Raw genomic sequence first — 576,515 nt, 5'->3', positions numbered from 1 at the left:
AACAGTGTGATTCCTGTTTAAATACTTCAGTGGAATTCTTTGTTCTTATCAGATACTTGATAGCACACCATTCTGCGATATTGTTTCTCCTCATGACAGCTGCTTGAGACCTCTTTGAAGAAAAGTGTATTACAAAACCTATAAATAAATCAATGGATCTGTTACATTCCAATGCTCCACATATCTGTGAATTTTGTCTACCATCTCCTCCTGAATGGCTTTGATAGCATAGGCAAGCGGGTTCCTGTCAAAACAGAATGCAACAGACATGTTTGAAGAATGTGAATCTTTTTGTGCAGGGCCCCCAAAGGAGAGATGTCTCATCAAGTGAGTCAGCTAGCACCCCGATATCTACTCCCATCCTGCCTAAGGAAGCTAGAGCTCTCCCTAAGATTGTCTGTGAAGGGAGAAGTGGGCACACAAACTGATGATGAGGTAAAATATCTTTTGTAGTCAAGGCTAACTGATAAAGAAGAGGGAGATGTACAGCCCATTTTCTAGGATCCAGCAACCAATGACACCATCTTGTTCACTTCCTTGGAAGCAAGGGTGTTTCTAATTAGTTATATCCCAGCCTTTCTTCAAGGAATTCAGAGTAGCTATTTAGCTTCACAACAGTTTGGTGAAATAAGTTTGGCTGAGAGATAAGTGCTACCGTATGTTGGGACACACCCTGCCGAGGTTTAGGGACGAAACTTCAACCCACAAATTACTGAAAAGCTTTACCCTGGCATAGGTCTCATTTACTAGTTTGCTGCGCTGTTTGTTCTCTTGAAGCTGCCCCGAAAGGAAAACTGTCTGTTCAGCAACATAAAACATTTTAAAATTTTATACCCTTGGAAATAGCATTATATTTTGGAAGAGGGTGCATTTCAGTGGGTGTCACTTTTGTGGAAAGATGCACAGTATTGGGGTAGCACATATCATTAGGTAATTATGATTCTGGCAGTGGTACAAAAACAGTATTATTACTGTTGACAATATTGCCCTCCATTAAAAATCACAAGAGTGGCTCAGAACATAAAACAAAACACATAAATAATAAGTAATATTATCAGATACATTAAAAGTCTTCCAACCCCCCCCCCTCCATCAATCTTGAAAACTGCAGTAGGATCCTGCTTCCATAATTATCCTACAGCACCTCTTTTTCTATAAAAAAAAATAGCACTATGTGTGGGGAGCCTTTTGCAGTCAAGATGTTGCTGAACTACAACCCCCATCACCCCTGGCCATTGACCATATGCTTGCTGGGGCTGTTGGGAGTTGTAGTTCAGCAACATATAAAAAGCCAAAGGTTCCCTACACCTGTCCTATAGCAACAGATATACCACCGACTGCTCTACCAAACATTGGGAAGTTCCAAAGGTCTTGCTGTGTATGGTACTCTAAGACGATAATGTATTATTTTTCCGTTTACTTCAAAATGTGATAAGCCAGCCCTGCTGCGTTTGAGGGCCTTCATATTCATTCTGAGTGGGACCCTGAACTTCTTTTGCCTGAAAGTCCTGGCTTGATACCACCAACTGGACCAGACAGGACTTTGATCCGATACTGCAGGGGCTCTTACTTTTTGTGACCAAACCAGAAGGAGAAAAGAGTGATCTTATTGAATGAAGGGTATCTGGCACCAAACATGGCTTCTGTTTCAAAGTTTAAAACGATTTTAGAACTACCGGTATCTTGAGCCGGTATTCTCAAATTTCCCCCTAATTGGTGGTGTGTAAAATGTCAAAGACTATCTGACTATTCAGGTTTAGCAATGGAAGTGCACAGGCTAACTGTGAGTGCTGTCAGTGTGTGTGCTGGAAACTTGCTTCTACAGAAATGACTCTGTTGAGAGGCAGATTAGCAAGATCTGATTTTTCTCTTTGCAGCAATGATTAATATCTAAAGAAAAAACAGCCCCACCCCACACTCCACTTCAGCACTTGAATTACTTGGTCAAAACTTGACACAGGCACTCCTCTGCATTTTTAGGGATTTGGCTTCTTGCTTTCAAGGACATGGAATCAGCACTGGAGGGGTGGGGAGCAGGGCAGGGATTGGCATCAGCAGGTATCCACCAAGGTCCACATCCCAGGAAGATGATCTCCCTCCCAGTCCCTGCTGCTGTTCATTATTTGCTGTTGCTGCTCACTCAGAGTGGGAGAGAAAGTCTGAGAGAACAGTGTCAAGGGCAACAAGGTGGAACAGCAGGAACCTTCTGGAAGGAGACCTTGACAAGGGAAGCGAGTGGCAAACACTGTTCTTCCTCCTCATTGCTGCTGTCACTCACCCATCTTGGTGAATGAGCAAGGCGGAGCAGCAGCTGCCACGGCTTGCTCCTTGATACTTTGATTCTGGCTCCCAGCAAGTGAGTAAACAAGCGTGCAGCAACTCCTCCTTGCCAGCCTGCTCTTCCCAGAGTGGTTAAGTGGGTCAACGTCCCACCTGCTTGCCTGCCTACTCTTGCTTGAACCCAGAAGGTCCAGATAAAGCTGAAAGGGACCCCGGTCTGAAACCCTGGAGAGCTGCTGCTGGTCAGTGTAGACAATATTGATGCAGGCTTCTGGGCCTCTTCATTTGACTCTCAGGATTCTTCCCCAGACCACCCCTTCCTTGAGTATTTTTGCCTGTCTGGAAGGCAAAAAAATAGGTGTTGTGTGTCACGCTCTGATTATATATATATATATATATATATATATATATATATATATATAGTTTTATAACAGAAAAACAAAAACACAAAATAACAAACCACATGGGGAGCACCCCATGGGGATACAACAAATGTACAAAATACAAACAAACAAAAAGAATAACATACAAAAATGAAAAACAATATTACAAAGAAACAAAAAATAATATAGTCTTGTTTATATATCTAAATCCCTGACATTGTTGACTTCCTCATGTCCCCCCTAACTGTGTTTCATTGTATATCATCTTTAGTAATTTCTAAATAATGGTTCAAATCTTGTTATAACTTACTTAACCTATTTTAACCTTTATTTCACATTTCATAATTCATTCAAAACTTAATTAACACTTATATCTAAAACTTAATATATTAACAAAAAGAAAAAGAAAAAAATACCAACAAATCCTTTTCTACAACCTCTATATGCTTCCAAATCTTAAACATTCTCAATATTGCAATTATTTTTCAAATAAATTTTAAATTTCTTCCAATCTTCTTCCACCAACTCTTCCCTCTGGTCACAGAGTCTCCCGGTCAATTCAGCCAGTTCCATAAATTTGATCATCTTCGACTGCCACTCATCCACTGTAGGTAGATCTTCATTCTTCCAATTCCTAGCCAATAAAATTATCGCTGCTGTTGTGGCATACAGAAAAAATGTAACATCTTTCTTTTCCTCTCTAACTATCCCAAGTAAAAAAAAGTTTCTGGTTTCTTAATAAATGTGTTTTTCAACACTTTTTTTCATTTCATTATAAATCTTTTCCCAGAAGATCTTTACTTGGGGGCACGTCATGCTCTGATTATTGCATGGCTTAAATGTAAACTTGAAGCACATCCATTGCTCTGCCTACTGTTGCATCTGGCTGTTTGCAGCCCCTGTTAAGTTGCCCACAAACAAATGTGGCCCTCAGCCTGAAAGGGGTTCTCCACACCTGAGCTGGAAGAACCAATTTTGTTATAAGGCAGTTTCCTGTGCCTCTGTGAGGTGTGCATTGAAATAGCTGGATGCTCTGAGGGCATCTTGCCTTAAGGGTGCCCCTCTGCAATTTGGAGTTGGCACTGCATGGCAGCAGAAACTTTCTGCCCCAAGGGATTTTCTAACCCTTTCTCTTGCAGCAGCTGTCACCACAGCCCAATCCTATATCAATGTCAATGGAGTTCATTCTAAATCAGTATGACTAAAGTCACTGACATTTTAAAACCTGGAATTAAATAGTAAATGTGCCATCTTGCTTTGCTTCCCACCCTTTTTTTTGACACACAGATATGAGAAATGTGACACTAGACACAATGGCACCCTCTACATCTCATGGTAAAGTTGGCCTTGGGCCTATTTGCATGTGCGCTCGTGATGCTCACCATCATTTGCATAGCAAGAAGCCCAACTTTGAATCTGTCAATTAACTACTTTTTACAAAGTTATTACACTACACCTCACTGCGGGTATTCCTGTGTTCCGTCTTACACGCCTGTGATGGATTTCTAAAATGCTGCATGTTTAGAGGGTAGGAAGTTGCGAATGCCATTTCTTGCCAGGATGTGAACATGTGATTCCGCACAAATGTGTGATACCTTTCTTCGTTCCTTCGTTCCTTGAGGCTTCCTCGCATTAGTCACCACAGCACACCGTAGGGGACTGTTGCTGGTAGCCCATAATCCCTGCATAGTTGTCAAGTTCCCTTTTTTGAGGGAAATTCCCTTATGCTGAATAGGCTTCCTCGCGAGAAAAGGGAAAACTTGACAGTTATGAATCCCTGACTATATGACATGCAGGCTGAAGCTTATGGGAGAGGAATCCAGCACGAGGGGAAGGGCCACTGCTTCTCCCTAACGCTTTATTACCTGCCAGTAAATTTACTTATGCGTCGAATCACTGGCACAATACTCTCCCTATAAAACGCCCTGAGCCTCGAGGTAAGAGTCGACTAGCTCTAGCTTGGCGCCAGGCGCTCAGATGTTGTCCATCACAAACGTTGCCATGGCAAAACGCGGGGCATTATGTTAGGGCAGAGCCGGCCTCCCCTTCCACCACCCATTGTTTCCTTAAACAGCTGCTGCTCCTTTAAATGCCGCGGCACGTTCCAGCGCCTCCCTCGCTCCACCGGACAAGCCCCGCCCACTCCTCTCGCCTCGCCCCCTTCCCCGCATCGCAGAACTCTCTCGCGCTTAGAGCGGTCCCGCGCACGCGCGGCGAGCGCGAGCTCTCCCACCTTCCCCGCGCGCTGATTGGCTCATCGCCTTTCTGCCGGAAAGTCAACATGTCCCGCGTGTGGAGCAGCGGCCGCCGCTAACCCTGGGCCAATCCGAACGGCTCTTACTGCGCGCGGCGCTGTCGCGTCGGCCAATGGGAGGCGGCCTTCTTTAGGGCGGCGCAGCCCCGAGTGAGTCGGAGTGAGAGGATCAGCCTGGGCGCTGCTATTGCGGGCGTGAGGAGACGCAAGGGCCGGGCCAGGTGAGTTGGGGATAGCGGGGGCTGGGCCGCGGTGAGGCGGGGCGCAGCGCGGAGTGGGCCTGTTGTGCTGCTGCTGCTGCACACCCGGGCTGAAGGGCGGAGAGGAAGGCGAGCAGGCCCCGTTGTGCTGCCGAGGCCCGGCTGACGGGGGGAAACAGGCAGGGGAGCGGGTGGGGCAGTCCGGTCCCAGCACGGGCACCATTTTAAGGAGCGGCCTCGGCTCTGGGCGCGGCGGAGCGGCTATTAAGGCTCCGGGATGCGGCGCTTCAGCGAAGGGGCGGGCGAGGCGCTTCCTCGCTCTGTGGCGGCGATTCCTCACACGGGTTGCCGCAGGCGGATGGGAGGAGAGGCGCTTTTTCCGCCTCAGGGCGGACCCCGGGCTCATCCACACACGCGCGTGTCGCTTCCTCCCTCCCCCGTACCTGTTCTCGGCCATGTGCTCGAAGATTTCTCTTCCCGTCCAGCTGGCTAAGCCACGCCGCTTTAAAAATGACTATCCAGGAAGGTGTGCCGTGGGAAACGGGGGCGGGAGTTGCGGTGCGGGGAAGTCAGTTGGCGTCGTGTGTGCGCGCTTGTCGTATAGATAGACACCGTGAAAAGCGCCCCCCCTCCCGATGTAGGCCCTGCAGTATGTAACCTGGCGGGCCCTTGTTTTCCCTGCCAGCGCCCTCTAGTCACGGCTCCTCTCTTCCTCCCAGCCTCCCCCCCCCCGGGTCGCTGTATAGAGAACACATAGTTTTGTTCCTGCCGGAGGGTTTCTGACTGCAAGTTCTGTAACGGAAGCCATAATTTTCCTTTGTGGTTTGGCATCGCTACGTGTAGCTCTTATTGCAGGGGCCGCTCCATCTTCCAGGCTTAGAAAGATAATTGACTCGCACTTGATGCAAGTTTTGAAAGAGTCTGATAAATGCAAGACCTTGGGAACGCAAGTTTCATCATGCTGGATTGGTCAGTCTGCTCGGAGAAACTTTTAAATGTAACACTTAGCTGATCAAGATGTATTTCACATCAGTGGAAGTGGTTTCTGAGCACTACTGTGAAACAGTCAAGTTCTTAAAATAGGTGGCATTGTGGAAGATAATATTCAGTAATGAATTGTGTGCACAATAACGTCATATGGGTTTAAATCTTCCTGTAGTAGAATCTCAGCATGTCTACTGTTTACAGTATGTTCTATAGCATACAGATTCTTTCCCCTGTTGGTTTTCAAACGTTTGCTCCCATTTACCATTGCTTCATCTTGATTCCTCCCATTTGAGTACCCATGTGATTGATAGAGTTGAAGTCAACTGCAGCTGGATAGCCATGAGCTCCTATACATTATAAGAATTAAATCCCACTTCATGACAGATGTTCTCCAATAAGTGTGCACAAGCCCCATTAAATATACTGGAATTATATCTGAGTAAACTTAGGCAGCTATCTTAGATCTTAAACCAATTTGAGGGGTTTTGGGATACAGTCAAGCAGTATATATATGTTATGAAATGAAATAAAATATGGAGTCAGGCCATTCAGTTTGTTTTACACAGTTTTATCTAACTAATTGACAGTAGCTCTTCAGGGTTTCAGATGGGATATTCCCAGCTCCACCTGGAAATGCTGAAAATTGAATTTGGGACCTTCAGGGTGCAAAGCAGATGTTCTACAACTGAACTCTGGTTCATATGAATAGTAATAATTACTAGTACATAGTTGTATGTATGTATTCAATGTATATCCCGCCCTTCCTCCCAGAGGAGCCTACTTTACAAGACTTGATGAAACTGCAAATCTTGTAGTTTAATTGTGGTTGCATTAATTATAACAAATAATCCACTTTTGGAAGGCTCCCAAAATATAGACACTTACCAGCCATTTTGTTTAATTCTTTTCGACTGACAGTGCAGACGGTCTCTTAAAATGCTCTTGCTGCTTAGGTGTAATTCTTTGCATACTTGACTGACTTTTTAATAAGTATGTACTATTGTAACTGATGGGGCAAGGAAGAAGAGAAATAACTGTTAGTCCTTTGTTGAAAACCAAATTAATATTGGTTGAAAACTAAATTATATTTTGCTTACAACTTGCTGTCAGTTACTCTTTCAGATAAAGTGACTACTGTAATTTTGTTGCATAGCAATAAAGACAGATGTAAGTTTACATCTTCCTCTAAACATGTGCATATGATCCTTAAAATGCCTAATTCAAACAAGCCTTTGTTGGCTACAAATTCCACTAGGAACATTGCAGAAAATCTGTCTCAGTTCTACACATTTACAAAATTAATTCTGAAATGAGTAAGCATTTATTAGTAGATTTCAGGAATCTTGTTGGCTGGTGGCATTCAGGACAGTTACTGTGAAGGACTGTGCCACTTACTTACATAACATTAAGTACAACTTGATTCCCTCTGAGGACCGCGTTGTGTTCAGGATTTCCAAAAGTAGAACTCTCACCATAAGATGATCCCACCAGAGAAGGGAGTGGAGGCAATTCCTGTCAATACTTCCTTTCCTTTGTACCACCTGAATATTCTGCAGAAGGTTGGGGGCCCCTCCAAAACATTGTGGGAAGTGTTGTGAGGAGCTGCAGGAAGAAGGTCCCATCTGCAAATGGAAGGAGCCCTTCCATTCACAGTAGGACAATTCACTACACAACATGTTTTGTTTGTGGGTCTGCTTTATAAAAGGTTTGAAATATGGTCATGTTGACTGATATCTAATTTTTATTTAATATACATTATAACCATAATCCTACAGGTTTCTGGCAATTCACCTTGCTGAAATACTTCTGCAAGTGTTTTTGGAATTTGTTGATTGTTACTGTTGGTGAAAACATGCTTATGAAAGCATTGTGTTCTACCTCACAAGACTGAGAATTTGGTGTTAATACATGTTGTCACTTACATTTTTCTTTAAAGTACTTTGTGTAGTTTTAATGTTATTCTATGGATATTTTATTTATTTATTTATTTATTATTGCATTTTATGTCCCACCTTTTTGTCCAAAGAGCTCAAGGTGGCCTACATGGTTCTCCCCACTCCTTAAATAATTCCTGCAACATCCCACTGAGAGGCAGTGACTAGCCCACAGTCACCCAGTGAGCTTCATGACCTAGTGGGGATTTGAACCCTAGACTTCTGGATCCTAGTCCAACACTCTATAATCACCATAACACACTGGCTGTCAGTGTGGATAATGATGGGGGAAAGTCAAAGTAGAATTTAGCATTTCATCTATGAAACAATCTATTGCTGACTTAATTGGTCAAACTTTGTCTTATTACTTGATAGCAACTTCACGTAAAGTGCCTTTATTTTTAATTATGTCCCATATATTGGCCATTCAGCAAACTTTAATTCAACTACCTTTGCAGGCTACATATCTTTAGAGGTTGCTTATAAATTGTGATTATGGTTAAATATTCTGATGTTTGTCTTCTGGGCTTCTAAGCAGTACTTCTAATATTTTATATCTTTGAAGTAGGTGTTTTGCTCAGTTACAGAGGTCATAACTACGTGTTGCACATGACACAGGACTGCTGCCAAAAATTGCAGCCCCATATCTAGTTATTCTCTCCCCGCCACCCTTCATCCATACCCCATTTAATGCAGTCATTACATTGTCTGTGTCTCCTCCCCACCCTCCCAGCTAATGCCAATAACATGCAAGGCAGAAACTCGCAGTATTATATTGTCACTCACAACATGGAATGAATTATCCTAAATGGGAGGACAGGGAGAACTTGAGAGAGATGACTCTTTCAGCAGCCTCATATTGGGTGTAGTTTTAGTATTGTTGCAGTAACTGTTGCTCTTATCACTCCTGCATGTTTAGCTGTTTTCTTAAACTTTCTGACCATAAGTCAGAAATGCTTCATCTTAAACTCATGAAACGGTGAGCTGACCCATATTTGTGATGAATAGCCTTTTCCCAAATGAACGGTTCCTTCAGATTTTTGCTCTTACCTGCTTTTCAGTTTGTCATGTGCTCTTGTGGGCAGAAGTAGGTAAGAATCTACAAGTAGTAATCTGGGTGATTTGCAGTAGATTTTTAAGGGCTGCTTTGTCAACAACAGTAACAATTTAAATCTCCACCATATCTATCATTGTAAAACCTTGCTAAAATGTAACCAGAATATATTTTGGAGAGTTTTGACATTGTGTATCAGAGGTGGAGAAACTCTTTTTTTCTCATGGGACATTGATTCACAGGAAAGAAACAAAAAAGAGCCAGAGTCCAGGGTGTCTCCTCCCTGCAGGCTCCCTTCCCCTGCAGCACCACCAAGGCTTCAGCAGAATCACTTTCCAGCCATCTCTCTTAAAATGGGTGGGTGCTATGCCACTGTCCAGCACCAACCAATTGCTCCCCTTTCAGAGTTTTCCCTTGGGATGAGCTGTTTTGTATCTCTCTCTCTCTCGTGTGTGTGTGTGTGTGTAAAATGATAATATTATTGCCTGATAATGAACAAGCAAGAGACAATGGTTTTCCATTTCTGCTGTAGAAAATCAGCCGTGAGAAGAGGAAGCCTCCCTCCCTCCCTGTAGGCTCCTCACCCTAGCTCAACAAAGCAGTGGACCTCTCTCCTGTAGATTGTCTTCCTGCACTTGAACAAGCTGGCAACAGCTCTTGTGAGGCCTTTTTGGTCCTTTCTCTTACTTTGACCAGCATCATGCCAGTCTGTCTTCTTTCTCCGAGCAAGTCTGCTGCAGCTCCATGTGGGCTTTTAGTTCCTTTACATCCACTTCACCTGTCATGATTCTGAGTATTCTCCCTCTGGGGTAACTGCTTCCCCTGGCAAGATGACAGTTGCACTGTATGGGCTTTCCAGCCCTTTCCCCCTTGCTCTGGCCTACATGCATTCTTTGCCAGAGCCATATATTATGGCTGCTGCAAAGATAATTGCCATAAGTTCTGGTCCTTAGTGTCCTCTTCACCCCCCCCCCCAACCCCACATTTTTTTCAGTAAACACATAATTTAGATGAAATTGCACACTGGTTTGTTTAAGTTCAGAGTGGAGCAAAGGAAAGAGCATGAGTCTGATACTCATGCTTGTAATGCCAAAATATGGTTTGATGCTGACCTCGTTCAATCTGACATCCAAGTCACTTAACTGTAGTCATATAGACAATTGTCTAAGAGCACGCTCCAGAGTATATATGAATCTATTTTCTGGGTATATATGAATTGACCACCCACTTGTCAGTTCTGATGTCATGACATCTTCAGCTGATGAACAGTTCAATTCTGCTGTCTACAGGGAATTCTGCCATTGCATAACAGAATCCCTGCCTATCAGCTGCCGTCACCGACCCAATAGGGCAGAGCTTTCCAAACTGTGTCACAACACATTAGTGTGTTGGCTGCAGTGTGTAGGTGTGTCAAGCAAACACTCTTCAAAGGGCTTAGTTTAACCTCTGGTTTGCAAGTAAAACTGAATTACTGTGTCACGAAATTATGGTTGTCCGAAAAGTTTGGAAAAAACTGCAATAGGGTGATGCCAGTTGATTGACAGGTGGGTGTGGTTTTGGGGAAATAGCCCCTCAAACCAAGATTGACTTGCATGCCAGAGGTTCCCCACTCATGCCCGTGACATAGGTCATGACCCTCAAATGCATAACAATATGACAATAGTGCTTCCTTGCCAGGATGGAGGCGTGTGTTTGTGTAGAAACCCCCAATTTCTATGTGGTTGGAATGTATCCCTACTGTACAAAGGCAAGAGTTACATCCATTTTTTCACTAATTTCTGCTTCTGATCCTGCCCACAGGAGTAATTTCTTCACCACTCGCAAATGATTTGTTTTATTTATTTATTTACAGCATTTATACCTTCTATAGCCAAAAAGGTTCTCAGAGCTTACAGATACATCAGTATTAAGACAGTCCTTTCCCTCAGACTTACAATTTTAAAAGATTAGATGCACAAGGAAAAAATTGGAGGGAGGAATGAAAACCATGCTCAAGCACAAATTCTTAAAGTTAAATTTATTAGAATGCAGTTAAGAGTAGCAACTCCTTGCAGATGTCAGTATAGATCTTTGATCTGTATACATTACAAAAGTCATAGAGAATAGAGAGTAACTGCTACGATATGTACAATGATGTGTTTATTCAAGCTCTGTTCATTTAATCTTTTTTCAAAAATTGTGTGATTGGCTAAATAAATTCTACCTCTAGTATTGCGAAAATGAAATATATGCACTAGAATGTAGGGATTTTAGTTTATGCTTCTGTTGTTTGGATGTTTGTTAACAAAGGGAGAAAACCATATATCTTACACATTCTAGGATTGGCTTTTAGTCTGCTAAGCCCAATGCAATAGTCTGCTAAGCCCAATGCAATAGTGGAAAATAACAGAGAGAAATGTATCTCAACTTCTAAAAGCAATTATTCCATAATACAGGATTGTTGAAACCATTTGTAAATATGATTCAGAAGTGGTTTATGCTGTAAAAATAATATGCAAAAATAATACTACTGTATTCTGTGAAAGTTGCTTTGGAAACATATCGGCATACTTTTAAATTCTGTGTTTGTATTGTCTTACAGGTGGATAAAAGATCTCGCAGATGGCAGATAACAGGTATGTTCTGAAAAGTCCTGAAAATTATGCATGTTTAAGAATTAGTGGTGAACATTTTGCGCTTGTCTGATTGATGTGTGAGATCATTGACGCATGTGACATTTTCGGCACAGCCACCATGCAAATGGGGAGTTGCCTGTACTTGAGAAAATCTTTCACTGGTCTTAATAAAACATATTTTCTACACAGATTTTCTTCTGTTAAGATGTAGTCCCTCTATTGTGTCAGGAGATGATGGCCATTTATTAAGCTTACGGTAAATCCTGCCTTTCTTCCCAAAGGAAGCACTGCAAACGACAAAACAGCAAAAGAACACAATGGAAAAGCATTAAACATTTCTGAAAATATATAATTAAAAATGTGTGTGCTTCTGTTCTTCTAATCTGTGTGAAATTGGTAGGTCTGTGTAGCCCCATTACTGGGTCATGTTGTGCCAAGGAGTGATGGTCAGTTTATGGTGCATTGTACGTCCTTGAGACCCTTAAAACATAGAACTTGTGGGTCCTTCCTACTAACTTGTTGTTGTTCTTAGTTACCCATGGGAAGCTTACTGGGAATTTTAGAACCTGTGCTTCAAATTGTTTACTAGCTTTATAGCAAAACTACTGTTCACAAGGCAAGAGAGGAGGAATATGTCCTGAAACAGTAGTGGTCCAACTTCTTGGCAGGTGTATAAAAATCCAACTGAAAATATAAGAGTGCAACTGCAGGGTACAGTACAGTTAAATATGCAATTCCTCACGTTTTATGATGTGTTTTCTTCTGGTCTTAATTAGAAATGTGAAGGCCGGTGGGAAGGGGTATGGCTTTGAGCTATGGAATGGAATGCAGTCCTGCACTGGAGTGGCAGGCGGAGCTCATTCTGTCTTAGGTAGGCACACTAGATTTTGTTGCTCCTGCCCTGGCATGCCACAAACTCCTGATTTGTCTGTCTCTTGTGGCATCCATACTGCGTGCCATAGGAACCAACTCCTAGGGACCAAGGTCCCTTCGGCCCCCTCAGCAAAATTTTTGAGGGGGCCACCCCCCTCCCAGTAGAGGGCATTGCTATTCAAATGATGTATGTGAGGCACATCCAGTTTTAGAAACTTTGATATATAGGCTAGGTGCCAAATAGCACCTTAAACCAGGGTTACAGTTTAATTTTCTCCAATTGCCTTTTCAAGTTGGAAATTTAGAAATTGTGATTCCTAACCAATGAAGTTCTCCTGGCAAGCTGTTTGGAAATATGCGTCATGGGAATCTTTCCACACACACCTAGAATGCAGTATAATTGACCTAACAGCATCTTTTATCCTGTGTACAATCTTGGCAAAAGTCCCTGTTGTACAAGTTCATTTGAGTGTCAAAACTGCCAACAAAAAATTGATATCTTTACTAATTTTTTTAATACCAGTTTACATTGGGTTGGATCCAGAACTTGTCCTATCATGAATAGAAGGGCAACCCTTTGGAACAATGGACTACAGAGGAAAGGAGGAATCATTCAAAGTTCTGCTTTTTAGTCCTTCTCCCAACCACTCAGTGTGAATGGCATTCCAGGGAGCATTACCCAGGATCCTCCCCATTTACCAAAGCTTTCTTGAATTAAGTTATAGTCTATTATGCAAATATCTCTCAAATATGTTTTTGCAGTAAAACAGAAGATGCTGCCTCAGATTCTGTGGAAGCTGCTAAAGGTACCGGTGATAAAAAAGGTAACTGATTAAAATACAGTGTTTCAAAAGTATGTTAAAATGCAGAATGAGTGTGTGGTTAGGGTTTCCAGACATTGTTTTTATCCCTTTAAAAGCTCTGAAGGTGTGAGAAATTATGCTGCTGTGTACATCCTATCCTGGTTTTTGTGTATAGCTCCTTCCTGCACCTCTTCCTGATTGAGTAAAAATTATGTTTGTTATAGCAATGTAGAAGGCAGAGGGATGGGTTAGTGGACAGAGATGGCAGAGCAGCAGGAGCCATGGCCACTCTCTTAAAGGGTATGCCAAGAACTTTCTTGTGCCTTCTGTTATGTTGCATATACATCAAAAGTCTAAATCAGAGGGTTCTTGAAGACTGCTCGCCAGGTTTGCACATTTTCTTTGGCGTTCATATCTTTTCAGGAACTGAGATAATATCTTCATATTTGGGCAACTAGTTGATGCTGGGTATGAATAGGGATGGTTCTTTAATCCTGGCCCCAGAGTAATAAATCTGTTTTGATTACATGTTCTGTTTTGTGCACTGGGCCTTCAGGGATAGAATTGCTTAAAATTCCAAAGAAATGCAGTTTAAGTTGCTAGGGATAATAAGGGAACTTGAATGAATGGATAGCTTTTTGACCTGTACTTTGTACCTCTGAAGAACTTTCCTTCAATGTCATCTTATTTTAATCATCCACAGCTTTTGTAATTTGAACGTCTTATATTGCCAGATAGATTCATTGTTCCATTGGGAGCACAATACCCCCTAAGAATTCCCTGGTTTGAATTTTATGTGGAAATGATGCCAGAATAAATGCCTAATAAAATTATACAGTTATAGTGAGATTTGTTTAAACTCTTATTTTACAGAAAAGTTAGCAGACCAGGTAATGCAGAATCCACAAGTCTTGGCAGCTTTACAGGAGCGACTTGATAATGCACCTCATACTCCTTCCAGCTACATTGAAACGTAAGAATGAGAAACACCACTTGTCACAAGTAAAAGATTCACAAATCCAAAAACTCATTTGCCACTGTTAGGTACATACAGTGGTCCCTTGACTTACGAAGTACTCAACTTACGAAAGTTCGAGTTACGAATGAAAAAAAATGGCTGCACGCTTACATTTTTTCCGACATCTGAAAGGAAAACCGTTGCGATTTATATGGGGTTTTCTTGACTTACGAATTTTAGATGCGGTTTACTTGACTTGCGAATTTTTCCGTTTCCAATGCATTCCTATGGGAAACCGCTTTTTCCGACTTACAAACTTTTCGACCTACGAATGTGCATTCGGAACGGATTAAGTTCGTAAGTCGAGGGACCACTGTATGTTAATTTGATGTGGCAAGCTCAGCCTGAGGTTAAGGAAAGCCTCCAGCCTTAGAGAGGGACAGGAAATTTCTCTGAATTGTGGAGATACCTGGAAAGTAGTGAAAATCTTATTAGATGGAGGAAGCTAGCTGCTGCTGCTATGTAAATTCTAAATAATTTTGTTTCTAGCTTACCAAAAGCAGTAAAAAGAAGAATTGATGCCTTGAAACAGCTTCAGGTGAAATGTGCCCATATAGAAGCTAAATTTTATGAAGAAGTTCATGATTTAGAGCGAAAATATGCAGCCCTGTACCAGCCTCTCTTTGATAAGGTAAGGCATGTAAATTTCCTTGCAGTCTTAACTAATATTAGTGGAACTATGCTTCATCTTCCTGTTATTGTAACAACTCCTATCACTGTGAGGGGGCTAAAACTGGGTTGTTGTTTGCACTGTGTGGTTGCTATTTTATTTGTGTTACGTATACCATGAGAACTTGCATAAACCGTGTTTCTCCGAAAATAAATCACAGTCATATTTATTTTTCCTCATAAAAACACACTATGGCTTATTTTCAGGGGATGTCCTTTTTCCCCCTCCTCCTCATGCTGCGGCAGGCATGGCTGATGTGCCTATCACTATGTCTTATTTTCGGGGTATGGCTTATATTCCTTGAATGCTTAAAAATCCTGCTATGGCTTATTTTATGGCTATGTCTTATTTTCGGAGAAACAGGTTAGCTATCCGAAGTGTTCTCAAAGCCTGACTACTTGGGTGTGTTTAGCATGTGTTGACAAAAGGGAGGTGAGAACAATAAGCAGAGTGGTCCCTCTCAGACAGTTGCTAGATGTATAAAACTAATGTCCCTGCTGTTAGTTGTTGTTGTTGTTTAGTCGTTTAGTCGTGCCCGACTCTTCGTGACCCCATGGACCATAGCACGCCAGGCACTCCTGTCTTGCACTGCCTCCCGCAGTTTGGTCAAACTCATGTTCGTAGCTTCGAGAACACTGTCCAACCATCTTGTCCTCTGTCGTCCCCTTCTCCTAGTGCCCTCAATCTTTCCCAACATCAGGGTCTTTTCCAAGGATTCTTCTCTTCTCATGAGGTGGCCAAAGTATTGGAGCCTCAGCTTCACGATCTGTCCTTCCAGGGAGCACTTTCCTAAAGCAATAACTATATTAGGCCTTTCCTGTTAAGTCTTAATTCTATAATTGATTATTTTGGCATTTAGAATACTGGTATTCATTTATGGTATAGTTATTCAGTATTCCTCTGATCCTGGTCAATTTCATGTTTGAGTTGTTCAGCAGCTACACAGCTGTAATCTGCACTTCATTTTCTCTTTTTAGGCATTATAATGTATTTAGTTTTTGTTCAACTAAAGTAACTGTTTTCTTTTCTTTTTACTTTAATTTACAACGTTCAAAGGATATTTGTTTCCCTGTACCTTGGTTAGAGTATCTAAAATACCAGAAAACCTAAGTCACTCTCAGATATTGTTTGATGATAAAGTCGTTTGGGGGTGTTAGATTAAATAAAATGAAGCACATTCCCAATACTTCTGAGATAGTAGTTTATACAGTTCCTTAACTTATATGAGCAGACAATGGGAACCACCATTGTGGATCCATTTTCCACAGCACTCTCCAGTGCTCTTGGATAACCTTAGTATGTTCTAACTTGTCTACATTTTTTATACTAATTACACAGAGAAGGGATTTTATCACTGGTGGTGCTGAACCTACAGAGGCAGAAGCAGAATGGCACAGTGAAAATGAGGAGGAAGAAAAACTTGCTGTAAGTAGAATTTGCTTCTGAATACATTTACTAAAATAATTTAAGCTGTGATGTGTAATATTTCTAGTAAACTCTTCAGAAAACCTAATGAAGTGATCTCATTAAAATAATACCTGTCCTGGCAGAGCATATTATGAGATTGAGTTACCAAGGTATTTAGCAGTTTTTCTCTTTCTATAGCTTCATATAATAGCTGCATGCCTAATGAAATTGGCTAGGAAACTGCTTTGATCTAGTCATTTGCACTGTTCGTAACCTGTTGACAGCCTCTTCTGCTAATGGGTTCCATTCCAGTGCTACAGTAACACCCAAGTTGAGAAAAAGCAGGTATTTTTTGCATGTCTGTTATCTCTGTTTTGGGGACACATAATTATTGATCTATTTTATTTTTGTCTTTCCTGCCTGCTTTTCAGCAGAAGGTTCAGGATGGGTTATAGCATATAAAAACACATACGATTAAAACAATAGAGAACCCAAACTCCACCTATAACTCTAAAACAATAGTTTTATTCAACACATTTTAGGGAGGATACAAAACCCCTTTTTTTTAAAAAAAATACATAGGTCAGGGTAAAGAGGATTTTATTCAGAAGCTATAAAGATAGGGTGCTTGATGCACCTGTGTTGTAAGGAAGCTTCACATTCTTAGGGTCATCACTGGGAAGGCCCTCTCACAAGCTCCTGCTGCCGGAACCTGTGAGATTGGTGGACCCACCAGAGGGCCTTCTCCAGTGATCTTAATCTCTGAACTGCTCTAAAAGGGAAACATTCCCCTATTTTTTATTAGTGTGTATGCATGCCTCCTGAAATTCTCCCAGTTGAGTTTACAAAGTATGAAAGGGTTCAGGTTTTGAAACCTTAGTGCTTTATTACTGTATAGTGCAGGGGTCCCCAGACTACGGTCCGGGGGCTCTTTTATGCGGCCCCCGAGGTCCCCCGCCGCCCGCTCTTACCGGCGCGGTGTGGCGCAGCTGCCAACTTCCGACCCGGAAAAGCGACGGAAATAGGTTGTGCGCACGCACAAGCGTCATTTCCGGTGTACTTCTGGGTTGGAGGAGGCTTCTGCACATGCACACAAGCTATTTCCAGCGCTTTCCAGGTCGGGAGTGTGCCAGAAATAGTGTTTGCGCATGCACAGCCGCGTGCCCCCACGCAATCGGCGCGGCGGGCATCCAGCCCAAATCTGGGTAAGTTTGGGGACCCCTGGTATAGTCGGTAGGGGGCATTCTGGAGAGTAAGAAAATGAAAATGTGTCCTTGTTAAAACTATTTTTAGATGCTTTTTTTTTGAAAAAAATTAGAGACTAATTTTCTTTTGCATACCCTGGAACGCTCCAGAAGAAGAAACAGTTGCCTTACAGTGGTACCTCTGGATGCGAACGGGATCTGTTCCGGAGCCCCGTTCGCAACCTGAGCAGTGCACGACCTGAAGTGCCGAATCTGAGCATGCTTGCTGTGCGATTCGGCGCTTCTGCGCATGCGCATGACGTCATTTGGCACTTCTGCGCATGTGCGAATCGGCGAACCTGGAAGTAACCCGTTCCAGAACTTCCAGGTTTGGCGTGTTTGTATCCCGTGATGTACGCAACCCGCGGCGAACGTAACCAGAGATATGACTATCTTTTTAGGGCAAATGTTCCGGGGGTGGGGGTGTCATTTTGTTTCCATACTGGTAGGCACAAAACCACCCAAGGTTATATTCCCCCCCATCATAGCATTTAACAAATAATAATAAACAAGATACACAGTCACAGTACATACATTTCATTGTTACATATTGAGAAGTTATTCAAATTTACTTAAATCAGCTCACCATAAATCACCATGTGTCAATGAGACATAATGTATGATCCAAGTTGTTTACTTGTGTAATAAAGCAATACCAATCTGTGTTAAAATTGCTATTTTTGCCCTTTATAGCCCTTAGCCTCACAACTACCCACGTTTTGTTTTAGATGCAAATACTTTTTATAATGACAATGCTTCTGCATTAAGAACGTTAAAAGAACACCTAAGAAATGGGGCATTTGCATTTTACAAACAACTTTGAATATATTTATTGACTAGCTTCTGGCCAAAACCTTTAAAGAAGTTTCTCTCTTTTCTGTTATTAGGGAGATGTGAAAAATAAAGTAGTAATAGAAGAAAAAGAAGCAGGAGCAGCTGAAGAGACAAATCCCAAAGGAATCCCAGATTTTTGGTTCACAATATTTAGAAATGTAGATATGCTGAGTGAATTAGTACAGGTAATGCCTATAAAAAGGCTGTTTGTTAATTTGTTTTTACATGTCATGGCATCTCAATTCAAATACCAACCTGATAATGATAAATGTGAACAGGAGAGGGATCTGTGACAGATTTTCCTGGAAATAAGTATTAATGAACATGTGTTGTTCTGCTTCACTCATCACATTAAAATAGTATTGCTCATGCTGCTCAGAAGCCCTCACTTCACTTGTCTCCCGCTTTTCGCTGCAACATACCATAAGCTTTGACTTGTAATGTTGTTCAAACCTGCTTTCATGGGTTTGGACTACAAAACAAGTCTAGGCTTCTTCCAGCATGTCAAGAGTCAGGAAGCAGAAAAACGGACTTTGGGACAGCCTGCATCAGAACATGTATGTGTGAGCCAGGCCACTATCATGCTGTTTGTTAGAATTTTGCTGGGCTTTTCTAATTACTTTACAACTTGCAGATTTCAGTAAGCTACTTCTGTCCCTGTTTTGGCCTTTTCTTGATTTACCTTCTGCTTACTTGCTATCTCAGTGTTGTCCAAAAATTGGGGTCTCTCATCTCTCCTTCTCTTTCATTAGTGCACACCTAATCGCATATCCCTCTTGACCTTCTGAGATACATTTATTTTTGATTCAACTATATTGGGAGCGTGGGGTTGACCGTTAGTGTATTAGTTAATATATAGAGTTGGCTGAAGAACTAACTGAGGCAGAAACAGTTAACTTGAAATTGAAGATGGTCTAAGTAAACTTGAGAACTTGCATTGGAGGCGTTTGACTCTTTATGAGATGCCAGCCATTTCTTTCATCTTAATCATAGCTTTACCATTTCTGTTTAGGAATATGATGAGCCAATTTTGAAGCACCTGCAGGATATCAAAGTAAAATTTTCTGAGCCAGGACAGCCTATGGTTAGTATGATTTAACTTCTAAGGATTTAGTATGATTTAACTTGAGAGGGGCATGGTAGCCATTAATAGTTTGAGTGCGGAGGATTTCCATTTTTATCTTATTGTATCAAGTTTCACCTTAGAAGATGAACTTCTCAGCTGTATATCCCACTGGGGACTTCTTTATTAGATCAGTCATTAAAAACTACAGTTAGAATAGCACCACCTCCTGACAATTACTGTAATGAAATAATGTCTTAAAATAATATGAGCTTGTACTTGAATTAGGTCTTTTATTAATACTTTACTGAAGCATGTTTGTTATATTGATATAAACTAAAACCAAAACTTTACCAGTAAAGAAATAAAATAAACAAAAATGGAACAAGGAAGGAAAGTAGGGAGAGATTTTGGTCAGTGTTCATAGGTTTTGCTCATTTTCAATCTATGGGAGTATCATAAGCAAAATAACTGAACTTGGCAAGGGATAGAGTTCAGTATAGGTTTGGTAATCATTTATTTATGTAAACTTAAGATGTGTCGCTAATTCATGTATGGTGAGTGAGTATAGGTTTCTTCTGCCATTGGTGGGTTGCTGGGACTATATTTTATTTTTCCTTTGTTGTGAAATGTTGCATGCAACAACCAACAAGGTGAAACTAATCCCCTGTCCTAGGGAAAGGTTCCATAAAATAGGAGCATCCTATCAGTACATTGGGACGCGGGTGGCGCTGTGGGTTAAACCTAGGCCTAGGGCTTGCCAATCAGAAAGTCAGCGGTTCGAATCCCCGCGACGGGGTGAGCTCCCGTTGCTCGGTCCCAGCTCTTGCCAACCTAGCAGTTCGAAAGCATGTCAAAGTGCAAGTAGATAAATAGGTACCGCTACAGTGGGAAGGTAAACGGCATTTCCGTGTGCTGCTCTGATTCACCAGAAGTGGCTTTGTCATGCTGGCCACATGACCTGGAAGCTGCACGCCGGCTCCCTCGGCCAATAACGCAAGATGAGCGCCGCAACTCCAGAGTCGGTCACGACTGGACCTAATGGTCGGGAGTTCCCTTTACCCTTTATCAATACGTTGTAAAGTTTGGTTCTGCTTCAAGGACCAAGTTAATACAATGGCTAAAGAATTGAAAAACTATGTAGTACCACTTAATGTGTGTTAAGAAGTCTTCTGTATCATTGCTTCACCACCAAGGAAGATATTCTTAACATATTTGAACTAGTTTTAAGCAACTTCCACAGAACAAGGGAAGATGTAGATCTTTCCTAGTACCTCATTTAAAATTTTAATAGTATTAATTAGTGAATTAGGTTCTCTGGGAGCTGTTTCTGTTGGGCTGCATGCAGTGAAAGTAGCTAAATATATATATTGCTTAGTGGGCCACTTCAGAGAAACTATTCAGTGGTTCATTGCTATTAGTAAAAGGTTTTGCCCAGTAAATAGAGTTTTATACTGTATTGTATATAACCGCAGCGTACACGGCTTCAGTTTTGCAAAACAAAACACATAGATATAGAACAGACACCCCCAAACTGCGGCCCTCCAGATGTTTTGGCCTACAACTCCCATGATCCCTAGCTGACAGGACCAGTGGTCGGGGAAGATGGGAATTGTAGTCCAAAACATCTGGAGGGCCGAAGTTTGGGGATGCCTGATCTAATAGAAGCACTCAGAGGAAGTTGTGCTCAGTAGCATTACATGGCTTCACCTTCAGAGAGTTGATCCCACATTATTAACAACCTCAGCTTTGATTTTTCTTGGAAAAGTTTTAAGTTGGTTACACTGCTCAATCTTCTGTTAGTATCTTACATGCTGGGTTTGCATTTTACTTCTATTTATATGTTAAAGTATTAGAATTACCTTTTTAAGAGGGTGAGAGAAGCTTTTATCTGCTCTCTAGTGAGAGCTGACTCTAGTAATATAAACAGAAATCAGTGGCTGGAATAACTGTTCATATGGCATCCTGTTGTTCCTGGAAGTACTCCAAGCTCTTGACTTCACTTGGCACACAAGAGCAGTTTGCCATTAGAAAACTAAGCAATATGTGAGAGTTCTGTTAGAACATATTTAAGCTTCTGTTCTTTGAATGCACTGTAGTGAAGCTTTGATCCATATTGACTATTGTGGTTACTTAAGTCAGGGGTTCCCAACAAATTTTTCTCGAGGACCCCTCATCGAGCCGCTATTGTGACAAGGACCCCCATTAATTCCTAATCCTAAAATTAAAAAGTGAGAGCCAAATTAAGGGTCTTTTTATATTTTATATTTATACGTTTTTTACAGTTCTTCCTCTTCATCTGTAGGCCTTTGTCGTTTTAACGAACCACTTTTTAACCAACGGTCCATTTTTAACTACGCGAACTGTAGCTTCCGCGAAAAACAACGCTTTGTTTACAAACATTCCTGTTTTGCAAAGAGGCAGCGCACGCCAGGGAGGAGGGAGGGGAATGGAGAAGACACGGTACCTGCGCAGTAGCGCGCAAATGAAGCCGACGCGCGCAAAGCATCTTGGGGAGGCGAGCGTTAGTAGAATGCGCGCGCTGCCTCTTTGCAAAACAGTAGTGTTTGTAAAGCGCCACCTAACGGCATACAGCAGAACTACTGCCTCTATCTAATTCTAGTTTTGCGCTAGACTCTGCTCATGCAGGAAGCGGCCAAAACAAAAAAATATGTTATCATACGAAATATATTTAATATATTTTTTATTCTAATAGCATCTTGCGGACCCCTCTGGCATAGCTCGCGGACCCCTGGGGGTCCCCGGACCACCTGTTGGGAACCACTGACTTAAGTAAAGTTGCAATTCTCTCCTGGTTGTCAGACCTGAAATAAGATAATTGATTTTGGATTATTTTTCACCAAAGGTTTTGCAGTTTCATGCTTTTCTTGAACAAGTTAGCAGTTAACTGCTCCTTGTGAATGAGCACCTGCAAGCAAACTGCCTTTGGCTCACATGGGGGTGTTTGCCCTCCATTTTTCTTGTAGCTTGGAAATGTTAGCTGATTATTATGACAGTGGCAAGAAGGTGGAATAGGTAGCAACAATACAAGGAAATGGGGGAAATGCCTGGTGACTAGTTCTGAACTATTTCTTCAGCTGAGGAAAACAAATAATTCATGTGATGATGATCTCAAATGCTTTGACTCATTCTCTAAACCATTTTTTTTTGGGGGGGGGGAGAATCTGATACTCTCCTATTCTCACCTGACCTGCCATTGTTGCTGACTAAAACAATAGATAACACTTGTACTTTTAGATATGAACCTAGGATGTTTATGCTGTTGTCCCCCAACCAAAGTTAAGGGTTGTATCCAATTGGTGTTCCTCCACTGACTGAAGCCTGGTGGAGTGAGCAATGTGACCTTCGGCAATTCCCTTTATCCTATCCCCCCTTCCCCCAAAAAACCTGGAGTCTGGGGAGGTAGCACAGGGGAATGGTTAAAGATGGCATTAATCCCTATTCCACTCACAGAAGGCTCTTTGGTCCAGCAGAGGCTTTTATCAGCTGAGGAACATCCTTTGCTGGTGCTTGTTTGCCCTTTATTTGTGCATATATCTGCTTGTGAATTAAGTGTGCACTGTATTAAGATTAACCTTTAAGCTTTGTTTGAAAAGCAAAATGAAAATAAAATAAAAAGCAGAACTTTGTACTATGAATAGCTGTAATACAAAACCTGTCAAGAAAACATATAGCACACTAATTGTTCCATATTATTTATTTTGTGTGTTTATCTTATTCATGTTTTATTACATTTTAATAGAGCAGTGTAAAATGAGACTGTTACAAAGTAGGATCTGAACTTTTATTTTTGTAAAGGGTGCATTGCCAATACAAATATTGTTTACTAATAACACTTTATCACCTTCTGTCTGCCAAAAATAGTTGAGAGCTTTACAACAATAATGGATCTCTTTTAGTCTTTCACATTAGAGTTCTACTTTGAGCCCAATGACTATTTTACTAATTCGATTCTGACAAAAACATACAAGATGAAGTCGGAGCCAGATAAGACGGATCCCTTTTCATTTGAAGGCCCTGAAATTGTTGACTGTGAGGGGTAAGAAAATATTCTTAAACATTTTTGAGCTTCTAGTCTGAAGTTTAAGGTACCATTATAAATATATGTGGCCAAAATATAAAATCACTCTGAAAGCACTTCTGGTGTTATGAATGAATGTAGTATATTGGATCAACGATCACAGAACTATTGCCAGTAGTACAAGTGAAAAGGATCAGGGGGCGGGGGTCTTAGTGGACCACAAGCTTAACATGAGTCAGCAGTGTGATGCAGCAGCAAAAACAAGCTGTTCTTCTAGCTGCTCTTTTCTGCCTTGGTCAGACCACACCTGGAGTCCTGTGTCCAGTTCTGGATCCCACAGTTTAAGATGGATGTTAACAAGGTGGAATATGTACAGAGGGGGGTGGTCAGGATGATAAAGGGTATAGAAACCAAACCTTACAAGGAACAGTTGAGGGAACTGGGTATGTTTAGCCTGGTAAAGAGGATACTGAGAAGAGATGTGATAGCCAATATCTTCAGATATCTAAAGGGCTGTCACATAGAGGATGGAGCAAGCTTGTTTTCTCCTGCTCCAAACCAATGGATTTAAGGTAAAGGCCGGAATGGATTTACAGCTGTTTGAGTGGTGCGCATGGACTGGGTGCTGAACCGAGGGGTCACCTTCTCATAGGGAGGTGCAAGGTTTTGGGAAGTATGTGCGAGGCTCTGACAACATCCTAGAGTCCTTCCTCCTCCTTTCCCCTTCCCAAAGTTCCATAAGCGCCTGTCCAGCTTTGAGGTGGAGGTAGCAGGGCTCTAGGACCAGGCCAGAGCCTCATGCCCCCCTCCCAAAGCCTTGGGCCTCTCTTACCTGGCTTTGAGAATGCAGTGCGAGGGCTGGGGGGGGTATCACATTTTGGCCTTGCATAGGGGGCCATAGTACACAAGTCCGTCATTGAGAAAAGATATTCCGACTAAACATCAGGAAGAACCTTCTTGACTAAGAACTGTTTAACAGTGGAACAGACTGTCTCAGGAGCTGGTGGACTCTCATTCCTTGGAGAGTTTCAAGCAGAGGTTGGATGGCCATTGCTCATATATCTCATAGTTGAGATTCCTGCATCACAGGAGGTTGGACTAGATGGGGTACCTTCCAACTCTACAGTCCTATGGTTCTTTGATTAAAGGATTAAATTAAACCTGGATCCTTGGTTGTCTTAGATGAGAAGAAAGGCATTTCTCCCCTCACTCCAGTGTCCCTGTTGGTAGGGGGAGGGACTCGGAAAACCCCATCGTGGGTAACAGATTTCCCCTCATCTGTCTCTGGATCCACCAAGCTAGCTTTAATTTTGGGGATTCTGACCATTTTTTAAAAAATCCATCGACTACTAGAGTTTACAAGCAGGGCACAATGCAGTGAAAAATCACAATTCCACATGCCTTATCTTCTTGTTCTAGTTGCAGACTTTAGGGAAAGTAGAACTTTAGGAGCTATTGCACTCAAATAGGTTTATGTATTGGAATATTATGTCACACAATATAGACTAACTCTAGCAGCAGTGCTAAAGAAAACTGCCATTATCCTTACAAGACTTGACCACTGGCTTGAAAAGCTACCAAATGTTCAATGTGACACTCTCCTTTTTAAATGTCATTGATATATAAATTCTTCATCTTCAGATGTACTATTGATTGGAAGAAAGGAAAGAATGTTACAGTTAAAACAATAAAGAAGAAACAAAAACACAAGGGGCGAGGCACAGTTAGAACAATTACTAAACAAGTACCCAATGACTCATTTTTTAACTTCTTCAGTCCAATAAAAGGTAAGTTTGGTTAAATTTAATCTGTTCCTTTTTAGGAATACTCATATTTATTTTAGCAAGCTATTTCCATATAACAAGCATGAAGAAAATAAACAAAGAATAGCAATCTGTTAAGGCTGTAATTATTTTGTAAAAACTTTAGTATCAGGAGCCTTCTAAGACAGCTTGTGGTTTACATCCCTTTAAAAGTGGATGTACAACAAAATGTGCCCCCTCTGTGTCCTCCAGCTCTAGCCAGCCCCTAGCAGGAGCTCTGTAGGTCTGTTTGGGTTTCATAGAGGATGCCATTTCTCTTTTTTATATGAAAGCTGAATCAAAATGGCTATTGCCATTAAGATACCACAGATTATACTTTTTGAACACTTATTTGCAAGAGGTTTTTCTGGGAGTGGATGGTTTATCCATACAGTTGGCGATCAAGACTAAGTAATTTGAAAATCCTCCCTTACCTACATTTCGTGGGTTGGCTTTTTAAAATAAGGAATTGGGCTCTTGACTTTGCATTAGGTTCTAAAAGAGATGAAGATAAAGGGGTTCTCTTCCTGCCTTACAGCCTCTTCCAGTTACAGTCGTACCTCGGCTCCCAAACGCCTTGGGAGTCAAATGTTCCCGCTCCCGAATGATTGAAAACTGGAAGTGAGTGTTCTGGTTTTTGAACCTTTTTTGGAAGCCAAACGTCCAGCATGGCTATTGTTTCCGGTGCACCTGCACAGTTGGAAACCAATCAAAAGCCACGCCTTGGTTTCCAAACGTTTTGGAAGTTGAATGGATTCCGTTTGACTTACGAGGTACGACTGTACTTTGAATCAGGTTTGCAGGGAAGGAGTTAACCGGGCATTGCATACTCAACTTTCTTGATAGGCAGTGATATTTAAAGGAAAAAAGGCCTTTCGTTGTTGAGACTTTTTGTAGGTAACTGATGGCCAAGATGTTAGAGATCCGAAACCTTCCTGCTGTCACCTATATATCAGCAACATACATCTAAAGTAGCTTAGGCTTCCAGCACATCTTATCTTGTAACATGTTACACACCACAAATTCAGCTACAATTATGAGCTCCCTTATTTTAGCTGCCTGAAAAAGGTATAAAGTTGTTAAAAACTAATTATTGCATACCTGTTCCACTTTTTACCACATGAGGGCTGTAGAGTTCTAAATCCAAATAACTGCATGGAAGATTAGAATTGATTTAATAGTCTGTGGTGATTAGGCTGCAGAGTTGACAACAGGGCATTCTGTGACTTAAAAAAGCAATTATTATTAAAAATGCATCAAGATAGCATTGCTCATAATGGCTTCAAGGGGATCTTACAGGTTTCTTTCTTGCTAGGAGGGCCCATCTTTCTTTAGCAAACAAAAACTGAAATATATTAACTTTTGCACTGCTCTTTTCTTGACAACCCGTGTGTCAGTGTTCAATTTTTTAAAACCAAACCACGACATGATGCCAACTTTTTCTTGCATATGCTGCTCATCAAAATATTAAAATCATCTCTGCCTTTGCATATCACAAAGTTCTGATTAGAAGGCTTGTGCATCCGTTCTGTGGGTGGGCATAGAGAGAAAGCCAATTGTATGCAGCAGCATAAGAGCCAACAGGATCATACTACTGTCTCATGCAGCCTTTCTCAATCTCAGGTCCCCAGATATTGTTGGACTACAACTCCTATGATTCCTAGCCATTCTGTCTAGCAGTCAGGGACAGTGAGAGTTGTAGTTCAAGAACATCTGAGGGCCCACGGTTAAGAAAGCCTGGTCTAGTAACTATTCATACAAGCACAGGAGGCTTTAAAAGAAGTGGGGAAGTATATGGTGGCTTATCATAGGGACAAGGCTTAGATTTGAAATTCAGTTTTTATCTCCTGGATCAATGTGTTACTATGTGGCTGGATCAGAATGGTGATGCTTGCATTTTAACTTTTGTATTATAGAAAGTATTTTGAATTCCCATTATTTGAGCTAAATGTGGGCTTGGGGTGAATAGCTTTCCCTTCTGATGTTGTAAACATTCATCCTGTGTGGGTTTCAGTTCCAAAGCTGCATCTTTTGTGTTGAAACGTGGCAGGGTGTGTTTTGCAAACTTCATTTTTACCTGCCCAATTTTTCTCACATGCTGTTTTGGCCCTAACCTAAGCTGTTGACCCAAGAGACAAATAAAAGGACCTAGTTGAAAGGATAAGCTTTGAAAATGGAGTCCTAGTTGTCCTAGCAAAAACACCCAGAGAAAGCTAAGGATATTTCTTGCTCCATCTACAGGTGAAACTCAGGAAATTAGAGTATTGTCGAAAAGTGCATTTATTTCAGTGCTTTCTTTTGGAAATTCCACAGTAATAAAACAAATAGTTACAATAATACAAAAATAAACATCGCTATTACATTTCATTAATTACATTCCATTTATAATCGACCCCCCCTAACGACAAATAATTACAATTACAACAAATAAAGGCTTGACATAATCTTGATTTGCATGTCATGCATCTATCTCATATATTGGTTTCACCTTTTAAGTTGTGTTACTGAAATAAATGCACTTTTCGATGATATTCTAATTTTCCAAGTTTCACCTGTACATGCAACAATAGTTTTCACCCTAGAACCTGCAGCAGGGTTGGGTTTTTAAACAGTTTAGACTGACTTCTTGTCTTTTTGTAGTTTCAGGAGATGGAGAATCACTGGTAAGTTAATTTTAATATTTTTATAGTCTGTTCCAGCCTTACCATTAAACATGTTGAGGTAGACTCTTTTCTGGCAACAGACTTCAAAGGATAGCAAATAATCAGTTACTTAATATGGGTTGGATCCCGAGATAGAGTTGTGAATTTCTGCTCAAAACAGGTCTTCCCAGCCTCCTGTCTCTCCTTCAAAAACTCCTCCTCAGTGTTGAGGGACCTTCCAGCATGGAGTCTGGTAGGAAAACTGGGAGAAATTGCAACAAGACTGGAAAACTGGGAAAAATCTGTGGGGCTTTCTTGCATATGCAGGAAGTGCTCGTGTATCACTTTTATCACTTGTGACAGTGTAATTTTATCGGCATCAGGTGTGGTCTTGAGCCATCTTGTGTTTTGTTGAGTCCTGTACTTAAACTCTAGTTTAATTGCTGTTTTTGGACTGCAAGTATCACCCCAGATGTGGAACTGCATACCCAATTCTTTTATTAGTAGGGCAAAAGGTTTTCAGTAATAAACAGGAATAAATTTCATTCATTTATTTATTTTATATTTCCTTTTCTTCTCTGCTGTTTTTCTCCTAAACAGTATTTTATCTTCCCACCTGTCCTCTGGAGTTGATTGCAGATTGTTTCAGTACAGGGAGTTAGTATTTTTCCTGTATGTCAGTTGATTATTACAGGATAGACTAGCATCTAAAGGTCTATCTGGTTCCTTAAAAAACTGTTCTGACATTGCCTGATGTTCTATTGAAAATTGTCACACTGTTATAATTCATTGTTTGACTTCTAGCGATGTTAAATAAGCGGTAGAAGTACAAACTAATAACCTAATAAATACTTTGACCAAAAAAAATCAGTTGTGGTTGTATATTTTACCTACATTTTCCTCTTAACTTTTCCAGGATGAAGATTCAGAGTGTACTTTAGCTATAGATTTTGAAGTTGGACACTTTTTCCGTGAAAGAATAGTTCCCCGTGCTGTACTCTATTTCACTGGGGAAGCTATAGAGGATGACGATAATGTATGTATACTTTTAAGATTATCTTAATATGTGAATATTCCATGTATAGAGTGTGTGTGTGCGTGTGCGTGTGCGCTTTAAGGGAAAGTTAACTTTATTCATAAATGGTCAGCTTTTGGCTGGAGAACTGATTGTGTCCTTATCACTCCCTCAAATAGCCAAGTGATGTGGTAAATTCCAACAAAACTGGAGTTATAATGGGGCCTCTGAGTATGAAAAGGGAAGTATCTGCATGCTCAGAGAAACCAAAAAGCTACCCTTCACACACGTTTTCGATGCAAAAAATGACCAAAAAACAACCCGATTAAGATTGAGGATACTCAGTAGACATGGAATGCTGAGTGTCTGCTGAAAAAGAGCTGCTTACACATTTTTAGTATCTGGGTGGGGTGATGTCTGCTTGGCTGGAACCCTGGCAAGAACATTCTTGCTAGCAGGTGAGAATACTGCAACATTTTGTTGCAGGGCCCCTCTTCTAATTTCCTGCTTCTGGAAAAGCATAATCTTGCTGCAGAAATACTTGCTACAGAAATACATTTTAATAGCTAATAGCATGATGGCATGGTATTACAGTAACCATTAGAACAGTTCTGTACAGTACAGGTATGTTGATTTTATCCCTATAGTGCAGGTGGAGGCTGAGGCTGAAAGGATAGCAGCTTGCCTAGCACTAGCCATTGAACTTGTAGCTGAGGTGAAATTTGACTGGGATGTCTCAGCACAATATCCTAAGCACTGCACTACCCCACCTTTAAGACTGACCTGCTGGCCTTTTCCTTACTGATGTAATTGCTCTCTAATTTTTCTTAACTAGTCTTAAACAATAAACAGATCACTGGAGATGAAGCTGGTTATGTTAGTGAAAATTGATAAGCTTTCTTAATACTGTGACCTCATAGCAATTCAATTTTGCATTTAGCTTAAAAGACTACATTCCGTCCTCCATTAGGATATAAATGAAAGTGTTAGTGTATGGACTTGAGATGAAAATATTATGTACTTATATACCCAAGTGCTGGGGATCTGATCTGGAATGCATATCTTCAAATATTGTGTTTCATCTGCTAATGGTTTAAATTGGGATCTAAACAAGTTTCCTCCCTTTTTAGTTTGAAGAAGGAGAGGAAGGAGAAGAGGAGGTGAGTGAAATACTGTTTAATCTACTTGTCACATTTTCCCTAGGGGAGAAAAATGTAATATTTAGCTTTCTATGAGATAATCCAAGGATGCACATGTTTGAGTCTTGTATGTTCCATAAGTCAGTGTGAATACTTTATAAAAACTACTGAACTTTGTACCGGTTTGAGAGCTAGCCTGTCTCGGTGCTTGGGGAACTACAGCCATGTTAAGAAGCATTTGCCAAGCCCTATTTTGTCAAGTAAGTCTGGTGAAAGAGAATGGTTTTCTGATAGTTTTGTTAGACATGTTGGGGGTAAATGCAGCAGGGTGGGGGCAGTGAAACTGACTGTAGCAGCACTGCAATTGATGGGTTGCAGGGAGACAGGGAATAGGTTTTAACAGTTCGACTGGGCATCTTTTCACTATCTGTAGATGGACAACAGGCCTACCCATTGAGAAACAATGGAGGGAAGAGCTGGAATACAAGTTTCCCAAAAGCCAAATCTGCCTTGGGTTTGTCACTGCTAAGTCACCAGATCTTACCTTTTCTCTGATGCTTAGCATGTGTGTGTTTGTTTGTTTGGAGTATTTACTCCACCCTATCCCACCCTGCCTTGGAAAAATTACTGGGAAGGTTGCTTAATGTCAAGAGCCATGAGAATATACTCTAAGAAGGTTAAGGGAATCCTGTAACTAAATACTTCTGCTTTGATCTAGTCATTTGCACTGTTCGTAACCTGTTGACAGCCTCTTCTGCTAATGGGTTCCATTCCAGTGCTACAGTAACACCCAAGTTGAGAAAAAGCAGGCATTTTTTGCATGTCTGTTATCTCTGTTTTGGGGACACATAATTATTGATCTATTTTATTTTTGTCTTTCCTGCCTGCTTTTCAGCAGAAGGTTCAGGATGGGTTATAGCATATAAAAACACATACGATTAAAACAATAGAGAACCCAAACTCCACCTATAACTCTAAAACAATAGTTTTATTCAACAAATTTTAGGGAGGATACAAAACCCCTTTTTTTAAAAAAAATACATAGGTCAGGGTAAAGAGGATTTTATTCAGAAGCTATAAAGATAGGGTGCTTGATGCACCTGTGTTGTAAGGAAGCTTCACATTCTTAGGGTCATCACTGAGAAGGCCCTCTCACAAGCTCCTGCTGCCGGAACCTGTGAGATTGGTGGACCCACCAGAGGGCCTTCTCCAGTGATCTTAATCTCTGAACTGCTCTAAAAGGGAAACATTCCCCTATTTTTTATTAGTGTGTATGCATGCCTCCTGAAATTCTCCCAGTTGAGTTACAAAGTATGAAAGGGTTCAGGTTTTGAAACCTTAGTGCTTTATTACTGTATAGTGCAGGGGTCCCCAGACTACGGCCCGGGGGCTCTTTTATGCGGCCCCCGAGGTCCCCCGCCGCCCGCTCTTACCGGCGCGGTGTGGCGCAGCTGCCAACTTCCGACCCGGAAAAGCGACGAAAATAGGTTGTGTGCACGCACAAGCGTCATTTCCGGTGTACTTCTGGGTTGGAGGAGGCTTCTGCACATGCACACAAGTTTGGAGTATTTACTCCACCCTATCCCACCCTGCCTTGGAAAAATTACTGGGAAGGTTGCTTAATGTCAAGAGCCATGAGAATATACTCTAAGAAGGTTAAGGGAATCCTGTAACTAAATACTTCTACTTGCAAACAATTTCAATCTTAGCTGTAAAACATCATTGAGTTAAGTTTTGGACATGTTATTGTTGTCATCAGTAGAAAGTATTGCTCCTTTAAAAAAGCATTCTTATCCTACTTTTAAAAAACCAAAAACATAGGAATTGGAAGGTGAAGAAGAAGGAGAAGAGGACGAAGAAGCAGAAAGTGAACCTAAGGTTAGTTATATTAAAGCACTGTATGCCATGTAACCGTTAAATCGTAGGATCTTAATTTTATCATAACTAGCTTTTACAGTCGTACCTTGGATCCCGAATGCCCTAGTACTCAGACGTGTTGGCTCCCGAATGCCGCAAACGTTCTTTGGAAGCCGAAAGTCCGACGGGGCTTCTGATTGGCTGCAGGAGCTTTCTGCAGCCAATCATAAGCCATACCTTGGTTTCTGAACGTCTTGGAAGTTGAACGGACTTCCGGAATGGATTCCGTTCGACTTCCAAGGTACGACTGTATTTTTGTTGACATGAATTGGGGTTGAAGAATTTCTATGCTGCTACTTTTTAGTGACCAAGTTAACAGTATCCATTTCATTCTCTTTAACAATACCTGTTAATGCTCCTTCATTAAGGCACAGATGTAACTAACAACCTGGCTGTTGTCGCATAAACACTTGTAAACTACAGATAAACAAATAATACACAGTTTTATTGAATTTAAGTGTTACATATGCATATTTAACAAGCTTTGAAATCTTGTTGCAGAATGTTTGACTTTTTTGTTTTTTACTTTGGCTTTGTTTTCTGTATATTGGTATTGAGTCTTTTGTTGAAAATGCTAAGGCTGCTTTACGCATTACATTCCCTTACACGTGCAAAGGGCAAAAATCCTCAAATTGCAAATTGCATCTTCACTTGCAATGGGTAATTTGCAATGAAATGTACACTTGTCTGATTCTTGTATAACATTTTTCAGTGCCTCCCCAATTAATAATATTGCCATGTAGGAAAAGTGTCATGGGTGAAGTGGACCTGAAAAGATATGCAACTTGTCTATTTTTCTTTCTTCCCCCATAGTAGGCTTGTTTTAAAACCTCTGCATGGGCAAGACTCCCTCATGATCAGTTCTCAAACATATTGTGGCTACACTGATACTTAGAAATGTCCAGTATGTGTTGATTTGGGGACCTATATTAAAACAAAGAGCAAGTTATACATAAAATATATCAGCATGCAAAAATGGGATTTGTGTCATGATGAAAACATATACACTTGCATGACATCCTAACCAGCACATTCTGCACAATATACATAGCTTCCTAGTGGAAATAGTGTTTCTTTGGTTATCACAGAATAATTTTAGTGATAGGGTAGCAGTTATTGAGTTCACAAATGAAATACATCAATGGCTGTATCTAAGGTCTTGTGGGTGGGAAGATCGAGTTTTATGCTGATTATTTGAAACTAATTATTTTGAAGAGCAGCTGTATGTGACAAACCATTTCTTGAATCTTTTGGAACACTAGTTATTACTGTCTTTTTTCTTTGGTCCATTTCACTTTTCTTTCATGCTGACAGTTCCTTTCAATTTTTCCCCATTTAGGTGTAATTTAAGTCTCTTTATCATTCATTCATTTATAGGTAAGGTTGAATTCCATTAATACATAACTTCCAGGCTTCCAGTTTTTGTAGCCCATACAATGTGGTTCTTTTTGGTATATGTTTGGTTTCTTTTATTTAGTAAATAGAAAAATTCGGTTTCTAATGGCTACCCTCACGGACCTAGTTGCAATTTAGAAAAATATGTAGAACACCTTAACTGTAAAATCATGAATAATGTCAGTGTTTATAGGAATTTCCATTTCTTCCTGATGCACATTATGTTCTTCTTGCCTTAGTTATGTGCTCTTAAGATGGATGTGTTTTTGTTGTGATTGCACTGGCTGTTTGTGTTTCTTTGTGTAGGCTTTAATGTTTAAAATTAGGGGTTAGATTTCTATGTTTTCAAGGTGTTGTTAGGAGGCAACCTTTTTCCATTCTCTCTCAGCTAGATTGGACAACTTGGTTATCTTGCCAAATCAGTCACCCATATATCCCATTTAAATCTGCTTACTTGAATTTAAATTCTGAATTTTCCTCACTTCCTTCCTTCTTTCTTTGTGTTACAGTATAATTACATAATTTGTGGTCACTGATATGCCAGTACATCTTTTCTGCTTAATGAACACTTGCACTCATATATTTGAGATTATTTATTTCATTCAATAGGTGAGATTGCTGAAACAAGAAAATTGCATTCTTATTTAGTTATTCTAAACTTGAGTTTGTGACTTGCAACTCTTACAGTTAGGCTCTTGCCAATGTTGTCATGTTTTCTGATATAATGTTAAACGTCTTTCTCTTGCCCTGAGGCAAAAGCACATTCTCTTTCTCTCCTAGGACCCTCACATGCACTCATTCTCTTGTACTTTCACAGAGATGATGACTGTTATCCATAAAATATCAATGCTGTAGTCAGGGTTGTTGACTTTTCTCATTGTCAATAAGCCTCAGCAGTTTTGCTGCTTGCCTTCTATCACTGTGCCATACAGAGCGTGCTCACGTACGGTTTATGTGTGTGGTACGGAAGCTGTACTTCCCAGGACAGAGCAGGGCTGTGTAGAATTATTAAAACAGCAGAGAGCATTATTGGCTGCTCACTCACCACCTTAGAACAAATTTACACCACCAGGTGCCATAAAAAAGCACTAGATATATCAAGAGATACAACGCACCCTGGTCACCATTTCTTTCAGCTCCTGCCATCGGGACGGAGATATAGAACTATGCAGGCAAGAACGAGCCGTCTCAGGAACAGTTTCTTCTCTAGAGCGATTTTGGCCTTAAATGGAAAGCCTGGACTTTGAAGTCATCTTATTTTACTTGTTATTTTGTATTATATTTACTGTTTTTAATTAGGTTTTTATAATTTTGGATTATGCGGAATGCTTTATCGGAGTGGATGTAGCAACCGAGTAATTTCGTTGTTCCCGCAAGGGGACAATGACAATAAAGATATCTTATCTTATCTTTTTCAAAGCCATAAACTCAGGTTCTTCTCTTAAAAATCTAATATTCTATCCCAGCTTCTTTCTAAGCTGTTCATATTACCTCTACATGGGTTCTCTGCAGTGTTAAAAACTGTCATATGAAAGCTAGGAGCTAAATGGCACCTTAAACCTAGATTATGGGTGCAACAACGGAATGTCTAGTCGTTCTTTTTTAATAACAAAAATACAAAGCTGAAAATGAATGAACTGCAGCTAAAATATTATATTTATTTTTCACATGGTCTTAATATCTTTAAGAGGGTCTCTTCTCCAGTCTTCAGAGAGTAGCTGGAAGTGGGGAGGCAGAAAAGGGTCCTCCTTTCCTTCCACTCTGCAGCCAGTGTGGTGTAGTGGTTAAGAGCGGTGGACTCGTAATCTGGGGGACTGGGTTCGCGTCCTGGCTCCTCCACATGCAGCTGCTGGGTGACCTTGGGCTAGTCACACTTGTTTGAAGTCTCTCAGCCCCACTCACTCCACAGAGTGTTTGTTGTGGGGGAGGAAGGGAAAGGAGAATGTTAGCCGCTTCGAGACTCCTTAGAGTAGTGATAAAGCGGGGATCAAATCCAAACTCTTCTTCTTAATCTGAAAACTTAGGTGCAGTACCACACTAATGAAATTCCCTGTCACAAAACGCGCCTAGAATAATGAGAGTTTTGAACACTGGTTCTCTGTTCTTAAAAAGGTACCGTCTCTTCAGGTTAACAAGCGTTTCAAAAAATTATGGAGAGAGTTAAGCCAAATAGCTATTGTACATTGTACAAATTGCTTCTGCGCATCCGAGCACTGTGGAACCTGGATGTAAACACCTCCAGGTCCACGGTGGTTGGAAACCGAAGCAGTTGCAAACGAAGGCGGTCGCAAACTGAGGTTTGACTGTATAAATCTTCCATCTTGAAAATTAATGTGATTTCTAATACACATTGTTAAAAACCTGCAGGAATTTTGAATCTCTTTGTCTTAGTTATTTAAGACAGTGTGTAGAACTCTGGCCTCACTGCATAGAAATAGAAGATATTTGGATTTATAATGTGCTGGTCCAAAAGCTCCTTCTTGGTCCAAAAGCCATGTCTTGTACTCACAGCTGCTCTTGCATCTCTCTCTAAATGTGAAGATGTTCTGTTTCTCCAAGAACTTATGAAACATCTTTCAGTGTGAGGGCTGCTACAGAGCATAGCATGGTATGCATTCCTGTGCAAGTGTTTCTAGGACAGCTACTCTAGCCGCTGCTTTCTTATCACAGTAGTTTATCTCCAGCACACTGTCAATGAGTAGCAGCACATCTGGATATTTGTTTTGTTTTTTAATTAATACCTCTTCTTAATCACTGGTGGAAGCCTGAAATCCTGTGTACATTCATGTGAGTGAAAATCATATTGAGACATGTTGTACACAACTTTAAATAAAAATGCACAGGAGTCAATTGCAAGTGTCATCTGTAAAAGTTAGCTATTCTGACCCCATATTTTATTCCACTGCTTGGCAGACTCACAATTTACACTCCTGCAATATTTGAAGGGACTTTCCAACATCAAATTGAAGGCTGTTGCTTGTTTATAATCCAGACCTTTAGATTTTGGATCTAAGAGATGTGTAGCAGCATGAACTGATTGTACAAGTATTTTTAAAACAGTTTTGAAAAGTATTTCATTCACCTCAAAAGAGAGAACATTTCCCAAGGGTAAAAAAAAGAGATGTGTAGCAGCATGAACTGATTGTACAAGTATTTTCAAAACAGTTTTGAAAAGTATTTCATTCACCTCAAAAGAGAGAACATTTACCCAAGGGTAAAAGGTAAAGAGACCCCGACCATTAAGTCCAGTCGTGACCGACTCTGGGGTTACGGCGCTCATCTCGCGTTGTTGGCCAAGGGAGCCGGCGTACAGCTTCCAGGTCATGTGGCCAGCATGACAAAGCCGCTTCTGGCTAACCAGAGCAGCACACAGAAACGCCGTTTACTTTCCCGCTGTATCTACTTGTATTTATCTACTTGCACTTTGAGGTGCTTTCGAACTGCTAGGTTGGCAGGAGCTGGGACCGAACAACGGGAGCTCACCCCGTCGCGGGGATTCAAACCGCTGACCTTCTGATCAGCAAGCCCTAGGCTCAAATTTGACCACAGTTATACACTATTGTTCCGACTTGGGAGCTGTGAATGGTTCCATATTGTGCATGTTTGTGTGGCGCTGGCCTTCCTCTTCAGCTCTTGGCAGTGCAGAAAGTTTAAGGGGGAAACTATTTTAGTTTTTTTTCCGTATCTGCATTAGGATTTAGGGCCTATATGTTTGTCATTGCATTAGAACATTTCTACATATATTCTATGATTACATCTGTTGCCCTAACCTAACTGATGTAAAAGAGGAATTGTGGTCTTGAATACAGGGTGAAGACTAATCTAGTGTAGACCAGACCATAATACTAGTGCTCGAAAAAGCATTGCTGTTGGAGAACCTGTGCATTGTGTGTTGACTTATACTTGCGAAGCAGATTGGAATACTCAGTCTTCTCTTGCCTGTGCTTTTTTTCTTTCTTCCCAAAGCAGACTTAACGTGGAGCACTTTGGTAGAAATCGGAGTTGTTAGAGATGTTGGCATAAGAAAGCTGTTTTTAGGAGTGTTGGCTTTAATATCTGATAGTAACCTCAATCTGTTTAGTGTCTTGGTATATTCTGCATAACTTTTAAAACTAGGGATCCATTACATTGTGGTAGTGTTCTGTGACATATATTGAAGGCCTTTATTATAGAGGAAAATGTGGGTATTGAACACCTGTTTTTAAAGGAAGAATATAATTTCTCAACTGATTTTTTTTCTTATTAAAGTGCATATATTTCACTCATAAAACACAGCATATTATCACATATTCACATTACACTTGAAATTAGAAGGCAACATGATCTTTTAAGTCCTACTCTTTCACACTGTGTCTATATGTACGTAATGTTAAACCATGTGCATAGGCAGGAATGAATCTGAGTAAAACCTTGGGCTTGTACACTCCCTTCCTCCTGCAGAACTGCAACGAGGACTTAGTTGGTATCTGCTTCCATTTTCACAAAGTCCCAATTTAGCACAGGCCCCTTTTCCTAGCTACACACAGAAAGGGAGCTTGAAGTTTTGCTCAGGCTCGTTTCCCATTATATTTCATGGTGCCCTTTTCATTTTGATCATAAAATGCAAAATATGCAGAAAACTGCTTAGCTTGAAGCTCTGAAGACCACACAGTTTTGGGTTGCCTCTCTAGAATTAAAATTGAGGGAGGTGTTGGAAAAGCATTTCATTCTTAAGATCTAGAACTTGCTTCATACCTTTGGAAATGGTTGCTTCCTGTGCCTCTAGGAAATATGTTAACTGCTTGTTCATTTTTATGACATAGGATCAAGCACACATTTAACAAAGTAAACTAAAAAATATTAACAGCTTGTTTTGTGATAGAGTTGCAGACAGGTGGCCTGATAACTATCACCTACTGCATTGATAAGCCTATGCCACACAATAATGCAATATGGGACATTAGTTCTAGTGTCACTTGGAACAAGGAGTTGAATTAGCAAGACCAGCAATCCTCCTCACCACGTTTTCATTAGCATTGGCAGCGCTACACAGTATAGCCGTGGGATAATGGCAGCATATATCCTTGCCATGAACAAACATTCGGAAAACAGAGTTGTGGGACTGTTTTTAGTATAGGGAACTATATGCTGGAGGATCTCAAACCCTCATGAGTAACTTTTCAGGGTGCGGGGAGCTGGGGAAAAGCAGACTAGCTGAAAGTGCTTCCTGCTGGTACAAACTACCATCAGATACAATCCTATATTTCTTCTGCACCATATCCTTCAGCACTGTTGACCCATTCTTGTTCTTGTGGGTAGTCAGTGCCAAAATACCATCACTTCTAACATAGCCAAAAATAGTTTAAATATATAAAATCGGGAAAGCGGAATAGTTCGCCTTCCACATATGAAATAGCATCAGAAGCCTTTTATTTTAATTTAGGAAATTAGCTTTCATAGTACAATCAAATCTCGGTTGTAGAACATAATTAGCTTTCATAGTACAATCAAATCTCGGTTGTAGAACATAATCCGTTGAAGGCGCAGCTTCCAATTGGCTGCAGGAACTTCCTGCACTCAAGCAGAAGCCGTGTCAGATGTTTGGCTTCAGAAAAACATTCAAAAACCACAACACTTCTGGGTTTTCGGCGCTTGGGAGCCGAAACGTTCCAAAATGGAGGCATTTGGGAACTGAGGTTGGACTGTACCAGTTGTGTACAATGAGTAATATTCTGCCAAAAGAGTCCCGTCAGCCCAGGAATTTCTACCTGTGCAACAGGACTTTCACTTTTCACTCATCCCTCTTATGTGTTCTCTGTGCCCTCCCCAACCCTCTGTGCTCCAGAGTGTTGGGGGAACACCTGAAACAGATTTAGGGGGTGCTTGGAGGGAACAGTGCAGGGAGAATGTTCTGTTGCTCAAGGAGAAATCCTTCTGCTGATGGAATGTTTGCCTACATTAGCTCCCACACCATAGTTTTCCTGTTGCTTATGAATGTGGAATGAAACTTGGTGTCATGCTTGGGTACCTGTTGTGTAAACTTACTCTCTTTTTTCCTCTTCAAACAGAAAGATGCCAGCCAGCCTGCTGAATGCAAACAACAATAAGGAAATACCACTTCAGAGTGATATTTGAACAACCTGTAACAAATATTTGGATACCTGGCCTGCAGTTCAGGATATGCCATTGCTGCAGCACAATCTTATTAACAACGCTTAAAACTAAATTGTTTTCAAATGCATGATTTTCACTAACTTTTTTCTTATTTTTTGCTTAACTTGTACAGTGGCAACTTAATGCATTTGAGAAATATGAGGTTTAATTAAAGCACACACTCAACAGCCTTTGGTATACTGTAGCTCAACCTGTCTCAGTAGGCTTTCAAATTAAAATGGGGGGGGGGGACTAATTTGCCCTTCTGAAATACCTGCCCTCACTTCAGTGAATTTTTTTTATCTAAATATTGTGGAATAGTTCACATGAAAATATATTGAATTAATAAAATACTTGCAGTGAAAACAAATAAAGCAATATGATTTCTGCTAGCTCTTATTCCCTTTAAAATAACATTATTCCTGCAACCTACCAATCAGACTAGTGCTATAGAGCAGCTTAAAACATTGTCATCTCCAGTAAAAGCAATCTGAATTTGAAGTAACATTTCCTTTATCTTCTTTGAAGAAGGTGGTGGTTGACAGATACTTAGTTGTTCACCTTATTTATTCATGTTTGTAAGTACTTTGATGAACTAGTGCTTTTAATAGTTTTAAATATACTTGAAGAATATTTTTCCTGTTTATAAAATATGGGTACATGTACATGGAAAACATAGTCTGCTCACAGAATGATTGCTCATCAAACATTTCAAAACAAACTGGGAAAGAAGAGATCCTGAGACGAGCCTCATAGTTGATGGAAGTGGGTTGCAGCAGTAAAATGTATCACTGGTCTAGCTTAGCCTACATTACCAAACCTGGTTCAGATGGTCCTCCAAAACAAGGATTGGGAACGAGCTACAGCTTTGTGTGCTTCCTCACCTCTTGTGTGCAGCTTCACTTTTCAGTTTCTTTTTGAGTGTGAGCCATAAATTATTGTGAAGTCTGAACTGGCAAGCTGTGGTTTGCACTTCAAATCAGAATTGTTGGTTTCAAATTCTAGAGGTAAATAAAGATCAAAGCTTGCCTATTCAGACATGACAGCAAACTATGACATGCACAAAAGAGGAGTCTGAAAAGGATGCTACACTCCAGGCAAGAAGGGGAAGGAGCGTATGCTACTGATGGTTTAGGGGATCATCTGAACTGTGCTTATGAGAGTCATTTAATTGGGAAAATATAAATTAAATTATATGTGAGTGTACTTCTGATATTTAATTTGCAATACTCATATCGCACTGTTCGACACTCCAGTGGTTTTTAAAGCTCCAGAATCCTTCAAAAGATCTATTCAGAATTACAGTTCTCATTTCTTCAACATACAATGCCAGCTTTTGGCAACAGTTCATTAGCAACTGTATGAATGCTGTTACCAGGCATGTAGAGAGTGCTCCAGCCTTACCTTATACATTTGTAACTTAATACAGTGTTTTCAATTTGTACAGAATAGTTAGAATATTCTATTAAAGTTGTGAAACATGAAGCATATTGTCCTGACAGTTTCTTTGTTAATACTATACATGATACATGGTCTTTTGAATGACTTGGGGGTGGGCTGGGGGAATGAAAGCTATTAAGATTTCATTCTTGTGCCACTCAGACATTCTGTATGTTAGTATAGTAAATAGCTTGTGATATCAGTGTTCACTGGTTCAGCAGCTTGAGGATATTTCTGCAAGCAGCAGATTTAAAGATACAATTTCAAGATGCAGCAAAAATTTGAGGGCTGTATCCAACAACATTGTGTGAGTGGAAGTCATACAGCCTATTGATTACATGCTGGTACATCGAGGGGAGGGGGGATACATTAGGACCATGGACTACCAGGTAAAAATGATTTAATGACTCAGAAGAGTAGAGTCAGAACACCCATTCCCTGTGGTAGGATCAGGCCAGAAACCATTTTTCACACAGGCAGTTCTTAACCATGTTGGCAATAGCAATGAAGTTGTTACTACAGAAGCCTTTCTGCTGAAGGCTGGCCCTCCTTCTCGCCCTGAGGAGCTGAGAGTAAATAGTACATTCTCTTGTGAAGTGAAAACTATTCAAACAGTATAATAGATTGCAATTTGTCCACCAGTTTGCTGATAATATTTTTATTCTCCGGGGTTTTGCATCAGAATGATAGTTTCCTTATAGCTTTGTTTGGCAACCCAGTTGGAGAATTATTCCATTAAGGAACAACACAGCAAAAGGAAAGTTGTGGAACTGGACGGGCTTTGTGAGACCTTAAAGAGTGTAGAAGAATGCTTATGATGGTGAAGGTTGTTGATGGCTACTGGCACTGGTGGAGGAAGAGGGGGGTGGGGGAAGCGATCCCGGTGGGGTGCCATCAAGGCTGCCCCCCCCCCCGCGCTGGGTGCCACACCCACACCTGCTCTCTGGCCTGGTGCCGGAGCATGCAGCTCCGCTACCGGGCATTATGGCAATGTGCTAACTCTGGGATCACTGAGGCACAAGAGTGGGAATGGGCTGTTGCCTTCATGGTCTGCTTGTGGGCTTCCTGGAGTCTTTTACTGGCTATTGTGGAAAACTAGTTTAGAATTTCAGTCTGATTAGCATGGTTCTTATGAGCTGTCTGGAGGATGAGGCAGGGCAGCAGTGTTGCTATAACAATCCAAGAACTAGGGGAAATAGTAAGAATGGTGGCTGTATCAAGAGTCATGTGGATCAAAAGAAGAAGCTCTTTATACTTGTCCAGGTAAGACTGCTCTCTGTTTTGTAGAGACTACAAATGTGTGCCTAGCTGCTCATGTAACTCTTCCATCTTACTCCAATTAAATTAGCCAGCAAAAAATTGAGTTGCTGATTTCTGTTCCTGCTTTAAGTGGTCAGGGGGTTGCGGCGCTCATCTCGCTTTACTGGCTGAGGGAGCCAGCATACAGCTTCTGGGTCATGTGGCCAGTATGACTAAGCTGCTTTCTGGCGAACCGGAGCAGCGCACGGAAACGCCGTTTACCTTCCCGCTGGAGCAGTACCTATTTACTTACACTTGATGTGCTTTCAAACTGCTAGGTGGGCAGGAGCTGGGACCGAACAACGGGAGCTCACCCCATCACAGGGATTTGAACTGCCAACCTTCTAATCAGCAAGCCCTAGGCTCTGTGGTTTAACCCACAGTGCCACCTGCATCCCAGCTTGCCTGTATAGGCTCCCCTAAATCCCATCATTCTGCATCATTGTTGTTGTTGTTTTAAACATACCCCAAATGGAAGCCAGTTAAGTCCCAAGGAAACAAAGTTTTAAGAAGAGGTGGAGGAAAGAGAAATTAAAGCAAATCGCTGCCAAGTGGAATATCTGAGTCTAGTTCAGGCACAATGAAAGGCTTGATCTAGGCCACAGATTTCTGCATCAGGAATATTTCACTTGTCAGAATCCTGTCTGGTCTGGATGATCTAATGAATAAAAGACCTTTTCAGTTCACATAATCATAATATGGGACACCATATATCCTTTAAACTGATACTCCTAGCATATCTCTGATAAGAATCCCTGAATCTTTTCTTTCTTTTGTCTCTGTTTACCAGTATATCATAAAAGCAGGGAGGGAAAGAGCACTAGGAGTTGTAGTCCAGCAGCAACTGGAGAACTACAGCTCTCCCATCGTCGTCCTAGGTAGTTTGCCTAACACTTCAACACTGGTTTTTGAACAGGTAAAGCCAGTAAAGTAGTGCAAGTAGTATTTCAACAACTTTAGTCAATGGCTGAGGCTTTTAAATCAGCAAAGAGCCAATTCTGCCCTGCAAGATTTCAGATGCTGCCAGAGACTACAAGGCTTATTTGTTTCCAGCGTTCCTTATGTCACCACTTAGGGATGCAAATGTCAGCCCCATAGAAGGGCATAGAAGAAAGGCCCTTCACATTGTTGCTTCATTTTGGAGTCTTTTCTCCCAAATTGTTCATCGTTAGCCACAGACTCTCCCATATGTGCATGTCCCAACTGCCAAGCAATAGACTCATCGGAGGAGGTACTTTTAAAAAGAAAATAATCGCAGACGTATGTGTTACTGACCCTGGGTGTCTTAGGCATAGAAGGGTAAAAGCAAAAGGGAAGGCTGAAGGAAGTAGTTGGGCAAACACTTTAAAAAGTTGCATGTTGATCTCACACATTATCACCATGCAGTTTAGTGATGCTGGGTTATGGATGAACTATGCAGATCCATCAATACTTTGTGTTCAAGCATAACTGATACGCTTCTCTTCCTGTAATTACACTCATGTTTTTCAGGAAACGGCCTCTTTCAGCTCCAAGAGTGACATGGCTTTGCAATTTCATGCTGTTCACAGCTGCCTTGGGAAACCATGGTCTCAAAATCTTGCCAAAAATCTTTCCTTTATTCATCAGCAGGGGCTGTATTGTGCTTGGGCCGGTCTTATGGAAGAGGAAATGTAATTTGATTGCCTCCTAATTGTTTTGCTTTTCCCTCTGGCAAAATGAAGCCGGATTCCTTCTACAAGCATCCTAGTACAGTGGTACCTCAGTTTACAAACACAATTGGTTCCGGAAGTCTGTACTTAACCTGAAGCGAACTTTCCCATTGAAAGTAATGGAAAGTGGATTAATCTGTTCCAGACGGGTCCGCGGAGTACTCAACCTGAAGCGTACTTAACCCGAGGTATGATGATGATGATAATTATATTTATTTATTTATTTATTTATTTATTTATACATACCCCGCCCATCTGGCTGGGTTTCCTCAGCCACTCTGGGTGGCTTCCAACAGAAAAATAAAACACAGTAATCTATTAAACATTAAAAGCCTCCCTGAACAGGGCTGCCTTCAGATGTCTTCTAAAAGTCTGGTAGTTGTTTTCCTCTTTGACATCTGTTGGGAGGGTGTTCCACAGGGCAGGCGCCACCACCGAGAAGGCCCTCTGCCTAGTTCCCTGCAACTTGGCTTCTCGCAACGAGGGAACCGCCAGAAGGCCCTCGGTGCTGGACCTCAGTGTCTGGGCAGAATGATGGAGGTGGAGACGCTCCTTCAGGTATACTGGACCAAGGCCATTTAGGGCTTTAAAGGTCAGCACCAACACTTTGAATTGTGCTTGGAAACGTACTGGGAGCCAATGTAGATCTTTCAAGGCCAGTGTTATGTGGTCTTGGCAGCCGCTCCCAGTCACCAGTCTAGCTGCCGCATTCTGAATTAGTTAGTCACCTCGGTTCCGGAGTGAAATTGGTTCCAGAAGTCCGTACTTAACCTGAAGCGAACTTTCCCATTGAAAGTAATGGAAAGTGGATTAATCCGTTCCAGACAGGTCCGCGGAGTACTTAAACTGAAAATACTCAAAGCGAGGCGTACTTAAACCGAGGTATGACTGTAAAGCTGCTGGAGCCCTATCACTTTGCGCAGAGGATCATCCTCCAGTGTTGTGGCAGAAATAACTCAGTTGTTGCTAAATGGCTCCTCCAAACGGGATTGTCCGTTGAGGAGATAATGGTGGCATCATTCACAATTACAAAACTGATATTCCTGCACTGGAGAAGCGGGCAAGCAGCACTTCAAAGTTTGGTTTTGTTGGGAAAGGCATCAAGAGTAGACCTGTACAAAGAGAAAAAGGGGAGGTGGGCATGGAGAGAAAGATTGTTATAGGCATGGGGAAACAAGGCGAAAAGATGGCTGCAGGATTTCCTAGGCTTGCTACACTGTAGGTTGAGGCACCTGCAATTTATAAGCAATAACTGCTTATGTATGTACAGTGGTACCTTGGTTTACGAACTTAATCCATTCAGGAAGTCCGTTCTTAAACCAAAGAGTTCTTAAACCAAGGCGTGCTTTCCCATAGCAGTGGGGGACTCAATTTACAAATGGAACACACCTCAACAGAAGCGGAACATGTTCTGCTTCCAAGGCAAAGTTCACAAACCAAAACACCTACTTCCGGGTTTGCAGTGTTCCTAATCCAAGTTCATAAATTAAGCTGTTCTTAAACCGCTGTATTACTTAGCCTAACCTAGCTCACAGGGCTGTGGGGCCTTGAACTCCTGGAAGGAAAAACAGGATGCAAACATGTGGTGCTATAAATAAAAATATAAACATGCACAAAGCCAGAAAAGCGGCTCCTACCTCACTTTGACTGTAACATTTCCTAGTTCTGATATTTACAGCAAACCGCCAAAAGTGGTACTAGGCATGACTTTTTTGGCTTGTCATTAAATCAATTATTTGATGTTATAATTTAAGCCATCTTTTTAAAAGACAACTAGAGAGAGATTAATTCAGAACTCCGAACCACATGCACAGTGAGAAAAATTGGCAAGGCTGGACAATAATACCTTTATGGGAAACTCATTCATTCATTTTCATTTTCAAAGCATATAATCCACTTCCCTCCTTGCTTTTACACCTACAGCTGTCTTGTTTCCAAAGCCTTAAAATATTTGCACACAGAATCCTGGAAGCCAATCAAAGTGGTAGCTTGAAGGAATCGGGGGCTGCCATGAATACGAGCTTTATGCAACTTTGTTTTGAAGTAGGAGTGAGTCACAAAAATACAATTTCTACTTTCATTGCACTCAACTTTGACTTTACTGAGAAGGAAAATGGAAATCAGAAAAGCACAAGGCAGTTTTACTGGAGAAATACATCTTGGTAATTGAATTTGAATAGGATCACTGGACCCATGTAAGAAGCTAAAATTAGCAGAAAGTACAGAACTGCATACATCATTATTGTTTATAAGAAGTGTTTTTTGTCTCACAAAGTGCAAAAATAAGGAAAGACAGAACAAAAAAAGCTCTTACAAGAGATAAAGAAAAAAGAGAAAATATTATATAAAAGTTAGAATAAATTATTAGAACAAGAGGTTAAAATATTGAGAATGGAGTTTGAAAAATTAATTGACCAAGAGATTGAACAACAGGTACAATTTTGGAAATACAAGAATTTTGAATGGGCTAACAAACCCAGTAAACTGTTGATGTGGCAAATAAAAAAATGAAAAAATGAAAAAATAATCAATAGAGTAAAATCGGAAGGAAGATATTATAAAACTGAAGAAATTATGAAAGTTTTTTCAAAATTATATCAAAAGGAAGAAGTTCCCAATCAACAAATTGATGATTTTTTAATGAAATATCATTTACCAAGGATATCAATAGAAAAATTAGCCCTGCTAAATAAAGAAATAACAATCTCAGAAATATCAGATGCAATTAAAAGTATGTAAAAAGGGAAAGCCCCAGGCCCAGATGGGTTACCAATAGAATTCTATAAAGAACTACAAGAATAATTATTAAACCCTCTCAAAGATCTAATGAATATAATATTGAGAAGAAGAAACACACCTCAATCATGGACAGAAGCCCAGATAATATTAATACCTAAATCCCAAGTATATTCAGACATACCAGGCAATTTTAGGCCAATCTCGTTATTAAATAGCGATTATAAAATTTTTGCTAAAATTCTGGCCAAAAAATTAAGTAATATATTGGAAGAAATAATTCATAGAGATCAGGCGGGGTTTATAAAAGGGAGTTATGCGAAAGATAATATAAGGAATATCGTAAATATCCTGAAATGTTTAGAAAATCGAAGAGATAAGCGGGCAGCCCTCCTCTCTATCGACGCGGAGAAGGCCTTCGATAGGGTCTTGTGGCCCTTTATGATAAAAAAAATAGAAAATTTAAAATTAGGGGGGAAATGGAAAATGCAATTAAAGCAATTTATAAAATCCAGGAAGCTAGAATCTCTATAAATGGGAAATTAACAAATAAAATAAATATCATGAGAGGCACCAGGCAAGGTTGCCCCTATCCCCAATCCCATTCATAATCACTTTAGAAATATTGTTAAAAAACATTAGAGAAGAAGAAAATATCAAAGGAATTATTATTGGCAGGAAAAAATTCAAAATTAAAGCATTTGCTGATGATAAAATTATAACAACAGAAGACCCTATCGAAGGCATTCCCAGTGCAATTGAAAAGATAAAAGAATACGGAGACCTAGCAGGCCTGAAAATTAATTATGAGAAAACTAATATGTTAGTAAAGAATCTGGATATGGATGAAAAAATAGCACTTCAGGAAAAAACAGGCTTGGAAATAGTTAAGAAAATAAAATATTTAGGCATCCAAACCACAGTAAAGGGGATCGATCTAATACAAGAGAATTATAAGGTAATTTGGAAAAAAATAAAGAAAAAATTAGAAGTCTGGGATAAATTGAAATTGTCATTACTGGGGAGAATATCGTTAGCATAGCTGCCAAGTTTTCCCTTTTCTCGCGAGGAAGCCTATTCAGCATAAGGGAAAATCCCTGTAAAAAAAGGGATAACTTGGCAGCTATGATCATTAGTGAAAATGTGTGTAATCTCAAGGATGAACTACCTGTTCCAAAACCTACCTATATTGGGCAAAGAAAAAATATTTAAAGAATGGAAAAAAGACCTTGCTAATTCATTTGGAATGGAACGAGACCTAGAGTAAAATATAAGGTTATGATAGACCATAGGCAAAGAGGAGGATACGGGCTGCCTCATCTTGAAATTTATCACGACGCGGCGGCGTTATGGTGGATAAAGGAATGGATTGCATTGAAAGATACTGATTCATTAGATCTGGAAGGACAAGGGTTGGCATTTGGGTGGCACTACTACTTGATGAAGGAAAAATAGAAGAAAGGAATATTTTTATGTTTAATATCATTCGGAAATCTTTGTATTTAATATGGCAAAAATACAAAAGATATTTCGAGCCCAAGACACCTTGGTGGATTTCACCGCTAGAGATAGTAGTGGTAAAGAGGGAAAATATGGAAGCAAATTGGCCAACATATAAAGAATTATTAGAAGAAAAAAAGGGAAATTGGCAATTAAAAGAATATTCGGAAGTAAAAGGATATCTCAATACCTGGCTTCAATATTTTCAAGTAAATCAAAGATTACAAATTGATTAAAAAAATGGCTTTGAAAAAGAAATATCCAAATTAGAAGAGATATTATTGGTAAATAAAGATAAGTATATAAAAAAATTATATCAAATTATATTGAAATGGAAAACTGAGGAAGAATTGACTAAAAATTATATGATTAAATGGAGTCAGGACCTAGGAAAACCCATTTTAATGAAAGAATGGGAAAATCTATGGAAGAGAGATTTAGAATTTACACCAAATTATGATTTAAAGGAATATTTAATGAAAATGCAAAACAGATGGCACTTAACACCAGCCAAATTGGCCAAAATCTACCCAGGAATGAGTAATGTCTGCTGGAGATGTAACCAGGAAGTTGGAACACATATACATATGTGGTGGAATTGCAACAAAATCAAGGTGTTTTGGGAAACGATTTATAAAGAATTAAAGAAAATTTTGAAGTACTCATTTAAGAAATGCCCTAAATTATTCCTTTTAGGAATGTTAACAGAGGATGTTAAACCCAGGGATAGATGCTGTATAAGCTATGCTGTAACCGCCGCAAGAGTGTTAATTGCAAAAAATTGGAAGGCCACAAACGTTCCGACAAAAGAAGAATGGCAAGAGAAAGTATTTAATTATTATAATTTGGCTATAAAATATGAAGAAATTAAAGAAATAAAAAAGGAAGAATCAAAAAATAATTGGAAATCATTTATAGATTATGTACAAGTTAAAGTAGAGAAACCAAATCTCATCTCCAATATTTAAAGGTTCTATATTGAAATTGTAAATTGAAGTATTGCAAAGAATGGAGTGAACTAGGGATACTGATGGATGTTAAGAAAGGTATGAAATCATTGTAAATATTAGAGTAAGGTACAGTATGTAGATCACAGATGGGGGAAAAGGGACAAGTTCAGAAAAGGTTGAGAAGTCGTAGGGAAGGGAGGGGGAAAGGGGGTGGGTGGAGGTTGCTGAGGGAAGGGCATAAGACAACTGTAACACTGTTGTGGCTGTAATTTTTGTTTTTATTAATTGTAATAATTGCAATTATTGTGATAAATAATAAAGTTTATTTTATAAAAAAATATTAAATAAACTTAGTCTAGATTCAACTCAAATTAAAAAAAAGTTTTTTTTGTGGTTTCGTTTTTACATGACAGATGCCGTGGCGATTGCCCTCCAAGCTGTTCTTGCACTTTTGGAGCAGCGGGGGAGCTACGCCAGACTGCTTTTTGTAGATTTCAGCTCGGCATTCAATACCATTCTACCGCGACGTCTGATAACTAAATTGGGAAATCTGGGGCTCCCGCTATCACTCTGTGGGTGGATACTGGACTTTCTCTCAGATCGCTCCCAGAGGGTCCGGTTGGGCCCTTATATGTCTAACATGCTTAGGACTAACACAGGAACACCACAAGGATGCGTGCTTAGTCCGCTCCTTTATACGTATGATTGTGTCGCTGCCCACCCTAGAAATAGGGTCATCAAATTTGCAGATGACACAACCGTGATCGGGCTCATCTCTGATAAGGAGGGCGAAACTGAGTATAGAGATGAGGTGGAGCGACTGACAGAGTGGTGCAGAGTCAACAACTTGCTCATAAACACAAAGAAAACAAAGGAGCTGGTGGTGGACTTTAGGAGACAGAAGAACGAGGTCCAGCCACTTTTGATTGACGGAATTTGTGTGGAGAGGGTAACAACGTTTAGATTTCTAGGCATTGAGTTACAGGAGGATCTGTCCTGGAGTGTTAATACAAGGGGGCTTGTGAAGAAGGCGCAGCAGAGACTATTTTTTGAGAATTTTAAGGAAAAACCATCTTCCACAAAAGCTGCTGCTTGCCTTCTATCACTGTGCCATACAGAGCGTGCTCACGTACGGTTTATGTGTGTGGTACGGAAGCTGTACTTCCCAGGACAGAGCAGGGCTGTGTAGAATTATTAAAACAGCAGAGAGCATTATTGGCTGCTCACTCACCACCTTAGAACAAATTTACACCACCAGGTGCCATAAAAAAGCACTAGATATATCAAGAGATCCAACGCACCCTGGTCACCATTTCTTTCAGCTCCTGCCATCGGGACGGAGATATAGAACTATGCAGGCAAGAACGAGCCGTCTCAGGAACAGTTTCTTCTCTAGAGCGATTTTGGCCTTAAATGGAAAGCCTGGACTTTGAAGTCATCTTATTTTACTTGTTATTTTGTATTATATTTACTGTTTTTAATTAGGTTTTTATAATTTTGGATTATGTGGAATGCTTTATCGGAGTGGATGTAGCAACCGAGTAATTTCGTTGTTCCCGCAAGGGGACAATGACAATAAAGATATCTTATCTATCTTATCTTATCTTAAAATCCATTGAGGTTTTAGTATTGGCTGTAATTTACACGTTTCGATTCTCAAGAGTCTTCACAGTAAGACACCTATGATACAGCTGTAGCATACAATGTTTTTAATAATTCTAATCCTTTGTATGGTCCTTTTTTTGAGCGCCAGGCTTTACACATGAGGATTACACTCAGTAATCCTTGCAACGACCCTCTAAGTAGGTCAGTACTATGAGCCCCTTGTTTCAGATGGAGCAGAGAGAACAGTGCCTTGCCTAAGGCCATCTGCTTGATTTCCCCATGTAACTCTCCAAGAACACCATTACATAACGTATATTCACAATGAGAGGTGAATCCTCACATAACTGCTCCCAAACAAAATGCATATCCCGCCCTAGTGCTTTTTGCCAGGGATTCCTAGTATATCATTGTTACATGAGAGTAGCAACTCCAACAACCAAATACGTTTTTTGAGGGTTGCAATTTTAAATGACTTGTCAATAGTATGCCCAAGAGGTCTCCCAAATGTCTTCCTCTCACCGAAAACAGCTTTTCATAGTTGCTGCCGAGCATAGCTGCCAAGTATCCCGTTTCCACCGGGAAAACCCCTTTTTTCTTACCGTTTCCAGGCGGTCTCCCGTTTAGTGAAAAATCCCGGTATTGTCCCTTAAATCGGCTTCTGCCTGGCGGCCATTTTTCTGGTGCCGCTTTGCCCTTCTATGGGCACCAGAAAATGGCGGTGCCGGCGCAGGAAGTCGCTTCCGCGCATGACCGGAAGTTGCGTGACGCGACTTCCGGTGGCGCTTTGCCCTTCTATGGGCATCAGAAAATGGCGGTGCCGGCGCCGGAAGTCGCTTTTACGTGTTTCCGGTCATGTGCGGAAGCGACTTCCGGCGCCGCCATTTTCTGGTGCCCATAGAAGGGCGAAGCGCCACCGGAAGTTGCATGCGCGTGCTGCCAATCCCGGATCTTTACGTCCCGGACTTGGCAGGTATGCTGCCGAGAAATGTGAGTCCTATCCTGGCAGAAAGCAAAGGTAGTCTTGTCAGTCCATACCATAAGAGCAAGCAGAAAGCCACAGTTGGGCAAAAGCATTTATTTACTGGAACCAACCAAGATGTCACAAAACCAGCTAGATTTTTTAGTTCTCCAGAACTCTTCATCACGCAAAATGTCATACAAAGAAGTGGGGAGGGGGACAAGGGAAAACCCAAATGAGGGTGGATTTTGCAGCCATGGCTCCATGCAACCTTACTTTATTGCAAGGTAAGGAGACTGAGAGAACTGCTCCACCCAGCTGCTAAAACTGGAAGAGAACTACAGGAGCCCAATCAGGCCAAAAAGCAGGAACTTAATAATAATAATAATAATAATAATAATAATAATAATAATAATAATTTTTATTTATACCCCGCCCTTCCCAGTGAAGACCGGGCTCAGGGCGGCTAACAACAAATAATATCAACACAAATATAAAAGAAACAATTCAGTTAAAACAACAGAATAATACAATGTTAAAATTCAATTTTAAAATTTAAAATCTACGAATAAGATAAAACCATTATAAATAAAACCTTAGGGGAGGGTAACCGTGGGGTCAGACTGCGTCAGTCCGAAGGCCAAACGAAACAGCTCTGTCTTGCAGGCCCTACGAAAAGATGACAAATCCCGCAGGGCCCTAGTCTCCTGGGACAGAGCGTTCCACCAGGTCGGAGCCAGTACTGAGAAGGCCCTGGTCCTGGTCGAGGCCAGCCTAGCCACCTTGTGACTCGGGATCTCCAATATGTTATTATTTGTGGACCGTAATGTCCTCTGTGGGTCATACCGGGAGAGGCGGTCCCGTAGGTACGAGGGTCCTAAGCCGCATAAGGCTTTAAAGGTCAAAACCAGCACCTTGAACCTGATCCTGTACTCCACCGGGAGCCAGTGCAGTTGGTAAAGCACTGGATGAATATGATCCCGCAGCCGGGACCCCGTAAGGAGCCTCGCCGTGGCATTCTGCACCCGCTGGAGTTTCTGGGTCAGTTTCAAGGGCAGCCCCGCGTAGAGCGAATTACAATAATCAAGCCTAGAGGTGACCGTTGCATGGATCACTGTGGCTAGATCAGGTTGAGAGAGATAGGGGACCAACTGCTTAATGCGGCGGAGATGGAAAAATGCCACCTTGGCTGTGGTTGCAACCTGTGCCTCCATGGAAAGGGAGGCATCCAAGGTTACCCCCAAGCTCTTGACAGAAGGGGCTGACACTAATTGGGCCCCAGCGAAAGATGGAAGTTGGCCCCCCCGCCCCATGTCATCCCGACCCAGCCAGAGGACCTCTGTCTTCGAAGGATTTAGCTTCAGCCGACTCCCACGTAGCCATCCAGCAACAGCTTCCAGGCACTTGGTCAATGTGTCCGTGGCCGAGGCAGGACGGTCATCCATCAACAGATAAATCTGGGTGTCATCATCATATTGATGACAACCCAGCCCAAAACTCCGGACAATCTGGGCAAGGGGGCGCATGAAGATATTAAAAAGCATTGGGGAAAGGATTGCACCTTGCGGGACTCCACACACCAAGGAGTGCCGCGGTGACAACCCCCTCCCTAGCGCCACCCTCTGTCCCCGACCTGAGATAAAGGAACGCAGCCATTGTTGGACTGTACCCTGAATCCCCACGTCGGCAAGGCGGTGGTCTAAAAGCTCATAATCGACCATGTCAAAGGCGGCTGACAGATCTAGAAGAATCAGCAGCCCCGACCCGCCTTGATCCAGCTGTTTACGGAGGTCATCTGTTAGGGCGACCAGTGCTGTCTCGGTCCCGTGGCCGGGACGAAAGCCGGACTGGAATGGATCTAAAGCCAATGTTTCATCCAGAAACCTACCGAGCTGTTCGGCAACCGCTCTTTCAATTATCTTACCCAAGTATGGAAGATTTGAAACAGGGCGATAATTGGATAGATCTAGCGGATCTGACAACCCAATAGCATACACACAACTCTTGGTATCCTCCTTTTCTCTCTCTCTTTTTCTGACCCCTCTTCCTCACTTCCCAGTGCCCAGCAGGCTGCCAAGAAAAAGATAAAACACCCTACACGGAAATCAGAACTGACAGCTTTGTTATGTGTTTTTTTAATACAATTGCTACCCTCCAGCTGAACTATTTAAAATTTTAAATAAACTCAATATGCCAGCAAGTTTGGATAACTCAGCAGTGGCCAGAGGATTGGAGAAGATCAGTCTACATCCCAATCCCAAAGAAGGGCAGTGCCAAAGAATGCTCCAACTACCGCACAATTGCGCTCATTTCACACGCTAGCAAGGTTATGCTTAAAATTCTACAAGGCAGGCTTAGGCAGTATGTGGACCGAGAACTCCCAGAAGTGCAAGCTGGATTTTGAAGGGGCAGAGGAACCAGAGACCAAATAGCAAACATGCGCTGGATTATGGAGAAAGCTAGAGAGTTCCAGAAAAATGTCTACTTTCTGCTTCATTGACTATGCAAAAGCCTTTGACTGTGTCGACCACAGCAAACTATGGCAAGTTCTTAAAGAAATGGGAATGCCTGATCACCTCATCTGTCTCCTGAGAAATCTCTCTGTGGGACAAGAAGCTACAGTTAGAACTGGATATGGAACAACTGATTGGTTCAAAATTGGGAAAGGAGTACAACAAGGTTGTATATTGTCTCCCTGCTTATTTAACTTATATGCAGAATTCATCATGCGAAAGGCTGGACTAGATGAATCCCTAGCCGGAATTAAGATTGCCGGAAGAAATATCAACAACCTCAGATATGCAGATGACACAACATTGATGCAGAAAGTGAAGAAGAATTAAAGAACCTTTTAATGAGGGTGAAAGAGGAGAGCGCAAAATATGGTCTGAAGCTCAACATCAAAAAAAACCAAGATCATGGCCACTGGTCCCATCACCACCTGGCAAATAGAAGGGGAAGAAATGGAGGCAGTGAGAGATTTTACTTTCTTGGGCTCCTTGATCACTGCAGATGGTGACAGCAGTCACAAAATTAAAAGACGCCTGCTTCTTGGGAGAAAAGTGATGACAAACCTAGACAGCATCTTAAAAAGCAGAGACATCACCTTGCCGACAAAGGTCCGTATAGTTAAAGCTATGGTTTTCCCAGTAGTGCTGTATGGAAGTGAGAGCTGGACTATAAAGAAGGTTGATCGCCGAAGAATTGATGCTTTTGAATTATGGTGCTGGAGGAGACTCTTGAGAGTCCCATGGACTGCAAGAAGATCAAACCTATCCATTCTGAAGGAAATCAGCCCTGAGCGCTCACTGGAAGGACAGATCCTGAAGCTGAGGCTCCAATACTTTGGCCACGTCACGAGAAGAGAAGACTCCCTGGAAAAGACCCTGGTGTTGGGAAAGATGGAGGGCACTAGGAGAAGGGGACGACAGAGGACGAGATGGTTGGACAGTGTTCTCAAAGCTACGAACATGAGTTTGACCAAGCTGCAGGAGGCAGTGGAAGACAGGAGTGCCTGGCATGCTCTGGTCCATGGGGTCACAAAGAGTCGGACACGACTAAACGACTAAACGACTAAACAACAACAACAATAACAACTACATAACCCCCCCCCCACACACACATTTCTCGAAGATGCATAGCCACAAACTAACTAACCTCATTACAAAAAGAGTGAAAACAAATACATACTAGATTGAGCAAAATATTTGTGTGCATGGATCAAAATTCAAGTTGAAGCAGATTCAGCTCTGCTAGTTGCCAAAATATGAAAAGATGTGCAGTTGAGAACACCTAATCCCCAGTTTGAAATGCTCCACTGCTGAGTCAGTGCTGCTGAGCTCATGGTTAGGTAAGCAGGTGTGATTCAGGTGAGTTTGCTGGCCCAACCCAGCAATAACTAGCTTTGCTGAGGCCTGAAGGGCTGCTGTAGAAATGTGCAATGTGCTCATGATTGCTCAGTTTTAAATGCAGTTCAGCTTTCCCAATGAAGGGGGATGACCTGGCTGCTGCTGATGTCACTATGGTCTGAGGTTGCATTAGACTATTACAACCTCATTCTGAATGGTCATTAAGTTCCATGCTATGCAAATGACAATGGGTTTATCGGCAGTTCCCACACTTGGTTATTCCAGTACTGATTTGGGCTTTTTATAAATCCGTTCAGCTCTCAGCTGATCCTTTGTAGTTTTCGATCTGCTGGGTGAGGTTTTCTGCTTTTTTTATTAACAGCTGCTTCATTACTGGCCACCTAGCCAGACAAATTAATATTTTTTAAAATGAAAAAAATACATAGATGCTTTTGGTTAAAGAAGTCCTCTTCACATGGTAGGTTGGAGGGAACAGTTGCCGCTGTGGAGCATCAGTGGCAGCACTTTGAAATTTTCTGCTTATTTAATTTATTTGTTTATTGGAAGTTCTATACTGCCCTTCGTCCTCCTGAGAATCACAGGGCAGTTTACAAGATAAAAATGCAAAAATACATAACATAGTAACAAAGAAAAACAGTAACCCCCTCCCTCAGTTTAAAGGGCCTAGGGTTGTTTAATTAGCCAAAGACCTGGGAGAAGAGGAATGTATTTGCCTGGCACCTAAAGATATGTAGGGAAGGTGCCACACGAGCCTCCCTGAGGAGATCACGCCACAAATGGAATCCCTTGCCAGAGTCTGAGGAGAGTAGTGGCTCTGAATTGGAGCTTTCACTTGAGATGTCTTTGTTTCAAGTATTTCCCATCAGCCCCAGGTCAATATGGCCAAGGATGATGGAAGTTATAGCCAAGAGCATCTGGAGGGCACTGGCTGACCTAGAACCTGATCTGAAAATGTTAACTGGGCCTGAATTGGTTGGAATTTTCCCAGGTTGCCCCCCGTCTATTCGTCTCTATTAAGGCTAAACCCGAAATCAAGCTTCCTGCTTGTTAGATCTGATGCTGGTATAATATTTCCCTGGTCTAATCATGTCCAGCTTGATTTTAGGCCAGCCCCTAAAAATAGGTTTCTCACTCATGAGTGGTCTATGTAACAGCAAATCCCCTTCTTTGTAGAGCTGATGGAGAGAAAGCCACAGAAAACCTTATTTGCCCACCACCCATTTCCTCTGCTGCCATTGTTGAGGGAGGGAGGGAGGGCGGACAAGTCTGGGAACAATGCATTGTCATTGCCTACCATAATACTTTAATACAATAACAAACCATCACAGCATTAGTGAAGCTGATACGTCTTTTCCCCCGACCTTGTAAGGTTCATTGCAAAACAGCAGTGGGTGAAGGGGGAGACGAGAGGAGGGTTTGTGGTATTCCCATCAGAGTCTAGTCGAGTCTTAGGCTAGCACCCCAGTCCTGCACTGCTTACAGTTGTGTGGGGGGTGATATTTAAAGTGGGGAAAGCATAGTGTTAGTATGCACATTAGCCAAAGTGCTGGAAGATTGGTACTGTAAGTGATAATTAAAGTGCTTTAAGATGCATGTGTGATGTATCTGCACTTTGTTCTAAGGTAATTTATGTGTAATGAGCTGTGCTGAGACTTCAGAACTCAGCATTGTGCATAAATTACCTTAGAACAAAGTTTCTCTTTGGCGATCACTCGTAGCTGAGTAAGATTGTCTTCCATAAACACGATTTTAACAATGGGTCCGTAAGTGACTGTGGAGGCCAATTCTGGATCCACACATCCTTCCACAGTGGAGACATTGGTTTCCAGACGGTGTGGATTTGCCAAGCGTGCCTTCCCCTTAGCACGTTTCTCCCTTGCATCCTGAGATCGAGTTTCTTCAAAGCCCATGACACCTTCGGTAAAGGCTGTTCTCCAACTGGAGCGCTCGCAGGCCAGGGTTTCCCAGTTGTCAAAGTTTAACCTACATTAGACTCGAATATCTGCCAAACCAATGAATACTGGCTGGGATCAGCCGAGCTGGAATTACATAAGGATATTTGGAAGAAAGTAAATGACCCACATCGTTCAAGAAGCAAATTGAACACATACAAAGGGACTAGGCACTTTAGCATTTCTCAAGATGGATGTCTTTTCCAGCACACAAACCCATACACAGCCTGATGCCTGTACAAAGAAGGTTAAGTATCCTATGAGCCTCATATAAGTGGGTTGTGCATGAGAAATCTCATGCCTGGGATCGCCAACATGTAAAATGCAAAACCTTCATTTGAAGGATAACTAATTAAGAGATGAAGCTATTTGGGCTGGTGAAGCTACTTTGGGCTGCCATGTTGCCATACATTAATGCTAGCCTAGTTTTCACCATGCCTAGGCATCCATTGCAGTGTGAATGACTCAATTACAGTACATGGGTTCAGCTGACTGACTGATTTATTGATTTTCACCCTGCATTCCTCAAAGGACTTCGAAATAATTTACACATGGTCCTCAAGCAGTCTCCTGCCCAGCCAGTTATACAGGAAACATATTAAAATCAAACAGGCTATAAGCAGCACATATTTTAAAATGCACAGGTACAAGTGTCATGCTGACAGAGATACCATCTGGTCCTCTGGTCAGGATGTTAAGTGCAGGCACAATCTGGCAAAAGTCTTATTTTCCTGTACAACTTGCAATAAAGCATTTGGTGCCTACATAACTGGAAGGGTAGCATTTCCCTACTTCATAAGCATATTAGGAAATACTCTGACACTTGTGATGCAGAATTTTTGGGCATCTCTAAGACAGCTGCAACAGTATCTCTCCTTGTTGTTTAGTCGTGTCCAACTCTTCGTGACCCCGTGGACCAGAGCACGCCAGGCACTCCTGTCTTCCACTGCCTCCCGCAGTTTGGTCAGACTCATGTTCGTAGCTTTGAGAACACTGTCCAATCATCTCGTCCTCTGTCGTCCCCCTCTCCTTGTGCCCTCCATCTTTCCCAACATCAGGGTCTTTTCCAGATAGTCTTCTCTTCTCATGAGGTGGCCAAAGAAGCAGGCGTCTTTTAATTTCGTGACTGCTGTCTCCATCTGCAGTTATCATGGAGCCCAAGAAAGTAAAATCTCTCCAGAAGTGTGCAATTGCACTTGTTTTTCTTATTTATGATGGAGAGCTTTATACCTGTTTCACGTATTCGCTGTTTCCTGAAAAATCTCAATTTGACAGGCGGAATATGGAAATCTGGTTTGCTCCCCCCTCTTCTCTCCCAAGACTTTCTGGAACCACATATTTCCATGCTGCATCAACTATATTGGCCAAGTGTGCTGAAGGAAATGACCAGCGAAGATACTCCTCCCATGACTTCCTAATTCTGCAGTTCTAAGCAAAGAAGCAGGTCTGTGGTGCTGCTAACAGAAGCAAAGTTGCTGCTGGCTCTCTGCTCCTCCCAAATTATGCCTATTAGTTGCAGATTTAACCTTTGGGGAGACAGGGCAAATTTTATTAAGCTGGTGCAGACTTTTCTCCTGATCATAGGCACTGGGGTTTTGCTGAGTCAGGCATCTGTCGCACCTCACCTTTTTGAAGGCATCACTGAGATGCACAAACTACACGCTGGTGCTTAGCATGATCCTTCATTTCAAGCAAATCATTCAGTTTCAGTTCCTCTCCATTTCTCCTATCTCTCACCTTAACTCTGTTTCAAAAGCATTTTTTTTAAGTCCCCCTGAAAATTCAGCAGCATTTTAGTGCAAATTTCTCCCAACAAACACATTTTCTATGCCTTCTTGCTTAATATGCACAATTTTGCAAAGTGGCTTCCCCAAATATGAAGCATTTTAGTATATTCTGTCCGTGAATACATGTGTTCCTTGGCTGGAGAAGTTCAAAGGATGGCTATGTTTTGGTTCGCGCAGTGTTTCAGATCAGAAAGTGAAAATTAGGTAGGTCACCTGTAAATGTGGACAGAATCAATTCCCCCCCCTCCCTACGGTAGTTCCAACTTTGTGGGCAGGGCACTTAGTGGCAAGATCATATGCTTTGCATACAGAAGATTCTAGTTTCACTCTCTGGCATCTCCAGGGCCTCTCTGCAGAGGCTTTGCCGGTCAAAGACAAGAGCAGAGTGAAAGGGGGAGAACGCGAACACCCTCTCTTCCTGCATTATAGTTTGCAGGCAACTCTTGGAACAAACAGCAGCGCTTATTTGCAGCACCCAGAAAACTCGTTCTACTTAAGATCCCCAGGATAATTTTCTTGGTGTGTTATTTTGTTTTCAAAGGCTAATCCCGATGCCTTTCTACTGAAATTTTGTTCAGCAAACATCCACAATCCTAGTGAATTATGGTGTGGCTGAGCAGTGCCCAATTTAAAGCCAGGACAAGGCAACTAGGCCAACATTCATTTGCAAGTGGCCACACTGGAAGCTGAGCAGGCACCAATTTCCCTTATAAAAGCCCCTTTGAGATGGAGCCTTGATGAGTTCCAGATGCCATTCACCAGCCCTCCCCCTCAGTTCCATTGTTTTGGAGCCAGCTGTACTGAGCAGTCCAAGACTGTCCAGTCCTTAACTCATTGGTTGACCAAGCAAAAGAGCATCCAGCTGTGTTTTTAAATGCAATTCACAGGCACAGATTCTTCATAAGGATGACTGTGGAGAATTTTGGCCTGGAAATATGTGGGCTGGGGAAGGGGAATGATTCGTTTTTTTTCTTGATTGTCCTTCCGAGAAACTCATTAAAACAGGTAGTTACAAAATAATGATTATGTGGAATTTTCATCCAAGAAAATCATACAATACAGATAGCGGTGGTTGGTAAACGTTTTGACTTGGTAAGGCTGCAATTTTTAACCTTGCTGTTTTCATCACAGTAAGATGTGTACGTCATTTATTTAGGAAAGTGTGCCATTACAGATGTGCAGTGTGCCACTGTCTCCTCTCTAAGAAAAAAAATCACCATCAATTATTTGCTGCACATCTATGGACAGAGAAAGAGCTTCCATGTAAGAGGGCCCAAGTATGATTTTCAGACAAGATTGACTCCATCTTGCTTATTTAGAAATGAAGCCACATCACATTACTGTACACATTTCCAGGGCTAGCCCACCCATGAGGCAAGATGGGGCAATTGCCTCGGGTAGCAGGGTCCACTGGGGCAGCAGATCTCGATATTGATCTTTCTCTTCCCCCCCCCCCCACCAAGTGGGTCCTGAAGCAGATCTTCTTTGGCCCCTTCTTCCCTGAAAGAGAGGAGGAAGGGGTGGGGTCATTTTGGGGTCCGCCTCAGGTACCAAAATGTCTTGGGTAGGCCCTACACGTTACTATCACATGGCATGAGCTACATGCACCCTCTTGCCACCCTCTAGACTTCCTGCAGTGCTGTTGGGGCAGGAATGTTGTTATATGCCCAAACTCTCTTGCCCCAGTGAGCAACCTGGCCTCTGCACCAGCTAAAGTTTCCAAACCATCTTCAGAGGCAGCCCCATGCATAACACAATGCAGTAATCAAACCTAGAGGTTACCAGAACATAGATGACAGAAGTTATCTCTGTCCAGATAGGGGCGCAGCAGGGCTATCAACCAAAGCTGATGGAAGGCACACTGTGCCACTGAGGCCACCTGAGCTTCAAGTGACAACTGTGGATCCAGAAGTACCCGCAAGTTACATACCTGTTCCTTGAGAGGGAGTGTAACCCCATCAAGAGCAGGCAATCTCCCATCCATCTGGCCTAGGGACCCACCCACTAACAGTGCCCCACTGTTTCAATCTGGATTGAGCTTCGGTTTGTTAGGTCTCATCTAGCCTTTAAACAAGGCAAGGCAATGGATCCATCATATCCACTGCCACACCTGCAGGTGTAAAGAATTAGAGCTGGGTGTCATTGGGCATGTTGCTGACAATATACTGCAAAACTCCGGATGACCCCACTCAGCAGTTTCATGTAGAAGTTAAACAACAAAGGAGATAAAATTGAACCCGGGGGACCCAACATGGAAGCCTCCACAGGGCTGAAGAGCACTCCCCAAGCATCACCCTCTGGAAATGTCCATCCAAGTAGGACAGGAAGCACAGCAAAGTGGGGCCACCCACCTCTAACTTGGACAGCTGTTCCAAGAGGATACCATGGCTGATGGTACTGAAAGCCACTGAGAGATCAATGAAAATTAACAGGCTCCATTTCCCCTGCCTCTCTCCTGAAAGAGGTCATCACACATGCTTTCTAGGCATGAGGCAAGCGCAAGTCTGGATGAGCCTTTACTTGAGCTCTCCAGCAAATGACTTGTGTTCTGCTTAAAGGCATCTTCTTCTCTGGAATACAGTGGCAGTGCCTGCACTTGTCTTCCTGCAGACTCTGATCTGAAATCTATGGACTAGTCCTGTTCGGACGGAAGAATTCTATTTTGGGGCTCCCGCATAACCAAATATATTATTGGATAACAATTCATATATGTCAGTAAAGGTAAAGGTAAAGGGACCCCTGACCATTAGGTCCAGTCGTGACCGACTCTGGGGTTGCGCACTCATCTCGCATTATTGCCTGAGGGAGCCGGCGTATAGCTTCCAGGTCATGTGGCCAGCATGACAAAGCCGCTTCTGGCGAACCAGAGCAGCACATGGAAACGCTGTTTACCTTCCCGCTGTAGCGGTTCCTATTTATCTACTTGCATTTTGACGTGCTTTCGAACTGCTAGGTTGGCAGGAGCTGGGACCAAGCAACGGGAGCTCACCCCGTCACAGGGATTCGAACCACTGACCTTCTGATCAGCAAGCCCTAGGCTCAGTGGTTTAACCACAGCGCCACCTGGGTGCCTTATATGTCAGTAGGGTACTCAAATAATTTTATACCATCAAGTTGAAAGCTGTTGTTGTTGTTGGTAATAATTTAAACCTCAATTTAAGCTTGGGGCAACTGCTCTAGGAAACAGTGCAAGATGAACCGATGCCTAGCTTCTCTGCTCTGTAATATATTAAATTGCAACAACTTCCAGCTACTGAAACATGGTCTTCGTGACCCTATGGGTAAAGGTTAGTCATCCTAGCTTGCCATTCTAAATAAGACTTTAACTCCTTTTGTACAGGTGGAAGGGCAGGCATGCTGCTGGAAATCCAGTTCTCTTTGCAGATTTGATCAGTGCAATATCTATACAGTTATACCTTAGTTTTCAAATGGGAGTCGAATGTTTTGGCTCCCTAAAGATCAAAAACCGGAGGTGATTGTTCTGGTTTTCAAACATTCTTTGGAATCCAAACGTCTGGTGCGACTTCTGCGGCTTCCTGCAGCCAATTAGAAGCTGCGCCTTGGTTCCTGAACGTTTTGGAAGTCAAACGGATTTCCAGAATGGATTCCATTTGACTTCCAAGGTACCACTGTACTAATAATTTTACTGCCAACATCTTCTAGTCTAGAATTAACAAATCTAACTGCTAACAGCAATTACAAAGAGAGGCTCGTTTCAGATATGTGGTAAAATAAAGTGAACATATCACATCATTTATTTGGAATGGCTACATTAATGGAAAGAGCAACATTAAGACAGCTATTTGCTTAAAAAGCATTCATCAAAATAAATACAAAATATTGATACTACAAATAATTTAAACTATATCTTTCCTCCCCGTCAGGTGGTGTAGGATAGTCTTTGCATCTTATAAATATAAAACAAAATAGCAGTTTGCAAAGTGGGCCTCCTCTTCAGTTGGCCAGGCTTTGTGTTTGTCAAAAGTTTCTTTGGTTTGCAAAAGCCTTTCAGCAAAGATTTGGCTCTCCTGCTCAGATCTGAAGAGATCTAGTGGTCGCTGGCATCCTTCTTTGCTTTCCTTCATTGGTACCTTACTCCGGTGCACTTGAATCACAGTCAAAGACACTTGATCCTGTTGTCATCCAGAATAATATTCTATAGATGGGGAGGGAGAGAAAGGTAAGAGGAAGTCAGCAAAATGAAGAAGACCAAGTAGAAATCTCAAATTGGTTTTTAAAAGATTTGCCCAAATAAAAAATAATAGGAGCCTTGTGGCATCTAAAAGCAGGGGTGGCCAACTTACAGGCTATGTAAGAGGTCATCTGTGGTCTCCATAACCACACTATATATTTTTTGAAATTATATTGCTGGGTTTTTTGTTTTTTAAATGATTCTTTCTATAGGTCCTCTGTTGTAATATCATGATGACAAAAAGTCCCTACAACTTTTTTTCATATTTATAATAAACAAATATTTTTGACTGACTATTCCCATGGATCCTGACGTGATTTTTGGCTGCAGCCATTTTGACCTATGGGCAACACTTTGGGAGTCAGTGTGGTCCTTGGCCTCAAAGTGTCTAGTCACCCTTGCCTGAAGTTGATTTACAGCAAGGGTTTTTATGGACCAAAATTTGCAAATGCTTTTGCCATGATAAACCTATTAATTTTTAAAGCGTCACAAGACTATTTTTGCTGCAGCAGACTAAAATGACTACTCCTCTGGTAAATGCCTGGATAAAGATTTCTACAAAATGAAGCAGCAAGCTAATGCTGCATTTCTTAAGTTTCAGTGTAGGTTGCAGACCAGTCTTTCTTCCAAGTAATTAGTGGGATTAGGGTGAGAGGAGAACAATTGCTGTTGAATGTTTTAGGCAGAGTCCTCCAATCTGCAAAAACTAGAGTCAATGGAAATAGAAGCAGCACACTGAAAAAAAAATCCCCTCTTTTCAAATAGCATAGCAGGCAGCATTCAAAGTTGTCCAAAGGCACATTCACAATAAATCCCTGAGTCGACATTAGAGCACTAGGCAGTGGCTCTGAAACATTTACTACCACAGACCACATGAAACTGGCTGAGGGTGTTGGCAGACCACTTAATGATTTTTCTGCCTGTCATAGGAATTGTAAGTTGCTGTGTGCTAGATGCTATATGATACTTAAATGCATTTTTATTGCTTCTTTTATTTCTTATATTGTACTGTATTGCATATACAATGTTGAATATAAGAAATAAAAGAAGCATCAAAAGTAAATTTAAAAATTAGTACATTTAAAGTGATCAGTGTGCTGGCTCCTGCCTTCCGCCACACTCCCTGTGGACCACCTGAATGAAGCTCATGGACCACGGTTCGGGGACAGAGCATCTCAGCAATGCAATCCTAAACATATCTACGAAGTCACTAACAGTTCAGTTTTGTAGGAATTGTGATCAGGACTGCAAAAAAACTTGCTCTGGCATAATACGGTAAGCACTAAGAGCTTACAAGGCCATCAACCTTCAAATCTCATACTTTGAAGTATCCTTGCTGAAGCCCAACATGTTTTGCAGCTTCAAGAGCAACTGAGCACCCCTCCCAATACACCTCCATTATATGTAGTTTAATTACATTTTTACATGAAAGATTTCTGGTCAGTCAGAAGAGAAGCACACACTACATAGTCTGTGTGGGCCAGCCCTATGTGGCACCAATAGGGTGCATAGAATTTTGTGCAGAAAAGACCCTTTGAGTACATACATGCCACTTTCCAAGAATAATGGTTTCCCTGGAGAACATGGACTTTGGCCCGAAACACACATTCAAGACTTCTTGCTCACTTTTTTCCTGCCAAAAATTGCTCTCCCTGCAAAGCCAGTCCTCCCCCACCTCCAGCCTCCCCTTTTGGTTTGCAAAACAAAACACATGGATATAGAACAGACATCCCCAAACTTCGGCCCTCCAGATGTTTTGGACTACAATTCTCATCTTCCCCGACCACTGGTCCTCTTAGCTAGGGATCAAGGGAGTTGTAGACCAAAACATCTGGAGGGCCGCAGTTTGGGGATGCCTGATATAGAAGAATCATGGACCACCACATGTTCTGCCATTGTTCTGCCCTTAAAAGTCCAAGGGGTGGCTGCTTGCAGGTAGCGTCCCCCTCGGCTCCAGCTGAGTTAGCGCAAACTTCAGCTTTGTCTGCATGTTGCACAAACACATTTTGTGCATTCCGATAGCAATGGTTCTAAAAGGAAGCTGCATTATACAGAATCACCCATCTCAGGGCTGTCAGCAGCTCCCTCTGTTTCCAGAGGGGTTTTTCTCCCACTCCTATCTGGAGATGCCGGGGAGTGAACTGTGCCCAAAGCAGATGCTCTACTCCGGAGTGACTGCACTTATCCACCTCCCAAGTGCACTGGGCACTTTGGCTGACGCTGGTCCGCCAACAAGCGGCAAGAGGGACTTGAGGGGAGGAAGAGAAGAAGCAGTTCAGCAAGGGGCGCCCTAAGGCCTGTTCCGACTTGGCGGCAGCTGGTTCTTTGTGTCTGCAGCCCGGGAAGCTAGAAGATTTCCCCAACCCTGCACCTCCGGGGGAGTTTGCGGAGTCGATTTCCAGTGGGGATTTCGATCCAGTTCCTTGTCCCTTCAAATCCCTTCCGTTGGGAAATCTCGCTCACCTCCGCCTTTGCTACTAATCTTATTCTAACTGCAGCCTACATATGCAAAAAGTACTCGATCGGGATCCAGCCTACTTTGGTGCACAAAACGAAGAAGCCACCAGCTCACAATTGGCGATGGCCCTTTCCACCCTTGGCGAGCCCCCAGCCTCCCCCTCCATCCCGAGGCGCATCTCCTGCTCCCTCCTTCACCTTTGGTCTCTCGCTCGGGGGCGCGCCGGGATCAGGGCGCGCGCGCGAGGCGCCTGTCCCGAGTGGCGGCGGCCGCGTGCTCGGCGGCCTCCTGGCGGCTCTTGAAGTCCTCGATGGCGCGCTTGTTCTGGAAGTCGATGAGCGCCATGGTGATGGAGGCGTTCCAGCAGCTCTCGCCCGGGCACCGAAAGTCGATCTCCTTGCGGTCCGTCGTGACGATGGTGAAGTACACGTACTTGCCCGTCCGCTCCACGCAGTCCACTTTCTGGATGGAGCCGAAGCGCAGCTCCTTCCCGCCGCCGCCTCGGGCCTTGCCGGCCTCGGGCGAGAAGAGGCTCAGGCTGTCCTTGCTCAGCACCACCGCCTTCTTCTTCCACAGCTGGAAGAGGCTGTCGCTGCGCTTCTCCAGCTCGCCCTCGCGGATCACGTCCGACGGCGACGCGGCTGCCGGGCCCTTCATGCTGCCGCTGCTGCCCGCGCTCGTTAACAGAGCCGCCGCACCGAGATCGCCTCGAGGGACCAGCGCCAAGCCCACGCTCGCCCGCCTGCCTTTCTTGCCCTCCTTTCGACGGGGACGCTGGCCTCTCCCGCCGGCTCTGCGATGCTGCTGGGATTCGCTATGCGCTTTGGGGGCGAAGAGGACCATTTATGGCTTTGGAGAGACGTCCCGGGCCCCGCCCTGCGAGCCCCGCCCACGCCAGATGCCTCCCCGCCCCCGCGTTCTCCCTCTCAATTCCCCACGGTCTAACCCTGTTCAACTCTCCACTGACAATCTTCTTTTAGCCATCATCACCACTGCAAGTGTTGCCCTGCAATGGTAATTGCAGAAGTGGGGTGCAGAACCTGAGAATGACTTTCCCATCCCCACCCTCTTCCCAGCTAGGAGTGCTGGTATTTCACTGCATTCTCGATTATTATTGCACGCTCTATGGCTGGTAGCTGAACATGTGACCTGATGACACTGAAAAACATTGCATATACAGTATTTGTGATGACCATTCAGAGACACAAACCCTCACTTCAGCCCCTTTCAGGTGCATCCAGAGCTTGGCAGGCTTTGTTAGGTCCAGTAGATCCTATGCTGGTACCACTGAAGGTGCATAGGCTTGTGGACTGAGAGTCCTGCTTTTGGGAGAGAGGTAGACCCTGTCTCAGCCTTCATGAATTCATGGAGTGCTGGATCTTGTCTGCAAAGGGCTTTGATGTTGTAGCTAACACATACGGAACATGCATGTCTGAACCAGCCCCAAAGGGATGCTTCACAGATGACATCTTAAGGGGTAAACCTTAAACGTTTTGTGAGTTATATGCAAAAAAGTGAGTGCAGCAAAGCTGTGTTTGCAAAAGTGTATTATACACTTGCTAAGTGTACTCAAAAAAGCACTGGAATGAAGCATGGCTCCATAAACTGCAAAAAAGAAAAAGGGGGGGGGAAGGAAAAAGGAAAATGAGACGGGTCTGTGGCAGACAAAACTAGAAAAGCAAAACAGAGAAATCCAACTGAAAATGTACAAAAAGGAATCTGTAATTGAAATAGCCCACAAATAATGGGAAAAATTATTGGCACTATATTGCTGCAGATCGATACCATGCACAATAAAACATAACATAAACACATCAACCAATACACAGAATAAATATGAATGGACAAGGTGATTTTACAGACACAAGTGCTGGACTTGTGGGTATACATGTAAACAGAGCTCTTCCCACTAATTCCAAATGAGCTTAAGAGCAGCATAGCTGAATGTTAAAAACTGCAATTGCATGCCCACGTGTTTTGATAGGGATTAAGTGTCCCAGTCTCCTGAAGTCTTAATGTACACAGACAAAAAGTTGTCAATTCCATGCCTTGGAAATGACGATAGGGACAAAGAAAATGACGCAGAGTACTACAGCAAGGGGGAAGATTAACAGCCAGTTCTTTAGTCTGCCGTTTCTTCACCTTGTGTGGATATTTTATTTGGGATTGATTGTTCTCTGTGTTAAGAGAGTGAGCCACGAACCTGCAAGTCCCTGGTTTGAATTCTGACTTTTACTGACTTTTTATTTGCTGTTTTTCTGCAATCCTATCCATCAGCAGTGGGTTGGTTTCATCCCCCCCCCCCCCAGAAATAAAGGCTCTGTGCACTATACATTTAAAGCACATTTCCTCCCCCACTCCCCATGAAACCTGTGAACCATAGTTTGTGAAGGGTTCTGGGAACTGTAGTTCTGTAAGTGGTAAAATACAATTCCCAGGATTATTTGAAGGGTGTGGGGGGCACTTTGAATGAATGTATGGTGTGTATGCAGACAACCTCGCAAGTGCACCAAATGGCTCTCTACGCCTTCAGCTCACCTTCCTTTATAATGCGACAGTCTCTCTCCCTTCTGTTCCCCTCCTTCATTTTTCCTGCCAACGTATTGCATTGCCCACCCCTTTCCCCCTCATAGCCTTTACTTCAAGGCTGACCCAAGGCAATCTGCGGCCTGAGGCAAAGAACAAGATGGCATCCTCCACTTTCCCTTTCCATATTCAGAAACTGCCTAGAATGGCAGTTAATGCTTCTTACTTCAATACTGGCAAACAGCCACAAGGCTGCTTTCCCCCACCCCCAGCATTGACGCCTGAGGCAGCCACCTCACTTTGCCTAATGGCAGGCCAGGCCTTGATCTCCTTGCCTCTGTTCTCTTCAGACATGTCTTCCCGTTCCTTCTTTGGCTCACTTGTACCTCGCAGGATGACTCGCCTCAGGAATGCAGCTGTTGCCTAGCCCACTACCTATGAGTCAGCGGCAGCCTTGGAATTCTCTCTGCAGGTTTCATTCAGCTGTTGGGCTGGGCCCGGATAGTGGGAGAAGAAGAGGTAGGCCTTTTGAATGCAAATGCCACGGAAAGCCATTCTTTTCATGCAGGAAACGTGGAAGATGACTTCACTTTTGGATTCGGTAAGATTATCTGATCAACTTAGTCATGCTTTTCCATGCTTTTAGAGGAGGACTTGGTCACCCCGATGTTCGCCCGTTTGGGTTGGCTCCCTCACTGATGTGTTCTTTTCCAAAAAAAGCTGCTTCATAGGTTCATAGAGGTAATACATGTCACTTGTTTCAACGAGCCTCACCAATCCCAGGAGGAGATTGGTGTGGTAGCATGTAAGCATTCAGAAAGAGGTTTTGGGTGCCTATTTCAATGCACAAATGGGTTGATACGGAGAATGTATTTCATACGTTCATTGATTAATTTGAAACATACATATCCTTCTATTCTTCAGAATGGTGCCAAATATAGGCGCTGAGCTTGGTGTAGTTGTTGTACTTGGTAGACAGGGGTTCAAATCCCCTCTTAGCCATGCATCTCACTGGGGTGACCTTGAGCCAGGCACCGTCTCTCAGCCGAACGTACCTCACAGGGTTGTTGTGAGGATAACATGGAGCAGAGAGAAAACCATGTACGCCACCTTGAGTGCCTGAGGTGGGAGCTAAATGCCACAACATCAGTAATAATATGTTAGTGCTTTGGAACTATTTCTGTATTTGGACTATGTCTGTCCAAAGTTGTGTTCCCACCCTTTCCTGCTTTTGTGAGCTAGGAAGGTTACCAACAGCAGCCTTGGCATCAAACCAGTTAAAAACTCAGCTACTTTCGGTACTGGAATTACAAGAGCACAGCAGTATCACTTGCAGCCACTACTTTAGCTGACAGGGCTGCGATAGCAGGAGGCTGAGGAGTCATAAAATGGGAGAAGGGAAGGGTTCCCTTCCTCTGAAAGGAGAATCTGACAGCTCCAGGCATAGGAAAGGAGCAAGAAAGGCAGCAGGAACAATGCCAAGAGTGAGAGCATTCAGAAGTGAGATGAAACAAATGAAACAAATTGAGAGCTGCAGGAATGCACGTCTGCACATGCCCTGCCGTAGCTTGGAGGGTTAAATTATTAGATGTGTTTGTTCTAGGTGAGACACCCACTTGCTATTTCATTTGTGCATTCAAGAGTTTGGTTTCCAAACTTTTCACCTCATTGGTACTTTTTTTTTTATAGCTCCTGTCACTCATACGACCGTGTTTCTGGGGCTTTGAAAATAGCAAAATACCGTTTCAGTACTTTGGTTTTGGATTTTTATTGTAATGGTGACAGTATGTGTTTGTTTTGCACACTCATCCACCCAGATAGATATATGCGCACTGATTAAGATTAATTTATCTACCGACTGCTTAATATTGTTATGAGTCTTTTTGCAGGGGAAGTAGGCTGTATGCTGAGACCCTTCTAATTCTTGGATCCAGCATGGATTCAATTGCTGGAATAGCCAGGTGAGCCTGGTAATGGCCTGCTAAGTGCAGGTTGTTAAGAGAAGAAAGGGAGTGGCTCTGTTTCAGAGGGCAAGTGTGTAGGTTTCCCTCCCTGAACTTTCTGTTACCGGTAGTTAGAAAGACAAAAGACCAGAGTGGAGAGTAGGGTTGTGCGAGTCAGAAAATGAAAGAAAAGCTGCAGGCAGAGAGAGAGAGCCATGCTTGATTTCTGTTTGAATTCAAGGCTGCGGCTATGGGAGAAACAAGACCCACTTGTAGTGTTAATGTTGCAAACCCCTCCATCACAGGTTCAGGTTGTATATCTGTGTGAATAAACCATTTATCATAAAGACACCATAGTCTCCACTGTGCCCTGTGGAACGCCCTCCCATCAGATGTCAAAGAGAAAAACAGCTACCAGATTTTTAGAAGAAATCTGAAGGCAGCCCTGTTTAGGGAGGCTTTTAATCTTTAATCAATTATTTTATTCTTCTGTTGGACGCCGCCCAGAGTGGCTGGGGAAACCCGGCCAGATGGACGGGGTATAAATAATAAATTATTATAATTATTATTATTATTCCAAAAGGAGACACAAACACTGTGTTACTACCTATTGCTCTCAAATGTGTAACCTACACAACTGTGTGTATAATTTTGGAGTACCAAAATGCCAACAGTGATCCAATGCTGCAATACTATGCTTGTCAACTCAGAGGTCAATCCTATTGGGTTCAAGGAGGCTTATTTCCCAGGTAAGTGTGCATAGAATAGCCAGCCTAAATTCCCAAGTCTTTGTTGAACAGCTTGCCAGCGAAATTCAATTAAGTGAAATATGAAAAGCTACATAAAAATTAATGCGGCAACTAGGATGCATGGAAGTGAAAAGGGGCTTTGATTGAAGCAAAATGTCATGCCTACTTTGTAGCAATGAAGTAATATTGGAAAGTGTGCTTGCAACATTAAAGGTGAAGGGGCCCCTGACCATCAGGTCCAGTCGTGTCTGACTCTGGGGTTGCGGCGCTCATCTCGCTCTATAGGCCGAGGGAGCCAGCGTTTGTCCACAGACAGCTTCCGGGTCATGTGGCCAGCATGACAAAGCTGCTTCTGGCGAACCAGAGCAGCACACGGAAACGCTGTTTACCTTCCCGCTGGAGCGGTCCCTATTTATCTACTTGCACTTTGATGTGCTTTCGAACTGCTAGGTTGGCAGGAGCTGGGACCGAGCAACGGGAGCTCACCCCGTTGCAGGGATTCGAACCGCCGACCTTCTGATCAGCAAGCCCTAGACTCTGTGGTTTAACCCACAGCACCACCTGCAACAGTAGATATTGGGAAATAATTTCCATGACATCATTTTGATTCTTACTCTTACATTCGATGACTTGCATCTATTATAATACACCCCGTGTGGAGAGGCCTTTGGAGAGTTTTCAGAAACTCCAGCTGGTTCAGAATGCTGCAGCCAGTTATAGAAAGGATGTGATCCTCATGTTTCAACAACCCTATTGGCTACTAGTCTGTTTCTGAGCACCATTCAAAGTGTGGGATATGCCATACAAGACTTGGGACCCAGATTATCTAAAAGATTGCATTCTCCATATAAGTCTCCCTGGGTTTAAGGGTCCCACCAATGTCTATAGCTTAGTTTTTAATGCTTTTGTCCTTGTGTTTCACTACATTTTATTGTATTTCTGCTGTTGTTGTGAGCCACCTTGAACTTCATTTGGTAGAAAGGCAGGATGCAACATTTTTAAAAAATGCACACATAAATTGGAAGCCATTTCACAGTATCTTCTTATGGCACCAACATTTAAAGCTTTATAGGCAGACGAATGAGCTTCATAGTCTATGGGAAATCTGTCCTTAATGCATGTTAATGAATGGGTGGCAAAACCCTGCTATCATTTCCCAAGACCTTCTCCAGTTCAAATTATTTGTATTCATGTGTATTTGTATTCATGATTTGTATTCATGTATCCAAAGCAGAATACCACATGGACTATCAACAGTGTGTGTTTGTAAACGGAATACCTCCAGGATGAGTCCTTGGATATTTTATACATGGGAAAAGTTGCATTTTTGCAAGACTTAAACAAAGGAAATGGTGGTGTTTATTTGCCTGGACTGTGAGAACTTTGCTCCGCCTGAAGCCATCAACATTAAATAACCCAATCAGCCAGTATACTAATATTTATCTGATATGCATACTTTCCCCAAAGCAACCTTTAAGTCTTTCTCAATTACTGTTACATAACACTGCACTGTACAAAACTTTTAGTGAGAGGAAACTTGCCATTTCCCATAAAAAGGGATCATCTGCATGCTACGTATTCATGAGTTTGTTAATTGTGAAAATGAACATAGAGCTTCTTTCACAGGGCGTCCACTCAGAATCTCCAAAGACGAAAGAAAAGCCCTCATTACGTATTAAGTTTATTACTGGATTATGTCTTTATGTCAAGGGCAGCTTCAAACATAATGCATTTTGCACACACAAAGATTTCACAGCTGAAATAGATGCGTCTGCAGTGTATCGGATGTTGATATCAACACAGACCAGTACCAATGGTTATTCAGCCTCTTTCATACACACAACCGTTCCAAATTCCAGGGATATATATGGTTGTTCACATCTTGAGACGTGACACAGAACCAGCCAACAAATATGTCTAGGGATCTTTGCTTTAAAATGCATGACCAGGACGTGTCGATATTTGTCTTAACTTCCACTGGGGTTTGTTGTATGCTCACATAAACCATGAAGAGTTGTAGAGGTCTTTTATTCAGCAACAGTTTTGAATTTTTGTCACACCTGAGAAGTGCATTTTAATAATTTCTGTGCCAAATTTTTCTCCCACCTTCCAGCCATGGACCAAGATGGCCCATCAAGGTGTCCAATTTGACTTGTGAAGCCATTTACCCCAAACAATGTCCACCCACCAATCAGCTGACACCACTGATGGGCAGGAGAACAGGGTTTAACCCTGCATTGGCTGTGCATCCTGTTCCCTATAGAGGGATTCCCAGAGGAATCTGCCCCACTCCTACTCACTCCACTAGAGTTGCTTTCCACTCACTTGAAGTAGAAGCATGTCCTGCTTTACACAGTGCTTTTAAGGCAGGCTCCCCGCTCCCATTTCAGCCTTTGCAAATCTCCACGCAGTCCCCTTTTTAAACATCCCAGATCGGGGGGCTTAAAAGGGGAGTGTGGTGAGGCTTGCAAAGCCCTAAAGGGGGAGTGGGGGTGGGAACGCTCACCCCGTTTGGCTCACATGTCCAATCCCAATAGGTTACTTACTACTGCTGTAAACATATTGATTGTCTAAAACTAGAGATGCCCAGGTCTCTGCACCATATTTTTATGCTAAATGGGGCCACCTGATAGCAGTGGCAGGAGGGCAGGTACTGGCTCCCTCCCCAGTATAATTCAAGTTCACACACCCTACCTTGCAACTCTCTCCTTCCAATTAAAGGGTGTGGCTTAATTTTTCCTACTGACCCTGTGCTGTAATTATAGACATCTCTGAACCAGTACAGCAGAAAAAAAATGTTCAGGAGGAAAAGTAAACGCCTAAGTTGTCCTCATACCCTGTTTCTCATATTTTAAGACATACCCATAAAATAAGCCATAGCAGGATTTTTAAGCATTCAAGGAATATAAGCCATACCCCGAAAATAAGACATAGTGATAGGCGTAGCAGCAATGCCGGCCACGGCAGGAGGAGGAGGAAAAAAATAAGACATCCCTTGAAAATAAGCCATAGTGTGTTTTTTTGAGGAAAAAATAAATATAAGACATGTCTTATAATATGAGAAACACGGTAGTAGGGGTATTCAAATGGCACCCCCCCCAAACAGGTGAACTGGGTGGTGGGATCGAGCCTACTCACTCTGTTTTTGATGCTGTGCATCCACCATGAACAGGAAGGAGCCCTATGAGCACGTCTATGCATGTGTGTAGGGTTCAAAGAACCCTGGTCAACTGGGGTTCCCTACTGCACATCTTAGGTATATATGGACCCTTCACCCTGATACACAACATGCAGCTCAATCAAGGGTAGGGCCAGTGGGATATGCAACAATGTGGGGTGGGAGGGATTTGCAGTCCTATGGTCCCCTCTACACACTGAAGGTACACATGAAGGAGGCTCCAGCGACTGACCACAGTAGCAAAGACCACAAGTGTCCAGAAGTCAAAATACCTCAAATTCATTGTATGCGCTGTGGGGAGGAAGGGGTCCCATTGCATTTGATGTGGTGCTTTGTAAACGAGTCTCTACTGAAACTAGCATGGTTCTTTGTGTTCCTTGTTACTGCTTTACTACCAGAGACTGGTGGTGCCTCAGTTGTGGAACACTCACTTCAAAGGCTGGAACTTATGGTCATGTTGTCAGAAGGCAAAGTCTTTTTTTAAAAAAATTTTCTGAGCTGTTTAGAGTCAACATTAATCCTGCTGATTGTTGCATGCTGCTTTTTATGTAGCTTTTAATATAATATGTTAACAGCTTTTTCTTTTCTTTTTGCAAACTATCCTGGGAATATGACTGAAGCTTGATATAAACTAATAAACCTGATATAAACTAATAAACTAATGTTTTAAAATATTTGACTGATTGACAAAATTTGTTTTGACCAGTCAAGTGTTGCTCGTTTGTCCATAATCAAAAAGCCCACCCTAATTTACATGTTCATATTTTGCATGCATGCAATGTACTTAGCATATTTAAGATTAAGCATATTTCAGATTGATTTAAATTATTTCAAATGGGTTAACCTTTATTAAGTTATTACCTTGACTTCTTTTGTAATAATTGATTATAAATGGAAATGAATAAATATATGGTGATACCTATGGAACTGTCATTCAGTTAATATTTTTCCTTCAATAATGTTTGAAATTCCAGCCTCTCTCTTTAATATATTGGAAACTCACATTTGTTATCCTGTAGGTAGACAGCCCTTAGGAGGAATACTGATTCTCCGCAATTACTCTAGCAACAAAGATAGTGCACCCCAAATTTTAAGAGGCTATAGCAAAGGTAGTAAAGTGTGGGTGGTTTTAATATAGGGTGGATAATTACATCAGACAGACACTATTAAAATTAATACATAATATTCAGCACTTATGTCGTGCCTTTCATTTGAAGTGTGTGAACTCCAAATGCTGTTTATAATCCTTAAAGCAGCCAGAATGCAGTCTAAGATTTTGGCCAAAAACCCTTGACAAATCACGATCACCACACTCCTGGCTCCAGCCAGACCTCAAAACATATTGCAAAGTGCACTGTTTTCTTTGTATAGAATGTAAGGCTTGCATTGAAAAGATGCCGCCCATTGCAAGCATGACCACTAATGGGACAAATTAGCCCGCCAATAAAGTCTCATTGCTTTCAGTTGGATGTACACTGGAATCCTATGCATTTTTAGTCAGAGGTCCCGTTGTAAGAAAACACTTCCAAACACGCCAGCCATCTTTTGGTTGGGAGTTGTCATGCAGGAAGGATTTTTGTTTTTTAAGAAAAAATAAGAAAGAAACCAGTGTCTTTTTCTAGATTGGAAGGAGATTGGCCTGCTCCGAGGAGCTTACATGCTCTGGGGAAAAGAACACTAAGCAGTGTCTTAAATGTGTAAACGTAGTCTGAGACCAAATCCTCAGAAACCTGTCCTCCTCACGTGAGTAATTAAACAAGAAAAGAAACAGATTGCTTTGGCTGGTGACTGGAGTGGGACACACAGGTCAGACCTGAAAAACACAAAAGCAGTTGGGAAGCTCAGCCACAGTAATTGCGGCCTGACCACTGACTACCTTTCTGGCTTCCCAACATCCATCACTTGACTAGTGTTGCTGCCAGCAGCAAGGGTGTGGGTGTGTGGCAATGTGGTGGCCGGGTTAATGAATGGAGTGACAGCTGAGCCCAGGGTTGCCCAAGTCTGGGAGAGCAGACAGCCTCGCCCATCATTTCCCACACTTAGTTTGGGCTTTGCCATTAGGGTGGAGAGAGAGCGAGAAAGAGAGTCACCCGTCTCCTCCTTAACTTCAACCCAGCTCAACCAGTAGGTTGTGTTCTTTGGGAAAGGAGAAGCCTCCAACCCATTCCAAAGTGCTTTTAAACTGGGTGTCCAATTTCAGAAGCCAGCATTCATTGAGGAGTTGGATTAAGGGCAAAGGAATGCAGACACCTTTAATTGCTAGGAGCTCTTCTCTCACGTGTTGTTGCTGCTGTCCTCTCTTGTCGGACCCATGTCAATTTGTCTTTATGAAGATGCAATTGTACAATTTCAGGATTTATTCTTTAATAAAAGATAAAGAAGAATCTATGTGTGCAACTTGGACCAGGGGCAGGGATGGTGAATTCCTTCAAATTCAGGGATGGGGAAGCTGTGGCCATCAAGATGTTCTTGGACTCCAGCTTCCACCAGTCCAAGCTGGAATGGCCAATGGTCAGCAATGTTGTGAGATATAGCCCAATAACACATGCAGGGCCACAGAGTGCCCATTCCTGCTCCAGTTTCTACTGTAAGAAGGACCATAGCTCAGTGGTAGGGCATCTGCTTTGCATGGAGAAGGTCCCAGTTTTAATCCTCAGCATCTCCAAGTAGGGCTGGGAGACATTCCTGCCAGCAACCCTGGAGAGCTGCTACCAGTCAGTGTAGAATCTAGGGCTGCCCAAACTTTTTTCAAAGAGAGCCAGATTTGATGAAGTGAACATGCATGAGGGCTGGCCAAAGTTGTTGAGTAGGGTGATGACCTTTTCAACAATGGGGAGTGTTCTTAGCAACATAAGGTATACAAATGTCACACCTGCACAAGGTAAAAGCCCCCTTTTGGGACCTCAAAACTCAGCCAGAAGACCCTGAGCTTCTTTTAGGATTGAAGTTGTTGAGCTTTTTTTTTTTTTACTCCAATTTTAATTTTACTCCAAAGCTTTTTTTAAAGCATTTTACCCCAGGACATATACTGCCACTGGAGCCGGGTTAAATTGGATTAGGCCCCCGAAACAGACTTTAGACATGGTATAGAGACAATACTGAACTAGACGGACCATTTGACTGCCTTGGTATAGGCAACTTGCCATATTCTCAATATATTCCCTAAGGTGCTTCCTGTGGATTAGAGTGTTCAGTGCTGCTTCTGTAGAAAGCGTGAAATACTTGACCCCCAAGGGAGCTGGCTAATGGGCCAAGACTTATGCTCCCACACTCTCCAGTTGCATACCAGCAACACTCTTTGGCCTTCTCATCTCAAGCATTACCACTGCCCCTACTCTCCCTGCTCTGAGCTGTGGGCAGAAGGTTCCCCTGCCCCCTCCGGAACTGATTCCATGTGGGCTCCTCCAGATACCCTGTTCATTGAGCATTCATTCTGAGTTGCTTGTAGAAAGTTTATTTGGAGGGCATACAATGCCTGGTCTTTACTCAACATTTATCCTGCTTTGGTCACAGGTCTATGAATGGTCACAGGTCCATAGGTCTATGAATATTTGCCCTGGTGTGCTTGCATGGTGGTTATGCAACTTTCTGTTACTTATTCATTTATCCTGCACTTTTCAGTATCTTTCCCTATCCTTTTCCAAAAAGCAATTAAACACACAAACACAATTTCTAGCATGTGCTTGAATCCCTCCTGCAAAATAGTGAGAGTCTGGAGAGGAGTCTCCCTGTACTGAACTATGCAAACTCATGCTCCTGTCTTCTTAGAAGTCTCTCTCTCTCTCTCTCTCTCTCTCTCTCTCTCTCTCTCTCTCTCTCTCTCTCTCTCTCTCTCTCTCTCTCTCTCTCTCTCTCACACACACACACACACACACACACACACACAGTTTAGAAGAAGGGACATTTTAAACATTATGTCATATGAATCTAAGTAATCTTATGTAACTGATACTCTCTGCAATAATCAAACACGGCCTGCCTTATGTAACTTGTACTGCCAGCAGCACTCGTTTCACAATGACAAACTACTGCTCCCGTGCCCTCCTGTGAATACGAGGGCCCTGCCCCTTTCCATCGCTTCCCTTCTTGCGTGTGCAACCATGCTCTCCACCCTTGAAGGAGAAGCATGATGGAAAAAGCTCCCTTTTTAAAACCAGTCAGTTGCATCTCTTGATACTTGTATCCCCACAACGCCATTGGCTGAAGTGAATTCTGGAAACTCTCTTGCGCCTCAATGTTTATCTCCAGCTACATTGGTAAAGAAAAAATGCTTGATATGCATGATAACACTGTGACACCAGATGGCGCTGTGGAGTCCTATCTTTCACCAACAGGATTTCCCTTTATGAAGGTTACAACACGTTTAACTGAATCGCTTTTTTGATATGTCTAGATCCAGCCCAGATCTGCTGTTGCTGATTGTGCCAAGCTAATTACATTTCTACCCAACCTTTCCCTCCAACGAGTTCAAAGTGGCATACATGATTCTTCTCCTCCAACATTTTTATCCTCACAACGACCCTCTGAGGTAGGCTGAGAGGCAGTGACTGGCCCAAGATCACCCAGTGAGCTTCATGGCTGAGTAGGGATTTGAACCCTACTCTGCTTCATCCAAGTAAAGCATCTGGCTGGATGCAGAGGAGTGGGGCCAGCTGGGGAACCACCAGGGGAAGAAGGCTCAGAGCCAGGGGATTGGTGGTGGGATGACAATGAGTGGTCAGGGGGAGAAGAGGGAGCAGACTGAGAGGAGGTGTTGGAAGCTGAAGAGCTAACAGGGTTTAGTGAGCAGGAAGAGGCTGTGGCAGAGAGCAGCCCAGAATCAGAGGCGGAAGCGGAGGCTGGAGAGGGGGCAGCCAAGAGGCAGAGATGAGGCAGGCTGCTGAAGAAGCCAAGGCGTCTCCACCTCCTGCTGAAACCAGCTCCCCTCTCTCCATCTCTCCCAGAACATGCAGAGAAATGAAGAGGGCAGAGCAATGAGAGACAAGACGGCGGAGCCTTTGGCTGCTGCGGAAGGAACCAGGGGAGGATGAGACTTAGAGAGTGGTGGGAAGGTGGGGACCTTCAATCTTCACAGCTGCTTCATTGGGGCAAGACCTACTGGGAAAGGTTGCTGTGACCACTAGGACTGAGCTGTTTTGTTTCTTTGACTAAAGAGTTAATTTCACTGACACCGGGTCCTTTATTGTTTTATTGCTGCCCTCCACCTGACTCCTGGTCCAGACACTCATGCACATTTAAATACGGCTTCTTCAACGTGGAGCTAACACCAGCTGTTCTCAGGCTGACAGACACCTGGACAATGGGATTACCAATTGGCCAGAGGAAAAAAAGGAAAGGAAAACACAGCCAAGCTTCCTGTGCCCTTAAAATCAGCCTGATGTACAAGAATTAAAAGGTGAAGATTTCACAGTGCGACCATCTGTGCATAGTTGTAATTCAATTGGCTCTTCAAAGGGAGGCCAGCTGAAAAGCTGGCAACTGCATGCAATAAGCCTGCCAGGAAAGGGCCTTGTCTCTTTTGGCAGGCTTTTCCCGAGAAAATTAAGGATTTTGTTCATAGCTGTGATGGTCTGGACTTGAACATTGCCAAGGATTTGGCACCCTAATGACATGGGAAATGCTGATGGGGGTGGCATGGAATTGTATGACTAACCAGTCTCAGGGAGAGTATTGCAGCAAACTACTGTACAAATTATGTGATTCATTAAGCATACTCTGTTGCGGGTGTGGTATGTCTCCATGGCAACACAATAGTATTCCTTTCTGGGCTTCCCTGTACTCCACCCAAGTCTTCATGCTTTCCCTCTGTGAGTGGGACATGCATAGGGTTGTACAGAGGACTCTGTGTGAGAAAAAGAATGGGAAGATCAGCACTCGTCTTGTCTTAGCATGGTCCTGAGGGGGAACTTCACTGGTGCAATGTTGGTTCTCTCCCTACCACACTGAGTTGTTATACCTCAGCACTGTTTTAGCAGCAATGGAACTGCTTTCTGCTGCCGCCGCCGCAGAAGTTAGGTCACAATGCAGAAATCAGCATTGTATCCATAGACTCATGAAGATAGAAGGGATCTAGTCCAGGTGCAGGGCACCGTTGGCCCTCCTGATGTTGCCCCAGGAAGCATGGATGATAGCCAGGGATGATAAGAGTTGTAATTCAGAAACATCTTGGGGTTGGAGCAATGTCCCCCCACAGCTGAACTAGTCTAAAAGAGAAATAAAAAAATTCCTTCAGTAGCACCTTAAAGACCAACTAAGTTTTTATTTTGGTATGAGCTTTCGTGTGCATGCACACTTCCTCAGATACACTTGAAACAGAAGAGTCAGACCCTTACAGAGGGTGGTGGTGGTGGGGTGGGAATGGGTGTTGAGCTGATGGGCTGATGGGAGTGGTAAACCTCTGTATACCCACCACCCTCTGTATATACATAAGGGTCTGACTCCTCTGTTTCAAGTGTATCTGAAGAAGTGTGCATGCACACGAAAGCTCATACCAAAATAAAAACTTAGTTGGTCTTTAAGGTGCTACTTTAAGGTGCTACTGAAGGAATTTTTTTATTTTGCTTCGACTCAGACCAACACGGCTACCTACCTGTAACTAGTCTAAAAGAGGTAAAGACAACATATTTGTATCTTCTCCTAAAAGCCAGTCAAGGAACACAGCAATAAAGAACTTTGCCATGTAGGGGTTCTTCTTCTTCTTCTTCTTCTTCTTCTTCTTCTTCTTCTTCTTCTTCTTCTTCTTCTTCTTCTTCTTCTTCTTCTTCTTCTTCTTCTTCTTCTTCTTCTTCTTCTTCTTCTTCTTCTTCTTCTTCTTCTTCTTCTTCTTCTTCTTCTTCTTCTTCTTCTTCTTCTTCTTCTTCTTCTTCGCTTGCAATGTTACCAGTGTGTTGCAGAAAAAACAACAAAGTGTCTTATGACACTGTAAAGATGCTACAAGACTCTTTTCCTTATGTTTTTCAGGATCCACGGTTCTCTCTGTAACAATAGCTAAAGACTGGAGGAGAATACAGTGGAACCTCGGTTTATGAACACCTCGGTTTATGAATTTTCGGTTTATGAACACCGCAGACCCATCCGGAACGGATTAATCCACTTTCCATTACTTTCAATGGGAAAGTTCGCTTCAGTTTATGAACGGTTACTCTGCGGACCGTCTGGAACGGATTAATCCACTTTCCATTACTTTCAATGGGAAAGTTCGCTTCAGTTTATGAACGCTTCAGTTTATGAACAGACTTCCGGAACCAATTGTGTTCATAAACCGAGGTACCACTGTATCTCCATCACAAGATGCAATGGCTAGCAATTTGGATGTGAAACCCATATTTAAATCTCCATTTAGCCCTGAAACTCACTCAATGTTCTTTGGCAAGCTGCCATCTTTCAGACAAACCCAATTTAGAGGGTAGTTCTGGTGACCCACCGGGTGGCCAGGGCTCCTCAGAGGGAGGCCACGCTCACATTTTTTCCCAGGATGGACATCTGACTTATTCTACCAAACAGCACTTGACTTCCACCTCCCCTGATCATGTCCCTGCTGAAGGGAGAAATGCTCTTGGCTCAGCTGCTCCTGTTCCAAGCAGGAACGAGTTGCGAGGAGTTGCATCCCCACAGCCTAAGAGGTTGTGATTAGGGCCATCTTACGCCTATCTTAAGCGTGGTTCAAATATCCCTCTGGCACCCCCCCCCCCGTTTCCCAGAGTTGCTGACCCTTTTATAGCGCTGCTGGCAGCTTTGTGGGGCTGGAGGAGGTGGGCAGCGGCTGGAGGCTGGCTCCTCTGGCGGGGAAGAGGCGGAGGCTCCGGGCGCAGCGCTGCTTTAGCGCGGCGGGCAAAGGCGCCGTGCCCAGCCTCCTACTCTTCCCTGGTGCCCTCCAGAACTCGGCACAAACTTGGCGCCTTGGTGCCCCGCGCCACTTGCCTCTATGGGCAAGACACCCCTGGTTGTGATTTCTTTTTTCTTCCGTTCAACACTTGGAGATCTCGCATGGGCTCCCATTCATCTTAAAGCTCTTTCTAATCTCTGAATCAACTTTCATTCTCTTCCTTCCGAGCTTCCCTGCACTTGGGTAAATCAGTTGGTGTAAAGCCAGACAGGGACTTTGAGCACTTCCAAGTCTTTGCCCATCATTGAGCCTGAATTGTTGAGGCACCTGCCGTGGGCAATAGAATAGGTAGCTGAGATTAAAGTACAATTGAAGCAGAGGAAACAATGACTCACAAGAGATAAGGCTAGCATACTGGCTTCTTATCTGATTGACTGCAGGTAGATAAGGTGGGAAGTCCCTTCGGCATTCCAAGCCAATTTGCTCAGTCTGACATCACCCGCTTCTTTTAAATGCCTACCTTCCCTCTCAGCCATTTTAATTCTCAGCCTTGGTGACTGAATGGAGCTCGGCAGCCCCCCCCTTCCCTCCCTCGAATATCTAATCATACTGCAAATTGATTCATAAAAGGACTTTGGAGTTAAATAAACTGCCAGTGGGTAGAACTGATCTGCGGCCACATGAAGGCGATTTGGGCGTTGACAGATGATAGCTCTCTTGAAGTAGGGAAACCACATCCAGGAAGGGCAAGCCTGGCCATTCAAAGGAACTTATCTTAACTTTCCAAAGGTCTCAGAGTGTACTCAGGCGGCACACTAAAGCCTGTTGTGTGCACAGGCATAGCGCCACACCTGTGCAAGGACCATCTGCTGGCAAGTCTTGCCTTTCACCTGTTCTGCCCGTTTCATTTCAGTGATTTATTGGTGGCTTTACATCACCAATGTAAAGCAGTAACTTTTTTTTTAATTAAAAAAACCCACCATCTGGTGACTCTATGCACATGTAATCATCTGTAATCTCTGGTACTGAACCTATGGCTACCCCCCTTCTACACTGTCAGAGGTTGTTACGGCTACTCTTGAGTAACGACTTTCCACATACTTGTCTTTAAAAGAGTCTTTATTGGTGCACGTTATTTACAGTGTGGTGAGCTGTCGGTTTCATGTCCGCTTACTCCGTCTCAGAATCCGGCACTGCCACTTTTCACGACTTGGACCAACATAATAGTCTAGGGACAGCGAATCTCCTCCCCTTTCTCGTCCTCCTTAATTCCGGTGCCGGGGGACATGTCACAGTGCAAACCTTTTACATTTAGTTTCTTAACTGTGGATTCCTTTCTTCCCAGTCCCACATTTCTGAAACGTTCAGGGCCAAAATGTGACACAGGGCCGTCTTAAGTGCCCCTCGCGCCATGGTGCATCGGATCTCTCCGGCGCCCTCCCGCCCCGTTTCCCAGCGCGATGGGCGGGCAGGCACAGTGCGATCTCTCCGGCGCCCTCCCGCCCCGTTTCCCAGCGCTGTGACGGACCGGCTGGCCAGAGGGCGGGCGCAGCTCGTGGCGCCCTCCTGGCAGGCCGGCGCCATGGTGCCCTGCACCACCCAGCCTATACGTAGGGCCGGCCCTGATGTGACATGTAGCCACACCCTCCCTTCTGAGATCTCTGGTTCCAGGTGTCTGGGTGGGGACTCACTGCAGATCATGCTAAGCAATATCTGGTATTGGGTTCACACAGCAGACAACCAGATGCCTCTGGGGAGGCTACAGGGGAAGAAGAAGAAGAAGAAGAAGAAGAAGAAGAAGAAGAAGAAGGAGGAGGAGGAGGAGGAGGAGGAGGAGGAGGAGGAGGAGGAGGAGGAGGAGGAGGAGTTTGGATCTGATATCCTGCTTTATCACTACCCGAAGGACTCAAAGCAGCTAACATTCTCCTTTCCCTTCCTCCCCCACAACAAACACTCTGTGAGGTGAGTGGGGCTGAGAGACTTCAGAGAAGTATGACTTGCCCAAAGTCACCTAGCAGCTGCATGTGGAGGAGCAGAGACACGAACCCAGTTCCCCAGATTACAAGTCTACCGCTCTTAACCACTACACCACACTGGCTCTCCCACTGTTGTTCCACGGCAACAGCATATTCAAAAGCCTGCAGCCTTTGATCGTGGAGATCTCATATACCAGTAGCTGATCCTCCATGAATTTGTCTAACATAGTAGATTGAACCCAGCTGGAACCTTCTGTATGCTCCACCATTGAGCTATGATCTCTCTACAAAGGAGCAGAAAGCACTGAAGACACATTATGGCACATGATAATTATGAAGCTACACTTTATGAGTTGCTGTCAAACATCCTTATACCGGTATAAGGCTATGTATTGTGTTGGGCATAACTTTAGTTTGGAAAGGTGCCCCTTAAGCCACATTTGACTATATAGAGACAAATATATATAACACTGATAAATAACTATTCAATAGTTTGCAAACTCTGAAATCACAACGCAATCAAGGCAAAGTCCCAGGATTGCTTCATGTGATAGCTCAGTTCCACTAATTTACCCTTTCATTTTCTTAATAACTCATTACTGATGAGCAACATTTCTCCTGTGAAAGCAGTTTTCCCGATCAGCTAAAATATGAGTCAGGTTTTCAGTAAGTTGAGTTTCAACGTGCCTCAGGCAACAATTCATTGAAATTTTGTTTCAAGAAAAATAGTTGATGATAGCCACCATAGAGTGTGCAATCTTCATTTTTTTTCTTGGGAGCAAGCCCCACTGAACATAGTGGGACTCCCTTCTAAGGCTGTGCACACACCATACCTTTAAATCAGATTTGAAACACATTCTGCCCCCACAAATTCTGGGCTCCGTAGTTTAGCCCTCACAGAATGACAATTGCCAGAAACCCTTAACAAACTACAGTGCCCAAAATTAATTGAGGGGAAGAACATGTCAAATCTGATTTAAAGGTATAGTGTATACACAGCCTAAATAAACATGCACAGGATTGGATGGAATGACTGCTCATGTGAACCTAAGTAGATAGCATTAGCTGCTGCGGGAGGCATGCTTCACTTCTGTACTTTTCACCCACAAGGTTTGAAAAATACGCAATAGGGTTTGGCCTGTCCTCTTCCCCTCCATTTCCTGTGCATCGCATTTGCTGAAGTCACATGATGATATCCCAGAATTCCTCTAGTTTCTTTTCAACCAAAGAACACAAGAGGAGCCCATCTTGTCCAGCATTTTCCTCTCACATTGCCCAACCAGATGCCTATGGGAAGTTGATGAGCTAAATAGCTCTCTCCCACTCCTTATTCTCAGCAAACTGGTATTCAGAGGCATGCTGGAGGAAGTAGATAGCCAATGCCAGCCTTCTCGTCCACAAATTTGTCTACTCAAAATATACTCTTGCTGATTCTATATAAAGCATCTGCTTACAGAAGTCATCACCTGATACTTTTACGTTTGAATTTCTTGTCCTTTTTAACAGACACGTCACCTGCCTTTTTACAGCTCTTTTTTCTTAGTCATTAAAACTTTGCCGCAGCCCACATGCATAGCAGAACGTTGATGAGGCGCATCACATGCGCACCATTGGGAAAGCGCATAATCTCCTGCTCAGGTGATTGCTAATGCCTTTCCCGTTTCTTAAATTACTGAGGAGGCATTACACCAGGGCATTTCAAAACCCACAACGGAAGGAAGGAAAGTCTGTGACATGCCCCAGAGAAGCTTGTTAGCAAGGCGTGTTCAGAGGACCTGAATACCAGATGGAGGAGGAAGAAGAAAAAGTGCAACTCAACGAGATTGCTCCATCCACCAATATTGAATTAGCAAATGCCAAGGGGCCAAACCTGCTGTGCCATGCTTATCTCATCAACTTAAAAGGAAAAGCAGAGGTACCAACACGGAGCACTTGGGACCTGTAAATGCCTTGTGCTGTCAAGCTATTCTACTTGTTCTGCTCTGGTTTGTTTGGTGATAATAATAAATAATAAAAATAAAAATAAATAAAATACTAAATTACCCAAATTTATGCTTACTGGGGCATCTTTCAGGCAGGAGTGAATCCATAAACCATTGGCATACCAAGTGGATCAGACGATGCCTGCATTAGAACAATTTATCATATGTGAGAGGGTGTGTGCAATTTTCAGTTGCCAGCATGCATACTAATGTATTTACACTATGCGATTCACACAAGCAGATTTTCAGTCTAGAGAAGGCAAGAGAGAAGGAAGGAAAGGATTCCTTCCACTGAGAAATCCCATAGGAACAATTTCTCCCTTCAGCTACCTCCCACGCCCCTCTTCTTGTATACATACTGCTATAGTGTTGAGGCTGCAGCCTTACACACAATTCTTTCTAAGGAGCACCTAAATCTCTGGTCATAGCTCAGTGTCGCCGAGCATAGGCTTTGCATGAATATAGTCCCAGGGTCAAACCTTGCCATCTCCAGCTAAAAGAACCAAAAAGCAGTTGGAGGGAAATACATCTTCCTGAGAACCCCCCCCCCCCAAGAGCTGCTGCCAGTAACAGCAGGTGGGGCAGGGAAGAGACACCTTCCTGACATGGGCATTGCTGTGGCTCACCTGCCCTAGCCTTGTCCATGAAAGGGGGTCTGGAGGGAGGCAGCCTTAGTATAAAGCAATTTCCCATGTTCCTCTCCTGAGTGTCCATCGTAAAAATAAATAAATGAACGGCCTGTACACTAGGCATACAAACCAAACACAGAAATATATTAGCTTTGGTTGTTTTTTTTTAAAAAAGGATGACTTGTTGATCTGTGTTGATAGAATAACAAAATAATCACCTCACATGGTCTTAGAATACCCTTCCTTCCTTCCTTCCTTCCTTCCTTCCTTCCTTCCTTCCTTCCTTCCTTCCTTCCTTCCTTCCTTCCTTCCTTCCTTCCTTCCTTCCTTCCTTCCTTCCTTCCTTCCTTCCTTCCTTCCTTCCACAGTTTAAATGTAGAATGTATTCAGCAGCAGGTCTTTTTCAATCTTTTGCTCGCTGACATCTGAAATGGTACCCCTGCTCACATGTTGAAGTGCCTTTCAAAAGCTGACCATTGAGAGGCTGCCAGCAGGAGATTAACAGCTTCTGACACAGAGTGGGAGTTAAATCAACGATTGCAATGGAATCTTGGTGGCTTCCCTTGTGGCCATAGCACAAATGAAATCTCTGCCCTTAATGCTCCACAAACAACAACAGATATCTTCCCTCGTTGAAATCTGGAAGGAAGGGAAAGTTCCATTACATGGACATTATTATTATTATTATTATTATTATTATTATTATTATTATTATTAGTTTCTGCTTGGGTATTTTGCAACATAGAATTGTACCTTCAGTTGCACTGACCTCATTTGTCTATTCCAGTGAATACAGTACACAAATCTGGGGCTGAGGTCCAGCCCTCTCCCATTGACAATCACCCAGCTGCGGGTTGCGTACTTTCGGGTTAAGAACCACGCAGCCCCGGAAGTGTTTACTTCTGGGTTCCGCCGCGTGTGCAGAAGCGCTCTATCGGCGCTTCACGGGTGTGCGAAAGTGCTGCTCGCGCTGCGTACTTTTCTGGGTGCGAACAACACCCCAAAATGGATTGAGTACGCAACCCGAGGTACCACTGTAAACACAATATACTATATCTATACTGCCAAAATAACACATCTCTAAGGCCATAGATCAAACCTATCCAAAGAAGATCAAACCTATCCATTCTGAAGGAAATCAGCCCTGAGCGCTCACTGGAAGGACAGATCGTGAAGCTGAGGCTCCAATACTTTGGCCACCTCATGAGAAGAGAAGACTCCCTGGAAAAGACCCTGATGTTGGGAAATATTGAGGGCACTAGGAGAAGGGGACGACAGAGGACGAGATGGCTGGACAGTGTTCTTGAAGCTACCAACATGAGTTTGACCAAACTGTGGGAGGCAGTGCAAGACAGGAGTGCCTGGTGTGCTATGGTCCATGGGGTCAGGAAGAGTCGGACACGACTAAACGACTAAACAACAACAAGGCCATGGTCTTTCACAGCCATGATACTGTAGCGGTTTGCAGCTTGAGTGAATGTGATCCTTAACTTGGTAAACTGAAAGTGGTTTTGCTCCTTGAATTTTTCCTTCAGTGGGCTTTGCATCAAACACCAGCGTTTCTTTCCTTGCAGGAAATTTGCTCCCAGTATGTGGTGCAGGAGGCTTTCACCAGGGGAAACACACACTGTGTCATATTTAAAATAAGGAGAAATTATTCTCTAGCTGCCAGCCATATCACTCTTTGGAAAAGTGAACTGTGTGGAATAGTGCCGAGTGCCAATCATCCAAAACAGTTTGCAGGAAATGCTGCGAGCTGGTCATGCCATCATAATCAGGAGAGTTCACAGAACAGGAATTGCAGGCTAGCTTGCCAGGAATTTGAAGTCAATGCTAAGAATGTACATAGTGTGAGAGTGTATCAAGGATACAGCAGAGCTGAAGCTACAAATGTACAGTGCTCTTCATGCCCCTAACTATCCTATAGTCTTGGAATATAAACACAGTAAGGTAGGAACTTTATGTTTTTTTGGGTGGTGGTGGTGGTGGTGGTGGTTGTAGTTAAAGTATTTGACCCCCCCCCTAGTCTGGCAGCTGCTATTATTATGTAGCTCTGAATGTATTTTTTCTTAGAAGACTTGCAATGTGCTGGTTGCCTGCATTTGCAAGTAATCCAGTTCCCCAAGTACCAACCCAGGCAAGCTACATGGAAAGTAATGGAAGTTTTTAATGGCAGTGTCAGGTAGTGACAGTAATTGTCGCAATCCCTGGACTCCAGCTCCTCCCTTAATTAGGCGGAGGCAGCTCTGCAAATCCACTCTCCCAGTGAGCAAAGTATCATATAAATAGCACAGCCTTCCTGAACCTGGTGTTCTCCAAATGCTGTTGAACTACAATTCCCATCATGCCACCGTAACCAGAAGATTTGGCAGAGCAGGATTTTCCTGCAGCTGACACTCTGGTTTCTGTGTAGCCTACTGTATGAAGACAAGAATCGCATTTGTTACTCCACCCACATTTGTCTCTAGTCCCATGCACCCATAGCTGTCAACTTTCGGATTTGAAAATAAGGGATCAGCAGCAGCCTCACCTGTCCCGGGGACAGTCTACGGTATATCTAACAATCCAGGATAGCAGTGGGAAACGGCGCTGGAATAAGGGAATTTCCAGGGAAAAAAGGGAAGGCTGACAGCTGTGGCTTGGAATAAGGGAGTTTCCCGCAAAAAAAGGGAGGGTTGACAGCTATGTAAATACCTCCGACCCTACTGTTCACTAGCATGGAACATTTCCTGTCGGCAAAAGTCCTGTTGGCAAAAGTGATCCACAGGCCATAAAAAGTCCCCTACACCCGATCTATAGTGTAAACATTTTAGTACAGCCAGCATTATTTTTATTTTTATAAAATTTATTGGCTGCTTTTTTGCCACAGGCAACTTAAAAGAACTTACACACAGAAATCCACCGAAAGAGCTGCCAATCCTAGAATGCACTGGCCCAATCCAATTCCGGGCTGCAACCTTATGCCCAGTTCCCTGGGAGTAAGACCTACTGATTCTCTGAGTAGACGTGTGTAGGACTGCACTGTAGTCGTGCACAGTGATTAGTGGCCACAGATGGGAATCGATATCCCCACCCACAGCAAAAGACACAGGCAGCCACCCCAGGGGTGCCTAGATGCAAGGGCTGCATACTTGGAAGACAGCTTTTACAGATGCCTTTTCTTTGTTAGCATGACTGACTCTAGAAGGCACATAGTCTGCTCTCTGTATGAACACGGGTCACACACTCTCTCTCTCTCTCTCTCTCTCTCTCACACACACACACACACACACACCGTCCTGTTTGCTTTTCTGTATTATACCGGCTTGTCTTTCCAAAAGCCACAGTCCAAGTTTCTGCTCCCTCCCCCTCCCGTCTCCTCCACGATCTGCGTTGCCAGCCATAAAACAACCTCTTTCTCATGTCTGTAGGCACATCTCTCTCAATGCCACATTCCTGGCCTGGTGAACTGGGCAATAAATACCTCTCTTTCCGCAGTAATGAAAAACCTGCCATTCAGGATTTGTACTCGCACTTTGGACCTTTATTCCTTTGGCTCAGCAGATAATTCTGAATGGTCGGTCCTTTTAGCGTATCTTTGCTACTGCCATTAAACTGTTTAGATTAAATCTACATTTTGAGAGCGAAAGCAAAACCATCCTCAAGTGCCAATTCGCTTTGCACGGTGAAGTCTATGGACACCTACAGGGAGCCACCAAAATGTCACAAAACAGTGAGCAAGATTAAGGCTGGATTCTTTCTCCAAGAAGGCAGGGCTGATCCTTGACACTGGATGTAAAGGAAGGAGCTTTGACAAGGGCAGTCATGGGGGGAAACGATTACGAAACCACACCTTTCATCTGCTCATACTACCAACCAGGGAAGAAGCCTGTGTAACTAGGAATCTATCACACTGCACTATTGAATACTGCTTGATCTTAGCTAAAAGGCAAGCTGGTTAATGATAGGATATGTTGGTTTCTACTGTCCTAACAAAAACTTAAGTGAATTCATTGATGGGGCTGTGGCAAGACAAGGCGATCCCATGAGCTGGCCCCCTTCCACAGAGCTCACAAAGCACCTGCCACACCCAATAACTCCCCGCTGCTGTGAAAACAGTGCTTTGCCAGCCATGTACATGCCTTCGACTCTTTCACTGCTGCAATGCAGAAGCCACATTGGCTCTGTCTAATACAATTGGCCTAGTTACCACTTTCCAGCTGTCTAGCCAGCAGGCAATCGTAGGGTAAGGTCAACGAGAAGGCCACCCTTTAATAACCAGCCTTCACCTTCCTTCCAGGGGTGGGTTGGGCAGCAGGCAGATTATCCTGCAGTCAACACAGCCCTCTGTGATGGGCAGGGGTAGGGTTCCTCCTACAAGCTCCTGACTTGTTCTGCACTTTACTCATTTATTTGACTGCAATGGGCCAAAATTTGTAAAAAGGTGGGTTGATGGCCATTGTATGTTATCACCAGAATCTCTTATAGAAACCATCTTTTAAAAAACCCAGAAACCTAAATAACATCTGGCTCTGTAATTGCCAGCTACTCTTGTACCAGAGCAGCGAAGTGTACGCATGATTTTTTTTTTATAAAAAAAATCCAAGGTGAAAATTTGCTGTTTTAAATGTAAAATTGCTTTTTTTATATAATAGAAACCTGTGTTTTCAAGGCATTTAAGAAGCAGGAAAAGGAAAGATTCCTTAAGCTAAAAGCCTTTCATCCTGTCCAGCATGACATTTGCTCCTGCAGGACCTCCCCGCCCCTGCCCTGACACACCAAAAAAAGAGAGAATACAGTTCTAAGATTAATTTGTTTCAAGGCAGGCACCCCCAAACTGCGGCCCTCCAGATGTTTTGGCCTACAACTCCCATGATCCCTAGCTAACAGGACCAGTGGTCAGGGATGATGGAAATTGTAGCCCAAAACATCTGGAGGGCCGAAGTCTGAGGATGCCTGTTTTAAGGTGTTCCAAAATGCTGCCTGGGGACTCCCTGAATTCTAATCTTCTCAATTCCCTTTCCTGTCTTTGAAAAACTTACTCTCATCAGAATTGATGGGCTTCTTGATCAACTGGGCAGGGATTGAGAAACCAGCCAACTGTTAAAATGTAGGCAAATCCAGCTTTCAAAGCTCATGCAGGTGTACAGGATGGAAGTGACTTCTGCTTCTCTGCATGATAGGATGCCCTTGTGTGAGATAGGTTTTCAACACAGGAGATTCGACATTGAGTATACCAGCTGCTCATAATGGAGCTTTTGATTATGGAGGTGGTTTCAGGTTAAGCCGCCCAAACTTTAGAAACTGGACAATTTCTGACACACCAATTATTGCAGGACTCCTCCGTTTCTCAATAAGCATGTTGTTGCACGCCATCCCAATCTCCGAGCAATGCGAGACTTGAGGGATTCCAGATGGTGCTTACCCAGGGTTCCTTTGGAATGAGATATAGTGGAAATGGTTGCGTCTTTATGATATATGACTTAATTACACATATATACCACCTGAGCCTACGACAGAGGGGTTCACAGCGTTAACACCCCAAGAGGGTCTTGCTTCACCCATAGCCACAGTCCTGGATGTGAACAGAAATCAGGCATCATGTCTCTCCTTCACAGGCTTCAGTCTGCTTCTTCCTCCAGCTTCTAGCTCTCACACATGCAACTCAACTCTTGTCTTTGTCTTTTCTACCTACCTACCAGTGAGTTGAGGGAGGGAGGGTGGGCACCCATTTGTTGTCTGGCACATAGCCACTTCCTTTGTTACCTCAATGGCCCATATTCAGAGGGCCATTATCACACCAGAAAGCTAGCCTGGCTGTTTCAGGAATTTGAACCATTGCTTAGATTTTAACACTTGCTGTACCCAAGAATTAGAAGGGTCTTGGCATACAGCCTTCTCCACCACCAAACTCATAACAATATCCTCAATGTGATAGATAGGGATGGAGGAGATGTTCGATTTTGTCTGCATTTAAATGAGAACCTACCTAATTTGCACTTCTCAATCCAATATGTGAACTGAAACACAAGTATTCTTCAAAATCCACACTTCTCTGAATTTTGCAGTACAGTTCTCCTCTCCAACCAAATCCTGGGAACTGTAGTTTGTTAAAGGTGCTGGGAATTGTAGCTGTGTGGGGGGTAAACTAGTTTTAGGATACTTTTTTGTGTGTGTGCATGTGCATGTTTTAAATGTATAATGTGTACACAGCCTTAGAGCAGTGTTTCCCAACCTTGTGCCTCCAACTGTTTTGGGACTACAACTCCCATCATCCCTAGCTAGCAAGACCAGTGGTCAGGAATGATGGGAATTGTAGTCCGAAAACAGCTGGAGGCACAAGGTTGGGAAACACTGCCTTAGAGAACCAAAATGACAGATTTGTCCAGTGAAATACTATCAGTTCATCACCCCAGAAATGCTGCCACCTCTTGCTTCACAGCTGTGGATCCCCAAACAATTCACCAAAACCCTTATGCAGTCTGCTTTGTTCAGGACAACCCAACAACAAAAAATGCTACCCAGTGTAGGTAGATGTGTAGGCTAACTGGAGGAACAGCACTCACATCATTTGAATGACCAATATGTGCTAGTATGAATTGGGTGCGGCCTTGGAAAGCAGCACAATACCGAAAGTCAAGAATCTTATAGCAAACGCCTGGTTCCCAGGAAAGAAAACCCATTATTTCAAACAGGACATCTGGAGCAGGGCGTGTGCAAACATGTGCCTGCCTGCACACCTGACCTTTGCTCTGCCTTGATCTGGGTTTCATTCATGCCTTCTTTTTGTTGCCTTTCCAAGTACACAAAGTCAATTTAAACCCTGTCCAAGGGCTCTGACTGCAATGCAGCCCATTTGTACTAAAGGTAGCTGGATAAAAATATAAAAAGGGTAGGGAGGGAAGTGGAAACATTGATTAAAAAAAATAGTGAGATATTCAGGGACTCTCCTCCTCCAGGTGTGGGCACCATTTAGCAAACATTGGTTGCAATTAAATCCTACGGACAACAATGGGAAAGGAATGCACTTACGGTAGCTGTGTGGCTAATTTTTGCAAGATTGTGTGCCTTCCTTCCCCCTGTTCCTCATTTAGGGAGCTAAGGCTCATGGGTGGCTGCTGGTGACTAAAAGCTGTGCAAGAGGGGCACTGTGTTCTGCTCTCAAGCCAGAAGGTGATGGACACAAGGGTGGGGAACTTGGTCTTTACCACCACCTCTGGGTTGACAGGTGGGTGGAGCCACCCAGTGTGTCAGTCACCTGACATCGCTATGACACCAGCTGACTCAACTTTACCAACATGTGGGCAATGGCATGGTGCTCTGCACCAAGCGTCAGTTGAACCAGTAGGAGAACTGGGTGGCTGTCTAGGGTGGCAAACTTCCAGGGTAGCTAATCTGATGCCAAGTTTCTGTGTTCAGGTTTTTATTAAAGTTTTTTTCATGACACAATATAGATATAGAAAACGGATGTAAATTAGAACATGAAAACAAAAACAGCGACAAAAAGTAAAAATAAGGTATGATGTCCTCTCTTAAAGGTAGTTCTTAACATTCAGATCCCAGTTCTTATCTGGGATCTTTCCTTTCTCCTTCCAGCCTCTCACCCTGGGAGCCTGCCAGAAGTTTCTGGACTACAACTCACATCATCTCTGACCATTGGTTATGCTGGCAGGGGCTCTTGGGAATTGTAGCCCACAATATGTAAAAGGATGTCATATAGAAGAGGGTGAAAGGTTGTTTTCTGCTGCTCCAGAGAAGCGGACACTGGGCAATGGATTCAAGCTACAAGAAAGAAGATTCCACCTAAACATTAGGAAGAACTTCCTGACAGTAAGAGCTGTTCGACAGTGGAATTTGCTGCCAAGGAGTGTGGTGGAGTCTCCTTCTTTGGAGGTCTTTAAGCGGAGGCTTGACAGCCATCTGTCAGGAATGCTTTGATGGTGTTTCCTGCTTGGTAGGGGTTGGACTGGATGGCCCTTGTGGTCTCTTCCAACTCTATGATTCTATGATTCTAATTTTCTGGAGGGCACCATGTTGGTTACCTCTGCTCTCGCCTATCCCTCACTTTCCCTCCCTTCCTCTCTGGCTTGCCTGCACCTCACAGGATGACTAGCGGCAGGAATGCAGCTGTTGCCAAGCCCACTATCTATGTCTGAGTCAGCTGCCGCCTTGGAACACTCCCCAGATTTCATTCAGCTGCTGGGCTGGGTCTGGCTCATGGAGGAGGGGTAGGCCTCTTTATCTTAAGTGCCGTTCCTTCAGTTTCCTTTGCTTCAGGAAACCTCAACACAGAGACAGGCCACCTCTTATGTTCACACGCATAGAGCACAAATTAATTATTCTTTTCCACTCTCCATGAGGAATGTTAATTCCTCAAAAGTAGGGTTGACATATGTCCTCTTTTTCCAGGACAGGTCCTTTTTTGTGGGTAGAGTTGTCATAGCGATCCATAGTAAAAAGTAGAAATCGGCAAATGTGTCCTCTCTTTTGCTCTTCAAAATATGGTAACTCTACAAAAGTGGCTCCTGCATTTTACAACTGAGCCCTACCATTAGGCAAAATGAGACAGGTCCTACCTACCATTAGGCAAGGAAACATAGCTGGCTGCTGATGGGGGGGAAACGGGGGGGTCAGACTCAGAGCTGGTCCAGCCCTTAGGAAGTGTGAGGTTGCTGCCTCAGGTGGCAGAAGCTCCCCAGGTGGCACTTCCTACCTGGTCTGCTCCCTCTGCCAGTGGCAGAGAAGCAATGCCGCAATTGGGACCAATTTTGGGCAAGATACTCCAGGGATCCATGCGCTTACCTAAGGTTCTGCTTCCTTGGAAAGAGAGACAGCAGAGACTGTGGAGTCTTTGATATATGGGTTACTTACACATATACTCAACCTGATCCTACAATGGAAGGCTCATAGCATTAACATCACAGAAGGTTTGGCATCTCCCATAGTCATAGCCTTGGATTCAAGCAGAAATCAAGCATGGTCCTCATCCACTAGCTTCTGCCTGCTTCCAGCCCAGCTCTGCATTTTTGTCTTCTTCACTACCAGCCAGGTGAGGGTGGGTGGGACACCCATTTGCCCTCTGGCACAGAACAACCTCCGTTGTTATACTATGGACCCATACTTTGGTGGTGATAAGGACCATAGTTCAGCAATGGAGTCCTCCATTAGATTTTAAGCCTTGCTGGATCCAGGACCCCAGCGATTAGAAGAGACTCAGGCATCCTGCAGGCTAACACACGCTCCCCCCCCAAAGCCCTTAACTCAGCAGCCTAATTTAGGGGTGTGTGTGAATGCGCAGATCTCCTTGCTGATCTACTGCAAGGCACGCAAGATACCTATCAGCAGATCCTGCCCCACTGCCAACGGATGGAACAGGAAACCCCCTCGAAAGCTTTAATGGGAGCAGGGGAGCAAGAACAGAAGGCAAGTCCAACACGTCAGCAGATAGGAAACGAAATGCTCTCTAAGGCTAAGGGAAAGAGACCCGGGGGAGGGAAAGGGAGGGAGGATCTGCTTTGGCAGCCGCCAGTACCAGGCGCCTCCCGGCCCCGAGGGTGGGCTGAGGATCAATCCGCTTCCGCCGGGAGGCCGCGCGGGAAGGGGGGGGGCGGCGGCGGCGGGTTGTGTGTGAAGGGCTGAGCGAGCGAGTGGGCGGCAGGAAGAAGCGGCCAAGTCATCCCGGGTCGGTCGCCTCGCGAGGGCGGAGGTGCGCCGGCAGGGCGGGGCCTGGGGCGGCCCCAAAGCCATAAAGAGCTCAGCCAGTTCTTCGCCCGCGAGAGCGCACAGCAAACCAAGCAGCAAGCAACAGCGTTGCGGAGCCGGAGGCCAGCGTCCCCGTCGGAAGGAGGGCAAGCAAGGCGAGCGGGCGGGCGGGCGAGCGTGGCCTTGGCGCTGGTCCCTCGAGGCGATCTCGGTGCGGGCAGCAGCGGCAGCATGAAGGGCCCGGCAGCCGCGTCGCCGTCGGACGTGATCCGCGAGGGCGAGCTGGAGAAGCGCAGCGACAGCCTCTTCCAGCTGTGGAAGAAGAAGGCGGTGGTGCTGAGCAAGGACAGCCTGAGCCTCTTCTCGCCCGAGGCCGGCAAGGCCCGAGGCGGCGGCGGGAAGGAGCTGCGCTTCGGCTCCATCCAGAAGGTGGACTGCGTGGAGCGGACGGGCAAGTACGTGTACTTCACCATCGTCACGACGGACCGCAAGGAGATCGACTTTCGGTGCCCGGGCGAGAGCTGCTGGAACGCTTCCATCACCATGGCGCTCATCGACTTCCAGAACAAGCGCGCCATCGAGGACTTCAAGAGCCGCCAAGAGGCCGCCGAGCACGCGGCCGCCGCCACTCGGGACAGGCGCCTCGCGCGCGCGCCCTGAGCCGGACACGCGCGCCCCCGAGCGAGAGAGCGACCTAAGGTGAGCGAGCGCTGGCTGCCGTCTTAGTCTCGTTTGCCCCCTGACTTCGCCCCCAACCTGCCTCCCCATCTTCACTCATTGATCCTCCGAGTTGATTAATCTAAATCAAAACTCTAAGACCTGTTCCGTTTGATACGGCCTGCTGGATCACAACCACTCCGTCGATTACCAGCGCAACTTTGGGAAAGTTGTATGCAATTCAGTGGCCTTCCCCTTCTTACCCCATACAGGATTTATGGTTGGTTGAGAAGGTGATTCGGAGGAATCTATTGCTCTAACCTCCCATGTGAGCAGCAGAGCTTGGTTCCAGATGATGATTTTGCAGATTATTGACTAACAGTAGGTTAGCTTTAGTGAACAGTAACACACCACAGTGGTACCTTGGTTTAAGAACAGCTTAGTTTATGAACAACTTGGATTAAGAATTCTGCAAACCCAGAAGTAGGTGTTTTAGTTTGTGAACTTTGCCTTGGAAGCAGAACTTGTTCGCTTCCTGTTGAGTGTGTTGAGCCAGTGTGGTGTAGTAGTTAAGAGCAGTGGACTCTCAATCTGGTGAACTGGGTTCGATTCCCTGCTCCTCCACGTGCAGCTGCTGGGTGACCTTGGGCTAGTCACACTTTCACATGGTCTTAATATCCTTAAGAGGGTCTCTTCTCCAGTCTTCAGAGAGTAGCTGAAAGTGGGGAGGCAGAAAAGGGTCCTCCGTTGCTTCCACTCTGCAGCCAGTTAAGAGTGGTGGACTCATAATCTGGGGAACCGGGTTCGCGTCTCCGCTCCTCCACATGCAGCTGCTGGGTGACCTTGGGCTAGTCACACTTATCTGAAGTCTCTCAGCCCCACTCACCTCAGAGTGTTTGTTGTGGGGGAGGAGGGGAAAGGAGATTGTTAGCTGCTTTGAAACTCCTTCGGGTAGTGATAAAGCGGGATGTCAAATCCAAACTCTTCTTCTTCCATAAATTGAGTCCCCCCGCTGCTATGGGAAAGCACACCTTGGTTTAAGAACGCTTTGGTTTAAGAACGGACTTTCATCCGCTTTCAAGTAAAAGGAGAAAAAAGTTAGGATTAGGGTGTTGGGAGAGAGCAGCTGTTCAAACTTTTAGGAATTCCTGGGATTAGGAACACTGTACCCCTTTTAGTCCAACATAAATTGGAGGATACCATGTTCCTTGTCCCTGGTTTAGATAGTTTGGTTATTACAAGTCATCTGGGTGATAATAGATATTTGCAGGAGAGTTGGGATGTTGTGAGTTTTGCACTAAGAACTCATTGCAGAGAGTCTGTGCAGTAGAGTTTGGGGGGTGTCTATTTGTGTATTACTCAAATTATTATTTGACCCAAAATAACTTAACAGGAGGCAATAATTTGTATAGGAGTAGCTATGTTTAGTCTGTTGCAGGAAAACCAGCAGAGAGTCTTGTGGCAGCTTAGAGAGTAACATGTTTATTATAGCAAAGCTAATATGCCATAATATAACTTTTGCCAGCCTGGTACTGTCCCGGTGTTGAACTACAACTCCTTTTAGCCCCAGCTAGCACAGCTTTGCATGCAAAAGACCCTTAGATTCAGTTCCCAGCATCTCCCATTGGAATGGGGGAGAACTCTCTGCCTGAATCCTAGAGAGCTGTTGCCACGCAGTGTAGTGGTCTGACTCTTGTCTAAGGCAGCTTCTTATCTTCTCTGTATACATGGTAGTAGGATGCCTTGACCTCAGTAGGTTCCTGAGGCTGTAATCCTAACTACACTTTCTTGGGAATAAGCCCCATGGAATTCAGTAGGACTGCCTTCTGAAGAGACCGTATTTAGGATTGTGCTGTAAGTAAACAGTCAGAACTACTAAAGTCTAGCCTATGCTGGCAAAGCCCCAGAAAAGGATGACATTAGATGCTTCTTTATAGGATCTTTCTGTATTCCTGAGGTTTTTGCTATTAATTTATTATTATTATTATTATTATTATTATTATTATTATTATTATTATTATTATTGCTACTAGGTAGCTTGTCCTGCTGCATCACTAATAATTTGCTTTTCTCTTGTTTTCAGCAGACTGTACCTCTGGATGACAAAGAAGATCAGTTGTTTTAGACTGAACCGGGACATTAGGACACCAATGAAGGAAAGCAAAGGAGAATGCTAGGAGTGCCCAGCTTCTTCCTTCCCGGGTCCGATGAGGTGGCTGAGCAAAGAGGCTAGGCTGTTCTATGAGAGGCATTTGCAAACCAAAGACTTTTTTAAAGAATCAAAAAAGACTCATAAGGCAAAGCATGGCTGTGTGAACAGGATGCCTAGCTTTGCAAAAAATGCTATTGTTTTTTCTATTTATGAAATGCAAAGAATATTCAGCACCTGCTGATGCAAAACCAGTTTAAATTATTTGTAATATCTATATTTGTATTTATTTTGATAAAATATCCTTAAGCACATGTTTGTCTTAAAATTGCTTCCGGCATTTGAATATGTCCATTCCAAATTAAATGCTTTTTTTATTACTGTATATCTGAGGTGAAGTGTTTTATTTATCAGCAGATGTGGAAATGAGGCTCTCTGCTTGCAACCGTTACCTGACAATGGGATATGACTAAGGAAAGCCCTTGTATTAACAGAATTGCAAATGTGTGTTTAGGAGTCAAAATCTGCAGATATAAAGAGTGGGGGCTCAGCCTTGCCAGGGATAAGATAGGAATGCATGTAGAGTAGCCCCATTTGCCTGTCTTAAAAGAGAGCAGCCCAACTGAGTCAGACCAGCGGTCAGTTCACTGCATGCTTTCTCAGGCTGTAGTTTAGGATCATAAAAAGAAATCAAAAGGTTATCCAGACCAAGGCTTTACTGCAAGAAAAACCCTTTTGCTCTCATCCACAAAATACACCAGCCTACCTGGTTCACACTATAGCATGCAGAGAATCAGTGTGGTGCCTTAAGGTGGCTGCAGTTTAAGATCTTCTGATGACATAGCTCAGCAAAGCAACATAATGTGGTGGAAGGCAGTACCTTTTCACTGCTATGGAGAACTAGCTTTCTCAGCCCCATCTGAGCAATTTCCCTTTTCAGCCATCCATCAAGTTCTACACCAAAAGCATAGACAAGGGTAGAGCGCAGCAATGGAGGGGCACCTTGAGCTTGGAGGGCAGAGGCTATTTTCCTGTGTCATTTGCTAGACACTAGGATTGGATGCGGGTGGCGCTGTGGGTTAAACCACAGAGCCTAGGGCTTGCCGATCAGAAGGTCGGTTCGAATCCCCGCAACTGAGCTCCCGTTGCTCAGTCCCTGCTCCTGCCAACCTAGCCGTTCGAAAGCACGTCAAAGTGCAAGTAGATAAATAGGTACTGCTACAGCGGGAAAGTAAACGGCGTTTCCGTGAGCTGGTCTGGTTCGCCAGGAGCGGCTTTGTCATGCTGGCCACATGACCTGGAAGCTGTACTCCGGCTCCCTCGGCAATAACACGAGGTGAGTGCCGCAACCCCAGAGTCGGTCATGACTGGACCTAATGGTCAGGGGTCCCGTTACCTTTACCTAGGATAAAACAGTATGCTCACCAAGCATTTTTGGCAGGGCCCTGATGCATTTTTGGCAGGGCCCTGCTGCAAAGTGTTTCAGACCAGTTCCTGCATGACACCGGCACTGTTGCTGGGAGGAAGAATTTGAAACAGACATCAGAACAGCCACAGATCAGGGCTGTGGGGAGCAATTGTTTCAATGCCAGGTGTTGAAGGAGCACTACATGTTTATTTAGCCATGCTAAATGCCACTTTTTGTACCTTGTGGAACATGTTCCACTGTTTCAGCTCACCACAAACTACATTGACACTGCCTTAGTGTCATGCTAAAAGGATTACTGAAGATATGGGATGCAAATATCTTTGAACATTTACTTACCAGAAGTTTGAAACCTGCCTTCCCCAACCTGGTGCCCTCCTGATGTTTTGGACTACAAGCCCAATGCCTGCACACACAAGCGGAGTCCAAAACGTGGCATTGAAGGCACTTTCGGCTATGCAGAGCAGTTTAACCACTTTACAGCTGTGTAGCTTGCCAGCTTGGTAAGTGTGAGGTTAACTGAGGCGGCTGCATGACACCTCTGCTGACTTGAGGGAAGTCATGCTCTGTTTGAGAGGATATAGCTTTTCAAGTATTGCTGTCTGCTTGTCAGATTTGTAGGCTCAGAAAGGGGTGACTGCCAACTGGAATAGGTCTCTGCCCAGAAGCAGACTCTTCCATCTCTGACGCTCCTCCTGTCTACTTGTTCCAAATGATACAGCCATGCACTCTGGTAAGGAGTGACAATGCCACAGGGCAGAATCAAGGCAACTAATAGAACCTAGCATTTATATAGACCATGTGAGTGTTCAAAGTGCCATGAATGCACAATTTTTTAATCCTTAAAGACAATCTCATAAAGTAGCTCAGTATTCTCTTCATATTATAATGGGTGGGGATTAATCCAAGAGTGACTGGCTTATTTAGCTACAGGGGTGCAACAATAAAACTGCTAGTACAGTTGCAAAGCTAAGTAGGGTTTGGCTCAAATTGGATGTTGAGATTCCTTCATTACAGGGGGCTGGACCTGATGATTCTCAGGAGTCCCTTCCAACTCTACAATTATAGGATTCGGCAGTGAGCTTCTGGCAGGGATGAGATGTGGACAAGGGGCTTCTTAGAGACAAAATTGACATGACACATGTAACTTGAAATTGGTTTTCTTTTTAAAGGCAGCTACATTTCTGTTTTCCCTACCTTGTATTCCAAACTAGGCCTCTTTTTTTAACAATAGAAATTCTGCTGAGGCTCTGGCAGAAATACATGTTGCTATCTAAAGAAAGAACATTCCATCTGCAGAGCCTTCAGAGATCCCCAGTGTGATTTCAATCAAAGGTGCGGAATGCTTTGATAGAGCTTTTAGGCTTTGATAACAGTTCCAACTGTTAATGCCTTGTCGTGGCGAAGGGGCTTGAATAACTGTCAATGCCTTGTCAATGCCTTGTGCCCTGTCAATGCCTTGTCGTGGCGAAGGGGCTTGAATAACTCAGAGAAGCTATGAGCTATGCCATGCAGGGCCACCCAAGATGGACAGGTCATAGTGGAGAGTTTTGACTAAACGTGATCCACCTGGAGAAGGAACTGGCAAGCCACTCCAGTATCCCTGCCAAGAAAACTCCATGGACAAAGACAACAGGCATATAAAAGTTATGACGCTGGAAGATGAGCCCCTCAGGTCGGAAGGCGTCCAACATGCTACTGAGGAAGAGCGGAGGACAAGTACAAGTAGATTCAGAGCTGATGAAGCGGCTGGACCAAAGCCGAAAGGACGCTCAGTTGCGGATATGCCTGGAAGCGAAAGGAAAGTCCGATGCTGTAAAGAAAAATATTGCATAGGAACCTGGAATGTAAGAACCATGAGTGGAGGTAAGCTGGATGTGGTCAAAAATGAGATGACAAGAATAAATATCGACATCCTGGGCATCAGTGAACTAAAATGGAAGGGAATGGGCGAATTCAGTTCGGGTGACTATCATATCTACTACTGTGGGCAAGAATCCTGTAGCAGAAATGGAGTGGCCCTCATAGTCAACAAAAGAGTGGCAAAAGCTGTAATGGGATGCAATCTCAAAAATGACAGAATGATCTCGATACGAATCCAAGGCAGACCTTTTAACATCACAGTAATCCAAGTTTATGCACCAACTACTGGTGCTGAAGAAAGTGAAATTGACCAATTCTATGAAGACCTACAACAACTTCTAGAAATGACACCAAAGAAGGATGTTCTTCTCATTACAGGGGATTGGAATGCTAAAGTAGGGAATCAAGAGATAAAAGGAACAACTGGCAAGTTTGGCCTTGGAGTTCAAAATGAAGCAGGGCAAAGGCTAATAGAGTTCTGTCAAGAGAACAAGCTGGTCATCACAAACACTCTCTTCCAACAACACAAGAGACGACTCTACACATGGATATCACCAAATGGGCAGCATCGAAATCAGATTGATTATATTCTCTGCAGCCAAAGATGGAGAAGCTCTATACAGTCAGCAAAAACAAGACCTGGAGCTGACTGTAACTCAGATCATCAGCTTCTTATAGCAAAATTCCAGCTTAAACTGAAGAAAGTAGGAAAAACCACTGGGCCAGTAAGATACAATCTGAATCAAATCCCTTATGAATACACAGTGGAAGTGAGGAACAGGTTTAAGGATTTAGATTTGGTGGACAGAGTGCCTGAAGAACTATGGATGGAGGCTCGTAACATCATACAGGAGGCAGCAACGAAAACCATCCCAAGGAAAAGGAAATGCAAGAAAGCAAAATGGCTGTCCAACGAGGCCTTACAAATAGCGGAGGAGAGGAGGCAAGCAAAATGCAAGGGAGATAGGGAAAGATACAGGAAACTGAATGCAGATTTCCAAAAAACAGCAAGGAGAGACAAGAGGGTCTTCTTAAATGAGCAATGCAAAGAAATAGAGGAAAACAATAGAATGGGGAAAACCAGAGATCTGTTCAAGAAAATTGGAGATATGAAAGGAACATTTCGTACAAAGATTACCATAATCAAGGACAAAAGTGGTAAGGACCTAACAGAAGCAGAAGACATCAAGAAGAGGTGGCAAGAATACACAGAGGAATTATACCAGAAAGATATGGAGGTCTCATACACCCCAGGTAGTGTGGTTGCTGACCTTGAGCCAGACATCTTGGAGAGTGAAGTCAAATGGGCCTTAGAAAGCATTGCTAATAACAAGGCCAGTGGAAGTGATGATATTCCAGCTGAACTATTTAAAATTTTAAAAGATGATGCTGTTAAGGTGCTACACCCAATATGCCAGCAAGTTTGGAAAACTCAGCAATGGCCAGAGGATTGGAAAAGATCAGTCTACATCCCAATTCCAAAGAAGGGCAGTGCCAAAGAATGCTCTAACTACCGCACAATTGCGCTCATTTCACACGCTAGCAAGGTTATGCTTAAAATTCTACAAGGCAGGCTTAGGCAGTATGTGGACCGAGAACTCCCAGAAGTGCAAGCTGGATTTCGAAAGGGCAGAGGAACCAGAGACCAAATAGCAAACATGCGCTGGATTATGGAGAAAGCTAGAGAGTTCCAGAAAAACGTCTACTTCTGCTTCATTGACTATGCAAAAGCCTTTGACTGTGTCGACCACAGCAAACTATGGCAAGTTCTTAAAGAAATGGGAGTGCCTGATCACCTCATCTGTCTCCTGAGAAATCTCTATGTGGGACAAGAAGCTACAGTTAGAACTGGATATGGAACAACTGATTGGTTCAAAATTGGGAAAGGAGTACGACAAGGTTGTATATTGTCTCCCTGCTTATTTAACTTATATGCAGAATTCATCATGCGAAAGGCTGGACTAGATGAATCCCAAGCCGGAATTAAGATTGCCGGAAGAAATATCAACAACCTCAGATATGCAGATGACACAACCTTGATGGCAGAAAGCGAGGAGGAATTAAAGAACCTTTTAATGAGGGTGAAAGAGGAGAGCGCAAAATATGGTCTGAAGCTCAACATCAAAAAAACCAAGATCATGGCCACTGGTCCCATCACCTCCTGGCAAATAGAAGGGGAAGAAATGGAGGCAGTGAGAGATTTTACTTTCTTGGGCTCCTTGATCACTGCAGATGGTGACAGCAGTCACGAAATTAAAAGACGCCTGCTTCTTGGGAGAAAAGCAATGACAAACCTAGACAGCATCTTAAAAAGCAGAGACATCACTTTGCCGACAAAGGTCCGTATAGTTAAAGCTATGGTTTTCCCAGTAGCGATGTATGGAAGTGAGAGCTGGACCATAAAGAAGGCTGATCGTCGAAGAATTGACGCTTTTGAATTATGGTGCTGGAGGAGACTCTTGAGAGTCCCATGGACTGCTAGAAGATCAAACCTATCCATTCTTAAGGAAATCAGCCCTGAGTGCTCCCTGGAAGGACAGATCGTGAAGCTGAGGCTCCAATACTTTGGCCACCTCATGAGAAGAGAAGAATCCTTGGAAAAGACCCTGATGTTGGGAAAGATTGAGGGCACTAGGAGAAGGGGACGACAGAGGACAAGATGGTTGGACAGTGTTCTCGAAACTACGAACATGAGTTTGACCAAACTGCGGGAGGCAGTGCAAGACAGGAGTGCCTGGCGTGCTATGGTCCATGGGGTCACGAAGAGTCGGACACGACTAAACGACTAAACAACAACAACAACAGTTCCAACATCAACAGTTACCCAACCATATCTACAGTACATTGCAGTGCATCAAGGGATCTGGTTTAAATTAGTTTATTTCCTGTCAGATAGAGTTACAGCACATCTTGTCATCAGCACACCATCTAAGGAATTCATTACTGTACTTTCCCTTCATTGTGGGGGATCTTCTTCCTCAAGATGTAGAAAAACAGAGGTATATTAACCAGCAGCTGTAAATAACCAAAGGATGAGACCCCAAATCGTCTGTATAGAAATCCTCCTATAGTTGGGCCTATTGTCCTTGTCAGTGGTTGAACTGATGAACTAATTCCCAGCATGGCACCTAGGGAAGAAAATGTAAAGAAAATTAATTCTGCAGATCAAAATTAATGTCAGCATCTACTGCAACACCAATGTATTAGACCCGTATGTCTTCAGCATTTCTGCAATCAGGGATTTCCTATGCCAGTCCTAAACATAGTAAAGTGGCAGACCATAAACCTGATTTCACACAATTCACACAACTCTGCAATTGAAATAAGCCTAAGGAACGAAGAGAAGTCCATTTCCAAACATGGAACTTGGTACCTCACCAGCATTACAAGGGATGGGTGGGATGAAGCACTAGTAAATCCCACTGGCCCAGTTTGCATGTCACATGAAGCTAAACCATGGCCAGGGGCACCAACTGCAGGATGCACAGAGGGTGCATGATGTCATGCATATGATGTCATGTGACACCACACCCCTTCAATGTGAGGGGCAAGTCAGCACCCCAACCATGGCTTAGCATAAATGTGTGAGTGTGCCAGTTCCCAAGGAGATTGTGACCATTTTGCTCCTCTCTGCATGTTTCATTGGCAGACTGTGCTGAGCTAAGCCATGGTTTGGCTAAACACGTCATCTGAGCTGTGGCTTGTGGTTTAGTTCACTCCGGGCTAACCATGCGCTGCAACCAAAGTCTGTTCTTGGTTTACAGCTTGCGGTTAATCTGGAGAGTGCAACACCACCAAATTGGGACAAGGCACTAAGTCAAACCAATGCTTAGGTCAGCAGTAAAATGAGGAGCGAAGTAGCCACTATCACCTTCCCAGGAGATCACGCTATGCCACAGTTTGGTTTAGCATGATGCGCAAAAGCAGGCCACCAGTATCAATAGGAAATGTAAGCATATGTTTAGTTAATTGCATGATGAAATTCCCTTTTCTACACAGCTGCTAAAGGAGCCCTGCCCTCTTTTTGGACCTGGTCACCCTACCATGGGTGCTAACAAGTGACCTTAGCTTGGAACTTTGCTGACCTATTCCCTAACACCCAAACAGCTTGTTCTGGATGCTGAAGTGAAGGGCGGAGTGGCTCCTGGCCCAAAGAGAAACCCAGAAGACTGTAGACTGATGGAGGCAGCTGGCATTGCAGCAGGGAGCAGAAAGGGTAGGGCAGGAGAAACAGCAACCCGAAAAGAGTCGACTCCATAGATGGCTGACACGCCAACAGAATCTGACCGAGTGGATGGCTGGAGAAGAGGCCGTTTGAGCCAGCATTGAGCTTCACCTAACTGGAGCACACTGCATGGTGATTGGCACAGGGTGGCCAGGTGATAAAAAAGGGCAAGGCTGCTGCACCTTGACTGGTTGTGCAGAAGAGGGGATTTTAGCATGTGTAGCCTACATGACAAGGTGCAGTTTGCATGGCAACCAAAGGTGCAGAAATTCTATCTTTTCCCCCACACTGGCCCATAGCTGTCAAGCTCTCCCTTTTTTTAAAGGGAAATTCCCTTATGCTGAATAGGCTTCCTTGTGAGAAAAGGGAAAACTTGACAGCTATGCACTGGCCACCCAAGGCATGCATGCTCCTCCTGAAAGAGGACCTTGATTTATGTTCCTTAAGGTGTCTAGCAATTCTCCTCACCGGAAAAACCTCAGTTTGTTTAACAAGAAAAGCCATGAATGAAATAATTGCAACTGGTGAAGAAGCTGTCAAAAAGATTGAGGTTGTTGTTGGTTTTTTTTTTAATATATATATATATATATATTTTAAAGCCACAAATAAAAACATTTCAACTGGCAATGTATGATTGTAAAGCAGGGAGGTGTCTTTAAATGAATCGATGGGTGGGTCAGGTAACGTGCAGTTCCACCCACAGCCAGAAATGGGTGTTGAAGCACTTTTAATAGCTGCGCTGCTTTGGGAGTTGCCCACACTGCATTAATTGCCAGAAACGGCCTTAATAAGAGCAGTCGAAAGACTTTGCAAAATTTTCTCCAGTGATGCATGCTGTCCCTAATGTCCCTCTTTGGGGTCCCCCCCCCCGCACCTCACAGCATTAGCAACTTATTTTCCTCAGCTGAAAGCATATGGTTTTCTGACTGGGAAATGCAAGCTGTAGTCTTAAACTCATGATTGCTACACGCTTCAGTACAGACCCAAAACATCCCTTGTTAAATATAGCACAGATGCTAGACATGTCTCTGCCGGTAACCCAGCCCTGATCTTCTACGTGCTCATATTATTCTAGTACACACATCTACTTGAATGGAAATACAAAACCACCACCCCTTATATGCAGCTCCCTCTCCCCCTCTCCTCTCTCTCTCATATTCTCTGGGCCCCAGTACCCTGTTCCCCATGCATTTTGCTCCTAGGCTATATTACCAGTATTTTGCTGCTCCCAAGCAGACCCTGGCAAATTCTTCTGAACTGTGACCTAATAATCTATGCAAATTAGGTTTGGGATTAGGCCACTGAGGGAGCATTCATATGTGACTGAGGCTACCCCTCTGGGCTCAGGAAGCAAGCAGAGCAGGCTCCATTTCCCTTATAACAGCTCTTTTGAGAAGATCTCTGAACCCGTGCCAGCTGCTGCCTTTTTTAAACCTTCCCTCTCAACTTCTTCATTTTAAAAGCATAGGATTGCTTCCAGGGTTGACGATATCCACAGCTTACGCTGATCTAGCAACCACAAACGCCACTTTAGTTGTGTTTTAACGACACAAAGAGCTGGTGTGGCGGATTCAAATCCCCACTCAGCCATGAGGCTCACTGGGCGATCTTGGGCCAGTCACTGCATCTTAGCCCAACAGGGTTGTTGTGAGAATAAGGTGGTGAGGGGGGCAGAGCATGGAACATGCCCATTTATAGGTGGGCTATAAATGCAATAGTAAACAAAGGAATAATAAACCAATCATGTGATTCACAGGAAGTGTTCTCAGAATAATCATGCAGAGTGCATGTGGCATAAGGCTGGAGACATTTCACATTGGCACCAACATGCCACATTGGATACAATGCTGTTGTATCCTTACAACAAACCTGTGAGGTTAGGATGGGCTGAGGGAGATGATTGGCTCAACACCGTCCAGTGAACTTTAGGAATAAGTGGGAATTTGAACTTGGCTCTTCCCAATCCGAGTCTGAACACAGGCTGTAAGTGACTTGAGAGGGCCTTTGCTTGCCATTGCACATACACATTCCTTTGACCCTGCTACAATCCGGGATCAAACAAGTCTGCCATGATTTTCATAGAATCATAGCATTGTAGAGTTGGAAGCGACCATGAGACTCATCTGGTCCAACTGCCTGCAATGCAGGAATCTTTTGTGGGGCTCAAACCCACGACCCTGAGGTTAAGAGTCTCACGCTTTACCAACTGAGCTATTGCAGAAGTCTGTGTAAAAACCTGGAAAACCTCCACTCCCCACCCCCCACCCCCCCGAGCTGAAAGTTAGGTGATTGGCAGGCCATGAGCAGTAATCCCATTTTCAAACCACCTTCAACTCTCTGGAAAAACAACAACACTATGGCTTGTCTTCTGCTTAGGTAAAGTGATTGTTCCAAGGAGACACTGTGAAGCACCAGGATACAGCTTGCATATCGCCATCATGGAATTCTTCAGAAGAGAGAAGAATTACAAGAACTCCCATTCACCACTTGCAGTGGCCCTCAAGCAAGTGCCTTGAGAGTGCATGGGTGCCACCGCCAGGCTCCATTTTTGCAGAGTGACAGTGCATGAGCATGGATGCCACTCTAGGTGGGGTTGCTGGAATCAGACATACTGCAGGGGTGGACACACAAATAGCCCTGTTATGGAGGCACCAGTTCACAAACATTGCACCTATACATGAGTGCTGCTAGGCTGTAAGCCAAGAGGTGGGTCCCAAGGCGCAGGTGCGATAGGAGGCCACATGACACCTAGGTCCTACCTCCAAGCAGAGAGACACTGCACAGGTCTTTCCCAAGGACATCAATCCCAGGAAGCCCTGCAAGATTCTGTCTCTTTCTTCTGCAACCGGCTCATTAAGTCAATATGGGTCACCAGCTTCCTTGCAGGCATCCTTGCAGCTTCCAGCCCTACTGATCCTAACTAGCCTTCACCGGCTTGGCAAATAAACAAATCCCACTGAAGGCTACCCTTTGTTCCCCCCCCCCCAAAAAAAATATTGCATGTGAGATGTGCAGAGACTTTGGAACTGGGCATTCTTCCTGCTGGGCTCTCTGGCAGAGCACAAGACACACATTTGGCAGTGCACAGCATTTTCAGACAAGTGAACCGGAATCAAGCACTGCATCCAGCTGGTTTCATCAAGAAAGAGGAAGGAGGAAATCTATCCGGCGCAGGAGCCGGTCTTACCAGTATCAGAAGCAGGGACGGACTTGGTCAGGATGATGTCTGAAATGACGGCTATAGTACCGAAGGAGAATATCATGGGGGGCACAATGAGGCAATAATGGAAAATGTTGGTCATCAGGGCCTGGGAGATGGGACAAAGCAGGAAAGCCTGTTAGAATGCCAGCTTTAGAATACAACAAAAACAGCAAGGTGTGTGGGGTGTGTGTGTGAATCAGTATCCAGCATGACATGGATAAAGAAAAAACATTGCAAGACCTGAATGTGACATGGCCCACAGAGCCCAAACTTGCCAATACACCAGTCTACACCAGTCATGTTTGTCTGACAAAAAGTGACCGGTTCTTAAAAAAAAAAAAGAGCTGAAAGTCAGTTGATCAAAGGATGGAACCTTATTGAATAAAAGACAGTCACTGGGTTCCTTCGATCTGAAACAGGCAGCTACTGACTTGAATCTGTAGTTTAGTAGCCTTTTTTTTGTTAAGTAGCTTATTGTTAGGTTTTAATAAAAGGAACCTACGCGTTCTGATTAGTGCCAGTGTCACAACCAGACTCAGCCAGTGTCTGGAGGCATTTGGATTTCAGAAAGGAGAGAGGCCACCTGACTTTTAAAAAACTACTTGTCACAAGTTCACTTAATGAGGCAGCAAAGAACTTCCTTTATCTCCCATTTTAAGCTGTGGCAAGTCATATGGTGATTTCCTACAGAGAAACCTTTGGCAGACACTGCAATGCAATTTGAAAGGAGAGAGGAACTTCCATCCGTATCTTTAAGTATTGGAGGGCAGTGGGAAAGTAGTGGTGTGCATGTGTGAACACAGAGCGAGTGGCCGGCTTCACTTTGGGCAGGGGCGGAGCAAGCGGGGGGCGGGGGGCAGTACGCCCCGGGCACCGCCTTGGAGGGGGTGTCGCTCGGGGCCGTGCCCCGCCCCGCGATCAGCGCCTCCAAAGCCACGCGCCTTGCTTCAGCTACAAACTCCAGGTAAAAAGCCCGCTCAGTGTGGCGGGTGCACCGCGCTGAGCAGGCTTTTTACCTGGAGTTATGTAGCTGGAGGCGCGCGGCTTTGGAGGCGCAGGGGGCGCCGATACACTGCCACACATGCGTCGTTACATAGTGATGCATGCGTCGTTCCGTAGCGACACCGCGCCCACCCGGGTGCATGGCAATTTGCCGCTCTGGATGTCGCGGCGCCTCGCTACGCCCCTGACATTGGGTACTCTCTCTCATGGATGCAGGCTGCAGATGTCAGCAGGAATGACCACCTACTCAGCAATGGTATCTTTGCAAAGCAATGGTATCCTGCAACACCCACCTGCCAGCTCCCCCCATCACCTCCCCGTGCTTAAAGATACTGGCATGAAGTTCTCTCCCTTCTCAATCACCACTTAGTGGCTGCTAAAGGTTTCATCTAGTGAACCACCTCAAGAGCTATGGCTGTTTTAAAGATTCTTCTATGATGTGATGTGCAGCTGCAGTGCAATTTCCCCAAATGGTATACACATCACACACAAAAACACCCTCCAAAAGCGGGTTCCCAAGGCTTCAATTGGTTTTTAAACAATGTTGTGGGGAAGAAATATGCCAGCCATGTGTGACATCTAGCTCAGCCTTCGCAGGGGCGATTTAAACAGCAGAGAGAGCTGTAATGTGGTCTCATTCAAGTGCTCATTACTAACCCAAGACTGCCTGCACAATATTTACCAGCAATATATTAGCACAGATAATTAAAGTCAAACCGTGCTTGTCAAAACAAACGAGCAGCAGCGCATTACAGAGTGCAGAACTGGTGTGTGTGTGCGACCTGTCTGGCCTGCTCACTTGCTAATGAATCAATTGAACTTTTGTCAGCCGGAATGTCTCCCAAGCATAAATGCAAATTAGTGTGCCTAAGAAGTGAATGTAATTATTTTCTTATCGTGCAGCTGCTCAAAGATCCTTCCAGATCTTTATCACCAAAACAAAAGCACTGAAGACATGCTTAGGCAGAGACTCTGAATTTGGGAATGCACTTATAACCCACTTCCAGAACTCCAGGGACCATCACTCTGTATACTTTGCCTTCCAAAGGTCTCAAGTTCAACCCCTGGTTATTGAAGCTTATTGGATAGACCTCCAATCTGGGTTGAAGCTGATTGGATAGACCTCTTATTCCTGAGACAATGGGGAGCTGCTCTGCTCAGGAGATCCATCACTGGACTAGAACAGGCTTCCTTAACCTTGGCCCTCCAGATGTTTTTGGCCTACAACTCCCATGATCCCTAGCTAGCAGGACCAGTGGTCAGGAATGATGGGAATTGTAGTCTCAAAACATCTGGAGGGCCGAGGTTGAGGATGCCTGGGCTAGAAGGACAAATTGCCTGACCATACATTTAAAGCACTCCCCTAAAGAATCCTGGGAAATAAGATGCTGTGGATTATAACTCTTGTGAAGAGTAAACTACAGTTCCCAGGATTCTTTCAGGTGTGAGTATCCTTTACATGTGCTTTAAATGTATGGTGTGATAGCCAATTGACCTACCTTATTGGTGGTGTGTTTGCTAGGGTCTGCCCAGCAGGGTCTTTTCAGAGGTGGCTCCCTGGTTGTGGAATGTCCTCCCTAGTGAAGTGTGCCTGTCTCCATATTTATTAAGTTTCAGGAGGATTTTTGAAAACATTCCTGTTTATCCAGGCAATTGGTGGCTGAAGAATACTGTCCCTGGCAACCCCAAGATAATTGGGTGGAACTGCTTTTAGAATATTTTTTAACTGTAATTGTTTTTAGAATCTTTTCTTTCAGTTTGTGCATCTGTGTGCTGCCCTGGGGTCCTTGGGGAGGAAGGGCAGGATATAAGTTTGATAAATAAAATCAATAAGTAATAAGGCGGCTTCTTACATTCTTTGTTTAGTAGTCAACTTTCGATCTCTCAGGGAGTCTGGAAAGATATAGGTGTGTTTGCCCACACCCAGCTTTTCAAGTAGCTTTGGGAACAACCCTTTAAATCTATATCTCCTTTCAAAGTGTAGGTGGGTTGGTAGGAGTTTTTACTGTTAGACGCCTTATGTGCACACACTACCTGCCTTTTTACTTTTTAATATCCAGTGGGGGAGAGGGGGAGAAGCCCTCAAATATTGCTGTCACTTCCTGCAGATATTTTGACAAGGTATTGACCATGAATGGGTGGCCACAACAACTTAGAACCATAGCCTTGAGAAAGTGAAGAAAGGACACAGGTGAAAGATGTGGTGTCAAAGGCTAGGGAGGACCCTCAAATGATGGCTCTCAAAGCTCGGGGTTCAAGCTTCGCCTGCCCACCTGACCTGATCTGCCGCTGCATCTACCATTTGCCTGTGGCAAGAAGACTTTGTAAATCAATAGGAATTCTTTTGTAAGCGAAACAAAAACTGCTTCCTGCCTTCTTCATTGCAATTGCCCTTGAGATCTTGATATGGGGGGGAAATTGCAACAAGTCCCAAACTGCTTCAAACAAGATTGCTGGGTGACACCTGAGGACAAAAGGCATGCATAGTGTATCACAGGGGTGTCAAACTCAAATTCATCGGGGGCCACATCAGCAGTTTGGTCACCCTCAAAGGGCCGGTTGTATCTGTAGGACTATGTGTCCACTCTTTATTATCATAAATTATTGTCACTGCATTCAATTATTACTGTTTTTGTAATAATGTAAGTAATAACTAGCTCTGAAAGCAGAAACATAGTCAGAATAATGGCAAGTAGATATTTAAATGTACAATTATTGTACAATTTATTGAAAAATGATTTTTGGTAACTGCACTGGGTGGTGGAGGCTCGCTAGGGTTTCATGCAGGACCTTTGCAGAGCTACTAGTACCTGGAGATGCTGGGGTCCTTCTGCATGCAGGACAGATGTTCTGCCAGTGAGCCACCACCCTTCACCAAAGGGACTGGCTGAGGTTGACTCACTGGAGCTGCTCTCCTGGTTCCAGGGTTTAAGGGCCAGAAGTATGAAGCAGCATCCTATGTTTCTGAGGAGAGGGAGAGGGAGGGGAGGGGAGGGGAGGGGAGGGAGGAAGGAAGGAAGGAAGAAAAGAGGGAGTGGGAGGGAGAGAGGAAGGAAGGAAATAGGGGAGAGAAAGAAGAGTAGGAAATAAGGAAGGGAATAAAAAAGGAAAGAAAAAGAAAGAGGGAGAGAAGACGGAAAGGGAGAAAGAAGGAAGGAAGTAGAGGGAAAGAAAGAATAAGAATGAGGGAGAGGAAGAAAGATGGGAAGGACGGAAGGAAGAAAGGAAGGAAGGAAGGAAGGAAGGAAGGAAGAAAAGAGGGAGCAGGAGGGAGAGAGGAAGGAAAGAGGTGAGAGAAAGAAGAGTAGGAAAGAAGGAATAAAGAAGGAAAGAAAAAGAAAGAGGGAGAGAAGACAGAGATAAAGAAGGAAGGAAGGAGAGGGAAAGAAAGAATAAGAACGAGAGAGAGAGGAAAAAAGAAAGGGAAGGGGGGGGGGTCGACGCCTTGATTCAGCGCCAGAAAAGAGCACGAAGGGACCCAGGGGCAAAAAGGATTTCCCGTGCAGCGTGAGGCAGCGGGGGTCTGTTTTAGGAGAAGTGCGTAAAGCCTCAGAGTTGCACGTTCGTGAGGCTGAGCCGCTGCTGAGCTCACGTTCATGAGGCTGAGCCACGGCAGGAGGAGGAGGAGGTGAGGCAAGAGGAGGAGGAGGAGGCGGCTACCCTGGTTGGTGCCCGGCAGCGCCGTGCAGAGAGTCCCGAGCCTCTGGGACGCAGCTGTGCTCTGTAGCACTTTGAATCCTCCTCCTCCTCCACACGGCACTGCTGGGTGCTTTGTCTGTGCTTCAGCAGCAGCAGCAGCAGCAGCAGCAGCAGCAGCAGCAGCAGCAGCAGCAGCAGCCGTTTCCAGGCGCCGAGCCATGGTAGGAGGAGGAGGATTCAAAGTGCTACAGAGCACTGCTGCGTCGCAGAGGCTCGGGACCCTCCGTGCGGCGTTGCCGGGCGCTGACCCGGCAAGCTGCCTCCTCCTTCTCCTGCTGCTGTGGCTCGGGGCGCTCCACGCAGTGCTGCTCCGGCCGCCTTTCTATCCCCCCCAGCCCCAGCTGTTTGTCGGCGCTTTGTCGGCACGGCGCTTCAGCAGCAAGGTCCCACTGCTGGGTCCCACTGGCTGGGGCGCTCGGCAGGCCACATGACGAGGTCTGGCGGGCCGGATTTGGCCCCCGGGCCTTGTGTTTGACACCCGTGGTGTATCATATCTGAACAGCGCATGGTGGCTCCCCCCCCCCTTAACATCTTGACACGGCAGCGAAAATGTTGCTCAGGAGAAATTGATTCTGACTGCAAATATTTTAAAGAGATAAGCAGCACATGAACTTTAAGTATGATGCTTGAGGCTTGCATTTCATAACAAACGTTATACCGTCTCCCTAAACAGATCTGAGGGGGACATTCATTAATGATATTTAGGTGCAAGATTAAAACTCAAGTCTTTTATATGATTCTTTTGCTCTTTTTATTGGTTTTTATTGCTGCTTTATTGACTATTGCTGAAGCCTTTTGGAAGGCTTAATAAAAAGTATTAATGAGAAAAAACAATTATTGATGGTGAAATTGAAAATTATCATTGGGCTGTCCGTATAGTTGGCCAAATATTTGTCCATCTAGGCAAGCACTGTCTACTCTGACTGGCAGGGTCTCTCCAGGGTCTCAGTCAGAAGTCTTTCCTATTATCTGAAACTCATTCTTTTTACAGGAGGTGCCAGGGGTTGAACATGAGACGTTCTGCATGAACTATGTGACTGAGCTATAATGAGTACTTTCCCCAAACCATAGTTTCTTCCTAAGGAAACCATTGGATATGGGGTGGTTTGGAAGGCAATGAGGCTGAACTCTGGCTGATCATTACTGCTCTCCATTTCCCATTATTTTTTCCATTTGCTACCCTAAACCTTTGCTGGGATTCTTTTCAGTGCAGCTGACCTCTCTGTTAATTTCAACTCTACATATTTTGGAGGCCACTGAAAGGAAGTGATTAGTTTGGGTGGGGCTGGGGGTTGTAACTGGAGATCTTTGTTAAATGTCCTCCTCATAAAAGAGCTGCAGAGCTCATAACATTGTTTTTATGTCAGCAGATCTATAAACTGCACACTTAGTTCAGACAGGGATATTCCTGAAGCTCAGGCCAAGTTGCGTCAAGATCGTGTTTTCCTCATGAAGAAACCCAGCACATAAACCGCCCCCAGAGATGGGATATTTTCTTGGCAGCTCCTCGATTGTAAAGCTTTTTCGCCTTGCAAACAGCACTGCAGCTGTACTTTCCTATCAATAGTTGTCGCGGGGAGGTATTTCTGGGCCCTTTAAGGCCTCTGTGGCAGTGGGGTGTCCAAGAGCCTTGTGGAAAAAATGATTGTAATCTCTGAACCAAGTTGATAGCAGAGATCCTAGGTCAGGGGTCCCCAAACTAAGGCCCGGGGACCGGATGTGGCCCAATTGCATTCTAAATCCGGCCCGCGGACAGTCTGGGAATCAGCATGTTTTTACATGAGTAGAATGTGTCCTTTTATTTAAAATGCATCTCTGCGTTATCTGTGGGGCATAGGAATTCATTCATATTTTTCCCCCAAAATATAGTCTGGCCCCCCACAAGGTCTGAGGGACAGTGGACCGGCCCCCTGCTGAAAAAGTTTGCTGACCCCTGTCCTAGGTGCTGCAGGCAGAAACCAGTTTGGGCTCAGTTTGGGCGCTCCACCATAGAGGTAACATGCTGTGATTAGCATGACCAGTTGAAAATGAAGAGAGAGGTCCTGCCCCTTTAAAAGTTGCATAGAAAATGGCATTTCAGCAGGTATCACTTGCATGGCAACTGTTAAAAGCGCAGGAGCCCCCTCCTCTTTTGCATCCCAACTCTCTTTCCAAGTTGTGCAGCATCCAAATAGACTGCTGCAATAGCCAAATCAGCTAAGCTTCAAGGGTTAACATCTACTGCCTATCTGCAGTCATGGAACCAAAGAAAGCATGTGCCTGTTTCCCAGGTGGCTACCCATCCAGTCACTGACCAGAGCCTCATGAGTTTTCAAACACATGGCTAGTGGTAATATTCAAACCATGATTTGAAGCAGAGTTTGCAACCTTAGTTGCCAGGGTAACTGGTAATTTAGGTTTGATGAGGCCCTAAGCTACTGAAGGTAATGGGGCCCTTTATATGTCCAGCTGTCCTTCGTCAACAACAAATTGTCGCTGTTTTCTGTGTTGAATATATGCTATATGGTAATTTATGGACCTAATGGGTATCTGAAGCCATTTGCACATAACAAAATACGTATTTTATCAAAGTAATTGTTGAACTGAAATACAATTAAGGAGAAGTATATTAATAGTTAAATACAATTGAGAAGAAGTATATTCATAGTGAAATAATTATTAAGCTCTAACTGTATGTAGACTTTATTTTATTTGTTTTTTTTATCTTATATTTTGGAAATGTACATCCAGGTTTTTTTTTCCTTTAATTTTTTTTGCGGTCCCCCAAGAGAGTGGAGCCCTAAGCTATAGCTTGTTTAGCTTATACGTATGTAAATCCGGCACTGAGGGTAACCATAATTTTCTGCCACTATTGCACCTGGAAATGAAGTAGGAATCTGAAAGGGGAGCTCTCGAGTCTGCAGTACATTCCCATCTTCCAAATGATGGTATGGAGGATCAACCACATTGAATTAAAATAGTGTGGTTAGATGTATTTTTTGTCCTTCTGGACAACGTAATGCAAACAGTAGACGTTTGATGACACTTAAAAAAAAACCTAAATATTGTTGGCTTTTATATTTTCTCCCAACCCAGGACATTCTGGAAAGATTTGGGAAACTCCATTCCAAGCAAAGCATCCTTTAACTTGCAAACATTAAAAAAAATTCCAGGAGGAAGTAATGGCTTAAATAATTGCCCCTTGTTTGTCCTAGTTGGACCACGATAGGATGCAGACTGTTGATCTGGAAGCCTGGTAGAAATTTTGGTCATAACACAAACACCCGTGGGAGAAATTTGAAAAATTGTGTGAATGGACCACCACTAATATAACACAACAGACAAAACTCCCGGATTATGTCAAACATAATACTTTTCACATGTTCACTCGCACAGCACCAAGTGTAGAGTATTCAAAAGCACAGACTAATCAGGTAACATATGCACGTCTGGTACCTTACCATAGCAACACCCACTCCGCAGAAGACAAGGACGCACAACATGATCAGAGTCCACTCTGAATAACGACTTGTCAGTCTCCCAATTACTAGGCCCTGGACAACCTAGGGAGAGAGAGGGCAGAGACATAGACAATGTCAAGTTCTCAGATGCTTCTAGCCCAGAGTGAATGTTTATTTCTGCACACAAGTACAGAAGGCCCCGAAACTCAGCGTTGTATCTGTGAGTGTCATCTGTGAGAGCAGGTTGCTGGACTAGCTGGGTCATTGGCTTGATCTTCTTAAGTTCATGCGCATGTCTGTGTGCACATGGAACAACTCTACGCTGCAGATCAATGTGTATGGCCCTGAACACTGTCTGGACAGAGACCACCCGGGATCACTTTGAAGGAAGGGCAAGCTGCAAACGGAGGAAAAGAGGAAATGAGACAGTGCAACCTAATCCTGAAAATAGTTCTTAAATGCACAGATCTCCTGGGAGGTTCTCCCTCTAGGTGTGCCATTTCACTATATGAGTAATTATAGGGTTTGGGGTTTAATTATATTTCCCCCACCCTGCCCTAAGGGATGGTTCCCAAGATCCCTAGACATACTTTCTAATAAACTCAGTTCCACATTGACACTATGCCAATTCAGAGGGGAGAAGTTCTTGTTAATCAAGCCTTGTAGCTGGGGCCATGGGAAGCTTTCTGGTTTGTGTGGCCCCTTGAGCTTTATTGCACTTGGTGCATGGACCTGAGTTGCATGAGTGTTACAGGTCGCTGGAAATCTTTAGTAAGTTCACTTGTGACTGGTGGGAGACGCAGCTCCCATCTTGTCTGCCTACATCCTTCCATGTGTATTCATATTTTTGTCAAATTTCATTAGTTTCCATTAGTTTTGAAATGAAAAATAAATCCTTGCAGGTTGTGCACTCATCTACTACGAAACATCCAGGCTTATCCAATTATCCTCTTTTAAAACAATCACCACCACAGCAAAACCCAGGAACTAGCAAACTACAGCAGCCTAGCCTTGAATGCCTCGATATTGAATACTTCTTTGTTGTTGGAAGTGTAACAGCAGGGATCATTCAGTTTGTAATGGAAAGGGTTAATTTTAGTTCCAGTGTTAGTCACCTACCCAAGGGAGGTGGTGATGGTGTTGCTAAAGCAACCATTTAGAATGGTATGATCTTCACTGAGGTAACGTGCCCTGATTGGCTGCGGAGTTCTGAGGGAGAATTTCTCAGTGGTGTCCAAACTTTTTTCAAAGAGGGCCAGATTTGATGAAGTGAAGGGCCAACCAAAGTTGTTAACCTTTTTAAAGGATTGAAGTTGTTGTGCTTTTATAATGATTTTACCCCAAAGTTGTTGAGCTTTTTTTAGAATTGAAGTTGTTGAGGTTACTTTCCCAGGAAATAAACTGCCACAGGGGCCAGTTTAAACTGACCAGCAGGCCGAATTAGGCCCCCGATGCGGACTTTAGACATGCCTGCTTTAGATGGATACTTAACTCTGTTCTTATCAAGGCTTAACTTAAAAGACAAAACCTTTATGAATAAAAATTATATTTTTTAAAAATAACCTAAAAGACAAAACCTCCCTGTTCTTTTCTCCTCAAATTATATATTGTTTTTGTTCAGTTTGTTCAGTAAAATGTCATCAGGATTTGTTTTCTCTCTAGCTTCCATCTGTGGCTACCTTTATACATATATGTGTCTATAAATTGTTAGTGGGCTGTGCATTCACTGGCTGACCAAGGTGGGGGTGGGGGGGAGCAGCCCGCCCCGGGTGCGCCGCGCATGCCCCAAGATGTGCACAGCCCCGAAGTGTGCCACGCCCCCAGATGTAAGCTGCTTCCGGTGCCGGAGCAGGTAGCTCCGCCACTGTGCACATTCTTCCTTCTCCCGAAAAAGGATGCTGGTAAACAAAAGGAAGAACAGGAACAACAACAAAAGAAATGCTCAGTGATGTTCTGTACAGTCATACCTCGGTTTAAGTACGCCTCGGTTTGAGTATTTTCAGTTTAAGTACTCCACAGACCTGTCTGGAACGGATTAATCCACTTTCCATTACTTTCAATGGGAAAGTTCGCTTCAGGTTAAGTACGCTTCAGATTAAGTACAGACTTCCAGAACCAATTGTGTTTGTAAACCGAGGTACCACTGTAATTGTATCAGAGTTGTATCATAATGACAGGCAAAAATGACAGGGCAGTTATTCACCTGTAGCAAACCAATTCCCCTCCTTCACCAATCGTAAACTCAACAAGATACCGCCCTGCACTGAAAAGGAGGGTTGCAGGAGTATCAGTAATAAGGGCTCACGTACAGCTGAAAGGTCATTTTAAATGACTGAGCAGGAAAGGACTATCTATCCCCAAGAACAATTCAAACTGCCCGAGGCTGTGCCCCTATGCAAGGAAGAGGAGGAAAGCACACCAAACGGTCAGGTCATGAACTGAAAATTTTCCTACGCAGAGGTAATCTGCTCAATACAATTGCAGAAACAGGAACTGTTGTTCAAACAACATTCTTTGTCCAACAAAGATATTATCTACAAGACCAATAAATAAATATATATATATATATATATTAGGAAACAGCCCAGGAGCTCTGCTCTGGACAAATGGCTAGCAAATAAGGAAAATGGAGCCCTTGGTCAAGGACACCATTTCCTAATTATTGCCCAGTCAGGGTGGCTATGGATATGAGTGGATCAGCTTCAGGCAATGTGACAGGGGAGAAGAGGCTGTGAAGCAGATATGAGAGCACAGATGACGAAGGCCTGTCCTTTTTTTTTTTAATAGTTCTGACCTCAGATCAGAACTGAAGCTCCTGATAAGAGTTAGCTGTGGCAGGGGGGTGCCTTATGGCAGGCACAGAGTTCAGAGTACATACATGTCCAGAGTACATACATGGGTATGTAAAATGAGAGTCATCGTAGTGATCCATAGTTAAAAGTAAAGGTAAAGGTAAAGGTACCCCTGACTGTTAGGTCCAGCCGCAGATGACTCTGGGTTGCGGCGCTCATCTCACTTTACTGGCCGAGGGAGCCGGCGTACAGCTTCCGGGTCATGTGGCCAGCATGACTAAGCCGCTTCTGGTGAACCAGAGCAGCGCACGGAAACGCCGTTTACCTTCCTGCTGGAGCAGTATCTATTTATCTACTTGCACTTTGATGTGCTTTCGAACTGCTAGGTTGGCAGGAGCTGGGACCGAGCAACGGGAGCTCATCCCGTCATGGGGATTCGAACCGTTGACCTTCTGATCAGCAAGCCCTAGGCTCTGTGGTTTAATTCCCAGCACCACCCGCGTCCCTATAGTTAAAAGTAGAAGTCGGCAAATGTGTCCTCTTTTGTGCTCCTTAAAATATGGCAATCCTATGTGACCTAACTTATTCCAGAGAAGAATCAAGGTTTCCATTGCTGCATTTCACTTAATTGCATCATAGTTCTGATGCATATGTGTGACACATTATAATGGGGGTGGGGGTGGGGGGAGGATGACCTATTAATGTGTCAGTGCTGAAGTGTCAGTACCACACATGCCTGCCTTTATGACTGTAACAATGCTCATGGTAATAGGAAAGTGGGGAAATTCCAAGAATAAAGCTGCCACCTTTTATTTGGGCAGGGTCCTTGTGCCTTTAACAACTTGCCTGACAGGCAAGAGATTCAGCAGGTGAAGACATTTAAAGGTCCATATAAGCGTATAGCCTACTTTGCTACCACATGGTCCTAAAAGTGGTTTACAAAACTGTAAAATAAATCATAAATACACCCAAACCGAACACGTAAAATTCAGTTCCCCATCGCTGTATCTCATACGGCAATATGCTTGATCCACTGAATTCTGCTTGGTACGCCTCTGTTAAAGCCATAGAATCCTTGCCAAATCTAGGTAGCAACACGTCTACCACCAACCATGAACAGTCACATTCTCCTCTTCAGGAAGACAAATGGTGAACTTCCTCGCCCTCCTGTCTAGCCTGTGAAAAGGAACTCATTAATCGAAAGGATTGAGCAAACTCCCATTTTCACAACAGCTCAAAGGGAACTGGGTGTTGAACTCTTAAACAGATTACAGGTTCTTGTTCACATCGCTTGGCAGTAGCTGGGAAAAGGAAGGGAAAGAGGTGAGAGTGTTACAGAGGACTGCAGAATAATTGCCATGTTAACACCCAAGCTTTGGCCTTTGGCCATTTCAGCTTTAATTCTATGGCATTACATAGGGTGATACAGAATAATGGCAGTTCAGAATCAGGCTGGGCACGTTCTCATGCAACCCCAGGCTTCAAGCCATCATTAGCACAACATTACAAGTAATTTGCGGCTCCTTTCCATAGAGGGTGGATGTGCAGCATCACAGCTTCATGCTATAATCAAACACTTCCTTAAAAGTGAATCGTCACTAGAATTGTGCACGTTTCCACACCACAAGGAGAGACCTCAAAGCGCTGCTGTGAAGGCCAGCTCCCACTGGAATGAATGGACAAGTCACATGAATCATCATACCTGCTCATCCGCCAGGTATTGCATGAAGCGGCGGAGGTTACACCAGGCTCCAGGTGTTTTATGAGCTCATTGTCACTGACTCAGCAGTGGTACATTTCACAGACAGAGGATTAGATTTTCTGTGTTACCCAGACTTTCCTCTATGATCTGTACAAGGAAGACAACAGTGGAGTCTTTTCAGACTTCAGTGAACCTATCTTTGGGTTAAATGCAGTACATTTCTGAGCACAATTCAAAGTGCTGGTGCTGACCTTTAAAGCCCTAAATGCCCTCGGCCCAGTATACCTGAAGGAGCATCTCCAGCCCCATCGTTCAGCCCGGACACGGAGGTCCAGCTCCGAGGGCCTTCTGGTGGTTTCCTCACTGCGAGTAGTGAGGCTACAGGGAACCAGGCAAAGGGCCTTCTCGGTGGTGGCACCCACTCTGTGGAATGCCCTCCCATCAGGTGTCAAGGAAAAAACAACTATCTGACTTTTAGAAGACATGTGAAGGCAGCCCTGTTTAGGGAAGTTTTTAATGACTGATGTTTTAATGTATTTTAATATTTTGTTGGAAGCCGCCGAGCATGGCTGGGGTATAAATTATATTATTATTATTATTATTATTATTATTATTATTATTATTATTATTATTATTCCCTGAGCCGTAGCCCGTAGCTCAATGGTGTAACATCTGCTTTACATCCAGAAGGTCCATGCTACAACCCCCAGTAACACTAGACTGCAAACATCTCCTGTCTGAAACCCTGGAGAGCTGCTGCCAGCAAGTTTAGACAGTGCTGAGCTAGATGGACCAATGGCCTGATTCAGTAATAAGGCAGCTTCAGATGTTTCTATGGAAGGCAAGCTCACCCAATGGATCATTCCCTTCCTCTCCAGTCCCCCTTTACCCTTTGAAAAGTATCTCCGGAGGATCATAGAAATATAGAATTGGAAGGGACCCCAAGGGTCGAGTCCAAGCCAGGATCTGGGGGACCTACCAAACATAGATAGAAGACATTTATGAAAGATTCCTCTACCCTATTTTGGGCATTTCCTTCCACCCATTGCAGCCGCATATGACAAAGCCCACAATGTTTGGTAGGGTCCCCAGACTCTCTGGAGAGACTTTTAGGGAACAGGGGTACAGGGGGCTGCAGGGGAAAGGAAAAAAAGAGCTTGCCTTCTGCTCATACAACCCAAAAGGCTCCCTGGGGACTCAACTGTTGAGATTTTCTGCTAGTGAGCTTTGGCTATTTCCTGTTGAGAGATGATGTTGGGAGTTTTCTGTTAGTAATCTTTCGATTTCCTGTTTCATATGGCCCCTTCTTGTTCATTACACTTTGGGGATTAATGTTCTGGAAAAGTGAAAAGTAGAATAGAAATGTAACTGGTAAGAAATAACCCTACAGAAAATATATATTAAAAAGGCTGCATTCTGATGCGTTGACAGAGGAGTGGGTTCAGGTAATGGGACTCTAGGGGAGTTGTTTCCTCCTGTACTTAAATATCATGCATGCACCCTCTGAACTGAATGCTGAATGCCTCTTCCTCTATGCTTCTGATGGCTTGTCTGTCCAGTTTGTGAAGCCATCATGCATATTTACTTGATCAAACTTTTATTTAGACCTTAGGGGGAAAGGGCCCTAGTGTTGTTGTTTTACAGTAGAAAAACTGTTCTAAGAATGGGGAGGCAATTTTATGATTGACACAAGAACCACCAGCTCAGTGGGTTTCCCTCAAGCTCAACACAGGAGAGAGGACTGTACTTCTGCTGCAAACTTGCCGAATGCTCTTCCATTTGCAGACTTGCTGTTGCATCTGGATGCGTCCAAAAAGACCTTGCCTAATTGAAAACAGGATCTCACCAGTTTATTGTAAGAGATATTGGCACCTTATGCAGTAATTCATTTTGTAAATATTAGCAATAATGAGAGAATATACAAAAGATCTCCTGAGTGGGAAGAGAGAAAAAGAAGAAAACTGGAGAATGAAAAACATTTTACCACAAAGGGAGGAAGTATGAGAATTGTGCAGACTCTGGGTGTTCAGCGGAGGCTGCAAGCAGTGTTGTGGGGCTGCTACTACCTATGGTACACCTTAAAGATGGGCAACTTGTGGCCCTCCTAGTGTTGGGATTCCAACTCCCAGGAAGCATGGCTAATAGTAAAGGATGATGGGAGTTGTAGTCCAAGGCACCTGGAGAGCACGAGTTTGCAGAAGGCTGGTAAAGATATACATGCTCACTTATTGTGCCCTGTCGTCATTTCTGTCCAAATAAATTTTGCAGAGAAATCTCCAAAGGAGACATTCATGCAGACATTCTCACACTTGTACTTTGCCACCTAAGTAGTATGTGAACACTGTACCCCAAACAGTATTTTTTTCCATAGTTCTCAACTTTTCCAGCCTCTGGCAAGAGCTGCCATTAACCTCACCTGCTAACATGGTACTCACCTTTCACTATTTAGGGTGGATTGTACCAATGAACTTGTCCTGTTTGCACAAGCACGTCTGCTTATGTGATGGAATATACCCACTCTCTCTTCTCCCCATTCCCCTAAATCTGTTTAAGGGTTTTCGCCAATCCTCTGGAGCAAATTTGGAGAAGGAGTGGGGAGCGTGTGAGTAAAGGAGAGAGAGAAGGCATGTTGCACAAGTAGAAGTTTTTGGAGGAATAGAAAAACTTTGTTGGATACCACATAGGCTTTTTACTCCTTGTATTTATTTATCTATTTGCATGCCACTCAACAAATCAAATAAAAAACAAGATGTAGAACCACAACATCCAAAGCTACAGGAATGCAACAGAAATAAATCTGCATCCCCCTTACATTCTTTTTCTCCTTCTCTCTCCCTTCAGACCCCTCTTTTTCTGCTTAACTATGGATACCATACGTCCATAATTCTCTGCACATATGGCAGCATCAAAACAGCTTTGCCCCCTCCAAAAAGCTCAACAACGCTCAACAACTTTTCTGTCTGAATTTTCACTGTTTGGCAACCCTAGCTTAACCCTCTCTTGCCACCTTTTTTGCTTTTTGCCAAAAGAAATGGGTGTTGGCACCTCTGGTGAGCTCAAACCTAGACTGCCCCAAAGCACAGCTTGTGGGGTCCCAATAGGGTTGCCAGACTCAATAGAGGACAGGACTTCTGTGCCTTTAATTGCCCTGCTCTCTTTTGAGTCTGGAAACCTTAAAGAGAAACCAGCAGACCCTTTGTTTAATTTCCAAGCAAAGGGTCTGCTGGTTTCTCTTTAAGGTTTCCAGACTCAAAAGAGAGCAGGGCAATTAAAGGCACAGAAGTCCTGTCCTCTATTGAGTCTGGCAACCCTAGATCCCAACCCACCAAACAAAGATCAGTAGCATATATGCTGTGTGACTTCATGACACTCAGCTGAAACTGGTGAAGTGCAACATTAGCTTTGCCAGTGAAATCCACCTGCTTTCCAAGCAAATCCCTTCCTGCAACTTTGCCTATGCCCACAAGCGTTTCAGGATGGGCACTTGATACAGACAGTGGCTACAGGCAGATACAGAAAGAAAGAACTCCACAGGGAAGGGCCCTAAGTGATTCAGCAACAGAGCAGATGCATTGCATGCAAATGTTCCCAGGCTTAAGCCCCAATATGGCCAGCTAGGGCTGGGAGAAGCTCCTGCCTGAAATCCTCAACTGCTGCAGCCCAACTATGTAGAGCAAGGTGGGGAACTTCTGGCTTCCCATATATTGCAGGACCACAGCTCCCTTTGTTCCCTGATCCTGACCACTAGCCATTGCTGGCTGGGACTGATGGATTCTGAAGGGTCACAGGTCCCCCATCCTAGGTGCAGACTCAGCTAGATGCAGCAGTGGTTTAAGGCAGCTTTTATAAGCCTTATTTGCATTAGACATCAGCTGAGCTTTGCTTCCCTTACTGTGAATTTGTGGGAATGAGTTTGAAGGATCTTTGGTTTAGGCACCCAGCTCGCCTCCACTTTTCAATCTTCCATATTGATAAATGTTTCTGTCCCACAAGGCACACAGGGGGGCTGCCTGGACCTCTTCTCCCCCACCCCATCCAGCCCCATTGTGCTTGCCTTTGAAACATAACCTCCTTTGAAGTGGTGTGTGTGAACAGAAGGCTCAGTTTACCTTAACAGGAATCTGCCCTGTCATCATTACACAAAAGAGGAAGGAAATAGTTTGCAAGTGACATAACAAGAGCCGCCCATGGCTATGTACACAAGCTGCAGGTGAAACAACTCTGTCTTTGTCCTCTTTCAAAGACAGATAAGCCTCTGAACCTGCAGTGGAAATATTTAATTGGAAACTCCCAGCAAATATGGCCAAACAGTAAAATCTGTCTTTCCTCTCTTCATGTGCCATTAACAATGGCTACCGTGCCACATTTCCACCTGATCTTTTCAGATCTGAAGGGAGAAAAATACACAGTGGAGATAAAATTTAACCTCCTTTTGGGATGGAAGTCAGCCTAGGGAGGTGCCTTCGATACAATTATTAATACATAATATTCTATCAGGTCTCTCTCTCTCTCTCTCTCTCTCTCTCTCTCTCTCTCTCTCTCTCTTTCTCTTTCTCTTTCTCTTTCTCTTTCTCTTTCTCTTTCTCTCCCACCCACTCACCCACCATAAAATATATTCATAGAAACTTGAAAGGCGTGCAATAACCTGTATGTTGGAGAGGTTTCTGATGAATACGGAACTCAAAGGCCAGAACTGAAGTAATCAGCTTTCAGCTTCAGTTCCTTCTACTAGTATTTAAAAATATCAGCAGAATTTGTGCAGTGTTAATCCACAAAGCACAGCTAGGAAACCAGAACTGTTGGAGAAGGTTGGGCTCTTGCCCTTAGGCCCCTAACCCTCTCAGGGTACAAGCAGTCGTCGTTGCTCTGTAAAAATTCAGTGGCCAAGTATGGCAAGCAAGATCATCCATCTGGTTTTGAATCTGTCTGTAAAGAACCCAGAGGCAGTTAACTTGTGACCCATTGGGATTGGTAGGGTAGACAGAAGAGAGGCCAGTGGTCCATAGAGTCAGAGCCAGAGCCAAACCCAGGCAGAGCCACAGGAGCCGGGGCCAAGGGGTCTTCGCCCTCCCAATTAAATATTTGAGGGGACACTCCCCAAAAGTTGATGGGCATTGCCATTCAAATGGTGTGTGTGCACTGCATCATGTGATTGATTATCCAGGGTGGGGCTTACCTGCCCTCCCCCATATTTTATCCAAGTTGCCACCCCTGGGCAGAGCCAAACTACCGGTATTTCTCGTTTTGTCTCCAAACTATGTTATACATTTACAGCATTGCCATACCACTTTAAACAGTGAAGCCCCCCCCCCAAGCGAATCATGGGAAGTGTATTTTGTTAAGGTTGCTGACGAGTTGCTTGGAGATCCCTCTTCTACTCACAGGGGTTCAATTCCCAGAGTTCCCTGAAAAGAAGGATTGACTGAGAACAAGAATGCTTGTAAGCAAGAAGATAGGTAGGTTAAGCATAGACTGAAGTTTGTGGGGCAGTGCCCCATTTTCCCTTCTAGACCAACCTCCACTCAAAGAACAGCTTGACAAGAGATCTCTTTCATGACATACAAGAGCAGATTGCTACAACCAAGGACAACCATTAACAAGTCTCAAATGTGGTTTTACAAATAGCACTTTTTTTTAGTGTTAAGAGACTAAAAATAATCTGAAGGGTGTTGACATGAACACACACGTGTGTGTATACAGCAAGGTCCTAGCCAGATCAAAACCCTGCCCTAGCAAGATCATGGAAAGAACAAACACAGCTGTTCGCTCTGATTTCACTGATGACTTTTAGGATGTCGATATCCTGCCACTAGAAAACAGATCGCCAGTCCATATTCACTGCACATCCGCCGTGCTGTTAGCTGGCAAATGGCAGGGTGCTTTTGTCACAAGAACTTAGAGCTGACTCTTTAGAACCACTGGAGGGGTCCTTATATGTGAAGCCCTTGCTCAGTGTAGGAGTTGACCAGTTGAAGGTACAACTGCTCAGGTAACATCTATGAAATGGCTACGCCAACTCTATACAGCTCCACATGCCTGCAAGGGCTATGACCCAGATGGTCTACATGCTTGCAAATAAAAACTTCAGGGTGAAAAGCTCGCTGAGCTCCAAGAGCACCTCTATTATACAGCTACACTGGCTTCCAGTGCATTTCTAGGACAAAGTAGTTTCAACCATTGGACCTGGCCTATTTATTGGACCACCTGCATCTGTGCCATCCTGCCCACACCACAAGGTCTCAGTGGGAGGGCCTTCCTCTTGTGTCCACCCCTTGGGTCTGTGAGGTGGGTGGCCATCAGAGAGAGGGTCTTCGTCATGGTGCTCCCATGACTTTTGAACTCCCTCCCAGTAGATTTGTGACTGGTGTTTACACTTAAGGGTTTTTTAGAAAGTATTAAAGACCTATTCGTTTCAATTGGCCTTCTCTTGGGGAATTTGCTGGATCGAGGCTGGAGTGGATTATGTTACAGAGAATCTGAATGGGTTTTATTCTTTTTTATATCATATTGATTTTCCACCATTACAATTTTTTCCCCGCCATTGTAAGCTGCTTTGGATGGGCTTTGCTTGGAAAGAAAAAGCCTAGACATTAAAAAAGAAAGAAAGTGAGTGCATGGAGGTCACACAGCAGCCAGAGTGCTTGATGGGTTTGTTCCTTCAACTTGGAATTAAGTTTGATGTTCAGATGAAAACGCAGAGTCTTAATAAGAGTGCACACACTGCACCTTCCTTCCTCTCTGATCCATACAGTAATAGCTTTCCCCCTCCAGATGTTTTGCTGGAAGCCAGAGCTCTATGGCAAGAAAACAGACGATTGGCTCATATTTAATTAAGCCTCTGGGCCAAATCTCAGTTTTCATTTCATCCAGTTGTGGATTCAAAATAAAAGCTTAGCACCGGCTGAGGTTTTAGAGGCTTTAGGTTTCCCAATGATTCAAATTGCACCCAGGTGCTGGGAAAGGGAGGGTAGGGAAAAGCCGTGATTATTTTTGTCCCCTTTCTTTTTACAAAGGCTGGATACCGGTAGATATCCCTTTCAGCTCATGGTCTCCAAAGAAGTTGAAACCGTGGAGCACTGTGGGTTGTGCTCTTATTCATTATTCAAATGCAGCTAATGATCACTCCTGTACTGATGCAATGTCATAAGAGAGCACACAGCTCTGAAAGAATTATATGAAAATTATATATATATATATATATATAATAATAATAATTTTGGTAGGGGGAAATGCAGTCAAAACAGCAATGAATGAGTGCTATATTGGAAAACTCTTGAATTTCCCTTAGGTACAGAAATATTGCCATGGGAAATGCCTTGGACATATTTTTTTTAAAATGGAAAGGCATTGCATACATGTAACAAATAAATAACAAATCTACTTATACTGGTACTTATATTCAGAGGCGTAGCAAGCCCGGGTGGTACCTGGTGCAGATTTTTTTTTATCACCCTCTGAATATTTTATCACCCTCTGATAAAAAAAATCTGCACCAGGCTCCCATCTGCACTGCCTTGGCTCCCATCTGTCCCCCTCCCTCCCTGGCTCGCTGTAAAGCGGCAAAGGGTGGGAGGGAGCCTGGGAGGGACGGGATCCTCTGCTCGCAGCTGCAGCCACGAATGGAGGATCCTCTACATGCGGCTGCGGTGGCGTGATGGCTGCTTGTGTCGCTGTGGCGGGGCACCACCTTGTAACCCCCGGAGATATGCCACCGGAAGCACACCACCCCCCGCCCCCCATTGCAACGCCACTGCTTATATTGCACACTTTATATTGCTTATCCACACTTTACCTTTCCTCTGCTCTTTCCAGGCACTAGCCACACTTTAAAGCTGTGTCTGATCTCCCCCTTTTTTGACCTGGAGTTTCCTTACAAAAACCTGCTCTTTAAAGCCGAATCGGAGCAAATGTCAATCTGCGGAAAACCCGAATTGATGTTTGTTCCAATTGGGTGCTAAAGAGCGGGTAAGTGTGGCTAAGCCCTTATACTGGCTTAAGAGACATCTCTTTTCCATAGGAATACTAGGGTCGCCAACTTTGGGGGGGGGCAGAATTTTTAGGAAACACCCTTGATGCCAGTCAAAAATGGCTGTCATGGGGATGTGGCATAACACAAAATTGTTGCTGTGGTAGCGCAACATATGAAGTGTCTGCTGCACCTGAAAGAGCAGAAAAAGAGGCAGGGCCACAAAGAGACAGGAACCCACCAATGGGGGAAAGGCATCTACATCAGAGCCACCATCATGCCCACTCACAGTGAGAAGCTCTTTCTACCTCTTCTCTGTTCAGAACAGAAGGAAGTGTGGGTGTCTACTCTCGGCATCCAGTGAAATGTTTTGGGGAGGGGGGTGTTATTCAATGTAGGAGAGCCTGAGCCAGTGCAAACACAATATGACCAAGAGCAAATACATTGCTGAAATTTGAGAGGTTATCTAATGAGACCTTTCTTGGATGCCATAGAAAATACTGGTGGGCACTACATGGCCCTCATGCTAGACTCCTGCATCAGGCAATATCAGACAAACTCATTGAACTACAATTCACAGGGGAAATCAGGGTCAGAGACAGCGTTTGGGGGCATAGAGCTCTACAGTGGGACCCCTCCTGTGCCAATGTCCTTCAGTGGGCTCATCTAACGTAGACACTTCCGATCCACATTTTTATTCTCTACCATGCTCCAGAGTGATGCTATATTGGGAACATTGTGAGAAATTAAAATGGTGTCTGCTTAGTTGCCGAGTGCTGGGGGTGTCTATAAAGGGAGCCACAGCAGGCATTGCCTGAGGAGGTTGTGCAATGATGCCAGACCTGCATAAATCCCACGCGAGTACATACTGTAGATAGACCCTCAATATCCATGCATCATAAGGGGGGGGGGAAGGACACCAATACTATTTACAGCACATAAAGGTGGTTGTGCAAGAAGATCCCAAGCGTGGAATTATTTGACCAAAGTTTATTGATGAATGAGCAACATCACCTAAAGAGGGGCATATGAATTGGATATGGCACACGTTTGAGTGACTTAAAGAAAAAAAGTGTGACCTATGTGTTCTTGATATCACAGATAGTAGTGTTTTGTCTAAGGGCCAAACTAGACGTGATGTTTAATATATCTTTGTATTTCAAAAGAAAAATTCAAATAGAATCAGCTTTTTTTTTCTGAGGGGGGGGGGATGATAATTCTCAGGATTGTAGATGTGGAGGGTGAAATTAATCAATTCCCCACCCTTCTGAACTCCAGAAGAAAAAAAATTCCTCCTACCGTAAGTGGTTGCCAATAGGGAATTTCCCCCAATGCAAACTGCACCTGTAGGGGAGGGATTTTCCTCTGGATCACAGCAGGGTTAAATTCTCCCTTCCTGCTGATTCTATTTGCAGCTTTAAAAACATGCACATAAAAGGCTGGGCCCTAAGGAGACTTCTAGTCATTGATCTGGAAGATGCCTTTTAAATACTGTACCTCATATGGCTAATCCATTTCTGTAAAACCAAGGTCTCTTGGGAGGCAGAGGGGGGATTTTAACCCCATTTTATTACCTAGTTTTCTTTTGGTGTAGGGAGCTTCCTCCTGGATGTATACTGGCACAGCTCCAAATAATTACACATCATGATGGTTGAACATTTTCCTTATTAGATTCTGCTTCTGGATTCCTTCCATGAGACTGCCTACGCCACTGTCATTTATTGGTACGCCTTGAGCAATTCCAACTTTGGTCATGTTCCATATTCTGAATGTCAGCTTCAAGTCAGAGCACTTTTAAGAATTATCCTTTTAAAGGAAAACAATGTGCTCCACAAGCCTCTTATTGTATTTCTTTAATCTTATTCATGGTCCTAGATCTTGTCTCCTCTTGCCCCTTCATCGTTTTTTACCTGGTGATCAAGCCCCAGAAGCCTTGCCAAATATTTATGAAAAAGAGGGGTGGGGGAGAAAACACTCACGGATGAGAACAAAGATAGAAAGCTTATCCAAATAAAAGAAATGAAAATAAAACGTTGGTCCACTAAAAAGGCCAAGAGCCAGATATAATCTTGAGCAAGTAGACTCGCATAACTACTGGAGACATTAGACAGACTTGCACCAAAAGTCACTTCTCACTAGTTCATTAGGGCTTGGATGCATATCACAATGTGGGTGTTAATCTGAAACCAGATCAGCAATGCACAAAGACATTGACACTGGCAGCATAAAACAGCAGTGGTTTGAGAACTGGACTTTAGGTCTAGGCCAATGTAACAAGCCGTGCAAGCAAGAAGGTATTTGAAGAAGTTTCTTCTATTACAGAACAGGTGATACAGCCTGATCTGAGGCTAGCGTTATCAACTCTATTTACACATGGCCATAAGAATTTACCATCTTCTTCATGTCTGTAGCAGCTAGAAATATATTGACACAATTCTGGAAAACAGCTACTAAATTAACTCTGGAGGCATGATATGATAAGACCAGGGGTCAGCAACATTTTTCAGCCGTGGGCCGGTCACTGTCCCTCAGACCATGTGGGGGGCCGGGCTATATTTTTTGGGGGGGAAATGAACAACTTCCTATGCCCCACAAACAACCCAGAGATGCATTTTAAATAAAGGCACACATTCTACTCATGTAAAAACACCAGGCAGGTCCCACAAATAACCCAGAGATGCATTTAAATAAAAGGACACATTCTACTCATGTAAAAACATGCTGATTCCTGGACCGTCTGTGGGCTGGATTGGGAAGGCGATTGGGCCGCATCCGACCCACAAGCCTTAGGTTGCCTACCCCTGGATAAGACTATGGGACATAGCTCTTGTGGAGAAAGTAAGGAAGCATCCTGGAGCACTAAGGAACCCAAAGACCAAAGATGATTTTGAAACCGTACGGTGTTGTTACATGTTTATTTAGTACCCTGGGAGGGACAACAATTGTCCCATCATCACCAGCTACTCACAGCTCACTCTGGGACAATCCGTTAAGGCAGAGAATAGAAGATGCTTCACAGATATAATCAACTCTACCCTATTGTACAAACCTGCTTAATGTTTTCACTTAATCATTTACATTGTATATGCATGGATATTTTTTTTGGGGGGGGGTGTTATATGGGGATTGCTTAAGTACTTCCATAAGAATAAAGTTTTAAAAAGAAAAGAAAAAAGAGTGCATTGAGCTCAGGTGTAAGGCATGTTCTTTGCATGCAGGCGGTCACAGGTTTAATCCCTGGTACTTCCAGCTACAGCTTCTTGCCTGACACCCAGTGTCAACAACACCAAACTAGGTGTCTCAACAGTCTGACATGGGATAAGGGATTTTCCTATTTGCCTAAGTTTGTGCTGCTGCATGAATCCTTCCTGGAGGATAAGGCTAGCAGTGGCTACTAGCTATGACGACTATGTTCTACATCTACAGTTTGAAGCAGTGCGGTGCTGAACACCCATCACTGGGAACTGCAGATGGGGAGAGTGCTGTTGTGTTCAGGTTGCTTCCCCAGAGCACATGTCAAGCCACTTTGAGAAAAGGATGCTGGACTAGGTCTCCTTTGGCCTGATCCCGTAGGCTCTTATGTTCTCAGGAACCGAGAGAGAGAAATAATAGAAACCTTAGCCTCCTCCTGGTTGGGGTGTTGTACATTTATTATCCAAATCCTGGCTGACACCCTGGCCTACGGACTAGATTTTGCATTTACTGTCATTTAATTAGAACTGGGAGGAGTCCAGGAAAGTGAGTGACATATGATTAACTCCATGTTGAAAGCCAGAAAGGCGGCTGTACTTTTGCTGGATATTCTTATGTACATGAATGCAGATGAATTACACACTTAAGAATGTACATGGATGCAGAAGAGTTTCCCACACTAAGCAGTAGAGACTGGCAGGGCTGTGCGGATAGGGTTGCATTGGTTTCTGCCTGCCCACACTGCGCATCGCTGAAAGATGCCAAGAAGGAGCAGCAGGGGGTTGGGCACTTTATGGATGCCATGTCAGAAAGGTTGGGTTGGCTCTGCTGCTGTTCCTACACCATGCTGAGCTCCCCACCGCCCTCCCCCTCACCATCTCAGTAACAGGCGACATAGGGCATTGGAAACTCAGAACAGTGCAGCCCCACTGGCTGCTACAGGCATTATGCATAGGCAGCCCAGACTTCTCCCCACACGTGAAGTTTGTGCAAGTCTCTGAAACAAAGAATCTCAGAATCTTTTTTTTTATTTTAAGTTTCCAGCCCTTATAGTTGCAGAACTATTTCTGGAAGATATAATGCCATGTCACATACACACACTCCGACTTGGGCCCCAGGTTATGGGTGCCCAGCACGAGCGACATGACATCATGATGTAACATAACATCATGATGTCATGTGCCCCGCAGAAGTCAGATTGGACAGCTTCTCCAAGGCCTTGATGCTTTGCGAGGTACCAGAGGTTGCATCGGGGGCCCGGTGGTAGGGGTGCTGAGCACCCACAACAAAAAATGTGGGTGCTCAGGCCCCCAGGGCCCCCTAGAGATGGTGCCCCTGCACATATATATATATGAAGAGATTTCAGTGGTTGTCTCAAGTTCCTGCTGCCTCACCCCATTTATGTCCAATAAGAACACAGAACATAGGAAGCTGCCTTGTATTGAGTCAGACCATCTAGCCCAGCATTGTCTACACTGACTGGCAGCAGCTCTCTGGAATTATAGGCAGGAGGAGACAGATATTGAACTTGGGACTTTCGGCCTTCAAAGCAGGAGTTAACCACTGAAATATGGTGCTTCCCCCAAATAATGGCCTCATCATCAAAAAAAGAAAAAGTAGAATAAAGTGTTTGTCACCTCTCCTTTGGCATTCACCAAGGCTGGGGAAATGATATGAAAATTATGTTATAATTGCATGTAACCATGTATGGAAATAACTGGCAGCTCTCCAGTTTGTATCTCTGATGTGGTTCCCAGTCATGAACAAATCACCCACCACTGAAGCCAAGTTGTTTCCTCAGCATGTGTACATAATAAGTGTGGCAGTGCTAGATCTTGATCGACATAATTTGCCCACAGTTCCTTCCTTTAGGAAATGGCGAACCTCTTTCAAGTCCGAAGGGGCTGCTCATAAAAACTAAAAACGCTGGCAAACACATTAAAACACATGCTTTGAATAGACAAACAAGCTTCTCATGACCATTAAATCAGAATGGCAGTAGAGCGAAGGGGCAATGTTCTTAGGTGGGAAGGAAGATGAACAGAGAAGAAATGGCTTAAAACTCTTGGGTGGGGTGGGGGGCATATTTGATCTGCAGATCAGCCACTCCTGCTTTAGAAGATCACTTATTTCATGAACAGCAGCAAAAAAACAAAAAGCAAACCTTTGATATATTGAAGAGGCACTGGCTCTGGATTGGGGAATTTTCTTCAGCAGGAGCATAACCCGTCCCCCCACCCGCCCGATCCGTACCCCTCCCAATCTTGTTCTTAATGTGGAATGTGTGCTATGAGTACACATAAACAAATGGTCTTCTCTTCCCACTGCAGCAGATGCCTCACTGTTTCTGAAACACAATGGGTGTGTGTCTGTTTGAGTTTTCATATAACCAAGCCATTCTTTTCTGAATGTATACACACAAACACAAAGGGAGATTTAAAGCAAACAGGATACTGATAGAATTGCCTCCTTCCTTTCAGTGATAAGATCAGCCACTTTTCCATCCTGAAGCTTTAAAAGAAAGTAATTCAAAGGAAGTAATTCACACATTTGTGTATTTCAAAGAGGTTTCTCCTGTAAGGCCTGCTATCTTTCAATCTAAGCAAAACTGTTGAACTGACATTTGCTGGACAACAAAACAAAAGGCACACACTCAGCAGAAGCCCTGTACAAAGATGTCTGCTTGACCAATGGGGTTCTCCCCTTTCTCTCCCCCATATTTCCCCTGTACCCCTGAAATTGGCTTCAGGGTGGGGGTCAGGAGAACCCCAGAAGCGCTGCATGGGGAAAGGAGGGGGGGGGTTGGAAAAAAATTTCCACTGATGGAATGAGCAGAGGAGCATGATGTTGAATTCCTTCCAAAATCACATGTATTGCTATATAGTCCGTAAACAATCAGAGCTGTACATGTTTATGGGCATCCCCACATGCATCCAGTTGGCCACTGTGGGAACAGAATAGGATAGGTCAGGCATGGGGAACCTTCAGCACACAGCCCAAATGACTCTTGGCAGAGCTCGTAATTTGGCTTGCAAGGCCATTTGGCCCCAGCCAAGCTGACCTGTCACTCAACATCAGATGTTCAATGGAACATTTCAGAGCTTTAAAGTGCCCTCCTGATGGTTGCTTTGCAGTGGGAGTGACATCTGGTGCTGTTTAAATTTAGTGCCAAGTACAAGTCCTGCTATTTTGGAATAAATCTGCTCTGCTATATAGCTCTCAGTTGGGAGTTTCCATGTGCAACCCATTTCAGTGGATTTGCATTCGGCACAGAATTTAAAAAACACCAAAGGTGAACCCCACTGCACAGACACAACCACGAGTGCACAGCTTAAGAAGGATCCTTTGCAACAAAGCTGGCTTTCGGCAATATTTTAAATTCAGTGCTCCAAGCAAGGCCTGCTTTTGTCTGGAGGGTTTGGACCCACCTGATGTCATATAATGACAGGTGAATACAGGAAAGGTGAACCCCACCCACCTGTCAAAATTGCTGGGGGTTGGCCTAGATGACCCTCGGGGCACCTTCCTAATCTCAATGATTCTATGAAAAAGCGACCCATAGAGGGGTGGGCCACTTACTGATCCTGTCCACTAGATAAAAGTAATCCCACCCCCACCCCCAAGATCAGCCTTTGCTCTTTTATTTCTTTTTCTTCTTTCCATTGAAGTGAAAATTACATTGTGCTTATGTTAATAATTTATATGATGGAGAATGTCTTAAAGCCTATTAATTAGCACTCTATTATTTTAATTAGCTCTCTATAAAATCTGCTAAACAGGAACCATCCAATTATAGTCAGATGAAATTCACCGACTTGTTAGCTTCCATAACCCTCAACACAATGGAGAAGAAAATGGAGCTATATAATCCAAAGCCAAAAAGGGCTGCTTCCTGTAAATGGATTCAGCAGAAATGACAATTATCACAGCGTCTGCATCAGATACCTTTAGACAGTTTTACATACAGACTTGGCTTGAAGGCTGATCTGATAAACCTCATGACTCTTTGTAAGCCATGTGCCTTATGCCCTTTTAAAGTGTGGGTTTTTTTGGAGGGGTGTTATTGGGTTGTTATTATTATTATGTAGTTTGTGGTTTTATATTTCGATTTTATTCTGTGAACTGCCCTGAGACCTCCAGGTATAGGGTGGCATATAAATTCAACAACAACAACAACAATAATAAAAGGCACGCAATAAAAATATTATAATAACTCAGCCTAAAAAGAAAAGTTTCTAGCACTCATGGGCTGTGTCCCAGAGAGCAATACTTTAGACATGCCTGAGGATTTGCATGTATTACAGGAGGATATTTGACCTTTTTCTGGGAGCAGCAAACACCCATGAAATACTGTATCACAAACCTTCAAATATCACAAAAGTATTTGAAAGCCCCCTTGCTTTGCCATGTGACATGGGAGTCTGCCGTTGAAGAAACACAAGTCCAAACTGCTTCTTGGGATTCATGCTAACAAACATTTTATGTTAGCATTGTGCCATAAATATTCAGAACACACAACTACCATCAACATCCCCCACCAACATATTGCAAAGAGAGTACACAGAGAGGATTGTATTGGAGAACAAAATCGTTTTTTTGGGGGGGGGATAAAAATGAAAAATCCTTCCAGTAGCACCTTAGAGACCAACTAAGTTTGTCATAGGTATGAGCTTTCGTGTGCATGCACACTTCTTCAGATACACTGAAACAGAAGAAGTGTGCATGCACACGAAGTGTGTATCTGAAGAAGTGTGCATGCACACGAAAGCTCATACCTATGACAAACTTAGTTGGTCTCTAAGGTGCTACTGGAAGGATTTTTTTATTTTTATTTTGACTGCGTCAGACCAACACGGCTACCTACCTGTAACTAGTACTTTGGGGGGGAAACGGAGAGGTGACCAATAGGCCTAACAAGCCCTTTTCACGCTTTCTCCCCTTAGGGGACAACAGTTGCACAAGGGGAAGGGTGGTGTCACACTTGCTGCCCCTACTCTCACCACTGTTTTCCTTCCATCCCCTCCCCACCATGAGGGAGAAGGTTTGAAAGGGGGAGCCTGCTCCATGTGTATACCGGTAGCAGAACCCCGAAGGCTGATATACAGGTGAGGCGGCCTAGGAGAGACGGCCTGTGCTGCTGCAGCTTTTCCACAGCACCTAGAAATTCCCTGTTCAATCTGGTCTTGGCCATTCCCCATACAGTATACTCTGTTTTTCTTAGCCGCCCTAATGTATGCATCTTTGCTTCCTCAAAAATGTCCCAGTCCAACGGCGACGCATCCCATTTCACCACGAGCCACCCTACCACCTCCACTGGAGAAGCAGCACCAGTGGTGGGGCAGGGCACCCACAGAGACCCTGCCTGAGGCGGTGGCTTCACCCTGCCTAATGGGTGGGCCAGACCCAGTCAGTCCTCACCACAGTGAAGGTCCCCCTCCCCCTCTGCACTGAGTGATCGTTATTGAAACATAGTGTATCTTCAGGCTGCAGGCACCCAAACCCCTGGCTGGACTTTCTCGAAAAATTTCTGATATGGTAAAAGACTTTGGGAGATGAGAGATCACAGCAGCTCTCGGTGCCAACCTCCTTACCATTTGAAGGATTCCACAATATGCCATCACGTACCCAGACGCCGCTGCTTCCAGGCCAAAGAAATCGATAGATACGATAGAAAACATGATCAGGAACACACCTGAGGTTAAGGAAAAGACAGCCTCTTTTTAGAAGGCAGGCGGCAGTGCTCAGCACTGCTAACTAGAGATATCAAGAACTGAGCATGGGGCACAAGCCATGTAAACTATGAACTCTGTAGTGGCCTGCAAAGGTGCGGTGCTGCTGCTCTCCTGGGTCCCAAATGCAGCATGTTGCCAGTGCTTACCTGTGGGAGAAGGGGAGTGGTGAGGTGCAGAGGGCTTGGAGCTTTGCGGTGTGGCAGAGCCAATCTGATGCTCTCACCCTTAGGCACCTGCACAACCCTCAAGCTCCCCAGGCCTCAACCCTCCTCCTGCAGTGAGCACCAGCAACACACTGTGTGTGGAAGCCAGGAGAACATTGGTGCTTCGTTTTTGCCACTGCTACTATGTGCTTTATCACCACTGAGCTATACTCTTCCCCCTTAAATGCGGTATATTTTAAAACCTGTTCATTTGGCATGACTAAAATTGCAATGGCATGTACTTTTTCTGTGACATCCCTTGAAATGGACAAGTCACTAAGAAAAACAGAAATGATACAGGGGAAACTACCAAAGACATTTGAAACATTGGTAGAAAATAATGATATAGTAAAGTTGATATCTGGAGGGTGAAAAACCCGACAGCAAAAGAATTTACTTATTATTCAGAAACCCCACACAAGTTGGAGTAGAATTGATCACATTTGGATATCAAAACAGTGGGTCCCTAAAGTAACTAAGGCAGAAATCTTACCAAAAATCCTGTCAGACCACAATTCAGTAACAATAACTTGGAGAATAGAAGGTAAGCCTCCCTATAGATGGAGAGGATGAATGATTACCTACTGGACAATGAGGAAATCCTAGAAAGAGCTAAAGAACAACTAAACTCATACTTTAAATTAAATTTGGGTAAAGGGACTGACGTAAACCCTGTATGGGACGCCGTAAGGCGGTCGTTCTTTATCCAACAAAACTGTATTTTAAAAAGGAAAAGAGACAAAGGTAACGAAGAGATATAAGTTAACAATTGGAAGGTAAAATGTAATTGAATTACAAGATGTTATTTCTGTGTAAAAATTAATAAAGATTATAAAGGGGGGGAAATCTCTTTCACACAAAGACATCTGAAGCACAGTGTAGTGGTTGGGGTGTTGGGAAAGGACTGGGAAGGCCCAGGTTTCAAATCCCACAAAATCGCAAGTTTCACTTGTGTGATCTTGTGACATACTTCCTTAGCACAGCAACGGGGTTGTTGCAAGAACAAAATGGAGGACAGAGAACTATGTGTGCTACCTTGAGCTCTTTGCCAGAAAGGCAGGAGATGATAGATAGATGGATGGATGGATAGATAGATAGATAGATAGATAGGTGATAGATGTGCATATATATATGCAGTCAGTAAGTAAATGTTTATCTGCACTAAAACATATACCTCTCACTTGCAGAAAAGTATCAATTTATGTTCTTGCACAGCTAACTTATGGAGTTAAGCAGTGAACACTAGATCATGGTTAAGTCTAGCACAGATGAAGTTCACATCTACATTGCATGTGCAGGGTAGCCAATCCACAAGAGCTTTAAAGTAAGTCTTACTGAGTCCAATGGGGCTTACTCTCAGGAAAGTGTGCACAGGACTGTAATGTTCAGCAGAAGCATGCTTTCCAAAGTGAGTTTCCATAATTAAGTGGACTGTGCTTTGTCAGTTTCTCAAAAGTTTTCTTGCTTTGAAAAAGAGGCTTTCATTTCCCTGCATTATCTCTCAGGGAATGTTAAGAGTTCTTTAGAACTTTGGTGGGTGTGGGATTTTGAGCTCGCCTCATCATTAAATGGTGGCCAAGGGTGTGTGTTCTTCTTTTCAGTAAGCATTTCCACAGAAATCAGCAGCATACCTGGCTGCAATTCCTGCTGTGAAAACCCCCACAGGAAGGTAATGTCTTACCCAGAAGGGCTGCAGAATGCAGCCCACTAGTGCGGTGATGTGTAGGATGAAAGACAAGATATGTCCAAATACTCATGAGTCACCTCAGAAGTAAAGCAACTGTGACAAACCCCTTGGGAGTATTACTGAAATTTTCACTCCCCTTTGATATTTTTCAAATGCAATTTCTTTTCTTTTCTCTAATTGACGGAGAACGGGGCAGATGGAATTGTCAGCACAACATTAACCTGTGTACATCACAGCTCTGCTTATAATATAAATACAGGCAACACTATAATTTGGGCTCTACATATGTGTACATTACTAAAAATAATTATATGGTTGGAGCAGTGAGATGAAAATAAATGAGAACATTTATTGGAAGGTTATCCCTCCAGCACTGAGGTATGAATAAGTGGATAACAGCCAAATCTCCTTAAGATGTAATCTCAACCCTTCTCAGGGTCTCAGCAAGTTGGATCAGCAGCCACAGAGGACAGAGACAGGCTCAGAAAGAGCACCAGAGCACCGGGCAGCCCAATCCTGTGCATCTTTATTCAGAAGAAAGTCCCACCAAGTTCAGTGGAGATTAAGGACTGCAGAGGAGTGAAGCTTAAAAAAAGCAGTGGTGGTGCTCATACAATTTAATTGTAAAAATTGCGGGATGTGACATAGGATTAGACCCAGTTTCTTATTCAATTATATAGATGGCTTGCTGAAAAAAAAGAACACACAAGTCCTTGTTTCGTAGGTGTTGACAGCAGCAAAAATACTATACACAAGTAAATGGAGATTACAGGTTATGGCAACTCTAAATGAATGGATTGATAAAATCTGGGAACCCATGTTAATGGCAAGGTTGACGCATTAGATGAGGACAAAATAACCCATTCAGTTTAATGTGCACAGGATCAGATTGAGAAGGGAAGATACAGGTCTGAGATAACAGCTGGAGCCAGAAAATTTGCTCACATTTGGCTTACAAACCCAAATTCTTTTTAGTTCAGTCTTTCAAATGTAATCTCTTCAAACAATGGCAGAGTATCTTTGGGGGGGGGGATTGGCGCCCACTTATTCAATATTGTAAGAAAAACATTCCATGCTATAACTGGCAATTTAAAGGGTGTTTTGTGTTGTATTGAATTGCGAGAATTTCTCCTTTATTTAAGAAGTGACGTAATGGTATTTTAGTGATAAAAGCACAGAGATATTGAGTTTAAGATATTGAAGTATATGTAAGTGGTACAAGAGCTGTCTGCCTAGTGGGGTGAAGCTTCAGGAATAGTTTGCTGTCAGGGGTGTCACTGTCGCAGTGAGGCAGGGCTTACGTGAGAGTCCTGGCAGAGCCAATCCAAGCAGCCCTGACCTCACCCCTCCCACTAAGCAGCAAAGGGCTACTGACTTAGCTCCACCCCACTGGGCAAGTCACTTCTGAAGTGGTATGCAGCATCTCTAATAGTAAAAGGGTATGCTTGTGTAATTAAAAGTTACAATAATGAGTTTTAAATATAGACACAAACTGGGGCATTATGTTGATGGTGTGTTTAACTCCTGTGCTAAGGATTTCCCCAGGTCCTTTTCAACACAAAATGCTACACCTGTTGAAATTCTCTCTTCTGCACAAGTATTAAAGCAGTAAGAGCCCTGGCCTCATTTTAATCTGGCCACCTGCTAATGGCCTATGATGCTGAAGGCCAGGAGGACATGGTATGGTGGGGCAGAGGCTGACTTCCAAGCAGAGGAGTCACTGCTGTTTACGTGGAGTGGGAAGATCAAGAGGGTGGCTAGGTCAGTGTGGTGTAAACATACCAGCAGAGTCAATCCAGTGCTCCTGACAGTGTGTTTGCACCACACCACCCTTATCTCTGCCCCACCACTCCATCTGTTACAGGTGGGGGCTAAAAAAACAAACCCCAAATAATTTTTGCAGCAGAGATTCTGGTGGTAGCCCAATAGACTCTTAAACTTACCACAGGCTGGCTGCCACCAGGTATAAACCAACCTAGCTCATGAGTTATACTGGAGTATGCAACACTAAGCATTATATAATTTGCAACTAAAGGAATACATTTTTTTTTGCTGAGACAGAAATACAAAACATGCCAATAATCCCTGAGCAACAATCATATCTGACTGGAGATCTTACTTTTTTTATAAAAAAATCTCACAGCACTCACCTGAAGGAAGTCCGGAAAGTACTTTGATTAAAAAAACATCCATTACTCCTGGAAGTTTCATTAGGCGAACAGTTTCTTTAAAACTAAATACACTAGTGGATTGGGACACACCTAGAAAAATTTAAAAAGTAGGTTAAAGTCTGGGAAACCAGGTGGGCACCAGAAAGCAAGGAAGTCATATGTTATCTGAGCACAACAGTTTCTTTCTTTAGGAAGAAGAGTTTGGATTTGATTTGATACCCCGCTTTATCACTACCTGAAGGAGTCTCAAAGCAGCTAACATTCTCCTTTCCCTTCCTCCTCCACAACAAACACTCTGTGAGGTGAGTGGGGCTGAGAGACTTCAGAGAAGTGTGACTAGCCCAAGGTCACCCAGCAGCTGCATGTGGAGGAGCGGAGACAAGAACCCGGTTCCCCAGATTATGAGTCTACCGCTCTTAACCACTACACCACACAGGCTGCAGAGTGGAAGGAAAGGAGATGGAAAAGTTGCTCATGTTTGGCTTGCAAAGCTAAATCCTTTTTCGCTTACCGTAGTCTTTAAAGCGTAATCGGTCGTGCCAAAAGGTCAGAAATGGTAATCACTCACCCTGGCGTGGAGCATCTCCTTTCAACTGCGGCTTTGTCTGTGCAGGGAAAAAAACGAGGACTGTCAAAGCACATGCGAGGCATCCCGTTAGTGCAACGTAGCAAGGAAAGTAAACGCTGTCAATGGAAAACAAACAAACAAAAAGGTAAAAGTAACTATTATGAATGCCAAAGCCATTCATTCCCTCAAAATCTTGTATGCATAACATTCCATTATTTAAATTTTACATAATATCCTCTTAATTCAGCAGCACATATAGGCATTTAAATAGTCTTCCAAACCCTGCCTTCCAAGATGAAGGGCACTTTGAGATCATTTCATCGTTTTACATGATTCACAAAGCAGTCTGAATCCTTCCTGCACCCCACAAGGGGGTGGGAGGTTGGAGTGGGCAAAGGTGTCCTTCCAGCCAGCCCTGCTGGCCTGTGCCAACCTACCAGCAGCTGCCACTGTATGGAGCTCCCTCTTGCACCTGCAGCCACTTCCGGAAATCCAGGAAGGCTGGGTCTGTAGCAGGAGGGCTACAGATGCAGCATTGGCCCTGCTATACCGCAGAGCCCCATCAGGTTGTGGGGCAGGAATGGGGAGTTAGGGTTGCTCCCTCAGGCTACAGCTCTTCACCTGTTCGTCTGGCAAAAGTCCCATTGAACTCTATGGGACATAATTCTGAGCGGATATGTACAGGGTTTCTCTGTAGGCGACCAATACTTGTATCAAACATGCACCTGACTTCCTCGTAATGGGCAGTGGTGTTGCCGATGAAAACTTCAGGAAAGAAGCAAACACATTTTTCATTTTATGTTATCCCAGTCAGGACAAAGCAAACTATGAAATGGCAAACAAGAATTATAAAGAGGAAGAAGGGAATGGAGTCGACGGGGCTTGATAGAGGCCCTGCTGCTGAAACTTAAACAAGAGGCCATGGGAAACCAGTCTCCTTTGTGGTGGCCTCATGTCATATATACCAAATCATCTCTCTATTGAAAAATAATTGTGTTCTCTTCTGTATTCACTGAGGTTTATTACTATTCTCCTTCAAATGCAGATTAAAACTGTATAAAATACAAAGGGCTGAGTAAGGCTGTGGGCACAATGATTGCCCACGTCTTACAGGCAATGTTTCTGTTAGTGTAACTGTGCATGGCAAGTTAGGGAACCCTTTTTTCAGTAGTGGGACGTGGTCCCTGATGTGTGTGGGAGTGGGATAATCTCTTGGGGGTCACATGCTGGCAGGGAGGCAGAGTCCATGGTGGGCAAGGCACTCTCTCATTCTGTTACTACCCGTTTCTCTGTCGGCCCCCCAGTTTCCTCTCAATTTCTCCTCTCCTTGCCATCCACATGAAATTGGGAGGAGGGCTGGTTCCCACCCCTTCTGCAAGGGAATTTGCCTTGGAGGTGAGAGGCAAAGTGCGGCACATTATTCACATGTATTTGCATTGCAGTTCACCATATCCTTTAGGAGATTTTTAGGAGACTCAGATGTTTTCTCAAAACAGATGGAGGAGCTGTGGAATAGCAGTAAGATGCATCATGGTGCCATTTATCGCTAAAACTCAAAAGCAAGAGTCAAGTTTCTCAGTATGTGCAACTGAAGAGCTTCAAAGGGCAAAATATACAAAAGCACTGCTGGAGATAGGAATTTGAACAGTCCACAGCAAATTTCTGATTATTTGAGAACAAGATCAGACTCCTGAAAACCACCTCAAGCAAACAGAGATATTTCAACAAATTGCAATCTTCTTGGGTGGCGTCAGCCAAAGCAATTGTTAACTTAAACCACAAAATTAATCCATTTACTCAGTGTCAACACTTTAAGACCTGAACAGATTTTTATCAGCTTCAGTAGCTGTTTCTGCTTGCAGGATCCAAAATTGCATGGGTGGGGTAAGGTAAAAGGACCCCTGACCATTAGGTCCAGTCGTGACCGACTCTGGGGTTGCGGCGCTCATCTCACGTTATTGGCCGAGGGAGCCAGCGTACAGCTTCCAGGTCATGTGGCCAGCATGACAAAGCCGCTTCTGGCGAACCAGAGCAGCGCATGGAAACGCCGTTTACCTTCCCGCCGGAGCAGTACCTATTTATCAACTTGCACTTTGACATGCTTTCGAACTGCTAGGTTGGCAGGAGCTGTGACCGAGCAACGGGAGCTCACCCCATCGCAGGGATTCGAACCGCCAACCTTCCGATCAGCAAGCCCTAGGCTCTGTGGTTTAACCCACAGCGCCACCTACATCCCCCACAGCACCACCTGTGGGGTGGGGTAGTCAACTACAATTCAAGGTTTTCATTTTCATCTATATATATTGCAGATTTTATCCCTGGGATTTCATAGAGCTGTCAATCTGAAATTATAGGGTGAGCACAACCACCCGTATCACTGAAAGGCACTGAAAGGCTTTAAACTACCAAACTCTCAAGCAGGGATACTGCGTCCCATTTTGCCGCTTCAAGCAGGGTCGGCTCTAGGGGTAGTCTGGGTGGCACGGGGCGCCAGGGCGCCGGCCTGGTAGGGGGGTGCTGTGCTGCGCAGCCGTGTGGAACCCGTGCTGCACGCTGTGCCCACCCATCAGCCGCAGCAAGAAACGGAGCAGGGCGGGGGCGCTGGAGTGATCTCCGCACCACGGTGCCCGGGTGCCTGACGTGCTTGAGACGGCCCTGGCTTCAAGCTAACCAGGAAGTGCCACCTTGCCTTGCTGCCACTCTCCCACCACCACATACTTGCTCCTGCCACTGCCTGCTCAGCTGCCACTGCACTCCTTGCTGCAACTGCCGGTGGTGGAGAACCAGCATCACCATTGGTGCCTATTCCAAGCAAGATGATGCTGATTTGGTGTGAGGCCCGGTCTTGCCCAATATTGGTGGCAAAGCAAGCAGGGCAACCTCATGGCTGGGCCAGCTTTCCTCTGAAGGATCACACATAGGCTGCAATGCTGAAAAGGTCTTCCAGGCCAACCCAGGTCTTCATGAGGGCCATTCTTCATTCCTTATCAAGCACAAGCAGATGGAGCAAGGGGAACTACATGACACTGGAACCAGATAACCCTGGGGTGGCTGGTTCCTGGTCGGGTCAGGAATCAGTCCCTCTTCACAGAATACTCTAGGAGCTATAAGCATGCTTAACAGTTTCTGGAATTCTTTGGGAGGGAAGCCATGACTGTTTAACATGGTTTCATAGTGCTTTAAATATATGGTGTGAATGTGGCCTAGGAGAGACTAAAATTCCCTGTGGAACAGCAAAACAAACAAACAAACAAACCAGCCAAATTACTTTATTGGGTTATTCCCTTTTTCTGAATTTCTTTTGGGTATTTAGTAGGAGTTGGCGGGCGAGTTCCTGTCTGCACTGAAGCTTCTAACATTCCATCCACTTGATAACAAAGACAAAAGTGGTCTCATGTTGACACATATTTTGCTGTGTATATTCAGGGAAAGTTAATATTGACAGCTTCTCAGAGCTTCCCAAGTCACCTGGACCAGCTTTCATACCACTGGCAGATTCCATTCTCTGTCAGCTGTGCAGGGAAACCAACCATGATAACAGATTACTGTGTTTGCAGTCTTGTGATGATTTTTCTAGGGATTATGTAGGTAAAGATAGAAAAGCTTTAAGAGCAACAGAAGTGATTAGAGACATACCAGGGACTCGCCTTATTTCTGAAAACTTGGCACGCCACACAGCCTCATGGTCCTCTTCCCATATGTGTGTGCATGGCACACAGAGACTGTGGTCTATTCATGATGGTATTGGGACAGTCACATGCTATTCTGCTTTCAATGCTGTTGGTTCCTTCAAAAGTATTGGGGCAGTCACACTGCTTCATTTCCAATCTCTGCATATATTGTACCTTCCTGTTGAAATCCTGTAACTTCTTATACCACAAATGTACTGGGTTTGTGCCTTTTTTGTCCTACTTCTGATGCGCTATAGCCCCTCTGGACGTCTGAGAGAGATTGAATATTTTGATTCTGGTGGTTTACTCTAGGCAAGAGGGTTTGCAGCTTGAGAGACAGTGATGCCTGTCTCTCTCTATGCCATAGGTCTCTCAAATTTCCTCTACAATTTCCAGAGTTCCTTAGTTCCTGTTGGCATTTTCTATGTAAAGGTGGAAGAAGGTATCAGGGTGTGGAGATCAACTGGGGGACCACCACCCTAATAAACAGGGACCCTGAGATCCCAGGGACAACATGGGGCAGTGTTTCTGTTGGGATATACAGGCCCCAGAAATATATGTTGACTAAACGAGGGATAGCCTTAAGGGCTCAGGATAGATATCTATGCAAGTCTCCTCAGATGTAAGCCCTACAGAGTTCAAGGGGGTATCCTCCCAGGTAATTGTAGCCTTGGTAGCGAGATGTTCTGGACTACACCTCCCATAAACTCCAGCCACTTGTCAATAGGCAGGGGTGGTGGGAGCTGCACAGTTCAAAACATCTGGAGTATCCCTGGTGCATAAGACTGCTGCCTAAGCTTGCCAAACTTCTAAAACTGCAGGAGGAGTCACCCCGTTTCTGCCTCTAACAACAGGCCTCATCCCACTTGAGTCTAGACCTGCAGCCTGCCTCCCCAATGACCTGTTAATCTGCTGGAATGCTGTGTTTTTAGGGGCATTGTCTGCTTATGGCTAAATGTCTTCCTGTTTATGTATCCCTTGGGTGAGATCCTGCCTCATAATACAGACGGACATCTTTGAAGCCCTCTCAAAGGATAAACTGTGTTGTCTGAGTCACAAGTATACGTAAAACTGAACATGGTGTGTAAAGGCTTCAACCAAGGAAAGGGTTGACTGGAGTGGAAGTACACTCACACTTGAAGGAGGCACGTACAATTCCACTGTCTGCCATAAACATTTATACTGCAGAATTGGTTTTGCACTCTGCCAGCTATTCATGGTTTACCACCTGTCAGGGACAACACTATTTAATGTTTCCTTGGTGAATCTCAAACCAACCCAAACACAGAAATGGTAACTGCATTTGTACAGTAATCACTGTAGAGAGATAAAACGAAAACTGTCGCTGGATGGAATGTGCTTATTTTCCAAGCAATATCAAAGCCACATCTACAAACATTTTCAAATGTTTATGGATCTTAAACAGTACATCTTAAAATAGAAAATAGAAAACTGAGTTTTCTAGGAATTGCAGACAGGACAACAATGGCGTCATTTGAAGCATGACTAGCACCATCATTTTGGGGTTTAGACACCAGTTGAAGACCCATATATTTAATTTGACAAAGGTGCACAGGAAATGGATACGTGTCTGGCTCATATTGTTTTAAGTTAAACTGTTGGACTGAACGTTTGTGTTTTCAATGTTTTGGTGACTGTGTGGCAAAGCCATCCTCAGATCACAAACAATGACAGGTGGTTCAGAACTTGAATAAATAAAATAAAATAAAATTTGAAAAACTGTTAGATGAGGTTAGCTGCTTATTCCTGCTTCCTATTCTCAATGCAAATCAAATTGAATACTTCCCATATATCCATGGAAGTCCCCCCCCCCCTTGCTGTCTTCCTGGCCCTTCCAACCTACTTTTTCCCAATCAGCTCCCCAAATCACCATTGTCTTTTTCCTGGCTCTTTCTCATGCATCCATCACACATAAGAAGAGTCCTGCTGCATCAGGCAAAATGGGACCAATCTAGTCCAGCATCCTGTTTTCACAGCGGCCAACTAGATGCTTATGGGAAGCCCTGAGTGCGACATCACTCTCTCCACCAGTGATTCCCATCAGCTGGCACATACTGATATGACACTTCTCAATATACTTTAAGTCTTGGGTTCCCCATTTGTGTTGGATGGGATTACTATTATCCTATAGGAACATGATGACAGTAAGAGTCTACACATGTGGTGAATGTGCCCACGACTGCCTTATCAGCTAAATGAAGGCTGCACCAATTCTTAGATGAGAGGGATCTTACCACCCTCATGAAAATCTTTGTAACTTTGTGGACTGAGTATTCCACATTCCACATACTGCAACATGGTCCACTCTATGCAGGACTCCACTTGAAGTTAATTCAGAAGCTTCAGCTGGTGCAATATGTTGGACCTGTTGAAATTAATAGACCTAACTTAGTCACATTCATTAATTTCACTGGGTCTACCCTGAGTCAAACTTAGTTGAATGCCACCCAATTTTTTTATTGTTGGACAGTTCCTGTTGGTCCTATCCATATTCGTGAAACAGGACTTATTTCTCCCTTTAACAAATCTGAACCATTCTTTGCTTGTTTCCATTTCCTCCTTCAATAAGGTCACAGCTGAGATCTAAGAACGTACAAACTGAATTTCAATGATTCATGCCTACTTCAAAACCAAGCAACATAAAGCCTCCATTCATGGCAAATTCAGCTACTTTCAAGTACCGCTTTTGACTAACTACATGAGAGCTGTAGGTGCATGTGGCTCGAAGCTCAGTGTTGCTCCATCTAATCAAAAGAAACATAGATTGCTGAACAACATAGCAATGAATCGTTGCATGTTTCACAAGCACAAAGTTAACAGGATACCCTTGGGCTGTTACAAGACATCTTTTGTCAGCCAGCTACAAATCTCAGACTTTTGTCTCCTTCACTGGCTATGTTTCAAACACCACAGTCACATACCATGGGTAGAACACACCAAAGGTAGAAATTCCTTAGCACCCTACAGGTATAGGTAGGCATAGCCAACATTCCAGATTGGTCATCAGGTACAAAGGAAGCTGTCCTATACCATGGTCACTGGCCTACCTGGCTCAATATTATCTGTACTGCCTGGAAGAAGCTCTCCAAGGTTTCAGACAGAGACCTTTCCCAGCCTTGCTTGGAAATACCTGAGACTGAACAAGGGACCTTTTGCATGCAAACCACGTGCCCTGCTATTGAGCAACATTCTCTGTTGTTGAAGTCCCATTCAGCAAGCATCATCCTATACAAAAGCCTAAAGAAACAGTCATCTTGTCCAATTGACATACAACAAAACCCTTCCCTTCCCATGCCTCCACCATCTGCTATAAATTCCCATGGGAGCCAAATCACAAGCCTGGGTGGAATTGTCAAAATAGGTGTGGTGATGCTATCAATGCAACAGTCAGATTTTTCTATCGTTGCTACACCTTGCAGCAGGAAATCCTGCTTAGGGGGGTGTTCTGCTTCAAGATACTAATGAATTAAGAGGCCAAGGCCTAAGTGCTTTGAGACATTACATAAGTAAAAGCAGCCTGTGTGAACTCAGGAAGGGCTGACTACGTCAAACTTAGCCAGCAATGAAGTAGCGAGCCCTTTTCCAGAGAGGAAACTAAGACAATGGGAAGCTGTCTAGCTAAATGCTCTCTTCAGTAAAATCAGCCCAAGCATAACACATCCCCTATTAAATGAATGAAATATTTTTGGCATGCTTTCCCAAGGCAATGGGGAGCAGCATGACGTTGCCAGCCAATTTCACTGCGGGAACTGAGAGCAGCAATTTTCTAAAAAAACTCCGGTTTAATTACAGGAAGAGAAGCAGATCAGTTACGCTTGACCACAATGTGGGAGGATTTGCACATTTCATCCATAACAGCTCAGTATCATTAAATCTGAAGTGTCAATTACTTTCATATGGTCTGAGCAGGAAAAATGCAGAGTTCAAAAATATCTTTGTTGATGTAAACCAGGTTGCCTACTTTCCCCTGGCAGGTGGACCTTGGGACTCTTCTTTTTAAAAATGCAATAACACAATTTTTTGTTGGCAGTATTTAATGGATTTTTTTATCCAGCTGGCTGAAAAACAGGCTTTGCTTCAAGTGTGTCACGGTCTTAAGATGGTGATTCAGGAAGTTCTTTGCAGCCCACTTAGGTTAAGTGTGTCCTCAAATGAGCTCTATTACCAATTCTCCTATGCAATCCTGGTCTAGTTGTGGACTTCGAAACACTTGAAAATGCAGAGATGGGAACCCTTATTCCATGCCTTCACTACTCAGTAAAGTAGGAAAAATTCATTCTTGGGGAATTTTGAGTTGGCAAAACACAACAAACTTTTTCTGGAGGAGTCATTTCAATTTTTAATAATAATAATAATAATAATAATAATAATAATAATAATTTTAAAAAATATTTATACCCCACCCATCTGGCTGGGTTTCCCCAGCCACTCCAAGTGGCTTCCAACAAAATATTACAAATACATTAAAACATCAGTCATTAAAAACTTCCCTAAACAAGGCTGCCTTCAGATGTCTTCTAAACATCAGATACCGGTAGTTGTTTATTTCTTTGACATCTGATAGGAGGGCGTTCCACAGGATGGGCGCCACTACCGAGAAGGCTCTCTGCCTGGTTCCCTGTAACTTCGCTTCTCGCAGTGAGTGAGCCGCCAGAAGGCCTTTGGCGCTGGACCTCAGTGTCTGGATTGAACGATGGGGGTGGAGACGCCCCTTCAAGTATACTGGGCCGAGGCCATTTAGGGCTTTAAAGGTCAGTATTACATTGATCTAGATAATGTGGTTTCTGGGACAAAGTTCCTTGGCTCTAATGCCTCATAGCCATAGTATTATATTTATTGATGTTTGTAACATACCCTGAAGTCCACAGATGCTACAGAAATATAGCAGCTAAAGATATATCACACCTACCTAAATGATTCCCCTGCTCTGTTTGCAATCAGATGTTATCAGCTTCACAGTAAGTACAGTTCTGCAGGGGAGATAACATACAAAGAATCCTGCTGGATCAGATTGAAGACCTGTCTCCTATCTCCCACAGTGGCCAAACTGATGCCTTAGGGGGAAGCCTAGAAACAGGCCGTTCCACACTGCAGTTTCTACAAATGAAGCATAATCAGGGGTGTGGGAAGTATGGGAAATACCCTCTGAAAAAGTTGGTGTGCTTTCTGAAAAGGACACCCCCAAAGTGCATGTGAGAAGCCAGCTATATGTACTAAAGAGCTTGAGCTGGTCCTGTGCTAGAACCTATCAGCCACATGGACCACTTTGATCTAGAATGCTCAACACTGTAGATCCAGAACCCCGAGTGAGTGACTCCATCAGAAGAAAGAGAACTTGAGATTCAGTTCACAGGCACCGTAGTCATTTGCATACTTCGTGGGGTGAAAAAACAGCCAGAAACCAATCACAACATGCAGAACTTTCACATAATCTAATGTGAACACAAATACAACACTTTTCAATGGAGACAGTAGCAGTCAGCTGAGAATAATCAAGTCCTTGCTTGTACTTCTTGTATGGTCCCTTGACATATCTTCATCCAAGCAAGCGATGTTATTTGTTAAGCAGATATATTTCTTGAAACAGTAGTTCTCGAAGCTGGCAGCATGAATCACGTCATTTAAACCGGGCAGAAGCCGAAGCCTTTAATTAAGGCTTATAAGGTCTGCCTGAACAGACAGGCCCTTTTGTTACAGTCATTAGGAGGAATCTTCTGTTACTATTTTTACAGCACCTCCAATTGGTTGCTTCCTCTAATGCTGCACATACTACAGTTGCCTTATGTCAAGGAAATCAAAGCAATACAAAACTTGTGTGCAGTTATCGTGTTACATCTGAGATGAGGAACCTCTGGCCTTCCAAATGTTTCTGGACCACAATATCCATCACCTCTGGCCATTGGCCATATTGGATGGGGCTGATGGGAGTTGAAGCCTCAAACATCAGGAGGTTTACAATTTTCCTAGTTTTATATGGCTTACAAACTGCATCCAAGGAGGCTTGCCTAGTTATCAGGCAGAAAAAGGGTGAGAAGCTCAGCTCAATATGTAGGATTGCTGAAGGGTTTTGTCATTGCTTTAAAGGCTGCCTGTGCAAGCTAGATGGGCACAAAGAGTGGTAAATCTAGCGGGAAAATTCTCTTCACCATTGGCAGGATGAAATAGGCAACTGACTTAAGCTGCAATCCTTAACACACTTACACGGGAATAAGCACCATTGAATTAAACAGGACTTACATCTGAGGAGACAAGGTTAGAATTGCACTGTTAGGCCACCTTCAAACTGATTTGAATAACATTGTTTGAACACGGATTAAAAACCTAGCACTGGAAATGCAGAGAGTGCACAATAAATGGGAGCGTGAACAAAAAAGATGACCTTTTTATTGAGCATTCATCCTGATATGCTCACACAAAGCTTAGAGTTACAGGTAGGTCTGCCGTAGTTGAAACAAAATTAAAAAAAAATCCTTCCAGTAGCACCTTAGAGACCAACTAAGTTTGTCATTGGTATGAGCTTTCATGTTAGACTAAGTCTGGTCTTTACTGAGCACTCAATCTGATTTATTAGTGGGAAAGTTATATGACGGACCCCACATCATGATTCCGATGCCTTTCCATTCATCATTCACTCATCCCATGCTTTTCAGCACATTCCCCTGTCACTCTCCTAACAGTCTGGTTTGATTGTTTGTTTGTTTAATATAATGAATTTGTTGCTCCAGGGCTATAGAGCACTTAGATTCACTTTATTTGTGCAAACCTAAATTTCTGGTACATTCTTGAACCCCATGTGTAAAATAGTGACATTCTGGAGGCACCCTTCAAACCAGCACACTGCTAATTTTGTGGCTCTTTTGGTTTCCACAGGGTGGCAAAGTAGGTTGCCTTGTTCTAGGGGCAATCCACTCTCTCAGGATGATGAAGAAAGGAACAGATTGTCTCTGTGACAGGGAATGGTTTCCAGCAGTCATTGCTGACATAGGATCCCCTATCCCACTAAAAATTCCTGTCATTGTTGGGTCTTGGTGGAGAGGGGGGCCTATCAGCGACAGATTCCTCTCCAAACAAATCAGGCCAGGGCTGAATAAAGCAAGCCTGGGCATGTCCAGCTTCCTTTTTGCTGTCAGCCTAAATTGCACAGCAACAGGACAATCACATCCTCATTCCTCTCCATCTGAGATAAAGTTCAGAGTCAATGAAAGCCTTATGCCAAATGGCAATTACATTTGAAATGGTTCCAAATGATAAAGTGGGGAAGAAATGTGAATGAGGCGCACAGCTATTCATTACTCATGTCATCTATTTATTTGGGATTTATTTGATAAAAGGTGTCCTTAATTATGAGGTATATCTACCCCACAGCTCTCCATTAGTTTTACAATACTGGCTGCATATTATGCACTATGCATTTAAAGTACATTTCCCCCCCTCAAAGAATCCTGGGAAATGTAGTTTAACCCTCAGAGCAACAAATCCCAGGGCACTTAACAAATTGCCAGTTCCCAGGATTCTTGGGTAGGGGGCTGTTATTTAAATATGATTTAAATGTACAGTGTGTATGCAGCCTGTAGCTTCTTCTAAAAGTCATATTATCAGGGCACCTTTTCAGCTTTCAGTGTCAGCAATGAAAGATTCTAGAAGTCTTTAAAGGTCTCACTGTCCCTGTGGTCACCTAAAGGCCTTCCTCTCCTAGAAGGTCTGGTATTAACGAATAATTCAACCCACAGGGAGTCAACCTACCCCTAAGAAAAGTGCTGGCAATGTCCTTGATTCAAATAAAGTTCAACGTAACAAACCCACCTCTTATTCTTTTCGTATTACAACAGGGTCTGTATCTTCTGTTTAGAATAGGGTCTCAGGAGAAAGACCTGCTGTTTCTAATGCCAATCGGATACCGGTACTTCAACAGGTACAATGTTTACCATGGTGGCGCTGTGGTTAAACCACTGAGCCTAGGGCTTGCTGATCAGAAGGTCGGCGGTTCGAATCCCTGTGACGGGGTGAGCTCCCGTTGCTTGGTCCCAGCTCCTGCCAACCTAGCAGTTCGAAAGCACGTCAAAATGCAAGTAGATAAATAGGAACCGCTACAGCGGGAAGGTAAACGGTGTTTCCATGTGCTGCTCTGGTTCGACAGAAGCGGCTTTGTCATGCTGGCCACATGACCTGGAAGCTATACGCCGGCTCCCTCGGCTAATAATGCGAGATGAGCGCGCAACCCCAGAGTCGGTCACGACTGGACCTAATGGTCAGGGGTCCCTTTACCTTTACCTTTAATAAGTTTTTATGATACATTTTTACGAGAGGTCTTCTTCATATGTTTTGTTCTTCTGAGGCCACATGCACACTTTACATTTAAAGCACTCTTACACCACTTGAACAGCCATGACTTCCCACAAAGAATCTTGGGAACTTTAGTTTGTTATGGGTGCTGGGGAATTGTAACCATGTGTAAGGGGTTTCCTAACAACTCTCAGCACCTTTAACAAATGCATGGTGTGGCTGTGTGACTCAAGTCCTAGTCCTATAAAGGGGAAGGTTACTTGCCCTTGCCCTTCCCCACTTAGCTCATCAGGCAGGACATGCAGCTTCTGCATCACAGTGGGCCCCAGGAATGAAATAAACTGCATCATTTCCTGCTCTGCAATGAACCCATGAACTCTGACGTGAAATTTCCGGGGAAATGGGACAGCTGTCCCTGCCTGTGGTCAACGGAATAACAGTTTGGCAGTTGCCGGAACATATTGTCTGTATGAAACATTCGTCCTACGTTCTTTGGGGCTTTGTTTTGCTTTCGCGATGCCATAGAAATCCTCTTGTTCATTGGCAGCTAGGCCATGTCCGTGTAGATCAAAGAGCTGCTAGTCATGAACATCGGAGAGAGAATATTCCGGAACGAGTCGGGGATGTGAAAGGCTTTTCTTCTGTGCCCTTCCATGGGGCTGGCATTTGCATCACTGAGCAGTGACATAAGGAACAGGGCAAACAAAAAAACCTTTATATTCCTAAATCTCTCAAGGCTGGTTCTTTTGCATATCTATAAGAGTCAGCTGCTGGAGGAGGAAGTCGAAATGCCATTTATTAGCTTTCACTTTTAAAAATACCAACAGCTAAGGCACATCAAAGCATGATGCACAATCTAGGTGGCGGCTAATTTACAGGGATTTTAGCTTCATTTTGAGTTGATCTTATGCGGGTGGCGCTGTGGGTTAAACCACTGAGCCTAGGGCTTGCCGATCAGAAGGTCGGCGGTTCGAATCCCTGCAACGGGGTGAGCTCCCGTTGCTCGGTCCCACCTAGCAGTTCGAAAGCATGTCAAGGTGCAAGTAGATAAATAGGTACCGCTAGAGCGGGAAGGTAAACAGTGTTTCCGTGTGCTGCTCTGGTTCGCCAGAAGCGGCTTTGTCATTCTGGCCACATGACCTGGAAGCTGTACGCCGGCTCCATTCACCCTCCGGGACTTCCAGAAACGTAAGGTCCCTACAATGGGGGTGGGGACCTTCAGGGTGCAATATCGAGGGCGAAAGCAACAATTGGACTTGCTGGTAGTTAAGGGCCCCTACGTTAGCTTACTGGGACTGGCATGGTTTGGACCTCTGGGGCTAGCCGTTACCGGGGTGAACCGCACTAGCTTACAAGTGGACGTGGACGCCATATGCAAAGAGTTTCCAGGGGTTTTCGATGGGGCATTGGGACGATATACAGGACCCCCCATTGCCCTACAGCTAGACCCCGCTGTACGACCCATCAGGCACAAGGCCCGCCGGGTCCCGTTCGCCCTGAAACCCCGCATAGACGAGGAATTGGACCGGCTCGTGGAGCAAGGAGTGCTGGAGCCGGTGCCCAACGCCCCCTGGGAAACTCCAATTGTCACACCCGTCAAGCCTAACGGTTCGGTCCGCATCTGTGCAGACTACAAATGCACCATAAACAAGGCTCTCACGGCTCATGCATACCCAGTGCCAGTGGTCAGCCATGTCCTCGCCACCCTGGCTGGGTCAAAAATCTTTGGCAAACTGGACTTGGCCCAAGCGTATCAACAGTTGCCTGTGGACGAAGCCACAGCAGAGGCTCAGACGATTGTGACGCACAGAGGGGCATTCAGAGTAAAGCGGCTGCAATTTGGCGTTAGCGTGGCACCAGGCATATTCCAGAATCTAATGGACTCTCTCCTTAAAGGGATTCCTGGCGTCACCCCCTTCTTCGATGATGTACTGATCGCCGGGCCCACACCAGAGGAATTTGAGGACCGCCTCCGCTCCGTCCTGCACCGTTTCCAGACGGCGGGCCTCAAGGTGAAGCGGGAAAAGTGTTTACTGGGAGTGCCGCAGGTGGACTTTCTGGGATTTAAGGTGGACGCAGAAGGGGTCCATCCAACCGGTGACAAGGTACGGGCCATTTGTGAGGCCCCAGCGCCCAAGAGCAAGCCCGAACTTCAGTCATTCTTGGGACTATTGAACTTTTACCATGCCTTCCTTCCCCATAAGGCAGCGGTAGCGGAGCCCCTACACAGACTCCTAGATAAAAGGGCCCCTTGGGTGTGGGGCCAGCGACAAAGGGCCGCATTCCAGGCAGTCAAGGACTTGCTCGTCTCGAACTCGGTCTTGGCACACTTCGACGAGAGGCTGCCAGTGGTGCTGGCATGCGACGCCTCTCCCTATGGCATCGGCGCTGTCCTGGGACACCAACTCCCGGATGGAAGAGAGGTGCCGGTGGCATACTTCTCCCAGACGCTTGCTGCAGCCGAACGAAACTACTCACAGATTGACAAGGAGGGTCTGGCAATCGTGAAGGGCGTAAAAAAATTCCATGATTTCTTGTACGGGCGGCCCTTTACCATAGTGACTGACCACAAGCCGTTGCTTGGCCTGTTTGCCCCCGAGAAGCAGACCCCCCAAGTGTTGTCTCCACGTGTCCTCAGGTGGTCAATTTTCCTTGCCGGCTACCAGTATGCACTAATCCACCGCCCTGGGAAGGCGATGGGCCACGCAGACGCACTCAGCAGGCTACCACTACCAGAAACAGGCCCCGACCCAGCGCCTGCGCAAGAGGTTATGACCCTGGAGCTGCTTCCCGACCGACCCATTCAGGCACAAGAAGTTGCGCACCATTCCACAAAAGATAGGGTCATCTCCCGGGTCCTGGACTGGGTGTGGCGAGGATGGCCCAGCAGCAGCCCCGGGCCAGAATTCGCTGGCTACACAAACCGCAAACATGAACTGTCGGCCCACAAGGGGTGCCTGTTATGGGGAAGCAGGGTTGTTGTTCCCCAGCCCCTCCGCAAAAGGGTCCTCACAGCCCTACACGAGACACACCCAGGGGTAGTGAGGATGAAGGCCCTTGCCAGGAGTTATGTGTGGTGGCCGGGGATTGACAGAGAGATAGAGGCCTGGGTCCAACACTGCCAGACCTGCCAAGAATCCCGCCCGGATCCCCCAAGGGCCCCAGTCCAGCCCTGGGAGTCCGCCCGACATCCATGGTCACGCTTGCACGTGGACTTCGCTGGCCCCTTCCAGGGAAAAACATTCTTCATAGTGGTGGATTCCTACACCAAATGGCTGGAGGTCGCACTGGTACTGTCCACTTCTACGGCGGCAGCCATCCGGGTACTACGTAAGCTGTTTGCAACCCACGGGCTCCCTGGCACCCTCGTCTCGGACAATGGAACCGCATTCACGTCAGAGGAGTTCCAGACCTTCACAGCGCAGAACGCCATCCGCCACATCCGCTCAGCACCATTCCACCCTGCCACCAATGGCCAAGCGGAGCGCCTGGTGCGGACCACCAAGGACAGCCTCCGCCGCATAACACAAGGGGACTGGGAATACCGCCTTGCCGCATTTCTTCTAGCACAGCACAGCACCCCAAGCACAACGACGGGCCGGAGCCCAGCTGAACTACTCATGGGCCGGCGCCTTGCAACTAGACTGGACCGACTTCACCCCGACAGAGCTCAGGATGAGGTAGTGGTGGGGAAAGGCAGGAACCCCTGGACATTTGTGGCCCAGGACCCAGTGTATGCGAAGAATTTTGGGGCAGGCCCAGCATGGGTACCCGCCACAGTCACCAAGGTGACCGGTCCCGTGTCGTACGAGGTACTAACGGAAGGGGGGCAATGTTGGCGCCGCCACTGCGACCAGCTACGGCGACGATTCCCAGGAGGAACCCGGGAGGAGAGCGGGACAGAGGGGTCCCAAGGGGACAGCAGGGCAGTGAGGCCTGTAGAGCGAGAGGGGTGGGCAGGGGAAGCAGAAGCAGTAGGCACAGAGGGGCGCCCCGAGGCTGGAAGGACACCGGAACCAGAGTCACAACCTAGTGGTTCAGTGGCGCCAGACCAGACAGCCCCGGCACAGCCAGCAGCCTCGGAACACGAGCCAGAACCAGAACCCCTGACCAAGGAACACCCCAGGCCACAACGCACACGGAGGCGGCCAGCAGACCTTGGGGACTATGAATGCAACTTCCCAGGCAGGACTGGAACTTAGAGGGGAGGGGTGTTATGTACTGAGCGGAATCCTAGAACAATAGGATTCAGAATCAGCGGGAGCTACCCAATCCAACTCCAGGTGGAAGTGAATCCGCAACCTGATTGGCCTGCTGGAGCAGCCAATCAGGCGGCTGGCAGAAGTGAATCTGCTACCTGATTGGCCTGTAGGAGCAGCCAATCAGGCTGCAGGCAGAAGTCAATCCACAATATAATTGGCCCACAGGTGTAGCCCTGAAGTAGCCAATCACGCAAGGCCCATTGTGTAAATAATGTATATAAGCAGATGGTTTTGGGAAAAGAGCCATTCGTCTTCTCTTCTTCTCCTTGATGAATATGAGCTGAATAAAGAGCATGAAATTCACTCTCGACTCCGAGTATATTTCACCATCCTACCTCAGGACAAAGGGCTGACCACAGCCTGTCCAATTCTATGCATGTTTACTAGAAGTAAATCCCACTGTACTCAGTGGGTCTCACCCTCAGGTAATAGTGAAAAAGACTGCAGTCTAAAATAATTCAACAGAAGCAGCTCAAATATTCTGCCAAAGACATCCAGGTTGGCAACTGAATCTTAAGTCTCATCCACACCACACATTTGAAACACATTTATATCACTTTAACAATCATGGCTTCTTCTAAAGTATTCTGACGATGGTAGTTTACCCCTCACAGAACTACAATTCCCAGCACCCTTAACCCAATGCAGTTCCTTGGATTCTTGGGGGGAAGTGAAGGGCATTAAATGTACAGTGTGGATGGGACCTCACTTCAACAGTGATTTGGGGACAATATCTTCCACAATGCGTAAAAGGAATCAGGCTATCTTAGGAGGTGGAGAGTAGCTTAGGAGACCCGAGGGGTGTCTGCCACCCCGAGTATTTGCTGTGTGAGGCAGTTGCCTCATTCTGCTTAATGAAATGGATGGCCCTACAACTTCCATCAGTCTCCATCCAGCATAGCCAATGGTCGAGGATGATGGCAGCTGTAGTCCACAAAATCGGGAATACACCACGTTGGTTACCCCCAGCCGTAAGAAGATCATACTATATCTGAGAAGAAAATTATCTGGTTACGCCTGATGACTAGGAATGAACAGAGGTATGAAAGAGGAGAGAGCAAGTCTTCCTTTGGTTCAATTTTCCTACTATAATAATAATAATTTATTATTTATACCCTGCCCACCTGGCTGGGTTTCCCAAGCGTTTAACCCAAGGCAGAGTTTGGTTTGCCATGTGGAAATGACACTTCACACCACCTTTTCCTTCCTTGTTGCGGCAACACATCACTGCCCAGGTAAATAGCAAGTTTGGACATGAATCGCGTTTCCCCCTGGTGAGCATGGAGACAGCCATTTATAAAGCAAGCTGGGTCTCAGCTGTAAAGGAAATATTCAGACTCTGGATGCTTCACATACCTTGGCATACTCACACTCAAAAGCTGGCAAGGTAATTGATGGGAATTTTACATAAGACAATTGTGGTGAAACCGACACCTGCATTTAGCCACGGAAACAGTGTACACTTGATATTTGGACCACAGAGATCTGATTGTTTGTTTGTTTTTAAAATGTGGTTTTAACATGGCAAGAGGAGTTGCTGAGGGGCAGAGTGTCAGGAAGCATTGGACTGGGGTGGAATGAGACAGGGTTTGTTGGGTAGGATTTGTAAACAATCAAAAACTGATGTTTTTTTTAAAAAAAGAAGAAGAAGAAGAAGCATGAACTGCTTTATGATTTAAGATGGGAAAACCAGAAGAAAGCTTGAGACTCAGTTTAACTTTGTAAAGAATGTAGACAAGACAGTAAAACATAGCAGTAAAGCATAATAAGCACACAATAAATGTCATTCTCTACCTAATGAAGTAAAAGACATAGGAAATTATTATAAACCCTGCTATGCCCTGAGAAACAAAAGCCTTCAGAGGCTCTAAGGCAGGGGTTGCCCCCATGGGCTCACTCAAGTAAATATGGATAGATAGGACTGCAGCCTGAGTGTTTTATATACGAACGTTGAATAACAATTACAGTATACCTGAAAAATATATTTTGAAGGAACGTTAAAATTCAGAAATATTATGTTATAACCTATTGCTTTGCACAGGAGGTTATTGCTCAGAGCAGGGATGGAGAACTTGCGACCCTCCAGAATGTGTTTGGACTCCAACTCCCATCAGCCTGGCCCGTGGTGAGGGATGATGGGATTTGGAGTCCAACCACATCCAGAGGGCCACAGGCTCCCCACCCCCACAGGCTCAGAGGGTTAATGCAGAGGATGGCAGACAGAATCCTAAATATTTAGCTTGAGCACTGATCAGGACTCAGGGAAGAAGAAGAATATGTGCCAGCAGATTTATGTTGCGCGGTCTTTTATGGACTAAAGTCAGATACGTCTGGTGAAGTGGACTTTAATCTGTTAAGTCTTTCAGGGGCCACCAGATCCTTTGTTACTTTCCCCCCCACTCAGCTACTCCTCAGGATGTTCTTACCTGGGAAAAGGAGAAAGCGGTGTGCCCTTGTGCGACAACACATTTCTCCAGGGAAATTGCCGGGTGAGGTATGTGTGCTCTGTCAGAACCTAAACAAATAGCTCTCTCTTGCAATGAGAGGTGGGACCAGGGAACGGAATGTTTTGCTGAAACTGAGAAAAGCATCCAGGACCTGTGGTTTCAAGTGCTCTGACCCTACTCAATCCCCGAGAGGAAGTCAAACAGAAATATGCAAATCCATTCCTTTTACAGATCCAGTTTGAGACAGCCCTTAGGGCAGGTGATGGAAACTTCTGACCCTCCTGATGTTGCTACAGTTCTCATCAGAATAATAATATAATTTATTACTTATACCCTGCCCATCTGACTGGGTTGCCCCAGCCACTCTGAGCAGCCAATGGTCAGGGGTGATGGGAGTTGCAGTTCAACAATATCTGGAGGACAAAAGGCTCCCCACATGCAGGCTGTTTCTTTCTTCTTCTTCATTTGGCCGATCTCAGGGTCATGAGTCTGAGTCCCAGGTTGGGCAAAAGATTTCTGCATTCCAGGGGGCTGGACTAGATAACCCTCATGGTCCCTTCCAACTCTATGATTCTATAATCATTCTACCAGTTGTTATTGGTGGGGTTTATGCTTTGAATGTTTTCTTATCAGATAGCTGTATTAAGTATTTTGGTTTGATTTGATTGCAACCTGCTCTGCGGTTGCTTTAGTAATGAAGAGTAGGCTAGAAACGTTTTAAGTGCTGTTGCACTCAGGTTCTGCTAGCGGGCTACCCAGACCCAGAGGCATCTGCTTGGCCACTGTGAGAACAGAGTGCTGGATTTAAATGGGCCTGATCCAGCAGGCACTCTCTGTCTCTGTCTCTATGATGTTGAGTTTGGGGAGGGAGGTGCTCACCATAATCTCTAGAGACAGTAAAGAGATAAGAATTTGAGCACACTCATAAATTCATGACACAAGCAAAGTTTGGTCAATTAAGAACTAAGCCAAGGGCTCTTCCATTCCCACTTAGGATCTCAAGCCCAGGCAGCTTCACATAGCTACCGTAGCTGGGGATAAGCCAAGCTGTTAATAAAAGGGCAATCCTTGGGTCTGGAATCCTTGGGTCTGGGAAGACGTGAGGTTCTCAAAGGTGGCAGGGTGTGTGAGAGAGGTGACAGGGAAAGAGTGTCTTTAGCAAGGTGCGCCGAGAACAAGGGGGAGAAAAAAAGACAAGAGATCCATCTTTGGTCAGTCTGGATGAAGGGAAACTGGGAAAGATGCCCTTGAGTACAGCATAGCTGCCAAGTTATCCCTTTTTAAAAGGGATATTCCCTTATGCTGAATAGGCTTCCTCGCGAGAAAAGGGAAAACTTGGCAGCTATGGAGTACAGTGCTGAATTGCTGCTGTGAACAAGCCACTCGAGATGACCATGCTGTAAGATCTGGACTCCCTCCATCTAAATTCAGATGTAAATATGTGAATAAATAATATTTCTTAAAGCTATGACAGCCTCTGCCATGTCTTCAATTCGCCAAAGGAACACAGACCCTGGGTGAGCACTTGGAACCCTGAAATCTTGCCACAGCTTGACAGAGATTGGGGGTAGAACACAACTACACACACACACACACACACACACACACAGAGAGAGAGAGAGAGAGAGAGAGAGAGAGATGTACCAGGGTGCAGGTAGGCCTTCTAGGATAAATGATCCAGAGAAGGGTGTAATCTTTAGCAGGCAACAGTCATCTACCAAAATTCCACTCCAGTTTAAGAACAGCCTGGCCCCATCCCATGGGAACCAGAGCTTCCAAAATGCCTTGTCATCAAGAACAAAGGATTTTTTTGTGTCCTGGGTCACCCATGCAAACTGCTTGGCTAATCAGCATAACCATTCTAGGCTGAGAAATACCAGCATTTCTACAGTAAAACAGAGAGAAAGAACGATTTCTCAAGCCAGAATGGGTAAACTGTCTCGAAGCAGAGCAGAGAGCTCTAGCCTTTTGCCCTGTTCCAGCCGTGGTCCAAGCTTAACCCCTTTAAACACCCACAGATTTTCCATTCCACCAACGTGATGGAGAGAGAAGGAATTTCGTGATTATTCTCCGGAGCCGATACTGCTAAGTTACAAGCAATAAACATGGAGAAAGAACGGCCTTTTGTAAGCAAGTAAGAATGGCACCCCATTTCATCTAATTAATAACCAGTATCACACTGCCCTTGTAGGGTGGAAAACCTCTTAAACCTATTGGCCGAGCCAGTATGGTGGTGTAGAACATACCAGCTGCTCAGGGATCAAAGCTGCCAGCCGTAGAAGCCTCAAAGTCTAGCACCCATCTGTACCAAGATACCGGTAGTTGTCAGTTTGGCTGGGATTCAAACCTCTTATGAGTACCATGAAAGAAGCACCTGTGTGGGGCAGGCCAACGACACTTTACTTTGTCATTTGTTGCCCACCTCTCTCCATACATCTCCCATAAATACATGCTTGATGTTCTTAGAATTTTGATAAAGTGTCAGGCATAGCTCTAGCGGCTTTAGTCCAAACGTAGCAGAGTATCGCTGCACAACACGGAAGCTTCCAGAGGTTTCAATGACTAGACGTCTGGACGCAGAATAACTATATACAGGATTTATTAAATAAAAGAAAAACAGAGTTTCTATATACAAAGCAAAGCAAAATAAATCCTTACTCTCTCTCTCACACACAACCATCTGATACAGCACGTCTCCTTCTAACTCTCACCTACACCACCACACAGAACAAATGTGCTAGCATTCCTTAATAACAGAGTTCAGTGCTGACCTTCAACCAATGAGAGAGTAGTTGCTATGTCTCTGGCAGAACTTGGCTTTCTGCCCAGTCTTAATTGACTCCCAGAGTTATTAGTTTGAGAAGCAAGAGTCTGATTGTTTCTCAGAGAACCAATTAAGAGAAACCTGAACAGATGTTACATGGGTAAGGCAGAGGAGGAATGAACAAGAGTGCAGAGGTGGGTGCTGACGATGTGCCCAGAGGTTTGGGAGGTGATGGGGAGGGGTCTGCCTCAGTAATATTGGATACCCTGACTGCCATGGGAAAGCTGCCTGACTTGCCTCCACCGCCTCTGGAAAGGCACGAGGCTAAAATGAACAGTGAGCTGGCTGTGTTAACTCTACCTCCATTGCCAAGGATGCTGTGCTGGCATCAGCAGACCTTGCAGACCCAGTCTACTTGTTGCAGACCCAGTCTACTTGGTTGCCCAGTCCTGTGACTTGGGGAAGCAACCACACAAATTACTGTGCCTGCCCCATCCTTCAAAAAGGGGGCCTAGGAGGCACATCAAGTGTTGGGACAATGATTTAGCTTCTGCCTAGCTATACATCTTAGACCTCTGGTCACTTCTGAACCATGTAACCTGTAACTTGATCTAAGTTTGGGCACTGTGTGTGGGTTGGGGGAAGCAACAAGGACTTCTCTTAAGACAAGAGTGAGTGCACCAATCTCAGGTGCTTGGCAGCCAGCCTCCCTCGCTAGCCCGCTTCATAGCATTTGGAATTTAGTGCAAGTGCCATGAACGTCAGCCACAAAATGGCTGCCATGGGGTGAGTGGCAGGATGCAAAATGAATACGGGAACGGCACAACACAAAATGGCTGCCACATCTAAGAGAGCAGAAAAAGCAACAGGAATACAAAATGGTGTGTGCATGCCACCTACCCTGGGGTGCAGCGTGGATTTCTGAGGGGATATTTACTGAGATGTTTTGCAGGTGCCATAGTACTGGTGAGTACACCTCGCAACAACGAAGTGAGCTCAACTCTACACCCACCAATATTCTAAAGGGATTCAAGAGTCCTCAGAAAGAGGCAGAGAAATGGAAGCTTATTTCGCAGGAGGAAATATACTTCGAGAAATTAGAGGACAGGTTTTGCCAGTTCAGACTGTCCTAAAATTCACTACCACCGAAGGACCAAGGACATAGGTCCAAGAGCCAAACAACAATTTTATCCTCTTCTGCATTTAAAGCACAAGTACAGTATGTCAGTGCCACACACACTTGAATAATAGTGACAAGAAAACGCAAAGTGGGCAGAAAACCCGAGGGACATTCTTTCCCTATGGCATCACAGCAAACAAACAGAAAAACCATTCCAGGACAGTGAAGCATGAATGCATAAGAGAGATAGCTGGTGGGACTTTATAGGAAATTATGCAACAATTAACACAAATGGGCCCTTTTTAAAACAAAACTTTGGAATGTGTTAAGAGGAGGGCACGAAGTTTGGCCAATACCGTGGTTTCGTTCACAGGAACTACAGTCTCCTCCGCTAGAGTCCTGCCAACAGCAAGGCCATCCCCATTTGCGTGTGTGGATGGATCTGCTCCCCCTGCCACCACCAACAAAATGGGACACTCTGCAAATTAAATAACTCTGCATGCATACTGGAGCACTCAGAGAGCTTGTTCAGAAGACACTGCAGATCTGCCCTTTTAAGATAAGAAATGCAGGAGACTTCAAATGTGGCTAGCTACCTTTGGCAAAGCAAGGCTGCAATCCTATGCATTCTTCCTGGGAGGAAGCCCCATTCAATACAATGAGATTTATATCTGGCTGAGCATGTAGAGGACGGCAGTGTAACAGAACACTGTCACAGGAGCGGGTAGTCCAGGAAGAACATTTATTTGCAAGCTCCCATTTTTAAAGGCAGCAAATGCCATTCATAAAGTCCTTCTCAAGGCAATTTGCTTTTATGCAGTCAGTGGCTGAGGCCACGTTCACACCATATATTCAAAACACTGTGATTCCACTTTAACTTACCCCAAAGAATCCTGGGAACTCTATAGTTTGCTCAGGGTGCTGAGAGGTGTTAGGAGTTCCCCTCGCAGAGCTGCAATTCCCAGAGTTCCCTGTGAAGAGGGAGCGCTAGGAGACCCGGAAAGAGTGGTTTAGCTAACATCTCTCAGCACCCTTAAACAACTACAACTCCCAATATTCTTTGGGAGAAGCCATGACTGTTAAATTAGGGCTGCCATACATCCAGATTTTCCTGGACATTACTGGGATTTCAAAGGTGTAATTTATATCTGAGGGAATTTTTGAAAAGGTGTGCTTTGTCCTGGGTATTAGGCAATCGAAAAGTTGTGGGGTTTGTCTAAAAAAATGCTTTCGGGGTGTCCTGGTTTTTACTTTTTGAAATATGGCAACCTGAGTTAAATGTATGGTCTGAATGTGTCCCAATTGTGTTTCTGCATGCTTTCTTCTTGTGTTGCTTTGATTTGTTTGGTCTTGCAGAAAGGACACTTAATATACTTTTGGAGAGGGAGAAGCACCCCCCACCCTGATTCTGCCCATCTTTCTCTCTTCCTTTCAACCCTACATAAAACCAGTTCTTTTTTCTAAAAAAAATGTTTAGGGGTACTCTCATTTTGACACAAGAAAACCACCATTTTATAGTTCAAATCGAGGGAAATAAATAATGCAGTAAATGGACAAAAGTACAAAGATTCACAAAATGTTTAGGGGTATGTGTACCCCAGCGTCCCCCCAGAAAAAAGCACTGCATAAAACCATGGTTTTTCCATGAAACACAGCCAAAGTAAGAGCATTTGCACACGTGTCCTTTTTTGTTCTCATTACTGTGTAAAATACCACTGATTTTTTTTGGTGTGTGTGTGTGTCAAACTTCCAGAAATTTTTTGGTTCCTCCCCCCCCACCACTGACAAATCCCCACAACAAGCCTTGATGGCAAGATAAAGTATGGTTCCTCTCCTTCTTCCCAATACATTTGCACCATCTAGTGGACATTAACGCAAAGCATCCTAAATGGCATTTTAGTTGGTCTTCAGCTGTGGCTGTTTCTTGACAGTGAGAGTGGTAAAGGTACAGTGGAACCTCGGTTTATGAACACCTCGGTTTACGAATTTTCGGTTTACAAATGCCGCGGACCCATCTGGAACTGATAATTCACTTTCCATTACTTTCAATGGGAAAGTTCGCTTCAGTTTATGAACGCTTCAGTTTATGAACAGACTTCTGGAACCAATTACACCCATGCTTTGGGTTAAGTACGCTTCAGGTTGAGTACTCCGCGGACCCGTCTGGAACGGATTAATCCACTTTCCATTAGTTTCAATGGGAAAGTTCGCTTGAGTTTATGAACGCTTCAGTTTAAGTACTCCACGGACCGTCTGGAACAGATTAATCCACTTTCCATTACTTTCAATGGGAAAGTTTGCTTCAGTTTATGAACGCTTCAGTTTATGAACAGACTTCCGGAACCAATTGTGTTCATAAACCAAGGTACCACTGTATTCTCTTCAGGGTAGCCAGATGAAAAGGGAGATGGGGCTCTTTCTTGCTCCTTTAAAAGTTGTATGAAAGGGGGATTTTAGCAGATTTGGTTGGGATAAGGGTTGCAGCCTGTTGTCTTTGTCCATGGAGTTTTCTTGGCAGGGATACTGGAGTGGCTTGCCAGTTCCTTCTCCAGGAACTGTTGGGAAAGATTGAGGGCACTAGGAGAAGGGGACGACAGAGGACAAGATGGTTGGACAGTGTTCTCGAAGCTACGAACATGAGTTTGACCAAACTACGGGAGGCAGTGGAAGACAGGAGTGCCTGGCATGCTATGGTCCATGGGGTCACGAAGAGTCGGACACGACTAAACGACTAAACAACAAGGGTTGCAGCTCAGTGGGCAGAACACCTGCTTTGTATGCACAAAGTCCCAGGTTCAATCCCTAATGTCTCCAGGTAAGGCTGGAAGAAGTTCTTGCTTGACACACTGGGGAGCTGCTACCAGTCAGTTCATTGCTGAGCTAGATGAAGCAGCAGCCCGACTCACAAAGAGGCAGCTTCCTATGTTCCTGTCTAAAGCCCCATAGAGGGAATTTCAGCTGCAAGAAGGGTAGTGGAGGATGATCTCTTTTGAAGCAGAATGACTGAAAACTTGTGTGCTGTTCATTATTATTAATTATTATTTATTAAATTGTTATACTGCCCTGTGCCCCGTATGTCTCAGGGCGGTTCACAATATAAAATCACAACATATATATATAAAAGAAAATACATAAAAAAGCAAGATCAAGTTAACCCAATAATTATAAAAGAGTGCTATATCTTCCCCACTACCATGAACTTGCTATATAGATGGAAAGGTAGCAGTTTGAACTTCTCCTCCTTTCTAAAAGGAAAAGTACACATCCGGTCACAGGGAAGAAGGAACACACAGTCTTCACACATTTCTTTAAAGACACAAACAAACCTAAAGGCTCAAGAAACAGGACAGTGGGGTATTTTCTATTTCCAGCCCCCTAAAAATATAAGATGGATGTTAGCTGAAGCATCATTGATGCACAGCCAAAGAACATAGAACCAACAAGGGGTAAAATTATGGTCACAAGTGTTGGCTGTAAAACAGTGCCATCTAATGGACAAATATGCTCACACTTTGCCACCAGAGTTTTAAAGACAGACGAGCCCCATTTTGCCTGCTCTGGACTCGGGTTTAAGTTATTCCAAGATTTCTATTTCCAGACTCTCCATATACAGCAATATCTCTTTGTATACACCAGGCACCCCAAACTTCAGCCCTCCAGATGTTTTGGACTACAATTCCCATCATCCCTGACCACTGGTCCTGTTAGCTAGGGATCATGGGAGTTGTAGGCCAAAACATCTGGATGGTCACAGTTTGGGGATGCCAGGTCTACACTTATTTCAAACCAAGATTATTTCCCCATAAATTATACACATAGTCCAACAATATAAAATTATATGTTCAATTCTGCTTTTCAATTAATATTTGCGATGAGAGTGCATAGTTGTAACGTGTGTTGGGGTGAAATAAATTTGCTCAGTTGCCTTACACACTACAGTGGTATATCAGTTTACAAACTTAATCTATTCCTGAAGTCTTAAACTGAGACGCGCTTTTCCTAATGAGGCCTCCAGCCACTGGAGCCCTTCCACCATTCGGCTTCCATTCTTAGACTGAGGTAAAGTTCACAAACTGGGACACTACTTCTGGTTTTGCGGAGTTTGTAAACCAAATAGTTTGTAAACAGGGCTGTTCTTACACTGAGGTACCACTGTATTGGATTATAATGGGCACCAACCACATACACCTTAAATCTGTAGTGTAGAAAACCGTCATGAGATATGCAGAAATCTCTGATAATAATAGCCCTGCCATTGCACACTTACTCAGAAGTAAGTTCGACTGGCTTCAGTGGGACTCATTCCCAAATGAATGAGCATGGATTAAAAGCAGCACAACTGTGTTCTGGGTTGTGGACTTTGACCCTTTACAGCTTTGTGCATACTGCTACTTGAGATTACCTCAGAACCTCCATTTTTGGCCATTGTGAAGGAGAACAATTGATTCCTTTAAAAATAGGACATTATGGTCAACTGAAACAAGACATGACCACTCACCCAAATTTTGAGGTTAAGGTGCCACCCAAGGAAGCTCCAACGATCATTCCTACCCCAAAACATAGTCCAAGCTTTCCTAAAGCATCAACACGTTCGTCAGCGGTCGTCAAATCTGTTATCAACATTTGAGCACCTATTTAAAAAATGGAGGGGAAACCCAGGTTAATCGTGTACCATCTAAAATCTTTGCTCTTCCTTTTAAAAATATGATAATGAGCATTTCAGAGGCAGTGTTCTTGGGTGAATACCATGATGAACCATGGATTCGTTACACCCCCAAATCAATAGTTTGACAAGTTTTATGAATGTGGGTGCTTTAGTTCACAAGGGAGGTACTGCAAGAAGATTGGTCTGTGGCCATTTCGTAAGACGGCTTCTTACCACAGACATATGCCAACCTGCCTGAGAAGCGAAAAACTTCCTCTCATCCCCTGCCTTGGGAGATCAACTCCAGATTGCTCCCAGTATCGACCAGACCTTAACTCACATCGTCCCCATGCGCATGAGCAGCAGTTTCTTAGTTTGACTCTGGGAGCCAAAGCCCTGGAGTCGACCGATGCTAATGCTTGCATCATCTAATAGCATCACCTGGTAGTCCATGCATGAAGATGGAGGGGACCCTGGACAGAAAGAGCAGAGGGACACTGGTGGACACAGACAGGAGCAAGAAGAACAGAGATCCAGCCATGTATGAGATGGCCAAGGCAGTCTTGGCTCCAAACTGGTCAGCAAACCTGGCAGAGAAAGAGATGCAGCATCTTCAGAAACAGAACAGGGTGTGCAGCAATCAAAGCAGAACTCCACCAAACTGTAGATGTTCTTCTAGCCTTTCAAGATAAACACAGGTCCTAGGGAAGGTTGGCTGTTCAATAGGGCTGATGAGGAGTGCCTGGGTGGGGCTGGGTCCTCCACTACCTCCAACTCTCCCTCCCTCCCACCTCTGCTGCCTTGCCTCCTCTTCATGGCAATGGTGGCAGCAGTGTCCCCTCCTCCTCCCTCCTGGCTTCCTTTTTTGGTGAGCAGGTGTGTGTTCTGCTGCAGAGGCAGGAGAAACCTCTCCCCAACCCAGGTTACATTTCCCCCTTTTGCTGACGCTTTAGTGGCAGCACTGTTAGTGGAGCCCCATTCGATAGGCAGAAGTCAGCAGGTCCAGCCAGGAAGTGGGGCTGCTGGCTGTGGCCACTGGTGCCAGGCACAAGGGACCCCAAAGCACTGGGGAGGTCACCCCATTCGCTCACTTCCCAGGAAAAACTCTGCTAATTAGCATAAGGTTACCAGATCTTTTCCCAATGAATCCGGGGACACTTTTCAACTTCAATAGGAATGATAGGATTTTGTCAGGGGAATGATTTGTAAATCCGGGAACTGTCCCCGGGAAACGGGGACGTCTGGTAACCTTAAATTACCATCCACTCAAGGTAGGCTATCAGTTCCATAGGCATCCAGGCCCACCCCACCCCCCCAATGCAGGAATATGCAGCTGTCCCATACAGAGATGGAACCTGCAACCTTGGTATTATCAGCACTACACTCTAACTAACTGAGCTATCCAGCCTCCAAATTATAATCCTCCTAATCCGACATTACAGATATCATCCTTGTCCACGGATTGATGTACCGGTATTTTGAAAGGCAAGGTTTGCAATCATCTGAAGAAGTGTGCATGCACACGAAAGCTCATACCAATGACAAACTTAGTTGGTCTCTAAGGTGCTACTGGGAAGAATTTTTTTATTTTGCAATCATCTTGTCAGCATTCAAATCTATGACTTATTCCCCACATTCAACATCCAATTAAAAATACAAAAGAAATGGAAATGAATGCTGGCCTTGCTATGCAGCTTCCTCCCTCCCTTTTCTATCATTAACAGCTACTTGTGTGTAGACAGTCTTATTAACAGTTCCTGCATTGGCTAATATCCAGCGGCAATCAGAACATTAAAAAAAATAGGGGAATATAGAGTTGGTTAGTATACAATACAGTAGTAAAAGAGCCTTTCATTCCCCTGCTACCAGTATAGGAAATCCAGATGGCTATTTAAATTATTTCCCTGAGCTAAAAATAAAATGGTGTTATTAACTCCAAACAATTCTGACATTCCACAGGGTTCCCTGTGGTTGTTATATTTACCTCCCAAAAATGGGACCTCCCAGAAGCTGAAGAACACCAAAGACTGTTTGCAAGTAGCCAAATTCAACAGCATCCATACCCAGGCTGGTTGCCAAATACTGAAAGGGGGTGAAATGAAAGAAAAAGGTGTATGTTATACTGTATTTATGAATGACATGGAAGCTAATACTAAATCCTAAAATGTTGGTGAGACCATGGTGCAATCTCTTAAATTTGCATGAGCAGGACTTGTAAGGTCACCCTTCAAGCCAAAATAATGTCCTCTTAAGCCCCAAAGCAGATGGCCTCCTTCACTGGCTCAAAACATGCTGTCACCTAACAGAATTGCCCTCTGTGGCACAGAACCACATCATGTCTTCAATCTCACAAGCTGCTGTACAGCTTCCAGGTCATGTGGCCAGCATGACAAAGCCGCTTCTGGCAAACCAGAGCAGCGCACGGAAACACTGTTTACCTTTCTGCTGTAGCGGTACCTATTTATCTACTTGCACTTTGACGTGCTTTCGAACTGCTAGGTTGGCAGGCAAGGGCGTACCCACCATTCGGCAAGTTAGGGCAGCTGCCCTACTCTAGAAGCAGGGCTGGTGGGCAGAGGCGGAGCACAGCCCGGCGGAGCGCGAGTTCGCCATTCCCGCCGCACCGCGCCGCACCCTCCCTCCAGCTCCCCGGCGCGCCCTCAGGCAAGGCCAAGCGCGGCGGGGAACCAGGGAGCGCGGCGCGGCGGGCGGGAACGCAGAACTCGCGCTCCGCTGGGCTGGGCTCCGCCTCCGCCCACCAGCCCTGCTTCTAGGGAGGGGCACAGCCCGGCGGAGCGCGAGTTCGCTGTTCCCGCCTACTTTGTGGCCCCTCCCCTTCCGTGCCTTGGCCCCTCCCCTTGCCCCCCCCTAGTTTTGATCCTGGGTACGCCCATGTTGGCAGGAGCTGGGACCGAGCAACGGGAGCTCACCCCGTCGCAGGGATTCGAACCGGGAAGCCCTAGGCTCTGTGATTTAACCCACAGCACCACCCGCTGCCCCGCCTGCAGTAATACATGACCCACAATGAATATATGCCCATACTATAGATGGCCTCCTTTCTCTTCTCTGGTGGTACTTCTGGTGCAACTTCTTTTAGATTGGCTCCTGATCCAGTTGAAGACCAAGGTTGTATGATATGCAGATACCACAAACAGAATCTGTTAAGGGCTCAGCTTAGGTGTTCGTTACAAGTAATTAGTGAAAAGCATCAGTGCTTTCCTTGATCACCACCAGTTCCCACTAGCTACTTGGCATTCTCGCACACATTTTGAAGGTCCTGCTGGTTATATAACACAGTGTGGAAGTTGCACCACTCAGGCAACTTTAAAAATAAATAAATGAGTCCTATCCAATTAAGCCACACTAAATAATAAATCTGCTGCAATGAATTAAGTACATTGATTTCGACAGGTCTACTCTAACGTATTTTAGAATATCCCTCTCACACCTTGTAATGCAAAGTTTATGTCAGTATATCAACTGAATTAGATCAAGGAACCATCATCAAACTAAACACTCTTCCTGCACAAATCCTCTTCTATGGTAGATTCTGAAGTTAAGCATTTGATATATGTATGTCCCGCCTTTTCTCCAATGCACTTAAGGTGGTTCTCTCCCCAATCCCTTTTACCCTCACAACAACCTTGTGAGGTAGGCTAGGCTGAGAGACAAGGACACACACAGAGGTTCGTGTCCATGTGGAGATTTTAACCAGGTTCACTTACACTTTCTTATACTAAGTCAGGGAGCTGGAGTTAGATCAGGAAGTTGCTAAGGCATTTTTCCTTTAGAAAAAATAATAATGGGTGGAGCTAATAAAAATCTATACTCTATACTGTATACTCACTGGAACAATCCCCATCTGCATGAACATGCATGCCAGGTCCACAGCTGTAATCAGATAAGTGACTTGGATCAGCCTTTGCTTTGAGGTCATATTTATTCTGCTGTTATCATTATCATCCTTCTCCAAGGGCTCATCTCTCAATTTCCGTCTCTGTTGTTGCGCTCTCTCTGCAGGGATTCCTAGGTTCATGCTGCGCTGGGTAAACTGTCAGGCACACACCTTGGTCTGGAGGAATACAACAGAGAATGACCTTTCCACTGGGAAGGAACACAAGCTCATTAACAGAGAAGGTACAAAGGTCATGGTTTTCAGTGGAGGTGGAGGGTGACAGTCAAGTCAGGGAGCATTCCTGCTGATAGGTTTGCAGCACAGGGGTGACGCAACATTGCCAGCTAGTGGCTGTGATCTAGCACTTTCCAGTGCAATTTTCTGACACTTATCAGACTTTTTGTAGTTAGGAAAGTGATGGGACAATTGCACTAGGAAGCGTGGGGGTAACAACCAGTTTTGTGTGCGAATAAGCCAGTTGTCTGGAACCACTGTCACATTCTTTCACTAGCCTTTTATGATGTTCAGGATAGGTAACTGTCAAGCTGGCCTCTTTGAAAGGTTCTGCTTTAGTAAAAAAAGAAGAACTACAATTGGAACGACAGTGTAATTCTCATTCTGCGCAAGGAAGTATGTCCCTCTGCATTCTGTGGGGTTTGTTAATCTGGCACTGCCAAGCCCAAGGAATCACTGGATTCTGCAAGCCCCAGAGCAACCATGATGGACTAAAACAGATGGCAGCAGTGTAAAGTTCAGGCTCTGCGCAAGCTCTGAGAAACGCAACGCAACAAAACAAAAACCTGCTTGTGGGTCAAATTGACTTTCTGCTGGTGAGTGACCTTGGGACCCATTGATAAGCAGACTGCTTTGCTAAGAGGTGGAGGAACATCCATGGTGTGCAGATAAAAAGAGATGCCCAGAAGAGAGAGCTGCTAGGCATCCCTCTATTTATCTTTTATTTTGTTTTATTTTGTTTTCCTTTTCCCCCTCCTTGTTTCTTCCTTTCTATCTGCTGCTGTTGTGGCTCTGCTGGAGATAAAGGATGCTTGGACCTGCCTACCCACTGCACTGGATTGCTAGCTCTGGACTTGATGCTAAAATGCTTTGCAGCTCAGAATGGGTAAGAAACTTAAAATGGCTTAGGAAGCTCAATTGGCTGGAAGGTATTTTAGTACAGAGATGGAGTGTATATGTTGGTCATAGGGCCTGACTTCATTCCTATTCAAGTTGCTTCATTAGTTGTTCTGTCCATAATAATACTGTAATAATGTCCATTTAAAAATGGTTTCTGCAGGGAAAGTTGTGGGCCAGAAAACAACAACAACGCTTGGACATGGAGCTTTAAAGCATGGACCTGTGCCTGGAAAGAGCAGAGCAAAACGTAGTTGTGGATAAACCCTAACTCTCTCTGACCCTCCTGATTTCTCTCTGTCCTTTTTCTGCTGAGTCACTTCTGGGCAGCTGTTCCTTTTACCTGCACCTTCCCTCAGTGTCACTAAGTTTCTCTTCCTGACTGCTTTCCTCTCCCTCTTACTTAGTTCCACATATAACTGATACATATTTCCTTTCATAACTTTAAGTGAACGATTATTACAGTTAACTATATGGTTTCAAAAGTCCATATGCCCCCTTGAATTTAGACATAGGGGGGTTATCTGTGTTGCTTCAGGAGTTATAATTCTTTCTAGGTGGGAACCAAAAAATGTTGTATCCAAGCAGGATTGAGATGAGTGTGAGCTGGGTTGTCTCTCATTTGCTTGTGCAAGAGGAGGTGGGTATTCTCTACAGGGGGTGAGTCAACAATTGTACTGGCATCTTTCGGCTCCTGAAGTCGCCTCTCTTCCGTCTGTCCTGCTAGTCTGAGTGTACAGGTTGGTTGTTGCGCTGCAATTACCTTTGATTCCTTCTCAAAACTTAGTCCTCTTGAGTTACCATCTCAAACAAGTGTATGTCCAGTTGACTTTGGACCTCAGTTTTCTTCCACTCCTTATTGTGTCACTCCACTGGCCGTATCCAAAGTTTGAGTATCAGTAGGTCTTTAGTTGACTTCTCACAGTAGTATGCCTGTCTTAATTTCTGTTCTACAATCAGCTCAGCTCATCTGTTGGAGCTCTCTGGCTGTAGTAAGCCGCACTCATTGGTAACAAGGCATTTATCCTTCAACCCATCATTCCCTGTGCTGGACTCCCATCCAAACCTTATGAAGGTGTGTTCTGGTGGTCCAGGATATCTAGATATGCACCAGTCCTTGCTTTTCTGGCTTTGATCAAAATTCTCTGAGCCATTTTGACAGCTGATTCAGCTGTTCTATTGCTCTGGGGGATGTCTGATAATCAAATTCCCACTGCTTTTGGAATGTTCTGAAACTATGGTCCGTTATCAGAGCATATCATATCTGCTATTCCATAGTGGGCAAAATGGCACTTTAGTTTCTTTATCATTGTCTCAGATATAATACCTGGCAGTGGATCTCTCTCCCCAAAGTTGTAGTAGTAGTTTACCATGATGAGATAATCTTTCTATTCCACCCTTCTTCCGTAGATCTCAGGGTGGTTCACATGTGCTGAAGCCTGTTTGGGGCACTCAACCATGGCCCCTGCAGGATGGTTTCCAGTGGCTTAGGGTCCAGTTTGGGATGCACTCTCTGGCCAAATGTAAGTTGATGGAAGCATTTCATGCCAAAAACTACAGCCAACAGTTCCTTTTTTCAATCTGTGCATATCCTCTTTCGGTTTCTGATAGTGCTCCACTGGCAAATGCAACTGGCTGCTGTTTCTGTAACAGCACAGCTCTTGGCCCTGGCCCAGATGCATCGCATTGTGTAACTGTAACACTAACTGCTCCCCTGGGTTGTAATACCTTCATACAGGACTACTGGCTATGGTGCCCTTTATCTTCTCAAATGACTTTCTGACCATTCCCATTCTACCTCTTTGTGTGTCAGCTGTCGGAGTGGCTCACACTAATCTTCTAGCCAAGTAGTTTGCCATTCCCAAAAATCTTTGCATCCTTAGATCATGGTAACACCTGGATTGCTTTTACTTTTGCAGGGTCCACTTTCAGACCCTCTGTTGTCAACGGGTGGCCAATGTATGGCACTTCCTTTAGTTGTAACCTGACTTTATTTGGGTTTTATATTTCTTTCTCTGCACTTCTCCAAAAACATGCTTAATTTTTTTGTCACGATCTCTTGCTGCTTCCTTTCCAGTACCATCTTCTCCCACAATTAGAATCTCATAAGCAATGATTTTTGAGGCCTGGAACATTCTCTACTTTTTGATTTGGTCGATGCTGAAATACTTCAGAAGCAGGGCCCACAGCATCCACAGCCAAAGGTACCTGCCAAAAGGAGTTGCAAAAGTGGCAAGACAGCTTGACTCTGAGCTGAGTTCTGTATGCCAGAATCCATTTTTTTTTACTTCAAACACTGAGGAAACCTTGGCTTGGGGTCGGTCACTTCCTACACCATCAATGGATGTTAGTGTGTAAAGGCTGCATTTTAGTGCTCTGTTCAAAGGTTTAGGATCAATACAAATGTGCATCCTTCCTGAGGGTTTGCAGAAAATAATTAGACTGCTGATCCATGCTGTGCTATAATTTACTGAAGCAACCATGCCTTTAGCTTGTAGGCTGGCTAGTTCCTGCTTCAGTATTGGGACCCTTCTTTGGGGAGTTCTCAATGGCTCCACATTCTCCTTCCTTGCTAGATGCCCCACTCCCTGAAAAACACCACCAAACATCTGCAATATATTCACCATTGTCCAGGCAGTTGATTGGCTCTCTTCACTGGTCCATAGCACATGCACTCTACTCTGATGTTGTACCTGAATCAGTTGGATGGTTTGCACTGCTTTGCTCCCCATCGATGGTCTGCGGTCCTCTCTATTCACAATAACAAATTCTAAACAATTAAGCATATTGTACTTTGGGTTGCAAATCTTAAGTCTGCCCTTGCCCACAGATTTCAGGATACTCTTGTTGTACATTATAAGCGTGGCGACATGGTTCAATGTCTGTCTTTTCATTAACCATTGTCACCGGCAGCGCATTGCAGCTTGCTTCACAATCCAGCAGAGAGCAAACCATTTTTTTTGTTCAACAGCATATAAGCAAAGTGTGTCGTACGGTAGGTATTAGTCCCACCCCACCCCCACCCCAGTATTTCCCACTATGTGAACATCCTGATATGGTGATCCCAAAGTCAATCCTAGGATATCCTGGTTACAGGTAGGTAGCCGTGTTGGTCTGGGTCGAAGTAAAATAAAAAAATTCCTTCAGTAGCACCTTAAAGACCAACTAAGTTTTTGTTTTGGTATGAGCTGAAGAAGTGTGCATGCACACGAAAGCTCATACCAAAACAAAAACTTAGTTGGTCTTTAAGGTGCTACTGAAGGAATTTTTTTATTTTACTAGGATATCCTGACAGTGTTCAGACTCATCCCTGTCTTCCTGCACCACTTTCACTGTCTCGGAGGTTTCTTCACACACCTCTACAGGCTTTGAAAATTGTTTTATGGTACTCCTGCTTGACTCTTAGGTCAATGGTTTGGCTTGCCATGCGCTTTGCACCAGTGGCACAGCATATGCCCACGCCATCTGAGGGGCACGGGATGCTCCACGCAGCACAGTCCAGGCGAGGAGGGGGGTAGAGAAGCTGCCACCGACTCTCCAGTGTGGTGTAGTGGTTAAGAGCGGTAGACTCGTAATCTGGGGAACCGGGTTCGTGCCTCCACTCCTCCACATGCAGCTGCTGGGTGACCTTGGGCTAGTCACACTTCTTTGAAGTCTCTCAGCCCCACCCACCTCACAGGGTGTCTGTTGTGGGGGAGGAGGGGAAAGGCGATTGTTAGCCGCTTTGAGACTCCTTCGGGTAGTGTTAAAGAGGTATATCAAATCCAAACTCTTCTTCTTTTCCTCTCTCTGCCCCTCGGACAGACTTGACCTGGGGGTAGAGCTGCCACAGCTGGGCACAAAGCGCACTTCAGCTGAGGAGGGTGGGCAGCAGTGTTGCCGCTCACTCTCTTGCTGTCCACCCATGGGTCAGACCTGACCAAGGAACAGCTGTAACCAGGCATGAACACCACAGCCCAGACACAGCTCCTTCATGTGCCAGAGCCAGACTCCGATGAAGGAGCTTGTTGTGGAGGCACCTGGTGACGCCCCCTTAAAAAGCTGCACCCGGGACCAAGCCCCTCCCCCAGTCCCCCCCCCACTGCACTACTGCTGTCCATATATGCTAGGTATTATTATTTTTACTCTTTACGTGTTGTTTCCCACAATACAGGCATTGTATCCTGGGTGCCCCTTCACTAGGTTGCATCCCCCAGTGTCTTGCACCCGTGTCTCTTCTGTGCCTGCTAATATTTTAATTCTTGCTTCAGAAAGTTCTACTGCCCTGCCTTTCTCCAGGCAGCGATGCAGTGTTAAATCTGCTTCTCGCAACAGTTGCTCACGTAAATGCTGATCTCTTGTCCCACAGACCCATGCCTGGAAAGCATAGGAAAAAGTTTGGATGAACCCTAAGAGTCAAGCAGGAGTATCACAAAACAAATAACTTTATTTAAACAAGCTTTCTTTCAACTCCGAACTCTCTCTGGCCCTCCTGCTCTCTCGCTCTACTTTTTGTGCTGATTCACTTCTGGGTTATTCACTTCTTAACCTGTTTCTCTCCCTGACTGCTGTCCTATCTCTGACTTAGTTTTACATATTTTGATACAACCTCCTCCTCCTCTATCCCCTTTCCCTCTCTCCCCTTCCCATCCACTATCTCAGCCCTTGCCTCAACCACCCACTGCCAACAAAATGGGATCCTTCCTCAGAGTGAAGAATTGTGGGTGAACTTGCCCAGACCATAACTTGGCCTCAACAGCATCCAAGAACCATAGCTGCCAAGTTCTCCCTTTTTTTAAGGGATTTTCCATTATGCTGAATAGGCTTCCTCGCGAGAAAAGGGAAAACTTGGCAGCTATGCCAAGAACTATTTAAAACTATATAACAAACATGTCCAACAGGTAGATCGTGATCTACTGGTAGATCATGGATGTCTGCAGTAGATCACTGGTAGATCATTGGCTCCCTCCCCAAAGAAGCTGAACAACTGTGGCTCCCCTAAGAAAAGCTCAACATTTTACCTCCTCCCTAAAAAAACTCAACAACTTTGACCTGAACCCCAAAAAGGGGGGTAGATCACTGCCAGTTTTAACTCTGTGAGTAGATCGCAGTCTCTTGGGAGTTGGCCACCCCGGCTAGTATATAACAACTTTTAAATATTAGTTTGCCACTGCCACAACCCCCAATTCTTCCTATGTTTCTATGATGGTTTGGGAAATTAATGCAGAGTGATTTTCAATGCATATCTGATCACATTCTGGTTATTGTTTCCTTTCTTCCTTCAAAAGATGTAGCCTTGGTAGTTGGTGAACTCTAATTGCTCTAGCCCCAATGGCACCTACCGTAGTGACATTTCTAGCAATACAATTTGTGCAAAATGAATTACAAAATGAGTGAATGAAAACAATACTCTAGTTTGATGACCATGTTTGTTATTGAATAAAATAAAAATACTTACAGACTAACAACAGGTCGACTCGGCTGCAACATTCAGTTCAACTGAGCATAAACAGCCCTCCTCAGCTTGCATTTACTACCAAGTTACACAAGTGAAGAAAGAAAGCCTGACTTCCTGGTTTATACCTAATAGGGACTGTGTAAAAATTATCAACAGGGAGCAGAGCAGTAAAGCTATGAAAGGCTCCAGCAATGATGCAACAGCCACTCCTTTGCTATCGAAAGAGGCTATATTCTGTGCCAGGGAGATACAATGTCTGCCACAAGGGCAGTAAGACTTTCTGCAAATTACAGACTGTCCTCTGATCACAGAACATTGGCATCCTCCTCTCACCATTGGCATGCTGTTCTGCTGTTCCAAGGTTAACAGTGAAAGAGAGTGGGGACATGGGTGGCTCTGTGACTGTCCAGAAATCCATTCTTTTATGCAGTAAACACAGAGAACTGTTACTCCATTGCTTCATGGGATCCAAAGATCTCTTCCTTCACACTAGCAGATCCACTGAGAACTGTGATTTTTCCATATTGGAATTTCAAGGCACAGTTGCTTGAAGTCAGCAATTCCTCCTTTGCAACTGCAGCATGAATTTGACCGGGTTTTCTTTTTCATATGGTGCCCTTTTCATATTCAAAAAGTGCCCAAGGCAAGCCATGTTTGCACACTACCAAGGCAGTACTTTGGTCTCTCTGCTGCTTCACCTACCTAGATGATTGAGTGGTGTCCAAGACCATACAGAGTGAAAAATTAATATTATTATTGCAAATTTTAAGTTGAGAAGTTCCGTCCTTCTCCTCCCATTCCTCGCAGTCTCCTCCACTTCCCAAGTGGTGAACAGATCCAAGGCAGATCCACAGGATCACTTTTCTTTTGCTTTGGTCTGCTTTATTTCTACATCACTTTTGGCACAAAGGCCCCCAAAGGAGTGAACAACATTTGTAATGCGAATTACAAAAGAAATAGACAACTAGAGTATGTTACTTATAGCGGGCCAATTGAAACAATGTAAAACAGCATCCTTTGGAAGAGAAAGCTCTAGAGATTTGTAATGGGGACATGTTTTGCAATGTCTGTTCACAAAGTTCAAGTTGTAACAGGTAACAGGCAAGCTGGCAGGCAGACAAGTAGTTCTGTTTCCAAAGAAAAAGAAAACCCCACTATTGGCTCCCCAAATTAAAAATTGTTTTGCCTTTCTCTGGTGAAATTCAAACTGCACATGCCATTCCTGGCCAAGTAGAGACAATGGACACCCGGGGAGGATGGGAGGAGTTCACTTTCCTGGGTGCATCCCATCCTGTAGCCCCAAGGAGGCTCAAGCCCTCCTGCAACCCTCTCTCAAAACTCTTTTGCTGTTTGCAAAATGTAGCGTGCACTGAGAAAATTGACAGCGTTCCTCTGACAAACCACAAGAGGCTTTCGAGAACCCTGGCTCGTTCCAGTATCTTCCTAACGTCTTGGATGTTAATGGAATGATAGCCAGCTTTTGCATTCCCAACATTGCAACGATTCCAGAAATGAGCCGCCACAGTTTGAATTCAGTATTTATATTTCTAAATGAAGGATTAAGTGGTTTTATACAAGGATTTAATCTGCAGATGTAGATATAGCATGATTCATGTCCTAATCAGAGTTATTTGGAGGGGGAGAGCCCCAATCATTTCAACAGAATTTATTTTCAATGAAGTATATTTAGGATTGAAGTCGGGATTGTGTACTTAAGAGGCCCAATCCATCAGGAAGTTTGGCTGTGCAACGACCCCCCCCCCCACTGAAATGAATGAGAGCTGTTTTGTTTGCTCTTGCACGGTGCCTGCTCATTTCAAAGGAGCTGTATGTGAGTGTACCTTTCACATTTTGCATTGTGTCACACCAAAATTTGAACACAACACATGACAGGAACAAGTCCTTGGGGCCATGCTTTGAGGAGGAAATTGTCTATTATATGCTGCCCTGACTTATGCCAGCCTGTCACATTAGAATTTTATCTCCATTCCCCCCAAATGAAGAAGTCACATATCCTCTTGAATACAAAATACAAAAAATGCTTATCAAGCAACACATTGATACGGACAAGTCCTATCCAACCCATTAAATGATTTCTCTGCAGGATGAATGTCTTTTTTAAAAGAATTTCTCCAAGAGTGTTCCCACCCCTTCAAAGTGCTGAAGCAGCACCAACACCAGGAAGAAGTTGTACTTCTACACGACTTTTCAGTAGTGGAGCCTCCTTAGAATCTGGAGGCTGTTGACCCCCCCCCTATATTGGGGAGGGCCTGCTCCCTGTCTTGCAGGCCTTTTTTCACCTGGCTTGGGAGGGCAGGACACTGACTGACTCCAGCTTGCTGAACAGACTCTTGGGCTAGGGTTTATAGAATTTTGTTGTGGGTTTTCTTTTTTGCTATGGTTGCCGTTGGGGGTTTGTTTTTGTTTTTTGGTACCTTTTTTTTTATAGTGACGCGGGTGCCGCTGTGGATTAAACCACAGAGCCTAGGGCTTGCTGATCAGAAGGTTGGCGGTTCGAATCCCCGCAAGGGGGTGAGCTCCAGTTGCTCTGTCCGAGCTCCTGCCAACCTAGCAGATTGAAAGCATGTCAAAGTGCAAGTAGATAAACAGCGGGAAGGTAAACGCCATTTCCGTGTGCTGCTCTGATTCGCCAGAAGCGGCTTAGTCATGCTGGCCACATGACCTGGAAGCTGTACGCCGGCTCCCTCGGCCAATAATGCGAGATGAGCACGCAACCCCAGAGTCAGTCACGACTGGACCTATTGGTCAGGGGTCCCTTTACCTTTATTTTAGATCTTGCTGTGATTTATGTGGAAATTGTTCCGTTTGGCTGCGTATTTTTAAAAATGTTTTATTTATTGTTTATGACTACTTTTATGCTTTGGTTATGGGTTTTTGTTCATGCTGTAAGCCGCCTTGAACTGTGGAAAGGTGGAATACAGTACAGATAAAATTATGCATGTGTGTGTGTGTGTGTTTTGCTTTTCACATTGGCAATTAGTACTGAATATTGATTTTCATGGCTTTTTGAACATTAGAGGGCACCAAAGAACCACAAACAGTCACTTAGATCCAGAAGCTACTGTTAGCTAAGTACATTTCTCTTGAAATCTCTGCACAAAGATTGAAGCATAAAATCATAGAATTGTAGAGTTGGAAGGGGGCCACAAGGATGTGACACGAACATAAAGCCTTGCCATGGCCAGATCATAATCCATCAAATGACCAGAAGAACAGGAAAGTCTCAACCTGGCATGGAAAAGATGTCAGGTGAGTCTCACTTAGGAGACCATTCCACAGAGGGGGGGGGGGATGACAACACACAAAGGCAATTAGCAATGCCTTATGCACACATACCTGAGAGATTTAAGCTTGTTGGTGTCTCTGGTATGTCTCTCTCTTTCATTAAGGGTGTTTGCTTGTGTTATGGATGTTTATTCTGTATTGTTTTGTTGATACTGTTGTTGCAGTTTTGTCATGGCATTTACAATAGAACAATAAACTTGGGAACTAGAACATATATAGATGAGAGTTTCATTGAACTCAATGGTGCTTACTTATGAGTAAACATAAGATGGTGCTTCTAATTACTGTATTCATTCATAGATTCAGTGTTGGTGTATGTTAGGTCTTGTTGTTTAGTTGTTTAGTTGTGTCCGACTCTTCGTGACCCCATGGACCAGAGCACGCCAGGCACTCCTGTCTTCCACTGCCTCCCGCAGTTTGGTCAAACTCATGTTCGTAGCTTCAAGAACACCCTCAATGTTAGGTCTAGATATGGCTAATTCTGGAACTCAGAAAATTCTGCATGCAAATCATTTGAAATTTAACATGAGTGGGGTTTTTTTCTGCAGCAAGATTAAAAGGAGGAAAGTGTAGCGGAGACCAGGAGGAGGTGTCTCCTCTCTCTCTCTCTCTCTCTCTCTCTCTCTCTCTCTCTCTCTCTCTCTCTCTCTCTCTCTCTCATATGGAAAGAAGGGATTTCAAAAGCAGCATATAATTTTTCAACACTTTAAAGTACAGTGGTACCTCTGGTTAAGAACTTAATTCGATCTGGAGGTCTGTTCTTAACCTGAAACTGTTCTTAACCTGAGAAACTACTTTAGCTAATGGGGCCTCCTGCTGCCGCCGTGCAATTTCTGTTCTCATCCTGAAGTAAAGTTCTTAATCTGAGGTACTATTTCTGGGTTAGTGGAGTCTGTAACCTGAAGCATTTGTAACCCAAGGTACCACTGTATTGTAACATGAGAAACTATGGATTTCTTATAATATGCCAAATTTTCTATGCAATTTTGCCTAATATACACATTTTTGCAAAGCAATTTCCCTGAATAGAATGCTTCTTTGTACATTATTTTTGCTTATAGTCACATTTTTATGCACAATTTACTCTGGTGGCTGCATTTTTGCAAACATTACTTGGCTGAAGAGCTGCCTTTCAAAATTCCGCTACATGAATCTGGAAGGAGGACTACGTTTGGATATGCATAATGTTGCGGAAAGTGTGACTGAAGTCGGTTAATTTTTAAAAGATAAGTGACTCAAATTTCTTTCCCATCCCAACCTACCACCAACCCCTCTTTTTATATATCTAATAGAGCTACACCAAATTGTCTTCTGTTGCAATTAGTCATATAACAAAACATACACTGGCTACTTAAACCATGTACTCATAGCAAATAATAATAATAATAATAATAATAATAATAATAATAATAATAATAATCACACACCCAAAAAACAATTGTTCCATATTTAAACTGGTACAATATATGTGTATTTGCATTAGCGAAGTGATTATGTCCCCTAGATCCCACACAAACATTTGAAGGGGAAACTTTGGGGGATATTTCTGAGATTGGAGGGATGGTGAAAATATTCGCCCATTTTGGAAAATGGAAATTTTATGAGGTACAGCAGTGCTTTGTGATGTACATAGTAGTAAATCTTGAAGCGCAGGAGCTCATCGTGACAACCCTCATGAGTCCAACAAATGTATGCAGCTGTGTTGATCTATTGACACACACACAAAGAGTGCTGGAACGTAGCATAAAACTCTATTTATTAAGCTATCAGTGGACAGAGATAGAACTGTGAGCTGGTAAAAGGAGGCATAATGTTGGAATTTGGCTAGGGAAACATGGGGTCGTATCCCAGATCAGTCGACCATGTGGACTGCACTCCTATGCATCGTCGCCAGGGACTGGCATCAAGCTCAGCAGTGCATAGGTTCAAAACCACATTAGCTCAAAAATATTCAGCTTCCCAAAAGGTATCCTTTAAGCTTTTGATTAGAAATGCAAAGAATCTCACAAGGAGGCGTTATAATTTAAACCAGGCACCCCCAAACTGCGGCCCTCCAGATGTTTTAGCCTACAACTCCCATGATCCCTAGCTATCAGGACCAGTGGTCAGGGATGATTGGAATTGTAGTCCAAAACATCTGGAGGGCCAAAGTTTGGGGGTGCCTGATTTAAACTGATAGCATGAAATAGGACAGAAGCATTGAGCCTTTATTTTCCTCCTTCTGTGAATTCCTCCATGCTAAGGTAAAGGTAAAGGGACACCTGACCATTAGGTCCAGTCGTGACCGACTCTGGGGTTGCGCGCTCATCTCGCATTATTGGCCGAGGGAGCCGGCGTATAGCTTCCAGGTCATGTGGCCAGCATGACAAAGCTGCTTCTGGCAAACCAGAGCAGCACACGGAAACACTGTTTACCTTCCCACTGTAGCGGTTCCTATTTATCTACTTGCATTTTGACGTGCTTTTGAACTGCTAGGTTGGCAGGAGCTGGGACCAAGCAATGGTCCCTGTGACGGGGTGAGCTCCCATTGCTTGGTCCCAGCTCCTGCCAACCTAGCAGTTCGAAGGGACCCAGGTGGCGCTGTGGTTAAACCACTGAGCCTAGGGCTTGCTGATCAGAAGGTCGGCGGTTCGAATCCTCCATGCTAATCTTCCAAAAACAAGAGTAACTCTTGAAAGCCTCATTATCACCTCACTCGCCACAGCAAGGAGAATCCATCAGTTACCCCCTTTCTCCAGCAGATGACACCCTCGAGCCTGCTCTGAAAAACATCCCAGAGCTGCACTCCTTTCCTCCTCGCTCAAGTCATGCTCCATAATAAGACAGGCAAGGGTAGCAGCCTCTTCCCCCTTCTTTCCCTAAACACTTTTCTTGCAGGGGTGGAACACCTTTCCACAGGCCTTTCTGATGGCCAGTATCCCCCCCACAAAATTAGGCCACATCTTAATACAGTATAGTATCATTCTGGGAGCATTGTACAGGGGAGAGGGGCTGATGCCAGCAGGGGCTGCCTCTGCAATCCACAATGCCTTTGAAATAACATGGCATGTAGTGATTTGGTGTTGTTCCAAGGGAGCGTTGTAAGTTGTGGGAGAATGGAAACAAGGAGTTCCACTGCCACTGCCAAAAGTATGGTTAAGGAAAGGTGGGGAGGGGTGGGGTGGGGGGCAGGGATTTCTGTCCCCTCTGTTTTTATTCCAAGTCAGTCTCCACCCCAAAACTTTTGATAATTTAGCTTCTCCCAAAAAAACTCTGAATTTCACTCCCTCTGCCATCTGAAAATTAAATTCTCACTTAAGAACTTCTGCCTCTACATGGAGATAATGTCAACTGCAGAAAACACAATAATTTGAAATGGGCCTAAGAGGGTGGAGGCCAAGAATGTAACCATTATTATTATTATTATTATTATTATTATTATTATTATTATTAGCATTTCACCCTGTGTGCAAGTAGAGACAGCCTCAAGCAGACACAATATTGACAACCTAAATGTGGCTTTCACAGAATGCAAAGACATTTTAAAGATATATATATATATATATATATCTGAAAGGTGCTATTTATACTGGACCCCAGTTTTACTGGGCAACTACCTCTCCTGAGGAGGGTAGAAAAAATATCTCCAAGAGTGCACTTCAGGCTATACTGAGGCTGTACTTGGGGGCCAGTACTTAGGGGCCAGTCGCTAGGCTACCTCTCCAATTCTCTTGACAGAATCACAGATTTGTAGCATTGGAAGGGACCCCGAGAGTCATCTAGTCCAACCCTCTGCAATCTTGAGCCCAACGTGGGGCTCAAACCCACAACCTTGAGATTAAGAGTCCCGTGTTCTACGGACTAAGCTTTAAAACACAGACCTGTGCCTAAAAATGCAGAGCAAAGGTAAGTGTGGACGAGCCCTCAGTCTGAGTTTTCCACTTATTGGAGCAACATTCAAGCCTGCCCTGTCTGGAGTCCAGTTGGAGCTCTCCAGGGTGCTGCCCACATTCCTTGTCTGCCTTTTATTTTTACTTCGCATGACCCTGCTTACCCTAGGCTACTGAAAATGCAGACATGGGACATGGGCTTGCTGTGTACAATAAAAATGTTCTGAAAACGGTGGGCAAGCACACACTTAAGATTTGCAGCCCTCAGAACAATGGGTGTTATAGCTTCTAATTTATAATTGTGGAAAGGGGAGACCAATAGATCGCTTCTGGAGCAAAGCATTTCAAGCCATACAACTGATTTGTGTGCAGCAAGAGGGTATATTGAATGCAGCACAGAGCAGTGAGCCAGAACTTGCTATCTGAACGAAGGAAAAGATGCTGAAAATTTTCAGGTTGTTTTTTTTTTTTTAAGGAGAAGGAGAACTGGCAGGAAAATGGAAATTTGGGATAGAGTGTGGAACCATTGAAGACTCCCAAAAGTAGGAGGCCTGTAGGACTGACAGAACCACTAAAGCCGGAACCATCTTGCCTACAAGTCAAAGACATAACTATTAACCAGAGGATTAGTGGTTGAGGCCACCCAGGGACAGCTGTGGAAAGGATTCCTGCACTGAAGGGGGTTGGACTAGATGACCCTCGGGGTCCCTTCCAACTACAATTCTGTGATTCTATGGCTCAGCAGCCTGCTTAGCATAAGGCTAGGGAAGAGAGGAATGGAGTGGTTTCCATTTGGGAATTGTTTGGCTTCTAGAGGGTTATCAAAAACAACTACATACTTGTGACACAAGACTCTGCTGTAATTGTTCTGGGATTCCAACTGGATTCCACACCACCAAGTTGTGCATTGCATTGACCTGAAGCCAATGAACAGAGAACTAAAATACAGCAATCGTCCACTACTAACCATTCATTGGGTTGTATGGGATATATCCATAGCTGCCAAGTTTTCCCTTTTCTCGCGAGGAAGCCTATTCAGCATAAGGGAAAATCCCTTTAAAAAAGGGATAACTTGGCAGCTATGGATATATCCCAAGCCAAGGGCATCTTGGGGTTTTATGTAAAGAATGCATTCTGGCTTATAGAAATGGCCACAGAGTCAATCTATTTTACCACTTTGGCAACTCAGGAAGACCTTCTGTGGAAATCCAGCTGCTCCCTCATTATTCTCTCATAGACAATCCTTTGTAAATATTTTCATTTTAAAAGGCCTTGACTGTGTAATTTCTGCTGCTGTTTAAAAAGCAGCTGGCTTGATTGCCATTTCAGATTGCATTGTTTTCTTAACCTATATTGTTCATAATATGTGGCTTTGTGATTGTTGCATTGCATTTTCATTGATGAAAGCCACATACCGTAGGCACCGGCCCTTCTCCAGATGTGATCCAGCAGCACATACTGAATCAAGAGATCCAGGCCAGCCTTTGAGAATCTGGTGCCCTCAGATGTTTTGGATTACAACTCCCAGCAACACCTAACCCTAGCGTAAGTGTAAATTAAGAGGAAAAAGCAGAGGTGGGGACCCTTTGAGCCTCCAGTTGTTGCTGGAGTATAACGGCCATCATCCCTGGCTATTGGCCATTCTGGCCGAAGCTGATGGAAGTTTGAGAATCAGACAGGAATAATTCAGTGACACAGGTGGAAGGCATAAACTGAGGGAACCACAAACACGAAGTGACTCTGCACAAAAGCAAAGGGAGAGAGCAAGGTAGAGTTCAGCAGGTTTGATTAGGAAGAAAGAGGTTTTTTTAAGATAATGCTTGACACTGTGTTGGCAGCAAGCACTTGTAATAGTGACTGGCGTTCTCTCCATAGTGAACTAGATTAGGTAGAATATCATACTACTAATTTAAGATCTCATCGTAGCAAGAACTGGAGATTCCTCCTACAATTCTTTAGCAAATAGCCCTAACAATTCTGGTAACTATTATACAAGTATGCAGATGTTGACCATCAGGTTTATTTGTGTAATTAGATGTGTAAAAACCTTTTGACAGAGTCCTTCACCAAAGGCTCCTGAGCAATCTTAGCAGTCATGATAAGAAGATTGTTCGTCTTATGGCTTAGTAAGAAAGCAGAGAGTAGGAAGAAATGGAAAAGTCTTGCAGTAATAGGACCAGTGGTCGGGGAAGATGGGAATTGTAGTCCAAAACATCTGGAGGGCCGAAGTTTGGGGATGCCTGGTTTATTTGCTCATCAGTGATCTGTTAAAAAGGAACGTTGAATTGGCCAGGTGTTGGAATGACACCAAATTATTAAGGATGGTGAAAAGCCCATCAGACTGCAAATAGCTATAAAGGGTTCTCTCTAATCTAGATGAATGGACAAACAAGGTTCAACATAACGGTAAAGTGATGCACATATCTTCAAATATGCACCAAAAGGGTCAAAGCTGGTGGTGCCTAACCAGGAATATGATCTTAGGATCATGGTGAATAATTCAATGAAAACTTAAATTAGCATGCAACAGCTGTGAAAAAAGGCAAATTATATGCTAGGGATCATGAGGAAAGGGACTGAATGTGCCCCTATACACTTGTGGAATAAAGTTCTTACTTTTTCTTTTTTAAAAAAAATAGAATTTGTGCACCATTTTCCTAGTTACTGAAAAGCAATTAATGATTTGATAACAACAACAAAAACGGCTCTCCCTGCCCCATCTCAAAACAGCTACCAAAGTGCTGGAAATACTACACCCCAATAAAATACTACAACATGATGAAACTGACCGACAGCAGATTCCAGACAGAGAAAAGCAAGAACGTTGTCGTAATTAATGGCTGCACGTAATTAATGGCTGGAGTTTCCTGGCACCAGATGTGGTGACAGCCATGTGCTTTAATGGCTTTAAAAGGAGATCAGTTGGGGTGAGCTGACTAGTGCAATTGTCTCACTTGGTTGGAGCGGTGGTTGGAGCCAGTGCGAAAGGCTGCGTGGTCACATTTCCTGCCTTATTTGCCCCCAACGACTTCCTTCCTTGCCCCCCTCTCCACCCTCCTGCTGAAGCAAAATAGTTTTGCCCAGTTCTCTCATTTTTTTGTTTTTAAATTGAACTGTTACCACAAGCATCGGCACTAGCGTGCATACGTGACGTTGAGAGCAGAAACAATAGTGAGAGCAAGGAGAAAGGACTGGATATATGTACGGGAGGAAGAGGCCTGCCGGTCTGTCTGATCACACACACATTAGTCCCAGTTGTTGTTGTTTAGTCGTTTAGTCGTGTCCGACTCTTCGTGACCCCATGGACCATAGCACGCCAGGCACTCCTGTCTTCTACTGCCTCCCGCAGTTTGGTCAAACTCATGTTCGTAGCTTCGAGAACACTGTCCAACCATCTTGTCCTCTGACGTCCCCTTCTCCTAGTGCCCTCAATCTTTCCCAACATCAGGTAGTGGGGCATTACATAAGTGCAGTCTCAACCACGCAGCTCAAGGCCATGTTGCCACCAGCATCTCCTCACTGCCTGCCTGCCTTCCCTCCCTCGACTGCTTGCTGGCTTTCAGCCTCCAGACCCGACAAGCCAGCACCCAACACGTTCAATTCAGCCCTGGGGAGCAGTGAAGAGGCAGGCGTGATCCCTGCTGGAGCATTTTGATCCCTCAAATTTGCACATGCCTGGTTAGGCTCATCTAAATAAAAATGTTTTTAGCAGGCACCGAAAAGAGTACAGTGCCTGCCTCACACCCAAAGTGTGGGTGCTGCTAGAGTAGAATATCAATTTATTGCAAATGTGGAATGGGTATAATGTGGCACTTGGAAGAGTGCCCGTCCACAGAGCAAAGTGGTCAAATGGGCCTATATGAGGGAAGCTGATCTCACAGGTACACTGGTCCCCCCAAGTTGTTAAGGGCTTTATATATTATTAGTAACACATTGGACTTGGCCCAGAAGCAAACTGGCCACCAGGGCACAAGTGTTACATGCCAATAAGGTCTCCATCCTGTCTGCAGTCGTACTGCAGCATCCTGCACTAACTGCGGACAATTTGGACTTCAGTGTTGACATACAAATTCCATTTGGATGGTACAAGGCAGACCTTTTTTATGCTCGCTGTCAATTGTTTTTAAAAAAAATTACAGTGGTGCCTCGCTTAATGAATGCCCTGCTTAACGAAATTCCCACTTAACGAAAGGATTTTTTGAGCGGAAGTTGCCTCGCTAGACGAATTCGTTTTATGAAAAATTCGTCTAGCAAATCGCGGTTTCCCATAGGAATGCATTGAAATTCAATTAATGCGTTCCTATGGGCAAAAAAAAAAAAATTCAAAAAAATCCAATGCATTCCTATGGGATTCGCTAGACGAATTTTTCATTATAAGACCCGTGGAACGAATTAAATTTGTCTAGCGAGGCACCACTGTATTAAAAAAACAGACATCAGAGAACAACAAACAAACATACCCAAAAATAGACATACAAAAAAGAAAAAGAAACGTACACTGTACATAAATAAAAACCAATACCGTCTAATATGCACTCATGTGACTTCCCCACCACCACCACTCGACATCTTATTAACCTTGCGACTTTTAAATATGATTCCTTATATGTCCAATATATCTATTTCGTCTGACCTACTTTACAAACTTAGTCTATGCATATCAACATTTTATCCTCAGAACAGTGTTTTTTCATATAGTCCCCAAAGCACTGCCATTCCTTCCTTAATTTCAGATTTGTCTGATGTCTTATGGCTGCTGTTAACCTCACCAGTTTTATAAATTCACATAGTTTACTTATCCATTCATCTTTTTTTGGGATAACAACTCCTTTCCAATTTTAGCAAGTAATAATCTGGCTGCGGCTGTGGCATACAAAAATAGCCTTTTCCTATCCTGTGGGATGTCTTTCCCCAAAATACCTAATAAATATGCCTCTGGTTTCTTTTCAATAGAAGTTTTTTAGCTCTTCATGAATACACACCCAGTGTTTTTTTCTCACAGCCCCACCATACATGCATCATTGTCCCCTCACTGTTATTACATTTCTAACATAGATTGATTTTGGCAAGTTTGGAAGATATCAAATACCACCTGTAGAACATTTTCATTATACTGTATTCTCTTTAATAGTGTAACAGGCAGTAAAGCTAATGTCTGACCTCCAAAGCCTTTCCCACTGTTCCATATATATTGTGTGGCCGATATCTTGCGCCCATTTGACCATAACTTCTTTTAGTTCCTCATCTTTTAGATCCCTTTTCAATAAAAGGTCATAAGTTTTGAATATTAATATCTTATTATTTTAATAATACTTTTTGTAATTTAGATTCTTCTCTCCCAAACCCTTTTTTTTGGTCTGAATTAAATACATTATTTAATTGATGATATTGAAGCCAGCCGATGAGGTAATGTCTTATCTCCTCAAATGTTTTGAGCTTCAGTTGTCCCTGATCTTCTTTTAATAATTGACTATAATTTGCGCAATTACTTTCTTTATTTAATTTTTTTAATTGCAAATGCCTCTAGCGGGGACAGCCACCATGGCGTTTTTGGTTCTAATAATTGTTGATATCTGGTCCACACCTTGTATAGAGCATTCCTTACTATATGGTTAGTAAATCCTCTGTGAACTTTCACCTTGTTGTAGCCGAGGTAGGCATGCCACCCATATCTGTTATTAACACTCTCCAGATCATACCAAGATGGCCGCCGGGCATGCGTAGAAGCAACTTCCGATGCCGCTCTGCCCGATTTCCGGTTGCCCACACATGGGAAGAGCGGCACCCAAAATGGAGGCTCCCTGGCAGGTAGGAAATCCGGGGGATTTCTGGGATTTTTCTCCATTCGGGAGAACAGCGGGAAACTGATTAAAATCTGGGGGTTTCCCATGAGAAACAAGATACTTGGCAGCTAAGCTCCAGATCTAATATATCTGTGTTCTCTAGAGATATCATTTCGATCAATTATAACATTGCCATCTTTTTAACTGTTTTAGAATGCCTTTTTCTCAAAAAAAAATGCAGATGTGTTTGTCACCTTGGACAACTTTAGGTGGAAGGGCACAATATAACACAATAAAACTTATTGCAGAAAGCTACACTTTCCAGAGTGGCTTAACAATCAGTGCCTTTTCACAGGGGACTCTGAGAATCATTTCTGTGAGGGGAATCGGGGCCTCCTAACCACTGTCAGCACCCTTAATAAACTACAGCTCTTTTGGGGAAGTCATGACAGTTTGAAGTGGTATCATAGAGTTTTAATATTTGCTGTGAATTTGGCCTCAGTCTGGTTCCTTGTGCATAACCCTGGTTTGTCTTTGCATGCCTGTCTTGCCCTGCCATTGCCTAGCAATCTTGTGTGTGAGGTCTTGTACACTGTAGGCTTGTGTCCTAACCATGGCCTACACCTGCCAGACTAGGACAGCAACTGCTGTGCTAAGAAGACTGAAACTTTTCTACTAAGCTCAGTTGGGAAACTAAGTACAAGGCCTCAGATGCTTCTACCACATGAATATTTCCATGTTTGCCGTGGAGTAACATCAAGCTAGCAACAGAAGAGTCAGTAACACATATTTTCATTTTGCCACCGCTATTGAGTCTTCAGAGAGAACCTGAAATATCAGTACAGTATTCTTGGAAATCAATATTAAGCCTAACGCTACTGTCCACTTTATGTGAGGTTAATGGCTTAATGCTAAGTCAATAACATTAGCCTTGTTTCATTCCCTATCAGAAAACCAATTGTGGCAAAATCCTGTCACTTGGTTCTATGAATGACTCTGTTGGGAAGTGAATATTTACAGTACTGCACAACAATAGCTGAGCCCACACAATGGTCAAGTTCAAGCAACAACTCAAGGATTATGAAGCCAGGAACAAGCACTGGGACTAAACACTTCCCCCCTTGCATTGTGTATGAGCTTCGGCAATGAAGATTCTTTCTTGGGTTCAGTCAGTGTTTCCCCAGTACATTCAAAACAGGGAATTCTGGCTTAATACTAGTTAAAGAATCAGAAAAAATAGGAATGATGACCTGTCAGGAGCCACTGTGCTGATGCCATGTGTGGTTCAGGACACCACAGTCAAAGAACCTTAGGATGGCTAACTCACAACCACCAAAGTTCAGGAAAATTAGCTTGCAACTCAGGACATAGTTATGGCAACAGGCAATGATGGGCAGAGTGTGATGTACAAGAAAACAGGCCTCAGATTAGTTTGCCCTGAGTGCTCACTGGAAGGACAGATCCTGAAGCTGAGGCTCCAATACTTTGGCCACTTCATGAGAAGAGAAGACTCCCTGGAAAAGACCCTGATGTTGGGAAAGATTGAGGGCACAAGGAGAAGGGGACAACAGAGGACGAGATGGTTGGGCAGTGTTCTCGAAGCTACGAACATGAGTCTGACCAAATTGCGGGAGGCAGTGGAAGACAGGAGTGCCTGGCATGCTCTGGTCCATGGGGTCACGAAGAGTTGGACATGACTAAATGACTAAACAACAACAACAACAACAGGCACTTTGTTACAGACATTGCTTTTTTCAATAGAAAACAAGGTGCCGGTACTCACCATGAAGTTGTTACAGTACAGTAGTTTGAAAATGTGGGGGGGAGGAAGGTTCCCTTGAGTACCCCCAGGAAAAAAACCCACTGGTTACAGAGCTGGATAAGTGAAGGTGGCAGAGGTGGTGGCTGGATTCCATTACACAGAATTGGTCTTCAATGTCATTCATTTCTGCAAATGAAGGGAAAGCGGGGCAGTGATACCTCCTTACTCAGCTGACCTGTATGGATTAGTTGAGGGCTGTGTATGCATGCACATGAGCTTAAGTGTGTGTGAGCATTGGGAGACAACACCTAATGCTGCTATGCAGCCCCTGGAGAGTTGACCAATGGAAACGATGCCTTTTGAGGAACGGCTTAGGGAGCTGGGTATGTTTAGCCTGGAGAAGAGAAGGTTAAGGGGTGATATGATAGCCATGTTCAAATATATAAAAGGATGTCATATAGAGGAGGGAGAAAGGTTTTCTGCTGCTCCAGAGAAGCAGACATGGAGCAATGGATTCAAACTACAAGAAAGAAGATTCCACCTAAACATTAGGAAGAACTTCCTGACAGTAAGAGCTGTTCAACAGTGGAATTTGCTACAAAGGAGTGTGGTGCAGTCTCCTTCTTTGGAGGTATTTAAGCAGAGGCTTGACAGGCATATGTCAAGACTGCTTTGATGGTGTTTCCTGCTTGGCAGGGGGTTGGACTGGATGGCCCTTGTGGTCTCTTCCAACTCTATGATTCTATGATTCTATGAATATGGCCCTCAGGCCAAGAAAAGGTTAGCTACCCCTGGGGTAAATGGTTGGGACAGAGAGACAATAATCATAATCAGGAAACATATACTTTCTAAGTATAATATACTGTATGTTTCTGCATTCAAACAGTGTGCATTCGTGTTGCCTTTTCTAGATAGTAACAATCGCTACAATAAAAGCCAATTCAAAGTTTTGTTTGTTCAGGACAGAACATTAAATAATGGCATCACTAGCCTGACGTGGGCAACCCTAAGATGTGGCCAAGCAGCACCAAAAGAAGAGGCTGTGTGGCACAAACCGTGGGGATGACATAATGTGTGGGGACAAGATGGGGACCACTCACCTAGGTGCCTTCCATTTAAGCCATCTGCAGAGCCAAATATCTCAGCACAAGCTCTATGCCAAACATTCAAACAAGCTGTTTCACTTGGAGTGCAGCTGGCATGCAGCACAGTTGACTTCACGGGCTGCACTCGCCTTGCCCAGGGTGTTATCTGCTCCCGGATACATGGACACACATCTATAGGATAGGCAGGCTCACAGTGGACCAACACAAACTTTAAAGTGAACAAAGCTTAGTCTGTGGGGCTTATACTTTATTGGTTAATCATTACCAAGGTTTGAAAAGAAATTGAATTCTGCCTTCTTTTGGCAGGGTACCAATCGCTAAAAGGATAACTGTGTATACCATGATCATTTACTCTCTGAAGCAGGATTGGCTTTGGTCCCATCATCTCTTTTGTGGACTAGATCTGATAGGTTGTTAAATCAAAGGAATTAATATTTCATCACCTGTTTTCGCTTGAAGGTCTGATTGGATGACTGACCTTTTCTTCTTTCTGCCCCATCAAAAACCCTTCCAACAGGGGTTTACGTCTTGCCTAATGAGGTGTATTGTCAGTGTCACTGAACCATGATAGCCTTTTTATGAACTGTTCACTGAACAGCATCTTTCTGGACTGCAGGCCATCTTGCAAATCGCCATATGGTCCTCTTGGAAGTTTCATTTCAATGATAAAACCCCCAGGAACCAGGGCTGTAATGACATTCCCCCACCCACCAATGCTACTTCACGTCCTTCTGATTTAAGAGCCCAACACTACTCCCCTGGATTGCAGCACCTTTGGTGATCTCAAGTAATTTTACTTTTGGCTGTATCGTATCAAATCCATTCTGCTACTTCTTTAAAGGTATTTGTGATTTTTTTATATATCATGAGTAGATTGGAGCTGTTGTTCCTATTCCCCCGAAGAGGAAAAGTTTTGTCCACTCACAACTCAAGGAAATGCATTAGAATGGGAGTCTTTCTTTAAAAGACTTAAATACTTCTTGCATGCCCCTCCCAAACCACTCTTTAGCACTGAATCAGAGCAAATGGCAATTTGGATTTTCTTTGGACTGTAGCTTTGCTCCAATTTAGTTTTAAATTTAAAGAGCGGGTTTTCCCCGGGAAAGGAGCAGGGCAAGAGGAAAACCACTTGGACTCATGCGTTCTAAATGCGGGACAAGCAGAAGTGTATACAAGCCCTGAAATGCAGGATGTTCAAGCACAAAGCACCAAAACACCTTAAATACTAGCAGCATAAGAAAAATCTGCTGGATCAGGCCAATGGCTCATCTAGCCTAGCATCCGCTTCTCACAGTAGTCAACTAGATGTCAACCTGATGAAGAATGGTAGAGGGAATACCGGTATAAACTAAGCCTCGCTCCTGTGATTAAAGAACAGATATGGAGAACTGTGGGGTCCAGTATTTTTTAATCCAGGTGTTTTTTGCCAACCTGGTGCTCTCTAGATGTTTTGGACCACAACCCTCATTAGCCCCAGCTAGCATGGCTCTCTTGGATTGGGCTGAAGGAAACTTTAGTCCAAAACAGCTGGGAGGCACCAGGTTGATGAAAGCTGCCAAGATAAAAAAAAAACCCAAACAATTGAGAATAGGTTACTCTTTTGCTTCCTCACTCTTTTTCTTTTGTTGGGGTAGAGCATCAAAGGGAGGGGGGAATCCTCACTCTGATAAAGCTGGAAGCCCTGTATGAAACTCCCATCAGGATGCCTCAGACACTTGGTTGCAGATGTAGAGTTCGGCAACTCAACTCCCACTCCAGTAACCACAGATGGCAACATTTGCAATGACCTGCAAAGATGTATTACGCACAAGTCAGTTAATCTTTGGCAATTCAGTGTAGTTAAGACAGCAAGCTTAGATTAAGTGGTTTTCTTTTAATGAAAAAAGACCGAATGCTTTCATTTTCCTACATGTCCCAGTCCAGATGCAGTTTCAAAACCTATCAAGCAATTGACTTGTTACTAAGAATGCTAAACATATTAGGATTAATCCGTTCCCTTCGCTGCCTTTTGCAGTCCTCAACTCCTTGAAAGCATAGCTGCCAAGTTTTCCCTTTTCTCGCGAGGAAGCCTATTCAACATAAGGGAATTTCCCTTAAAAAAAGGGAGAACTTGGCAGCTATGCTTGAAAGTCGGTTAACGTTTGGAGTCCCACTGTACATATAACCTTTGTTTTCTACACAAAGCCGTTTGAATTTTTTACTTTCAGATGCTGGGTAGAAAAGTTGTTCAATCTTGCAAACACAAACAGAAACTTAAAACCCACCCAACCCTACAATCCTCTAGTAATTCTGTGGTTCCACTAGTTCTCGTGTTTTAAAAAAAGTGCAATGACAGTAACAAAACAAAAAAGTACTCGCAGAGAAGCAGCCGTCGCCGACTGCAAACAAAGGGAGCTGAGCCGTGGGCTGGGTGTCATGTTACTCAACCATCTCTTTAAATCGCATGATACTCGCCACCGCCTTCTCTCCTCTCCCTCTCTAACTCCCCCCTCCCCAATTTTCTAAACACAACAGTGACGGACAAGCCACACTATCCAATGGCAAGGAGAAGGACACTTTTGGCGCCTTGCCACACTTCGCCTTTCACCCAATAAGCGGCCGGGGGAGGCGGTCCGACGCCCTGGGTAGAATGGAGCGTCTACCAATGGCAAGAGTGTTATTGCAGAGAAATAGTATTATGTTAATCGATGTTTTGCTCGAACTCACTCGGTGAGAGCTTTAAAAAGCGAGGCAGCCCCAGGCAGGCTCCTAGAAGCGGAGCGAGGCGCGGAAGGTGGGCAGGTTAAGGCGGAGGGGATCGGGGTGCGCGCAGGTTATTCCGGGCCCCTGGCGAAGGGAGGCGGCGAAAGCCCAGCCCTGCACTCCGGGGTTGTGATTTGGATTTGCAAAGGCGATCGGACCCGCTACCTCGTCGGGCGGAGAAGGAACCTGCCCGCTCCCTCTTACTACTACTACTACTACTACTACTACTAGGCGCCGCCACCATCATGTCTAACGTGCACCTCTCGAGCGCCTCGGCTCTGGAGCGCCTGGCGGCTCGGCGGACTTTCCCGCTGCACGCTCGCACCGGGGTGTGCAGGAACCTCTTTGGCCCCGTGGATCACGACGAGCTGAACCGGGACCTGAAGAGCAAGCTGCGGGAGATCTGCGAGGACGGCCAGAAGCGCTGGGACTACAACTTCCAGAGCGAGACGCCGCTGGGCGGCCCGGGCAGGCTGGAGTGGGAAGAGATGGACGGAGGCGCCGTGCCCGCTTTCTACCGGGAGACGCTGCAGGTCGGCAAGTGCCGCTTCCCGGTACTGGTGATCCGCTCCAAAGCGCCTCCGCCTTCGCCGGGAAGCACAGAGGCGCCTCCGGAGGCAGAGCCCCAGGGGACGGGGTTGCCCTCGGCCCCCTCCCCGGGCAAGACGGCCCCCTTGGAAAGCACTAGGTCGGCGGGCGAGGAGCGCCTCAACCAGGAGAACCGGGCCGCTCAGCTCCACAGCTACTCAGGGATTATAATCAAGCCTGTCCCGTGCGCCGCGGCGGCGCTGAAAAGGGCGTCGTCGGCCAGTGTAGCGCACATCACAGGTAAGCAGCGCCGCCGTCGGATTGGGTTGCACTTGTGCCTGTTTTTTTTTGGGGGGGGGGTTGCTCCAACTCCCCCCCCGGCCCAAGTTATGGGGGCGCCCCCACTTTTTCTCATCTGCGCGGTGTCTTAAAACGTTGCCCGGAGGCGCTGCCTCTGCTTAAAATTCCGCGCAGGTACCCGGGGGTTGGTGGAGCGGGGAAGGAAAATGCTTACGCAGCACATCGCGCTCGCCAGGCGGCGGCGGCTGCCTCCCCTTTGCGACGTAAACAAACCCGAGCAGCTGCGGCGCCCCCCGCTCGCCGACAGGGGGAGCCCAGAGCCAGGCGCTCCGTGGCGGCGCCCAGGCGGGCGAGCCAAGCAGGGCGGGTCCCTAGTGTGCAACGCGATTGTTTTTCTCCCGTTCCTGACCGAGGGTGGGGTGTGTCCCTTTCGAACTCGAAGCTCTTGGCTCGAGTGACACCCCCCCCCCCAAAAATAACACACACGCACAGAATTCCTGTTAATTCCTCCCCTCTTTCTCCTGGGTCTGATCCGCAGATTTCTTCGCCAAGCGGAAAAGAGTCGTAGACTCGAAATTGCCCGGGGATCATCCCAGCGCCTTGCCAGCTTCGGTCTCTGCTGTGCCCGCCGAGCAGACCCCCCGGAAAAGGCTCCGATGAACGAGGTGAGCGAGCGGTGGGTGTACGTCAAGATCGGCTACTTTTTAATACTTAGAAACGGGTGCAAGTTTTTTTGGGGGTGCGGAGGGAGGGAGGTTTCGTTCGGCCTTGGGAAGCAGCTCGCACCTGGTCCGCCCTCCCTCTCGGAGAGGGGTGACCTCTCGTGCGTGACTGGTCATTTGCAGAACACTTGGGGCTGCTGGCAAAACTTGGCGGGGATTGCGAGGGAATGGGAAGGTAGCGGAGCATTGCAAAAGGAGCCTCTCTTGACTGGTCAGTTGGGTGTGTTCCCCATTCTTCTCCCCCGGGCCCCCGATCTGGAGTAACTTCCTGATGGTCAGATATTGCATGGGGCTTGCTTGCTTTTTTTCTTTATTTTTTAGCCATTCCGCCCCCCTCCTCCACCGCTTTTGCTGACTCATCAGTTGCTCCTCGGAGGAGGGGAGAGCGGGGCGGGGGCGGGCGGGGGAGTCTCTTTGTATCGGCCAACAACTCCGTCCAGTTGCGACGTCGCCCGGGAGTCCTCTGTGCAAGTTCGTGCTAAGTATGCGCTTGCTCTTCTCTTGCAGATTTTGCACTACAACACCGAAGTGATTGTTTCCTTGGAAACACAAGAGCTTGAGAGGCCCTTCCTCCTCCACACGTTAAAAGGGACTGGCAAGACAGAGAGACCCAGAGCAGGGAGGAAGAATCCCCTGGTTGTGCGTGTGTGCGTTTTTCTTCTTCCCTGTTTTGTTTTTTCGTTCCTCCTCTTCTACTCGTGCCCCAGAAGGAATTGCTTGTACCTCCATGTAGCAAAAGTGGCCCGACTACAAGCCACCTGACGGAGCAGTGTTAATTTACAACTGTGCAATGTATTATGTTTTATATATATTAAAAATGTATTATGCCTAATGTGAGTACACTGGCCAGAAGTGTAAAAGCTTTAAAGTCATTTATATAAATGTTTAATCTCTGCTGATCTCTCAGTGCAAAACAAACAAAAAAATGTATATTTGTAAAAAAACAAAAACAAAAAAACAACTTAAGAGTTATACTAACTTATATTTTCTATTTATGTCAAAAAAGCGGATAACTTTGGTTGACACCCAGTAGTCTGTTTTGTGTGTTTGGTTTTTGTTTTTCTTATTTGGTTAAGCCAAAGGGCACTATATATTTGCTTTTTTGTTATTTACAAAAATGTAAATTTATTTTTATAGTGGGTTTTTTTGCATTCACAAAATGTAGCTATGAATCAAAATTACTTTAGTTATTACTTGAAAATAAATCTGATACAATGGTTCCTGAGCCGGTCTGTACCACTGCCACTGCAAATTTATGCCACAATGTTAAAATAAAAAGGAATCAAATGTTGATAAGCCGCCTTGGTGTTTATAGCTTTTATTCTTATCACTCTGTGATTGGAACCCCCACCTCAGTGCACACAATTTTATTTTCTTTGGCTTCTTAAAATTCAGTGTAACATCACTGTTAATATTATGCAATAACGGTCATTGGTTCCTTATGTAAGAGCAGGATTGTCAGCCTCTGTGTACTTTGAGAGCACACCTGATGGATAGACTGGCATTAAAGTTGAGCATAAGAAAGTTTGGCTGCAGACATTGTACTGCACAAAAACCACACTCAAGGCAATTTGAGCCCTTTTCCATTGTCTCTCCCACACCCAGTGGGTACGTATCTTTGGCCCCTACCACACTGTTTCAGACCCACTGCCTGTCTACACCTTGGGATGGGAGATTTGAAGCAGGGAGCCTACTCGCATGGCCTATTTTTTTTTTCCACCACCACCTACCGGTAACATCAGAAGGTGTCATTATTAGCCTTATTAACTAGTGCAAGGAAAACATAAGCCATAAAACACAAGCATCCTTAAGTCACATTCAAATAAAAGTCACATTCAAATTTTCTGCCGTGAATGTCCCAGTACCACCAGTCTGGTATGGTTCACACTGGAGAGACGATCTATTCACCTGTTCATGCAAAACACAAATTTGCTGTATCACATTGACTACCAAAAAAAGTCCAGCACTGAATGTGAACTGCTAGCTGTGCCTTTCAAATTGTGATTTGCATAAAACTGACAAGTGATATTTTTCAAGGTACAGAGATACATCCATACATAATTTCACTTGTATGCTGCCTTTCCATAGTTAAAAAATTACAAATATAACAAAAGTCACAAACAATAAAACCTCGGAAGTACACAACTAAACTGAACAATTTCCCCATATAAAAGATCTTATGAGTAAAAAGAACTGTTAAGATATATAATAAATTTTGAAAAATGCAAAAATAAAATTGTTAAAAGATTAAAATAAAAATACAAAAAAATAATTCTCAATAACAGTGACAACAACAAAAACCCTAAACAGTACCCCAACACTGTAGTTACTGCATGGATGATGCGTACGGTATTACCTTTAATCCTACCTGCATCTTGAAACACAGATGTGCCATGCCTCCCTCTAGACATGATTATTGCCTGATTATTGGCAATGATGGCTGTGAGCTGGGGATCAAAGCAGCATCTAGAGGGTCATAGTTTTCCTAGCCATGCTTTGGAAGGAAGTATAATTTCATTTCAGTAGCACTGGCTTATACCTTATATTTAAGACTAGAGGTGCAAAGCTTCATGAAGCTAAACTGCTCAGCTGCAAAGGCACAGCATGACTGCAATTAATTCATTCCATAGGTGCCTCCTGAGGAACAGTGGGAAAGGGAGCAGCAAGTTAGAATACACTGTGAAATGCAGGGTGGTGGGCTGAAAGCCTGTTGGCTCTTTATAAGCTTGTAAAGGTGTACTCTAGGTGTTGTGTGTGTATTGGAGGCACATTGTTTTTGTCAATAGAAAAGCCATGAGGAAGGAATTTTGTATCGCCTTCATGTCTTTAAAAGGTATGTGTGAAGTGTAAACTGCCCTGTGATCTTCAAATGAAGGGTGGTATAGAAATTTAGTAACAATAACATTTGTTTTTAGGTGGGAGTCGAGAAATCAGTGTTAGTTTTGCATAAGATCTGACATCATCTTTTGAATGTATTTACTTCAAAAGAACCCCCATTCATTTCTACGAAAGCAAATGTGGTGATTGTAGCCCAAATGGGAAAAAAATATTGTAAGTATGGCTCAATGGGACATCTGCCATAATTCTGTACTCCAGCTCATGTCCAGCGATTGTGCACCCCATTGTTAAGATGTACCCATAAAACACAGTGCCCAATACAGCCTAGAAGCAATTGTGTTGATGTAACAAACACCTGCTTTCAGCAATGTGCATTGTAAGAGGTCCATGAGCCTGTAAGAGATGATTGGCTCCATCTCTTCTCTTGAGCTTAAAATGGCAAACGGGCACCCATCAGTATGCTACAAAAAGTATCACACTGTATGATGTCATTCCAAGTTTAGGACACCATTGTTGAGAGAAGTGTTTTGAATCAATGAACTCAGTAAATATTTTGCCAATGATCACAACAAAATGTGGGTTGCATTTCAGAGGGGTACTCCACATATTGTGATCCGGCCACCATCAATAAGACATAAAAAGATGTAATGGAAGGACCTCAACAACCAGTACCCTGTTTCAGTCTCTTTCTCTGCAGCCTCCAGTTCCCCTGACGTGTGCCATGCCTTGGCACACCCCTCATACACTACTGCAAAGATTTGAACTTGCCGATTAAATCTCCTAGTGACCCGTTATTTATGGATCATTGGCACGATAAACCACAGTGGCTCTTCTGCTATGTCAATGCACTCAGGGAGCCCTTAATCCTTAACTCAATAGCTGAGAGCCATCCTGGTCTTGTCCACAATAGCATATATCTTTACAAAATATTGCATCTGTTGTGCATGCTTCCAAAGGCCTTCCCAGCATAGCCATAAATTTTCCAGAATGTCAAAATCCTGGCCTTTAATTAAATGTGCCTTATCTCTCACTTACTCACTCACACATACAATATAGCCAGAAAGATTAAGGCTGTGAGCCTAAGGGACTTCAAAATAAGTGCCAAGGAAACCAATGGGACTTATTAAGTAAAAATTTATAGTATTCTTATTTACATGAACCATTTATTTCAATGGAACTTTACCTTTACATAAAATTGCAATCAAAAGTTTCCCCCATAACTTACTGAAGTCCAATTAAATAAAAAAATTCCTTCCAGTATTTTTATTATTATTATTTTTGTTTCGACTACGGCAGACCAACACTGCTACCTACCTGTAACTAGAACTATGAAGTCCAATTGCAACCCAAACTCAGAAGTAAACAGATACTATTACTATTTATTGAATATGTTAGACGTTTTATCTTGCAACCCAAAGCAACTTACAACCAAACAGATGGACAAATAAGGGGGCAGGGAACCCACATAGATATATTAAAACCAAGAGGTTAATTAAAAACATCCCACCCAGTTCTAAAAGGCCATAGTTACTTAAAGATCAGTGTCACCTAGAGGCCAGGTAAGCTTCCTTAGAGAGAACATTCAACAAATGGGGGGCCAGCAAAGAAAAAGCCCATTCTTGTGTTGCCACCCTCCAGACCTCTCATGAAGGGGGCCTCAGATGGTGATTGCAGGGTCTGGGTTGGTTCATTTGGGGAGAGGCGTTCCTTGAGGTATTGCGATCTTGAGCCATTTAAGGCTTTATAGGTCAAAAACAGCACTTTAATTTACTTTCCATAGTGTTTAGGATCAGCTAGCTTACTTGGGAATGAGCCTTTTATATGCAGTAGATGGTCCCTAAATTCAGTTGCAGGTACTCATAAAGAAAATAGGATGAAACCACTGAGATTTGCTCAAGTATAGGTCCATGTTTGGAAGCTTCAAAATAAGCCAGCATGCTAGCCTGCAGCAGCAAAACAAAGCCGGTATTTTAAAGACGAACAGATTCCTTAAGCTTTGGTGAACTAGAGTTCACTTCTGATGGGGGGATTGGAAAGACTATTTTCCATACAAAACAAAATCATGATGTCATGTTCAGTACCCAGATTATATCAACCTGTTAAAACTGATCACTGTTCAATGGTGCAGGTTGTAGTAGCAGCAAGCTGGACTAGATGGCCCTCAGGGTCCCTTCAAACTCTATGATTCTATTCTAAGCTCCCGTCAGCAGTAGTGCCTGTCCCTAAACAGGGATTTCTCAGGCGGTGAAACCCCATTTACTTACTGCGGAGTGTGCAGAGGCTTGCAATCCTGTGCACGGTTATCACAGAGTAAGTGTGAGTAAATATGCCTAGTATTGGGTTGTAGGCGTGCAACTTTACTTACTCAGGTTAACCCATTAAAAAGAATCCAACTCGATGGTCCTGCGGCGGCTCCTCCCTCCTTAGATGGCCACGTGTGTTATTTCACTTGCTTCAAAATGTGGTAAGCAACCAGCCCTACTAACTTCCCGCCCAGCCCTACTGCACTTCTGAGCCAAATTCCTGGCCTGACGGCACCGTCGATCCAACCCCAATTCGTGGGGCTTCCGAGTAAACAGGTCTAGAATTTAGGATCGCGCCATAAACGGGAAGATCTGGATTCTAGTAGCTTGAGCAAAGGAGATTGATTCTAAGGGAGAATTGGAGATTGATTCTAAGGGAAGCCTGTTAATCCGTCTCCCCAAGTTACCCGTCGAACAATAGGTAATTAGGAGCGGTAAAGTGAAACTGATCTGGAGTCTTTTGTGTGTGTGTGGACGAATATCTTCGGGGCTTTACGGTAACTTCTGCGTCTCGTTTACACGCCCCCGCCCCCGCCCCCCGTTACGCAGCGCTCTAATATTCATAAGTGGCACAGGAGTGACCCTGGTTACTCCGCCCCTTCGGAGCCCGGCGCTCTCTCGACCGCCTTCGCCCCGCCCTTCCTCCCGCCCCGCAGCTCCGAGTTCGGCGGAGTTTCTTTGATCTCGGGGCGCGCTTCCCGCTCAAAGAGGGCGCTTCCTTGCAAGTCAGTGGCACCCAAATGCAGGGAACCTCCTTCCCAGTAAAAGGGCGCTCAGAGAAAGGGGCTATTCGGAGCGGGGCCTGCTCCCGCCTGCTCCCCCCCCCGCCAAGTTACTTTTAACTATAGCTGTCAAGTTTTCCCTTTTCTCGCGAGGAAGCCTATTCAACATAAGGGAATTTCCCTTTACAAAAGGGAGAACTTGACAGCTATGTTTTAACTTATGGAGTCGCGTGAAAATAGTCGTCGTAAAGCGGCCTTTGGCGGCTGCAAGGGCTCCAGGGGAGGGGACCAAAGGCTGGAAATGCGCTATCGGAGCGTGTGTGTGTGTGTGTGTGTGTGTGTGTGTGTGTGTGTGTGTGTGTGTGTGTGTTTTGAAACTCCGGGAGCCGCCATTCCGGATTTGCACACAACGTGGAAGAAGCGGTCCTTCCAGGGACCACTCGCTTCCTTTCAATGGATGCTTGCTAGGACCTGAGTGTAGCGGGAAATGAAGCGGTGGGGGGGACGGCCACAGCGTTGAGGATGCAGAAGGAGATTCCGTGTGCAGTCAGTGCAGGAACCAGGCTCGATGTCAGCTCAGTCTGCAGAAAGGAGTGAGACTCCCGCTTGTGGGATCCTGGCTTTGATCTTGCCCTGCTTGGGCTGGGTCGGACCCAGCTGATAGAAAAGCCCTGCCTTGGGAGTGTGTGTGTGAACTCGTTCCTCTCGGGTTCTCCTCCTTTCTCCGCCCCCCTTCTCCAACTACAAAGCGATAGCCGACGGTATCTTCTTCCGACCGACAGGGTTGGTCTGTGGGGTTGTTTGGATCAGCTCCTTAGAGTTGGTTCCTTGAGATACTCCTCTTAGCAGTAGTACTGTATTAGTATTGAGAGGCCTTTTGACTCCTGCATGAATCAAACGGCCTCTGGATTCTGGATGTCTTCTCTCCCCTCCACCCGCTCCCCCGCTCCTTTTTTTAATATATTAAAAAGAGTAAGAGAAGTCCAATAGGACAGCACATATTCTAAGCCAGGGAAGCTTTTTAAGAATCCAGCCGGTTGTACTGATTTAAAACAAAATCGTCTCTCCCTCGAAGTTCTTCCCCGGGATTAAGCTCAGGAACCGCTCCCTCAGCATAAAAGTAACCTTGATTTACGTCCAAACTGTATGATCACTTAATCAAGAGAACTGGATGTTTTTCATAGGCCACTCTGCCTATGGCGCTGGTTGGAGGCGATTGTCCCTTTTGAAAGGTGAAAGTTGGGTGGGTGGGGGGGAAAGTAGACTCCCCCCTCCTTATTAAGCGCCAACAATACATGGAGGGAGGCAGCTGGATCCTCCAGGATTTATGGGCTTTTCTCTTGCTTTCATGCAAGCAGGTGTCTAGGGCTGCCATTGTCTAAGCCCACCCCACCCCCATGGCTAAGAATAGGAGCTTCTGAAATGAAAGATCCGCAGGCCTCAGCCTTCAAATGGCCCGGCTTCGGCTGCTGCAGCCCTCCGCTAAGGTGCAAGAAGCCACCCTCAGGCAGTTATTAAACTGATTTAGGAGTTTAGCTGCTTTTCAAAGCATCCTATTTTATCTGTACACAAAGAGCTTGGCGAGCGGCACAGCAGCTAACCTTGAATTCTGGATGCTCCCGCAAGGGTTTTAAGATCAAGAGATTAGCTCTCATAGAAGAGCAGCACTTCAGCTATCTTGGGGGGTTGGGGGTGTTTGTTTGCCTGATTTGCTTTTTATTTTGGCTTTTCCAGTATCTTACACTCTGTCAAAATAGGCCACAGTCCAGAGCTCAGGGAAATGAGTGAGCTTAAGCACACCTGACCCTTGGGGCGGTGGTCTGCCCTTAGTTTATCATCCATGTACACCAGTATGAATTTCAGCTGCCCTCTTGGGATGCTTCCAGATGGGAGCTTATTGTGGGATAAGAACACCTCATCCACGTATGCAACAATAGCACCTATGGGCAGATCCACGTCATCCAAAGAGAAAAACAGCTACCAGGTTTTTAGAAGACATCTGAAGGCAGCCCTGTTTAGGGAGGCTTTTAATGTTTAATAGATTATTTTATTTCATTTTCTGTTGGAAGCCGCCCAGAGTGGCTGGGGAAACCCAGCCAGTTGGGCGGGGTATAAATAATAAATTATTATTATTATATCCATTCAAAGCACATCCAGTGCACATTTAAAGCACACAATTTACCCCAAAAAATCATGGGAACTGTTGTTGCTCCCTCACAGAGCTCCAGGAACTGCAGTTCCCGTCCCAGGATTCCTTGGGGGAAGTAATGTGTCCTAAATATGCATTGAATGTGCTTTAAATGTATGGTTCAGATCTGCCCTATGTCATTGGCATCAAAATGCAAGTCTATATTCAGCCACCCTTTATTCTGGGTTTTATTAAAAAAAACAAATGGTTGCCAACTACCCATTTGCAGTATCTCAATGACTTGCTTGCAATATAAAGGTCCAGTCTGGAAGCACCTGTTTAGGTGCTTTTAATGTTTAATAAATTACAGTCATACCTCTGTTTAAGTACGCTTCGGTTTGAGTACTTTCAGTTTAAGTACTCCGCGGACCCATCTGGAACATATTAATCCACTTTCCATTACTTTCAATGGGAAAGTTCGCTTTAGGTTAAGTACGCTTCAGGTTAAATATGGACTTCCAGAACCAATTACAATCATACCTCAGGTTAAGTATGCTTCAGGTTGAGTATTCCGCGGACCCGTCTTTCCATTACTTTCAATGGGAAAGTTCGCTTCAGGTTAAGTACACTTCAGTTTAAGTACTCCGTGGACTGTCTGGAACGGATTAATCCACTTTCCATTACTTTCAATGGGAAAGTTCGCTTCAGGTTAAGTACGCTTCAGGTTAAGTACAGACTTCCGGAACCAATTGTGTACTTAAACCGAGGAACCACTGTATTGTATTTCATTTTTCTGTTGGAAGCCGCCCAGAGTGGCTGGGGGAAACCCAGCCAGATGGGCAGGGTATAAACAATAAATTATTATTATTATTATTATTATTATTATTATTATTATTATTATTATTATGCCTATGAAAGCTCCAAGCTGCAGCAAGCCAGTGGCTGAAATCTTGGGATGTTGAGAGGTGGAGATTATGTTTAGCATTAGACTAGTGGGTGTTCCAATCCGGGCTAGGATGCTGCAGGACATCCCCAAATTGGTTTTTGCAGCTGCTGCTGCTTTATAGAAATGTATGCTCCATCACGAGTGGAGAAGTCTTTGTAGACGTTAGAAACCAAGAAAATTGTAGACAGGACACCATTTATTCAGTATTCAAGAATCAAGAGATAAAAGGAATAACTGGCAAGTTTGGCCTTGGAGTTCAAAATGAAGCAGGGCAAAGTCTAATAGAGTTCTGTCAAGAGAACAAGCTGGTCATCACAAACACTCTCTTCCAACAACACAAGAGACGACTCTACACATGGATATCACCAAATGGGCAGCATCGAAATCAGATTGATTATATTCTCTGCAGCCAAAGATGGAGAAGCTCTATACAGTCAGCAAAAACAAGACCTGGAGCTGACTGTAACTCAGATCATCAGCTTCTTATAGCAAAATTCCAGCTTAAACTGAAGAAAGTAGGAAAAACCACTGGGCCAGTAAGATACAATCTGAATCAAATCCCTTATGAATACACAGTGGAAGTGAGGAACAGGTTTAAGGATTTAGATTTGGTGGACAGAGTGCCTGAAGAACTATGGATGGAGGCTCGTAACATTATACAGGAGGCAGCAACGAAAACCATCCCAAGGAAAAGGAAATGCAAGAAAGCAAAATGGCTGTCCAACGAGGCCTTACAAATAGCGGAGGAGAGGAGGCAAGCAAAATGCAAGGGAGATAGGGAAAGATACAGGAAACTGAATGCAGATTTCCAAAAAGCAGCAAGGAGAGACAAGAGGGTCTTCTTAAATGAGCAATGCAAAGAAATAGAGGAAAACAATAGAATGGGGAAAACCAGAGATCTGTTCAAGAAAATTGGAGATATGAAAGGAACATTTCGTACAAAGATTACCATAATCAAGGACAAAAGTGGTAAGGACCTAACAGAAGCAGAAGACATCAAGAAGAGGTGGCAAGAATACACAGAGGAATTATACCAGAAAGATATGGAGGTCTCGTACACCCCAGGTAGTGTGGTTGCTGACCTTGAGCCAGACATCTTGGAGAGTGAAGTCAAATGGGCCTTAGAAAGCACTGCTAATAACAAGGCCAGTGGAAGTGATGATATTCCAGCTGACCTATTTAAAATTTTAAAAGATGATGCTGTTAAGGTGCTACACCCAATATGCCAGCAAGTTTGGAAAACTCAGCAATGGCCAGAGGATTGGAGAAGATCAGTCTACATCCCAATTCCAAAGAAGGGCAGTGCCAAAGAATGCTCCAACTACCGCACAATTGCGCTCATTTCACACGCTAGCAAGGTTATGCTCAAAATTCTACAAGGCAGGCTTAGGCAGTATGTGGACCGAGAACTCCCAGAAGTGCAAGCTGGATTTCGAAAGGGCAGAGGAACCAGAGACCAAATAGCAAACATGCGCTGGATTATGGAGAAAGCTAGAGAGTTCCAGAAAAACGTCTACTTCTGCTTCATTGACTATGCAAAAGCCTTTGACTGTGTCGACCACAGCAAACTATGGCAAGTTCTTAAAGAAATGGGAGTGCCTGCATCACCTCATCTGTCTCCTGAGAAATCTCTATGTGGGACAAGAAGCTACAGTTAGAACTGGATATGGAACAACGGATTGGTTCAAAATTGGGAAAGGAGTACGACAAGGTTGTATATTGTCTCCCTGCTTATTTAACTTATATGCAGAATTCATCATGCGAAAGGCTGGACTAGATGAATCCCAAGCCGGAATTAAGATTGCCAGAAGAAATATCAACAACCTCAGATATGCAGATGACACAACCTTGATGGCAGAAAGCGAGGAGGAATTAAAGAACCTTTTAATGAGGGTGAAAGAGGAGAGCGCAAAATATGGTCTGAAGCTCAACATCAAAAAAACCAAGATCATGGCCACCGGTCCCATCACCTCCTGGCAAATAGAAGGGGAAGAAATGGAGGCAGTGAGAGATTTTACTTTCTTGGGCTCCTTGATCACTGCAGATGGTGACAGCAGTCACGAAATTAAAAGACGCCTGCTTCTTGGGAGAAAAGCAATGACAAACCTAGACAGCATCTTAAAAAGCAGAGACATCACCTTGCCGACAAAGGTCCGTATAGTTAAAGCTATGGTTTTCCCAGTAGTGATGTATGGAAGTGAGAGCTGGACCATAAAGAAGGCTGATCGCAGAAGAATTGATGCTTTTGAATTATGGTGCTGGAGGAGACTCTTGAGAGTCCCATGGACTGCTAGAAGATCAAACCTATCCATTCTTAAGGAAATCAGCCCTGAGTGCTCCCTGGAAGGACAGATCGTGAAGCTGAGGCTCCAGTACTTTGGCCACCTCATGAGAAGAGAAGAATCCTTGGAAAAGACCCTGATGTTGGGAAAGATTGAGGGCACTAGGAGAAGGGGACGACAGAGGACAAGATGGTTGGACAGTGTTCTCGAAGCTACGAACATGAGTTTGACCAAACTGCGGGAGGCAGTGGAAGACAGGAGTGCCTGGCGTGCTATGGTCCATGGGGTCACGAAGAGTCGGACACGACTAAACGACTAAACAACAACAACAACAAATGATGCTTAAATTGCTTTGCCTTTCTACTGCCCATTCACCCAGTTTGGGGAGAACCTTTTGGAGCTCCTCACAATCACTTTTTGTTTTGATCCTCCTGAACAATTTAGTATCATCAGCAAACCTGGCTACATTACTGCTCACAGGTCCCAACATTGATCCTCAGGGAACTCCCTCCAGGGAATTCCTTAGCAAGGAATTTGCTTTTTTCCACAGCTGCTTCATACTGAGAGGACATTTGCTATGAAAGATATTGTGGCCCCACAATATCTTATCTGGTGGGAAGATTTTCTGCTGTAGTGTGCATCACTTTAGGATGAAGCTCCTTGGCTATTTTGTGGCCCATTCTCTCAGTTCTTCCTTATGAAAGTCTTCACTGTCCACCTGGATTTTCACTACTCTGAATAATTTGGTGTTATCCTAAGAATTGGGCCTTTCACTGGCTCACTCCTAACTCCTGTTCATTTATGAAAAAGTTAAACAGCACTGGTTCCAGTACAGATCCTTGGGAGAACCCATTTCTGCATGCCACCTTTCCCTGTTGTGAGCTGTCCATCGATTCCCACTCTGTACATCTTTTTGTTTAACCAGATTCGGTCCCTGCTCCTGCCAACCTAGCAATTTGAAAGCACGTCAAAGTGCAAGTAGATAAATAGGTACCACTTTGGCGGGAAGGTAAACGGCGTTTCCATGCGCTGCTCTGGTTCGCCAGAAGCAGCTTAGTCATGCTGGCCACATGACCCAGAAGCTGTACGCTGGCTCCCTCAGCCAGTAAAGCAAGATGAGCGCCGCAACCCCAGAGTCATTTGCGACTGGACCTAACAGTCAGGGGTCCCTTTACCTTTACCTTTAATCTGTAAGAGGACCTGTCCTCTCATCCCGGGGCTGCAAAGTTTAGTCACAAGCCTTTGATGAGAGACACTCAAATGTATTTTAGATGGCCAATTTTTTTTATTATAAATTATTTGACAGTCTTATATTTCGGAGGGCATGTGGATGAATTATAGGTGCACTATGGCACAACCCACACAAAATTATCTCAACTGAAGTGCCAGCTGGAGAGCACAGTGCATTTTTCCATGGGTGAAATGTTGTGGTTTGAGTGCTAGATGAGCATAATTTCCCTGCTACTAAAAGAGGAGGTTTGCTTTGGCCACAACAAATGAGTAAGGGCTGTGAATTTATTTGACTCAAAATTATCCCTGAGGAAAGACCCCACCCCACCCCATCAGTCTCTAAAACGCTGTCACGTTTTTTTCCTGCTACAAAGTAACAGAGTTTGGGTTCCACAAGGTATGGAAAACCATTGGATTTTTAAAAATTTCCTTGGAGATGATTCAGGAACACTCAGGGAGCCATTTTACTCGGCCACTGAATTTGAGCCCAATTCTACTCCGCTTCTGCAGTCTCAATTCTTGCAATCTCAGTTGGCATGCCTTCTAGACTTGGTTAACAAATGCCCACCTTTCGGGTACCGAATATGTGAATATCCACTTGGAAACAATAGAAATAGTTTTCCAAGTCGCTTTGTCCTAGGAGAGGACAAGGGAGTATGATTTTTCATTTTCTATCTTTGGAAGGTGTGTTCTGTTCTGTTTTCCTTCTCGACTTTGACTGGCTACACCCTGCATAGCACTGCCTCCTCCTTATTCCCAGCACAAAGCACACTGCCCCTATTCTTCTGGCCTTTGTAGCCATATGGCAAATCCATGTAGACACAGCCAACATCCATTTATTCAGGCACATAATGTCCCGCAACAGGGAACAATTGGAACTTTGTTTGCTTCTATTATTGATGCGAATGGGCAAGAGAGAGAGAGAGAGAGAGGGAGGAATCATTTAACTATAAGAGATATCCAGCTAATTATGAGCCATATGTGCCTTTAGTGTCAAAGCAATCCTATGAAGTTCATTTTATACCTAGACCACTTTATTAGGTGCCGAAGACAGATGTCCCCCAAAAGTGCATGCATTAGAGGAAACTTGTGTAGCAGAGATCTTGAAATATTTAACTGAGGCTTCTTCATTTGTCAGGGGACTTTAAAGTGCCATTTGTCACAAGGATGAGTATGTGTGCATTACACACTGATTAGATGTAGAAGCTTTGCATTTTGGGGATGGCAGACTTTTAGTTTACAAGGAATATTACAGCATCAAGCATTTTCTATATAGGATTCATGTGACAATAGAAGAACGGGACCAATTAGAATAATATTAACCTCTGGAGTTAATGAGAACTAGAAATTCTCTTTGTCTTTGCTCATTCTTCCAAGAACAGAGGTTACAATGTTCCTTTTGAAACATTTTCCTCCTGTCCAGCAGCCGGAAAGTGAGTTTAGCATGTTGAAATCCTCCTTCCTTGGAATGGAAGGAGTGTCCTTAAGCGATAATCCTACAGCACTTTCCCAAAGGGTTAGGCACACTGCAGGGAAATTAAGGGAAAGCTGGGTAGGGGAAAAATCTTCATTCATTTTTCTATTGATGTGGCTGTCAGACTGTTCCCTCGCCAAATGCTCAGATGGAAACCGCTCTTTGCCTCCTCAGACCCAGCTAGAGAATATTTATTGGTGACTGCAACTCCTGTGTATAAATTAAACAATATCAACTTGACTAAATTGCCATTTAAAAAATCCTTTCCCTGTGCCCTTCCTTTAATTAATGCTTCTGTCACTGAAAGAAACCATTATCTATCCATTTATAGGTAATATTTGAAGGATAGCTCATGAACAGACTCACACTATTGTCATCTCTTCTTGGGTATATTTTAAAAATAAGGAATTGTACAAAGATTGTTGTTATTTCATTGATATCAGTTAATTAAGAGATGTACACAGATGTTTTTTTATATATAAAAAACATTGTTCCCCCACCTTACAGAGGACAGCTCCTATTAAAGTCCAGCTAAAAATTCCCCTTCTTAATTTGTGCAGCAAGAAGAGGTTAATAATATTAGTTCTTTTATTGAAACCTTGTTTTCAGCCATTTGCCTTAATTTCTTATAGGTCTCTTTCTTCACACCAGCATTTGTTATTTAGCAGAGAAATAATTTTGGATGAGACAAGGGGTAAATGTTGGGAATATCTTCATTTTCTTTTTAAAATTCATCTATCTTTTGTCACAGTGTATTCGGTGTAAATAATAACAATCGTGCATATTCATCACCCCTCATTCCTTCTTTTGTTTCCTAAATATACCTTCCTCAATTGTTGTTCAGGGAGTGAGTTCATAGCAAGTGTGTTGTATTTTTGGGTGGCGGGAGGACAGACTGCTGTATATGTTGTGCTACTTAATCAAAAGCCTCGCAAAGAGCCCATCTGGAGCCTCTTTGGAAACTGAATTGATTATGGGGAGGAAAATAGATATGGTGGGACACTTCTGCCAATATATACGGAACTAATCAGGTTACTGCAGCTGGGTGGCCAGCTCATAATAAAATAAACCCCATTTTGATTCAGCCTGACAACACAATGCAGAATTCACTCCACAGCTGTCTCTCCTGAAGTCTTGATTCCCCAAAGCCATTCCATAAAAACCCTGCCTGCCTTCCATCTTTAGAATTTAAATAAAAATATTCAACAGGACAATGTATTTGGTCTTCTCTACTCCTCTAATAGGGGGGTGAATGAATATATCCTGAGGCAGGTATGCTTCTGCCAGGTAAATACGGTTCTGGTTATAATCAGTAGGACCCTGACCCACAGCTTGTTAAAACTGCAGCCAGGCACTGGCACAGGACAGAGTTCTATTATTGCTGAAGCGATGTAGAATCTGTGCCCCTGAACCCTGCTTGAATGAGGGACCTCCTTCCTTAAAACCCTCATTTTCCAAAGCCCAGTTTCAAGTACTGCAAAACTCACTGTCTGGGGCTGCCTTGAAGGACAATTCAAAAGATCCCAAAGGTTAAGAATGTGGAAGCTATCTGGAATTTGGAGACTGGAGCACACTACTTTTGGCTTCCATCATTTACACTGGCTACCCCCATTTGTTTCCAAGTTCAGCTTAAAGTGCTGGTTTTAACATTTAAAGTCCTAAACAGCTCTCTCTGTGCTTGTGTCATTTGTTCCCTTGTGAACCCTGGCCACCAGTTAAGATGATGATAATAATAATAATAATAATAATAATAATAATAATAATAATAATAATATTTATACCCTGCCCATCTGGCTGGGTTTCCCCAGCCACTCTTGGGGGCTTCCAACAAAAGATTAAAAATACATTAAAACATTAAAAACTTCCCTAAACAGGGCTGCCTTCAGATATCTTCTAAAAGTCAGATAGTTGTTTATTTCCTTGACATCTGATGGGAGGGCATTCCACAGGGTGGGTGCCACTACTGAGAAGGCTCTCTGCCTGGTTCCCTCGCAAAGAGGGAACCACCAGAAGGCCCTTAGCACTGGACCTCCAGGTATACTGGACCGAGGCCATTTAGGGCTGTAAAGGGAAGCACCAACACTTTGAATTGTGCTCGGAAATGTACTGGCAGCCAATGTAGGTCTTTCAGGTCTCGGCGGCCGCTCCCAGTCACCAGTCCAGCTGCCGCATTCTGGATTAGTGGTAGTTTCCGGGTCACCTTCAAAGGTAGCCCCACATAGAGCGCACGTAGATTGGCACATCTGTGCCTCTGCTTATGGCCCCAAACTTAACTTGGTTTATTAATCATTTGTAAAGTATTTGTAAAATAATTCTGATTTCAGTAGAACTCATTTCCAAGTAAGTGTGTTAGGATTTGTTTTATAGGTAAAGGTAAAGGGGCCCCTGACCATCAGGTCCAGTTGTGTCTGACTCTGGGGTTGCGGCGCTCATCTCACTCTATAGGCCGAGGGAGCCGGCATTTGTCCGCAGACAGCTTCCGGGTCATGTGGCCAGCATGACAAAGCTGCTTCTGGAGAACCAGAGCAGCACACGGAAACGCCGTTTACCTTCCCGCCGGAGCGGTCCCTATTTATCTACTTGCACTTTGATGTGCTTTCAAATCAGCAAGCCCTAGACTCTGTGGTTTAACCCACAGCGCCACCTGGGTCCTGTTTTATATCCAAAATAATTAGGATGGGAGTTGGAAACAAAACAGAAAAAATATCAGATTATCTTATTTTTAGATGCCCACAGATACATGACTGTTAATCTCAGTAAAGGCAATACAACACTATGCCAGCAAAGAAGAAGAAGAAGAAGAAGAAGAAGAAAGAATTAAGGGGAAGTGGGCTGAGGGAGACTGGGGGAAAAGAAGCCTTGCAATAATTTTCAGTGAAATTATATATTGGCTATAAAGGTCGAGGCTCAACAGGGAAATGATTATAGGTTACACTGATATGGAGCATGCACTAGCAACTGAAAGGGGAATACTGTGAAATGTCAAGAAAGCAGAGGAGTCTGTATTTATTTATTTGCTCACCCATTATCTCAGTCTTCAGAATATAATGGGCCGATCAAGAGATTGACCATTTCAGGAGAAGGGTGCCTTCATTTCTCTACGTGACTGTAGATTATTTCGGCTTCAGAAGACAAGAATGTCCCTTTAACATCTGACCTGGCCTTTATTTAAGAGAAGCACTTCACGGTTCAGGAAAGACAGACAATTTTCTAATTCCCAGCACTGCTGGAGACTGAAGCAGCAACTTCCAGACAGGACACCTGCTAACACTAGAGAAATGGCATTATTATGTCTACAAGTTTACAAATCTGAGGATCAGAAAGCTTTTGCTGCTGCTGCTATAACACAGGCCAAGGATGACGACTTCTTCAAAGTTTCAGAGGGGTTTCCCCCCCCCCTTCTTCTTCTTCCAAGGAACGGCCTCTTTTCACCTCCAGTCTCAGCAGATCGGTTTCCACGTGAAAAAGTCAATAGTCAAAGAGCTTCCTAAGTTTCATTGGTGTGTAGCAGAAAGCGGATTAAGACTTGAGGCCTTTTTACTGGCAAGCCTCTAAGCAAATAAAGGTTCTTGCATTTTAAAATAAAATAAAATAAAGAACATATAGGATAGTCCACCAAATGGGTGACACAGCAACTTGGAAGTATTTTAATAAGGCACTGGGTGCAATGCAGTTTTCAAAATGTTAGATTGTGATGTGGCACTTTTATTTGTGTTAGTTGCTTTCAAGGACAACTCTTTTTTGTAAGGACTGCACCCCAGTTCCAAACAGATTTGCTTGGAAGTTTCTTGTATTGCTTTTCAGTGGGATTAACATGCTCAGTGGGAGAATTTTCTTCTGTACAAGAGAAAACATTTTCCCTGAATATTTCTGTTTCATATAGCATTCATTTTTCACAGGTGGTGCTGATTTTAGATGTGCTGTCTGAGATGGCTGGAAATGTCTAACAAAAATAGTATGTACAGGTCAATATGTATCAACCCCTTTAGCCTCATCACTGATCCCATGGAAGGACCATCGCCGAGCAGCAGAGCATCTCCTTTGTATGCAGAAGTTTCCAGGATCAATCCCCAACATCGCCACATGGGACTGGAGAGACTCCTTCCTGAAACTCTGGGAAGCCTGCCAGTCTGTGTAGACAATATTAAGCTAGATGGGACCACTGGACTGGCTCAGCATAAGGAAGCTTCCGATGTTCCTATGTTGGGATTTTTCAAGCTTAAGATAGCTCTGTGTCATTATGCCTGTAGAACATAAGATCAGTAGGGACTGAGGATTGGTGACTTATCCGAGAGAAGGTGGGATTTGTAGCCAGGGTTTCTTAGCTCACAAGCCACTATGCTACAACAACAGATGAACCAGCTGGCAGTCAGCAAGCAGTGGCAACATTAATACAGGAAAAAGCAATAGCTGCCCTGAGTGAGCTGTCCCCAGTCCTGCAGTGCCCTGGACTTCAGCTGCACACTGAATTTTTAAGACTTCCCCTTTTGCCCTGTGCTTAAAGATAGGCCTGCAAAATAAACTGTCTTGGGGCAAACACGGCAGTCACAGTACAGAGATACAGACGTGCTTAAAACGGCTTTAATGCTTCCGGATGCACACATTTCACATCATGTTGTAGGATTCTGGTTTAAGTCTCTGTGCCGTTAAGATTCACTCCCAACATTAAAAACAAACCATCTTGCCCAGTCTCATCTAACAAATCAGTGGATAGAGCTCAGCACAGATCTCACAACCTTTCCTTGCCTCATTCAATCAGGTTGCCCTGTGCAAGTGTTAAAGAACAGCTATGGCTACAACCACTAACCAACTTAGATTGTCCCATAACATGTGCCCTGTGAAATGAGTGGATCTGCAATGCATTAAATGCATGAGGCCTGGCTTGGGCAGCCAGCCCCGTTGCTCTCTTCCATGGATTAGAGTTTGTCAGGCTTCATCTTAAGCCTTTATATCACTTTTAATTAAATGCAACTACAAAAAAGCAATGGAGCCATGGGGATATCATCCAACGAAAGCTAGAGAAAGGCAGTCATCTGTGTTTCAGAGTTGAAGATGGTCTGAAAGAGGGCATGAGCATAGCCAGGATTTTTGTTGGGGGGCGGCAAAACCGAAGTGACTTCTATTGCTTTACTGGATCTAGGGGAGGGCAGATGCCCCCCTGCCCTCCCTTGGCTACACCCATGAAAGAGTGATCGCTGATGTTGGTGCATATGCTCATCCCATGTTGAAACATGTTTTTAGATGGTTCCACAAACCAGCAAAACTTGTTTGACCAGAAGGATCAGTGAGAGAAAAGAGAGCTGCATGGGAAACAAAGGCCTCAACCACTTCAGAAACTACTGTCACTCTCCATCCTAATGAATAAAGGACGACCACTGAAGCACATTGTGCATCAATGTTACTTCAGGAGAGTGGAGACGCAGTATCGGTGCCTAACTCCATGTCCACCTGCAACTTTTCAGCTCGGAATTGCATTCTCACAAGCTATCCCCACTTGTGGTTCCAGTTTCCTGCTTGCCTTCAAAGCATCTGATAGGAATCTTACGGGAGTGATTTGGAGCAGAAAAAAAATGAGTTTGAAGGAGGCTAAAGCACCTTCCCCCAGCATTGTTTCTGCATTTTTCATCAACTCCTCTCAAAGCAGCTTTTTATTTTAAGGGGGAGGGGAAGCCTTGGGCTCTGTGATACACATTTGTCTGTAATATAATAGTTAACCTCTAAGTCTATCCCACTAGTTACCTTATGACAATCTAGGGTGGACTAACCAGAGAGTACCTACTATGCTTCCTAAGGTATGTTCCAGTTCAGTGAATGAACTGGCTGCTTGGTTTCTTTAGCATGCTAATAAATATTTTAATCCTATTTGCAATGTAATAAATGTAGGGTTTGTTTTTTACGGTGGGGTCTATTATGCTGTATGTTTAAGTCTGTCTACATGAATGTTTTCCATGTAGTAGAGAAGCAGATGCTCAGATGTTCCTACCAGACCTGCTATATAATGGGAGAAAGTCCTGGGTGGAAAGAAGCTTCTACATCTGCATCATCTTCCCACCACCCAGGACTTTCTCCCATTATACAGCAGGTCTGGTAGGAAATCTGAGCATCTAGTGCAGGGGTGTCAAACTCAAATTCATCGGGGGCCGCATCAGCAGTTTGGTCACCCTCAAAGGGCCGGTTGTATCTGTAGGACTATGTGTCCACTCTTTATTATCATAAATTATTGTCACTGCATTCAATTATTACTGTTTTTTGTAATAATGTAAGTAATAACTAGCTCTGAAAGCGGAAACATAGTCAGAATAATGGCAAGTAGATATTCAAATGTACAATTATTGTACAATTTATTGAAAAATGATTTTTGGTAACTGCACTGGGTGGTGGAGGCTCGCTAGGGTTTCATGCAGGACCTTTGCAGAGCTACTAGTACCTGGAGATGCTGGGGTCCTTCTGCATGCAGGACAGATGTTATGCCAGTGAGCCACCACCCTTCACCAAAGGGACTGGCTGAGGTTGACTCACTGGAGCTGCTCTCCTGGTTCCAGGGTTTAAGGGCCAGAAGTATAAAGCAGCATCCTATGTTTCTGAGGAGAGGGAGAGGGAGAGAGGAAGGAAGGAAGGAAGGAAGGAAGGAAGGAAGGAAGGAAGGAAGGAAGGAAAGAGGGAGTGGGAGAGAGGAAGGAAGAAAGGAAGGAAGGAAGGAAGGAAAGAGGGGAGAGAAAGAAGAGTTGGAAATAAGGAAGAGAAAAAAGAAGGAAAGAAAAAGAAAGAGGGAGAGAAGACGGAAAGGGAGAAAGAAGGAAGGAAGTAGAGGGAAAGAAAGAATAAGAATGAGGGAGAGGAAGAAAGTTGGGAAGGACGGAAGGAAGGAAGGAAGGAAGGAAGGAAGGAAGGAAGGAAGAAAGAAAAGAGGGAGCAGGAGGGAGAGAGGAAGGAAAGAGGTGAGAGAAAGAAGAGTAGGAAAGAAGGAATAAAGAAGGAAAGAAAAAGAAAGAGGGAGAGAAGACAGAGATAAGGAAGGAAGGAAGGAAGGAAGGAGAGGGAAAGAAAGAATAAGAACGAGAGAGAGGAAGAAAGAAAGGGAAGGGGGGTCGCCGCCTTGATTCAGCGCCAGAAAAGAGCGCGAAGGGACCCAAGGGCATAAAGCATTTCCCCGGCCCCAGCTGTTTGTCGGCGCTTTGTTGGCACGGCGCTTCAGCAGCAAGGTCCCACTGCTGGGTCCCGCTGGCTGGGGCGCTCGGCGGGCCACATGACGAGGTCTGGCGGGCCGGATTTGGCCCCCGGGCCTTGTGTTTGACACCCGTGATCTAGTGCTTTACTACTACTTGCTTGAAGCTCTATGGCATTGATGCTGAAATCCAGCACCACCTGAGCTCTGCAAGCGCAGCTTTCTCCCCATTGTAACGCAGAGTGTTTGAGGTCCAGGACATTCACAGGGAAACAAAAATGCTTGTTTACAAAGCTATTGTACTACCAACTTTACTGTATGCTTGTGAAACATGGACCACTTATAAATGCCATCTCCAGCTCCTTGAAAGATTCCATCAACTGTGTTTCTGGAAAAAAATACATATGACTTGGAAAGACAGGTAAACTAATGTCAGTGTACTGGAAGAAACAAAGATCACCAGTGTCAAAGCAATGATTCTTCAACATCAACTTCATTGGACTGGTCATGTTATTCAGATGCCTGATTATTGCCTTCCAAAGCAACTACTCTATTCCCAACTTAAGAATGGAAAGCGTAATGCCAGTGGACAACAAAAGAGGTTTAAGGACGCTCTCAAGGCAAATATTCAAAACTGTAGTATGAACACCGACAACTGGGAATCACTGGCCTGCGAGCGCTCTGATTGGAGAACAGCCTTTACCAAAGGTGTCATGGACTTTGAAGAAGTACAAACAAACAAAAAAGGGAGAAACATGCTAAGAGGAAGGCATGTTTGGCAAATCCTCACCATAATCAACTCCAGCCCAGAAACTTCCACTGTGGAAGGACGTGTGGATCTAGAATTGGCCTCCACAGCCACTTGCAAACACACTGTTAAGACCATGTTCATGGAAGACAATCTTACTCGGCTATGAGTGATCGCCAAAGAAGAAGACTCCTCTCTTGGAGAGACCTCGTCTGAATCTGGCCGCTGAAGGTGTGGACAGGCTCCCCTGGAAAGTCTTTGGGGAGATTATCTGTGGGCCTGATCAGTTCTGTGATGCATCAACCCTCAAGAGAGGGACCTGCCATTCTGGAGCAGCTCTTAGGCTGGGGTCTCAACCACAGGCTATTCCTAGGAGGGTTTGGCGAGAGAGAGAAAGAGAGAAGAGAAGCAAGTCCCATGTGCAGATTTTAATCTAATCACTTCCCTGTCAAACTAATCCCTGCCTGACTCGGATAGGACTTAAGAAACGTGCCTGGAAACCCAAAAGCAAATCTCATTTGAATGAAGCACACACTCCGCAGCCCCCATCTGCAAAGAGCCGCAATTAAAGGCGAAAAGAGAGAGAGAAATTAGCATTTTCCGCGGCCATCTGGCATGAGGAGCAGGCGAGGGGGAACAAAAGGCGCTGGAGGCGGAGGGGAGAGGCGAGTGTGCCACGGCATTGACCTGCAAATGAGCCTTTGTCAGCGAATTAAAGCTTCCCGGACCCCCCGGGACACCCCAAAACAGGCACCATTACAAACCATCCGGACAAAAAACCACTCATCAAAACTGTCTGAGATGGGGATGGAGCTGGGGGGGGGGGGTCGCCCGGCCGGCCGGCCGGCGGAGGAAATGGAGGGATGAAATAGGCGCCCGAGACAGCGCACCACACCTCCGTAATAGGCGGCTAATAGCCGGGAGAGATGCGAGGAGGAGATGCAGCTTCTGCAGGGAACTTGCAGCAAGCGACAGCCTGAAGCCTTTGGAACCATCACCCGCCAAACCACTCGGGATTTGCGGTTTGGAAGCGCAGATTTCCATGGTGCAGATTTACCGCCACTGTCACCGTCACCCCAGTTCTCCTTCGGGGATCAAGAGCAGGGAGTTAGTGGTATGCTAGATCCCGTTCCTTTCCGTGATGCTGCTCCAAGTTCGGATCCTGCCCTGATAGTTCACAGAATCATAGAGCTGTTGAGTTGGAAGGGACCTCGAGGGCCATCTAGTCCAGCCCCCTGCAATGCAGAAATCTCAGCTAAAGTATCCATGGCAGATGGCTGTGCTTAGAAACCTCCAAGGAAGGAGAGTCCACAACCTTTCGAGAGAGTCCACTGCACTGTAGAACAGCTTTTCTTGCCGTCAGAAAGTTCTTCCTGATGTTTAGTCAGAATCTCCTTTCTTGAAACTCTCATAGCTCCACCAAGTCTCCTCTTTACCAGGCTGAGGATACCCAACTCCTTCAACCGTTCCTCATAAGGCTTGGTTTCCAGACCCTCCTCTGCAAATGTTCCAGCTTCCGGTGGGGCTCTCTTGGATCTGTGTCTTTTCACAAGAACAGGATCTGCAGGAGGAAAACAAGCAGCCCCCCAAAGGACCATCTTGAAAGAGCAAAAGGTTTTCCAGGGTCAGAGAAGAATCTAAAACAAACTGGTTGGTTGGCTGGCATCCAGTTGTCTTGGGAGACAATGGAAAAGTGTTCCCTTGTGTGTGTGTGTGTGTGTGTGTGAAGTCAAACCGCTGGAGAGTTACAATGCCTGCTTTGGCTGTAGAGACAGATACAACTGGAACAATAAGAAAATCGGGTTTCCTGGGCTGTTTTAATTGCCACCTCTTTAATTGTTAAAGTTAATACAGATTGCATCAAAGTAAAAGCCAACCCTTACCAACTTCAATTATCCCCCCCTTCCTATAACACAGACCACCCCTAAACAGATTGACTTGGAAGCTAGTTAGACCCATTAGTTTCAACAACCTTTACTTCCAAACAAACCTGCAGTCCAAGTCTGTGCATGCTTATTTGGGAATAAGTCCCAGCAAATTCATTGGGACTCTTATTACTCCCAAGGAAGCTGTCACAGAACAGCAGCCTTGGATGTCGTCACACAGAACACTTCCAGGCTTCCATGGCTGAAGCAACCCCCAGTAAGTGCCCTCTTTAAAGAAGGATCTTCAGAGTAGATTGTGAAATCTTTTTCCCTGGAGTGGGAAGATAACAGACTGGTCTGGAAAGCCCCACCCTGGAAGAATCCATTTTAATGGGGGCACTGCCAACTTCCCCCCCGACTACTGCTTCCTTAAAAGGCCAGAAATGTTTTGTTTTTATATGTGACTTCTGTAAACACAACTGTGTGGTGTATCCTGTGTGTGTCTCCCCCCCCCCCATCTAAGTGTACTGAAATAATGTATTATCAGTCTCCACTTTTCCACCCATGTTTATTTGTATTTAACTACATTTATATCTGGCTTTCCCCACAAGGAGCTCAAGGCACCCTACATGGCTCTCCTGCCCCCAGCCCATTTTATCCCCACCACAACTCTGTGCAGTAGGTAAGGCTAAGAGATAGTGAAGGCAGCCCTGTTTTGGGAAACTTTTAATATCGGAAGGACTATTTTATTTTAATATTTTGTTGGAAGCCTCCCAGAGTGGCTGGGGTATAAATAAATTATTATTATTATTATTATTATTATTATTAGCCCTAGATCAGACTGTGAGCTTCACAGGAATAACTTTAGAAGAAGACACTTGGTTGTGATAAAAGATGGGGGGGGTGAACAAAGGAAACAAAAAAGGTAAGACTGACTGCATGAATAGGAGCTAATGCATTGCAAGAAAACACAGGGTAGTCAAAGTTGCTGCAAGGCGAGTCTCAGTTTACTGTCACAGCATCTCCAAGCCAGGAGAGGTGGCACCTGTTGAAGATCTACCTGTCATGCAGGAGATAAATGCATAGGAGTTCTGCTGACAGAGCTGACAACCCAAAGCAGCTATAACAATGAAATCTGCTGGCGAATAAATGAGATTTATGGGCCTGCCTTTCTCCAGCCTTACTTTGATGAACTTCACCTGACTGTACTGTCTACTGTAGTTACATTGAGTTCTGCAGCGTAACTGGTAAATGCTTAATAATAAAATGAAGCCTGCTAGACTTTGTTGGGGGAATAATTATGTAACTGCATTTACAATGGAGTGGGGGAAATCTAGTTTAGTTTATCTACCATAGCATATAATAACTCCTCCCCAAGTCCCTTTAATGCCTCATTTGATGAGTAGGGGTCTTGCTGATCATTCCCTACTTAAGAGTGTCTGCATTTGATCCTGTCTCTTGATTGCCTTTCAGGGAAGCCCAAATGAGCTATAGCAGCAGGATCAAATGCAGACACACTTAAGTAGGGAATGATCAGCAAGACCCCTACTCATCAAATGAGGCAATGAATATAGATGTGTATTGAAGCACAGTGGAATACAATTCAAGTTATCTGAGCAAAACAAAGAGAGCAGATATGCAAACATAAACTGCAGGCTAAAGTGTGAGACCCAGAAGCAACACAACATAAGGATACATGACAGTATCCTTAAGCCCCTCACACTGTATTTGTGCAAAAGTGTGAATGTTTTGCAAATCAGGCATTTTAAACATAGGGATTTTCAAATGCAAGTCAAGCTGAGCCCTGGCAGTGGATTTAGGGTTTTACCCAACCAGAGTCCCAGTAAAAATGAAGTAGAGAGAAATGAAATATACAAAACCATATGCATACAGTGGAACCTCGGTTTATGAACACCTCGGTTTACAAATTTTCGGTTTACGAACGCCGTGGACCCATCTGGAACAGATTAATTCACTTTCCATTACTTTCGATGGGAAAGTTTGCTTCAGTTTATGAACGCTTCAGTTTATGAACAGACTTATATATATAAGTATATATATATATATACTTATATATTACTTATATATATATGGTAGACTGTAGTCCACAAAGGCTTATGCCAGAATAAATTTGTTAGACTTTAAGGTGCCACAGGACTCTGTTCTTTTTGCTGCAACGGCATGGCTACCATTCTGGATATAATTAATAACAGTAATTCAGAAAACTGTTGTTGTTGATGATGATGATGATGACAAAGACATTCTGGCATTAATTAACACACATAGTGTGTTAAAAATCTATTGTTCTGATTCAGTGCACAAGTGATACCATTGAACTTTTTAAATGAATTGTAGTGGTTTCAGGTTTCCATCTCCCTTTGAAGTTCCTTTGTTCCACTACTGAATGTGGTTAGTTACACCTTAAGGTTAGTTACAGTGTATCCTGGGAGGTTAAAATGTTCCAACATTAGTTTTTCAATTGTATTGCCATTTCCGATGTCATATCTTTGTCTCTTTATTCTTTTGTGTAGAGATTGGACTCTTTGCCTTATGTAGGAGTTGAGTATTGTTGGCAAACGATGTTATTATATTGCAAAATGAACAGGGGAATGGACACCTGATGTTGTGGGTTCCATTCATTATACATTCCAACATATTGCATTCATTCAAACACACTATATTACATTTTCAGACAGGTAGCCATGTTACCATCTGTTGCAGCAAAATCAACAGGATCTTGTGGCATGTTGATTTTTAAAGTGATAATGATAGGGCTTTCCTTAGATAGAACTATCAATAAACCTTACTTTAATCTTAACACATAGCCAGTTTTCTTCCATGTCTACAGGATTGTCCAATGAAGGAGGTATATTTGCATTTGCTGGGTGGAGAAGGAGGAAGTTGCCTTATACGGAGGTCAGACCATTGGTCCATCTAGCCCACTATTATGTACACTGACTGGCAGCAGCTCTATCCAAGGTTTCAGATTGGCCGCATTCCCACCTACCTGGAGATTAAACATAGGGCCTTCTGCATGCAACGCAGATGCTTTACCCCTGAGCTATGGCGTTTCCCAATCCTTTCCCAGCCATTGCAGTTAGCAATGCAAATTCCAGTTTCACAGCAGTCTGCTAGGAAACACCAACCTGGAAAATGTCTCCCAGACTTAGCAATAAGTGACAATTGACATGTGTGAATGAACACACTTGATCACCATGCAAAACTAATACCGTTCAGTGCAGACTGTTCACACATTCGGCTCAGGGTCAACAAGTGCTGCAGTTGCATCTGTGAACTGTCCCAGTGATAACAAAATTTAAAAAATCCTTCCAGTAGCACCTTAGAGGCCAACTAAGTTTGTTATTGGTATGAGCTCTCGTGTGCACGCACACTTCTTCAGATACCATTAACAAACTTAGTTGGTCTCTAAGGTGCTACTGGAAGGAATTTTTTATTTTGTTTCGACTACAGCAGACTAACATCGCTACCTACCTGTCCCAGTGATGGAGAGAAAGAATGGGAACACTCAATGGGGGCAACATGACCCAGGCGAATTCCTGATTCCTGCACAGTCTGCTCAGGAGAAGTGAGGGTGTCAAGAAGGCCAGTGTCACAAAGGGACCTCCAGCTTCCAGGAAGGAGTGCAGTGGAGATGCCCTGCACTTGCTAGCAGACTTCCCTTCCCTTCAGGCTCCAGGGCTGTATTTGGGGCCTCCAGGTGCCGCTCTGTCCGCATTTGTTTGCAGTCAATATTCATGTGCTTCTATCATCTGGGTGGCTCTTTTCACAATGATCAGCCGGGCAGAAGGCTGAGTGACAGGAGACTCGTGGCTCCACTGCTTTTGGAAAGGAAAAGGAAGGAATAGAATGGAAGTTGCCTGCAGCTTGCATAGGGGGAATTCTTCATTACTCTTCAGAGGTGGGACAGGGAATTATTTGACAGTCCAGGATTGTACATTCTTGAAGGAAAGGATGGCATAGATTAGCTACAGAAGATAATAAGCATGTGCAATTATTTATGCATGCTTTTTTTTTTTAAAAAAAACAGCTTAAACCAAATATGTGTCATGCTAACCAGACAAGATAAACTCACAAGTGTTAGCCCCAATGTTTCCCAGTTCATGAAGCTGGCCTTCATTAGCCCTTTACTCCAAATGATAATCTGAAATATCTCCATTTGCCAAAGAGCACATAATAAGTGGCAAAGACGCAACTAAAGCTTTATTAATCTGTAGCACAAAGAAAGCAAAACCAAACAACTGTACAGGGCATCCCTAAGACTATCTGCATAGAAGTAAATCACACTGAGTATAATACAACTTGCTCCCAGGTAAGTATGCATACGATTGTAGACTTAGTTTAATCTGACACACACTAGGTAAGACGTGTTGTATTCAGTATGGCTGGTGGCCTAATAAGTATGCATAGGGTTGCTCTCCAAAGCTGGCACCTAAACACACTTGGATGTATTTAAGTCAGTGTGGCTCATTTCCAACTAAGCATGCATAGGATTGTGCTGCGTGCACAGACTCCACTCCTACATGCATGTAAAAAAAAGAAAAGTTTGTTTGGTTCATTTCATTGGGCCTTACTTCCACAAGTTCAGACTTGATGCTAGCTCATGGCCAAATGCACAAAATGCATCAATAATCCTATTAGCAGAGAACTGCACCTGGCGTGTTAGAGCTGCTTGTTATTGACTCTGCTGTGGTGATCCTGTGACATGGCTTGATGGATCAACATTCCCGTAGTGTGAAAGTGGGACGCGGGTGGCGCTGTGGTCTAAACCACTGAGCCTCTTGGGCTTGCTGATCCGAAACATACCTGTGCAAGTAGATAAATAGGTACCGCTGCGGCAGGAAGGTAAACAGCGTTTCCGTGCAGTCTGGTTTCCATCACGGTGTTCCATTACACCTGAAGCAGTTTAGTTATGCTGGTCGCATGACCCGGAAAACTGTCTGTGGACAAACACTGGCTCCCTTGGCCTGAAAGTGAGATGAGCGCCACAACCTCATAGTCGCCTTTGACTGGACTTAACCGTCCAAGGGTCCTTTACCTTTTACCTCTTAGTGTAAAAGTCTAGAGGAGGTATGTGAGGAGGGGGGGAGCTTCATGGGTAGGAGGGGGAGGGGGGCCAGCTTGCTGCCCTTGCCTATATCATAGCAAAACTCCCCATTCCCATGCATTGGGTGTGAATGTCTGCATAGTGAATGCTGATTTACGCATGTTCTGGAACCTTGCAAAATCAAGGTTCCAGAAGCCTGTGCTCTTTGCATGCAGGCTTCTCATCAGATCTCCGCGTTCAACATATAGGTGTCAAGGATGGGCTCAGACAGCTGTGTGATGTACATAGAGGAATGGTCCCATTGCGTCTTCTGTGCATGAGGATCCTTCATACGAGGATGACACATGAAGGAGCCAAAAAACAGTTTGGCACATGTACAGAAAACTTGTACACACATTCAGAGCAAAGCACGTACAAACCTAGAATTTATCCTTTTAAAAAGAAATAAAGTTTCATGTGAAAGGAAAGAAGGTGACATTGAAGAAACCACAAGAAATAAAGTAAACTATGGTGAGGATTTCTATGCTATGCCACACAACAGTTCATTTATATCACATTCATTCTGACACATTCAGATGAACAGATGGGGTGGTAAAGCTATCATAGTCCTGATCACTTAATATACTTAACGTATGCTTTCCAAATTAATAATCTCATTTTACAGAGAAACTGAAGTACAAACATAAACTGTTGCAGTGTTGTGAGTGGCATGTCAGTCCGGAGCTTAATTTTGCTTTTCCAGCTTTTGAACCACCCCCTGTTGAGCAGCTTGATTTGCCTCAATTGGTAGGTGACAATGTTTATTTTCCTCCCTGGAAAGCTTTGCCTGCTGATTTCTACTCATCGGCTGCTGTCAAAGACATGGCTCCCCACCCCTAAAGTTGCTAAGTTACCAACTCGAGTTTAAGGACAATCAATAGTACAAGTTAAATGTGTCTCACACCACATTTTTATCCAGAGTGAGAAGAAACACTTCTCTCTCTCTCTCTCTCTCCCCCCCCCCATTTTACCATGCAGATGAGCTCAGTGTCTTCAGCGCAAAGCTTTTCCAGAGAGTCACTGTTCTGGTCTTTGCAATCAATTGATACATGATAATTAGATTCCTCGAGAAAAGCCAAACAAAGGCTGCCATTCACCCCCTGCTTCTCCCACATGAATCCCAGTGAGAGAGATCTGGGACATTCAGCAGAAACCAGACAGCCAACATTCTCCAGCACTAAAAACACAATTTGGCTTGGGGTGTTCATTTAACAAACAGATCCTTGAACCTTGCTTCTGTTTTCAGCTTATTTAAACCATGTTTCTTTGTACTCAGTTCATTAAAACATGTCTTTTCCTACGATCTGTTTTTACGTTTCAAGAATCAAGTATTGTATTTTTGCGGTGGCAGATGGCCCCAAACACCCCAGCATAAGTGAGTTGGCAAGATTCAAGTACACACACACACACACACACACACACTTACTTCAAGAACACTTTTTGTAACCAATCACTCCTCGCCTTTGACCAGGCCAAAGGAGATGGTGAGGGAATTTTTATTTGCTGTGACTCAAACCCACAAATCCAAGGAAGTTCATTGTGAGGAGGATGCATTATGCAAATTGCACAAATTATGCTAATTTGATCATTGGACTTCAGACTGTGCAGTTTCTTCATCAACAGCAATAGCTGATTGGCAATAGGAAGCAACAACAAACAATTGCCATGTGTGGAGGGAGACAAAGAGAAGGCCATCTACCCTCCTCACTGTACTTTGCCTCTTCCCTGACTCCAATACAATGGCTCTCAGGACAGCTACAGCAGCCCCAAGAAGCTCTCAGTTCAAGGTGAGCAGGCTTGATAGATCTCCCTGGGCACATTTTTGTAAAGCAGAGGGAGCTGCCATCTCAGTCACTGCATCGTCCTGTTGGAAAGTGACAGCAGCGGCAGTTTCTATCCCTGGAGCTGAGCCTGGAGAGATCTCCACCTGCAGCCCTTCTGCTTGAGCTGGGTGCTTTCCAGTGCTGGTGCTGAATGCATGAAGCGGCAGGAGCCAACAAAGTTTTTCCAGTGTGCCAAAGCATGTGGGGCAGGTCTGTTCAGCTACAAGGTCTGGCAGTTGCAATTCCCTTGAGAGTCCTCACCGGTTGATCTCAGGTGTGTGGATGCAATGCATCAAGCATGTCACCACTTCCATTCCTGTTCCTCTTGTTGTACAACAGCTTTGATGCTGGCATGCCATATCAGGCATGCTACAGCCTAGGTAGGTGAATAGCCCTATGTTGCTAGAAATGATGGGTTGGGCTGGGCTAGTTAGCACTGGCAGTTTCACATTTGTTGTTAAAAACCAAGTACGTTGCGAAAAGAACAACCACATCAACGACAACCAAATACGGCAGGTGTTCACCCTGGAGTCTTAGAACCGAGGCATGAGAAAACAATTTAACATCGACTGCAATATATTGTACAGACCTTTCTTGGATCTGTCCTTCGCAATGGATGGCTTGCTTCTGACGCAGGACATGGTGTTTGTATAATATGAAGTAAAAGTCCTATACAGGAGTCAAATCTTTACGCTGGTGCAGAGCTCTGTTGATTCTGAAGAGGCTTTTCGTAGATAATCTTGCAGCAGTAAGGCTTGCACAGGCAACGCTAGCAAAGGCATAAGACAAAGAAAATCAATGACAAAACACATGAGTGTGTGTATTTAAGTGCCTGCAGATTTCAGGAGAGAAAAGTGATAAATCTACATTAGTATTCTTTGCCCTTCCTAAAAAAGCTATGTTTTCAATTCAGTGAACAAAATTGCACAGTGAAACACAAAGACATTCGCTTTAATTTTTTGTCTAATGGGAAAAGATCAAATTTCTGGTGAATACCTTTTCTACTGAAAACAAGGGGGGGAAACCAACCTGAAGAAAGAGGTGAGATTAAGGGTTTCGAGGCCACAGAGGTCAAATGAGACATGTACGAAATTTGTTGAACATTTTCTTCTCAACAATCACAGGCAAGTTGTCACAAAGTTTTTTTTTATGATACCCACAAAAGCACACTGTTGTATGTGCTCCCTCTACTGGCTCAGTTTCAGCACTGATGCTCGTTGATATATAATGCTTTCTGTGCTTTAAGGATGTCATATGAAATGTGAAATGTATTGTGTAATGCATAATGGACTTATGGGATTCAGTATCACAAGATGTGGTGATAGCCATTGCCTTAGATGGCTAGTAAAATTCACGGAGGAGAGGTCTCTCCCATGCTGAATATCCAATGCAGGGAACAAAGACTAGAGGAGAGTCATTACCTCTGGGAACGAAATGACCTGTTTTCTGAATTTCCCAGAAGTGTTTGGATGGTCACTTGTAGAAACAGAATGCTGGGCTTGATGGGGCCTCAGGACTCATGATGTAAATGTGAGTCCAGGTATGAAATGTTTCCTTTGACCAAAAATGAAAATGAAATTTTTCCTTTGACCAAGGAAAAATATTTTACGGGCAGTTATCATACTGCATACCACCAAAACTTGCTCTTGTTCCTCGCTTCTTTAGTTTCAAGGGGCAGAAGAGACACCCCTGACTTTGACAACTAGCAACATTTAGGTTTGTTTCCTCCTGGTTCCTGTAGTTGGTGTCTAGTCTATATTCTATATCAGGCCAGAGAGACAATAGGCCATTCAAAGGCAAGAACGAGTATTGGAAGTGGAGCATCAAACCTACCTACAAGATATTACAGTGAACAGTTCTGAGAATTAATTGCCCTGACCATTAGTTCTCCTTTTGCTGCATGTTCAGAAGGCAGTACAGTGTCTGCCTCTGACTGGTAAAGAGCCCAGTCATGGGACCACTTTAATCCATTGTAGCCTCAGAAAGTGTTTTTGCTTAAGTCAGCTGATTTTTAGTTGTGGTTGTGTGGCTGCCAAATGACAAACACCGGAGCTGTTGTGGATTACATTTTGCCACTCAACTTGCAAACCCTCAAGAGGTTCAGCATGTGATTGAAGGCAAAATCTGGCCCACAACTGAGGAGGTTGTGTGACGGAACTTTACATCACTGGCGTAGCTTGTTGAGACTTGGTCATCCAGGACAAGAAAGTAGCAAATGTTCCCTAGCTGCTGTCCATTAGCACATATAATACCGTAGGAATGGCCCTCCCCTCCCTACGCAAGGGGCATGAGAATACGTATTTCAGCAATAGTGAGCTAATTTCAATTAAATTTTTATATGCCTTTTTTGTATGGTTTTATGCACACTTGTAAACCACTCAAATATATTTTATAAATGGTACATAAATATTTTTAAATAAATAAATATATGTGTAAATGAAGCGGCACTGTTGACATTATGGTCTCTGAAGAGTGCAGGCCATTCTTACAACTGCCATTCACACATCAGATTGTGTCTGTCAAGCAAGCACTACGACAGGCACATAGACTAATTCTTGCACCAGTTTAGTCTGAAACTGCAGCCTGGGCTGACAAAATTGGTCTCAATACAGATCACAAAATGCCACAAGAGAGTAGAAGTAATATCATTCCTATGTTTCTCTTACTGTAATTATTCAAGAGAAAAAAAGAATCACATTATATATTCACCATTTATTTTCAGAGTTAGCACCCTACTGAGTTAAAATGAAGCTGCTTGAGCTGACGTTTAAACTATTGAGCGTGATCTTCCAAAACATTCACAATGTGGCTGATGGTATTGAACAACATCAGGAGGGCCATAGGTTAGGCACCCTTGCCATATGGGCTGTAAAGATACACTTGGAAATCTTTGGCCTCTTGAAACCCTTGAAGCCAGAAAGATAGGTGACTACCATGTCCAGTGGTTTCTTGCCTGACAATGTTCACGATTAGCAAAACTGGAGTTAATTATGCAAAATAAGATCATTTATGCTACTTTCTTTAAATTGCGCCTTTTATGCAGGTTGTAAAATCCAGCTATTTGTAGAGCTGAGTCTGAATTGCCTGGGCACCACATTTTAATTTTGTTTAGTATGCACAGTCTTGTTTATGTCTTTGCATGTGCATTCTTTGGAAAAACAGGAAATTCCATGCAGCCCCACTGAAGATGGAGGAGTGAGGGAGACGAAAGCAATTTCACTGGGAGCAGTGATGTTAGCTTCAGATAATATCTGTCACAGAATGCATTTGAAGCTTAAAACATATAACTGGAGAACACAAGAGACTAGGTTAAAATAACATGAAGGTTAATAGGGCTCAAAGCAGATTTGATCTTTTCCACAGAACGTGATTTACGATTTTAACCTTAAACTTTCAAAAATGGTAAAAGAAGTTTGCCCACTCTTCCTTAATCTGTGCTTTTAACTTTTCTGCTAACCTTTAAGCCCTGGGCAGTGCTTCCCCTGTGAAGACATTTTGTAATGACTTCAAAACATCAGCTCTGAGTTTGCAAAAACATTGTGATAATACAAATCCCTAATCCGATTGCTAGTTCAATTTTAGTCACATCATGGATATTAATTACCCCAACCCCACTACTGTGACCCATTTCCTTTCAATTAATTACTTTTTCAGCTGCTTTCGTTATATTAATCAAGGCTACATTCAGAATTGATGCCATTCTCACTGATACTGAGGCAAACAGCTTCAAGCACATAACTTTCCTAACCATTCAGTCTATCAATCCACACTCAGTTTTGGATTAGCTGCTTTGATTCTCCTTCCAGAAAGGCATGCTAATGCTCTCTTTCTTTTGGCAATCAGGAACACCTGTAACCCACAGAAAGATGCACCTAAATGTGTGTAATGCCTGAATTCCATTGGTCAGGTAGGGGAAAAAATCCCACCTTAACTCCACCAGGGCAAATTCGTGTCTTTCAAATTTCAACAGCACTCCGTGTGAGGCAAAAATTTACTACCCACCTCTCGCCTTCCGTTCGGCTCAATTCACTATGTCGTAATTGCAATACCCTACCAGATCCAAGACAAAATTTCTCAGATGACATTTTTCTGATAACTTGTTTATTACTTTTCTTCAGAAGGTCACTTTGCAGAATGTTAGCTGAATAGCCACCCTTTTTCTGGCTGCTGCCAACCTCCACCCAACCCTGCACAGCCCACAATGCCCCTGAACGATGCTTGGTCAGGGGCATTGAGAAGAATGTGAAAAGAAAGAGGTTGTGCTAGTGCCACTGCAAATGACAAGCCATTCAGGGAAAAAGGCCGTAGTTGAGTGGCAGAACATTTGCTTGATACATAGATGGTCTCAGTTTCACCAGATATGACTAAGAGAGAACCCTGTCTGAAAATCTGGAGAGTCCCTTCCAATCACTGTCGACTACCGGTATGTTGAGCTTGATGGACCAATGGTCTGAACTCCGGATGAGGCAGCTTACTAAGCCCTGCCTACTTAAAAATGTAGTATAAACACTGACAACTAGGAAACCCTGGCCTGCGAGCGCTCCAGTTGGAGAATAGCCTTTACCAAAGGTGTCATGGGCTTTGAAGACACTCGAACTCAGGATGCAAGGGAGAAACATGCTAAGAGGAAGGCACGCTTGGCAAATCCACACCGTGATCAACTCCCGCCTGGAAACCAATGTCCCCACTGTGGAAGGACGTGTGGATCCAGAATTGGCCTCCACAGTCACTTATGGACCCATTGTTAAAATCGTGTTTATGGAAGACAATCTTACTCGGCTACGAGTGATCGCCAAAGAAGAAGAAAGAAGAAGACAAGAAACTGTTGGAGAATTTATTCTCCTTCCTCGAGAAATTTGGTGAAATGGACCCCCAATTTCTCTGTTGGCAAAGAGGATAGAGAATTTCAATAGGATATTTGCCCACAATTTCTCAAAAACAAGTCTTGTTAGACACAATCTCATTTCATAGACAGATAGATAGATAGATAGAGTGAGTTACAAACTTGGTGGATCAAGGGAATGCTGTGGACATAGTGTATTTGGATTTCAGTAAGGCTTTTGACAAAGTCCCCCCATGATATTCTTGTGGAGAAGACTGGATGAGGTAACTGTTAGGTGGATACCGGCGGTATGTAGCTGGTTGGCTGACTGAACCCAAAGAGCACTCACTTGTCATCCTGTGTTTTTCACAGCTGCTTCACATTGGGTTGACATCTATCCACTATGATCCCAAGGTTTCATTCCTGGTCACTCACTTCCAGTTCAGACCCCATGAGCATATATGTGAAGTTAAAATGTTTTGGTCTTACATACATCACTGTAGACATTGTTACATTGAATTGCATTTGCTATTTTACTGCCCATTCACTCAGTTTGGATAGGTCTTTTTGCAACCCTTTTTAAAACCACCCAAAACAACTGTTCACCCCTGACATTTATGAACTAGTTTAAAAGCACAACACCTATCCTTGGAGAACTCCATTTTTTACATCCCTCCTAGGACAAGTGTTCATTTATTCCTGCTCTCTGCTTCATTATTTAACCAGTTCCTGACCCACAAGAGGAAGTCCCCTCTTAGTCCATGACTGCTAAGCTTTCTCAGGAGTCTTTGGTAAGAGATTTTTCAGAAGCTTTTTTGAAAATCCAAGTACACAATATCAACTGGATCACTTCTCTCCATACGCCTGTTGACATTCTCAAGGAACTTTAATAAGCTTGTGAGGCAGGACTTAGAATCATAGAATCATAGGGTTGGAAGAGACCACAAGGCCCAACCCCCAACCTACCCTTGTAGAAGACATGCTGGCCTTGCTTTAGCAAGGCTTGCAAGTCTATATGCTTAGTTATTTTATCTTTAACAATAGTTCCACTAATTTTCCCCAAACAGGCATTCAGCTAACCAGCCTGTCATGCTTTCTAGAAAAAGACTTCAATTCTTTTGAGTTTTCTGGGGGAAAGTTAGATCAGCATTTGTCAGGATACAACCCCCCCCCAAGAACTCCTAGAAAATGTTCTTCTCCTGTCCTAGATAGAAAAAATTATATATAAATCTAGGCTAACCTGCCACATATAGAATATTGCTAATTAAGCCACCGGGGGTTTGGGGGCATCAATGAAAACAATTAAAAAGAAAAACAAAGCAAAAATCATGAAAACTGGGATCTATTTGCATCTAAATGGTCATTGGGAATGAGAAGAACGTGCTCAAGAGGAAAGCGCCGTTATTGCCAGTTCACAAGACTTATTTGCCGATATCATTGTGGGAACCACATGAATTACAAAACATCTGCAAGGTCCAGAGTGTCAATTATGCCTTTATGTACACGGGTGAAAACGTCACATGATTGAGTCAGTCATTGGACATGGTCAATTGTACGTTTTTATCTACTGCCTAGCCTTAAAGCTTCATTCCACGGTCACATTAGACAAAGGGACTGTCAGCAAGAGAGATGGATCAGTTTGGCCACTCCTAGGAGTCGCTTGTTGGCATAGACTATGTCCACAATGGTGGACAGCTTTGTCTTTTGGTCTGTTCATATCCTGGCTGGCTGGTGCTTCTAAAAAGTCTGTTTCATATTCATACATCAATAGGTAGCTAAACCAAAAGGCTTTCAGCACACAAAGCAACGCCATCAACTTGGATTTTAAAAGGCAGTCTTGGAGCTGGCTTTCAAATTTTCTTAATTTTATTAAGCAAATGTTCTGTTTGTTAAGCCAAATTCTGCATTAATTGCCAAGAAGTTCAAGACACTGATTTAAAGCTCACATCATTATCCAAACAATGGTTGGCTATCTACTACTACTTCTAGAAAACTCTTTAAGAATTGTTTTTGAAAGTATATTAAATAAATTCCATTTGCCAACAAGCTGAACAAAACTTACTACTATCATTTTTTTCATTTCCCCATACTGGGCAGTTTCATAAAGAGAAAGTTAAAGCAGACAAAAGGGTTGAATTACCAATGTGGTATATTCATGCTCCGTAAGTAACTAATACTATAAGCAACCTGGTAATAGAGTACAGCATCATGCTATAAATAATGGGAGAATGTATTTGATTTGCTAATTTTAGACTGCAGTCCAATGCACACTAACCTGGAAGTAAATACCGGTATCACTTAACTGCCTGGGATTTACTTTTGAATAGGCATGTACAGAAGAAGTGTGCTATCACTGTGTTCAATGCAACATCTGATACATTGCCCAATACACATTTTTACAGCCTCTGTGAAACTTATTAATGTTAAATTCAAACACCAGTTTTAAGTTTTATTTTAAGTGCCTTGTAGCCAATGTGAAGATTTAAAGATTTCAGACTGCAAGACAGTATCAAGTCTTCATGCAAAACATTTTAAAACATCATCATCAGTATTAACTGTATTTTATGTAGACTTTGCCTAGAGATTTGTATGTTGTTGCTCTCAGGTATGTTGCTGTATCTTGGGTACATGTTGTTTTTATTTTGACTTTGAAACTGAAGCTCTGATGTTGCAAAGGCATTGTAATTGCAGATCCCATTGTTAACCAGCTTTAATCATGTGGACATTATCTACCTCCACAGCTGTGATCCACATCCTTTTAATTCATTATGATTTCAAGCTGCTTTTCTGACACTAATTAATGCTCTGTTTGGAACTGATCCAATTCCTACTGGTTTTATTGGAAAATAGGATCAGGCCCACCTACTTTTTCAAGCCCCATAGTTCTGGTCACCTCAACTCAAAGGATATAGTGGAGTTGGGAAAGGTTCAGAAAATGATTGAGGGGATGAAGTGACTCTTCTCTGAGTAAAGTTTACAATGTTTTGGGCTTTTTAGTTTATAGAAAAGGCAAGTTAGAGGCAACATTATAAGTATACAAAATTATGCCTGGTGTAGAGAGAGAAAATTATTTATTCCTTTCCCATAACACTTGAACCTGTAGCCATCCAATGAAATCGGACATTGGAAGATTCAGAACAGACAAAATAGAGTACTTCTTCACACAGTGCAAATGTCTAAACATTTAGTGTGTGATTATGGTTTTTAATATTCAGGGGGCAAAATCTACTGGGGAGGAGCTGCTGTGTTCATTAGGCCTGACACTCAGCCAAGTCTGTGAACTTCATGCTTTTGCTAATGCAGAGTTAACTTCAGCTTGCAATGGTGTGATTTACGGCCAGCTCACTCTGTGGCAGCCACCAATGCGGATGGTTCTAAAAGGGAATTAGACTAGTTAATGGAGAATAAAGCTATCGGTGGCTTCTTACCATTATGTCCATGTTCCTCTAGTGCTGTCAGAGGCCGTATATTGCCCTGAACGTCAGCACACCCAGAGTTATATCTTGATAGTGCAGAAAGTCCCAAATAGTCAAGTACTGCTCCAGGTCCAATATCACGAGCAAGGCCTGAAGTCCATCTGCAAGATCAGGTTGTTGCCTCAACAGAAGACCCGGGGTTGGAAAACTCCAGTCCCCAAGCCACAATCCAGTGGAGTTCCCGAAGCAGCCTTGCTGTGCTCCATCAATGGAGAGAGTTGAGTAGACACAGTGTCTCTGTCTTGCTTCCCTTTCCAATCTTGATTGCTGCCTGAGTTTGCTTCAGCTCAGCAGCTGGGCCTCTCCACTTGAGGAAGCATGTGATCCTCACCTGCCCTGAGCTTAATCCAGACCTAACAAGCTCCATATTTACACCTGGTCCACTAGTGTTCCTTGCCTGCCTCAGTCTCCTGCAATGCACTCCCCGCTGTTCCTGATGCCTCAGGGTTCGCTGTGTCTGTGGAGGCGGGGGCATCTTTGGTTCTGGGGATGTGTGCCCTTCCCCCACCTCCCCTGAACTGTTGGCTGCCCCTCTGATGTCCTCTGATGTACCGTGAGTACCTCCTAAGTCCCCAGCCTCTCCTTCTCCATAACCCAGTGGCGGAGAGCAGGTGGGGGCGTGGTGCCCAGCACGGGCAGAGGGGGCAACCGCGATGGCACCCCACCGGGATCGCGCTGCCGGGCACGGTGCACTCTCCCCACACTCCTCTTCCTCCACCAGTGCCATCATCAGCTTGTCCCTGGGGTGTACCAGTCATGGCTACCCCCCTCGCCAGGATCCTCTTCCCCTTCCTCGGTGTCCTACCAGTTCATGACATATGCTCCTAATCAATATTTGCTGGAAGCTGCAGGAGGGGAGAGTGCCTTTGAACTCGGAGCTTCTTCTAGGCCCGTGGTTTGCATAGCTGCCAAGTTTTCACTTTTCTTGCGAGGAAGCCTATTCAGCATAAGGGAATTTCCCTTTAAAAAAGGGAGAACTTGGCAGCTATGCGTGGTTTGCCCCTGTGAGGACAGAATGTTGGACCAGATGAACCACTGGTCTGAGGGTCTTTTTAATGTTCTTGTATTCCATTTCTCAACCAGAATTTAAATATTTTCACCAACTTGTAAACCAATGAGGACAAGTTAAAGTCACTATTGAAAAATCTACCATTAAATCCTGCAAAATTTAAATCATTATGAGTCAGCCTCAAACTTAACATTTTGGGGAAGTTCTCAAGTCGGCTGCTGCTTGCAAGCTCATTGCAGAAAAATAATGGTTAGGAAAAATTTGGAGAGTAATCACAACGTGAAAGCTTACATAATTGATTAGTGTGAGAGAGGGTAGACAAAAAGATATTTTTTTAAAATATAAATAGAATTTTTTTATTGAATTCATGACAAATATAGCAGGGATGTTCATGCATGTAGTTTTTTCTATGTCGCAAAATATTACTAAACGTATAACATAAGCATAATGTAACTATCTATAATGTGTGTGCAGTTAGCTATGCCATGTGGTTATTATGTGGGAGGAGAGAGAGAGAGAGAGATTTTAAATAAAGTTATTATTTTTGGACGAGTTTGATTATCTGGATTGCTTTCAGTATATGTGGATTTTCTTTGGTCTGATTTAGGGACAGAAACTGCCTTGGTCACCTCACCTGTGATAGGGGGCATGCCTCTCTTTCTGTGGCTTTCAGTACCACTGATTGTGGTATTTTTCTGGGATTTGGCTCAGGAGAGACTATTTCAGAATGACTCCATTCCTTTCTTGGTGGTAGGTCTGTAGGGATGTTACTAGGAAACTACTGTTAGCTCTGTAGCCTTCAGATGTTACAAATGTATAGTCAAGACAAAAGGATTTAGAGAGAGAAATCTGATAGGTGTCCATATTTTTCTTCTACTTGTTTTGCCTTCAGAATTACGGTAGTTGACAAGGTCTGTGTGCCTCCCTCCCCCCCAATAATTGTAATCATCTTCATTTTTCATACCGTGCCACAATTTGAAAAAAGGAACAACATTCTAGCTGAAGACTCTCAGAAAACAATTCCTCTGCCAAGTGAGCAAGCGCACAAAGTTTCACTTTCTGAAAAGTTTCAGAATTGTAAACAGCATATGCACCAACTGTCCCTATTTACTAGGGACAGTCCCTGTCTTCTGTTGCCCTTACCTGTTAAATTACTATTCATATTTTGTCTTTTGGTGATGCTTTTCACGTTTTTAAAATTAGTGTATGTACTATTACAAAAATTGCAAATGTTCACGTTTCAGTCCTTTCCTGCCTAGCCACTAGAAGTTAAGCATCTTACAGCACAGTCCAATAATAAGACTGCAATCCTACACCCAATAAACCAGGAATACCGTACCTATTGAACTCACTGGGACTTGGGGCCACAGGTTTCTGCCCCCTGCTCAATGAGCTCTCTTCTTCGATCTTCCCCAATCTGCTGCCCTCCAGATGTTGTTGGATTCCAACTCCCATCTGCCCCAGCCAGCATGGCCAAGGGTCAGGAATGATGGGGTGAGTGATCCAAAACATATGGAGGGCACCAAGTAGAGGAAGGTTGTTCTTGTTCTCTATCTGATCTTTCTCCTTCTCTTGACCCAGTGCCTCTGTTATTGCATCTGCCATCACTCAACGGATGAACACTCACTTTGTCCATTTGAACTGTGCCAAAACTGAGCTTTCCCCACTCCTTTTTTTCTTAGCATCACTTTCTATTGTTCTTGATAATGAGTAATATACTACTATAACGTTTTTTGGCTGAGATTCTATGCCCATTGACCTCAGTAAGATTTACTTCTGAATAGACACGCAATAGGATTGCGCTCTTATTGCTCTCCTTAAGGTCAGAACACTTTTACGATCTTTCCCTTCCCTTTTCTTCCTGTTGACGCATTTGCCAATTCCTTCCTTTTTTTAGGCTACTCAACGTAGTTAGAACCCCCTCTTTTCTCAGTACCAAAATGTTAATTAATTTCCTTATTATTTCCTGCACAGGCTATATTGAAAAGCTTTTTGCTGCTGCTTCTCTCAATTCTGCCTTGCTGGAATACAACATACCCAGCACCAGTGCTTTTTTTCTTTAAAAAAATGTTTGGGGGTACTCTCATTTTCCTACTCATATTGAAATACTGCCCCTCAATGAGGCCAAACTTAAATTCACAAAAATGTTTAGGGGGTATGCGTATCCCTGCGTCCCCCCAGAAAAAAAGCACCGTACAGTGACAGCACAATCTGATGCACATTACCCTAAGTGTAAGTCTCACTGGGGCTTCCTGCCAGGTAACTGAGAATAGAATGGCAGCTTAAAGGGTTTCCTTAAGTGCGCCTTGCATCTGTCCATTCTGATTGACTCTCCCTTTAACACCTTCCTCCCCTTCTCTCCTAGCCTACCTTGTCTTTTATTAGATTGTCAGGACCTGTTTTCAATTTTAACTCCCCCCCCCCGCCCACCATTTTTAAGGCTCTTTATAAAGAAAATAAGTAAGCAAGTAATAAAAGCTGGAGAAGTTCCACGTCCATCCCTTACTCTTCAATTAATCTACACCAGCTAGAAACCTCTATTTAAATAATTCTCTACTTCCCTTCCCCTTTGACACTGCCTTTCTGGAAAGTCCTGGCTCAGCCAAACATCCAGCAGTGTGCCCTGCCAAGCTAAAATGAGCATTTGTAGCCGCCAGACACAATGGCTGCAGCTTTGCCCATAGCTGAAGTATTTCCCCTCCCCCAGCCCGCTTCTTCTTCTTCTTCTTTTTGCTGGCAAGAAGTCAAATTAGCAGGAAATTTCTCCTTGCAGGAAGACTAGCAACCTACTAAATGAGTTAACACTGTGCTTACTGGAGCTTAGGTGTCTAAATTAACCTTGTGCTTGCTGGATAGAAGTAGAAGGTTTGGGAAACACCTAACCAGATAAAAGAGTGAGAGGATATTTTTTAAAAAATGTGTGAGCTTTTATTAATTAACTCACCATTAGCTTAAATAGGGACCCAGGTGGCGCTGTGGGTTAATGCACAGAGTCTAGGGCTTGCTGATCAGAAGGTCGGCGGTTCGAATCCCTGTGACGGGGTGAGCTCCCGTTGCTCGGTCCCAGCTCCTGCCCACCTAGCAGTTCGAAAGCACATCAAAGTGCAAGTAGATAAATAGGGACCGTTCCGGCGGGAAGGTAAACGGCGTTTCCGTGTGCTGCTCTGGTTTGCCAGAAGCAGCTTTGTCATGCTGGCCACATGACCCGGAAGCTGTCTGCAGACAAACGCCGGCTCCCTCGGCCTATAGAGCGAGATGAGCGCCGCAACCCCAGAGTCGGACACGACTGGACCTGATGGTCAGGGGCCCCTTTACCTTTACCTTTAGCTTAAATGCCTAATGAAATGCATTGACCAGTATTCACACAGTCCCTGTGCGGTACATGCCAATGTAGCTCTAAGCATCGAGAACTAGAGTTTTTTAGTGTTCTTTACTGGACAATGTATCACACACACTGCTGCATCAATGGAGCCCACAGCAATCCAAAATGCTGCTCCTCTTCACATCTTCAGCCTTTTCTGCTAGTGGATCATACTGTATGTTTGTGTGACAAAAGCGGAGGTTTGTGGCTGGATTCAGAGGATGGTATAGATGCAGATTTGACAGGGGCCCACATGCCACAGTGATTGTTCTGATTATATCCAAGTACTGGATGCCTCCAATACCGATATTGGCTAAATAAAATTACGCTTGACCTTTCTGAGAAAACATCTGTGCCTTAGGAATGCAGTTCTGAGTTCTGTTTGACCGGGGGAAATGAAGGGAACCTGTTTATAGTGTGAGGAGATGGGTGAAGAACTAGACGGTTCTGCCAGGAGATGCTTCAGTTTTTCTTCCACGCAGCAGCCGAGATTCTACCAGGATGGAGCAAACAAATAAATAAGCTGTCCCTCGCTGCCCCCCTGCCCCGGTCCACAAGCGCTCCATTGAAACGCTGCCAATTGGAAAGGCTTGTCCAACCACAACCTAAATAATTCAAAGCTTTGTCGTGAGGCAAGAGCAAAGCCCTCTTTCTAAAAAGGCACTTGCCTTATCACTCTCCAGCAGATGCTTCAGTCAACCATTGGATATTGAAAACATAAATAATGAAACAAAATTTGGAGACAATGGCTTCTGGGGCTCGGGGACAAAATACTCGCGGATATTGTCAGTCTCTGAGTAACCAAGCAGCAAAAGCTCAAGTGACAACAATAGGCAGGCAAAGAATAGAGACAAGTTAGGAGGCCTGAATCTGAATTAGGCCCAGAGCTGCACATGCTGCTGTTACCGTAGAAACTAACCTCTCCCCTGAAGAGGTTTGCTAGGGTATTGTTTGCGGGACACAAGATGTGTCATACACCAGATGGTCGTGTGCTGTATAACTCAGTTATCTGAGAAGACAGAGTAAAGGAATGTTCACTACAGATCTCTTCAGAAGGGAGAGCTGGGCACCATCTGTTCCTTCAGAACGAAGGCACTTTGGGGAGGGGGTGGGGGGAGCAAGAAAGGGGGGAGGTTTCTTTTTTTAAAAAAGGCTGCCCATTTTAGTCACCATATTCAGTTTTCATTTGGCTAATTTTGCCACTGGGACTTATTCCAGGTGAATTACGTTTCAGCACATGAACAATCAGCAATTATTTATCTCTCTCGAGTCTATCATTTAGAAATAAAACTCCTCTGAGACCTCCTGGGTCATTTACTATCAGAAAACCACAGAGCAATTTTAACCATATGGCTCTCCTGAAAAAAACACCCCGCTTCTCTGCCACCCTTCCCAACTCCCCGCTTCCTTTTAAAGATATTTACGCGTATTTCGACAGAGTTGGGCAGCAGCAGTTTCTCCTCTTTACCTTAGGCCCATTTTGGCTTGCCTTTTGCAGATAGTATAAATGGGAAGAAGGAAAAGGAGAAATGGGTTTCGTCATGCAAGAAGGAAATGGCACAGAGCCAACGCCTTATCTCTGGCCTATGAAATGGGAGAAATTGATACGGGCGGACTGTACCGCTACACATTTTGAGTGATTTCATTGGGCTATTAATCAAGTCTCTTAAGTATTCTTGAAAGGAAAACAAAACCACAATATAATGGGCTGGAGCAAAAGAGCCTTGAGTGGAAGGAAAATATTGTTACTAATGCTCTTTCTGTATTGTAAATGCTTGCACAACAGTTTGCACAGTGCTATATAAAGCTTATGTACCAGTTTTCATGCTTCTGCAAGAGGTTAGACAAGTTATTGTGCATGCAGAAAAACCATCTTTCTGTTTGGTTTGCCCTTTCCTGTGTTAAATCCAGAGCAAGATGTAAATTGGCCCTTCTGTGAGAAGGCAGCACTCTATGATAAGGGGCACCATTAGCTCCAATCCAGTAGACTTTGCAAATAGGCATTACTACCAAGGAGATCAGAATCATTAGCAAATGATGGTTACAAAAATGATTAACAAGGTTTAACCACATCCATTTTCTTGGTGGCTGGCATACATATAGTAGGATTCACTCTGTGTGTACACACCCACACCCACACCCACACACCCCTACCTACACCTAGAAGTCTTCATGGATCTTCTTGCAACTGACAATGAAATGCATTGGTTTTCAATTTATAACATTAAGTTTATAACCTTCAAGACTGGGCAGAAAATGAAACAAATGAGGGTGCTGCAAAAGCAGATGTTTGTGGTGGATTGTGCTTCATCTGGCAATTTATGCTAAATGTTCTCAAGTTACCTTTTAACATGATAAAATCTCCATGAGGTGGTTTTACTTCATGTTTTGTGTGATAAATACTTGCATGCACCATCATGTGGTGAGAACTAGTATCTACCACACCGGAACAAGCGCAGTATTTTCAGGGCACTGCCAGATGACCTTTTCCAATGAGCACGCATCCTGATTTGCTTGCACAAAGTTTACACGGGAGTGAAGATTATCTCTGATTCTTTATTGAGCGTTTGTTCTGGTGGGTTTGTGAGGAGGTTATAGGACAAAGAGCATTAATCCTGATTTGCTTGCATTGGTGTTTACATGTCTTCCTGTTAAATATTTGTTCACCACCACCACCCCACTTTTCAATGCATTTCACTGTCACTTTCCCAACTGCAAAAAGTCCTATTCTTTTTCTCGAAGAGGATTTATTGAGTTAGTGCAACAGAGTACTTTAATCCATATCAATAGTACAAAATTAAGATTTATGGTGTGCACTTGAATCCCACCCGCAAAATAGTCACAGTGGGGAGGCACACTCCAGAGTGATAAATGCCAGTTCTCTCCACATGAGGGCATATTAGAACAAAAACATTAACTGGTAACGTTACCTCATAGTGACTCTTGAGATGTCAAAAATGCACTTGAGAACTGAGCCATCTCTGACTGCTTCACGTTGGCCTGGTTGTAAGCCTAACCATGGTTTACTAGGATCACACAAATATGTGGACTCCCGGAGACAAGCTGGCAGTTACTTTCTTCCCCCTTGTTTTTTTTTTTTTTAGTCCTGTGCCACCCCGGGCCGAGGCCAAGATTTGACTTAGTATGTTGTCCAAACATGGGCTCATCATGGTTCAGGTCTCTCTCTTCACTACCCATGGGCTGTACACCCATAACAGTTCATGCTGAGTGAGGAGAAGGCATAACCCTGAACATGGGTTCAGATGACATGCTTAGCTAAACCTTGGCTTAGCTCAGCAGTCTGGGAGTAAAAAACGCCAGGGAGAATAAAAGTCGCTACAAGCTCCTCTGTTGGCACAATGAGTTCAGAGGGACTTACTCCCAAGCAAGTAGGTACCAAATTGTAGCCTGAATCTAATTAATCTCCACCAAGGGCTTTCCATCTGCTCCTTGGGGGGCGGGATGTAAGGAGACACTGTATATTTGTATAAGCTCCATGGGTGTGCCATTGCACACACATTCAGTTCTGGAACAGGATAATTCAGACCGGGGTGGGGGCCGACGAGGGCACACAAATATAAATCCAAGACATTGAAGCAGAGGTGGGCTACTCAGCTATTTGCAAACACAAATAAAATATAGAACTTCATTGTCTAGGAAAGAAGCAAGAAGATTTTAAACATTGTTGGTAATATATTCTGCACTGAGAAGCTTTAAACCAAGCTTCTTGCTGGCAGTACGGACGTTTAGAGCTATTACCTGTCAGCCGGATGACTGGTTATGGAAGAAGGAAAATGTTCAGGACAACAGCTTTCAAAACAAATTGAAATGAAAAAGCACTCCTTATGTTCTTTCATAGAATGAATTATGGCAACCCGAAAAGATGCTGCTGGCTTCTAAAACATTTGCTTCTCTGTAAAGCCCGTGGAAGTTTGCGCCTCTGACTTCTGCTGCACCTGGCTGAGTGATTTAGCAGAAACCCAACCAACAGGACTGTGGAAGCTTTATTTTCTTTGTTCTGTGGGTGCCTGCTATGGAAAGCCAAGGTTGGATTAACTCAGGCTAAATCCTTGGGCATTTTGCCAGAGCAATACTAACACTGATAGGGAAAAAAATGCACTCACTCTCCAAGAAGATTTCAGGGCTGGCTTTACTTATCCATTTTTTTCCCATGCTCATAATACAGGAGAGAGCAAAATTCCCAATATGAAATCTTGCAATCTTTCTCTTTAGGCTCTAGCTTCCGTCCCTGATGCAACAGCAGAACAATTAGAAAACCTGTGAGTGTTTATGCATAAAAAAATTTCTGTTTCCATTTTACCTTTGCTTTCTTAAATAAACCCACCATTCCACCCCCCCCTTCCGCCTCCACTGCACATACACTATTCACACAAGTTTAGCATTTGGCCTACACCCTTCTTTGTTGAACCCCCTTGGCACCAGTGTGAAAGAGCTCCATCCACCACTTTTTCTGTTGACAAGTTTTCAATAACCTTGTTGCAGTTGGAATGGTCATAAACATTCCACAACACTCAGCAGCTGAACTAATGTCAAAGGAAATATTCTTTCACTACACTGAAACCAAGGATTTTACAGGAGGGGTCACCACCCTGGCATCAGTGGCTGTGTCTGCCATAGTGTTATCTAGTGCCCATAAGCAGACCCTTCTCCCCTTACTGCAGCTGCTAGACTGGTGACTGGGAGTGGCTGCTGAGACCATATAACTCCTGTCCTGAAAAACCTACATTGGCTCCCAATACGTTTCCGAGCACAATTCAAAGTGTTGGTGCTGAACAGTAAAGCCCTAAATGGCCTCGGTCCAGTATACCTGAAGGAGCGTCTCCACCTCCATCATTCTGCCCAGACACTGAGGTCCAGCACCGAGGGCCTTCTGGTGGTTCCCTCATTGCGAGAAGTGAGGTTACAGGGAACCAGGCAGAGGGCCTTCTCGGTAGTGGCCCTGTGGAATGCCCTCCCATCAGATGTCAAGGAAATAAACAACTATCTGACTTTTAGAAGACATGTGAAGGCAGCCCTGTTTAGGGATGTTTTAAATGTTTGATCTTTTATCGTGTTTTTAATATTCTGTTGGGAGCTGCCCAGAGTGGCTGGGGAAACCCAGCCAGATGGGTGGGGTATAAATAATAAATAATTATTCTTATTAATACTGCAATTCACCTTGAAAAAAGCCATCCACTGTAGCCAATAGAAGGCCCTTTTCATGGCTAATTGTGACATGGGGGTTCAGGGTGGTGGTGGGGAGGGTTCATCACTAGGCAGAGTCAACTGTTTCCTCCCCAGCTGTGACTCCCCACCACCACTGAAAAGTAGGCTTGAAAGAAGGCTGGCTTTGGCTACAGTAGAATACTTTTTTCAAGTCTAGTTGTAAGGGGAGCAGTGATTTAATAGGGTCATAGCTGAGGAGGGAAGGATTGAGTCCTGGGAAGAGAAATACCTAGTAAAGACTGGAATTTGTTTCTTTATGCCACAACTGCTGCGAGAGTATTATTAGCAAAATACTGGAAGACGCCGAAGTTACCTACAGTGGAGGAATGGCAGATGAAGATGTTGGACTATATGGAGCTTGCTGACCTGACCGGGAAACTACGCAACCGGGGAGAGGAGAAGATGAAAGAGGACTGGAAGAAGTTTAGAATATATTATAAAAAGTATTGTAAAATTGATATCTGAGGGAGATTTTAAGCAACTATGTAGGTTGTAGGTTATGAAATAAGAGACTAAAGGTTGAAACCTGTGAAGATGGAGAAGCAATGAACCATTAGAAAGGGTACTCGAGGAGGTCCATTGTTGAATTGTGAATAATAAGATTATGAATTGATAATTTTCTTTCTTTCTTTTCTCTTCTTTACTATTTGTTTCTTTTTATGATATATGATTGTTGAAGTTACGATGTTTACCATGCTGCAATAAGTTTCATTCTTTTTTTTTTGAAAAATCTCAATAAAAATATTTTTTTTTAAAAAAAGGGAAGGCTTGAGTCTTCCCACCCCAGTTGTGGCTCCCCTGCCACTGAAAATGCCCCTTGGATCGCAATTAGGTTTGAAGCTACCGAGAGCAGCATATATCCCTTCTTCCCCTCCCTTGAGGCAGAACAGCCAATAAAAGCCTTACCCCTGTAGTAGAAACACAGCAATAATGGATTAAATGGCCAACAATTTTCTGTCCTTTCAATCCCAATAGCAGGACCTGCCTGCATATGCAGATCCATGTCCAACACACATGCAAAAAAACAAAACAAAACAAAAACCTCTGGTTCTCCCATTGTCCGAAGGTCAAGTGAAAGCCAGCCTATTCCACAAGCAGGCTGCATCTGAGCAGTGTTAAGGCATAAGTAGCAGTACTGATTTGGGTCTGTGATGTTATGCCTGGAGGCCTCCCACTCTAGGCATGGCGATTGTGGTGTGGATTGCAACTCACAGAACTGTCAGTTTGGAGGCAACACTCCAAAAATATTAGCAGAGATTCTGATCGGAGATTTGCTCTTTCACTTACACTGTGAAATAAAGAGCAGATCTTTGTATACAAGGTGAAAATGATCTTAACCCCCCACCCCAGATAGGTTCCTGGTCTGCAAACCTGGTGAGATATCAAACCAGTGAAGTTGAGACCAAATGAAACAGCATACAATTCCTGTCCTGTGTTTTATTAGGAAATTAACAGCCTCAAATTACAACAGTGAACATTATTTAAAAACAGATTGAAAATCGTAACAGTTCTCTCTTGATTTCTTATAAAACATAATGCCCCAGAATAACCCCCACTTATATATTCCAAAGAGTTTCTACACCCTTTAAAATGCATCTGCTGTACAAAAGGAAGAGTGATTTTAAATATATTCTACATTCCATTTAATGAGATAGAGAAGAATGTGCTTTGCTGTCCAGAGGAAGAGAATGAAATGTTTAAAACAACACCCTAGAAAGTTCAAGCTATGAAACAGACGTTTTGGATGCCGATGGCATAATTATGAGGCAGAAGGCAGTGGACCACCTCAGGCAGTGGGTTTGGGTGCTGTTAAAGATGGCAGAATAAAAGGCAGGTATCTTTGATGCGTGGGGCACAATCCAGCAGGAAGTTGTTCAGTGCAAGACTCACTGTGATGAAACAGACATACACAAGAACATGGTAATGGGGTGGCTGGCTTCTTGATATGGTCTGTAGCTTTGTGGCTGTCTTTGGAACCCAGAGTTGTGAGTTCAAATTCCTATGGATATGTAAGGGTTTTTTTTTTTTTTGAGCCACAAGCAGTGGCAATAGTTACTGGTGTGCATGTGGAATAGATAAAATTATGGAAAACAAAGCTATTAAAGCCACTGATAGACCTAAAAGAAGCTGAATCAGATGGCCTGCTGACTTGCTAGTGGGGTTCCATGTTATGCCCTTCTATTGCATTGCTCTCATTAATTTCAATGGGACATGCACATCGTAGGACTTCTGGATGGACTGTGCCCCATGTTAATTCATGAATGTGGAGCTTGGAGATTTGTATTTTCCTTGCTTTTTTGTGTGTGAATTCACTGCTATGTACAAGAAAAAGTTTTGATTCCTCACCACCAATAAATAGGAACCTAAGAATGCAAGAAGAGCCTGCTGGATCACACCAGTAGCACATCTAGTACAGAATCCTGTTATCACCAGAAAACCTACAAGCGGAACCTGAGCACATAAGCACTCTCCTCTTCAGCAGTTTCCAGCACCTCGTTCTCAGAAGAACTGCTGCCTCTGACTATGAAGGCAGCGCATAGCCATCATGCTCGAGCATAGCCAAATAGAACAGCAGGACCGACCATCGACATCCCCCCCCCTGCCCCGAGGCCAAGGAAAGTTGCACCCCACCCCATTTTATGTGCAAAACTCAAATGGACAGGCACTTGAATCTTACTTCAAAACTGGGGAAAGAACATAAGAACTAAGTGCATAAGAAAAGCTATCGGGATCGTAGCCAATTGCCCAGCTAGTCTACCATTCTATTCTCACAGTGGCCATTCTGACTATGTGCATAGTGTTACCAAACTTATGTATTGTGTACATACCCAAGCTATGTGTATACAGTGGCCAACCAGACGCACTTGAAGGAAGGAGGATATTTTAGGCGTGCAGGGTAGGCTGTGTAGCATGCACACCTCTGTCCTCCAATAGAAGGATCCAGTCAGAGGGCTCAGGAGGAACAACCAAGGGCTGAAGCCACTGCCTCCTAGCATCTGCCGCCTAAGGCAATCCTACTCTGCCAATGGTAGAGCCAGCCCTGTGTAACAGTATTATGCAGCTATCATGTCCTGTCCTTGCCCCAGAATTTCCAGCATCCAATTCTATTAAAATATATGACACTGAAGAGGTAAAGATCTAATTCAGCTACTTACTTGGAGAAACTTTATTTTACAATTTTGTTCTTTTACAAATATCTGAAAGAAATGTGGGGTGGGATGGGAAATGAATCTTGGTTGGTTTGTCTTTCAAAATGAAATCAACCTAACTAAAAGATGGAAAATAGAACCAAAGCAAGAAGTCATATATAAAAGCACCCATCAAATCATAACCACCACCACCGCACCAATATGCTGAAAAATGTTTTCTTTTTTTTAAACAACAGCAACTACCATGATTTTAAGCACCAATTTCCCTGATTTTAGGATACGTTCACTGCTTTTGAAACAGAACTGGTGAAGGTGTTACATTTACTTGCTTCCTACAAATCACCACAGAAGAAAGAAGATAAGAAAATTATCGTGTGCGAAAAGGTATGCCTGCCAGAGAAATCCCTTATGAATCCTAGACTACCAACAAAAGTTTTCCAGTTAGGATTTTAGCAGTGCATTCTTGTCAAAAATAGTCAGTTGAGATTGCCAAAAGAAATATTGTAGGCATAGATAGAAGATACAAAACTGTAGAATTGAATTCCTTATAGAATTGCTGCAGGTGTAGAAAGAAGGAGAATGTCGCTTCAGAAGCATCAAAGTGAATTCACAGATAGTTTTTCACGTATAAGCACACATTAAAATTAATGGAAAGTGGGCAATGGGATTCTGTTCAGGCTTTTATGATATCATATACTTTCAACAACAACATTCTCAGGACTCAGAAGGTATCAGTATGTTATACTGGAGTTTTGCTGCTATAACATGTGCAAGGTATTCACTTAGATGCTGTGCAGGATAGCTGGGTATAGAACAGGCAGACTCAGCCCGCCAGATGTTTTGGGACTACAACTCCCATCATCCCTGACCACTGGTCCTGTTAGCTAGGGATGTTGGGAGTTGTAGTCCCAAAACATCTGGAGGGCCAAGTTTGCCCTATGCCTGATATAGAATTTCCTTGATAGACTACAGTGCTGCTGCATATATAAGGAAACCTGTGAAATTTGAAGCAGCAGTAACTCTTAGCATAAAGAGGTAGGTTACATGTGGCCCTCCAGATGATGTTGGACTCATCTGTGCCAGCCAGCATGCCAATGGTCAGAGATGGTAGCCGTTCTAATCAAGCAACATCTGGAGGGCCACAGATTGCCCTACAGATACTGGAGTCATCCAAGCACTGTTTTTGGTGGACACAAACTACAGCTCCAATGTGTATCTGCTAAAATATGATGTGCAAGGCAGCTCTCAGAGAACAAAGTGTTCATTCATTTCATTACCGCACCCATGGAAAGAATGCTGTTTGGTGAGGACAGGTGTTATGCCACAGCTTTCGCGCGGCTTGATTTTGAGCTGCTTGGCATGTGTGCAGTCTGTCCCTCACTTTAGTTGATATGCCTGTCACCTGGGTGCCAAAGCAAGAACCTTAGCATCCTCAGGTCTCCATACAAAAGAGGGCATCTAAGTGTTGGTCATTCACTTAATCTGATAGTGGCCCAGGAGGTCATCAACAGAAGACTAAGAAACTGTCAGTGGACCAGGACAAATAACTTTCCCTTGCATGATTTTCTGGCTGATTGTACACAATCTTTTTATTGAGCTGTGGGCATGCATGCTACGCTCAGAAAAACATAGCAGAATCGCACCCAAGGTTGGAGGAGAGCTCTTTCATACTCAGTCGTTCCCCTAAAAATACCACAACTATGTGGAATGAGTAGCAGGGCTTGCCTTCCATATTATATCTAGATTATCAGGAATATCCCAGAATCCTTGTGGTCTTAGCTGCAGCTTGCTTGGCTTGATCATCCTGATATTGTACCATATATTTAAGTACCTTACTCAGGGCCACAGAAATAGAATTGAAATTCTATGCCAGGGAATTTTTTATTCCTTGCTGCAGAATGTGCAAACCTACAATTGTGCTCATTAAAGCAGAAGTAGCTGTAGAAATTTTCTACAGTGAATGTGTAGAATTCACTGTCATTTCACATACTTGGGGGAGGGGGCAGTCAGTCTTCAAATTGCATCAAACCCACTTTCTTTCTCTAGTTTCCTTTGGGGGCTGGTTGAGTTTTGCACCTACATTTTTTGATTGCTCAGCACCGGATGACTCACCACACATGTGAACTAACTCCACTGAAAAGTGCTATGTCTGCAATGAGGCGAGACAGCAAGGACATCGTATCTGTGATACTGATGCTGATCTGTTGCATATGCAGATCATATATTCTTTTCCTGAATAAGAAGGGCTTGCAGAAGGATGAGTGGCTTCTGCTCCTCCCAGTTCTCTGGTGCATACAGAAGTTTTGGGCATTATAGAGGTGCACTGCCAGGCACTTCCACATCTAGCTAGCAGTGCCTCTTTGTTACAGCCAAACAGGCCGAAGAGTATGTGCATCTTAGCATTAGCAGGACATGCACACTCCTCCTTTTTGGGCATTAGGGAGGAGTGTACCAGCTAACATAAAAGTGATTGCAAACTTGGCTGGTAGTGCATTTCCATAACGCCCAAAGCTGCTTCAAGTATTTCCCCCAACTTGCCATTTCAAGCCCTTTATCGACAAGATCCAGTTACTCTAGACCTGTGCTTAGTTACAGTACATTGAGAAACAGACTAGACCCACATCAATATAAAAAGCAATAAATTCAGAAAGCTCATTGAGGACAAACACACTCAGATGGTTATGATAAATACTACATATAAATTCTTTGGCAGCAAAGTATGATTCAACAACAATAATTTTCCTATGCAATATTTCTGCATCCCCATGAAATCACTGTATCTTAATAAAATAGACATTGCTTTTCTTTACATACATTACTGTACTAGGCTTAAAGCCCTAGTTCTTCCCTGAAGAAAAAGGTGTATTTTTTTGTTTAAAAAATTATAGTCATTATCTTATGTAACAGGCTAAAAATAAAAATGGGCGGGAAATCACTCAATGCATGCATTTGTCATTATTTAGAACAACAGTAGTACAGTATGTTTATATGATACAACCCACATACTTTCCTTTCCTTTAAAATCTAACTAGTAAAACGATATTGCTATCAGCAGAGTCATAAACAGAATACACAGATGACCCATCTATGTTCAAGTATCATCATTATTGAAGAGCCATAGGGTGCCATCCACCAAGCATAGCTGCTGTGGAGTTTTCAAACAATTTCAAGGGTGTTTGTGCACGACTTCAGAAACTGGCTTACAGCAGCAACAGTGCTTAATAAAGAAAGCACATAAAGCAGTTGACATTTTGCCTGTGTTAGCTTTTTTTGGTCTTTCAGTGTAGCGACAAATTACAGTAGGAGAATTTATTCACACAGGGAATAAAAACAGAACTTATGAAAGTACCATGTTGATAATCAACACAGTGTGGAGTTTTAAGGTTTTGTGGTTGTCCGTATAATTGCCTTTGGAAGAATGCATCTGAGGTTAGTAACGTTAGTTCAATAGACCTGTTTAATTCTTCTATGGCTGATTATATGAGCTTTAATTTCCCCCCATCCCCCATCAAGATTCACAACATTCAGTGTCAATTAAAAGGGCTGCTTGTTACATCAGGAGACGTCATCCTGGGTGCTCCTTGGAACTGTCAGTTGTTCATAGGTAGGTAGGGTGTTGCTGGAGAGGAAGAGCTCGGCGTTAACATCATGCCTGTGAGATGATTTGTTGCTGCCCTGGGTTCCTTGCTGGATGGAAACCAGGTGCTGCAGCAGGTCTGTGATGAGATTCAGCTTCTGATCCATTTGAACTACCTACAAAAGACAAACAAAACGCCCACTCAGAATCTGAGAGTGAAAAAAGCTGTGATTCAGGACAGAGATTTAAAAATCAGAATTAGCATAAATGTATGTCACGGTTGAGCCGAGACTTTTTTGGTCCTCTGGGTAGAAAGATTGGCCACCCTCGTAAGACTTACATATATACAATGAGTGATATTAATATAACCATCTGCTAAAATACACCCCTGCTTAGAATTCAGTATCAAAGCCCTATCTGAATTAGCATGTACAGTATTTGTGACTTCTTGAAAAATGCTCACAGTTGGTCTTTGGGGAAACTCCAACAAAAAGGGAGTTTCAAAACCGAGGAGTAGCTAACAAAAGCCGCTTGTTTATGTAATCCCATTGACTGTTTTGGCAGTGCTGTGGGACACATCATATGAACACCACACTACACAGATGTGGCTGCCTAGGCATTCAGAACAAAGCTCATTGTGTGTGTGTGTCTTCCAAAGAAATAAAGCACCACTGAAAAGTTTGCAGTGCCAGATTGCCCTGATAAACAAAAAACCTGAGCACTCTTCTAATGCACACGCGGGCAACAGTCCGTGGGAAGGTTGACGTCCAAATTACAACCCTCTGACCCACACCATTTCAGAGTCAGACATGCTCTTTGCTGCAGTGCGAGAGAAGGGTTGCAAGCTGTGCAGCAAAACCTCTTTTCTTCAGGACACATGCCTGTGACGTAAGAAGAGGGAAAATATGACTTGGCACGAAATGGGTGCAAAACCTGTTATTTATTAAACTTACAGTGAATAGAAAGTACTTTAACTAATCAAACTTAGAATGTGATATACGGCGGGCAGAGCTATACATGACAGCAGATCCGTTAGATCTGCTGCTGCTGCTGCTGCAACATTCTGCTTCAGTGGGATTCATTTTAAAATGTGGAGCTACAGGCCTGGAACAAATCGTAGCAGTGCCAGAACAAAAATTGGCATGCAGGGGTGGGTGGGTGGGTAAAGAGGAGACTGACCTCTTCAGCTATGATCTACAATATCAAAACAAATGCTGTTAATTGGGAAATGACGAAGCAGTGTCTGTTGGGAAGACTGAATTTTTCATGATCCCAGCAACAAGGGATTTGTGGAACCTCACAAACTGAATAGCAGTATGGAGAGTACGTTTAGCTCCTGTTGCCTTCCTTTGTTCTTAAAGGATAAGAGAGCATGGGAGAATAATCTGTACCAGGATTTACTTGGCATGAGATATTCTACCCCTCTTATTTCACTTTTAGCAGTGCTGGCTGGCACTTTAGAGAGGGGAGGGCAGAATAAAAGCCCTGCTAATTCCTTGCCCACTCACATAGGGAAGGATTCCTTTTATCTCAAAATGGGTGCTGCGGACAATATAGTGTGACAAGGGCACCTAATGTTCTCATGCCCGGATTTAGTTTCTGTTTAATTCTAGTGATAATAGGAACCTAAAGGGACGGGGAGAGAGAGAGAGAGAGAGAGAGAGAGAGACAGAGAGACAGAGAGAGAGAGAGAGAGAGAGAGAGAGAGAGAGAGAGAGAGAGAGAGAGAGACCATGCCTGGACATTAAAAAACTAATTACAGGGAGCTTAGGTGTTGGCAATTAGTAGCAAAAGGGCTCAAGCATAGCCCCCCAAGGACAAACTTCTTATGCCCCTCTGCTGCTTTCTCCCACTTAAGCCAGCCCAAAGGCTTTTAAGCACACTTTCCGCTAACATGATCTGCACCAGCTGCTTTTGGTGGCATCCTCCCATTTATCTCCAACTCTCCCACTCCTGTGTAGACAGTAACAAGGCTATGTTACAGTAGCAGCTGAAGTGAACAGGCAGAGAATTCTCAGAGCCTCTGTTTTCTGCTCAAGGGAAAGGAAGGGGTTAAATGCCCCATTGTGTCTTGGTGTGTGTGTGTGTGTGTGTGTGTGTGTGTGTGTGTGAGAGAGAGAGAGAGAGAGAGAGAGAGAGAGAGAGAGACCCCAATGATAATGTTGCTGGCCTTCAGTTCCTGCTCAATTCAAAAGCAGCAGGCCACCTTACTACTACTACCACCGACACTACTACTACTACTGACTTGCAACCTAAATTACAGGTTTCATGCTGTGCTCCTAACCATGTCTATGCAGAAGTTACCCCTAATTTATCCTTAGTTTAGAAAGCAGCACCTCTTCCCCACCTCCCTAGCAAAGCCCATGAAAGGAACTGAAACTGCTAAAACTCCAGCTTGAGAGAAATCAATCTATTCACGTCTGGTTATTGTCCAAGTATCGTTCAGGACACCGAAAGATAATAAGTCTGAAAAACATCAACAAACCTGGATCCTTTCAAATACGGCTCAAATATTTCTCGGCCGAAAGAGAAGACTGTTTTTGTCAAACGATTTGGACACTCGCTGGGAAGCAGATACAGAGGCCACAAAAATACGAGGTGCTGGTGGATGCACTGCAGCTGGGTTTTCCTGCCCACCCCCACCCCACCCCCAATACAAGACAAAGGCTGCAGTCCTCAAACTCCTAACCCCAGATTAAGCTGTGAGATGGTACAGTGAGAAATACTAGCCCCATGGAACAGGAATTATTTTGTTTGCCCTATAAAAATGAAGCCAGTTAAGGTAGCTGAAATGACTCTAAGAGAAATCTCTTCAACTTGCACTTCAGGAAAAATAAGCATAGCCATGAACTGTAGATGGTGCTTCTGGGTACCACAGGAGGTCTTGTGGAACGGTGCCTGCTAAGCAAGCAGTGGAGTTTTAGGCTAGGACAAGCAAGCTTTCACTGGGTCCCTTCATCTGCCATTGGAAACTCTACCCCACCCACAGTTGCCTTCCAACACCCAACCAAAAACCTTCTAACTGGATTGTAGGAGCACCACTTTAGGATGACAGGACCCACTCAAAATATAGATTATGCACATCTCTATTGAGACCTGCAGGTATAGGGCAGTATAAAAATTCAATTAATAATAATAATATGCTGAAGTTAGTGCCTGCATATGGCACTGCAATTAAACAAAACAAGGGGTGTATGAATTAATTATTCCCCCCCCCACCGCCCTGAGGGCCAAACTATGTATAACATACACAAATGGGTACATTTTCTGTCTTATAAAAAATGGAAATATTCCCTATCTTATGCTCCCTTCTAGACATTCTTCAACTCAAATTATCCCCTAGGCTGCTTCCCCAACCCCTGCCCTGGCCATACAGGATATACACAGGTACTTATGATTTCCTTGGCAAGACACAAAACAGTTGTGGATAGGTGGATTCCGATCAGGAAAATGGATGGAGTTCAGCAGGCCTTCTGCATGCTCTTTAACCTCCTTTGGTTTCCTCCTTTTGGTGGTGGGGAATTTCCCCCTCCCCCGCTTGTTATGATAATTGAGACTATTTTGATCCCGACTGCCATTTTGCTGTTTGTGCATGCATAAATATGCATATATGGAGATAAATGGAAGATTTAAAGAGCTGCTTCATTGTTTTTTACTGTATTTAAATATGCAGTTCACTATTTAGGGGCCTGGGAGCCAAAAAAAAGGGGAGGGAAGTAGTGTCAAAATGCACAAGAAATAATGTCATTATCATTCCTCTCCTGCAACTCGCTGCATCAGAAGCTGTTTTTAGTTAGTTGTTGTTGTTGTTTTTTTAAAAAAAGATCCACAAGGCTATATGTAATGTGCAGTCAGACTTCCTGATATATATAATACCCACACCCATGGCACCTTGAAGATTAACAAATATATTGTGGGATAGGATTTATAGCATGCAGGCTTACTTGGAAGAAAGTCCCACTATGCTCAGTGATGCTTACTCACAGGTAAGTGTGCAAAATGCTGCAGGACTTTCTATAGTTTTGCCACAACAGGCTCCTGCTCCTGCAGACTTGGGTTTGGGCACCTCTTATTCATTTGGGTTTCTCACAATGCTACACAATGAACAAAGCACATAGGCGCTTGCTTCATAGGAAGCCCAAGAGAGTGTTAATATGCTATGCCGAAAAAGAAAACCTACAAAAAGTGAAGCAATGCCATATTCTTTAAACAAGTTTGAACTATATTTAGTGTACCTTACATTTAAGCATACCTTACACTTCCCTAGGAGTCAGGCTTTCAAACACATTTACTTGATTAGAAAATTAGCTACGAAGCCAGGGGTGTAATAAAAGCAAGGCAGGCAGAAAAAAGTGCTGACTCTGCTGTAATATCAACTCCTCTGGACAGCTCTGCACTTTTTAGTGAAAACAGCAAACCATACCGATAAAATATAAAAATAATTCAAACTGATCTGCTTCTTTCGTGTAAAATGCAAAAGCAAGCAATTTTTTGGCAGCTGCATGTGTCATATTAAAAGGGCCTGCAACTTTTACACAATCAGATTAGTTGGATCTGCAATGCTCATTATTTTCTTTTAGCTGCTCAGTGACATCTCATAGAATTTTGAACCAAAACGACTCCACTGAAAAGAGTGCTTCCCTGCAGCAAATCAATACAACTCCTTTACTCATCAAATCAAATTTTGCCCTGAGATAACAGATGAATCCTGCAGTGAACATTTGGCAGTTTCTAAAGTGCAAAGTGCAAATAAGGCACACCTATGAGTGTCAGCATAGTAGGAAGCCTTTGTTTTCCAAATCCAATGGGCCATATGTTCAGTTGCAGCTGAATGGTAGTAGGTTCTGCACCACATTACCGTACTTATCATTTAAAATGGACTTCTGTCTTGACAGAAGGGGAGTTGGATAGTCAGGCCCTACCATTGGGCACATGAAGCAACCACCTCAGATGGCAGCTGTGGTGGTGGGAGAACAGTACCAGGAGTCACCTGTTCCTTTTGAAAGCCTCATCTGTTCTCCCCTGCAGCTGCATAGTCCGTCCTGAGCCCCATAATCTGGCCTGCTCTCTCAGATGCTGCTGGAGGATGCTAAGTCAGAAGCATTAGATCCTGGAGAGGGGCCCAGTGGATTGGGAGGTGGTGATCCAGGTGCGGAGGAGGGACTGAGAGGATTGCCAGGAGAGCGACCTGCCACTGTGTCATCAGATAGTCCAAGTGCTGTGTCCCAGCCAGCTGCCATGGCTCCAGAGCTCCCCACCCCACCCCTTCAGGGGAGGTGCTTAGGGATAAGTCTGACAGTGAGCTGGCCCCATTGTCTCTGCGGCTCCCATCTCCAGGGATGTAGAGGCAACTGTACTGGCCTATACAGACTGGGCACTTCCCACTCAGAGGAGTGCACATCTGCTTGGTCGAGTCTGTTCCAAGGCTTGGGATGCCAACTTCACAAATGATTCTTCCTACCCTTCTCTTCAGAAGAAGAGCCCAGGAGGAGCGTTAGTTGTTGGGAAAACAACGTATCTTATACCTTAGAGTTCTGACTTTGTAACCTGTAACCCAACCTATGTCGGTGCTGTAGTGAATTCTGGAATAAAGCCTTTAATTTTAACAAATAAGCCAATAGTCTGAGTGGGAGCATGGAGAGTGCCTGGGCTTCCCTGCTATGGCTTGCCTCAAAGGAAATATGCAAATGCCGTTCATCTGATTTCCCCAACTCCCAGTGGAGTCAAGGTCACCCTTGGGTCCCTATGTTGCAGAGAGAATGCAGCTGGCTTACACATGCCTGATTGCGGATTCGCACATACAGGCATGCAAGGTAGGCGTAAGCCAGGCATCCCCAAACTTCGGCCCTCCAGATGTTTTGGACTACAATTCCCACCATCCCTGACCACTGGTCCTCTTAGCTAGGGATCATGGGAGTTGTAGGCCAAAACATCTGGAGGGCCGCAGTTTGGGGATGCCTGGCGTAAGCTCTCTATTCATACAAAGTCGTTTGGACCCCAAAATGTGGAGGTAGACCCCCACCCGCCCCACCCATGTTCACTCTTGAGACCGCAAATCCTGTTAGCAGCTCGAACAGTTATGGAAGGAGTCGGATGAAGATAAAAGGCTGCAAGTAAAGGAAGTATTCTGAAATCTTGCTATCTTTGCTTTCTGCTGAAACTCTCGAGACATACCTCGGTGGTTATTACAACATTGTACAAAGTACTCAAAGGAACATGGCACTTAGAGAATTAATCTCCCATTTCAGAGAGTCCTCAAATAATTACAACTAGTGGCTGAATCTTGTTGTAGATAAATCAAACATTACCGAAAACATATGGGAATACTCAAGCTAACAAGCTGTCCAACATCTATGGTTTGGTGGGTGAGCAGAGTTTCTAGATGCAGCCAGTTTAATGGAGGGGGAGGGGGGGAAAAGAACAGCAAAAAGGCAAGAGATTATTCTTTAGCGCTTTCAACTGAAACATTTATACTTAGAAGATGAATTAAGTGCATGCCAATGAGAGTAACATTAGAACAAGTGCCTCTTATACTGCTCTTAGCAGTCAATATTTCATACAAGATGTCACTAAAATGCACACACGCATGAACTCTCTCTCTCACACACCTGTTATGTATCGGCTCCTCCAGATTACTATCCATACTTGGCTAAAGGCATTATGGCATTACACCACTCACCCACCGTCTGCACCAATAGAAAGCAAGCACCCATTTTAACCCACTTTCAGAGGTCTGGTGAGCCTGTGAACTGCATCTGATCTTCACAGCCCAGCTGCTGTCGCCCCCTGCTCATCTGTGTGCCTGGTGGGGTGGGTGGCTGTAGCTTGGATTGCGCATTGTGCCTTATTACCATTGCCATGGGATGCCAGTGTGGTGTAGTGGTTAAGAGCGGTAGACTCGTAATCTGCGGTCTCCGCTCCTCCACATGCAGCTGCTGGGTGACCTTGGGCTCGTCACACTTCTTTGAAGTCTCTCAGCCCCACCCACCTCACAGGGTGTCTGTTGTGGGGGAGGAAGGGAAAGGAGAATGTTAGCTGCTTTGAGACTCCTTGGATAGTGATAAAGTGGGATATCAAATCCAAACTCCTCCTCCTCCTCCTCCTCCTCCTCCTCCTCCTCCTCCTCCTCCTCCTCCTCCTCCTCCTCTTCTAATTAGAAAAGTGTACCTGTCTTTTCCAAGAATATAGGTAACTCACAACTTATGTGCACTTAACATGTTTGCATTCAGCAACGATTGAAAACCAGAAGTGAGTGTTCTGGTTTTCGAACGTTCTTTTGGAAGCCGAACATCTGACGAGGCTTCTGTGGCTTCCGATTGGCTGCAGGAACTTCCTGCAGCCAATCAAAAGCCACGCTTTGGTTTTTGAACGTTTCGGAAGTCAAACGGACTTCCGGAATGGATTCTGTTCGACTTCCAAAGTACGACTGTAAATAAAATGGGGAAACTAGGGGGTGGGTGTCAGGGGGTGGGTGTCAGGTTTTTTTTTTTACTATACACAATTTGGGCTTTATGCACTATCCCCAGAACATAACCCCTGCATAAATTGACAGTCACCTGTACTATGAAACCCAAGAGCATGAGCAAGTGCCATTCAGCCATGTCTCAAAAATCAACTCTCTCGAACCAACCCCAAAGGTTTATTGTGATCATGCCCTAGTATGCATGTGAAAAGAAGCCTCCCCCATGAGTCCCGTGGAAGGGGTGGTCCGAACCTGAGGAGGAGTGTGAGGAACTTGGGAAGTTAAATGTGGAATACCTTGGAGAGGGTCCCAGCAGGTTAGGGGGTACAGATCCATCCTTTGAAGGAGGCTCAGGCAAACTCTCAGGGGTGCCTTTGGTTACCTTCTTTCCAGACATGCCCCTCCTAGTGTTTCCAGCTGAGGAGCTACCTCCCACCTCACCTCCATAACCCAGGAAACGGAAATGCAAGCACACAGAGACCTCACCTAGCCAGCTCACTTGAAGGGCTGCCCATTTGCTTGTCTAGTAGTGCGACTCCAGCTGCTTGCCATGTTAACTGCTGTGCCTGCCCCATGCTTCCAAAGGCTGTTGCAGGGTCTGTGTTGTTTGTTTGTTTGTTCAAAGTCTTAGCTTGTGCTTAGCCATGCCTTTGAGCTCTCATGTAACCACCAATTCTTGCAACCTGTGACTGCCTTATGTACCACTCTGAAAATAAAAGCCTCACGGGTTCCAGGTCCTCTTCTGACTGGGAGAGCCAGGACACAATTGTGTAAAGAACTCCAATGCTTTTTGCCCCAATGCTGAGATATTTGAAAAATGTAACTTATAAATTACCATGCACCTTATTTATCGGCAAGAGGAGGTTAGGGTATAGGAAGACGGTTCTAAGGCTTGTCTGACACACATTACAATTTGGGCAACTTTCTGTATGAGCATGACTTCCTAATGGATATGTGCACTTAAAAACAACAACACATACAAACAAATAAAGCGGCCCCAAGGGGAAGCAAAGAAACATCATACATCAAAGATGTCCCAGGTTCTCCATTCAAATCTAAATACATAAAGAGAAGCTGGACCACATCTTCCTAAAGATGGTCAAGTCACTGCTTGGGAACTTGCAGTCCCTTACATGTAACCAGGATCATATTGTTTCCTTAGGTAGCTCCCTATGACCACATGTCTTGTGTCAGAGCTCCTTCCACTGAGGACAGAATGACTCTTCATTTGGGGCACAAAAACATAGGGTGCTTCCAGACGCTCGCTATTCTTTGGTGGGATTCAATCAGATACTGGCGAATTCAGGCTGCACAATTATAGCTGATTGGGAGGCATTGCACAACAAGCCTGCTTCCCCAAAATATCAGGTTTTGTTTGCAATCAGGAAAGTGACAGGAAAAAGCACTAGAAAGTGTGGGATATAACATTAGCTTTGGCGCAACATCACCTAACCTCCCTGCGAACAAAGCAGGATGAATGTTCAATAAGCAGGTTGCCTGGAAGCAACCATACTCCAGCAAACTGATGTGAATTTCCTGACAGAAGCAGCAAGGGTGCTTCCCTATTCTGTCACTCCTTGCTAATGAAAGTATTTCTACTTTTACTACAGATTTTTTAAACAGCTACCGCCACTTATTTTTGGTTGCCATGAGAGGTTTTGCAATTCAGTGGCAACATCTTTTCAACTTTTGTTTCTTGTTATGAACTTGGTGCAATGGAATACTTAGGGTTAACAAAAAAAGCAGAGTGACTCTAGCAGGAATAAAAGAACCTCTGAAAAGCCTCTCTCACCGTAAGCACTTGTGTGTGTGTGTGTGTGTGTGTGTGTGTGTGTGTGCGTGCACACACCTTGGTTCCCTTCCAAAATGGACTGCTACGCTTCTTGAATCCTTGGCTCTCATTCCAGTGTGATACTAAGGCTATGACTAATAACCCCCTGCCTGTGCCTGCTGATAATTTCACCGTTGAGTAGCTGTTCTGGTTCTGGTTCATCATAGTATGTCCTGGAGATGCCAAGATTTTTTTTATTAAAAAAAGGACTGAAAATAACGAGATAAAACGCTCACAGGTCTCTAGTGCTATAAATACATTTTTTTACCTCTGATGCATTTAACAGTTATGCTGTTACAAGGCAGACATTCCCTCTCTTCTCAAACAGTTATTTTATTAGATGCTGGCTAAGACAATGGCTCCCCCCTACCCCGCCTTCCCTCTGTGTCTCGCACATACATTTTTTAATTCAAACCAGATTTGAGATTGTTCCCGTCTTTTAAAGCAAACATGCCATGTATCACGTCGGTTCAGTTCAGCACTGCATATGTTATATTTCACATCTCACTATGCTCAGGCAACAGTGTTGTTTTTAAAGAGGAACGAAGAAGGTTTAACTTTGCGGGCTTTGTTTGTTTGTTTGTTTAAACAGGCTTCTTACACCTTCAGATTGGCCCAATTCCCCCTTTTACAAGCAGTAGTGCAAGTTTGTGTTTGAAATGTTAGTGAAAATGTTACTTTAGGGGCGTAGTTTCCTCAGTGGAAAATGGCATTACACAATTCATTTACTGAGACCTGGGTTTGCTCATCCTTAACATTCCAGTTCTGGTCCTTTGTGCTGGTGGGCTTATGGGGGTGTTTTCTGCTGGTCAATGGCTGCATCGCACGCCACTAAAAAAAAAATGTATAGACTGGTGAGATCATATGGGAGGTGCCTACAACATGGTTACTCCCAGTGCCAGCATGCCCCGCAGATCATGCTGCACTTGTAACCTATAAAATGAATGTCCTTAGAGGTTCTTTGAATGGGGCAGGCACTTGTGCCAGAGGTCACCAAGTTTGTTTCTGCATACTCTGATGGGCGATAGGCGTTCATTTGCACTGGCATTAATCTGTGATGTGGATTAACGGCTCTTGCCTGAGGGCAGAGATTTGGACTGGATGGTTTGCAGTCCCCTTCCAGCTGCACGAGTGCAATTTTCAGTGCTTTGTTATCAGAGATGAATTGATGGCAAAAAGGAACAAGAAATATCAAAGCAGTGCAGTCTTTTCATGCCCCTGGCTCTTTGTCTCATGTTGTGATTTTATCTTACAAACTTTCCTTGAGACATTGCTGCTGTTTTGGAGCATGCAATATTTCAGAAGAATATCCACATTTCCCCTCACTTGAGAGACAGAGTGGTCCAGTGGGCTACATTTTTCAGTGGTGGCCCTCCCTCTTGAGGAAATCCCTCTCCACATCCCAACCTCTGTTTTGTGACCTTTAGGCAGGCTGGACCTTAAATACTTTAAAATTCTACTGAGCTTTTAATTGAATTTCTCTGTTCTCCTCTGGTTCCATATATATGTATGTACACACACACACACACACACACACACACACACACACACACACACAATTTTATTGGCTACTGTTTTTATTACAAGTTCTTAATTCCATGGTTTCATTACTTTTAGCATTTTAATTTAAGCTACTTTGTGAGGGCTTGCCCTAGAGGGCAGGGTAGTAAGGAGCGACTAAATAATAAATATTAGAAACATGGGCCTGGGAGACCAAAATATACTTCAGTTCTTAGCAATGAATTTCAGAGGTAAGTCTCCATCCCTCGCCTACAATTTCCTGCCTATAAAATCCAAATATCAATAAATATGCTACTACTTGATTGGACTGGAGCAGGCATCCCCAAACTGCGGCCCTCCAGATGTTTTGGCCTACAACTCCCATGATCCCTAGCTAACAGGACCAGTGGTCGGGGAAGATGGGAATTGTAGTCCAAAACATCTGGAGGGCCGAAGTTTGGGGATGCCTGGACTGGAGGTTTGTGGTCATGTGGGAGGAGGCAATCACATTGCTTCTTCTCACACAAGCACTGCTCCCGTTCCTCAAAGGGCAACTTTGGTGAGGGAATGAGCCTTGACATGGGACCCTTTCACACCACCTTAGAATTCTGACATTACTGAGCGGCATGATGGGAAGTTACTCTGCAGAAGCCCCCATGTCACCTATAGGTAATATCAGAAGGGACCCTAACACTACTGCATGAATCTGTAAGGTTCAAACCTGTGTCAAATAGTTTAGAGAAGTCTTTTCCAATCTGGTCCCTTCCAGATGTTGCTGGTACTAGAATAATAGAATCATAGAGTTGGAAGAGACCACAAGGGCCATCCAGTCCAACCCCCTGCCAAGCAGGAAACACCATCAAAGCATTCCTGACAGATGGCTGTCAAGCCTCCGCTTAAAGACCTCCAAAGAAGGAGACTCCACCACACTCCTTGGCAGCAAATTCCACTGCCGAACAGCTCTTACTGTCAGGAAGTTCTTCCTAATGTTTAGGTGTTTAGGTGGTACTACAACCACCATCATCCCTAGCCACATGGCCAATGGTCAGAGATGGTGGAAACTGCAGGCACATCATCTGGAGTGCACTAGGTTGGGCAAGGCTTTAGAAAATGTACCTCCTGGGGAAAAACAACAACAATGCTCAACTGGCTTTCATAGTGGCTACCCCAAAGGAAACAACCATACTTTCTCTTTGGAAAATCTAACCTTTTGTTTTCAAAATGATAACTGACAAGCAGCTTATTCAGTACCACATGTTTCCATATATGTCAATATTTATCCACTGTTTTGGGATGGGAAAATGTTATGGGAGTTGTATACAGGACAATCACAGAAGTTATTATGGAGTGAGGATCATTTTCAGGCTTTAAAATAATCTTCATAACTGTGTAAGCAGGAACCAGCAGTGCATGACAATTTATCAGCTCAGACAAATCTACAAATGGTGTTTTGGAGGACGGGAAATGTGTTGTAGCCTTGGGCACTCCCTTCTCTTTCACATGATGATGATTCTTCTCCCTTTCTGAATTCCCTCTAACCATAGTGAGCCATGATGTCTGAACTGGCAGATGGGATGGCTTCTAATTTGATTTCTAAATAAAGTTCAAATTGTGGCTTCAAGGTATGACTTGCCATAGTTTGCCTGATTTAGACCCTGTGAAAGTAGGATTCCAGGAGGTCTATGCTTCCTTCCCCCAGATGTCCATGCCTAAGTGTGGATAGCAGGGATAGGAAAACAACATTTATGTCAGAAAGTTAGGCTAAGAAGGTGGTAGCAATTTCAGTGGCTACATTCAGACATAAGGATAAAATATTGCCTGTCCCCTCTCTCCCCCCTTCAAGAATATTGGAAGTTTACACTTCAGTTTTTAACTTTAATAACACTTTAGCATTATGTCTGAACATGAGCAAACTGAAGGTAGCCTTAACCATGGTTTACTGAAAAAAGTCAACTTCAAAACATAGTTGATAAAGCTATCTTGCTTCAAGCCATGGTTAAAATTAACCACTGATTAGGTTTTAGATGTAATGCTAAACTTCAGTTAATGGAAGACACGGGTAAAAACTTATCAACTCCTCCTTATGGTCACATTAAAGGAGGAAAGGGGTGTATGGACCTCATAAACCTGAGGATTTTTCAATCACAAATGAGAATAAGACAAAAGGAATGTGCATGTTCAGACACAAAGCGCAACAATCAATCTTTTACACCTTAAATTGGATTTGTGTTTTCAAGCCTGAGATTTTACCACCAATTTTTGTGTGTCAAACTATTGGCTTATTCTTACTTGGGTCATAGTCATGCAAAACTTTGAGCACCTCCTGAGAGGTATGGAGTTGGCAAGTTGGCCTTCATCTCCCCATGGGCCCTTGAATGATTAAGATATATGAATGAGGTAACCAATATGAGAAAACATGGGCTGAGGTTTGAACTTGAGTTCACTTCTCAACTGTGTCATCAATTAGCTTTTTGAAAAAAGATGCTTTTAAGAAAAGCACGGGGTATTTTCCTTCTTCTTACCATGAAGGCTTTACAGCTAGCTTTAGGATTTCCTAGTACAATTCGTCTACTTTTGCAGAACGTTTTGGATCATTTGTAGGCTAAATTCCCGCTAACAATACTTCAGCTGCCAATAGAAGCAGAGCCCACAACTCCTGTGCACAGCGGTGATTACATAATAGAAGAGGTCAACACGAGGTTTCCTTCCCCTCTCCCCCAACTGCAGTCTATTTACAATTCTATGGCTAATTTCATTATTGGAGCAGGCTTGTATATCAGAGCTGGACAAAGAAGCTTTCCATGTGTAGAAGATGACATGAACTTGACCTCTGCCAAGAGACCCACAGCTTACAAGTGCTTTTGTGCATATAGCGAACACCTGTACTAATCATGCCTACTGCTAACTTGGGGGGGTCAACGTTTGTGGCAAAAGTTTTTAATCAGCCACCGCAGGAGACAGACAGTATTCTATTACTGCCATAGTTCTGCAGATACAAGAAAGAAAAACAAAACCCCTACAAAGTACATGGCTCATGGAAATACGGTAAGAAGGGATCCATTAGTTCGGCACATATAGGCTGCACTATATCCATGGTGCAACGCTCATTAAAACTGTGCAGGGGAAATTTAAATGAAGTGGAAGTTCAAGCAAGTTTAGTTATTATGAGCGATGCCTTTTCGATTGAACAACGAACTATCCCTATGAACTTTACAGGTTGTGGGGAGTGCTTCGTTAAGTAAGGCTTTGATCAAGCACAGCAGGTGAGTTGTCCCACTGGCATCATGCGTGTCCATGGAACTGTTCATGCATCAAATGCGCAAACATCCTTAAGTGCTTCACTGACTGCCTTTCAACCTCAAAACTGCGCTCAAAATTATACAGCACAGGAAGCCCTGGTGAAGACTTTACAAAGCGAATGGGGAAAGGTAGGAATCGGATAACTTTACAAACTGCCAGATGGGCGTTGTCCTGCAAAATGAGGACTAGTTGGGAGGAATGGCCTTGTTTTATTCAAAGCCCGTGTCAGCATTAGTTAATGCTGTGACTCTGCAGAACTCCACACTTCAAGTTCCAGAGCTCAATCAACATCTCCGGCAATGTTTATTCACATCCTGACTGATTTAAAGGGCCTAAAGTCTAAGTATTAGTTGCCATTTTGAAAAGCATTGCATTATATAAAGCCCAGGATAAAATACGTCAAAACAAATCTGACCTGGCAGTCAACTCACCAACTCACCAAAAACTGGTTACAGGTAGGTAGCCGTGTTGGTCTGGGTCGAAGTAAAATGAAAAAATTCCTTCAGTAGCACCTTAAAGACCAACTAAGTTTTTATTTTGGTATGAGCTTTCATGTGCATGCATGTATCTGAAGAAGTGTGCATGCACACGAAAGCTCATACCAAAATAAAAACTTAGTTGGTCTTTAAGGTGCTACTGAAGGAATTTTTTCACCAAAAACTGACAGACAGAAAATTAATTGAAATACATTCACTATCAAGGGAGACCAGTCCCTTTCTGTATCTCTGAAGGGTACCAGACTCCTGAAAATGTGTTTATCCTCAACTTAATGTATATAAGAGATGCTTAGCAAATTCTCATATCTGAAAGTGAGAAAGCTACACAAAGATTGAGGGTTAAATTGGGAATCTACTTTAGTACTTCAGTCATTATCATCACCATTCCCTTTTCCTCCTCAAACTTGGTTGGACAGAACATAAATAATCACTCTGTCACTGTAGGTTGGGCCCATCACCTGAATGCACAGCACCATGTCTGTTCTCTTCCAAAAATTCTTAGCTCAGCCCCTGGGCATGTAGGAGGGAGAGAGAGGAAGCTAGACACAGGATCAGAGAAGTGACTAGCATGGATTCACAGTGTAGGGGAAGATGTCTTGCTGGACAAGGCCTACAAATATCTGGACCCAGTCCTGAACACAGAGAGGAGTGAAAAAAGGTTATCTGAATAACCTTTATCTGCAGCGAAACCTCTGTAAAGAAACGGCAAAGCACTCTTGGAAAATGAGAGTTAAATTCACAAGGAGGGTACGCTCATGCGAGAAGTCATTTAAAAAATTTGTTTGCAAGGCATTTAAAACAAACACTCTGGAGACGGACATATAAAAGCCCCAAACTGCAGAACAATAATGGGCTTGTGAATCAGGACCATAAATCCCCCAATTTCAGAATGTGACAGACATCAGGAATATACATGATTGAGTCAGCAGTTACGAAGACATACAGTGCAGGCCACTCAAGTCTCAAAACTGCCATTTATCATTTCCTGAGAGAATGGTTTCTTGGCAAGAGTCCTCTGCAAACACCACAAAAAAATTCCAAAACAACCCCACCATTCCAGCAGGCCATGAATACGACTGTAATTTGGACTATTTTTCATATCAAATAGACTGTGTGCTGCTTTCTCAGTTAATGAAGGAAACCTCCCTTTCAGATTTCTAAGCTCATTTTAAGCAGTCTACATGCTATAATTAACCATTTCGAAAGCACTGCCAGTCACAAAGTGAAATGAAAGCGGGGAGGGGAGGGGAGGGACTTGAATCAATTGTGAACTAAAAACAAAGAAAAATATCAAAACACAATCCCATTTCCCTCTATAATCAAGCTTGTGTCATTGATGGCAATGACAGCCATCCTGAGTTTGTTTAACTGTACCAGAAGTGAAATAATTATTGTATTTTTGGTCTGCTCAGGATGGTCGGAAGGGAGGGCCAAATTCTTTCCTGCATATGCTCTCCCCCAAACCGTGTCTCCCTGGTGGGGGTTAATTCTGGTCATGGAGCCCCACTGGGAGAAAACTGGTGGGGAGATGTGGTTTTGCGGGAAGCGGAAATGTGACTTCAGCACCCCCCCCCTCATCCACCTGTTCTGTTCTCTAAATGACACCCCTGCTTATAAAAATGGTGTGACCTACCTTAGAGCTTCCCCCGCCTTATCTACTTTGCTCCTCACTCAAAGTTGGCATGTTGGCAAACTACCAGGTCAAATATTATCTGTTGATCAGTAAACTGGCTGCTTATTAATACTTGAGAGAGAGAGAGAGAGAGAGAGAGAGAGAGAGAGAGAGAGAGAGAGAGAGAGAGAGAGAGACTTCAGCATTATTTCACAATATTTGAAAGGTCAATTGACCATGCCTTTTTTGACCGGTCAAATGCCCAACCTTACCTTCATTCCACTGTGTCTGATTGCCAATTGCTGATTAAACTGGCATCAAGCCTACCCCCAGCACAGATGGCGTTGCCATAATGAATATGATGCCACATACAGCTGGAATGGGATTGGCCAAACTGCAAGCGGACAGCTCTTGAGCAATATTTGCCCTTTTTCTAATGTGCCTGATGCTATCAACGGATTCCAGGAATAAGACGTGGCATTAAATTCAAGCTTATGGCCCACCGGCTGCAGCAGACATGGGACTCAAAGGGAGGAATGAGGGAATAGGCTGAAGTAGAAGTCCTGAGTAATACTGTCAGCTAGCTAAAAAAATCTTAAATTGATTAACTGGAGTTTTACTTTATTAACTAAATGGTTAGTTGGGCACCCTCTTTCAACAGCTGCAGCATTTTTTGCCCCCCCCTCTTTGCTCTTTCAGATGTGGCAGCCATTTTGTTTTATATCATGCCACACAGCAGCCATGTTGTGATATGCCCCACACAGCCACAAAAAATGCTAATTTACTTCACAGCAAGTCTGCACAAAATTATAAAAATATGTCTCAAAGACATGACTAAACCTGAACATTAGGACACACCTATACAGAATAATTGGGGGGGGATCAGCACACAGAGAAAATTTATGTGTAAAACAAAGGTGCTTTTTTTAAAAAAAAAAATCACCAAGAGCCACAATAGAATTCTCGCAAAAACACCAATGAAAAAGCCCCTGTAATTCAGGTACCATTGTACCAGAATAAACACATAAACACAACATCCATGAAGAATTGGATATGGTGCTACACAGTTCTGAGTATATGCTAGCCTTGATTGTAGAATATATATTGCTTCCAGTGGACCTGATCTCTTTTGCAGGCTAAACCTTACATCACAACCAGATTATATGGGTAGCAAATGATGTGCTTGATTTATTCATTCACTAAGCAACATCTCATGCCACAGTTAAAAGAAAGGGGAAATTTAAAATACATTTTCCCATTTTCCATCAACAAGTGGAACAATACTGTTGAATTCCACTGCGAAATTGGACAGGAGTTACCAGCACCCTGTGGGGCTGGCTGGACAAAGAGAATTGGTTTAGTCTATGTTTGAATTCAGTATTTACAATACAGTGTAAACTCAGACCATTCCAGCAGACATACAATGTGTACTGTTCGAAAAAATTCTTGACTGTCTCCAAGTTATTTTCATTGTTTTGCCTATGATATCCCCCCCCTTTGTGAAATTGTTTCATTGTGCACATAACAGTCAGTAGGTAATATTCATATAGCAGAACTATGTTACTTTTCCAGCAGTAACTTCAAAACTGTGTTTTGCGTTCTGGCAAGAATTATGTAAAGATCTCGACCCCCTCCGAAAGCCATTCAAATTTGCAGTTAGAAGTGCTTCCACGCTATTCTGTCTCCCCCCCCCACCCTGCCTATGTACCGACCCCATTCATTCCTTTATTTTGTACTGAAAATATCCAGACACTATTTCCCTCAAGAGACTGCATTTCCATTTCCCCCCAGGTCTCACCTTGTGTGTTCAAAGTGCTGCTGCTGCTCTCTCTCTTTCTCAACTTCCATCACAACTACAGCACAAAGCTTTCAGGTGTGAGTTGTCATAGCCCTACTATTTTCTCACCAGAGTTGGAAGTGTGGTTGGTAATGGGGCAGCAGACGGCATTTAATCCTGCCTTAATTTGTTACCTTCCTCCACATTTTCACAGCACCCTCTTTTCCTGGTGTCCTTTGGTTTCTACCGCTACCTCTGTTGCAGATCCAACTCCTATGGGCTGCATGTGCCCTTGAACCGGTCCAAGAGATTGTGCATCTCTGGCTAGTGCGTATGTGCCTCTGTGGGCCAAACTACAGATGATGAGAGCAGCCTGCTCTGATGAGAGGGCTAGCCTCCACTGGCACAAAGCATAGCTGCTTTATGTAGGACTCTGATATTGCTTTGGTAACAGTCAACCTTAGACAGAGCTAAGGAGCTGCAGTTCTGTCCCAATTACAAGCTCTACCTTCACGGAAAGGCGCCTCTTCCGTTGAAGAGGCTCTGCCCTCTCCATCAGACTTTTACTTTGATGGAGCAGCAGAGACTTGGGTCATACTGGGGCTTCTGCAACAGAGTCTTTTGAGGATGGCAGTGTGACATCCTTGACCCGGGAAGTGGCACTACAGCCTTGTCTTGCAGAAGTGCTTCTGGGATTGGCCTTGCATGAAAAGCCCCTTCTGACTCATGAATCCTTGACCTTATCTCCTAATAAAGACGAATCTGGCTCCGGACCGTAAGAAAACCATATTTATTCAAGCATTTTCTGTTTTCACTCATAAAGCATGGGGTAAATTGAGGGTTCTGCTTTTAACACTAGGAGATATACACAGGGCACTAGCTCTATTTTGGCCCTCACCTGTGTTTACTGTCAGTCTGAAATTCTTCCCACCCTTGTCTTGACCATCTAATGGCCTGCAATCCTATTTCAATGACTGGTAGTGGCTGTAGTCAGAGCACCAGCAGCACTTAAATGGTCAAAGATGCTCCTATTCTGCAGCATTTAAAGTACTGGTACTAGAACTGTTTATAGCAAGCCTCACTTTTAAGTGCTCCAAACTCATGTTTGGCTGAGTTCTTAGAGCTAAATTTCCTCCTCGTAGCCACACGCAAGACTTCAAATCATTTGGCCATCATTTTGTGCAGATTCTAAAAGTTTTGTTATTTCCTGAGTGTACAGTATCTCTTTAAAAAAAAGTGTGAAGAACAACACAACTAACATAGCAGAGTTATGTATTCATTCCATGGCACGTGTAAATAAATATGAACATCTTGGCTCGGGTTACTGCACTGGGGAAGCATCTTCCAAACACAAGCAGTTTATCTGGCCAGAGGGATATTCTCTCTCTCTCTCTCTCTCTCTCTCTCTCTCTCTCTCTCTCTCTCTCTCTCTCTCTCTCTCTCTCTCTCTCTCCCTAAGTTCATGAACCTGTTCCAACTTGTTCCAGAGAAAAATTTAGAACTGCTGTTGTTGAAAAAAAGCAGCACTCCACTAAGAGTGAAGAGAAGTGAAGAAAGAAAAGCTGTCTCTTTTGTTGAGAAGTGTTAAACTATTTTGTTGGAACACGTTAGCTCACAGTATGTTTATAGAGTCAGAGAACTGATAAAGGAGAACCTTGATAATCATCTCCGCTCTACTCTGTGCTTAAGGCTTCACTTTCTACTCCAGGTTGCAACCAAACAAACATATTTAAACTTCTTTCCCCACAATTTCAAATCATATCAATTTATTTTATATTGTTCCTTTTCTCAACACATCTCTAAGACAGCAGAATGGACAAAGGATTCTATTTTACAGGAGGGACCCAAAACAAAAAGGCAGAACAAAAATAATTATGATTCTTTCTCTGAATCACCCCTTTGCTACGACGTGTTTCATTGGCAGTGCATAAACATTGTTTGGAGCCTACCAACCAGGAAAAAAAGACAATACTATTTAATTTAGGGAAACTACTATCCCCAAGGACTAGAAAAATTATATTTGTGAACTTCCCCTAACTTACATCCACATGGATGTTAAAAAATAAGGGGAAGATAACAAATAAGGGGAAGTTCTGTATTCATGAATACCATTCTGTATTCATTGCATAGCATTGTTATGTTGGTACAGTGGTACCTCATGTTACGTACTTAATCCGATCCGGAGGAACAGGAAACTGCCCGTAACATGAGGCACACTTTCTCTAATGGTGCATCCCGCTGCTGCCGCACTCGCATCCCAGGGCAAAGGTCGCAACAAGGGGCATCTACTTCTGGGTGGAGCACGTAACCCACAGCATTCGTAAGGGGGGCGGTACGTAACACAAGATACCACTGTATTATTCACCTGCTCCTTTCCTTCTCACCTTCATCTTACCTAATGCTGAAATCTCTGTGTTGTAGAAAGCAAAGCTCAGATTGCAAGTGAAAATATTACTGTATACTATGGTTGAGCCATTCTGATGAGTGACAATCAGTCTATGATTCCCTTTTCAGTCACTTATCACTTTGACAGATGCATAGCATGTAGGAGGTGTTAATAAGAATGGGGGAAGGAAGCAGGAAGCAAGAAGATTTTCAGGAAGGAAAGACAGGAGTTAGCTAAATCAAGACGGCAGTTCTCAGCATGAAAGTCAAAGTCACAGAAAGCACCTGAACCCCCAAGTGACAGTGCTGAACCTAGGCGTACCCCCATGTTACAGACCTGATCCTTCAAGGGGATTGTGACCCTATCAGGAACAGGATATTTCCCCTGCTCCTGGCCGTGATAACCGCCCATCCACAGCATCAGTCTTTTGGCTCTCATTCAACCCATCATTGTCTCCAGACAACAATATATCACCCTCACAGCCTCACTTGATTCAGATTATTCAGAAAAGTAACGCTGGAAGTCATCAGCATCCTAATGGCACCATGCTCCAAATTCCAGCAGCTTCATATAGAGACTTAAAAGCTTTGCACCAATACTGAACTTTGCAGGACTGAACAGCACAATTGCCATTGGGAAACTTAGAGCAGGAGCCTTCCAATTTTACTCCCCAGGAATGGCCCTGTAGTTAGGTATGAAACTACCACTTCACCATCCCTCCAGCTCCCAACCCACCAAGTCATGGTCATTGACTGAGCTCATGTAAGAAGCACCACTGTTTTTCTGCAGATGCTTGTGTTTCTCTAAGAAGCTTTTCATCCATTCTGCGTAGAAGGTAACTGTCTTGCTATTATTTATTGTGGTTACTTATCCCCAAAAAGAAAGAAAGAAGGGAGAATCAAGAAGCTCTGGCTTTGCTTCAGTTAAGCCTCCAATTCATTCTGTGAATGTGTAAAATAAATCAGTTTGAACGTTTCTTCTTCTTCACAGGCATTATGTACCATGCTGTGTTGAAATTATTCTAGAAACAAAATGTGCAAGGTTTTAAGCCTCCCTTCCTGCAAGGAATTCAAATGTATGTGCAAAGTGTTCTTTGCTGGCACTTGTATTTGAGGGTGCTTCCAGAGGAAAAAATATTGTGGAATCAGTGCTGCTCCTGCAGGCACATTTTCCACACAACAACACCATCAAAACAGCAACCTTTTAGTTTCTTTTCATTTAATCCAGGTTTCTCATTAATGCCAAAACCACACAACCATAATCACACCTGATGTGCAAGTTCAGAGCATGTGTGTGTATGTGTCTGTACTGTTTGTCATGTGTACAGTGATGTTTTGGTGGCCTCTACTGCCAAACGCCTACTTTCATTTGCTCCTCACCCGAGCACAACCTAGCTACAGTATTTCATTTCTGACAGCACAAGGATACAAGTTCCTTTACTCCTACCAACTGCTGCATGCCCATTTAAATGAGCTGTCCTCTCAAAATCTCCACCCAGTGTGCATGAGGTGCAGTACATGCACCTGGTTTTCAAAGCCCAAGTCTGGTAATCATCATTTGCATGCAAGTCTTCAGTATTTATTTATTTTACCAAAAATAGAAATGGATATTTATGTCTCCCCCCAACCAAAAAATACCCCCCCTGGGTTTATTTGTGAAACAAACTAGCTAAAGCTGGTAAAGGGTGTACATGCTCAGGTACAGATATATCTGCCTGAATGACCTCAATAGAAAAAGGTAGCAGAGGACAAAGGAGGAGTGACACCGGGGAGGGACAGAAAAACACAGCAGAGACACTTTCTGTCCAGCTCTGTCCAGGGATGTGGACAGCAAGTGGCAAAACAGAAATGAATATCCATGACTAAAGAAACAGGAATGTGTGAAAGCCAACATGTCGTATGTGTACATGGAAAAGCAGGACTTTTTATGATCCATTTGCAATATAAGGCTCCTTTCTGGGAGCACTCTAATTGCATACTGGAGGAGATCTACTGAAAGCAGTCAGAAGAACTGGTGTGTCCCTTTTTTGGAGACCTCTCAAGCAACATCACGGCAGCCAGTGTGATAAAGACCCCCCCCCCAATAGCACCTGCACAGATAGAAAGCCTGCAAACGATAGCAATTTCAGCCACCCACAAATTGGGTGGGGAGCATGTTGTTGTTGGGTGGCATCTCCTTTTTCCTTCTTCCTTCAGGATTTTGATCCAAGAACTACCTTGTAGACTCGGGAAAGCTGCAATTATGATTTGGTCCTACTGGAGGCAGTTGACCTGTCCTATATCTTTCAGTTCAACAAAAGAAACAAGGATGGGAGCCAGATGGGTTCCACCAAAAGACTTCTTCTTCTTCTTCTTCTTCTTCTTCTTCTTCTTCTTCTTCTTCTTCTTCTTCTTCTTCTTCTTCTTCTTCTTCTTCTTCTTCTTCTTCTTCTTCTTCTGTCACTCGTAGCCGAGTACGGTAAGATTGTCTTCCATAAACACTGTTTTAACAATGAGTCCGTGACTGTGGAGGCCAATTCTGGATCCACACGTCCTTCCACAGTGGGGACATTGGTTTCCGGGCAGGAGTTGATCACGGTGTGGATTTGCCAAGCACAAAGCACCTTTGACAAGTAGTCCACCCCCCCCCTCAATTGCTGTATTCCTGTGCTTATTTGAAGGAAAGGCATTCTGAACATACCCTACCTCCCCCAAATGGATTTGCCCTTTCTCTTCCCTCTTCAATAGTTTTTGTTGTTGTGCTGACAATGGTAATGGGATCAGTTATATTTGTGATTAGTAGTCTATTTTAGTTAACCACAGTCTTGGAAAGCAGTGCTAGTGTATCCTATCAAACAGAGATATTAAGAAATCTTTTACAGGAAATATGAACTCCTTTCATCCATCTCGCTAGTGCAATAGATGGAAACAAGATGGTGTACACTTTTGGGGATAATAGTAGCTTCACACAGATTATCCCCCAACCCTTTGTTAAACAAAGCATTGAATGGCAGAGAGATAGAATTCATTTATTTCTGGGTGTAAAAAGAAACCCTTAAAAAGGCTTTTAAGATTTTGTTGGCAGACCTGGCATGGGCTAAGTGAAGCTAAAAAGAAAAGTAACTGCAAGTTCAGGTTTAATCTAACGTGGGCATTCAATAGCTATTCTAACTCCCCAAATGTATATTCAGTGGGCCTCAAGACAGTTGCCAACAATGTTAATGGAGCAAGAGATATTAGGTAATTGAAAAGGGAAAGTGAGTCAGTATTTCAAAAAGATATACAGCAGACTAAAAGTATAATCAGACAGCCTTTTCTCTTTTAAAGCAGCCTTTCAAAATACACTTTCAGGAAGAAATGCTGTTTCAACGGAAACAAAACATTCCTCAAATAGAAGCTACTGTACAAGGAATCTGGTATTTTGAAGCACTGTTGCCATTGCCGTTTTCGAAGCATTCCAGGGATGCCATGTAAGGAGAGGGATATGTGGTTCTGACCACATGTGATTATTCCTGAGGAGCACCTATATTTCTAGTTAGCTTGCTGGTTCTACATACTGGGCGGCTATTGTTGCAAACTGTGAAATAGATCTTTCACAATTTTTGTTGTGATATTAGAAAAAGCAGGTGTTTTAGTCCCTTATTCTGGAGTAGCAGCTGAGTAATGACGATGTCACATGGAAGCATGCCCCCAGCTATCAGAAAACAACAATTATACCACTATAAGTGGTAAACCACTGAGCCTAGGGCTTGCTGATCAGAAGGTCGGCGGTTCGAATCCCTGTGACGGGGTGAGCTCCCGTTGCTCGGTCCCAGCTCCTGCCAACCTAGCAGTTCGAAAGCATGTCAAAAAATGCAAGTAGATAAATAGGAACCGCTACAGCAGGAAGGTAAACGGCGTTTCCATGTACTGCTCTGGTTTGCCAGAAGCGGCTTTGTCATGCTGGCCACATGACCTGGAAGCTATACGCCGGCTCCCTCGGCCAATAATGCGAGATGAGTGCGCAACCCCAGAGTCGGTCACGACTGGACCTAATGGTCAGGGGTCCCTTTACCTTTAAGTGGTAAGTGCAGAAAGGTCATTAGTCCAGGAGGCAAGGAACAGTGCAAAGAGACCAGAGGGAATTCCCCAAGTACTTGGAAATAAAAAGTTTCTGAGAATGAAGGGAGGAGGAGAAAGTAAGAAGAAAATGCCTTCAAGGAGGGGCAGTCATTATTCACCCACCACATGGTACTTGGATAGAATATGTAACATTTTTGGAGCATATTTAGGCTAGACATGGACAGATGTTGGGCTTGTGGGATCTGCTTTGTTTTTCACTAAAACCCCAAGGGCCACTAATCAGAGCCAAGTGCAAAACAGTGTGTGTGTGTGTGTGTGTGTGTGTGTGTGTGTGTGTGTGTGTGTGTAGAATGCAGTCAAATACCTACTGCACCCCATAAGCTGTATACACAAATACAAATCTTCATGAAAATATTCTAATGCAAACTTTGAACCTGGCCAGTAGAGCTGCACACATATCTGCTCCAGCCCCTGGCACATCTCCAGCCACTTATTCAATTAATACCCATATTTAATACCCATACCGGAGCTAAGTGATTAGCACAAGAACACTCAGGGCAGAGGGTTCATTTGCTCCCCCATTCCATTTGCTAATGTTAAACAACTGGGAGTCAGAAACACTTGCCATCTGATTGCAAATCAACCAGAGATCTACTTTTTACCTGTCCCTGATCTCAGCTCAGCCACCTAACAGAAAGCATGTCCTGGCTCCTGCCTACTGTTAGCTCGTGGTGTGGCAATCCCTTCAAATAAACAGAAAACTCTTAACAGCTAGCCATGATATTGTGCATGCGCAAAATAGCTATTTAGAATATAAATTGCTCACGGTGACTTACAATGCAACCATGTATATGTTTACCCAGATGTAAATTCCACAGAGTTTAATGGTTTTAGATCTAAATTATCTAAGAGGTTCTTAATTTGGGAACAGATGTCCTTTTAGCTACTTGTCCTCTTGTAACAGCAGAGGTAAGTTGCTCCTTGAGATCAAAGGGGTAGCAAAACCACTAAAAGCCATTCATAAGACAAGGGAAAAGGGATTTTGCGACAAAACTTCTTAGTTTTCTGTATGTAGCCATTTGGACTGCTTTAAAGTGACCTTTGCGCCCTTCCTACTCCCTGCCCACAGTTTCTACGTCATTTCTGACATTAAAATGTTTCGAAGAGGTAGATATTTGTGCGCAAAATTCCAGCGTTTTAAAGGTTAAAAAAGCCAGACAATGAAATTATTATTTACTATGTAAATCAGCCATGCATAGCTGAAATACAATGCCAATTCAACAGAATGTTCTAACTTTAACTGTGTCCATTATATTCACAATGATATGTTTACTGTACTAAGATTTACAGAATACTTCTTTTAAGAAAATTTTGGCCAGAATCCAACACAGATTTAAGGATGCTGAAGCTCATTGGTTTCCACTATCTTAACACGCTTAACTCTGTGCTGTACTGTATCTCAGTGCAAGTCCAGATAAACACACACACACACACACACACACACACACACACACACCATTTCAGACACTTAGAATGTATATTGCTATACAACAGTTAGTGGATGTCTACTAAAAATGCTTTAACTTGACTTGCTATTAGCAGTCCAGCCACAGTCAAAATTAATTCTCTGACTTGTGAACACATACTCTGTAATCTATTTTCTATATCGAAGGAATTTCTGGGGTAGCGAGGGACATGATTTTTGACAGGAAAAAGTAAACAGAAATACTCTCAAAGGTGTTGCCAGGAAACTAACTGAGCAGCAATTGAGAAAAAGAATGTTGAGACTTAAAATGACTGCAGTTTGTACACAGCCTAGAAAACATCAACATTTTGATAAGAAATGCTTTACACTGAGTAGACATTAATCTTATTGCATGTTTGCTGATATATGGGACAAGCCTGTAAACTAAAAATATATATCCTGATAAATTGCAGGAACAAGATACTGTTGAATTTTCGAATGGTTTTATATGAAAACATTCCGTGTGTGTGTGTGTGTGTGTGTGTGTGTGTGTGTGAGAGAGAGAGAGAGAGAGAGAGAGAGAGAGAGAGAGAGAGAGAGAGAGAGAGAGAGACCCTTTAAAAATGTGCATAATATGCATTTACCAGATGGCTTGCTATTTTAAAAAAGGGTTAACGGTAAATTCCTAGGATCTCCTGAAATCTGGTGAGAAAAATAAAAAAAGACTGCTATCTAGAATCTTCTCTCCCCCCCCCCCGATTTTTTTGTTGCCCTCAGGCAATATAGATATAAATGAATTTGCAGTATATGCCATTCTCCTGTTGTGTTCCTCTTGTGTTATTGTTTGCATAAGTATTTTCACAAAAGCGACAACAACTACTGCAGTGTGTTGTATTCTTCCTACTGTCCCTGTATTTCTATTTTTAGACTTAGAGAGAAGGGCTACGCGCTTTCCCCTTTGAGTCGAAGAATGCTAGGTTCTAGGTTCCCATCTGCAGACATACAACCAACCCACTAGTCACTGTTGCTGTGCAGCTCCATTTCCATGAATCCTTTCCAGGACTCCTGAACATGCCCTAAATGAGACTGCACAGCAACAGAACTCAGAGGATTGCCTCCTATGTGATCTGAAGTCAGTAGCAGCCAAGAGAAGGTCTGGTGTCACTTTCTAAATTCTGTGCAGGTGTCTCAGCTCAGAGCACAGCCTTGGCTGGGGGGTCAGATCTTTGAAAAAGAAAGAAAGAAGGAAAACCCTGCCATGTATTTTTTTCCAGTCAGAATATTGGGTTAGACCCATTGGTTCAAAGCAAAAAAATTCATCTGGAAACTGGATTTCACCTTGTTCCAATGTAAAAATCAGAAATCATTTCAAGGCCTGAATGGAACCAAGCCCAGGTTTGCTTGAGACGTTGGTGAACCATAATGAAACTTTCCACAAGTTTGGATGGAGTTTTTAGGGTTTATAACAGAGCTGGAAGCTAGTTAATTCTTGCCTGGGTTGGTTGCCAGTCTTTTGCACGGATCATTGCATTACAAGATAGTATGCACATTTTTCTTTGCAGAGATGACAAAAACATCATTTCGGGGAAAACTTTTGAAAAGCAGTAACAATGCTAACCCCCTTTCTGGAACAGAAGACATCGTTTCCACACGCAGCACTGTGCGTTAAAGTATCGCAGCAAAAGGGCCAGTACATTCTGACAATGGCCTCAAAAGTAGGCCAACATTCAAGACGTTGATAGCAGAGAAATGTGTGTTGTTTGTCTTGGCTACTTAGTGCAAGCCCTCCACCTGCATTTGATTCAACTCATATTCTGACTCCTCCCTCCCTTTTGAGCCATGGAAGTACAGGAAGTCAGGAAGGGAACAGAGAGAGAACACTTTGTACTAGCAGCCAGACCACTGTTTCACTTTTTCAGCCAAAAAACAAACATGAATATGGAAAGATTTTATGGCTAGATACATCAACAATCTCCGCTATTCTGAAAAACCCTCCTTACAATTGCTCACTTGTTCAAGGCTTTCCACCTGCAGACAACTGAAGCTATTAGTAATATACTTCTTGCTAAACACTCGCACAAGAGATTTCACAAGTTTACTGAACATTTCATTCTCCCAGAGGACACCTGCCTGCTAAACACCCAGTGGGATTTCTCTGGTGTTGTCCTGCTTATCACTTCACTTTCATTTCAAATCAATGAACTACATGGTATCATACTCTTAAGCAAGTAAACTGGCTTTGGTTCAGTAAAATACAGTGACAGCCAAAGACACAAGTTTGAATTGGCTAGATAAACCACCAAGGAAGAAACACGGGCGCAATTCACGTGTAACACTAAACCAAACCATGGCTTAGTGTGAACATGCAAACATGCAAATTCCCCAAGAGCAAATCATGGATGTTTTTCTCCTCCCCAGTCATTCCGCTGCTGTGCCAAGCTGAGCCAATATTTGGTTTAGCATGTCATCTGAACCCTGGCTTGTGATTTAGCTCTTTTCTTACAAACCACAAGCTGTAGTCAATGTTTGTCTTATGGTTTGAAGCTTGTGGCTTTTTTAGGAGAGCTAACTCACAAGCCCAGGTTCAGACAACAGACTATGACTTAGCTCAGCATGTGGATGCACAATTTGAGATCCTTCCTTTCTGCAAACACGTTACCAGAATGAAAAGCAGAAACAACAGGATAGATACAGGACAGAAATGTATTGGGGCTAATGCTGTGTGTATACTGCTTCCAGAGCCAGTGGTGGGAGTGAACTGGATATAGAGTAAGCAGAAGTCCATACTGTACACACCCACAGAAAACTGAAATTGGGAGTGGATAACTGTTTAAACCTCTCTCTTTCTGCCATTTGTCTACTCAAAGTCACTCCCAAGCTGTGGGCTTTTTCATCTGTTGGGGTGGGCTAGCTGGGAGTCACTTAAAGCAGCTTTGCATTGAGAAATTTGCAGGGGGGAATAATCATAGAACAATACATGGAACATGTAGATTGGCCCTTAGGTACACTTATCTGTGTGCAGAACTGTGGCTCAGAGTCATTATAAACCAGCGCACTGAAAGGACTGTTTATCTATGGAAAGAACAGCAACATCTTTCCATTGGAGGCTCACACAAAAGTGTAAGCACATATTTATGCATGGCAGGCTTATTGTTTTGTGCCACACTGCTAAAGTATGAATGAAGAAGGTTCATCATAGTAATGAAGGAAGTTATGAAAGAAGGTATCAAGGAAAGCAACGCTTTGGTCAGTGTGGGGGATGAAAGTGAGTTTCTGAATGAAGAACCCCAATGGCTTCAACATAGTTTTCACTAACCTGGTCCCTGACAGAAGCTTTGGACTTAAACATAATGACTGGGCTGATGCAAGTTGTACTCCCAAACATTTGGAAGCAGGTGGCAAAAGCTGCCTTACTGGGTTCACTTACTCACATGTTTGGGAAGCACATGGGAACTGTGCCCGAGAGACTATTTGATCTGGTTCCTGCGAGTGGGGTTTAGTGGAGTGAGGATGAAGGGGAAATCGAACTTACAACGGAAAGCTTTATAACTGAAATAACTTTAACTACAGAGAAATGTGGGACTCTCCAAAGGACGCTTTTCAATCTGAATTCCATTTGCCTTTCAACCTGCTAATTGTGTTTCAAGTACCTCTGTGACATGCCAGAAGCAGTAATAAATTTAAAATAAATTATGATAATAATACAGGCTTGGCTTTGTGGGGTATCCATCTCTGGTGGGTGGCACCTAAATATACAGCCATCTAAAGTGCCAGAAGCCACGTTGCGGTCTGATTTTGAATCAGTGTGTAGTTTGAGTTGGCTTTCAAATTGGTCTAAAAATGGTCAGGGTGGGGCCGAAGAACACAGAGCTGCCTTATTCCTGTGGGAAGGCCTTTTTTGTTTCACCCCTTTTCGCAACTGTGGCTAGCTTTTGCTTTCACATATTAAAACAAGATCAAAGGATAGACACCCACCTCCACCCCTTTGAAAGTGCTCTGTGTGTGCGTGTGTGTGGTCTTTCTGCAAGCATGATTTTATAGTTAAAATGGAACCTAAAACATGACTTGGATGGTTTCCCAAACATGCCAAGGGTTTTTGGAAAAGCTTGTTCATGAATTATGCTTTCCCTCCCCCGCAATCAATAGGAGATTTTGAGAGTTCTTAAGAGTTACAAGATTGGGAAAGCATAAAACCAACGTTGTTGGACTTTTGTCATTATCTGATCTGCCACAGAAATTATGTAATTTATGTAATGTATATTATGCAAAATAAATATGTGTTACTTCCATTTTCTATAGCTGCTAATATCATCTACATAAACGATACAGTACTGACGATTAATGATAATAAATTGGCTTACAAACATGTTAATACTTTGTCAGGTGATCTCTTAGCCAACAAGAGACAAGAATTGTTGTTGTTGTTTAGTTGTTTAGTCGTGTCCGACTCTTCATGACCCCATGGACCAGAGCTCACCAGGCACTCCTGTCTTCCACTGCTTCTCGCAGTTTGGCCAGACTCATGTTGGTAGCTTCAAGAACACTGTCCAACCATCTCATCCTCTGTTGTCCCCTTCTCCTTGTGCCCTCCATCTTTCCCAACATCAGGGTCTTTCCCAGGGTGTCTTCTCTTCTCATGAGGTGGCCAAAGTATTGGAGCCTCCACTTCCTTCCAGTGAGCACTCAGGGCTGATTTCCAACAGAATGGATAGGTTTGATCTTCTTGCAGTCCATGGGACTCCGGGGTCAGCAAGCTTTTTCAGCAGGGGGCCGGTCCACTGTCCCTCAGACCTTGTGGGGGGCCGGACTATATTTTGGAAAAAAAATGAACGAATTTCTATGCCCCACAAATAACCCAGAGATGCATTTTAAATAAAAGCACACATTCTACTCATGTAAAAACACCAGGCAGGCCCCACAAATAACCCAGAGATGCATTTTAAATAAAAGGACACATTCTACTCATGTAAAAACATGCTGATTCCCGGACAATCCGCGGGCCAGATTGAGAAGGTGATTGGGCCACATCCGGCCCCTGGGCCTTAGTTTGGAGACCATGCTCAAGAGTCTCCTCCAGCACCATAATTCAAAAGCATCAATTCTTCGGTGATTTAACCTTCTTCATGGTCCAGCTCTCACTTCCATACATCACTACTGGGAAAACCATAGCTTTAACTATACGGACCTTTGTTGGCAAGGTGATGTCTCTGCTTTTTAAGATGCTGTCTAGATTTGTCATTGCTTTTCTCCCAAGAAGCTGGCATCTTTTAATTTCGTGATGGTGACAGATGAGGTGATCAGGCACTCCCATTTCTTTAATAATGGGATATTATAAATGTTACCTTCATAATTTGCTTTAGGCAGGGGTTCTTAATCTGTGGTCTAACCCTAGCAGCATGGATGGGCTTTCTTTTTTTGGGGGGGGGGTTCCATAGCTTTCACAAGATTCTCAAAAGGGTCCATGACATTAAAAAGGGTTAAGAGCCACAGGTCTAGGGAAATAAAACAACCCGGGGCTGAATTTCAGTGGTGTTTTACATGGAAGGAACCAGACTGCACAGCCAGATCTATAAAGTAAGGCTTTATGCCAAGATCAAGAGCGTACGGCATCGGAAGTCTGCTGACATACCGTTAAGAGTTATTCTGAAGTAGATGAATCAGCAACGCTTTCATCAAACAAACCACTGAAATGAGTGGAACCCCCAAAAGCTTCATCAGTGTGGTCAGGCACAGATGACAATGTTTTACACTAATTGTAGGTGGAATGATGATAGAGGCGTTATTACCCACTGTCTCCATACCCAACCCCAACTATTGTATCTGAGTTCATTCTAACGATATGCTGGATGCAAACTTTCATATATTCCCCTCTTCTCCCAAAAGGAAGAAAAAAAACTGCTCATGCAAGCGGTTCAGCTTATATGTACAGTGCAATGTCAAGAGTGACTACCTCCTGCAAAATTGCCCCTTCTCTGCCATGAACTAGAAAATCCCAACTTGAGACCAGCCCCATGAGCAATGTTTTTGGGAAATTGGTATGCAGCGGGAATTGACCCTCTCATCACAGGCTACTGTAGTGTTTTTAAAGTATGCAAAAACAAGAGCTCTTTGACCAAAAGCAGCAGAGGGATATGCATTACATATAATAAGATTTAAGAGTGTCATCACACAGGCCCCATTCATTGGAGGCTCTGTACTGCTGCATCACAATCCTGGATTTGCATGGAGTCAGGGTGGGGAAGGGAGCAATAGAGAAGGCAGGTTGCCCAACAGCAATTGCCATTGCATGGGAGCAAGAAGGAAGGGACACTGAGAAGGGAACATTGTGTTATTCAAAGTCCTGCCACTTTTTAAAGCTGCCATTTTTCTCTCAGTGTTGCTCCACCCCTGCTGCACTCCAACTTCTGCTGTTGCTTAAACAGCCTGTTATTCATGGTTTGTCTAACATACAGTGGAACCTCGGTTTATGAACACCTCGGTTTACGAATTTTCGGTTTACGAACGCTGTGGACCCATCTGGAACAGATTAATTCACTTTCCATTACTTTCAATGGGAAAGTTCGCTTCAGTTTATGAACGCTTCAGTTTATGAACAGACTTCCGGAACCAATTACATCCATGCTTCGGGTTAAGTACACTTCAGGTTGAGTACTCCGCGGACTTGTCTGGAACGGATTAATCCACTTTCCATTACTTTCAATGGGAAAGTTCACTTCAGTTTAAGTACTCCATGGACCGCCTGGAACAGATTAATCCACTTTCCATTACTTTCAATGTGAAAGTTCACTTCAGTTTATGAATGCTTCAGTTTATGAACAGACCTCCGGAACCAATTGTGTTCATAAACCGAGGTACCACTGTATTGAGTCCGGGCAGGCTCCTGTATCCTTGCTAGCTCAGTGACAGAAAGTGATGCAAAAGGCAATGTCCTTGCCATGGAACTGTTACCAGAAGGGATTTTTCACCTACTAACCCTGCTATTGGTTCACTGTCCAAGGCACAGAGACCTTGCTGGAGTGACTGGTTTGGGACCCTATACCTGTCAGGATCCCCCGACTACATCCTTAATGCTGCTCATTGAATAGGACCACGAGGGCTTGGAGCTTCCTGAGACTGGGGTTTCTGGTTCCTCCATTGCCTGCTCATTCAGGAAATAGGACAGGCCTCTTACAGCACATAGGTGGGATGGATGCAGCAGCTCGGGGTGTGTGGACCAGTCAGTCGGTTGCTCTTTTCTGCACCTTTCCTGTGACTAGTTTCAGCCTTAGGAACAATAGATTTCCATGTGATAAACACCCCTAAATACCTCAAGCCTTAGCATATTTACTCATCAACAAACACATGTGAGGGCAGTTCAAAGTACAATTTCTTTCAAAACACTGTCTGAAGTCCCTGAACCTGAATTCAAAGGGACACTACTTGAGTTAAGGATAGGATTGCAAATCTGATTGCAGGTTCAGGGGCCAAGTTTATACTCCCCCTTCCAAGACACACAAAGTGCAATGGCCCCATAAATCACACTGGTGAAAGAAGTATTTTTTAAAAAGCCAGCAAGGGCTGGTTGTGGGGGGTGGGGCGGGGAGCAGGCTCTATGTATCTTATAAACTTTTAGCTGCCAGATCTCTTTTGGGGACAACAATATCTAGTTAGAATATCTTTCGTACAGCCCCTTTGCAGAGGGTTTTGGGCGGGGGACAAGAAAAGGGTAAAACGAGAGGGAAGCTTTTGCAAGCTTTTATCAGATGACTTTAATTACTTGACCCAGATATCATATTTGGTGATTTTGTGCTGATCCTTCAGTTTGATGGATCAGTTACAGTTCACTTTAAGTTCCAACTGTATTTCCATGCATTGTGTTAAGGCCCGACTCAAAAGCAGTTTTATTTGATAAGAAACAGATGTCCTTAAAAGAAACTTCTTCCTCTTCAGCTGAAAACATTATTCTTCGGAATTGAATGTCCCTTACCAAATTTATAAGTGCTCATCTCGCTTCATGGCATACAACATTACTATATTTCTCCCCCTGCTGTGGGACTTGGAGACACCAGGGTTGTGACCTTAAAACCTTATGAGAAATGGAACAGCACATGTTTCTAATTTTATCTTCAACCCTGCCCTCATGCTGGCATGTATGTTTACAATATGGTTCACCTGCTGACCTTTCGCTCATGCTTAACATATTAGCCAACATATTTCAGTCCCAATCAGAGCTGTATGTAACAATTAGATTTTACACGAGTTGTTTTCCTTTACTTAAACCCTGCACGTACAAGGCAGCAAGAAGTTATTCTACTGATTCTATGACTAGGAAGCAACAGCATAAACAATTATAGGATGCAGTTCTGAACAGAAAACACCACCAGGTTATTTGAACGCAGTATGGAACTCTGAGGCCGAAACTACACATACATTTAAATTTTTTACAACCACCACTGAGGAATCTGTCCCCCATCCCACTTTCAGTTAACATACATTACCACTGTTCACGCATTATGCTTTCCCCACTTTAAATGTCGCCTCATTTAAATGCAGGAGAAAACTGTTCCCTATTAATCTGCATATACATCTGAAGCTGTTTTATACCATCAGGCCACTGGTCTACCTAGTTTAGTGCTGTCTGCTCTGACTGGTAGCAGCTCTCTAAGATTTCTGGAAGAGACACTTCCCTGTCCTGCTATCTCAAATGCCTTAACTGCAGATGCTGTGGACTAGCTGGTAACTTATGTATGACAAGCATGTGCTCTATCACTGAGTACAGCCCCATACATTTTGGATGCTGGTTTATACTATTCTGTGATGCAACCCCTTAGTATCCCACAAGCAACTTTCCTGCGAGTACATAATTTTAAACAGTGTGCCATTCTTTGTGCAATATTTGCTCCATGTTTTGCTCCAGAACATGTTAAGTGTGGTTGCAGAAATGGAGGCACACACCCCTTTCCCCATTGCTTCTGTACTACTCTTCCATGATTGGGTTTGACATTATATGCAACCCACCACAGGACTCCAGCTTTTTCAAACCTCTTGCTTTTCTAATTGTAGCAGCCATGGTGTTCTCTGCCTCCTTTCCTTGAGTTCTCTCTCTCTCTCCCTCTCTCCCTACCTCTACAGGGAAGGGGGTTCACTTGGTTTGCAGAACATTTATTGGCCAGTCTTCACAACACATGGAGCATCTTTGCCTCTACCTTTCCTTGCTGGCTTCAGCGATGATGGATATGAAAATGAGTTGAGACGTACTAATTCTCATTGGTGCTATGCTGAAACCTATGATTCAATTTTTTTCCCTGCCTCGTTTTCATGGCACTTTATAATTTGGTGGTATGACTGTACCTTTCTGTCGTGAGGGTGGTAGGGTTCCCCCTTTTCCCCAGAAGAGGTTAGGTACATGAAAAGCCCTGCTCTGTGGAGTATGTCTCCAATGTGCACACCAAAGAAAACATACTTTGTTGAAACGAAGGAAAGGGCCCTTGCAGAACCCCTTGGTCACCTTGGAAGTAAGATAAGCACAAACCATAAAATACTGCATCCCAGCTATGAGTTCTTCACTTAAAATTTCCTTCCCCTTTGATAACATCAGAAAACAGTGCCTGGTGCAGGTACTCAGAAGAAGTAATTTATAGTGCAATGCCCACCAGAATCTCTCTTTCTTCCAGTCTCTATCCAGTTCTTAGGCACCACTATACGATGTTGTAAACCTCCTACCCTGAGAGATGTGGGTCTGCCATATACTACTGTTTCAGCCTGGAGCCATGTGTGTCAAGAGGGCTACACAATTAGCAGCTAGCTTGTTTGGTACAATGACTACAGTAAACCACTTGGTTGAATTGAGGAGAGAAGAGGAAGGAAACAGATTGTGGTTGCTAACTATTGCTCAGCATTCTATCCTGACTCACTTCCAGATAAAACCCTAATATGAATGAAGAGTGTATCTTGCAGTGACTTGGAAACCACAAAGTACATCCTACCCTCCTGTAGACTCTGAAAAAACAGCATCTGAGATGATGTAGCCTTTCAGATATGGAGGCAGCACTGGAGAACCGTCATTACCCTTTAGCAAAACATGCGGAAAACCCCCAATGGAAGAGCCACAAATTTACAGCAATATTTGTTACTTTCAGGGGCTAATGCTCATCTGCTGCTACTACTAGAAACCATATGAATTGTGATTAATTTCATTAGTTTAAACAGGGCCCTTCAAAGGACTATCAGATGTTAATAAATCAGCTCCTATTGCTTTTACTTATATCTACAATTGTATGGTTCCTCTAATCAGAATTCTTTCCCCCTTCTCTCTCTCTCTTTAAAAAAACAACCACCACCAAAAACCAGCTGCCAAAGATTTTTCTCTACTTATCAGGATGACAAGCAGCCCTGACTCAGATCCACGAAGTTTGTGCCAACAATGCTTGAACAGCTAATGATCAGCACTGTTGGCTTCTTTCATCAAAGCAACGAAGACATCACACTTTCCATGCTGCCACCGTTTCAGCAATTATGATCCAGAACATGGAATTGCCCGATGTAGAACATGGAGTCTCCCACTGAGAAATAAAATTGACCAAAACCATCACCAACAGAGAAGCTGCAAGTCTGCCAGGCTCCCCATTTATTATTACTGCTCTTTCAGGGAGAATAAACAAGATTACCATGGAGAAGATAAGAACAACATTTTCCTGCTCCTCAACCCATAAAGATGCTCACTTTGTAATTTAGAAGCAATCCCATAAACAGCCTGGAATGATGTCAGTTCAACCTTCTTTTTGATAATTAAGGCCATAAGATTAGCCTCTCTTATCTTTAGCCTTGAACTTGAAGCATTAGTGTTAAGAGGCAAAAAGGGCAGCAAGGCTACTACACTTCTCAGTACAGAGAGTGCTTGCTCTGGCCCCACCCCCCACCCCCAACCTACCATTGGCAATACATGCTGCCTAGGAGCACACAGGAAATTTGGGTTGGGTTCTATAAGAGATAAAATTACTATTATTTAAATGCAGCACGACACAACAGGAAATAGGAAAGCTGAGCCTTGGCAGTGAGTGAGCAGGGACAGAAATGATGAACCCTGGCCAAACATACCATTACTGTGCTCTTACACCTGAAGCTAGCTAGAGATGAAAGCCCGCAAATCCTAGCCATGGCCTAGGAAAAGTGACAGAAAATTCATGTCCTATCTCCTCCTCCGATGCAACCTGGGCTTTCAAGTCACAGTCCTTATCTCCCCTATTCCAACTATTCTTCAGTCACTTGATAGCTAGGAGAGCCGTCCCAAAGAAATGCTCTGTACTTTCTGATATTTTACATCTTTAGAAAGGGAAAGGGCCATCCAGAAGTAACAAAAGAAATTGCATGAAAATGCATACATTTGTCAGAACTAGCATAGGAATAATGAACTACCATAACATTATACTGAAGTACCAAATTAAACAATCTAACTGCCCAGTTTATTCACTTAAGATGGCTTGAAAACAATAACTGTACTCAAGTTGAGTTACGGCTCTCTGATTTAGGGGAATTATTTGACCAAGTGAGAAAACACTTTCAAATTCTACATGTAGCAGATGTTGTTTTGGTCACTTCCAGCTGGCTGTGAAGATGAAGATCTAGAACTGTGGTTTCATATTAGGTATTAGTATGGGCTGAATTTATTCCAGGAGAAGGAGGGAGAAGAGAGTGTGTGGAGGTGGGAGGGGAGAGGGAAGGTTCTTTTGTAAAATCTGGCATGCACTATTTTTTTTTTAAAAAAACCCTCCACTGTCCTCTGTCTCCCTCCCCCCCCATTATGTCTGTACATAATTGCTCCTTGTTTTCCATTGCAGCCTGCCAAACAACAAGCATGCAGGAGTGTAGAAATTCCACTCATAGTGCTGCATTGTGTCAGTAGACATTGTGAAATAACAGTTTACTAGACTAATTTAATATCTGCAGAGAACTCAACTTCTCTCCGAGTTGAAATCAGGAGGTTGGCCACAAGGGAACTATAAACAGCCCGCAAATCCATTCCTTTAACTGTATTGAAATCTAAGTATGGGTCAATGCAAATTCTGAGCACAAGCTTCATCTACTTTTGGGGAAAGTGCTTCTAGGCAAACTTATATTAGACATACTTGGCCAGCAAAGCATTCACTACTGCTCTCATTCTTTCTTTTCGCCAGCATGGCCCAGTTCTTTTTATATAAAGCAACCATACTTCCTTCATTCAGCACTGGAGGAATACAGTATAGTGCCATCAGTTTATGGTTCTTTGTGCAGAACAGGGGCGTAGCCAGGATCAAAACTAGGGGGGGGGCAAGCCATGGTCGTTCAGGGGCGGGGCCCCGAAGTGGGAATGTGGGTGGGGCTACAGGGCCAGCTGGCCTGATGATATCGTGGCGGCGGCAGCGGCCACCTTGTGCTTCTGGGGCTGGCAGCATCGGCGGCTACCCTGCTTGGCTGGAGAGGACGGGAGGGTCGGGCAGACGAGAGGGGGTGACAGGGCGGGCGAGGGCGAGGCAAGGCACGGCCGCAGACACGACGGCTCCAAGGCGTTGCTGCATATTAGCATAATATTTCAACCATGTTGTGGGTTCAAGCCCCACCTTAGGAAAAAATTCCTGCATTGCAGGGGGTTGGACTAGATGACCCTTGTGGTCCCTTCCGACTACAATTTTATGATTCTATTGATATATAGCCATAGCATATGCATCATTCTGCTTTCTTGAATTGTCCTACTCCTAGGCATAGCAGCCAACTCCTAGAGGCCTAGGTGCATCTCCCCCCCCCCAATTACTGGTAAATACAGTGGTACCTCGGGTTACGAACGCGATCCGTTCCGGGTCGCAGTTCGTAACCCGAAAAGTTCGTAACCCGAAAAGGGCCCGAACCGCCGCTTTGCGCATGCGCAAAGCGCTATTTCCGCTATTTTTGCGCTTTGCGCATGCGCAAAGGCGTGCGGCGCTTCTGCGCACGCGCACACGGCGAAAATACTTCCGGGTTTGCGAAGTTCGTAACCCGGGTTGTTCGTAACCCGAGGTGTTCGCAACCCGAGGTACGACAGTACTGTATTTTAAAAAGTCACCCCCCCATGTTGATGGGCTTTCTATGTGGGGCTTTTCTGCCCCCACGTATTTTATTAAGGATGGAAGAGGGAAGGAAGGAAGAAATAGAGAGAGGGATAACTCATATTTGTGGGTGCCTCTGGGTGATGCTGTGATGCTAGAACTCTGCAGTAAGAGGACGGGAGGGTCGGGCAGGCGAGAGGGGGTGGCAGGGCGGACAAGGGCGAGGGAAGGCACGGCCGCAGTCACGACAGCTCCGAGGTGTTGCTGCATATCAGCATAATATTTCAACCATGTCGTGGGTTCAAGCTCCACCTTGGGGAAAAGATCCTGCATTACAGGGGGTTGGACTAGATGACCCTTGTGGTCCCTTCCGACTACAATTCCATGATTCTATTGATATATTACCATAGCATATGCATCAATCTGCTTTCTTGAATTGTCCTAGGCATAGCAGCCAACTCCTAGAGGCCTAGGTGCCGCCCCCCCCAATTACTGGTAAATACTGTATTTTAAAGAGTCACCCCCCCCCATGTTGATGGGCTTTCTATGTGGGGCTTATCTGCCCCCCCGTATTTTATTAAGGACGGAAGAGGGAGGGAAGGAAGGAAGAAATAGAGAGAGGGATAACTCACATTTGTGGGTGCCTCTGGGTGACGCTGTGATGCTGGAACTCTGCAGCAAGAGGAAGATACTGGTACGCCTGTACAGGAGCCTTGCAAGCAGCTTTCTCTCTGCTTGATTTCCAGCAGGCACGTCCAACAGGTAGATTGTGATCTACCAGTAGATCACTGGATGTCTGTGGTAGATCACTGCTAGATCACTGGCACCCCTAAAAAAAGCTCACCCAAAATTTTCCTCCTCCCTAAAAAAAGCTGAACTATGACCTGAAGCCCTAAACAAAAATGGGCCTCCCTTCCTCCTAAAAGAAGCTCAACAAGTTTGACCTAAACTCAAAAAAACAGGGCTTCCCTTCCTTAAAAAAACTCAACAGCTTTGACCTGAATCCCCCAAAAGGGGGTAGATCACTCCCAGTTTTTAACTGTGAGTAGATCAGAGTCTCTTGGGAGGTGGCCACCCCTGATTTACAGTATACAGATGCAGGAGGAGGGGCAGACTGGAACACCTCTGCTTTTTATAAACATCACTGTGTCTATCAAAAGCTATAGCCCCCCCTTTTCTTATTCATTTCCTTTTAGCCTTGCAGAGCCACCTTAGTCAATGCACCCTCATTAAATCGCCAATAGAACTCTTAATGCGATCCCTGAATGCTCATTAACAACTACCACTGAAGAACAATAGGGTGAATTGGTCAGCTATCAAACCTTGCCTGAAGGGATTAGGGATTTTCTGCTCCATTGTCTTAACTGCTTAAGTACCGGTAGCCACTTTGCTTTATTTATTTGATGTGTTTTTGTTACAGCTGTGTTCCCGCCCCCCCCCCAGCAAGTGGAGAGCTGCTCTCGCTAAAGCAAAGCCCTTTCCACTTCAGTTTTTGGAGGGGAAAAGTGCTGGTTATGGTCTGTAAAATACAATAATTTTTTGCTTCTAGGGGGGGGCAGCTGCCCCCTCCTGCCCCCCTGCCTACGCCCATGGCGCAGAAGAAAGAAATGTCCCTCTCTCTGAACTCTTATGTAAGGACTCTTGCTTAGCATGAATTTGTTTCTATCAGAGTTTTCTAGCTTCAGAAATTGAAGTCACACCTACCTGTAGGGTGTGTGAAGAAACCAGTGAGGGTTTTGGGGCCATGAGGCAAGAGAAGAAAAATGAAGCTTCTTGAGTTTGAAGAGAGAGAGAAAGAGAACCGATATTTTTCTTTTTTAGCTATCCTGCAAGAAGCAGTCTGGGGAGCGTAAAGTAAAAAGGTTGCTTTTGTTGATGAACAGCAGTATATCTCATCTTGCCCAATTTGCACATTATTTACAAGTGATGTAGATATTACAAACACAACTTAAGGCTCCAGTATCCCCCCCCAAAACAAGGAAACTAAACTAAAAAGCTGCCCCAAGAATTTCCTACTGTTTGGGGGGAGGTGTAGGAGCATGGAACAATAGTATGGATCTCCATTTGTCAAAAAAAAAAAAGGCAGGGTCTGGATATCTGGGAAAGGAATAAGGGAATGTAATACACTTCCTCACTCTTATCTTTTGGCTGCTGTGCTGAGCACAAAGGTAATTAGCATAAGGTCAGCAGATGTGTAAAAGGAGGAACAGTATGGGATAGGGAAGTCTACACCCACTGGATGTTGAGCTGGGATGAATTAAAGTCATCATCCAAGAGTGGAAATCTGTCCTCTGCCATGTGAGTTCATCAACTAACTAGAGTTTGACAAAAATAAAACACCCACCCAACTACCCACCCACACCCCAGAGAGAAAATCAAAAGAGGCAGGGAATGTATCCAACCTGCTTTCCTTTAGCTTATGAACAAAGCAACAACCCAACTGTGGACCATGTGACCTCAACAGAAACTAGAAAGCCCCCTGTTCTGCATCCATAAGCAAAGAAGTGAGAATGCAATATGACTTGCTTTCAGACTGTAGCTCAGTGGTAGAGCATATGTTTTGCATGCAAAAGGTATCAGGTTAAATATCAGGCATCTTCAGGTTGGATAGAGAAGGAGCCCTGGCATTGCTTTGGAGAGCTCCAACCAAGCATAGACAACATTGAGTTAGATAGACCAATAGTGTAAGTCAGCTTCCTATGTTCCTACATTAAAATTCAATGTGCTGTATCATCTGCAGAATTTCTCTCTGTTACACGACAAAAATATTCTTCCCAATTCCACGAAGCTTATTGTCTGTCCTTTTGGGGAGTAAAGAACAGTGTGCTTTCAGAGTGCAACAGATGCAGACTACAACAGATGCAGGACCATAACTTGAAAACCTGATAGGTAAGACTTCAATAGGTGAAGTGGCATTGCACCTCCTCCAGCTGTTAAGCTTTTATACGTACATTAACCCTGATACAGAAAAGGTTTCAAACTAGCAGAAATGTATAGATGTTCCTATATATTTCCACTACTCTTGATACACACACACACACACACGATTTTCAGTAAGTAAGTACAATTGGGGACCAAATGTGAGGTGTTGTTGGGCTAGCCTGCAGTTAGAATATTTTATAGTCCACCTAATGCCTGGCTAAAAACTGTGGTATAAATGTGAAGCAGGCTATTAATAAGAGTTAATTTGTTTTCATATTTTAAATAGCTGTAAATAATTAAATATAGTGATTTCCCCCCCCCTTAAATCCAGCTTCAGGCTTCTTGAGGACAACCTTAAGAAGGGTTAACAGTGCTGGGAGTTTACTGTATTAGTCCCACTTGAATTTGACATAAAACTGTTTTCATAGCACAACTGAATACCAGCATTTTTGCGGTTACACTCAGATGTTTTTAACTATATTGGATTTAACCCGCAATGTACTCAGAAAGATATTTCCATTGTTTCAGCCAGCTTTGGATTAAACTGTGGCACACCAAGCCCTGTTGTGTTTATATACGTTGGTATCATTCTTACAGGGCAAAGAAAATTAGATTCTGTAAGTTGTTAGAAAGAATAATAGAAATTAATTCCTATCCACAAAACGTTATCGCAAGATCAGTTACTATATATTGACTCTATTTATCTGCGAGAGAAAAGTTTAGAGAGCCAGATTCTGTTCCTATTTACACTTGGTGTAACTTCCACCATTATAGCATGGTAAAAGAGGATAGAATTGATGCTTCTATAAAGTAACACTACAGGCACTCCAAGGTGCACAGTTCTGTGGGTAACTCACACTCAAATCATCTCTATATGATTATCCTGGTGCAGAGGGAAGAATGTTTGCTTGGAAATGCCAAGTGTCAGCACAAGCCTGGAGGAAGGTCTAGACCAGATGTTTCTTGAACTACAACTCCCATCATCCCTGACCACTGGCCAGGCTGGCTATAAATGATGGGAGCTGTAAGTCCAACAACACCTGGGGCCCCAAGGCTGAGAAAGGCTGGTCTAGGGTTACTGTGATAATGTTTGCATGAAGTGTCATCAGATAATTGGTTCATCTAGCCTAGGCATCCCCAAACTTCGGCCCTCCAGATGTTTTGGACTACAATTCCCATCTTCCCCGACCACTGGTCCTGTTAGCTAGGGATCATGGGAGTTGTAGGCCAAAACATCTGGAGGGTCGCAGTTATGGGATGCCTGATCTAGCCTAGTATTATCTACTCTGAGTGGCTGCTTCTGTTCACCTTCTGAGGAAGATTTCTTCCTCAGCCTTGATACCTAGGTTCCTTTAACGGAAAATGCCAACGATTGAATGTGGGACCTTATGCAGGCAAGTAAAGCATGATAGGGATCCTTCCATCAGCCTCAGCTAGCATGGACAATGGTCAGGGCTGGCAGGTGGTAGCACAAAACTTCTAGAAGACACTAGTTTGAGGAAGGCAGCATACCAACTGGTTCTTTCTGAGCAGCGCTAGGGCTCAGAACCACACCTTGAGAACTCCTGTAGGGCTGCCATTATCTGTTGAACTCCTGTAGGGCTGCCATTTCCGGGATTTCAAAGGCGGAATTGATGTCTGATGGGAATTTCTGAAAGGTGGTGCTTTGTCCTGGATCTTAGGAAAGTCAATTGAAAAATCGAGTGTCGGGGTATCCTGGTTTTTACTTTTTGAAATATGGTAACCCTATGTAACAGTTACTTGCTCATGCTATTCTTTATTAACCTATTGTTAATTATTAAAACAGCTTGTGTTTGCACCTGAAAGCTATATACAGTACCTTTAAAAAATAGCAGACTTTAAGGATTACATCATTAGCGTTGATAAACTGTATCCTCAACAGAATGATTTATGGTGGGCTCTGTGTCACCCATGAATCAAATCAACACTACTTGGCTGAGCCTGAAGATTCTGAACTAATTCAAAATATCTTAAATATTGCATGAACTGAATTAGCAGCTAAATGAAAAAAAAAGCAGTGATTTTTTTACTGTTAAATGTTGGTCATTTGGTTAGATGGCAAAATTAACCTATTTCGTAAGATTTTCTTAGGAAAGTTGTTACTGACATTTGGCCATTCATTTGGTGCTGGAAAAAATTTGTACATTCTCAGTAACTCACAGATACCATCTCCTTTGCTTGGTATTTTACTGTATATGCATAAAATCTTCTTGTTGCCAGATCAAGCTGATTTACTGTACAAAAAAATGAAAAGCAGAAGTAATAATAATCTATAATTGCCATACGAAAGAATTGTTTTGCTGCAAAAATCTTTCTTCTATTCTTTTCAGAGAAAAAACGTACTCCTTAGGGCAGAGACAGACAACTGGCAGCCTATAGCCTATGCAGAGAAGGGGACGACAGAGGACAAGATGGTTGGATAGTGTTCTCGAAGCTACGAACATGAGTTTGACCAAACTGCGGGAGGCAGTGCAAGACAGGAGTGCCTGGCGTGCTATGGTCCATGGGGTCACGAAGAGTCGGACACGACTAAACGACTAAACAACAACAACAACAGCCAGTATCAGGCTTCTGATAAAATTTTGTCCAGCACCTACTGCTAATGCCTAAAGCTGAGAATACAAGGGAAGATGATATGCAATTGACAGAGGGAGGCTATAAACTGCCTAATAACAATGTACACATTTGCTTTCTCAAGTAAAAAGAGGAAGAATGGTAGCAGGATAGATGGTTCCTGTTTTAAACTGAAACATTGCACATTACCTGCAGTAAAAACCTTCCCTGCACTCTGTTTGTAACCATCTTAAGATAGATTGTTACAAATTGCAGATGCTACCTCAACTTTTCTAACCTTTTGGTTTTGCTTAACATTCAACTTGAATGAGAGCACCAACAGAGGCATTGTCTAACTGTGGCATTTGTATTTCCTCCAAGTGTACTGATTTTGTGTCCAAAACTGATGTGTGTATCTGTGTGTAATTTACCATTGCAGTTAAATGCTGGGTGGGTGCCGGACACAGAATATTTCACATGTAAGATATGCACTGCAGCACATTTCAAATACTAAGGAAACACGGGAAAACCAGCAGTGTAGATACATATGCATCACATGACCTCTATTGTCAGTCTAATGAAGTACAGTGGTACCTCACAGTTTAAGTACACAATTGGTTCCGGAAGTCTGTACTTAACCTGAAGCATACTTAACCTGGAGCGAACTTTCCTATTGAAAGTAATGGAAAGTGGATTAATCCGTTTCAGACGGTCTGCGGAGTACTTAAACTGAAGCGTACTTAACCTGAAGCGAACTTTCCCATTGAAAGTAATGGAAAGTGGATTAATCCATTCCAGAGGGGTCCGCGAAGTACTTAAACTGAAAGTACTCAAACCGGAGCATACTTAAACCGAGGTATGACTGTACTTCAGCTTGAACTTCACAGTTAGAAAGTACAAGTTTTTTGGGGTCTCATAACACTAGATTCAACTACAACGTATTATGACTCTTGATTCCCCCACCTGATGAACTTGGATTTTAACCTTAGCCAGAGAAGAATCCCTTCTACTTATCAACAACAAACTGTAGGAGACAGTCTCCCACATCACATCTTTGCTGCCAGGCTGTAAATAGACCCAGGGAAATATAGTTTTTGCTAATTACTTCTGTGGTGGCAGTAGCCATGTGGAAAACTACATTTCCCAAGAGTTGTCTGTGTCCTTCTGGCCTGGAACTGGAGAGAGAATGGCTTGTTGTCAGAGTGCTATCACTGGCCATACCAGCTGAACAAATGGGGTTGAATGGAATAGTGAAGAGCTTTCAGGAACTGGCCTGTGTGTTGGGAGAAAGAGGCTGCTTAGCTGGGTTTGGATGCTCATGGAGGTGGAGCAGACAAATTCAGATAGGATCAAAAACAAGTTGGACTATTTCCCAATATTGCAGAAAATAGCTTGACATTTCTGAGGTACTCCAATGTAGGCCAGGGGAAGAGTGTTCATCGCTAGCTGCCATAGGACACAATCCATGAATCATAATAGCTTCTTTCATTTAGATAGGGTCTGTGGCTTGTCTAGTTATACTGCAGACGCTCAATTCAGTCCTCAGATGTTTTACAAAAGTTGCCCCTGACAGAAGGAGCTCACTAGGCAGAATGTACTCTGCTCCGAGTATCTTATTTTCTTTAAGGGTTTCTTCTTCATATCTCCTTCTTTGAGATAGGAAATTACAATTATTAACCCCAATCGCCAAATGGGAAATGAAAGGATGCTAAGGGCACATCTGGTCAGCAGCTTCTGAACTTCTCACTTGAGCACGTTTGCACAAATGTGGAAGAGGAGAAGTGCAAGGGCCTCTCTCCTTGAGCCACTTCCTGTGCTCATCAAAGGACACTGGCCAAGAGGAATGCAATGGACTCACAAGCTTTCACCATCAGCTGTGTGGATTGTTGGGAAGGGGACCAGCAACATGTGCAGTATTCTGCACTTCTGTCCAGCAGAACTAATCCCTTAAATAAAGTAACTTTTCCAAGATTTAGGAATTCTTAAATGTCAAAGATAAGCCTCTGATCTCTCTAATTTAGGATGATTTAATGCCATGTGTGTCCACTAACCACATAACATGATGTTTGAGTAAGAAGTCTGCACTGTAAACATTTGCAACTAACACTGCCGTATGATTGTGTTTTTGCCACATACTTGCTGTGTGGTTACTAAATGTGTACAGTATGAAATCATCCCTTAGGCAGCTGATGGAAGTCCAAATGAAGGTGGACAGTTATATGCATTAATAGAAATGATGGTTTTCATCACCAAGAAAGAGAACAAAAGGAGACACCAATTTGAAAATAGTACTTTATATGTATAGGTGCACATTTATAAATACTATAATTTAAGTAGAAATATGACACATCTTTAATGGAATGAAATCTTTAATGGAATTAAAGAACCTTTTAATGAGGGTGAAAGAGGAGAGTGCAAAATACGGTCTGAAGCTCAACATCCAAAAACTAAGATCATGGCCACTGGTGCCATCACCTCCTGGCAAATAGAAGGGGAAGAAATGGAGGCAGTGAGAGATTTTACTTTCCTGGGCTCCTTGATCACTGCAGATGGTGACAGCAGTAACAAAATTAAAAGACGCCTGCTTCTTGGGAGAAAAGCAATGAGAAACATAGACAACATCTTAAAAAGCAAAGACATCACCTTGCTGACAAAGGTCCGTATAGTTAAAGCTATGGTTTTCCCAGTAGTGATGTATGGAAGTGAGAGCTGGACCATAAAAAAGGCTGATCGCCGAAGAATTGATGCTTTTGAAATTTGGTGCTGGAGGAGACTCTTGAGAGTCCCATGAACTGCAAGAAGATCAAACCTATCCATTCTTAAGGAAATCAGCCCTGAGTGCTCACTGGAAGGACAGGTCCTGAAGCTGAGGCTCCAATACTTTGGCCACCTCATGAGAAGAGAAGACTCCCTGGAAAAGACCCTGATGTTGGGAGAGATGGAGGGCACAAGGAGAAGGGGACGACAGAGGACGAGATGGCTGGACAGTGTTCTTGAAGCTACAAACATGAGTTTGACCAAACTGTGGGAGGCAGTGGAAGACAGGAGTGCCTGGCGTGCTATGGTCCATGGGGTCACGAAGAGTCGGGCACGACTAAATGACTAAACAACAACACAACAACATGACACACCTCACCACTTGGGGGAAGACATCACGTGACTTGCCTGCTTGCTCAGTCTGCTGACTGGGTACTGCTAATGGTGACAGGCAACTTCAAGGCTTTTTCTCATTAAATCAGACTTGGAGCAGCCAGCCCTTTTAACAGAGGATGCCTTCATAACAGAGGGCTGCCCTCTGCAAAGTAGGACTCACGGCCACTCTAGTTCAAACCACTGCAATATTCCATTTGTGAATCGGAGCCACTAGTCCAGCTCAGTTCAACTGCCTTGCAAAGTAAACTCAAACTTGCAGTATAGGACTTAAAATCAGCTTTAGATACATCTTCAAGCACCTTCCTGAACCAAGGCAGCATATTTAAATGTTAGCTTCAAATGCACGTGCTGCATACTGTGTGAATAAATGCTTAGAGAGCATCAGACAGTTTGTACTTTTGTGGTATTCCATGCTGCTGCAGGGATAACTCTTTGTTTTTAAATTTTTATCACAACCATAAAGAAGGTGAATCAGATTGGCTGTAAAATGGGAACTGATACAATCTGAGGGTTTTGTATGGCCCATATAAGTTAACAAAAGGAAACATTTTCTAAAAATCATTTGAGTCATCGTTATTGAAATACAGCTGCTCTGTTATGACAAAGGATGCAGAACTAGGTAAACTCTTGTACTGCAAAGGAAACAAACGAGCAACAAGCACTTTCCTTATCTCTCTCTTTGATTGCATTGTTTCTCCCAATGAAGAATTTCACAAAATCCACAGCCCTCTGCTGGCACTGCGGAGAATTTTCTACGTGGAAAAGATTTTTAAAAGCTGAAGCTTGTCCAATATTACTTCTTGACACTGGCATCATATGAGAGAGTTCTCGTTCGGAAAAATGACAATATACAGAAGTAATCGGATCTCCAGATAATTCTACATAGTATTATGGCCTGAAGCAAGAGCTAACTCTGTAATGAGATAGCTTGTATAAGAATGGGGGAGTAGGAGGCTGAGGAAAGGGGATGATGGCAGACTTGTAGGTTAGTTGTTAAGGGATGCATTGATAGACCTTAAAATAAGTTTGAGCTAAGTCTGCTTTATAAATTGATGCAACAATATTCAATTTAAAAGCACTTCCACAGCAGTGGGGGGTGGGAAGAGTCACTCTAAAAGCAACAAAAATAAGAGCAGAATTAAAACAGATCACGCTCCATGTTAACAATTCAGCATCATGAAAAATGAAAACAGCTTCACCTGTTATCAAAAGGAAGAGAAAGTAGACACAAGGTGAACTCTTTGGCTACAGCATTCTATGGGAAAGGCAGATGTTTGAGAAGACCCTCAGGTAGTGAGGGTCTCTGAAGTTGACCTGGCTGTATGGGCAGGATAATGCTGTATTTTATTATTTACTTTATTAATATACTGTACTTGTATCTTACCGCAGGGACATTTAAAATTACAGCTTCATAAAAGCAACAACGTAAGACATACAACCAGGACATACAAACCATGCATAAAAATGCATTGTAATAGGTCTCCCAGCCATGAGAGGTTTTCAAGGTAAGCATCAGCACCTTCAATTGGACATGGAAACGCAGCAAGAACCAATGCAGTGGCCCAGCCCAGTTAGCAGCCATCTTTTGAACTAACCTCAGCTTCTGACGCGGGTGGCGCTGTGGGTTAAACCACAGAGCCTAGGGCTTGCCGATCAGAAGGTCGGCAGTTCGAATCCCCGCAACGGGTTGAGCTCCTGTTGCTCGGTCCCAGCTCCTGCCAACCTAGCTGTTCGAAAGCACGTCAAAGTGCAAGTAGATAAATAGGTACCGCTACAGCGGGAAGGTAAACGGCGTTTCTGTGTGCTGCTCTGGTTCACCAGAAGCGGCTTCGTCATGCTGGTCACATGACCTGGAAGCTGTACGCCGGCTCCCTCGGCCAATAACACGAGATGAGCACTACAACCCCAGAGTCGGTCATGGCTGGACCTAATGGTCAGGGGTCCCTTTGCCTTTACCCAACTTCTGATTAGTCTTCTGAGACAGTCACACATATTATTACACATTGTAGTAATCTGGAGGTTCACAGAGTGCAGCACATGGTAGCCAAACTATCCGTCATAGCAGCTTTAACTGGTGGAAAATGATCTGTGTCATGAACGCTACTTGGGCATCTAGAAACAAAACTGCAGCACACCCCAGTGATGAACTTCATTTTTTTTTTAACCATGACTGCAACCCTGTCCAGAACAGACTTAAGACTACCTTACCAGACAGATGATCTTCCTACCAAAACTGTTACTATGTTGGATGGATTGAGCTTCACTTGTTTGGCCCATATACAGAACATTAATGATGCCAAATACTAATTTAGCAAATTCACTTCAGCACCTGGATCCAATGTAAAGGAGAAGTAGAGTTGGTATCATCAGCATATTGCTTACTCAAATCCCCAGTTGACCTCACTCAGTGGCTTCATGTAGAAGTTAACAAGCAGGGGGCTGGGGGGGAGGCATAATCCCTGTTTTAATCATGTGTATTATAGGATAACTGTATAAATAATCCACTCCCTTAGATATGGTATACATAAAACAAATGGCACTGCAGAAGACATAGCTCTCATGCTTGCCTTACTGGAGCACGAGAAGATTTCAAACATTTTATTAAAACAGCTACATCTGTACTCTCGAAGCTTCAGGCAACAGGGAGTCAGCTGCTATTTATCTTTTGGTTTCTTGTAAAGAATTCACACTAGTCTCTCAGTTAAATCATTTTCCCTGTACTACCAGTACAGGAAATTAACTATAAATGAGCAATAAAAACAAATCATTCAGTTACAATTTTCCATTGATATTACTTTCCAATTTTAGAACATTTAGGAAAGGAAATATAGATCAAAATTCAGCTTACAATATATTAGCAAACTGATCCCTTAATTATAGTCTTTCCTGTTTTAACAAACACCAACCATAAGGCATTTGTCACTTATTTTACTGAGAGTGTTTTTGGTTGGAACCATTCACTTGATTGCTGCTGCAAAGTACTGAAGTTATACTTACTGAGAGACCAGTTTCATCTACAAACAAAAAACAAACCATTGTTTTCTGGCAGATGCAATACAATGAAGAGAAACTGGATGGGATTTCTCCTGTGCCAAAAGGCCAGTCCTCTTGAAAACACTGTTAAGTTCCTAGTTGTCCAGATCTGTGAAATTCTGCCACCTTTTAAAATGATTAAAGCAGGGGTGGGGCACCTCAGCCCTGAACCCAAATGTGGCCTACCGTACCTCCCTATCTGGCCCTCAGGACTCTCTCCCAAGGGCAAGGCCCCTCTTCCAGACCATACTGGCCCCACTCCACACCCTCCTCAAGTGCTTCTGCTTGGAATGTGTCCTTGACCTGAGATAATGCCTCTCACTTGCCTGGATGGAGTGCATACCCTCCAGCATTTCTCCGACAAAAATGGGGATGTCCTAAGGAAAAGTGGGACATTCCAGGATCAGATCAGAAACTGGGATGTCCCTGGAAAATGGAACACTTGGAGGGTCTGTGCGCGGAATGTGTACTGTGTGTGCGCACGCAGAAACCTCTGACTTTTCCATGGTTGGAATGTAGCCTACTGTAAAAAGGTAAGAGGTTGGTGTACATTACTTCACCCACTTTTGTCACTGGTTCCACCCAACCCCAGCAACGCAGCTCTCCAAAGCCTGCCCATGAAGGAATGTAGCACACAGGCGGAAGACACCAAACAAACTTTTCCACCCTGGTTTAAAGAGAGAACAACCAACAACCCATGCCTCTGTTACCCACACATCAGATCCAGTTGCGGAATTTATGAAAGCCAAGACCCAAGTGAAAACTAAGTACCTTGGTGTAGTGAGAGAGAGAGAGGGGTTAATAATCTATATTGTGACTGTCCTCAAGAACACAGGAAACTAATAGATGTAGCCATGTTTTCTCTTGCTTGTACTAAGTTTTAGTGGCATTAGGGGGGGGGAATCTTAAAAACCATTAAATACTAGAGTTCTCATGCAATTCTCTTTCACCTGTGGATAGCCATTGATAACTAGGATGGGCTACAGCTGGATCTGACAATGAGACCCCTCCCCTGCCTTTGACATGCACCTCTGCAACACAGGGACAAAATAACTTCTCTGGGCAAGAGGGTACTTAGGTGGTTGCCAAGCTGTAGAGGTAAAAAGGAGAGTAAGTTTTGGGGTGCAGGGAAGATGCTTCCTTGTGACACTTTTCTACAGGGGCTGCTGCAGACATTTAAACTCATTTATGTATAAGAGAGTCGTACAACCCAGTACTAAACACATTTACTCTGAGTCAGTCTCACTCAGTTCATTGAGTTCTCCTTGTTCAGCATGCTTTGAACTGCATATCAAATACCTGCCACCAGTAGCCTTTTTCTCCATCAAGATTTGCTGACTACATTAAAGCCTTACATTCATTAACAAAATACACACTCTTCTCTCCATAGAGTATTTTAAGACAAAGTGCTATTGAATTTACACTGATGCCCACAAAAAAAAGAGAAAACAGTAACTTAGTATGAAAGTTTGTTCAATTAGAGTTCCAATACTAATCGACAACTCAACTTAAAGTGTGTTTCCAACAAATATGTTTTGCTAACAAGGCTGACTTCTATTGTTTAAATTAGCACAGCCTTAAAATGAAACTTTTGCCCCTTTATTTTGTCAGATGTAAGGAAAATTGGGAGTCTGTAGCCATTGTTCTGAAGCCGAGCTTGTTAATGAAACAAAAGCCTGTTTTTTTCCAGTCAGTACTGTTTGTGCATTTACCCCATGACATCTACTTGGAGTCATTCCCAGAATAAAATAAAAAAATAAAAAAGGCTAAACACACTCTTAGTATTTGCTTACTACAGCATAAAAGCACTTCTTAGTTACCAGCTCTTTTTGGCAGCCTTTATTTAGTCTGTGACATCAAAGTGTATAATATTCTCATGAGAATGAAAAACAACAGATAAATATCATACAAACTGTGCCATTCTGATATTTTATCCCACTGTAGTCAATGGAAACCCCGTTAAAGTTAAATGAATGTTACTTTAATGAACTTTAGTGGGCTTTGAATCGGGTCCACTGATAGCCATTCTACATCCTGGGAAATATTCTCGTATCTGAGCTGAAATACATAACTGTAGTAAGCCAGAGAACAAATTTAGCTTTCTGCAGAAACCTCCCATTCAGTTTTCTTGACAGGCCATTCAATGCTGCCCATGCAAATCCTCTCAGATGAACCTACTGCAGATTTCTCTTGTGGGCACGTCTCTCCCCCTACCCCTCATTTTACTGGAATCTGGACTGTGGCCCAGTATAGCCTCACAACAGTTTCTAAGCAAAACCAAGATGGAGACTGACTGTATATCATTAGTTACTGTGTGGGCAGGTCAAAAATCAGCAGATACTGGTGCTTTGTGCCCTTGCAGGAACTAAGTTTTCTATTAGGAGCATTCCTAAGAACAACCTCTTCCTCATCCAACCCAAAGTCCTGTACAGTATCATGGCAATTTATAGCATTGTGGGGCTGTGGACACCTTTGTCTTTAGCTTCTGATAACTACCTGCCTGTGATACGGGGCTTTGTCTGATTAGTTCTCCATTAAGCAGAAGCTGCCACTTTGGCACGCCACCAAAACCCAAGGGAATTGCCAAGTGCTGGGGGAGCGGGGGAGGGGAGTTACTGGCTGGCTGCCACAAATGCTATTTTCATGCGAATGACCCTCAGCTGGCCTGCAGGGGAGGATGAGGTCTGTTTGCCCATAGACACCAGAATGTAGAGGCAAGATAATTTCTTGATGGCAAAAAAAAAAAGAATCACAGTTTTATTAAGATATGCTCTGCAGTGGGATAAAAGTGCTCTTATTTCTCTCCCTTCCCCAGTGCTACTAGTGACAAATCATACTTCTCCTGTCCCATCTCAAGCCCTGGCTTGAGCCCTGGCATTGTTCAAAGAGCCAGCTGCTGTAATGCAGCTCTCCTGATGGGAACGGGAGTCCCAGCACATCCGGAAGTTGGGGAAGGCCCATGTAATGAACAGTATCTAGCAGCATAGAGTAAACGGACAAAGTACTTTCTTCCCACAACCAATAAGAATCTAAGGAGTGTGCACTGGTTAGTACGGCAGCGAATAGGAGGGGGGTTGTGCCAGTTAGCAACTCCCACCCTTAAAAGACAAGAGTAAGTCTAGCTCCCACTGGCTGTTCTGCGTCATGCAGGTGATACGAATGAAGCTGAGCTCTGGCTTCCCACCTCCCCACTTCCTGCCAGACCACCCCCAAAACAAGTCCCTCTCAGTTGCTATGCAAGAGGATGGAAGGAGTCTGTTTGGGTTTACTTACACTGGGCACAGGGCACAGAATCTGAATGACATGATTTAATAAAGGAGAGAAAGGTTGGTTGACCAAGGGCCAGATGCAATGAAGTAGGTGTGTGAAATATACTCGGAGTCGAGAGTGAATTTCATGCTCTTTATTCAGCTCATAGTCATCCAGGAGAAGAAGAGAAGAATGCTCTTTTCCCAAAACCATCTGCTTATATACATTATTTACACAATGGGCCTTGCGTGATTGGCTACTTCAAGGCTACAACTGTGGGCCAATCAGGTTGTGGATTGACTTCTGCCTGCAGCCTGATTGGCTGCTCCTACAGGCCAATCAGGTTGCAGATTCACTTCTACCAGCCGCCTGATTGGCTACTCCTGCAGGCCAATCAGGTTGCAGATTCACTTCCACCTGGAGTTGGATTGGGTAGCTCCTGCGGACCAATCAGACTGCTGATTCTGAATCCTATTGTTCTAGGATTCAGCTCAGTACATAACAGTGTGCCAGCAGGAGCCAGTGCAATGAATCCTACCAGCACAATGGGACTTTCCCTGCCATGTGCCCCCCCCCATCAGCTCAGAAGGCGAGTCTGGATAATCCCTAGAACAAGCATCCCCAAACTTCGGCCCTCCAGATGTTTTGGACTACAATTCCCATCATTCCTGACCACTGGTCCTGTTAGCTAGGCATAATGGGAATTGTAGTCCAAAACATCTGGAGGGCTGAAGTTTGGGGGTGCCTGCCCCTGACTATTAGGTCTAGTCACGGACGACTCTGGGGTTGAGGCGCTCATCTCGCTTTACTAGCCAAGGGAGCCAGCATACAGCTTCCGGGTCATGCGGCCAGCATGACTAAGCCGCTTCTGGCGAACCAGAGCAGCACATGGAAACACTTTCCAGCTGGAGCGGTACCTATTTAGCTACTAGTACTTGATGTGCTTTCGAACTGCTAGGTGGGCAGGAGCAGGGACCGAGCAACGGGAGCTCACCCCGTCGTGGGGATTCGTACTGCCGACCTTCCGATCGGCAAGCCCTAGGCTCAGTGGTTTAGACCACAGTGCCACCCAGGTCCCTTTGCTATATGGTACACAATGCCATATTCGCAACTGGTTGCACCTTATCAACTGTAAATCAAAGCTTTGACCTACACTCATTCTTGTATAAACATTACTTGTCTACTCTTCATGTAGAAAAACAATACTCTATTCACAGTGTCTGAGCCATCTAGTCTTATATCAGGAATTTTATATGGCATTCTCAATGAGAGAGGGTGTTTTTTTTTACTAACCAGATGACTTGCTTATGGCTTACAGGCTTGCAGAGTTTTCCAATGGAATTGAGCATGACTTTCTGTTTTATTCCAGAGGCATTTGCATTTATCATTTTTGGTTTTAAAAGGTTATTCTTTCCCCAGGTACTGTATGCGTTTACATTCTTCCATAAAGATTTCAAATTACTACTAGTAAGTCACAGAATGTGGAAAAGCAAACAGTTTTAATGGATACACTAACCTATGCTGTCTTTCTTCTTTCACCCGTAGGGTCAACAGAGATTTACAAATGGCCAGTGATTTTTTTTCCTTTTTTAAAAAAAGCACCTTGATTAACCCAACTTTACACTAGAGGAAATATAATTTCTAACCACAGGGGCCCCCACTGCAGTATGTGCAGGGATGGGGTAACATAAGAAACTTATCGTGTATGTTTTCCCATTGGGTTTGAAAAATCAGTATGCAGTTTGTCATTTTGAGAAGGCAAACAGAGAGAAGTAAAATGAGTTAGCAGCCCCATTTTCCACTGCTCTTCTGCTCTCAACTGTACTGCAGATACTTTTCAGCTTTCTCGCCCCCAAACACAGCTGGGGGAAAGAAACATACTAATGCAAGGAACATGCTGCCTGGCTCTTAAAAAGCACCCTGAGGCTTTGCACACACCCATTTACTCTGCGTCCAGTGTATTCCCACTGCTGGTTTGGGAAGTAGTGTACACTCAATGTTAGCCATAATCCAGATCTATCCTATATTCATCCTCTTGTTTCTTATGAAATAGTGTCCCCCCACTTTTCAGCCCATTTCGATCCAATTTAGTGTACACAGCTTTAGATATGTTAGTGCTTTATGTGTTTCACAAGAAAGCCTTCCATGGTGTGCAGAGTTTTCACCCACACCCATGGTATGCACATTTGTTACATTGAATTAGCTCCTGTAGTTAATGTCAAGGATTGCCTGCAGTTCCCTCAAAAGAATCTATAGGCATAGCTGTCAACCCTCCCCTTTTTTGCTGGAAATTCCCTTATTCCAGCGCCGTTTCCCGCTGCTATCCTGGATTGTTAGATATACCGTAGACTGTCCCCGGGACAGGAGAGGCTGCTGCTGATCCCTTATTTTCAAATCCGAAAGTTGACAGCTATGTCTATAGGCCCAAAAGAACATACAAGCTGCTGATTTGTCTGATGGTATTGCGAAAGCATATCTAATTTTGAAGGACGACAAACAAGTAAGAGCAGGATTACAGAAACTCAGATTATAAATCAAGAGCTGATCTTTTGTTGTTACAGGTTTAAAAAGCTGGGAAGTAGCTGAAAGCCTGCAATGCATGGGGAGGACTGCCTTGTTTTTCATTAACATGAGGAAGGAAAGAAAGAAGGAAGGAAGGAGCAGGAAAACTTCTGTTCTTTGATCATTCAACAAGTCAGCAGGCTGATGTTCAGCACTCTGACTTTGGGAAATATGGGATAGAGAGAGAGCAAGAAGAGCTTGTCCCTTGCCCACTCTGCATTTCCAATGGCAAAGCAGTGCACATGACTTTCTCCTGGAGGAGAAAGGGTAGTGTAGGAAGAAATATGACTTCTATTACTGTCCCTTTCCATTATTGTGCCAGTGAGAGGTTCATGTGACTAAATCCTGAGGAACCACTTCTCCCATGAAAATGTATTGTAGGCTAGAGAATATTGAAAAGGAACTAAAGGATGTTAAAAAATAATTATAATTGCACCTTGGTGAAATATGAGAACCCAGCTCTCTTTATTAGAAACCTAAGCCCGATGCACAAGAATTGCTTTCATGACCTCTCTGCCTTTTCTTCTCATTTATTTTCTAGCCATTGTGCAGATGGCTTCCTGTCGGCTCCTATCTCTGCTCCTTCCCACAATACTGGAACTCGGAGTGAATAGTCATTGTTAAAAAAATTAGCTTTGCATATACCCCCCCCCCAAAAAAATCATTACAACTCTCTGACACTCCTGAGCATGGTAAAACTGGTTAACTCATTTTGTGTCTCATGTACATTTAGGTTTTCATGGCATGAAGAAGAATGAGACAGGACATGGGTTTCAGTTTACTGATTTTATCTTCTGGCAGCAATAGGCAAGAGGACACAAGCTGTTCCATTTGTATAAATATTTCGGCCACCTTCAGCCCAGCATACAGATTAAGCGAAATGGGTTTCCATCACCACTGAATAATCTACACAGTAAGATGTTTCTTAAAGCGGGGTTTTATCATATTTTTTTAAATGGAAAGAATTAAAACACAGGGAAGAAATTTAGCCATTTTTACTTAAGGGAAGCATCATTCTTCATGCCAGTGACACGGGTTCCATCCTGAGAGGAGCAAGCATAGTTTCTCCAATCCAATAAGGACAAATACAAACATACTTAACACCCCCCCCCAATTTTATATGGTGTGCTGGGAAAGAGGATAACTTGGGGGGGGGAATCCCGCCACAAGGCAGAAGAAGGGGGATGTCTGTGCTTGGAGGAGATGGGTCTTTAGCACTTGCCAACTGAGGTTCAGAGAAGGGGAGGTGTAAATTTGAAAATGAACCTCTTCTTGGGTTTTTGTCAGACAAGAGGCAAAGATTACCTTGAACACTGGGGGACATGTTGGAGCTTAGGTAAAGGTAAAGGACCCATGGGGTTGCGCCACTTATCTTGCTTTCAGGCCGAGGGAACCGGCGTTTGTCTACAGACAGCTTTCTGGGTCATGTGGCCAGCATGACTAAACCGCTTCTGGTGCAACGGAACACCGTTACGGAAACACCGTTTACCTTCCCGCCACAGCGGTACCTATTTATCTACTGGCACTGGTATGCTTTCGAACTGCTAGGTTGGCAGGAGCTGGGAGCAATGGGAGCTCACTCTGTCTTGGGGATTCGAACCGCCGACCTTCCGATGGGCAAGCCCAAGAGGCTCAGTGGTTTGGACCACAGAGCCACCCGTGTCCCTAGAAGTATCACATTGTGGGACCACATTGGGCAAAAGATTGGATGACCCTCGGGATCCCTTCCAATTCTATGTTCTTTGTTTCTTTCCTGGAGCTGATAAAGGAGCAAGGTAGCAGCAGTCACTTTGGAAGTGCCTTTGAAACTTGAATTGAACAAGAACCTGAATCCAATATCTGAATTCTTGAACAGAACAGGTGGGTGCTTGTGCATTCTTAGTTTGGCATGCGTAAATGAACACATGAAGCTCTTATATAATGAGTCAGGCTGTCGGTCCACCTGCCTCAGGACTGTCAACACTGACTGACAGTAGTTCGTCAGGGTTTCAGAAGGGAGGCCTGTCTGGGGTTTCAAGGAGGGACCTTCTGCACAAAGAACAAGTGTGCTACTACTGACAGCCCCTTCCTATTTTGACTCACTGGGATGTGCATGAACATGGAGGTATTAGGGTTTTTTTCTCAGTGGTACGCCACACTCAAGACACCCAGCCATATAAAAGATCCCACTGTATGTTGCTCTTTGTCATGCAAATTTACCTTTGCCTGCACAGGACCCTAGGCTTTAAATTCTGCAATCGTGTCTTCATCTTTTTGTATTTCTCTCGAAACATCCATACGGCCGAGTTTTATGGCCTTCATAGCACACAAAGCCCCTAGTTTTATCTGTCAGAAATTACCTCGGAGAAGAAAATACAGAGTTGTTTTCTGTGACACAAGGACTGTTCCTGTGCATGTTCCATGTTTTCATTTGGTGTGGCAAAGGAATTTTGTACCACATAACCACTGACTACAAGAGATGCACCTGTAGCAACTCAAACGTTGGCAAGCAATCTTTTAAAAATCCACATCAATTAACATGCCTCCATGTGACCTGGGGCACCTCTGAGCAGAAAGAAGTGGATATGAAAGTGTGTTTGTTTTACCTTGACATGCTATGCAATAAGACATTTCATTCCATATTTATTTAAGGATTTTAGCAGTATGCCTGGTGGGAGATGAATGAATGTTTTCATAGTACCATTGCTCAAATTGTAGCCTTCTACTTTTAACTGAATACCGAAAGATGGCAAAGCCCTCTGCATCTTGACTGTTCACAGGTGTGTCAGAAAGCATTTTTACTTTCTCTATTAAAATTTCATTGTTTTACACTTCATTGCTTCTGTTAACATGCTTAGAATGCAAAAGTTATTTTATCAGAGACTCATAAGTCAGGAGAAACACCCACAATAGCCTCCATTTTCTTGCCATCTAAATAGTAAAAATCATAGAACTGTCGAGTTGGAAGGGATCCCAAGGATCATCTAGTCCAACCCCCTGCAATGCAGGAATCTTTTGCCCAATGTCTCATGCTCTACCGGCTGAGGTATAAATGGTCTCAGCTTGCTCACCTTAAGGATCTTGGAGCCTTACAGGTAGCAACAGAACTATCAAAGAAGGCAGCTAGAGGAAGGGAGAGAGAGAGAGAGAGAGAGAGAGCATACACTCGAAAAGCTCCAAACCTTTTCTGTAATAGCTGGCAAAGCAAAATTGTGAGGCTAAAATCCTGTTAGCCAATGGGGTGTTTTCAGTCTCACCTCAAGTACTCAGCTAACTTTGAAGTACCAAGAATCTCCCCTACTAGCAGGGAGGCTAGTAAGAGCAGCTGCCCTACAAGTTATATGTTCCACTAACTGAAACACATTTAAAATAGAAAAAAACCATGTCCCTACACCGAACCCTTAAGGACTTCAAAATATTTCAGAATCTGGCCTCTTCAGCTAGCAAAGCTTTATTTTATTTTTTTAAGGTGAGTGCTGGTGTTCATCTAACACCATTACAGATGCAATAAAAAATTATTATTTTCCACATTCTTCCTTGCTCTTACCCAAGTCTATTCCTGTTATACCCTACAGAGAGATGCTCAGCCAAAAATAGTAGTATTAGTACATAGAAGAAAGTATAAAGTGACAGCTGGCTTATCTAATTGTGCCTTGGTAACTGAGTATCTGTTTTTCTACTCAAGGACCACTTACTGCCCTTTAACCAAAGCAGCTGCGTAATGCATTAACTGTTACAAGATGAAATACACTATTTGATTTAAGATTGAGGAGGGGAGACGAGGAGGAGGAGAGCCAAAATCCTACTGCAGCAGTTTGGTATTAACTGGCTTTGACATAAATTGCACGTGGCATAGACCATCTGGCTTAAGAAACCAGGCACAGCCTGGGCTGTCCTAGGATACTCTACTTCTTTCCGTGACTGACTGTAATCAGGGAGAAGCAGGCTTTAGCAGCAGAGATTTGCTGCAGGTACCAGTGCCAACACACACAAAAGAGGGCGTGCTTGCTTTCAGGCACTGGGATATGGTCAACTTTAAAGAAAACTTTTTTTTGAAGAATATATGATGGTAGACAGTAAATAATTTGTCTTGATTAAAAACAAGCAACAACGGCGCATCCCTCTCCCTTGCAGTTGGGGGGGGGGGAGTGAGCAAAACAAAACTGAGCCTAGGGCTTGCCGATCGGAAGGTCGGCGGTTCGAATCCCCGCGACGGGGTGAGCTCCCGTTGCTCGGTTCCAGCTCCTGCCAAACTAGCAGTTTGAAAGCACGTCAAAGTGCAAGTAGATAAATAGGTACCACTCTGGCGGGAAGGTAAACGGAGTTTCCGTGCGCTGCTCTGGTTCGCCATAAGCGGCTTAGTCATGCTGGCCACACGACCCGGAGAAACTGTCTGCGGACAAACGTCGGCTCCCTCGGCCAGTAAAGAGAGATGAGCGCCGAAACCCCAGAGTCATTCGTGACTGGACTTAACTGTCAGGGGTCCTTTACCTTTACCTTTAGCATCTGTAAATGTAGATCTGAACTGTGAATGTGAAAGAGCAGGAATGTTTTTTTCTCACTTGTACTTTCTGGAGAACACTGATGGGATTCTGCCACGGGATCCGGTGAGAACAGGATTGGTTGCGCCCGAGTGACTTTAAGCAAGCCATTTCCTGGCCTGAGAAAAGCCCAGAACCCAACATCACTAGAATTTCTGCTCTCTCACCCATATAATTCATTTTGTTGACGTAGCTAACTAGCTACAGCAACTTTGGTATACTTTCAAAAACAAAAATACCGTACACCAGAGTTCAGCAAATGTCACGGTCTAATAAGCAAAATGCTTTGCTTATTACTGAAAACCTTGACACATATATTAAAATGCCCACCTTTTAATGTCTGGCAAATTAATGGCTGATAAGTACATTTTAAAAAGCCCTGCTCTGAATCTTTGAGGTGCTGCAGACTTTCTTACTGCATGCTAGCACATTATTATTCTGCAGGCTGTCACACAGGATCATAGTGGATTTAGGATTTTACTCTAGGGCTCTGGGGCACATTATTCAGTGCACCACACTGCGTGTTTTACAGTGCAATATTATACATGCTTGTCAAAAGTAAGCCCCGTTAAGTTTAGTAGGGCCTGAGTCCCCCAAAAGGGGTGTTTTGTGGGTGTGGCGGGACAATGCAGGAGAAGACCTATACCAAACTGCATTCAGCTCAGTAAGAGGACCTTTCAACTCCATTTTAAACGTTTGTTTTCGCTTTGCCTTGTTTGGGTGACTCGGCCAACAGAAGCCCTGCTGCTGAATGGAGTTTGTATTAGGTAGGGCTGTCACAAACAGTGTCTTAACGGAAATTGCTGATGCCCAGGAAAATCCGGATGTATGGCAACCCATGTTTGAAGTGTAGAATTTGGCAAATATGGCCCCCCAAAAGAAAGAAAAAAGGGGGACAATTTTATCCAAAAACTCCCCCCATAGATTTTGCAAAGAAAGCTCAACAACTTTTGTAGGGGGAAACTATACAGACATAATTTACCCCAGCATAATTTTTATGCTGACTTTCTATCATTTTGATTGCTCTGTGAGTAAACACAGGTAAAATAAGTATCATCATCAACCCAGAGGTGACATTAACCATGTTTGGTCCATTTCTGCTTGTTTGAAATGCCAAAAATCTGTCAGATTTTGACTCCACCGGCCGCCACCCCCTTCCCGGAATTTTCTTTTGTTAGTCACATTGTGAATGTGTCATGGGTGTGAGGATCTGCCTTTGTTTGCAAATTAACAAAAATGGTGGCATTTAATGGAAGCCAAAAATATTTGTGAAATGCATCCTTGTTTTGGAACAGCACTACCAAACATCTGCCATCCCAATAATCCTTAAAACAATCCTGTAAGGTGGGTCAGTAACATTACCCATGTGTTACAGAAGCAGGTCAGCGGCTAAGATAATGGGGGCACGGTCACCCCAATGTGTTCACATGAGGGGAGCACTGAACAGACAAACACCTGACTCACAGTGAAACATACTGAAAAAGCACCTGCTTTGGTATAAAAGAACATGGTCATTTAGATCAGCTATAGTTTAGGGTGCCCAGAGTTCTTGCAGAACTATGATTTGGCAAAAAAGGAAGACTGAATCATTTGATCCATTTTTATACTGCATGTGAGCTTATCTATAAGTTTTGTTTCTTCTTTTCTTCTCTACCTTTCTACTCCTAGAGTCTTTATTATCTCATATTTGACTGTAACCATGTAAGCAAGAATCCGTGCTAATGCTGTAAAAACTGATTATTAAAATTAATCATTTTACCACAATGCCACAAAACCTTTATAGGGAATTTTGCAGAATATTTGGCAACTTTAATTGAGGAAAGCATTGTTAGAAAAGAATATGAATGTGTATATATATATATATATATAGAGAGAGAGAGAGAGAGAGAGAGAGAGAGAGAGAGAGAGAGATTCTAATTTGACTTAGCGCTGATGAGCATTACAACACATGAAAGGGAGCAGAAATTAGTCTCCTGCTAGCTGGCTGTTTGAAGGGCTAGTCTGGAACTTCCTCATTAAGAAACAGGAAAGAACCTAGCAATTTTCCATAACCGGATTGCTCTAAAACTACCTAAAGCAAGATAATGTGGTAAGCTTGTCTTTATCTCTTTGCTTCCCCTTGGCATTTTAGTTCCACTTCAGATCCCCATTCTTTGAAGATGCTATCTAGCTAGTTAGAAAGAGGCACAAGGACTCTGAATCATGATATGTATAGTCTAAGCACTTAACTAAGGAAATGTGCTGCCTGACACAGACCAAGAGGGCCATGACAGGCTAAAGGAATTTCCAGCTACAGAATTCCTTGCTCTACTGCATCTATACCGTCTTAAAATTTCCAGAAATGGGACAGGAGCTTCATTTAGAGATTTCATAACCACACACCTGCGATCGTGGGGATGATAAATGCCAGGGATCTAAATACTTTATCAGTGGGGGCACTATTCAACGCGTACTTTTGTGAAATGATGCCAGCCTGCCCAAGCATTCTTCGGTCCTGCCTCAAAAGACACAGAAACCGACTTAACATTAAAATATTTATTTGCTAGTCAAATACTGGAGCCCAAATCTCTTCTCCCAGATATTTCTCCTTTTTATCTAGTACTGTAGTACAGTAAAACTATTTCCCCTTTGACATTTACATTGACCCCTCCATTCCCCAATCACCTGTTTTTTCCAAGCGTCTTTCTTCACTTTACTTAAGAGATTGGTATCATTTGGGATCTCTACTCAAGTACCGTATTTTTATATTACCACTCTAAGTTAGCAGATTTTTCAGTTTGGCTGCGTTCCCTTTTAAGGCAGTGTTTGACATTATAAAAAGTACTAAACAAGGAAGCATGAATTTGTGATTCATTGTATATCATTATCTCCCTCTAGGTGCCTCCATTATACACCTTTAGGCACCAGGTGAAAATGTTCCTCTTTAACCATGCCTTGGGCTGACTGACATCCAATGCCCTTTTAAAATGTGTTGCAGAAGGGAGGATTACTGGGTTGTCTTTGTTTTTATTTGTATTATATACAAATGTATTGTATTGTGCTTTTATGTTGTGAACCGCCCTGAGATCTACGGGTAAGTGGGGAACTCATATATCTTACTGTGGGAGAGATAAACCTTTTTGGGCTTTGCTTTGCACAGAAAGTGCTTCCTCTGTTGCTTGTTTGTAAGGTCCAAACCTGCTCCTGAACAGCACTCCTCTTTGGTTAGCTTACTTGTTAAAAATATATATCTATAACAATCTATCTATCTGTTTTCTCTCTATATATATATGCGCGCGCACGCGCACACACACACACACACACACACACACACACACACACACAAACCCCAAAAACCTGTATGGTTGTTCTATCGCACCACTTTTAAACCATAGATTCCATAGCTGTTGGTAATCACATTCTTCATGACCAATAACATTCTCTTTGGCTAGTAATCTCTCTTAAATCTTATCATTAACTTCAGAAACACATCTGTCTTGCAGCATTTCCAAATGTCTTAGACACTTCATTTAATTTTATCTGATCAGCTACATCTACTGATACAGCCTCATCTTGTCTTAGTATTCTGTTATGTAATGTAAAACATACCACAATAAATACTTGACTTGGGGGGTTTAGTGTTCCGTTTAAACATTTTTGTAAAACACTGCATGTCCCCCACCCCTGCCCTTCACGTCTTTGCGACTGCAACAGATTTATCAAGAAATAACATGCACCCCTCTAGCAGTCACTGAGAACTTTAAACTCTAGCTGTTTCTAGAAAGTAATCTCATTAGCTAGAAATCATGAATAATTTTCCATATGTTGCTGCCAACCTTTCGCTGCACTATACTCAACCGTTTTCTACAATATACAGTTCCGTTTTCTCTGTCGCCATCCTACAAAAACAAGAAGCAAGTTCCATGCAGCCTAACAAGTAACAGGCTGCAGAAATAAAAATTAAAAATGCAGTTGAAACTCCACCTTAATTATATTGAAAGCAAAAGGTCAAGTGTGAAGCATGGCTCCATCCCATAATACCCTTTAAACCTTTATTAATCGTTGTATTATCACAGGGGATTATATCTTGTTTCCACTCAAACTAACAGTTTCAGTGGTGGGAAAAGCTTCCAGATTCCTTCACAGCGAAACTCACCTACTCCCTTCTTCGTCAAATGTCACAAAGCTTTCACTGCCACAAAACGAAAGGCTCTGTGAAGTGTGAATTGAACATGAGAGAAACAGAATTTTCCTGCCGCATCCTCGGTTTTTGGCTGCATGGGGATATGAGCCCAGAACTGGGATCCAAAAGGGTGTTTTAGGCACAGCCAAGGGCTTGTACCTGCCCATGAGGTCATTAAAGACCCATTCCATAGCACAAGCTATCTTGAACCTTGGTTTGCCTTGTGTTTGGCAGTGTGTGCACTTTTTTTTGAAATTCTGGAGTTGAAAGCCCTCTTGGGCATATAGGATTAGTTGTGCAGCGATTTGGAAATTGTTTAAAATCTCCCATTAGGTCCAATCACTTTCTCTACTGTCCTACATATTGCACACCAGATCCAGGACTATCAGAACAGGGCTGGGAGCTATGGGACAAAACAACAAGACAAAAAATTAAAATCCAGGGTGCAAGAAATGGAACTCTGTAAGAACAGGCAATAAAAGACATCAGAAGAAAACTGTGTAGGTTTCTTGAGCTATGTAGGTCCTGAGCAGTCAGGGTACAAACGCCTTATCTCCTGCTCTGAAGGGTAGAACTCGAACCAATGGATTCGAGGTACGAGAAAGGAGATTCCAACTAATCATATGGAAAAACTTTCTGACAGTAAGAGCTATTTGACAGTAGAACCCTCTCCCTCGCGAGGTTGAGGGCTCTTCTTCCTTGGAGGTTTTAAACAGATGGATGGCCATCTGTCACGGATGCTTTAGCTGAGATTCCTGCATTGCAGTGGGTTGGACTAGATGACCCTTGGGTACATTTCCAACTCTAGGATTCCATGTTTCTATGATCTCCTGCACCACTGGCACTCTGCAAGTCTAGCTGATTGAGCTCTGTCCTTCAAGGTCAGCATCTAGGTTGTAGTGCAGTCTTTCTCAACCTTGGCACCCCATATGTTGTTGGGCTATAACTCCCATCATCCCTAGCGACCAGGACCAGTGGTCAGGGATGATGGGAGTTGTAGCCTAACAACATATGGGGACCAGAGGCTGAGAAAGGCCCCTTGTAGTGCTAACTTACAGAGAGAAAAACTTTGCCATGTACCTACAAACCGAACCCTCGTATTTGCACATGATTATTTAATTGTACCAGTTCTATGCTCACTGCATCCTGTGGCTTTGTTTGATGTAAAGAGGCGAGAGACTAGTCCAGATAGAAGCATCCAGGCATAAACTGCAGAATGTAAACACACACTGAGACGCGCATCTTTTTGTTTCCAAAACCACTGTCTGGATTGGATATGGCCTGAAAAGCATAGTTTACTCCAGAAAGGAAATATTTTGGAAGTATATTTCCTTTTCCTCTTCTCTTGAGATGCCCTTCCCTCTAAGCAATCAAAAGCTTGTAACAAATAAGTTCTCTGATCTTCTAGCTCTTGTTTCACAACTGAGAGTCAAACTGTTAACTTGGATTTAACATCGTTCTGTAAACAACAAGCTGACTGAATGGAAGAATCTGAAGAGCCAGATTAAATGTCCTTGATATAAAAAATAAATTGCTGACAAGGCACCGTGTAAAATGTTGCTAAAGACTGTTGCTAGCAATGTCATCGTAAATCACAGGTTCTTAGAAACAGCTCTGTAGCTAATCTAGGTGATGATACAAAAAAACAACCTATGGTTACTGAAAGAGGCTTGTATGACAGTGCTTGACATTCCATCATACCTCTTACCTGGCCTACAATCAAGATTCTAGTATTGTTCTCTCCCTCCCCCCATTCTTTCCTTTCCTTTTAGGAAGACTAAAATCACTTCATTTTACAGGGATGATGTACACAAGGCACAAGACATTAGCCATGCTGAAGGCTAGCATTTCTGATATTTATATGAAACAAAGGTGTCAAGAATAAGGGAAGGCAGTAAGAGAGAGCTGGATTTTCCTTTCTCTAGAGAAGATCCCACTGCAAGCTACAGCCTCTAGCAGTTGTTGTGCAAAAGCAGAACAGACATAAGAGCTGGCTAGACTGGGCTAAATGGCACCCTTGTGTATGGTCACAGAGTTGGAAAGAGACTAATACAGCTCCTTTCTGTGAGGCAGGGCTACCCACCTATCACCCCTCCCCCCCCAAATAAATCCATGGGATCTGAATCAGAGATGAAACAAAGGGCAAGTATCTTTTGGCATGTTACCTCCTTCACATCAAGGAGTTGAGTTCATGACATGGAGGTGGAAGCATCAGTTGCAACACCTCAGTATAGTTCAATCACTTCCCCATGGACCCTACTTTTTCACCACACTTATTTTACAAAATAAAGATGAGAAAATGTTACAGTCACAGTCTCCTCTAATGATCCCTATTGGGGGGGGGAATCTTGGGTTTTTTCCTTGGGTTAAAAACTGTTGAGGTTTCAGAAAAACTTAGAAAAACAAAATTGATTTAATTGTCGAAAGAGGTTCGCCCCTCCTTTTAAACTTCCTCCCTGCAGACTGAGTGTACCAAGCCTGGTTACTTCCTGAATGAATACAGGCTGCTTTTTATATATGTAACCTAAAACGCTTTGGCATAGTTACAGAACCTAAGAGAAAAAAAGGGGCTAGAATCTACTACTTCCCTAAGCATTGCTGCAGCACTTTAATTTCTAAAGAAAAAAATCTTTCCACCCCCCACTTGCGCACACTCACACACACGCACACACACAATATCACACCATGGAAAGACTAGCTGACTGTTTTCCTAGCCCTTCCCAGTTTTCTTTGAAGACTGTGTAAGGCCCATAATGAATCCGTTTCTTCATGCCCTAGTTCAGCTTGCCCTGCTGGCTTTTAACTCAAATAGTAATTGAACTTGGAAGGAGACCACTGTGGATGAGATGGAACCTGTTTCTTTCATTCCAAAGCAGCCTTCCTTCCTGATCATAGCTCCTGTCGTTTCTCCTAATAAATCCGAATCATCTTTGCTGTGCCCACAGGTATCTAACAGACCACAGTCACAATGAACAGGGAATAGGATGCAGGATTACATGGGCCCTTGGTCTGATCCAGAAAGGGTCTTTATGTTCTCGATTCCTGACTTAGCAGAGCAGTATTACTTCACTTCAGCCAGCCTCTAAAAGCCATTTCAGTGCTCCACTAATTTCACTTACGAGATCTGCTTCCCCAATATTCTGTTGGTAGGGGACGCCAGGTAGGGGGATGATCGCTGGCAGACTCAACTCTCTTGTGATTTTCATTGACCTGAGATGTGATCAGTTTTTGCTTGCTCTGTTCTCCATGCCTTTCTATAACAGACTTCTACATGTGCATTTATAGGCACTTTGCAGTAATGGAAGAGGGCTGTTGCCTTGAAGCCTTGCCTAAGGGCTTCCTAGAGGCTTCCATTGGCCACTATTGGGAAACAAGATGATAAGACTTCTGACATACAAATGTAAACAGAAGTTGTGTGAAATAGCAGTATGGGAACATGGGGCTCAGGTGATGCTATACCAATCAACTCTTTGAACATACTTCATTAGGATGAAATTAGCCAAGTTGTGATTTGCTTCCGTATCATTTTAAAACAGACCAGATTCCAATACCACATTTAAAGGATTTTATCCTTTTTTATGAGACATGAGAGCCATAGAACCATTTTTAAAATAAAAATATATCTTCATGTACTAATTTATCATGACGACAAGGAATTATTACAGTAAAATAAAACCATTTATATTTTTCTTCTATAGACATATCATTCCCCCACTCTATCTAGGCATTCATTTCTTCTCATTTTAACTTCACCTTAGATGTAAGAAGACTGCGCACAAGAGTGGTGTGGGCTTAGCTTCAAATCCTGCTTTCGTCATCAGTTTATTTTTTAAAATGCTAGACAAAACAGGATTTGAATTATTTAAAAGAATACTGAATCACTTCAAGTTTGTAGGCCTCTCTGCCTGTTTTATTACCTACAGGAACACAGACATAAACAAATAGTTCCCAGAAAAGTAGTGTACTTAAAAAGCAAAACAAAAACACCATTGTTTATTTGCCGGCAGCTTACTAATATTTCCCACTTTTAACTTTTGTTTTCAGGATGCATTCTACAAAACTGTGAAAACACATTCTAAATATATGTCGGGGTTTTCTGAAGTTGAACATATTTTTCCTTAAATCGTAACTCACAATCTAGCATTTAAATAATTATAAAGTCAAATCATCCATACAGTCACTGTGGCCATTATTTCATCCAGCCGGATCTAATTTACGTTTAATAGCAACGGGGATTAATGAAATGTAAGAGCCTAGGTCAGCAGCATCAGGCTTGCTGGACAGCAATCAAGGGCCAGATACAATGCCACTTTCCTCTACTTGCATCGTTAAAATAAATACTGGGGAAACGAGGTAAAAGTGGTCAAAGGGACGAGTCTCTGCAATGGCAGGTAGATCTTATAAAGACTCATCATCAGCTACTTTCTCCCTGCTTACCTGTTAAATATGAAAACACACACACAACACACACACACACACGGTCATATTTCAACATATTTCAACATCGATTCCACTCCTGCTCTATCACTGCCTCCAAGAGAGGAAAAAGAATGGTCTTGTGCCAAGTGATGCTGCCTAGATTCTGATCAGCTCCCCTTGCTTCCATGGCCATCTCTGCTGAAGCGAAGAATGCCCGAGGTATGTTCCCTGCACCATAACAGTGTACCCTCCCACCACCTTGGTTGCTGCCATCATCACTGTCACATACATAACAGTGTAGGAGATTGTCTCTCTTGTGGTCATAATGCGCCGACTGTCTCATCTGGTGTCCTACCAAAGTTTTATAACTTCCTTCCTCTATCCTTGCATCACAAGAATTTTTTGGCATGAATCATAGCCACGCAGGAAAATATGGGGGCTGATGCCAAATGTTGTTGCTTTTGTTGATGAAGTGGTAGCTAAGAGTTCACGGTCACGGAAACAAAAGCAGCACTTGGTCCTTGTTGAAGAGAGGGGAGAGGGAAGACTCATGTAGGTCAGCAATGTTGGCGGCACAAAGCAACAACATGAGATATTTTATTCTTGAACAGTAATTTCAGTAGTATGGCTTCAGATTTCTTGCAACTAGGATGTTTTATTATTGTAGGAAATAAGAATATTTTAAGAGGCAGAAACAAAAAGCCTGTTATGACAGCCGAACTGAAAAGTCAGATAATTTTAATTGATAGCAGTCACAAGCAGTCCTCAACTTAATAGTAACATCAACTCCACTTGCAGGTGTAATAAAACACTACATATCACATTCCTAGTTGCTAACAAGGTCTGCCATTTTCCAATAGGAAATAAGTTGTTTATTTGGAGTTATCTTTATATCCTCTACAAAACGAAGTTGATTTTTAACTCGTGTTTATACATATAGGCTCCTGAATTACTTGTTGCAGTGCCTTAGCTGAGATCAGCCTTAACACAGTTACTAAAAAATATATAATCATTAGGCAAAGGCAAGAGAATGTTTGTTTGTATGCTTATTTTTGAGAATGTAGAAAGGCACAATACTTTGTCTGATTGAGGCCTACCTTGTCTTCAACTCTGTTCAGCCGGGAACCAATTGTATTAGTCCCTCGGTCTTTGTTTTTTTCTGTATAGAAAGGAACATTTTTAGATGAATATCAGTGTTACAATAGTATAGAATGAAACCATGTGACTGCATTTAACTAGCCTACCAGAGCTACTTAATTGAACGCTGCTGACAGATGGATAATTTTATTACATTAAGAGCAGCTTTTTCATAGTATTGACCCAAGCCTTCCTTTTAAATGGCTTCGAGTACAGAGTGCTTTCTGCCTCCAAACTATGCTTTAAATCACCAGAAAAAATTAAAACTACATTCAATTTAGCAAAAGTCAATTAAATTAAAGAATAATTTTGCTTAAAATAGCACTACAACAGGAGCTGGCAACAGCACAGACCCTGATATGTATTTGTATGCTTATAGGCAATCATAATGCACAACTTTGATTTGGTCCTCTGAATAATCCTTGATACTATGTGTCTCTCATTAAATATGAACAATGGTTACCAATTTGCTTACAATGGAAGCATACACATAGCCTGGTTTCAGTTATAGAAGGCAAGGAATAATGAACACAAGTCATTTAGTGGATGGCTCCAGGAATGCCCTAGGTGCAGTTGTTACAACACTCACTCACTCGCTGGCAAAATATCCCCCTGTGTGCTAAAATATATACACATATCCTTTATTTATTCAGTGACTAAAGAGACTGAAACAATTTCCCAATTCTCTTGCTCATTTCATACAGTATTTGAAATTAGGTAGAAGTGTCTAGTGGGGCAATAGAATGGAGCCAGCATCCTAGAGGAAGCATTGCTGCTGCTTATTAGGGCTGTGTCCAGTGGGGCAGGATGGCAATGAGGCTAAGGCAGTGCGGGCTCATTGGCAGAGCCAGCCGACACTCCTAGCAGTGTGTCCACTCCACCCCAACCTTGCAGCTACCCTGTCCCACCCTGTGCTAACAGTGGCAGAGGCTAGGGTTGCCAGACTCAATAGAGGACAGGACTTCTGTGCCTTTAATTGCCCTGCTCTCTTTTGAGTCTGGAAACCTTAAAGAGAAACCAGCAGACCCTTTGTTTAATTTCCAAGCAAAGGGTCTGCTGGTTTCTCTTTAAGGTTTCCAGACTCAAAAGAGAGCAGGGCAATTAAAGGCACAGAAGTCCTGTCCTCTATTGAGTCTGGCAACCCTAGCAGAAGCCAATGCTACAACATTGCCCCATCCAGAGTCTGCCATGAGTGGATAGCACTGGACTGAAACACTGCAACCTGGAGTGTGGCGTGATAGCAGCAAGTTTATTTTCTCCCTCCTTTCAGCTAAGAATCAGGGCAATGCGAGGGATTTATCTGGCCATCAGCAGCATGGTGACATAGCTAAATCTATTTGGCTGTATGCTATTGGGAAGCCACCATGTTCACTGCATGATCCCTGATTAGCTGGGCTCAAACAGCAAAGAAGAAGTCTTTAAGTAAAAAGAAAAACATCTAAGCAACAGCAGTTCAGGTATACAACAGCTCTGAACAAGTCCCAAAAAGGGGTGAAGGAGTTATATTTTATGCACCTCTTCTTGTGAATCAAGAACCTAATGATAGAAGATTCTACATAGCATTAATTATGTTCTAGATATTTTCTAGGCTAACAGTTTAATGGTATTGCAGCCTGCACAAAGTTGTTGGGCTTGCTGACTGTGCTGCCTGGTTTTCCAAGTAAGGTCAGGCATTTGACCTTTTAATTTTCAGTTCCTAACAAGGTATTTATCAAACAGAACATTAAGTACTATGCATCTACCCTGTGCTCTGTATCGTATGGAAGAGTAGCAATATCTAACACACAGCATATATATGTTTCTAATGGAGACTTACCTGAGACAGAAATAAACAGTGATGGCTTCCCTATAGATTGGTCCAACCTGATGAGAAAGAAAGTGTATCAATAAACAAGATAAAAATGTCTTCAGATTTAAACAGGGGGACTGAATAACAACAGTTGTTGCTTCTCTAGCCCCACCCTAGGAAGAAAGAAACTCTTGCATAGCTACTGGCTCACTTCTAACGGTCCTTTGAACATTCATCTGGGAATGTCAGAGAGATGGTCTGACCCAAATAGGTTTATGCCTGCAGTCTGCTAATGCTTTCTAAAACTGCACTGGCAGGATTTCACCACTGAAGGAATCCAGCTTTTATTGAAAGAATTTGTGTGTGGAATTCAAAGGCTTAACTAAAAACAAGTCCACTGGCATTCGTTGTTATGGATTGTTTATTCTTTTCCTGTTTGCTTTGCACAATCCTACCCATTTTTTAAAGCTCTGGTTTTTGTTCTGCCATATCCAAAGGCCCAGGAAAGGTAACAGTCAACATGTATTAATTAATGCAAGGTGTGTGCCCTTGTTCCTGAAGGCCTCACAACCACAGGCAGAAATGACATTGTATGTAAATAGTCCAGGGTCCTGCCATGCACTCACATTTCCTAGCCCTGCTTCTATTGCAAAATTCTTGTTTCTTATTCCTGAGAGTGAAATTAGACAATGTAAGGCAAATGCAAAGTTCCAATCCCATGTTTACCTCCTAATGCTTAATGTGGGGAACATGTACTGGGGGCATGCACTGGGGGAACCAGCAGGAAGGAGGGAATTGCTTACACCTTCCCTATACAACAAACCTCTGCCTGCAAACCTTCCCCTCAACCCCCTTTTCCTGCTTACTCCCTTCCCAAAGCCCAGCTGGGGAAAGAGGCCTGTGAGAAGGATTTATGTGGGAGGTTGGATATGTGGAAGGATGCTTCTTCTTACCTGTATCATCATTAACTAGCAAATGAATGCATCCTAGCCTAACATGTCCTTTCACCTTGACTGGCTAAGTAGCCCTTCAAAACCAAGTCATCTCCACATCATCCCTCATTTTTGTTCTCACCCTGTCCATGCCCATCATCTCCTCGGCACACATCCTTGCACAGATGCTATGGCCAACATTTTTGATGCCTTACTTCATTCTGTTACCCAGATTGCTGATCCAGATCTGTAGGCCCATTAGAGCAGTTTACATTTTCTCTCTTCCAGTGGGTGGGGAGCTTGTGGTTCTTCAGATAATGTTGGATTACAACTCCTTTCAGCCATGACCACTGGCAGCAAAATGGAAAGGGGACACACACACACCTGGCACTGCCTGAACCCTTGCTTGCTGGAGTTGCATGGAGGTGGCAGCTTTTGGGAGATCTTGTGAGATCTTGCCAGAAGCCACCACTTTTCCTCGCTTCTCTGGTGGTAGGGGCAGGGACAGGTGGGGTGCCCACAGGGGCACCACCCCTCAGGATTCCTCTGCCTGAGGCAGCTGCCTCAGTCTGGCTTATGGGTGGGCCAACCCTACTGATGGGGAGTTGGAGCTCAACAACATCTGGAGGACCACTGTTGCCTTGATTCTGCAGGATTCACCATGCAGCTATTATTTTCCAGAACTACTTATCTGTTTGGGCAGCTAAATTCTGTTCCATACCTTCTCTGAAGCTCTTTTATTCGCACCATTAAGTTGAGATGTCCCTGAGAGTATTGTTCTATAACGTCACGTACATCATATGGCTTTCTAGCTTGCTGTAAAAATAAGAGAGAATTAAATACTTGTTAAATCACATAATGCATAGCAGATCACATGTACAGTACTCGATTGACAACAGAAAGATTTGGAAGTTAACTTTTTTCTTTCTGTGCTAGCTCACCATGTCGACTTACAATAAAGCTTAAAAATAATCAAGCCTAAAGGAGAGAAAACTTCCAAAACAAATAAAACAACAAAAGTGAAAGAAGAAATCAACTGCAGCATAAAAACACTGGAAAAGAAGATGGTGACAAAATCTGACATTGATCAGACCAAAGGCCTGCCAGATGAAGGGATTTCTTGTGGCAGGTAGTACAGCAATAACACAGAAGGCCCTCTCAAGCAGTCCTGTCAACAGCACTGCAGGGATGCACTGACCACAGTGACCATGGGCATTTAGAATCAAGCCTATTTTTTGGTTATTCTAAGGCAGTCTTCCCCAACAAGGTGCCCACAGATGTTCTGGAATACTAGTGCTGTGCTAGCTGGGGCTGATGGGAATTATAGTCCAAAACATCTGGAGAGCAGCAGACTAGGGAAGGCTGTTCTAAAGTGTGATAAAATGGTGGGAGCTGGCATTCATACAGATTTGTACTGCCCACCTGGTATTCTGTGCTTTGCCATACTTTTCTGGTTGGGAAAGGTGGATTTAAGAATGCTTTAAAAACCCTTTCATAATTTTATAAATGTTTCAATAATTTTCCCCTTCTGCCTTTAAAACCAAGTGCTTTGGTAACCATAAATACAGTAGAAAAATTAAGGATAAAATAATAATAATGTAAACCAATGCATATAAAACACCTCTTAAAATTACCATAACAGATTTACACACATGAAAATTCACTACCTTTAGGTCTCTTGTGCTACAAGCGAGTGGTATATGCAAGCATATGGTAAGCTAGGACTTGATCCACAGGGCTGATTTGTTTTAGCACCGATAGTATAGCACACTGAACAAATATTTAGTGCTATGGTGAGCTAACAGTCCAATCCTCTTGCAGGTGCAGCACCTACAAGTAGGAGATGTCCCATATGGTGCACCAGAGTCCTGTTTGCTCCCTACACCATGTGTGTACCAGGCTGTTAGGGGATGGGAGACCAGTGTATGACTCCAGTCTCCCTGTCCAAGTCCCTTCGCTCTGCTTAGTCAAGGAACACAAGCTTCAAGAAGAAGCATTTTCCATGCAGGAAAAACACAATGATGATGTGGCTCCCACACAAATATGTCATGTTTAAACATCAGAGGTAAAGCTCTCTAGGATACCTAATCACATGCAATACGTATTACTAGTAAAACCAAATATAGTTGATAGGTTTTGGAAATGGTCGTTTATCCAGACACGAGTTAAGCAGTATTTAGTCCCACTTAGACCAGGGACTTAGACAAGTGCTTAACTCTCTTGCTGAAATCAATGGGACTTAAAAGCACTTCAGCTGGGTGGAATGTGCCCCCTGGGGAAAGCCACGCACGTCTCAAAACACCCCTGCATGTCCCAAAGTGACCCAGTAAGCATCATTGCCTGAGCGGAGATCCGGATTTGGGCCTCCCCATTCCTAGTCCAGAATTCAACACACTTTACAACATTGGTTCCAGCTGATGGTTTTGTGAATTGTGTAAAGTTGAGGCTGATTCAAATAGCCATTTTAATGTGGAAAGCTCACAAGCTGTGATGACTGCCCCGCCGCCACACTTACTTGTCTTTTTTGTATGCTAACATAGTCAAATCATCACTTTTTAAAGGAAATGGGGTTGTTTTTTTTGGGGGGGGGGATCCTTGCAAGTGAATTTCAAACAACAGAATTAACTGGCATCGACTTGGCCAGTCACCATTAGGGATTGTGTAAGTGCGCACACACATTGCTTTGCAGTCCCCAGCCCTTAATATTGATGGCAACAACAACAACAACAACAATTTAATATTTATACCCTGCCCATCTGGCTGAGTCTCCCCAGCCACTCTGGGCGGCTCCCAATTGAATATTAAAACAATACAGCATTAAATAACAAACTTCCTGCACTGTGTTTCCCATTACCTATTGTTTGCTTTCTTCCCCCCTTCCCCTTTTCCAATTAGGAACACTGCTGATGGTAATAATTACATTAAATGAGTTAGAATTTTCTGCATAATGTGCAGGAAAAGTGCTTGCAGAAGGCACAGCAGAGAATGGCATGCATTAAATATGTGCACAGCTGCTGCTTACTGCTCCTACTATTTGGTTGTGTGCGCAGCAGCTGCATGGCACGGTGTTTCCCTCCGAGTCAGAATGGGAAAGAAAAGAGGGAAGCTCAAGCTGCAGGAAATTCTGAGGAGTATAGCCAAACAATGGCCAAGTACAAGCGTGTGCAACATTCTTTGAAGTACAAAGAACTTTGAACTATCTTGTTTGCCAGAAAGCCCTCTGAAGTGATTACAGAAAATTACATACACAATTTCTGATTGATAGTAAGGTAACTGAATTACGTATAAAGTACAGCACAGTTTGCGGTAACACTTTGAAGTATAAAGCTATAAATACATCAAGAGCGTCTGGTGACATCATTGTAAAAGCCACAACAGACATGTCAGTTACCCCTGTCATCAATGGAACTCCAAAATAAACTTTGTTCACCATGTACAGTACAGCTTTTAGTACTCATTTTCAGTATAAAGTACATGGGTACAAGACAACCTTTAAATGGAATACCTATCCTGCTAATGAATGCATTATCTTTTTAAAAAATCCTTCTAAAATCTTGAAAACAGAATTTGGATACTACAACTATTCCTACTACTGGTGTGGGGAACCCGACCACACAAAAGCAGCTATAAAGGCAGCTTGCTGATGACTTTTTTCGTAAACTTTTTGGGGTTTAGGGTGACCAGTGGTGGTGTGGTCAGGGGCAGCTCATCCTGCTTCACTGATTGAGGTGAAACGGGAATGTGCCGCCCCCCAGCCTGCTATCCCACTCCCTTGCTGCTGCCCTGCTGCCAGCGCCTCTCTTACCTGCACTGCATGGCACCGCCCGCAAAGCGCCAGCAGTGAGATCTTGCACAATCTCGCTGAAATCTTGTGAGATCTCATGAGATTTTGGTGACATCTCACCGGAAACCGGTACCACTTCTCCACTAGCAGTGGAGGCAGTGGGGCAAGTGGGGGAGGCAAGGAAGGTGCCGCCTCTTGGACTTCTGCTGCTCAAGGTGGGCACTTCACCCTGCCTCATCACTGGGCCAGGCCTGGGTGTGGTACTAGAGGGAATGTGCCCACCTGACCCAGGCAACCCATACTTCTGCTTGTCACCAATGTGACCTACAAGAAAGTGGATTTTTCCAGCTTCAGCCACACCACAGCAGTAATCTCCGCTTGCTTTATTTCTCAAACCCACTTTCAAGACTACGTGGATGGAAAGAAGATCTATCTGAAAGCATGTGGGAAACGTCTTGGCGAAATCTCAGAAGCCAGACAAGTGACTACCGGTAAATAAGATTTCCATGGGCTGGGGGGGGGGGGTTTAGGCACCAGTGTTCTGTTTGGTTCCATGCCTTTCTCTCCACCTGAATGGCAAAATCAGAAGAAACTATGCAAATTTTAAAAGAAAAGGAAGTATGCAGTGTAAGAGAAAAAACATGCAAAGGAGAAATCACAGAAACCAGCTTTTCTTAAAACAGAAGTTAGATGGCCTGAATGTAGAATTTTACATCCAATAAATGTGTCAATTTCCGTGTCTGAGCATAAGTGTTTAATGAAGGCTTGAACAGAATTATATAGAACTCTCAGGAAGTTACCAGTTATATTCCCAACAAGTTTTCAAGGAACTCAATAACCCTTCCATGAACTGAGCTGTTTTGACTTCCACATATGAATAGTGTGCAAGAAGTGTACAGAACAGAGCCACTTTCTCCCAAAGAACAAACACCTAAAAGCTTACGTGTTCATGGGAACACAACCTATTGACATGCCAGTTTGCCAATAACTGAAATAGGCACTGGAAATCAAACCAACAGGATGTTGTAAAAATACAGCTAGCTGGTCTTCTCAGAGCAGGCTTTCCCAGGAGTATGTGTGAGAAAGGTGGCAGAAACCTTCCAGCATGCCTGCAAATGTCTATCCTAGCTTCTTATCAGGACTGCAGCAAGTATGAGATAGAAACAAGGTTAAGGTAGTATGCTAATCTCTAGGCCCACTGAGTCAGCCTGACAATAATATACAGCTCAGAATTAATGAAGACATATGAGAATGTTTGCATTGCAAGGGAGAAGAGATAACAGAAGGTGAAAGGTCAAGTCCATTAGCAGAAAATAACATTTTAATTCATGGTACGTTTCAGGGGCTTAGCCTGTTCCCAGTGCATCCACAGTTGACTAACCTGCTGCTAAACAACCACCCTATTCAAGAAGGGAGAGAATAGTGGGTGTAACTCACCATCACTAAAATGAATTGCCTTGGTCTATCCTTTCTTAAGCCCACAAAAGGAACAATAATAAGCCCAGAAGAATAAAAGAGTTTATTTAGATAAAGCAGCTCACTATTCATCACCTCACCTGAAATTTCTTCTTTGCCACAAAATATTGCATCCGACGTATCACCTTAATGGCAGAACGGTGATGTTCTCGCAAGCTGTGGGAAAAATGAGAAGGGCGAGTCAGACGGAAAAGAGCATCTCTGCGCACATAATAATGATAATGATCCTCAGTAAGTGCTTTGGTAACAAGCGAATGTTTATAAAAGGGGCAACAATCCTTCCTGAGGACACAACGTGCTACTATTATTGTGACAAAGGACCAAGCTACTAAAATCCAAAGTGTTTATCTCTACGATTTATACTAGAACTTAATGTCTTTCACGGTATTAAGTAGTGAGGAGTGTATGAAATCTACCCCTGTGTCAAATGAATCCATCCAGTTAGCTTTCCCACCCTTTCCCCCTCAAAAGTAACAGCTATTCAGGTTGAAAAGGTAGAGGTTTCAGATTACTGTGCTTGCTGATGCACACAATTCTAGAAAACAAGCACCCTCACATTTTATTTCAAACATCCCCTCCACCTGGCCTGATAAAGTAAGAAAGGGTGGGTGGGTGCAACAGCCCTTTATAAAAAGGTTTCCTCCCCTCCCCTTTTCCAAAATTTTACACACACACACACACATCTATACATACGGCTTTTACGTATGCAATCATGATGAAGCGTATTTGAAAAAGCAAATTAACAAAAGGTTGCATTTATTTCACTGGAATCAGAGTATGCTAGAAAACTGAGGTTAAAATATTTGTTTATTTATTTTTGCATTCAACCTTTCCTTCAAGGTTCTCCATATAATATTCAAAGCAATCCTGTTTGATGGGTTAGGCTGAAAGTTGGGCCATCCCAAAGCAGGGACCTGAACTCTTGTCCCCTTGGGTCCTAGTCTGGCACACTGATTGCTGCACCACAGTAACTCTATTTCTTTTCAAAGCACAAATACATGCAGTAACAAGGAGTCAAAAAGAATACTTGGGAAGAAGTATTTATAGTACAGAGATGTAAAGGGTTAAGAGTGCTACAAAGACCTCTGTTCAATTAGTAGGGGAACTAATCTAGAGTATGTGGTTTAAGAGTTGCATTCATTTTGTGGTGCACACCCACTCACCCCAGCCACCAAATGAAATGTTTATTACATAATATGAATCATCTTTTTAAAAAAAACAAAAAACAAAAAAACCCAAACAAACCAGAAACCCACCCCCCATTGCATATCATATTCATTTTAACAGAAGGGAACTGTCTTTGTTCAGCACCCCAGTATGAATTTTGCTGGATGCGTGCCAAGCAAGACTGTTCTTTTCATTCAAGTCAATAATTAATAGCTTCACTGAAGTCAATTTAATGCTGGTGAAAGACAAGAGTGAGGCGACGGTGTTCTGCCCACCGAACAGACACAGTCATGGCAGCAGCAGCAGCAGCATCACAAACGCTCTCGGCAGTAGAGCTTGTGAGGAAAGCACAATCCCTTTTAGTGTCTGGCAGTTTCAGCAGAAGAAATGCCCCACTTGGTGCCCCTTGGTCCAAGATGTTGAAGCTACTATTCCGATAACATCAGTCCATCTTTAACTGTAGTAGTTAAAGATTTCAGTCACTTCAGCTATTAGGCCATCCTTTTGTGGAAGCTTCATTGTCTAATATGTTAGCAAAATAGGAAAATAGGACAGTACCTGGAACTTTGTATCTGGAAGGAAGCTGTCCCATTTCCCCATTTTGATATTGGCACACTTACTTTGGACACTTATGTGAGTGTCAGGGGACCTTCCTACAGGGAACCTCCCCCCATCCTGTTGACCAGCTCTTCACTCAGTAAGAGCAGCAGCAGTGGGTCAGGTGGGGGGAATGAGGAAGTTAGTGGTACGGAGGTGGCAAGGCTCAGTGATGTTGGAGAGAAGAAGAAGAGTTTGGATTTGATACCCCGCTTTATCACTACCTGAAGGAGTCTCAAAGCGGCTAACAATCTCCTTTCCCCTCCTCCCCCACAACAGACACCCAGTGAGGTGAGTGGGGCTGAGAGACTTCAGAGAAGTGTGACTAGCCCAAGGTCAACCAGCAGCTGCATGTGGAGGAGCGGAGATTCGAACCCGGTTCCCCAGATTACAAGTCTACCGCTCTTAACCACTACACCACACTGGCTCTCACAGAGCCTTTGTGCCGCCTTGACCAAGCCATGGAGGGGAATTAAGGCGCACCACTAAACGTAAGGTCGGGAGGAGGTGTTTCGGGATGCCGAAATGTACCAGATGTGTACCAGATGACAAAATTGTCAGTTCTGGCAGACAAAATTGTTTGTTCTGGCAGGCTTTTGCCTGCTAAGGTCATTTTTACTTGTTGCTTTTAAATAAATTTTAATGTTGTGTGCTTTATGCATTATTTATTATTTGTATTTTAATAGATCAAAGTGCATAAGCACAAGAAGGACAGGACAGAAATGTTTATATAATTAATGAATCAATGCACGAATGCAAGTGTGACTTAGGAAAATATCATATTATGTTTCTATAATTTTATATACACTGACAATTCATGAAGTGGAACAGCCCAACTTATTAACAACATTTCTGAAATGTGCTTTGGAAATTAATTATAAATCACCATTAACTAGTAAATCTCTTGATATTTTAAATTCCTATTTCAAAAAGTCAATTTGACATACCTAGTTTTGGCATACAAAGGCAGGAAATTCCGAATGTCAAGTCTACACTTAGCTTAAAGTTTGGATTTCCTGCCTTTGATTGATCTGAATTATTGTCTGAATAGCACGTGTTAATCTTGCAAAGCACATTCCCTAGGTTAGATTTAAATTTACTGGCTTTGGTTTAGTACGCTTTCTTTCATGGCAAGTGTGTTTGTGTCCGTCTGTTGCATTATGTCAGGAAAACATTTCACACAGTGGCTTCGTGTTCACTTGAATATTTTAAAATGCAGCAAATAAAGATGACAGTCTTTTCATTTTGACAAAAAAATTATAGAACCCAATCGCCCTGCGTACTACATACAATTTAGGACCATGATCAGTATGTGAGTGTACATAATGTTTAAGGCTATGTTTAAGGTCTAGTTAGCATAGAAAGCCCTGAACAGCTCAGGACCAAGTTACCTGAAAGACTGACTGCCCCTGTATATACCTGCAAGATGACTTAGAATCATATGGGGAAACTCTGCTTATGACACTGCCCCCTAGAGAAGATCACAGGATAGGTAGGGATGCACAAAAACAATCCATTTCTGTTGCCCCCTTTCTGTGCACTGCCCTTTCATCTGCCATATTGAAACAGCAACCATCAGTTATTTCAGTTGCCTTCTGAAGTCTCCTCTTTTTGTCCAAGCCTGACCCATAAGGTGCGACAACCCTGATTTATGCAGCTGAATCCCCTGAATCTCTTTAATATGCTCTTATGTTTTTATACCGTTCTATTTATTCTAGGCTGCATTTTTGTTTTTAACAGATAATGGGTTTTATGTTGTACATACTGTAAATCACTTGGAGATTTTTAAAGTGGTTTAGAAAGGCTAATAATTAAACAAAATTGGCTACAGGTAATAATAATAATAATAATAATAATAATAATAATAATAATAATAATAATAATTTATTATTTATACCCCGCCCATCTGGCTGGGTTTCCCCAGCCACTCTGGGCGGCTTCCAACCGAATATTAAAAACAGTACAGTTATATTTCACTTTTGCTTTGACTCGTCAACAGAGGAGTGAATAACAGAATCAAAATATATTTACAAAATAACATTATACTATGGTTGATGTAGGCCACCACTTCTTTTTTTCTATTTTTGTTTTCAGACTTGAAACTGAATGAAAACATACAACTATTTTTGGTTGCTGTTTCCTTTTTGGGGTTCTTCATTCACCCCCAGCCACAACTCAAGGTGCTGATTCTTAGAGTGCTAAGAGGCTCTGGTAAATATTACTTGTTTGTTCCCATACAGTACAAGCCTCTTCACATTGATTGTTATTTGTTAGCTATATTGGTGATGACAAGTAGCAGAATATTTCCACGGTATCACCATGGGTACTTCTGGGGGAGAGGCTTCCAGAGAAGGAGGGTCATTCTACCAGGGATTTGACTTAATTTTATTGCCTGGTATTTAAATGTGGCGCTGTGGTTAAACCACTGAGCCTAGGGCTTGCTGATCAGAAGGTCGGCTTGCTGATCAGAAGGTCGGCTTGCTGATCAGAAGGTCGGCGGTTCGAATCCCTGTGACGGGGTGAGCTCCTGTTGCTTGGTCCCAGCTCCTGCCAACCTAGCAGTTCGAAAGCATTTCAAAATGCAAGTAGATAAATAGGAACCGCTACAGCGGGAAGGTAAACGGCGTTTCCATGTGCTGCTCTGGTTTGCCAGAAACGGCTTTGTCATGCTGGCCACATGACCTGGAAGCTATACGCCAGCTCCCTCGGCCAATAATGCGAGATGAGCGCGCAACCCCAGAGTCGGTCACGACTGGACCTAATGGTCAGGGGTCCCTTTACCTTTACCTATTTAAATGTTAGCGATTCCTCTACTGAATATTTAAGATGACTCCATTTACCGTAGCTTCTGCAACTGTTGCATTTTAGTTGTTACATTTCATTACAATGTGTATTCACTGTGTGCCAGGTAGGATATGTGTTTTTTTTAAAAACCAAACAAACAAGAAAAAAAAACTTATTTACACATTATCTGTAGCAGACTAGATTTCACAAATACATGTTGCAAATGAGCTGGCACATGTTTTCTGTGCAAGCAGTGACAATCTTCCTATGTAACAAAATCTGGTGGGAGAGATCCGGAACACCCACATGAAGCCATTTGACTGGTACATTTAAGCCTAATGAAATCTTTCAGCATCTGGTCCCTTGAGAATTTTGGTATAGAATTTGCTGTAGCCCAAGGTTAGTCTAATCTTTTCACACATTCTGTCATTCCCAGCAAGGTTATTCATAACGGAGCCTCTCATTACTGAACTGTGTTTTACATGTGATGTGCTGAAGTGGATTAAGTTGCACCTTTAGATATTACATAACAGGAAATGGGTGACCACAATATAGTAGCATTGAAATCAGAGTAAACAGACACTTTAATGCTATGGAAGCTACATTATTTAAATCTTTACTATTGTTATATTTGTCATTTGCCTCTTTTTAAAAATGAAACTCAAAGTGACTTACAAAAATGAACATTAAAAACCATTGAAGAACAACCTTAAATACACACGTAATTTACATACTGTTATGGGTTTTAAGATGTGTGCCAGACCCCTCTAATCCCTGGATCCAGCAACTGTTAGAATTTAATTAAGGCTTCTAATTCTTGGAATAGCCAGGCTAGCCTCCTGATAAGGTGATAGCCTGGGTGATGAGCCATTAAGGGGAATTAAGGGTCTTGATGCAGAGTGGCAAATGGGTGGGGCACACTTCCTCAAGAGAAAGTGGCAGAGTGGGCACTAGGAATATATCACATGAAGGCATCTTGCTGAAGCCTGGAGCTGGGATCCAAACCCATAGCTGGCTCTGCACCCTACAATAAGCACCCTATACACAGCCTGATTTTCTTTATTCATTCTCCACTATGCAGATATCTAGCAAAACTAGTCGAAAAGAAAAGAAAAGAAAAGAAAAGAAAAGAAAAAAGTATATCAGCTACAGGGCAACAAAACTGATTCTACCACTCCTGCAATTGCACATTTCCCATGATATTTGGTGCAGCAACACAACCTATAGAAAGTGAGTCTGTTCTGAATAATTTCTCTTACAATGGCTAAAAAATACTGCACAATTTCAGCTTGCAAAGAGAAGCCTTCCTCCATAAATCAGAATGTGTAATAGGAAACCAACAAACAGCACAGTGGCACGTATATTATGAATTCAAAACACATGAAGAACAAACAAGGTTTACCCTTTCCCTTTCAGTTTTGCTCATGTATAAAACAAAACAACGCATCATCTCTACATATATAAACTTGACAAAAATGAAGATTAAAAGAGTAAACATAATGCAAGGTCAGTACCTTTCTGAAAATGCCTAAAAACCTCAACAGTTTTTACTTTCTTCCCTTAGGGCACAAGTGCAGAATTGTCCTAATGCAGAGTATTTTAAAATAGTTAGAGCATAATCCGCTATTCAGCCTGTTCTTTCACCAAGTTTTATTTAAGCAGTTTATCTTGTTGAGATTAGGATCTCTTTTATAAAGAAATACCTGGTAAAAGCAGGCCTCTGGTTTTGAATGTCAGGCCATATTTCAATGAACGAGAAGGGGAAAGGCTCTTAATAGCAGAATGCTCTCTCAACATAATCTTTATCAGGCAACAGGAGAACTAATGCCAACACATTAGAGATAATTCCTCTAGCACTATGGATGATCCACAGACAGTTTGTTTGTTGTCTTGAAGGCTCCCATCCTATTATCCTGAGTTTTATGTTGGCTTCTCAGTCAGGCCTTGCTGTATTTAAAGATACAGAGATAGAGCACTTTTTTTAAAAAAAAGAAACTGTGCAACTACACGCAACATGCAAATACATGTAACTGTAGTTGAACAGCCTTTGGGGGGCCAACCTCATGGGAGGGGGAGTGATGGTGAAGTATGATTTGAAGTAGAGAAACAGCGAGAATGAAAGGTTAAGAACTCACTCCCAGCACACTGCTTCCGTGTTTGGAACCATCATTCCCTTGCTGCCAGTGGTTTATCCTCATCAAAAAGGGCAACTGGGCTACAATTGCATGCACTTCTGTTTTGGTAATTAATACCAAATAAAAGATGTAAGAACCAAGATAGACAACACTAGACCACTATGAGAGCTGCCAATGTTATGGCAACTTTCTATTGAAGTACTTGTGCCAGAGGCTCTGTCCTGTTTGCTGCTAAATAGGGACAGGTAAAGTCCCTATGAGTCAAGGAAAGGATTACTAAGAATGTCCACGTGCTTTTACTGCCAATTTCTCTCTCACGCACATTGTTTAAAAACCGTTTTATCTTGTAGAATTGCTGCTCATTTTTTACCCATACAACAGCATTATGTAGCATGTCCGTCGGATAACCACTGAGATCTAGCTGGGGCACAGAAAAGAGGCCATCTTTAAGATGGGTGGATTTTGACAGGGGAATTCTATGCTTGTAGACTTTTAAATAAGGGAATTGTAGAAGACATGATATATCCTGATTTTAGTGATACCAGCTAGTTGGAATTGCTAGTAATAGGGAGAGAAGAGGTTGGAAGAAACCCATAGACAACAAACTAATGGAAGAAAGGTAGATTTTAGGAGTATGTTCAATACTTTCCCTTCTTTTTCTGAAATTTGAGTCAGCAAGTACATGTGAACTTTTAAATATATAATAAGCAACACCTGAAGCTCTCGATTGATGTTCTTTCCCCCTCCCCAGGGAACAAGAGAAAGCCAGTGCTTTGCCAGAGTTAGGGGTGGTAGATCTGATTGAGAAAAAGGCCTGTAATACCTGCCGTCAACAGGCTTTCACAGCTGGTTGTATACATCCCTGCCATAAGTGTCTACAGTGGTGCCTCGCTAGACGAATTTAATTCATTCCACAGGTCTTTTCTTATAACGAAAAATTCGTCTAGCGAATCCCATAGGAATGCATTGAATTTCTTTTGAATTTTTCTTTGCCCATAGGAACGCATTAATTGAATTTCAATGCATTCCTATGGGAAACCGCAATTCGCTAGATGAATTTTTCGTAAAACGCATTCATCTAGCGAGGCAACCTCTGCTAGAAAAAACCTTTCGTTAAGCGGAAATTTTGTTAAGCAGGGCATTTGTTAAGCGAGGAACCACTGTATTTTAGATTTTTAAAAGCCCTTGATTGCCCCATCCATATTGAGTAATTACACACAGACAGTGCCTTCACTAAGGTGCGAGCTAAGTGATTGATGGCCTTTGGCTCATCGCCTCAGGGCTAGTATCTGGAGGACAGAGGAGCAGTGCTCCATTTCCGCCATATGCTGAGACCAACCAGAAAGTATGATAGAGGTTACCTGCAGGCATTAGGGAGAGTTGCTACTGAATTGCTCCTGTGAGTCACCCTCAATGAGTTGGCATAAGGCTACATTCTTTTTTATCAAATCTTTTTTTTGGGGGGGGGGAGACTCTGCTTGCCCAGAAAGTATAGGGTAGGGTGCCAGGCTCTTTCTTTTTGTGGAAACTACTAATATTATATTTATTTTTGGGGAAAGGTTTTGGCAGTCATTTAGATGAATTACTAGTTCCCCATGATACCTTGAATAGCATGAATGATGGTGGTAAGAGCATCCATTCATTCTTCTAATTTGGGTAAGCTTTAGTTTTTCTATTTTTTGCTCAGGTTACCAGACTGAAGTGTGTGGGATGTAGGGGTTGGCAAGAACACCCTTTAATCATCTATTAGGGAGGATTTCTTCTGGCCCTCATGTGTTTTGATTTTGCTGTCGTAGGTTATTTCTCTTTCTCATTGATCTATGGCAGGCATCCCCAAACTTCGGCCCTCCAGATGTTTTGGACTACATTTCCCATCATCCCTGACCACTGGTCCTGTTAGCTAGGGATCATGGGGGTTGTAGGCCAAAACATCTGGAGGGCCACAGTTTGGGGATGCCTGATCTATGGTATTTTGTTGTACATTCTAATGTTTGTTTTGCTGTTTTAATATGTTGTTCACTTCTTCTGGGGCCTCTGGCCTGAAAAGCACTATATAAATAAATAGCTACCGGTATGTGTGTATAATGTATCTGGAAGAAACAAAGTCAGGGAGCTGTAGGATTCAGAGTTACATCGAGGAAAGTGACTGAAAGCTATACACCCCAAAACAAACTACCGTATTAAAAAAATTAAGCGCAGAGTAACAAAGTAAATGGTGATGGACTCTGGAAGTGACGCTGCTATGTGAAAATTGCAGGACATCACAAAATAAATATCAACCTCCATTACGCAAGTCCCTAGAAGGAAAAGTTAAGCAGAGTGTCTTGGATCTAAAGATCCTACTGTGTGCGTGGGAAGCACTGTGTGTGTGCCACAGTAAATACGCCATCTCCAGCCTCTCCACCTCCTGAAAACAGGCTCCAGAGAGCTTCAGGACCCTTAAGAGCAGCTTTCTGGGTTGCCATGGGGCTACAGATGCAGGGGGGCGGCGGAAATCAGCATTCCCTCAAGAAGAACTGCCTATCAGTATCCGCTAGAAAAATGTCTCATGTAGCAGGCATTTTGCATTCAAGCCAGTGTAAAAGACAGTAGCCAACCCTGAAGTCTTTAGTAAGGTTCAGGGGGGGGGGGAATAGCATGTCCTGGCTCAGTTATGAGCATTAATTGCATGTTGCCATAGGGCTGACCTCTGTGATTCCTTGCAAGACTCTCCCTCCTTTGCCAAAAAGAGAGCCATTGCCCAAATCCCAAGCTTTGTAGGTGCTGGAAGGTCTCCAGAAATGTATAAAGGATAATAAAAGGAAAGAGGCTAACAGTTTCAGCCCACACTGAAAGGGCATAATATGCTATTTTGTACAAAGATACAAGAAAATGTAGAGCTCTTGATTAGGAAATCTATTTCTCAAGATAGTCAATTCAGGGGTCCTACCCTCAAGTATGCCCCCCCCAATTAATCTTGATTATATATACACAGTATAGCTCTGTTCTCTTTTAGAAACTGAAGAAATGAATACTAACCCAAGACTGAAAAATGTAGCCCTGGCATATAAATTGCTCAGTCCTGCCAGGGAAAGGGTTTGTAGTGCAGGTTGGACATAATCTTTCTTTTCCCCCAAGAGTGCTATAGTGTTTCTGGGCAGAGAGAAAGCAAACTGTACTAATGGTGTGGAAGAAACAGTTGCAAATGATTTTAGCACATAGATATTTTGCAACTCTTGATTTATTTTACTTGCACTGCTTTTTAGTGTTTCTCTTTATGGCTATGTAGGATTTGTTGTATGTGAGCAGGTAGCAATGAAAAATATTATTTATGCCAAAATGTTGAATTGCTTTCTAACCAGGCTTCATTCAAAGGCACCTCTTTTAAAAGCCAAACCTTTCATTCTGCAAAGATGAGAAATGCCAAATAAACACATAAATACATAAAATAAGAAAAGAAAATGAAAAGACAAGATCTGTCAATTTTGGGTGAGATCTCATGGGGCGCACAAGGTGCCACCTTGGGGGTTTCTGCCACTTGAGGCAGAATGAGGCTTAGTGGCTGGGCTGGCTCTGGATCAAACCCGCTGTTGATGTTCAGTGGCCAAGTGAGCAAGACATTTCAATATTTTCCTGTTTTTTTTTAATGAAATCATATTTCCTAATTCATTTAAGAATTTATTTGCTGTCCTTCAATACAAATATTTTCAGGGCAACTTACAAATAAAACAAATCTCTCTCTCTCTCTCTCTCTCTCTCTCTCTCTCTCACACACACACACACACACACACACACACACACACACACACAACAACAACAACAACAGCAACAACAGGACCAAAAACAACATCACCAAAAACAAAACAACTTACTACAGATATGTTGGGGAAACAAAATCATATTATCCTGGTGCAATCCCCCCCATCATCAAAGTAGGATACAAGCAATCCTTCCAGAGAAGAGAATTTCACACGCTAGGTGCCACCACTGTGAAGGCCCCTGCTGGCCCCACCTTTGGCAATGGAGACATCCTAGGTGAAGGTACTCATTTCTATACTTTAAGTAAAAGATAGAAAAGCACTATACACAGGCCCAACTCACTAGGCAGTCTTTACAGTAGCATTGTTTTAATCTATTGCTATTGTTTATGGGTTTAAATTTTGTTTATAAACTGCTGTGAGAATTCTTTGGGGGATTGAATGGACTGAAATATTAGAAACAAGCAAGTTAAGTAAAACAAGTTATAATTCTCCATACAAGTATTCTCAAGATTATGCACATCTTCAAGCTATCCTTTGTCTAACTCTTTCCTTTGTGTGTCTGTAAGGATAAAAACATACTAGAACAAAATAAATATCTGTAGCCGAGTAAAGCAAAAAATGAAAATGAAATATTGTTTCTTTTGTATACAAGTTACAACTTGGTATCTTAATCTGTATACCAACTATTATGTCTGTCAACTGGTTTATGAATCATTGATTTTAATCTGAACAATCTGGGTGTTGACACAATTTATCTGATGTCTTGTAAGCAACATCTCTTTCAAAAATGGAAAATAATTACTTTGTATTATTGCAACACTTAGAAGGGTATATGGTACTTATTTGCAAACACCCTAGTTTACCCATTGTTTCTGAGTGTTAAGAGCTCCAGTTTGTGTACAGAGCAAACCCACACATTTGTCACTCATCTCAGTGGAGGGAGGTGCAAAATCAGTCCGCTCTGCTGAACTCAATGGGAACCCAAGAATGTACATGCGACTGCACATGGACCTTGGATTTGCTTCAGTGCTTCTAACCTGGTGAAAGTAAACCACAGTTTCCTGTTATGTCCCATGCAACAAATCGGCTTAATAAACTGACACAAAGCCAGAGTTTCTCATTTCAGGCAAGCAATTTCAGATGAAATAGAAACTGCATCTTTAAAGCAGCATAGAAGCACTGAAGTTAGTGCAGAAGGCGTAGGATGACCTGATGCTAATTCCCAGCTTCATGAACCATGGTTTACATCCAGCCTGGCCCAAACATAAACTGGGGGAAATGTATACATTCTGGTTTGCAAATTCCACTTTTTTCAGTGTGCGTAGAGCATGTACAAGTGGGGAAAAACATTACCATAACCCACTCCCTTGCTTCTACCTTTCATCAACTGGTAGAACTTAAAAACCCTGACTAAATGTCATGTCTGGTTGTGGTTTCATTTGAATTTAGTGGCACAATGAATCCTTTAGCAGGCAGTAACCACTGAACATATTATAAAACACAAGCAAAGGATTAACCTTTCATTATGACTGTTGTTGACCTCTCGGGAATGATTGTTTTAGCCAATGTAAATCTTGTCATGACTTCACAGCATATAATTATTGAGCTTTATTATCAATTATTAAAATCTTCATTATTTTCAGTCACACAAAACCACGTCAAATCACTCAGAATTATGTCTTACAAGCAAGACAGAAATCCAGTTACCTGCTAGTGTTAAGAGGCTGCAACCTAACCATGACTACTCAGAAGTAAGTCCTACTGGATTCAGGCAAGTGTGGTTAGGATGGCAGCCTGAATATGTTTCTTAAATTTAATAATGATTACAAAACAGCAAATATATCACTCACATTTACTGATCAAAAGGGAGGGGAAACCCCCAGCCCACATAACCCTCCTGGATAAGTCCTCTTTATTTTGCTACAGGGATCAAACTTTTGTATTTTGGAAGAAGGCAAGGAGTTAAAAAAAAGCTACTCAGATGACTGTGGAGCACCAAATTTCAAACCAAGAAGGATTATGAGAAAAGCTGCTGCAGGCTGTCAAACCTCATTAAGTTAATGGAGCTAGTAAATTGGCATCTTTCCAGCATATGTAGAAAGAAAAGGGTTTTCGGCTGAAGAGTGAAGGGGATCAAGTTTCATCTAGGCTGTTAAAGAAGATTATTAGCTATAAATAATGGGCTGCAGTCAAATGACTTAGGCAAACGTCACATATATACATGTATGTTCATCACTGCACCCTCAAGCGAGCCTCATGTATAAAGCACCTTTGTGTTGTCTGACATCACCTCAAAATGAAGACACTTCATATGCACCGTTGTGAATCATCAAGAGCAATGGAAATGCAGGCATGAATAAATCCTTAGGCAGGATTTTTGCACAAAATGGGAGGCTGGGCAAAAATGAGGAGAGGAGAGCAGGGAGCTGAATTATTATTTGCAATAAATGACAGACGCTCCTTACTACCATCTTTAGCTTGGAAGGGCTATCTGCAGCTGACCACTTGGCTACCATATGCCCCAAGCAGCTAACAACCTGAGCCAGCCACATTTTGCCAGCAGCTTTTGCTGCTCCAGAGACAGACAGCCAAAGTTGCTGGCTGCCATATCAAGTGCATAGGGGTGTTCTGATTCTGTTCTGCTTTAATGGGTTTTGATGGGGAAATGCAGGAGCAACTGGTTCCTCTCAGTCCCCCTTGTAAAGCATTAAGGAGGATATTGAGGCTCAGGCAAAGGTTACTGTTTCTTTTGCTTTAAGGCCCAAATGAGTGCTGTGAGATGCATGGCAGCGTCACCTCAGTTGTTTTGCTGCTGGTCAGCAGTGCACAGTGTGTGATATATCAAATGTTAGTAATGCTAAGAGTAGATCCATTAATGAATGCACTACTTAGGGCCACTGATTTCACTGGGTCCACTCAGACTAAGAATAGCAGTGGGTATCGCCCAATGAGTTCATAGCTGTGTACCAAAGTGGCCAGTGACTGCTGCTGCCCCAGAGCCAGGGCCGGCCCAACCATAAGACAGGGTGAAGCAGTCACCTCAGGCATCTTGCCTGCCCAGCTGCTTCTGCCAGCAGTGGAGAAGCGGCACTAGGATCAGCACTGGTTTCCAGCAAGATCTCGCCAGAACTCACCAAAATGTCATGAAACTTGCTGCTTCAGGTTGCCACCTCACAACCTAGGTAAGGTATATTTCAGTGTGGAGAGGGGACCGCAGTTCTCATTTCCCCTAAAGCATTTGTTTTCTTAAAATATTCAAAGCTGCTGTGGCTAAACTAGAGCTAACTCTGCCAGATCCCTGAGTTTAAGCATGGATCTCTTTCCTGTTATCTAGAATGGAGTGGGGTCGATTTCTAACAGCAAAAAGATTATTTGGAAGAGGAGTGCATAGAAAGATTGTACAATGCAACATCAGAAACAGCAAGTTCTATAGACCTGCCATATTAAAATGTGAGTATGCATGTGTACAATTGCATTTTCTTTTAATCAATAAATCTGCATCTGAGATGGGTATACAAAGGTCCTAATGTGCTGAGCTGTCACAAGTTTCTAGCCTAGCCTTGACGGAAAACTTGCAGCATGAAGGGCTCAGTCTTTTAAAGATCAGGTAAGCACAATGTATTTGCATGGGGAGGTTAGTGTCCAGAAGGAAGGAATCACAGCAGAAAGAAGAATAGTTAGCTCTTTTCTAACAGTGTCACTGAGACACATATGCATGATATGTCACATCTTAACAAATTACCCTGTTTCAGGTACTAGATACTTTCATTTTTGCTGACCAGAGACAAGCTCAGATAATTTTTATCTCGTTGCATACTCTGGCAACTCTTTGAGCCAAATTCCTCCCCCATTTGGAACCCCCCCCATCTATGCATGTGTGCTTTTACTTTGCAATTACTGGTGACTGATTTGCGAATTCTGCCAAAAAAGTAAACACCAGGTTCTCTGCTCATGAATGGGGGCTTTATCCTCTTACTAGGATTTCAGCACACAACAAGCCAACTCCAGTAACCAGCTAAACCAAATATGGAAAGGTATGCATTTTTGCACTAACATGTAACTCCTTCAATAGACACCTGGAGCGGCAAGAGTGCCAAACATGGTCCACAGCCTATATTTCAATTTGACCAATTAGGCATACTTAGGGGCTACAACATGTAACAAATCCCCATTAGTAAACATGCATTTAAAAACCTGCAAGTGGAAAAAGTAGTGGGCAGCAGGGAATGAAAGAGGGTAGGGAAAGTGTTCATGCTACACCAGAGTAAGGATGCACCCCACACACACCTATCCTCACACTTGAAGACAGGATTGTACAGTTCTATTGTGGTGTTTTTTAAATCCCAAATCAGGCCTAGCACAGTGACTGTAATAAATCTTTTTTTTTTTTTTAAAAAAAGGCCAACACAGGATGCTAGCATAGATCCAGTCTTGTGCATAGTAATGGTACCAACCGTACTAGGGGGGGAAAACCTCTTTGCTATCAGTATATTGTTTGTTTACTTTTCTATCTAGATTTTTCTCTGTTATTTAAGAATCATATAAATAAACTGTTTCCATGCTGACTTCACCCATTTCCACTTGGCAAGCGATTTCCTTCCCATTTTGCTTCCAAGCAAAACGGTATTAGAAATATATGTTTCGTTTACCTTTCTACACTGGCAACTATGCGAATTTATGTGTGTATGTGTAAAAAGCTACTACTTTGAAATGAGTGATAGCAGCATGAAAATACACTTCAGGCAGACATTTCTATCATATCTTTGGGAAAGCAAAAGGGCACAAACTGAAGATGAATCTTAAAATTCACAACATATTGTCTGAAAGTATATGATACAGCACCTCACTGAAGCTAAGCAGCTCTGGTCCTGATCCCTGCATGATGAGAGACCACCTGGGAACTAACAGATACTACCTTAGCTCCAGAGAGGAACGGTGGAATATAAATGCAAGAAAGGAAGAAAAAACACAATCAGACACATACTGTGCAGAATTTTTTGGGGGAAACCCAGATGTAAAAAAAAGAATGTATAGTGTATGGCAAATAAATGTGCTCTGCTTTATTTGCATTATATTGAATTGTTATCTACTATATATTTTGGAAAGTTGTTTGTTTGCTAAGCATTTGGACAGCCCTTAAGATAGTGTAGCCAACATTTGCACGATGGTTCCTGAGATCAAGAAGCAGGTTTTTGTCTATGTTTGGATACAACTGGATGCCATCTTGAAACAAATGGAAACTTTCAAAACCTGCAATTTCTGTTGGTTTCTTAGAATTCCCAAGCAACACTGCCTACGAGGCAGCTGGCTGAATTATATTGGAGTGCATAACTTGAAAATATCCTAGGAACTCCATGATAACATACCAGGAGCTCAAAAGTCACAGGGTTAGAGCAAGACTTCACTCCTTCCCGTGGGAGCATCTCTGAGTGGCATCATCTTTGCTGCTGGAGGGGAAGGAGAATGTCACCCTTGTGGTCCCCCCAGCAAGACCTCCCCCAGTGCTCCAGAGGATTTTGGGGGGGGCTCTCCAGAACAGTGGGGGAGGTGACAGTGGGGGGCTGCAGGGGGAGGAAGGAATCCACCAAGTTCTCCCCTGCCCCCTGCTGCTAGTGGGATCCTTCAACTTGGCAAATGCCTTCTGCAGATGGAAGGAGCCTTTCTGTATAAGGAAGGCAAAGTCTGAATCAAACCCACTGTGAATTTATATGAACAAGATAGTCATTAAGCTATCTCACCATAGAGCAGAAAATCCAGAAGATGGGCTGCGTCAATATTTAACAAGGACAGGGAAGATACCTGATGTTTGTTTAGCATCAGAAAGCTTTTGGGTCCTCCACAGGTGTATCTTACCTTTACTTCTGTAATGGTTGTAAAAGAAAGGCATGTAGTGAAAAGGCCCTTTTCACCAGGTGGCTTTTCCAGACAATGCTTAGCCTTTCGGACAGCGAAGATTCACAAAGAGCAGAAACAGCTGTCCTGCAGCACAACAAGATCATAACCCAACCCTTAAATGCTTTGGTGCGGAAGGAATAGTTTGCCTATGTAATAGCATTTTGTTCTTGCTGAGGCTGCCTGGGGTTTCCAGAGGTCTATACCAGGTATATTTAGCCTGGAAAAGAGGAGATATGATAGCCATCTTCAAATATCTAAAGGGCTGTTACACGGAAGACGGAGCAAGCTTGTTTTCTCCTGCTCTGGAGGGTAGGACCCAAAACAATGGCTTCAAGTTACAGGAAAGGAGATTCTGACTGAACATTAGGGAGAACTTTCTGATGGCAAGAGTTGTTTGACAGTGGAATGGACTTCCTTGAGAGTCTGTGGGCTCTCCTTCATTGGAGTTTTTTAAGCAGAGGTTGGAGGGCCTTGTCATGCTTGCATTGCAGGGCGTTGAATTAGAAGATCCTCGGGATCCCCTCCAATGCTTCAGTTCTATGGTTCTATGTACAGCATGAGGAAATAAAGCACTGCACCACAGCTATACTTTTTAAAGTTATAGACAACCAAAATAGTTATTTTAAGCAGCAGTTTATAATAAGAAGTAATTCTCCAATTCATTTTCCTTTTATGGATTTCCACATCTTAAAGCATGTGCAGACTAGAGACCTTTGTCAGTATCTAGCTAGTGTATTTCTTTATCCATGTCAGGCATATTATTTATGGAATCCCATTAATATTTTAAAAAATGGCTCAGTGCCAAGCTAATTAGGTCTACATTTCAGTTAGTAAGAGCCACATAGCTTATTTATGATTCATTTCAGAAGCTCTGCTTTCTTATGGTACTGGCTAACAGTATTTTTTATTTAAAGAATTTTCAGTCACATAAGTAGTTGTGGGAAATAATTATTTCACAAGGATTCAGAAAGTTTGATCTATCTTTGAGATTATTTCCTTAGACTAACTCAATATTTCATTTATTCATTCATTTAGATTTATTCCTTCTAAAACTGGTGTTGTTTATGTTTTATTAATTTGAAAACGATGGAGAAAAATTGCAGCTTGGCTTGGCCACCATAGCACTGTATCAAGTACACCATGTGATAACTAATCTCCATAACCAAAATAAGGTGGACTTTATTCCTTGGCATCTGTGAAGAGTTTATCAATGGGATTCCATAAATATGGAATGTTATTAAGTGAATGTTATTAAGGGTGGTTTCTCAGAAGGATAGTGACAATATATAAATTTTCCTCTGGTTTGAGTATACACCAGTGTTGGTTGTGAGTTAGTGCCACAGCTGATAAGACAGTAGTCTGCAATTTTTTGGCTGGGTGTGCTAACCAACCCACCCTTACTTTTAGCAGCCAGTGTGGCTGTGCTTTCCCATATCCTGATCCACAGACAGTAAGGCTGTAATCATAAACACACACCTGGTACAAGCTAAGCAATCCAAACCTCCCTTATGATGAGCTGTGGCCTTTGGATTGAGTGCAGCCGGCATCACTCTGCTTGGCAACCCCAGCTGAGCCAGCCTATCACCAGCTGCCAACAATGATGCAAGTGCCACTCCATCAATGCCAGCCTCCCCCTTCCCCTCACCAAATGGGTGAGCAGACCAACTGCTGGCGATATCTCCACCAGAAGACCACACAAAGAGGGCCTTTTGAGGTCAGGGAAGCTGTGGGCCCAATCCTTATGCCCCACTTTCAGGACAGCTGGGCTGAGGATGTGGCAATGTTTTTAAAGGTAAAGGTAAAGTGACCCCTGACTATTAGGTCCAGTCTCGGACGACTCTGGGGAGCCGGCATACAGCTTCCGGGTCATGTGGCCAGCATGACTAAGCCTCTTCTGGCGAACCAGAGCAGCGCACGGAAACACTGTTTACCTTCCTGCCTGAGAAGCACCTATTTATCTACTTGCACTTTGATGTGCTTTCGAACTGCTAGGTTGGCAGGAGCTGGGACCAAACAATGGGAGCTCACCCCGTCGTGGGGATTTGAACCGCCAACCTTCTGATCGGCAAGCCCTAGGACTGCAGCCTAACCTCTGTGGAAGCATATTTCTGAGTAGGCTTGCATTGGATTGCACTGGAAATGTGTCCCTTTTGCAGCCAATTATTGCATGGTGAAAGGAGGAACCGTGGATGCTTTTTTCAGCCAACCCAAATTGCTTAAGCACCATTCATAATTCCATTGCCTCCCAGACATAACACAAACTCTTCCATCCTCTTCTCCCCTCTTTTGTCCATGCTCTGTGACTTCATGGAGCTAAGGCTCTTTTGGTTGTACGTAGCTTGAGGGAAGAAGTCATGGTAACTCTCCCTTGTCCTTGCCTTGTGGAGCTCAGAGAACGTCCTCCATTCTAGCGGCTCCTCTGCTCAAGCCAGAAAGCACAACTTCTAACTCCAGAGCACAAGGGCTGGTCTCTGCTGCCAACATTCACTAGCAACCACAAGGGCAGTATGTGTACACAGCTCTTGACCCCGGGTGAATTTACAGGTTTTGCATAGAGGCATTTTAAAAAGCTAACACAGTATTTTCACTGTTATGTCAACCAGCGCACCTGCACATCAGCTACTCAATTTATATGCAGTGGTACCTCGGGTTGAGAACTTAATTCGTTCCAGAGGTCCGTTCTTAACCTGAAACTGTTCTTAACCTGAGCTACCACTTTAGTTAATGGGGCCTCCCCATAGCTGCCAAGTTTTCCCTTTTCTCGCGAGAAAGCCTATTCAGCATAAGGGGATTTCCCTTAAAAAAAGGGAGAACTTGGCAGCTATGGGCCTCCCACTGCTGCTGCGCCACCGGTGCATGATTTCTGTTCTCATCCTGAAGCAAAGTTCTTAACCCGAGGTACTATTTCTGGGTTAGTGGAGACGGTAACCTAAAGCATCTGTAACCGAGGTACCACTGTACGTCATTGGTGTCAGGAGACCAACCTGCATGTGCAGCTCTCAACCCCCTAGGGTAGACCTCAGGCATCTCCCCTTCCCATGTGCTGCCTTGCCCTCCCACTGTTTTGATGCCTAAAGCACCTGCATGCAAGCTAATTTATGAATTAATTGATAAATTAATTTAATTCACATGAAGGCAAATGCTAATGTCAGAAATCAGAAAATCAAGATGATTCACTAAAATCTGTGGCATTCCCCCCCCACTGTTTTTACTAATATGTTTTTGCTAATGGTTGTCAGTCAGGAATTTTAGTACAATGTTGATATGCGTAATTGCCACCATAGAAGCAATCTTAGCAGTGAAATTTGATTTTCTAGCTGCACAAAAATATGCTACTGCAAATATTCACTGATGAAAGTTCTCAGAAGTCTCTGTTCTTGTTAGAATTCTATCATGCCTTTTCTCTCACTCTCATGGAAGCCCTTAAATTAGTTCTGCCTATTAAGTGTGCTTTTTTGTACTTATTCCCCCCCCCCAATTGTCTACATTTTCAACATATACTTTCCACATGCCTTCATATCCTGAATTAGCAATTGTACAATTGCTGGACTTTTGGCAGTCAAATGCTTTGTATCATTTGCATACAGTCTGTTTTTACAAAGGACTGAACAAAGGAATATAGGTGCCAAGCCTAGTGAAATGTTCTATATACAATAGGGAAAGACACCAGATTCAGTTATTTTTTTGTACTTTGCTGTAACTGGCTCTTCACACTGATTGCCACTGATATACTGCAGTATTTCTGAAATAAAATTCAATTTCTACTTCATACTTAAGGGCACAAGAATCATAACGATTATTATGGGGATCAGAACAAAATTAAGGAGGAGAGACGACAACAATTGACTAACCTCCCTGAGCACAAGTATGGTAGTCTTTTCAAATGAAGAAATTCAAGTCAGTAAGCTTGGTAATGAAAGCGACGCCTGGTATTTTTAGCTAGTGATTTTGACTCACACTCCATATGCTAAACTTAGTGAGTATAACATAAAGAGGGTAGCCTATACCTAACAGATGTCGTGACTGGCACACATATAAAACACCTTTACAACTTCACACATTTTGTGTGGCAGCCAGAATTAGGATTTACTTCATTCGACAGCGCTGCTTTCTTACTCTGCCTTGACATTCTCCTGCACACATATATGTGTGTATACATTCCTTCTAGCTGGTGCTGTGAGAACTCCCCATCTGGTCTGCAAACTGTAGAATTTCCTTTCCCATCTATCTCAGAAATATAGTCCCATGACCCAAGAGGTCACCATCTGCTCAGTTACACTGGCACAATGCCTAGTATGCTCGAGGTAATGCCACCATCCTTTCCTCCAATTGTAAACTCCCAACGAGCCAGACATCTACCAGAGTGTTCGCACACAATGAGGCAGCTCCTGGCGAGATTATAGTTAAGACACCCACAGAAACTCCCCTTCATCTACAGTAGCCTAGGATGTGGGAATGGCCAAAGACACATGCAGTCTCTTTTAAACAAAAGTCATTCTTAGAAACAAAAGAGGTTTGTGTGTTGATGTGCCCAAGATAGCACAATAACACACACACACACACACACACACACACACACACACCCTCTCCCTCTCTCTCAACACCCACACACTCTCTCTCCTGTCCAGTATGTGTGGTTCCCCTGATTCTTCTCTTAATGATCGTTGTGCACAAATGAATACTGAATGAAGCAATCTCCTCCTATTCTCAGGATGCCCTAGAGCAGAACAAATTATACTAAAAATAAAGCAAAATCAAAGTTTTCATTGAAAGCCATTCATAACATTTACAAACAAGTCTTGGGTGTTAGGTTTCCCGGCTATAAATGGCAAGATGAGGGTGGAGTTCATTTTCCTTTGACTCTGCACCTGGTTGAAATATACTCCCAAAGAAAATTTATCATAGTATTATCAGATATATTAAGAGGAATAAAATGAAAATATGATAGAGATTTTGTAACATTACAACTATTTGGTTTAAGAAATGTAAACAGGGAAATCCAGCAAATGGGGGATTCTTAAAAGCTGACCCAGTAAACTCCTGAATAACTACTCTGAGAGAGAACATCTTTTTTATGCAGCAATACATATAACAGAAAAGCTAATGGGTGCATTTATCCAGGCAGGCATTCATTTTGCAATATTTGTCCATTGCCTTTCTGCCAAAAAGGTATCCAAGGCAATGCCAACTAATGTTTCCATTTCCAATGTGTGTGTAATTAACATAAGCTTGCTGAGGACTGCCGACTTGGGTGAGCAAAACTAGTCGTGCTATATCTATGCCTCTCACTACAGCTGCATTCACGGATTGAGGAAAATTGAGAAGCAGGGTGCAAGTCACAATGCAGGAAGAGCATGCATGGCATGGGAATGATTTATGCTGACAAAATTCTGGCTCCTATGCGGATGGCCCTGCTGTGACCTTACTAGCAGTCTGGTGCACTGCCATTTAGATAACTGAAGGCAAATGAATCCCCAAGGCCATGTTTACACTGCACTGAACCAGCTTTTCTTTTCTTTTTTTTTGCATTGGGTCCTCCTTCTCCAGAATAAATGGGATCAAATATATAGAGAGAGAAAGAGTTGCTGCTGCTATTGTTTTTTAAAAAATGTCATCACGACCACAGGCATTGTTCTAGCTATTGTGGAAAGAGTTTTAATGCTTTCTCGAAAATATTTTCCCCACTAGATTTTAATTTTGTCTATAATAGTTCTGGTACCATTAATTTGCATGAAACAAAAAACAACAACACTGCACACATGGAGAATTGCTTGCTGACCAAAAGGCGTCAATCCTTTGCCTGCCAACACCCACCCACCCCTTACTCCCAAAAAAGCATAACAATTTCAGTTCTTGAGAGAATACTGCTAATGCTGTGGATGGTGGCGGCTGATCTGTTCAGTATTCTCCTCTTCTGCTGGATGATTAACGGTGGGGGAAAGCATAGTGATGATGAATGAACCACTCCTGCTGCTCAAATGCTTCTTTGAACACGTGCAGCATTTTCATTCTTGCTTGCTCATATGGTCAGCTAGAGAAGTAATTTCCCTTGTAATCTGCCCCATCTTTCTCGTTCCTGACCAAGAGCTGCCACTAAACAAAGCCTCATTGTCCTCAGTGCTAGAAGTAAGGTACAGTGGTACCTCGACTTACGAAGACGATCCATTCTGTGGCCGTCTTCGTAAGTCGAAGTCTTCGGTTCTTGCAGCGCCCATTCTGCGCATGCGTGAAGTGCGATTTCACGCTTCTACGCAGGTGCAGAATGCGCATGACGAAAACACTTTCAGGGGTGTCAAAACCTTCAGAAGTTGAAACCTTCGGAAGTCGAGTCGTTCGGTTGTCGAGGTACCACTGTACAATTCAGAAGGTCAGCGGTTTGAATCCCCGCAACGGGGTGAGCTCCTGTTGCTTGGTCCCAGCTCCTGCCAACCTAGCAGTTCGAAAGCACGTCAAAGTGCAAGTAGATAAATAGGTACCGCTCTGGCGGAAAGGTAAACGGCGTTTCTGTGTGCTGCTCTGGTTCACCAGAAGCAGCTTAGTCATGCTGGCCGCATGACCTGGAAGTTGTACACCGGCTCCCTTGGCCAATAACGCGAGATGAGCGCCACAACCCCAGAGTCTGTCACGACTGGACCTAATGGTCAGGGGTCCCTTTACCTTTACCTTTGATGTATCAGATACATAACACTGAATCCGTTTAAAGAGGGTTTAGAGGGCAAACGCACACAGACATGGCTGCAAATATGAGGGAAGACAAGAGGAAACATGTAACAGGACAGAATTGTCACAGCTGTAAATGGATCACATGGAAAGTAGCCAGTATGAGCACATCCTCGGTTTCACTGGAAAAGTCAGTCCTCTGCCATTCCAGCTGACAGCCAAATACCGGTACTTGCAAAATATGCATTTACTGAATATTGTTGTTGGAGATATTAAACTGAATGGAAGACAGGAATACATATCAACAATAAATTAATGAGTTTTTAAAAACAAAGATTTCTAAATGCATCTTAAGATGGTCCATTTCTCCTCTGCAGTAAATTTACCTAAAACTGCTGCAGAGGGAGATGGAGATGTGCAATGGATAGGGAGAACTGGGACCATATTCACTGCCCCCCTACCAACCTCTACATCAGGCATCCCCAAACTGCGGCCCTCCAGGTGTTTTGGCCTACAACTCCCATGATCCCTAGCTAACAGGACCAGTGGTCAGGGATGATGGGAATTGTAGTCCAAAACATCTGGAGGGCCGAAGTTTGGGGATGCCTGCTCTACATGTTCTGCCAAAGACTTTAACAGAGCCTCTGCACATACCTTTTAAGAACTTTAGCTGAGGGCATGAAGGTCAAGTGTAGAACAGAAGAGCAATGGATAATCTTGATTACTTCACTACCACTAGAACCCAGTGAACATCTACACAGGGCTGTCATCTCAAGGTGAACAGGGGAATTCACCAGACTTTACCTTGGAACTATCCATTTTCAGTTGTCAAGAAAGATCACACTTGATTGGCTGAGTGCTCCCTATGCTACATCAGACCCACAATTTTTGAGAGTTACATCATCATACAAAATTCCTAATTTTCATTTTAGTAAATCTAGGTCATACGGGAAAATGCTGTCAAGTGCATCTGTTTCCCCACCCTACCCCACTGCTCTGCAAATCATACTTGTAATAGAACATGTTTTGACAAGGGGCTTCCTTTTTCCAATGAAACTGGGTATTAAAAGCTGCAAAAAAGTATTATTAATTTGTTTGTTTTTGCCTTTATATCCCACCTTTCCTTCAAGGAGCTCAAGGGGGCATACGTGGCTGCCCGCTATTCCATATTATTCTCACAATATCCCCATAGTTTTGCACCTTAATCTATTTCTAAGCAGTGATGTGGCCTAGTTAGAGGGTGAGGGGAGACACTGATGATGAAACTACATAAGAGTCTTAATTTGTGCCACAGAGAAAAAAAAGATTTTCAATGAATTCCTGGGTAAACAAACAAAAAGAGTTGTTTATTTTTAGGTGATACTGTATTGAGAAAGGAAGCTTCCAACCATGCTGCTAAGAAACCACTATATACATGGGTGGTCTCCAGTCTTTCCCCTTGCTGGTGAGGTACCAGGGCCTCAACTAATTTGTAAGTCTTTGTTTTGTGCTATCTTTTACAAGGGTGGCTATTAGCAGCAGCAGAATAGGTCATTAAAATATATAATAAACCCTCAAGACTGGGGGTGGGCGGGAGTGAACTTTAGTGTTTTACTGAGCTCTTAGGACCCTATGATAAAACAAAAGATCATATATCTCAGTCAGATAGATAGATAGATACAGTAGATAGATAGATAGATAGATAGATAGATAGATAGATAGATAGATAGATAGATAGACACACACACACACACAAGGTTAAAGTTCAGGTCTAAAGGAGGCTATGGGGCATTTGGAAGCCAACAAAAAGAAAACACTCTCCCTTTGTGTTAGAACAACACTGGAAGATAAACAATGCTACCCTGGTGGAAGCTTTCCAAGTTACCTATTCAAAATGCATCATTAATTACAGCTTGACTAATGCTGTCCCCTACAAACAAGTAGTAAAAATGTAGTGAGCTTGAAATGTCCAAAGACACTATGACTCTATGGTTTCAAAAATCTTAAAATGGAAATCCATCATACTTTACAACTTGCATCCATATGGTACTTTGAACCAAGAAAGGGGCTAAAGGGATTTAACAGGTTTGGCTCTACTCCCTCCTCGCCGGTCAAGGGGACACCTGCTCTAGTCACTACAGAAGGCCGGCTTTGAACTGGTTCATGTGCATTTAACATTCTATGATGGAACAAGTGTATGTTTTTACTGCATGTGCTCAAGGGCCATCTTGGACTTAGTGTTTCAGCGTAAAAAGAAAGAAAGGCAAGAGCAAGCCCCAAATCAATTTGGGTCATCATGCCTTAATCCCTCCCACTACCATCTCCTGGGATATCCACTTAAGGGCTCTTTAAATGACCCCAGTGTCAGTGTTAACAACTTTTATAGCAACCCATTCCAGATCACTCTTATTATTCCCTTGTTTAAAGCGCAGCTCGGTTAACATCTGTTCTTAATTTGCACTTTTTTTGTTTTGTTATGTTTATGCACCTTGTGCCCCTCACCTATAACTAGAGCTCTATTAAGCAGCAATGTCAGGCGGTCTCTTACATGAGTGTAAAGTTACAGCAGGCAAAGAATTTGGTTCGGCAGCTGTCAATCAATATGCTAACTTGGTTCGCCTTTGTGCAGGGGGTACATTTGTGGGAAAGGAGTTTTAGAAGCAGAATGGGCTCTAGCCAGCTAAGCTGTACACATAAGTAGACCCACTGAAATGAGTGGACCAAAGTTAGTTGTGTTCATTGATTTCAATGGGTCTGAGTAGGGTATGCAATGGATACAATCCAAGAACCGAGGGGAGAAATATCAGCATAGCTGCAGGAAGCAGAAAGAAGCATCGCTCCACAAAGAGGTTGTACATACTACTACTGATGTTGCAGGGAAGATTCCCAGAGTAACCTATCCCAAGGGGTGAGGCACATTCTTGGAGACTTCCATTGCCCCCAGCTCCTGTTACTTAACTACCAAGTTCCATTCATATACCTATGAACAAGGTACCAGGAGGAGTAAACATACTTCATCCCACTTTAATTTTGTAATGATCAGAAATGGTTTCTTTTTCACATCTCATATTCTCAAAGGATATATGAGTGTTTATTTTATAGATGAGGGAATACGGAAGGGCAAACAGTGGCTTTTTCATGCTGGATCATGCCTTCAGGAGTGGCAATTAAGTAGGAAGGATCCATTGCAGGATTTGTTTGCTTTTCTGCACAGCTGGCAGCCACCAAGGTGTGTAGTAAGAGACATGAGCGTTCAGTTCACCTCAAGCTTTACTTGTACGCATCTAATTGGTGAGATTCAGAGTAGGGATTCATTCAAGGAGGGAGTAATGGATTTATTCTGATGTATCACAAAGTTCCCAGCTAGAAGGCACTGTACCCCTTGTTTCAGATGCCATTCTTGCTGTAGTCCTTTGACAGGACACTTCCTCTGGTATGCCACACTCCAGTTTATGGTGCAAGGTAGAATTCATTTTCATCAATTAGGAAATTCAAGGATTCACAATGAGGCCCAACTCTGCATCTGTTTATGCATCATTATGCTGCCCTTGGGAGTGCTTCATTTGGTAGAAAACCATTATGAAGAAACACGCTGCTTCACACATTACTATATTCTTATGTTTACCTACATGGAGTAGGTAAACATTCCTTCAGTGAGGGGAAAAAGTAACACGTGGAACGGTCCCAAATGTGTATATCACTATAGGCAAAATGTGTGCTTCTCATAGGACATAGGCTAGTCACTGTGCTTGTATTTCTTGCTTAAACATATTTTTAAAAGGTCACTAGGTGAAGACACTAGGTGCTACATATCCCTCCACAAATGTTTAGAAATGCGTACTCCAACTGTGTCTGTGTATTTCTTGAATAAAGAAAAGTTGCTCCTGGTCGCTGTGTGTTGGGAAGGAAATTTGTTAAGGAAAAATCCACTGGCAGCAAGAACGCTGAAAAAAGGAAACTGTGTTCAATCTTGCCTCTGTGCCTCCTTGGCACTGCTCTGATTGCAGCACAGACGGTAAACACCAGAGTGTTTCTGTGCAAATAACATTCTACTGAATGATGTCTGCACCTGTGTCAACTGACATCAGTATCTATTTATTCAGTTTATTTAAGCAGTTCACAAGGCACACCTGTACCCGCTCAGGCACAGAATGACATTTCTCTTCCAGTTAAATGAAACAAAACATGTTTAAGGTGTCTATGTGTGTGCATGTGTGTGGGGAGAGAGAGAAAGAAAGAAAACGAAGATGCTTTATTTTTTCTTTACAATCAAATACCTTCCATTAACCTAAGTGTAATTTAGACTGCAGTCCTGTGCTCAATAACCTTGGACTAAGCACCATGGAAGCCAATGGGAAGGTATACAATTGTGCTGTTAGTTAATATTACTTTAATTTGAATTCACATTTGTTATTGTTGTGTCTGTTTGTTTTTTAAATGGGATGCTAGGATCATGATTTATAAGATACAATGGAAACACGTTTTCATTGCATCGTGGATAAACTAATCCCACTTTAGCCTTGGATCAACAGTTTGGCCTTGTGTTTGTATTGTTCCAAAACCTGAAAAACCTGTTCATCCAAAAGCAAAAGAAAGACAATAGAATCATTATGGCTTCCTGCCCTCCCTTCCCCACCTGCATTTTGAAGTATTTGGCACAGATCTCCATTAGAAATTAGATGAGGTCATAGGTTGTCACTGAAACCCAACTAATGGCTAGAGAGAATAGGGCGCTGCTGATGTCCTTCTCGATTAATCACTCAACATGTTTTTAAGGATACTTTTTTAGATAGAAAGGCACAAAACAACCTGAAGGAAATATGGATAAAGTGTGAGCCCAGTCTCTCATCATTCATTCTCCTGGCTGAACCATTAAAATTACCGGTATATGACACGATACGAACCAATTGGCTTGTAAAAGGTATGAAGAATGAGAGGGAAATGAAATCTGCTTTCAAATCTAGAGTCTTGTCGTCCCCCCCAACTATAGTGTAAGTGACCATTGCATGCTTTCAACTTATATATTAATCGTTTTGTGAAAAACAAAAATTCATTTCTGCACTCATTCCTTAGGTGATCTGGACGTACTGTTCAAAGTTAGTTAATTTCTAAATGGTATCTGGGACATGTATACCACTTTCCATCACAGCCCTTTTATGAGCTGAATGCCTAATGAAATCCAATACTTTTTGTGCTTTTACATTGTCAATAACACTGAAAACCACAAAATGATTTACAGAAACAAGAAGCAGAAGCCAAAGAGGGAAATAAGAAAGGCTTTAGAAGGGGTGGGGGTGGGGCTTATATGAGGAAAACATTTCAGTTGAAGAACTGGAGTTGCAGATGGATGCAGCAAGCAGACGTTAACCTCACTCCTACGGCAAGTAGTTGGATGGGAGCCAAGAAAGAAGCTATAAATGAAGCAGCACAATGAACAGATCATAAAGAGTCTTCTGCTGCTCCTCTGAGAAGTCAGACACAGAAACTCTAAGTAGGATGGTTGAATAGTTCAGGAAACAAAGGGAGGGAACAACTTAAAAAAGACAATGAGTAGCTGCCAAAAGGTTATTAACATTTGTTGTGCACAAAGAGCTGGAATAGGTATTCTGGTGCTTTAAAATATCCAGCGAGGAGAAACGTATTAAATGGACTGGTAGTAGTTATAAGGCCACATGATTGAAAAATTGGTGTAAGCCAACAAATTTTTAGCAGTTAGGGGATTGAATGACAAATTAAGGCATTATTTCAGGACAGCTGATCAGTATTACAGTCACGAAGAGCTAAATTAAACCCCACAATCCATGCTATGCCTCAAGTAAAATACACAGAGAAATCACATGGTTGGCACAGGACCAAACCCATGCCATACGTCTAAACCACTGAGCCTAGGGCTTGCCAATCAGAAGGTCGACGGTTCGAATCCCTGCAACGGGGTGAGCTCCTGTTGCTCGGTCCCAGCTCCTGCCAACCTAGCAGTTTGAAAGCACGTCAAAGTGCAAGTAGATAAATAGGTACCGCCCCGGCAGGAAGGTAAACAGCGCTTCCATGTGCTGCTCTGGTTTCGCCAGAAGCCGCTTAGTCCTGCTGGCCACATGACCCGGAAAAAATGTATGCGGACAAACGTCGGCTCCCTTGGCCTGTAAAGCGTGATGAGCGCCGCAACCCCAGAGGCGTTCACGACTGGATTTAACTGTCAGGGGTCCTTTACCCTTACCTTTATGACTCCCCGCAAAGAATCCTGGGAACTGTAGTTTGTTAAGGATGTTGAGAATTGTGTAGAAGAGCCCCTATTCCCCTCACAGAGCTACAATGTCCAGAATGATTTAACAATCAGTCACTCTTTTCAGGGAACTTGGGAAGTTGTAGCTCTGGGGGGGGGGGGGATAGGGGTTTCCTGACAACTCTCAGGACCCTTAATAAAACTCTCTTACCCAGAACCCAGAATTCTTTTGGGGGAAAGCCATGGCTGTTTAAAGTGGGTCAAAAAGCCCCTCTGGGTGAGAGCCAGAGTAGAAGCATCTGTGCTACCTCAGGTGAGAGATAGGGTCCCCTTGGATGTCTGAAGTCTCGGAACCCAGCTATTTGATACAGGTGCATTGTCCGAAACATGGTGGTTTTTTAAAACTACCATTCTACTTTTGTGTTAGTATTGTTCTTTCTTCTGCTTAGTTCAAGCTATTAGATTAGGTTAGCTTATTTATACAATACTGTTTAGTTTAAGCTGCTAAGTTCGTTTATATGTATTGTTTTATACAATGTTGTATGCACTGAAATTTGGATTCACTTACTGATATTATGATTGTTTCTAAGTGTTTCTAATTTGTTTTTCAACTGGTACACTTACTGTTCATTTTGTGTTGTGAGCCACTTTGGGCACAATTTTTGGTGGAAAATGGCATCCAAATAAACAGATGCTGATGATTCTATGCAGACATAAAAAGGTGTGCATTACTCATTGCAGAGCTGGATGGAAACTATCTGAACCTATGACATCAGGATCTCTTAGCAATTTTCTCCTAAAACTGCAAAGCACTTCAGTGCATATTGAGTTGGCCCGTGTTTATTTTTCCTGTTCTTCCACAGATAATTATTTTTGCTTGTGTGGATAAAATATTTGGGATAGTGGCGATACCTGAGCAATCTTACACTGCAGATTAGCCCTGATTCAGAAGCAATCTGATTTTCTTTTATTACTTTAAAAAAACTGCTAGCCATCCATAATATGAATCACAACATTCCACGGAGATGGCAAAGACTGGAAATGCTATAATTTAAAGCTCTCCATTCAGATTCTCACATACAAATCTTTGTGTGTCATGTAGAATAAGCCTTGTCAGTTTTAACACATTTCATGGGGAAGTTCAATCTAACCCAGATGCTTGCTGACATAAGTTTTACAGGTGATGACAAGATTCCACTAACTCACTACATATGATTCTAGTTAATGCACATTTCTGAGAATTTTTATTCTAGGATCCCAGCTTTGATTGCAAAACACTACTGTGAAAAATGTTCTCTGCTAAAGTAGAGGAACCAACTGTATATGTAGGAATTATGAGGGCATGCTAAACACATTATGATTCTAGATCAGATAATTGTATTTCAGAGTCATGCTTTCTCTTTGTCTAATTCAGGGGTCCCCAAACTAAGGCCCGGGGGCCAGATGCGGCCCAATCACCTTCTAAATCCGGCCCGCAGATGGTCTGGAAATCAGCATGTTTTTACATGAGTGAATGTGTCCTTTTATTTAAAATGCGTTTCTAGGTTATTTGTGGGGCCTGCCTGGTGTTTTTACACGAGTAGAATGTGTGCTTTTATTTAAAATGCATCTCTAGGTTATTTGTGGGGCATAGGAATTTGTTCATATTTTTTTTCAAAATATAGTCCGGCCCCCCACAAGGTCTGAGGGACAGTGGACCGGCCCCCTACTGAAAAAGTTTGCTGACCCCTGGTCTAATTCCTGTGAGAAGGTGGAAGCTTTCTTTTAGTTTTTAGGGAGTTGGGTGGTGGAGGTTATGCTGGATGAGAGATGAACTAGCAACTTGATTTTACAGGTTTACTCTTTATTGTAGTATTGGTTCTCCATTGCTAGCGTGTAACATATAAAACAATGAAATAGAGGATCTCATTCTCTCTAGCTGCCAGCTCAACATCTGGAAACATTAGCCAAACAGGATTTTTAAGATTGGAGTGTAGCCTGAAGCAATGCTGTTCATCACCCAACCTCTTCTTCTCCTGCGAGAAGCTGAAAATCAGCAAGTAATATTATATTATCATGTATGCAGCTGCAAGTAAATGTTATCTGTAAATCAGTGTACGGGACTTTCAGTGAGCTAGACTGGTGAGCTGAGACTTTGTCTAGTGCTAATTCATAAAGAGCCAAAGCCCTGGATTAAGGTAAAATATGACACCTATGCTCAGCTCTCCATTATATCCCTGCATGAGAATGAAGAATAAAGATAAAATAGATTTGCATTTACCCAATATTTTCCCCAACTGCTATATCTCATACTGCATGCTGCTCATGATCCGTAGTGGTCCTTCCACTAACACAAGCAGAAGTTTGCATCAAAGTCATAGTCAGTTTCTGGGCTATTTTATCGCTATAGCCAGATTATGATAATGTATTTCAGCGTGTACTGTGTCCAAGGTTCTAATTGGATGAGGAGCTGATAGAATAAAAAGTGGGCATCTCCCTGTGGGGCAACAGGGGCAGTCATTTCATCCCCCAACAGTGCCTGTGGAAGGCTACCACATTGTGATGTAGCATCTTTCCATAGGGAGCATTGTGGTGGTGGTGGTGGTGGTGGTGGTGGTGGTGGTGGGAGCGGCAGGGGCACCAGAATATGTTCCGAAAGCTGCCATTACTTGCTACAGTGTGTAAATGTACTGGTATTTTTTAAAAAAGAAAGAAAAAGAAGAGCAAGAGAGAAGTATCTGCTGCCAGAAATCAGAAAGGTAAGTCCTCCCATGCCAAAAAATGTAGGAATTTCCACAACCAGCCTCTCATACCTGCAGTGTCTTCCCCACTTTTGCAGCTGGAAAATGGGATGGTGAAGGTAGGCTGAACATTTGGCCCAACTAGAAATTGTATAGCTGTTTCGATGTGCCTTTCTTAAGTAATAACCCCAAATGTCCAGGAAATATCCAGTAAGGGTTTAGTGATAGCTCACTGAAAGAGAACATGCTTTACCATGCAACATCTCCCCGGTTCAATCCTCAGCATTTCCGAGGCGGCCCAGGAAAGAATTCTGTCTAATAGGAACATCCCAAAAGACATTCTGTTATGCCTTCTCGTTAAGGTGCAACATGGAAACATCATTTAAAATGAAAGTAAAAGAGCCAATTCACATTTTAAACCTAAATACCACACACACACAAACACACCATCAAGGCATGCAATAAATCATGCATGCTAGATGCAAACTCAAACTGAAAGTATGTACCAAGGACAGAGCACACACACAAAAATAGATTCCATATACAGAAAAGGATTTTTGTCACCTTCTTGTAAGTAACTTGAAATCATTAGAAAACCAATAATATTTAAAGGACAATTGCTAATTTAAATGTCTGCTTTAAATAATGAGGTTTATACAATAGCTGTAGTAGCTGAGAAAGGTTTTGATAAATAAGTAGCACTATGTTTCATTTAAATCAAACATGGGAAAACCCCCAGCGCTGGCAGTCCTGAAGATAGAGCACAGATCCTTGCAATAGGATCAGACTAGCAATCACACTGGACATGCACAACCAATTCCTTGTGTAGTGCAGACTGTACAGGTCTGTTGAGCACCGGCATGCAACCGACGCTCAGCCAACCCACATATTTATGCAGGTGCAAAGTGTAAACACAGCTTAAGAAGTCACCAGAGTAATATTCCTGATCTTCAAAGTACTGCACATATAGCTCCTCCTTTCACTCAAAAGAGATCAGAGAACACTCCTTCCTTTTTCGGAATTTTAAAAATCTACCCTAATTTCTTCTCCATGACAAAAATTACTCTTACATATATTTTTACTCTACAACATTATAGTTTGGGGTAGCCAAGGTTATGGATGCCCTCCAGACGTTGCTAGCCTACAATTCCCTTCAACCCCAGTTGATATGGCCAACGGTAAGGGGAGATGGGAGTTGTAGTCAAACATCTGGAATGCACCCCATGGCTATCCCTGATATAGTGTATTGCTGCTTTATAGAACATATACTTAAATACCTCAAATTACTTAATGGACTTGGGACTAGTGCTTTTCAAACAGAAGCCCACATGTCACAAACGCCTTTTGAGAGTTGGGAAGGGGAGGACTGCCATACAAAGGAAGGAAAATCAACAATCCTACAGAACATGTCCAAAGTAGTTCTCTGGATGTTGCTCAGTGTGTATATATCTTAATTAACCAAATACACACAACATGAAATGATGACGGCGCTGCATTTAATGGCTGTGCAGCCTTTCCTTAATTAATGCACATTTGCAAGGATTTATAACAAAAACATGAATTCTGGCAAATACGTTTGGGCTGCGACAGTTTGGACTGGAAGCATAGCTGTTTTCATTAGTAAATCAAGAAAAATAATCTGCTAAAGAAGGTTAAGATTTGTTGTTGCAAACTACAGTGGCGCTGTTTGGCGTACTTGTTGGACGTTCCATACTTCTTGATTTGGAAAGACAGCTCTAGTCTTAAAATAGCTTTGTCTTTGACTTTCTTTTCTTTGGCAATTATACCTAGACAGTCATTTTACAATCTGACAAAATTACAGGACACACATGTAGACATGAAACCCTAGGAACAGGCTCACAAGGGAATTCTGAACTACCGTGTCCCCCAATAATTACACAGGAGACAATCTTCCTGGAGCCGGTGCAGATGCCAAACTGGCTCCTTCTTACCCGCGATTAAAAGATTGTGAGTTGCTATCAGAACATATGCTCTGTCTGCCCACCCTTCCCCTCTGCGAAGCAAATCCCCCCTCCCACATAAACTGACTTTAATGTACACACTAGCCTTAACAGTGGTTACTGCCAACCATTGCTTTCCTTATTATGGGATCCAAAATCCTCTTTAAAGTTCAGTTTTAGATCCCCATTAAACCCTGGTTAGCATTAACTGTTGTTAAGGCTGGTGTTTATATTTCTCGTAATTATATCTCTTAATCAATGTGTGTGTGTGGGGGGGGAGCTGATTAAGGAAGCGGTGGGAGGAGTGCTCATTTTCCAAGCCTGGTTCTGAGTTTCTTAACTGCAATTAAGAGGGAGGCATTGTGTGTGTGTGTGTTGTGTGTGTACACCAGCCCCAAGAATGTTCATGATTGAATGGTTGTGACAGCTAGCTGTGATGGCTTTAAAGGGGGATTAGAGAACATCACAGACGATAAATCTATCAATGATTTTTTAAAACAGGATGGCTATGTGGATCCTTCAGCTTCAGAAGCAGTATACCACGGAATAGGATGCTCCCTGGAGGCATCCGTCTGGCTAGTGTTAGAAGCAACATACATTAACTAGGCTGTCCTTCAGTTGATCCAGCATGACTCTTCTTACATTCTCATTTGCGTGAAACTACATAGCGGATTTTTGTGTGTGTGCTATTGTTGATACAGATAGAAGGGATAGGAAGATGAGCAATCTGCATTTATGAATTTTACAATACAAAACCCTGCGCTTGAAGAGAGAACCGGAATGAATTCAGAATGAATGAATGAAAACAAACATACAGAAATATCAGTATTTAAAATAATAGATTATGCTGACAAGCAAATCTTTAGAAAACATATACAAAACTGCGACTTGAAACAAATATTTCAATGGTTTGCCTATAGTGAATTTATTTGGTCAAGAAACACAGAATTGGAATAAATCTTGCATGCCTGACGTCAAAGAAAAGCCTGTTTTCCCTTAATACATTGGGAAAATTGTTCATGCTTACGTAATGACTGCCCCCATACCACTGCCAAGGTCACTTGTGCACATAGATTTATTTCCATCAAGGAGTCAGTAGTGCCTGGAGGCAGCTTACATACACTTAGGGAAAAGACATCTTATTTGTCCCTATTTTGTAGACAAATCCAACATTAGAAGACCATTCATAACTTTTATGTTCAAAAACAATTTATCATTGCATCATCCTCCATGATTCTGAGATTAGTATTAGAGGAGGGGAGGGATACTATGCATACAGTCCTTTAGTAAGTCAAAATTTCATTTTGGAAGGCCTGGGTTTTAATAATAATAATAAAAATAATAAATAAATAAATTTTATTTATACCCCACCCTCCCCAGTGAGAGCTGGGCTTCAAAGAGAGAGAGAGAATTTAAAGGAAGGGCAAGACCAGGCATCCTCAAACTGCAGCCCTCCAGATGTTTTGGCCTACAACTCCCATAATCCCTAGCTAACAGGACCAGTGGTCGGGGAAGATGGGAATTGTAGTCCCAAAAATCTGGAGGGCCGAAGTTTGGGGATGCCTGGGCAAGACGTATATAACATTTTTAAAGCTGCGGTACCACACTCTCATTACGTTCAGATCAAAATTCTACTTCTCTCCAACATCCAGCTCAGATGGTGGTACAGATGGTGAGTTCTGCAAGTTTCAAGCTGAAGCTGGCTGTACAAAGTTTTGATTGGCCAGTCACCAATAAACCTATCCCCACATTTCCAAGGCAGAGAAATAGGGGTTTGAAGTTTCCTTTAAAGTCAAAATTATGGTAGTAAGGTAATGAATGAAAATGAACAGATAAAAGCATCGTTCTGCCCGGACACTGAGGTCCAGCACCGACAGCATTCTGGCGGTTCCCTCATTGCGAGAAGCCAAGTTGCAGGGAACTAGACAGAGGGCCTTCTCGGTAGTGGCGCCCGCCCTGTGGAATGCCCTCCCATCAGATGTCAAAGAGAAAAACAACTACCAGACTTTTAGAAGACATAATGTTTAATAGATCACGGTGTTTTATTTTTCTGTTGGAAGCCGCCCAGAGTGGGAAACCCAGCCAGATGGGCGGGGTATAAATAATAAGTTGTTATTATTATTATTATTATTATTATTATTGAGCATTTGGTGTGCATTATCTATCTATACACACACGTACACACCTCTGAACCCTCATGGTTGGGTTAGTGAGGTTGACAGTTAAGCCAATGTTCAATTTGACAACATGAGTTGGGCAGAAGCCAAACTAGCACCACAACTTGACAATTCACTGGAGCACATTGCAACATGTTTCAATACATGCTGAAACGGGGCTACAATGAGTTCTGGCTGATATGCTGTTCTGGTGGAGTGGATGTCCAATGGGAGGAGGAAGTTGCTTGAGGGCAGGTGGATAATATTCTATGTCAGGCTTCCCCCAACTAAGGCCCATGGGCCGGATGCGGCCTGCGAGGCTCATTTATGCGGCCCCCGGCAACCCCCGCCGCCTGCTGCTGCCGCCCGCTCTCACCGGCGTGGCGCGGCTGCCCACTTCCAGGTTGGAAAGGCACCGGAAATAGCTTGTGTGCATGTGCAAGCGTCATTTCCGGCACACTTTTGGGTTGGAGGAGGCCCGTGCGCATGCACACAAGATATTTTCGGCGCTGCTCCAACCCGGAAGTGCGCCAGAAATAGTGTGTGCTCATGCGTATGGGCGCACACTCATGCACACTCCCCCACTCTCCGGCCCGTTGCATGATCGGTGCTGCGGGCACTGGCCCGAAGCCGGGTAAGTTTGGGGACCCCTGATCTATGTGATAAGCAAGCATGAGAAGCCCTGCCAACGTAGTGAGTGAACTGTCATCACACAAAAGCAAATTCTCTTTGTTAGAAATTGCAATGCCAATCAATCACCCACCCATAATGAACTGGTCTGTCACATGAAAGATGGAGCAAGCTTTTTTCTCCTGTTCCATAGGGTAGGACCCAAACCAATGGATTCAAGTTACAAGAAAGGAGATTCTGACAAAACTTTCTGGCAGTAAGAGCTGTTCGACAGAGGAACGGACTCCCTGAGGAGGTTGTGGAGTCTCCTTCCTTGGAAGTTTTTAAGCAGAGGTTGGATGGCCATCTGCCATGGATGCTTTAGTTGAGATTCCCGTGCTGCACGAGGTTGGACTAGATGACCCTTGGAGTCGCTTCTAACTCTACAATTCTATGATTCTATTGATGGGATGTGCTGATTTGGGTATTGTAGACAAACCAAGAAATTGTTCCATTGAACACAGCAGAACTTACATTTGATTTGACATCTCATGTTAAAAATAGCGCCACATACTCTGAAATTGAAACTGAGTATAATATAGGCACATTCCTTGGCATGTAAAACACATCTAATGTTTAAAAGAGAAAAGTATTTTTATTTATTTATTGTGGCACTATAAATCTAGTTTAGAATTATTCTTTTGTGTTTTAGAGTTGTCTAGTTCTTTCCAAATTAGACCCCAAATTAATTACTTGAATGCTACCCATAATAACTCTCAATCTTCCATAAGGAAGTTTTCCTGTAATTTTCCAAAAATAAATTCACACTGGCAGTTCGCAGTTTATAGGCCAAATGCCAAGAATTTATAATGGAAAATGCGAGTTAAATTGCTGTTTTCTGTCTAGAGTCCTGTTTAAAGCTTAATATTAAATCATGTAACATTGTGATGAAAGGTTTGTTTGTAAGATCTGAAGTTCACATTCACATCCAAATTCTAATATGAGGCACTAATATTTTCCTTCCATTTCTTTCCCCTTTTAATACTTAACGAGAACAAAAATGCCAAAACATTTTCACAAAGTCTTCTCAGCATACCACAATAAGGGAAGATGGAGCAGGCAGTGAGGAGAGTCATGGGTTGTTTCATAGCTAGTGGATGCTCATTTACCTATGATTGCAACTTTATTGATGATATTGGCTGCTCCAGTGAGCCCAGAGCCTAATAGGTACTTTTTTTTAAAAAAAAGTTGCAAGTTGTTAAGCATTGCTCATTTGAGACTAGAATTCATATAAATTGAATGTGTTTGGAAAGACTTCAGTACAGCACAGGCTTAAGTCCAGGCTGCTGCAAAGAGCACCAAGTGGCGGCAGCAATCCACACCATTGCTGCTGTCACTAGTCAGAAGTTCATTCGCCATACAAGTAGCCATTTTGCTGGTCTTGGGGGGGGGGGGGAAGGCAACCGTCGGCAAATGTTTGAATGGGGAAAGGAAGCTTGCACAGTAAGATGGATACGGTAGGGCACATGCAGAGAAGGGAGAACAGCTTGCAAATGGGAACAGAGAAAGATGATACATTTGGAGGGAATAAAAGAACAGTGTGGAAATGAGGCAGCTTGCATGTGAGGTGGGTTTGTGGAAGCAAAGTGGTTCTCAAAAACTCCCTCCTCTAGTTCTATGGACAGTTAAATTGATGTTTTAGTGCCATTTCTGTACATTAGAAAAATGTTCTAAGAAAAGAGATTGCCTTCACAATAAAAGGAGTTAATAGGTATTCCTATTTAACAAATTGTGTTAACATGTTAACACTCATATTTTAATTAAAATGGTAGACAAGTCATAAAGCAACCATCTGTTGGACCTGATACCTTGCTGATCAGTGGATAGTCTTAAATGACTAACTTAAATTAGAGGCCACCCACCAGGGTGGGGTTGCAGTGTGTGTGTGTTGGAAATAATGCAGTTTGGATTTGGAGAAGGTGCACTGCAGAGCAGGGAGTTTTTAAACTGGAGGGGTTTTGGGGGGGCTGAAACTGGAGGCAACTGTTGCTTTGTAGGGGCTCTCGTGCAGGGCTGGTAGTTGTGTTGTCTGCTTTAGGAACCTGTTTGCTTCAAATGTTATCTACAGTCATATCTCAGTTTAAGTACGCTTCGGTTTGAGTACTTTCAGTTTAAGTACTCCATGGACCCGTCTGGAACGGATTAATCCACTTTCCATAACTTTCAATGGGAAAGTTCGCTTCAGGTTAAGTACAGACTTCTGGAACCAATTGTGTACTTAAACCGAGGTACCACTGTACTTGTGTATCTGGTAAACAGACTGACGATATAACAATACCACAAATCTCTAGTTGTGTCTCTTTTCAATGAAAGTTTCTACTGCTGTGCAAAGTGGGATGAGTGCAGCTCTTTTCTCTTTGAACAATAGTTAACACCATGATATACTGTACTTTTCCGTGTATAAGACAAGGTTGGTTTTTTTACATTAAAGTGATGTTTAAAAATTGGTGTTGTCGTATACATGGGTAGTGCAGAGTGGGGGCTGGGGATTGGTTGCTGCCATGAGCAGGAGATGGTCATGGTGTTAGTGTGGGTGATTGGTGACTGTGGCAAGGGCTTTTTTTGATTGGCTGCTGCAGCGGCAATTGGCCGGGCGAAAGGTGGCTGCTGGAGGCAAGCAGTCAGACATTAGGTGCCTTGCGCATTGCGTGCGATAGGAAGCGTTAAGGCAGGTGAGTGATTTTCGGGAACCCTCCCTCCAAAAAAGGCTCAACAACTCTTTGGGCTCCCCCCCAAAAGAAGCTCAACAACTCTGGGCAATTTCTCCCCATTTTTTGAGTCCCCCACAGGCATGTTATACATGGCAAAATACGATATGTTTTTTCGCTTTTATACTATTATTTCCTTCTACAAATTTAAGGTAAGGAAGTATTATTGTTTATAACTAGGCAGCTGGTCCTTCATGGGTCAAATTGTCAAATCACACTTGCATAATTTTTTCTTCTTTCTTCCTGAATGTACAGAAACTGCTAGCAAGTGATTAACATTTTCCTCAAACGGAAGAAAATATTCAATGTACCACAGACCTCAAGTATTTCTTTCTAGGCAAAGTTTTAGTTCAGTAATGTGGCCCATGGGGGGGAAATGCAACACCTCCCTCCACCCCGCCCCCCCCGGGCCATCTTGTCAAAATACTTAAATCATTCCCCCCATATGGAACAATGTTATATTTTCTTATGCATAGTAGAGACAACACAAACACACTCACTCACATCAGGAGAGAAATGTCTCAGGTACTAGCTTTCTCAGCAAAATGCATCGAAGGCAGCACCAGGAAAATATTAGGAGCTTTCTATGTATTTTGCTCAGCGCAATAATCATTTAAATTCCATACCTGAACGAACTGCAGCTTCACTTTCCCTAGCTATCTTATGCATAGTATTGTACAAGGCACTGAAAGAATGCATTAAATCAGGTGAGGTCATAATGGACTGAAAAGGTCCCCAGAATACCATCCAAGTAGCTAAAGACATTGCTCAGTTTGTCTCTAAGCCCACAACATTGCAGACATGAATCTTGCAAGTTGCAAAAAAGAAGAAAAAGTCCCTTGTCCCATTTAAAGCCACAAGTCGTCCTTGTGCATCACCACTAAGAGTCTAAGAGTGACATACTCAGACCTGGCAAAGGGAAGGATATACAGTAGATATAGTGTAGATACAAACAGATTGGGTACCAAAATTCCACCATTTATTGCTTATTTATGCTGCCTTTCCAGCCAAAATTATGTCCAGCAAGTTTCTTGCCAACAAAGGAAAGTACATCTAAAAACAATTCAAGAACAATACAAAATAGTCACTTTTAAAAAAAAGCCAAGAATCACCAGCCTGCCCTGCATCAAAACCAGCTTAAAATTATTCCGCAAGGCAACTTGAAATAAAATTGTCACAGCTTGCTCCAGAAGGCCAGCAGCATCAGTTAGTAAAACTTGCAAACTTCAAGGGGAAGAGCCATCTTCAAGTGAAATGTCACTGCTGAACAGGTTTTTACTCTTAGTCAATGCTAATATTGCATCTCGGCAGTAAGGCAATTGTAGCAGGGCCCTATCCAAAGATCCTGATACTTGGAGAGGCTACGGCAGGTGACACTCTCAGGTGTTCTTATGCATCTTGCTAAAACACTTTCCACTTGTGTTAACATCCTTATCACGACAAGTGTCCCCTTTATGTGTGACATGAAAAAGCTTATAATGATTTAAGTTGCATTCCTTCTGATTTCCAGAAATTAAGCACACACTTTTTCCTAGACACACTTCTGCAATTAAAACACTTTCTTTAAAAGTATCTCAGAAAATATACAGTATATATGATGGGGTGTGTGTGTGTGTGTGTGTGTGTTACAAAAGTTAGCAGAAAGCAACACAAAACAAAAGTAAATGAATTAGTCAGAATTAAGACCCTGAATATGGATATACTGTACATTTTTTTAAAACTCCAAGAGTTCCTATTTTTAAGTGAGGGTTTATAATAAAAACAAAATACAAAATAAATATCATATAATATTTATATAAAAGCAAAGCAACTGCTGCAGAATTGAAAAAGGTGAGTGGGTTCAAGATTTAGTTTTTCAGTCCCTATAATAAGGACAAGTGTGCTGCTTCTAAATCCAGGAACAAAATCCAAATCTTTTGATCAGAAAACAAACAGAGCTATGTTTGCCCTTATACTGCTGTACTTTGATATCTCTACAATTATTTAGACGGCAAAAGGGGGAATTGTGAAAAGCACTATGCAACCACAAATGACATCATGCTAACCTTTGTTACTGAGTTCCACCCTCAGGTCAAATGCATATGAGTCACTGTCTAGCTTAAATGAATGATGTCATCTTATATTACCTCTTTAGCAACAAAATTCATGGGTGTCTTTCAATTGTCTGTTCTTAAAAGACCTGGTGCTATTATGTGATGTTACCAAGATTTTGGAGCGGGAAGTGGGGGAAGAATCCTTGTTGGAGCTGTAAAAAGGCAGGAAATGACCACATCGCTCTCACACCTTTGAAATGTGATGACATTCAACAGGGAGAAAAAACCTTGAGTTGGAGTTACTGGTAACCAAATTAGGAACTCAAAAGCAAGAAGCAAACAAAGCGTGAAACTAGGTTTTTAAACTAAAAACAAACAAAGCAGCCATTTACAGTGCAATCTCCTACATCTCTATTTAGAAGTAAGACCCATTGTGTTAAATGAGAACTAAGTGTGTTACTATTATGCTGTAGCCTAAAGACCTGCTGCTGTCAGATATATAAAACTGCACACTAAAGATGCATATCGCTCTATAAAGGAAAAATATGGTATAGTTGTACAATAAATACACTTAGAATTAAAAAATTTTGCAGCTGTGGAAGAGTTCTATGTTATTTCTGGAGGATCCAAACTAAAATGAGCTACTTATAATAAATCTGATTAGCAGAGATAAGATGGGATAAAGAAATAGGTGGAAAGGCACAATTTTCTTTAAAGATCACCCATCATTACACTTCAATTTTCAGTATGCACAGATAGCACTACCTGCTGAATCACTTACTCACATTAAGAACAAGCTACAGTGCTATCATATCCATGTCTACTCCAAAGTAAATCCAACTGAGTTAACGTGCCTTACTGTGAGGTAAGCGGGTACAGGATTGCAGGTGGGTAGAGAAATCCAAATTTTAAGGTATCATTTTCTAACCAGACAGGCTTCATTTCCCCCCAAAGCCTTCTACTTCAGTGATGATAGCTTTAAATTTGCATACATGATAATGTATTAAAATATACACTTGTCCTATATGGGGGAAATGGCAAAAATAAATAAAATTAACTGTTAATCCAAGCAACACACACACACACACACACACACACACACACACACACACTGCTTACATTTGGCATGCACAGATGCAGATTCCTGAATCCCAGTGAGAACCTAGACTACCCTCTCTAATGTTAACAGAGCTTTCCATCAGCCTTAAAACACACAACCTGTTCCTCCCTTCTGCCCTCTTATCTCTGCACTTCCTGAGAAGTCATCTGACCCATTCTATTTTGAATGTTTTCCACCCTCCTATGGATTTCCTCTAATCTGGCATCACTTCACATGCAGTGCTCTGGATTTCTATGGCACTACTCTCTAGTGACTTGACTTCTACCATCAGCTAGAGAAGGGTTCAACTGTCGGACTTTCTGTGATTCCTCTTAATGCTAAGATGAAAGGCTTTGTATTGCCAGCATTGTATGGGTGTGTGCATGTAAGCAAGAAACTAGTCATTATAGCTTTTAGCAACTGGCTATTTTAAAAACAACAACATCCTAAGTAAACTTATTTTTATTTCAGTTTGCTTGGTCAAGTTCAAGTAAAAACAGGGACCAGATTGCTTGATTCCCTCTAAAGTAATTCTGTTTTTCCAGATTCCAATGGACATGCTCTACCAAGAGTCTGCAAGCTCATCTCTAGGTGTTTATGCTACAAAACATTAATATCCATGCTAAAGAAAAAGAAAAATTTGCCTGAAGCAGAGCTGCACCACCTATTTAAACTACCGAAAATATTAACAATATTTGTTTTTTAAAAAGGCTCAACGGTGCGCTCCATCATTGACCCCAACACACACATCATGTAATCAACAATCAGGTCATTTTCAGAAGCATGTTTTGATATGTCCTGGTGGTCAACACATCTGTGTATTTTGAGATAAAAGAAGGATGAAGAGGTTGCACTAACTTTCTTGCAGCTGCATCTGTAAGGGCTCATCCAGATGACAGCTTTCTCTCTAGAGCTGGTTTTAAACCACAAGTGGGGGAAATGATTCCAGAAGAAAAAGGCACCAATCAGCGAAACAACTGCTATTTTGAACTGTGTCTTATATACTGATCCTGTTAGTCTCTGCTCTGCCTTTTGAACTAGTAGGGATGAGCAAGCAGATAGTCACACAGTACTTGTGTTGACTGTGGTTCGCATGCAAAAATAGATCTTAGTTTAAAATAAAGTATGACTTGATACAAATGAAGGCTTTGCTCCTCCCCAACTCCTGACCATGTGGCACAGAGGAAGGAAACAAACCATAAGCAGACCAGAGTCTGGCTTGCAATGGCATGTGAACCTGGGCTCGTGACTTGTCTCTTTCCAAACAAACCATGGGCAGAAGCCAAGGTTTATCCCTGGCAAATTAATCGTGGTTTGTTTGGAGAAAACAAAACACAAGTTCAGGTTCACATGCCGTGAGAAGCCAGACTCCCTGATTTGCTTATGGTTTGTTTCATTCCCCCATACAGCCTAGTCAGGGCAAGAGAAAAGGAGCAAAGCAAAGCAATTGTGGTTTAATGCTGCATGCAGACGCAGCCAATAAATTAGCATGCTAACAGTGGAAATAAAAGACAAAGCCTGAAATTTCCACTCCAATACCAAAAGGAATCCAGATCAGCTGCCTTTTGTGGTCCATTCAATCTGTGTTGCATTTTGTGGCCACTAAAAATGTTCAGATCTCATTGGATCTGTTTTGGGGGTCCCACACCTGACTAGTTCCCCCACCCTAAATATATTTGCTTTGTACTTTTCAAAGACTTGGGTCTCCCCACAGCCTGCTGATACCTCCCTCTTGTACATGAGCCATGCCTCCTTTGGTTACATAAGGATTAGCAATCACGCCATAATGTTCTAAATAAAGGTAACAAAGGGGTTGATTGCCACAAGATGTTCAGCTCGTGTAAGTCGCGTTGAAATATATTTGATAAAAATTACAGAGCACGGATCTATCAATGATGATTCATTATAGCGACCCATATTTAGAAGCAGTTTTATCTCTGAATACTTCATGCTGGGGCCAATCAACAGGGAGTAGCTATCTCCCTAATGCACTATCTCTATGTGATATCCAGCAAAGCACATAATCTCCTCAAGCCTCTCCGGAAGAAATATCGTCACAGTTTCTTCCACTCTGTCCTTTGGTCTAGTGGTTCTATTTCAGCACCTGCGCTTGACAGCAAGAGTCACTTGTGCTACTTTGCTGACAAATCACTGAAATAGTGGCACAACATAATAGCTGCACCATAACGGAGACTTTCTCTGGACAGGGGTGGGTAGTGTTGCTGCCCATTCACCACTGCTACAACCCTTGATAGTTTTGTGCTGTCAAAATATTATTAACTGTTGAGGATGCTGAGCTTCCCAACGGCAAGAAGGGCCTTAAAGAAGGGCCTTTGTTTACATTATTCTTTGTTTGAAGTGGTACCTTGCTTTATTCAGGATTCAGATATGAGAAAGTATTTATGGATATTTGACTTAAATATCTATATGACATCCTTTAATATATTTGATATGATAGCCATGTTCAAATATATTAAAGGATGTCATATAGAGGAGGGAGAAAGGTTATTTTCTGCTGCTCCAGAGAAGTGGACACGGAGCAATGGATTCAAACTACAAGAAAGAAGATTCCACCTAAACATTAGAAAGAACTTCCTGACAGTAAGAGCTGTTTGGCAGTGGAATTTGCTACCAAGGAGTGTGGTGGAGTCTCCTTCTTTGGAGGTCTTTAAGCAGAGGCTTGACAGGCATATGTCAAGAATGCTTTGATGGTGTTTCCTGCTTGGCAGGGGGTTGGACTGGATGGCCCTTGTGGTCTCTTCCAACTCTACGATTCTATGATCCTATGATCAGTAGTCTCCTGTTTCTTGGGTAAGTGAAGAATCCACATTGTGTGCTTTTTTCACTCAATATTTTCCCAACCCTCCAGAACAGATTTGGGGATGACATTGAAGATATGAGGGGAAGAGAAAGAGGAAGTTTCATTGTAATAGCACATTGCCTTCCACCAGTCAGCTGAATGCTCCAGAATTTTTAAATGCATGCCCAACTTCTGTTCACTATGTGTATGAATCGTACAGCATTGCATTTCCCCCCTTCAGTGTCATAACTTTAATACATTTATTTAATACGTTTGTATTGGTTTCATGGTTCTCTTTGCAAATTTTACCATTCTGTGATTCTGTCACCTTCTATCTCTTTTTCATATTGCCCCAGTGGCATAGCATGCTTCTCTGTTTTGAACTTTGAGTATCGCTGTGTGTACTTTACAATTAATTGTAAACCAGGAAGAGAAAAGGCAGTTTTACCAGGAGATCATAATGTATAAATGAGGCCATTGTCTTAAGGGAGTAAGGTTTAAACACTCATATGTGGTAGTTAAAAAGAATTATAACAGGCTATTGTTTCCATGAATAGATTTCCCATGTAGCAATCAACACCTTATCATTAACATTAATCACCAGTCTTGAAGATCAAACAAGCACTTCTTGAAAGTTCTAACTTGGAGCATGGATGTTTTGCATAAAAGTCTGGATTTTAATGTAAGTAATGGTACCCACAAAAAGAGTTCTTTGTTTTCTTTTGATATTTATAGATTGATATAAAATCCAGTAAGTGCTATAATTCATAAGCTGTACATCTCCATGCCAAACTGAATGCTGCATGCAACTGCATGTTAAGCTTTGCCCTGGCAAACTTTTTTTTGCTTCTTTAATAAAACAAGCTGATGTATGATACAGTAATTTCAAGGAGTGCTCTGGCGGGGAGTGCTTACTCATTCCCCTTGGGTTATTTTCCCACTCAATAACTCCCCTCCCCAATTTCTTTTCTTCCATGAAGAAAAACAACTAGGGGGCAATTTTGAATAGAAAAACAATGCCAAGATGAAATGTTTAAGCAGCCTCTCCTCTTCCCACTGGCAGAAAAGCAGCTTTGGGGTATCCCTGAGAGGTAAAAAGGTCCAAGGTTGAAGAATTAAGCTGCTTCTCCAGTGTGGTGTAGTGGTTAAGAGTGGTAGACTCGTGATCTGGGGAACCGGGTTTGGGTCTCCGCTCCTCCACATGCAGCTGCTGGGTGACCTTGGACTAGTCACACTTCTTTGAAGTCTCTCAGCCCCACTCACCTCACAGAGTGTTTGTTGTGAGGGAGGAAGGGAAAGGAGAATGTTAGCCTCTTTGAGACTCCTTCGGGTAGTGTTAAAGAGGGATATCAAACCCAAACTCTTCTTCTTCTTCTTCCTCACCTCAAGGTCATAGCATTCTGTGCTTACTCTGACTTTAATGTTACATGCATGTGTATATACAACCAAAATATCCATCTATTCCTTCTCTGTTGGAAGATGTTATGCTACTGTAGTACACTAAAGTTCAATAAATGAATACCACCACTGCACAAATAAAGGGAGCTAATGGGGGGAAATCCATAACCTTTCAATTCATTGTGATCTTGATGAATATGGCAGCTTCATTCCATTAACCTGAGCCATCTTATTCACAAAGGTCTATGATTTTAAAAAGTTCAGATTTTTAAGGAACATTAATGTTACCCTTCAGTCATTACTCATACATGCAACAAGGATTATCCAAAAGTAGGATTAGGGAGCTGGGACCATCACTGGGTCACAGGAATGTTTTGAGGTTGATTCCCAGTCTGCAGTGGGTATCCTATATAGCACAAAGGCCCTGCTGCACTTTAGCACACAGATGGGATGAATGGGTAGGGCTCCAGACATTTCTATTTGTGGGCACCTTTTGGAAAATGTTGGGTGCCCTGGAATGTCAGCACAGTTGGACTTTTGTGCTAAGGGATGTACTTTCCTAAGTGCTCAGATCAAAACTGGAAATCAACTGTAATTTTCACAGTACTGTAATTTCAGTGGGTGGAAAGTGAGGTCAATGCTAAACTATTTGGATAAACCTCACTCCTTAGGCATCTGTTTTGTTTCACTCTTGCCATAATCTCAAAGTTTTTTGGCCCAGTTCTCTCACGCGCATTAAGCACCATGCAAAGCACAATGGCTATATGTAATGCATTAGTGCTGTGCAGCTGGGACCACTGGCAGCTCCTGTGTATCAGAAAGGAGGTTAAGCCTGGCTGTCTTACAAAAGCCTAATTTCATATAAAACGTACCAACTTCCCATAAAGATCAAGCTCCAGGGAGAAATCATTGCAGGCCCAAAAGGACAGTGAGACACTGAGAAAAGGTCAGTCCTGCAGCTGGCATTAAAATAACTTCCTAATCCTAATCTGAAGCATTGCTTGTGCTACAGTGCAGGTGACTCCAAAATACATGCAACTAGCAGGTGCTGTTTCTTTGCAGGCAAAGAAAATAGAACTTCTTGCTTTGTATTTGAAATAACAGCATTTCTCTTTTTGCATATGATTCTAAACCAGGCATCCCCAAACTTCAGCCCTCCAGATGTTTTGGACTACAATTCCCATCATCCCTGACCACTGGTCCTGTTAGCTAGGGATCATGGGAGTTGTAGGCCAAAACATCTGGAGGGCCGCAGTTTGGGGATGCCTTTTCTAAACTGATACTTCATCACAAAAAGTGCACCTCATGCATAGTTAAAAAAAACCATACCATGCATTTCTTCACTAAAGTTTCTTCTTGACTCCAGCTAACAGCATGAGCTCAATTAGGGCACATGCTAAGTTTTTTAAAATAAAAAAATTAAATGAGCACAACTGATAAGCAGAACAATGTCCGTCCCCCCCCCCAATCCATTTAGTACTTCCTGTAATCTGGAAGGGTGAATAGTATACCCAAGCTGCAATCACCATTTGGGTCAAATGAAAACCAACAAAGAAAAAGGCCCACCAATATAAAAGAATTGTCCTGACACAGATTAGTCAAATCTAAAAATACAAAGTAGTATATTTGACAACAATTAAAACAGACTGTTTCTTGCATGGGTGTGTGTGTAACGTTTGAAAAATTACAATATTCAGTTCTGAAGAATCTTTAAGTAGATATTCAGAAGATACGGCGAGAAGAAGAATATCTGTTTATCCAAAACAGTAACTTTCAGTTTGGCTTCCTGCTGATATGAAACCTTTTAGGCATCTCTCTGCAATGCTGGAATCAGGAGCCCTACGGATCAGAAACTGGAACCCAACTCCCTGGGGCTGCAGGGAGTTGTTCCAGCTGAAGCTACCATGGCGCCACTGGTGCAGATAGAAGTCCCAGATCTACGACTTCCTACAGTCTTGGCAATTTGTTGCTAGGGAAGGTCAACAGGCTCAGCCTTTGTACCATGAGACTATTGGCCTTTAGCCAATGCTTCTCTCTGCTGCCTGTTTCAAGATACTTGTCCACCCTCAGTGCCTGACAATTTCAAAGAGAGACCCTGATGTGTACCACTGTGTGTGCACATCGCATTTCCCCAAAAGCACAGAACAAGAGCTGAATATAGTATTGGGTGTGGAATTCTGCTATGTTTTAGAAGTAGGCTTCTATTTTATATACAGTAGTACCTCGGGTTACAAACACGATCCGTTCCGGATCACGGTTCGTAACCCGAAAAGGTTGCAAACCGAGCGCCATTTCTGCGCATGCGCAAAGCGTGATTTTTGCGATTTTCGCGCTTTGCGCATGCGCGGGACGCACGCACGCTGAAAACACTTCCGGGGGTGCGGAGTTCGTAACCCGAACTATTCACAACCCGAGCGGGTCGTAAACCGAGGTACGACTGTAATTGCAAAAACAAGGAAGTATTTGGAAATGCATGAAAAATGAGTATTTAAATACAGAGGGGTTGCTGAAGAAAATTTGCTGCGGCCAAGGTGCAACTTGGAAACTCCCTGCCCATCCCCCTAACTTGAGCAATCAGGATAACTTGTGCAAAATGTATAACTTGAAATGCAAATTTGTACTCATAATGTCGATTGTATAATTCTGGGTTGTTGTTTTTTAAGCACAGAATACCCACACCCCTGATTTGTATAACTGGTTTTCTTCGAAAACATCATCCAAATATTTAGTGAATGTTTTACTACATTTCCATAAAGGATGCTTAAAAACAACTAAGAACACAGTAACATTTAATATGATTTTGAACATTTTGTAATGTTATAAAAATGACCTTCTCCCAATCGGACATTTTCCCACTAATGACATTTTTTTAAAAAGCTCAAAGTAGAAGTGTTCATTTCAAAACAAAATTTCAACTGTTTTTATTCCAAAAGAATGCAGCAGGCACAGACAATAGTGTGTGGCAGTTATTTGTTTGATGAATTATTTCCAATGTACTGATTTTCATCTAGGGAAACTACAAAAACATATGTCCAGAAATATACAATGACATAAGACTAATTCATACAGTAACTATGAGTCTGCCAGAAACATTAAAATGCTACTCATATAATAATATATTTATTTAAAAAATTGTAAATGTTTCTGAAGGGTAAGAAAGTACACTTACCATAAAATAAATTGAGGAGATAAAAGTGTAATCCACTAAATATATATATATATATATATATCCTTTAAAAAGCAAGTTATTGTATCAATTGTATTTATGTCATGATTAAATTGTGCATTTGTAGATATATGTTTCTGTACATTTCCCTAGTGAAGGTTGCAACATGTGTCAGAAATTATTTATGAGAAAACTACTGTAGCTTTTGCTGCCTGCTTTCTGCATTTTTGTGCAGCTTCCTCTCTTTCTGGTTGATATTTTATTCTGGCCAGCTCTGGTTTGGGTAATGATTTTAAAGACACCATGTTGTGCCTTCACAGTGCTTACTGATGGAGAAGAACCTTCACTCCCCAAAAGAATTGTGGGACAGAAAATAAATAATACCAAATGAAAAATTGAGATAAATCTATATTGGCTTATGGGGGTATACTCCATTGATAAGTTTTCCGCAGGAAGCTCCGCTGACAGTGAATGAATGGGAGCTGTACAAGAGCACCAAAGCATTTCTGTACAGCTTCCACATCATTACAAGGGGTCCTTGAACAGGACAAGGCATCCCTGGATTGCACTCCTGGACTCTGGCCAGGGCTACGCTTTCAATCCAACCTTTTCTAACAACAGCAAAAGTTACAACTGATTTTTTAAAAAATCTTAAGTGTAATTTAGCATATAAAACAAGGCAGTTCTTCAGCAGTAGTTCTTTTAGCGCAATTAAAATGTATTAGTTAAAAGTGATTCTGGTGGGTTCGCCATGTACCAAATGTGCTAAAATAAATACACTCCATTCACGTCTCCCTTCCATAGACAAACACAGCCTGAGACTTCTCAGCTTGAAAAACTGAGTGTACGTGTAAGATGTTTGTGTGGGGAATCCTTGCCTGTAAGCACTTTTGTGGCTCCTCTAGGAATAGAACGTTCTGCTTCTTTGCAAACTAAAACAAGATGGGGTTTTATTCTGAGGTTGTTCCCCCCCCCTCCACAGCAGTATTTACAAATGAAAAAACAAAACTTTCCACAGATCTATACTATTCAGATGCAATTTTCACAATCACCTAGCCTTTTACTTTTTTATTTTTAAAAGCACTTCCTCAAGAGCATATATGACAGGGCTCTGTTTGTACAACCTCAACTCATCTTTTGATTTCCTACAGATTACCATATTTTTCCGTGTATAACACGCCCCCATGTATAACACAGCCCTTATTTCTTGGGACTCCAAATAAAGAAATCCCCCAAATGCACTATTGATGTATAAGATGATTTTTACAAGTAGAACCAGTGTTAGAAACTCAGTTATATACGCTAGGCACCAAATGGTTTCTTAAGCCAGGGTTACAGTCATCAAAACAGAATGTCTAGTTGCCTTTTGGGGGCCAGACAGCTCAAAAGTTGTATTCTTCCTGAAATTCAATCTGATTGCGCAGATAAAGTATCACAGATATAATTCTACAGGATGTGTTGTTAGTGAGTGAAAACAGACAGGATCCAAGGATCCTCAGGCATGCAGCTCCAGATGGTGGAGACATCAGGGGCCATCCTGCTACCTGGTCATCTTCACTTGGTCACAGGTGGCCAACAGCCAGGTACAAGATGCACGTTGGCGATTTTTGAATGCTGAGTAGAACTTGATGCAAATATGATTGTATGGTTATCTGAGCTCACTCATGAATTGGGCACTTGAACCACAGCTAAGAGAGAATGTCCATTTACCATAAACACCATGGCTCTTCTTAATTAATTCTCAGCTGCTCTTAACTACAGTGGTACCTCGGTTTATGAACACAATTGGTTCCGGAAGTCTGTTCATAAACTGAAGCGTTCATAAACTGAAGCGAACTTTCCCATTGAAAGTAATGGAAAGTGGATTAATCCGTTTCAGACGGTCTGCGGAGTACTTAAACTGAAGCGTTCATAAACTGAAGCGAACTTTCACATTGAAAGTAATGGAAAGTGGATTAATCCATTCCAGATGGGTCCGCGGAGTACTTAACCTGAAGCGTACTTAACCTGAAGCATGGGTGTAATTGGTTCCGGAAGTCTGTTCATAAACTGAAGCGTTCATAAACTGAAGCAAACTTTTCCATTGAAAGTAATGGAAAGTGAATTAATCCGTTCCAGATGGGTCCGTGGCGCTTGTAAACCGAAAATTCGTAAACTGAGGTGTTCATAAACCGAGGTTCCACTGTATATATACACACAATCTTTGACCCTAATGGATTCAGGGGTCCCTCTAGTCAGCATGCAACCAATATCACCACTCTCCAGTTGTGAGAAGGATTTGCGCTCTCTCTCTCTCTCTGTGTGTATATATATATATATATATATATATATATATATATATATATATATATATATATATAATCTTCATCATTTTCAAAGAAAAAAGAAAAAACAGCCTGAAACAAAACAAAGACTGGCTATAGAGTGAGCAAACAAATAGCAATAGGATGAATAAATTCTTCTTATAAAGCATATCCAGACCAAAGTGCAATATTAACACCTCTAGCAGTATATTATCCTCTACATTATGATTTTATGTGCATTTAATCAAATCTCCTGCAGATACTAGATGCCAACTGAGAGCTGATCCTTGAAGTAGAGGCCACCTTAGGTGAAAAGGGTAAGTGATAATGATGGGCCCTTGAATTTTGGAACAGGAATGATTCTGTGAAAGAAAGCTAGCAGCATACCAAGGAAACAAAAGGGTTCTTTTTGGTAGCACGTAGAAAAGGGATTGGCTACCATTTCCCCTTCACGGAGAATTGGCAGGCTACACCACTTACTCTAGATCTTGCCAAGTTCTGAATGAGTGTTTTATTTCTCCAGACTAATTATACATCAGCTGAGCAGTATTTGTTCCAGTTGCTCTATAACAGTCTTGTTGAATCATTGCTGGTTTCTTTAAAATAAAACACCACTACCTATTTTCACTGGTGTATTATTACTATCATATACCATAATGTAATTGGTAGGGAAGGTTTACGCTTGAAGTTAATCATTTAACATTTTAAGTACAGCGACTGATAGCAATCTCAAACCGTCTGAATCAAACAGAACATGCATAGGTTCCCTCACATTATTAATCTACACCTAGCTAATTTCATGTTTATACAGTCACACCTTGGAAGTCGAACAGCTTAGTTCTCGAACATTTTGGCTCCCGAACGCAGCAAACCCAGAAGTAAACTTTGCGAACTATTTTTGGAAGCTGAACCTCCGACAGGGCTTCTGTGGCTTCTGATTGGCTGCAGGAGCTTTGGTTTCTGAACGTTTTGGGGGGTCGAACGGACTTCTGGAACGGATTCCGTTCGGCTTCCAAGGTACGACTGTACAGCCTTTTGTTTAAAAAGATGCCCCTTGCCTAGCAGCTTGCTGCTGTCTGTGTCTTACGGGATGCCATGATTAGTGGAGCTGATAAGCTACTCCTCAAGAATAACTGTTTGTCCATCTATGCTGTCTACTCTGAATAGCAACAGTTCTATCATCACTTTTTATTATTATCATCGAGCATCCTTGTTCTCACTGTGGCCACCCAAATGCCAATGGATAGCAGGACCAAATGCAGTACCACACTCCCCACTTGTGATTCGCAGCAACTTGTATTCAAAGGCATACAGTGGAGGTAGAACACAGCTCTTATAGCCGGTAGTCACTGATAGGCTTGTCCACCATAAAGTTATCTTATCCGCTTCCCAAGTGATCCAAGTTGGGTGTCGTCACTACTTCTTTGTAGGAGCAAATTTCATAGCATAGCTCTGTGCTGTGTGAAGAAGGGGCACACTCAGAGGTATGCTTTACGAGTGGGGAGTGCAGCTAGGATAGGAGACCTACAAGTAGAACCAGGCTCCTCTGCAATGCCAAACCAACAGCCAGAAACAACATTTGACCTTATTATCCATACTGAGAACTTGAAATGACATGAAAACTTCCATGCTGGGAGTAATGTTGGCAGCTTTTAGTGCACAATAATTAGACTGAATTACCACCACCACCACACACACATATGATTCAGTTTTCCAGGGCTGCAACCTTTGAGTTTTAGGTTCAAATGATCCTGAGCCTTGAATAAATAAATAACAATAATAAAATTGCAAAGCCACCGAACTTCATGAGATTTTTTTCCCCTGAACCATGCCACAGTTCAGACTTAATTGAAAGTTAGCAACTTTCATTAATGTGCCTTGGCTTTTTTATTTTGCAAAGTTTTGATTCAGATATACCGAGCACTTTTGCAGAGCAAAAGTCCTTGAAACCTGCAACCACTGATTTGACCCTGTTCCACAGTTCTCTGCTGACTCTTTTCTTGTTTGTCATCACTAAGAATGTACAGTTTGTTCTCAAATGTCCTTGAAGAACTGGAGTATACTTAATGCCATTTAAATGGAGTTTGAAGCAATCCATTATCACACTTTGTACTACACAGAAACAGTAAACCATTCGGCCTTTCAAGAGCATTGAAAGAAGTAAGAGCATTGGGCTTCTACCCATAGCAAATACTCAAATGCAAACAGCATTACATTGTTTTGCAAAGGAATCAAACAATGCGTAATTTAGGCTTCCGGGTTCAGCGCCAGCGTCGATCGGCGGGGTTTCGTCTCGTCTCCGAGACGGCCCGTCTCTGCTAGGAGTGGGGAGGGCAGCGAGAGCAACGCTGCGCCCCTTAGAACCTCGGGAAGGGCGTCCCGAGGGCAATTTGCTCGGCACAGACCCAATCCGGACTCCCCAACTCTTCGGTTAGCTCTAATAAGAGCTCCGGAGCGAGGAGGGTAGAAGTCGCGGGGGCCATTTTGAGCGGCAACGTTATTCTAGCAGGGAGAAGCTTCAAGCCGAAGGCGGAGAGCGCTGGATTCTTCCGAAAATAAAACGATTGGAAAAGACTGTAAGTAACCTCACGATTTGGATTATAAAACAATTTGGTCTGGGAGAGAGGGGAGAAAAGAGGAAGCCACCCCCCCCCCACGGCAACAAAGAGACAGTAAATAGAAACCCGAAGCCATAAACAGAAGATTTGTAATTCAAAAGGATCCCTCAAAGGCATCAAAGAGAATATCCCCTTTGATGCAGGGTGAAAAGGGGAGAGAGACTGTGGTTTATGACTGCCCTGCAGCAATGAGGTAAAGCCTAAGAAAAACCTTTCTTTCCCTCGGGAGCCGGCAGCCTAGGCAATTCAGTGAGTTGATCAGGATTTATAAGTCAAATTTTACTTCACTTTGTGTTTCTGGACTTTGTGGAATTTCTTTTTTGGCTTAAGTGCTTGTGAAATGTGAGTTCGAACTTTATTGTTAACAAGACTTGAAGAATGCAGCCAGCTTGTTAAAATGGAGTCGAGAAAATAAACTGTGATCATATTCCACCCCACGTGATAAGTTTTGACCTTGGCAGGACTGAAATATGTCAACAAAAAAGTGTTCCCCTGAGTTCCAGCGGTCTGTTTTGACCTTAATGTGGGAAACAAGAATAGAGTTATGTCAAGAGGAGACACGACGACAGGAGTTACAGCAGAAATTTCAGGAGGTGATGGCGGAATATGATTTTCTAGGAGATGAAGCTTTTGACACTGAAAAAGAGCAATGTGAGAATGACAATGATGGGGAAGGAAAAGATGAAGATGAGGACTGTGATGATTCAACACAAAATGAAACACACCATGAAAAAAATGATGACTCTACTCTACAAAAAGTTGGATGGAGTGCCCTGCCTTTGAGGGGGGCACGATTGGTATTATTGGAACTCCAGAACGCCCACAGGGAAGAAGGAAAAAATATGCAGAGAAGAGAAGAAATTCAGGGGTCCTGTATGGTGACCTGGATGGCAAGAGACTGTAAACAGGGGGTGGGGTGAAGGGAAAGTGATGTTGTGATTATAAGGATGGATTAACAGGTTTATAACTGGTCTGCTGATTTTGGAATTTGCTGGATTGGGGGGGGTGGAGCCGGTAATCGGGGATGTAAGGTTAAATTGAGAATAGTTATAGTTTTAAAAGTGAATGGATTTTGGAAAATGTGAAAATATGGAGGCTTATAGAGGGAGAAAAAAAAATTAGGCACGGGAAGAGAAAATGGGAGTTTGAATTTTCAGTGATTTGAATATTAGATGAAAATGTTAACAATTGATTTATAAGTTGTATAAGATACAAAGGTGTATTTTTATAAAGTAAGAAACTGTTGCAGATGATAAAAAAGGGATGAAAACCGGGGAAGGGGGGGAGGGGAAGCCCATAAAATATGGTTTTTCAACTATGAATGCAAGAAAAATTTTTCTGTTTTGTATTGTTTTTTTCTTTTTCTTTTTTTTTCTTCGCCCTTTCTTTTTCCCCTTTTTTTCCTATATCTATTTTTCTCTTTTTTTGGTATAACAATAGATGGTTGGATGGATGTCCTCCTGCGTACTGCCCTGGTTTGCTGGAGCTCCCTGGTGGCAGGGGGGAGCTTTGGGGTCAGGGGAGGGGGAGGAGGACAGAAATCCAAGCATAAAATGGACCATTTCTGACTGTTCACAAACATGGGATACTTCTGTGGCAGGGGAGGACCCATGTGGGTGGGTAGGAAGGAGGTGGAAAAGGGGTTTAAGTATGTACCGTTTTTTTGTTTTTTTGTATTTTGTAAAATTAATAAAAAGTATGTTAAAAAAAAAAAAAAAACAATGCGTAATTTAGCAGCCCTCTAAATTTTGCTTTTGCAAATATAAACAATCAATTCATCGTCGAACACCTCCTCAGAATCCCAGAATGCAAATGCAGCCGACAGGTTCATATATTGCAATGTAACACTTAAGAAGTTTCATGAAGCAAAATGTTGAAATATGAGCTTGCTATAGGATTTTGAAGATACATACACACACATATACACCGGTCAGCAATATGTCAAAGATAACATACAAAAAATACAAAAGGCAGCAACATCCTACAGGCTGAAAGCTTAAAATGAGACAGCAAGAAAGAGTACGGAAAGCTTCACAGCGTGACGTGGTTTATTAGTGGCCTGAAAACAAAGGCGCAAAACAATTCTGTCCCTTGAGTGAGAAGCCCTATTATGAAGCCTTTCAACTCCCCAAAGAGTTGCCTTTTGACTCCCTCTCTGCTGTAGGACAAACAAGAAAAGGTAATTAGTATTAGATGATGTTAGACGTTATGTAGCTTGTGATGCTTGTCTAACGAGCTGTCCTGCCAAATTATTATTTTCATATTATCAAAGGAGACGAATACGCACACTCAAAGGCAAGCACATCTTGCTCTCTTCCTGAAAGGGGATTAAAAATTGTTTTCGTTTGTGAGGACAAAACTACATATTTTAAGTCAAATACAGGGTTCCTAGCTCCATGCTTGGGCAGCATTTGCAGGGAAGAAGTGGCAGCTGGGAGGGTTTGCTTAACTCTTATGTGGACTGATTCCTTAGCTGTGGTTCAAGTACCCAAATAATGAGTAAAGCAAAGTGTGTGGGAGAGGATGGAAAGCTATGTTGGTGTGATACTGAGCAAATGGTCATGACTCTGCGCCCACACACACAGTTCCACCTTCACCCTTTTCCTCTTTCCTCTTCTCAGTTGCCCCTTGCACACTGACCACCCTCATTTCCATGCCACTAACTCTCTACTATTCTGCAGCCCCCTTTGCACGTGTGCACACAGATGCTCACTCACATCCATTTTATTATATACATTACTGTACCTTTAAGATAAATTGGCTCATAAGGGCATGCCAGTCAGTTACCTTAGTTAGAGAAGGTTAGGCAGCCTAACTTCATATAAATCCAGAATTATGATGTGGCACTACAAATCCTTCAGTGGGGGCTGTGTGCTGACACTGTTAGATTTTTAGTATAAGAAAAATGTAAGGGGACCCCTGACCATTAGGTTTAGTCACGGACGACTCTGGGGTTGTGGCGCTCATCTCGCTTTACTGGTCGAGGGAGCCGGTGGACAGCTTCTGGGTCATGTGGCCAGCATGACTAAGCTGCTTCTGGCAAACCAGAGCAGCACACGGAAATGCCATTTACCTTCCTGCCAGAGGTTACCTTCCTACCTATTTATCTACTCGCACTTTGAAGTGCCTTTGAACTGCTAGGTTGGCAGGAGCAGGGACCGAGCAAAGGGAGCTCACCCCATCGCAGGGATTCAAACCGCCGACCTTCTGATTGGCAAGCCCTAGGCTCAGTGGTTTAGAACACAGTGCCACCCATGTCCCATAAGTAAAATGTATATATTTCATAGTCATGGATTCCCCACTGAGATTCTGGTTTTGATGAGCGCTAGTTGAAATGCAGTGTGTTTGTTCTCTTTCCCTAGTGTTCATTTGGCTTAAAACATGACAGCACTCACTCAGTGGGCTTTTACTGCACATAAACATGGGCATTATAAAAACACCATGCTTAAACATTAGCATAATGATAACAATAATCACACTGTTCATTCATCCAGCTCTTCTGCAATCTAATTCTGCGGACTTGTAAAGAGACCTTTGTAATTGCAAGATGGGCATTTGAAGAATCTTTCAAAACCCCACTGGTGACATTGCAATATCGCCCAGTGGTCTTGATCCTGCCAAAGTTCAAGACAACTGGTGGGAAGGGAAAAGTTCACCGTCAAATAAGCCTTTGCCAGGCAGCCCTAATATGATAATGAGAAAAAATGGTGTAGGATGCTGGTAGGCCCACCAGGTACAATTATGCTCCACATTAGTCTTGTTTTAATTCAGTCAGCTATGATTTCATAGCAGGACAATTTGAGGTTTGGGTGTTGAAGAGAGAGGCAGCTTGAACACTGGCGCTCCGTTGTGCTTGGTAAAGAATGTGACTCATGAGTGGGAGAAAACAGTGTAATGAGAGTAAGAGTTGTCCGTCCCCCACCCCTCAAGCACAGGCATAAAACAGATATTTCATTTATTATGAAACAAGAGCTAGATTAAGTGAATAACTTTCCGTGTATTTACATGGGCACAAAATGCCACTTGGGCCAGCAGCCCTGCCCCTCCTAATGTATTCTTTCTCCTGTGTTGCATGCCTACATATCCTGCTCCACACAAATGATTAATATCTTTCAAGACCTTTAATATGGAACACATGTTTTCTTATTTCCTTTATTAACATAGCTTAGCATCACATACTATGCGGTGCTGTATGCTTACTATAATATTAAATAGGCAGCTACCATTCTTTGCCAGTTCCCTATTCAAATTATGTTCCACACATTCAGAATTTCTCTCCAGTGTGTAAACAATTTAACATTTCATTTTATGGCAGATCATTCTCCGTAGGATATGGCATCATGCACTATGTTGATTCTGGAATATGTCTGTGTAACATACTGCCTATGTGATGTAATCTTGGCTCTGCAAAGGTCCCTTCAAATGAATTTGCCAGAAGGCAATCTCCCATATTGCAATCTTAGCAGCTGCCCAACTCAGGAATGGCCATTTAAAACTTATTAAAGTTACTCTGGCCAACAAGAAGAAAGAAACCAGGGAAGTTATTTTGGACTGTGACCATACAATGAAGAATAATTGCTTTCCACCACCCATGGAATAATGTATGCACACTCACCCTGCACACGCACGTGCACACACACAAAGACTTAAAGACATTCAGAAAAATATGGTGCTTTGCTGAAGGGAGGGGAGTACATCTTTTTGGAGACTTTGACTATAAGCTTCTGGAAATGATTACCTGTTTGTTCAATATATCTCTAGCAAAATAAAGCTGGTGGCCAAGGATCACAGATAAAACAGAAATCCTGTAACAAATACACTTTCTTGTTCCGCTTTCCCCCCTCACTCCCGCTTTTCTCATCTCGTTCTTTTCCTTGAAACCTGAACAATATATTAATACAATTAAAACAACAACAATGAAACAATCTAGATTTGACTGGGAGCTGTGAATTTCTATGTGCTGGAGGAGACTCCTGAGAGTCCCATGGACTGCAAGAAGATCAAACCTATCCATTCTGAAGGAAATCAGCCCTGAGTGCTCACTGGAAGGACAGATCCTGAAGCTGAGGCTCCAGTACTTTGGCCACCTCATGAGGAGAGAAGACTCCCTGGAAAAGACCCTGATGTTGGGAAAGATTAAGGGCACAAGGAGAAGGGGACGACAGAGGATGAGATGGTTGGACAGTGTTCTCAAAGCTACCAACATCAGTCTGACCAAACTGCAGGAGGCAGTGGAAGACAGGAGTGCCTGGTGTGCTCTGGTCCATGGGGTCACAAAGAGTCGGACACGACTAAACGACAACAACAAATGAGCCTTTTTCATTTGATACCTCAAATAGACGCAAAGGTGAGGATAACCAATATTCAAATACCATCTTGCTACTCCAGTACATTGAAGCTAATATTCAAAAGATTCTCTCACATACGTAAAATGTTGACAAGAAACCAAAGTGCTTTGCTGGACTACCAGTAAGCCATTAGGCAAACAGCACCTTATGCACAGAACACCTAAAGATATAATTCTGAGAGCTGCTTCAAAATTATGCTATGAGAAATATATTTGCCACTGTTTATATACATGGCAGGGAGCTGCAGCCAATACTATAAAATTCACAAGTTTTTAAACATGGGCTGCTTACGATATATTCATTTAAAATTGCAATATGTGAAGAACCTCTAATTTACAAAACAGGTCAAACAGATTACGTTACTCAATTTAAGATCTGTTAAATGTGAAAAAATTGCATTGTGATAAGAAGCCAGAATTGGCCAAGGTCACTGAAATAAAGCTCGCTCAGAAACTAGGCCAGTGTTTATTGCTTGACATATTCAGCTTTATGAAAAAAAATATAGCTCTGTTGACAGTATTTATTCTTGTAAACACATGGTACAAAAAGGCCAAGTCCTTAGAAATCCCCAGCGACAGCTTAAATTATATGAAATCTGGATTTTCAAGAGGTGGAATTAATTCTGATGTATTAACAGAGAACCCCTGTTTTGCTTCAGGTAGTAAAATAATCCTCCCTCCCCCTTCACTCTCCTCAAGATTCACTGCGGGATATTCAGTCACAGAACATGTGTGGAATTCTATTTCTAGTAATGTGCAGCTCTTTCAAAGAGTTCCAAACTTATTTTGGTTGAAAAATATAAATAAAAAAAGAGATCCCTTACACCTTTTTACTTCTAGAGGCATGTGTTAGGATCAAAATTGTCATGCACAGAATTCAACATGAATTGTGCAGGGGAGAGAGGGTTCTTCCAGACCCCACTCCCTATGACACCATAGATCAAGCATCACCACAGAACCTTGTTACAGGGTGGGAACCCAAGAGAGCAACACTCAGGGAGGTACTAGGTCAGGGATGGGCAAGCTGCAGCTGGGGGCCGCTTGTGACGCTTGGCTTAATTTCATGCAGCCTTTGGCTTAATTTATATTTAATAAAAATAAAACTGAGAGGGGCAGGGGGCTCGGGTGGGTAGCAAAGGTGATGTCTAAAGGTGCCATGTTGCCCACAGCAGTCATGCTGGAGACTCCCTTCTTATGGATAGGGAGATCCCGGAGAAAGAAAAAGAGATACCGTACGTGAAGGGGGAAAGCCAGATGAAGGAAGTGATAAGAAAAGGAAGGGGGAAAGCCCTTTGCCAGTTCAGATCTCTATACCTTCTTTGGCAGCCTGTTAAGTGGGGAGGAAAGTGGGGAGGGATAGTCGTACCTTGGATCCCAAATGCCTTGTGAGTCGAACGTTTTGGCTCCCGAACACTGCAAACCCGGAAGTGAGTGTTCCGGTTTCCAAATGATCTTTGGAACCCAAACGTCTGAGCTTCCTGCAGCCAATCGGAAGCCACACTTTGGTTTCTGAATGTTTTGGAAGTCAAATGGACTTCTGGAATGGATTCTGTTGGACTTCCAAGGTATGACTGTATAATGTATTTAGGGCTACACCAGTAAGATGAACAACAACTGGTTTTATTTATTAGTTTCTGTTATACAGTTTTCAGTCTGGCCTCGAGCCTGCTCAGTTCCAACTTTCCTCAAGCACCACCTTTTGCATGGGCGTACCCAGCGCGGGGCGGGGGGGCATCTGCCCCCCCAGAAGCAAAAAAGGGAGGGCACGACAGGCAGGGACGCTGCCAGCTGTGCTCTGCCTCAGGCTGCTCGGCTGAAGTGAAACAGCAGCAGCGGCAGCAAAGCTGCCTCCGTCGAGGGAAACCTGGATCTGGACCTGGGCTAACTTCAGCCCACGCTCCTTCAAGTCACAGTGAGCACAGCACAGAAAGTGCTGCCCCACAATGCTCTGCGGCACTTCATTTGCATGCAATCGGGTGGCTGGGGGTGGGGGGCGTGGCTGGCGTGCCCCCCCTAGTTTTGATCCTGGGTACGCCCATGACCTTTTGGCCACTAGGTACCAACCATATAAACCATATAGACGGCATTGCTCATCACTGGATTCACCTTCACCTGTAACTGGCACATGGACCATCAAGGCAAGGTAGTCTAGGGGCTGCCGCCAGAAGGAAAGACCACTAGAAACACTTTGCACGTGCACACTGTTCTTTTTGCAACACAGTCACGGGTTCCAATTATGAAAGTGACTAATGTATCTTCCAATGAAAATACAAGGATGAGAGTGGTGCACTGAACAAGGCTCTACCTCGGGAAGTTCGTCCAGGGGCTCTCTGAAACCTGCCCACAAAACTTTTTGTTCTGGTGCATGTAGCTGCTGTGGGATAAGCTACTTTGAGACCATTTGTTGTGGTGGAAAAGAGAATAAAACTTTCCTGAGGAATGCTTTGGTAGCCTGAACACATCCCACTGGACATAAACCATCCAGCACTGCAGTAAAACAACAAATCCTACACACACACACACACACACACACACACACACACACCACCCTGTGCCAAAATGGACAGTGCAGTGTGAGGAGAGAAATGGATACAATGGCTTTGTTAAGACTCAAGTTTCGATTCTCATGTTAACTTCAAAATGTTTTTAAAAGGTTACAAAACTAACTATGTGATAATGCCCCAGTAATCTATAGATGCAGCATACACAAAATAATCTGCTTGGTTTTATGCAGCTCTTATGTCAATGTGCAAGGTTCTTAAAAAAGAAACAGTAACCCCCACCCCCACCCCTCATTCAAAATAATCCAAACTCTGACTCAAACCTTTTGATCTTTGCACAATATTAGCTGCTGCTAAGAGTGATCCTGCTGAGGGGTTGAATTTTTTTTTTTTGAAGACTTACTTTAAAACACCACATGATGCAGACAAGAGGCTGTGCCTAAAATATGAAATGCTAACTTTCATTTATAAGACATGCTGTAGCATTTACGTAAATAAACCAGTGTTAGCTTATGTTTTTGATATTAGATACAATGCCCCTTAGAGAAGCCCTTGCTCAGCTCTTTTCTTTTGGCCTTGAGTAAATAAATCTACATTTCAACTCAAGAATATGCTGCCACGTAAGCAGTCGGAGAGTTAAGTCTTTGTTCCCAAATGTTTGCAAAGCTGGAAGTCCTGGTATTTCTTTCTTTTGGAAACTTGGTAACTGGAAAAGAGAAGGTGCAGATAAAAAGTAAATTCTACCACCTTTCAAGAAGCACATGCCATTATTTAATTTCGGGCCCGTTCCAGATGGCAGGAGTGCCACCCGGATCCAAGGCTTCGCTTGCAATACACATGAATGGTCTTTAAAAGTGATCTGCCAGCACAGCTGTCTGGCAGGGCTACGAAATGCTTTTATATAAACAAGGTTGAATCCACCAGCAATCTATCATGTGGAATGTGCCTGCTGGGGAGAAAAGAGAAAGAAAGTACAAGGCTAAGAAGTTGCAGAACAAGATCTTAGGAGAATGAAAACAAGCTTCAGATGAGGATATAAAGTTAAGCAATGACAGAGCGTCAAAAAAGAAGAAGAGAGAAATAAAAGGGATGCCAGGAATGGGGGAGGGGGAGTCAATACTTGGAGGCAAGTTCTGCCGAAAATTAAGAGACCTTAACCTCCAGACACTTAGGTTCACAGTGTCAGACTTTTTTCGAACATACTAAATGTGCTCGGGACCGGACCTAATGCCAGATCTTACTGGTTCTGGGAAAGCTATCACTCTATATAAATGGTCACAGCTGGGGTTCTGGCATGGCACATCCTCCTTTCCCAGAGGGGATATACATATAGAAGAAAGCAAACATGACATATAGCCAAGCACGGAACAGGCCTCTTGCCTTCCCCACTCCCAACAGAGCCCATGTATTCTCACGCACACATGTAATACAGTATACAGATAATTCTCTTTAGCTGGTAAATTGGCTAAATCAGTATGCCGCTATGTTCCAAATGACAGCAATTGAATTCGCAATGTACCAATTTGATTGTATGTGAATGGAAGCAAAAGAGAGAAACACATTAGGGACTGGCATTCTCCTTGCCATTGATACAATATGCATATTAAACTCCCTAAGGAGACACGGCCATATTCCTTAAGAGAAGCTCCTTTCTCAGCTGCCTCCTTGTCTGTTCAAATATTGGATTATTATTATTATTATTATTATTATTATTATTATTATTATTTGTCGTGTGGAGGGTTTGGAAGAACATCCAGAGAAGTGCTAGAATAACAAAAACAGCATTATCTTTCTTATTAATAGGTCCTGTTCTATTTTTGGAAGCAATATTCACTAGGAAAGCAAAGGCAACACTAAGCATTCATTCCTGCAGGCTCATTAGCTGCATTAAGTTACATGCACCTCTGATTAACTAGCCTAAGCAAAACTAAACATATCAAAAGTTTACAATTAATTCATAACAATGCTTCTGAACAGTTACCCAAAGCAATGGTCTCAACAACTCAATAAACCAATTCCAAAGGTAATTTGCACACATAGTTTATAAAGGCCCTGTAGCTCTTTTAAACATATGTTTCTTTGATTATAAACAGCTGATGTACTACAGTAGGTTCAATTTTTCCAGATAGGCTTCCAAAAAAAGGATTACATTCACAGCATAATAAGATGAACTAAGTCATAGTATAAGCTGGAAGCACAATGTCAATTTTACCACACTCTGTCAATCTAATTTTGAGAGTGCTAAACTCCTATTGTTTATAAATTCTGATGTTCTCTCCCTGTCTCCCAATCTGACCACCTTGGTTTAAAATTCATTTAAGAAATACAAGTTTTTCACATGCATACTGAAATTTGAAATATATTCTTAAAGGGTGCAATTCTACTCTCTGTTGCAGAAGGCACACAGTGATGGGGGGAAAAGAAGACTCTCCTTTCCTCCATGTGGGAACCACATACTATGGAATCCCATGACCCACATACAAAGTGGCAGCAGGAACGAGTACATTGAGCAAAGGAGCTGCAATGGTGAAGCCAGGCACCCAGCAACCTAAGCAGATGGTGTCCTCACCTGTCGCATAGCTACGGTAAAGATGCTACAGTTGCTGAATGGGAAGGGGTTGGAAAGAAGGAAGAGAAGGCCAATCCAATATACTCCCTCATTTGCTCTACTCTATGCAAAACAGAGACCAGGATTATAAACTTTTTTTTTAATCATTGAATTTTTATTATTTTCTTTTTTCCCCCACTTTTCAACTTTATACAAAGTATAATTAACATCTATACAACAAATGGCTTTGCCAAGCTCTGACTTCCCTCCACCCCCCCCCAAAAAAAGCAGGTAATTTTTTCTCCTCCACTCCCATATTTTCTAAATTTTACACAGCATCAAAGATGTAGGATTTATCTCAATCCCGCAAATGTTTTCATACCTTTATAATTTTCTTTTGCATATTCTACATATTTACTCCACTCTTTTCGAAATCTCACTTCGTCCTGGTCACGTATTCTGCAGGTCAGTTTGGACATTTCTATGTATTCTAGTAATTTCGTTTGCCACTCCATTATCGAAGGTATTTCATGTGATTTCCACTTTTGGGCGAGACCAGGATTATACTCTAAACCAGGGATCCCCAAACTAAGGCCCGGGGGCCAGATGCGGCCCAATCGCCTTCTAAAGCTGGCCCGCGGACGGTCCTGGAATCAGCATGGTTTTACATGAGTAGAATGTGTCCTTTTATTTAAAATGCATCTCTGGGTTATTTGTGGGGGCTGCCTGGTGTTTTTACATGAGTAGAATGTGTCCTTTTATTTAAATTGCATCTCTGGGTTATTTGTAGGGCATAGGAATTCGTTCATATTTTTCTTCAAAATATAGTCCGCCGCCCCCGCCCCCCAGGTCTCAGGGACAGCCCCCTGCTGAAAAAGTTTGCTGACCCCTGCTCTAAACCAATGCAGTAAGGAAAATACATGCAAGCCACTCAGGAAAACTAGAATCCAATCCCTCTTCACAGGGAAATCTGGAAATCGTAGCTCTGGGAGGGAAAGCACCCTTAACAAACTACAGCTCCCAGAATTCTTTGTGGAAAAGCCATGATGGCTTACAGTGGTCTTGTAGTGCTTTAAATGTGTGGTGTGAATGTGGCCATTTTAAGCAAAGGAGTGCTTAAAATGCGGAGATACTGGCCACAAGAAAAATACACTTCTCTTGGTCTCATTCTCAGGCCCACCTCACAAACACAAACACTCCCAGAAAGTAGACACAGCCAAGTGTGCTGAATAATTTCTCATAAATTCTAGACCTCCTTAGAATTGTTATTCTGCCCATCTAAAAAGAAAGAAATACCACACTCTCTCCCCCCCCTCTTTTGGTTTCGTAGACTGATATTTTTCTACACCAGCCTGCCTTCTCTCAACCACGAGCAATACAGCAAAGTAAATCAGTGAGTAAAGAGCCGTTGCATGGCTAATCCAATTTAATTAACTATGTGTCTCATAACATTTCCTTTTTTAAAAAGATATGATTTGCAATGTGTTCCTTGGAGAAAACCATGCCCCGGCCATGACCTGAGCTTTTCCTGTGGCAATGCCAGGAAGAGATACCCAAGTAAAGTAAAGTAAAGTAAAGTAAAAAGTAAAGTAAAGAGAGGGGTGCTTGTTTGTGTTCTGAAACTGTACTCCCCTGCAATCTTTAAAATAAAGATACTAAGATGAATTTTAATGGCAAATATAGGATTTAAGGTCTGATCCTATGCATATTTATTCAGATGTCGTACAGAATTTAGTGGGGCCTTCTTCCAAGTAAATATGCATAGGATTGCAGCCCCAGAGACTAAAAGTAACATATCACTTGAAGTAACTTATCTTGCAAATGTTGAACATAATCCAGTGGTACTAATGGAGTGTGCATGCAGAACTTTCCCTGTTCTATGAGGGGAGGAATACTCTGCATGTGGCATAGGAAACCCTGTTGCATGAATGAAGCATTTTTCTTCAAAGATGGAAATGGGAAGCAAGAGCTTTCATACAAAATTACACATGCCTAAGTCCCATTGCAAAAACAAAACAAAAGACAATATTCAGTTCTTAACTATATGCTTAATTGCACAGAGTGCAGAAGTTAAGTCCCATTGAATTAAATCTTTGTACTGCAATCTTGAATGCATTTGATAGGCACTATGCCCCTTGACGTGGGTGGCGCTGTGGTCTAAACCACTGAGCCTAGGGCTTGCCGATCAGATGGTCAGTGGTTCGAATCCCCGTGATGGGGTGAGCTCCCGTTGTTCGGTCCCTGCTCCTGCCAACCTAGCAGTTTGAAAGCACGTCAAAGTGCAAGTAGATAAATAGGTACTGCTCCGGCGGGAAGGTAAACGGAGTTTCCGTGCGCTGCTCTGGTTTCACCAGAAGCGGCTTAGTCATGTTGGCCACATGACCCAGAAGCTGTCTGCGGACAAACGCCGGCTCCCTCGGCCAGTAAAGCGAGATGAGCACCCCAACCCCAGAGTCGTCCGCGACTGGACTTAACTGTCAGGGGTCCTTTACCTTTTTATGCCCCTTGAACACAGTGGGGCTTACTTCTGAGCAATTATTATTATTATTATTATTATTATTATTATTATTATTATTATTATTTGTATACTGCCCTGTAGCCATAGATCTCAGGGCGGTTCACAACATAAAATAAAAGGAGGCTGCTGTAACAGTTCCAGGGCTGTGCTGCAGCCTTAAAAACAGATTCTGAAATGATAGCTTGGAAGCCTGGAGCAGATCCCAGCCTGCAGCCCTGAAAATATTACACTAACTTCCATTCAGTGTACTCCAGATGAGGAAAAAGACACATGGGAACAAGATTCCTGTCATTAAAAGTAAAGCACAAGAAAATAATTTTGGATCAAAAAACCAACAACACTGAACCTATGCATTTCAAGAAAGGGTTAACCAGCCAGCAGAGGCAGGAGAGTGTTCCCCCCCCCTCTTCCCTGAGTACTTCACTCCAGCTGGTAAGGAAAAGAAAAGGTATGCAGTGGCAGACAGTTTTTCTCTGCTGGGTGTTAGGCCCTGGTGGGGGGGGGGAGCAGGGTGCAGAGCTCCTGCCGGCCTGAAAATATGGGCACACCCTCACCCAAAATTAAAAGAGAAACAATAAGGGCCTTGGTATTGCCAGGTGGGGCAGGAGCCCCCAAAGAGCCCACATATCTGGCGCACTGATGGATCCCAGTGCTGCATTTCCACTTGGGAGATTTTCGCAGCCTATCAAGTTTACTCCTCCAGTTCTTTTGATGGGAGCAGCTCTGCACAGAACCAGCTCTCACAATGTTGGCAGGGAAATCGTTTTACTTTCCCTCCGTGGTTTCTCTAGCAGGCCAAACCTTTGCACTGCAAGGATCTGCAGGAGGAAAGGAAAGGTATGCTGCGGCTATGAAGTTAAAAGAAAAGAAGAAGTAGTCGTTTAAATCTAGCCATCCTTCCAAAAGGTGATAGGTGGGGGTGGGGGCTTGTCTTCAGAGAAGGAAAGCCAGATTACTAGTGTACAAGCCAGAAGAAAATACAGCAAAATTCCTATGAAATAATGCCATTCAATGCTGTTGAACCTTAAGAGGCTATGCTGAACCCAAATTTCTCTGAACAGTAAGTAACAAAATATTTACAACTATCAGAAAGCTACTTTTCATGCTGAAACAGTTAATGTGGTTAATTCTGCTGTGTGAAGCAAAGGCAGCCAGGCTCAGCGCAAGTCCCATTTCTGTCTAGCTGTTAAGCATATGAGCATGTACTTTTTGGCTGTACATCAAGAACAGCTGCCTGAAATGTAACACAACACAAAATGTATCTAGTTACAATCTGGAAGAGGTAACGCAGGACGCACAATACAGATCTTTTCCTAGCAGCAAAATGAAAGTAGTGCCTGCCAATTTCAGACTTCACAACAGCTCTTTAAAAAAAAATAGTCACCAGCATCTTTCGGAGCAAGTTAAATTATCTGAGAAATTAAGCTCATTTTTAAAAGGTGTTCTTTTACAATAAAAATAAAAAATTATGAGGCAGAGGCACCTATCACTACATTCCAGAAAACAAGCAGCGGGAACACAAGATCCCACAATAATAGCATGAACCCCCCCACCCACTTCTTTCCTTATGCAAATCTCTGCACTAGTGAAACAAGACTCTGACTCTCCCTCAAGCTCTTTGGGCTTTGAATCTCCTGCCACTTGCCCAGCAGTTTGAGGATGATGAGAAACAGCATAAGAGGGCTCCTGCTTTATCCTGCCTTCTTCATACCACAGTGCAAATAAGTAAAACCCCTTCCTCCTCTTGAACCTGGGGAGGGGCAGTGAAAGGAACAGACAGAGAGGGCAAACAGTGACTGGCTAGGAAATCCAAACACGATTTGTGGACCACCACCACCCCTCTTGAGGGTATGCCCATACTGTGTGCCATGCTTGGTGCCAAGCTGTGAGAAAAATGTAGAATATAGTGTAAGAGTGGAGGCAATGCCAATCCTACTTGTGCAATTTTCTCCATGAACCACCCACTCCCCCGAAAAATAATAATCACATCAAGGATCTTCTATATACTTGAACATGGCTTCACTATTTGCAGAACAGGACCTCAACACTCCATGCCTTCTTAGCCTTCCTGTGAAGCAAAGCAGTGGGTGGGAAATTCTTTTTATTCTTGCCCCTTGGCTATTAATACTATGAAAAATGTCTGGCAAACAGAAAAGGAAGGAACGAGCTTCATGGAAAGGAATGGCCTTGGATAGTCCATGCACCTTCTCTCTCTCTCTCTCTCTCTCTCTCTCTCTCTCTCTCTCTCTCTCTCTCTCACACACACACACACACACACACACACACACACACACAAACACACCACCCAGTTGTATGACACAGCTCACCCAGTTGTATGACCTCATCTTCACTGCTGGAAGAACTCCCTGAAGACCCAACAATACATTACAATGCAATATCTGCAGTCTTTTTCTAAAGTAATTAAGGCCATGAGACCTACAGATGGAGACTGCTGGAAAGATTTAAGAGGCAGCTTGAAAGAGGGATCACTGCTTATGGCGCGTACACTGATCCTGCTCTTGACTTTGCTAAACAGGTTTGGCAAGGTTGGTTGGTTTGTTTTAAAGCAAACGCCTTAACTTGTTTCACTATAGGTGAAAACGGCACAAAAAGGTGTGTGTGAGAATATGTGTCTGTGCACTCCATGGGACGAGCAGCCTCTCAAACCACTTTCACCTTCCATAAAACTATTGCCTGCCTCCAGCCCAAGGTTGGAACTTTCAGCAGAAGGAAGAAAGGATGGGAGTACCTTGGACATTCAGCAGGGGCTATTTGCCTCCTCCCAGCACAGACAGCCCCCATTTAATGCTAACAAATCCAACTTATGGAAAGTGGCCTCACATGCTCGATTTTCCACCACAAAGTGGAATACTCAGCCACACCTGCCAAATCTGTCCAGATGGATGCATAAAGTGCTTCCACAGGACAATAGCACTGTTATAGCTCGATCCTTTCAGCTATTGATAATAAAAACATGAACAAAATAGCTTGACTGATAGCCCTCAGGGTAAAAAGCTGCTTGCGGGACCCATGAACAAACTGTACACTGTACAAACAAAAGCCCATTAACTATAGTGACCACATGTCAGACAGGCATGTGCCTGAAACAAAAATATGTCATTAACAGTGTGGTATAATGTTCCAAAACTAACATTCTAAAATCAGCCAGTATCAGTCAAATCCCTCAATCAGGTTGTTATCACTGAATGTGTATATCAAGTTGGTCAGAGTGGACTCAATGACAAAGGATATGGGGATGCTATGGGGTACCAACCAGCATTCTTTCTGCCTCCGTTGCCTCTAATGTGCCCCCTCCCAGCACAGCACACAGAATCATGTAATTGCAGAGCTGAAAGGGACCACAATGGTCATCTGGTCCAACCCCCTGCAAAGCAGGAATCTTTTGCACAGCATGGGGCTTTAACGGGTTAAACCACTGAGTCTAGGGCTTGCTGATCAGAAGGTCAGCGGTTCAAATCCCTGTGACGGGGTGAGCTCCCGTTGCTCGGTCCCAGCTCCTGCCAACCTAGCAGTTCGAAAGCACGTCAAAATGCAAGTAGATAAATAGGAACCGCTACAGCGGGAAAGTAAACAGCATTTCCGTGTGCTGCTCTGGTTCGCCAGAAGTGGCTTTGTCATGCTGGCCACATGACCTGGAAGCTATACACCAGCTCCCTCGGCCAATAATGTGAGATGAGCGTGCAACCCCAGAGTCGGTCACGACTGGACCTAATGGTCAGGGGTCCCTTTACCTTTACCTTACGAAATTAAGAGTTCCATGCTCTACTGACTGAACTATCCTTATCTACAGTTTCCTTTCACTAGTCTTAGCTCCTTATCCTCCACCCATCTGAGCTTCAAAGAAAACACAATAGTGGTGGACCCATCCTGGGTGTGGAGATCACTATTTGCATTCACCACTTACTCTTCAAAGTCTCGTCTTGACTATTTTCTCTCTCCCAACCAAGCTTCTGGAATCAAGAGTTGATGAGAAAAGTGCTCCGGGGAACAGAGTAAAAGGCAGAAAGCTGCTGATGGAGAAGCAACTATCACTCGCCACCTGTTCACTTCCACCCTACAAAAAGGGGACACTATCCCACTTTATACATGATTGGGGCAGTTCTGGGCTTAAATAAACAGTTTTGCTACCACCACTTGTAGTTGCTGTAGGACTTACTGCGTGGACTTGACAGACGTAGGTCAAGTGACATTAATTACTGTGGCTTTATGCCAGTTTATTTGAAAGCGTATGTGAGTTCATCATTTGTTGTGTTAACACTGAGCTGAACATACAACATTCCCCAGCTGGATTAATCTCTGGAAAGTAATGCAGACTCCTCCAAGTAAACAACAAGAGTAAAGTTGTTCAGATGACACTAGTATCTGGCAGCTTGTAAAAAAGAATATGACAAAAGAAACCCATTTGCGGTAGGGCTGAGATTAAGTGATCCATCATTAAAGACACATTAAACTGCATATTTTAATCCAACTCTAACTAGAACTATCCCTTGTGAAAGGGTGTTGAATGCTGACGGAACTTAGATGTCCCCATGGTGCCACATAAGCTTGGGTGTGCTGTGTGCATAGAGGGGTACCTGGAGGCTCAGAGGTTCAATGCGCAGGGTGCCTCTTGGAGTGAGCCTGATTTGTACTACTATGCAGACCACAACAGGTGCAGAGGAGGCATCTGTGTCCTGACTTGTGCTAGTTTTGATTCAAGGCAGCTGATTAACTATATGTTATATTAGTTATCCATAACAGCATACCGTGCTTGAATTTTAAAAGTTAAATTGGTATTGCGCTGCTTTGATATTGTACTGCTAATGTACCGTACGTGTAGTTTAAATGGTTGAAATACTTTGGGAGTATTAACTGGTGCCCTCCAGATTTTGGAGATTTGGACTCCCATCTTCCCTGACCACCAGCCATGCTGGCTGGGGCTGATGGGAGTTGTAGTCCGTCAACATCTGGAGGATACCATGTTGGCTACCCGTCAGGTTCAGGGTAACTCATCAGTTTATAGGGGTTCTGAAAGCTTTAGCATTAAAAGGGGTTTTTTTTTTTTACAAAACTGCTTTTAAAATCTCCCTTACATGTTTAAAATTATTAAATATTTTAGCCCCCTTTAATACTATGGTCAGTTACAGAGCAGAAACTTTTTCACTTTACAGTATTCTCCAACCCAGATGTTTTCCTCTTCATGAAAAGAAAAGTTCCCTGAAATCATAATCATATAACCGTAGCCATATGTTATGATGGTATGTAGGCAGACTTGGAAATCCATGGAAGAATAAGGAATAGCACCAAAGCAATACAGTACTTTAAAACAACAACTGAGGCAGCACTTACTACTAAAAGTCTCTAGTAAAGGGTGCTGTAAGCACTCTTTTTAAAAGGGGGACACTATGGGTAGAACTCGACATGCTTTTATATTGTGTTTTTATGTTGTGAACTGCCCTGAGATCTGTGGCTGAAGGGCGGTATACAAATTTGATGAATGAATAAACCAGCACTGCTCTGTCTGTACGAGCATTTCAACTTCCATGTGGAATGATCCACTTTCTCCTCCACCCATGCTCTGCTCTCTTGACCCCCTCCAAGCCAAATTTAGGAAGAGCAGAGTATGAGAGCAGAGGGGGAAGCCCTGGTATGCAAACCCTTCGCTAGAGCTTCTTCTGACAGGGCTCCTTAGGCGAAGTCCACTCTATCCTTTTACTTGAACCCGTAACCCTCCTTTTCCAGGTAAAGATGGTAGAGTTCTGGAGTTGGAATTCTGCAGACAAATTTGCATGCCCATGCTGGGGCACCAGATTTCCATCACCTTTTCAGTTCCCAAATAACATCTACTCCAAATAGGAAGATCTAGCCAGCATGCCATAGTTTGGTTCAACGTGACAAGTGAACAGAGACTATGTAAGCTATAGTGTATTACTTCTGTTCTCCATTAGTCACCTTGAATCACAAAATGTTCAAGCAGTTCTGAAAGTAGAAACACACTAATCAAAGTTCAGAAGGAAACTGACTGCCCAGTGCTGAAGTGGCTTGGCATAAGCAGACAAGGCTAACAGGAGAGAAAACTTTGCAGAGAAGGAAAAGTTAAGAAGGCAGTTCCTCAGCCAACTCTTCAGCAGTTCTCACAAAACCATAAACAATCCTCCCAGCCCATGTCTAGCTGACAGATTTCTGCAGTACATCATTTCAGAGGGCAGGCATCTTCCTTTGAAAAGCTAAAGAAATGGCTATGAAATTTGGAGAACGCTACTATATATAAAAGTACTCATGCTCCTTGATCTTGTACTTTAAAAGCAATATTCTCCTTCCACTAAAGAAAGGAGAGCTTGGAAATATGCAGGACTATTAAACCTTTTTGCTAACTGCAAGCAAGTGGTAATGAGTGCAGTGACTCACTAACAACATGTTTCAACATGTTTTTAGCCCTTGCAGACTTGCACTTTCCCCCGGAACAAATATTTCCTCTTCACTCTAATTTCAATCTCTTTCTGATTTTCCCCTCCAGAAACATTATTGTCATTAAGCATGAGTGCTTGCTCGTTTTCAGAAAACCGAAACAGCTAAGCTGAATATATCAATTCTACTAAAAGCTTTTCACAAATTCCTCAGAATATATATTTTTTTTAATGCAGGGGAGGACAGAGGTTCAGCCAGAGATACATTTCAGGATGTAGAGTGTAACCTTTTTTATAAAGTTAATTCTGGAAGACAAAGCTTTTCATTTTTTAATGAGACATTATTTACAATGCAGTGGAGAGCCAAGGGTAATAAAAGGGACCCAGTGCAACCTTCAAGGTTATCCACAGCTGCTGAGAAGCTTCTAATTATGATGAGCTGTTTCAGCCAGCGCTTGGATTCAAGACAAAAAGAAAATTGTACCATGTTCTCTCATTCACCCTTGAGGTTATACTATTACCAAAAGATTCCCTCTTTCCAACACCAAAGTCACCCTGCTCCTTTTGTGTGTGTCAGGGAGATAGAACAATTTGCAGAAAACCACATTCAGTGGTGCATTCAGACTAAATGCACATTCAGTCCTGTAACAGCCATAAAACGTAAAACAGAGATGTTTTCTCAGAGTCCAGAGTACGCTCTATTCCTGTTGAGGCTAATGGTGAAACTTCCATCAGAATAAAAAAAATTCCTTCCAGCAGCACCTTAAAGACCAACTAAGTTTTTATTTTGGTATGAGCTTTCGTGTGCATGCACACTTCTTCTTTCTATCAGAAGAAAAGAGCAGGCTAGCTTTGACTTTTGAAACCTCCAAAACTCATAGGAGAAAGGCGACTGTGGTGCTGGAGATTGTACTGGGCCCAAATGTAAGGTTCTATGTAGACTTAGGCAGGAATAACAAGTTGCATAAATATAAGTTGGGGGACATCTGGCTTGCCAGTAGTACATGTGGAAAGGATCTAGGGGTCTTAGAAGACCACCAGCTTAACACAATGCAACAGTACTAGTTACAGGTAGGCAGCCGTGTTGGTCTGACACAGTCAAAATAAAAATAAAAAATCCTTCCAGTAGCACCTTAGAGACCAACTAAGTTTGTCATAGGTATGAGCTTTCGTGTGCATGCACACTTCTTCAGATACAATGCAACAGTGTGATGCAGCAGCAAAAAAACCAAAACAAACAAACAAACAAACAAAAAACATCCAGATGCTATTCTAGGCTGTATCAACAAAAGTCTATTGTCCAGATCAAGGGAAGTAATAGTACCACTCTATTCTGCCTTGGTCAGTCCACACCTGGAGTACTGTGTCCAGTTCTAGGCACCACAAGGATATTGACAAGCAGGAACATGTGCAGAGTAAAAAAAAGAGAGAGTATTATTGCTTTATTTTTACTTCTCTCCAAATTCACAACATATTCCCCAAAGTTACATTAGAATGTATTCGCTGAGGGTGACAGAGATACAACCCCCTTCTCCTGCAAATCCTCCAGTTGGGGCTCTGTGTACAGAAAATGAAGGTCAATGGGTTGAATCCAGACTAGGTTAGTTGCCCACAGAAATCAACAGGATTTAAGTGGTGGCTAATTCCCATCTGAGATTAGACAGGCACTTTCCTAGCTAAACTTCAGGCACTTAAATATCATACTTTTCTGTGTACAAGACTAGGTTTTTTATTAAAAAAATATGTTCAAAATTGTGGGTCGTCTTATACACGGATACAATTTCTCCCCATTTTCTCAATTTGGAGTCCCCCAAAATAGGGGTGTCTTATACACTGGGGCGTGTTACACATGGAAAAATACGGCATGTACTTTCTCATTTTAAGGTTTGATTGTGACTTTCTATTTGTATGATTTATTCCCTATGTACATCATTTGGAAACGGTAATGATTAAGTGGTATATAAATGACTTAAATGACATGAAATAATTAGAAAGAATAAAAGCTTGCCCGGCTGATTTCAGTGGGAACTAATTTCAGGTTTTTTAGTCTGGATTCCACCCAGTGGTTCTACTTGCTCCAATTCAATAGTGACCTGCATGTAGTGGGACAGAGCAAACCATTCTAAATTACAAACCACAGTGCTTAATAACAACCAAGAAAGGTAATTCTTCTTCTTCTTTGGCAATCACTCGTAGCCAAGTAAGATTGTCTTTCATAAACACAGTTTTACAGCTCCCTCTCTGCCAAATGAATGACAGTACTTTTGCACTTTATCTAAGAAACCCAGTGATCAGGCTCACCATTGGCCGTAAGCAGGGTGAGCACTTATATTATTTATGTTCCAGAACATGGCTTTAAATGTCTTAACATAAATACAACATAGCTTGTGTATTTTAATGTTTGGCTTTTGTTCTTGGTTGTTCAAATTGCTACCTAGGCAGCAATTCCATTTCTAAACACCTGGACCATCTTATTGCTTGAAGAACAAATGTATATTGGAAGAAATACTATTAGATATGAATAAAAGTTGCACAGACCAGCTGATTTCCAACTGTTGATGCCCAGCAATATTTAGAGTACAAGAAGTACAGGACGGTGGTAAAGGTAAAGGGACTCCTGATTATTAGGTCCAGTCGTGACCGACTCTGGGGTTGTGGTGCTCATCTCGCATTATTGGCCGAGGGAGCCGGCATACAGCTTCCAGGTCATGTGGCTAGCATGACACAGCCACTTCTGGCGAACCAGAGCAGCACACGGAAACGCCGTTTACCTTCCCTATTTATCTACTTGCACTTTGACGTGCTTTCGAACTGCTAGGTTGGCAGGAGCTAGGACCGAGCAACAGGAGCTCACCCCGTCGCGGGGATTCAAACCGCCGACCTTCTGATCAGCAAGCCCTAGGCTCAGTGGTTTAACCCACAACGCCACCTGAGCTGCAGCCAAAGTTGGTCTGCAGAGCAAAGCACAGCCAGTGTTGTTTAACCTCATGTATGGAAAGCATAATCCCCAAGCAGTTCGGAGAAGCATGTGGATTCACCCAATGCACTTTCTGGATCATGGCCAGGCCTATTCACGACCAAAGCTCTTAAAAAGTGAGTTGCAATCACACAGGGATTGCTGAAAAAGAGGAAGAGATGAAGTATTGTGTGGACAGGGAGTGTGTTGAAAATGAGCTGGGGTGGAGAAAAACGGATAGGAAGAAATAGTTTAGGGAGCCCAGGAGGTTTGGGGGAGGGTGTGTGTGGAAGTTTAGAAAGAGGGCAAAAGTTCATAAACCTTTACAAGTGGTATTGTAGACCATTCCTATTATTACAGGCTAAACATAAAGGTGAGGTGTTTGGCAAAACTTACAGATGCTGTCTAGACATAACTGGATGAAATTAAGGAACCGGGGGGGGGGGGGAAACCAGGTTAAATAATAGACACAATATCTCAAGTGAGATAAACATTGACAATAACGCTGGGTGACCCAAGAGGAATTTTACCATTTCCTTAGTTACCATTCCTACTAATCTACTAAAAGTTACAGTAATAAACATTTAAGTGCTGAATTTTGCCCAGTATTTATTGGTTGCAAAATGAACTTTTACAAAAATTAACAGTGACCCACTCAACATACTTGTAATGCACAATTCCTTTCAACATACATTTTAAAAAAACCTTAAGGCATAGATCTTTGTCAGAGGCTACAAGACCAGACTCCATTATGGAACAAATAGCTGACTTCAAATATTAATTGTCAACAGGAAGATGTCAACACAAGCTTGGACAGTTATCAACAGCAATTTTTACGAGTTCAGCATTCTTTGATGAATTTTGATAATTTTTTTATCATCACACCACATTAAAATGAATGAATGAATGAATGTGTATTTGCTTTCCATTCTATAGCCTTGTAATAGAATGTCAATTCTCACCCTTAGGAATATATGCAAATAATCTTTCCCAACGACTTAAATGTGATTTTTCATGCAAGAGAGATTTTACTAAAATGAATATTTGTGAAAAACCACCATTTGTTAGTTTAGCTGTAACACATTTTTAATGGTTTACTTAGAAGAGCGTAGGGTGTGATACATTTTATGGCCAGGACAAAGAGCTACATAAAATCAATTTATGCCCCACAACCTATGAAATGAGATTTATTAAAATGTCAGTTTCCCAGGAAAGGGGGGGGGGGGGAAATGAAGACAACCAAATTAGGGATAGAGCTGCACCTTTTGAAATCTGCAGCTTTTGCCTTCTTTTGACTCTGAGGACAAAATCTTAAAAGAGTGCTGATGCAATGAATAAAGGAAAACATGGGCACTAAAATGTGAAAATAATGAAGGATTACGCTTATACACACACCCTTACTTTGGTAAAGAATGGAAAACCAAAATTATTTTGGTTCCACCAAAGTGACTCCACCAACAGCAATAAAATATTCTAGCAGGCATTCGAAATAGGAGAGTTAACACACGACAAAAAAATGTCCAAGCTCCTATTTTGACTAAGTAAATTAAAAGGTGCCACTTCGGAAAATCACACAAATAAGACATCTATGCTGGATGGGGTTTTTTTTGTTTGTGGGGGGGGGGGTTAAAAGCAAAACAAAAGCTCCTCTTCAATTAAAAGTATGAGAGAAGAAATCTGGATTTTGTTTCCAAACAAAAAACAACAACCCAGTTTGGTAGGTCTGAAGCTGCTGTTCGCAATTTTTAGAAAACCACAGCACAGTTTGTCATCACTATTTGACCCTATTTCTAACTCTCCAACGACTGTAATAAGCCAACTAGTAATGAATCTAGTAGCAAAACTGCCCAGAGAAAGCTTTTGTAACCTCACAGCTTTTATCAAGAGATTTTCTTCCCACTTTCACTAACATCTGTTTCATCATGTTAACCAAAAAGGGGGTGGGAAGAAAAAAAATGAAGAGGAAAGTCAAAATACCTGTTATTCAGATAGGCCTGGAAAGGGTTAAAAATTACCCCAAATACCAAAAGCCCATACACAGCATTTCTTTGAAAAACCACTTGCAAAAGGAAAGTGAATAGACACTGGGCATTTGATTGAAACATCCTTAAAAGTTCACAAAATAAGTATCTTACACTGTATAATTGTACTGATGCCTTTATAAGATTGGGGTTGATGTAGATATCTGTCATAAAGTTAACGTCTGTCTTCTATTTTTTATTTGGTATGTTGTCAACTGTAAACTATTTTCTGCCACAACTTCTGTACACAAGTGTGTGTCTAAAGTTATTTTCCACAGTGCCTCTTTTTTATGTATGCTTATTTATTTGGATCCAAACTAACTTTGGATTAAGTTTTCACATTGATTTCAATGGTACTTAAGTTGTGACTCCCATCAGCTATAAACTCTACTTAGTAGGGTTAAGTACAGTACATAAGAATTTACATAAAAGATGCTAAGTTGCCTGCACATGCATCTATTGAGCAATAGAAAAAAAATATTTACTGTATTGGCTTCTATACATATTTTCATATAGCAGATCTCTAAAGGATGCAACTGAAATACGACTTTCTTCTTAAAATGCATATTTTTGAATTGCTGTTTTATATAAAGTTCCTCTGATAAGTCTGGGAAGAGATGGGAGTAGGGATTATAAACAGAGCTTGATGTGAAGGTGTCTGTAAACGAAAAGTAAAGTGAGCAAAACTGAAGTGGGAGGTGATAATTCCCAGTCTTATAACACAAAGCAGTGGGGAGATCAAAGGGAAAGAATAGTTGGCCTGAAGCAGCACTGACTCATAGGTTAATTGAGGTCCAAACTCTTTTTCTTGCTCAGGAAAAAAAAACACACCTTCCCTGAAAATGCGTGAACCTTCGTTTCCACTAAGTAAAGGTCTCTTTCTGGCGCTGTTAGATTTAATAAAAAGCTTTTGATCAGTAGTGCAAGAATGAAGAAATATTACGTACTGAGCCTAGGTATATTTGTAATTAAATGGACTGTTAACAAGAAGAATAGTACACATGAATCCAGGATTTCAAAAAGTTACCAGTGTTAGGAATAGACATAACTCATCCATCGAAAACATTACGTTTCAGGAAAAAGCATGCAACTTGAATGTTGATTCTAATGTATCAATCACACATGTATATCTTTCACTGTGTGAATTCCCACTTCTGAAAAGAGAGGACCAATCAGCACTTCCCTGTATTTGTACAGGAGGGAAATGCGAACTTAAACTAAATACCAGCTAGGCATTAATTCTTACCCAGATGCACACTCTGAATAGAAACTTTGCCACATAGCATGTGGTCCTATGTTCAATTAGGACAGCAACCTTCAATGAATCTCTGAAGCCCCCTCTGTCTTCAAAGGACAGTGAAGTTATGTTGCTGGCCGTCCTCCTGTATGCTGCAATCCCAACCAAGCAGGATTCCAATTCCTATAGAGGTTTACATACATCAGTTTCCCAGTTGCAGATGTCCATACTCAATGTGTGGAAGTGAGGGGGCTGGGCAGCATGGCCACGTTGTCTCTTCAATACATGGGCCCCAGTTCACCTGCATAATGTGTGAAGAGGGGTTGAAAATGTACTTGAAAGTCAGAGGCTCTCATTTCAATAGCCATCATTTTTAAGCGAATTCATTTCGAGGTGGAAAGCCATTAGCACTCTTGTTAAGGAATAAATCCCAATGAGCTTCATAAAAAAAAAAAAACTCCTGTAAAGCTTTCACTTTTGTAAGGAACCTTTCTTCAACTTCCCCCAGCTCCCCTCTCCACACTTGCTCCCCTGCCAGATGTTTCTGTATTATGACTTCCATCGATCCCCATCAAGCGCAGCCAGAAATTAATGCGAATTATAGTTCAGCAACATCTGGAGGACCTCAAGTTAGCCACTCCTGCCTGAGACCTTTCCTGAGTTTCTCCAACCCTCAGAAGAGGGCTTTGGGAAAAGAAGGGGGGGCAGTGGGTATAACCCACTAGGTTAAAAAAAAAGTAGGTTATTGCAAGTTACCCATTTGGATGTTACAAATATTGAGCCACAGGAAAAAAATACAAGTGTATGTTATAAAATGAAACTGCACATATTACTGTGAACACCTGTGTGTTTCTACTGATGACAGCTGCTATAACTGAATTCTTAATGCCTGCTGCTAGGCATTTTACAAACCAGTGCATCTTCTTTAAACTGCTGTTCAAACACTGGGTGAAAGAGGATCTGCTTATTAGGACTGAACATGTGTCTGCATGCACTCAGACAGCAGGCACATATGGAACATCAACAGTATAAAGAGCAAAAAACCTTAATAGTATTTTGGGGTGGGAATGGGGGTGTAAATACACTGTAGGATTACATCCGCGGGCTCACAGGTCTGAATGCTAACAACAGTTCCTTGACAAGATATACCTATCAAGAACTTTTTATATGAATTGAAAATATTTCTCCAACTATTCAGTGTAGAACATGTCTCTTTTTTATGGTGCACATGCTCCCTGGTGTAGATATGTAGCACTGGCACCGTTCAGAAAGACACAGATCATTAGTTAGAGCTGACAGTGAAAGGAAATAAGAGCATGGAAGAAAAGGTTTCAACTGCTCCTCGTAATACCTACTAATTCCAAAATGGAAAGCCAAAGATTAGAAGCAGAATAGAATCCAGTCTGCTTATTCTGTGCAAAGGAGAGTCAAAGTGCCAAAAGCACAGCAGCAATTATGGAGAATAAATCAGCTTAAAAACAGAGTTTAGCAAATGTACCGGAAAAAAGAACAGAGCCCAGTGTAACAAATTAGCACAGGATATCAGCACAATCCACTAGGAGCTTCTTCAGCACAAACCTCACTAAAATGACTGGGAGCTGTCCAAGTGTTTGGCAGTGGTTTTCTGTAGCCCCCATTAATTCAACCGAGCTTCTACATGATGCGTTTGTGGTGGATTATGCCCTTCTTGAATTTATTCACTGTACCAATTATATTACATTAGTTTGTAGCAAATGTAAGTTCTACTCAAACTAGACCCATCAAAGTTTATGAATATGACCAACTTTGGTTAATGAATTCCAGTGGGTCTACTCTGAGCACACCTTACAGTAGCTGAATACAACCCATTACTTTATAGACTATATACATATATCTATATACATATATACATGCACAAGCCTGGAAACGTTGTCCCCCCCTCCCTCATTTTCAGTTTCATTGCCTTTACTTCATATTCTTTCTTATGGAGAATCTATGTGCAAAAATCCTACACATTGGAGATGAAATTGGTCTCTGTCCAGCTCTGATCCCTCCTGGGGATGCTGAACTAGAAAATACAACTAAGGCTGCAAGCCTCTAACACTTACCTTAGAGTAAGCTCTACAGAAGTCAGCAGGGCTTACTTCTATGGAAGCATGTATAGGACTGCATTGCAAATCCTTAGGTAGAAATTAGTCCTTAGGGAGAAAGTGCACTCCACATTATTATTAAAGCAGAGATGTAGCAGCAAGATCCCAGCTGCAATCCCATCTGTTTTCTACATATGAATTTTGATCCTAGTTTGGCAAGCTTAAACTGTATGCTAAATCAAATATATGCTAATGTTGTTTACTAAATCTGAACAAATTTATTATTTGGGAAATTATTTCCAAAGACATTGGTGCACTTGCTTATTTTAATATTGTCCATCTTCTCTCAATGAATTAGAAAAGTATTTTCAGGCTGCAATATTTTTTTTAAAAAAAAACCACCATGAGGGTTTGGCAAGACTACCAATAATACATGCCAGTACTAAGGCTTATTTATTCCCTTGCCGTTTATTATTCTGGAGACTAAGAGTAGCCAAGAGTCTTTTCAATTGCACTTCTATAACATGACAAGAGCAAGAAATTGCACTATAGATGCCCTAGGCCAACAATGGTCCCAAGGTGCCATATGAGGAATGAAAGCAGTGGAATTTAATTGTGTGCATCTATCTGTTGCCTCTATAAAAACCAACTGTTAGTTTTCAGGAAACTTTCAAGAGACCACCTTAAATTATTTTTTAAGAATTGGCCGGGGGGGGGGCGGGGGGGAGAGATATGATATTCATATCTAAGCACTCTAGCAAGGTCTCTCCATGCATGGAAGTGGGACTTTCCTGCTGCTGGCTATGACAAAAGAAAGAATCTCCCTACCCATGTAGCCTCGATCGCCATACTACTACAGCCATCATATGGAAGTTGAAGTCAATGAGTTTGCATGTGCAAAGTGTTTACTGTTCAGGGCATGGAGGACTATTCATGAGACCAAGCTACCACATGAAGGCTACTCTGCATGGCAATCCACTATTGTGCAGCAATTTGACGCACAAAACATCTGGTTTTCACTATGTTTCTTGCAGTTTGCTCTGGTGTGGCGAAAAAATCAGATGTTCCACATGTTGCACAGATACACAAAAATAGCCTGACATGTTCCATTTTAAGAATTTAAAGCAAATTATCACTCAGCCACTTGGTTTTGTGAACTGGTCTTAAGACTCTTAAATATACGTATTGAAAGTTATGTTACTCTGTGTGTGGGCAGGCTAACATCTTCTTAGTGGGTTTAAGCAGGCGGTTTAATTCTTTTTTTAGTTTCTCTTTTCAACTTTGTGTCAATATTAATCTGTTTTAAACTACGCTGTTTAAATCCGTCTCAAGGTTTTGAATGGGCGATACTGAAACTTCAATACAGTTTGATCTGAAAACAAAACAAAACTCTATGATGTGAATTCTACAGTATCCAATCCTATAACACAGGGGTAGTCAGTGTGGTGTTCACCAGATGCTGTTGGATGATAACTTGCGTCATCCCTTCCTCTGGCCTTGATGCCTGGGGCTGATGGGAGCTGGAGTCCAACAACATCTGGGGCGCCATGTTGGCTACACCTAAAAGAGCATGTCAACACTTCCTTAGCAAGGCAGAGAAGTGATGCAACACTCAGACTGTAGTACAAAGGACTCTAAGACTTTCAAAGAGTTATACTCATTAAGCATATCCAGTGATTATCTTTCTAATTTGCCTGCTGGTGGAAGGAATTCCTTACCTTTCAAAAAAATGTGCAAACTCACATTCCACTTTACTACAAGTCTCATTCAAGCAAATCTGATACGGTACTTTCTAACTCTTCTAGAATAAAAAGTGACTTTCTTCCATCTTTGCTGGGGATGCCCACTAGCTGCTTTATTCTGGAATGAAATTCATCGAGAGATATCAAAAAGATATTAAAACACATGTGGACAGATACTATGAAGACATTTCACCAAAAGGAACTTTTAACATGGATGCTGGCAGCTGCCAGGATCTCCACAGCACTTGTGGGGAAATAGGTTTTTTAAAAATATATATATATATATCTGACTATCCTTACAATATAAAAATCTCTGGAATTCAGTTATCGAGGAAAAAATAAGAATAAGTTATGGGTCTCTAAGGGACAAGAAGGCTGCAATTTCTATTCAATATGGTGGCATTTCACTTCACTACCCATTCTGGTTTTGCACAAAATTTGAAACGAGCAGAGCAAGAAACACTTGGATCCTAGAACACAGTGCTAGAGGCTCTGCATCAGGTCAAATATGCTGAGCCCCATCAGACATTTAATGAATGTCTGTTGCAATTAGCAATGAAGTGGTGTTCTTCTAGGATTTCAAAAGTGGTTTTCTTTACATTACTGCGTCCTTTTGCTATAGTTTAAAAAGTACGATGCTGGGTTTCCTTAGCAGTAAAAACTGCACTGATTTGCAGCAGTTCGTGACTGCAAGGATTAAGCTCTAACTCTTATTAATACAGCTATTTGTCTGCTGTTGTGTAAACTGTAAATCTGGCACATGATGGATGGCCCTTCCCCAAGTGCTCATTGTGCCTTGGTCTTTTATCAATTATACATGCACATGCGGAGAAAGGAAGCTACATTTTTAAAAACTGCATTTTACAAAAAAAGAAGAAGTTGTGAAGTCTGTTGTTTTGAGTCTTGAAATTAAACCATCTTTAAAACTGACTGACAAATATCTCATAATCTCAACAATCTTGTGAGACAATTCTAGTCAAAGCTAGTCTAGTCAGGTATCCATCTTGCTCTCAGAAACTACTGTTCAAGGAACCCTGAGGAATTCTGCTCAACATGATGTAAGGAAAGGCACACACATAAAGACAACAGGAACACATTTTTCAAAATGTCTTTCCCCTCCTTATTCAACTGTCGAGGAAAACAAATGCATTGTCCAGTGAAGATTATAAATGAGCACATGCCCAGCATTTACCAAAAAGAAAAAGGCTTCTGAAAAGATACGTCCTAGTGCTTAGAACTATGTTTCCTAATAAACACAAATACTTTTATTTATGTGTATTGAAACAGTGGAGTAATAATAGAAAAAAGCTGAATAATCATATTCAGCTATATCTTAGCTAATGTGATGTGTGTTACTCAATGCAACTAAAGAGACATTTACCAAATTTTAAAAACTACGCGTTCCTATTGCAGCTTTAGAGAATGGCCCTAGTGGCGCAACATAATGCTTGAACAGTTTCACAGAGGGTAGGCAATTCTTGGGATACTCTGGCCCTTGAGTGTTAAGCACGATAAAGCCGCAACAAGCTTATTAAATTGAGCTTGGATACATTTTGGTAATCAGTATGGCTGGCAAAGAATTGGTTTGTTATAATATGATCTACTCACAGCCCTAGAAGCCACCTTTTGAAACTTCCAAGCTCTTCATCCCTATGCAGAACAGAGGTTGAATCCTGACAAGACAGAAGTACTGTTTTGGGGGGACAAGGGGCGGGTGGGTGGGACTCCCTGGTCCTGAATGGGGTCACTGTGCCCCTGAAGGACCAGGTGCGCAGCCTGGGAGTCATTTTGGGCTCACAGCTGTCCATAGAGCCACAGGTTAATTCTGTGTTCAGGGCGGCTGTCTATCAGCTCCATCTGGTACGCAGGCTGAAACCCGACCTGCCTGCAGACTGTCTAGCCAGAGTGGTGCATGCTCTAGTTATCTCCCACTTGGACTACTGCAATGCGCTCTATGTGGGGCTACCCTTGAAGGTGACCCGGAAACTGCAATTAATCCAGAATGCGGCAGCTAGACTGGCGACTGGGAGTGGCCGGCGAGACCACATAACACCGGTCCTAAGAGACCCACATTGGCTCCCAGTACGTTTCCGAGCACAATTCAAAGTGTTGGTGCTGACCTTTAAAGCCCTAAACGGCCTCGGTCCTGTATACCTGAAGGAGCGTCTCCACCCCCATCACTTAGCCTGGACACTGAGATCCAGTGCCGAGGGCCTTCTGGTGGTTCCCTCACTGCGAGAAGCAAAGCTACAGGGAACCAGGCAGAGGGCCTTCTCGGTAGTGGTGCTCACCCTGTGGAACGCCCTCCCAACAGATGTCAAGGAGATAAACAAGGAGATAAACAACTACCCGACATTTAGAAAACACCTAAAGGCAGCCCTGTTTAGGGAAGTTTTTAATCTGTGATATTTTAATGTATTTTGCTATTTGTTGGAAGCCGCCCAGATTGGTGGGGGAAACCCAGCCAGATGAATGGGGTATAAATAAATAAATAACAACAACAACAACAACAACAACAACAACAACAACAACTAATTCAAGTTCTAAGCAACTTCGGCATAAAAGATTTAAGTGAAGTTTGGCCTTTCCATAAAAGGGCACAGCTGGTGCACAAACTGAAACTGGTGCAAGGCACTCTGGGCCACTGCCAGCACTGCCAAGGGCATCACGGAGTAAGGCTGTGCCCAGAAGTTGTGAAACTATTGCTTTTCACAAGAGAACACAACCTCATCAAGTACACCTAACTCCTATGTCACTCCACCCTTTGTTCACACGCACCCAGTCCAAAAGCTAGTACCAGTTACTTGTTCGCAACTTCTACTGCTTCCTGAGTTCAGAGGACAGAAACGAGAGGCTGTCATCGATACACTGGTGACACACCAGCCCAAATCCCCACATGACCTCACCCAGCAATTTTACTTTCCCTGCATTATTACCAATTATGGGGATGACATGTCCTTACCACCATATGACATGCCCCAACAGCATGGAAGCTCGGATGCTCTGTTGCTGACTTAACAAACTGGCATACTAACAACTCCTCCTCATTTTGCTAAGCTTTAACACTCAGATCTATGGGATCTTTATTACACATCATGACCATGTGTAATATTGCAGGTGTGATACTCTAAAAAACGGCTCAGACAATCTTAAAAGTAGGCATATGCCGGTGAAGCTACCCAAGCACCATTTGTACAGGAGGGGACACAACTCTTCTGCTTCACAATACTGTACTTAATCTTCTTCAACATTTCTCTCTAGATTTTCAGCAGAAGTACAGCCTTTTGAACTCGTTTATAAACTGCTCAGTTTTCAGCTGCAAAGAAAACCTTACTTGTTTGAGAATAAAAGGAAATGAATACAATGAGAGTGGGATAAGAGATCTAAGCCTCCAGTCTTTCTTGCTGCATGGGCTTCTTTATACTTTGCTGCTAACAAAAAATGGATTCCAGTCAAATCACAGCATATTGTGGGGAGGGGCTTTGCAGACACTACCCAGAGTACTGTACTTTAGCTTCTTCCTCCCCCTCCGCCCCTTAAGAAATATAGAAACTTTGCCTAAACCGTGCAAGACTTCCACATCCCTTAGGTCTTCTTTTCCTTACTGTCCATGTAGACAAGGGGCACCTAGGTCCTCAATATCCACAATATAAACAAGCACGTCACTGGACAGTTCCAGAATAGTGGGTGTTGAGGTACCCTTGGCAAAAGGCAGAGCAAGGGAGTTGTGGGGTTGTGTGGAGCCCAAGGAGCCATGGGTGGGAGATGCCCTGGAAGTCGCTATAACCTTAGTAAAAACAGTGGGTTAAAAAAAATGTAATTGATAATAAATAATCACTAAGAAATAATCACTTTTTGAAAATCAGTGGGAGTCAGTTTGATCTATATATTATTGTTTGTTCGTTTTACTGCTTCATGTTTCAAAGAAAATCTCCAAACAGTCAGCAACAGCCAAAAAATATTACAAATAGAAGACAAAAATGAAAAATACAGTAAGCTTCCACATTCTTGAGCAACACAGATAACAGGAAAAAGAAAACCAGTGCTTCACATATTTGTCTGGGGAACATTGTTGCAAGGGAGAATTGCCATACAGAGGAAGACTTTCTGCTCGATAGTCACCTACTTCACTTTGCCAGGCAGGGACATAGGGTGAAAAACCTTCTGAAAAAATCTTTATAAATGTCAGGTTGATGTGGGGTGAGGAGGTCCACTGGGTACCTCAAACCCAAGCCACCTAAGGCTTTAAAATTTAGCATCAGCAATTTGAGCTGCTTCCAGAAGCAGCCAGCAGCCAGTGTAGTTCTTTTAAGACTGATGAGGTATGTACAAACCAACACAACCAAGCTAAGCATCTTGAAGCTACATTGTAAAATCTTGTGAGTTTCCAAACCCTCTTCAAGGACAGCCCCACATAAATATTGTACAATGGCCTCTGGGCGTGTACAAGTGAGTTAGTCAGAAACAAAGGTGCCCCTGGGGAATAAATCCTATGTGGCCTGAAGCATTTTATTTGTGGGGAAGGAGAGGGGGGAAATATTTTACTCCCATACACTGTTTGGCAAAGGCACTGCAAAGTTGGCATATCACAATAATGTTATTTTTTTAATTTAAAAAAAATCATTCATGAACTCAACTTTGGGGTGTGTGAGTGTGAGTGAGTGAGTGAGTGAGAGAGAGAGAGAGAGAGAGAGAGAGAGACCCAGTCTCTTTCTCTCTCTGTGTGTGTGCACGTACACATGTGCACACACACGCACACACACATACACAAATACAAATAGAAGGTGTGCATGGTTTAAATCACAGTAACCTTTAACAGATCGCAACAGCCTTATAAAAGCCTTCAAACTAAAATGTGAGAGGACTTCAGTCCAGGTAAAATATTATTACTACCCTTTGGACATAATATCTGGGGCTTAAAAAGCAATTTTAGAATTTCACTTTTCCTACATTCCACAAGATTCATAGTAGGCATTGCCTGATTGGCCTTTTTGGAGTACTTAGAAGCACAATGCTACCAAATAACAACAAAAGTAACAGAAGCAACTCTTTCTTGGTGCTGTTGCATACCTTATCCAAACAACAACAACAACAACCACACACACACACACACACACACACACACACACAGATGTCTCACATTCAGCCTGATCAGCAACTAGCCACAAAATCAATATTCTGTGTGCCACTTGGTTTTTAAAGCTAAAGACTTTTTGTATTCAGGTTTGTAGCTGGATACATACTTTTAAAATTGTTTCTTTGTGTAGGAGAGTTAAGCATGTGCTTAACTTTCTCCCATTAAAGGTGACTGGGTTGCTGAATCTGTGGCTGGCTTCCACCCTAAGAATCTGCTCTTTATGAAAAAAAAGTTTGAAAACAAGCATCTTGTCATCCTCTGATTCATCTATCCACCAGGGCTACTTAAATACAAAATCTCTTGCATGACAGGACTGCCCCCTTGTGTTATGTTAGATCCAATTGGTTTTAGATAGATTCAGAAGGTGACTCATAAGCTTTATATAAAAAATAAAAAAAATCCTTCACCTTAGACACCAACTAAGTTTGTCATTGGTATGAGCTTTCGTGTGCATGCACACTTCTGGTTTGTTTCGACTACGTCAGACAAACACGGCTACCTACCTGTAAGCTTTATATAGAAACTGATGGGGGTTTTTTTCCCATTTGTGCTCAGCTAATTTCTAAACCTCTAATAAAATAAAAAAATTCCTTCAGTAGCACCTTAAAGACCAACTAAGTTTTTATTTTGGTTTGAGCTTTCGTGTGCATGCACACTTCTTCAGATACAGTGAAATGGGAGTCCCCAGGCACTTATGTACAGAAGGGGTGGGCATGGGGAGGGGGGATCACTCAGAAGGGTGGTGGAAATGGGTGATTGACTGACTGATAGCTGTTGATGACCGAAAACGACTGCAAATGGTTTTGCATGAAAAAGCAAGGGTTGAGATGGCTGAAGATCGCTTATCATGTATAATGAGATAAGAATACGATATCTCTGTTCAAACCAGGTCCCTCCATGGTTTTGAGCTTGGTGATAAGTTGTAATTCAGCAACTTCTCTTTGCAGTCTATTTCTGAAATTCTTTTGTAGTAAGACAGCTACTTTGAGATCTTGTATAGAATGTCCTGGGAGATTGAAGTGTTCTCCTACTAAACCTCTAATAGTTAGAAATTCTGTACTAAGATAGAAACAAAATGAGATGGGACTGTAGTTTCCTGGGAAATGTCATTGTAGTAGTTGCATCCAGTGATTCAGTCACTTCAAAAAGCAGACACTGTACAGCTTCTCTAAAATAATAACATTCTGAGCTGCTTTAAATAATTTATAAAAAAAAACTTTGCAGAAAATATACAAAAGATGAATTTTGTAATGAGTTTTCCCTATGAGCAAATCAGTTACTTCTCCCTTTACAACACTGCTAAAATAAGCCTCTTATTCTCTATCCCAGGGGCACAGGAAGCTGCCTTAAGACCAAGTCAGACTACTGGTTCATCTGTCTCAGTATTATCAACCATGACTGGCAAAAACTCTCCAGAGTTTCAGGCCAGAGTCTTTCCCACTTCTACACGGAGGTGCTGTGAGGAATGAATCTTCCACATGCAAAGCAGCAATGCCTCTGTGGTACCAGCACCCACTATATAGTACAGATTTGGGATTGAACAGCTAGGTCATGGGTAGGCAAACTAAGGCCCAGGGGCTGAATCCGGCCGAATCGCCTTCTAAATCCAGCTCACGGACAGTCCGGGAATCAGCGTGTTTTTACATGAGTAGAATGTGTGCTTTTATTTAAAATGCATCTCTGGGTTATTTGTGGGGCATAGGAATTTGTTTATATATTTTTTTCTTCAAAATACAGTACTGCCCCCCACAAGGTCGGAGGGACAGTGGACCGGCCCTCTGCTGAAAAAGTTTGCTGACCCCTGAGTTAGGTGATTTAAATCAATCAATTAAGGAGACATCTGAATTTCAATAGTAATAGTGTAAAGGCTGCTGGTGTCACAAACCTCTTGCTGCCTGCCTTACCATTTGCATAACTAGGCACCACTGGGGCCATCCTAGTAATATTGTCACAGGGATGAACTAGAGCCGAGGGCTAGACTGCCACCCAGTTTCATTCTGAAAGGCCTTTCAGTGCTTCTGGAGAATGCTCAGATTTTGGAACATCTTTGGTAGGAATTCTGCGGTTATGGAGCAGTCACTAACCACTTTCCTTTAACTGCCTATGTCTGAACATTCAGATAAAGAGATAATGGTAAGGAAGTCGGGGGGGGGGTGATACAGTACAGGCACTCTCTTGGGTATGTGGGCTTGAGGGCGTTCTGGGGTCATACTTAAAACCAATGTTTACCAGGGCACATTTCGGCAAGTCTGCATTGCTTTTGTTGGTTGTAGCCAACAAAATCATGCTCACCACTGAAACCAAATGACGAGTCAGTTTTGTCCATTCATTCTGATGAGCCTCCTCTGAATACGGCATAGCTGCACAAAGCCCACTGTTACTCAGAACTGCTGCTGCTTCAGTGCAGCATTTCTGCTTCTCACCTACTCAGTTCTATTCCACTATGTAGTTCCTAAAGGGAAAGGCACATCCGCAATGCTCTCTCCCAGGTGAATGTTTCAGGTAACCTAAATGAAGACTTTTACCTCCTCCTGCCCTGCCAGATTTCAGGTGACACCTCTTCTTCCTATACCAGCAAAGTCATTCAAGGTGAAGAATTGGATGGACTTGGAGAAGTATGGGGCTTTGGTTTAGAGGAATTATACTCTTTCCATGTCAACACAATATATAAGCTTATGTCTGCATCAGCACCAATACCATTATCCACTAAGCAGTTGTGCAGATGTTTTAGGGATCGGCTGTGTACAGCAGGACTTCTGTTGCTCTTTTCCAAAGACCAGCCCCCTGTGCAACTACTGTTCAAAAAATGACCACAAAAATCCTGCTGTACACATGGGTCTATCCTTCACACTTCTCTGGACAGAAGCCTATGTTTTTGCCAATATTGAGTTTCATAGCACAAGTTGTTTCCAGCTGTGATGTGCAACCTCTGGGAGTTTCAAAAATGGTCCAAATGGCCATTACATACTCTTTTTGGTTTAAGTATTTTTTTTTAAAAAAAATGAAACTGGTTTAATAATGGTTTAATAATTTAATGTTGTCGAGAGATAGCATTAAAATAAGATTATGAAGATATCTAGTGGATAAAGACTCTCCCCCTGCCCCTGCAAAAAAGGACACTGTTGTGCAGCACGTAAATCTCCTGATGCACTTCCTATTTTTAAGCAAGGAACATTACAAACGATCACGATATTAATAAAAGTACCATTTCCATTACGGCAAAGGGTGCGGGTAAAATGCATTCCAATATTATTATTTAAATGTGCGCCTAAAATTTGATACGGGCAGGATTGGTTTAGATTTATAAAATGAAAAGCAGATGGTTTCAGAATAACTGCTAAAATCACTACAGCTTTATTACCCTTCAGTAGCTGCTCCCCATTTATTTCAATTGAGGCCAACTACCTAGGGCCAAGAGTGCAACTGCTGCTTGCGGTGTGATTTGCTCATTCATTCCAACAAAATTCAGCGAGGAATTCTGGGTTAGAAACTGGCTGCAGAAAAAGGTCACTGCAAGCTTATCGCCTAGGTTGGATAAGCAGTCTTGGCTGTGTAATATTTTAATGAAATGGAGCAACATGGGTTCACAAAGAGTCTGACACGACTAAACGACTAAACAACAACAACAACCCCCTAGCAAATTATTCTGATGCATTTCCCCATATCTCCTGCGTGTCATAACTTCATATGGTGGACTTTAAGGAGTGCCTTGGAAAACCTCATAAATCATGAGCCAACGAAGCAGAAAGCAAGCCAGAATATAACAAGTTAACACTGCACTCCAGCTTAGGGGGGGGGTGCAGTGTTTTAAAAAAATAATAAAATAGAAGAGGTGCTTTGGGTGCCAGACCAAGATGTCTGCCATGGGCAACAAAAAAAGATGTGCTGGTACTCCATACTGGTGAGTACCATCAAAGAAAAAGCACCAGGGGTATATGAGAGCTCCAATGCACACTTGGGACTCGTGGGCTTGAAAGAGCTCCCTTACTTATTTCAAAGGAAGGAACAAATCCTAGCTCACAGTGAGAGAGGTGCACATGGATGTGTACACATGTAGGTTCACATAATGAACCCCTCCACTGAAACTAATGAGAAACATTAATTTTGCACCAGAAAGCTATATATAGACGTAAGCATATACAGTTATCCAGAATGAGCTGCAAACTGGGGGAACTGGTCGAACCAATCCACATTTATATACACTAATAGATTGAAGTATCCCACCAAAACTGCACAGATCCATCTTCTGATAAGAATCTTCACATTCATTAGGCATTTAATGTGTGCCTATAGTGGAGGTCAATCCTAAATGTAAAGCACACAAAGCTTTTTTATTTTAGATACTTTGTGTGGTGGAAAACTAAAGGTTATGAATTGTTGCCACCTCCAGTTAATTACATTTGAAAAACATCTAGCAGAATGCATGGCAGTCACAAACTGAACCTTCTATTTTGAACCTCAGTTCTAGAAACTTGGCTGATTTATTTGTAAGGAAATTTTGCCAAAGGGTTTTGATTATCTTGCACACATTGAAGAAAATGTTTAGATCCAGCTGACTAAGGTGGTTGAGAGCATGCCACAGCCAAGCTCAAATGCTGTTATTGTTTTCTAAGCAAGGAACACGGGTTCAAGAGGGGAGCAACATGGAACAGAGAAGGTGTAGGGAGATGGGTGCTTAGCTATTTCCTTATATTTTTTTCCTTCTCTGCTTCAAATCCCCCCTCCAACCTGTTTTCCGTTTAAAAAGAAAAAGAAAAAGAAAGTACTGTATCAGGGTATAATAAGTAGTTTAAGATTGCAGCAAACTTTCTCTTGGAATATTAGCTGCCAATGTTACTATGTGTAATATTTTACATAAAGTACTATGTACATAATACCCAATATTAATTATAGTATGGTCAAAAGACAAATTTACTGACTTTACACAGAAGTGATGATAAGAATTCAATGAAGTAAATAAATATGGGGCAACATCTCTCATCCCAACTCCTGCATTTGCATTTATTGCTCTGTGTGGTGTCCAAAATAAACATGGATAAAGTCAGGGCACAAGGCAGCTGCTCATTGGCCTTGCATTAGATGAGCCTTGCGCTTCTGAATATTTAAGCAGCTGGAGTCTACTTTAATTACTTAACATCAGTCAAGTAAACCAACTCATGGAAAACAAGGAATCTAATATTAATCTACAGCATGAAAGCAACAGCTGTCTTTACTACTTTAAAGTGGTAGAACATCAACATACAAGTGTATGCATCTGCTACAAGGTGTATTTTTTTTATTGTTTTATTTGCCAAAGGAAATAACATTCTCTTCTGTTGGCCTGTAAATGTGCCATGTCAGTGTTTGCCATTGCTATGTAACTGATTCAGAGCATGAAAACTAATCCCATCAGAAATATCCCAGTATAGTTTGTAGGAGGATTATAGTATGGTTTCCTAACCTCCTTTTTTTGCCCAGATCCCCCTCCCCAACCTGCATTTAAAGATAGCAGCCTGTCCTCTGCCAATTCATTCTCTGCCAATCAAAGAAATGGAAACCCAGTAAACCATCCAATGGCCAGCTTAGCACAGTATCTCTTTTTTTCCTATTCTGCACATAGCTCCTGTCCTGAGGAAAGCATAAGTGTTGTGTGCCTAAAAGCATTTAGCCTCTAAATGCTTTTATTATGTTACATAAAGAATAGTTAGAGCTTGCCCATTATCCTGAGATCTCAGGTTGTGGAACAATTAAAAAAACACAATTTAAAACAACAAATATATTGTTTTTAGACTAGAATATACACATGTGAACTAAAAGGCATGTGTAAGGCAATAGTAATGGCATCATAATAATAATTTGTATGCTAACATAGTATACAACTACCATAGTTTCTTATTTCCCCTGCCTCTTAGGTGGGGTGGGGATGAAGGTTGTTTATTTAAAAGTCTGTAAAGGATGGAATACTGTGTGACAAAGATCTAATTACGTAACACAGAAGGAAATAGGATTCATGCGGAACAAGTTTGATTGTAACACGTCAGAAAACTGTTGTTTCATGCCTGATCTTTGGCTGTATGCTTGCTTTGATTGCTGCTGTTCAACTCATCTCTGCAATTAACCATCAAGTTGTCTGTGTGCAAATCACATTTTAAATGTTGTTAGCTGCCCTGCAAACAGAGTTGTGGTGACAGCAGGTCAGTCATTATATCTGACCACTTGAAAGTGAATAAGCTGTATTTGCTCAGACTTTACAAGGGCCTTTGGAAATGAGGGAGGAAGATAAAAGTAGGAATCATTTACAATATGAGCCATCTTGTCAGCGCAAATAAGGATTCCTCCACACCACAGAGATTACAAATGTTTGCTCTGGACATAATGTATCATTAAACTAAGAAGCTGCCTCCGAATCACAAAGGTGAATAATCAAATTACCAGGAATAAACAAAGGCACAGCCATTGTATATACAAAACTCAAAGTGTCACAAACCCAACATCTTTTTGGCTATGAGATTTTGCAACTAGTTGGCGTATGTACATTGGTGTATATATTCTCTAAAATGACTGGATCATTATCCTTCTTGGCAGGGGTCTTCTGTAACAAAAACACTGCAACTAACCTCAACTGTGTAAGGAAATGATGGTGGTGGTGGTGGTGATGATGATGATGATGAAGAAGAAACATTCCTGCAGCTCACTACCTAGGGTGGGGCCTGCTGACTTTTCACTGGGAATGGAAAAACTGCATTTCAGGTGAGTACAACTGTGCTTCTCCCCATTCCCATTCCCAGTTCCAGGTCAGCAGGGATGAGATGTACAATAGCTAACCTCCCTAGGGCAGGTTAAGGCTGTAGGAGCTAAGGCAGGAGGAACTTCTGCAGGATCCTCTGGCCAAATACTGCCTTGGCTAAGGTGTATGTGTATGGTAAAGGTATATTGGCAGCAGGGGCCAGGGGGATGGGAAATGCAATCCACCCGTTTGACATACAATATGAACAGGGAATATCTTTTAAATCTCATTTGTCTCCTTAGTCAATTCACACAATTCTTCAGAAAATGGTGTTCATGCTAAAAAGAAGCTTTGTAAGATTTAATCTGAGCCGGGCGATGGCGTTCGTGCCAAAATGAAAAGAGTGTTGTAGTGCAGCAGCCCTGCCAGGCTTCTCCAGCATTCCCACTCTGAGAATGGAAGAAACTGGGCTGCTTCTCCCGTCCCTTTGCTGAGAGGGAAAGGGAGGAAAGACAAAAGTGCCAAGGCTAAAAAGAGGAAAATGCAGAGCATTTCCATATATCTATGGAATGAGGAAAGAAAAACCGCCTAACTAAGCTGTTAAAAAAATAATTTATAAACCTAAGGAGATCAGTGAGAGCTAATGGTGACTGGCTGCACTCAATGAAGGCAGGAGCAGAACTGTGGGATGGGACCCATACCTCCCTAAAGGTTGCTGCCTGCCTTCGACCAGGGGGAGGTCATCTGCCCCCCTTGCTGACCTGGATCTGGGAATGTGAAAATCACTTAGCACAATGTGATCCTCACAAGCAGTAATAGTGCTTTTCATGGAGAAGAAATGTAAGTTCCTGCAGTAAATCAAATAAACTGGCATAAATGGCTTAATTGTTAAGAGCGTTGGAATTGGGAGACCAGATATTGTTGGTCTATTGGGTGTGGGGAAGATACCACCCCCTGTCCCTTATACTTCCTAAAGCTCTAGCTCTATTCTTATTTCTCCACTATTGGCACTCTGACAAAGCTTGAGGGCTGTCAGATAGGGAGGATGAACCTGCCACCTCCCTTTCCCCACAATTTAAATAAATAAACCTATTTGGCAATTGTATGGCTCTTGGGAATTTTACAGAAAGGGAACAAATCTTTGCAAGCCCTTTCATAAATCTCCCATCTGTCAGAGGCTCCAACTGCAGTGGAAGTGACTGATACTCCGACTGAGGCTCAGTTTACATCACCACAAAGGGTACTGTATCTTGGCACTCCTCCTCACCTTGATCTTGCTAAATCAGGCAATGGGAGTTCAGAGAAAGACTCCCCTTTGAGGATGCCCCAAATATTATATGATGAACAGGAGTCCTCTGTATAGGTCAGGCCATAAAGGGTCCTCCCAGACTGTTGCTATTTTGGGGTGGCATCCAATTGCACACCAGGAAATTCAGGTTGCACAATCCAATTTGATTTGGGGCTGGTGCACAACAAAACACGGGGGGAAAGAAAGTGACTGGAAAGGGTAGGGTAACATTTGCTTGACGCAGTGCCATCTAGCCTCCCCGCAACCAAATCAAACGAATGCTCTGAAAACAGCAGGCATAATCAGATCTCCCCAGAAACAAATCTGAATTAATGCTCAATAAACAGGTCATCTGGAAGCGACCTCAGAGTGTGTTCATGATCCCAAGTGTGTTGTGCTTAGAAACACATCTGTGATACTGCCCTGAAGCAAAACCAGTTCTGCTCTTGCTCACCAATTCATGCAATTCATGCTAAAGCAGCATAGTATTATATTGCTCCAAGACATAACCATGCATCAAAGAAGAACTGCTGCATCTGGCTGGAGTTCGAAGGCAAATGCAGGTGTGAACAAAAGCTACTATGCTGCTGCTGAGATTGGGGTCAGCAGCACACATTATGGCACCGAGTCAGGTTATGGCCCCTACTCATGTTGCGGCAGTGCATTGGATCCAATCATGAATCTACCCCCTTCTCACTTTCCTTAATGCGGACAGGCATGTATGCTTCATAAACGTGGCCATGATTGAGTTAGAGAGACCCCAGAGACACCCTTAACTAAGTGCGATTTTCACAAGGCTGCTGCTGGCTTACTGCTCCTGGACCCCTGGGATATTCCTGACGTACTTGTGATGAAACAGACAAGTACTAGTTGCAAGAGTTTCTCCATCCTTCCCAAGTAAGTGGAAACAGAGATTTTAAACACATTCTTTAATCTGACTCTTACCAAGAAAGTTTCCTGACAGTACAGTAGGTAACCAATATTTTTGCCAGGTGATTTATATTGCCTGTCAAAGGGAAGTAATTTTATGCTCTCAGGTGAAATCTGTTTGCAGATCCTTTTTGCCAATCACATGCCTGCAATTCACACAGCGGCTCTTACTCACGCCTTTGTGGTTATGGAATCAGTTTCTTTCATACACGCTCATTTTCATGGCCCCTGGGGCATATTAATTTATATGCAGCACTACAGTCCAAGATTCAACAGCACATTATTCTTTCTGGTTCCAAAGCCCTTCATTCTCTAACCAGGAGTTACAGTGTTATGCAGCTGGGCTATAAAATATTCTTCATGCTGATATGTCTCTTATAGAGCATGGATCACTTTTACAGTCTGAACTGAAGCTGCATTTGATCTGACTTTTACATGCTAATTGGTTTACATGGATTGGCTAGATATTTTTGAAATGTACTATGGAGCCCTTTGGAATGCTTGCATGAAGGATTATACCAATGCAGCCTTTTAAATTTTAAGAGCTACTAGTTTACAGCGTTCCAGCAAAACAGACTACTTAAAAGAAAAACTGGGAGGAAGAAACACGTCAAGTCACAGTTATAAGAGCATAAAAAAGCATTTGTTTATGGATTCCCTTGAGAAATAAATCCTCATTGTTAATTATGTCAAGTTGCAATTTTCTTTACAAAGTTATTTGTAACCAGAAACCACTTTTGTTTTTATTATAGTAGAACTATATATGCCATAGCTGCCAAGTTTTCCCTTTTCTCACGAGGAAGCCTATTCAGCATAAGGGAATTTCCCTTAAAAAAAGGGATAACTTGGCAGCTATGATATATGCCTGCATTTCTGTGTTTGTGTACTATCTAGATTGATACATGGATAGTTTATACAGTAAGCCTGCTGGGGTTACGTTCCAGGGATCGTGCCTAAAGCCATAATTGCGTACAGTATAGTCAAAACACATAGAGTTTGGTGACATTGACAAGGATACATAGGAAGAATAAGATGCAATACGTAAATATTGCACAAAGAGTTTAATAGGAAGCTAGGAATGATCTTCATTTGATCACACCTGAGCCAAGTCTGTTTATGCAGACCCTCATAATCCACAACATGTCCTGGCACCTCTCTGGACAACAGGTGGATTCAATCTGAGTACTACAATGGGACCTCGGGTTGCGAACGTGATCCGTGCGGGAGGCACGTTCGCAACCCGCAGCACCGCATCTGCGCACACACGCGACACGATTTGGCGCTTCTGTGCATGCGCAAAGCGCAATATAGTGCTTCTGCGCATGTGCTGAAACCTGGAAGTAACCCATTCCGGTACTTCCGGGTTCAGCGTGTCCGTAACCCGAAAACGCACAACCCGCAGCAATCGCAGCCCGAGGTATGACTGTACTGCAATGGTGCTGTTATTCTCCATACCCCATCACTGCTATTTTAACAGGAATAATTTCACACTGTTCAGAGCTTAAGAGAAATGTCCAAACAGGGCATTAGCAGTTCAGGCGCAACATGACACATCTCTAAACACAAAAACCAGTGCCATCTAAGAACTTTTCGTATAGCAATCCGCAGCATTAGCTAAAAGTAAAAAGCATATCTCATAACTCAATAACCAATGCAGTATGTTTTGCTTAAAGTGAACACTATCCACCAGGTGCAATGTGGCATAAAAGTCAAATTTGTTCCATGAGCAGAATGGATAACTTTTTAATGGATATCGGAGACAGCATACATTAATTTCTACACAGAATGATTTTACATAAATGACTATAAGGTTGATCTAGGATTATATTTTAGCTTATAGCATGTTCTGGCTGAACTTGTCTGGAGCAAATGAGATCATAATTCAGAAATCTGTGACTTACTGTGAGATGTGAGTTATTGGGGTCAGCAAAGTTTCACCTTCCAGGTCGAGTTCATCAGCAAAGCTGTTAGTCCTAATGAATGGTCCTGTGTTTGTATCTAAAAATGGAGAGTTTCTTTTCACTGTGAAAAAGAAACAGGCAGGTAAAGATTAAGCTTGCTAGTAGGCAAAAGGCAGAATACTTTTTCTTTGGTTGGTCCATGATTCTGGAACATCCAGTTAACCTCCATAAAGTTACCACACTAGTTTGAAAACCCACTTATTCTTGGTGGCTTTCTCATGACTGATATTCTTATCTAATTATTGTGCTCCTTTTGATGGTTTTTAAAATTTTGTTTTATTTCTGGACTGGGTATGTACTTTCTACATACACACATAATTTTATTTGTATGCTGCCTTTCCGCAGTTCAAACCATGCTCAAAGTGGCTTACAGCATAAAAAGAACATATAATCATAATATAACAGAAGTAGTCAAACCATAATTTATTTATTTTTTAATGCACAACCAAACTGAACCATTTCTACATAAATCACAAGACCTAAAATAAAGATACAAATAACTAACGGTAGCAACAACCCTCACCTCAACAAAATCCCCTACAAACCCAGCCTACGAGTCTGGTCAGCAGCCTCACTTTTTGTAGCTGGAGTCAGTCAGGGCCCCAGCATCCCAGGCCAGGTGGAAAACACCTACAAGGCAGGGAGCATGTATTCCAGGACTCTTTGGCCCCTTTAAAATACTGGTACTATGAATCTAGAGTACTCATGAACAGAATTCTGCTCATGCAAAGCACCACTGGAGGTGAAAAGCTATTCTGCAGGGTTTGGGGACCCTCCAGAACAGTGTGGAAGGTGGCAAGAGGAGCTGCAAGGACAAGGAAGAATAAGCAAAAATCACCTCCTTCCTTTTCATTCATCTGAAAATGGAAGCAACATATCCATTTGCAAAAGAACAAGTCTGGATCCAACTCAGTATAAATACCTAGTGGTAGTCCCAGTATTTATTTGTTTAAGACTAGAAGTAAATTACAATCTCCAACTGGTTTTGTTTCAGCTTTGTATCTTCAGTACAGTGGTACCACGGGTTACAAACACCTCGGGTTACAAACAGCTCATGTTACAAACTCCAATAACCCGGAAGTAGTATCGTACCTCGAGTTAAGAACTTTGCTCCAGGATGAGAACAGAAATCGTGCGCTGGTGGGACGGCGGCAGCAGGAGGCCCCATTAACTAAAGTGGTACCTCAGGTTAAGAACGGACCCCCCGGAACAAATTTAGTTCGTAACCCGAGGCACCACTGTATAGTTCTATCTTCTGAACAGAAAGGAAACCCTAATCTGTCCCATAAATGGTAACAGAATGGGTGAAATGTAGTGTCTACAAGCCCAGAGTTGAGCAAATGAAGCAAAGAGATGCAAGATTTACCTGGAGAAGGGGGAGAGCTGGGAGATGGCTGCTCTGTAGAAAAGGATGACCAGGAATGCTGTCGGACTGAGTGAACAGGTGACAGGAGGGGTAGGGGAGACAGTGCACAGAACACCGAAAAAGAAAGGAAGAAAGTCAAGAGAGGCAGTAATGCAATCCAAGCCAAAATTGCATCAGTTAATCTTTAAGCAACAGGAAAACAGGTATTAAAAATATTTCTTGCAAGTAAGGCACATGACCAATATGTTTCTCTTCCTTATAATTTAAAACTACTCTAATACACGTTGAGCCTTCTTGCATTTTTGAACATTAGGTAAGTAATATCATTATGACTTCTTAAATATTTCTCTCATGTCCTTGGCTATTTCACCTTATTCACTTTTCCATTCCAACCCCCCTCATTTCCCCCCTACATGGGTACTGTATTATCCTAGAGAACGAGAATAGAAAAGGCCTCCTGTAATTTCAGTAACCTCTACTATGGAAGGTATATAGACATTTTGTCCCACTACACTTATGTTAAGGGGAAACTTTGTAAGCCTCCTTAAATTTTGGGAGAAATGTGGAAGAGAAATGTGTGAAGATACATTCAGAATAGATGTTTTCTACAGATAAACAATGGGTAAGATTTCATAAGAGGTTAGAAATCAAACTTCATCACAGATTCAGATTGATTCATCGGACTAAGCAGGTTTGAGATTTTAGCCACGGCAAGATCTGCAAATGTTTAAGGCTTCTTAATAAAGTGTTGCTTATTTAATAGGTTTTTAAAACTTACCAGCTGCTTATAACTTTAGTCACTGATTTTATGGCTGAGTTATACTTTATGCACTTGAGTAAAACAAAGTAACCCACAGATTTTAATTTAAATAAATAATTTACTCCTTATTTTTTTGGGGGGGAGCTTCCATGTATTCTTTGCTTAAACACAACCAGAGCCCATCTTTAAAAGAATCAATAGGTGAATTATTCTATGTCTAATTTAGTTATTTTAATATAATATAATTTCAAGTTTCAGCTAACCTCGATGTCCTATACATTATCCAGTAAACATCTTAAGGACATTATCCTGTAAACATTAAGTTCTTTTAGGTCTTACTGGGAATTCAGTGGGAAAATTTAACCACATTCTTAACTATATCCCATTGTAACTTGAGATTTAAAGGTGATACATCTATGATGAATCATGCCCTAAATCTCCCACCCCCCCTCCCGCCATTATAAAAATATGACTAAAGTTTTGAACCTTTTTTAAAATAAGGAAAATATTCGTTGCAGTTAGGAATTCAAGAAATGTAATGAGCTGAGATTCTTAGGCTGCCATTCTCTGCAAACAGGTATCTGAAGAAGTGTGCACGCACACGAAAGCTCATACCAATAACAAACTTGGTTGGTCTCTAAGGTGCTACTGGAAGGAATTCTCTGCACACTTACCTAGGAGTAAGCCCTATTGAATCCATTTAGACTTATTGTCAAGTAAACATGCATGAGCTTGCACTGCATATATTTTTTATTGCAGACTTCAAATAAAAATATAAAACAATGGGATTCACATGTCATCCTAATCAGTTATAAATGAGCAAGTGAAGAAAGAAAATAAATGGCACCAAGTAAAGACAGTGGATTAACTCATTTGCTATAATGCAATTATGGGAGACAATGTTAAGAGTATATCATGTAATTAAACAGGATTTTTTTATTTTAAAAAATCCTACTTTTCTTCATTACTAATTGAATAATTTGTCCCACTTCAATTGCAGAATGTTAGCAGAAATGTAGCATAGCCAATGGCCTGTGGGAGCATAAGGAAAGCACTGCAAGCAATGTTAAGTTTTCAATGTCTGGCATGCTGTAGGAAAATACAAATTTCCTTAACTTACCAAAAAATTTAAACATTCCTTTTTGTCCTGTACACTTGTAAGAGTTTTGAGAGAAGAAAACAGAGGGAGGAGGAGGAAAAAGGAGAATAGATGTCAGAAGGAAAAGGAAACCTTTGTTTCCAAACGGGAGTTAGTACCTGCTTATAGATTATGTTGCCCTTCAAATGGTGAAAGTCACAGTTAAAGGTTAATGTCACTTGGGCATAGAAAGCAGTGAAAGAAAGCTTCAGCATCTTTTGTACTACATAACCTATTGAGAAACCAAGAACTGCATGTGAACTTTCTACCTGATATGCATTCCAATGTGGTATTCCCCATTAATATTTGCTCTCTACAGCACTTTAAAATAAATAAAATGAAATTTACTTGGAAGAACACTTGGCAAACAAGCTCTCAAAGGAAAGGGATGTGAGCTCTAAAAATACCCATGTGTGAGTAGCAGGTATATAGTGCTTTCCTTGAACGCTTACGATCTGTGCAAGTATTTTTTCATCTGTTCAGAATCATTTTTTAAAAAAGATGTTGCAGAAAGCTAACAAGAAAAATCAGATTATTCTTCTACAAATGGAGGCTACCCAGAAGACCCATGCAGAACAGAAGGCAACTTAACAGTGAATAAGTAGCCTCTGGACCCTAGAAGGATATGTACTGTCATACTGTTAATTATAATAATACATATAAATAAATCAGTCTAAACAGAGGTAAAGATTAAGGCTTTGGTTTAGTTAAACATTTTAGTTTCCTTTCCTCAGTATCACAGTTCAGATTTCAAATAAATGCTGGAAACTGGGTGGGGGGGGGGAGGAACTAAGGAAAGTGTTGAGAGGTTTCTTTAAAAATAAATAAATAAAAATAACCAAAGCGCTAGATAGATGTTAAGAAAGGTGCTAATCTTCCAGATTATGGGCAGGAGGTGTTAGGGTATTAAGTATATAGATCCAGAAATTATCTTTCTAAAATCCCTGGATAAAATGGTTTCTCTATAGGAAATATTTACAAGTCAAGAGTAAAATATTTTGAAACAGACTCTTCAAAGGTACTCACTCATACGCACGTAGGTACAATCTGTCTCAACAGCATTGAAACTTGTGGGCAGTAAAGCAGAACAGCCTCTTATAAACTTTCTTGGCTATAAATTTCTTCAGGGCTCAGGTATTCATTAGGCTATTTGGTCTAGTTAAATGACAGCTCCTTATTTTAGGGTATAATCCAAACCCCAACAAGGAAGCAGTGAGGCTTGTCAAAGCAGTGGCTCAAGCACTACACCTGCAGTTCCTGCCACTCATGCTGGCTGGTGGGGCGGGGGAAGATGAAAAATAGGCAAATCACTGCGCCAGCCTGGAATGGGGTCCAAATTGGGCCTGATGACAATAATGGGATGGCTTGAGATCCAGCAGATCAAGGGCCAGCTCAGTCTTTCCCTCCCCTGCCTCCAGAATCAGGTTTCAGGTTTTTCCATTGGCTGCCAGCTGCAGAGATCTGGCTGGGGAACTTCCGCTCTACCCTGGCAGAGTGATGCAGACTTCACAGCACAGGAGGCGACCAGCAGAGGGAAATCTCTGGCCAGCCCCAGCGTCTGGCCTTACCCCTAGGCTGGCACAAAGGGGCTTTGGCTTGCCATGCTATGTTTATGCAAATTCTGACCGAAATTCTTACCAGAATTTTCATTTGAGTCCAAGTAGTTTTCAGATTTCCGATCTTCCATCACATGGTCAAATGTGATTTGTGGAACTGCTAACATTTTGTCAGGAGAAGAAGGTCCATTATCTTTTTCTGTCTTAACTTTCTTCTTTTTTACCTGAGAGGAATACATTTTAAAATCTTCTTTTTAAAAAACAAAACAAAAACTGACTGCATGAACAATGAGCTAAGCTAAAGATGTAATTAATGCAACGCAAGAAATTAATTTATATTACAAGTAACCGAGGGGAAATAAAATTACGATTTTTTATAAAATTACAATTTTACCTTTACTTTTATGAACAGGATGTGAGGAGGAGGAGGAGAGGGGGAAATCACTCTAGCAGGCAAGCAGAAATGTTTGTACTGATGAAGCGATCTCCTAATGTTGAATTCCTAATGTTGTATTCCTCCCAGAGTCCATCACTCCATAATTACATTTCTCCACTTGCGTTCCTTTTATTATAACCACTGACTTCTTAGTCAATGCCATAGTCTATGAAGGAAGTCCTCAAGAGGATACAGTGGTACCTCGGGTTACAAACGCATCAGGTTACAAACGCTTCAGGTTACAGACTCCGCTAACTCAGAAATAGTACCTCGGGTTAAGAACATTGCTTCAAGATGAGAACAGAAATTGTGCCTTGGCAGCGCGGTGGCAGCAGGAGGCCCCATGAATCATAGAATTGAAAGAGACCACAAGGGCCACCCAGTCCAACCCCCTGCCAAGCAGGAAACACCATCTAAGCATTCCTGACATATGGCTGTCAAGCCTCGGCTTAAAGACCTCCAAAGAAGGAGACTCCACCACACTCTTTGGCAGCAAATTCCACTGTTGAACATGAGCTAAAGTGATGCTTCAGGTTAAGAACAGTTTCAGGTTAAAAACGGACCTCCAGAATGAATTGAGTTCTTAACCAGAGGTACCACTGTAGAATTCTACCTCCATTCCTGTTTGTCACTGAAACAAAATTCAGGAGACAAAGTCTGTTCCTCTCCCACATGATTGGTGTAGAGGAAGAAAACTGCACAACACTCAACACATCTTCCTGGAGCTTCCTGCCAGCTAGTCAGGCTGGTCCAATCACCTATATGGGACCCTCGTACCTACGGGACCGCCTCTCCTGGTATGCCCCGCGGAGGACCTTAAGGTCCACAAACAACAATATTCTGGAGATCCCGAGCCATAAGGTGGCTAGATTGGCCTCTACTAGGGCCAGGGCCTTTTTAGTATTGGCCCCAACTTGGTGGAACACTCTTTCACAGGAGACCAGGACCCTGCGGGATTTGTCATCTTTCCGCAGGGCCTGCAAGACAGAGCTGTTCCGCCTGGCCTTTGGGTTGGACTTAGTCTGACCCCTGTGTTTTCCTCCCTCATGGCTTGGATTTATGGACTACTTAAAATGAGGCTGCATTTTAAATTTTAATACTGTATTTTAATTAATTGCTTTTTATGTTTTATTGTAATTTTATTGGTGTGAGCTGCCCTGAGCCCGGTTTTGACTGGGGAGGGCGGGGTATAAATAAAAAATTATTATTATTATTATTATTATTATTATTATTATTATTATATACATGGCTGTGTGTGATAACATATCAGACTCGCTGAGTTGCACCCACATGCATGATGTCACACACATGCCCCCCCCCAACCCGCCAGGCCAACTTAGCCCGCCACCCCCACTTGCCTTGCCTTTGTGAAAGGGACTCAGTGGGACCAAGATGATTTGCACTGGTGTGTCCCTGGTGGAGACCGACACAGCACTTTCCTGGAAGGCCCCCTGGCAATTGTCAAAGGAACGTGCCAGGAAGAAGACACTTTGCCCTGGCGTGTCCCTTTGATGATCGCTGTGGAATTTTGGGGGGATTGGGGAGCCTTAGCCCCCCCCCCAGCCCACCTAGATGGAGCCCCCTGTATCATATGAAGAATATCCTGTTATGCAAATATTGGTTGATATTCAATTTTTGCCATAGTCAGAATAAGCCTATTGATTTCAGTGAGTTTGCCCTGAGTATGACTAACGTTGAATATCACATTTTCAAGAAAGGCTATTTTGTGTAGGGAAAGCATATTCTATGGAAAAGCATTCATTTCAATCTATTTTTAAACATTAATGTGTCAAAATGCCCAAGGGAAATGGAAATGTAGTTCCTTACCGACACCATTGCAATTTTCTTTGGCTTGGGACTAGGAGACATCAAGTGATAATTTCTGGACGGTTTTTTAATATATATTTTCCATGTAGAAGAGTCTGGGTTTTCTGATGCATAGCACCTCCAGGCAGTCTAAAACATTAGTTAGATGAATTAAAAAACATTTATGAATCAACAGAAAACCAACATTAATTTATAAACGGCAACCTTTTTAAATCTATGAACATTTGTCTAAATTAGGGATAGTGGAAAATTCAAAATTAGGGAGTGGGGGAAGAGATCTTAGTTCAGAAAACTCATGCTAATTATGAGGCAAGCTAATCCTCAATTCAGGATGGGTCAAAAGTTAAAACAGATTATGGTAGTTTCAAACATTTGCTGGACTTTCTTCAATTTAATCTACTTTAGCTGGCCTCATTCCAAAAGATAACAAAAAAATAAAATAGGCTTCTTACAAACAAACAAACACCAAAAAGAGAAAAAGTCCAACCTAATAGGATTCTTTTTTAAAAAATCTATCAAAATATATGCAGTAAATGTAGGCTCTAATCACCATTACCTGAATGAGAGAAGCAGCTGCTGGAATTTGCCGATTGAAGTGCTTCTGTCGTTGTTTCTGCTGTACCTTCAAGGCAAATCCAGAACCAAGAATACCCTGAAGAAAATAATTAAGTGTTTTCAGAAGAGAAATGCCATACTAGTATACATTTTAAAATTAATTTCAAGTAAATTCTGCTTGAATGGTATTTGCCCGAAATCTGAGATCGTCCCAGATTTCTTCTGGCTGGTTCTACTTGAGCTGCCACATTTTCCGTATTTCCATATTTTCCATTATACTGGAACCACATATTTTTGGACTTTTACTTTCTGTCACACTTTTAAAGAGGTTGTATGGTACACAGGCACTACAGTGGGCAGTTACCTACATTAAAAGTTTGTGTTGTTTTTGCACATGGTTATTTTACATAGAGCGAGATGAGCGCCGCAACCCCAGAGTCGGACACGACTGGACCTGATGGTCAGGGGCCCCTTTACCCTTTACCTTTTTATTTTACATATGCCGATACTAATTGTTTATGCAACAATAGCAGACTACAAAACTCACAATGCAACATGCTTATGATAAAAGCATGGATGCATAAATATCCAGGGCTTGTGTGTAACTATTGTAAAAAAAGTATGGTAGCCCCCAACAGTACTGGGCAGAATCTAACCAGCCAGAATCTAAACACCCAAGCACAGAAATTCATCACTTTGGCAGTGATAAATAGTTGCTCAAGTGTGTTCAAACTCATATATGTAAGAATCCTCCCAATGAGAAAATATTACATGTATGCATATGAATTTAAACTTAATTAAAAACAAATTGAAATATTCTAAACCACCTACCGCAGGCAAGGCAAAAAATGAAATTGCAAACACAGAAAAGCAAGACGCAATGGTTTTCCCTATCCATGTCTGAGGCACTTTGTCTCCATAACCAATGGTTGTTACAGTCACCTGAAAGGAAGAATTAAGCATTATTAGAACACATTATCACATTATTCGCACATAACTTTATTGATATTCCAATTTGCTTTGAGACTGTAACCGAGTGATGATAATTGTCATACGTTGTAACAAACACATTTTTTAATTACTCTGAACATGCCATTCGTTCCCCCATGCAATCAGAAGAGCATGGTAAGGTCAGGTCTTTGAAGGACCAAGAGTGACTTCTACAGGCAATGCTTTCTATGGAGACCAGATCTACTGCCACTGTGGATCCTTCTGCGTAAAGTGGTTGCTTCACCTTGCCTCATGGGTGGCTCTGCATTATTACCTCTCTGACCTATGTATATACAAACTATTAAACCTCGTTAAGTATTTGGGTTTCCTCCGGTACTTATTTTCAGAGAGTTTGAAAAGCCGTGTTATCATCAGAACACTAAGGAACTAGGAGTCTGTCTTCCTGGCACACCGGAGGCCTTAATAAACTCTCTCTGTTTTCTAAAGGCATGCTTTTAGCCCTCATTATTAAGTATTCATTCATTAATAATTACATCTATACCCCATCTTTTCTCTAAGGAGCTTAAAACAGTGTATCTCGGTGCATGAAAATCAGAAAGATTTTGCAAGACAGTAGTCAGAAAACCAGTTCCTGTTCCTGTCTTCTTTACCTATCTCTATGGTAGCTAAACATACCAGGCATTCCTTCCCGTTTTCTTCTTTACTAGGAACACCTCCAACAAAATATTTCAGATTCTGCACTTTAGGTACTAGCAGCTAATTTGTGTAATTAAAAATCTTTGCATTGCTCTTGTGCCGCAGCTATTTTGTATATTTTCACAAACATCTGCATACATAAGAAACCTATCCTTCTAGTGTAGTGTATTGAAGAAACTTATAATAGTAAAACAGTCTTTAATTCACGAGAAAGAAAAGAAGGCAGGAAATTGAATTACAACATAGCTCATGTTAACATGCTGTAAATTCAAAGCCTTAATTTAGGCCTTTATGACTTTGGAAAACTTTACAGTACATGAGGTTTCAGGGCTATGGGCAGCTTGCCCAAATCCCACTCTTCTCTTTGGGGAAAACCATACCAGCCCAAGTAAAAACAAACTTTACATTGATAATTTTATTTATAACCAAAGAAGGTATTTCCTAATGCATGGGTACTATACATTAAGAAAGCAGAAGGAAGGGTGAAAAATGCCACATGAAACAACTATATATTTTCAAGTATTATAGTGATCCAATGATGTCAAAAGGAAAAGGGGCAGATCTAAAGTCAGTAGCTGATCCCTGCAATATTATGATACCCCGATTCACATTATATTTCATTAGAGGGTGTGTGGAAACTAATATGAAATGAAAATCAGACACCCGAGAAGAATGCTTTTAAGGAGAGGATGGTCACAGCATTTGTACTGCAGACCAAAGTTTATATCATAGCTGCCAAGTTCTCCCCTTTTTAAAGGGAAATTCCCTTATGCTGAATAGGCTTCCTCGCGAGAAAAGGGAAAACTTGGCAGCTGTGGTTTATATAGATTGCAGTAAGTGATGACTAAATGTAAGACAGGCTTTATTCAAGACCTTACAGAAATAATGGAGTCCATTTCAGCAACAAAAGCAGATGAGAGTATTCAGATGCCCAGAATGTTTTCTTTCTTTTTTCCCAATAATATTTTCACACACAAAAAAAAACCTGCACAGGTGTACTAAGCCCTGTGTTTTTAGAGGAAAAGCTGAGAAAATACAAGTAGCAGCAGTACTTTTGGATATTCTTTTTTTATCAGCACATACAAGAAGGGCCATACTAAATGTATAAAAAAAATCCTTATGCATGTGTCTAGATTTCTATACAATAAATAATATATCCTTTAAAAATAGGATGACAGACACTCTTGCACAAAATATCTGAAACTGATTGTATTATCCAGTATTTAAAATAAGCAGTAACATCACTAACATTATCACAAATGAATCTTGGAATTGCAGGATTTGCATTTGGATAACAACATCAGTTTAAACCACTGCTTTGAAAAGAAATTCGCTGCTCATTATTGTGAATGAGAAGAAGAGATTATTTCAACTTCCCACCAAATTTCCAATTTTTCATGTTAGGCTTTGGAAAAACGCTGAAGCAGAAAGGACAGTAGCGCTGCATGCAGGAATCCCCAGCTTCAGTCCATGGTACCTCCAGTTAAACAAATTAGAAAACAAGTAGTAAGATAAGCCACTTCCTGAGACTGTGGTCACACACACACACAAACACACACACACACACACACACACACACACAGAGAGAGAGAGAGAGAGAGAGAGAGAGAGAGAGAGAGAGAGTGTCCCCCTGTCCCAATTTTGTTCAGGTCTTAATGCATGCCTACATTAAAAACATAGCAATTACGGTATCTTGTTCAGGAACATGTCCTGAACAAGCAGGTATAACAAAAGGTAGCAGCAATGTCAAAGACTCCATTGCACAATTCTCTTCCATCCTCTTGCACCATTTTGTGTCAATTACAATGGGGCTGGGACAGATTGTGGACTGTCCCAACTGCAGAGAATTGGCCTGTTTCTTTACAATTCACTTCAGTAAGCTGAGCTATCCTAATACAAAGTTACCTTCAAGCCCAACACAAACAATTGTGAAATCTGTAAGCATGTTTTATTTACATAATACGGTAGGGGGGGGGCTGTACAGAATAAGTTATTTGCTCCTGAAAGCCACTTTATTACAAAACTAGAATTGTAAAAAAAATAAAAGGGAGAGAATATTTGAATAGGTTTGTTTGGTCAGCTGGATAGTTTTACAACACTATTATTCACAGAAGGATGTATTAGCTCTTCCAACAGCTTTGGAGCCAAGCATTCAGCATTGTTGAAAAGTTTATGGTATCATTTTCCAGCAAAGGCCAGTATAGTTGAAAGTTATAAGAACATAACTCACAAAGAACAATGACAGTCAGATGAAAAGCCACCCATGAGACTAGGATGATGTGTAAACAAATAATTATGTTGTTTCATTAAAATGTTATAGCCTCGTTGGTGGGCTTTCATTGGCATGCAGACATATCCTAAGTCAATATGACAAAGAACCTTGTAACACATTCCGTTTACTGCGGCATAAACCTTTGTATACTACAAACTTATTATATAACTTGGACCCTAACCTATAATTACTCTAAGCATATTTTGAGGTGCCATGATACCCTTTTTTCTATAGTAAACTAACACAGTTTTTTTGTTTGTTTTTTAATGTTTAATTCTTTGAAATTTGTCCCTTAGTAAATATATAAGAAGCTTGATTAAAGGAATTCTTAAAAATGCTTTGAGGGTGTATTTTTTTTTTAAAAAAGCAACCAATCAAATGGTATATAATTTTTATTAAATAAATACATAAATGTTAATAATGGACAGTTGTAATAGCTGCACCAAATTCTGTGGGTCATGATTAGAATGGATTGTACGGTAAGGTAGATACAGGCTAGTCACAGATAGATACTGTAAGCAATTTTAGAAACATAAAATTTAAGGTTTAATATAGACCCTGTACTAACTTTGAGATCAGCTTCTGAGGCCCTGCTTCCTTGCCCATCAGTACAAACATTAGTTTTGGGGGTACAAGGGATAGGGTCTTCTCTCAGAGTGGTCTCACATTTGTGGAGTCCCCCCTCTGAGGAGGTTTGTATGGCCTTATCAATCCTAACTTTCCAATCCCTTTATATGGTGTTTATTGACCTGACCCAGCCTTCGACACTGTAAATCATACTGCCCTGTGGACTGTCCTTCTGAAAATCGGCTGCCCAGATAAATTTGTGAACATATTAGGCTCCTCCATGATAATACGGTGGCAACAATGGCTCTCAAAGTGAACCATTCACGGTGGGATCAGGCAATAAATGGATGTGTTATCGCCCCAATTCTATTTACCGGTATTATCTTCATCGCCATGACCCTACAAATTGTCAAAGGGAAACGCCCCAATGAGGTAGAAATCATATACTGAACAGAGTAGGCTGTTTAATCTGAGTAGGCTGAAAGCAAATAGTAAGGTTACCATAACTTCCATCATAGAGCTAGTTACAGGTACTGGAAGGAATTTTTTTTTAATTCCATCTTAGAGCTTCAGTATGCTGGTGACAATGTAGTGTGTGCACACTCAGAGGATGACCTCCAAACCATCTATATATATAAAATGGAAGTGTCCCTGCGTCCACGTTTTCCCGTGTGTCCCTGGGCTACTGCGCATGGGCCCCAGGGACACAGGGATTGGACAGCAGAGACTGCACGCGCTCTCTTTCCCCCCCCTCTGCCTCCTCCAACCGCCGCTCCTGGCCGGACACCGCCTCACTGCAGGGCACGTCAGGGAAGCGAGGGTGGAGGCCGGCGGAGGCCTCCTCCTCACAACCCTCCCTGGCCCGTAAGAGGAGCGGCGGCGAGGTAGGCATTTGTGTCCCCCGTCCTTCCTGTCGGCGGCTGGAGGAGAGGAAGGAAGGAGGAGAAAGCAGCGTTTTCTCCTCCTCCGTTCCTGCCCCCCTGCCGCCGACAACAAGGACAGGTCCCAGGCTTCGGAAAAGTGCTGCGCAAGCACTTCTCCGAACCCCGGGATGTCTCCTTCCTCTCGGCGGCTGGAGGAGAGGAAGGAAGGAGGAGAAAGCAGCGCTTTCTCCTCCTCCGTTCCTGCCCCCCTGCCGCCGACAACAAGGACAGGTCCCAGGCTTCGGAGAAGCGCTGCGCAAGCGCTTCTCCGAACCCCAGGATTCTAGCGCCCGTTATTGAGCGGGCTGAAATCCACTAGCCCTAAATATCTTCGCAGAAGCTTACAGAAAGCTTGGCCTATCGCTTAACACCCAAATAACCAAAGAGCTACACCAACAAGCACAAAACAACTTTCAAGAGAACTCCAGATACATTTTTATTTCAATCCACATTCAATTAATTACTGTGTTTTTATTAATTGTGACTGCACTTTATTAAAAAAAAGTGCACAGTGGAGTTTTAATCTGTGTTTTTTGCACTAGTATTGTATTGTTTTTAATTTCATGTACAGTGTTTTTGTGAAGTCAATCTGTAGACTGTAATGTTGCTTAAAAACGCTTAAAAGAAAAACTTATTCATTTATTCTCCACCTTTCAAAGTATTTTCCCCAAGCCAGCTTATACTATCAGCAAAACAGCAGCATCAGTAACAACAAAACAATTTAAAAGGACCATCTGTCTAAAAAAAGAAACAGAAATCTAACAGCAAATTGTTCCAGAGCAAAAGGGTCGGGGAAAATGCTTGGTGGACTGGTTCTGGAGTAAAATTGTTGTGCCAAATCTCACAAGTAACTGTCAAGAGAAAAGTCATATTAACACTGGGTTCCAAGCATGTTGCCTGAAACTGTACCTTGTGTGGGTTTTCTTATTTGCTTTGCTCTCTACCCTCCCCCCCTCCCCCCGCAGTTGTGGACTTGTAATTTCTGATAAAAAGATTAAAGGAATTCTGCAATTTCATTGTAAATGCACTGGAATGTCAGGGGGAGGGGCAAACAAAGGTCTATCCATAGGTTATCACATTAAAATTTCATCACAACTCAGCAGGAAAAGCTAAATGTTTCAATTAAAAGCATGGTCACACACAGTCATTTCGCACTGCAAGGCTTTGATCTAGTAGAATCGCCACAGGAGTGGTTGTATGACTAATCTCATCCCTGTTTAATAGTCTAGAGAAATGAAGCTGCAGCGAAGTTAAGATTACCATCGGAAATAGCTGATAACAAAGAGAAAATAAACCATAACCAAAGGTACATGGATTAATAGTGACAAAAAACAGTGGCTTGCTTCATTTAAACTTGTGGGGGTGGGGGTGGGGAATGCAAATGGAAATTTAAAAGTATTTAGAGATTGCACAGACACCAGGACCAAATACTTATCGGATAATAAAATACAGCCCTTTCACAGTGGCAGCAGTTTTAAACCCTGGCAGAATGCTAATTTCATTTGAACTTGTTTTGTTAATGCTGCAAGGATAGAAACAGTCTGGGGTGGATTCTGGAAACTGCAGGATTCTGCTCTGAGACTGACTGCTGTTGGATTCCTACCATTATTCCTGAAACTGCAATTTTTAAAAACAAACAAACAGATTTTCATACTATTGGATTTAGTGTAAGGCACTTCTCCTCAGTGGCGGAATTCATGCTCTGGCACCGGGGGCAGGGGCGGGGCTGGCGCCCGTTCTGGGGGCGGGATGCATGTTCCAGGGCTGTGGCGTGCCTCCCAGAAAGCCGTGGCGCACTTCCTGGGGGTACGACGTGCCTCCCGGAGGGGTGCAGTGCACATTCCGGGGGTGGGGCGCGCCTCCCGTAGGGGTGTGACATGCGTTCCGGGGACAGGGAGCACGTTTTGGGGGTGGGGCGGGCATCTGCGACGGTGCCGCTTGGAGCCTGCCGCTCGGGGTGGCCCGCCCCCACCGCCCCTATCTTCCTACTCCTCATTCAAGTCAGGGCACCTAATTTTTGCTGATCCCCTCCTGCCCACTTAAACCCGCTGACCTCCTAAAAAGCTGTTCCTGAGGGTTGATGGTCCCTTCAGTCCACAATGTAATGCAATACAGAAGGCAAGACTAAAAGTATGGGGCTACAATAATTAGGTGCACTAGTGTGTATTAGTGTTGCTTTCTGCTAGGGCAAAGTCATCATCAGCTGAAACGTTATAAATCTGTAATCCTCTTTCCCAAAGAGAACGTTGCTCTGCAGAACCCACAGAATACATGAAAATCAGATTATCAAACAGTTCTCTATGTTTGTTTTAAATGACTGTAGCAGAAGGACCACTATATTACAAACAGAAATAGCACCCATGCCTGATTTAAGCCCATATTTAGGCAAATAGTCTCACATTGAAGAATGATGTGTTCAAACCATGATCCTCCCTAGCACAGTCATGAAAATTAAGTTTATCCTAGTTCAGATGATCCCCTGAACCAGGGGTGCACAACCTGTGGCTCTCAAGATGTTTCCGGACTACAACTCCCATCAGCCCCAGCCAGCATATCCAGTGATTAGGGATGATGGGAGGTGTAGTCTGGAGGGGTGGTTTGAATTGAGGTGATCATGAGCAAACTGTGGCAACCCTGAAGATTACGTACTTCTCCCATCTTCTCCTTTGTGCCGTTGTTTAGGTCAGCCTTCCTGAATTTGGTGCCTTCCAGATCTTTTAGATTACAACTTCCACCAGTCCTAGCCAGCATAGTCAACAGCAAGGGATGGCAGGAATTGTAGCTCAAAACAATGGGACGGCACCAAGTGGGTGAAGGTTAGTTTTTAGGTGACCATCTGGAACCAGGCTTTTATGTATGAGAAAGAGTTCACCGTTTATGGAACAGATCCTAATGGGAAGAAATTTGCTGCGTGGAGACAGGTTCCAATGTTGTTGAAGGCAAAGAGCCCAAAGTGCAAGCTGCTGCATGATGGAAAATTACTGGCTGCATTTCACTCACCTGTTGGATTGTGGCCATAGCCATTTACTATATACATGTCACCGGCAGGAATATAGGGATGATTTAGAATTTCCACCTTATGACCTTTAAACTGGCCCAAATAAAAAATAAAAAAGCAGGTTGGGAATGGTTTTTTTTTTCTTTAGAAAAGTGACTTCATTACTGGGCGAGGGACAATTTTATATTTGAAAAAAATTGCATCAATTGGCAATTGTGAGTGAGCAATTGTTCCATGACACCCCCTGCCTGAACCCGATATCTCTGTTGCAAGTAACTGAAAAAGATTCATTGTTACGTACCATTCATGTGGTTTATAATTACTTAGATGGGAAAACACAAGATGTTATTAATCAGGACGATTTTAACAGATAACTCTAGTTGTGGATTGACAACAGATGGGGTGTCTAAGGAGCACACCATTAAAAAAAGCTGGTCCCCATTTTCTTGAGAACCCAGCAGAAATCTAGGCAAAATAAAGAGAAGTTTCAGAGTAATAGTGATTGGCAAATTATGCACGTTGCCTGAAAGTCTAATTAAATTGTTGTTATTTTGCGACATTTTCTAGGACAAAAACTTAATAGCCTAGTTGTTTTACTTCAGAAAGTATAGACTGCCGCATGCCAGCTGTTATGTTTACTACTCAAATGCACTGGAAACAGTAGAAGGTTTGCTCTACACTATCAATCACAGTGACACGTGTGTGTTCTAGCCAAAATTAAAACACTGAATTAAATTAAATAGGAAGAGGTTCAGTGCATGTTTACTCCTGCCACTTAAACTGATGGGACAGAAAACTGCTTAGCTTAGTCTGATTCATGCTCACAACTAACAGTTAGTGCCATATATTAAAGTTTGTTCTTTTTAATCTTTCTTGTGTTGAAATAAGTATGTAAGAAATCTAAAGTCTAGGATGTCTTATTTTATTTCTCTTTCCATCTATTAAAATCTAGCAGTGCCAGAAGGGTTCATGATCAAAGAGGCTATATTCCAGTCAAACTACTCAGTGATACCTTTGAAATACGGCTGTTCAAAGGTAAACATATTTTTAGGGGTTACAATGCAACCTTGATGCAAGAGCATCACACAACAATCACCAAAAGCACAGCTTCCTGTATTTCCCCCAGGGTTTCCCAAATTTGGGTCTCCAGCTGTTTTTGGACTACAATGACATCATCCCTGACCACTGGTCCTGCTAGCAAGGAACGGTGGGAGTTGTAGTCCAAAAATAGTAGGAGGTCGTAGTTTGGGATTAGTTTAATAGCCACTGATTAATTGAATAGCCACTGCCACTATGTTTCCCCCCCAATACCAGAACATAAGAAGAGCCTGTTGGATCAGGCCAATGGCCCGTCTAGTCCAGCATCCTATTTTCAGAGAGGCCAGCCAGATGCCTGTGGGAAACCGGCAAGCAGGATTTGTGCGCAACAGCGTTCTCCACTCCTGTGGTTCCAAGCAACTTGTATTCAGGAGCACTACCTCCTCTCACTGGCTGCCGAGGCAGAGCATGGCCATCATCATGGCTAGTAGGCTTTGATAGCCCTCTCCTTAACAAATTTGTCTAATTCTCTTTTAAAGCCATCTCAGTTGGCGGCCATCACTGCCTCCTGTGGGAGTGAGTTCCATGGTTTAGCTATGCTCTGCGTGAAGAAGTTATTTCTTTTATCTGTCCTGAATCTTCCAACATTCAGCTTGAATGGATGTGCACCAGCTTCAGGAGGGATCTGGGCCTGGGTTGTATCACAGGGGGAAGGGTTAGACACTGTCCCCACTCCAGTCCTTCATAGCATATCACACGCACACACACACACACACACACACACACACACCGGAGCTGCTTGTAGCAAAAGAAAAATGCAATCTGAAATGCATTCATGCATCTCCAACATCAGGATTCATTTGATTTCTAGCTTCCAACCAAAAGCAATCAAACATAGTCTTAAAATACCTAAATTTGGTGGAAAGAATGGTTGCAGCAGTTGAGATTGTGGCTAGCTTGAATCTGCTATCTCTGAAACTCAGTCTTATGTTTTAGTTCCTGACCACTTGGTTTGAAATCTTTTTGTTCCAATCTTCAAAGGATTATTCAGCAATGGGAATTGTATTCAGATTGTATGCATATTACTGCTTATGTTGCTGGGGACTGTATTTTCTCCCTTTTGCTTTGCCTTCTTTTTAAAGGCTAATTTTTTCCATTCCTATTGAGGAAAGCTTTGCAGCCCTTACAAAGCGCCACTCATGCTTGACAAAAGTATACTTTTGCTGCCAAAAATCAAGGCAGTGCCTTTTTTGCATATGGTTACATCTGCCACCTTTAATTAAGAAGCCGTGTAAGCCACTCCTCTGAAGAAGCTGAACACATTATAGTGTAATGTAGCCCCTTAGAAAGAGATTAAAAGCTTAAAAAGCAAGTTTGCTGATCCCAGAAGAGATTGCATTGTATTTACTATTTTACATATAAGAAAATGGAAGGGGGAGATTCATAGAGTTCATATACAGTGGTACCTCAGTTTAAGTACACAATTGGTTCCGGAAGTCTGTACTTAACCTGAAGTGAACTTTCCCATTGAAAGTAATGGAAAGTGGATTAATCCGTTCCAGACGGTCCATGGAGTACTTAAACTGAAGCGTACTTAACCCAAAGTATGAGTGTAATTGGTTCTGGCAGTCCGTACTTAACCTGAAGCGTACTTAACCTGAAACGAACATTCCCATTGAAAGTAATGGAAAGTGGATTAATCCGTTCCAGACAGGTCGGCGGAGTACTTAAACTGAAAGTACTCAAACCAAAGCGTACTTAAACCGAGGTATGACTGTAGAAGGCTACATAACAGAGGTAAAAATCTGAAAACTGCCATCCCGTTTCTCAGTTACTGAATGTGTGGTGTATCTGTACAACACTTATTTGGAGGACTGGATGTGCTCATTTAGCAAATCTGGTCCCCCCCTGTCTAAATATCCTTGGACATTGCCTGTCCATGTTGTTGACCAAGGTGGCTCCAGAAAAGACCTGCAGTCTGCATTATCTTGATGGTGGTATCCATATTCAGCTTAACTGGTGTCAAGTGAAAGTAACGAGAGCAAACACTGGGTAAATTTGCAATGGCAGGCCTACACAAGAAACAAAGGTACAATACCAGAACAAGAGAGGCTATGCTAAGAGCAAAAAAACCTGACACAAGAAAGCACATTCCATTTTCAGGACCAACAGCAGTACAGTTGTTGCTCCAGTACTGCTCTGAACTGATTGAGCCCTCCTGATGCCACCTGCAAGTTTCAGGAAGAGCGAATTGAGCACTTCTTTGGTGATGGAAGGTGAGGAACGCCTCACCTTCCATTTTTCAGCCCAATGAGACAGGAGATTCTGGGTGCCTTCGGTACATGCAGAATTCTGGGCAAACTTCTGCTTTGCTGAAGCTGAATGTCACTTTGCTGCCCTATATTTCTGGGGTACAACCAGAATCACTGTGGGCTAGTTTGACTGAAGGCCTTTCTTTATCTTCCCTACGAGATTCAGGATATTGTTTTCTGCTGCTTGCATAACTCACACAATGAGTGGTAAGCGCTGGAACTAGAGCAGAAATCCTGAAAACTCCATTCATAAAAAGTGGGTTTTCAAGGTCTGGACCAGGCATCCCCAAACTTCGGCCCTCCAGATGTTTTGGACTACAATTCCCATCTTCCCCGACCACTGGTCCTGTTAGCTAGGGATCATGGGAGCTGCAGGCCAAAACATCTGGAGGGCCGCAGTTTGGGGATGCCTGGCCTGGACCCACATGCAGAGTCTGGTCCATTATACCAAGTTAAATGACATTCACAAGTCCTTACTATCTCAAATCAAGAAAGTGCATACACAACAACCCAAACACAGTTAATAGGCTAAACATAGGCTAGATCCTTGGTTATTTTATAGCAACCAACCACAATGTTTCCTATACAAATGTTGTGAAAAATGGTCAAACTAGATGCAACACCATCAGTAATGGTTTAAGTGTTACATCTGAATGAGGACACTTCATAGAAATACTAGAAATTATCACATTAGGACAAAAAGGCTCTTCTAATCTTCTAATTTTGAAACTGTACTATGGATTATACTTACTACTCCCCACCAAAGGGCATCTGCATAGCTGCTAAATTCATGTTCGCCTGAATCATTCACAGCATCTTTTTCAGCCAAGTACACAAAATAAGAAGAAAAAATCAGGCCTAGAAATCCAATGTACAGAGTGGTTATCAATTCCTGAAAAGAAGAATAAGAGCAAATTAATGAATAACTAGAGGCACATAGAATACTGCTACTGCCAAATGCTATTTTATAAAACAAATGACTGATTACTGCGCTCAGCTACCACACTGAATTTAACCGATTAAACATTAATCAAACAGTTCGTTAATTTCCGTCACTCTACTCTGCATAATGCTTAGTTGACTACCACGTGATATTTCCAATTTGCACTTAGCAAATCATTATACCTTAATACTAGGTCAAAAAATATTATTGTCAGTTACTTTGATGCAGCAGAATTGCAAACTGAAGTTGGAAAAATGATATTTTTAACCTTGTTCTCAAAACAACAAAGGATTAACTGACAGCACAATACTATGCACGTCTACTCAGAAGTAAGACTTAATGGATTCAAGTGGCCATATGTGAGAGAAAGTAAGATTGGAACTAGCAGAACTGAACAAGTTATGTACATCAAAACCACAGCAAATTATTTTTACAGGGATTTGCTTGCACACACAGTGATTTTAAAATAATTAGGTCTGTCACCCAGTAAAAGAAACCTTACAGTTGAAATACACACACACACACACACACTTAAAAGTAAGCCCCATTACTGAGTTCAGTCAGGCTTACTCCAGGTATAGGATTGCAGCCTTAGTCAATCAAATAACATTAGTTAATCAGCTAATTAATTAAACTGATTAAATGTGATTAACTGTGAGTAAAGTCTGAAGTCGGCGGTTCGAATCCCCATGACGGGGTGAGCTCCCTTTGCTTGGTCCCTGCTCCTGCCAACCTAGTGGTTTAAAAGCACCTCAAAGTGCAAGTACGGTAGATAAATAGGTACCGCTCCGGAAGGAAGGTAAACGCCGTTTCCATGCGCTGCTCTGGTTCACCAGAAGCGGCTTAGTCATGCTGGCCACATGACCTGGAAGCTGTACACAGGCTCCCTCGGCCAATAAAGCGAGATGAGTGCCGCAAACCCGCAAACCCAGAGTCGTCCACGACTGGACCTAATGGTCAGGGGTCCCTTTACCTTTACCTTTACCTTTAACCCCGAGAACAGTATATGGTCTATGGAATCTGGCAGCCCAACAGTAAAACATCCTTATTACTTGAACTTCCTTTCTAAGTTTTTACATACCTGTCTGTGTATGAAAACGACTGACCCCAGCAATCTCCATGTGCCACCCTGACGATCCACATGAAGCATTCGCAGGATCTGCAGAAATCGGATGCCTCTAGAATGAAGTTCATTAAAAGAAAAGTGAATGAAAAAAGTGAGAACAGATGTTTGAGAGTGGAAGAGTGAGTTTTCAAATTGCTATTATTTAGTCCGTACATCCATACCCCACCTTTCCTCCAAAGAGCTCAAGGGAGCATACATGATTTTTCCCCCTCTGCATTTTATCCTCATAACAAACTTGTAGAGTTCTGGCTGCATTAAGAGGGAGGGAGTGATGGGGAATTGGCGATTTGAACCTCCCAAGCCCCAGTCCAAATCTAACCACTCTAACTCATAGCTGTCAACTTCCGGATTGGAAAATAAGGGATTAGCAGCAGCGCGGCACCGGAAGTCGCTTCTGCACATGTTCAGACATGCGCAGAAGCGATTTCCAGTGCCGGCTCTGCCCAATTTCCGGTGCCCAGACATGGGCAGAGCGGCACCGGAAATTGGTTCTGCGCATGTCCAGACATGCGCAGAAGCGACTTCCGGTGCCGGGCTGCCTGTGTCCGCATGTGTGGGCACCCAAATTTGCTTCTGCACATGCCCGGGCATGCACAGAGGCAATTTCCGGCAGCACTCGGCAAGCCAAGTGAGCGAGCAGCCAGCCGGGAGCTGGGACATTTACGCAGCTGAGGAGCTTCCCTGGCCGGCAGGAGCTGCTTTCTTATAAATCCAGGGGATTTATGGGATATTTTGCGATTCAATATAACATGCGCAGAAGCGACTTCCGGTGCCAGGCTGCCCGTGTCCGCATGTGTGGGCACCCAAATTTGCTTCTGCACATGCCCGGGCATGCACAGAGGCAATTTCCGGCAGCACTCGGCAAGCCGGGAGCGAGCAGCCAGCCGGGAGCTGGGACATTTACGCAGCTGAGGAGCTTCCCTGGCCGGCAGGAGCTGCTTTCTTATAAATCCAGGGGATTTATGGGTTATTTTGCGATTCAAGATAACAGCGGGAAATGGATTTAAATACGGGGGTTTCCCGTGAAAAATGGGAGACTTGACAGCTATGCTCTAACATTCTAACCGGTACATGGCACTGAGATGGGGAAAAGTGAATTAAGAGATACACTTTTTAACAGGGTGGAAAAAGAAAGGATTTTCAAATTAGATTTAATCATTTTACCTGATAGCAGAGGTTGCAAAAACCTGGCCTTTAGAACCCACACAAAGCACGATCATTGAAGCAACAACTACAATTAGATCTGGAAAATTAAAAGACAACAACATACAGTCACTAGAGACCCAGGCAGCCTCAATTGCTAGAAGCACCTTTGACACAACTATGACCTTTTCTGGACTGGGAAAGCCTAGTCATAGTACTTCGTGCAGTTCAGGACTAGATAACTGCAATGTGTACTGTGTGGGGCTTCCTTTGCACTTGATCCAGAATTTGCAGTTAGCATAGAATACTGCAGCACAATTCCTGAAGGGGTGAGACCTTCTCAGCATACAACACCTCTGCTCAGAAACCTGCACTGGTTGCCAATTTGCCAGCAGGCCATGTTCACAGTGTTACTATTAGTATAGAAAGCCCTGAACAACCTGGGACCAGTTTACCTGGGAAATCACCTTACCCCATATATTCCTACTTGACTGCTTTGATCTGTGGAACAGGTACTTTTATAGATGCTGCGTAATGCTTGTACCACATTTGTATGAAATCGGACTTCTAGTGTGGCGGCATCCACACATCAAGCAGGAGCATGTTTTGACACCTACTAAAAACACTTTAGACAAGCCTACCTAGATATGTATAAAGTTGATGTGTTTTAATATTTTTCTAGCTCAGTGTTTTTCAACCTTTTTTGGGCAAAGGCACACTTCTTTCATGAAACAAATCACGAGGCACACCACCATTAGAAAATGTTTAAAAAATTAACTCTGTGCCTATATTGACTATATATAAAGTAATTCTCCCACGGCACACCAGGCAACATCTCGCGGCACACTAGTGTGCCGCGGAACAGTGGTTGAAAAACACTGTTCTAGCTTATACAGTGGTACCTCGGTTTTCGAACGTCTCGGAAGTCAAATGTTTCGGCTTTTGAACGCCGAAAACCCGGATGTAACTGCTTCGGATTTTGAATGCGTTTCAGAAGCTGAATGTGCTACACGGCTTCCATATTGAGCTTCTGGAAATGCATGCCTTGGTTTTCGAACGTTTCGGAAGTTGAACGGTCTTCCGGAACGTATTACGTTCGAAAACCAAGGTTCCACTGTAATTGGTTTTAATTTTTATTTGAATGTTTTAAATAGCTTTTTAAAAACTCTTCTTACTGATAATTTTATTGCTTCATTCTTTTTGTAAACTGTTTTGAGCTTTGGGGGTTTGCTTTGTTTTTTATACAAGAAAACATTTTCTCTTTATTTTTTGAAAATGATAGAAATCACTATGGGAATTCCTTTTATGCAATGGGAGCCATCGAGAACTTTATATACTCACCAATGATAGAAATGGGTTTCCTAGCAAAACGAAGTCTTCCCCAGAAGCCAACGTATTTACTGCGGCACCCTGAAGACCACAATCGAACTACATACTCGGTTCCAAAAAATACCACTAATACAATTTCCTAGAGGAAACAGACCGGGGGGGGGGGGGTCAGATTAATATATAACATGCTTTTAATACTTTTCAGGTGGTATTAGCAGAAAATGAAATATGAGAACTGTGAGTCAGAAAAATATATATGGTAATGCCCTGTAGGAACAAACAATCAGGAGAATGATTAAAAGTTTAAAAACTATTACATGGTATTTTGCTGATTTCCATGTGATAAAAACAAAACAAAATCCCACTTGCCATAATTGGATGCGAATCTCATCTCAAAGTCTTAGCCAAGTTCAATGGCACTTAATTCACTGGAAGTTCAATTAGGTTTGCAACTTTAATTTCAAACCCATTACTTATAAAATAATAATGTTATTCAGATAGCATAAATACAGACCTTGTATCAGAAAAGTATAAGTCTCACATCTATAAAGTGTGAGAAGGGAAAGCAAGTAATATTTTTTTGTGTGTTTCATTTCGTAGGAAAACTCTTCTCAGAATCTGATAATGGAGTTCAGCATGTGATGGAACAATTATTTTCCCTTTCATTCATGTTATTTAAGCACAATATTTAGTGGGCAGCAGAATTCTCCCTCTAATTCGAAAATACTGAATTTCAGTGAAATCTCAGATACGGTATATCTATCTGGGTGTAAGCCCCATTACATTCAGTGGAGCTTACTTCTGAGTTTGTATAGGATTGCACTGTGAGTGATCCAGCTGCATACATGAAAATATCAAGAGACCTTTTTCTCTTAGCTTATATGTTATTAACTTTTACACATGCTCACAAATCCTAAGATTCTCTTGTGTGCTTTTCAGGGTTCAGTCATACTTCGGTTTAAGTACGCCTCGGTTTGAGTACTTTCAGTTTAAGTACTCCGCGGACCTGTCTGGAACGGATTAATCCACTTTCCATTACTTTCAGTGGGAAAGTTCCTTCAGGTTAAGTACGCTTCAGGTTAAGTACGGACTTCCAGAACCAATTACACTCATACTTCGGGTTAAGTACGCTTCAGATTGAGTACTCCGCGGACCCGTCTGGAACGGATTGATCCACTTTCCATTACTTTCAATGGGAAAGTTCACTTCAGGTTAAGTACAGACTTCTGGAACCAATTGTGTACTTAAACCGAGGTACCACTGTATTAATAAAACTCCTAGGTATTCTCACCCCATCCCAGACAAAAACAGCTAATAAGCAAACAGATAAGCCAGCTGGGTCTTTAAATACCACTACTACTAATACTACTAATAATAATAATAATAATAATACAGTAATCAAGAGCAGTTATAAGGGATTTGTGCGATATATGTGATGCAAAACAACCATATTTCAACACACCAAAATACAAATAAATAGTGATCAAGCAAAACCAAACTCTGAGAAAGGGAAAAGCAGGGTTGCTCTGAACAAAAACTCCACACATGCAAATTAGAGTTTAATTTTGTAAGAAGAGTACGAAAATAGAAAGAAACAAAAGACTAAGTTGTGAGTGCTTTCAGATTTGCAAAGTGCGGGAGGGGGGGGGTGTTGTGTGAGTGAAATTTGCATGAGAGTTGTGTGTTTTTAAAGACCCTCCATGGTTCATTGGATAACAGGAACACTGACAAATATGCAAATGTGGGCTGCCCTAAAGACAATGAAACAGACATGTAGTCAATGGTTACTGTCATCCAGTTCTTTGCATGACATGCAGACAAGCTTAGAGAACATTGATTGTTCTATAGACTCCTGCAACTGGAGAGAACGACCAGTCGGCTTACACCAAGACACATTTTTCACTCCTGACGTTTTGATAAAGGCTTATTGACCTAAATGAGACCCATGTTATTCAGGAAACATCAGAGGTGAAAGTTCACAAGCTGTTCTTCATGGTCATACACAAAAATGCCAGGTATCCGTTAGCAACTGGCAAATTCCCCCTCCCCTGCCCGTGGCTGGGTGACAGACAAAAGTGTATTTAATATCTCGCCTTGTATAAGCCCAATAAGTAATCGGGACGGGGAGTGGGGGAGGCTGACTGATTTTTGTCACTACATTTAGACACAGCTGCCAGAGAAAGTTGCAGACAGGCAAAAGGCTATGCTATTTATATTCAAAATAAGTTGGGACACTCATTAAAAAGACAAACAAACAAGTCCCCATGAACTACTTCAATATACCCTATAGTATATATACACCATTCCACAGCAGGCTGAAATTTCAGTGATTCAGATGTGAAGGTATTTTACAAAAGCAGCAAGACTACATTTTGAGGATTCCGTTTCAGCTATTCCAGTTTTAAACTGGGACTAATAGCTTCAAATTTAGTGGGGTTGGGCACTAAAAACACACCTCACTGTGGAGAGTTGTGTTTTTATTGAACTATTCAAAACAAGCTAGAATTTCTGACAAAATGTTGATGTACATAAACCTCTGACATAATAATAATAATAATAATAATAATAATAATAATAATAATAATAATACTCCACCCATCTGGCTGGGTTTCCCCAGCCACTATTTACAGAAGTCCACTCTGAGGTCTCATACAGTACATGGACCAGACTGAAGCTGCAATCCTGAACACACTGAATTAATCCTCATTGGGCATTGTTGACATCCAATAAATATGCACAGGATTGCATGATATATATGTTAAAACAAACTCAATCCAATATACTAAGGGCATAAAGTGTGAGCAGAAGAGAAATGAGAAAATATGTGTGTTGGAGGGAATAGTTGGCACAAGCAAAAAACGCAAACAAAAATGATATGGTAGAGCTGGAAAAGATTCAGAAAAGGGCAAGAGCAGGAGGAACTCTCCTTATGAGAAGGAGTCATAACTTTGGGGGCTTTTTAGTTTAGAAAGAGGTGAATAAGAGAGAACACCATAGACATGTATGAGATGATGGATAGTGTGGAGAAAGTGGATAGAAAGAGCAACTCATCCCACCCAATAATAATCAGGTACATCCAATGAAGCTGAATGCTGAAAGATTCCAGGCAGACAAATTAAAGTACTTCTTCAGACAGCATACAGTTGAACTATGGAATTTCCTGAGAACCAGACGTGGGGAGGGTTCTTTTGCAGTCAGGTCCTGCTTGTAGGCTTCCCATAGGCATATGGTTGGCCAGTGGGAGAACAAGTTGAATGATTAGATCAAGCCTTTGGTCTAATTCGGCAGCGCACTTCTCATGTTCTTATGCCAAGGTGGAGAATCAGATCCAGCCAGCAGGATATTTCCCATCTCTCAAGGCCCAATTTCTGGCAGGTAGGAGGAACAGACACGTGCAAAAGGGGGGGGGAATGTTCCATTTGAATCTAAATTTCCTGCAAATGGGCTTCAAAGGGACTCCCTGTAACTGCTGATCAGTGGTTACAGCAAGCCCCTTTGAAGGCACAGTCTCAGTGTCAGTGAAGCTCCCTATCAGGTGATCAGTGCTCACAGGGAGCCCTACTTGCAAAGGAATTCTCAAGAGCTCACTTTCAGCTCCCAATTATTCTTCTATAGCCATGCCCATACTTGCCCCACAAATGACATCACATATTACACCAGGTGTGGGACAGGTGAGCATGGTTTGTGGGCAACTTTCTCCCGGGTTGAACTGGGACATGATTAGAGCTACAGAACAGATATTCCTAATTGTGCCTTAATGAAATGACACTGTTCCTTCACCAGCAGTGACATGTGAGCACTATAACTTAGAGGCGGGCAACTTTCTGCCTTGGGAGAATGCCAAGATCCACCACCTGACTTGTTTTCTGTTAAAGTCTGGGAGCCTTTTGGCTGGAAAATGAAAATCCATTTAAATATATAACGTGTATGCAAAAAATATACCTTTAGAAATAAAGGACAGGTGCTTCTGATCAAATTCTCTGCCCAGGAATTTGCATCCAGTACTAGGACAGAGCTTACAGCCCCTTCACACAAAAAGCCACTCTTTGTCGTCCCCCCAGCTGTCTCTGTTTGAGCAGCTTAGTTTAGGCAAGGGGGGGGGAACGACATATTTTCATTGCTTTGTTGTTGTTTAGTCGTGTCTGACTCTCTGTGACCCCATGGACCAGAGCACACCAGGCACTCCTGTCTTCCACTGCCTCCCACAGTTTGGTCAGACTCATGTTCGTCGCTTCGAGAACACTGTCTAACCATCTCGTCCTCTGTCGGCCCCTCCTCCTTGTGCCCTCCATCTTTCCCAACATCAGGGTCTTTTCCAGGGAGTCTTCTCTTCCCATGAGGTGGCCAAATTATTGGAGCCTCAGCTTCAGGATCTGTCCTTCCAGTGAGCACTCAGGGCTGATTTCCTTCAGAATTGATAGGTTTGATCTTCTTGCAGTCCATGGGACTCTCAAGAGTCCCCTCCAGCACCATAATTCAAAAGCATCAATTCTTCGGCGATCAGCCTTCTTTATGGTCCAGCTCTCACTATTGGGGAAACCATAGCTTTTACTATACGGACCTTTGTTGGCAAGGTGATGTCTCTGCTTTTTAAGATGCTGTCTAGGTTTCTCACTGCTTTTCTCCCAGGAAGCAGGCGTCTTTTAATTTCATGACTGCTGTCACCATCTGCAGTGATCAAGGAGCCCAAGAAAGTAAAATCTCTCACTGCCTCCATTTCTTCCCCTTCTATTTGCCAGGATGTGATAGGACCAGTGGCCATGATCTTGGTTTTCTTGATGTTAAGCAATTGCTATTTTCATTGCTACTGTTAAGCAATTGGGAGTCAGCAACTCTTGCTGATCTGCTGCTGCAAGTGACCCAGAAATCTACCAGTAGATCCTATTTTGGCTTCTGCCTAAATTATGGAAATAGTATATCACCTTGTTAAATATGACATAAATTATAAATTAGCAGTCGCACCTACACTTCTGACAGCATGGTCAAAGCTATATGAGCCAGAGCACATGCTACAAATCTCAGGGCTGAACCACACAGCACTAGTCATTACATCATGGCAGGAATATTCCATGCCAGCATTTCCACTTCCAGAAGAATCTGTTGCTGGTGTGGAAACTCTGCCCTCCCATCTCTGTATGATATCCAAAACATGTGTCCAACTCTGTACATGTTATTGAAAAACTTTCCTGTAATTATTACATTCTGTATATCAGACACTTTAAAGGTCATCACATAATAAGAATATTTTCATGTGTTTGATAGTCAGTTGCGAAGCAGCAACCTTGGCCTAACGCAAATGCTTCTGGTAGAAGAAACGCTGATAATTAGGAGATCAGGGATATGTACCTGCAGAGCATCTACATTTATTAAAACTTTATCTCGGGGGCATTTCAAAGAGGCAGACAGAAATTCACAGTATCTAACCATCTTGATCCTCTTAGAATGAGGGACCCTTGTGTGTGCAAATTTTGCTTCATGATGGGATTCTGTAGCTGACAATTGCTGTGCAGGAAGCAACATGTATGTGTACTTGCCAATGTATGTGTACTTTGGACAAAGTCTTGGCCGCCTTTATCTAAAGAGAAATAATTTGTGAGGTAAACACAGGTTTGTAAACATGTGAGGGGCAGTAGGGTTTTTTTGTTTTTCTATTTTTTGAGATAAAGTTTCAGGGGGAAATACTGAAATGGAAACATTAGAGTAACTCTCATTTCTCTAGGTAAATTCTTGGTGGCTCAGCCCTCCATTTTTTGCAACCTTGGTAAAGGCTGAGTTGGATCCTGACACTGTGCCTGAATCATCTCCATATTCACTTTGTTAGCACCAAGGACTATGCAAGACCCACATTTTATCCCACCACCTTATGTAGGAACTCTACTGTGCAGAAACGTTTGGAATCAAGCCACTTTCCCTTAATTAAATTAATCATAGGTGATAAGCTCTAACCAGAACTGTCCTAACACAGAGCGTACATAATAAAGACCTAGGGGTTAGGTGTGCTTCACTGAAAACTACAACCATAGTTTTGTTATATCAACAACACTTAACACAAGCCAAATCCTAAATGAAAAGGGTTATTGTCACTCTGCTGACTTCAGCAAGTGTTGGGCTAATGATTTTTCCTCTGCTTTGAGGAAAAGTTTTGCCTCCCAAGACAAGACCATGGTGCACCTGTGCCTGACAAATTTCACATGCAGTCATTTCTGGCAAATGACTACACAGGGATATTTTTAAACTTCTGGCTTGGCTAGACGACATTCATTTGGAATTTGCACGCAAACTATACTGAGTCCTCTGGTTTACTACAGTCATGGCCAGTTTAATTTAGAGCTTTTTTTTTAAAAAAAAACCTTTTAGATGCTGCAGAAAACATCTAAAAAAACCTAAAATTGTGAAATCATACACAATTTAACTGCACCCTTTTCAAAAGGTTGGCTTGGTATCACTTAAAAGAATAAACACTTAGTTCTGAGCTAGCAAAGCAGTTCACCATTTGATTAGATACAAACTCTGGAAGTAAGGCTATTTACAGTTCAACACTATGCAAGATTACCGGAAGTCCCACTGAAATCAATGGGGATTACTCCCTGGTACATCCACAAAGCTCTAACATCCTGTCACCTCGTCCAACCCACTCTCCTTCCTGGTCAGTAGTAGCAGCATCACTGACCGGAAGTTAGGACAGCAGGGGTTGCCCCCACGCACCCATGGGTCAGCTGCTTCTCCAGGCAACAGGGTATACGAATGTGGCCTTAAACATGTACATACAGTATAGCTTTATACACAAACTCAACTTCTCTCTTACACCAGAATGCTCAGATTTTGCAGGGCTAGCACTAACCATTTAAAAGTGGGGCTTGAGAACCTGTGCCCTAACGGCCAAACAGTGTTCACCAGGGGTTCAAATTTACCCTAAACTACCATAAAGAAGGCTGACTGTCGAAGAATTGATGCTTTTGAATTATGGTGCTGGAGGAGACTCTTGAGAGTCCCATGGACTGCAAGAAGATCAAACCTATCCATTCTGAAGGAAATCAGCCCTGAGTGCTCACTGGAAGGACAGATCCTGAAGCTGAGGCTCCAGTACTCTGGCCACCTCATGAGAAGAGAAGATTCCCTGGAAAAGACCCTGATGTTGTGAAAGATTGAGGGCACTAGGAGAAGGGGACGACAGAGGACGAGATGGTTGGACAGTGTTCTCGAAGCTACCAACGTGAGTTTGACCAAACTGCGGGAGGCAGTGGAAGACAGGAGTGCCTGGCGTGCTATGGTCCATGGGGTCACAAAGAGTCAGACATGACTAAACGACTAAACAACAACAACAACCTGCCCCACACTTTGTGTCACATGTAGAGGGGCAGGTAGAGATGTAGCTACCAATGCACAATTCTGAGTCTTAAAGAGTGCTCCCAAGAAAGCTTTGACAAGGGAAATCAAACTTTGGCTCTACCACCTTTAAGCTGAGGGGCAGTAAAGCTGATGGATCAGTTGCACCGGTGGGTTCCCTGTGGCAATCTTGCTTTTGCAGCTGAAGCCTGCAGAAATCAGGCTTTCGCCCTCTCACTATCAGCTGATAAGTGGAAAAGTGAAAGCCTCATGTGCTAAAGCACCCTGCAGGGCTCTTTGGAGGGCAAAGCACCCAGTCTAATTTCATTGTGACATCATGCGACTGACAAGTGGACAGCCCCACTGACCTGTCAAATTTGGTCCTGAAGGCCAGTTCTGATAAGGATCTGGCCTGCAGAGCCAAGAACATTCCTCACCCCTGTTTTAAAGTCTATTTTCTGACTATGCATTTGTGGTCTAAATTGTTTGCTGTAACTGGCAATTATGTGCACTTTGAATCCCAGCCATCAGTGGCACAAGTAGGGTTGTTTTGTCAATATCAAGGGTTGTTGTTTTTTTAATGCAAGGTTCTTTTAAGTAGATGAAGAAACTAAACTGGGCACCCAAGCTCTTCACTGTGCCTTCCTTTAAAAGTCTATATGTAATGAACTGTTAATGTAATCCAACATAATGAACTGCTAAGTACACTTTTAAAAAGAACCAACTTTTATTTCAGGTCTTAGCAGTTTGCATCCAAACGAGAAAGCAAAGTTAAAAAGTGATTCTGATTCTAAAAACCTATTAAAAAGGCATGAAGCCATTTGGTCCTGAAATTAAAAATAAATCTACCACATAACTGTTATTCATTCACATCTGTACAATCCCTAAGCTGTTCTTGATGTCACACTTCACTGTGATAAGAGTTCAAGCTCCATATTTCTGTTTGACATTTCCATAAACACAACCTGCTTTTGCCTCAACATATTTGGGTTTTCTCCCAAGGCCGCTCCAGGGAATACACATCATGCTCCTCCACACAGCTGCAATAACAGTTATACACTCAAGCTGTAGTCTGTGGACACTTAATACACCTCACAAAAAATCATATGTGCCAGTGGTGATTTAAAAAAAACCTCCCAACTTATAAGCATGCAAAACTCATTCAGTAAGCATTTTATTGTTGCCTCTAAAAGTTAGCCAAGGCGTACAAAAATATTTCCATTCAAAATCTAGAAGCTGGATGTAATGTAAACTACCCTGCAGCAAGAGATAGCTGGCGTATGATTAGGATATTCAAAATACCGGTAAATAATTCCCATCTTTAGCTAAGTTATGGCTGGAACATCAATGCATGGTGCAAATTATTCCTTTGTTCAGAACTTTGGGGTTACAGACATCCTCAAAGGCATTGTTAATTGTTGTTCTTTAAGTGTGATCCACTTACAGCTATAGATACATACTACTCAATGAGCAAAATAATTATGCTCTCCTTTATTTATGAGCCTGCTGAAAGGAGTGCTCACATTCTGAATCTTGACTACTTGTGTGCCCCCCACTGTTACATTTTCTCCTGTTACGAAAAAATCTAGGTGTGAGGCTGCTCAGCCACCCAGCACATCGGGCAGAGCCCGCGGGTCCCTGCAGAACAATGGAGTCCAGCAAATAGCTGTAGACCAAAGTTTATTGTGCAACAGGTTCAAAGAGGAATTTGAACCCCGAGAACGGAGCGACAAGAACTTTTAAAACTTCCCACCACATCCCAGGATACAGTTCGTACAGCATCACTGATACATCATCTTTACATCACTGACATGTCACAAAAGGGGAAGGGTAAACAGGGGTTACACCAGTTTAACCCTGGCAAACATGTCCAGACAAGTCCTTGGTACAAGTCTAAGATTATACCACCACCCCAAGTACAATAGAACTTCCTTTGCATGTCTGGACCCCTAAGCAAGTCTGGTGATGAGATTAGGCTTTCCTTGGCCAACGATCAGCTCAGCAATTGTCACCTCTGGGCACTTCCTGGAGCCCCTTTTTCAAGGGCAAAATAGTGTTGGAATGGAGGAAACTGGCAAAGGAGTTGATTTTATATGATTTTTAAAGCTAGGTAACTTCCCTGAGCTGTCAAGTCTAAAGGATACATTTATGCATAATATTTGTAACAACTTTAAAGATGTGCCCCCCCCTAATTTCCGTAACAGCTCCCCCCCCTTTGGAGATAAATTTGCTTAGGCTCCGTAGGAACCACAAATATTTTCTCCGCACTTAACTACAGTTCAGGCATAGACATATTCCCCACCCCCCTTTGGTCCCGTATGTTATATAGATATGCACTAAATAATAACCTGGTATCCACCCTCCCAGATGTGTGGGTTTATGTAAACATGAAAGGGACTTGCATGTCACACCTCTTAAGGCCATTCGCAAGTATAGCAGTGCACATAGCTGGACGTAGGATATCACATAAGAATAACACATTTGTATTTTGTTACTAAATTACTTGTGGCCCGTAACACTCCAAATGAGGAACAGTTATGAGCTTGTGAACCTTCCTTTATATTCCACACTATACTTGTGCACAAACCCATCTCGAGGAACCTGTCAGGCAAGTTGATACAGTGCAGTCCTATATAGGATTTCAACCTAAATGTCCTTTTACTTGCAGGGATTTAAGCTGTACCTTACCAGGTTCTCCAAAGTACCCTTTTACATATTAAGATCAGGAGAGGGGTAGTTCCACCATCCACAGAAATTTAGGAGAGGGAATTCTATTTGGCAGATCCAAAGTTTGGGAATTCTCCCCCTGAGAGGTGGGTCTGACACCTTCACTATACAGTTTTTGGCAACTGCTGAAGATAAATGTTTTTACCACGGCATTGCCATCTGAAATGTGTGTTTTCAAGACCTACCCTATTCCTGTGATTGTAATTTAATTGTTTTTAATACTGGATTATAAATTGTTGCAGCCTGCCCTGGGACCTGCTGGTGCATGGTAGGTTTAAATTTAAATTTGAAGAAGATGAAGACAATGAAGCTTCTGTGTTGAGATTTCTGCATTGCAAGAGGTTGGACTAGATGACCCTTGGGGTCCCTTCCAACTCTACAATTCTACACTTTGTTGTTGGTTGTTTTTTTAGTGGTTGATCAAAATGTTAAAAAGACTGTGAACAAACTTTTGAGTTCTCCAAAACATTTAATCAGGCTGGATGTTACACACTAAGGGGACAAGGGATGAGGCAAAACAGTACCAACACCCGCCCCGTATTGACTTAATGCTGCAACCATCTCCATGAAATTCCAGAGATCTTCTCAGTGAATACCAAAATTATAATGCAACGTGTGCTTAAACTGTACGTTATAATTTTTTGAATCACTCTACTGGGTAACCAAAAGCAGCAGCATTTAAATGGCTGAAAACTGTAAAAGTGAATTACATGCTCCCTGAGATACTTATACAATTTTACCTAGGCTATAATCTTCAGCACTTAATTGATACTATGATTATAGCCCCCTTTGGGCCTTGACTCCACACAATTAAGAACTCCATTGATTAAAAATTCACAAAGCCTTCCCCCCCATGATGTGGAACTCTGATTGCCCAAGGGTGGGAGGATGTCCCACAGTTGCAGCCCTGCTCTCCATCTCCATGTGATTCTTAATTGCATGTCTGAAAGCTCAAATAAGTCTCCTGTCTTTTAGACTGAAGATGTAAGATTAGATTCAACTTATTACCTGAAACAGAAGATCAAATTCTTTATCCTGAAGCATGCGTTTTCAAATGTACTATTCAAAATGACTGGATTTCCTCCAAATTTGCATTTCATACCATGGTATTAGGCGATAAATTATAATTTCATTAAAGCATAGTTTCTTGCTCGTTTTCCTAAATTATACTTTTTTAAAAGTGCATTTAAAAGATAAAACACCAGTACATTTTCAGAGATCAAGATCACCTTATTTTCTTGCATAAAAATTTCCCTACAGTGCAGCACAGGTGACGGTCTCTTTCACTCTCCCAGTTCTCTCTTTTCGAACTACAGCCATCTCTAGGCCTCTTCCTCTGTATTGTTGAAAGAGTGGTGAGAAGAAGTGCTTATCCTGACTGGGCAGTGGCAAAAGGTGGGGAGGTGGAGAAGCTATTTAGAAACTTTTCAGCTATTTAGATGAGCTTGTGGGCAGGGAATGAGGCTACGGCGAGACAGATGCGTGGGATGCCACAACACATATGAGAGGAGAGGAGAAACACTGAGAAACACTGAAGACAGCAATAGAGTGGATGTTAAGGAAACTCCATTTCAGTGACAATCTGGGCTTGAGTCAAGGGTAGGATTATATGAGAAGACTGCATGTATCAGGGCTGGGCCATGGACAATAGTCTGAGGTGAACCAGCTGGTAAAGGTAAAGGGACCCCTGACCATTAGGTCCAGTCGTGACCGACTCTGGGGTTGCGGCGCTCATCTCGCGTTATTGGCCGAGGGAGCCGGCGTACAGCTTCCAGGTCATGTGGCCAGCATGACAAAGCCGCTTCTGGCGAACCAGAGCAGCACATGGAAACACCATTTACCTTCCCGCTGTAGCTGTACCTATTTATCTATTTGCACTCTGACGTGCTTTCAAACTGCTAGGTTGGCAGGAGCTGGGACAGTCTGGACCAAAGAGTAAGTAATGCCCACAGGGCAAACCTGGGGACAGGGTCAAGCATAGCTGTCCACTTTTGGATTTGAAAATAAGGGATCAGTAGCCTCACCTGTCCCAGGGACAGTCTACGGTATATCTAACAATCCAGAATAGCAGCGGAAAATAGCGCTGGAAAAAGGAAATTTCCACCAAAAAAAGGGAAAGTTGACAGCTGTGGCTTGGAATAATGGAGTTTCCCGCAAAAAAGGGGGGGAGGGTTGACAGCTATGGGGGTCAAGGAGCAAGCCAGGAATCAGTAGAAAAAAGTAAGTAAGAAACAGAGGACAAACCAGGAGGCAGGACTGAGGGGCTAGCCCCAAGTCAAGATCAAAAGGTAACCAAGGCACAGGAAAACACCAGAGCTCAGGAGGAAGCTGCTGCATGAACAAAGGTCAACTTAATTAAAACAGGACTTCTTCCTGTCCAGGGAGATCCAATGGCCACCCTGGGTAGGCAAAGCCCATCCAGAGCCTGAAGGTATGTCACTGAGAAGCAGCCACCTGCAGTTGAAAGGGTCAACATACAGGGAACATGCACAGAGATCCAGCAGTTCCTGACCACATGTGATGGAGTGGGGTGGATGGAAATATTTATCTAGGTACCATTAAGTGCAATTTGTTTCCAGAGTTGCCAGGATCAGGCTGCTTTCCTAGTGTCATACCTCTGCCGGGGGTTTCCAATTTGCCAGCTAGGCTGGATCTGAGTGTGCATTGGCAGAAGGCTGGAGTGGTAGTGTGGAAAACACACAAAGGTGGCAAGGAGATAAAGGAAATCACTGGAAAAAATGAGAACTAAGATGGAGATTCCAATAGATTCAAGAATTCTACCCACAAGACTGCTTTATCTATAATCAGACTGGTTGACTATCACAATGTCTGACCATGATTGATATCCAGTTATGCTCCTTTCCCATCAATGTGGTATCAGACGTGTTCTACCATACCTCAGGGATCCTAAGGCAACTGAAGAGGGAAACAGTTAAAAATAAATTATAGATACCCTGCTGTATCTTGGTTAATAAGGATAAGAGGGAGAGAGAAAATTCTAATGAAACATTTTCATTTTCTTTCCACGTCCACTAAAACAAAGTCGATATACTTTTACTGGATCAACTCAGTAAGAAGGGCTGAGTTTTCCTGTGTGTGCATAAATGCAGAAAAGCATTTATGATGCTTTGCCAAATGAAAGGCCTGAGTGTAAATATAACTAATAAAACAAATAAACTGTGCAAAGGTACAGCCTGGCTTGGAAGATAACAAGTAATCCAAAATTACTTTATGCCGATGCCAAAAATGGTAAACAAATGTTGTGCTCATTTCTGAATTACAATCTCACATACCACATCACGATGTGCTTTTAACCTCTGGCCTAGCAGGGGTCACAATGTGACATCACCACATTCCATTATCATGAAACCACTTTGGCTCAGAAGGTCAAATTCCTACTGCTGGCAACATTGCATCCCTATATGCAACATGGCCCCTAGAAAGTTACAGCTTTCCGTAAACACACTGAATTTCTCAGTACAGTTATTTCTACTAATTAATAACAAGCTAGTTCCAAAGAGCATGCTGCCAAATCTGTTCTGAACTGGATACATTCAGAACAATATAAAAATAGGGTTTTTTTAAAAATAATATAAAAATATTTCAAGAATCAGAAAACAATAAGAGCTGCATATAAGAAAGAGTTGTTCCATATGACTTTGCTTTACTAGTCCTAAGTTAAATAGTTAGCCAGCAAAATGCATCTTATTTTTCCCATAATGAATACATTGTAGATTTATTTTGGACAGAGGAAACACACTCCAAGTAGCTAAACTTGGGATATTTGTATATTCAAGCCAGTTATACATCACTGCACTGATGTTTTCCACAGAAATATTTGGCCATGGTGGTTTTGGCAGCAATCTTAGACTAATTTTAGAATCAGTAAATATATCTCAGGTTCCTTTCTCATTCAGCTTGCACTCTGCCTATTTTTACTCATTCATGCAATGAAAGCAAGTTCCTTCTAAACTTCAGTTCATTCCCTTAGAATGATAAATAGTACAAACTTCACACAGTTATATTGATGTGAGTGGTTTTGTTTTTATTGTTTGCTGATAAGGCAGGGATAACCAATTTTTTTGGATCAGTGGGCACATTTTTAATTTGGAGAAAGTGCAGGGCCCCCAGTCACAACATGGCTGCCATGGAGTTGGTATGGCATAAAACAAAATTATGCTTACCATGGGAAGTCAGCTATATCCTGGTGGTTCTGATTACAGAGCTTACATGCACGCAGAGAGAGAAATAGAGAGAGATGTTGTTGCTTTCTAAACATAACAGGGAGTATTCTTCAGTACTAGGAAAAATATTCAAGGCAGCCACACCACTCTCATTTCACAGAAATCACTTAGAAGATACCTGCACATTTTGGCTTATAACTTTCTTTCTAGGAAGGCTATAGATTTCCTTAAAAAAAAGAAGTTTAGCCTTGCAAATCACTGGAAGCCTCCTAGGGCACTAGATTGGCAACCCCTGCTACGAGTGAAATGGACTCTTAAATGTTGTCAATTTGGTTTTAGGTGTTTTATGAATTGCCACAGGATGGCAATGTGATTCTTGTTGTATATTTCATTAATTATGCCTGTGGGTTGTAAACTGCCCTGAGAGCAGTAATGTGGAAAGGCAATTAACAAGCTAGAAATGACGTGAAATTATTACTCTTCAGCAAAGTCTCATATCTGGTCATCTTAGCTCATTAGAGACTCACAAGTGTAGAGAGGAAAATAAGGAAAAGAGGGGAAAATACATGCTGTTGTATGTTCTTCCAGGTTATGTCATTTTATTATTCCATAGCCTCGAGTTACAGTCTATAAAAAGGCACAGCATATAGTTTACATTCATATAAACACAGACATTGGAGCCAGCAAGACGAAAAAGAGACTTTCCCCTTTCCATCCATACCCATTTGAGAGAATCAAATTGCCCATCACATCATCTGCTACACCAATCAACAGTTGTATTATTAATTGTATTAATATATTAAGTTTCTATATTGTGGACCACCCTGTAGGTTGTGGAGCACAACCACACAAACAAACATAATTGGGTACCAGCCTAAATATTGTGACACGAACTTTATAACTTCACATTCAGTGGTTTGTTTTTGTTTTTGTTTTAAAGGGGGAAAGAAAAATGGCCAGCTATTGTTTTAAAAACTCTGTATAAAGCAAGTTTCGTTTCTTTGTGAGAATGTATTATCACCTCAAAATACTGTTTTTAACACTCAGGTTATAACTACAGCCAAGATCATCTGAGGAAGACATTAGTTAAAGTCTCAACCTGAAGCAACAATCTGCCTAAACATAGATTGGTTTTGACTTGCAGAACGGTTGAGCTAGTCTGCTATCTCCCGTGTTCATTATCACACTATTAAACAGAGTCAAATGTTTCTGTAGTTACTATCAGATGAAATGAGCTAATTTCCCTGGAGATTTATCTACACAGACCAGATGTCTTTAGCTAGCTATTCCCCAGATTGAGCAGAGTGAGGCACATCCAATGCCTTCACTGTTACCATAGAGACAGGCTTTCCCATGCACTGTGCAGCCGTGCTATAGTAGCTACCAGCTGTTGTCTAGTCAAACCCTCCACCAGAAGACAGTGAGGCAAAAGTGGGAGACCCAAAGCTGAGGTTCTCCCAGCATCTCAGACAGAATCTTCACTGGCATTTCCCCTATCTCCAACCCCTTAGCCATCACTTTGGCTAGCGAGTATTGTTTAAAGCCGTTGAACTCGTGTGTGCGCGTAATTCTCTACTACCCTATATTAGTTTGTGTGAGCAGACTGGTAGGCATAATGTGCACTGTACTGTTGTAGCAGATGCTGCCAGACAGTTAAGAAGCTTAAGGCACAATCCGGCCACAGTTTTATTCTGTTTTATTATTTAAAATACAATAATCTCTAAGTGGGTTACAAGGATGCAATACAAAAAGAAAAGAAAAACACAACAGTTAAAAATGGCCTGCTGGAATAAAAATGGGTTCAGTAGGAGCCGGAAGTTCAGGAGGGAGGGGCCTGTCTGACCTCAGCTGGAAGAGAGTTCCATAAAATTGGGTCCACAATACTAAATATTTGGCTCCTGGGGGATATAAGTTGTGCATCCAAGCTTTAAGGGACCACTAACAGTGACTCCCCCAAAGTCCTTAGTGATCAGGCAGGGTTATCAGGAATTAGGTAGTCCTTGAAGTATGCTGGACCAAATTGTTAAGGGCCTTGTGAATTAATATAAGAACCTTGACCCTGATCAGGTAGAGCATTGTAGTTATGTGTTGCCAATAGTCTGTCCCCATTAGCAGTCTAGCCGCAGCATTTTGCAGCAGCTGGAGCCTCCGGACCAAACCCAAAGGGAGCCCCACACAGAACCCATTGCAATAATCAAGTGTTGAGGTTACTAATGCATGGAGCACCGTGGTCACACAATTCCTGTAGTTGACTGTAGTTGACATGCCAGCCATAGTTGATAAGCCACCTGAGCTTCTCGTGACAAAGCTGGATCCCAAACTCTGAACCTGTTTTTTCAGAGGGAGTGCAATCCCATCCAGAACAGGCAACTGACCAATCTCTGAGATATGGGAACCACCAACACACATTGCCTCCACCTTCCCACTGATTTAAACAGGGAAGTGAAGCACATGCTTAATTATCTCCTACTTAAAGCGCAATCTCATTGCTTAACTTTTAACTGAACCATGTCTGTAAATCCCAGTCTCGATGCTCTGTTGAACTAAGGATGAATGCTATCAAAGGGGAAAGCTCTTCTTCAGATTAGTGTCTCTCTATCGCTATGCTTCCTTCAAAGCTTTAGATACCTCGTTTCAGTCCAGTAATTCATCACTTGCTACTATGATGAGCCATAAGAGGAGAAAAACAATTGTGGCCACCATTTTCATTCTTGCATTCTTCTCTTTAAATGGACTCAAGTTCAAATGTCTAATTATAACTTTGAAGAGTTAATAATCAATTCAACAAAGGCTTTAGAATGTCTTTGAAGCTGTAACAACAAGCCAGAGATGATGGAGAGGGAGTGTTAACTCCACAGGGAACTTACAGAGTAGGTTGTAAAGGTGAGAGGCTGGCTTATGTCTTCTAGTTAATAAAACTCTGTTGCTTTGACTTGATAACAATACACAACATACACAACACCAGTAAACCTTATCTAGCTTTGAATACAGCTGATAGTTATTTCATTACTCGTGTAATCAATAAAACGGCACTAATGCAGTAAGACAGGCATCCCCACACTTCAGCCCTCCAGATGTTTTGGACTACAATTCCCATCTTCCCCAACCACTGGTCCTGTTAGCTAGGGATCATGGGAGTTGTAGGCCAAAACATCTGGAGGGCTGCAGTTTGGGGATGCCTGCAGTAAGATATGTCTATGTTGCCTTGGTAGTTCACCTACAACAGGAGACAGGTGCTAGTACTGGTGCCCTGTTGATTTGATATTGCCAACCATGTTATCCTATTGTTCTCGGCCACATGGAAAATGGGGGCCCTGAGGCACTACTTTGCAGGGGCTCTTTTCTTATCTGTCAAACCCCTCAAAGTGCTGCCCCTCGTAGGATTAATCTTGTCCCTCATGCTTTTTAACATTAATCTGGAACTTCTGGGAGATGCTGTTCAGAAACTTGCAGTGGTGTACCATTACTATGCTGATGACATTCGGCTCTTTTTCTCCTTGTCACGTAGCAATTTTCCAGTTCACACAAAGGAAGGACTGAGTTTTCTTTTATGAGTAAGGTCACTCCAATGTTAAACCACTTGTGTGTTGTTACAACCAATTCCACCAGCTAGAAATGTGGCTAGGCATTCTCTCAAAGTTAAGTCACCAAGAACCCCCAATCCAAATTATTTGTCTACCTTATCTTAAATAAATAGCCATTTGTCAAAGGAAACATAAAAAAAGAGCCAATGCAGCTGAGTTCTTTTAGTTTTACTCCTGGCAGTGTTGTGCTGAAACCTGTCCCCTAATTTCCTGAAATTTCTCTTCCACTACAAAATATGCTTTTATTTTTCTGCCACGTTCGCGGGGCACACTAGAATTTCATTGGGTTGTATCTAACATTAGTCATGTTCAGAGTAAACCACGTGAAATTGATGGACTTAAGTTAGTAATGTCCATTAACTGCAAAAGGTCTACTCTGAGTATGACTGACATTGGTTACAACCCTTTAAATTTTTGGTGGGTGTGGAGTTGAGCTTACTTTATTGTTGTGGATTTGTACTTTTGTTTTTGTATTTGATGTTTTCCCCTGTTGAACATTTCTGCAGCCTCCTCTACTGATTTTGTTCCATTTACCATCACTCCCTTTGCCATTAATAAAATATTTGGACACTAGTTTCTTTAAAAGTTGTGTGTGTGTGTGTGTGCGCGCACACACACACACACACACACCAAATATGCACAGTGGCCGATCACAGAAGCAATAATTTGTGATAACAGAATCATTGCACTATTCCTAAGTAAGTAACACCTATCAAAAGCCATTGCTTCTGTTATCTACACCCACATATATCTGCATACATGACTAGCTTCTCAACCACCAATAGACTATTACTCACCCCAAGGGTATAGCAACTGTAATTGCAAAGCTGGATTATAGAGCCGATTTTGGAAAAGCAAATTCTTTTTCCACAAATCACAAAGTGCCCCCTCCTTCAAAGCAACCTCATAAATCAAAAGACCGTTGCAAATATAATAGATTCCTTCATCAACTTAAAACAGAATGTTTATTTTTGCACACATGATTTTTAGACTCTGTTACCTTGAAGCAATGGCTGTTTAAAAAGTGGTTTTTATAGAAAGGGAGAGAAAATATATGCTCATCGGTCTAGACATATACATTGCAGACTAATAGAAATAAGTGCATCTTTCATAAGATTTATTTTTATAAACAAGGGCTAGACCACCAGTTACATTCAATAAGTATGTTTTCATGTTTCGGCATTCTTGTTAACCGCAGCTCCCCTCTCCCCAGCTCCTCCTTTGATCCTACTTCACTGTGCACATCAATCACCTCCCCCAAAGGAGAAAATATATATACATGGACAGTTCAGCCGACCAACTGTGCAAGGAACACATTGCCAAACCAATCCTCTTCATGGATAAAGAGAGAGCCCAGAGGAGAACTTTGCATATGCATCACCTAGATGGGACGCGTACGGATACATAAACATCAATGACACAAGGTTTAATTTACTGAAAGAAAGGGGAGAAAAAGCACAAGACTGAAGACATGGGGATCTTAGAAGCATCTAAGTGATCCATGTGTTCTGCTTTTTTCAAAATGTATTACCATAAAAAGGGAACCATCTTCAATCAAGGTATAGGTAAAAATACAAACACTTAAAGAGAAACAGAAGTATTGAGTAAAGGATGATGACCTGATTATGGAATACAGCTGGTGTGAAGGCTACCCCAATAACTCATTCCAGAAGACCTGATGAACATGTGGATGTGTTTGAGATACCACAGTTCACATTGGCTCATCAGAAGCTACCTCAAAAACCAGACAATTGGTGCATCTACCTCAGTATTACTGGCAGGAAGTCTCCAGAGTATGAGACAGAGGTCTTTCACAGCCCTACCTGGAGATACCAGGATCAAAAGTGGGACCTTTTGTAATCAAAGCTTGAGCTTTTTAATACCAAAGTTTGATGGTGTGTTGGTATCACTGCAGCTATCACAACTGTTTAGCTCTGACAAATACTTATTCCCATGGTTCAAGATATCAAAACGAAGAGCACTGGACTGCACAAGGTTCATCTTATATATTTTGGAAAACTCTGTCCTTCTGCAAAGAAACAAAGAGCAGAAATGAAATGACAGAGCTTCTCCATTGTCAGCCCTCTTTGAGATGTCGCCCGCTCCAGAGTGGCACTCTTGACAGCTGATTCCTGCACAGCACATTTCCCTCTTTCCAAAAGTGAACTTATTGCTAATGATTACCTCATCTTAATATGTAAGTTCAAAAGAGAATGGATTCAACGCTTCCGATAGTATTAAACTAGCAAAACAGACACACACCAAACACCACCAGCAGCTTGTACTACACCACTATGGTCATTTTAAAATATGAAAAGATTTGCCTATTATAGGTGGTTTGGAAATCTGTCTGCACTGAAACACGGCTGACAAACAGAAAATGTGACCTTTTATTCTGTTAAAAACAGTACTTAGGAGAGAGGGGGGGGAACAGAAGCTTACGTGGGAATACAAATGATGAAAAGTAAAATAAAAAGTGCATTTCCCATTATCCCAGCCATTGTGATTTATTGAGTGATTTGTTCACCCACAGCTTTTTATTTTAGTATTTGGGAAGGGAAAAACACATCCAGAGGTTTATTACCCTTTACAGAGATATAATGAGATATATTTTCTCCAGGAGGAAAGCCTGCTGGCAAGGACACCAGCTGCATTGGTGCCCAACCCCCAGGGCAGAGGGACAGCCATCACACAGATGGGAAATGGCTGGGAAGAAAACAGTAAGAAAGCCCTGAAATAAGAGAGCCTCTACCTACCGTATCAAAGCTCAAGTCTGGAACCCAGATGCTGCAATTTGAACATGGTGGCATCATTGTTAAATATCTGATGCTAAGTGACGGATAGCTTTATATTATGTAAAAGTTCAGTATCTCAACGGTCCTGCAGTGACTCAAAGAGCCTAAAACTAAGAGCCTAAAATACACACACACACACACACACAAACACACACACACAAACAAACAAACACACAGCCAACAGCATTTTGAGCTTTTTACCTGTAATGGTTTACGTGTGACTTTATCATATTAGTAATATTTTCCTAACCAGCTTCATTTTTTAAAGAACATATTTGGTTATTAGCTAAGTAGTAGATGGAGTGGAGAAAGCTTACAGTATCAAGTCTGTCATTATTATTATTATTATTATTATTATTATTATTATTATTATTTCTGGTTATTCATATGTCCTTAATATCCAGATTTACTGAGAGCATTAATATTGTAATCTTATCAATTTATCCATTTATTTATGTATTTTTGTGTATGTATATGTGTTGGTATGTTTATGCACACACACACTTTCTGTCTGTCTTTTGATGTACCCAACGTAGGGCTCCTAGCAGTAGCTGTTTTTTGAGAACCTGAAGCACTTTGGAAGACAGGCTGTTGCTTGCTATGTGTGTAATCAAACCAATGCCATATCTGATAAACAAATGTCACAGGGTTTAGGTCTTTTCTCAGATTTCTAAAAAATATTGAAAAGGGTGGAGACGAGACTGTTCTTACAGGTGCTCTGCAGCTTTTATTTATTTCATTTTCTTATATTTTCCACCAAACGGTGCTCAGATAAGTTAAAAGCAACAGTAAGTATAAGATAAAATATTTAAAGGATAGCAAAGGAGTTTTACAAAGTTGTTGTTGTTGTTGTTGTTTAGTTGTGTCCGACTCTTCGTGACCCCATGGACCAGAGCACGCCAGGCACTCCTGTCTTCCACTGCCTCCTAAATGATGCTGTGGAATTAGCATTCTGGAGGTGAAAGGAGCCCAGCTAACCACAGAAGTGTACTGTGGCAGTGCTTGAAGGGTAGCTGACCCAAAGGCCCCTTTTCCCCCTGACACGTCCCTAAGAAATCCACAAAAATCTACACCAGCCCGCAAACTGGCATAGAGATTCCTGCTCCTCCCCATACACTAATGTAAATGGGAAGGAAAGACTGTATATAGAAAAAGCAGGAAATCGGAGGGGGGGAGGAAGAGCCTCCCCACCACCCCCACCATCTGTGCCCCAGCAGAGGTGGGCCACCAGGGCTTACAGTGTGGCAGCTCCTCTGCCATGGAAGCTGCCCACCAACCTCTTAGGATTGCTCAGTTTGTAGAGATTTGTATTCAGTTTTTGGAGGTAGTGGAAGAGTTCCAACCCAGACTAACCCAAGTCATTGTTTTTCTTGAACAAATATTTGAAGCAGTTTGGGAGTCAATCCTATGATTAATAAAGCCTTCTCAATCAATCCCTTTCCCTTCCTGCTCTCCTCACAAAAACTTCACAAGCAGCTAAAGCAGGCATCCCCCAAACTTCGGCCCTCCAGATGTTTTGGACTACGATTCCCATCTTCCCCGACCACTGGTCCTGTTAGCTAGGGATCATGGGAGTTGTAGGCCAAAACATCTGGAGGGCCGCAGTTTGGGGATGCCTGAGCTAAAGAGAGCAAGAAAAGCAAATTGTAGAGCCACCGCTAATGGGAATGTGGCCAATGAGCAAACACAGAGAGGCAGCCATGTTGTTCTGGTCCGGTTGGGAGGGGGAAGAGGCTGAAACCCTGGGAAGCCATGGTCAGTCAGCGTAGCCAACCCTGAGGTAGATCCATCAATGGCCTGACTTGATCTAAGATGGCTTCCTCAAAGATCAGAAGAAGACCATGGAGACATTTTCCTCTATGTTTAGGTCAGGTTTGCACCATTCCTGATCCACCAGGTCAGATGTTACGTCATTAGATATGTGCGGCACTCCACAAAATAACTCAATAAGTCTCTTGCTTTCTTCCCTGCTCAGAACCCCCAAAACAGGGCACCTCACAAATCACAATGTGTGGCTGTTAGAAATAATTCCATGGGATAGTCTCAAGTTGTTCAGCCCTCATTTGGTCTCTCAAACTTTTATATGCAGCTCAATCCCCTGCATCTGCAGTATGCCATGCCTTGCATCAGGCAATGAGGTTGTGTAGGCAGATTGCATTCTAAAGCATTCTGGTGCAGTAACTCTGGCTGCTGATTATAAACTTGCATCCCTTCTTTCTTGGTAGTTGCATTGCCTAATTCAGTGTTGCTTTCCCCTGAAAGATTATTTCAGTAATATTTACACCTTATGTCATTTCCCCCTCCCAACCCAGCATACTACTTTTCTCGGTTTAACACTAATTGGAGCTACCTCAAAATGCACATTCCACATGTTTCTGTTGACAGACGCTAGACTCCAATGTCTAGTCTGCCATATAAGGGGGTTTAGGACATGAACGGAGTAGAAGCCAACAAAATGAAGAATTACATAGCTTTGCATTCTTGAAATGCCCGTCTCCGGGACTTCATTCAAAATCTTCCAGTGTTTGTGCTTACACAATTTAAAAATAATCCAAAAGTATGCAGAAATAACATATTTCTCACAATAACATATTTTTATTTATGTATTTGTTACATTTTGAAATTGCCCTTCTTCCTGTTGGAACTCAGAGCAGCAAATGTGTAAAATACGTGAAACTGGAATGCTTTTAACGCCCAAATCACAATGGGAAGGAAAACTGGGTTTTTTAACGAGGCAACTCAGCTCAGCCTGCGTAGCTTGCAAGTATCATATTTAAGCTTTTTTGATAAATGTGTATTCAGTGAAGTCAACATGTACTTATTACTCCACTAAGTGTTACCATTTTCACAATCACCGCTAACACAGAGTGGTCATAGATGACTGTGCACCAACACAATTGCCATCGCCAGGGCAGGGGCAGCTACACCAAAGATCTGTATGTCTGCAGCATCAAGCCACACCATGATATTTGCCAGATGCCTGCCACACAATTTGCTGGTTTGCTGCAGGTACATAGGAAAATCCACCACATCATGTGGGCTGGATGCTATATAGATAAACATTTCCCAATTGCTCTGTAGTTAGATTACAAGTGGTAAATTAGTGAACTCTTGAAGTTTGCTGATTTGTGTGATGTTGTTGCTGTTTTAGAATATTAGACTCTTTAGGACTAAGTTTATTTACTTGTTATTGTAATTTAATGGCACAGTTTTATTGTTTTACTTATAGGCTGCTTTGATGGTCTTCGGGGGGGGGGAGGAAATAAATGTAAATATTAAAAATGCTATTTCAGAACCCATCATTAGTGTGCATTGTTCTCTATTTGTTGAAAGACACACAACATTCAGGATAATAGGGAGTTTGATTTTCATGGAAGCTACGCTGTGATGACAATTGGACTGATAGATGTACGTATACATGGTTTATTATAAAACAGTAGGCAAAGACTGAAATGCCCCAAACAATTCACAAGCCTGGCTTTAGCACAAAACATAGCATAACAGCATAGCATAGGTGCAAATATTTAAGACATATTTTGGTGCCTTTCTCCAGTGCCCATGGCAGCAAGACGCATCACAACCACTGGGGGAGAGAAGAAGAAGAAGAAGAAGAAGAAGAAGAAGAAGAAGAAGAAGAAGAAGAAGAAGAAGAAGAAGAAGAAGAAGAAGAAGAAGAAGAAGAAGAAGAAGAGTTTGGATTTGATATCCCGCTTTATCACTACCCGAAGGAGTCTCAAAGTGGCTGACATTCTCCCTTCCCTTCCTCCCCCACAACAAACACTCTGTGAGGTGAGTGGGGCTGAGAGACTCCAAAGAAGTATGACTAGCTCAAGGTCACCCAGCAGCTGCATGTGGAGGAGCGGAGATGCAAACCCAGTTCCCCAGATTACGAGTCTACCGCTCTTAACCACTACACCACATTGGAGAGCACCATTGCTGCTCCAGATGTATTAGACTTCAGCTGCCATCAGCCCTGCCAGCATGCTAAAGCTCGGGGATAATAGGAGGTTTAGTCCAGAAAAATTCTACAAGGCAGGCTTAGGCAGTATGTGGACTGAGAACTCCCAGAAGTGCAAGCTGGATTTCGAAAGGGCAGAGGAACCAGAGACCAAATAGCAAACATGCGCTGGATTATGGAGAAAGCTAGAGAGTTCCAGAAAAAGTCTACTTCTGCTTCATTGACTATGCAAAAGCCTTTGACTGTGTCGACCACAGCAAACTATGGCAAGTTCTTAAAGAAATGGGAGTGCCTGATCACCTCATCTGTCTCCTGAGAAATCTCTATGTGGGACAAGAAGCTACAGTTAGAACTGGATATGGAACAACTGATTGGTTCTAAATTGGGAAAGGAGTACGACAAGGTTGTATATTGTCTCCCTGCTTATTTAACTTATATGCAGAATTCATCATGCGAAAGGCTGGACTAGATGAATCCCAAGCCGGAATTAACATTGCCGGAAGAAATATCAACAACCTCAGATATGCAGATGACACAACCTTGATGGCAGAAAGTGAGGAATTAAAGAACCTTTTAATGAGGGTGAAAGAGGAGAGCGCAAAATATGGTCTGAAGCTCAACATCAAAAAAACCAAGATCATGGCCACTGGTCCCATCACCTCCTGGCAAATAGAAGGGGAAGAAATGGAGGCAGTGAGAGATTTTACTTTCTTGGGCTCCTTGATCACTGCAGATGGTAACAGCAGTCACGAAATTAAAAGACGCCTGCTTCTTGGGAGAAAAGCAATGACAAACCTAGACAGCATCTTAAAAAGCAGAGACATCACCTTGCCTACAAAGGTCCGTATAGTTAAAGCTATGGTTTTCCCAGTAGTGATGTATGGAAGTGAGAGCTGGACCATAAAGAAGGCTGATCGCCGAAGAATTGATGCTTTTGAATTATGGTGCTGGAGGAGACTCTTGAGAGTCCCATGGACTGCAAGAAGATCAAACCTATCCATTCTGAAGGAAATCAGCCCTGAGTGCTCACTGGAAGGACAGATCGTGAAGCTGAGGCTCCAATACTTTGGCTACCTCATGAGAAGAGAAGAATCCTTGGAAAAGACCTTGATGTTGGGAAAGATGGAGGGCACTAGGAGAAGGGGACGACAGAGGACGAGATGGTTGGACAGTGTTCTCGAAGCTACGAACATGAGTTTGACCAAACTGCGGGAGGCAGTGGAAGACAGGAGTGCCTGGCGTGCTATGGTCCATGGGGTCACGAACTGTCGGACACGACTAAACGACTAAACAACAACAGTCCAGAAACATCTGAAGGGCCACAGGTTCACCCCACTCCGAACTCTATTTGCTTGTTCCATCTTAAACCACACAAGGCAGTAGCTCAGGGTGACAAGACAGGAACATAAGAATCTGCCTTAATTCAAATCAGACTACTGCTCATCTAGCCCAGTCTACTCTGCCTGGCAAAGGTCACAGACAGGATTATCCCCAATCACCTGCTATCTTATTTTTCTTACTAGAGAGGCCAGGAACTGAACCTAAGACCTGCTGCATGCAAAGTATGCACTCTTGTCTCTGATCAACGGTAGCTCTCCTACCTGCCCAATGGACATACTTGCTGTTCTGGGCTGCAGCTGTCCTATCCTGCACAATATGAGCATTTTTACTCTGTAAACATTAAACAACAAAAAAATAAATCCCAAGGACAACAAACTGCAGTGCCTGGTTTATCTATAAGCGCATAGCAAAAGATAATTTGTTTTTTAACCAGCTGAGTTCTAAAGAATACCCATCTCACAGTTAAGAAAATGACAGACCTAGCTAATATATAATTGTTGGCAATCCTGAGCTAATATTCAGTTATTGTTTTAAGGTTGCAGTGAGACCTTCCTTTCCTATGTCACATTGATTCATTTTCGAAATAAGAGCAATTAGTTCGAAATTGTGCATCCATTTTACAATGCAAAAAAACAAACAAACAAAGCATTGAATAAGGTGCATATAATTTTCCATTTTATATTTTCAGTTCATAAATATTTCCTATAATAATAAAAGTGCTTAGCTTTGGTTAGAAAAAGCTCTTGAAATTCCACTGGTTTCAATGGCAATGCTAAGCAAATATTTCTCACTAGAACAAAAAGGAACCTGAACATTATTTCTCTCTGGATGGACCGTGCCAAAACTAAAAGAAATGACTTCAGGTAATTAAGGGAAGAGTCTCATGTTATCTCCACAAATGCAAGTTCCTAAACCCATATTTCCGGAGATAATGCAGAGGTAGAAGGAAGGGGTGCTTACAGATTCCCCCCTTGGAAATCTCCCCCTCCCCCACCAGCTGGTTTGGAGCCCAGCTGGGGAAGAAATTAATTTAAAGCATCAAGGGAGGGCAATTGCAGAGGGGAAATGGTGAATGGGGAAGGATTAAGGACCCCCTCCCTCCAGGTATCTCCCTGCCCTGCATTTATCTTACAAAGGAAACACTGGGCTGGGAACTTCAAATTTCCCTTGTAACATCTATTCCTCCCCACCCCCCCAAAAGCCTGCATTATTTTCTGTCCTTCCTCCAAACGTTTTAGGAAGCCCAACAACTTGATTCTATCCTCCCCCCCCCCAATAAAACTCAGTACCTGCGTGTTGTAAATTAAAAGTTAATTTCAATATATTTATTTCACAGCCCTTTTTTCAAATTACTCATCAGTATTCACTGCAGTTATTCAATTACGCCACACCTGCAATTTCAGGCTCTCTTTCCACACCAAGGGCCACTTAAAGCAATTCAATAGCTACCAGCTAGTGACAGCTGGCAAACCCAAACCTGCCTCCGGTAGTCTATCATATGCAATCAATTGCAAACAGAGCATCAGCAGGCTCATCTCATTATTTCCTGGATAATTCCCCCAGGGAAAACAAAAATCAGCCCTCCACTTCGAGTCAGGATGCTGTAATACCCGCCCCAACCCCTCAATTCCTTTCTCCTCTCGTTTCCATCAGTTCACTACGCTGCTTTGGCTTTTAAGCTTGATATCCGTTATGTTATGTCAGCTGTTACATTACGCTTAAGACAATAGACTCCAGCTGGCTGAGGTCAGATGTAAAAACAAGGACCTAACAAAGCCATGGGCCCTCCAGTTATATTGAAATTGAGATACACACTGAATGTAGCACTTAATGACAATCTACTTCCCAGACTTTTGGACAAGACATAAAGGAAACACCTGTCACTGCAAGTGTAACATGCTAATCCTGGTAAATTTAAAAATCCTTCTCAGTGCTCAATTCTGCTGTATGCCAGGGTTTAACAGGCTTAAGCTTCCTCTCCCCATCTCAAGAACAGAAAAATTTTTCCTCTCCTCTGCTTATTATATATAGTAGGATTGTAAGTCTAAAATCATTTCTGCATAGCAAAACTGCTCTCATCCAGATGCTCTGTGTGAAGTGAGATTTACTGTTCTAAACCTGTAACTACAATTGGTCGTAAAGTTCATCTAGTATTTTAGGTCTGACGGTATTTCCAGAAAAAGCAAATGCATGTGGATTTCAGAATTCTAATTTTTTTAAAGGTTTTACAACAATTCCCTAAAACTGTGTTTTCCTTCCAGGCTGTGTTTTCTCTTAACTTACATAGATGTCTTTATAGTAGCCATGGATTAACAAGACTCCATTAAATGGTGCGTGTGTGAGAGGAGAGAAATCTATAATCAGCTGATGCCACATGGAAATATATGTTGGTTGTTACTTCCACGGCAAAACTCTCTCTTAAAAGCTCCGAGTTCTTAAAAATCAGACTTTAATTCCGTGTAAAGAGCTCTGATATATCAATTGTGCATTCTGTAAGATATACCAAAAAGTGAGAATAATAATAATAATAAAATTATTCATTTATGAATCGTTTCCCATATAATATATTGGAAGCAATTTGACAGTTTAAAAAATCAGCTGCCAAAAAAGGTTACACAATTTCATATATAAAGACAATGATACCTTCTTCTTTTTTAAAAAAGCTTCAACTTCGCATTTAAAAACAATTTCAAACCCAACACAGATACAGAGTGGGATAAAAAGGTCCACTTTAAAAGGTTTCTTGAAACTAGAAAAGGGTTTTCAACAAGCAGCAATGGAAAAAGCTGCCCTTGCAACTAGCACCTCAATAGGTACAATTTAAGATGTACCCAGTTTCAACTCCATTATCCTCCCTCCTCAAAACCAACAACTGTTCTTCCAGCTGAAAACATAGCTGCCAAGTTCTCCCTTTTTTAAAGGGAAATTCCCTTATGCTGAATAGGCTTCCTCGCGAGGAAAGAGAAAACTTAGCAGCTATGGCTGAAAACTGCCCATGTTCCCCACCCCCATCCCAGCAACAGATAACCTCCTCCACCCATTCAGCCTCCATCCTCTAATCTGAGCTTGCCAACAATGGTTTTTGTAACACAGATGCTCCACCACAGTCTTTATACTGAGATTACTATGTCATATCATGTTGACCATCAGAAGCAGCCTGCCGATGGCAAGAACAATTTATCCCTATTGGTCTGTGCTGGATTGCAATCTGTCACATCCGAAGGTTTCTGGCCAGAGCCCTTCCTTACAGGATCAAGACCACGTGAATTAAGGGTGTCTTTTCACTGAATTCACATTTTTTCTTCAACAAGAACATGAAAGGCCAGGAAATAAACAAGTTACAAGTCCAACATAGTTTGCTACTTTTATTAATGGAAATAACAATTGAGGCATAACGTTTGCTTTTGGGCCATTCCATTGTCACGGGTGGGACACTTGGACCATGTTTTTTGGTATTCACACATGTGTAAGAATGTAAATATACATAAAAATTAACAACCAAAATTTGAACTATGTTCTTAATAAGATACTGAACATTTTACTAATTTTTTATTATTTTTATGGATATTTTTGACAATTTTATTAAATGTTAAAGTATTGTCACGGGTGGGACAAAAAAAGGACATGGGGCTTGAGATAAGTTTGATTTATGGAAAAACTCTGTGAGTTGGGAGGTGAATCAATTATAAACTCAGCATATTTGTTTAAATCAATGTTTATTGGTTACAACTATGCAATCAGAAATTCAGGTTAAGAAATTTAATGATACAAAATTAAGGAAAAAATGCTGTCACGGGTGGGACAATGAAATGTCACGGGTGGGACGCGTCTGGCATACACTTGATTTAACATACAATTAAGGTTGTTAAAAATGGAATAATTACAAAAAACCTTTTGCTATTACTATACTTACTATCTACCATAGCCTACAAAGTATAATGTTGTATTTACAGTGGTACCTCGGTTTACGAACTTTCGGTTTACGAACTATCCTAACCCGGAAGTTAGTAAACCGAGGTGCCGGAGGTCTACTGAGCGTCCGATGCCTTCGGGGAGGCCGGGCCTTCGCTCCGATGCCTCCTGGAGGCCCGCAGCGAAGGCCCGGCCTCCCCGAAGACATCGGGGGAAAAGGCCAAACCTCCCCAAAGGCATCGGAGCGTCAGATACCTTCGGGGAGGCTGGGCTTCGCTCCGATGCATTTGCGGAGGCCGGGGAGCGTTTCCGTGACTGGGCTGCAGTCACGAAAGTGCTCCCCGGCCTCCGCAAAGGCATCGGAGCCGGGACTTCGCTCTGATGCCTTTGCGGAGGCCGGGGACCGCTTTCGCGGCTCCCCGGCCTCCGCAAAGGCATCGGAGCGAAGTCCCGGCTCCGATGCCTTCCGGAGGCCGGGGAACGTTCCGGGGACTGCTTTCGCGGCTGCACAGCCCAGTCGCGGAAACGCTCCCCGGCCTCCGGAAAGCATCGGAGCCGGGACTTCGCTCCGATGCCTTTGCGGAGGCCGGGGAGCCGCGAAAGCGGTCCCCGGCCTCCGCAAAGGCATCAGAGCGAAGTCCCGGCTCCGATGCCTTCCGGAGGCTGGGGCTTTGCTCCGATGCCTTTGCGGAGGCCGGGACCGCTTTCGCGGCTGCAGCCCAGTCGCGGAAACGCTCCCCGGCCTCCGCGAAGGCATCGGAGCAAAGCGGTTAATCCGTTCTAGGGGGTGTTTTTCCTCGTCTAGAACGGATTAATCAACTTCCCATTACTTTCAATGGGAAAGTTCACTTCGGTTTACGAACACTTCGGTTTATGAACAGACTTCTGGAACCAATTGTGTTCGTAAACCGAGGTTCCACTGTACTAAAATTAAAATCTATTAAAAAAATATTTTCTTGATTTTGATTTGCTGATTTCAACTGTTGGATTATCAATCTCATAGCTGCCAAGTTTTCCCTTTTCTCGCGAGGAAGCCTATTCAGCATAAGGGAAAATCCCTTAAAAAAAGGGATAACTTGGCAGCTATGCAATCTTAAATAAGGCATAGGCCTCTTGGACTGTCATATTCATATGCCGCTTTTGGATTTTGATTCTTTTTCCACTTGTCGGATCTTTAATAGATTTGACATCCTTAAATCCTGGTGCCTGCCTGCTAATATCATCTGAATTATAAAACTCATGGACCTTTGAGATATTATCTTGTGAAATAATAGAACTTTTGGTGTTCTGTTTAGGGCTTTTATCATATACAGTCGTACCTCGGGTTGTGAACTTCGCAAACCGGGAAGTATTTTGCCGCGCGCGCATGCGCAAAAGGCGGTTTGGGCCCTTTTCGGGTTACGAACTTTTCGGGTTACGAACTGCGACCCGGAACGGATCGCGTTCGTAACCCGAGGTACCACTGTAGTGGTTTTGGCGCTTGAGGTGAACTCTCATACACAAGCTTTCGTAACATGGCTATTCTTTATTCTTTTCCGTGGACTTAATGGCAACACTCTTTTAACTTTGGTAACAGCCTTTCCAAGAGATTGTGGGCATTTAAATGACCCAATCTCTGGAATAGTAGTGTCGCCAATTGGCCTAGATTTTTTTCTTTTATCTTTTGTCTGTACTTTCTTTTGTGCTCAGTTTCTTTCCGTCTGTATTCCATAAGTGATTTTGCAGACAAATTCTTTACCAACTTTTCTCGCCTATTCTTATCTCTGACCCTCTCCTTTTCTTTGAAGCTTTCACATTTGTTTTTATCTTGTTTTAGTTTTTCACGCAGCTTTCTCATACGTTCTGCAGATGTAGTCTTTCCCATTTTGTGTATTGATTCAAAGGTTATATTATCTGTATTACTGTATGTATTCGTACTAGGGTAAAGTAACGGTAACTGCCTTTATGTTCCAGAAGGAACAGCTACTATTGATTCATTCAAGCAGCTGCATTTGGCTCCTTAGTCTTATTGGTTTCCACCAAAAGGCAGCTTTGTGATTGCTTGAGATTGTTCCCTCCAAAATGTATCCCTTTCTAGCTAGTTCCCCTCTCCTCAGTCCCTCAGTCTTGTTTGCCAGAATAAAGAATTGTTACATGAGGAATCTGTCTCCTGTCTGCAGAGAGCTGAAATCACTTGCTGAAATCACTAACTCAAGCTACAACAGTAAAACAAGTTGAAAACTGTCACGGGTGGGACAGAAAAAGAATTATTAAAATTTCATGGTGTTTACATTAATTAACTGCATTTTTATTACTGATAGGTGTGTTATACTCTAATACATACTCCCACAATAAAACAAACATAACCTATAAATTAGTTTTATCACAAAATAAACTTTTGTACCTTTTGCTGTCACGGGTGGGACACTGAAACAGCATCCCATTCAATAATAAAAATAAAATAGAAATAACTTACCTATTTAAAAAATTTCAAGTCCAATGTGTAGACAAAGGTCTTCACTTTAATAATATACCAACAATGACAACCACAATTTTTGTTTATCTTTAAAAAATAATGCCAACCTAAATGAACAAAATTAAGCTACACAATCAGAAAAATGATACTGAAACTTCAAGCTCAGATTTCTCATGAAAAAAATAATTTCAAATTCTTTTTTCCTTTGGAATATTGAACTTTAATATGTTTAGTTAATGAAACTATAAGTAAAATAAGTATATTTTAAAAATAGTTTTTTTCTAATCAGGCTCATTTTTCACGGAATGGCCCTTTTGCTTTTTAAAAATCAATCTGAAATATGTTGTTTACTCATTTAATTCCATTTTAATCCTGCACCCCGATTTCATGGAGCTCAGGGCGACATACAGGGATCTTCCTCACCTCCAGTTTGATCCTAATAGAAACCATTTGAGGTAGCCTATGCTAACAGAGGTGCCCAGTAAAGGTATGAACCTGAATTTGATCCTCAGCTGACACTCTAACCACTATACCACAATGACCCTCTTAATGTATGACTGCTTTTTCAGGGGGGCGGCTTTTATTGCAATGCAGTGCAGTGCATAACAATACAGGGCTTAATTTTCACACTGAAAAGCTCAGAGCAGAATCACAGTTATGAGGGAATGGATGAAAGGACACCGCAGGAGACATATAAACACTCTGAATATTATTTTTATAGAGGTACAAATCTTGTCTCCCTATACCTGATCTCCCCCTGCCCCGCAGTCTTACCAGGGCATTATAAAATTCATGAACTCAGTTACAAATGCTGTGGGGGATTATACAAGAATTATATTCATTAACAATTAGCTCTGACCCTGATTCCCTCCCACAGTTCTTTGTTTACTTTAAAATATATATATCTCACGTACTATTTGAAAAATATTATTCATGATTAAATGATGGCAGAATTAACCGTTTAACCATTTGAATGCACCATTCGGTTGCAGTTGCCTCACAAGACGGCTTAACACTGCCCCCTGTAGATTTTGCAATTCATATTCTTCCCTTCAATATTCTGGCCTCATTTTATACTCTCTTCCCAGAGCAGTATGGCCTCAGAACTTTTTTGTATTTGCCCAGGTACCATGCTTGCAGTATTATCTCCCTTTTAAAAACATGCATGCAATAGCAAGGCCTCCACCCACATTTTAAGCCAGAATAAGGGTGGTAATAAAAATGTGGGTGCAGTTCACAGTCCATGTGCCACTTGTGTATTTTGTGTTCAGGTGTTCACATTAAAATACAAAAAGGCCCATAGAAACTGGCCTTAGCATATTTGGATTAGGCTCTTGGGGCAAAATAATTTCACACCCTGCATTCACCCTCACTGTTGTTCACATTGGAGAGGGGGATGAGAGTAATATTGCCAAAGGAAGTGCTAAAGGAAGGTCAAGCAGAATTGTTCTGCCACTGCACCTATCAGCAAAGGATTTTCTGATAGGGCTACAGCTGGGATAGCAATATTCTTAGATACCCATTTAAAATCTCTAGAACTGGTGTGTATATTATGTGCGTTCTCATCCTCCTCTCATGGAACCCATTAAAAGCACAGGTTTTGCTGGCCAGTGTTTGAAAATAGGTGCAAATGTTATACAATATGCAACTCTGCTTTAGAATAACAATAACAATAAAAACCCCAAGTGAACTATTTATCAGTTTTTCAAGTTTCATCATCCTTGGGTGGATCTTGGAGACAGCAGTCCACCTTCTTAGAGTAAAGAAGAAAAATTACATGACAGAGTCCTTTCTGGACAGTGTCATTTGAGACTGTAGTTCTGGTGGGATGGAGGTGAGGATTACATTTTTAAAAAATCATGAAAAACAACCCCTGCTTGTAGAACTAGTACCTCAGGGTGGGGTAGGGGTGTTATAACCTACATTAGGTTAGTTTTATATATTAGTTTTCTAGTTGAAGGGAGGTTCTTTTTCTCATGAGAGAGCATTCAAGGTTGTGACATACACCTGAAATCTAAAGTACTACAATTCCAGAAGAACTCTATCTCATGATTTTTCTACATGCACAGAGTAGCCCTTGGTGGATAATGCCACTATTAGGAGTGAAATGCCACTTTTTCAGGTTCCTGAAAACAAACACCTTCATTCAGGCCTTCAAATAAGCACATTTATTTACAAATACAATTTACAATGCAATCCTAAACATGCCTACTCATCAGTAAGTCCCATTGAGTTCAACAGCACCAGTTGCCAGGAAAATGGGCATAGGATTGCAGCTTTAGTCAACTAACAAGTTAATTAACAGACAGCTAATTGATTAAGACATCATATGTAAGCTATAGAAATGTCACAGTAACTATCAGCACACTTGGCAGCAGAGAAAGAAGCTCACTGCTATTACTGAGGCATTTTGCCAAGATGCGATGGAGAAAGCATTCACCACCTGTTGGGTTACCTGCAGGATGCTCTGGATCTGTGGGAAGTTTAGGACCTGCTTATTGATTTAGAAAGCTATCAGTCTGACACCTGTGGGCTACCATCCAGCAACTAGTTCAGGTTACTTCAGACATTATTGCCAAATTCCTACACTGAAAGCGTTTCTATGTGAGAATCTATGTAAGAACACTTGTGGGTGCATCATAAAACGTTGCAATCTTAAGTGTATGCACACCAAATACCATGACTAATCCATGTGTCCTATGATACAATTTACACACAGGTTGCTTGGTAATTGTGTGTGTGTGTATAGACATTGTGTGTGTGTGTGTATAGACATGTGCAGCAGTTCTTAAATCCAGATAAAAACCCCTTTGATCTGAAAATGGGTTATGCAGGCTTTGCTGACCACAAAAGAATGAAAGTTAGCTATAAGTTGCAAAACTCAATTCATGTTTTTTTTAAATGAAGTGAAATGTAGATGAATAACAAAGTTTATAATACTGGGTAAGGGGCATACAATACATTACTACTGTTTCACTCTGTAGTAAAGGGCGGTGGCAGCTGTTCACATATTATGAAAATTATCTTTTTTTAAAAAAGGGGGGGGGAGCCCAATGATTCAATTAACTACCCTCCCTACCTTACTTCTTATTCTGAATGTGTTTGTGTGAGAAAGAACCTTTCGGGCTTCCTTTGACATTGACTCTGCCCTAGTTTCTCTTTGATAAAACATTGAAAACAAACATCTCTGCCAAAAACATTAATAGTAAAAACAATGGAAAGTAAACATTGAAGGGATTATACACTTTTAAGCCAACATGAAAAATGCTCCAATATTAGCAAAAGTTAAATCCTGAAGGGAAGAAAAGTAATCTAACACATGTGATGTTGCATATTCTCTACAAATATGTACCCTTGTAATTCTGGGACCAAAACTGACAACAAAACAAGATTCGTGAGAGAAAATAGCTTTTTCAGGCACACTGTAATATCCCTCTGTTCAGAAGAATATTTAATCCACTTGGATCATGTGCTTGGATTTTCTTAGATCATGCTGAGATAACAACATTCTGCTGTGTCTTGGCACCATAAAACCTCTTGCTTATGAAAATAAAAGAAATATATAGTCTCACAGGGAGAATACGTGTTTGAATTTACTTTTTCTATAGTTTAAATATTGAACTCTCAAAACAATTTTTACACAAATATGCCTCTTTCTCTTTATGAGTCATGGCCAAAACTCTCTTACACCAATATTTTAAACATGCCAAGTGTACATATACCCTGGCCTACAGCATGATGATCCAGTCACAGGCTTGGTTCCAACTTTAGCTGGTGTTGAAAAACAGCCAGCGCAAAACTGAAAGGCAAAACCCTACCAGCACTGCCACCTAATGGCAGAAAATTAATCCTGCAGCTAAAATCTTTCAGAAATAAAATTGTTTAACTGTGTATTGTGCTCTGAAAGTCATTCAAACTGGCCATTACAATAACTATGTAACCAGAAACAATGCCCAAGCTTGCTTTTTTCCTCCTTCCATTTTCCTTTTGTGTTGTGCCTTTTAGCTTTAGATTTGAAATCCCTCCTCAAAAGCCAACTTTTCTTTGAAGCATTTCATAAGGCTGTGAAAGGTTGTTTTCTGCTGCTCCAGAGAAGCGGACACGGAGCAATGGATTCAAGCTACAAGAAAGAAGATTCCACCTAAACATCAGGAAGAAATTCCTGACAGTAAGAGCTGTTCGACAGTGGAATTTGCTGCCAAGGAGTGTGGTGGAGTCTCCTTCTTTGGAGGTCTTTAAGCGGAGGCTTGACAGCCATCTGTCAAGAATGCTTTGATGGTGTTTCCTGCTTGGCAGGGGGTTGGACTGGATGGCCCTTGTGGTCTCTTCCAACTCTATGATTCTATGATTCTATAAAAGCCCTTTACAGTGGTACCTTGGTTTACGAACTTAATCCATTCCGGAAGTCCGTTCTTAAACCAAAGCATTCTTAAACCAAGGCGTGCTTTCCCATAGCAGTGGGGGACTCAATTTACAAATGGAACACACCTCAACAGAAGCGGAACATGTTCTGCTTCCAAGGCAAAGTTCACAAACCAAAACACCTACTTCCAGGTTTGCAGCATTCTTAATCCAAGTTGTTCATAAACTAAGCTGTTCTTAAACCAAGGTACCACTGTAGTTATTTATTAGATGTGTGTTGCAACACTTGTGTTCAAGGCAGTTAACTGTAAAATATGAAATAAAATACAAAACAATACTCAAACAGGTAGATAAAACACAAGCACAATCAATAAATAGGACAGATGACTGAATGAACTGCTACAATTTACAGTGGCGAAGACAGAGAGACCCATGCTCTACGAAATGTGAATGCATATCCTCTCATTTCCCCCCTGCCTACATTTCCTTTCCCTTCTTCTGGTATCTCCAGTGTCAATTTTTTAGACGGTACGCATCTTCAGGCAGGATCCTGTCCTCTTACATTCTGTAAAGCGCCATGTGCATGCATAGCCCTATAAAGCAATAATGGCCACAATGACATTAATAGCCAGTCCTTTGACACTTCGGAAACAACTTTTATAAGTTCTTTAAAAAACAAAACCCCTGGAGGGCATGAGGCTGGGGACGGCTGGTTTAGGAGCTTGCCAAATATTGCCTGTATGTTTTAAATTGTTTTTAATATTGTTTTAAAAGTTGTAACTTGCCCTGGGACCTTACAGCGAAGGGCAGGTAATAAATAAATAAACTCTCGAACCCTATGTAGAAGTTTGCTGATCTGTTTCCTCATGAAAATTGTACTGGTTTTTCCTCAACCACTGCAAGTAGCTGTTCATGACCAGCTCCATTAATTATTGTGTGTGTGTGTGTGTGTGTGTGTGTGTGTGTGTGTGTGTGACAAAGAAAAAAGAAAGAAAAGAAAACCAATATTGTTCAAGCATAGTGAACTGTGCCTGAAAGACATAAAGACTGTGCCCGCCTCCACTCCCCAATTATAAATATGAACATGAACTCTGAAAGCTGACTCGCTGGAAAATGAAGGCTAAGGTTTTGCCAACATTAACTATTAATGCACGTATAATAGGGAATTCCCAACACACAAAACAACTGCAGGATTAATTGTTCAAAGAATGGCAAGTCGAATTAAATATAAATGCTGGCTTGCCCACCCCAATAAATTAAGTCAGGTAATGCAATGCCAGTTAACTCCTACCAAAGTGCTGGTAAGAAATAGAGGAGGGCAAGGGCTGCTTATGATGCTATTAAGAGGCATTCCATGAACTTGATACAATTTACCTTAAGAGGAGGCAGTGGCTCCATGGCACGCTCTTTTCTGTCTAAATGCAAAGATGCAGAATCAGGGGACAATTAGCATGACTGTATTGGGAAGGATCAGTGTGCATATTCAGAAATTGTGGGGGTTTTTTGGGGGGGGGGAGTACAAAAAACACTACCATAAATTAATACCAAAAACAAGAGAGGCCTGGCATGTACACATTAATGAAAGTCACATTTTCAAAGTAATTCAACAGCAAGCAGACACAAGCATTGTTCCTAAGATTATATATAAAAAGCAAATATCCATTGGCATACCATCCAAAATAATGTTCCTGTGGCAAGAGCTGCATACTGATCAATCGTGGAAAGCACACTGAATATAAGGCAGACCAGCACTATGAGGAAACTGTAAAAAAGAGAAACAAGAAAAATTAAAATCACTACAGTATTTCATTAGAAAGCTAGTACTTAAGGCATAAAACTAAACAGCAAGCACATTTTTGTAAAAAGGCTATCCATACTCCAATATTGAATTGTCCATGAATGGGGAGGGAATGGGAAAGAGGTCTGTAGTTGCTCATTTGTTACAGGGAAGAAAATAAGAGTTTGGAGAGGAGTAGAGGCTACTTTTGTTGAACTAGAGAGCAGTGCAGAGTTTGGACATAATCTCATAATCCGTAAGAAATAAAAAGGTAAAGGGACCCCTGACCATTAGGTCCAGTTGTGACCGACTCTGGGGTTGCAATGCTCATCTTGCGTTATTGGCCGAGGGAGCTGGCGTACAGCTTCCAAGTCATGTGGCCAGCATGACAAAGCCGCTTCTGGCGAACCAGAGCAGCACACAGAAACGCCGTTTACTGTAGCGGTCCCTATTTATCTACTTGCACTTGACGTGCTTTCAAACTGCTAGGTTGGCAGGAGCTGGGACCGAGCAATGGGAGCTCACCCGTCACAGGGATTCAAACCGCCGACCTTCTGATCAGAAAGCCCTAGGCTCTGCGAATTAACCCACAGTTGATGCTATGTCAAAGCCTGACCTACAATTTTTCATTCCCCCCCCCCTCCAAGAAAGAAGCTTCTACTTCTTAAAGGTAAAGGTAAAGGGACCCCTGACCATTAGGTCCAGTCGTGACCGACTCTGGGGTTGCGCACTCATCTCGCATGATTGGCCGAGGGAGCCGGCGTACAGCTTCCAGGTCATGTGGCCAGCATGACAAAGTCGCTTCTGGCAAACCAGAGCAACACATGGAAACGCCGTTTACCTTCCTGCTGTAGCGGTTCCTATTTATCTACTTGCATTTTGACGTGCTTTCGAACTGCTAGGTTGGCAGGAGCTGGGACCAAGCAACGGGAGCTCACCCCATCACAGGGATTCGAACCGCCGACCTTCTGATCAGCAAGCCCTAGGCTCAGTGGTTTAACCACAGCGCCACCTGGGTCCCTCTACTACTTCTTACTGGGGGCCTTACTCGGGGCACCTGAAATTTTCTTTAGAATTTCTGTAGAGCTGTAGTAAGCTCACCTTACTGTTGTCAGACTGAAGAAATTTTTCCCCACCCCTGCTGTAAACATTTTTGTAGCAGCCTGCAGCCTATCTGGTTGCCTGCACCAGATCCTGATCTGAAAAACCTCTATGGGAGGAGTTACTTCCTGATGCTTTCATCCTGGTCCTGGGCTTAGCAGGAAGACTGCAGAGTGCAGAGCACTGGTGAGATGGTTTGTGGTATGAAAGAAAGGACACTCACAAACACCCCTCAGCCACCTCAAAAGTAAGGTAAGTGCAACAACAATAAAAAACCTCTACACGCCACCCATGAGAATTTCATATTGGCTGGCTTTCTACAAAATTGAAGGACAGAGCGGGGACTAGGGACCATGTTTTAAGCTTTTGCAACAGCAGTTGCAAGACTTTAAAATGTTAAAAATGATTTCATGTACTGGTATTTTGTTTTCATCAATGTCCACACAAATACAAATTCATCTTGCAGCACTTCTCCCACCCGACCTTAGCAAACCCTTTGCATAGCTGAGATGCAGGTAACACACAGGCTGTGCAGTAGCAGCAGTTGACATGCTATTGCCAATTCAACCAGCTGCAACAGCTCCTCTCTGGGAGCCATAAGCCCACCACCACTGGGCCAACATTAAGCTACTGTTTCTGCTCATGAGACACAGCTGCATGACCGACCATGTAGCAAACAGCCATGGTTGAGGGCTGCTACCTGTGCAATGTAAAAACAGAAAATCCCACTATTTCATGCAGTAGGTTTGTGGTAAATTAAGACTTAGCATTTAAATAGTCATCACATTCAATCAGTGTGTGCTCATTATGCCCCAATTCTGCCATCTTTCTGCTATTATTTGTGCAGAATAAAATAATTACTGTGCATGTCAAAAAGTAGATATCCTTTTCCCCCAATTCTGAACTGGATTTCCTGAAACAGCTCTGAACAATGCAATAATATTTGTACTTTTAAAGAAAACAAGACGCAAAAACAGGATACTTGTGTGTGTGTGTGCGCGCGCGCACACGCGTACCAGAAAAAACTGAAATTATTCATTTGAAACATGCAGCCCCCATATTCTCATATTATTTAATTGTATCACCTCAGCTATTTGACAGTAAGGTTTTTTCCAAAGCCATCTCCCCCAGAGAACAATTGTTTTCCAGTTACATGTTTTTATAATTGTGTTCCACATTGTTAGACGTCCTTCTGCATGCAATAGTGTCTTCTACTTACAAAAGGAGCATTTTACACTTTTTGCTAGAGTGCTCAATATGAAAGTGAAACTAAAACTAGAAGTATTCTTCCGCTTCCATAAGTTTGTAAAAAACTATTGCAAAATGGAAGAATGAGGACAGCAATGGAACGTACATATTTCAGCACTACATAAACTCTTGCACAAGTTCGCATTTACAAAAAAAGCACTAGCAGCTCTTTTCCTTCCTCTAATGGCTTTTTGGATCCTGTTTAATGCATATTAATTTTAAAGATTTCTAAACAAAGAGGACATTGATTTGCTTAAAAGTGCAAACATGCATCCATGTTGTTGTTGTTGTTTAGTCGTATCCGACTCTTCATGACCCCATGGACCAGAGCATGCCAGGCACTCCTGTTTTCCACTGCCTCAGACTCATGTTACAACACCAAATAAAACAAAAATGAAGGTGTCTAGAAAGCAACATTTATGGATCATAACACAAATAAAATGGCCAGCATCAATAATTGCTTTCACGTCAAGGTAAAACCACATCCCACATCCCAGATATCTGAATTTGGTTGTTGTTGCTCCTCCTCCTCCTCCTCCTCAAGAAAGTGGGCTATGAAGACCCTTTATGAATTCAACAGCTGATATAGCAGCTATTAACTGTTGAGCCAAGTAGGAAACTGACCACCAGATGGCAACATCTCAAAGCCTATGACAACTTTTTCCATCAATCAAAATAATATAGAAACACACTTTTTTTGCCAGTTGACACATTTCTAATGGCCATCTACTCCAGCCCTAGAAAAGAAAGATCCAATAACTATTATTAACCTAATGGAAACAAATTATCCTGTATTGCTTCCAAAAGGAGAGTCCAGATCTTAATTTTTCTATCACCCAATTGACATTTGGTGACCAATAATTTAGACATCCAAGAATGATGTGTTCCCAAAATTAGAAAATATATCTGCAGCACATAATTTAAATGAACAGCCACATATCTATGAGCCAAATCCAATATCACACCAAGCACACTGATGTTAAAGAAGGTTTGGGAAAGAAGCAACTTTGTTTCAAAACTTTCTTTATAAACAGAGGCAACTTGGAAACTGAAGTACACAAATGCTTAAAAAGTTGTAATCTCTTTATTTTATGGACAAGAGCTACAGGAAGTCAGAGGATTCACTCACACACAGCCTTCAGCTGCAGTACCCAGAATATACAATGAATTGTTTTGCATGTCTTCTGGATCCATATTGCAATTTTGTTGAGCTACATATATTTTTATAGATATAAAAGACATAATTATGTCTGTTCAATGAGACACTTTCTCATGTATCTCTGTTGTAAAATTAGAAATTGATTGGCATTTTTAAAACACTTGCAGCACCCTGCAACCTGCTCTGCGTGTAAAGCTGCCAGAATGTATATTACTTGTGTGATACACTTTTTGATCAATCGGGCTCAGCTCTCTATCCCTCCCATAAACCTTAAAATGTCCAGCATATCCCACTTTGCTAATGCATTTATCATTTTTCCCTATTTTACACAACAACACACACACCTCATCTGGGGTCCATTTCAGTACTGTAGTTCCAAAAACATCTGCATACAGAATTGCCCAGAAAGAGTGCTTCATGATTAGCTTTTGCGTGATTTATAAAACCTAACGATCTAACTGTTGCTGGTTAATTGCCTTTAAAGACCAAACATGGTCAGAGATCAAGGTATCTGTAGGAATGCCTGTTCCCACATAAATTTGCCTGTGTGTAGTAGGGGTTTTATATGTCAATAACATAAGCTTAAACATGGCCCAGTAGTACAGTATATTGGTAGCCAGTGTAATTGCTTTAAAAAGTGTCACATGTTGGTGACATGTCACTCCACAAAGCAGCTTAGCAGCCACATTTTGTACCAGCTACAACCTCCAGACCAATATTAAGGGAAGCCCCACACAGAATGTATTGCAGAGGTTGAGCCTTAAGGTTATCTACTGTGATCAGGTTATCCAGGACCAGGAAAAGTCATACCTGGTGTACCAGCCAAAGCTGGCTTAAAGGCACTCCTAGCCACCAAGAACACTTGGCCCTCCGGGGGCAACAATGGACCAAGGAACACCCCAAGCTATGTTACCTGATCCTTCAAAGGGAGTGTAACCCTCTCCAGAACAGGGAATTGACAAGATTCCCTGACTTGAAAAGCACTCACATTCAAGGCTTCCATCTCGCTGGGATTCAGCTTCTGTTCATTAGCCTTCATTCAGTCCATTACTGTGCCCAGGCATTGGTTCAGGACAGGTATAAACACAAGCAACATTTTTAGAGCTACCCAGAAAGTTATCTTACAGCATTTAAGATCAAAATTGGGTATCTATTCTGCCTCTGTTTTGGAACCCACATTTCACAGAGAAACCTCCCTAATTACTCTGCCAGAGCAGCAGACAAGAATCAGTTGCCTCACGGGGCATTTGTGCTTTACATACCCCACCCCAGCTTCAGCATCCAACTTCAACAACAGAAACCAGGAGCACTCGGGGCTCCCCTCCTCACCACTCTCCCAGCCTTATCATCAGTTGTACCCCACTCACCCAAATGATTGCCAATGTGATCATCAATGCACTGGAGACTATTTTAAAATCCTATGTGCCAGTTCTGGGGCTGGGGTAATGTTGTGTCATCAGTGGGGGCATGGCACTGAATTGTAGGAGTACATGCTTAATGCGCTCTTCTCCTGAGCCTCCCCATCCTGCCCCAAAGTCTGCCCTGTTTTAGCTGTTCCACCATGCATTCCACAGAGGTATCTGTCATAGCAGTGGTGTTTCTTGTACAGTATTCTGTTGGCATAGCAAGGTCCAATTTGATATCCCTTTTCCTCCAGTATGGGAATGTGCCCTGAATGTTTTACTGTATCCTAAATGTTTTCTCTGAAGTAGTTTTCTATATTATATCCCCACCCCACATAAAAATGACTTCTTGTGAACAAGAGACAACCAGTAAATGAAAAGGGTAGCACCAATAAAAGTGAAACACACACACACTGCAACAAAAAGCACACAATATTTGGTTGATTTTTTTAATTAAAAAAAAACACCTGCTATTTTAAAAAGAGATAGGGAGCAGTGTGCGTAAGTAATCCAAGGCTGTGTTACTAGTAAAACGGGTTTATCAGAAGTGACACAATGCAGCTGATTTCAGGGCTCCAGCAAACCATTATTCTACTTTGTGCTGCATTTCATTGTACAATTATTTCAAAGCAAGTGAGGTCAAAAGTGCTTTCTTACTTGAACATTTAATTATCTTGACGGCTATTTGTAAACAGCTGTTCAAAATGCCAACATTATATAGTGGTGGTTTAAGTAAAATATCCCCCAGATCTTTCCTTGCACAGAAGGGTATTATCTCTATTAGAACATTAAGCAGAGGCCACAGCCCAGAGATTATAACTCCTGCACCACCTCTGAGAGGCTGCATATTTCTGGAGTTTTTCTAGATTTATGGCCAATGCACATTTGAACATCACACAAATCAAGAGGGTGGATGTTATGTCCAGCAAGAACATGCAGCTGCAAGATCTGCAGACCAAGCAGTTAACTTGAGGATCACGTTGTTTAAAAGTTGAGAGGATGGGCACACATTTCTCCAGCTTGGTTTCTCCCCATGCAATAGATGAAAATAGAGTACGCAATACTTGCTCCTAGCATATTTGTGGCAGATAATAAGTACTCAGAAAGTGATTTATTTAAAAATGCTTCTTTGCATCTGTGAACACCTTTGGTCAAGGCTGCATTAATCAATTGCTGACAAATGTAAGCAAACTTTTAGGTTTTTGAAGACATTTTATTTATGTATAAGATTCTCCATTCTCCTGTGGATTCAAAATATTGCTTGTGTCCATTCAAATACCAGCTGAAGGGCACTTGAAGGATTCTTGAAATGAAAAATGTACCCATATGAAATTGCTATTTAGTAGTACAGGCAGAAGAGCAAACGGTATTGCTTTGGCATATATATAAAACAAGGTAATATCTGTCACTCTGCTTCATAATATACACAGTGACATATTGTCCAACTTCAATATGGGTGATTATGTCAGGGAACAAACATCAGTTTCTGGACCCAATGCTACTAGACAGCAGTGCACAACAGTGTGAGTGCCTACACTAGGAGAATACTTGTGAAAGCCTAATATTCATTCTGCTCTGTATCCAACAACATACTGAGAACCTGCTTAATGTCTGCAAAGTGCTGCATGGTCCTCTGGTGAAAAACAAAAGCTAAGCTGTGGTGTCTTTATGACATCACTTACAAATGCGGGTCAAGTACTATTCTCCAATTTCTGGACAGAGAGTACAGCCTTGTCTGGGGTTCATTCATATTGCATGGTGCATAAGCAGCATCTTAAGACACCAGAGCAGTTCAGCTGCTAATCAATTAAAAAGGTAGGTACAGTTAAGTCTTTTTTCCACATTTTATAAAGTGCCATACATATATGCAACACTGTTTTAAAATGCGGAATAGAGAATAGCGCTGAAGCAAAACACTTCACAAAAGTTATTTTCCACAGGCTGACCCTACACAATTTGCCAGCGTGTTTTATTATAACAACTCCCTCTTCTCCCTTTTACTTCTACTAAAAGGCAAAAATGGCACAAAGGTTTAAGCAGTCACAGAAAGAAGTGAACTTCGCTAAATGCAGGCTGGACAATGGCAGCACATTCAAACCTGATTATCTCTTACAACAAGAGCTAAGTCTGAACACAAAAGGCAACTTAACTGCCCACACATGATGGCCAAATTCAGCCTATACTAAAAGTCTGAAATAATAAGAAACTTCTAGTGTCATTCTGCTACAGAAAACTTGCACCTGTGCAAACAAATTCTACTCTTTTTCTCCCAGGATACATGTAGAGGAGGAGAAAACCAACATATTGAGCAATTGCCAAATGGAAAGCTATTATGGTGGGGAAGCGAAGAAGGGAGGAAGCTAACAAAGGAATCAAAAGAGAACATAATTTGGTGATGGGGCTTCAAGGAACTGTTGCGAACCTAAAATGCATTTTCACAGAATTGGGAGTTTCTGAGGGGGAGAGAGGGGAGCGGTGGTGCTGAACTTGTTCCCTGTTAGGGGGTTGGACTGGATGGCCCTTGTGGTCTCTTCCAACTCTATAATTCTATGATTCTATGTTAGCCACGTTCCTGCTCAAAGTCATATATCAGCTACTTTTCATCCCACAGCGGATAGTGAATGCTGCGACATCTGCCTGAGTATTAAATATTGTACCTTCACCTAGGGCCAGCCCAAGATATTTTGCTGCTTGAGGCAAAACAGAAAATGATGTCCCTCTGCCACCAATACCACCTGAGGCAATTAGAGGCAGCCCAGGGAAGCCCTGGCACACTGAAGGTGGCATGGGAGAAAAAAGGCCAGAGAGGAGTAGGTGGGGGAGCAGTGGCAGTGGTGGCAGCCTCACTCTTCCTAGGCAGCGGCAAGCAGTGTGCTCCTCATGGGCCTTCTGAGAAGTGGAGGAGGAAGAAGCAGCAAGTCTCAGCTAGCGGGCAAGCAGGTGTCTCCAAGGTGGTGGTGGCTCCTATCCATAGCCAAAGGAGGAGGAGCGAAGGCATGCAACTGCCTCAGTGGGGCTAATGGGCCATCCGGACCTCCCTTCACCTGTGCTCTACCTGCTAGTTTGTAAATAAATGCTAATACAGTATTATGAAATAGCAGTAAGCCTCCAGTGACCTCATTCCAAGGGAAACCAAACCCAGATAAGTGCTGCTCCTCTGGAGCATCACACAGAGAATTGGGGTGCACCTACTTAACAATACAGAGACATCAACAAACCAATTACACTGGCATTCGTTTCTGAAACAATACTAGAATACGCATCTGTGCATGTGGTAAATTAGTGCTCGGTAGCAATCATGGGCTGGATGTGGGCCAATAAACTGAAGCTTAATCCAAACAAGGCTGAGATGCTGTTCTTGGGTAGTTCCTCTGACCAGCTGAGTGGTGTGCAGCCTACTGTAGATGGAGCCACACTCCCTCTGAAGGAGAAGGTTCATAGCTAGGGGGTTCTTCCGGATCCGTTGCTGTCACTTGAGGTGCAGGTCATCTCAGTGGTGCAAAGTACATCAGCATAGGTTATGGCACAACTACAACCCTCTCTGGACAGGGTTAACTTGACTACAGTCATCTATGCTTTGGTAACCTCAACATTGAACTATTGCAATGCACTTTACACTGGGCTGCCTTTGATAACTGTTCAGAAGCTTCAATTAGTACAGAATGTAGATGTGCAACTGCTGACAGGTTCAAAGTGAACATGCCACTTAACACCATTTCTGTTGCAACTACGCTCCCTGCCTGTATGCTTCTTAGCCCAATTCAAAGTGATGGTTTTCCCTTACAGCTCAGGACCTCAACATCTTCTAGAATGCCTCCCCTGATATGAATATACCCAGACCCTTAGAGCTTCTTCTGGGGCTCTTTTCCAGATTTCCAGCTCAAAGGGGGGCTCAGAGGGTGGTGACAATGGAGAGTGAGGTCCCCACTCTCAAGGTCTGCCTGGTGCCTTCATTGACATCTTTCATTAACAATCTTAGGATTTTCCCCATGCTTTTGATAGACCAAGATCATGCTCTTTTGTCATTGCTGTGCTGCCAGAGCTTCCAGTGGCTGTAACGGGGCTTGTTTTGTTCTATTTTTCTGATATAATTTATTTATATTCATGTTCTGAATGTGTTGTAAGTCACTTGGAGACCTTTGGGTAACAAGTGACTAAAAGTCAAATAAAGAAACAAATAAATAATAGCAGCTGTCAACCTGAAGATGACTTTTCTGCACCATCAGGTCAATGACTGTGTTTTATGGTCAATGTAATGTGCTATGCAGGTTGCTGTTTTTAATAACAAATGTGGAACATCTTCTCTCTCTCTCTCTCTCTCTCTCTCTCTCTCTCTCTCTCTCTCTCTCTGGATTAAAATATGGGTCTTGTTTCACATTTCTCTTTCCTCAATAAATGAAAAAATTACCATGAAAGACTCTTGAAGCCTTCAGTACAGTGGTTTTCAACCGGTGTGCTGTAGCACGCTGGGGTGCCTTGAATGATGGTCAGGGGTGCCCTCTTTCCTTCCCACCCTCCTCTGATGCCCTCTCATGTCTCTGCCTCCCAAAGGTGTGTACAAGCTGGCTACAAGCTCCACAGGTGAGTGGTGCCTCTAGGGCTGGCGAGGGGGTGCTGGTTGCCAGGAGCTGATGCAGTCTCAGAATAAGCAAGCAGGCAGGCAAGGGAGTACAGCCAGCTAGTCCACCAGCCCTTGCTGTTGGGAATGGACAGACAAGTCCCAGGCCCCTGGGAAAGGGTGAGAGGCTGACAGCTCTGCAGGCAAGGGATGACATAACTGGGCTCTTGAGCCCCACAGGAGTGCCGCAGAAACAATGTAGTTTGGTCAAGGGAGTCCTGGACTCAAAAAGGTTGAAAACCTCTGCTTTAGATCCTCCAACTGTTAGCAGCCTCACCCACAGTCACAAACTGTGAAATGGTTGACAGTCCATGCAGTTTATGTTCTGAGTAGGTTTCATGGAAGGACAGATCCATGAAACCTACTATGTTCATAGTAGGTTTCACTGGAAGGACAGATCCTGAAGCTGAGGCTCCAATGCTTTGGCCACCTCATGAGAAGAAAAGACCCTGATGATGGGAAAGATTGAGGGCACTAGGAGAAGGGGACGACAGAGGACGAGATGGTGGGAAAGTGTTCTCGAAGCTACTAACATGAGTTTGACCAAACTGCGGGAGGCAGTGGAGGACAGGAGTGCCTGGCGTGCTATGGTCCATGGGGTCACGAAGAGTCGGACACGACTAAACGACTAAACAACAAAACAGGTTTCATGAATTGAAAGAGCACACATATTAAGCCCATTTTAGAAGTTTGTGGATGAGGAAGGCATTGCTAACCTGCCCCTGGATAATCAAATTGTCATGTGCATGCTGTCAGCAAAGACAAGATACCAGTTTCAGTTCAAAGACCCCGACATTAAGCTACTACTTCAGAGTGTATATTTAGATAGTGTTGAGAGAATGTATTGAAATGTATCAAGAACAAATGTCTGAACAACACATGTTCTTGATGTAAACTAATTATGCTTTAAGATATTAACTTTCCCAGCTATTCCTGCAGGTTTCCAAAATAGGTAAAATGTTAATATCCAAATCAGCTGTTAAGACAATAGCAGATCATAGATCAATAATATCAGAAGCAAGCACATCAAGGCTATGCCTGCACAAGCTGTCACTTGGCATCCTTGTATTAAAGCTGGGGTTCAATTAAGTTGTCGCAGGTGCAGAACAAGGTCTACTTGTGCAACAGGACTTTCCCCCTTGCCTTACCACATGAACCCTAAAGTCCTCCTCGGGGGTGGGGGTGGGGGAGGCATGCATTCTTACCCTTATGGAGCTTAAAATCTCCTCCTGTGCTCTCTGCCTTGCTTACTGGTACTAGTTTGGTGATGCTCTCACAAGATCTCATGGGGGCTGTGCAAGTTCCTGTGAGATTTTGCCCAACCACCCCCAGACTTCCAGAGCTGATGTGCTGAAAGGGCCTTGGCCAGTAAGCAAGGCATAGAGCTTTAAAACTCTTTTGTGCACTGGGAAAACCCTGTGTGCATTTAATTAGCACAATCTAATCCAGCTGGCCTTCAACAACACTAGGTTTAAACTGCACAAGTTAAATGCCCATAAGATGTGACCGTACTATACAAATAGCAACAACCTATACACAGCCTCTCTTCTGCCAAGCCAACGGTAAGGGCCACACAATAAGGCTGCTATTGTAAAGGGTTCAATGTGTGTCTGCTTAACGTATATTTAAGCTCTGCTTATCACTGGCAGTAATTTTTGCATCATATTGCCATTCAGCTCCCACCTTACAGTTCTCTCAGTTCTCTCCTTTATATGCCTGCCAACTGAGATTTCACTTCATGCATCTGGCAAAGCTTATGTCATAATGGATTTGCTGGTCCTGAAAAAAGAGAGACATTGCACATACTTTTGTAAACCAATAAATCTTTAATAAAAATATGTTTAAGGAGCCACAAGGCTCTTTAACTGTTTTGCTGCAAGAGGTTAACACAACTAACCCCCAGAAATGTCTATGGCAAGGATGGAGTTGTAATTCCAGTTACAACTAGACAACTCCATAGTGCACCGGAGGCAACCATGGAGAACAAGCAGGAGAAGGGTTTACCCCCATGCAAGAACTATGATCCCACCACAGAATACTCCTTACAACCTGAGCTGGAGGACTTCCCTCCCATTCTAGCACCTAGAACATTTCCTTGGCCTCATCCCAGGACCAGGGACACTAGCAAATAATGGTACCAGCATCTGGGATCCTGCTGTTGCAGCACTCAAGGCAGCAGGAGAGGGCAGTTTTCATTATAATTCAGTTCAAAGAAGAATTTGGGGTGGAGAAAGGAGCTTGATGCATATGGAGGCAAACACAGCAATTTCATATTTTGAATCAAATAGTTGCAGATTTCAGTAATATCAGCCATGCCATTAAATGGACACCCATGCGGTAAATAGCCATTTCCTTTGTGCATTAACCTTTTGTATAACAAGCTAAGGTTGTGTTCTCCTCTTTGTCCTGAAAAAGATTGGCAGCAAGTTTGGAAAGTTACATAGCCAGTAACTTTCAGAACAGCAAGATAAATGATAAGGTGCAGCTGACAATATGACATAGCAATATAGTACTGTATTAAATTTCTCTTCTTTGAGAGAAGAAAAGGCTAAGGCAGAGCTTGCCAAACTTTTCATGTTGATAACACACTTTTGAGACATGCATCATTTTGCAACATGGTAATTCAGTTTTAAAAGCAAACCGGAGGTTAAACTAACCCAGGGGTAGGCAACCTAAGGCCCGTGGGCCGGATGCGACCCAATTGCCTTCTCAATCCAGCCCGCGGACGGTCCGGGAATCAGTGTGTTTTTACATGAGCAGAATGTGTGCTTTTATTTAAAATGCATCTCTGGGTTATTTGTAGGGCAAAGGAATTTGTTCATTCCCCCCAAAAAAAAAAATAGTCCAGCCCCCCACAAGGTCTGAGGGACAGTGGACCAGCCCACGGCTGAAAAAGGTTGCTGACCCCTGAACTAACCCCTTCCCAGCCCCAGGAAGAGTGTGGGGATCATTCACGCGACACACCTACTACTACTTCTTTCTTCTTTGGCGATCACTCATAGCCAAGTAAGATTGTCTTCCATAAACACAGTTTTAACAATGGGTCCATAAGTGACTGTGGAGGCCAATTCTGGATCCACACATCCTTCCACAGTGGGGACATTGGTTTCCAGGCGGGAGTTGATCACGGTGTGGATTTGCCAAGCGTGCCTTCCTCTGCAGCCGACACACTAACATGTCACGACATACAGTTTAGAAAGCTCTGGGCTAAGGAGTAAAACCCACACAAATTCAGAGTGGAATCCCTACGATGGTTGGGTGGCCCCTTGTACGCCTCCTTCTGGCAACTCCTGGAGCCCAGCTGGTGCCAAATGTATTGCTCTGCTTTCCTTTGGGCCACCATAGCAAGTCCATACACACTGGCCCGGCTTGCACCCCAGAGATGTCACTTCAGTGCTGCTAACACAGCAAAAACAATGAAAGAGGCAGCAGTTATGAGTTACTGCTCTTGGCAGCCACAGCGAGCACTGTGAATCTCCAGTGGTTTGACTTTGTCCCCGGAGGCACACTTCACTGTCTTTCAAGACAGAGGGATGCCAACAAATTTCCCTTCCACACAAAGGCCAACCTCAGATGATCAGATGCTTAGAGGCAAGTGCGGCAATTTGCCAGGTGATAGTATTAGTGCAATGCTGCGGCATGCTTCAGACACAGTATTATGCATTTTACATAATTATGCCAAATGGAAGGGATGGATTATTTAAACAACAACAGCTTTACCCCTTAATATTAACAGAAAGTTCATAGGTTGGGAAAGGGCGATAGCTCAATGGTAGAGCATATGCCTTGTATGCAGGTGGTCCCAGGTTCAATCCCCAGCATCTCCAGGTAGGGCTAGGAGATATTCCGGCCTGAAACCCTAGAGATTTGCTCCCAGTTAGTGTAGACCCCTGGTCTTTAACTGGTGAATTGGGACCCACTAGTGGGCCATGGCCTGGAGGTCCGTTCTTAACCTGAAACTGTTCTTAACCTGAGGTACCACTTTAGGTAATGGGGCCTCCCGCCACCGCCACGCGATTTCTGTTCTCATCCTGAAGCAAAGTTCTTAACCCGGGGTACTATTTCTGATTAGCGGAGTCTGTAACCTGAAGTGTCTGTAACCTGAAGCATCTGTACCACTGTACTGTGGTTTTTGTCAAGTTACCAAGCAATCTGTAGTAACAATCCATTTCATAACTTAGGTGTCCTGTATAGAGAATTTATTGGTTTCATGGTTCTACAGAGAAGCCCAAAGTTACACCTGATCCCCTTTTTCAAACACTGGTACTATACTTCCCCACACTGTCAGTTACCATAGCATGTTTCTGCTGTAAGACCAATATATTTTTGTGCCTGAAATGGTCACCTCCAAATGGCTCCCCTCTCTATTAAAGAAAAAAACCATGGTAATATCAGCTGACAATTTGTGTCTATATTCAGAGCTCAACATCTGCTGACAGAGACAGGTTTCCCCTCTTCTAACTCAAGGCAGAGGTAAACCTTAAGCTTTAGTTCACAATAACATAAGAAGCGTCCTGCCGAATTAGAAGGAGGCTCATCTGGTCCAGTGTACCATCTACCAGGTGCCTATGGGGGAAGCCTCACTAACAGGACATTAGTACGATGGCACTCTACAGCTCACATTGCTCTGTTCACTCACTGTTGACTTCTCAAGTGAATTCAGTGGGAATGTTTGGGACAAGAATCAGCACAAACAAAACTGCCCAAGCTGCAGTGGCTTGCGAATCTCCTAATGGAATGCTTTAAGCCCATTACAACACTGTCTAGAAATGTTTCCTTTTATAAATGTGCTTATTTGTATCAATGGTATACTGCAAAAAAGTAAACTTCTTTTGCATGTGCCAGAACAGGATTCTAATATTATACCATTATAACATCCCAACCTTTTTCTGAACAGAAACATTATGCCAAAATAGAAGTCTCAGCTAATTAAAACACACACATAGCGGGAACTTTAGCAAGATGAAATATTAATGTCTGTGGCATGTTATATCTCTATCTCCTGCTGCGATTTCTTTCTTGCTGTAAGACATGGGCAGTACAGTGCAATCATGTATTGCTGGGGCCCAGACATGTTATGAGGCACCCTGCCAAGAGTCAACACTATTATCTTGATTCTCATGCAAGGCATGTCCCCGGGGAACTCAGAGATGGCACACAATGCCTTTGACCTTGCCAGGCCATGAGCCGAGTGTTTAAACTCTTTTTAATACTGAACTTTAAACTGTTGTAACCCACTCTGGGCCAGGCTGGAGAAGGGCAAGTAACAAATTTAACCACCACCACCACCATCATCCTACCCAGCCCACCTTGGAAAAGGGCCATGGTGCATTCCGATTTTTAATTTGCGCCTGATGCATTCTTACTTGGATTGCAGTCTTTAAAAATAATAATATTAAAGCTTTTTTATATAATACAACAAACTAAAAGAAACTAATCTAAATAAAAACAAAAGCAGAGAAGAAAAAAGAAAATGTAGAGTCCTCTCTCAAAGGTAGCCTCACACAGAAAGTGGTGGACCCTCCTAGCTCTCACCTAGGAGCTTTCCTTTCTTCTCCCAGTCTCTCACCCTGGGAGGTCTTTCCCTTTCCTGCCTCTTACTCAGGATCTGGGTCCTTCCACTAACCACCCACCAACTTCATGTGTATGTAATCCTTGGTTTACCTGCAGTATTTTGTTACTTCAAGTAAGCATCACCATGGCTTCAATGCTGCTGCTACTACTAACCTTATAATAGGATTACAAGTACAGTGGTACCTCAGGTTTCAAATGCTTCAGGTTACAAACTCCGCTAACCCAGAAATAGTACCTCAGATTAAGAACTTTGCTTCAGGATGGGAAGAGAAATCGTGCTCCGGTGGCGTGGCGGCAGCAGGAGGCCCCATTAGCTAAAGTGGTGCTTCAAGTTAAGAACAGTTTCAGGTTAAGAACGGACCTCCGGAACGAATTAAGTTCTTAACCAGAGGTACCACTATGTCGCCACACAAACTGCAGCATAGGAATAGAACAGCAGGTGGGCAGCTCATGAGGGCAGGCGAGTTAGCAAGCTGGCAGCTCAGCTGAGAGGCATGGATGGTGAGTGGCCCATGCAAACCACAGACTGAGAAATAGTCAGGACAGAGCAGGGCAGCCCCCCACAACCCCCCTGCTCTGCTGTCACTGCACACCTCACACCAAGGAGACCGAAGAGGAGGGAAGCAGCAGCAGAGCAGGATCACTGCTATGGAGCTGCCACAGCTTGTCTTGCCTGTTTCTCTGCAGCAACCCCTGGGTCACAGTTTGGCTGAGCTGCAAGGAAAGCTAGTATGGCTTAGCCAAGTGAGCAGACATGTGAGGAGGGAAATGGAAGCAGGGAGGTAGGTGGGAGTAGAAAGTCTCTCCTTCAACCAGTCCCCCCCCCATACTGTTGCCACTGCCACTGCAGGGGGGGGGACTACAGCTCTCCATTCTCTCTGGAATGAATGCTGATCTCCCTTTAAGGCCTTTGGTTATTTTCCTTTTAGCTGCAGCTAGACTGGTTATACCACAGGATGGAAGGATGCTTCTGTTATTAATGTGAACTGCTGTTATAAGAAGGCTTTGTTCTTACCTGTCTCAGAAAAAAAATTAACCCATCATCTTATTGTTTTGAAGGAGAGTGCTAAGCCAATGGACTTTGCTGCCAGTTGAAGGGCTATTGTGACGCACACGAACAAATGACATATGAAACCACTTGTCCCTGTGAAGAAGTATGACTTCGTTTGACTGATTGGTCCAAATCATGCCCCCTTTACCCGAACCTGCTTAGCAAGACATTCCTCGGCTCTTAATTTATTGCCGTATGCCCCTCCCCTCTCTACTTTGCATTTCCCTTGCTATTCCACAAAGCCATTTCAGTGACTGTTTTTGTTTTCTTTAGCATGTATCTTTAGCATGGTAGAGTTGTTAAGCAACATAAATGGGGGCACAGCTGATAATAATAGCAATAATAACAATAACAATAATAATGTGATTAAGTGTGTGTGACTGCATAACTTTATCACTCAGCAAGGTCTTTCCCATGCCTGCTTAAAACTGAAGAGGTTCTTTCCGTATTTCTATTTATTGCTAATAGTACTGATTTACAGTACTTCAGTTAAGTTTTAGGAATGCGTCATTATTTGCTAATGAAACCACAACCATTTTGAGCACTACACTCATGCTTGCATCATGTTAGCTGCCAACAATTACACACTCCCCTGTGAGTTTTCAGTGGGCAAATACATTCACCAGCTAATCTCAATACTAAAATATACTTGTGATGTAGCTTTTGTGGTGGTTTATTAGTATTTATAGAAAGCATGAGGAACAAAGGGAAGTTGTTTCACTAGCGTTCATGATTTAAAGTTGTGTGCCTGAATCTTCAAACCCTCTTGGCTCAACGAACAGCCTAAAGCTGACACTGTTATATTGAGCAAGTGTTGCAAGTGAGTTGTGAACAAACAGCTACCCAAGTTACCCAGAGGCAGATCCTTCCTCTTTTGGAGACGAGTTTGTGGGTTGGTGTCTGCAACTGCACAATATCCATTTGCAGTACAGAGACTTGTTGTCAAATTGTGCTAATAAGACTTCATCTTGCCTGCCTCCTCAACACACACACCACTTCTTCATAGCTGGCCCATTTCCCCATACACTCAGATGTGAGAGGGAGAGAATGAAGAGGAGGTGGTAGGCAAATAAAGAGGCTTCCTCTCTACCAGTAATAGGAACGGTAATTAATTAGACTTGGGTTCTGCTGTCTATTTCAAGTATTTAGACATGGTAAGTAGCTGGCAACCAGGACTGGGGGGGCGGGGGCGGGGGGAGTTCAAATCCCAGCTTAGACACGGATACCTGCAAGGCAGCCTTGGAGAAATTATTTTCTCCAAGTCTCAGATATGTTTTCTCCATTTGTAAAATCACCAGTCTTAACAATATGAGTTAATAAGATGAGTTGATGTAATAATTAATAGTATTATTTGAAGAAATACAGAAGTGTGCATAGCTGAATGCGCTTTATCTTAAGGTATATCTTTACTTGAAAGACCAAATATTCTTACTCCTGCTTATGTTGGCAGTGTCTTGCAGAAATGCAACATGACTCTCTCTAACCTTTATGCAAACCTGTTCTTGAAAACTATACCAATTATGCTACAACACCATAGGGCAAGATGCCAGCAGTTCCTCAGGAAAAAGGAAATCCCTTGCCATCATCACCATTTGCCTGAAACTGTCTGAGAACTTTACGCATCAGGATATAAAGTTTACAAATGATTTTGCTAAAGGAATATGAGAGGAGATTAAAGCACTTCCTGGGGTTTGAGTCAGAATAAATGTGAACTTCCTCCGTGTCTGTAATCTGCAGCACAGTAAAAGGTGGTGAGCATAATGGAATCCCCATATCTTATTATTTCATTGAAGAAAATAGATTCTACACTCATTCCCGACAACAGAATTTTAATCTCTCCTCTTAGAACAACAAGAAGAATATATTTAGATTTTTACGGATAAAAGTTAGGACCAAGTTTGAGAGCACATGAATGATGCAGTCCCACACTACATGCAATACCCTGGCACTAAAAAAATAAATTATAATTATTTATAATAATAATTATAATTATAATTATAATGTGCCATAGTAAAGAAGAAAGGCAAAATTACCAATAAATATAAACAAAACAGCTCTGGAGGTTCTTAAAGAAGCAACACCAGACAAAAGCACAGTCATTTCCATAGTGGCTGAGAGGATTTCTTCTCTTGACTTGAAAGGGAAACTTACACAAGCTATACTGTATCTACATCAAAACCAGGAATGGGAAACATGTAACCCTCTGGCCTTCAGATGTTGCTGAACTCCAACTCCCATCAGTATGGCCAATGGTCAGTAATGATGGGAGTTGTAGTCCAAAATCTGGAGAGCCACAGATCCCCACCCCCAATCTACACAGTCTGTGAAAGCTCCCCTTGTAAGAAGTGCTCCTGTTATCTCATTTTTAAGTGTCCTCTGTTTGGAAAGACATAGCCAGAGGAAGTAAACAGTTGCACATAGAGGTGAATCAGCGCCAGTATGATTTACTAGAGGAAAAACAAACAAACATCTGAATGCAAGATCTCAGCAGGACCAGTGCTTTTTTTTCTGGAAGGACGCAGGGGTACGCATACCCCTAAACATTTTGTGAATCTAGGTTTGGCCTCATTGAGGGGCAGTATTTCAATACGAGTAGGAAAATGAGAGTACCCCTAAACATTTTTTTAGAAAAAAAAGCACTGAGCAGGACAATTAAGAAATGTCAAATAAAAAGCATTTCAATACAACTCAGAAGTCTCTGATCCTTGCACCAGTTTGATGTCAACACAGTTCCTAATATTGACTGCTGAAATTAAATTGATCAACTAATCAGGTTGACAATGTTTTTAATAAAATATACTATCTGTTTCATTTGCTTTTCAGTTTAATGTGCAGTTGCACAAGTACATACTCCTTTTCAGATAGGAAATTCATTGTTTTATGTAGTTTAGGATCATGCCTGCCTTCTTAAATACTGGTAACTCTTTGACTGACTGCAAAATGTTAGAGCTTCCCCCTTTTCACAGTGTTGTGTTTTGTTCTTTTTCCTTCTTTTTGTATCACTTTACTGCTTTAAATTTAATTTTTTTTCAATAAAATATCAATTAATAAAAAAGGAAAAAGGAAAAAGGCTGTTTATCTGGGAGTAAGGCCCATACAATTCAGTGAGATTTGCTTTTCAGTAGACTTGTATAGGATTGTGCTGCATGACTGCAAAACTTTACTTACTTACTTACTTACTTACTTACTTACCGCTATTTCATAGAAATCTACCACAGTAATTTACAACAATATGGGCAGTAAAATGGGCACAAGACCCACTGAAATCAACAGGACTTCTAGCACAATCTTATGCATATTTGCTGAAAAGTAACTGTTCATTCCTGTACGTGTCAATTAAGATTAAGAACCATTGAGTTCAACTGAACTTGCTCTAAAGAACCACAGCAGAAAAATGTCCATATCACTTTTCAATCTTTCTCAATGGATGAATAATAAAAACAACAGCAAGCCTATGCAAGATCTCCCCAAACTTCTGAATTATGTTTGGACAGGTACATGGTTATCATGATGCTTCATTAAGTAAAATTAAACCAAGGAAAATTTCAAACACTGTATACATGGGTATCAGAAACTACAAGTTGTACTGAAACATTTGAGAAATTTAAAATATTGTGATACCTTCATAATTATTTTCATTGTTGTATATACACCACAACAATAGAGAGAAATCATATACAGCATTGTTTTCCTATTTAATATTGACAGCCTCCTTCTGAGGTGCAAATGACTGCTAACTTCCAAGTATTACCAAATAAGGAAGGAAACAAAACACAATGGGTTCAGGTCACTGCATACAAACAACAGCTGAACTTCACAGCAGTATTTCATATTGGGTGGGGGCATCTTCCTAACAGCATCATTGTAAATGGACTATTAGGGGTGAAACCCCAATGTTTAGAAACAATTCATTAGGGCAAATATTTCATATGACACAATCCCCCAACTGAGGGAGGTTAGCACAGTTAACAAAGCATTTTCCACTGATGTTCAGACATTAAGCATGCCTTTTTAAAATATAAAATAAAAAGTCTGTAAAAGCAGCAATACATGACTCCAGGTGGGGAAGAAGATTTTACCCTGGCTAATGAGGCTGGGCTTTAAATTTATTATATAGACAGAATATGCATAATAGTGTCCCCACACCCCCCAAAAAAAACCCAATGATGAGACAGTGCTAAGATGCTTGAACCGCGTGACAACAGAAAAGTGTTTATATTGCAAAAAAAAAACAACACTACACAGAGAGCTCTGTCAATCAGTGCACTGTTGACGATATTAAGCTCAATGGACCAAAGCTCTGGATCAGTACAGTATAAGCGAACCTCATGCTCCTATCAGCTGCCCTCGCCTTCATAACCATGCAAGTTTCTCACTGGAAATGTTTGGTGGTGGCAGCCAGACAAACAAATGCACAGTGGGGGCTGACCTCAAGTGGCTCACTATGTAAATCAGCTATCATGCAGAGGCAGTTTCATGCAGCTTCCAAATGATTATACTGTGCTTTAAAAAACCTGAGTGATATGGAGTCAAAACCCTTTTGAAGACTCAGATCAGGCCTCCTCACTATCCTGGAAGGCTTATGGAACGCGCTCATCAGGAAGCTAGAGGAGAACTTGACTCCCTCCAACATGAACAGAGCAAACAGAATGCTCCTTACTCATCCCAGATGCCACTAACCTCAGCACCATATAGTAATGATGACATCATAAAATGACACTATCCACACAGTCACTATTAGTCATATGGTCTAAAGCAGTGGTTCCTGATTGGTGGTCTGCAGACAGCAGAGGATCCATGTAAATCATCCAGGGGTTCCATGGCACCATTCACTTAACAAAAACTAACAGAGAGATATCAAAAAATGTCAAAAGTAGGTCTGTAGCTTGGCTTTTGAAAAGCAGTGGGTCTGCAGTACTTCGCTAATTGGGAACCACTGGTGTGGAGAACTGAATCTCTGTGCTTTAGAAATAACGCCCTATCAGTCTAAACGCGGCAAAAACAACTTGTCTACTATCCTACACTATTAATTGCTTGAAGTAATTAAGTTAATGGGGGTTAAGCAGCACAACAGTGTGATGATTGCAGTCAAAAGAAAGAAACACAGACAGCAAGAGGAAAAACAAGGCCTACTTAGAAATCTTATATGCAGGGACTGCAAATCTGCCAGAACATTTAACATCATTAAACTACCCACCCCAAACACAGGTCAATGTAATTTTATGAAAGAATGAATCTTGCAGTTATTTTTTAAAGTTAATTTTTCTTTCACAAAGCTAATTCTCAGGCTAAGAAGTCATATTATTGGGAATACTGGTAGTTCAAACTATCGAACCACATAAAAGCATTCTTAATTTAAATTTTCAATCAATATCCTGGGATAAAGAGGGTTTGGACATACTGTATTAACATGTTTACACATTCAGTTCACCCTTGTAAAAATTCTCCCATTTGCTTCTTATCTCTGAGATTATGAGAGAAATAATGCACAAATTGGGATGGGCAAATCTGGCAATTTCAATCTCTCTCCATTTGCCATGTTCTCATCTTAATTTGAAACATTTCCACATTCATTTGTAATTAAAAGAAAACTACTCCTGAAGAGCCACCAGTGTTTCAGGGCAAATTTCTCATAAATGTACATTTTTCTGTGCAGTCTTGCCCAATATACACATTGTTGCGAACCAATTTCCCCTAATATAATGCGTTTGTGTATGCTATCTTCAATAACACATGCATTTTTTAAACACATTAGCTGGCTAGAGAACTGCATTGCAAAATTCAGAAAAGTGTGAATTCCGAAGGTGGGCTGTGTTTTCGTTCTCATATTCTTTCAGAATGTGATTAGGGAATTCCATCTTAAAATGCAATCCAAAACAATTTTTACTCCCATCCCTATCACAAATGATTTGGTTCTTAGCAATTCTTTTCAGCACAGTACTATTGTATTCGTTATCTAATTGGCATGACCTGTAGTTGATGCAACTGCGCTGCTTGTAGATCTTTGATCTACATATCTCCTGTTCCCTCAGCAGAGCAGACTACTTTTTTTTCTTGACCAACACAAGCTGGGCTTTCAGTTATAAAAATCAGCTTTTGATTTATTTATATTTAAACTGGCAAAGGTTGGGTTGATTTAAAGCAGAGCTCACCATAACTTATCCTAGGATTTAGTTCAGTGCCAGGCTCTGCCCTTGCCATGGAATGCAGTGCTTCAGAAAGTGCACACTTTGCTTTTCTCTCAATGCTCAGTCATGGCCATAAGCCCCCACAATTTGGGATATGTAGTATGGGCTTACAAATCACAAGCTCTGGCACCCCTCAGTTTAGCAATTCAATTTCTCTGGCATAAAGCAATGCTCCAAGTTAAAAACAAAGCAATAAAAGACCGACAACTAGCCATTAGACAAAGCTAATCACTTCTATCTATAACTCTAACTACAGAATAACTATTTTAAAATTCAACATAATCTTGGTGGATATAAAGTGTGTGTGGTGTGTAAGGTATTTGGTGAACAACAACAAAAAAACCAATCTGCCAAAAGACACAGAGAACCAAAAAGGGGAAAGGAAACACGAGAAACCAGTGACAGAGAGTATTTGGGTAAAGGTAAGAAACAGTGTTCAGCAATTAAGAGAGAGAAATGGATTGTGAAGAAGAAAATAGACTTCTCTAGTATCTTTTAATAGGCTCGCTGCTTGCTGGACACTTGATAGATAGCATGCACCACTGACAAATACTAAACTGTTGCCCTCTATGGATATTTCCCCTTTTTAGAATTCTGTAAAGAATGCCAAAGTTACATGAAGCTAGACAAAACATGACATTTAGCAAGCAAGCAAACTATCACACATCTAATAACATGTTTATCTTTGTACTATGAAAGATTTAAGAGACAACATTTAGCAAACAGAACAGAAGTTACAAGTCGCAACGAAAGGTAGCATTCCATACGACTTAACTACTCTCCTTTCTTTCCCTTTTGAACAGGCACGGATATGTGTCTGGCTTGAGATCCATGCTACAAGCATTTGATACTCCCACCAAAATGCTATGGAGAGCCATTCACTCACAATACCTGTATTTTATGTAAAGTTCACAATTGTATTAAAGAAGCTTAGTCTGCAAAGCTCAGTCAGTACAGCATGGAACTCTTAATCCCAGGGTCGGCGGCTTGAGTCCCATGTTGGGTGAAAGATTCCTGCACTCCAGGGGTTTGGACTAGATGGCTTGCATGGCCCTTTCCAACTCTACAATTCTAAAATTTGCAGCAGGGCAAAAAACAACAGCAGGCTTGAAATTTGCATGGAGCATGAAGGGCGTGCGAATGTCCTTATCTCTGGCATTGGTCAACACCATCTAGCTCAGATCTTATCACCTGCTTTAAATTTAAGTGAGGTTCTGATTGCAGGATCGCCATAAAGATGAGTTGAGAGTCGTCGTCCCCTCTCCCAATTCCCTGCCTCGACACACCCACCCCTCTATCCAGCATTCATCAGCAGGGCAGTTCCTGCATGCTATTTTGCTATTTGAGCTTCTTGCACCTGAAATGAGCTATCCTCGAGTGACAGGGCCAGTAAAATGCCCGGTGAGCACTGTAAACAATACTGAAACTAAGCCATGTGGACCTGATCAGTGCCTGGATGTAAGACCACTCTAGACCTATATGCATGATGCTCTGAGCTTCCCAAGGATATACAAATAGGAAGCAATAACAATAAAAAGAATCAAATACAGTTTGAGGCTGAAAAGACCTAGAAATATTAACAGCCATCGTGGCATAAATTTGATTCAGTCAATTATAACTGAAACCTTTTATCAATCACCATGGATGGAAAGGCAACACGGAATGGTATTTTCTTGGCAAGGGTAGTTTCTAGTGTCTGTGCTTAAGGCTGCACTATTATATACTGTTTTCTAAGGAATCCTCAATGCTGTGAAACACAAATACCCTGGAAAAAAGCAATTTCTATGTAAATTGTTGAACAAATACCCAGGCTATTCAGTAAATGTCCTTAAATGGCATCTCATCCCTTGTCTTATGAGAGAAGGAATCACTCTCATCTTCTGAACACTCAGGAATTTGGAAGGGACACAAAGCATATGGAACAAGCACATTCTTTATACCAGGAAACTCCCAGATAATTATATCTCAGTAGGGGCCCCAGTTCAATTCCGGCACAATTTGTGCAGTAATTAATTCAGCTGAAGCAGGGGGTGGGGCAGCTTTCACACAAAACTAGCCCAATTCAGGGTAATGGTATGTTTTCTTTTACTATTAAAATATTCCAAAAATAAAGGGCTAGTTTAGGCAGACCATTTTGTATTAATGCAGGTAAAGTGGAATCTCGGTTTACACCTACCTCTGTTTATGAACACCTCCGTTTAACGAATGCCGCGGACCCGGAAGTGTTTACATCAGGATTCCGCAGTGCACGCATGCATAGAAGCGCTCTATCAGCGCTTTGCGCACAGGCAGAAGCATGCTTTGGGGAGCGAATGCCTTCATTTACGAATGCCTCTGTGGAACGAATTGCGTTCGTAAACCGAGGTTCCACTGTAGCTCTGACCTTCCTCAGGCACACACTCCTATGGATAAAAGCAAAGGGTGGAACCATCCCTTTTATTTTGGTATTGGATATGTGGGATGCAAAGGGTTAAGTGCAGTCAAGTCACAACAATCCCTAGATAGTCCACTTGGAGGACTGAGGAGGAACAATATGACTAAGCCTAGTTTCCTGTTCCTCCACATGCTAATTAGATGGGAAAGGCGGTAGATAAATTCTGAAGGAAGCAGCCATTTCCCTCTCTTACTCTCTTGGACTCTTTCTCATGGACTCTTGGACCACTTCACTTCAAGGACTCAACATCTAGTGAGGACTCTCTCTCTCAAGGCCTCCAGCCTAGAGAGAGATGAGATGGAGTCTCACTTCTTATAAGTGAACTTCACAATGTATATATTACTTTTTACCTAAGAAAGTCTACCTCTTGAGTATGCTGCATCTCAGGAAGATTGTAAGTAAACATATTTTATACTTTTAAGAGCATTGTGTCATGTCTTTTCTTTTAAGAGGGATAAAGGGGAAAATACCAGGAAAATGCACTTTATTTTACAGACTTAAATCAAGCCTGCACAAACGCTTTTCTGCTGTGCATTTTGCAAAAAGGGGAATGTTTTTACTCTGCTAAAGTTTGGTGCTTGCTAGCGCAAGGTGGGATAGGATATATCTAACAATATCTCCTCATCCACATTCCTGAACATTCCCACATGATATCCATGGAAACACTGCAGTGTGTCTCTGGTACCTGCAGGGAGGAGGAGGAAGAAGAGAAAAGATTCCTTCTGGATCAGACCAGAAGGTTCAGTACCTTCCTTCAGCCTGTGGCCAATCACATGCCTTTGGGAATCAAGAAGCTGTGTGTAAAGGCAAAGGCCTTCTTTTGCTGTTGTTCCCCATCAACTGCTAACTCAGTTGTAAATCATAGGAAAATTTGTTTAATGTTATCAGTGTCAATCAGGGATAGCCAATGTGATGCCCTCCTCCAGATGTTGCTGGACTCCCATGATCTCTGGCCATTTTCCACACTGACTGAACCTGGTGAGAGTTGCAGTCCACATCTGGAGGACCCACATTGGCTATCTCTGATGTAGATTATGATAGTTCATAGACAAGCACCATTATTTAATATTATCAATGTGATTAGGCAAATACAAGATGTACTACCGGTATGAAAACAAAACTTGCAATTCACATGTTGTGGGGATGTAGCATGATTGCCAATTGAATCAAAAAACTTAGGTGTGATTGAATGATATCTCTGCTGGCCTAGTGCCTTCGTTTTCAAACCTGGTGCTCCCTGAAGCTCTCAACATACCATAGAAGCTTCCAGCATTTTGACATCAAGAGTTATTTATAGAAAATTACAGAAGCTTCCTTCCCATATGCTACACATCTGTAAAAGTTTAATAGTTTCCTGTGTGGTAAGTGAAATGTTTATGCTACAGGGATTGTTATATCACACGTTTAGGTAAACATTAACCAAAACCTTCATCGGGGGGGACGGGGGACGGGGACCACTGACTCACAAATCCCACAAAAAATGTACAGCAAAACTCTGGTTACAATTGTGAAACATTTCTCGTTTGCTCATATAATTCAATGTAAAGGTAAAGGGACCCCTGACCGTTAGGTCCAGTCACGGACGACTCTGGGGTTGCAGCGCTCATCTTGCTTTATTGGCCGAGGGAGCTGGCGTACAGCTTCTGGGTCATGTGGCCAGCATGACTAAGCCGCTTCTGGCGAACCAGAGCAGCGAACGGAAATGCCGTTTACCTTCCCGCCAGAGCGGTGCCTATTTATCTACTTGCACTTTGACGTGCTTTCAAACTGCTAGGTTGGCAGGAGCTGGGACCGAGCAACGGGAGCTCACCCCGTTGCAGGCCGACCTTGTGATCGGCAAGCCCTAGGCTCTGTGGTTTAACCCAAAGCGCCACCCACTGTCCCCTATAATTCAATGTACATGTTCTCAATTGTTTACCTTTTAAAAATGAACCCAGCCCGGAGGACTGTACAGTTTGCATTTCTTTTATATTTCTGCACTTATAGCTTAAATTACCAGTGACATGGTGTTTTCCTCATTTCCACTGGAAACGCCAGTGGCCAAGCATTTCACTATCTCCATAGCACAACCCACAACAGAGCTGCTAATACTGGATGACGTTGAACAAACAGCAATTCTCCACTGCCTAGCAATTAAAGCTGATAAGAGGCCTGTGTTGTTTGGGAATTCTTTTCAGCTTTAGCAGTGAGCTCTGGAATTGCCAGCTACTGAAGGTTTTTATGACATTGCTTTTTTTGAACACGGGCAGTCTAGCTAGAGCTGATAAGAGCTTATGAATGCTTGGCTGGTGTTTGCCCATGACCAAGACTGTTGACAGGGGGTTCATTGTTGTGAAAGACAGCAACTAATCCCCAAGGACACCCTGGAACATTCCAACACTTTTCACAGAGGTGCTACTTTCTCACTGAATCTGGCATTGCTGTCATTCCACAAGTCTCTTTTCTTTGATGGCCGTGTATGTAGTGGGTTAGAGAACAGAATTCATAATAGAACTTGCAGCAAGGTATGTTTTGGATAAATCACACCTAGCTATGAGTTCTATTGCTATGGATGTTTGTTCATTAACAATATATATGTTTACTCATCAGTAAGCCACACTGAGCTAAGTGGAACTTACTCCCAGGTAAGTGCATATAGGATTGCAGCCAAAATCTTTCAGGTTTCAAGAGTTTTTGTTGTTGTTTAGTCGTTTAGTCGTGTCCGACTCTTCGTGACCCCATGGACCATAGCACGCCAGGCACTCCTATCTTCCACTGCCTCCCGCAGTTTGGTCAAACTCATGTTCGTAGCTTCAAGAACACTGTCCAACCATCTCGTCCTCTGTCATCCCCTTCTCCTTGTGCCCTCCGTCTTTCCCAACATCAGGGTCTTTTCCAGGGAGTCTTCTCTTCTCATGAGGTGGCCAAAGTATTAGAGCCTCAGCTACAGGATCTGTCCTTCCAGTGAGCACTCAGGGCTGATTTCCTTCAGAATGGATAGGTTTGATCTTCTTGCAGTCCATGGGACTCTCAAGAGTCTCCTCTAGCACCATAATTCAAAAGCATCAATTCTTCGGCGATCAGCCTTCTTTATGGTCCAGCTCTCACTTCCATACATCACTACTGGGAAAACCATAGCTTTAACTATACAGACCTTTGTTGGCAAGGTGATGTGTCTGCTTTTTAAGATGCTGTCTAGGTTTGTCATTGCTTTTCTCCCAAGAAGCAAGCGTCTTTTAATTTCGTGACTGCTGTCACCATCTGCAGTGATCAAGGAGCCCAAGAAAGTAAAATCTCTCACTGCCTCCATTTCTTCCCCTTCTATTTGCCAGGAGGTGATGGGACCAGTGGCCATGATCTTGGTTTTTTTTATGTTGAGGTTCAGACCATATTTTGCGCTCTCTTTCACCCTCATTAAAAGTTTCTTTAATTCCTCCCCACTTTGTTTTATAAAAACAAGAGTTTTTATAAAAGCCAAAAATTAGTATCTGCTACAGCTCTCAACCTTTTTTACACATTCATCCAACTGTTTGCTTTTAACTGATCAATTTATCTTAAACATGGTGACTGCAGAACTTTAATGAGGATACCATTTTAACAACTCTGAATCCAAACAGATATTATCTCCAAGAGTTTGACTTCACACCAAAGGCTCCATTGTCCCCCCAAGGCAGAAAGATGCCAACAAAAAAAAATGAAATAACTGATAATGTAAAAGCAGTATCACTTGTTAAGACGTAATATCCTCATTTTAAAAAAGTTAAAAATAGTCTGTTGAAGCAAAAACAAGAGGGTTATATTCCATGCACCTCATAAAGTGGTCTCTGTGCCATAATCAGTTTGTGAATCTTAATAGCGCCACAAAGCTCTTTGTCATACTCTTGCCATGAATTATGGCTGAAACACAGAATTTTAAAACATGGGGCAGCCAATGCAAAAGAGGGCAGGACACCTGTACCCTTAACTGTTGTACATAAAAGGGAATTTCAGCAGGTGTGTCCCTTGCTGCCCTACCAAAATAGTGCTGTATAATTCCCTAGAAATTCCCCTTTTAATTATGCATTCCTATGCATAACGACAGTGAAGTGCTTTTAGTTACATTAGTTATAATTTAATTTGGGGGCAAGGAATTTTGTCCACTTGTCATCATCAAAGAGAAAAATCATGGGAAACTGTGTTTGATTTTTAAATATTGTTATTTATAAAGCAACTTTGTGTTATATTCTGTGTTACGATGTTATAAATGTGACAGTAACCTATAAAGGAACTCCTTCAACAGTTCTAACCAAATAGCAGGCTTCTGCCTGCTAAAGCATCTGCTATTTTATGTAAAGGTTATGTTTTATCTATGGTCTTTTCTATGTTTTATGTATTTTAATATATTTTTATTATTGCATTTTAAATATTTTTATTACAAAATTTTTTTATATCTCTTTATAAAAATAAATGAAATTAATCTTGTTGATGTACAGGGTGTTATGCTGACCATTTACACATTTAGGTAACCTTGACTATGTTTTTGATATATTAGGACTACTGCTACATTTTAATAGTTGGAGGGTATGTTTTTTTTGCTTTTTGTTTTGTTTTGTAAAAATGATTGTGATTGCATTCTGGCCAATAAACCAAATTCTGGGCTAGATGAATGAGTGATCTGACCTGGCTAATATTCAAGTACAAATTCTGTTTTGCTTTTTAAAATACTGTATATGAATGAGGTACATAAGGAATATGATTATGGCAGATAAATTATCTGGCCTGAAGCAACATTTGAGATGAAGGGTGTTCTAGATATTCTGCAAACAAATAAATAAGCACACCGCCATTATGACAATATTAGTTTCAATTATCGTGTCTTCACTGGAACTTCATAGTATTCCTCCACACACACCTTTCAGTGACTTATTTCAAAAGGTGCTTTTTGTTCTTCCTTAAGTTTTGATTTGTAGTTGTAAAAAGCAGAGAAGGGCAAAGGTTTATGTTTGTTTGTGGAAGTTTCGCAATCTGCTAACGCTTTAAACATTCTCTTTTTCCATTACAGCTGTTCATGTTTCCTTTTGTGTTAACATAATAAACTGGGCTCTGGGCAATTCATACCTCAATTCAACTAGAAAGAAAACAGAGTGAACTGAAAGCTGTACCCAATATGAAGAGAGGCGAGTGAACAAGTGAAAACTTTTATCGACACAATCTAGCTAGTAATGGGAAAATGAACAGCGGATGTGGCAGAAAAGTATGATACCACCAAAGACAGAAACTGAAAACAAGGGGACATGAGGAAGACATATCTGCTCATTTAAAGTTTTCCATACCATTCCAGGTAAACCTTTCCTGCTCTTAAAAAATTGTATCCATAGACTTAGAGGTGCTCCATAGTTACACTATACTGTGCTGCTCCTGTAATAGAGGAATTGATTCTTTGAGCCACAAAAGTGCTTACACCAATCTAGCCTCTGCTCTGATCTTGCCATCCCGGCAAGACTACTGCCAGAGTGATCCCACTGTCATCATGAATTTGCATGCTAGGAAGCTATACCTTAACTAAGAATGAATCAGAAGAGCAGGAGGAGGAAGAGCCCTGAACTTTCAGCAGCCACTGTCAGTACAGGCAACTATAGCATAGTTATCATGAACAGGACCCTATATGATCCATATGTCCCAGTCAGTTTTCAGACTCCGATATATAATATAGGGGAAAGAAGCACTAGTCCACATTTGTTGTTGGCATCCATCTGACTCAGGAGACAATGACGGTGTGTGCCTTCAGGGATGAAGTCAAATCACTGGAGAGTTACAGTGCCTGCTGTGGCTATAGAGACAAATATGGCTGAGACATGTTTTGTTGCAGCTGGGGCAGATGAAGATGTCTGATTGTGCTGATGCAGATGCACCATGGCATTTCTTTTCTTTCTGTGCTCCTCCCAGCTGTCATTCTTCCTCTGGTCACTGCTGGGGTACACATTATGAAATTGCTATCAGGGTATTTAACACACTGTATTAAAACTGGGTTTTTTTGGGGGGGAGGTAAGAAACATCACAAGTCCACTTTGGTCCACAGTGAACCTTTTCTGTGTGCCCCATGTGCATGCCACAGGGAATGGTTACAGGTGTTAGGATAGTTATTGATTATGCATGGGTTATGAAACTGTAATTAGCTTTTTAAAAAAACTTCAGAAAAGATCTTCATCATACTAAATATCAGTAATAATAGAAACTGAACTGTGGTTCAGCAGCAACAGTCTTCAAGCAAAATAGAAAATCTGGAAGCTCTTTCCCTCCTTCCTTTTGTCATTTTTTAACACCCATTCCTATTAGCAATACCTATGATTTTGCTGCATTGAAGGCAATCGGTGTTCCTTCCAGTTCTAAAATTCTATGATTCCCAGCTCATTAACATTATGATATTGCCTATCTATGAAAAGTTATTTAGTTAACACTTTTAAAATTGATAAATTGCATTGTGTCTCTCCTGCTTTGATGTCTTGCTAAAGCATGAAAATTGTGCACATTCCTATTTGTAGTATTAAGCATGTTCTGTCCATTAAAAGTATTATTCAGCAGGGGTGTCACACAAAATTTTTATTTCAAACACACAAAGATCTAGCTTCCGGATTGTAGGAGCCACAACAAAATATAGTTCCTGGTATTAGCAGTAAGATAAAGATAGAGAAAATGCTTAACTGTTTCCCATTTCAGAGAGGAAATTGTGGGGTGGGTTTAGCTACAGTCATATAGAATCTAGAAGATATGGCTAAAAAGAACAACAACATAACACATCAAAACAGGTAAGAGTTATTGTGAGGATATTACTATAAAGCATCCATATCTAAGTTGATCCTGGTTACAGTGAACCAAGAACACAAGACTGTTCCATTAACATTCTAAATAACCTGTTTGGAATTAAACCAAACCAGGCAAATAATTCTCTGTTATGTGATACAATAATTTAATGACGTGTTGGCATCAACCTTGTAATCAGCCACTGAATTATTTTTGACCCAATTAGACAAGACATACTCAGTGCTCTCTTGCATGATCTTATTTCCTGAATGCAACATATAAAAATAGGTCAAGGGTTATTGCAAGTTAGTATCACCATTACAACTCACTCATTTTACATGGATACATTTGTAAACTGTTACTTTACAACAGAATCTTTCCACCGTTGTATTTGTGCAGATGTTTGTCCTGGTCAAACAAGGTTATATGAACGCTGTATTCAGTTCAGCATCCAACACAACCAGAGCTGAACAGGACTAGCAGCCTCTGAAATGTACTCTGTCCTTAATAGAAGGAATATATGGCCCTATGGATATAATTTTAGAGATCTAGCTCTAAAGCTCATAACTCATTGGGATTGCCGGAAGAAAACCCCTCATCACAGCCTCGGTTCTCCATCAGTGACTTACCTCACAGGGTTGTTATGAGCAGTACTTTTTTTCTAAAAAAAACCAAAAACCCGTTTAGGGATACTCTCATTTTGACTCAAGAAAATCACCATTTTATAGTTCAAATCGGGGGAAAATAAATACAGTAAATGGACAAAAGTACAAAGATTCATAAAATGTTTAGGGGTATGCATACCCCTGCATACCCCCTGAAAAAAAGCACTGGTTATGAGGATAAATGAGATTGACTCAGATTTACACCAGGCTATGAATCTAAGGGACGTGGGTGGCGCTGTGGTCTAAACCACTGAACCTAGGGCTTGCCGATCAAAAGGTAGGCGATTCAAATCCCCACGACGGGGTGAGCTCCCGTTGCTTGGTCCCAGCTCCTGCCAACCTAGCAGTTTGAAAGCACGCCCAAAAGTGCAAGTAGATTAATAGGTACCGCTCCGGCGGGAAGGTAAATGACATTTTCGTGCGCTGGTCTGGTGTCAGTGTTCCATTGCGCCAGAAGCGGCATAGTCATGCTGGCCACATGACCTGGAAAAACTCTCTGCGGAGCGGACAGACGCCAGCTCCCTCGGCCTGTAAAGCGAGATGAGCGCCACGACTCCAAAGTCGTTCGTGACTGGACTTAACTGCCAGGGGTCCCTTTATCTTTAACCCTATGCATCTAAACAAACAAGTGGAGTAAACAGCATAAGGCATAGATAAACTAGAACTAGCATTATGCTGATAAATTAACCTGCATTTTTTTCAACAATTCTCCAGCAATACTTGAGAAAAGGAATTGCAATTGAAAATTATTAGAGGGGAGAGAGCCTTTTGGTGAAATTTTCATGTTTGGGAGCAGGGTGCCTGAGGGGTGTTTGCAAGTGTGTAATTTCTCCATTGGTCTGCTCTCTGAAAACCCCATAATGTCCCCATTGGGGCTTTCTTGTAAGCACAGGGATGTTGAGAGGCTGTCGATTGTGTGCTTGGCAACTGTTCATCTTTTTTTTAAGTGTTTTTTTCCTTTTAAAGAAATCAGTGCAGAAATATTTCTTTTTAAGCTAAAAAGGAGGACTTCCCTTAAGCACAAGCAAGTGTGCCAGTCTCAGGGGCTCAAAAGCCAGACGGCTAGACTTCCTGTGATTCAGTTAAAGCTCAGGTAAACACATTGTCATGTATCTCATGGAAATGTCATGGAGAGAAGAGCAGGACCTTGAGGAGGAATGAGAGGAGGAATGAAAGGAGCTCAGGGAGCTGCCCCTGGACAACCTTTTTGCTTGCCCAGTCCCAGGACTCTGACTGTGCCCTCCTCACTCTTCAAAAGGAAGGGGCTGGGTGGAATGCTGCTTGTTGGATCAACACATTAGCTTGCACTTAGCCATGCATCTATACCTCTTCTGCACCTGCTGCACCTTGTAACCTGTGCATTACCTATGTACCAATCTCATCCACACATTAAAGCACTGGGCAGAAACCATGCTGGGAGTCTGAGTACTTTAGTCCAGCAGTGAGAACCAGGATAGACATCATAAAAGATTTCCCCATTGGGTTTCTTCAGAGCAGGGAGCTGGCAGCACTGGAGAAATGCTTAATGAAAAAAAAAAGCCTGCACATCACCAGCAGACCCCTTGCAACAGTTAGGTAAGCTTGACCCCACACTCAACAACATTCTAAAGAAATTCTAAAGCACACTGCAAATGAGGCAAAAAAAACCCCATAACCCACGAAAACCTTTTACAGGGGAACAATAATCTCAATAAACTGGAGGACAGGTTTCAGCATAACAATAGCTAGGACTGTTGCATTGCTTATTGTTTTGAGCTACTCACTCATATGGCTGCTCATGCACCATATGAAGGGCGATTAAACAGCTGGAGCCTTTAAAGCCAGGCTTATATGCAACAACATTTTATGTGGGACTATGTCCCCTCTCTGCTATACAATGAACATACTACAGCTCCATTAAAATAAATTGGGGTGGGGTTGTTGTTTCCAGGAAGTAGATGGTAACTTGGACAATTATTTCAACATAACTTGTTTCTACATAATGGGTACAACCCGAAGAAATGCAAGAGTACATAAGAGTACATAAATTGTACTGAAACCAGTGGAGATAAATTACAGTTAAGTTTCCTTCAATAATTAGTACTGGATGGTGAACCATAAGAATGACAAGGAATGTAAGCTATGCACACTTCATGGGTCTCATAATATTTTTTATCTATGTCCCTTTATTAGTGTTTCTTAAATATTTTTGATGCAGTTTTAGCAAGCGTGACAAAAATAAATAAACAAAGCTTTGTTGAGATGAAATGTTTCACATGCATTATCTCATTAATCCTTAAAACTGTCATATGCAGTAGGCCAGGCATCCCCAAACTGCGGTCCTCCAGATGTTTTGGCCTACAACTCCCATGATCCCTAGCTAACAGGACCAGTGGCCAGGGAAGATAGGAATTGTAGTCCAAAACATCTGGAGGGTCAAAGTTTGGGGATGCCTACGGTAGGCCAATATTATTGTTACCATGCAGATGGGCATGTGGTGACTGAGGCTGAGAAAACAGTGGCTTTCCTAAGGCCACCTAATGAGTCCATAGCTGAGGCAATATTTGAACAGGGACTTCACAGCTCCCATTGGATTTATTTATTTATTTTATGAATCACAAATGGCACTGAGGAAGGAATCTTTATACTGTATCTCACACACACCCCGGGCTGCTTCTCTTGCCCAAATCGACTCTCCCCCAAAAGCTAAAGTGTTGTAACCAATGTTTCACCAGCAGGGTTTCACAGGTGCAACAGGACTTCCATTTCCTCTCTCCCCCTGCAGGCCCCGTTCTATTCCACCAGGTCCTCCTACCTTGCAGAGCTGATTTTTGGGTGTGGAGGGGACTGGATGGGACAGGAAAGGAAGAGGAAGACCTACGACTCACATGAAAGTCCCTTGCACCCACAGAACAGCACTATTGGATATAGCAGAATGGGAAACTAATAGCAGCCGCAGAGAGGGTGGGCTAGATGAAGGAAACCCAGTGCCACTTCAAATAATATTTAAAGCACCCTACATTGCTTTCGTGTCTGTCTGTCTGTCTGTCTGTCTGTCTGTCTGTCTGTCTGTCTGTCTGTCTGTCTGTCTGTTTCTCTCTCTCTCTCTCTCTCTCTCTCTCTGTGTGTGTGTGTGTGTGTGAGAGAGAGAGAGAGAGAGAGAGAGAGAGAGGAAGATCTGATTACTAATCTGATGTGTAATATGTAGTTTGGTCCTTAAATTACAATGTCAAACCTAACTTTCATAAACGAAACAACTCTTTAGGTCTGTAGAAGGTTAAAGTCATTTGTCACATTTATTGGGAAACAGGTTTAATTTAATAATGTGAGACATGTTTGTAAATAATGCTTACAGAGGCACAAATAAGCAAACCTATAAGACTTCTGATTAGCCTGCTACTGATTTTAAATTTACTTTAGCTGTTCATTTGCACAGCTATGAACTCATAAAAAGGTAAAATGGGGATGTGGGTGTCACTGTGGTCTAAACCACTGACCTCAAGCGCAATCTCAAAGACATTTTTTCATGTCCTACAGACCAGCCAAACTACACTACTACAGATAAACAAAAGCCATATTGTTTATACACAGACACACAAAAAACAGAGAAAGAAAAAAGTATACATTTCCCTGCACAACGTTACTTTATAATATTTATGTTCCCATTAGCAAAAATTTAATCAGACTCTTTAAACAGTTGAAGGCGGTTTTGTTCTTTAGCCAGGGAGGAACTTCCTCACAGTGAGGTTAGGTGTTTATCAAGAACACTTTTGGAGTTTCATGTGGGCTTCTGAGGAGTAATTCAGTAAATCTAGCTCCTGGGAGCTGTCTGGAGCCATGTGGGTCTCACACTGATTCATCAAAAGCATGCAAGAGAGATGAGAGGAGTGGGGTCATACCTCAGTAGTACAGCATATGCTTTGTAAGCAGAAGAGCCAAAGTCCAATGCCTAACATCCCCAGTTAAAGGGATTAGGTAGCAAGTGATATGAAAGACCCTGGATAGCCACTACCAGCCAGTGTAGGCAATACTGGCATTGCAGGGCATTGGACTAGATCAGTGTTTCCCAACCTTGTGCCTCCAGATGTTTTGGGACTACAACTCCCATCATTCCTAGCTAGCAAGACCAGTGGTCAGGAATGATGGGAATTGTAGTCCGAAAACAGCTGGAGGCACAAGGTTGGGAAACACTGCACTAGATGACCCTTGGGATACCTCCCAACTCTACAATTCTAAGATTCTATGAAATCGCCTGACCTGGTATGCAGCTGCTTCCCATGTGCTCAGCATCAGTGATGGTGAACATGGAGAACCTGATTTAACACATTACTTTTGGTCTTCCTGTTTTTGCTTCCAAAACATCCAGCTATGAACCTACAATGCAAGAGGCTCCAATTTGGACAATTCCATCACTTGAAACATCCCAGTAAATGCATTTAAAACAAGTGGGACCTGAAACAAAATGTTGCAGCACTGAATGCACAGGTTGCCAAGCAGCCAGCCACCCTCTGTTAAACTACTGTATTCCGTTCCATTTCCACTCCCATACCCAATCCCAGTTTCCCACATTTTGTGCACACTAAGAAAACTCCATGCTCATTTGGCTGTTTTGAAGTTTTCCCTGAGTTAACTTTCAGAATAAAGGTTAGTTGTACATTAAAGCCACTATATGGAGATAAATTGCTCCTCCAAGCTTTATGACTATGATATTGTAAGCCCTACATGGAAAGACAACTCCAGCAGATTAAGCAGATGAGACCAATAGTGGGTCCAATGATCAAGAAGGCAGTTTCAGCATGTGCTATAGAGGGAAATGAGGGGCAGGTGGCAGCGATGGAGGAAGCCTCTCTGGCACATGGGGCAAACCGCCCATAGGGGTGGGACCAACCACCCCCAGGGGTGGGGCAGGACGCGGGGCACCCATAGGGATGGGATAGGGGGCACGGCACCCTTAGGGAGGTACGAGGCAGGATGGGGTGTGTGGCACCTTTAGGGGGCGGCGGGTGGGGCACATAGGGGCAGGGGGCGCAGCGCCCTTAGGGAGGGACGGGACAAGGCACACGGCACCCATAGGGACAGGCCAAGATGTGTGGCTCGGGCTCACCCAACAGTGAGTGCCGCCCGCCATATTGTCACCCACCTCAGTGGGGGCACCTGGGGCAGACCGCACCCCCCTTGCTACACCCCTGGCAGGTGGGGCTCATCAACCTGGGAAGGTAGCTCATCTAGGAGAAGAAAAACTGATCCTAAACCTCTGCTGCCTTTCAGGATATCTTTGGCAGAAAAAGGGCTTAGGAATAAACCCTACACAAATCCAGAGTGGAGTCCCTATGATGGTTGGATGGCACCTTGTACGCCTCCTTCCAGCAACTCCTGCAGGCAAGCTGGTGCCAAACGTATTGCACTGCTTTCCTTTGGACCACATCAGTGAAGCCGGGGGGAGGGGTCTTGTCATTTGGGCAACTCAGGACCTTTGTACATACTGCTCAGGCTCGTACCCTGAGGTCACTTTGGTGCTACTAACACAGCAGTTTGACTTCATCCCCAGCTTGGAGGCACACTCCATTGTCTCTCGAGACAGATGGATGCCAAAAAAAAAAAAAAAGTTCCCAATCTCTCCCCATCCTCATGACCAATTATAAATTGCTGAAAGTCTTAGTGGACCACTTAATTATTTTTCTGCCTGTTTTAGCAATTTCAATGCACTGTTTTAGATTCTGTATGATTTTAACTGTATTTTTACAGACATGCTGATGACTACCTGAATGAAGCTTGTGGACCACTGGAGGTCTACAGACCATGATTTAGGAACCTCTGTTGTAAATATTTCTTATTTCCAGTCATTTGCAGTGGTATGGAGAAAAATAGCACCAGAGTCATACGATGAACCATTAGTAATTTAACACAACCGTTAAGTGGCAGCTAGGATATTTGGATTCCCCCCCCCAAAAAAAAGCCCTAAGGTAAGAGTACCTTAGGTTAAGAAATTCCGTTCACTACTTTCCAAGAATGTACCTTGAAAAGTAGCTCTGATTAGACAAGCACGACTAATCTACATTTTGAAGCCATTAAGTACAGTATATTGTATTGATTGGTATTTTGGGTGGCTTTTTAATTTTGCAAGCCATGATTCAGAAAAGTGAGTGCACACCAACATCAGGCAATAAGTCATTTGCACCAACGCCAAGAGGGATGTCAAAGGCAGCTAATGCCATGTTGTGTTACAGTATGCCTTCACATTTTTGGCTCAATTTGGCTATAATTTGCGTATTAAGAATAATGTCCTTTTACTCCTAGCAAATCATAAGACAACCTGTAGGCAACAAAAATTTGGAAACCTGCAATGTAGTAGGAGGATTTGGAATGGATAAATGGTACGGAAATGGTTAATCACTCCACTCCAAATTCCCCTCCTATTTTGCAGGTTTCCAAACTTCTTTTTGCCTTTCCAAATGTGCATTTTGGAAGCTCACGGGGGAGGTACAATCTAGAGTAGAAAAATGACCAGTGCAGAAAAGTTTCAACATAGCTCAATTGGCAGAGGAGGAGACTTAATCTCAGAGTCATGTTGGGCAAAAAGATTCCTGCATTGTGATAGCTTGGATTAGATGACCCTCGTGGTCCCTTTCAACTCTACAACTCTATGATGATTCTAACAAACCTCCCTGGCTGCTTCTCCGCTCTAAAAAGCTCCCTTCCCAAAGCTGCTTTTCCCTGGGCAGCAGCAAAGAGGAGGGTTCACACATTTGTCACTGTTTCATTTCACATACGTTTGTATTTGTGTGCGTGCACACACACAATGTGTTGTCAGAGTTCTGAATAATGCATCAAACTATGCTGACAGATGGCTAGTTTAAATAATTATCTCATGAACAACAATTTATGAACTCTATTACTTGTAGCCAGCATAAGACGTTCTCAGCATACAATACCTTGTTTTGCTCAATGCATTAAGAATGAATGGAACGCACAGAGAGAAGTTAAAGCACAGCTCATCAAATAGAGAGTGTATCTGCCTGGACCTTTAGCACAGAGAAGCCACAATGCAGCACCACACCATGCAGAACAGGTACCTAGCCAGAGTAAAGGATATCAACAGTTGCCATCTTCTGGAGCTATCTCCCTCCCCTCTGCCCCGGCAACCTAGCATCTATTGACATTAATCCTGGAAATAACTTATCTGCATATGCACCTGTAAGGGAGTACCTTTCACGTTTGCTACCTTTCAAAGGATTTATCTGTAGCAAACGTTATGCATGAATCTAGGCAATTAAATGTTACAGGCAGACAGCGCCTACAATTAGGCTGCAATGCTCGGAATACTTTCCTGGCAGCAAACTTCATGGAACGCAATGCAACTTACTTCCAAGAAAGTATGCCAAGGCTTGGTCTGTTAAATATCTAATGGGACACTATGAAAGTTTTCCTAAGAGCTGCTAAAGCGTAAGGTATATAGGACATAAAAACATAAGAAGAGTGCTCTTGGATGAGTCCATATTGTGGGGGCTGGGTTGTTGTTTTTGCTTGTTACTATGTTATGCATTTTTGTGTTTTTATATAGTAAGTCGCCCTGCAATCATCAGGTGGTATAGAAATTAATCAAATAAATAACCCAGCCCTGCATCCTGTTCTCACAGTGGCCAAGTGGAGGCCTGTGGGAAACCTGCAAGTGGGATCTGAGCACAAGAGCACTCTTGCCCTCCTGTGGTGTCCAGCAAATGGTATTCAAAAGCATTGCTGCCTCCAACTGTGAGGGCAGAGCATAGCCATCACCGCTAGTCACCATTGACAGCCCTCTCCTCCATGCAGTTGTCCGATGCTCTTTTAAAGCCATCCAAGTCTGTGGCGATCACTGTGTCCTGTGGGAGGGAGTTCCACAGTTTAACTAATGCACTGTGTGAAAAAGTATCTTTGATCTGTCCTGGATCTTCCTACATTCGGCTTCATCGCATTGTCGGCGACTTCTGGTGTTAGAAAAGAGGGAGAAAAGCCTTTCTCTACTCACTTTCTCCACGCCAGGCATAATTTTACAAACTTCTCTCAAGCCACCTCTTATTCCCCTTTTTCTCTAAACTCAAAAGTTTAGAAACCGCTGCCTCACTCCCACAGGAGGATGCTAACCTAGTAGGTCGGGCTGCCACCCTCAGCATCCTGACTAGGTCAACTTCGGTCGGAAAAGTCCGCCGGGTAAACACGCGTCGCGCGAGGGCTGTCAATCTCCGGTGGGCGGGGCTCCGGCGGGCGCCGAACGAGCCGCGCGCCCTTCGCAAGCGTGCGCCAGGCTCCCCGAAGCCCTTTTCCCGCCTTTCCTTGACAGAAAACGACGACGAGCAGCCTTCCTGCCCGCCCACCTGCCCGCCCTCCCCGCTACTTGACCCCGGGAGCCGCCGTCGGGCTCCTCAGGGAAGAAGGGGGGCCCTTATGAGGGGGGTCGCTTCTAACCAAAAGCTAACCAAAAAGCCGTTTTTGGACTCACACAGTGAAGTGATAGACGAAGCACTTCCAGCCGGTGGGTCTCTCCAGGAAGTTGTAGACCCTGCCTTGGATGTGGCTGCGGCTCAGCAGAGGTCTGCGGACGCTGTAGATGGAGACGCGCGGGTCGAAGCTGACCGGAGGGCGAGGGTAGTCGCCGCCGCCGCCGCTCATGGCCACCGTGGGTTCGGACCCCTCGACGTACCGCGAGCGCTGCTGAGGCGCGCAGCCGGTGCCGCCGCCGGGCGTCCCCCCCGCGGGTGCGGAGAGCGAGAAAGGCGCGTAGTGCGCGTTGGCGGCGTTCTCGGCCAGCTCCAGAGCCGAGGGTTTCATGCTGCCTTTCCTGGACGTGACGGACAAGCGCCCCAAGCTCCACGGCTTCCTCTCTGCCTTGGGCGAGGAAGAAGAAGACATCGTCGTCCCGCGGCAAGGAAGGAGGCGGGCGCGCGCGGAGGACGGGGGGGGCGGATGCGGGATGCAGCGCGAGGCAGCGAGCGCGACGCGTCTCTTGCTCTCTCTTCTTCCCCCGCTGCCTTCGCTCAAGTCCCCGAGAGCTCGCCTTGGCCCCGCCCACTCCGGGGGAGGGCTCCTCGGGGAAGGCCCCTGCTCTCTCCGCCTCGCCGCTGCCAGCAGCCACCCAAGGAGCCCCGGGGGCAGCGCGGCGGGAGCTGCCCGGGAAGGCGGCGGCGGAGGCTGCTCGTCCCTTCCCCCCTGCGCCGCGGAAGACGACCGATACTTTCCGCAGCTGTGCAACAAGTAGATGTTCAGCAGGTGCAGAACTTGGATGATTCATGATTAGTGGCATCTTCCTTACCCTAAACCTGGCAGGCATTGTGCAGTGAACTGGAAGAAAATCCCTGCCATCGAGAGGAGCACGGGCGAAATCAAAGCAATGTGCTGTTTTGATTCCATTTATCTCTTACATACAGTATAATATTTTCCCTTTTATCTTTTATATCCCTTTGAGATAGGTTAGGCTAAGAGAGGGCCATGATCGGGGAGGTGTTTGTTTTTTGTAACTTTGTTTGATTTGTTTTTTTGCAGATGCCGATCTGTGAAACTTCAATTCTCTAGTTTGGCTATCGCCCCCTGCCTCAAACTCACTAGGGCTGCAATCATATAGTCATTTATTTACCTGGGAGTAAGTCTTATTGAATTCAGGGGGACTCATTTCTGAATAGACATGTACAGTATGGGGCATGAGCGTAGGGGGGGGCAGGGGGCAGCTGCCCTGCCCCAAATCAATAAAAAATGCATAGCTAGGTGAGGGTCCCCCCCCCAACAAGAGGCCTTCCCCTAACAAAAATCCTGGCTACTCCCATGGTATGGGGGCTGTGCCTGTGGTATATTCCTATTTTTCAGCCTCTGTGTGTGCCATCTCTGCACTATTAAGACAACCAGTGACCATCACCACCCCTTTAACTTAAAATGGGAAACCTGTGATCTAGGGGCTACATGTGATTCCACTCCACTTCATTGATGAGTCTTTTCCTGGCTTTTTAAAAGCCTCCTTTTATTTTTATGTAGTTTCAGAATGATTGGTCTTTATTCCAGATTAGTTATCCGGAGCACATTTGTCATCAGTTTCAGCTCCGCCCACTGTCAGCATGTGGCCTCTGGCAGATCCCCCCCCCACACACACACAGAATGTTCCTCAGCAGGGGGAAAAAAGTTGTCCACACCTGCTTTACATGGTTGTGAGAATTACTGAGTGAGATAATGTGTGTATAGCTCCTTGAACGTAGCAAAGAACAATTCAAAAAGAAATACATTGTAAACACCCTTGATGTACAGGTTGATATCCCAAGAAGCCCTGCCCTCTTGGAACCTTATAAATTGAAACGTGAGTTCTTACTCACACTTGCATCTCTTGGTAGGTTGGCAGCTGCCCATCAGCAGATCCTCTCGCAAGAAATAATGCAGTGATGGGCAGAGATGACGTACTGCCACTTATTTCACAACAGAGATTGTGATATCCTGTACTGTATGAATCATAGAATCACTGAATGATAGAATTGTAGAGTTGAAAGTGACCACAAGTGTCATCTAGTCCAACCCCCTGCATTGCAGTAATCTTTTGCCCAACTATGTGCTAGTATGTTGCAAGCCAAATATAGAAGTCTTTTTTCTTCCGCTTCTAGACACAAACCCACCAAATAACCTAATAAGAAGAGCTAGGTTACATTAGTATGCCACTTTTATTTCAGAAAAAATCCAAATCTCTTAATTACGGGCAACCAAAATGTCACAAAATATTAAGCAAACTCTTGAGTCCACCAGACTTAGGCTGGATGTTAAAGGGAAGAGAGTATGGGAGAAATGACTTGTTATTGCAGCCATAATGTTTGTATTGGTCAAACGTTCATAGTCTTGGCAGGGGCATAGCTATGGGGATGTGACTGTGGAGGCTGCCATAAAGTCCCACAGTATGTGCCCAGTCCAAGTATGTGCTCAGCTTACTACGTCTAGCAGCAGCAGGATGGAGCATTAGCACACCAGTGTCACTTGCAGGGTCACTTGGCATAGCAGGATGAGGCTCTTGCAGACAATTCCTGTGCTGCTATTTATAACACATTTACTACTACTAAAAATAGCCTCAATGTGATTTACAATAAAAAAAAAGTATGCACAGCATTAAGGAGGGGCAGACTAACAAAAAAGTAAAACAAAAATGAAGTACTGGTACAGCCACAGCCATAATCCTAACACACACACACACACACACACACACATCCATGATGTTGTAAGGGGTTAGGATGCAGAGGAGCCAAGCTGCTATGGAAGCTCCCCCCCCCCCCCCCCGTGTGTGTGTGTGTGTGCCTGCCAGCCAGTCAGTGTAAGGCCCGCTGAAACAGCATTGTGGAACTGAGCAAGGCCAGAAAAACATCCACTGGTCTGAAGTCAATGCTGGTCCATTTCCTGGTGAAGGGTCCAATGTGGGCCCTTCTGCTGCATCAACCTGGAACAGAAAAAAGGGGTGGGTGGGATTATTGTCACTTCACCTTCTGCCCTAGCCAGCAGGAGCCAGTGGTGAATTCACTGCTCTACTGTACACCACCCCAGACTCTGTTCAGTTTCCTCTGCCTATTGCTAGAATCACTTCAAGGGTCCCATCACCATGTCTGAACGTAGTAAGACAGGAAGTGGCTCATAGAAGTTGTTCCAATTTAGGCAATACTGAGCTCAAGATAGACAAATGTTCTGACAGTATACGGCGGCTTATACCAACATTCTTCTTAAGTCCTAATTCTACTGTTTGATTCATTCTCGGTGCAATTCCTCTGCAACATATCGAGGAAGAATTTGTAGCTTGCCTTTTTAAGGCAATGGATGCTCTCTTCTGAGAATCTGGAAAACAAAATAGGGGCACAGAGTTGCTTTTTTAAAAAAAGGCAAAAATTGTGCTCTCATACCTAGGCTGAATTCTATAGTTGTTAACCCAGCCTACTGCTTACACATTGCACTGCAAAACAATCTGATACCGTTAAGCCAAGAAGCACGGTTCGCAGCATTCAGACACTTACAACAAACCAATACAAGTCTGCTTTGAGTGTAACTTAAGATGAAGTTGTCACAATTAAGTAGCCTAGCAACCTCTGAGCTAAAGATTATTACAATTTTTTCGATATAAACTTAACTTGCATTATGCTGTTTATCTACTACTGTATAGAGCTTTTTGGTCTTTGTTTTATTTCCTATGTAGATGCTTGAAGTTTATGTAGCTGCTACAAGTAAGAGAGCTGCCAAACAACATAAATCTTGCAACATACACTTGCTTAAACAAACACCCCAACACTGGCTGTATTGCTGGCTTGCCTGAAATAAAAGTTTGCTCTTGTGTTAGATTGGTTTATGATGACATGTTTTTCAAACATTATCCCCCTAAATCTGGCTCCTTACTATCGTGCACTTTTGTGGAACCCCTGATTAATTGGTTAAGCTGTCTTTCCAGGCTATGTGAGGGTTTGGCACAGTAATGCATTTTAACACATGAAGTAATAGCTGCTTCTAATAAGACAAATGATTTGCACCTTAGATACAAGAGCTCAAGCACTCCAGTGCAGAAGCAATTAGCTAACAAAGACAACTCCAAGAGCAGAAGGCGCAAATATCCTTTGATCAGAAAGTCTCCTTTCCTTTTGAGCTTGATAGAGAATAGAACTAGTTAACAAGCTCCTTTCCCAGAGCTGTGCTGAGTTCAAGGGTTATACTGGTGCTTAGACAAAAATGTTGCGGCAAGATAAGGTACTATATATATTATATACCTTGTTATTTTCAGCTCTATTCAAAGGCGGTTCAGAAGTTCTCCAGATGCTTTGCATGAGTATGTCTGCTCCCTTCCAATAAACACTGATTTACAATGTACAATAATAATAATAAATTGTTCTTGCAGTGATAACACTTTTACAAGCCACACTTAAAGCTTACTAAGACAACACTTAAGGGCTTCAAACTACGCTGGACGACTACCGTGCCAACAAATGTCACAAAACATGACATCACCTCACAGTCACAGCAGCATGACACTGACATCACAGCACAGGTAACTAGGGCAATATTTGTGAGTGCTGTGCCTGTGTGTGTGTGTGATCCTAATCCCATATATCATCATAATAGTTCTGTGTGGTAAAAGAAGGAGTAGGCTGAAGAGCCTTAGATCACTTTAACAACTGTTTTAATTTACATGGCTCCTTCCCCCCATCTCTCTCTCTCACACCCCAAATTCTGGGAGCTGTGGTTCATTGAGGGGTCTGAGAATTCCACTGGAGTGATAGAATGATTATTAAAGCAGTTTAAGTTTGTAGCATAAATATGCTGATACTAATATGCTTTACAGCTAGGTATTTTATACACATACCAGTTTCACTGAGGGCTCACTCTGCTTGTTACCCCTGCATACCCTTTTGCCAAATACCCTTCCCCCATACTAGACCAAGGGCCCTCCCCTGTCTTTATATGTCACCTATCCTCTCTCTGCCCCCATACAACTATCTTTGTATTTTGCCTGATAAAAGTTTTCCTAACCTCACACACAGTGGTGGCCCAACACAAGCTACCACCATGCATATTTTTGCATCACTTGGACCCATGCTGTTGGACACAAGAAAAACTACCAGTATTTGCTGGATTTGAGTCAAAGTTAGACAACAAATGGTGCTTTTGCTCTTTAGTTATTTTATGGGTAATAATGACTGGAAAGATAACATGTCACAGTTGTCTACACAACAACATGTTACTGCTACCACAATTTAACATTTATAGTATGCACAAATAACGTCAACTATAGAGGAACAACTCATCAAAACAAATTACTTCATTCATTATAATGCCTGACAAGTGATCTCATGTTGACTCTGTTTGAAGAAATATATGCTATGATAATACCAGCACCACCGATTTCCTCCCTACTGCCCCTAGATTTATATAAGGTTCAAAGGGAAAGTTTATGTTTTGCTGCTCTGAGTGTGAAAACTCCCAGAATATATATATATATATTTAAGTTTGCATGAGTATAAAAATCTATAGTCCCAGATAATGAAACTAATATATGTTTCTCCTAACAAATGCAGGTAGCATAGTAAATAATCTAGAAAATATTAAAAATAATGCTTGGGTCAAATATCAAAACTTGAAGCCCAGAATAATGTAATTGAGGTCAATGGGATTGTTCTAGAGTAAGTGGCTAAAGAACTATGACAGCCTATTGCAGCCTAGAGTGGCGATACTGTTAATTACATAATAAGCATTTGGAATCCAGGAAATAATTCCTTCAATTATAAAGAGCAGAGGTGGAATGTTATGTGGAGCATGCAGTATCTTCAAATGCAAACACTTGTTTATATAATACAGATGTTGCAATTGCTGATTCCTTCTGAAGCATAAATATCTTTGCCCTTACAGATCATAAGCACTGTATTGTTTCTATTATTATTTATTACTATACATTGCATCAAAGCTCCTGTGTCTGTATTTGTTACCTTTGTAAACAATTCAAAGTGCACACCCTCTCTCTCTTTCTCTCTCTCTCTCACACACACCCCATTCCAGAGCAATTTGTTCCATACAGAATGGATTTCACAAATTTCCTCCAAGCATGTGCAGAGTGTTATACCATGGCTACGTATGCATTCTCCTTGGCCTCAAGCATGGCAAAGGGGTCATAGTGACAAGGTGTTGCTGTTTTCGTCACCATCCCTTTGCCATGCTAAAGACCTAGATAAAAGGTAAAGGTAAAGGACCCCTGGACAGTTAAGTCCAGTCAAAAGTGACTATGGGGCATGGCACTCATCTCTCTTCCAGGCCGAGGAAGCCGGCATTTGTCCACAGACAGCTCTCCGGGTCTTGTAGCCAGCATGACTAAACCACTTCTTGTGCAACAGAACATCGTAATGAGTGCCAGAGCGCACAGAAACGCTGTTTAACTTTCTGCCACAGCTGTGCCTATTTATCTACTTGCACTGGCATGCTTTCAAAATGCTAAGTTGGCAGAAGCTGGGACAGAGCAATGGGAGCTCACCTCATCACGCGGATTCAAACTGCTGACCTTCCAATCAGCAAGCCCAAGAGGCTTGGAGGTTTATACCACAATGCCACCCACTCACACTAGAGACCTAGGCTTATGCAGTGCCTCTCTGGGCGTGTCTGGACTGGGCTACAGAACCCATTTCAGATGTTGCAATCCAAGTGTGACGAAATTGAATGCAATTGCGGTTCTGCTCAAACTTTTCAGAGCTGAACCAAGTTATTTAAATAGTGAAATAGTGATAGTGTGTTGCCTGCCACCCCAATCTTCAGGTGGTGCAAGTTTCCAGGGGGTCCAGGTGCTTAAGTAGGGTTCTGTTTCTAAGGAATGGGGGACAGTAAAGACTGTGATGTCTTTATTATATGTGGTTTATTTTCACATATATATAAAACAACCTGAGCTTATGATGGAGGAGCTCACAGCATTAACACCCCAGAAGGTTTGCTCTTTCCATAGTCCCAGTCTTGGATTCAAGCAGAGATCAAGCATGGCTCTCATCCTCTGGCTTCTACCTGCTTCTAACCCAGTGCTCTCTCCTCTCTTTTTCTCGATCTCTTACAGACACACACACACACACACACACACACACTGTCAGGGCTGGTGTGCGGCTTCCCACGACCAAAGACCACCAAGGCTCAGTGATGGGTTTTCAGATTTTAATACTATATACATATGTACAGTTCAGAGTTCAGAAAGACATGACTGCCTATTCAGAGTCAGAATTCGGAACTGGCACGTGTCTCGATCTACACCAGCAAAACAACCTTGGCCCGCCTCGTTTCCTTCTTGGCTCCTGATGCTTTTCCCGTCTACGGACCTCAGGGGAGGGAAGAAGAAGAGGAAGAAGAAGAGGAAGAAGAAGAAGAAGAAGAAGAAGAAGAAGAAGAAGAAGAAGAAGAAGAAGAAGAAGAAGAAGAAGAAGAAGAAGAAGAGGAGGAGGAGGAGGAGGAGGAGGAGGAGGAGGAGGAGGAGTTTGGATTTGATATCCCGCTTTATCACTACCCGAAGGAGTCTCAAAGTGGCTAACAATCTCCTTTCCCTTCCTCCCCGACAACAGATACTCTGTGAGGTGAGTGGGGCTGAGAGACTTCAGAGAAGTGTGACTAGCCCAAGGTCACCCAGCAGCTGCATGTGGAGGAGCGGAGAGACGAACCCGGTTCCCCATATTATGAGTCTACCGCTCTTAACCACTACACCACACTGGCCAGACCCCTCCCCCGAGCTGCTAAACAGCCTCCTCGATTCCCCCACTTCTGATACCTCCCCTGCTGCAGGACACCTCCTCTCCCGCACACGAGTCAGTAGCATCCCTAGACCCCTCCGCCTCGCTCAGAGCCCTTGCACCGCCTTCCGGCTCGCACTCCAGCCAGCCCTCCTCTTGCTTGGCTAGACCCCTTAGTTCCTGTCCCTGGGTGAACTTGTTCCCCTCCCAGGGTCTCCCGACACACACATACACACACACACACACTTTTGTCTTTCCCACTTCCAGCCAGGTGAGGGAGAGGGGACCCACCCATTTGCCCTCTGGCACAAAGCCGCTTCCTTCTGTTATACTTACAACCATGCTTAGGCCCACCAAGAAGCAGGCCTGGGGGCTTCAACAATTGAATGCTCCATTAGATTTTAACCTTTGCTGAATCTAGGACCCCAGGAATTAAAAGAGACTCAGGCATCATAAAGTCTGACCTCGTCCCCTAGCCCAAATTCACATCTTCACATAAGACTCAGAACTTGTCCCCACTCAGTTTCTCAATATGCTGAATTCTTCACCCAGTACCACATTTTCTATATTTGTGTGTTTCCATTTTACCTTCTAACTTAGGTATATGTGAAGTTTAATGTGATGATCTCACACCACTATTTCCCCCCCCCTCTTCAAATAACCACTCATTTTGTTATTTTCTTCTTCAACGAGATAGAGAGCTAGGATTCAAAAATATGAAAACAGATTTTACCAATACTGCAGATCCATTATATGTTAGAAATATTTGTTTAGTATCATAAGATAGAGTCATATCCTTCATCTTTGCCAAACAAGGTGATCTGTTGTGTATGATTGAGAGAAATATACTGTACTTTCTTGTGGATATTAGTATTCATATTTAATTTCCCTTTATCTTACATATGATCTGGGCTGGCCTTTCATATTTTAGCATACGCTAGCAAAACATTAAAATATCCTCCATGGGACCTTGAAACTCCTGGCTCTCCTCATTAATTCTGACTGGCCATGAAACTGGTTTTTTCATCTCCCTACCATGTCAACTAATTGTGCATAATTTGAAGGGAGTAAGTAGCAGCCAGCAATCAATTCAACAGCCATTTACGTGGGTTGTTTCAGCTATTCCTTCATATTGAAGAGATGTCTTTGGCCATTACCTATACAAAAGAAATAAAGGTAAAGGGGCTCCTGACCATCAGGTCCGACTCTGGGGTAAAGGGGCCCCTGACCATCATGTCCGACTCTGGGGTTGTGGCGCTCATCTTGCTCTATAGGCCGAGGGAGCCAGCGTTTGTCCGCAGACAGCTTCTGGGTCATGTGGCCAGCATGACAAGCTGCTTCTGGCGAACCAGAGCAGCGCACGGAAACGCCGTTTACCTTCCCGCTGGAGCAGTCCCTATTTATCTACTTGCACTTTGATGTGCTTTCGAACTGCTAGGTTGGCAGGAGCAGGGACCGAGCAACAGGAGCTCACCCTGTTGCGGGGATTCGAACCGCCGACCTTCTGATCGGCAAGCCCTAGGCTCAGTGGTTTAGACCACAGCACCACCTGGCACAATTATTTATCTTAACCTCCCTGATACAAGTCATTGCCCATAGTCACACTGGTTCACCTTTCTCCTCAGTGTCTCTCAGTTCATTCTGGCTACCTGGTGCTAGTGATTTGCTGCTTAGCCCTAAAAGCTTCCTATGTCAGGTTTTATTTGTGTAATATCTTGCCCAATGAAGAGTTCTGATGACTTGAAAGCTTTCACATTTTTGTAGCATTTCATTTGCCCCAATAAAGGCACCATGTTTCCCCGAAAATAAGACACTGTCTTATATTTATTTTTTCCTCAAGAAGAGACACTATGGCTTATTTTCAGGGGATGTCTTATTTTTTAATTACACATCCAGCCTCACCTCTTCCTTGGCACCCTCCAGAACTGCGCCTATCACTATGTCTTATTTTCGGGATATGACTTATATTGCGCAAATGCTTAGGAATCCTGCTACGGCTTATTTTATGGGTATGTCTTATTTTTGGGGAAACAGGGTATTACTGAACCGTTGATTTTGGATTTTGTTTTCATGAACCTTGGCTTTGTGTGAACTTTTGGTCTTGTCTCCCTCTCCTTCCCCTTTGATGCTATGTAGAGATCCAGCACACTTCCACTATCCACATGGGGACGACCCACCTGAATAGGGCCTGTGTAGGTAAAAGCCAGTGTGCACAGGCCAAAATTGTGGGGTTGACCCCCAGATTTTCTAGTGGTGTCTCTACAATTCTGTTTTACCTCTACCTCTACCATACAACCAGCCACCTCCATTTCTATAGCTTTGGCAGACTCCAAAAAATGTTTTTATTCATGACTGCTTTTAATGAGGATATGCAAAAGGCAGAGCCCTCTGTTTTTAGTGGGGTGACCAGCCAAGAGAGCTGGATTAGAAGCTGGGGCTTGTATCCAGTATAGTGCTAAGAAACCATCTGGCCAATACAAGGATAGAACTGTCTCAACACTCCTCCTTTTAGCACTCACCCCATACCCTCCTTAAATCTGTTTCAAGATGTGTGTGAGGAGCTTTTAAACACAACTCCTTTCTGTGAACCACCGTGAGACCTCCAGGTATAGGGTAGTATATAAATTCAATAAATTGCAGCCCCATGGACTGCTAGAAGATCAAACCTATCCATTCTGAAGGAAATCAGCCCTGAGTGCTCACTGGAAGGAGAGATTGTGAAGCTGAGGCTCCAATACTTTGGCCACCTCATGAGAAGAGAAGACTCCCTGGAAAAGACCCTGATGTTGGGAAAGATTGAGGGCACTAGGAGAAGGGAACGGCAGAGGATGAGATGGTTGGACAGCGTTCTTAAAGACACCAACATGAGTCTGACCAAACTGCAGGAGGCAGTGGAAGACAGGAGTGCTTGGCGTGCTCTGGTCCATGGGGTCACGAAGAGTCGGACACGACTAAACAACTAAACAACTACAGCATAAATTCAATAAATAACAGCAACAACAACAACAACAACAACAACAACTCCCATTGGAGGATTTGTAGTGTCCTGGATTTGCACAAAGCCAATGCAGGGGTAAGCAAAAGAGAAGACAGGTTGCACATCAGCTGTGGCTGCGGTATGGAAACAAGAAGGAAGGAACACTGAGAGGGCGAAAGTGGTGGTTTAAAAGCAACTGCAGAGATCCTTCACACAACATAGTTCACTCCTAACACCGTGTGTTGTCTTCAACAGGAAGTTCCAGATTCAACATAGTAGTTTGGAACATATATTTTATTACAAGCACACACCCATACATGTACAACATCCATCAACTGAACTTAACCTTCTCTAACCGAACAAGGAAACTGACAGGCTTGCTCATAAGATTCTATTCATCTTGGAAAGACAGTACCATATATCATCCTAGGGTGGGTGTGCAAAGGGAGCTGCAGAATAGGAGAGAGGAGAAGGCATGGAAGTGGGGGTGGTCAGCATATAAGGGAGAGTTGAGAAAAGGAAAGAGGAGGAAGGAATAATAATAATAATTTTGTTATTTATACCCTGCCCATCTGCTGGGTTTTCCCAGCCACTCTGGGTGGCTTACAGCATATCTAAAAACATAATAAAACCATCAAGCATTAAAAACCTCTTGATACAGGGCTGCCTTCCGTTGTCTTCTAAAAGTTGTGTAAAAGGAAAAGGGATGGAGCAAGAAGGTGAAAATGGGTGCAAAGGGAGGTTGAAAAAAAGAAGGAAGGGGGTGGGATGGGGAAAAAAATGAAGGCAGGAATATGAAATCAAGGGTAGAATAGGAGGGGATGGTGGCTTTGTAATTGGGCAGAAGTTGAAAAGGGTGCTGCAATATGTGGGAGGAGGAAGATGCAGGAAGTTTTGTCCTCTTTCCCTGACCTTCACTTGTTTCATAGGTGTTTGGAAAACATTCAAAATCCTGTCAGTAGTTTCTGTGTGTGCTGTAGTAAAAGTACTACCATTTTAACCGGGGACTTGGAAAAGTTAGCCAAGGGTCAGGAAAATGATAATTATAAAGTGAAATTATGGACAAGGTTTCCCAACAACTATTGGAATCATTCTGAGAATAAGAGCAAACAAAGGCAAAAATGTGCAGGGAGTGTGTAAGGCATTATTTGTGACCTCCAGAAGACAGTGTTCTGGCTTCTGAGGCATGGTTAGAACGCTACGCTCCAAGACAGAAAAGAGAGAAAGTTCATCTGTCAGAGAAAGTTCTTGCTTGTAAAATCTGCAGCTTGCAGGCAGAGATTTGGCTGGTTATTCTGAATGAATATGGGCTTTACCAGGGTTGTTTTCTGTGGGTACTCAAGAGTATGCAGTACCGGCACCTTTTATTCTTTCAAATGTTATAAGTGTGGCACTTTTCACTGATTGCTCGCTACTTATAGCAGTCCTACGTACCATATCCCATACTATTGGAGAAGGGATCTAGTCCTTAAGGGCAGCTTTTTGGGGAACACAGGAGGACTGCAGCAGGCAGTGGGATTGGTGAAAACCAGGTGCTCTATCTTGCATGAATGGAAGTGCTTTCCACTAGCATTAACCCCTCACTGTGTCTCAGTTCCTCCTACTCCTAGCACTCAATTCTCCCCAACATCCTTGCAGCACAGAATCACACTTCACTTATTCTTAGGGTCTATGTGAGAGGCACCCACTTTCACCACCCAGGGCCAGCCCTTCCATTAGCCAGTAGGGTTGATGGCCTGCTTCAGACAGAAGTTTCTTAAACACTGCTAAAATCCACTGCAACAAATCCAAATTTACCATGTCTGAAATTTTACACCTACATTATCTAAAATCACTTCTCCATAAACACAGTGGTATTTATTTCTCATAACATTTGCATAGGGTTGGGCTGCAACTTTAGGATTATAACAGGGAGATGCTCACCAAATGGTAGGAATATTCAAGCAGGCACATAAGAGGAGGAGCACTGCTGAATCTGATCAGCAGCTTTCTCTGTTCCTATACTTAGTTGTTACTGTTATTTAGCTACCCACCATGATCCTAAGATCTATTTTCTGGTTACTCACCACAAGTTGAGACCCTCATAAATGCGTATGTGAACTTGGCAGAAGGGTTTAAGCCCAAATTTGCACCAGTTTACACACTTGGTACTGATTCTCGTTTGCCTTGTTGCCCCCCCATTTATCCATTTTGGACAGATCCTTTCAGAGCTCTTCAGAATTTGCTTGTGTTTTCAGCATCCCAAATAATTTGGCTTCATCGTCAAACTTGTCCATTTTTCTGCCCATCCCATCTTCAGCACAGCTCACCTTGCCATTGTGAGCAAATAGGAAAGAAGGCAAAGAAAGGTAATTGGTCTACTGATGTCATGATGGCTAGCCCTTTATGCTGTATTGAGACAGATTTAAAATCAACTTCCTCTGTCCAATACTGAAATTGGCTTCCATGCTATATTAAAGTTTAATAAGAATTAGTTACATGTTGTAAAATTGCTGACATGGGACGCTCCTTTGGAAAGAACTATATTCAACAGCCAAACCTAGACAGCATCTTAAAAAGCAGAGACATCACCTTGCCGACAAAGGTCCGTATAGTTAAAGCTATGGTTTTCCCAGTAGTGATGTATGGAAGTGAGAGTTGGACCATAAAGAAGGCTGATCGCCGAAGAATTGATGCTTTTGAATTATGGTGCTGGAGGAGACTCTTGAGAGTCCCATGGACTGCAAGAAGATCAAACCTATCCATTCTTAAGGAAATCAGCCCTGAGTGCTCCCTGGAAGGACAGATCGTGAAGCTGAGGCTCCAATACTTTGGCCACCTCATGAGAAGAGAAGAATCCTTGGAAAAGACCCTGATGTTGGGAAAGATTGAGGGCACTAGGAGAAGGGGACGACAGAGGACAAGATGGTTGGACAGTGTTCTCGAAGCTACGAACATGAGTTTGACCAAACTGCGGGAGGCAGTGCGAGACAGGAGTGCCTGGCGTGCTATGGTCCATGGGGTCACGAAGAGTCGGACACGACTAAACGACTAAACAACAACATATTCAACAGCAACGGCAAATTAGAAATCTGCCCTATTATTCCATTCATGATTTTGCATGACCGGGGGGGGGGGGAGAAGGCAAAAGAGCTGCATCTTTGGACTCTGCGTGGAAGACGGAGAAGGGAAGAGGTGTTGATTAATGTGAAAAGTATGAAAGGACAGAAGAGACCACAAAGAAGGATCTTGGTTGACATAGGATTAAATCCATGACAAATGTGTAGGATGACCAGACGGGTGCTTGTGAAGAGGCAGAGGAGGCTAAAGAGATGAATGCCAAACAGATAAACCTGCTGCATCAGTTTATACCAATCCATCCAAATTCCTTGACCTCCAGAGAGAAGCAAACTCGTGGATTGTCAGCCCTTATGTCCCTGCATCTCCACTGCCTTTACAAATGAGGCAAAGTAAGTGACTGTAGTCCACCAGTAAACATGCAGACTGTCTCTGCTTTATACTTACTTTATTCTAACACAGTAGTATGATCCCATCTATTTTCAATTGGAAGCAGGTGCTGCTGAGTTAAATGGGACTTTAGATAACTATACACCGTTTTGCAGTCTAAGAGTCCAAATAATTGAAAAATTTCTGCTGAGAGATTGCTGCAGTGCCACTGCAGTGCAATCTATGCTTTTATTTTATTATTGTTAAGATGACACCATTCATGTCTTATACCTGTTACTGCCCTGTCAACCATTAGGCTGAGGATGACTCATAGCACTGCCTATCGCCAACAATGAGAGACATTATTGCCGGCAAGATAGATTATGTACGTAATGATGTAATTCTAGTTCCTTGTTTGTAGTCCACATTTCTTAAACCCCACCCTCTTGGATCTACACTATTAATTTTTTATCCTCTAGAAATTCTCACCATTGCTACAGATGCACTCCTGTTCCACTGGATGTGAGGAAGCAGGCTGGCGATGACAGGTTTAATAGTTTTGGAGATCAAGGGTGAGGTCGTTTCAGGGCATGGGCCAAGAAATTCCCAGAAAACTCCAGTTTGGCAGAAAGACGTTATCCAAGACTAGTGCCCTGACAGCATGCCAAGGTAATAAGTTTCACCCACGGGAGGTGAAGGGCTCAGGAACAGGCAGTCCAAATGGTAGTTAGGGTGGAGTGAAGAAAGAAGAGCAAAGCGGCCCTCTATTATTTTTATCATTCTGCTGTTTTCTTATGAATTACGTTTTTTCATTGTGAATTTAACCCACTTTGGGATTACTCTTAGTAACACAGAGTGGGTAAGAAATGATCTAAAGTGAAAACAAACCAAAAACATGGTTAAGTTGCAATGTTGAGAAAAATGCAAAGCAGCCATTCATCACTTTGACAAGTGAAGACACTGCCCCATGAACTTCAATTGAGGTAGATGTCAAAAGAAGGGGCCCAACCTTGGAACATCCAGGGACAGGTTTGGGAAAAATGGGAAACATATAATCAAGTTGCAGCAGAGCGCCATGCAGGGCGGTTCAATAAAAACAAAATGCAGTCACTTGCATAATACTGCATTGTGCCAACCCTCCTCTCCATGTGTTCTGAATATATGGAGGTGCAGGACCAAGCGAGTTGCCCTCTCCTCACCTGACTTCTTGCATTGAGTGGGAAAATCTGAAGGAGACTTGTCAAGGGATTCAGTGGAATGTGCTTACAGTCCTTCTCATAATCAGAAACCATGACTGTGTAGGATTCTCGGTTGCAGGGATGATCATAAGCATGTTTGGCCAAGAATACTTTGAGTGGAAACCACTGGGTGGCAAACGAAATGGAGACACTCAGTGGCCTCATGCCCTGATCATAGATAGACATTCAAAATGCTTCAAGAAGACTAGTATTGCCCCAAGTTTCCATCTTTCATCTTCTGATGAAGCTGGCAATGTGTTGTGGTGAAATTTGTCCTCCAGTTTCTCAAAAAATTCTTCCTTTACAAGAGAGACTTCCATTTTTTTCTGCTTCATTCTAAGGGCCCTTAAGCATTTCTTTATATTTTTAGTGGGTGTGTGGGGTTGAACTCACCTTAGTATTTCAAGGTGGCCAAGGTAGGGTGCACCTGTGCTTCTTTCCAGGAAACATTGGCTTACACACATTAAATTACTAGTAGTTTAGTAGGTAAAAAAAGGGTAAAGGACAGTTAAGTCCAGTCTGGATGGTTAAGTCCAGTCAAAGGCAACTATGGGGTTGTGGCGCTCATCTTGCTTTCAGGCTGAGGGAGCTGGCGTTTGTCCACAGACAGCTTTCCGGGTCATGTGCCAGCATGACTAAACCACTTCTGGTGCAATGGAACACCGTGACGGAAACCAGAGCACACGGAAATGCTGTTTACCTTCCTGCCAGAGCGGTACCTATTTATCTACTTGCATTGGCGAGCTTTCGAACTGCTAGGTTGGCAGGAGCTGGGACAGAGCAATGGGAGCTCACCCCGTCGCGGGGATTCAAACCGCTGACCTTCTGATCAGTAAGCCCAAGAGGCTCAGTGGTTTAGACTGTAGCGCCACCTGTGTCTAGTAGTTTAGTATATCTAATGTTGCTAGTGTAAAGGTAAAGGGGCCCCTGACCATCATGTCCAGTCATGTCCGATTCTGGGGTTGCGGCGCTCATCTCGCTCTATAGGCCTAGGGAGCCAGCGTTTGTCCGCAGACAGCTTCCGGGTCATGTGGCATGACAAAGCTGCTTCTGGCGAACCAGAGCAGCGCACGGAAACGCCATTTACCTTCCCGCCAGAGCGGTCCCTATTTATCTACTTGCACTTTGATGTGCTTTTGAACTGCTAGGTGGGCAGGAGCTGGGACCGAGCAATGGGAGCTCACCCCGTTGCAGGGATTCGAACCACCAACCTTCTGATCAGCAAGCCCTAGACTCTGTGGTTTAACCCACAGCGCCACCTGGTTTAACCCACAGCGCCACTAGTGTAGATGGTGGCTAATGTCCATTTTTGTTTTTTAGAACATTTATAATCCCGCCTTTCAGTTATATCAATGTTCAAGGTGGCTAATGAGACAACTAAAATCAGTATTAAAGTAAAGCCAAATTAAATTAAATAAAAGCCAAGTTAAATATAATATAAAATACAACACCTCACCTCCTACCTGTTCTACAGGGTTCTCCAACCTGGAGCAGATTTTTCATTGAGGGATTGGGGCAGATGTAAAGGAGAGAGAGATTTGGTGAAAACCACTCCCTCCCTATTCCACTGATGGAAGGAACTGCTGAATCAAAAATGCTTTCCTTCACCAGAGTGACACAACTGGATACATTTTTTTTCAATCAAAGTTTTCTCTGTAGACTTTATGGACTGTTGCTTCCTATGAGTATCACACCTTTTTAAAGGAAAGCATTCCTAATGTATGAGTTCTAAACGAACAGGTTTTCAAATGTTTCAAGCTTCTGAAGAAATAAAGAAAACATAATGGTTATGTACTCAAGGTTTACAGAGCAAGTCTGACTTGGGGGAGGCAAGACAAAAGGCTTTGAAGATAGGAGAAAGAGAGCCAAACTTGTGCCTAGAGCCTTTCTTAACAAATAGTTTTTGTGTTGCTGAGTTTCCTCCTCCACCATAGTATGTTTACTTAGTTATGCAGTAATTGGTATTGGCTCCCATGCAAAGGTATTTCAGAAAAGGCCACTTGAGAAGTTACCAGATCTCCAGAAAAAATGTGCTTTGGGGTTATTGGCAATACTCATAATTACATTTATTTTGAAGTACATAATTCCAGTGGAAGTTACTCCGGATTAACTGTTCTTAGGGCTACACCTTAATTTTAATTGAGCCAAACTAGAAATGTTCTATATGTGTTGACTTGAAACCAAAATCCTTTTGATTTCTGTGGATCACAGGTAGAGGTGCATGGCTTTGAATTTCGGTCATCCCTAACAATCCACTTTTAACATTGTGGTATGTCAAAGAATGGAGGCAAAGCTGTCCAGAGGTATATTGTTTGCCAGTCAACACCCTTCTGAAACAAACAAACAAAAACCCCAGAGTGTCTTTTTATAACCTAAGCATTCATAGACTATGGTTGTAAGGTGAGGCAGGAATAGAATTTAATGGATTCGGCGGGAAATGCATTGTACCTTATGCCAGGTGGCATCATGGAGAGAGCTGTGGTAGGGTAGCAGAAGACATTTTAGGAAGACAGATCATTTTGATCCAGCCCGATTTGGATACAGGCCTGGCCGTGGGACCGAGTCTCTAGCGGTTGCCCTGGTGGATGGGACAGGGGGAAATACAACCTTGCACTTGCTTATTGATTTCTCCTGCATGACATAAATAGCACAACATTTAATTCCTTCCTCCACACAAGCAGAAGCCATTGTTCTGGGGATTCCTACGACTGAAAGTAGATCAGGCAGCCGAAACCAGATCAGGCACCGGGAAACAAATTGTATGTGACATCTTATGTCTGTAGTGTAGGTAATTCAGGTGACTGCTAATATATAGTATACGCTAGAGGCTGCACTGCAGGAATTTTTATTTCTTCATTGCTATTGTACACCAAGAGAACACCATTACTTCCTGAAAACACATACACTAAGCTTCTTTGTTGCAAGTCACAATGAAGAATGCTCATGCCATAAGTCGATTTGTAACAAGAGAAGCCGTGAGAGAGAGAAAAGTCTGCAAACATCAATAAACGTCTGGACAAAAGGAATGCCAAATGATAGTAGGAAACTAAACTAGAAATCATGTCACATGAACCTCCCAATGCAAACAGTGGTGGCAAAGGGGGAAAAAACCAAAGGTATAACAGAACTGCTGTGAAGCGGCTAAATTCACAAAGCTATAAATTTGTGTTGCCCTAATCAGGTGGCGCTGTGGGTTAAACCACAGAGCCTAGGGCTTGCTGATCAGAAGGTCGGCGGTTCGAATCCCTGCGACGGGGTGAGCTCCCGTTGCTCGGTCCCAGCTCCTGCCAACCTAGCAGTTCGAAAGCACGTCAAAGTGCAAGTAGATAAATAGGGACCGCTACAGCGGGAAGGTAAACGGCGTTTCCATGTTGAAATATACTCGGAGTCAAGAGTGAATTTCATGCTCTTTATTCAGCTCATAGTCATCAAGGAGGAGAAGAGAAGACGAATGGCTCTTTTCCCAAAACCATCTGCTTATATACATTATTTACACAATGGGCCTTGCGTGATTGGCTACTTCAGGGCTACACCTGTGGGCCAATTATATTGTGGATTGACTTTTGCCTGCAGCCTGATTGGCTGCTCCTACAGGCCAATCAGGTAGCAGATTCACTTCTGCCAGCCGCCTGATTGGCTGCTCCAGCAGGCCAATCAGGTTGCGGATTCACTTCCACCTGGAGTTGGATTGGGTAGCTCCCGCTGATTCTGAATCCTATTGTTCTAGGATTCAGCTCAGTACATAACACATGTGCTGCTCTGGTTCACCAGAAGCGGCTTTGTCATGCTGGCCACATGACCTGGAAGCTCTACGCCGGCTCCCTCGGCCAATAATGCGAGATGAGCGCGCAACCCCAGAGTTGGTCACGACTGGACCTAATGGTCAGGGGTCCCTTTAGCTTTAGCTTTTAATCAAAACATGACACACAATTGGTTTTTCTGTAGAATTTTTCAGAGAAGCACTTCATCTAGCAATATGGGGATCCCACAGTGAAACTGGTGTAGAATCAAAATCTCCCCATTGTCACTATAGCAGAAGCCTCTTACTATCTTATAATGCCTTTGTTTGGAAACTCTTCTCCATAACACAGTAAAATACTGTTGCATGCCACCCCAATCTCCGAGCAGTGAGAGATCCCAGGGGATCCAAGTGCTTTACCCAGGATTCATGTTTTCTCTTGGGAAAGAGGCACAGCAGAGACTGTGGTGTCTTTAGGATATAAGACTTATTTGCAGATATATACAACCTGAGCCTACAATGGAGGGGTTCACAGCATTAACACCCCAAAGGGTCTCATTTCTCTCATAGCTACAGCCTTGAATTCAAGCAGAAATCAAACATTGTGCTCTGACTCTCTGATTTTCCAGCTTGCAGCTTTACTTCTAGGTCACATTACTGCCAACTCTCAACTCTAAAGTTTTTGTCCTTCTCACAAAGAGCTGAAGGAAGGGCCCCTCCCATTTTCAGTCTGGCAGAGAGACCCCTTTCTTTGGTTCTCTTTATGGCCCATCACCCAGGTGGTTACCTGAACACAGGAAGCTAGCCTGGTTTATATTTTAACATGAGTTAGATCCAGGGGTTATGTAGGTGTCTGGCACCCACAAACAATAATCAAAACCTAGTAGGTCCTGCAACTCTCAAAAGACACCTGCTATATAACTTGCAAAAATATTTGACTTCTGTAGGTTCTCCTTATGAAAGAGGCTAGTCCATGAAGATCACTAGTCCTGGTGCTGGAGGAGACTCTTGAGAGTCCCATGGACTGCAAGAAGATCAAACCTATCCATTCTGAAGGAAATCAGCCCTGAGTGCTCACTGGAAGGACAGATTGTGAAGCTGAGGCTCCAATACTTTGGCCACCTCATGAGAAGAGAAGACTCCCTGGGAAAAAACCCTGATGTTGGGAAATATTGAGGGCACTCGGAGAAGGGGACGACAGAGGACGAGATGGTTGGACAGTGTTCTCAAAGCTACGAACATGAGTTTGACCAAACTGCGGGAGGCAGTGCAAGACAGGAGTGCCTGGCGTGCTATGGTCCATGGGGTCACGAAGAGTCGGACACGACTAAATGACTAAACAACAAAGTCCATGAAGACCTATGTTGATACCTTTTCTATAGCAAAAATACATTCCATGACTTTCTGAGAACACTTAGGTAGAGAAGCAGGGGAAATGGAGCCCCACATAGCCCGCTTAGTGATGTAGCAGCTCCTTAGATAAAGCAAATGTTGATGACCTTTGGAAGCTGCTTTTCAGATACACAAGTAAACCATATTCTTGGAGATCCCTCTAGTGGCTGAAGTAAGACTATAAGCCATTCTACAGAGTATAGTGGGCTTTGCATCAAAACCCCTTGTTTCATGGTCAGCAATATCTGCAGAAGATTTTTTACAAGATTTTCTCATGACAGCAATTGTACAACTCTTTCATTTAGATATTCCTCTAAAACATCTTTGAAAGTAATTATTAATTTTGGAAAGCTCAAATTCTATCTTACGACGTTGATGAATTTCAGGCAGGAGATTAAAAAGTGCACTCGTTCCACAGTTATCTGACACAGAGGAGCAGTAAAGTAGTCAGAGGTGGACTCGTATTGTAGCCATTCCCAGGGAAGTAGTGACCGGGGTTGTTGGCCTTTAACTCATCAGCCCCATAGACAAAGAGGAGGGATGATTGGAGTTGGCCTACTACACAGGTACTCCTCCCGTGACCTAGGCACATATTGACCTAGAGACATATTGATTACATGGTGCAGGAAGGAGTGAGCACGGAACATCATTAGAAGGTGATGAGAGATCTGTATTGAGCTTGGAGGAGGGAGGGGAACACAGATGGCATCATAGGATGAGGCTGCAGGTTCTGCAGGCAGAATTACTGTATAATCACCCATCAACCTGTAAAAGAAGATGTCCTGCTCACACTAGGCTCTTAAGTAAACAGGGGACTTACCAGCAACAGAGGCCAGAGTCGAAGCAAGCTGAGCTTACAAAAGTTCAGGAGGCAACATCAGAGCAGTTCAAGGTCAGGATCCAAGCTAGAAGAATTCACAAGTCAGACAAATAGCAAGGTCAGAGCAGTTTTGGGCCAGGTTTGGTACTAGGTCTGGTAATCTTATAGCAGGCAAGGTACACAGCAACTATATAGGCATTGCTCCAGTAGCTCATACATCCTTTCCTGCAATCTCCAGGTGGGCCAGGTTTCCATCTAGTCCAGGCATCCCCAAACTGCAGCCCTCCAGATGTTTTGGCCTACAACTCCCATGATCTCTAGCTAACAGGACCAGTGGTCGGGGAAGATGGGAACTGTAGTCCAAAACATCTGGAGGGTCAAAGTTTGGGGATGCCTACGGTAGGCCCATATTATTGTTACCATGCAGATGGGCATGTGGTGACTGAGGCTGAGAAAACAGTGGCTTTCCTAAGGCCACCTAATGAGTCCATAGCTGAGGCAATATTTGAACAGGGACTGATCTAGTCTTTACAGTAGTCCCATTTGCCTTGGGTTTGGGACCCAATTCAGTCCCAGAGTTAGAGGCTGAACTCACCTTGGGTCCAGATGGCCCTTTCCCTGGCCTTGTTGCACTATCCCAGATGGAGGCTGACCCAGGACTCGGTATAAGACCAGGGTCTCGTGGTCCCCCTCTGATAAGGGCTCTCCTGGCTGAGACATGACAGAAAGGTAATTTCACTGTGTGTGTACACAAAAGTGCATGGGGTGTGTGTGTGCCAAACTGGCTCTTGGACCCGAGTGAAATAAAGCCTAGTTTCACCTCTTACCAAAGGCTTCCCGATAGGATTTCATAAAAACATTAAACATTTATTTCTCACATGAAAATATAATACAAATACACCAAGGTATCATTCTGAACTTCTTGATTCAGAATATTTTCAGATGGGGTGAGGACACTGATGATTTGGCAATAAAAGATAACATCTTGTTTTCCTGCACATGACTTGAAAGGTGTTTCATATTACAGCTATGAACAAACAAGTCCTTCACACATATGCAATAACTTATAATAAGAGGACATCAGGACACATACGATTCTGCCCCCCCAAAAAAGCATCTGCAAAATTTTACCCCACTTGCTATATGTATTAGATTTATATTATCTATTCTCTGGTTTCTCTTCAGATTGTAGAAATATTTTGCCTTTTTAGTTTCATATTATCTGTGTTATATTTGTTGTTTTTAATTGTCACGTATGCAAATGTTTTAGCTGTTTTTTATATAGGCAGTTGCTATGCATATGCTTTTATTGTACTGTAAATCACTTCAGGGGATTATGAGAAGTGTTTCATAAACAACCACCACAAATAGTATTCCCTATTCAAAAACACAAAACAACCACAGGCTGCTACTCTGCATTCAAAATTTGCAATTACCCATAACCATGTACAGTCATACCTTGGTTTAAGTACGCTTTGGTAAGAGTACTTTCAGTTTAAGTCCTCCACAGACCCGTCTGGAACAGATTAATCCACTTTCCATTACTTTCAATGGGAAATTTTGCTTCAGGTTAAGCACGCTTCAGGTCAAGTATGGACTTCTGGAACCAATTGTGTACTTAAACCGAGGTACCGCTGTATTCAGTGTAGCAGGTCTAAGCATGTGGAACTCTCCCTGAGATTAGACAGCCCCCTCCTTGCGGAGTTTCAGGCACATGAAAAATACTTCCTTATTTCAGCAGGCATCTTAAGGCAGTGTTTGGCTTCATCGTGCATTTCTTACTACTCTTACTCTTCATATGGTTTGTTTATTTATTTTTTATAATTGTATGTGCACTGCTTAGAAACGTTAATGATTAAGTGGTATATAAATACCTCAAATAATAAATAAATAATGGCAACCATGTGTCAAGTTTCCCCTCCCCTGAATGGCCTTAGCTCCTTTCCCAATTGGAGGGGCAGAGAACAAGGAGGTAAGCTGAACTCCATTGCAGGGAGAAATGATGGTCTTAAGACTGTTTGGATATTGGAGAAGAAGGGCATTTCCAGGAACCATTATAAACACTACTTGTTTACATATGGAACAATCATTGTAGAACAGGAGCAGGAAGGAAGGAAAGAATATTGACTCAGAATCAAACCTGGTTTACTTTCCACATCAGATAAAAGTTTCTTAGGACACAAATCCATATGTTGTGAAACGTGTAGTAGCAAATTCCAGTAGGTCAAGGCAGATAAACTTTGAGGGGGGAGCGCACTTGACAGAGTGAATCATCTTTAAGAGCAATTAATTTATGTTGTAATCCTCTGAGACTGCAATTCTTAGCTCACCCTTCTTTCGTTAGGGAACTCCCAAGATGACATATTCGGAATTGCTGCATCACTCTCCTCAAAAGTTTGCAAGTGAGTGGACCTCAAATATACCAAAAACAAACAAACAAACATCACTTACATTTTCTTCCACAGGTTCTGTAATAATAAACTAAATGGTTGAGAATTTCCTGCCTCTGTAGGGTTACCACACAGTCTGACACCCAGTGTAGTCTGCAGTGCAGAGAAATTCCCTCGGGGTCAAAATACTGCACATGTTACACTTTATGTGTTACATGCTGTTACATATTTAGTTTTTCTTAAAGTAATTGCAGCCACAGCGGGTGAGCATTACTCTTAGGATCACAGCACATGAAGAGATGAGCTGTATCATTTGTCTACCCAGCCATGACCTCCCTGAAAATCAACCTGATATATGCAGTTTGATAGGAAGGAGAGGGGAAGATAATGTGATTGATGGTCCACTAGCCACAAATAAAAAGTGACAGAATATAAAATACACAAGATTGTTAAAACAGAAAACAAAACAGAAAATAGTCATATATTGTCTAAGTCAGGGCAACTGCAATATTTAGAAATATGACAGCTGAAATGTGTATTACCACTTATGATACAGATCTTAATCTAGTGAGAATGGTCTGCTCTCTTCTAAAGTCAATGACAAAATATTGTTTCCCCACTAAGGCTTATGTCTGTATCCAGAAAACACAGCATCAATATTATACAATTGAAAATGGGTACAGATAACAATTTTTGCCTTCTCTGTGAGATGTGCTATAAAAAAAGTTTCCTCATCAAAATGATACATCTAAGCAAGTTATTCTGTGGTGGGAGAACTCACCTCAGAATGTCTGCATGGATTCAAGGTTGCTTCAGGAGGTGTGGCAGAGTTATGGCTTCTGAAAGAAAAAGTAAGCAAAATACTGCATTTTGCCTATCCACTAGGGCTGATCATGGTAAATGTACCCTCTCCAGAAAGCTAATAGTCCAACTATTTTTAACACAACACAACACAACACTACACTACATTGGCATTTAGAGAGAACTAAATTTGCTGGGTCAGGGCAAAAGTGACCCAGATTTTCTTATCTTCTCCGCGAAATTGCTTTGAAGTTGTGTGCAGTGTTTTCAGGTTTCAATGGTATGTGTGTGTGTGGGGAGAGAGAGAGAGAGAGAGAGAGAGAGAGAGAGAGAGAGAGAGAGAGAGAGCGCCAGGTTTTGATGGTCATATGCCCCATAACTGCTTTAGAAACTGCAACAGAAATATTTGCCTATTATTTGGATATACATTTATTTGACTGGGTTCCTCCTACCCATACCCTAGAAGCAGTGCTTGGTTTCCTTTTCCAGCAGGTGCTTGTGTTGGTGTTAGGTGGCTGTCATTTTTTAAATAATTTTTTTTAAAAAAATGGGAAGGGTCACTTCAAAGGCTGCTTTGGTTAAAACAGAAACAGCTGCCTTCACAAGAGAAGGGGGAAAACAATAATGCCTTAACTACCTGAAGCAGCTTCAGCACTGCAAGTACTGAATCATGTCCACCCCAAAGGATTGTCAGCAGGTAAGACAACTGAATGTTTTAAATGTACAGGCTACTATAGATTTAAGAGCATTTCCGCCGGCACTGAAGGTGATTAGATATTTGGTCATCTTATGCACATATTTCAGTCAATGTCCAAAATGATGGAGGTTGTCAACAGAATGCTGACAACGCAGCAGACATCTGATGAATTCCTAGAAATGCAGAGATAAACCCGTGAACGTCACCTGTCACTTAATGGTCATTATTGTCAGTATTTACTTAATGTCACTTTGGACATTGAACAGGGAAAGGAATGGACAACATTCGCTTATGTTTGTTGACCATCTCTACCATTTCAGAGTTTCACAGTAGCATACTCTACATTTACACACTACGGACATACTACAGCCAGCTGCATAATAGATAAAATACTTGTCGCAGGTCACCATAGCAAAATATATTCAACAACAAATATGTATGTATGTCAGTAAGAGTTCACAACAGCCAGATTTGTTTTAATTTTAACAACTTCTTGGTTGGTTGGTTGGAGAGTGAATTTATCCCATTCTCTGTGACAGTTCTACTGAAGAGCACTACATTGCCTCCTCAACCGCTCTGCCTTCTCTTTTCCAGGTTGAATTTGCGCACTTCCTCCAATCTTTCCTACTTCCTTCCAATCTTATTGTCCATATCATTGGCTGTCTTTTTTCCTTTCCTGTAAACACCTTCCTGATTGCCTAAATGCTAAAGTATGGTGCCCAGAACTGGGCACATTGCATGAGATGAGAATGAAGAAATAATAAACGTCATTGCCTGAGGATAGAGAGAGGGAAGGATTTTGAACTGCAGGGATGTACATTAGAATAAACAGAAAGAAGGGCTTCCTACTATAAGAGCAGTCTGCAAATGGAATTGGTAGCCCCTATTAAGTTGAAATAAGATCTGTTTGGGATACTTTAATTGCAGTATGCTAATCTCAGATCAGGAAAGTTACTCCAAGTCTGTGACTACCGTAGGATCATTTACAAAAACCCCTACGCCATGGAGATGAACCCTAGAAAAAGCTGTACTTCTTAAATTTTGGTATAAACAATTGGAGGGTCAATATTCTACGCAGTTAATTTCTTGACATCACCACAGGAAAAGTGTGAGGTGCTTATAAGAAGGAGAGCTGGGCTACTTCTGCAGCTGAAGATTAGCTGTGAGCTTCATTTTAACACCATGTTTATCTTCATGCTGAAAAGCACAGCTATCACACTCAGTTGTGCTGTTAATAGGCACAAAAACCACAATTTTTAAAATTCTAAGACCATATTTCAGCTATACTAGTAAGGTATCTTATACAGTGGTACCTCGGTTTATGAACACAATTGGTTCTGGAAGTCTGTTCATAAACTGAAGCGTTCATAAACTGAAGCAAACTTTCCCATTGAAAGTAATAGAAAGTGGATTAATCCGTTCCAGACGGGTCCGCGGAGTACTCAACCTGAAGCGTACTTAACCCGAAGCATGGGTGTAATTGGTTCCGGAAGTCTGTTCATAAACTGAAGCGAACTTTCCCATTGAAAGTAATGGAAAGTGAATTAATCCGTTCCAGATGGGTCTGCGGCGTTCATAAACCGGAAATTCGTAAACCGAGGTGTTCATAAACTGAGGTTCCACTGTAGTAAGACACGGTAGCATCTCTGGAAATCAGACCTAAGCAACACTTCACAATGCTTCTTTTTAATAAAGTAAAATGAAATGGTTGAGTTACAGCTGGGATAATCATAATCAGATGTACACCAAAGCCCACTCCCCTTTTTATTTTAAATGAGATTTTAAAAACTTTTTGTTATTTGGTTGTGAAGGGGTGCCTGCTTTTTTGTTTGTGTTTAATGAGTGTTTGGAGGGTGCAGGGTGGTTTTTTGCCTGTTGGGGTCTGAACACTGCCAGTCCCCCCCCCCCTTCTGTAAAATGGGCATTTTGTGTGCCCAATTTCTTAACTTTCTGAATGTGCCCCTGGACACAAATAATTTGTGATCCCCTGGGTTACAAGAATACTTTCATAAGCAGTTGTACAAAACAGAAGGAAGCAAATGACAGCTAAACCAATCTTGGTTGCAAGGAGTAGTGTGCAAAGGGACTCAGATTTCAGCCGTTTTTGCTCAATTTTAAAAACAAAGCAGATGAATCTAACTCAGCAAGGGCTGTCATTTTAAAGCACGAAGCCTTTCTGCTTCATGCAAAAGAGGTATATATATTTGTATACACTTCCTCCTTAAACTTGCATGTGAAATTGAAAACACATCCATAAATAAGCCGAATATTGTTGCTGCTTTACAAAAAAAAAAAAATCACCCAACTAGTTTTTCATCAACTATGCAAACACAGACCTTCAAGAGAAACTATACAGAAGTAAAGAAAGTCAGAGCAGAATTATTGTGCTTACATTTGTTGCATCAGTGTTAAGCATTCAACGGGAACAATGTTGCATAGAACGTAGGACTGGAAAGTTTGGGGATCAAATGCTTGCACAGGCCTAAAGTAAACTTGGTGTTCTGGCCCTTAGGCTAGCCTACCTACGGGATAATTCTATGTGTATGCTACCCTGAGCACCTTGGTGGAGGAAAGATGAAATGTAAGCTTTATGAAAAATGTAAAGTGCTGTTCATTGGCTGAACTTTGCTGAAATAATGAGTGATTGAGCTCCCATTCCATAAGTAATAAGAGGAACAATATAAAACCGATAAGCATTCTCTAGAAAATCTCTGCACGTTTGCCTATCTTTTTCCTTGTGGGGCAAGTAAGAGGTGTGAGAAGAGTAATTTTCCTCAGGAAAAGGGCAGGGAAGTCAGCCCCCACTCTGGCTGAAAGGAAAAAGGTGTATGGAAGAGGCAGGACCTTAAGCTGAAGAGCAGGCATCCCCAAACTGCAGCCCTCCAGATGTTTTGGCCTACAACTCCCATGATCCCAAGCTAACAGGACCAGTGGTCGGGGAAGATGGGAATTGCAGTCCAAAACATCTGGAGGGCCGAAGTTTGGGGATGCCTGCTGAACACCGATGGTTGAAGTACAGCATGGGGGGGGGGAGAGAGTGGATATCAGAAAGAAAGGCAGGAATGAAAAAGCTGGAAGTCCAAAGACCACTATGTTGGTGTTTCTGATTTAACAATACAGATCTTGGCTGTAGGCTTGATAGGTCACCTGTTCCCAGCTTCAGATGGGCACACACACCCTTAAACCTGGCCCAAGACATTTTGTTGTGTGAGGCAAAATGGTACCCCATACTCCTCCACCACCTGAGGTGGCCCAGGGAGGCCCCAGTGTGCTGAAGGCAGAAGGGGAGAAAAATGGCCAGAAAGGAGCAGGTGGGGGCAGAAAGGCATGCTCCTCAGGAGCTTTCAGAGCCAAGGAGAAGGAGGAAGAGAGTCTCGGTGGGTGGGCAGCTGTTTCTGAGGTAGTGGCAGAGGGCATTCCTTCTCAGGGGGTGACTGGGATGGTGACGGCATCTCCTATCCACAGATGAAAGGAGAATGGCAAAGGCAGCCAAGGCATGTAACAACACTCCTCTTTTTCCAGATCCGCTGCTCCTCGCAACTGTCCCCACCCTGTCACCTGAGGCAACTGCCTCAGTGAGGCTAATGGGCTGGATGGCCCTGCAACCCCCCCTCTCTGTTTCAGTCCCACTTTTCCTTGACTCCAACCACCCCCATTTCCATATGCCTCTTTCATCCCTGTGTGTCAACTTCATGAGAGCATGTAAGCAAATTTGGGCCAACTCACAGAAATAACAATAGTCAAATATCTGCAGCTATTCTTTGCCGTGTGGAGATGACACTTTGAGAAATGAAGAGGCATCTGTATGTTTATACTGCACGCCTACGTGAGCTAAATGAAAAGAAAACCTTAGAAGTGATAATGTCTGTGCATTTGCCCAACAGCCAATTCTATAAACAGAAAAGTCATTGAGTCCTCCCCAGGCTGTGCCTATTTATCCCCGGCCCTATTGAGGAATAGGGAAGGGGATCTCACAGCAGAGATAGGAACATAAGGAACTGCCTTATGCCAACTCAGATGATTGGCTTGTCTAGCCCAGAATTCCTTTGTCTTGCTCAGTATTGTTTGCATTGACTGGCAGCAGCTGATAAGAATTTCAGACCAGGGGTTTTCCCTGGAAATGCTGGGAATCTGCATGCAAAACCCTTGCCCAAAATAGGCCCAAGGAAGTCAGCAGCGAGAGAGTTCAGTGAAGCTGTCAAGTGGGCCTAGGCTTGGTGCTTGAGGCATTATGGGAGAGGGAGAATGAGCAGCCATACTGGTTCCTGAGACCCCTTGAAAACGACAGAGCAGCTGGTAGGCTTAGCTGCCTAAAAACGTTTGGGGAAGGCAGCTTCCTTTGTCGTGGTGCTGCGGGTTGGGGCGGGGGATGGAGGTGAGAACAGGGTTTGCGCCTGTGTTGGCATGCAAGAGAAATTCCTACCCCCCAATTAGGGCTTATGACCTAATTGGCAGCACACTCCCATTCCAGCAGCCAAAGCCAAACAATCGCAGACAATTTGTTTCCTCCACGGGCAGCTAACAAAGCACAGGATCATTCAGGCTGAGTTCTGAAAAGGGCAGCCACCACTATTCAGCTGGGTCCCTTCTGCATTCGTTGTGACGTATTTCTTAGAAAGAGGTTTTGAAAAGTGGTTCAACGAAGCCACACCAGCCTTTAGCCCGCCAGACCATTCAAAACAGAGGCCTTAGGTCTTTGAGTCAGCCTCAGGGCCAGGGTTTGTGCATACTATTTACAAGTGTGCTGCCCCTCACATGGTCATCACTATGGGCTTGTGTGCACCTGTACCCATCTGTGGCATTTATGTGGCTTTAAAAAGCTGGAGGAAACCTTGAAACATATCTGTGACACTGACTTAAGCCAAGATGTGAAGAGTCAGGCTCTTTCCCCCTCATTGGCCAAAGCTGAAAATTAATATTAAAAAGCAAGGCGTCTGTGGTAAATGTATTCAAAATTAGTATGAAAGCAGCTCAGAAGGAATGAGGTGCAAGGTAGTGGCCAGGCCAATATTTAACAAAACATAAAATTTCCATCCAAGATAGTTGTCATCAGAAGTGGAATGGGAGAATATCATACCATGCAACTTTTTTGGATCTGAATCCAGAATGCACGTCTTCCACGATGCGTTCATGGGTAATTCATGTGACCCATGCTGCACTCCAGCCCCGAAAAAGTGCTTTTGGGGGGCTAGAGCACAGCACAAAAGCATGTGAGATGGCGGCACCCAAAATGGCTGCTGAGATCTTGCATGAAAAAATGGGATGCCCCATTTTTTCCAGGGCACTTGACAGGCATTGATGCTACCTCAGGGGATTTGTGGGAAATTAAAATAGGGATACCAATAGAGGTGAGGACCTGCAGACAAATAAAGGAGGAGGGCACTGTTTGCCCAGAACCTTGAAAATCATGATGTGACTCAAAAGGAGGATAAATTCCAGTCAGAGAACATTTGAAATGTTTAAATTAAAATATTCCCTGTAGTCAGGGCTTTTTTTCACCCGGAACTTAGTTCCGGAACCTCTTAGGTGCGTGCCATTTCCATTCTAAGAGAACAAGGGAGGCGTTCATGGCGAGTTCTGGCACCTCTTTTTCTAGAAAAATAGTACTGCCTGTAGTGATACATTATAAAGTATATAAGGGAAGGAAGCCACTTACTTCAGTAGTCAGAGACTAGCTAAGTGGCAACCTAGATTAGGAATCCTTAATAGCAGAGTTGCCTCTTAGCTGCCTGTGGTACATGCGAAAGGCATTCAAAGAACTAGGGGAGGCCTTGAACGCAGTTACTCCTAAGTATCTCTTCAGAGATTATTATAAGCAGATCACATGAAGACTGATTCACATATTGAGGTTACCACTGGGTCTCGGTTATGTTGAGTCATGGCCTGGTGTGTGTAGGTGGCCCTGGCTACTTTGTTTTTCCGACAGAGGTTAACTCGTCAGACTAGTTTGCGATCGCTAGTAGCCTACTGCATTTTGGTACCATAGCCTACTTGGGTGGCCTCATTCTTCCCAGGGATATTTGAGGTCTCCTTCCCATTAATTAGCACACACTTCCTATAAAAGGAAATGGATGAACCGTAGGTATCTAGGGCAGTGCGATCACTATAAGTACACTGCTCCTTTAAAAAGGTAACGCGACTGAAGCTGTTCCTTGAATCAGGAGATTACCACGGTTGCATACAGGATACTTAAAGGAAAAACACATGAAGGTGTTGGGGTTTTTGGGGGGAGAGGGTTTAATATTGTTGATTTTCCAGCATGCAGAACAATCTCAAAACACAGGCATCTTCTTCCCATATTGTTTTCCAGCCCCTTCAGCCACAGGCATCTTTGAAGTGCTCATTGTAAGGCATGGAAAGCAGAATGTTAAGAAGCCAGTAAAGGAAGGTAGCTTCTCTTTGAACTAACAACTTGTGCCTGTGTGCCCTCCAATTGGTTTGTTGTGCTCCCCAGTTGCTCCCCAAAATGTGTCACTTTTTTAAAAATATTTTTTGGACTGCTCCTATAGGTCTCCAGCTGTGTTGACAAATAATTATTATTTTAAGTGCTTAAAAAAGTAGGTTTTTTAATCGACTGATCCCTTAGGTTGTCTGCTGTGATACTGTTATTATTATTACTATTATTTTGCTGATTACTTCCTGTTGTGACACAGGGACGCCAAAAGATTTTGTGGCCACCCATTTTAAATAAAAATGAACATTTTAATACCACCACCACCACACAAAATGTTCCCATATGTAAGAACACAGGAAGCTCCCTTATATTGACTATTGGTCCATTTAGTTTAGAATTGCTTATACTGACTGGTAGCGACTAGGGTTGCCAGACTCAATAGAGGACAGGACTTCTGTGCCTTTAATTGCCCTGCTCTTTTTTTTGAGTCTGGAAACCTTAAAGAGAAACCAGCAGACCCTTTGCTTGGAAATTAAACAAAGGGTCTGCTGGTTTCTCTTTAAGGTTTCCAGACTCAAAAGAGAGCAGGGCAATTAAAGGCACAGAAGTCCTGTCCTCTATTGAGTCTGGCAACCCTAGTAGCGACTCTCAAGAATGTCAGGCAGCCAACACTCCCAACACTTCCTGAAATAGAACCCAGGCCCTGCTGCACAAGACACAGATGCCCCCATCTCTGTGCTATGGTACCCCACTGTGATGCCAAAAATATTTTTGTAGCCCCTCAATGCCCTTCACTGCCCCCCCATTTTAAAATAACTCCTGCTAGTGTTCTGCTAGAATTATGTTATGCCAAAATCTTTTAGCAACCCCTCACAAGACCCTGCAACATGCATCCTTTAAAAAAAAAACCAGCTGTGTCCACTTGTAAACTTTGCCCATGTCCATTTGAAACCCCAATAACACTGCTTTGCTAAATGACATGAGCAAAGTCCTCAGAAAGATTACCCTCCTTTAGACAACAGGAATATATTCAAAACCACACTAAGCACAAAAAATGCTTGCTGTGGAGGGAGGAACCCAAGTTGGGCAGGATGGCTTTGATCAGAGGAGCTGCTTACAGGAATGAGTTAAGCACTCATGTGGCTACTATAATAAAATTTGCAGCCCTGCCCCATGGCCACATTTCAAGATGGGATGGGGGAACATCAGGAAACTGCTCCTATGTTTGTTGCATAATGCTTAGTTTGGCCCTGAGAGGTATTATCAGGAGTCATTTTAAAAACAAAACGCTTTATCAGTATTGAAACTAGGGACACTGTTACCCTCGCATCCAGATTCAGTGCCTGAAAGCTCTGCTATTACATATTTTTGAAGGATCTTGTAAAATAGTAAAAAATATTGAAGAGTGCTGGTTCTCACACACTGTGTGCAGAGGACCCAGTCCAGGTTCTTTGATGGCTCTTTGACGATCATCTTAGAGAGGTTCCCAGTTATCAGGACTCGGAAATACCTCTGCATGAGACTCCGCAGAGCCCTTGCCAGTCAACAGTAGACAGCAGGCTGGATGGCCTAGTGGTCTGACCCCTTATAAGGCTGCTTGCAATGCAATTTATCACTTATTTAAAATATTTCTGTGCTGCCTTTTCGGGCAGCTTGTAACACACACACACACACACACACACACACACACACACACACACACACACGTATACAATGACAGCTTAAAAAACAGAAGCAAAAGCACTCCATAAAACTGAGTGCAATCCAGTTAAAAATAGTTCAGCAGCTTGATAAAATAGAGGCACCAAGACCCTAGGAAAAGGCAACCCAAATATATACTTTTAAAAGGCCTCTTTGAAGGCTTGTACTGTCAGGGCCATTTGTAATTCATTTGTAAGGGAGTTCTACAACAGGCACCCCCAAACTTCGGCCCTCCAGATGTTTTGGACTACAATTCCCATCATCCCTGACCACTGGTCCTGTTAGTTAGAGATCATGGGAGTTGTAGGCCAAAACATCTGGAGGGCCGCAGTTTGGGGATGCCTATTCTACAACCCAGGAGATACTATTGCTTAAAGATTATCTTTCTTCTAGCAAATGGTGGCAGCTTCCTTTCTCACACTTCCTACAGTATCTCAAAAAGGCATCTATATTGAGGTTTTGACAGCAAACAGTCAATTAACTAAAAATTAAAAGCAGGTAATTAACCAATTAAAATTCTGTAATCAGTTCACAGTCCCAGTGCTCCTACATTTTGAGCCAATGAAGCATTTTAGTTCCTGGGCAGAATAAATCGGGGGGGGGGGGGTGCAGATAATGTGGGGGTATGAAAAGCCTTTCAGTGCACACCTGTAACTGAAGTGCTGCCTACACCTTCCCGAGTGCTGCTCTAAGTTGCCACCTGGTGGTTGTTTTTGAATTCTGCTGTACACTGAAGTGGGAAGGAGAGGGAGGAGGAGGAGGAGAATGGACTAGAAGGCACAGGAACAGAGGGAGCTCACCATGGCAGTAGTGGATGAACGCACGTGGAAAAGCAAAGGAACTGGATATTGTGAGCTAGGCTCAGTCCTAGTGGTACAGAACACAGAAAGATAGGGGCGATTATGAGGTTCAAAACACAGAAAAATGGAGTGATTGTGGGGTTCAGAGCAGCAGAAATTAGAAGCCATGAATGGGACTAGCATTAGGCTGCCAAAAACCTGGTTGCCCATAAGCGTGTGGAAAATGAGCAGCAACACAGTGCTTCCTGCCAAGGGTTGTACTGAGAACAGCTGCAAATATTATTGTTGTTGTTGTTGTTATTATTATTATTATTATTATTATTATTATTATTATTATTATTTAGTTTGCATTCAGGCCTTTCTTGATGACATCTCTCTGTGTGTCTCTCTGGCATTCTGATTTGTTTGTAGGGCAGTTATATAACATTGATTGTGCATTTGCCCTGATCTGCTCATGGGGAGTTGTCGTTACTCATTCATTCATCCCACACTTTCCAATACATTTTGCCATCAGTTTCCAAACTGTGAAAAGTCCTGTTTCTTTTTCGATGGGAATTTGTTGCACTAGGGTGGCAGAGCCCTTTAATCCAATTTAATTGGAGAATGTTCTTGAATCCCTCTTGCAAAACAGTGACAATTAGAAAATGGAAATAAATGGGGTGAACTGGATGTCAATGTGTTTTGCATCATTACCAGAAATAAGCCTGGTTCCTTCAAAGGGAGCCACAACAACCTACCCTGCCATTTGCATCCGTGAGTCTTTTGCAATGACTGATTGCTTGTTATTTATCTAACATGTTGAATTTGTATCTTTTCTTTCCCACCAAATGATGTTCAAGGTGGCTAATAGCAACAATATACGCACAATGACACAGCAATAAATGTAACAAACGCAAATCAGGTCTAAAAAAAATTGAGAAAACTTTAAACAAATTACAGCATACTTACAAATCAGTTTATGGTTCAAAGTCCTGTCTAAATAAAGAGGTCTTTAGCTGCTGGCAGAAAGTCATCAGAGATGGGGCTAGCTGGACCCCTCTTGGTAAGAGATCCTAAACCAGGCATCCCCAAACTGCGGCCCTCCAGATGTTTTGGCCTACAACTCCCATGATCCCTAGCTAACAGGACCAGTAGTCGGGGAAGATGGGAATTGTAGTCCAAAACATCTGGAGGGCCAAAGTTTGGGGATGCCTGTCCTAGACATTTAGAGCAAACGCAGAGAAGGCTCCATCTTGAATTTCCACCACATGAGCTTCAGATGTTTGTGGGGCAAACAAAAGGGCCTCTCCAAGACTCTATGGACATCACTGTTAGTTTGACAGGAGCACTTGCTCCTGCTGTTTTTTTATTTCAGGGGTTGATTGCAGCTCAGCAGTAACCATCTTTCTCCACCAATCTTGCTCCTCAACAATAACAATGATTTTGTTTCACAATATTATAACGTGTTGATACCAATACAACTTGTAATGGTTAATCTCTTGCTCTGAAACAGAATCAATCATGTTTCAGGGTGGTGCTTAGTATGTTTGTCTTTCGGATTAACACCGCCTACCTGAATCTCTGAGAATTGACCAAAAGCTGCTAAATTAAGTTTACCACATTTTGTGCTCAACTGAAAGAAAATATGCCTGAGATTTTCTACTTTTTTAAAAAGAGGACAGGAAATCTTGGGTGCAAACATATATATACTATTAAGCTGTTTAGGAGGAAAGAAAAAGAAAGAAAGATTAAATTATTCTAACCATTTCTAGCTTATTTTATTAAAGAAGAGGGATACAATAATGACAAAAGAAGCCCTGTTCAGACTACATACATATGTTGGTTATGCATGGAGACATGAGGGTAATCATAAAGGGATCATATCTGAAAGTACACCCTTCTATATATGGAGGAGAAGGCTATTGACAGCTATCAGGCATGAGGGCTGGAGGCAGTAATGATTCTGAATACCAGTTGCCAGAAACCAGGGCCGGCCCTACGTGTAGGCTGGGTGGCGCAGGGCACCATGGCGCCGGCCCACCAGGAGAGCGCCGCGAGCTGCGCCCGCCCGCTGGCCGGCCGGTCCGCCATGCAGGTGCGCACTGCGCCCACCCGCCCACCGCGCTGGGAAACGGGGCGGGAGGGCGCCGGAGAGATCGCACTGTGCCGGCCCGCCTGCCCACCGCGCTGGGAAACGGGGCGGGAGGGCGCCGGAGAGATCCGGCGCACCATGGCGCCAGGGGCGCTTAAGACGGCCCTGCCAGAAACCACAGTAGAGAAGAGTGCTCTTGTGTTCAAATCCTGCTTGCTGGCTTCCCACAAGCATCTGATTGGCCACTGTGAGAGCAGAATGGTAGACGAGATGGGACATTGGCATGATCTATGTTCTTATGTATATTCACAGTAATCTCTGACTGGAATTTACACATATGCAACATATTGTACTTCCAATCTGTACCTTGTGTGTACTTTGAATGCGTGAATGCTATGTTCAGAAGCTATTATGAATATGCACAGAAGAACAGGGCCAACGGAGACCATTTTGATCCTCGCCCACCCCCACCCCCCGCCAACATCCATGCTTAGTCAGCTTGAATATGTTTACTCAACAGGACAAACAAGCTAATTTCTATAGCTGATACAAAGCCATTTGCTGTGGATCACTTTTGTTCTTGTCTTCTGGGAAGGCTTCCTTCCTTTTCTGCCCCATTTCTGGCTCTTCTTTCACCATGTTCATTTGTTTTGATTTGAATCAGATGGCCTTCACTGAAGCTTAGTCACATCATTGTGAAAATACAGGCTGGTGAAAAGTCAGGCCCCCAAAGAGACATTAATTAAAGAGGGGGGAAAGCAACAGTACCGTCAGCAACAAAAGCCAGCTCCTTCCAAGGCCAATTTGCAATCCAAAACCAAATACTGTGAAAATTCGTTGCAGAACCATGTATGTGCACTAGGAAATATCAGTCTAGTATTTTGGCCATAGATAACTTTACAGGCTCCAGTTGCAATAAATAAGCAGTACTGCTGATTTATCTTCTCCCTGGACAAAATATTGTATATGTGCAATCTTCTTCTGTAAACAATTTTGTATGTATCATTCAGCCCACATCATAAATAAACCTTGCGAATGAAATTCACCATTAATTTGCGCCATATCTCTCATCTGTATAAAGCTGTCAAATTATTGCAGTTCTATCCCTACTTTCTTATCCACACCCTAGTTCCTATAATCTTACACAATGAAACTAAAATATACCTGAAAAATT

The 576,515-nt window shown here is 42.9% G+C and overlaps 6 protein-coding genes and 2 non-coding genes across 17 annotated transcripts; 5 read left to right on the top strand and 3 right to left on the bottom strand.

Annotated features, from left to right (window-relative positions):
- The first annotated feature begins 5,069 nt into the window (after positions 1 to 5,069).
- Positions 5,070 to 41,188, top strand: NAP1L4 (nucleosome assembly protein 1 like 4). 5 transcript variants are annotated; one of them, XM_060276166.2, is made up of 16 exons: positions 5,070 to 5,138; positions 11,674 to 11,707; positions 13,343 to 13,404; positions 14,257 to 14,356; positions 14,891 to 15,032; positions 16,410 to 16,496; positions 18,610 to 18,741; positions 19,569 to 19,640; positions 23,540 to 23,679; positions 25,303 to 25,448; positions 28,104 to 28,126; positions 29,022 to 29,141; positions 30,251 to 30,280; positions 32,081 to 32,137; positions 33,516 to 33,553; positions 39,619 to 41,188. In XM_060276166.2, the coding sequence occupies exons 2-15, from the start codon at positions 11,694 to 11,696 to the stop codon at positions 33,519 to 33,521; spliced, it is 1,131 nt and encodes a 376-aa protein (XP_060132149.1). In that variant the 5' UTR covers positions 5,070 to 5,138; positions 11,674 to 11,693; the 3' UTR covers positions 33,522 to 33,553; positions 39,619 to 41,188. The 5 variants fall into 5 exon arrangements, with proteins under 5 accessions (XP_060132149.1, XP_034976787.1, XP_088522582.1 ...); XM_088666449.1 differs by lacking the exons at positions 5,070 to 5,138; positions 33,516 to 33,553 and adding exons at positions 5,315 to 5,643; positions 9,335 to 9,449; XM_088666454.1 differs by lacking the exon at positions 5,070 to 5,138 and adding an exon at positions 8,103 to 9,449.
- Positions 16,737 to 16,864, top strand: LOC118075698 (small nucleolar RNA SNORA54). The gene has a single exon (XR_004691435.2). It is a non-coding gene; the product is annotated as a small nucleolar RNA SNORA54 (small nucleolar RNA).
- On the top strand, positions 30,982 to 31,109 carry LOC118075700 (small nucleolar RNA SNORA54). Its single transcript, XR_004691436.2, has one exon. It is a non-coding gene; the product is annotated as a small nucleolar RNA SNORA54 (small nucleolar RNA).
- Positions 41,189 to 63,212: 22,024 nt separating the features above from the next.
- On the bottom strand, positions 63,213 to 66,943 carry LOC118089073 (pleckstrin homology-like domain family A member 2). The gene is made up of 2 exons (XM_035123511.3): positions 66,338 to 66,943; positions 63,213 to 63,646 (listed from the first exon to the last, which is right to left on the bottom strand). The coding sequence occupies exon 1, from the start codon at positions 66,795 to 66,797 to the stop codon at positions 66,369 to 66,371; it is 429 nt and encodes a 142-aa protein (XP_034979402.2). The 5' UTR covers positions 66,798 to 66,943; the 3' UTR covers positions 63,213 to 63,646; positions 66,338 to 66,368.
- A 29,758-nt stretch (positions 66,944 to 96,701) lies between these two features.
- Positions 96,702 to 99,820, top strand: LOC118087865 (pleckstrin homology-like domain family A member 2). 2 transcript variants are annotated; one of them, XM_035120920.3, is made up of 2 exons: positions 96,702 to 97,328; positions 99,373 to 99,820. In XM_035120920.3, the coding sequence occupies exon 1, from the start codon at positions 96,861 to 96,863 to the stop codon at positions 97,287 to 97,289; it is 429 nt and encodes a 142-aa protein (XP_034976811.2). In that variant the 5' UTR covers positions 96,702 to 96,860; the 3' UTR covers positions 97,290 to 97,328; positions 99,373 to 99,820. The 2 variants fall into 2 exon arrangements, with proteins under 2 accessions (XP_034976811.2, XP_034976819.2); XM_035120928.3 differs by having other exon boundaries at positions 99,370 to 99,820.
- Positions 99,821 to 105,586: 5,766 nt separating this feature from the next.
- SLC67A1 (solute carrier family 67 member 1) lies at positions 105,587 to 207,434 on the bottom strand. 4 transcript variants are annotated; one of them, XM_088666429.1, is made up of 11 exons: positions 207,303 to 207,434; positions 175,366 to 175,590; positions 173,503 to 173,600; positions 171,960 to 172,105; positions 171,372 to 171,504; positions 144,306 to 144,421; positions 143,717 to 143,827; positions 139,536 to 139,636; positions 118,293 to 118,394; positions 110,137 to 110,257; positions 105,587 to 105,852 (listed from the first exon to the last, which is right to left on the bottom strand). In XM_088666429.1, the coding sequence occupies exons 2-11, from the start codon at positions 175,552 to 175,554 to the stop codon at positions 105,665 to 105,667; spliced, it is 1,305 nt and encodes a 434-aa protein (XP_088522555.1). In that variant the 5' UTR covers positions 175,555 to 175,590; positions 207,303 to 207,434; the 3' UTR covers positions 105,587 to 105,664. The 4 variants fall into 4 exon arrangements, with proteins under 4 accessions (XP_088522555.1, XP_060132174.1, XP_088522551.1 ...); XM_060276191.2 differs by lacking the exon at positions 207,303 to 207,434 and adding an exon at positions 197,802 to 197,936; XM_088666425.1 differs by lacking the exon at positions 207,303 to 207,434 and adding an exon at positions 196,723 to 196,862.
- Positions 200,512 to 203,395, top strand: CDKN1C (cyclin dependent kinase inhibitor 1C). The gene is made up of 3 exons (XM_035120955.3): positions 200,512 to 201,377; positions 201,916 to 202,042; positions 202,607 to 203,395. Exons 1-2 carry the CDS (start codon positions 200,795 to 200,797, stop codon positions 202,035 to 202,037), a joined length of 705 nt encoding a protein of 234 aa, XP_034976846.2. The 5' UTR covers positions 200,512 to 200,794; the 3' UTR covers positions 202,038 to 202,042; positions 202,607 to 203,395.
- Positions 207,435 to 252,043: 44,609 nt separating the features above from the next.
- On the bottom strand, positions 252,044 to 545,048 carry KCNQ1 (potassium voltage-gated channel subfamily Q member 1). Of its 2 annotated transcripts, XM_035120964.3 has the most exons (17): positions 539,155 to 545,048; positions 498,394 to 498,484; positions 460,091 to 460,217; positions 458,771 to 458,849; positions 457,562 to 457,658; positions 456,289 to 456,429; positions 444,612 to 444,722; positions 443,782 to 443,877; positions 443,226 to 443,354; positions 441,045 to 441,186; positions 437,509 to 437,574; positions 436,083 to 436,203; positions 336,047 to 336,122; positions 331,428 to 331,522; positions 329,802 to 329,848; positions 327,946 to 328,007; positions 252,044 to 257,523 (listed from the first exon to the last, which is right to left on the bottom strand). In XM_035120964.3, the coding sequence occupies exons 1-17, from the start codon at positions 539,562 to 539,564 to the stop codon at positions 257,326 to 257,328; spliced, it is 2,088 nt and encodes a 695-aa protein (XP_034976855.1). In that variant the 5' UTR covers positions 539,565 to 545,048; the 3' UTR covers positions 252,044 to 257,325. The 2 variants fall into 2 exon arrangements, with proteins under 2 accessions (XP_034976855.1, XP_034976863.1); XM_035120972.3 differs by lacking the exon at positions 437,509 to 437,574.
- Positions 545,049 to 576,515: the final 31,467 nt, after the last annotated feature.

The sequence above is a fragment of the Zootoca vivipara genome, chromosome 1 (genome assembly GCF_965207765.1).
Source record: "Zootoca vivipara chromosome 1, rZooViv2.hap1.1, whole genome shotgun sequence".
NCBI lineage: Eukaryota > Metazoa > Chordata > Lepidosauria > Squamata > Lacertidae > Zootoca > Zootoca vivipara.
The sequence above is the reverse complement of the archived record's forward strand: the minus strand, read 5'-3'. Positions and strand labels throughout refer to the sequence as shown.

Coding starts and splice junctions, on each gene's coding strand:
- NAP1L4 (XM_035120896.3), top strand. Junction 14,357..14,890: donor CCTTCCAGCTACATTGAAAC/GTAAGAATGAGA, acceptor TTTTGTTTCTAG/CTTACCAAAAGCAGTAAAAA. Junction 19,641..23,539: donor CTGAGCCAGGACAGCCTATG/GTTAGTATGATT, acceptor GATCTCTTTTAG/TCTTTCACATTAGAGTTCTA.
- LOC118089073 (XM_035123511.3), bottom strand. CDS start 66,797: ATGAAGGGCCCGGCAGCCGCGTCGCCGTCGGACGTGATCCGCGAGGGC.
- LOC118087865 (XM_035120920.3), top strand. CDS start 96,861: ATGAAGGGCCCGGCAGCCGCGTCGCCGTCGGACGTGATCCGCGAGGGC.
- SLC67A1 (XM_088666429.1), bottom strand. CDS start 175,554: ATGAACCTAGGAATCCCTGCAGAGAGAGCGCAACAACAGAGACGGAAA. Junction 173,601..175,365: donor TGCAGATGGGGATTGTTCCA/GTGAGTATACAG, acceptor ACCCCCTTTCAG/TATTTGGCAACCAGCCTGGG. Junction 144,422..171,371: donor ACCTTAACCTCAAAATTTGG/GTGAGTGGTCAT, acceptor TTCCATTGACAG/CGTTTACTTTCCTTGCTACG.
- CDKN1C (XM_035120955.3), top strand. CDS start 200,795: ATGTCTAACGTGCACCTCTCGAGCGCCTCGGCTCTGGAGCGCCTGGCG. Junction 201,378..201,915: donor CAGTGTAGCGCACATCACAG/GTAAGCAGCGCC, acceptor TCTGATCCGCAG/ATTTCTTCGCCAAGCGGAAA.
- KCNQ1 (XM_035120964.3), bottom strand. CDS start 539,564: ATGTCTTCTTCTTCCTCGCCCAAGGCAGAGAGGAAGCCGTGGAGCTTG. Junction 441,187..443,225: donor AGAAAATTGCAATGGTGTCG/GTAAGGAACTAC, acceptor TATTCCTCTCAG/GTAAAAAAGAAGAAAGTTAA. Junction 436,204..437,508: donor CAGCTCTCCCCCTTCTCCAG/GTAAATCTTGCA, acceptor TCTTTTTCACAG/TGAAAAGAAACTCTCCATTT.